General features: G+C 46.9%; 3 protein-coding genes across 11 annotated transcripts; 2 read left to right on the top strand and 1 right to left on the bottom strand.

The window, feature by feature from the left end:
* Positions 1-44,540: 44,540 nt before the first annotated feature.
* On the top strand, positions 44,541-103,710 carry rab14 (RAB14, member RAS oncogene family). 5 transcript variants are annotated; one of them, XM_072488565.1, is made up of 12 exons: positions 44,541-44,743; positions 47,492-47,560; positions 48,230-48,517; positions 51,277-51,382; positions 57,495-57,551; positions 66,246-66,304; positions 74,066-74,119; positions 82,525-82,702; positions 93,455-93,521; positions 94,567-94,654; positions 99,085-99,115; positions 101,375-103,710. In XM_072488565.1, exons 5-12 carry the CDS (start codon positions 57,538-57,540, stop codon positions 101,550-101,552), a joined length of 669 nt encoding a protein of 222 aa, XP_072344666.1. In that variant the 5' UTR covers positions 44,541-44,743; positions 47,492-47,560; positions 48,230-48,517; positions 51,277-51,382; positions 57,495-57,537; the 3' UTR covers positions 101,553-103,710. The 5 variants fall into 5 exon arrangements, with proteins under 5 accessions (XP_072344666.1, XP_072344665.1, XP_072344668.1 ...); XM_072488564.1 differs by lacking the exons at positions 48,230-48,517; positions 51,277-51,382; XM_072488567.1 differs by lacking the exons at positions 47,492-47,560; positions 48,230-48,517; positions 51,277-51,382.
* A 31,475-nt stretch (positions 103,711-135,185) lies between these two features.
* Positions 135,186-337,642, bottom strand: cntrl (centriolin). Of its 3 annotated transcripts, XM_072488559.1 has the most exons (45): positions 337,537-337,629; positions 337,187-337,231; positions 325,159-325,448; positions 319,294-319,427; positions 315,539-315,669; positions 315,105-315,246; positions 313,911-314,097; positions 312,165-312,358; positions 302,176-302,295; positions 300,202-300,430; positions 298,434-298,543; positions 286,021-286,215; positions 250,799-250,952; positions 250,187-250,407; positions 249,502-249,678; positions 246,924-247,058; positions 244,763-244,908; positions 244,113-244,320; positions 241,833-242,012; positions 237,251-237,430; positions 236,985-237,101; positions 233,769-233,913; positions 227,918-228,057; positions 218,985-219,180; positions 217,058-217,365; positions 214,320-214,525; positions 209,446-209,638; positions 207,215-207,345; positions 205,847-205,987; positions 204,710-204,836; positions 202,455-202,619; positions 198,438-198,597; positions 192,233-192,348; positions 184,665-184,882; positions 181,342-181,499; positions 173,542-173,615; positions 159,786-159,974; positions 158,495-158,720; positions 157,026-157,261; positions 156,697-156,837; positions 155,596-155,862; positions 154,177-154,239; positions 152,393-152,572; positions 148,981-149,095; positions 135,186-135,621 (listed from the first exon to the last, which is right to left on the bottom strand). In XM_072488559.1, the coding sequence occupies exons 3-45, from the start codon at positions 325,385-325,387 to the stop codon at positions 135,608-135,610; spliced, it is 7,098 nt and encodes a 2,365-aa protein (XP_072344660.1). In that variant the 5' UTR covers positions 325,388-325,448; positions 337,187-337,231; positions 337,537-337,629; the 3' UTR covers positions 135,186-135,607. The 3 variants fall into 3 exon arrangements, with proteins under 3 accessions (XP_072344660.1, XP_072344659.1, XP_072344661.1); XM_072488558.1 differs by lacking the exon at positions 337,187-337,231 and having other exon boundaries at positions 337,537-337,642; XM_072488560.1 differs by lacking the exon at positions 337,187-337,231 and having other exon boundaries at positions 157,026-157,231; positions 337,537-337,642.
* A 99-nt stretch (positions 337,643-337,741) lies between these two features.
* c5 (complement component 5) lies at positions 337,742-561,683 on the top strand. Of its 3 annotated transcripts, none has more exons than XM_072488561.1 (41): positions 337,742-339,397; positions 345,897-346,089; positions 348,617-348,779; positions 349,418-349,488; positions 349,778-349,869; positions 357,710-357,792; positions 360,324-360,414; positions 373,368-373,476; positions 375,502-375,628; positions 380,671-380,786; positions 392,594-392,788; positions 413,846-414,040; positions 415,916-416,125; positions 424,073-424,222; positions 428,379-428,508; positions 430,924-430,992; positions 438,502-438,699; positions 439,644-439,734; positions 462,524-462,606; positions 462,690-462,829; positions 466,576-466,806; positions 473,425-473,485; positions 473,583-473,672; positions 482,504-482,716; positions 486,664-486,742; positions 490,103-490,262; positions 493,595-493,687; positions 495,460-495,631; positions 498,427-498,626; positions 499,818-499,970; positions 500,112-500,174; positions 508,212-508,296; positions 509,262-509,313; positions 517,179-517,281; positions 517,369-517,443; positions 524,247-524,352; positions 537,715-537,801; positions 548,344-548,433; positions 549,400-549,483; positions 558,692-558,818; positions 561,371-561,683. In XM_072488561.1, exons 1-41 carry the CDS (start codon positions 339,312-339,314, stop codon positions 561,504-561,506), a joined length of 5,052 nt encoding a protein of 1,683 aa, XP_072344662.1. In that variant the 5' UTR covers positions 337,742-339,311; the 3' UTR covers positions 561,507-561,683. The 3 variants fall into 3 exon arrangements, with proteins under 3 accessions (XP_072344662.1, XP_072344664.1, XP_072344663.1); XM_072488562.1 differs by lacking the exon at positions 337,742-339,397 and adding an exon at positions 344,984-345,082; XM_072488563.1 differs by lacking the exon at positions 466,576-466,806.
* Positions 561,684-576,716: the final 15,033 nt, after the last annotated feature.

The following is a 576,716-nucleotide window of genomic DNA, read 5'->3' as shown; positions in this document are numbered from 1 at the left end:
TGTAGTGGGTAAAGTCTTGGAGGGGATTATAAGAGACAAGATTTATAATCATCTAGATAGGAATAATATGATCAGGGATAGTCAGCATGGCTTTGTGAAGGGTAGGTCATGCCTCACAAACCTTATCGAGTTCTTTGAGAAGGTGACTGAACAGGTAGACGAGGGTAGAGCAGTTGATGTGGTGTATATGGATTTCAGCAAAGCGTTTGATAAGGTTCCCCACGGTAGGCTATTGCAGAAAATACGGAGGCTGGGGATTGAGGGTGATTTAGAGATGTGGATCAGAAATTGGCTAGCTGAAAGAAGACAGAGGGTGGTGGTTGATGGGAAATGTTCAGAATGGAGTTCAGTCACAAGTGGAGTACCACAAGGATCTGTTCTGGGGCCGTTGCTGTTTGTCATTTTTATCAATGACCTAGAGGAAGGCGCAGAAGGGTGGGTGAGTAAATTTGCAGACGATACTAAAGTCGGTGGTGTTGTCGATAGTGTGGAAGGAAGTAGCAGGTTACAGAGGGATATAGATAAGCTGCAGTGCTGGGCTGAGAGGTGGCAAATGGAGTTTAATGTAGAGAAGTGTGAGGTGATTCACTTTGGAAGGAATAACAGGAATGTGGAATATTTGGCTAATGGAAAAGTTCTTGAAAGTGTGGATGAGCAGAGGGATCTAGGTGCCCATGTACATAGATCCCTGAAAGTTGCCACCCAGGTTGATAGGGTGGTGAAGAAGGCCTATGGAGTGTTGGCCTTTATTGGTAGAGGGATTGAGTTCCGGAGTCAGGAGGTCATGTTGCAGCTGTACAGAACTCTGGTACGGCCGCATTTGGAGTATTGCGTACAGTTCTGGTCACCGCATTATAGGAAGGACGTGGAGGCTTTGGAGTGGGTGCAGAGGAGATTTACCAGGATGTTGCCTGGTATGGAGGGAAAATCTTATGAGGAAAGGCTGATGGACTTGAGGTTGTTTTCGTTGGAGAGAAGAAGGTTAAGAGGAGACTTAATAGAGGCATACAAAATGATTAGGGGGTTGGATAGGGTGGACAGTGAGAGGCTTCTCCCGCGGATGGAAATGGCTGGCACGAGGGGACATAACTTTAAACTGAGGGGTAATAGATATAGGACAGAGGTCAGAGGTAGGTTCTTTATGCAAAGAGTAGTGAGGCCGTGGAATGCCCTACCTGCTACAGTAGTGAACTCGCCAACATTGAGGGCATTTAAAAGTTTATTGGATAAACATATGGATGATAATGGTATAGTGTAGGTTAGATGGCTTTTGTTTCGGTGCAACATCGTGGGCCGAAGGGCCTGTACTGCGCTGTATTGTTCTATGTTCTATGTTCTAAACACCAGTGGTCGAGGGATTACCAACAGGGGTGCCAATTTCAGACTGAGATGAGGAGGAATTTCTTCCCTCAGAGGGTTGTGAGTCTTTGGGACTCCTTGATGCAGAGAGCTGGGGGGGGGCAGAGTACTTGGGCTGGATTCTCCCTCCTGGGACGCCCGGAATGTGCTCCCCCCATGGGACAGAGAATGGGGCGTTGTGGAAATTCGGGATTGGTGCCGGTCGCCGGCCCGAGCATGGTGCTCTGGCTGCACGAACGAGGTCCATGATGCTCGGCACCGGGGTGGAGGGGATGTAAATAAATGCAAATGGGTCTTAAACTTGCATCTCTTTAGCAAGCCCGGCGCTCTGTGCTCCGGCCTCCTGTGATTCTCCGGTCCGGAATCACATTGTGAGTCAGCAATCGCGAGCCTGACGTGGTGTACCCCGTGGTGGACCAAGGGGGCAATGGTTGCCCCCTTGGCCTATTGTGAAAGCCACTACTCCAGGGTCACATTGCTAGAGACTCTCCGTGTCCATCTGAGGGCCAAACCCCTCCCAACAATGCACTGCTTGCCCACGCCTCCTCTACGAGACGCACCCCCCCCCTCACAGGGTCCCCTATGGGGGACAATCCCCAGGGACCCCTGTAATAGGGTGACCACCCCAGGGACCCCCTGTAATAGCGTGACCCTCCACAGGGAACCCCTGCCTAAAGGAAACCCCTCCACCGACACCTCCCCCAACCCCCAATGAAAATACCAAATTGGTGTCTTTTTAGAAATTTATTACAAGATGAAATAGTAAAATAAATGGCTGGGGAAAGAGAGAGAAATCAGGAGAGGCAGAGACAGGGAAATGGCTGTGCCCCGAGTCTCAACCTGACGCTGGTGGAGAGAGAGAATGTTTAAGGTAGTGGTTGGGATGCCAATCAAGCAAAATGCTTTGTCCTGGATGGAGCGTCTTGAGCATTATTGAAGCTGCATCGCAGTCCTGACTTGGTGGACAGACTTTGGGAATTCCCAGCCTCTGACCCCTTGTAGCCACAGTATTTATATAGCTGATCCAGTTCCTGGTCAATGGCTCTGCCCCTTTCAGGGACCCCCTTCAGGCCCTGCCTCCTGCCAGAGCCATCCTGGCACCCACCCTGGTAGTGCCAAACTGACTGCTTTCCATTTTTGGAAACCAGAAGTGATTCTCGCTGAGGTCCTAGTGCCCCTGAGGGTTGGAAAATCCCGGGAGCTGGGAGAATCCAGCTTAAAACTGGCAGAGCATATTTAAATGAATATTTGAAGCATATTTAAATGTGCATCTTGTATATGCTACACACTGCTTGCACTGTGCATCTTGTATATGGTACACACTGCTTGCACTGTGCATCTTGTATATGGTGCCCACTGCTTGCACAGTGCATCTTGTATATGGTGCACACTGCTTGCACTGTGTATCTTGTATATGGTGCACACTGCTTGCACTGTGCATCTTCTATATGGTGCACACTGCTTGCACTGTGCATCTTGTATATGGTGCCCACTGCTTGCACTGTGTATCTTGTATATGGTGCCCACTGCTTGCACAGTGCATCTTGTATATGGTGCACACTGCTTGCACTGTGTATCTTGTATATGGTACACACTGCTTGCACAGTGCATCTTGTATATGGTGCACACTGCCTGCACTGTGTATCTTGTATATGGTACACACTGCTTGCACAGTGCATCTTGTATATGGTGCACACTGCTTGCACTGTGTATCTTGTATATGGTACACACTGCTTGCACAGTGCATCTTGTATATGGTACACACTGCTTGCACTGTGCATCTTGTATATGGTGCACACTGCTTGTACTGTGCATCTTGTATATGGTGCCCACTACTTGCACTGTGCATCTTGTATATGGTGCACACTGCTTGTACTGTGCATCTTGTATATGGTGCACACTGCTTGTACTGTGCATCTTGTATATGGTGCCCACTGCTTGCACAGTGCATCTTGTATATGGTGCACACTGCTTGCACTGTGCATCTTGTATATGGTGCACACTGCTTGTACTGTGCATCTTGTATATGGTGCCCACTGCTTGCACTGTGCATCTTGTATATGGTGCACACTGCTTGTACCTGCATCTTGTATATGGTGCCCACTGCTTGCACTGTGCATCTTGTATATGGTGCACACTGCTTGCACAGTGCATCTTGTATATGGTACACACTGCTTGCCCTGTGCATCTTGTATATGGTGCACACTGCTTGTACCTGCATCTTGTATATGGTGCCCACTGCTTGCACTGTGCATCTTGTATATGGTGCACACTGCTTGCACAGTGCATCTTGTATATGGTACACACTGCTTGCACTGTGTATCTTGTATATGGTGCACACTGCTTGCACTGTGCATCTTGTAAATGGTGCACACTGCTTGCACTGTGTATCTTGTATATGGTGCACACTGCTTGCACTGTGTATCTTGTATATGGTGCACACTGCCTGCACTGTGCATCGGTGGTGGAGGGAGTGAATGTTTGGTCGAGCTTCTTAAGTGGAAGTAATTATCTGATTGTATTTCATGTACATTTCTGGTGTTGGAGATCAGTAACGATAGACATTGGCATTGTTACAAGCTAACTGATTGTAGTTACCCATTTTTAAAAATCCATAACATTACCCAAGGATTATTGATTTATATTCCCCGTTCCCCAATTTGTGCATTCCTCTCTTGCTGGCATTGACTAATGCTGGGCATAATTCCATTAGCATCCCTCAATTCTCTCATACACGTGGCCATTTTTCCTATGTGAGTCTAGGAGAGTTTACACAAGATATTCGCTCCACAGTTTCGGCAGTGGTGTATTTCTGAAGATTTATGTCTCTCATGATCCATTGCATGGACTATTTTTACGAGCACTGCTGACTCAGTCTGGCTCTCTGGGAAGTGCACAGTATATTCCCTGGCACTGATAGTGAAAGCACTAATGCATAGAGTCATAATTCTTGGACAGGGAAATCAGGAAAAAGAAATACAGTAAAGCAGCAAACAGAATTGCTGACACAGATACTGGAATATTCTTGGGGATAGATCACATCCACACTTCCCAACACAGCTTTTATAACACAAATTTACTCTCTCATTTGTTAATCATCAATCTGTCTGGAGAAAATTATATGTTGTTTTTCAGAATGAATCCAATGTTACAAAAGTGACTAGGTGGTTATTTGTGGTCGAAGGATGAATTGCAAAAACCCACGTTTTAAATAACATTCTTTCCTGGTGTGTGGGCCTTGCTGGCAGGGCCAACATTCATTACTGTCCCCAATCGTCCTTGAACTGAGTGGCTTGCTCGGCCATTCCAGAGCGCAGCTAAGAGTCAACCAGATTGCTGTGCGTCGGTATGGTAAGGATGGCAGAATTTCTTTCCCTAAAGTGCCAGTAGTGAACAAGATGGGTTTTTACAACAATCAATGATGGTTTCGTAGTCGTCATTACTGAGATTAGCTTTGAAATTCAGGTTTGAATCTGTGTCCCCAGAACATTACATCAGGATAACTAGCTGACTAGTCCAGTGACATTACCAATATGCCACCGTCTCCCCCTTTATATAGAAATAATATGTATATTAAAGTGCATTATCAATTCAACTGAAATTCAATTTCTTCAGAAGAAGCATCTAACTGAGGTTACATCAATTTGTAACACTTGTAACAATGTAATTGTCAGTGAAATTCATGAACTCTTTTCTGGATAAATAGATAAATTGTTATGGTTTGTCTGTTTCAGATCCCAGTCTGTATCAGCTTTATTTAGTCCAGGATTAATCAAGTTCTTGGAAGGAGGAAGGACATTTCCAATACTAATACTGCAAGTGGTCTCGCAGATCAAATGGTTGCTTTTAGCTAGTGTGTCAAATAATATTGCCAAATTGGGTGCTTTGAGTTTGGTGCTTTAGCACATGTGAGTAAGTTGCTGGATGCATTTGCCCCTTGATTCCATTCTTGCAGATATTTGGAGGTTCATTGCAACTCTGGTTTCACTTTGGTGTCATTATCATGGAGTAAAGAATGACATAGATTGTACAGCACAGAAACAGGCCATTCGGCCCAACTGGTCTATGCCAGTCTACATGAACTGTCTCCCACTCTACTTCATCGAGCCTGGCAGCGTAGCCTTCTATTCCTTTCTCCCTTATGTATTTATCTCATTTCCCTTTGAATGCATCTATAAGGCATCAATGAAGAAAACATTATCACTTTGTTGTGTAATGCAATCAAGCTAATGGGAAGTATTATTTTCAAAGCATGGTTATAGTTCAGGGACTCTTGTCCATTCATGTTGAGGTCAATAGAGCTTCATGACCAGAAAGCTTTCTTGTGTTTCTTATATTCTCGAGATGTGGGTGTTTCTAACAATGATACCATTCATTACCCATCCCGAGTTGCTCTTGAGGGGGTAATTCCGATCCTTCTCAAACTGCTCGGTCGGGATTTCCAGGATTTTGACTAAGTGACATTAAAGGATTAACAATATATTTCCACGTTGCCAGCTAAGAAATGGGGGGTGGGGGAGGCATTAGGATCCCAAAAGGAAATCTTGTGGAGACAGAGGGCACGACTGCCAAATAAATGCTCTGCGTCTGGAGGCGGCCATTGTCACGGTAAGAGAGGAAATAGTAGAGAAATTGATAACTGGATAGGGTGAAAATAGATGAAAAAGGATGAGGGATAAATCCAACAACTCCGACCCTTAAAGCTTAGAGCCTGTGATGGGGAAAGCGTTAGAAACGATGGGCAGGATCTTCCGCCAATGGCCACGCTGTTTTGCGTAGCTCGCCCGTTCTGCCACCGTGGAACCCACTGGGGAAGGTTGCCTTAGGCGGGACCAAAAGATCCCGCAGGTGAGAAGGTCCGGAAAATCCTACCAAATAATTTGGGATAAAATTCGTTAACAATTGGGAAAAAAGAGTCACTATGTGAAAGCCAGCACGACGGTAAATGGTGTTTGATTAACGTGATTAAGTTATTTGATGAAGAAATCTCGAGGTTGATGATGGCTGAGTTGATGTGTATATGCTCTATCACGCCAGTACAATATTTTTCCAATCCCACATCATCAAAATTTGCGATCTCTCTGGGGAAGGAGGTGGCGTATTGGTATTGTCACTGGACTAGTAATCCCGAGACAAGGGGTAATGCTCTGGAACCCCGGTTCGAATCCCACCGCGGCAGATGGTGAAATTTGAATCCAATAAAATCTTGGGCACTGCTGCCTCACAGCGCCAGGGACCCGGGTTCAATTTCGGCCTTAGGTGACTGTCTGTGTGGAGTCTGCATATTCTCCCCGTATCTGCGTGGGTTTCTTCCGGGTGCTCCGGTTTCCTCCCGCAGTCCAAAGATGTGAAGGTTGGGTGGATTGGCCACACTAATTTGCCCTTAGTATCCAAAGATGCCTAGGTTGGATTGCGGGAATAGGCCAGAGGAGTGATCCTAGGTAGAGTGCTCTTTTGGAGGGTCAGAGCTGACTCGATGGGCCGAATGGCCTCCTTCTTTACTGTAGGGATTCTATGATTCCCTGAGTGAGATTGCCAATTTACTATTAAGTTACAGGCAGTTTTATAATAAAAGTAATTGCCCACTCGAAGCTATTCAACAGGCTGAAAAACAAATGACAGGGTATTTTTGGAAGTAACAGAAAGAAGGAACATTCACCTCCTAATATTCCTGGTTGGATTCCGACCAAACTCCTTGAGGTGAAATCCCCACTGCACAAGCTGGTTTCCCCTGCACTAATCCCCACCCTGGCCCACACACACAACACAGGCGCCATTGAGACTTCTGGCTGTTTACATGGAACCAGGACGCTTTTATTGACTGTAAACCTTTCAAAAAGACACTCCTAAAAATGCCTGAGCCTTACGTAGACAAACTGTTTCCACAATATGTGTTTTAAAGGAAGAAGATGATAAGAACATTTAATATCTTTCCATGATTTACAAACTGATTTAACAAAAGATTAGAGTATTGAGAATATGTGTTCATTATTTCATCTCTTTTGGAAGGGAGACATGATTATGAATAGTGGTTCCCATAGTCCCCTTGCTTTTATTATTCAATAACCTTACTCAAAAAGAGGTCTAATGCATGTCTCTCTCAGTGTAATTCTTACCGTTGAAGAAAATAGAACAAATAGGTCTAAGTTCAACCTTTTCAATAGTCACAATAAACAGGAATTGTGAAACTGCTTCAATTATTTGCTCAGCAATCCCTTACTTAGGACAGTCTAACTAAAACCAATCTCATGAACGTAATGGCTCAGTGAATGGTTACAACTGACTCGGAAGATCCCATTTGTATTCAACTCTGGATTGGTCCAGACCTCCGGAGAGAGTACGAGATTATGGTTCTGGGCGGCAACATGTCTGAATCCATGAGGAAAGGCAGCACCACCCTCATCTACAAGGGAAAGGGAGGAGATCAGAAATTGGTTTCAGATGTCACTGCTTAAGGTGGACTGTAAAGTTCTGTCCAGGGTCATTGTCAATCGAGTTAAATCTGCTCTGGAGTTGGTGATTCACTCTGACAAGACCTGTGCTGCAGTCGGCAGGACAATCTCTGAGAGCCTTGTGCTATTCAGGGATATGATTGCCTATGTGTAAGACAGGGGGGTAGATACCTGCCTCATCGGCCTTGACCATGCGCAGGCTTTGGACAGAAGGTTGCACCCCTATTTGATGGATGTGCTCTCCATCAAATGGAGTTTTGGAAGTGAATCGACAATCAAATCCAATTATTCTGCACAAGCCTTAGTAGTGCAGTTTCAGTCAATGGTGGGAATCAGAAAGCTTTCTGATCAAATATGGAGTGAGGCAGGTCTGTCCTCTCTCCCCTGTCCTGTCCTGTGTTGCATCAAACCTTTTTATAAGTCCATCAGAAAGGCACAAGATGGGTGACAATGCCAAGTAGAAGAGGCACTCAGGACAAAGTGTCCCTGCAATGGACAATGTCACCATCTTCTGCTCAGATCCTCTGTCAGTGCAAAGACTGATGAATGTCTACGACCTGTTCAAACCCGCCTCGGGAGACAAAATAAATTGGGGCAAAAGCAAGATGGGGCTGTAAGCTCCGTGAGGTGGCAATTGTAGTCACACTGCCATTCTGCTCTGTGTTGCTGGCACTGAAATGCAGTCTCACCGTTCTTTCTGACTTTCCAACTCAGGCTGGCTGAGAGGGGTGAAATGCAGAGGGTTCCTAAGACCTATGTCAAGGGTGGCTATTTCAAAAGTAAGGGAGCTAGGGCCCCCTTTTTTACAGCAGTAAAGCAGGTAAATTTAAAGGTAAGGCACTTTGAGAAGCCAGGGAGAAAGGTACATGTGTAAGGTAAGGTAAGTAGTGATTGCCTGAGTTATCTTCTGCTTTGTCTGGAGGTTGCAAATAAACAGGGTCAGTATGGACAGGATGTACAAGACTCTCAACAACCAAGCGAAAAACTCACTCAACATCACCCTGATCATGATGGCCATCTTTATGTGCAGCTGCATCAAGCTGTGTGTAAACATTGTGTCATATGAGAATACCTTTAAGAAATGGGTGTATAAGAAATGTACCTTTAAGAAATGGGTGTTTATCAGTGATGTCAGAGTGTGGGTGGAGCTGGGTTGTCAGTTTTTTTAGTTTTGTTTTATGCTGTTTGCTGCAGGGTGTGTTTTAGTTTTGTTTCCAATGTTGGAGCTGAAGCCAGACAGAGCAGGTGTACTGTTGATCTCTCTGCCATGAAAAAAACTATCTCTTGATCATTTGGTGAATTCAGAATAATAAATGTTCTCAGTAGTGAATGTAAACCTAATGTGGTTCTGTTAAAAGGTGTTTCTTTTGTCTTCTGAATGTTGTTTGGAAAGTTATTAAGGATTACTTAGTGTTGTATTCTTTGGGGGTTGTATTTGAATTAATGGTTGCTAAGATGTTTACTGTATGTTTTAAAAAGGTTAACTTGAGTTCATAGAATAAACATTGTTATGCTTTAAAAAATACTTTTCCATTTCTGCTGTCCGCCACCTGTAGAGTGGGCCATGTGCTCCCCATACCACAATCTATTAAATGTTGTGGATCAGGTGAACTCCATGATGCACTTTGGGGTTCATCTGAACCCTGGCCCATAACAATCGCGTGTCATGACGTACTGAGGTTCTACCTGTCCCAAGTGTGAAGAATAGGTCTGACCATGTTTCTATAGAACTCTCCGAGCAGATGGACCGTGTGGTACCACCTGTGTTTCATGGAGAAGTTCATGCAGAAAAATACCACAGGTCCATCAGGCACGTAACATCATCAAAGCCCCTGTAGGAAGAGGAGATAATGGATCTAGTCAGATGGTTCCCTGATCAGACTGTCATTTGGTAAAATGCTTCATCACCAGGACTTTCAAACAAGCACCAAGGTGCAGCTAGGTTGGTGGTGAGAAAGACCCTCCTAGTCAGTTCCTTTCTGCACCCCAGAGTTTTAGCCCCTCTGCATATTCCACTCGAGGGGGCTGTGGTGGGGAAGAGACCATGTCCACCTCCTTCTGGAATGTGCATCTGCTCAGAAGATCTGGAAATGGATGCAATAGTTTTTGTCGAGGTCATCCCAAGCAGCTCCATGACACTGGACTGTTTGCTCTACGGGCTATTCCCGGGGATGCACCCTGAGATAAAAATCAACTGTGGCTGGAGAACCAGCAACCTGGTGACTGAAACGCACGGGTATTCCTGTGTGAAGAATTGTTCATGACAATTATCATAGAATCATAGAATTTACAATGCAGAAGGAGGCCATTTGGCCCATCGAGTCTGCACCGGCTCTTGGAAAGAGCACCCTACCCAAGGTCAACACCTCCACCCTATCCCCATAACCCAGTAACCCCACCCAACACTAAGGGAAATTTTGGACACTAAGGGCAATTTATCATGGCCAATCCACCTAACCTGCACATCTTTGGACTGTGGGAGGAAACCGGAGCACCCGGAGGAAACCCACGCACACACGGGGAGGATGTGCAGACTCCGCACAGACAGTGACCCAAGCCAGAATCGAACCTGGGACCCTGGAGCTGTGAAACAATTGTGCTATCCACAATGCTACCGTGCTGCCCTCCACAATGCTACCGTGCTGCCCTTATTCAATGATAGTACAGCATAGGGTTGAAAATTGGGATAAATCCCCTCAGGCTTTATTGTTTGACAATGAATCTTGTAACTATTGATTATAGTTATTATTTTAGTGAGTACTACAGTACTGGAAGAAATTGGTTTGGTTTGCCTTATGTAATGGTCTTAGAATCATAGAATAAAATCCCTACAGGGTAGAAGGAAACCATTCGGCCCATCGAGTCTTCACCAACCTTCCAAAAGAGCACTCTACCCAGGTCCACACCCCCATCCACCCTGCCCCATCCCCTTAACAACACCTAATCTGCATATCCCTGGACACATAGGGGCAATTGATCATGGCCAATCCACCTAACCTGCACATCTTTGGACTATGGGAGGAAACTGGAGCACCCGGAGTAAACCCATGCAGACACTGGGAGAAAGTGCAAACTCCACACAGTCACCCAAGGCCGGAATCGAACCCAGGTCCCTGGTGCTGTGAGGCAGCAGTGCTAACCACTGTGCCACCGTGCCACCCATAGTCATGTAGTCACTTTTAGAAATGTGATGAATTTTCCCAAATATTGGCAAAAGCCAACAGCAGGTGGAAAAAGTAGTGTTGGAACTGTCAAGACCAATGGCGACTCTCTCTGCTGTTTCCTCCCGAACCTCGGAAGAAAAAATGGCAGGTGGCACCTCTCACGATGGCACGCTGGTGGGAGCCATTTCGTCCCTCCAGCAACTTAATTTTTTTAAGATCGGGACACTATTTTTAAAGGTTAACCAGGAACCTGGGGTGGCGGCTTGGCTGGGGACTTTTATGACTTTCTTCGGTTGGAAAGGATTAACTAAGGTGTTCAGTGGAGGTCTTTGAGTAAGGTGAGGGATGTCCATGGCTGTGTTTGAGAAGTTCATCACGGGGGGCGGGGAGGGGGGCGGGGTGGGGGGGGGGGGGTGGGGGTGAAGTGGGGGAGGGAGAAGGGGGCTGAAAAAGGGGAAAATTTGTACAAACTGTGTAGTTGTGTATTGGGAAGTTTGATCCCCGAATTGTTTATGTTTTGTACCCTTTTATATACGTTTGGAATAAAATACATTAATTTAAAAAACCAAATAGATTGCGGAAGCACGTGGGTTTAATGCAAGATCAACAGAGGTTTATTGAATAGGTCTTAGTGGAATTCATTTTGATTCTTCCTTTGAATGACTTCTGTATCTTCCTTTGACCATTCTTCTCTGGAGAAGTTATTTTACTCCTGCTGTGTGGCCAGTTCTGCCACAATTTTTACATTGTTGGAGCAAGGACAGACAATCAACCTGTTAATGACATGTCTGTTGCTGGGTCGACTTCTTCTGGGAGGCAACCCGTTTATGGATCTGAGCTGAGAAGCTTCCTTAGCATTGCGCTCCATTGAAACAACAATATCTAATGCACTCTTCAGACTTTGATTCAGTTCTGTTAATAATCTTCTTTGAATGGCCTCATTTTTCAAACCACACATGAAACAATCTCTAATTGTGTTTTCTAATGAGTCACCAAATTCACAAAACTCTGCAAGTCATTTCAGGTTGCAATCAACTGTGTAATATTTTGCCCTTCTAAAACATTTCTCCGATGAAATTGAAATCTCTCCGCAATAATCAATGGCTTTGGTGAACAATGATCTTCTAATATTTAACCAATCCTTGATATTTCTCATCTCATTCATGCCACACAAGTGCCAGGCAGTGACCATCTCCTACAAGATAGGATCTAACCATTGCCCCTTGACATTCAATGGCATTACCATCGCTGAATCCCTCACTATCAACATCCTGGGGGGGTTACCATTGATCAGAATCTGGACTCGCCATATCAATTATAGGTATAGGGATTAAAAATAATAAAGTCAAAGAAATGCGAACAATGGAAAATCTAAACGAAAGTGATATACAAACAAGTACTGGCTGTGCCAGGGTGCTAGCATGGCATGCCATGGTACCAGGATGGCAGTGCCAAGGTGCCCATTACCCAGCAGAGGGCCACAACACTATGGTGAATGTTTCTCAGTCTGTATAGTATTATATCAGTATATTGGGTAAATAGACCCCCATATCTATTGTTTGTACTCATGCCAGTGCTTTTTACTATCCTTTTAATGTTCTTGGCTTCCCAAATCAATTCTTTCTCATCAAGATTCTTTCTCATCATTCTTTCCCATCAAGAATATAAGTACTGCTGTGCTCGAATATCCATCTGGAAATTGTCATGCGAATCATTGCAAAAATGACCAACCTTATATCATAGATTATCATAGATTATCACAGAATTTACAGTGCAGAAGGAGGCCACTCGGCCCATCGAGTCTGCACCGGCTCTTGGAAAGAGCACCCTACCCAAGGGCAACACCTCCACCCTATCCCCATAACCCAGTGACCCCACCCTAAGGGCAATTTTGGACACTAAGGGCAATTTTTCATGGCCAATCCACCTAACCTGCACATCTTTGGACTGGTTCATCTGGTATCATCTGGTTCATCCAAGACTGGAAACTTAAGTGTGCATTTCTCTAAACTTAATTTCTTAATGTTTTGCTTACTCACAGAACTTTCTCGATTGTAGCATGCTTCATCACAGTACTCAACAAATCATAAACAGTATCAGGTCTGGTCTGGGTGCACAACCAGTTCAATTGCCCAATCAAACTTCTCAATTGATCTGTTTCTTCCTTCGACACTGGAGCCTCCTTTTTGTGAGGATCTGACCCAATTTATTGGGACGCTACTGACGTTTTCTAGATAATATTGTCGATTCAATGTCACTCCTGACTTGTTCTGCTTAGAGTCTAAACCTTTGTGTTTAAAGGCCCCTGAAGCCTGGAATCCAACCTTAAATTCCTTCTTGATTTTATCACTCACCCATTGCTCAAATTCTACAGAATCACCCCACAGAAAATCATCACCAAGTATGATAAAGATTCTTGCTAGTTTCTCCTTGTGATACCAATAGAACCTCACAGAGTCTGCCTTTTACTGGAAACAACCTGTTTTCAACAGGACCGACCTCAGGCAAAAGTACCATGCTCTTTAAGCATCATTCAATCCATAAATGCATTTCATATAACATATTTAAATTAAAAATTGTTTTTGCAATTAAGGGACAATTCTTTGAAGAGTGGCCAATGCACCTATCCTGCTCATCTTTCCGTTGTAGGAGTGAGACCCATGCAGACATGTGCAAACTCCACAGACAGTGACCCGGGGTCAGGATCAAACCCAGGACCTCGGCGCCGTGAGGCAGTAGTGCCACTGTGCCACCCTCACTTCATATAAACTTGCTGCAAACTTTCACAATTTCCCTTCTCTGTCGCAGGCCTTTTCAGATGGTTTCAAATACCCTTCCCTTTGAAATATCTCAATCTAGTTTGCAGTTTATAATCTGGTTGATCAGCCAATATTTTATGTGACTTGTCATCCATCACTGCATGGTTTCTCTCTCACAGACCATCACTGGACGGGCTCTCAGCCGCAATGTGCATGTAATAGCCCGCATGGGACTCACGGGGTGGGAATGATTATCTTCCCCGTGGCCCTTATGGACTATGAACTCCCCCGCTTGGGGCGCCGGGGGTATCTCTATTGACCTTTGCATAAAAGGTCGGCCAGTAAGCAGAAAGGAACCCAGTAGGGATCTACCGGACTGTGTATATATTATCCTGCAAATGAAAACTGTGTTTATTTTATTCTACTCAGTGTGGACTCCCCGTATCCTTATTGAAATGCATAACTATGATACTCAAATTTTCGCAACTCTCAGAATTCCTAATTGGCAAATTCCCCACCATTGTCAGGAATTCCATTGGTGTTCCTAATCTTGGGCGAAATTCTCCCCCAACGGCGCGATGTCCGCCGACTGGCGCCCAAATAGGCGCCAATCAGACGGGCATCGCGCCGCCCCAAAGGTGCGGAATGCTCCGCATCTTTGGGGGCCGAGCCCCAACATGGAGGGGCTAGGCCGACGCCGGAGGGATTTCCACCCCGCCAGCTGGCGGAAATGGCGTTTGTTGCCCCGCCAGCTGGCGCGGAAATGCGGCGCATGCGCGGGAGCGTCAGCGGCCGCTGACAGTTTCCCGGCGCATGCGCGGGAGCGTCAGCGGCCGCTGACAGTGTCTCACGCATGCGCAGTGGGGAGAGTGGTGGAGGCCGTGGCGGAGGCGGAAGGGAAAGAGTGCCCCCACGGCGCAGGCCCGCCCGCGGATTGGTGGGCCACGATCGCGGGCCAGGCCACCGTGGGGGCACCCCCCGGGGTCAGATCGCCCCGCGCCCCCCCCAGGACCCCGGAGCCCGCACACGCCGCCTGGTCCCGCCGGTAAATACCAGGTTTAATTTACGCCGGCGGGACAAGCAATTTCTGGGCGGGACTTTGGCCCATCCGGTCCGGAGAATTGAGCAGGGGGTCCCTCCAACCGGCGCGGCCCGATTCCTGCCCCCGCCCAATCTCCGGTACCGGAGACTTCGGCGGGGGCGGGATTCACGGCGGCCAACGGCCATTCTCCGACCCGCCGGGGATCGGAGAATGACGCCCCTTGTTCCCATCCATTTCTCCGTGACTTTATCGACAATGGTCTTTTTGTCCTTACTATGTATCACAGTGGATCGGCTAAATCAGGTCGCCATATCTATAAATGGGTGACCTGCGCCCCATGCAGCCGATCAGGGTTGTGCGTGTGGCCTGCCAGATTTTCTTTGGTCTTTGCCGATATTCCTCCGGCTTCTGTCCACAAAGTTTTTTCCCTCCCAGTATGACAAAAGTGATATACACAACACAAGCAAGGGCACATAAGGTGAGGTGTGTGCTGACTGCACACAACATTGACTGTGAGAGCCATGCGCTCCCTCTGCATCCAATCAAGGCTTGAATATTTCTTCAATTTTTACCATTTCAAGTTGATGACACTTCGATTAATCTATGGAAGATTAAGCATTTTCTATAACACATTATGAAATATTCGGCGTGTGTTAAATGCCTTTAATCTTATTCCTGAGTGAACATGCCCGATTTCAGTCATGTGGCCCACTGATATGAAGGAGGGCTGCTCATACGGCCCACTCACGAGCCTAGGTTGCCTATCACTGCTATAAAGTGGAGCAGAAAAACACTCCTGTCTTTATCCCTTAAGTCCATTACCACTGCATCGTTAAATTCTCTGGCTAGTGACAAGCTCACAACAGGACGTGGTGGTGTCTTCCAATATTTTATACAAATTTCACACTGTGCTGTGACTTGCTCAATAAGGTGGCTGTATTCTGTATCAAGAATTCCAGCACCTTGCAGTAAAACTTTAGATTTTTGTGGCACTGGATGTGCAAACTGTCTGTGCAACTTCCAACTAATCTTTTTGTCCATGAAATTCTTATTCCCAGAAGTTAACAAGACTTCTTGAACGCTTTAGTGAGAAATTTCTGGTGTTTTTGCGCCCGTCTTTAAGGAAGGATGTGTTAGCCTTGGAAAGAGTCCAGAGGAGGTTCACAAGAATGATCCCTGGAATGAAGAGCTTGTCATATGAGGAGCGGTTGAGGACTCTGGGTCTGTACTCGTTGGAGTTTAGAAGAATGAGGGGGGATTTTATTGAAACTTACAGGATACTGAAATGCCGAGACATGGAGAGGATGTTTCCACGAGTAGGAAAAACTAGAACCCGAGGGCACAGCCTCAGACTGAAGGGACAATCCTTTAAATCTGAGATGAGGAAAGATTTATTCAGCCAGAGGGTGGTGAATCTGTGGAACTCTTTGCCACAGAAGGCTGTGGAGGCCAAATCACTGCGTGTCTTTAAGACAGAGATAGATAGCTTCTTGATTAATAAGGAGATCAGGAGTTATGGGGAGAAGGCAGAAGAATGGGGATGAGAAACATATCTTCCATGATTGAATGGTGGAGCAGACACGATGGGCCGAATGGCCTAATTCTGCTCCGGTGTCTTCTGGTCTTCTGGAATACTGTCGCTCTGTCGTTCTTCATGTCGAGCGTCATCTGTGCTTTTTCTAAAAATCAAAGACCTGCTTACCAATAGAGGTATGTTGCTAGAAACTATATCTGAGCTGATGAAAAGGTTAAACCCAGCTCTCCTGCAAGGGAGGACTACCTTTTGGAAGATGTTAGCATGTTGTCATCTGCAAACCAGAAGCACATAGAGCTTTCATACTCCTTGACCTTCTGCCGATCTGCCTTACCAAAGACTCCAGGCAGCAGTTAAGCCAGCCTACCCAACACACTGTGGAAGCACAGCCACTAGCTAGAACTGCACAGTTGAATAAATCTGCCATCAAAATACTCATTTGGAACGATATTTAAGATTTCCCTCTTCAAACTCAGTGAACCAAAACTTGTCCTTCGTGGCATTTCCCTCATCATTTTCAGCCTCAGAATTATCTGTTTATTTTTTTAAATTTAGAGTACCCAAGTACTTTTTCCAATTCAGGGGCAATTTAGCGCGGCCAATCCACCTACGCTGCACATCTTTGGGTTGTGGGGGTGAAGCCCACGCAGACACGGTGAGAATGTGCAAACTCCACACGGACAGTGACCCGGGGCCGGGATCGAACACGGGTCCTCAGCGCCGTGAGGCAGCTGTGCTAACCACTGGGCCGCCCCGCTGCCCAAGGAATTATCTGTTTCTTATGTTTCTTTCACAAACTTGATTATTTCACTGTGAGCAACGCATTGCATAATGATCCGTGGAATCACACTGATAACAGTGATTAACCATTCCCCATGAATTTCTTTGGTTTATGCATCTGCGGTCACATTCCCGACTGAGTGCGACTTCACACAGAGCATGGAAGATTGGCAAGAAGAGGGAAATCTTAAATACCTTTCTAAATATCTAACACTGTTTGTATTTGTTTTTTAACATTTAGCTGCAAGCACTGTCTAGCTTCCAAATCTCATCCGGCGGCCTATGTAGAGTTTCAGAAGCTATTCACTGGTCCTCCTGTACGTGAGCTCAACAAGTTCCTTTGGGGTGAATTCAGACATTCTCTGTGCGACCGCGACCAGCACAGAGTGCGACTTCAAACAGAGTGTGGAGGTTTGGTGAGGAGGGGAGGGAGGTACTCATTGGCTTTTTCTAACTTTCTCACCCTGTAGGAATTGGTTTCTGCTCCATCACAGGGGAAGAGGTGAGTTGTTGGTGAGAATCTGGTGAATATCTGGTGAGTGGTCATGGTCTACCTCCAAAGGTTTAAAATAAAACTGGATTTGTGATAAGATTAATATCTAAAAGAAGATAAATAATTGAATAAAATAATTAAGTGATTAAATACAGCACCGTGGGTGGCACGGTAGCACAGTGGTTAGCACTGTGGCTTCACAGCGCCAGGGTCCCAGGTTCGATTCCCTGCTGGGTCACTGTCTGTGCGGAGTCTGCACGTTCTCCCCGTGTCTGCGTGGGTTTCCTCCTGGTGCTCCGGTTTCTGCCCACAGTCCAAACACGTGCAGGTTAGGTGGATTGGCCATGATAAATTGCCCTTAGTGACCAAAAAAGGTGAGGAGGGGTTATTGGGTTATGGGGATAGGGCTTAAGTGGGTTGGTGCAGACTTGATGGGCCGAATGGCCCCCTTCTGCACTGTATGTTCCATGTTCTATAAGTATGGCGGAACAGGTGATGTGTCAAGGCTGCAGCATATGGGAGCTATTGGATACTATTGTTATCCAGGGCAAGCAGAGGGGTAGCACAGTGGCGCAGTTAGCACAGCTGCCTCCCGGCGCCTAGTCCCAGGTTCGATCCCGACTCTGGGTCACTGTCCGTGTGGAGTTTGCACATTCTCCCCATGTCTGTGTGGGTTTCGCCCCCCCCCACCCAAAGATGTGCAGGGTAGGTGGATTGGCCACGCTAAATTGGCCCTTAATTGGAAAAAAAATGAATTGGGCACTCTAAAATTTATATCTATAAAAAAATCCAGGGCAAGCATGTTTGCAGTAAGTGTCTGCGGCATGAGGAGTAATTGAGCTGGAGGCTGAACTGCGGACACTGCGACACATTGGGGAAGGAGAAAGTTACCTGGATGCATTGTTTCAGGAATCATACCCCTTAGGGTAGGATCTTCTGATTTGGAAAGTGATCAGGGACAGGAAGTGTGAGCTGAGGCAAGTAAGGGGACCCAGAAGGAAAGAGTGCAGCCTCTGCAATTGTCCAACATGATTGAGGTACTTTCAGCTTGTTTGGATGAGAGTGCGGGCTGCAGGATGGGTGAGCTGACAGGCCATGGTGTGGTGGTGCAGGATGGCATTCAAGTTGGGGGAAAGCACATAAGAATATAATGGTAGTAGGGGACAATATAGTGAGGAGGATTGACACTGTTCTCTGCAGCGAGGAGCGAAAGTCCAGATGCTGTGTTGCCTGCCCACCCCAGGGTTTGAGACATTACCTCAGGGCTGGAGAGGAACCTACAGTGGGAACGGGAGGGTCCTGTTGCCATGGTCCCATGTTAGTACCAACTTGCCTTTCTTAGCCCAGGCATAGAGTTTAAGAGCAGGGAGGTTATGCTGGAACTGTATAACATATTAGTTAGGCCACAACTAGAGTATTATGTGCAGTTCTGGAATCCACATTAGAGGAGGGATGGGTTAATATTTGAATGGGCGCAGAGGAGATTTACCAGGATGTTGCCCGGGCTGGAGAGTTTTAGCTATGAAGAGAGATTGGATAGACTGGGGTTGTTTTCCTTAGAGCAGAGGAGACTGAGGGGGGTATGATTGAGATGTTTAACATTATGAGTGATATAGATAGAGTAGTCAGGAACAAACATTTCCCCTTGCTGGAGAGATCAATGGCCAGGGGGCACAGAATTAAGGTAAGGGACAGGAGGTTTAGAGGGGATGTGAGAAAAATCTTTTTCACCCAGAGGGGGGTGGGAGTCTGGAATTCACTGTCTGAAAGGGTGAAGGAGGCAGAGACCCTCATAATATTTAATAAGTATTTAGATGTGCACTTACAATGCCAATGCACACAAGTGCTGGAAAATGGGATTAGAATAGTTCGGTAGTTTTTTTTGACCGCCGCAAACGTGATGGGCCGAAAAGCCTTTTCTGTGCTGTAGGCCTCTATGACATAGGCAGGATGAAGAAAGAGGTTCTGCATAGATAGTATATGGAACTAGGTACCAAATTAAGAAGTAGAACCTCAAAGGTAATAATTTCTGGAATATTACCTGAGCCACATGAAAATTGGCACAGGACAAATAAGATTAGAGGAATGAATGTGTGGAAGAAGTGGGTTCTAGTTCGTGGGGCATTGGCATCAGTACTGGGGAATGTGGGATCTGTATCGTTGGGATGGTCTATACCAGGGTTATGCTGGAGCTGATCTTCCAGTGAGCCTCATCACTAGGGAAGTAGGGAGGGCTCTAAGATAAATAGTGGGGGCAAGGGATCAAATTTGAGAAGATGTGGGATACCAAAGAGTAAAAACAAGCCAAGAGAGATAGATACTGATATGGGAGATAATAAACAGCCCGTGACAGGAAGGGACAGAGAGCCCAAATCCAAGAGTAAATCAGTAGATAAGCCTAGATGCGACAAAAATAATAGAAGGCCCAAACCGAAGGCTTTGTATCTGAATGTATGTAGCATTCAAAACAAAACAGATGAACTGACAGCGCAAATTAATAAGTACGATCTGATAGCTGTTACAGAGGCAGGATTGGGACCTCAGTATTGACATTTAGGAAGGACAGGATGGTAAAAACAGGTGGAGGGCTGGCTCTGTTAATTAATGATGGTATTAGCGCAAGCGAGAGCAATGACCTAATATCAGAAAACAATGATGTAGTAGCAGTTTGGATCGAGATGAGAATTAAAAATAAAGTATATTTATTAAAGGTTTACCACCCTGTCCAGGGAGCAAGCTCTTGGGGGCTTTCGTCCCTGGGAGACCCCCACAAGTACCGTTCCATCTGGTCCCCAAACTGCTACTACATTCTTGTTTTCTGATATTAGGTCAATGCTCTCTCATGCGCTAATACAGAATTTTTCAAATTCAGGGTCGCAACCCACGGGTGGGTCGCTGGCAGATGCCGGGAGGGTCGCGGAGCAATCGGTTGTGACGTTCCCGATCGCGAGAAGAAGTCCCCAACTGCCGCAACCTGCTTTTTAAAAAATGTAACTTTAGAGTATCCAATTTTTTTTTTTCCAATTAAGAGGAAATTTAGCGTGTCCAATCCACCTAACCTGCACATCTTTGGGTTGTGGGGTTGAAACCCACACAGACACGGGGAGAATGTGCAAACTCCACACGGACAGTGACCCAGGGCCGGGATTCGAACCTGGGTCCTCAGTGCCGCACAGTCCCCGTGCTAACCACTGTGCCACCGTGCTGCCCGACCTGCTTTCACGACTGCCAGTCTAGGGCAGACGCCAATTGGTTGCGATATGTGAGAGGACGGGCGACGCGAGGCTGAGCTGTGCGCTGGTCACCGCGTGCGGGGGAGGGGGGATGGGGGCAGGGACATGGGCTGACGTGCGTCCACATGGACAGTGTGCAAACAGTGGTAGCCCCAGCTTGGAACTCCGCTCTAGTGCTCGTACTTTGCGCACTGCTCAGCTCGTCCCTCGCCGCCGATCGGCAGTGTGCAACCTGCAGCTCCGTGGTCAATCTGTTCAACGGCCGGCACAACGTCTGCTTACACTCCCACAACATGGAGTACTGGTCGGGAAGTGGTCTGTGACTGGGGTGGATGCAGTGAGAGGAAGCGAGGCCAGGTTTTTCGGCGAGGAATACGGATCAAACAAGGCCAGTCAATACGGCTGACACATGCCAACACTGGAACAATCCTACACAGTCATCACTTTGTGTCGCCATTTGTGAGACAAACACTCACAAAATTTATTGTCTGCCAGCAGAATAGTGTCTAGTCTCTAGGGGGGACGTTAGGCAGGGCCGGACTGTAACAGTAGATGGGCAAAATGTGGGGTGTGGTCGGAGATAACAATCGTTGAGTACTCAGCCGCAACCCCTATCAAAAAGAAAAAAAAAATCAATGTGAAAATAAATCCTGATCATTCGGGTTCAAAAGGCGGCAGGGATCCACCCCATCTGTACCATAAAAGAGGACAAAGCATTGGCCATCCCAGATAGGACGAGAGATTTAGGTTTGGAACGATCCAATTTAGGGTCCAAAACACAGTTTAGTTCGCCTCCTAAAATCAGCTGGTGCGAGTCAAGGTTGTGGCGAGTGTTTAAGAGAGAATTGATAAAATGCGTGTTGTCCTAGTTAGGGTCATAAACATTGACCATGACATCACAGTCATCACTTTGTGTCGCCATTCTCTGGAAACCAGGAAGTAAGTGCTTTTGGTGAGAATGGAGAAGGAGATGACTTGGATGTTTGTATAGTGCAATGCAGTGGAACCAGTAAGAAATATTGTGACATTGTGTGTGTTTGACAAGTTACTTCATTTCCTCTAAAGTCGTAGTTTGTAAAGTAAAAACAAGGTTGTACTTTTTCCTATAATTGTTTAAATTTTTAAAGAAATGGGAAAATATTTAAAACAAAGTTTGTGTGTAAATGTAAAGATGCGCATGTTCAACTGAAATTGTTTTAATTTTCAGAAGTAAAAAGTCAAGAACTTGAAAAGATCTCGGAAATAAAGTTTCGAAGTAAAAGAAAGATTGCCGGCCGCTGAAGGCTGGCCTTTAAATAAGAACAATGGAGTCTTTCCGCCAGAGGCAGCAGCAGAGAGAAGGTGTGGTAGTACCAGGTATTGCGGTACCTGAGAGGCTGATGACCATTGGTTAGACCCAGGAGTCTACCATTGGCTGTATTACGTAGCTCCGCCCTGAAGGCGGGGTATAAGAGATGGTGCCATCCCAGCAGCCTTCACTTTCTGTATCGAAGCTGCTGGGGAAAAGGTTCTAGCAGATTAAAGCCTTCAGTTATGGAATCACTTCGTCTTGAGTGTAATTGATTGTGCATCAGAAGGTCACGCACCCGACACGTACACTGACGTGCCCTGTATGTCAATACTGTGGGGGCAATATCATAAAGGTTAGATCCCTCCATTTTGTAACTGCCAGCAAGCAAGCAACAAGATTGTGTGAAGAACTGAAGATGGGTCATTTTGTAATAAAGGAAGAGAGGGTGGGCAGCACGGTGGTGCAGTGGTTAGAACTGCAGCCTCACCGCGCCGAGGCCCCAGGTTCGATCCCAGCTCTGGGTCACTGTCCGTGTGGAGTTTGCACATTCTCCCCGTGTTTCCATGGGTTTTGCCCCCACAACCCAAAGATGTGCAGGCAAGGTGGAGTGGCCACCATAAATTGCCCCTTAATTGGAAAAGAATAATTGGGTACTCTAAGTTTTTTTTTAAATAAAAGAAGAGAGGGCCAGAGACACAAACAGGCCAAGGTCTCACAACTGAATCTGCTGGAGAGAGCTTCGTAGGAGAGTCCATGGCAGGACAAAGCAGTGCTGGTGTGAGCTGTATCCAGAGCTCCAGGGTCTCTGGTGAACAAAGAATTAAGAAGAAACTAAGATCGGGAATAAAGCAATCTAAAGATCATTTCTTGAGATATGGCTTTAATTCTGCCAATTCAAATCAGCATGCAAAGCCCATGTGTGTTATATGCAGGAAAGTACTGACAAATGAAGTTTAAAACCCTAAAATCTTCAAAGGCATTTGAAGACTAAGCATGGCGAGTTCAAGGACAAATACGTGGCAGCGATCGGACCGGGGGTGCCCTGCGCAAGTGTTGGGGGGGGGGGGGGGGGAGCGGGGGCGGGCTGCAGGGTGGGTCAAGAGCTGCGACAGAGGCTCCAGAGATCGGGACGCCAGCGTGTCCCGCTGAAGCCCCCTATCTAACCTGAATGAGGTTTAACAACATTGTGTTTTCCGGCTGCGAACATGGGGGAAACATAGGGCTAAACCCGCTCGCTATGGGACTTTATTCCCATTTAGTTAAATCACGCCTTGCAACTAAACCCTCTAGCAGCTGATGGTGCCTAAATCCTTAAAAAGGGAAATGAAAGGTTGCCATCTCAGGTAGAACTTCCCCACCGCCCCCTTGATAATCTATTTAATTTTTAAGTGCAGGAAAAACCTTGCCTCGGTAAAGTGCATCCTGTGTAACACCTTGAACTGCATCAAATTCAACCAGGCACAAGAGGACATGGAGTTGACCTGTAGAGAGCCTCCCTCCAAGTCTCATCAGTAAGCACAGGACCCAGCTCCCTCACCCATCTCGCCCTCACCCCATCCAATGGGGGGGATCCGACAAGAGAATATAGCCATATAGGTCTGAAATAGACCCCTCACCAGGTTGAGCCAAGGATATAACCTTGTTCAGCGAGGGGGAGCGAGGCCAAAGGAAAGCAAGGGAAAACCTTACTGGAAAAGTCATGAATCTGAACATAACGGAAGAGGCTAGAATTGGGCAACTGAAATTCGTCAGCCCCCTTCCCAAAACTGGCAAACGTCCCCTCGACAAATACGTTCCTAAAATGCTCAAGTCCCATTGCCTGCCAAGATTTAAATGAAGTGTCCAAACCAGAAGGTAACAAGAGGTAATTTTACAAATAGGGGCGAAAGAAAATAGGGAAAGGAGCTTAAAGTGTTGCTGGAATTGTTTCCAAATCCCAAGGGAGAAGATCACCATTGTGTTTGAGGAAAGTCTAGCCGGAGACAAGTGCAGCAATTATGAGATGAAGAGTGGAGGTAGTGCACGAGCGAGTCTCCATTCTGCCCAAATAGAATCCACAGCAAAACCTTTTGGGTGTTAGCAGCCCAATAATAAAACAATAAATTTGGGAGAGTCAAGACTCCCGCCCACCTATTCCTTTGGAGCAGAACACTGCGGATTCTGATATTCTTTTCTCTCCCCCCCCCCCCCCCCCCCCGCCCCCCACAAATAAGAGCAGAATTCAATTTGTTAACCTTAATAAAAAATAATTAAATGCGACAGAGAGGGGCTCTATTGCCAAGGCAAATAGAAGTGGGGAAAGCGGGCCGCCCTGTCTAGTGTGCCTATTTAAGGGGAAGTAATATGAGAGGAGAGTGTTCGTGCGAACACTGACCATAGGGCCATTATATAAGAAGCAAATCCAAGAGGCAAATTTATGGTCAATTCTCAAATAGATACTCCCATTCCATCCTACCAATGCTTTTTCAGCATCCAGAGATACTATAACCTCAGGCTCGTGTGCTGGGGAGGGGGAAAGAATAATGTTTAAAAGGTGATGTATATTGGCCGACAATTGTCGGCCCTTCACCAACCCTGTTTGATCCTCCAAAATTATACCTGGGAGGTAAGGGGCGAGATTCTCCCACCCCCCGCCGGGTCGGAGAATCGCCGGGGCTGGCGTGAATCCCGCCCCTGCCGGTTGCCGAATTCTCCGGCACCGGAGATTCGGCGGGGGCGGGAATCGCGCCGCGCCAGTTGGCGGGCCCCCCCCCGCTATTCTCCGGTCCGGATGGGCCGAAGTCCCGATGCTAGAATGCCTGTCCCGCCGGCGTGGATTAAACCACCCCTCTTACCGGCGGGACAAGGAAGCGCGGGCGGGCTCCGGGGTCCTGGGGGGGGGGGCGCGGGGCAATCTGGCCCCGGGGGGTGCCCCCACGGTGGCCTGACCCGCGATCGGGGCCCACCGCGGGGGCACTCTTGTGCCGTGGGGGCACTCTTGTCCTTCCGCCTTCGCCACGGTCTCCACCATGGCGGAGGCGGAAGAGACACCCTCCACAGCGCATGCGCGGGGATGCCGTGAGCGGCCGCTCACGCTCCCGCGCATACGCCGCCCGGCAATGTCATTTCTGCGCCAGCTGGCGGGGCACTTCCACCAGCTGGCGGGGTGGAAATCAGTCCAGCGCGGGCCTAGCCCCTCAAGGTTAGGACTCGGCCGGTCAAGGGGCGGAGGATTCCGCACCTTTGGGGCGGCGCGATGCCGGACTGATTTGCGCCGTTTTTGGCGCCGGTCGGCGGACATCGCGCCGATACCGGAGAATTTCGCCCAAGGCTTCAGCTGGACGGCCAGAACCTTAGCTAGGAGTTAAGTGAGATGGGTCGGGACTTCCGGGTGCGGCTATGCAGAGCTAGGTCGCATATTCGGCAGCTCCTGCTTGGAACGGACTTTTGGGCTCTTTTACAGGGCCCCCACGGCATTTGTTTGACATTTCCCGGTGTGGGAAGAAGGCTGCAATATTCCCCCGACAGTGTCCCCCAGGAAGGGTATGTCTCTTGGTTGCCAGACACATGCAGAAACAGTAAAAGATTTGGCTGCAACTGCAGGATAAACAGGGCCTCTTCCAGCATGCAGGCGGGGGAAGGGCAAGCTTAAAGCTGCAAACTGACCTGAGGGCCTGTATCAAAAGTGAATTCTAGCAGCAGAGGGAACAACTGTGAAAAGACCTCATCAAGGCCACTGAAGGGACTTCCGGTTGCGGTGATGCCTAGCTAGCCGCACGCTTCGGCGGCTCCAGCTCCGACGGACCTTCGGGCTCTTTTAAGAGCCCCAACGGGGAATTTTTCGACGACGCAACCCGGTGTGGGGCGTGTGAGAAGGGAGTCCCCCCCAAACGAAGGAGGAAAAAACCGGCGGCTGCAGCGTGAGGAATCGTCGACCAAAGGGTCAGAAAGGGAGAAGTTCAAGATGGCGGCGGAGAAAGCGCAGGCGACATGGGGGCCTGAGCATGAAATTGTGAGACGGTGCGTGGAGCTGCTGAAGAGGGAGGTGCTGACCCCGTTGCTACAGGCAATTGAGGGGCTCAAGGAGACATTAAAGACCCAGGAGACAGAGCTCCGTGTGGTGGAGCAGAAGGTGACAGATATTGAGGACGAGATCCTGGGCCTGGCGGTTAAGACACAGACGCACGAGGCACTTCATAAAAAGTGTACTGAAAGGATCGAAGCCCTAGAAAATGGAGCGCGAAGGAAGAACCTTCGGATACTGGGTCTCCCTGAGGGTGTGGAAGGAGTGGACTGTGGAGCGTACGCAAGTACGATGCTGAGCTCACTGATGGGTGCTGAGGCCCCTACGGGCCCCTTGGAGGTGGAGTGGGCAAATCGGATTCCGGCGAGAAGACCAAAAGCGGGAGAACCACCCAGGGCGATAATCGTGCGATTTTACCGCCTTAAGGATAGAGAAGAGGTCCTGAGATGGGCTAAAAAGGTGCGGAGTAGCAGATGGGAGAATGCAGTGGTACGGGTATACCAGGATTGGAGTGCGGAGGTGGCGAGAAGGAGGGCGAGCTTCAACCGAGCCAAAGAGGTGTTGCATAAAAGGAAGGTGAAGTTCGGGATGCTGCAGCCGGCAAGACTATGGGTCACGTATCAGGAGAGACACCATTATTTCGAGACGGCGGAGGAAGCATGGACCTTCATCAAAGAAGAGAAATTGGATCGGAACTGAGGGACTGATGCTGCAGGAAATGTTATTGTTAATGTTACGGTGGAAGTTAATTGAGAAGTAAACAGGGAAGGGGGGAGACATTGGGGAAATGTGGGCGCCGGTGAGGGGGGAAAGATGGGACATAGTTGGAGAATGGGGAAGGGGAGGGGGAGGTGGGTCAGGTAAAGGGATGTTCCCACACCAGAAAGAATAAGGCGGGAAGACAGGCGCAAGGCGGATGGGAGTTCCCCACATGGGGGGGGTCGAGGAGTGAGCGGGAGTAGCCGGGGTCAGTTGAAGTCAGCTGACTTACGGAAGTAATATGGGGGGAGCAATCATGCTAGAAAGAGATCTAGCGGGGAGGGGGGGAGGGAGGGGGAGGGGGGGGGACAACTGGGTTGCTGCTGCGGAAATCCAAAAGGAAATGGCTAAAGAGTGGGTGGGCGGGGATGGTGTGCGACGCTGGGGGAGCGATCGGGAGCGCGGAGGCGGGATATGGGACTGGCCTAGAGAAGGTAATGGCTAGTCGACACGGGAGGGGGGCAGGTAGCCCCCTAGTGAGGCTGATCACGTGGAACGTGAGAGGCCTGAACGGACCGATAAAAAGGGCCAGAGTGCTCGCGCATTTGAAAGGACTAAGGGCAGACGTGGTTATGCTCCAAGAGACGCACCTAAAGGTGGCGGACCAAGTTAGGCTAAGGAAAGGATGGGTGGGACAGGTGTTCCACTCAGGACTGGACGCAAAGAATAGAGGGGTGGCCATTTTGGTGGGGAAACAGGTCGCATTTGAAGCAAAGAACATCGTAGCAGATAGCGGAGGTAGATATGTAATGGTGAGTGGCAGGCTGGAGGGAATGGAGGTCGTGTTGGTTAACGTGTATGCCCCAAACTGGGACGATGCGGGATTTATGAGACGGATGCTGGGGCGTATACCGGACCTGGAGGTAGGAAACTTGATTTTAGGAGGGGACTTTAATACGGTGCTGGACCCGGGGCTAGATAGATCCAGCTCAAGGACCGGAAGAAGGCCGGCAGCGGCCAAGGTACTTAAGGGGTTTATGGACCAAATGGGGGGAGTGGATCCATGGCGATTTCTTAGACCTAGGGCTAGGGAGTTTTCCTTCTTCTCCCATGTCCATAAAGTGTACTCCCGGATAGATTTTTTTGTTTTGGGAAGGTCGTTGATCTCTAGGGTGGAAGAAGCTGAGTACTCAGCCATAGCGGTTTCGGATCATGCCCCACATTGGGTGGACCTGGAATTAGGAGAGGAAAGGGAGCAGAGAACACTCTGGCGATTAGATGTGGGACTGATGGCGGATGAGGGAGTGTGTGCAAGAGTGCGGGGGTGTATTGAGAGATATCTGGAGGTCAATGACGACGGCGAGGTCCCTGTGGGAGTGGTATGGGAAGCACTAAAAGCGGTGGTCAGAGGAGAGCTGATCTCCATTGGGGCCCACAAAAGGAAAACAGAGGCCAAGGAAAGGGAAAGATTACTGGGGGAGATTTTAAGGGTGGATAGGGAATTTGCAGAGACCCCGGAGGAGGAATTGTACAGGGAGAGGAGACGACTCCAGACAGAATTTGACCTTCTGACCACCAGAAAGGCGGAGGTACTGTGGAGGAAGGCACAGGGGAGGAGGTATGAATATGGGGAAAAGGCGAGTCGCCTGTTGGCTCATCAATTGCGAAAGAGGGCAGCAGCGAGGGAGATAGGAGGAATTAGAGACGAAAGGGGAGACACGGTGCGAAGGGCAGGAAAGATAAATGAGGTGTTCAAGACCTTCTATGAGGAACTGTATAGGTCTCAACCCCCAGAGGGAGAGGAGGGGATGCGGCAGTTCCTGGACCAATTGAGGTTCCCGAAAGTGGAGGAGCGGGGGGTGGTAGGCCTGGGGGCACCGATTGGGGTGGACGAGGTTATTAAGGGACTGGGAAGCATGCAAGCAGGGAAGGCCCCAGGACCAGACGGGTTCCCGGTGGAGTATTACAGAAAATATATGGACTTGTTGGCCCCGTTGATGGTGAGGACGTTCAATGAGGCCAGGAAAGGGGGGACTCTACCCCCGACGATGTCGGAGGCGACGATATCGTTAATTTTGAAGAGGGATAAAGATCCGTTGCAGTGCGGGTCCTATAGACCCATTTCATTGTTGAACGTGGACGCCAAATTGTTGGCAAAGGTACTGGCATCGAGGATAGAGGACTGTGTCCCGGGGGTGGTGCACGAAGACCAGACAGGGTTCGTAAAAGGGAGACAACTGAATGTTAACGTGCGACGACTATTAGGGGTGATAATGATGCCCCCAGTGGAGGGGGAGGCAGAGATAGTGGCGGCAATGGACGCAGAGAAGGCATTTGATAGGGTGGAGTGGGAGTATTTATGGGAAGTGTTAAGGAGGTTTGGGTTTGGGAACGGGTTTATTAGCTGGGTTAGACTTCTTTATGGGGCTCCAACGGCAAGCGTAGTTACAGGTCGACATAGATCGGAGTATTTCCGACTATATAGGGGAACAAGACAGGGATGCCCGCTGTCTCCATTGTTGTTCGCGTTGGCAATTGAACCTCTGGCCATGGCGTTGAGAGACTCCAGGAAATGGAGAGGGGTGATTAGAGGGGGAGAAGAACACCGAGTCTCGTTATATGCGGATGACCTATTGTTATACGTGTCGGACCCAGCGGGGGGAATGATAGAGGTTATGCGAATTTTGAGGGGGTTCGGGGATTTCTCGGGGTATAGGCTAAACATGGGGAAGAGTGAATTATTTGTGATACATCCAGGGGACCAGAGTAGAGAGATAGAAGGCTTGCCTCTAAGGAAAGTGGAAAGAAACTTCCGATACCTGGGGATTCAGATCGCTAGGAGCTGGGGAACCTTGCACAGACTTAATCTGACACGGTTGGTAGAACAAATGGAGGAGGACTTCAAGAGGTGGGACATGCAGCCTCTATCGCTGGCGGGCAGGGTGCAAGCAATTAAGATGATGGTCCTCCCGAGGTTCTTATTTGTATTTCAATGTCTCCCTATACTAATCACTAAGACCTTTTTTAATAAAATAGACAGGAGCATCACGAGCTTCGTGTGGGCAGGGAAAGTTCCGAGAGTAAGGAGGGGTTCCTTCAGCGTAGTAGGGACAGAGGAGGATTGGCACTACCGAACTTGGGCGATTACTATTGGGCCGCCAATGTGGCAATGATACGTAAATGGATGATGGAGGTTGAGGGAGCGGCGTGGGAAAGACTGGAGAGAAAGTCCTGTAAAGGGACGAGTTTAGAGGCGCTGGTGACGGCGCCGCTACCGATCTCACCTAAAAAGTTTACCACGAACCCGGTGGTGGCGGCAACATTGAATATCTGGGGACAGTGGAGGCGACAGAGAGGGGTGCGGGGAGCCCTGGTGGGGTCCCCAATCAGGAACAACCATAGGTTCGCCCCAGGAAGAATGGATGGAGGATTTCAGAGCTGGTTCCAGTTGGGAATTAGGAGGGTGGGAGATTTATTTATAGATGGGACTTTTGCGAGCTTGGGAGCATTGGAGGAAAAGTATAAGTTGCCCCGGGGAAATTTCTTGAGATATATGCAGGTGAGGGCATTTACTAGACAACAGGTGAGGGAATTTCCGTTGCTCCCGACACAGGGGATACAGGACAGGGTGCTTTCAGGGGTGTGGGTCGGAGAGGGCAAGGTGTCAGAGATTTACCGAGAGATGAGGGAAGAGGGGGAGGAGTCGGTGGGCGAACTAAAAGGAAAGTGGGAAGAAGAACTAGGGGAGGAGATAGAGGAGGGTATGTGGGCTGATGCCCTAAGCAGGGTAAATTCCTCTTCCTCATGCGCCAGGCTTAGCCTGATTCAATTTAAGGTGCTACATAGAGCACACATAACGGGAGCAAGATTGAGCAGGTTCTTTGGAGTGGAGGACAAATGTGGGAGGTGTGGCGGGAGCCCGGCAAACCACGCACATATGGTTTGGGCATGCCCGGCACTGGAAGGGTATTGGAAGGGAGTGACGGGAGTGATTTCGCGGGTGGTGAAGGCCCGGGTCAAACCAGGCTGGGGGTTAGCTCTATTTGGAGTTGCGGAAGAGCCGGGAGTGCAGGAGGCGAAAGAGGCCGACGTTGTGGCCTTTGCGTCCCTAGTAGCCCGGCGCAGGATCCTACTCGTGTGGAAGGAGGCGAAACCCCCCGGACTGGAGGCCTGGGTAAATGATATGGCGGGGTTCATTAAACTGGAGCAGATAAAGTTTGCCCTGAGAGGATCGGCTCAAGGGTTCACCAGGCGGTGGCAGCCATTTCTCGACTACCTAGGGGAACGTTAGAGGGAAGACAGATGACCAGCAGCAGCAACCCAGGGGGAGGGGGGGGGGTTTAGTTTAGGTCAAAGATAAAGGGGTTTTGTTACTTGTGTATTGTTTAAAATTTCTGTATTGTTATTGTTGCGTTTGCTTTGTAAGAGGGGAAAAATTGTTGTTTGGGAAAAAAATTTCAATAAAACATTTATTTAAAAAAAAAAGTGAGATGGGTCGGTGTTATAACCCGACCCAAGGCCACGGGGTCTGCACCATCAGATTCCTCGTGACCTCGTCTGAGTATGAGCTGCCCAAATGAGGGGCAGAGCTACACCCTTAACCTAGGGGACCTTGGGACATAAATACCCCGGCCCGAGTGTTGGCTGGGCGCGGGAGACCCTTCGGGAAGTAGAATGTATTGAGTAAGTGAATACATATTGTGTTTTTCTAATCTGTCATCGCTTCCTCGTGGCCGCTCACCTGGAACCTTATCGTCGATACAAACCACACTCGGCTGGCTCCCTTTCTCCCTCAAGAATCAAGGAAATGGAGGCTTGAGTGAGGATAGGAGGCAATGAACCCTTAGGCAATGAGCCACTGAATACATCCAATATTAAGGGTACAAGTTGTTCCGAGAACTTCTTGTAAAACTTGACTGGGAAGCCTCAGGGCCTCGGGCCTTGCCAGGTTTCATGAGCCCAATACATTTTAATCTCTCATTCGGGCGTAACAGGGAATCCAACTCACAGCTCCTGCCCACCTCAACAATTGGGATGTGCAGACCATCCAAAAAGCCAGCCTTGATTGATTTATCTGCAGGAGGCTCTGGCTAATGCAGGTTGCAATAATAGGATCTAAAAACTGCGGGACAAGGTGGCCCGCCCGCGCCCCCTTGTCCCGCCGGTAAGAGAGATGACCTGGAGAGGGGCGAAAACGAGGTTGCCTCTCTTATTGCTTATCAGAGGGATCTCACGTAAGGCTGCTTGCCATTTGAGCTGGTGAGCCAGAAGACAACTGGCCTATTCACCGTGTACATAAAACATACCCCAGGAGCGCTGTAACTGACGCACAGCCTTGCTAGTGGACACCAGCTCGAATTGGATCAGTAATTCTTTTCCTGTTGGCCAGTAGGATTAAGCGAGTATTGGTGGTCCACCTCTAGGATGGAATCCACTAGCCTCTGCTGCTCTAACTTGGTCACCTTCAGCATATACGCTCTATAAGAAATAATTTCCACCGTTAATGACAGCCTTAAGTGCCTTCCATAGCGTGGAGGGAGAGATTAAACTTGTACAGTTTAATATAATCCTCTATGGAGGTAGACAAAATTTATTGTCTGCCAGCAGAATAGTGTCTAGTCTCTAGGGGGGACGTTAGGCAGGGCCGGACTGTAACAGTAGATGGGCAAAATGTGGGGTGTGGTCGGAGATAACAATCGTTGAGTACTCAGCCGCAACCCCTAACAAAAAGAAAAAAAAAATCAATGTGGGAATATGCATGATGGACATGTGAAAATAAATCCTGATCATTCGGGTTCAAAAGGCGGCAGGGATCCACCCCATCTGTACCATAAAAGAGGACAAAGCATTGGCCATCCCAGATAGGACGAGAGATTTAGGTTTGGAACGATCCAATTTAGTGTCCAAAACACAGTTTAGTTCGCCTCCTAAAATCAGCTGGTGCGAGTCAAGGTTGTGGCGAGTGTTTAAGAGAGAATTGATAAAATGCGTGTTGTCCTAGTTAGGGTCATAAACATTGACCATGACTACCGGAATGCTTAACAGGGAGCCACAAACAATAATATAACGACCATCAGGGCCGGCTATAATCTGAGAGGAGGAGAACTGAATTCTCTTATTAATTAAAATTGCTGTCGCCCTGGCCCTGACATTAAAACTGAAGCAAAAAACCTGCCCAACCCAACCCTCATGTAACCTGGTCTGATCCTTGACACTCAATTGAGTTTCCTGCAAGAAAACAACATCAGAGTTTAGGCTCTTGATGGGCAAAAGACCTTGACCGTTTTACTGGGCCATTCAGACCCCGAATATTCCAGGTAACCAAATGAATTGGAGGTCTCCCACCACTCCTTAAACTGAAGTCAGCTATTCTCAGAGACAGATACCAAATAAGAGACACTGAAACGGTAAAGTAAAGCAATCCACCCAAGATGGCCACCCAGCCAAGTCAGATGACTCGACAAAGGAGAACCCACAGACGCCAGCAAACTAACACTGAAACTAATCCCCCCCCACTCCCCCTTTCCTCCCCACCTCAACAATGGCATATTGAAACAGTAAAAAACAATAATTTATCCAAAAACCTACAGTTAATGAAACACAACTAATTCCACGCTCTGAGTTAATTCTCACGGACTATTTTGAAGAGCTGCAGAAAGCACTCTATCCCCGCTCCCGTTAACTAACCTCTTTGTTAGCAGGGAGACTCCCAACTGGAAAATAAAACCTTATTTAGCTTACAACACCACATTAGTGATTAATTATCGCGCCCAACAACAATGTTGAAAAGAGAAAGACAACAAAAAAGTGATGTAACATTAAAAAAAAGACTGAATAGCAGAAAACCTTCATATTTAACCAAAGGTATTGTGAACACACCTAACCAAAGGTGTTGTGAACACACCTAATCCCCGACCATGAAAATACAGAAAATATGAAGTGCCCATTCATAGGACCATAACATAGATTAAACAATGCCCAAAGAGCTTTTGAACAAAGGAGTCCGCATCTTCCAGCAGGTAAAAAAAGCAGTCCTTTTCCCCCCCAGTCACTTAAATGCAAGCTGGGTAGACCATTACGAATCTGATTCCATTTTTATATAAGATGGCTTTCACTCCGTTGAAAGCAGCTCTTCATTTTGCTAGGTTCGCACTCAGCTCTTGGTACAGCCTAATGGAGTGGCCTTCCTATTTGTTCCCAATGTTCACTAGCCCAGCAAAGAACCTATTCCTTTTCCTTGAAGCTATGAAACCTTACAATCATTGCAGGGGGTGGATATCCAGACCGAGGCTTTAGTTGCAGAGAGCGATGGGCCCGGTCTAATTCTGGGAGTGTTGTAAATAAACCCCTCATCCACCATCTTATAAAACATGTTCGAAAAATATTCAGGAGAGGTGTGGCCCTCTAGTCTCTCGGGAAACCCCACAATGCCAATGTTCTGCCTCCTGGATCTATTCTCAAAGTCACTCAATTTGGCCTTTAGTAACTTATTACTTTCGTCCACCAAAGTAAGATCACCAGAGAGGTAATCCAATCACTGTGGCCTGTTAATGTCGCCAGGGTGCCTTAATTCCCGTACCAGCCTCCCCGAACAGGCACCGGAATGTGGCGACTAGGGGCTTTTCACAGTAACTTCATTTGAAGCCTACTTGTGACAATAAGCGATTTTCATTTCATTTTCATTTTCATTTCATTCATTAATTGTGACTCCATGGGTCTCGACGGTCTTATGTGTGCTTTCCAAGGCAAATATAACTCCATTATTCAAAAAGGGAGGGAAACAGAAAGCAGGAAACTATAGACCAGTTAGCCTAGTATGTTTTATCAGAAAATATCAAATATGTTATAGCAGGGAACTTGGAACAATTTAAGGTAATCAGGCAGAGTCAACATGGTTTTGTGAAAGGGAAATCACGTTTAACCAATTTATTACCGTGGGCAGCATGGTAGCATAGTGGTTAGCACAGTTACTTCACAGCTCCAGGGTCCCAGGTTCGATTCCCAGTTTGGGTCACTGTCTGTGTGGAGTCTGCACGTTCTCCCTGTGTCTGCGTGGGTTTCCTCCGGGTGCTCCGGTTTCCTCCAACAGTCCAAAGATGTGCAGGTTAGGTGGATTGGCCAGGATAAATTGTCCTTAGTGCCAAAACAAAAAAAAGGTTAGGTGGGGGTTACTGGGTTACGGGGATAGGGTGGAAGTCTGGACTTAAGTAGAGTGCTCTTTCCAAGGGCTGGTGCAGATTTGATGGGCACTGTAAATTCTATGAAATCTATAGGAGTTCTTTGAAGGAATCACATGTGCTGTGGATAAAGGGGAGCCAGTGGCTGTACTGAACTTAGATTTCCAGAAGGCATTTGATAAGGCACCACATTAAACGTTATTGCGTAAAGTAAAAGCTCATGGTGTAGGGGTAATATATTGGTGTGGATTGAAGATTGGCGAGCTAAGAGGAAACGGAGATTGTCATAAATGGGTGTTTTTCTGGTTGGCAGGATATGATGAGTGGTGTGCCACAGGGATCAGCACTGGGTCATCAACCTTTTACAATTTATATAAATGACTTGGGTGAAAGGATTTAAAGTATGGTTTCTAAGTTTGCTGATGAATAAATTGTGAAGAGGACGTAAGGAGACGACAAAGCGACATGGGTTAAGTGAGTGAGCAAAGACCTGGCAAATGGAGTATAATGTGGGAAAATGTGAAATTGTCCATTTTGGTAGGAAGAATAAAAATGCTTATTATCTCAATAGTGAGAGATTGCAGAGCTCTGAGATGCAGAGGGATCTGGGTGTCCAAGTGTATGCATCACAAAAGGCTAGTGTACAGGTACAGCAAGTAATTGGGAAAGCTAATGGAATGTTATCAATTATTGTGAAAGGAATTGATTGCAAAAGTAGGGAGGTTATGCTTCAGTTTTACACGGCATTCTGAGACCACATCTGGAGTATAGTGTACACTGTTGGTCTCCTTATTTCAGGAACGATGTAACTGGATTAGAAGCAATTCAGAGATGGTTGACTCAACTAATACCAGGAATGGCCGGGTTGCCTTATGAGGAAAGGTTAGGCTTGTACCCATTAGAGTTTCGAAGAGTAAAAGGCGACTTGATCAAACCTGTTAAGATCCTGAGATATTGACAGGGTGGATGTGGAGAGTATGTTTCCTCTTGTCGGGGAATCTAGAAATAGGGGTTGGGGGGTGGGGGGTTCACTGTTTAAAAATAAGGGGTCACTCATTTAACAGAGAGATGAGGAGAAATTCTTTCTCTCAGTCTTTGGAACTTAAAAGGCAGTGGAAGCAGAGTCTTTGAATATTTTTAAGGCAGAGCTGGCTAGATTCTTGATAAACAAGGGGGTGGAAGGTTATTGGCGGCAGACAGGAATGTTGGGTTGAAGTTACAATCAGAGTAGCCATGATCTTATCAAATGACAGGATAGGCTCGAGGGGCTGAGTGTCCAACACCTGCTCCGAATTCATATGCTCTTATATCCCGCGTTTTGTCTCGACTCTCAAATTGATTAAAAGCATGACCTTCTTCAGACCACTTATCAATAACCCCATCTGTACTGGAACCTGCGTTCAATGTTCTGTTGATCTCAAAACTTAGCCACCATCAAATCCTCCATCCGTTGCTTTATCACAGAGTTGTCTGTCTTCAATAGGAAAGTAGCTGGAAATTACTGTCTTCCTAGATTTTTTTTTAGGGCAGCAGTCATTTGATCTAAAAGAGTATCTGCACTTCAGAATTGAACCCCCATCAATAGTGAAAATCTATTGATATGAGAAATGCATGTACAGTCAAGTAACTTAAATGCCAATACATATTCTGGGATTTCAAGTTCTACTCTCTTTAGTCTCTTATACCATTTATCAAAGTCCATAACATATTTATCCACGGACTGATTATTTGTTTTCTTAAATCTATCAAAGATTGACCTTGCTTCATATCCTTCTAATAAGTCATTCTTTTTGTAGAATTTATCCAAAAACTGTAACAGAAGGTCCAATCCCTCTTTATTATGCAAATCATTCACATTCCATTCGGAAATACTCCTAATCTTCAGGTTTTCAGGAAACTCCAAAACTGAAGCCATACCATGCTTTTTTCGGGTAATACCCACATGTCTGCTGCAGTTTTCTGCTGCTGATATGGTTTGGCCACTGAGAAAATCAGTGAGCAGTGAAGGCCTGCTGCAGGATTCTCCATCGGCGGGATCCCCCGCTTTGCCAGCAACGCACCCACCCCGGGGTTTCCCGACGATGTGAACAAAGAACAATACAGCACAGGAACAGGCCCTTCGGCCCTCCAAGCCTGTACCGGTCATGATACCACCCTTGGCCAAAACCCTCAGCACATCCTCGTACAGTATCCCTCTATACCCATCCTATCCATGTGTATGTCGAGATGCCTTTTGAAATGGCAGCGGGCGGGGATTGAGAGATTTGGGGATCTCTTCATTCAGGTAGGTTTCCCGAGCCTGGAGACATTAGAGGAGGAGTTTAAGTTGCCGGGTGGGAACGGGTTTCGGTACCTACAAGTACGGGACTTTGTACGGAGGCAGGATCCAAGCTTTCCTCGCCTCCCCCTGAGGGGACTACAGGGTAAGGTGATGTCAAAAACAGGAGTTGGAGTGGGGAGGGTTTCGGAGATATACAAGGAGTTGATGGAGTTGGAAGGGGCCACTATCAGAGAGGTGAAGAGGAAGTGGGAAGAGGAGCTGGGAGGAGAGCTGGAAATTGAACTGTGGGAAAAAGCCTTGAAGAGAGTCAATTCAACCTCTATGTGTGCCAGACTTAGCTTGATCCAGTTCAAGATGGTCCACAGGGCCCACAAGTTCGCTTTGAGAGGATCAATCCAGGGCTTCGCCCGGAGATGGCACCCGTTCATCCTTCTGGTAGTGTGGCGACCAGAATTGTGCATAGTATGGGATGGCCACAATGGGAAACCTGACTGGCTGGTAGCCGGAAGGGAGGATTCCGCTGCCGGTGGGAACGCGCCGCCCCAGAAAACGGGACTGGTGGGACAGAGAATCCCGCCCCAGATATTTTGCATCATCCTTTTGCCACCTTGGAACTTAATTGTCATCAAAAGTAATTTCCTTCAGAGGCTAGACACAAAAGAAAACGTCCTTTTACAGAAACCAATCACCAAGACTTAATGTTCATCCTCTGTTACAATGTCAACTTCAATAACTGTATACGGTGAAACGGAGGCACAGTGACACAGTGGTTAGCACTGCTGCCTCACAGCAGCAGGGACCTATGTTCAATTCCAGCCTTGGGTGTCTGTCTGTGTGGAGTTTGCACGTTCTCCCCATGTCTGCATGGCTTTCCTGCCAGTGCTCTGGTTTCTTCCAACAGTCCAAAGATGTGCAGGTTAGTTGGGGAGAGGCGAGTGAGCCTAGGTGGTGCTCGTTCAGAGGGTCGGTGCAGACTCAGTGAGACAAATGGCCACCTTTTGCACTTTAGGGATTCTATGTGGTCGTTTGAAACTCTGCTTCTATTTTCCAGGGGACGGCACGGTGGCACAGTGGTTAGCACTGTTGCATCACAGAGCCAGGGACCCGGGTTCAATTCCGACCTTGGGTGACTGTGTGGAGTTTGCACTTTCTCCTCGTGTCTGTGTGGGTTTCCTCCGGGGCTCCAGCTTCCTCCCACAGTCCAAAGATGTGCAGGTTAGGTGGATTGGATATTCTAAATTGTCCCTGAGTGTCCAAAAAGGATAGGTAGGGTAACGGGGGAGTGGGCCTGGGTGGGGTGCTCTTTCAGATTTGTTGCAGTCTTGATGGGCCGAATGGCCTCCTTCTGCACTGTAGTGATTCTATGATTCAGTGTTTTTATTATTCAACAATATATTGTGTGCAAGGCACCAAATTGCCATCATTGAAAAGGTTAATCTTTCAGAAATTGCACAGCAGTAAAACGAAAATAGAAATCTTCAGTCCCTGCTCAGTAACAATTTAAGCCAGACTGAGGAGCAAATGAAACAAATAAATTAACATGTTCTGGCTATAACATGGTATAAGCATCTAATATTGATCATGCTTGGCGTGTGTAAAAACTTTGATATTTAGAATTGTCAAATTTTATGTCGCTTGCAGAAAACTTTTTTTTATAGCAAAAGTAGCACTGTGGATAATGGAAACCCAAAATAAAATAGAAAATGCTGGCCAGGCAGCATCGGTGGAGAGAGGAACTGTTAAATTGTCAGGTATGATGAAATGTAAATGACTTGAATCGTTAACTCTCTTTCCCTCCCAACAGATGCCATCGGACCGGCGGGGTACTTTTAGCACTTTCTGTTTTTATATAAATATTTTGATGCGATTTACAATTAGCTTTTGGAAATGTCTGACAATGCAGCACCAGGTTTGAGTTGCCAACCTTCCAGGGTCGCCCTGGAGATTCTAGGGAGTAACGATTAATGCCCAGGATGTTGCTGGGCCCACACCAGGAGAAAAATCATGAATAGTTACAAAAATCCTGGACATGGGAAAGAATACTAAAGGTAATAAAGAGTCTTTATAATAAAGATAATAATTGAGATTGCTTTGCAGTTGGAGTGGGATGGTAGTGCAGGGCAAGTGTGGGCATCTTGGGCGACGAATGGCAGGAGGGGGTGGGACTGTTGGCAGAAGAAGGTCAATTGATGATACATCCAGGTTTCTATCCGACCAGAGATGGCAACCCTACATCAGACTAAAATGACAGCAGTGGGTGGAATGGGTAGGGATGTGAAAAAAGTGAGTTGTTAAGAGTTTATGACACCAGAGAGTTCTGCAGCATTATAAAATTATGAATGAATGTGTAGCAGGAGGTTGAAGATGGATGAGAAAGCCTTGCTTAAATATTAGAGATTGATGACTGATACTTCGCTAGCTGGCACTTCTTTTTTTATTTTAAAATATTTCTTTAGTCTCCTCCTTTTTCGCATTTTCTCCCAAATTTACACCCACCAACAATAAACAACAATCAGTAATAAACAATAATCAGTAACAAATATGTCAATTACCATATCAATAACAATGGCCCCATCCTCCCACCAAACCCAAAACATTCGCCCACATTTTCACATAAACAACTGACAAAAAGGAATCAGGAATCCCCCATAGCCCCCATTAACACCAATCGCCCCCTTCCCCCCCAACCCTCCCAACCCCCCCAACTAATGTTCGAAGTTATCCAGTTCTTGAAAGTTCATAATGAATAATGTCCATGAATTGTAGAATCCCTCCATCCTTCCCTCAGTTCAAACTTAACCTTCTCAAGAGTCAAGAATTCCAACAGATCCCCCCGCCACGCCAGGGCACAGGGTGGAGAGGCTGCTCTCCAACCCATCAGGATCCGCCTTTGGGCGATCAACGAGGCGAAGGCTATGATATCTGCTCCGCACCCGTTTCCAACCCTGGCTGGTCCGACATCCCGAATATGGCCTCCCGTTTCACGTGCACCACTTTAGAAATTACCCTAAAAATCTCCTTCCAGTAATCCTCTAGCTTTGATCAGGACCAAAACATATGAACGTGATTAGCGGGGGCCCCCCCCGCAACATTCACGCACACCTTCTACTCCTTCAAAGAATCGGCTCATCCTCGCCCTCGTGAGGTGTGCTCTGTATACCACCTTCAGCTGTATCAGCCCCAACCTTGCGCACGAGGTGGAAGCATTCACTCTCTGGAGCACCTCACACCAGACCCCTCCTCCATGTCCTCTCCCAGCTCTTCCTCCCACTTTGCTTTGATCCCTTTCAGTGGTGCCTTCTCCGCTTCCAAAATAGCTCCGTAGACTACTGACACTACCCCCTTCTCCAGTCCCCCTGTCGTCAGCAGCTCCTCCAGCAATGTGGAGGCCGGCTCCTCCGGGAAGTTCTGTACCTCCTTTCTGGCAAAATCTCGAACCTGCATGTATCTAAACATTTCCCCCGCTCCAGCCCATACTTCGCTTCCAGATCCTTCAATCCTGCAAACTAACCCCTAAGAAACAAATCTTTCAGTGTCTTAATCCCCTTCTTCTCCCATTTCCGAAAATTTCCATCCCATCTCCCTGGCTCAAATCTGTGGTTCCCCCGAATCGGTATTTCCCTTGACCCTGCCTCCAACCCGAAGTGTTGGCGAAACTGCCACCAAATTCTCAATGAAGCTCAATGAACCAGGGGCTGGTTAGCTCACTGGGCTAAATCACTAGCTTTTAAAGCAGACCAAGGCAGGCTAGCAGCATGGTTCGATTCCCATACCAGGTGCCGGAATGTGGCAACTAGGGGCTTTTCACAGTAACTTCATTGAAGCCTACTCGTGACAATAAGCGATTTTCATTTCATTATTACCGGACTCCCTGAATACTTCCCTGGGGCTATCGGGAGCGGCGCTGTTGCTAGTGCTTTCAATCCCGACCCCCTGCACAAACTCTCCTCCATTCTGACCCACTGGGAATCAACCCCTCTGACCCAGATCCGCACCTTCTCCACATTCGCCGCCCAGTAGTAATACATCAGGTTCGGGAGACCCAAACCCCCTGCCTGTCTTCCTCTCTGTAGCAGCACCTTTCTAACTCTGGCCACCTTCCCTCCCCATATGAACGATGTAATCCTTCCCTCAATCTCTCTGAAAAAAGCATTTGGCAGGAAAATCGGCAGGTATTGAAAAATAAACAGAAATCGTGGCAACACGTTCATTTTAACCGCCTGTACCCGACCCACCAGTGACAGAGGGAGACTGTCCCACCTTGCCAGATCAGCTTTCACTCTCCCCACCAAACTAGAAATGTTGTACCTGCGGAGCCCCCCCCCCCCCCCCCCCACTCCTGGGCAACCTGCACCCCCAGGTACTTAAAGAGAGTCCCTGCCCTACGGAATGGCAGCCCCCTCACCCCTGCCTCCACTCCCGGCCGAGATACTACAAAATACTCACTCTTGTCTAGATTGAGCTTGTACCCCGAGAAAGACCCAAACACTCGCAGCAGCTCCAATATCCCCCCTATCGACACACTCGGTTCCGGCACGTATAACAGCACCATAAGGACACCCTATGCTCTATCCACCCCCCCCCCCCCCCCCCCCCCCGCACTATTCCTTTCCATACCCCCAAACTTCTTAATGCGATGGCAAATGGCTCAATCACGAGTGCAAACAGCAGGCGGGACATAAGACATCCCTGCCTAGTCCCACGGTGGAGAGAAAAGTATCTTGAGCTGTTGTTATTTGTGCGGACACTCGCCCTCGGCTCCTTATATAGTAGCTTTGCCCAATTCACAAATCTTGGTCCAATCCCAAACTGCTCCAGAACTGCCATCAAGTACCCCCATTCTAGCCGGCACTTCTATTGTATTGTTTAAAGTGTTCTTAAAACAGTTGATATCCAGGCCTTATTGAAAATGGGACAAATTGACACTGGTGTGTAGGATAAACTTGCCACAAACTGTGCCCCATGGCGGCACCTCATCCAACAAGCCACAATACATTTGGAAACTAACTGCATAAACGTTGCTGTGGATAAGGAATGAAAGCGAAAGGAGACAGAGCAGAACCCTGGCTTGAAACCCTCTTCCCCCTTCCTCAGGGCAGCTCTTGTCATCTCTGCCCAAAGACATGTGGCTCCAGGATTGGCCTGCTGTGTCACCTGAGGATACGCAAATCATGAAGTCTGGCAGATGTTCTGAGGGACTGACAATCACAATGATAATGTATCAAGAAAGAATGAGGCTCCTAGTTCAAAAGCGTAACCACTGATCAATGTCAAATTTACTTGGAATTGATTAATATTTATAGCACAGAAATAGGCCATTCGGCCCAATTGGTTTATGCATCCCTTATGACCACATGTCATCATCCAAATCTATTAACCTCATAAAAGATTACTGCACAAGATACAAGATAAGAGCTCATGGTGTTAAGGGAGATATATTTGCATGGATAGAGGATTGGCAAATGAACAGAGAGTTGGGATATATGGATCTGTTTCAAGTTGGCCAGCTGTAATGAGAGTGCCACAGGTATCAGTGCTGGGCTCTCAACTAATTACAATCTATGTTACTGACTTGGATTGTAAATCAAATGTATTATAGTCAAATTTGCAAATGGTACAAAGTTGGGGCGGCACGGTAGCACAGTGCTTAGCACGGTTGCTTCACAGCGGCAGGGTCCCAGGTTCGATTCCTGCTTGAGTCACTATCTGTGCGGAGTCTGCACGTTCTCCCCGTGTCTGCGTGGGTTTCCTCCGCGTGCTCCGGTTTCCTCCCACAAGTCCCTAAAGATGTGCTGTGTGGTGAATTAGGCATTCTGAATTCTCCCTCAGTGTAACCGAACAGGCGCTGGATTGTGGCGACTAGGGGCTTTTCACAGTAACTTCATTACAGTGTTAATGTACTTACTTGTGACAATAATAAAAATTATAGATGAGGAAGCAAGTTGTGAGGAGGATACAGTGTCTGCAAAGGGGTTTAAAAGTGAGTGGGCAAATAATTGGCAGATGGAGTAGAATGTAGGAATATGTGAGGTTGTTCACGTTGTTAGGAAAAAGCAAAATATTATTTAAATGGAGGGAGACTGCAGAATGTTGTAGCACAGACGGATCTGGGTGTTACTTTTCAGACGTGAATCACAAAATGTTAGCATGCAGTTACAGCAATGAGGAAGGAAAATGGAATGTTGGCCATTACTGTAAGAGGGACGGAGTATAAAAGTAGGGAAGTCTTGTGGCAACAGTGCAGGGCCTGGGAAGGCCGCACCAAGATTAATGTGTACAGTTTTGGTCTCCTTACTTAAGGAGGGATATACTTGCTTTGAAAGTTTGGAGATTGTTCGCTAGGCTCAACCTGTTTAGCCGCGTTACGAACGCACCTTCCTTGGCCACCAAGTCCTGGGGTGGGACTCGAACCCGGAGCTTCTGGCTGAGAGGCGGGGATGATACCCACTGCGCCACAAGACCTGGAAAGTGGAGGTAAAGCCACTTCAATCAGTTTTGCCACGATCATCCTATTGAAGGGTGGAGCACTCTTGAGGGGCTGGGCGGCCTGGTCCTGTTTCTTATGACCTTACAACCTTCTATTATCTTCTCCCACACGTTTAGTTCCCCCATCGATGCACGTGGATGCTAGCTAATCAATGGGACCTTCAGGTTAATGTTGATATAAATTTTGGAGTGCAAGTTGCAATCAAAGAGAAGGGGGGGGGGGGGGGCACAGTAGCACATTGGTTAGCGCCAGGGTCCCAGGTTCGATTCCTGGCTTGGGTTACTGTCTGTGAGCAGTTTGCACTTTCTCCCTGTCTGCCTGGGTTTCCTCCAGCTGCTTTGGTTTCCTCCCAGTCTAAAGATGTGCAGGTTAGGTGGATTGACTATGCTAAATTGCCCAAAAAGGGATAGGTGGGGTAACTGGGTTACGGTGGACTTAGTGGTCGTTCCACGGGCCGGTGCAGACTCGATGGGCCCAATGACCCCCTTCTGCACTGTAAATTCTATGATCTATGAAAGGAGGGGAGGGGGAATTGATAGATTTTTTTTCATTTAAAATGAGGAAAATGTTTTATAGTTTAAATGCAAAAAGTCCTAAATAAAGTGGGGGGGGGGGTGGTCATGAGATGTGAAGATTGCAATGAGCTGTATTGATGAAAATCTGCTCTCTCCCTCCCCAGTTGCCCTGCATAAGAACCTCCTCCTCCTCCTCCTCCCCCTCCCCCGGCCGGAAGAGCATTAATGACGGAGCCCAGAGGCGCTGACCCCTGACCCGCCCCTGTGACGAGCCGCAGGAAACCCCGTCGGAAGGAGGCGCCATCTTGGAAGTTGCGGGGAGGGAGACTTTTCAAGAAGTGATTTTTTTTTTGTTTTTTTTCCGCGCGTTGGGGGAGGGGGATAAAAAAAAAACAACACACAAAAGCCAAGAGAGAAGATCAGGTCGAAGAATTGCTGGTGGAGGTTGTGCGTGGTGTTGTTTTGCAGAAGACGGTAAGGTGATGGGAGTTGAGGGGAGGGGAAAGGGAGTGCGGGGACCGGCCCCGGGGACCGGGAGTGAAGTGAAGGGAGGCTGCGGCTTCGGCCGCTCCTCGGCCGCCTCTTGTTTTTGGGCGTGTGTCAGGGCGAGGTTGGCGGTTGCCGGCTCCCCTCCTCCTTCCGCAAGGCCCGGGTCTCGGCCCTGTGCCCTGCTCAGCAGTGTCACCGCAGTGAGAAGAGGGAGAAGGAGCCGCTCCCCTTTCCTGCCTCCCTCCCCCGGCCTATAATTCTGACTTCAAACTTCGCAGCCCGTTGCCCTGGTTTGAGCTGTTAATGATCGTTTTTTAAATGTAAATCTGGCCGCAAGTGAGAGGAGTGGCCTGGTTATCATCACCCTCTCCTATCTCCATTAAATAACGAGCCATTCGGTTGGGTTATTTGGCGAGTGTCTGGCCGCATTATCCAGCTGACATTTGTGGCGGACTGATGCTAGTTGGGTGGGGAAGGGAATTCTTGCCAAAGTGGGGTGGGGGTGGGGGGGTATGCACTGCATGAATAATGAGCTCTGGTGGCCCGCCCGGAGCAGCAATCTCCAAAACTTCAGTTGTATTTTTATTGGGCTGTCAATATTTGCGCGCACACACACACAAAGTGCCCGCAGAAATAATGCGTCTGTAGTCCATTGACACTAAAACGAGTTTGGTTGTTTAGCATATTTTACAGTGCGAGGGTATGTATGGCTGACTCGTCCCAACAGTTTCTCATGGCATTCTGTGGCGAGGATAATTCTGATATTCATCTGGCTAACAATTGATTCACTGAGGAACATAAATTACTCTTCACGCAGATGTGCATAGTAATGACATTTCTCCTTGTCTGCCCTACTGAATCACATGTTTCCTTTTGTGCATGGAGAGTTAAATTGTAGGTTGAATGTGCTATTTAATGTTCTGTACGCCTGTCAGAATACAAGTGTTAAATTAATGCATTAAGGAAATTGACTTTGTTAGATAGTGTGTGACATAACTTTCTGATGTAGTTTTTGCACGTAAGAAGAAGTGGTAAGCTTAAAATAGGTTACCTCTGAGCAATACTAGTTGAAAGAGTGAACTGGTTTTCGGGGAGGGATGAATAAATTGGTCAAAAGGTTGCTTTTGTTAAAGTGCTGATCCAGGGAGTCAATGGAGAATCATAAGAATTATTATGACAGCACTATGTTAGTGCTGGCCTGCAACAAGAGTCACTTGCCTGGTCCCACTCTACCCACCTGTTTTCCCCATAGCCTTGCAAATATTTTCTCGTGAGATAATAGTCCAATTCACTTTTGAAAGCCACAGGTGAATCTGCCTTCACCGCACTCTCAGGCAGTGCATTCCAGATCCTCACCACTCACTGCATTTAAAAAGGGGTGAAATGTTAGTGGCATTGGTTCTTTTGCCATTCTCAAACCCATTTTCTGTGGTTCTTGACCCTGGTGTCCTGTGGTTCTTGACCCTTTTTTCCATGGGGCCAATTTCTCCATATCCACTCTGCCCAGAACACCCCCTATGATTTTGCACATCTTTGTTAAATTTCCCCTTAACTTTTTCCAATCTTAAGTGTAGAAGAGCCAGATCTGAAGCTCCCTCAGATACTCTGCCCAACAGATACTTTCGCCCAGATGTCAGAAACTTGCTACTGCACCAACAGATACTTTAGCCCGAATGTCAGAAACTTGCTACCACACCAGTGTGACGTGTTTTTTTTCTGTTCTCCAGCCCAACAATCTTGTGACATCTGAGATTTCTAATCAGTATCAAATTGAGGGTAGTTTTGTGTTGCAGGCTTACACCTATTATGAACCAGGTTGTAATTGTTCAAGCTGATTTCTCATTGGATCCTTGCAGCCAATGGAGAGAAATAGGACCTGCGCCCCATGATTTAGGACTTGGAACTGGGGTCTGGTGTGACAGGATCTAAGCCACTACACAACCCTGAAAGAGATTCTACCACATTTATCTTACAATGTGCAATTATCAACCTATGATTTGTGAGCTTTGTAATGGATGCAGAACTGTGTCTCATGTTTAGTCTTAATCTCGGAAGTATGTTTCCTTCTGAGAAAATGCTGCCACTGTTGTGCAGCTTGAATTTAATTGCTTTATTTTCCAAGTAAAAAATGTTAATATCTTGGGAAACCATTGGTCTGTCTTTAGTTAATATGTATCGTTTGCAATTTACAAAGAGTTCTGGTATCCTGATTGCATACAGGTACAGATTGATGTGTTGGACAATGCTAATTTTAGTATTGGCACTTGGCCTTTTAATCTAATTTTACAGGAATTTGGAATAGACATGTCAATGGGTGTGGGACATGTCTAATCCCACTTTATTGCTTACAGTTGGGCTTGAAATTGGGTGGAGCTTGGAATCTGAAGTCAAGAGTAGTAATTCCGGAAGCTGAAGTCAAGAGTAGTAATTCCCGTTTTTCTCTCCTGACACTTTTGGGATACATAAATTCCTGCATTGGAGTACCAGAGTCCCAGCTGGGAACTTCTTCTGGAGTCCAGTTTAACTATCGGCCCATAAGTTAGTCGTCGTTTTACGATTACGCCTGTTCTTGTATGTTGCAGTAATTGTGATCGCCACGAACAGTGTTTCTATCCTATACATGAACTGCTCTGCCAAACAAGTAAAATTAATATTTTGAAGTGATTCAGGCACATTGGTTAGAGATCATTATTTCAGACTTCATTCCTGTTTCCTCTTGTCTGTATTCTCTAGGTGGCAAGCAATAATGTCTGCACCACAAACATTTCCATGACTGCATTGGTACTGTGAGATAACTAGCAGGTAGTTAATGCTTAGTGTTTATTTTTTGTGTGCTGTTCATTGCTTGTGTCTGTGGAAGTATCTGTGAATCCCACAAAATTAATGTCGGACTGAGCTCTGTTTAGGATAATGTGCTCTCGCAGTAGTTGATGTAGGTAAATGTTAAAGGTGTTGGGTGCCCTGGGATATTCCAAAGTGTTTCACATAGACGCAGTCATTACTCCCAAGAGAACTTTCTACCTTGTCAAGCTCTTTTGTAGTGCTGTGATTTTTTTTTTTTAACAGCAAACCAATTGGATCTAGTTTTAACATCTCATGAGGATTGTCAGTGTAAATAGAGAATTAAGTGTTACATGTGCAAAATGGAAAAGCATTAGCATGAAGCATGCCAGAACTGAGTATGCTTACATGCATAAGTTTTTTTTTTTGGGGACCTGACTCTTAACATTTAGAGGCTTATCGATTCGTCTGCATTTCTGGAAAAACAAATTGGAGGAATCCTGCTAGTATCTGGGTTTGTAACTCATCCCTTTTCATATACTACAATGTGATTGTTTTTGCCGGGCTGAATATGTCTCAATTGTTGACACCCAAGAATTTCAAAGCATTGCATGTGATGCGCTGGTTGAAGAATTGTAACACATGCTGAACCTGTGCAGCTTTAATGCAATTTTTTTTATTTGTTCATAGATGCAAAAAATTTAAAGAAAATGAGTGGCCTGTAGCAGACTCATAAATTTGTATTCCGTACCACTACTGTGTATGGGCACCTATCGAAGTGCAGGCTATCAGCAGCAAGGAAGTAGTTGCTGGAGGATTGGCGTCAGTAGCAACAACAGTGATTTAAGCATTATTAAAAAATGTTGTTAGTTCTAACCGCCGAGTATATTGTGTTTCATCATTCCAATGGGATTTACAACAACTGATCTTGTAAAATTGGGTGGTGATTTTAGGATGAACCATTGTTGCTTATGTAAGGTGAGTGAGAGATAAACATGAATTGAACCCATTGATTAGAATTTAAGGTTGTAGCCCCTCTTGAATTATTTGATCTTTAAATAGATGGTAACAAAGGGATCTAATTTTGCTCTGATAGGTTCAAGTAAAATGGAGAGCATCAGCAGGAATCAATTTTTGGATACAAATTTCTATTGTAACAGTTTGAAATTGACTTAGGAGAGCAGTATTTTGCATTTGTTAGCCTGCTGGTTACAAAATCCTCATTACCTTGCAAGTTTTTAAGTATGCAGTCAATCAAATATATTTTTCATGAGGTGTTATTTTTGCCATGATCTCGAGTTTTCCCTTGTCTTGTATTCAATTCAATTAAATATACGTAGGAAATACTAGTGCAGATTGGAGCAGATGCTTTGATTTAATTAAGTATTTAAGGATTAATCTGTCCACCATTGCAAATGTCGGCAGTGATACTGTAGCTCATATTTGGCAATTTCACTTCTGTACACTGTTACTGACTTCCTCTTTTTATTTTTGCAGTTGCCTTAAATTTCTTTTTGAGTAAGAATAGTTCATATGTTTATAATATGAATGCACCTTCACTAATCAACATGAGAGATGAGTCGTTGTGCATAAGGCAAATGGATATTATGCATTTAAATTATTGGTTAGCTAACTGTTTCAGGAGCACCAGCAAGCCATAAAAGTCCTTCGCCCGATTGCAAGTTATTGGTTGTAAACTTCCATCTGTATCCAGGGTAAATGTCTCATTCTCAAGTGTATACTTTGGGGGACCAGAGGCAAAGGGATACAAAAGTCTTGGATTTATATAGCACCTTGCATGACTTCAGGATATCCCAAGTGCTTTATAATCAGTGCAGTACATTGTAGTCATTGTTGTAATGTAGGAAAATTGGCAGCTAATTTCTTTTTAGAAAATATTTTATTTGAGGCATTTATAATTTTGATATGACGTCAGCAAACTCCTCAGCCTCGGGTATGCTCAATACATAGGGACATGGTTCACAGGACCCCTGCACAACGGCCATACCTATCCTCCACCCCCTCAAAGAACCTGCTCATCCAAGCCACAATCATGTGTGCCCTGTGGACCACCTTGATTGTATCAGGCTGAGCTTGGTGCATGACGGGGATGAATTGACTCGCCTCAGGGCCTCCTCCCATAATCCAGCCTCCAATTCCCCACCCAGCTCTTCTTACCACCTCTTCACCTCCCTTAGCGGGCCTCCCTCCCACTCCATCAGTTTCTTATAGATCTCGGAGACCTTCTCCTCCCCCACTCCTGTTCTCGACACCACCTTATCCTGTAGCCCCTGGTGCAGCAGGTGTGGGAAGGTCGAAACCAGCCTCCGCACAAAATCCCTCACTTTCAAATACCAAAACTCATTCCCACCTGGCAACTCAAACTCCTCGAATCTTGGAAAATCCTCATCAATAAACAGATTTCCAAATCTCTCGATCCCTGCCACCTCCGGAAACCCCCCATCCAGAATTGGCAGCTCGTTTATACACAGTAAACCTTCACAAGCGGCAGTATGATGTGACCAGATTTTTTATCCATAGAATCCCTCCAATGCTGAAGGAGGCCATTTGACCCTCCGTATCCCTGTGACCCCGCACATTGATCATGACCAACCCACCTAATCACATCTTAGGACTGTGGGAGGAAACCTGCGCACCTGGATGAATCCTACACGGACACTGGGAGATGTGTACAGTCCACACAGACAGCCACCTGAGGCCAGAATTGAACCTGGGCTTGGGTGCTGTGAGGCAGCAGTGCTAACTAACCACTGCCACTCAACAAAGGTTTCATGGTCATTAGACCTTTGAATTCCAGTTTCCCCATCTGCTGTGTTGGAATTTGAACCAATTATCCTGGGTTTCTGGATTCAGTCCAGTGACAAGACCACATACCACCAATTCCCCTTGTTTGTTTCTTGTCTTTTTGACATGTTGATTTGCAGCATATATGTTAGCCAGACCAGCAGCGATAGCTTCCCTGCTTTGTAGAATCATGCGGTGGGGTCATTTCTGCCCATGTGACAATGGACTGGGCTTCTGTTTACCATCTTGTCTGTAAGATGGCACCTTTAACAGTGTAGCACTCTACGGCATTGCAATGTCAGCCTTTATTTTAGTGCTCCAGTCCTGGAGTGGGCCGTGAATCTACAATCTTTTGACTCGAGACAAGTGTTACCATGGCTGATGGAAGAAGAGTAATGAGTATGTTGCATTTGGAGGTAGGCATATATTCGGACTCTTGACTGTTGAATAATTGGGTCACCTAGATGTTGAGATTTGAGTAGCAGACTTCCTGATTTTAGGTGTACTATGAAAGGCATTTTTTTCTGACTGTTGTGCTTAGAATTAAAGAAAGGACCAACGTATGCTAGTTTATTTTCGGAAATGTAAATTTAATCAAATTATGTATTATATTACTTTGGGACATTTAGATTTAAAGCTAAATTTATTTTTTTAAAGGAGATTTCTTACAAGTAATTTAATGAAATTAGTCCAGTTTAAATGCCAACTTGCTAATCTGTACTATGTGACGACTGCATGCATTTGTTGGAAGAAATGTGGTGCTTGGAACTCTGGAGAACAAGAACAATAGCACCCCATGAGATGATGTTTCATGCCAACACCAACTATATTTTTCAGTTGCATAATTAAGATTTTCCTGGGTTTTGGAGGAGAAAAATAATTGGGGATTCCTGTTTCTGATTTTTTTTCCTGTCACCATTGTTGGGGCACAGATGCCCCTGAACTGAACAAAAATTGCACTTAGCATATGGGCAAATAACCTTCTGTCATTGTGAAGTGGAACACCTTGGATGCAATACTTGAGGGCAACTGATGCTGGTAAGATGACTTTAGAAAATTACATGAAGTGAAGAAAAACAGAGGAAGAAAATTCCTCTAATTTTATCTGTAAGTTCTGTTTTTCTTAAACTTGTAACTCCATAACTCTCAGAATTGAATTTTGCACCAGGAGGAGCTTCCTAAATTTGAGGGAGTTTATTTACATTTGGCATGCCTGTTTAAAGAGTATTATTTTTTTAAAACAGTGTTGATAGTAAACATGTAGTTCTGTTCTTGCCTACAGTTAGTTACAGACCTACTGATTTACCTTATTCTGACAACAGCAGAGTTCTGCTTTGTAGGTCCAGGACTCGCACAAAATTTGTCATCACCAGGTTCAATTGTAACCAATGAAGCATGGCAAGATCAAATGCAATTTCTCCCTGTTTTGTTGGTTTGATTAAATATGCCCTGACTGCAAGACATAACTAATGTATTTAAATTTCTCCAGTTCATACTTGGGGATTCTCCCTCAAATTCACTTCTTGAGGTTCCCTGGGTAAAGATACTCCTGTATTCCAGATGTATTTGTTCTGGTGACTTGAACCTGGAGGTTAGTAATTATGGTGGCTATGATTTCGAAACCATAATCAGGTGGCGAAGTTGAGTTAATTAAGGAGAACCAGCTCTGATTTTAGAAAACACATCATACTTGATGACTAATCTCATTGAATTTTTTGAAATAGCAGGAGGTTGTTGAAAGGAATGCATTGGCATGCTGTCTATATGGACTTTTGAGAAATATTTTGCCAAATGCCAACAAAAGACTGGTTAACAAAGTAGTGGCTCATGAAATAGGAATGTCAGTGTCAGCTTGGATAAAAAATTAACTTAAGGACAGACAACAGCATGTCATGGTAAATAGTTGTTTTTCATAGTGGGCGATAGTAGATAGTGGTGTTCCATAAGGGTCAGTGCTAGGATCACTTGTTTTTTTAATGTAATTGTCTTTTCTATGGAAATGTTACTGTCTGCCACAATTTGCCATTGATGCCAAACTTGGAACAGTGGCAATCTGAGGATACCAATCAACAACAACAAGGTATAGGCTGGCAGAATGGAGAGACAAATGGCACATGGAATTTAAAGTGTGAAATGATACATTTTGGCAGAAGGGATTGAGAGCCAATATAGACTTAATGGTGCAGTTCTAAAGAACATGCAGGAAAAGACGGTCTTGGAGTCGATATGAATAGACCTTAGAAGGACATATTGAGAGAAAGAATATTGTGATCTTGGGCTTCATAAATAGAAGGGTTCAGTACAAAAATGGAAGTGACACTGAACTGTTTTTATAAAGCTCTGATTAGGCCCCAAACTAGTGTATGGTGTCCAGTTCTGGTCATCACTCTTTAGGAAAGCTGCGAAGGCCTTGAGGGTGCAGAGACGATTTACTAGAATGATTTCTGGGATGAGGGACTTCAGCGACAAGGTTTGGTTGGAGCAGGTGGGATTTTTCTCCTTGGAACAAATGAGATTGCTGGGAGAATTGATAGAGGTGTTCAAGATTATTAGAGGTTAGATGAGGATAAACTGTCTCCATTAGTAGATCGTACAAGACAGAGAACAATTGGATTTTGAACAAGATGCAGGGGGATGTGAGGAAGAACATAGTAATGACTTGCACGTGTATGGTGGAAGGAGAGACAACAAATGATTTTGAAAGTAAATTGGGCACTTGAAAGAATTAATCTTTCAGCACGATGGGGGTGGAGCAGTGGAAATAGATTGTTTCACAGAGCCAGCATAAACACGATGGGCTGAATGTAAATGGCGACCAAGGAGCATCATTAGATCAAAGCACAGAGAGCTGAACTCTGTATCTGATTGTTGTATACTTGACCTGTTAACACTGGGCATCTGGAAGGGGTAGAATTCTGTTCCCAACAGAAAAACATCCTGCCCCTTCAATCACAAAAATGCATAGAAAATAAGCCCTAGTGGTTTAATAGGTCAAAAAAAAATTAAATTGCAGAGTTGGATATAACATTTATTTAATGGGTAAATGCTCCTCTCTTAACTAGGAACTGGCCCTGCTCTGACATTGGCCCAGCAATTTCTAAGTTATTCAGGGTTATTAAGGGCTACTCTCTAGTTTACAACTTGTAATAAAGATACCGTGAATAGACCCATACGAAATGGAAATTTATAGCTCCGTTATACTAACCAAGAAATGAATAAGGGCAAGTATTTTTGATGTGACTTGAATTCTAGTAAAATGTTGTCGGAATGTAGAAGGCCGCACTTTTGGGTTTATTTTTAAAAAAATTTATTTTATTACAAACATGTGTAAAAACAGTAACATATCCAACAACACACTCCTCAACCTTGCAATCCAGTTTTGTACAATTTATTCCCTTTTTACCCCCTACCCTCCCGATACTCTGCAACGAACAGTTCCTCAAACATTGTCGACTACCTCCGGGCTCATGAACAGCCCCCCAGTGTCTCTTCCTGCCCTCTCAACTCAAATTTGATCTTTTCCAACCAGAGAAAGTCAAGCAAGTACCCCAACCAGGCTGCCACCCCCGGTGGTGTATCCAACCTCCAATTCAGCAAGATCCTTTACCGAGCAATTGGAGAAGCAAAGGCCACGTGTCCGTCCTCTTCCCCCTCCATCAGCTCTGGTATTTCCAATACCCCAAGGACCAGCACCATCAAGTCTGGCCTGACCTCCACCCCCACGATTTTGGACAATGTCCCAAGCATCGCTTCCTAGAATCTCCAGCTTTTCACAGCCTCAGAACATGTGTGCATGATTCGCTGGCCCTCGCCCATAGTTCTTGCACTCCAAAAGAATCTACTCTTCTTGCCCGAGTCGTATGTACCCTATGCACTACCATGAACTAAATCAAGCTCATCCTCGTGCAAGAAGAGGTTGATTTCACTTGCCCATCGTCTCACACCACAGACCCCAGTCTATTTCTCTCTTTCCCCCCCCCCCTCACACCACAGACCCCAGTCTATTTTTCTCTCTTTCCCCCCCCCCCCCCCCCCCCCCCCCAAATCCTCCCCACATGCGGATACCATCCTGACCGTCGACTACCTCCGGGCTCCTCCAATTCTCACTAAACATCCCCAACAAATATAGTGCCAACTCCGTTGCAAATATCATATAGAACTCAGCCAGAAAGCCATCCAGCCCCGGAGCCTTCCCTGACTTAATTCCCTTAATGCTATTAGTCACCTCCTTAAGCCCCAGCTCTTCTTCCAATGCCTGCCTCCTCGCTTCCTCCAACCTTGGAAACTTCGATCCGTCCCATATCCCCTTGTTCTCCACCTGGCCCCGCCGTGTATAACTTCTCAAAATCCTCTCCTACAAGAAGGTAAATAAACGAGGGGAAAAAAAGCCCCATCTCTGGCAATGTGCAACAATCATAACCTCCAACCTTTACAGATGCAGCTCCTCCATCTCTCTCCAACTCTCAGTTCTCCCCCAGTTTATGGTCCCTTATAACGTCAATAGGCTCTTTTTAAAAAATAGTACTCCCAGCCTTTGGTACAGCACCATGTTGGCCCTGATGAATCCTGCACGCCTCTTCGCCAGCTCCAATATCCTGATATATTTGGACACGGTTCCCCTCCCATTCATATTCACAGTCTCCCTTCTCCTGACTCATTATAGGATCTAAGAATAATCTCTCTTTTGTGTCACAAGTAGGCTTACATGAGGGCAGCACAGTGGCGCAGTGGTTAGCATTGCTGCCTCACGGTGCTGAGGTCCCAGGTTCGATCCCGGCTCTGGGTCACTGGCCGTGTGGAGTTTGCACGTTCGCCCTGTGTTTGCGTGGGTTTCGCTCCCACAACCCAAAGATGTGCAGCTTAGTGGATTGATCGTGCTAAATTGTCCTTTATTGGGAAAAAATGAATTGAGTACTCTAAAATTTAAAAAAAAAACCAAGTAGGCTTACATTAACTTTTTCTTCTCCAGATCATCGGCAACTCTCCTGCTCTCGCCTGTGGGCCCAGTCCACCTCTGGAGTCTTGTCCAGCACTCCCTGCTCCACCAGACTGGCCAACATCCTTGACACATTTCATGGAGCTCGTTCCTTTCACACCTTTTGACAGCCCCACAATCTGTAGGTTCTGCTGCCTGGACTTGTTTACTTGCTTCTCCACCTTCACCCTCAGCGACTTGCTTAAGTCCCCCTGGACCTCCGCCTTCAAGGACACGATCCGGTCGCTCTGGTCAGACACCACTGTCTCCACCTCTCATATCTTCCCCCTTGTGCCTCAAGGCACTTCTCTATTCAGTCCATCGACCTTTGCAGCGTGCTACTGCTCCTTAGGTGGCCTTCGACCAGTCCTCATGCATCTCCTTCCTATACTGTTGAAATTCATCTTTGATAAAGGCCTCAACTGTTCCACCTGGGTCTTTCCCATTGGCGTCAATCTTCCCACTCTGCCATTTTTGCATTTGTTGCTGCGCCACAGGTCCCTTCCCGTTTCTTAGCCAGGTCTTTGACTGTTTGCCGGGTCTGGTAGCCAGTAAATTTGCCAATCCTGGGAGAACCTCTCCCTCTACACCTTCTGCACCACTTTCCTGCTGGAGCTACCTCACTAACGTGTATAAAGTGCCCAAACCAACGCCTTCGAGCCACAGCTGCTTTGTGCGCGACCACCAGAAGTCTTAATGTAAAGTTCCTGACTCGTTCTGATTTAGCCAGCTATTTCCAAATCAAATTGCTTTAATCTGTAGTTCGAACCATCTTGATTGCCACCATTCATATGATGTTAAAACACTTTCCAGGGGGATGAGTTGCTGGCTGAAATGAGAATTAGAGTTGTATTGTCAAGTTCTGCTGAACTCCACAACATTCTTCCATTTATGAGCTTCACCTAAAACTAACTCCAATTTCTACAAGAATTATCACTAATTGTTTGAACTGGAATACATGTATTTTTGAAGGGATATTTAAATTCTGAAGGTAAAGCAATTAACATGCTTGAACATTTGATATTTTCTAGGAATTGTGTAATGTGGGAAAGTGCAAACGGTCTGCAAAACCTATGCATCTTTTAGCCTATCCTAGTTAAAGTAAAATTAGTCATCAAAATGAAACTAATCATAAATGTGCATAATTAAAAGTGAAGGGTGAATTTTGTGTAATTTGATTTGTTCACTGTTTAAACATTGATTCAAAAGCAAATACTTTCCTGTTTGGATTATTCCTCTCAGTTTATATATAAAATCAGTGTTGGACCATGCATCGAGCCTGTTATAAGCTGTACATTGTGTCACTTTTTTTTCATAAATCGACTGGAGTTGATCTTTCACCTAACCCTGTCCCCACCATCGGTCATTCTTGCTCCACTCCGCCACTCCTCTAATCCTAATCTCCTGCTCTTTTTCTATAATCATAATGCACAGCTAGCTATCTAAATTCCCATATGTGCTGATGGTAGGAGGCCATTGGTGGTTAACATTTGTGACTGATTTGTTGCAAATCAAAGACCAGGTTTTAGTAGTCCTGTTTTAGAGGATTATTAAACCAGAGTGGGAGTTTGTACTGTGACATAACTATGTTAATTGGATATTCTTTGTGGCTGTTTGAAATAGGGTTATTGACACAATACTGAGAAAGTTAGTCCAGGATGGATGGGTGAAAATGAAGGCACATGCATTGAATTTGAACCTCTATTGAAATGTTTCTGACCAAACAGATGGCTATAGTGCATATCAAGTGCTGGGAAAGTTTCTTACTCGTATAGGTTAGTTGATAAACGGGGACTAAAGGGCATTGCTTATTGGTATATTTTCCTGCCTGCCCTGCTGATAATATTGTAGTGTACTGCCTGCAGTTCAGTTTCGTATTGCGGCAGTTAGTTTTGATGCTTATTTCCAGATTCCATTCTATAGTGATTCATTGTATAGTGAGGTGAGCTGCACACAATGAATCACTTGGCACAGTACATTGCAATGAACTGTCAGTTTTGTGGTTGCATATAAAAACAGAGCATATTTTTATTTTTAAAAAGATTTTACAGTGATTCTAATGTCTGTTTTTATGTTTGATATTCACTTTTTTTGTGTAAAACTGTTACAATATAGTAGAAAAGAAATGACGTTCAACAATGTTTAATTTGGAATATCCATTTTTCCTACATAAAGGTCTTTCTAACTGAAGACATCAGTCCAGATCCGTGTGTGAAATATGTCCCAAGAACGGTATCTGTTTGATAAATAGATATGTTGTAATGTTTACATCATTGGATTTCAAAACCGTACTGTTTTTACTCTTCCTATTAATGTTGTCATTATGCTTACTTGTACTTCAATTGTTTTTAAAATATTTTTATTAAAATTGTAATTTTATACCAAAAATTACACCATATCCAAAGAACAAAAATAATAAACCAGTAAACCAACCCACACCACACACAGCTAACAGTGACCAATTCCTTAAAATAAATATAAACGGTTACCATCTCTGGTAGAACCCTTCAATTGACCCCCTCATGGTGTATTTGACTATCTCGAGGTGCAAAAGCTCCATTAATTCACCTAGCCACGCCGAAGCACTGGGTGGTGTCGCCAGCCTCCAACTCCTCCGGATTCGCCTCCAAGCAACCAGCAAGGTGAAAGGAAAGGACCTCTGTCCCGTCTGCAGGTCCGACACCTCAAATATATCCACTAATGGGCAGGGCTCCAACAGAATTGCCGATATGGTGCTGAAAAAGGAATCCACAGCTTGGAACAACAGCAGAGCATGTGCGTTTGATTCACAGGCCCACTTGTTCAGCACCCGCATCTATTCTCAACCCCCGCAAAGAAATAACTCATTCTGGCCTTAGTACGATGCATTACCTTGAACTGAATTAGGCTCGGACTCTCGTAGGATGATGTAACATTCACTCACTCTGCGGAGGGTCTCATGTCACACCAACCCCACCTCTTCCGATAAAGGCCCCAGCTCCTCCCATTTTGCCTTCACCCCTTCCCCAAGACTAGCTGCTCCCCCAGAATTTGTCGATATACACCAGATATACTACCCTCTTCCCACCCCACACCCTCTTCCAACCCCGCACAGGATAAAATCCTCTCCGTAAGGTTGATGGCACCACCGGGAATGTTGGGATCCTCCGTCGAACAAAATTTTGTATCTGGAGGTACCTAAAAGCATCCGAGCTCGAGAACCGGACTTTTTCCTTCAACTCCTCCAGGCCGGCAAACTGCCCCTCCAAGAATAAATCACTCATTCCCTCCAGCCCTTTCCATTCCCCAAATGTGACCTCTAAATTTACTGGCTGAAATAGGTGGTTCCTACCAATGTAGGAACCTACCAACCTTGACACTGACCCCAACTTTGAAGTGCTGATTGAGTTGCCTCTATTTTTAAAGTAGAGACAGCCACAGGATTCATCAAATATTTTGCTGGAGGAAATGGCAAAGACACTGTCACCGCCTCCAAACTAAACACTCTACACAACTCAGACTCCATCTGCACCCATATAGACTCCCTGGTCTCTGCACCACTGGTGACCCAGTAATAAAATATCAGATTTGGCCGTGGCAAGACCCCCCTCTGGATCCTCGGGGTCTTTCCTGCCCATGTGAAACCTGATATAAGCCGCTCAAATCCCCCAAAAATGACATGGGTAAAAATACCACAAGCCCCGGGGAGGCTAGATGGAGGGTTCTGGAGATGGCAGAGAGCAGGGATCGAGAGGATGGGAGATATGTTTTATAGAGGGAGCTTTCCCAGCCTGGGGGAGTTGGAGGAGAAATTTGAATTGACTGGAGGGAATGAGTTTAGGTACCTGCTACGCAGGCAGGTCTTAACCTTCCCACTCCTACCACCAAGGGGGATACAGGACAGAGTAGTTTCCGAAATGTGGGTGGGAGAAGGGAGGGTTTCTAACATATACAAGGAACTCATGGGATCAGAGGAAACGCAGACTGAGTAGCTGAAACACAAATGGGAAGAGGAGTTAGGAGGAGAGATGGAGGATGGTCTCTGGGCGGACGTGTTGAGTAGATTCAACGCGTCCACAACATATGCCAGGCTCAGCCTAATACAGTTTAAGGTCGTTCACCGGGCTCACATGACAGTGGCCCGGATGAGCAGGTCTTTGGGGTAGAAGATAGGTGTGCGGGAGGACCAGCGAACTATGTCCATATGTTTTGGGCATGCCCGAAGCTTGGGGGATTCTGGCAGGGGTTTGCGGATGTCATGTCCAAGGTGTTGAAAATAAGGGTGGCACCGAGTCCAGAGGTGGCGATTTTCGGAGTGTCGCAAGACCCGGGAATCCAGGAGGAGAAAGTGGCAGACGTTCTGGCCTTTGCCTCTCTGGTAGCCCGGAGACCGATATTATTAGCCTGGAGGGACTCATTAAAGTCCCCGAAGTCGGAGACCTGCCTAACTGACATGGTTGGTTTTCTCTGTCTGGAGAAAATCAAGTTCGCCCTGAGGGTCATGTTAGGGTTCGTCCGGAGGTGGCAGCCGTTCGTTGACTACTTTGGTGAAAATTAACCATCAGCAGAAAGGGGGGGGGGGGAGGGGTGCTGTGGAGTTAGTTTAGTGTAGAGTAGGGGGTTAGAAAAGGTGGGAGCTGTGAGGGAGGAAGACGGCTGACTTTTGCACTATTTTTATATTTGTATGTACACTGTTTCTTCTGTTGTTATTAAACCATAAATACCTCTAAAATGTTTATATAAAAAAAAATATACCGCAAGACACTAAGAACAAAAATCTTGGTAAGATGTTCATTTTGAACTCTACCTGCCAAGGACAATGGGCAGCTGTCCCACCTTTGCAGGTCAGCCTTGAACCTCCCCGTCAGGCTGGTAACATTCAATTTGCGTAGCTGCGCCCAAACCTACGGCAGTCGCCTCACATTGGACGATAGAGTTCAGCTCTTCCCCAAATCCTGACTGGTCGCCTCCAGGGGACAGGGTTCCAGCCTCGATGCCAGGTTTCTGGGCAAAAGCTTTGTGTCTACATTAAGCAATGAAATTGGGCAATATGACCCGCATTCTGAGGGACCCTTATACTTTTCCAGGGGCAGGGAGATGGATGCCTGCCCAAGTGTGTCTGGGAGAGAGCTTCGTGCCAGAGAATCGTTAAAAATTCCCATCCGTAACACAACCAGCTGATCTGCCAAAATATTTTGGATTTCCACCGGGAGCTCAACCAGTCTTGGTGACTTTCCAGCATATTTCCTTTTAAACAATTTTCCGATGAGTGGCCAATCCACGTACTCTGCACATCTTTGGGTTGTGGAGGTGAGACCCACTCAATCACAGGGAGAATGTGCAAACTCTACACTGACAGTGACCCGGGATTGAACCCGGGTCCTCTGCCTTGAGACACAGCAGTGCTAAGTCTGCATCTTTCTTAATGCAGTTTGAACCTTCTCTGATCCCAACGGTGCCTCCAGCTCATCCTGCAGTTCTTTCCTTTATTTTCCCCCATCCATGGGAAATTCCGTACCGTAACTCTGCACACTTCAATTGTTCTTAATAATTGCTGTACTCCCAATTGAACTGTCCGAGATCAGTACCCTGCTGTGCAGAGGTATTGCTGAATCAGGAGTTCCTATCATTTATAGATAATAGATGGTGGTGGGAACTAATTGGTGGCCTGGAGTAGGAACTTGATAACTTGATTAAGAGATGATGGCTGTGAGGGCACCTGGGATGGATGGGAAAAGTACTGTTGGGCAGTAGGGGTTGTGGGAAAATGTGACTGAATCTGCTGGCGGAATGTGGAAATGGAGAGATGCGTGACCATTTAGTTTTGTGGCTGATGTGTATCTCAACATAATTTATCTGATCTTGCTCCCCATTCTTTGATACCCTCATCTACTAAAAATATTGATCTTGGACTAAGATTTCCAGCCTTTTGATCAGAGAGTTCCAGAATTCCACTACCCTTTGTGAAAAATGCTTCCTGATTTCATTCCCAAAATGGCCTAGGACTGATTTGAAGATTGTCAATTTTAGTTTTTAAACAAAAAAAAGTTGGAGCTAGTTTTCTTGTTTCGAATTTGAATAAATAATTTCAATGTTTTGTCAATGCAAACAGTATTTTATATTTCAGTAACTGGGTCATCTTTTAGGCATGAATGTAAATTTCATGTGGCCATCCTTATACTAGTGACAACACTGGGGTAGTGGGACATTTTTAATCAAATTAAACATGACCTTTTAAAGATGGTAATATGCAGAATGTGTTTTCGTTTTTGGCTTGTCTTAAAATGTTTTTGTGGTTTATGCAGGGAATTGAGGGCAATCAAAACTGTTGCAAGCATTTCTTGTTTTACCGAATCAATTTATCTAATTTTAAGTTGAAAATAGAAGTGTTATTTTTTTTAGCACCTTCAGGTTGTGACTTGGTTGCAGTAAATTAATTTGAAGTTTGATGTGAAATAGCAGTTTCTCCGTCTTGGTTGAAGATAGCTCTCAGTAAACGATCATCTGGGTACAGCAAAGTGCAATTGAAGTTATCCAGCAAAACTCGGTATAATTTTTTTTGTTGGAAATGTTGCTCACTGTTCTGAAAATAGACACTAGATCAAATCTTTTTTCCGGATGAAGGCATTGCTGACAAGTGGCTGCCTCTTTGAACCACTGCAGTTAATCTGGTGAAGCTGCTTCAAAGTACTGTTAGGTAGGAAGTTCTAGCTTATTGAATCTGACACTGAAGGAACAATAATTTGTAAATCCAGAATGGTGTGTGACTTGGAGATGAACTTGCCACATGCACCTGCTGTTCTTGTTTTCCTTGGTAAAGATTACAGGTTTGTGAGTTGCAGTTGGGAGAAGTCTTGGCATGTTGCTATAATGTGTCTTGTAGGTGGACATATTATAAACATGGTGTGCCAGTGGCGGAAGAAGTGAGTATTGAAGGTGGTGAATGGGAATACAAATCAAAATGGCTGCTTGGCTCTAAATTATGTTTGAATCCTGCAGGCAAGAGGAGTGACCATCATGCTTCTGACTATTGTCGATAGTGGGAAAAGCATTGCGCAGTCAGGAAGAATGTTACCACAGTATTTGTGACCAGTTCAGTTCCTGGTCAGTAGTGACCCCCAGGATGTTGGTGGGGGTTTTGATAATGCCATTGAGTATTATGGTGGTGTGGTTAGACTATTTATTTATTTGGAAATGGTTATTGTCTGGCACTTGTATGGGCATGAGCGTGACAGAGCACTTGAACTCGTCCAAATTTCCTAAACACACTCGCTAACTGGGTATGCCAAAATCACATGGATTGCAGTGGTTCAAGAAAGTGATTCGTCCCCCATCTCCCTTGAGGGTAATTAGGGGTTAACAGTCTTTGTTGGTCTTACCAGTGGCGCTCATCCTGCAAATGAACAAAACCCAAGCCTATATGTTGTCCAGATTCTGCTAATCCGTCATCCTTACTTGATCTGGCCTATGTGACTCCAGACCCACAGTAATTTGGCCCACTCTTAAATGCCTTCTGAAAAGGCCTAGCAATATCAAACTGCTACAAAGTAAATTAAAAGGAATGAAGCCAGAAGGACCACCCTGCATCTACCTAGGCATCCGAAATGACAAAGGCACATGAGCCCCCTTGAACTTGCAAGTCTTCCTTTGTAACATCTGGGGAAGAGCTGTCTCACAGACTGGTCAGCGGCCTAGCATTGGCTGGAAGATATGATTCCGTGACTGTCCCAGACATCTCGATTCCTGAGTATGCCCTGTTTCACCAGCATGGCAGACCCACCAGAGGTGATGGCACAGTGGTAACCTTGGGGGACCAGGAACCCCTCCAAGTTAATGAATTCCTCTAAGTTGAACACCTCTTGGAATAAGCACTGAGTTGCAAGGGCATATAATGCAATCTGGGCGCAGGACTTCAATGTCCATCACCCAGGGTTGACTTGGCAAGCTCAATTGGGCACCCAGGAGATTTTGTGGGCCATGCAGTACAACTACAGCTTCAAGGCCCAGCAAATGTCTCACTCTACTATCGCCACCAAGCTGGGATCAAATCTGGTTTAATGACGAGTGCAAGAGTATGCCAGGAGCAGTACCGGGCATACCTAAAAAATGAGGTGTCAACCTGATGATGCTACAACAAAGGGCTATTTGCATACCAAACAATGTAAGCAATAGACGACAATGAGATCCCACAACCAACTGGTCCAATTTCAGCTCTGGAGTCCTGCTACATACAATTGTGAATGGTGGTGGGCAACCAACTGGAGGAGCAATAGATGGTTGGCCCACACGCATCCTCATCCTTAATGAGGGAGAGCCTAGTACAACAGTGCAAGGATCAGGCTGAAGCATTCGCAATAATCCAGAAGTGCCATGGCTGATTTATCTATTCCTCCTGAGGTCCCAGCATTTTGGATGCCAGTCTTCAGCCAATTCTGTTCACTCGTGATAAAGTCTTGTACTCCAGAACTTGCCATGCCCTTGGCCAAGTTGTTCTGGTACAGCTGCAACACTGGCATCTATCTGGCAATATGGAAAATTACCCATGTTATGTCCTGAGTGCACAATAGGACAAACACAACCTGGCTGATTACTGCCCCATCACCAGAGTGATGGTTTCCATTTTGGTTCCACCAGGGCCCGAGGCTCATTACCTCATCACAGCCATGGTCCAAACATGGACAAAAGAGCTGAACCCCAGAGGTGAGGTGAGAGTGACTTCCCATCATATCAAGTCAGCATTTGATAGAGTGTGGCATCAAAGCTCTGAGTCGCTAGGTATTGGGGGCAACTCTCCTCTGGTTGGAGTCATACCTAGCACAAAGGAAGATGGTTGTGGTTGTTGGTCAGTCATCTCCGTCCGAGGTCACCACTCATTCATGTTCTAGGCATCTTTTCCGCTTTCTCATCAGTGACGATCCTTTTATCAGAAGGTCTGTAGTGGGGTAGTTTGCTGATTTTGTGATACTGAAGTAGTTCATGTCCAGACCTTGCTGCATTTGTACAATATCCAGGCTTGGGCTGACAAGTTGCAAGTTACATTTGTGCCAGTAGTGTCAGGCAATGATCATAAACTAGAGAGAATGTAACCATTGGCTCATAGTGTTCACATTACCATGGTCCAATCACCTACTGTCAATATGTTAGGAGTTACCTTTGACCAGAAACTGATCTGGACCAGACATATAAATACTGTGGCTACTGAATAATAGGAATCCTGGGGTGAGTAACTCCCCACCTGACTCTTCAAAGCCTGTCCACCTCCGACAAAGCACAAGTCCAGAGTGTGATGGAATATTGCCCACTTGCCTGGATGAGTGCAGCTCCAACAACATTTTGAGAAGCTCAACAACCTCCAGGACAAAGCAGCCCACTTGACTAGCATGCTATTCACTGTCTTCAACCTTCCGCCACATGCACAGTGACAGCAACCACCTGCAAGAATGTAATAACTCACCACGTCACCTTCCAAACCCATGGCCTCTTCCACTTGGAAGGACAAGAACAGCCAATGCATGGGAATGCCATTACCCTCCAAGTGACATGCTATGAATTGGAACATTTATTGTTGGGTCAAAATCCTGGAACTGTGTACCTACACCACATCGACTAAGTTGGCTCACCACCATCACCTGGGAAATTGGGATGGGCAATAAATGCTGGCTTAACCAGTGATGCGCACATCCTGTGAAACTAAACAAAAAAAATAGTTATGAGCTGTTTTATTGAGGGACTGTGAATGGAACTGAGAACAGCAAGCAAACATCTCCATTTATGACCTTGGGCTGGAGCCAAGATTATTGGAGCAGTTGGAGATGGTGAGGCTGAGGGGACAGCATTGCAGGATTTCCTCCAGGTAGCCCTGGGATTGTGGCGATTGGCCTTTAACAACTACAACCATGTACCTTTATTGCTGGATATGACTACCAACTAGTGGAAAGATTTCCCCCCCTGATTTTTCCTTGTGTGCATAAATCTTAGATTGCTTAACTATGGGGTTGGCTATGGGATGGATGGCCCTCGCAATTTTGACATTGAGCTGCCAGATGTTGGTGAGGAAGACTTCACCGAGCTGATGTGCCTTTGTTTGTCTAAAATTAATGCCAAATGGTTGATTTTATTATTATTATTTTTTTTTTTTTGTAGAGGTTTTAACACAACTGAGTAACTTGCTAGACCAGTCCAGAGGACAATTAGTTGAGTCAACTACACTGCTATGGGTTTGGGGAGACATTATAAACCAGGATAAGAATGGTAGATTTATTTCAAGACATAGTGAAGCGGATGTATTACTATAGCGATCAATAGTTTCATGGTTACCGTTACACTTTTTATTAGAGCGGCACAGTGGTTCACATTGCTGCTTCACAGCGCCAGGGATCTGGGTTCAATTCCAGCCTTCTGAGTTTGTATGTTCTCCCAGTGTCTGTGTGGGTTTCCTCCAGGTGTCCACAGTTCAAAGATGTGCAGATTAGGTGGATTGACCATGTTAAATTGTCCCTTGTCCAAAGATGTGCAGGTAAATATGGGTTACGGGCATGGAGTGGGACCTGGGTGGAGTGCTCTTTCGGAGGGTAAATGCAGACTCGATGGGCTGAATGGCCTATTTATTTAAATTCCTATCTGCCCTCATGGTATTGAGTATTCAGGCATAGAACAAATGTGTACAGTTAATGCACATTTAAGGATCAGAATTTCATCCATTGCTGAGAAAAGGAGTAGAGATGGTACAAGTTTTTTTTGGGGGGGGAGGAGATTAACGTTGAGAGAAACTATTGTTGGTCTTGATTCCATCCTGAATTTGTGAAATTCCTTGTGTACAATGCACATTAACAGCAACAACTCTACAAGATTTTTTTTTATCTCTGCGTATTAACATAGTGCAACTGGCACGCTGGATTTTGGATGCATTTATTGATTCAGTTTCTCTCCCCCTTTTTTTTAATATAGAGCCAAGATGGCCACTGCACCGTACAACTATTCCTACATCTTCAAATATATTATTATTGGTGAGTACATTTATGTTTTGAGCTTTATAGTGTTCGTATAGTGCAAAATTAGTTTAAAGAAGTGTTCAAGTATTAAAAATAAATGTCACATGGAAGGTTTTATCTTGTTCTTCCCATGTAAGTGCCTTTTTTTTTCATTTGTTTCTATTCATGTGGCACTTTTTAATGTGGTTAAAATTGGATTGGCCTTGAAAGGAAAAGTTTGTGGATTCCAGCATTGTTTTAGGCTGGGCCTATGCAATGCTGAAGGATTACTGTACTGCTGAAGAGTACCATAAAAATCAGAACACATGTCCTAAAATAGTCCCAGGTGCTATTTGAAGAAGTGCAGAGAATTCTCAACCTGTCTCGTTCAGTCTTTCATTCAACCAATATCATCAAGAACAGATTCATTTGTTGTTTATTTCCCTTTTTTGTGGGTCCACGCCATGTGTAAATTGCCTGCATCAGTGAATAGATTTCAGAAATTAATTACACCTGTTAAATCTGTGTTTCACGTGCAATGGCTGGACATTTCTCTTTTCTACAAACTCCAGAACTCATATAACACGTTTCACTTTCAACAACATAAACCATGCCCAAATTAAAAATGGAAATCTGGCTTGTTCATTCACTCGTTATCAGCCACTTCTGGCCTGGTTATTTTTAAACCAGAAGTCCAAATGCAATCACCACCAGCTTTATTATCTGATTGGCATGGTTTGGTATTCTTCTGTCAACTATTTTTAGACTTAAATATTTAAAATACTTCCAGAAGATACAGCTGGCATTCCCTTGAAGCAACCATGATGTTGGAGACTCGATTTTATTTTGCAAAGCTTTCTTTTTAAACCGATGAAGGTTTTTTGACATTTCTGATTTCAAATCCAGGTTATTGCAAGTGTTGATATTTTTGTTTCTGTTTTTGTAGCTCAATATAAACTTGCCAATGAAATGAAAATCGCTTATTGTCACTAGTAGGCTTCAAATGAAGTTACTGTGAAAAGCCCCTAGTCGCCACATTCCGGCGCCTGTTTGGGGAGGCTGTTACGGGAATTGAACCATGCTGCTGGCCTGCCTTGGTCTGCTTTCAAAGCCAGCGATTTAGCCCTGTGCTAAACAGCCCCTATAATTTAATGTATGCAGCTGTTTATTTCAAATTGGATGGCCTTCAACCCAAGTGTCTAAAATGTGGTACATTAAAGCATACAGTATTAATTGTATGTTCACATAGTACTATAGAAGATTGCAATAATGTCTAGATCACAGTACAGAAATGGCATATTCCCAAGTAACATTTAGGTTGTCGACGTAGGTTTAAATTTTATAAAAGCTTTGGTGTTGTCTTCTGGCATTTTGTATTGTGTAGCCTTTTTAAAAATAAGTTTTTAGAGTACCCAATTAATTTGTTTCAAATGAAGGTGCAGTTTAGCGTGGCAAATCCACCTACCCTGCATATCTTTGGGGGTGAAACCCACGCAAACACAGGGAGAATGAACCTTGGCACTGTGAGGCAGCAATGCTAACCACTCCTCCACCATGCTGCCTTGTGTAACTTTTTTTTTGGTTTTCACCTTTAAAAATTAAAAAAAAAAAATCATCTCCATTTTCACATTTCCCCCCACATTTACATCCATCAACAAGAAACAATAATCAGCAAGATATGTCAGTCCCCATAATAACAACGATCCCATCTACCCCCCCCCCCCCCCCCCAACTTTCCACCCCGGCTAGACCACACGGACCCTGTTCTGCCAGGCTCCGATGGCCGCAGCCCCTCCCCCCACCTCACTCCCGTTCACTGGCCGGCATAAACCGGCCAGCGTGGAGGCCCCCGCCCAGGTCCCTTTCCCACTTGCCCGGCCCCAGGAAAGCCCAAAGATCCCTTTTAGCACAGAAACCCCGCATATCCACCTACACCCCAAAGAACTCTCATTTCGAGTGAAAGTCCCATCCCTTCCCTTGTCCAAATATATACCACCTTGGCTCCTTTAATCTCTACACCCCCGCGCAGTGATACAAAAAAGAAGAAAATACAGTCATGAGGTTACATCGGCACATGGCCATTCCTCAAATTGTCGGTTCTGCCACAGTCCTTCTGCTTTCGCAAACTCCTCCGCTGCTTCCGCCGTTCCAAAATAAAAGTCCCTGAGCTTGTAAGTCACCCTCAGCTTCGCTGGATATACAGTGCCGCACCGCACCTTGCTAATGTACAGTGCCCTCTTCACCCGGTTGAAGGCAGCCCGCCTCCTTGCCAGCTCCACCGTAAAGTTCTGGTATACACGTATACCAGCTCCAGCCCACTGCACCACCTGCTTCTGCTTGGCCCAGCGCGGGACATTCTCCTTCACCCTGTACCGACGGAAGCACAGAGTCACTGCCCTTGGTGGCTCACTCGCCTTTGGTACAGGCCTCCACGACCGATGAGCCCAATCCAGTTCATATCGGGAGGGATCCTCCCCCTCCCCCAATATTTTGCCAGCATCGCGACAAAATACTCAGTCGGCTTCGGTCCTTCAACTCCTTCGGGCAGCCCCACAATCCTCAAGTTCTGTCGCCTGGATCTATTTTCCAGGTCTTCCATTTTCCCTCGCAGATCCTTGTTAGTATCCATCACCTTCCGCATCTCTTTCCCCATCGAGGTAAATTGATCACCGTGCTGCAATAATGTCGTCTTCACTTCCTTCAGTGCCTCCCCTTGCTCTTGCACCTCCGCCACTGCGCTCGCCACCTCCGTCCTCACCGGGGAAACCGCCTCCTCCACCAGCACACTCAAAACCTCCCTCATCTCCTTCCTCACCGTCTCCATGTATTTTGCAATCTGCGCCAACTGCTTTTCAAATTCCGCAACCATCAGCTTGGTTATTTCTTCAGCCGTAAGCAGTGCGGCCTTCCCTGGTGCTCCAGCCTCCATTTTTCCTGGTGACCCCGCGGTGACCTTTCCACTCCCCGACGGACCTCCAGCTGTTTTTTTTTCGGCCGTTTTTTTGCTCACCCTCGACATTTGTCTTTGGGTTTTTTTCCCCTCCTGTGTCTTCACAGTGCCTCCTCCGTGCCTTCTCCCTGCTTCTGCCGCCTCCGTGGACCCTGGGACCGGGCTTAAAGCCCCGAAAATGCCGTTCCCGAGCGGGAGCTCTCCATTGTGCGGCCACCTCCCGCCCACCGTCACCTGAAGTCCTTGTGTAACCTTTATTAACCAAAAGTAATAACCCTAAGATAAGTTGCAATAATAGCTGGAATGCAAATTTCACAGTTAACATCTTGAGTACAAAGCATTTTTAACTAGTTTAGAATAAAGGTGGGCTTTATTTTCTGAAAATAAAGACCACTTTATAAAATAAGTCTGCAATTCTGAATCTTGGGCTCTGATTCGCACAAGATCGAAAAATAATTTGGGGCTTTTGAAAGGCAGTTGAACCAAAAGAGAATTTGCAGAGCTACAGAGTAAGGGAGAGGGAATGGGACTTGTAGAACACTCGGGTGTGCTGGCACAAACACAATGGGCTGAATGGCTGCCTTCTGTGCTGTAACCATTCCATGACTCCATGAAATTGTATTTGGTTGTTACAAGGATCCCATTGTCTATTTTCTTAATATTTTATTGCTGTGATTAGTGCTGATTGAAACACTTGCTGGAAACTATCTAAGGCTGCACTACTAAATAGGCAAAAGAAAGTTCCCCACAAATACACTGTGGTCAAGACGGAAATGTATGTGTGTGTGTGTGGATTTAAACATACAAACATATGAGTTCGGACCAGTAGGCTACTTGTCAGCTTGAGCCTGCTCTGCCATTCAATAAGATGATAGCTGATTTGACAAACCTCCACTCTGCTTTCCCACCTACCCCCGATGACCTTTCACCCCCATGCTTATCAGGAATCTATCCCCCACTGTCTTTAAAAATATTCAAAGACTGCTTTGAGGAGGAGAATTCCAGAAGCTCATGACCCTTAGAGAAAATTTCCCCTCCTGTCTTAAATAGGTGACCTTATTTAGAAAAAAAAAAAAAAAATTTATTGAAGCATTTGTAATTTCCACAGTTTAACACATTAACATTTCTTAAACGACCATGCGGGACGACGCCTTAAAAAAAAAACAGTAAACAAAGTCCCCGTATACCAAGTTCTCTGTCCTTATCTAACATTGCCATGCCTCCTGTTTTCCTCTTTTTAATCTTTCACCACCCCCCCCCCCCCTTTACTGCTGACGTTCAATTTTCCTTGAACAAATCAATGAATGGGTGCCGTCTCTGGGCGAAACCCCTGAGTTGATCCCCTCAAGGTGAACTTGATTTTATCCAGACTGCGAAACCCTGCCATGTCGCTGACCCACACTCCTGACTTCGGGGTCTCCGAGTCACTCCATCCCAGCAAAATCCGTCTCCGGGCCACCAAGGAGGAGAAGGTCAGGACATCGGCCTCCTCTTTTTTCCCCCACCCTTGGGCCCCCGGATCTTCCGATACCCAAATAGTGCCAGTTCTGGACTCTTGAGTTACCCTCCCTTCTAGGACTTCTGACATAACGTCTGCAAATCCCTGCTGGAATCTCCTCAATTTAGGACATGCCCAAAACAGATGTATATGGTTTGCCGGGCTACCCCCACACCGCCCACATGGAAGCTTGAGTGAGGATCGGAGGCAAGCCTGGGATAGTGAATCATTGAACATGTCCAATAATAAAGGTCCACGCTGCTCCAAGATCTTCACCCGGACCATGGAGACCATGGGCGTTGCCAAATTGCATCAAACCAAAATATTTTAAAATCTCATCGGAGCATAACCGAGTCTAACTCACTGCTTCTGTCCATCTCAATAACTGGGATGGGCAGACTGTAGGGGGCTCCGATCTATAATGATTGCGATAGAAGAATGAAAAAGCCACATTGACCTGAGAGGGGGCAGAAATGAGGTTACCACCGAATTGAGTATTTGAGTGATCTCCCGAGAGGCTGGGCCAGATGACAACTGACCTTCTCCACGTACTCCACTGCCCTGGAGAGTTGCAACCAACGTACTACCCTGTTGGTAGACAATAGCTTGAACTGGGTCTGTCATTTTTTCCTACTTGCCAGTAACTTCAGAATAGGATCAAGGAAAATCAGCACAAGTCAGCAAACTACCTTACCCCTCCTAAAATCATCGCCATTGAATGTGACCACACCCAAAAGCAAACAAAGACTTGTACTAAAACCTATATTGGAACATAAATCACGGTGGTTAGCCCTGTTGCTTCACAGCTCCAGGGACCCAGGTTCGATTCCCAGCTTGGGTCACTGCCTGTGCGGAGTCTGCACGTTCTCCCTGTGTCTGCATGGGTTTCCTCCGGGTGTTCCGGTTTCTTCCCACAAGTCCCGAAAGATGTGCTGTTGGGTAATTTGGATATTCTGAATGCTCCCTCTGTGTACCCGAAAAGGTGCTGGAGTGTGGCGACTAGGGGATTTTCACAGTAACTTCATTAGTGTTAATGCAAACCTACTTGTGACAATAAAGGTTATTATTATAAAAACAAAAACTGAGCTAATTTCCTTTAACAAACTACTATGATGAGGTGCAGTAAACCCTCCAAAACCACTCCTGTTAATAACTTCCTAGTTAGCATGGAGACTCCCAACTTGAGAAAGAGGAATGTAGATAAAATAAAATAACCAATTCCCCATTTAACTTGGGTACACCCCACTCGACTAAATGTTGTGCAGAACAACAACACTGAAAGAAACTATATATTATGAATCTCCAATCTAATCCGAGGCAATAAGAACGTAACCCGAAATAAGAAATACAAACCGTACACCAAACAACATGCAAATTATGTAGTGCACAGTTTCTTTTAATAGAGCCCGCATCTCCTGGAAGATCGAAAAGTTAGAACTTTTCCTTAAAGATGACTCTTAAACAGAGGTTGATAGACCACCTCCGATCCTCACGCCTCTTGTACAGGGCAACCTTCACTCCATTAAACGTGGTTCTTTGTTCACCGACTTTGCGCCACGTCCTGGTGGAGTGGCATTCCCATTTGAAATTTTGGTGTTCCCTTGCCCATCGCAAAACTCTCCTCTTTCCTAAAACTCTGGAATCCTCAACACACATGGTGGATCTTCAGAACAAGGGTTTAGTCGAAGTGAGACATGGGCTTGGTCTAATTCTGGCAGGGATGCCATTCCACCCTTGCCCACCATTTTGAGGAACATGGCCAAGAAATAATTCGCGAGGCATGACCCTCCTTCCTTGCCGGCAACCCCACAATCCAGATGTTCTGCCTCCTGGACCAGTTTTCCAGGTCATTCAGCACAGCATGGCTCTATTTGTTCCAGCCACTGGTCAGAGCAGCATCCAGCGCGGCAATCCAGTTACTCTGGCCCAATAAAGGCACTTCCATACACTTTTTTTATAAATGAATTCATTTTTTTTAATGAATTCATTTTCTCCAATTAAGGGGCAATTTAGCATGGCCAATCCACTTATCCTGCACATCTTTGGGTTATGGGGTCCAAACCCACGCAAACACAGGGTGAATTTGCAAATTCCACATGGACAGTGACCCAGCATTGGGATCGAACCGAGGCAGCAGTGCTAACCACTGTGCTATCATGCTGCCCCACCACCATACTCTTAATCACGGCTCCATGGGCTTCGATACTCTCACTAGTTTTCCCCAGAGCCACTCGAATGGGGGCCATGGCCTTGTCGGCTGATAGTTTAAGATCCTCTGAACACAATTTGTCGGTGCTTCTCAAACACTCCACCACGATACCAGTGAGAACCTGCCGTAAGTAGACAGAGAAAGAAACCGCCTCCACCATCCTTTCTCCCTTTGAGCCCTGATTGGCTTCAGACTCTGTCGTCAAATTTCTGCTCATACCCCGCATTGTTTTTTCTGCGCATCTCAGCAAAGCGCGAACTCTACCCTAGTAACTAGCATGGGTTTCCAAGGAATAAACAATCCTTGGCACCAAGAAAAAGGGCAAAAAGATCAGTTCTCTAGTGGGAGTCACCTCGTGCGTCTCTTCCCCTACATTACGCCACTGGAAGTCTCTAGATTTTCTAATTAATTGCTCGTGTCTTCCTACGTTCAGTTTCCTGTTAGCTAGCCAGTCTTCTTCAATCCATGCAAAATGTTGTCTTTTACACCATCAGCTTTTATTTTCTGCAATAACCTTTCAAGTGGCACCTTATCAAATACTTCCTGGAAATCAAAGTACAGGACATCCACTGGATCCCCTTTATCCATAGCACCTGTTACTACTTCAAAAAACACCAATAAAGGTGTTCTCCTCCCCCCCCCCCCCCCACAAAAAAACAACTATGTTGACTGTACCAGATTACATTGAATTTATTTAAGTGCCTTGCAGTGACAACTGGCCTATAGTTTCTTGTTTGTATCCCTGATAGTGAAGACCGATGTTCAGTTCATCTAACATCTCCTATCATCCATTTATTAATTTCCTGTCTACAGGACCAATTCTCATTTAACACTCTTGAGTAACAATTCAAACTCTAATGATCTGTTCACTCTATATTGTGTTTTAAATTAGTAAAGATAATTTCAACATTAAGTGCAACAGTAACTAGCATATTTGATATTTAAAACTTAAAATCAAGTTGAAACCTTGCAATGTCTGATGAAATCCCTGTCTAACTTTCTTTCCAAGGGACTCACTGGCAGATCACTTGGAAAAAGCAAGATGACATTCCCAGAAGGATAATAGGATGAGAGCCAAAAGATGAGGCAGCTATGATTGTAATTTTATTTAATGTTGACTTTAATTCTTGTTACCAACAGGAGACATGGGTGTAGGGAAGTCCTGCTTACTTCATCAATTCACAGAAAAGAAATGTAAGTAAATTTGCTGGAAACACTAGTCTAAATGTTCTTACTGTTGCTGTTGAGTTGCTAACTCCAGTCCTCAACTTTTATGTACTGAAATTTGGGTCATGTTTTTGTATCTTATTTAAAACTTATCACAGCACACTTAAAAATAATCCGAAGCTGTTATTTCCCAATATATGCTGGTGTTAGTATTTGTGTCTGCATGCAGTTAGGCAGAAATTGAATAATTTTCTCAATTGAAGACTCTACATGCACCAGTATACACTCCTATCTAGTGCAAAACTGGCTTCGGATTATTTTGGTAGTAATGTTGTTTTTCATTGTAAATGCTACTTTTTAATTGCACATATGTACTAAATTTCAGTTGCTGAGCTCTTCTGGCAACAGTCAGTCAAGGTAGCAGTTCTCATTCAGCAACAAGATCTTTTTCAATCCTTCACTGAACAAGATTTAAATCTGAGACTTGAGAGCTGATCTGCTGGCTTGCAGATCTTGTTCTGTAATTCCAGACATCCATCGCCCAGTTTAATAAAAATCTCATAGTTTTGAGGATGAAAATATGAGATGATAAATGCCATAAATCCCAAGAAATGTCTCTTTCTGAAACCTGACTTTGCCAGGATTTCACTTTGCTCAGTGTTAGCACTCTTGCCTCTAAAGTCACATGGTTCTGAGTTAAAACTCTTCTCTGGGGCATGAGAGCACAGATGTTTTGGTATATTATGGTGCTGACTTTTGAATGTGATATTAAAGCCAGACATATCTGTAACAGACATAGAATGTTTTATTGAAACAAAATGAATTTGTCCAACATTCCCCGAACAGGTTAGAAGTTGTTTATTCGCTTGTTATTTGCGAGACCGTTTCACTTTATCTGGATAACAAGTTTTGGATTTGACCTTGCAAGGTCCTGCCTGCCTTTCACTTAAATTCCAAAAATGTAATCTTGCAAATGACCATGCTGAATCTAATGATGACCACTACGGTATTGTTTTAACTTGATGCTATGTCTCAAAATCCTCATCAACAGACTATTATGTAGTTTTAAAGATTTTTTTCCTTGGATGCTCTTCTGCAGAGGACCCCACAATATAATATAATCCATTTGTTTATCCACTTGATTGTTATGGAATCTTCATTTGTGTTTTGATTCTTTAGCCTCCGAAATCCTGTGTTTTTCAGGATGTACTAATGGGGGAAAATGGAAGTGAATGTTGTTGTGTATGTCTTCTACATGAAGCTCTTGCATGTAATTTTTTCCTTCACATGCCTGAAATTAGTTTTTCATTTAACAGACATCTGAGCATCACTAGGTTATTATAGTGGGAGACTAATTATTACTATTTAAAAAAAAAATAAAAAAAAATTTTTTATTAAGGTTTTTTAACAACACAGTTTTTCCCCTTACAAACAGTAAGAACCCCGCCATGTCGTTAATCCAGGCCTCCAGGCTAGGGGGCTTTGCCTCCTTCCACAATAGCAAGACCCTTCGCTGGGCTACTAGGGACGCAAAGGCCAGAATTCCGGCCTCTTTCGTCTCATGCACTCCTGGCTCATCCACTACTCCAAATATTGCTAGTCTTCAGCTTGGCTTGATCCGGACTTTCACCACCTGGGATATTACTCCCGCCATACCTCTCCAGAACCCCTCCAATGCCGGGCATGACCAAAACATATGGACATGGTTCGCCGGGCTCCCTGAACATCTTTCACATCTATCCTCTACCCCAAAGAACCTACTCAGCCTCGCCCTCGTCAAATGCGCTCTGTGAACCACCTTAAATTGTATCAGACTGAGCCTGGCACACGAGGAGGAGGTATTAACCCTACCCAGGGCATCCGCCCATAGCCCTTCCTCCATCTCCTCCCCCAGCTCCTCCTCCCATTTACCTTTCAATTCTTCTACTACCGCTTCCCCCTCTTCTTTCATCTCTTGGTATATTTCCGACACCTTGCCCTCCCCGACCCATGCCCCCGAGATCACCCTATCCTGAACTTCTTGTGCCGGGAGCAAAGGAAATTCCCTCACCTGTCGCCTCACAAAAGCCCTCTCCTGCATATATCTAAATGCATTTCCCGGGGGTAACTCAAATTTCTCCTCCAGTGCCCCTAGGCTCGTCAATGAACAGGTCCCCCATTCTTCTTATCCCCGCCCGATGCCAGCCTTGGAACCCCCCGTCCATCTTCCCCGGGACAAACCGGTGGTTACCCCTGATCGGGGACCACACCGATGCTCCCATTGCACCCCTGTGTCTTCTCCACTGGCCTCAGATCCTTAGTGTTGCCGCCACCACCGGGCTTGTGGTGTATATTATCGGCGAGAGCGGCAGCGGTGCCGGTACCAATGCCTCCACCCCCCCAGGCTCGTTCCTTTACAGGACGCCATCTCCATCCTCTTCCATGTCGCCCCCTCACCCTCCATGACCCACTTGTGGATCATCGCCACGTTAGCTGCCCAGTAGTAACTCTCTAGGTTTGGCAAAGCCAACCCTCCTTGGTCCCTGTTGCGTTCCAAGAACCCTCTCCTAACCCTCGGCGTCTTATTTGCCCACACATACCCCATAATACTCCTACCTACTCTATTGAAAAAGCCCTTGGTGATCACGATGGGGAGGCACTGAAACACGAACAAAAACCTTGGAAGGACCACCATTTTGACCGACTGCACCCTACCCGCCATCAAGAGTGGGAGCATGTCCCATCTTTTAAAATCCTCCTCCATTTGCTCCACCACCCTCGTCAAATTCAGTTTTATGTAGGGCCCCCCAACTTCTGGCTATCTGGATCCCCAGATACCAAAAACTCCTCTCCGCCCTCCTCAGCGGCAGGTCCCCTATCCCTCTTTCTTGGTCCCCTGCCTGTAATACAAAAAGCTCATTCTTCTCTACATTAAGCTTGTAGCCCGAGAACTCTCCAAACTCCTTCAGAGTCTGCATGACCTCCACCATCCCCTCCATTGGGTCCGCCACGTATAGCAGCAGGTCATCCGCATAAAGCGATACCCGATGCTCCTCTCCCCCGCGGACTATCCCCCTCCATTTCTTAGACTCCCTAAGTGATATGGCCAAGGGTTCGATCGCCAATGCAAACAACAGGGGGGACAGGGGGCACCCCTGTCTCGTCCCTCGGTACAGCCGAAAGTACTCCGACCTCCGTAGGTTCATCACTACGCTCGCCACCGGAGCGCTGTAAAGGAGCTTGACCCATCTAATAAACCCTCCCCCGAACCCAAACCTGCGCAATACCTCCCAGAGGTACTCCCACTCTACTCGGTCAAAGGCTTTTTCCGCCTCCATAGCTGCCACTATCTCTGCCTCTCCCTCCTCCGATGTCATCGTTATCACGTTTAAGAGCCGCCGCACATTGGTATTTAACTGCCTGCCCGTTACGAATCCCGTTTGGTCCTCGTGAATCACCCCCGGGACACAGTCCTCAATCCTAGTGGCCAGTACCTTCGCCAATAGCTTAGCATCCACATTGAGGAGCGAAATCGGCCTGTACGATCCACATTGCAGTGGATCCTTGTCTCGCTTTAGAATCAAGGAGATTGTCGCCTCCGACATTGTCTGGGGCAGGGTTCCCTCCTCTCTTGCCTCGTTGAAGGTCCTCACTAGTAGCAGGGCCAGCAGGTCCACATATTTTCTATAGAATTCCACCGGGAACCCGTCCGGCCCCGGGGCCTTTCCCGCCTGCACGCTCCCCAAACCCTTACTCAACTCCTCCAACCCAATTGGTGCCCCCAAACCAACCGCCTCCTGCTCCTCCACCCTCGGGAACCCCAGCTGGTCCAGGAATCGCCTCATCTCCTCCTCCTCCTCCTCCCCCCCCCCCCCCCCCCCCCCCGGGGGCGGGGGGGGGGGGGGGGGGCGGGGGGGCGGCTGGGATCTGTACAGCTCTTCATAGAAGTCCTTGAATACCTTATTTATTTTCGTTGCACTTCGAACCGTGGCTCCCCTTCCATCTTTGATTCCCCCTATTTACCTTGCTGCCGCCCTCTTACGGAGCTGGTGCGCCAGCATCCGACTAGCCTTTTCCCCGTACTCATAAGTCGCCCCTTGCGCCTTCCTCCACTGTGCCTCCGCCTTGCCCGTGGTCAGCAGGTCAAATTCCGTCTGGAGCCGTCGCCTTTCCCCAAGTAATCTTTCCTCCGGGGCCTCTGCGTATCTCCTGTCCACTCGCAAGATCTCCCCCACTAACCTCTCCTTTTCCATTCCCTCTATCTTCTTCCTATGAGCCCTGATGGAGATCAGCTCTCCCTTGATCACCGCCTTCAACGCCTCCCATACCACCCCCACTCGCACCTCCCCGTTGTCGTTAGCCTCCAAGTACCTTTCAATACACCCCCTCACCTTCCCACACACCACCTCATCAGCCAGCAGTCCCACATCCAGCCGCCACAGCGGGCGTTGGTCCCTCTCCTCTCCCAGCTCCCGTTCCACCCAGTGCGGGGCATGGTCCGAAACGGCTATGGCCGAATACTCCGTCCCCTCCACTCTTGGGATGAGCGCCCTGCCCAGAACAAAGAAATCTATCTGGGAGTAAGCCTTAAGCACGTGGGAGAAAAAAGAGAATTCCCTGGCCTGCGGTCTTGCAAACCTCCATGGGTCCACTCCCCCCATCTGATCCATAAACCCCTAAGTACCTTGGCCGCCGCCGGCCTCCTTCCCATCCTTGATCTGGAGCGGTCCAGTGCTGGGTCCAGCACCGTATTGAAGTCCCCTCCCATTATCAGTCCTCCTACCACCAGGTCCGGAATGCGCCCCAACATGCGCTTCATAAATCCCGCATCATCCCAGTTCGGGGTGTATACATTTACCAACGCCACCCATGTCCCTTGCAACCTATCACTCACCATCACATATCTCCCTCCATTATCCGCTACGATAGTCTTGGCCTCAAATGACACATGCTTTCCCACCAGAATTGCCACTCCTCTATTTTTTGCGTCCAATCCCGAGTGAAATACCTGTCCTACCCATCCCTTTCTTAACCTGACCTGGTCCGCCACCTTCAGCTGTGTCTCTTGGAGCATTGCCACGTCTGCCTTCAGTCCCTTCAAGTGCGCGAACACTCGAGCCCGCTTCACCGGCCCATTCAGGCCCCTCACGTTCCACGTTATCAGCCGGATTGGAGGGACTCTCACCCCCCACCCCCGCGCCGACTAGCCATCTCCTTTTCTGGGCCAGTCCCTTGTGCGCGTCTCCCTCACTCTCCAGTCCCCCAGCCGGGGGACCCCCGTCCCAGCCACCTCTTCTGTGTCCCGTTCTCTTTCGGCCAGTGCAGCAGCAACCCCCCCCCTTCCTCCTCCCTCCCGTAAGTCAGCTGACACCTGCTGACCCCGGCTTCCCCCGCCATCTCTTTAACCCCCCCCCGTGTGGGAATCTCCCAATCAATATACATTCCTTTGTTCCCCTTCCCGCCTTTTTTGCCGCGCGCGGGAAAGACAACCCCGTGCTTCCAAAGCCTGACCCGCCCTCCATGGCGCAGCTCCTGTCGTGGCCTTGTCCCTCTCCCCCAGCCCATATAGCATTTCCTGCGCATGGTTGACCCCCTATGTACAACAACCATCATACTTCAACCCTCAAACACCCCCCTCCCACACAAACCCTCAGTTAGAGTCCAATTTTTCAGCTAGTATAAAGGTCCACGCCTCTTCGGGCGTTTCGAAGTAGTGGTGTTGGCCATTATGTGTAACCCACAGTCGTGCTGGCTGCAACATTCCAAATTTCACTCCTTTCCGATGCAGCACCGCTTTTGGCCCGGTTGAAACCTGCTCTCCGCTTAGCGACCTCCGCGCTCCAGTCCGGGTATATTCTGATCTCCGCTTTGTCCCACTTGCTGCTCCGTTCCTTCTTGGCCCATTTCAGGACCCTCTCTCTGTCCGTAAACCGGTGAAATCTCACCACCATCGCCCTTGGCGGCTCTTTTGCCTTGGGCTTCCTCTCTAGCACTCGGTGCGCCCCATCCAGCTCCAGCAATCCCGGGGGGGGGGGGGGCCTACGCATCCATCAGCGTCCCGATCATTGTGCCTGCATATGACGCGGCATCGGCCCCCTCCACTCCTTCTGGGAGACCCAGGATCCTCAAGTTGTTTCTCCTTGATCTGTTCTCCAGGTCTTCGAGTCTTCCCGCCCACGTCTTGTGCAGCGCCTCGTGCCGCTCCACTCTCTCCGCCAGGCCCACGAGCTCGTCGTCGTTCTCACTCACTGTTTCCTGGATCTTCACCTCTTGGGCTTTCTGGGTTGCTCCAAGTCTTTCAACCATTGCCAGTATAGGCGCCACCATCTCCTTGCGCAGCTCCTCGAAGCAGCACTTGATGAACTCTTTCATCTCCTCTCTGTCCGTGGGCGGCGCCATTTTGTTTTTTTCTTCTTTTTCTTCTTTCTTCTCCCGCTGCTCCAGGGCCGCTTTTTTCGCCGTTTCGCTGCGAGTCCGATCCATGCAGGTCTGTTGGGGACTTTCTCCTTCCTTCCCCACGGGGGGTTTTTTTTTTTTAAAGTGCCGTTGGGGCTCCGTTAGCGGCCCCAAAAGTCCGTTTTCGCGGGAGCTGCCGAATTGCGCGGCTTAGCTCCGCATCGCCGCAACCTGGAAGTCTGGGAGACTAATTATTGATGGCATATTGTCTCGTACTGAAAGAATGCTGTCACTTACTGGATGAGGTGCAGGCCTGATTTAAAAGTGGAGTATGCCCTTTGTTAATGTACTCTGGCAGAGGAGCAGCATTAACAGCTGACATGGCAATGATGGGTGCTGCCCAATGTGATGGCATGCAGACCAAGAAAGCCTTCTAAATGGGAGGAAAAATGTCGGAAAACATGAACCATGCCAGTAAAATAAGGAAAACTGAAATACTAAATCAGTGTTATTGTATTCATTTTGGATTTGATTTACTGTTGTATGTATCGAGGTACAGTGAAAGTATTGTTCTGTGTACAGTCAAGACAGATTGTTGTATACATGAAGGCTCTTCTTCCCCCCCCCCCCCCTTCCTCTCCCTGCCTCCACACACACCTGAGGCAGCACCTGAGGCAGCATGCATCATTTGACTGAATCATGATTTAGTGCATCAACTAGTTTGTTCATCTATCATGCTGTAATGCGCAACTGTGCTTTCAAATATCTGGCTCGCGTATTTAAAACTTAATTAGGCATTGATGTCAGAAATCACAAATTTTCTCAAGTTGCAGCTGACTAGTAGGACTGCACGCTGCAAAAGTGCGGGGAGGTGCCAAGGGGTGTGTTAACTAGTGTTGCTGCAGTGATTTGCTGTTACTTGATGAGGTTTAGTAGTGGGCCGTATTGCAACATAAGCTGGAGAAGCAGAAGAAAGAAATCTTTAATTTTGTTCATTAATTCATAAATGAACATGGGGAGGTGGTGGCGTAGTGGTATTGTCACTGGACTAGTAATCCAGAGACCCAGGGTAATGCTTTCGGGACATGGGTTCGAATCTCACCAGGGCATATGGTGGAATTTCAATTCAACAGAAATCTGGAATTAATGACAACCATGAAACCATCATTGTCAATTGTTGTGAAAACCCATCTGATTCACTAATGTCCTTTTTAGGAAGGAAATCTGTCACCCTTACCTGGTCTGACCTGCATGTGACTTCAGACCCACAGCAATGTGGTTGACTCTTCAATGCCCTCAGCGATGGGCAATAAATGCTGGCCCAGCCAGCGATGCCCACAACCCATGAACAAATAACTCTGAAAACAGGACTATGTACTAAATCCACTTTATTGTCCAAGCCATCACTTTTATTTGCTGGTATTACATGAGGTGGGGAGAAGACATTGCATAATATGTCGAAGAGCATTTCAAAAATAATTCCGATATAGTAGAATCTGTTAAACTGGAATCTGGATGCATCATATGTACTTTTTTTTTTTTGTTGTTGTTGTTTACTTTTGGCCTTTTGATCTGGGCCAGTCATATCTTTTGTGATGTTCCTCTGTTCCTGGCTGCTCTCTCTTGCTCTCCTCCCCAGAAAAAAAAACTATGCAGCCCTGGCATCTGCTCTGAGAATGCAAATTGAAAAGGGGGAAAAAATGAAACATTAAAGATTTAAGCCTAAATCTTGCTGTTTTCAGATGCCATTGTATTTTCAAATTTGGGAGGAAGGATTGCCGTATCTTTGAGACACCTAACACAAATTTCTTGGGTGTAGTTTGGCACAGGTACCTGAAGTTTAGGAAATGTACTTTACCAAAATATAAAATGTGCTTTTGTGCATCCGCATATACACCAAAACTAGGATGTACGAGATTCACACTCGCTGGCTGTGCAAAGATGGCTGAAGTAACTTTAGGTTTCAGAGTGGTAGTTAGTATAAAAATCTCCACTAATATAGAGATGCATTGCCTATAATTCCCTTCATTTAAATCTTTTTTTTTCTACTAACCTAGTTATGGCTGATTGTCCCCACACAATTGGGGTAGAGTTTGGAACCAGAATAATTGAAGTTAGTGGTCAGAAGATCAAGCTTCAGATCTGGGACACAGCTGGCCAAGAGCGGTTTCGGGCTGTTACACGAAGTTACTACAGAGGCGCTGCGGGAGCTCTCATGGTCTATGATATCACCAGGTAATTATACAAAACCATGCTTGATTTTGTTGAAATATTGGGCTCCAAATTCTAGTTGCCACATGAAATCAGTGTATTTGATGCTCTATGTAATAGTTTGAACAGATTGATTTTATTTTTAATTGTTGCGCTAATGCAGTTTTCCTGTTGATAGCTGACATTTTTCCTGAGGTGCATTTCAAAATTTACAGTGGGTTTTCAGCTTTGAATACTGAACTCCAATGCAAGCAAATAATCTAGTATTGTTAGAATTTGGACTTTTCTACTCACTTTGTCCCTCCCAATTGCTCTCCCCAATCCTCATTAGCCTAGAGGATAAATACATCTTGGGCAAAGGCTTTTGTTATGGGTGCTGTCTGCAGTGTTTATTGCAAGACATCAATCCTTTCAACATAGCATTTACCCGAGTTAAGAGCAAAGTAAAAGGAGTTCATGTATTCAAATATTGGTAGCTCTGTTCCTTAACAGTGTTGGTCTGCCCAGATTATACTTTGAAGGAGGTTTTGATCCAAAGAATGCATATACATTCTATGGAAATAATTTCCATTGATGCCAATAATTATTAAAACTTTCCCCAACCAGCCTAAACGGTAGCTTCCTCATTAATTAATTTCTTAATTTCTAGGAACAAGATCAAGATTCTTCATACTTCAAATCATCTGCATTGTTCAGTTTGAATATCTGCAATTTTTCTCTTATTTCTCCACTTAATAATTTGGATGCTGTTGAAAAAGGGCAGCACGGTAGCACAAGTGGATAGCACTGTGGCTTCACAGCACCAGGGTCCTAGGTTTGATTCCCCGCTGGGTCACTGTGCGGAGTCTGCACATTCTCCCCGTGTCTGCGTGGGTTCCCTCCGGGTGCTCCGGTTTCCTCACACAGTCCAAAAATATGCAGGTTAGGTGGATTGGCCATGATCAATTGCCCTTAGTGACCAAAAGGTTAGGAGGGGTTATTGGGTTACGGGGATAGGGTGGAAGTGAGGGCTTAAGTGGGTCGGTGTAGACTCGATGGGCCGAATGGCCTCCTTCTGCACAGTATGTTCTATGATCACTTGCCCACCTTTACATTTTTCTCTGAGTCTAGACAGTAAGTGTCAAGTCAACAATTGGCCCAATGGGACTTCCGGTGGCGGCTATGAGGGAGTAAGTCGCGCATTAGTTGGCTCTCGCTCCGGTCAGACTTTTGGACCTTTTCCCCATACATTTTCGAACTTTTGAGTGCTGGAGGGGAAAATAACAGCACTGTAGATCTGGATCCATACAGAATTGTATGGACTTAAGGAATAGAAGGGAGCGAAAACGGGCGAAGAAGGGGCTGATCAAAGGTGGTGTGGAAGTTCAAGTGGGAGGAAAGATGGCCGACGAACGGACCACGGAACGGACGGTCCAGACAGCACTGGACAACATGCTGAAGGTCATGAAGGAGAGCTTTGCAGTACTGAAGCGGGATAATTTTGAACCGCTTCAGAAAGCGGTCGAGCGACTGGACCAAAGGCTGGACGCCCAGGATAAGAAGGTCCAGGCATTGGAGAAGACAGTGGAGGAGCAAGCGGATTTCCAAACGGTAGCGGATGTGGAAATTAGAATGTTGAAGGAGCAACAATCAAGACTGGAGGATCTGGAAAATGGGTCTCGCCGGCAGAATCTGAGAATCATTGGCCTCCCGGAAGGGGCCGAGGGAGTGGATGCCACGGCATATGTGGCAGACATGCTGCATTTCTTCCCACGTCCGTTGGAGCTGGACAGGGCACACAGTGCAGGCGAGGCAGCCGCGAGGCGCGCCCCCCCCCCCTCCCCATCGGGGCTGATGGTGGTCAGGTTCCATAGGTTCTGGACTGATGCTGAACTGAGGACCCATGGACTCAAGTTGTAGTGTTTCAAGGGATGTTTGCATTTGTTTGTGGATTGCCTTACGTGTTAGCAATGTCTTTCGGCATGTTCTTTTACTTAAAGTTTGGGGTGTTCTTGTGTTTGTTTTGCCTGTTTTAAAGTTAAAGCCAAAGTCATGGTTATGGTTAAAGGTTAAGTTATTGGCTGCTGGGGGGCTGTACGGGGGAAGATGATCTGCTGACGAGGGAGGGAACTGAACCAGGTAACGGGGAAGAGGTCGGGGGTGGGAGCTGCCAAGAGGCAACATGAAATTCAACGTGGGCAAGTGCGAGGTCTTGCACTTTGGAAAAAAGAATAGAGGCATGGAGTATTTTCTAAACGGTGACAACATTCATAATGCTGAAGTGCAAAGGGACTTGAGGGTGAAGATGACGATCCTCCCGAGATTCCTGTATATTTTTCAGTGTCTCCCTATTTTCATTCCGCGGTCGTCCTTTAAAAGGATCAATAAAATCATCCTGGGATTTGTTTGGGCGGGGAAGTCCCCGCGGATAAAGAGGGGGATGCTGGAGCGGAATCTTAGCGAGGGGGGACTGGCGTTGCCCAACCTCAGCAACTACTGCTGGGCGGCTAACATAGCCATGATAAGGAAATAGATGGTGGGTACGGAGTCTGTTTGGGAGCGGGTGGAGGCTGCTTCGTGCAGGGGCACCAGCTTGGCAGCCCTGGTCATGGCAGCCCTGGTCATGGCTCCTCTGCTGCTCCCGCCGGCCAGGTACTCCACCAGCCCTATAGTGGTGGCGGCTCTGCGGATTTCAGGCCAATGGAGGAAGTATGCGGGGGATGTGGGAGCATCGGTCTGGTCCCCAATATGCGACAACCACCGATTTGTCCCAGTGAAGATGGATGGCGGGTTTCGAGCGTGGCAGAGGGCGGGGTGGGAAGGATGGGTGACTTGTTCCTGGAAGGGAGCTTTGCGAGCATGAGGGCGCTGGAGGAGAAGTTCGGGCTGGCAAGGGGAAATTACTTTCGGTATTTGCAGGTGCGGGATTTCGTACGTAGACAAGTCCCGTCCTTTCCACGCCTTCCACCAAGGGGGATCGAGGACAGGGTAGTTTCCAGGGGCGAGGTAGGAGAGGGGAGAGTCTCGGATATTTATAAGGAGCTTATGGGAGCGGAGGACACTGGGACCGAGGAACTGAAACTCCAGTGGGAGGAGGAGCTTGGTGGGTAGTTGGAGGGAGGAGTATGGGCAGACGCTCTGAGGAGGGTAAATGCAACCGCAACATGTGCCAGCTCTGCCTGATTCGGTTCAAGGTAGTTCACCGGTCCCACATGACGGTGGCCCGGATGAGTAAATTCTTTGGGCTGGAGGACAAGTGTGCTAGATGTGCGGGAGGACCAGCAAACCATGTCCACATATTCTGGGCGTGCCCAAATCTCGGGGTACTGGCAGGGATTTGTGGACGGCATGTCCCGGGTACTGAAAACAAGGGTGGCGAGGTGGCGATTTTTGGGGTGTCGGAGGACCCGGGAGTCCAGGAGGGGATAGAGGCCGTCGTTGTGGTCTTTGCTTCCCTGGTAGCCCGGCGACAAATATTGTTGGCCTGGAGGGACTCAAAGCTCCCAAAGACCAAAATATGGCTGTCGGACATGGCACGTTTTCTTGGCTTGGAAAAAAATCAAGTTCGCCTTACGAGGATCACTGTCTGGGCTCGCCCGAAGGTGGGAACCATTCATCGACTTCTTCGCGAGGAACTAATCGTCCGGGGGGGGGGGGGGGGGGGGGTGCGCAGCCATTCACCGACTTCTTCGCGAGGAACTAATTGTCAGTGGGGGGGGAGGTGGTGGTGGTAAAATAGTGTAGAGTATATTGTTACTGTTTACAGTGCCAAAAATACCTCCATAAAATTGTTTGTTTAAAAAAAATTGGCCCAATACTTTCGACACACGACCCTTAAGAGGTCGCTGTTGAGCACCAATCCTGGCCAGTTTTAATGTTCGAAAGTGTGCTAAGGTCCATATTGCCTCTGTCCATAATTTAGTCAGCTAGCTCAACACTGAACCTAGGATAGTTTTTAGATTTTTAGTGCAGCTGCGCTTGCAAGTTGTGCAACTGGGGCAAAAAGTATAGAAAAGCTAAAGATGTAATATAAACATTTTTTGTTTTATGCTGCATTTTAGTGGGCATTACTGCAGCAAGTTTTAATTTGTATAGTGTCTTTAATAAAATGGAACATCCCAAGGCACAGAGAGCTTAAAAATGTAGTGAGCCGTGCAAGGCGTCATTAAGTCAGATGAAGCTTGATCAAAGAGGCAAGTTTTAAGGATTGTCTTTTTTTTAATAAATATTTTATTGAAAATTTTTGGTCAACCAACACAGTACATTGTGCATCCTTTACACAATATTATAACAACACAAATAACAATGACCTATTTTATAAACAAACAAAAAAAATGAATAAATAATAAATAACAAAAATGAAAACTAACCCTAATTGGCAACTGCCTTATCACAAGTAACACTCTCCAAAAATATAATTTAACAGTCCAATATATAATTATCTGTAGCAACGACCTATACTGGTTCCTCCCCCCCCCCCCCCCCCCTCCCCCCCCGCGATCCTGGGCTGCTGCTGCTGCCTTCTTCCATTCCATCTATCTTTCTGCGAGGTATTCGACGAACGGTTGCCACCGCCTGGTGAACCCTTGAGCCGACCCCCTTAGAACGAACTTAATCCGCTCTAGCTTTATAAACCCCGCCATGTCATTTATCCAGGTCTCCACCCCCGGGGGCTTGGCTTCTTTCCACATTAACAATATCCTGCGCCGGGCTACTAGGGACGCAAAGGCCAAAACATCGGCCTCTCTCGCCTCCTGCACTCCCGGCTCTTGTGCAACCCCAAATATAGCCAACCCCCAGCTTGGTTCGACCCGGACCCCCACTACTTTTGAAAGCACCTTTGTCACCCCCATCCAAAACCCCTGTAGTGCCGGGCATGACCAAAACATATGGGTATGATTCGCTGGGCTTCTCGAGCACCTCGCACACCTCTCCTCCACCCCAAAAAATTTACTGAGCCGTGCTCCAGTCATATGCGCCCTGTGTAATACCTTAAACTGAATCAGGCTTAGCCTGGCACACGAGGACGACGAGTTTACCCTGCTTAGGGCATCTGCCCACAGCCCCTCCTCGATCTCCTCCCCCAGCTCTTCTTCCCATTTCCCTTTTAGTTCATCTACCATAGTCTCCCCTTCGTCCCTCATTTCCCTATATATATCTGACACCTTACCATCCCCCACCCATGTCTTTGAGATCACTCTGTCCTGCACCTCTTGTGTCGGGTGCTGCGGGAATTCCCTCACCTGTTGCCTTGCAAAAGCCCTCAGTTGCATATACCTGAATGCATTCCCTTGGGGCAACCCATATTTCTCGGTCAGCGCTCCCAGACTCGCGAACTTCCCATCCACAAACAGATCTTTCAGTTGCGTTATTCCTGCTCTTTGCCACATTCCATATCCCCCATCCATTCCCCCCGGGGCAAACCTATGGTTGTTTCTTATCGGGGACCCCCCCAAGGCTCCAGTCTTTCCCCTATGCCGTCTCCACTGTCCCCAAATCTTCAGTGTAGCCACCACCACCGGGCTTGTGGTGTAGTTCCTCGGTGAGAACGGCAATGGGGCTGTCACCATAGCCTGTAGGCTAGTCTCCCTACAGGACGCCCTCTCCAATCTCTTCCACGCCGCTCCCTCCTCCTCTCCCATCCACTTACTCACCATTGAAATATTAGCGGCCCAATAATAATCACTTAGGCTCGGTAGTGCCAGCCCCCCCCTATCCCTGCTACGCTGTAAGAATCCCTTCCTCACTCTCGGGGTCTTCCCGGCCCACACAAAACCCAGGATGCTCTTTTCAATCCTTTTAAAAAAAGCCTTCGTGATCACCACCGGGAGGCACTGAAACACAAAGAGGAATCTCGGGAGGACCGCCATCTTAACTGCCTGCACCCTCCCTGCCAGTGACAGGGATACCATATCCCATCTCTTGAAATCCTCCTCCATTTGTTCCACCAACCGCGTTAAATTTAACCTATGCAATGTGCCCCAATTCTTGGCTATCTGGATCCCCAGGTAACGAAAGTCCCTTGTTACCTTCCTCAACGGTAGGTCCTCTATTTCTCTACTCTGCTCCCCTGGATGCACCACAAACAACTCCCTTTTCCCCATGCTCAATTTATACCCTGAAAAATCCACAAACTCCCCAAGTATCTGCATTATTTCTGGCATCCCCTCCGCCGGGTCTGCCATGTATAGTAGCAAATCGTCCGCATACAAAGATACCCGGTGTTTTTCTCCTCCTCTAAGTACTCCCCTCCACTTCTTGGAACCCCTCAACGCTATCGCCAGGGGCTCAATCGCCAGTGCAAACAATAATGGGGACAGAGGGCATCCCTGCCTTGTCCCTCTATGGAGCCGAAAATATGCAGATCCCCGTCCATTCGTGACCACGCTCGCCATCGGGACCCTATACAACAGCTGCACCCATCTAACATACCCCTCTCCAAAACCAAATCTCCTCAACACCTCCCACAAATAATCCCACTCCATTCTATCAAATGCTTTCTCGGCATCCATCGCCACTACTATCTCCGTTTTCCCCCTCTGGTGGGGCCATCATCATTACCCCGAACAGCCTCCGTATATTCGTGTTCAGCTGTCTCCCCTTCACAAACCCAGTTTGGTCCTCGTGGACCACCCCCGGGACACATTCCTCTATTCTCATTGCCATTACCTTGGCCAGGATCTTGGCATCTACGTTTAGGAGGGAAATAGGTCTATAGGACCCGCATTGTAGCGGGTCCTTTTCCTTCTTTAAGAGAAGCGATATCGTTGCTTCAGACATAGTCGGGGGCAGTTGTCCCCTTTCCTTTGCCTCATTAAAGGTCCTCGTCAATACCGGGGCGAGCAAGTCCACATATTTTCTATAGAATTCGACTGGGAATCCATCCGGTCCCGGGGCCTTTCCCGCCTGCATGCTCCTAATTCCTTTCACTACTTCTTCTACCTCGATCTGTGCTCCCAGTCCCAACCTTTCCTGCTCTTCCACCTTGGGAAATTCCAGCCGATCCAAGAAGCCCATCATTCTCTCCCTCCCATCCGGGGGTTGAGCTTCATATAATTTTTTATAAAATGTCTTGAACACTCCATTCACTCTCTCCGCTCCCCGCTCCATCTCTCCTTCCTCATCCCTCACTCCCCCTATTTCCCTCGCTGCTCCCCTTTTCCTCAATTGGTGTGCCAGCAACCTGCTCGCCTTCTCCCCATATTCGTACTGTACACCCTGTGCCTTCCTCCATTGTGCCTCTGCAGTGCCCGTAGTCAGCAAGTCAAATTTCTACATGTAGCCTTTGCCTTTCCCTGTACAGTCCCTCCTCCGGTGCTTCCGCATATTGTCTGTCCACCCTCAAAAGTTCTTGCAGCAACCGCTCCCGTTCCTTACTCTCCTGCTTCCCTTTATGTGCCCTTATTGATATCAGCTCCCCTCTAACCACCGCCTTCAACGCCTCGCAGACCACTCCCACCTGGACCTCCCCATTATCATTGAGTTCCAAGTACTTTTCAATGCACCCCCTCACCCTTAGACACACACCCTCATCTGCCATTAGTCCCATGTCCATTCTCCAGGGTGGGCGCCCTCCTGTTTCCTCCCCTATCTCCAAGTCTACCCAGTGTGGAGCGTGATCCGAAATGGCTATAGCCGTATACTCCGTTCCCCTCCCCTTCGGGATCAACGCCCTTCCCAGCACAAAAAAGTCTATTCGCGAGTAGACTTTATGGACGTAGGAGAAAAACGAGAACTCCTTACTCCTAGGTCTGCTAAATCTCCACTGGTCTACACCTCCCATCTGCTCCATAAAATCTTTAAGTACCTTGGCTGCTGCCGGCCTCCTTCCAGTCCTGGAGTTCGACCTATCCAGCCCTGGTTCCAACACCGTATTAAAATCTCCCCCCATTATCAGCTTTCCCATCTCTAGGTCCGGAATGCGTCCTAGCACCCGCCTCATAAAATTGGCATCAACCCAGTTCGGGGCATATGCATTTACCAAAACCACCGTCTTCCCCTGTAGTTTGCCACTCACCATCACGTATCTGCCCCTGTTATCCGCCACTATAGTCTTTGCCTCGAACATTACCCGCTTCCCCACTAATATAGCCACCCCCTGTTTTTCGCATCTAGCCCCGAATGGAACACCTGCCCCACCCATCCTTTGCGTAGCCTAACCTGGTCTATCAGTTTCAGGTGCGTTTCCTGTAACATAACCACATCTGCCTTAAGTTTCTTAAGGTGTGCGAGTACCCGTGCCCTCTTTATCGACCCGTTCAGCCCTCTCACGTTCCATGTGATCAGCCGGGTTGGGGGGCTTCCTACCCCCCACTCTTGTCGATTAGCCATCCCCTTTTTCCAGCTCCTCACCCGGTTCCCACGCAGCTGTGTCTCCCCCAGGCGGTGCCCCCCCGCCCATCCCCTCCCATACCAGCTCCCCCCTCTCCCCAGCAGCAGCAACCCAGTAATTCCCCCGCTAGCGTAATTACTCCCCCCATGTTGCTCCCAGAAGTCAGCAAACTCTGGCCGACCTCGGCTTCCCCCCGTGACCTCGGCTCGCACCGTGCGACGCCCCCTCCTTCCTGCTTCTCTATTCCCGCCATGATTATCATAGCGCGGGAACCAAGCCCGCGCTTCTCCCTTGGCCCCGCCCCCAATGGCCAACGCCCCATCTCCTCCACCTCCCCTCCTCCCCCCATCACCACCTGTGGAAGAGAGAAAAGTTACCACATCGCAGGATTAGTACATAACTCCTCTTTCCCCCCTTTTTAACCCCCCTCTTCGCCCCACCACTTTGTTCAAACGTTCTTTTTAATAGCCCGCTCATTCCAGTTTTTCTTCCACAATAAAAGTCCACGCTTCATCCGCCGTCTCAAAGTAGTGGTGCCTCTCTCGATATGTGACCCACAGTCTTGCCGGTTGCAGCATTCCAAATTTTATCTTTTTATGAAGCACCGCCTTGGCCCGATTAAAGCTCGCCCTCCTTCTCGTCACCTCCGCACTCCAGTCTTGATAAACGCGGATCACCGCGTTCTCCCATTTACTGCTGAGTTTTCTTTGCCCATCTAAGGACCATTTCTCTATCCTTAAAACGGAGGAATCTCACCACTATGGCTCTGGGAATTTCTCCTGCTCTTGGTCCTCGCGCCATCACTCGGTATGCTCCCTCCACCTCCAACGGACCCGCCGGGGCCTCCGCTCCCATTAACGAGTGCAGCATCGTGCTCACATATGCCCCGACGTCCGCTCCCTCCGCACCTTCAGGAAGACCAAGAATCCTCAGGTTGTTCCTCCTTGCGTTGTTCTCCAGTGCCTCCAACCTTTCCACACATCGTTTCTGATGTGCCTCATGCGTCTCCGTCTTCACCACCAGGCCCTGTATGTCGTCCTCATTCTCGGCTGCCTTTGCCTTCACGACCCGAAGCTCCCGCTCCTGGGTCTTTTGTTCCTCCTCTAGCCCTTCGATCGCCTGTAGTATCGGGGCCAACAGCTCTTTCTTCATTTCCTTTTTGAGCTCTTCCACACAGCATTTCAAGAACTCTTGTTGTTCAGGGCCCCATGTTAAACTGCCACCTTCCGACGCCATCTTGGTTTTTGCTTGCCTTCCTTGCCGCTGTTCTAAAGGATCCACTGCAATCCGGCCACTTTCTCCTCCTTTTTTCATCCGTATCCAGGGGGGATTCCCTTCTGGTTTACCGCACAGTGTTTTTAGCCGTCAAAATTGCCGTTGGGGCTCCTATCAAGAGCCCAAAAGTCCGTTTCACCGGGAGCTGCCGAAACGTGCGACTCAGCTGGTCATCGCCGCACCCGGAAGTGTCTTAAGGATTGTCTTGATGGGCAGCAAGATGGAGAGGAGTAAGAGCTTTGCCCCAGGTAACTGAAGGTGCAATGACCAATGATTGGGTGACTAAAATCTGATGTTCAAGAGGCCAGAATTAGAGAAGAGCATATATCTCAAAAGGTTTTGGGTTGGAGAAAGTTGTGGGTGACTTTTTGGATGGATTTTAGCACAAGTTGCAAATTTTAAAGTTTGAGGCATTGCTTGACTTGGGAGCCAGAAGGTGAAGGTAAATCTGTGGGTTGAGACTTGGGGAGCAAAATTTTGGATGATCAAGTACTTGAGGATTGTATGTAGAAGAGCAGCCAAGAGTGCTTTAAATAATCCAGTCGAGAGGAAATGACCGCATGAATGAGGGTTTTATCAGATGAGCTAAGATGGGCGTGTTATGGAGGTGGAATGATCTTAGCAAGGAAATGAAGGCAGAAGCTCATCTTGGTCAAATGTAATACCAAGGTTGCAATCCGACTGGATTAATCGCGGACTGTTGCCAGGGAGAAAGAGATGGAATCAATAACTAAGTAACTGTGTTTGTAGCAGGACTGAAAAGCAATTACTTTAATCTTCTGAATATTTAATTGGAGGAAATTTCTCATCCAGCCCTGGACATTGGCTAAGTAGTCTGATAATTTAGCAAGTGGAGGAGTTGGGAGAGATGGTGGTGAGGTAGAGCTGGGAGTCATCAGCATACTGCAGAATGCCTCCAGTTTGGTGTGGCTTGCATAATGTGAGCAATAATCTTCTTCATGTCTCCACTGTGCGAAGGTGTGCATGCAAGAGGTAACCCTTACATGTGTGCACAAGATATCTTCATAAAGATATTGGGATATCCCACACTTGGGATTCTAATATTTAATTCTCCTTTTTAAATTTAATAAGAGATGACAGCCTGCATATATTAATTTTAAGTATGCTGTTGAACTATGAAATTGAATAATGCTTGTCTATTAGTTGTAATCTCCCTATCTTTTTCTTAGGAGAAGTACTTATAACCACCTTAGTAGCTGGCTTACAGATGCAAGAAACTTAACTAATCCAAATACTGTAAGTTAAATGGCAGGTAACAGGAGATGTGCATCTTATGGTTTTAAAGTATTCACTCTCTGTTTCTCTCTTTCACTTAGCAGATTTCATTCTTTATAACCTGAAGTCTGTACCATTCACTGTGTCTCCTACTGAATTGGCATTGCCCAAGTTGCATTGTGTTCTACTTTGCAATGCCCCTTGGGCCATTATCTGGTCTGTTGTCCCCACCAACTCTTGAAATGACTGTTGTCTTGTATTTAAATAGCTCAAAAACTGAATTTGAGTCATGCAAAAGAACTGATTGTTGCAAAGCTCCTTTTGTATTGCAGGAGTTGATTTCCAAATTTGTTTTTTTTCGATTCAAGTCTGAGTTACCACCAAACTATAAATGGATTTTGAAACTTAAGCTGAAAGTCGAGTCCTGGGAATCTGAATTAAAAGAAAACATAAGGCAGCTCCAGATTCTTGTGCTTTAGTAGTCTGGTTTTCTTTAGCAACTAACTTTTGGTGAGCTTAAAACCATTGACAATTGAAGCTGATGGGCCCAACCCACAAATAATGGGGTATGTTTTGAGCAGCCAGCCATTGGCATAGAAAGTGTGTTTGGATCAAATGTTCATATTGAATAAATTTGAGTTTTAAACCAGCCGAAGAGCTTGATACACATGCAACATCTTTTAGGATGAAAATGTGCAGAAGCTTTTCGAGCTAAATTTTAGGGTTGACCCCCATTCTGGTGACCGAACACCTGTGAGCTTGCCATCTTCCTATCCCAGATGTGTAAATTGTACAAAGTTCATTTTATCTGATATTAATTGTAAAATATTCATGAAATTTTGGTGTGTACGTGTGTAAATTTTTACAGTATAGTAGTGCTGCAGTATTGTTTTGTTATCAGTACATCTGTTTAAATCAACTTCTGTATTGAGGCACAGTTTTAACTAAGCAGGCATACAGTTTATAGTTTTAAAAAAAATTTGGTTGTGAAGCACTTGAACCTATGTGGGCATATTATGGGCAGAAATTGGCATCCTGGAATATTTACTTTTTTTTGTTCACACAGGTGATTATTCTTATAGGAAATAAAGCCGACCTCGAAGCTCAACGAGATGTAACGTACGAAGAAGCCAAGCAGTTTGCTGAAGAAAATGGTAGGTTTCCTGGCTGCAGAATATCTTGTTTGCACACTGAATTGGTCTGAAAAATAGCAGCAGGGGACTTCTGTAGAGAGGTACTAAAATTCAGGAGCATGATCTGAATATGTTTCTGGCCAAGGGGAATGAAATATGAATTATAATGAATTTCTTTTTTTTGTTCTAAAATTTAGAGTACCCAATTTCTTTTCCCAATGGGCAATTTAGCATGGCCAGTCCACCTAACCTGCACATCTTTTGGGTTGTGGGGGTGAAACCCACGCAGACATGGGTAGAATTAATTTCTTCTTAATTCCTTAATCTCCTGCAAGGAAGAGACTTGGGCACATTATCTGCTAATTTGAGTGGAGCTGTATTTTGGGGACTCTGACTAGTGTCTGCAGCCTGTCACAAGATTTAATACAATATTAAGTGACTTTATATTGATTATCATTACAGCGAGTTAATTCATAGCAATTTTCTTATCACTACTGGCCAACTTCAGTGGGGTATTTTGTATTGTGCCATTTAGTTGTTGCCTTTGAGCTGGTGTCTTCTCTGTCCAGGATTATGCTTTAATTCAGTGACATTGTATTGAATTCATGTTTTTTAAAAAACCTTATTCAGCCAGTTTCCACATTAAAAAAAGGCCTTGCCCCCATAAGTAAGCATAGTGGTATTCTAACTCTGGTTTAGGACAATGGTAGCTTGATATTAAAATGCACATGGAAGTTATCACTGGGTTGAAATGTTTCCAGAGCAATTATGCTCTTACTGTAGTTTAATGGTTAAACATTTTTCAAAGAAATACGCCTTCAAGGTTCGCGGAATAACTTTTGATGAAATAGTGAATGGGTTAAAAAACATTTAAATAAAATAATCTAGAGTCTTCCTGCTAAAACAAACTTCTCCATTGGACACTGCACAAGAAGTAACCAAATATGTTTAGGACATTATGTCTACTAAATAAATTGCATCATCATGATTTGTCAAGCATGAGATTTGACGGTATATACATGTTTGGTTTTGTGCTAGTGTGCTAGTCTCTATCTCTATCAATTCAGGATCTGGTTATAACTAAATGCAATCCATGTGGAAAGGATAGTGAATATGATGAGGTTTAGTCAAACTTTCCACTGTATCAAGCCATAGAATGTATAGTGGCAGCTTTATAACTGTATTTCATTGATTTTTCAAAAATGTATTTTTTTATTAAAATTTTTCCATTCTGGGAAAAAAAGCACATCCTCAAAAACTGATACAGTACAGCATGAATGCTGCTCCACAAATGAATATAGAAAAAGACAAGAGAACATTAACATAGTTGGTTCAGCTTAATCATTATGCCTGATGCCTTTTTTATATGAGAGTTTAATTTAAAAAAAAAAAGGACGTGTGAGTGTGGGGGGGGGGGGGGGGGGGGGGGGGGGGGGGCAGAGAATAGCAAAATGGTGCACACCCTCGCATACGACATGTTAAAGGCAGTGTTATGTAGCTTATGGAAAACTTTGTAGGAGCAAGTCAGACATTACGGAACCTATATATTTTAGATAGTGGTCCCATACTTTCAGAATGCATCCACTTTGGATTGGAGTATGCAGGTTAGGAGTTCCATTGTGAGACATTCCATGATTTTATGCTCAGAAGGAGACTCTCCGATAATCCAGGAGCAGAGAATGTTCTTCCATGCTGCAAATGTTAATATATTATACAGCCGTTTTTCATTAGCGTCAATTATCTTTCTATCTGGAAGCCCCAAGTTAAGAACTGAGGATCAAATTCTAAGACCGTATCGAATACCATCTCTAAGTACACCACACCAAACCCATTTGGATTTAATTTTGACACTGGACCAAACACAATGTGTGTAGACTCCCTTGACTACTTTGGTGTCAGCACGGGCATCGTGCAAGCATAGCTTGAAGATTCTCTTCGAGATTGGAGATGGCAATGTCATCTGCATGCTGACGTTCCATGAGCAATGTCTGCATCACTTTCTGCTTGGATTTCAACCTGGTTGAGGCTAGCTTTCCTTCCATCCATCCTGTAGACTGTAGACTATGTCCTGGGAAGCTTGCTCTTGATCAGTGAAGGATGATGGTGAAGAAGATGCAGAGAAGGGTGGGGGTGATGACTCATCCCTGCTTCACTCCAGTCCTCACCTCTGTTTCTGTCTTATTTCCATTGATGAGGCCAAGTCGCTGACATCTTGTCATGGAGGATATTGATGAATTTCTCTGGACAGCCAGCCTTTGACAGCCTTGGTCAGATCAAGGCCACGTAAAGTGGTTGATGTTGCTCCTGGCATTTCTCTTGGAGTTGCTGAGCAGTGCGATATCATGTCCACTGGTCAGAAGTCACACTGGCTTTCTGAAGGATTTCTTCAGATAATGGGAGAAGGCAGCTAGCAGGAATTCGGACAATGATCATTCTGGCACTGGAGAGTAGGGAGATTCCTCATTAGTTCCCAAAGTCCGCTTTGTCTCCTTTTCTTGAAGATAGTGGCAATGATGGCACCCCTGAGGTCAGCAGGAATTTATTCTCTTTCCACATTTTCAGCAACAGCTAATGGAGATGATGGGTGAACTCTCCAAGTTTTGATGAAATAGTGAATGGGTTAAAAAACTCGGTCCCAGGTCATGGCCTGCATGGGAAGGGGAAAATAATGGACAATTTTGCACAGGACTGGGTCACCTTGCTATGAACTAGGGAACCAACTCGAGGAAGGAGGGGGCTGGGGCAACAGAGCGCAGGACACAAGCAGAGCAGGCATAGGGGGGGGTCAGTTCGACCCTGGGAGGGGGGCTACCACACTAGCGGGAAAGCTAGCACCAGGAAGTATGCTTTTGACATACTAGCTTTGACATCATCTGGACTCAACGTTGGCTCTTTTATATCTCTAGTCAAGATATTGACAGGGTAGATAAACTATTTCCACTGGTTGGAGATTCTGAATGTTAGGCGACATAATCTAAAAATAAGGGTGAGACCCTGTTCAGGAGAGATGTTTGGAAGCACTTCACTCAGAAGAGTGGTAGACGTTTGGAACTCCCACGACACCGCATTTGAAGCTAGAACAGTTAAACCTGAGATTTTTGTTAAGCAAAGATATTGAGGGATATGGACCAATGACCGGTATATGGAGCTAGGTCACAGAGCAGCTATGACCTCGTTAAATGGCAGGACAGGCTTGAGGGACTGGATGGCCTATTCCTGTTCAATGCTATCCTCATTAAGTAATGTCCTTTTGCTTTTCAAAACCTGCCTTATCTGGTAGAGAGATACATTACATTCTTGCAGGCAGCCTTCAAGCTCTTGAGCTTTTACCGCAAATGAGAATTTAAAAACTGCACACCAACTTTCAGAATCCGTCTACCGTGGCATCTTTTCTACACTACTCGTGTTAATAAAATTAAATTTTAACAATCTAATACACTTGCATTGACGACCACACGAGTAGTCTTTTATCAATTGTTTTTAAAAACTTCTGAATCTCATTTTGGTCTTTTCTGCTCCAGTGGGAATTTAAAATTTTTTTTTTTTTTTTTTTTTTTTTTTTTTTTTTTTTTTTTTTTTTTTTTGAATACCCAATTCATTTTTTCCAGTTAAGGGACAATTTAGCGTGGCCAATCCACCTATCCTGCACATCTTTGGGTTGTGCGGACGAAACCCACGCAAACACGGGGAGAATGCGCAAACTGCACACGGACAGTGACCCAGAGCCGTGATCAAACCTGGGACCTCGGTGCCGCCAGTGGGAATATTATAATTCCAGTTACCCCCCCTCCACGGGTATTGGCTCTATTCATCATTGGTTCTCAATTGATTTTCTCTTGCGTTCATATTAAATTTGATCTGCCCATTCCAATACCAGTCTGTTCATGCCTTGCAGTGTTCGCCACGGTTTTTCAAACCCCTCCCCCTTCATGTTATCTAATTAAGATTCACTTCCCTGTGCTGATGGTCATATATAATATACGAATCAAAAGCGGTCTCTGTTGCAGCCCATTTCTAACCCTTCTCCAATCCAAGCATCAGCCAGTTCACTCTAACATCTATTCTTCCATGAGAGTGTCACTGCAAATCAACACTTATTGCCCTTGAACAGGTGGTGAGCTACCTTCTTGAAGCTCTGCAGTGTAGGTACACATACAGTGCTGTGAAAAGGGTATCTTGTTTTAGTTTGTCTTGTATTACTGTGGTGTGGCTAGTCTTCACTGGATTGCCAGTTGGCCCACTTATAAAAGAAGAGCTGTTAACAAGAGAGCAAGGCTACCACTTTGCAACCACACTACAAACCTATACGAGTAGTAATATGGGTGCTGTTTTACTGCTGCATTCTCTTCCACAAGAATTACAGCATAAATTGGAGACTTAATTTATAACCTTTAAGTCTTGCCTTTGTAGGTAGAATTTCCCTGCTAACATTTCACTTTGTTTTGCTACAGGTCTACTATTCCTTGAAGCAAGTGCAAAAACGTAAGTGTGCTTCTTCCATCACTGAAAGACAACTTGGTTTATGGACCTTTGAATAATTCCACTTAATTCAAGGCTTTGGTTAAAAGGGATTGTAATTTTTATTTTCCTGCTGCTGTTCCTGTCTTAGCCTATCACATGTCCAAGGTGTGTTTTTTTTTAACATAAAGCAAATTAATTTTATTGAGGGTACTTTAATTAAAAAAAAAAAATGTTTTTTAATTCTCCTCCATTTTCACATACATTTTCTCCCACATTTACATCCATCAACAATAAACAATAATCAGCAAGATATGTCAGTCCCCATAATAACAATGATCCCATCTACACACCAACCCCCAAACCTCAACCTGCATGTTTACATAAACAGATGACAAAAAGGAATCCGGGATTACCCGTAGTCACCCTTAATCTTACACAGCCCCCCCCCCCCCCCACGTCTCCAGCTCCTCCCGTCCATTGCCTCTTGTAAAACTCCTCCCCCCCCCCCCCCACCCTCGGTTCCTTCCCCCCCCAACTTTCCACCCCGGCTAGACCACTCAGACCCCGTTCTGTCAGGCTCCGATGGCCGCAGCCCCTCCCCCCACCTCACTCCCGTTCACTAGCCGGCATAAACCGGCCAGCGTGGAGGCCCCCGCCTGGGTCCCTTTCCCACTTGCCCGGCCCCAGGAAAGCCCAAAGATCCCCTTTTAACACACAAACCCCGCATATCCACCTACACGCCAAAGAACCCTCATTTCGAGTGAAAGTCCCGTCCCTTCCCTTGTCCAAATATATACCACCTTGGCTCCTTTAATCTCTACACCCGCGCGCAGTGATACAAAAAAGAAGAAAATACAGTCATGAGGTTACATCGGCACATGGCCATTCCTCAATTTGGCAGTTCTGCCACAGTCCTTCTGCTTTCGCAAACTCCTCCGCTGCTTCCGCCGTTCCAAAATAAAAGTCCCTGAGCTTGTAAGTCACCCTCAGCTTCGCTGGATATACAATGCCGCACCGCACCTTACTAATGTACAGTGCCCTCTTCACCCGGTTGAAGGCAGCCCGCCTCCTTGCCGGCTCCACTGTAAAGTCCTGGTATACACGTATACCAGCTCCAGCCCACTGCACCACCCGCTTCTGCTTGGCCGAGCTCAGGAACTTCTCCTGTACCTACGGAAGCACAGAGTCACTGCCCTTGGCGGCTCACTCGCCTTTGGTACAGGCCTCCACGACCGATGAGCCCGATCCAGTTCATATCGGGAGGGGTCCTCCCCCCTCCCCCAATAGTTTTGCCAGCATCGCGACAAAATACTCAGTCGGCTTCGGTCCTTCAACTCCTTCGGGCAGCCCCACAATCCTCAAGTTCTGTCGCCTGGATCTATTTTCCAGGTCTTCAATTTTTCCTCGCAGATCCTTGTTAGTATCCATCACCTTCCGCATCTCTTTCCCCATCGAGGCAAATTGATCACCGTGCTGCAATAACGTCTCCTTCACTTCCTTCAGCGCCTCCCCTTGCTCTCGCACCTCCGCCACTGCGCTCGCCACCTCCGTCCTCACCGGGGAAACCGCCTCCTCAACCAGCACACTCAAAACCTCCCTCATCTCCTTCCTCACCGTCTCCATGCATTTCGCAATCTGCGCCAACTGCTTTTCAAATTCCGCAGCCATCACCTTAGTTATTTCTTCAGCCGTAAGCAGTGTGGCCTTCCCTGGTGCTCCAGCCTCCATTTTTCCTGGTGACCCCGTGGTGACCTTTCCACTCCCCGACGGACCTCCAGCTGGTTTTTTTCCGGCCGTTTTTTTGCTCACCCTTGACATTTTTCTTTGGGTTTTTTTTTCCCTCCTGTGTCTTCACTGTGCCTCCTCCGTGCCTTCTTCCTGCTTCTGCCGCCTCCGTGGACCCTGGGACCGGGCTTAAAGCCCCGAAAATGCCGTTCCCGAACGGGAGCCCTCCATTGTGCGGCCGCCTCCGGAAGTCGGGGTACTTTTTTTTTTAAAAGAAAGAAAAGAGAAACTATTATTTTCCCTATCATTAATTATGTTCCATTCAAGAGAATCCCTGCTCATTTTATGGTTTTCCATGTTGGGAAGAATTTGTCAATGAAATATTTGGGCTGGTTTTGTAAAATCAAAGTAACTGACTATCCTCTGGAAGAGTGGTCACGTAAATGGGTCTGTCAAGGCAGTATTTTCAATCTCGGTTGTTATTCAGCTTGATATCATCAAACATTATACTGTAGCTGGCATCAGAATATAAATAATGCTTCCTTTTGTTCTTAGAGGTGAGAATGTGGAGGATGCATTCCTGGAGGCTGCCAAGAAAATTTACCAGAACATACAGGATGGCAGCCTGGATCTCAATGCTGCTGAATCTGGAGTACAGCACAAACCCTCTGCTCCTCAGGGTGGGCGACTAATCAGTGAACCCCAACCCCAGAGAGAAGGCTGCGGCTGCTAGTGATCTTTAGCCAGCCAACCTCTTGACCTTTCACATCTTTCTCTTGTGTCTTTGTCAAAGCAGTATTTCTAGCTGCCTCCTCGTCTGCTGATAATCTGACAGGATAAATTTTGCTGCTGTGACAACAGTTTAACATGATGATATATGGCTCTCCGCTAAACCACCGTAGATGTTTATCAGGTTACAAGGAAAATGAGTAGAGTAATAAAACCTCTCCTGCATGGAATTTAGAATTGAAATATTTTCTTACTTGTTCTTGTGGTAGTTCCTCATCATCATCCCTCGATCTGCGATCTGACTTCATTGCCCCTGTCAGCTAAACGTCATGCTGACATTGCCTAATTCCATTTTCTCCCTCGCAGGGGCTATAGACATAACCTTGCCATTCATTTAAAAAAAAAATGTACAGTAAAAACTCTCTCTTGTTCTGCCATACAACTGTTGTCTATGCTGTTCAAAGTTACTGATGGGTTCTTTGACTGTGAACCGACATCCAACTCAAACTGGATAGGGTGTCTGTAATGTGTAGAGTGTGCTTGTTGCTGTTCATGAGATCCCCACCCAGTTACATGTTTTCACGGGGTTCTAATTCCAGCTCTTTGTCTTAACCTTGCACAGGGGAATGGCTATTACTCCTCTTTCCCTCTTAAGACGCAAACAAAGGCTTTAGCGTGCTTTTTGTCATTTTATTCTTTACGTTTATTAACATACGTAAATATGTATAAAATTTGAAGGAACTGAACTAACATTTAAATACATCTGTGTGTATATGATTTTAATGAAGAAACAAATTGATCACTGGCACTATAAGTACCAGTTTGTACAGAACAATCTAAGAGACCATGTTGCCCCTTCAAGCACAGAATGGATATAATCACATTTTAAAAAGAAGCAAAACGAGCAGTACTTTAACACTATTTTGAGTTCCGTATTCTCTTGTTGTCTTGTTCCATCATTGCACTGTGGAAAATCTCTACCATTTAATAATCCTGTTGTTGTGCAATCGACCGTGTAATGTTCTGTAGCTGTCTTGCATTTTATGGCTGTATTTACTGCCTTACATCATTCAAAAAGAAACAACTGGGTGAATGAATGCAAACCTGTGCTTTTAACTCGACACATTTAGGTGCAATTGTCCTCGATGAACTGGATAGCCAAATTCCATTCAAAACGCAGACTTTAAGGGAGATTTGTTTATTTTTAAGAATTTTGTTCACTGTCTTAAACACTTGGGTAGGGTGATTCTGACCTAACTTTCAAGGGGTGAAAGTAGTTTTTCAAATGGTGATTCAGCACATTTGCCTTGGGCGGCATAATTGTGGATTAAATGCTCATTAATGATCTGCATCTTCAGTTGTGTATAAAATGGTACTGTTTAAGCATTATTTCTATCAAGAATAATGTTCAAAATCCCCGTAATATGGAAACGCGCAGTTGAAAATCCTCTCATCCTTGTAGAGAAATGGGATCCTTTATAGAAATGTGTGGGAAGGCCAAAACTGGAATCTGCAATACAGGTGTATTGAAAATTTGTAAATCTGTACACTGTCCCTTGCTCATAGTGTATAGCTATTAATTTTAAGAATGAGGCTTTCTGTTGAGTATATGGAAGTATTGTCAAAGGCAATATGGTTGGGAGTCTCTTGTCTTGGTTACAATGTTAAGCCTTTGCTTTAGGGAGGTGTTGCCCAGGGACCACAGCCTGTAGATACAACATGCAGGGATTTGACAAAGTGTTTCATTCTAAATTTGCTAAAGTTTGCTTTAGTAGTTTGGTGGTATGAGATCTGAACTACTCCTGAACAGCTTACAGTAGGTTTTGTTTATATCTGTGACAGAAAATTACTTTGAACTGCTGTACTTTTCATTTCATTTGATGGAACAAATGCTATTAATCTGAATATTTGTAAATAAAGTACCTGTATCTAGTTAATTTGTCCTTGTACTCTTTTTAAGAATGTAATTACATATCCTCCTGCCTCTTTGTTAATTGGCATTCCCTAATGTGGCAGATAAGGAGCTAGATGTGTGCAGTGCTCTGGCAATGCAATGTATACTTGAAAGTACTTTGAAAAGAAACAGTTCATGCCAGGTGGAGTTGTAGCCAAATGGCACTGAACTTGGGATTTGTGGAATAAATGATGGAAGTTGGCAAACCCTCCTGAGTTGCCTTTTACTTTTTCTTCGAAGAAACCCTAAAGTATCAGCTTGGGGACGAGTTTCAAACATTGTACATTACAAATTCAAGTTAAACTATGAGAGTCTGGAGCAAAGTGGAATGCAGACTTGACTCATCAATTTTTTTCTTGTATTAAATATAGCAGCTTGTGAAACACTGCAATTGTGGTGTTTTAATGTCTCATGTTCACATCTTCAAATATGGAATGGCGCCTCCTTAATATGAAGAAATCACGTATTTCTTCACCTGCATAGATCCCTGTCAGGGGCACACATCTTGATTTAATTTTTTTGTTAGCCAGCAATGTTGAGAGCTCATGGTTCAATTCTTCCATAAGTTTCTACCCTCAAACCAAATCTTTTCTGTGGAACTAGCTTTCCTTGCCCCAGTACTTGCTGCAAGCTGTTCCTTTTTGGGGGACAGGATCTGTTGCCCTCTTGTAAATTGTCATTGTCCAGCTTTTGACTTGTTTGTTCTCCAGCTGATGCTACTTCTCAAACTTCCATTGTTCCAAACAACAGGGGCTGGCTTAGCACAGTGGGCTAAAAAGCTGGCTTGCAATCAGAACAATGCCTGCAGCGTGGATTCAATTCCCGTACCAGCCTCCCTGAACAGGTGCTGGAATGTGGTGACTAGGAGCTTTTCACAGTAACTTCATTTGAAGCCTACTTGTGACAAGCTATTATTGTTATTATCTGTACTTGGTGTATTTTAATTTAAGCTCTGATTACATCACCACCATTGTTCAGATCCCTGGTCAAAGTCACCAATTCCTTGACCGATTTGTGGCACTCCATAATCACCAACGCAGTTCAATCTTTTTCGTACGTGACTATCCTTGCCTGGCTCCACTTCTTTACATCCCAATCCATAGTTAGTACATGGGTTTTTCCCTATTCTATATTTACACCATGTGTACGACCTAGAGATTCATCCTTGGCCCTGTCTTAGTTTAGATGTTACTCAGGTGACCTTTTATCCATGGGTGCGGATATATTTACGTTTGGCAAATGTCGGCCCTACTTTTTCCACAATGATCAGATTTCATGCCTGCTATGAAGATCCAAATGTGCTAAGACTTCAATGTTGATGTTAGCAACTCGAAAGGCAATTTTATGTTCAATATTCAGAAATGACTTGAGTGTTGGTATAGGCGTATACAAGACTTTGAAGGTTTAGACAAGGTAGACAAAAGCTGTTCCAATTATCTGATGACACAAGGACTGGGGTACTGATTAAGATCTTGGGCAAGAGATCCAGGGGAATGTAAAGAAAATCTTTACATGGATTATTAATGATCTGAAACTTGCTGTTTACGAGGCTGGTAGAAGTGGAAATTGTACACTTGAGGGGAAATAAATTTTCAGGTCTATGTGGAGAGAGTGGTGAGAATGAGACTTGTGGATTGTTCTACAGTGTTGGCATGATTTGGATGGGCTGAAATGACTACAGCTCCTGTGGGAAAAGCTGATTTTGCCTTTCCTTGAACCTTTTGGCTACAACATCGGTTACTGAGCTGAACTACAAATCCCATATCTCCCTCCCCCAAGAACACTTAATTTGTCCCCTTCAATTTTGCTAAGCCCTATTGTTTAAACATTCTCCAGGTTTGAATTGTCACCTTGCATTAATTCCAAAAGGCCTGAAATGCGACTGCGGCAAGATCGGCTCTCAATTTTGCCACTCGCCCTTGTTTGCAAACCCATCTATAGCCTTGACCTATCTCTACCAATTCAGCCAGTTTGTGCCCTTGAGTCTTCCAATGGACCTCTTTGTAAATTTTCCACTGTTACATTCTGCCATTGTTGGAACAACTTCCAACTATACTGGCCCTCTTCCAGAGCTCCTACATTTAACTCTTAACTTCAAAAAAACGTTACTGCTTCACTGCTACATCTTGCTTAATTTATCACTCTTCATTTCTTTACTGTTTGCTGCGTTGAAGCAGGTAAGCAGAAACTGGTGTGGGTGCATTTCCAGTGCTCTGACTGGAACTGGTTGATTAGCTACAGACAAGGAATCAAAAGGCAAGATCTTGCCGTTTTTGGTATGGTGCAATCTGGTTTGCTCGTGAGGAAATATCTTATTATTTAGGTGTCAAATGCTATACTTCATTATCTGATGGATCTTAAACTCTACTTTTAATTTGAAAGTTCTCTGCATTTGATAAGAAATGGAAACAAATTAGCAATATCAGGATCGTTTTCCCCAGTATTCTATTCTTTGTTTAGACCTAAAATCGAAACCATTGGAGGTCTGTGCACCTGTACTGAATTTTCTGTACCAGCTAGATCAAGAGATATGCTCTGCTTTTATTTTTTTATTCCTCGAAAATGCTCTCTCAATTTTGAGTGCAGTGCAAATCTCTGGTTACTTCAGCCCTCCAACTCTTGCCATCACTAACTATATGATCCTGCCTGTGCTCTATACATTAGTTTCTCTGACTATGCTTGCCCATTTATGAATAATTTCCTCTTGCAAATTTTGCAGATAGTACAGGCAACAGTAACCTGATTCTCTGGCAATAGGGAACATGTTCTACAGTGACTCACCTGTCCCCTACCCTTCCCTCCCACTTTTTTGATTTTTGGAAATGATAATTGTAGGGTGGGGACAGAACTGGGCTAATCTGAGGCGTGCCCTCTGGTTAAACAGCTCATCAATGTTCTCTCCACTTCCACATGATTGCAAGTTACAGGAATGATAGACTTGTCAAAATCAGTGGTGTTGAGTAAAGTTCTGATGTAAAATATTTAATGAATGAATACTATAAACTAATGATCCGACTTCAGAAGTTGGAATGTTAGGCTGCACACGAATGTTTCACACCTATATTTTTCCCTTAGCTAGTCATGTCTATAGTGATGATGAATATTGATCAGTCATATCTGGGCATAATCTCTTACTCATCAGAATTTCCATAACTGGTTATATTTACAATTACATTTCATGTCAAACATTCTACTTTGCACACTTTTTTAAACTGGCACTGTGATAAGGCAAATGTTACACCAGTATTACCTTAATTTGGAGCTAAATTAATAGACATTTCGGCATGGAAGGGCAAATTTGGAGAGGTTTTTTTTTTTTTTTGCAGTAGCAGACGGTTGATGAAGGCAATGATTCTGATGTGAGGCATTTGTTTCAGTGCCACGCAGCAGACCTAAGCAAAGCTATAGATCATGGAATAAAGGGGCAGTAGCAACATAGATTTGAAATTGCCTGAGTGACGGTATAGAGAGCTAGTGGCTAATGGATGTCTTTCAATCGGGTGGGGGCGGGGGAAGGGGAGGTTTATGGTGGAACTCCCCAGGGGTCAGTGTTGGGTCCCCTACTCTTCCTACCATAATGTGGAGATGCCGGCGTTGGACTGGGGTGAGCACAGTACGAAGTCTTACAACACCAGGTTAAAGTCCAACAGGTTTGTTTCGATGTCACTAGCTTTCGGAGCGCTGCTCCTTCCGCAGGTCTACTTCCTACCATAGACCTTTGTGTACAGGATCACAAAGATGATTGATGTGGGTAGAGTACAAAGTCTTACAACACCAGGTTAAAGTCCAACAGGTTTATTTCGATGTCACTAGCTTTCGGAGCGCTGCTCCTTCCTCAGGTGAATGAAGAGGTATGTTCCAGAAACACATATATAGACAAATTCAAAGATGCCAAACAATGCTTGGAATGCGACCATTAGCAGGTGATTAAATCTTTACAGATCCAGAGATGGGGTAACCCAGGTTAAAGAGGTGTGAATTACATCAAGCCAGGACAGTTGGTAGGATTTTGCAGGCCAGATGCTGGGGGATGAATGTAATGTGACATGAATCCCAGGTCCCGGTTGAGGCCGCACTCGTGTGCGGAACTTGGCTATAAGTTTCTGCTCGGCGATTCTGCGTTGTCGCGTGTCCTGAAGGCCGCCTTGGAGAACGCTTACCCGGAGATCAGAGGCTGAATGCCCTTGACTGCTGAAGTGTTCGACTGGAAGGGAACATTCCTGCCTGGTGATTGTTGGGCGATGTCCGTTCATTCGTTGTCGCAGCGTCTGCATGGTCTCGCCAATGTACCACGCTTCGGGACATCCTTTCCTGCAGTGTATGAGGTAGACAACGTTGGCCGAGTCACACGAGTACGTACCACGTACCTGGTGGGTGGTGTTCTCACGTGTAATAGTGGTATCCGTGTCAATGATCTGGCACGTCTTGCAGAGATTGCCATGGCAGGGTTGTGTGGTGTCGTGGTCACTGTTCTGAAGACTGGGTAGTTTGCTGCAAACAATGGTTCGTTTGAGGTTGCGCTGTTGTTTGAAGGCAAGTAGTGGGGGTGTGGGGATGACCTTGGCAAGATGTTCATCGTCATCAATGACGTGTTGAAGGCTGTGAAGATGACGTAGTTTCTCCGTTCCGGGGAAGTACTGGACGGCGAAGGGTATTCTGTCGGTTGTGTCCCATGTTTGTCTTCTGAGGAGGTTGGTGCGGTTTTTCGCTGTGGCGCGTTGGAACTGTTGATCGATGAGTCGAGTGCCATATCCCGTTCGTACGAGGGCATCTTTCAACGTCTGTAGATGTCTGTTACGCTCCTCCTCGTCTGAGCAGATCCTGTGTATATGGAGCGCTTGTCCATAGGGGTTGGCTTCTTTAATGTGTTAAGGGTGGAAGCTGGAGAAGTGGAGCATCATGAGGTTATCCATGGGTTTGCGGTAAAGCGAAGTGCTGAGGTGACCGTCCTTGATGGAGACGAGTGTGTCCAAGAATGCAACTGATTTTGGAGAGTAGTCCATGGTGAGTCTGATGGTTGGATGGAACTTATTAATGTCATCGTGTAGTCGTTTCAGTGATTCTTCGCCGTGGGTCCAAAAGAAAAAAATGTCATCGATGTATCTGGTGTATAACGTCGGTTGAAGGTCCTGTGCGGTGAGTAGGTCCTGTTCAAACTTGTGCATGAAGATGTTGGCGTATTGGGGTGCGAATTTGGTCCCATGGCTGTTCCGTGGGTGAAGAACTTGTTGTCGAAGGTGAAAACGTTGTGATCCAGAATGAAGCGGATGAGTTGCAGAATTGCGTCTGGAGATTGGCAGTTGTCGGTGTTGAGTACTGAGGCTGTTGCAGCAATGCCGTCGTCATGGGGGATGCTGGTGTAGAGTGCCGAGACGTCCATTGTGACGAGGAATGTTCCTGGTTCAACTGGTCCATGGGTGCTGAGTTTCTGTAGGAAGTCCGTCGTGTTGCGACAGAAGCTGGGCGTACCTTGTACGATAGGTTTCAAGATGCCCTCGATGTTGCCAGAGAGGTTCTCACACAAGGTCCCATTGCCTGAAACGATAGGGCGGCCTGGTGTGTTGGCCTTATGTATTTTTGGGAGGCAGTAGAGATCTCCAATGCGGGGAGTACGTGGGATGAGAGCACGTAGGGTGCTCTGAAGATCTGGATCCAAGGTCTTGATCAGTCTGTTAAGTTGGCGGATGTGTTCTTTGGTCGGATCTGCGGGTAACTGTCTGTAGTGTTCTTGGTTGTTCAGTTGTCGGTATACTTCTTTGTAGTAGTCCGTTCTGTTCAGTACGACAGTGGCCCCTCCTTTGTCTGCTGGTTTGATGACGATGCTGCGGTTGGTCTTGAGAGCGTGGATGGCATTGCGTTGTGCTTGGGTGACGTTCAGGGCTGTCTTGTGAATGCGACTGATGAATCTGGCATTGACACGACTCCTGACTGCTTGAGCATACATGTCGAGTCTAAGGCAGCGGCCTTCCGGAGGGGTCCAATTCGACTCTTTCCTCTTCGGTTGCCGCACCGCAGATCTCTCGGTCTGCTGTTCCGTTTCATTGATAGTCTGCTTGGGTTCGCTGTTGGCCTCTTGGGGTCTGTGGAAGAATTCCCGGAGCCTCATTCGCCTGATGAATTCCTCCGTGTCTGCCGCGAGACTGATGGAGTCCATTTTGGTGGTGGTGCAGAAATTGAGCCCTCTGCTGAGGACTTCGATTTCGTCTGGTTGAAGGGTGTAGTCTGACAAGTTGACAATAGATTTCCCTGTATTGTTTTCTACTGTGGCACCGGGGGTGGCTTGGTTGCTGCCGGTGGTGATGCCAAGTTTCTCAAGCTTTCTGTTCTTGGTGTGCATATAGGTGGCATAGTATTGTTGTCTCATCTGTTTGGCGGTGTTCCGCAGCTGGTCTGCTGCATCCTGAGCCCAAGTTGAGAATATGGCCTCTATCTTGGTTTCCAGGTTGCGTCGTCTGCTGTAGAGCTGGCGGACGAGGTGGTTGAGGAGCGTGAGAGAGGTGCGACGGCAGAATCTCTCAGCATAGTCTGTGTTGAAGGTCGACTTGAGTGGGTTTGTGATCTGTAGCCCTTTCGGGATCTTGTCTGCTTTCTTGCATTTTTGTAGAAACTTAATGTCAGTGTCTATATGCGCGATCTTCCTGGAGATCCTCTCCACTTTGAGCCGGCAGTTTGCGGTGTCGATGGTAGCCATGATGTGGAGATGCCGGCGTTGGACTGGGGTGAGCACAGTACGAAGTCTTACGAAGTTTCTGGAACACACCTCTTCATTCACCTGAGGAAGGAGCAGCGCTCCGAAAGCTAGTGACATCGAAACAAACCTGTTGGACTTTAACCTGGTGTTGTAAGACTTCGTACTGTGCTCACCCCAGTCCAACGCCGGCATCTCCACATGATGTGGGTAGGGCAGTGGATGTTGTCTATATGGACTTCAGTAAGGCCTTTGACAAGGTCCCTCATGGTAGACTGGTACAAAAGATGAAGTCACACGGGATCAGGGGTGAGCTGGCAAGGTGGATACAGAACTGGCTAGATCATAGAAGGCAGAGAGTAGCAATGGAAGGGTGCTTTTCTAATTGGAGGGCTGTGACTAGTGGTGTTCCACAGGGATCAGTGCTGGGACCTTTGCTGTTCGTAGTCTATATAAATGATTTGGAGGAAAATGTAACTGGTCTGATTAGTAAGTTTGCAGATGACACAAAGGTTGGTGGAATTGCGGATAGCGATGAGGACTGTCAAGATACAGCAGGATTTAGATTTGTTGGAGACTTGGGCGGAGAGATGGCAGATGGAGTTTAATCTGGACAAATGTGAGGTAATGCATTTTGGAAGGTCTAATGCAGGTAGGGAATATACAGTGAATGGTAGAACCCTCAAGAGTATTGAAAGTCAGAGAGATCTAGCTGCACAGGTCCACAGGTCACTGAAAGGGTCAACGCAGGTGGAGAAGGTAGTCCAGAAGGCATACGGCATGCTTGCCTTCATTGGCCGGGGCATTGAGTTTAAGAATTGGCAAGTCATGTTGCAGCTGTATAGAACCTTAGTTAGGCCACACTTGGAGTATAGTGTTCAATTCTGGTCGCCACACTACCAGAAGGATGTGGAGGCTTTAGAGAGGGTGCAGAAGAGATTTACCAGAATGTTGCCTGGTATGGAGGGCATTAGCTATGAGGAGTGGTTGAATAAACTCTGTTTGTTCTCACTGGAATGACGGAGGTTAAGGGACGACCTGATAGAGGTCTACAAAATTATGAGGGGCATAGACAGAGTGGATAGTCAGAGGCTTTTCCCCAGGGTAGAGGGGTCAATTACTAGGGGGCATAGGTTTAAGGTGCGAGGGGCAAGGTTTAGAGTCGATGTACGAGGCAAGTTTTTTACGCAGAGGGTAGTGGGTGCCTGGAACTCGCTGCTGGAGGAGGTGGTGGAAGCAGGGACCATAGGGACATTTAAGGGGCATCTTGACAAATACATGAATAGGATGGGAATAGAGGGATACGGACCCAGGAAGTGTAGAAGATTGTAGTTTAGTCGGGCAGCATGGTCGGCACGGGCTTGGAGGGCCGAAGGGCCTGTTCTTGTGCTGTACTTTTCTTTGTTCTTTGAAGTGATTCATTTTGGGTGGATGAACCCAGAGAGGTGCAGTTTTAAAATGGGTGCCAAAGCAGAGGGACTTGGGTGCATTAGTCATTGAAGGTGGTAGGACAGGGTGAGAGTGATTAATACAGCACCCTAGGCTTTATTAATAGGAACATTGAATTCAAGGAAGTTATGCTAAACATGTATAGAACACTGGTCCGCCTCAACTGCAGTAGTGAGTCCAGTTCTTGGTGCTGCACTTTAGGGATGTAAAGGCATTTGAGTACATAAAACATTCAGAAGAATGGTTCCATGGATGAGGAACTTGCGTTCTGTAGGTAGGTAGAAGTTGGGACTGTTTGATTTGGCATAGCCTCCTGCTGCAGTGCAGGGATTCTATTTGGCCCATCGAGTCTGCACCAACTCTGCCGAAAGAGCACCCCACAGCCCCACCTAACTTTTGGATGCCAAGGGACAATTTAGCATCGCCAATCTACCTAACCACAGCTTTGGACTGCAGGAGAAAACTGGAGCACCTGGGGGACACAGACATGGAGAGATCGTGCAAATTCCACACACACACACACAGGTGGGAATTGAACCCAGGTCCCTGGTGCTGTGAGGTATCACTGCAGAGAAATTAAGAGGCTTTGATAGGTATTCAAAATCCCATAGATGGGGAGTAAGTGTTCCCATTGGGAGGATTAAGAACAGCAGAGCACACATGTCAGACAATTGGCAAAAGAAGCAATGGTGACATGCGACAAAACATTTTTTCTCAGCATAAGTGAGTGATGGAGGCGTGTTCAACCCAGGCATACAAGAGGGAATTGGCATATCAGAAAATTATGCAGAACAATGGATGAAGGCCATAAGAGTGTCACTTGGTGAGTTGCTCTTTCTGAGAGTGAGCATTGACATGATGGGCTGAATGGTGGCCTGTGCTGAAACCATTCTGTGATAGGAATAATGGGGCTAGCACCTCCTTGGAAACAGTCTAGATTGGATGGAGGCACAAAGGGATCCAGGGATACAGATTCACAAATCCCTGAAAGATTCACAAATCCTTAAAAGTAGCAATGAAGGTTCATGGCGCCAAAACACTGGCATTAATTTCTAGAGACATGGAAATGCATTCAAGGGGAGGCTAGGTAAATTATGTGAGGGAGAAAGAAATAGGACACTTAAAAATTTATTCATGGGATGTGGATATTGCCAACTAGGCCAGCATTTATTGCCCTTGAGGAGATGGTTATGAGCTGCCTTGAACTGGTGCAGTCCATTTGGTCTAGGTACACCCACAGTGCTGTTAGGGAGGGTGTTCCAGGATTTTGATGAGCGACAGTGAAGGAACGGCGATATATTTCCAAGTCAGTATGCGGAACTTCCAGGTAGTGCTATTCCCACATACTTGTTTCCCTTGGCCTACTAGATGGTAGCGGCCGTGGATTTGGAAGGTGCTGTCGAAGAGTTTTTGGGAGTTCCTGCAGCGCATCTTGTAGATGGTATACAGTCCTGCTACTGTGCGTCGATGATGGAGGGAGTGAATATTTGTGGACAAGGTTCCAATCAAGCGAGCTGCTTACATGATTTATTTATTGTCACATGTACCAAAGTACAGTGAAAAGTATTGTTCTGCGTATAATCCAGACTGATCGTTCTATACATGAAAAAAAACATAGGACATAACGATAAATACGCAATGTAAATACATAGACACAGACATCGGGTGAAGCATACAGAGTGTAGACTACTCAGTAGAGAATATGTGTGAAGAGGGTCCGGTCCAGAAGAGGGTCATTCATGAGTCTGGTAACAGCGGGGAAGAAGCTGTTACCTCTTAGTGCATGTTTTCAGAATTTTGTATCTCCTGTCCAGTGAAATAGGTTGGAAGAGAGAATAACCCAGGTGGGAGGGTCTTTAATTATGCTCCCCGTTTTCCCGAGGGAGGAGTAGACAGATGGGAGGCGGATTCGTGTGATGGACTGTGCCGTGTTTAAGACTCTCTGTAGTTTCTTACGGTCTTGGGCTGAGCAGTTGCCAGACCAGGCTATGATGCAGCCCGATAGGATGCTTTCTGTGGTGCATCTGTAGAAATTGTTAAGAGTCAATGTGGACAGGCTGAATTTCCTTAGTGTCCTGTGCTTTCTTGGTCACAGCGTCGTCATGGGTGGACCAGGACAGATTGTTGGTGATGTGCACACCTAGGAATTTGAAGTTGTCAGCCATCTCCACCTCGGCACTGCTGATGATGTGTACAATGCTTCGCTTCCTGAAGTCAATGACCAGTTCCTTAATTTTGCTGAATTTGAGAGATTGTTGTCGTTACATCACCCCACTAGGTTCTCTACCTCCCTCCCGTACTCTGACTCATCGTCGTTAGAGATTTCATAGATTCATAGAATTTACAGTGCAGAAGGAGGCCATTCGGCCCATCGAGTCTGTACCGGCTCTTGGAAAGAGCATTCCTACCCAAGCCCACACCTCCACCCTATCCCCATAGCCCAGTAACCCCACCCAACACTAAGGGCAATTTTGGGCACTAAGGGCAATTTAGTATGGCCAATCCACCTAACCCGCACATCTTTGGACTGTGGGAGGAAACCGGAGAACCCGGAGGAAAACCACGCACACACGGGGAGGATGTGCAGACTCCGCACAGACAGTGACCCAAGCCGGGAATCGAACCTGGGACCCTGGAGCTGTGAAACAATTGTGCTAACCACTATGCTACCTTGCTGCCCGAGATCCGAGCCACTACGCTCATGTCATCAGCAAACTTGCAGATGGAGTTGGAGGCAAATTGAAAGTCTCTTAAGTATTGTTGGATCTGCACTCAAGTAGAGAGTATTCCATCATACCTGACTTGTGACTTATAGATTGTGGACAGACTTTGGGAAGTCAGGAGGTGAGTTATCCACTGCAGGATTTCAATCCTCTGACCTGCTCTTGTGACCATAGTATTTGCATGGCTAGTCCAGTTGAGTTTCTGGTCAATGGTAGCCCCAGATTCTTGATAGTGGGGGATTTATTGATGCTAATACCATTGAATGTCAAGGGGCGATGGTTCGATTCTCCCTTGTTGGGATGGTCATTGCTCAGCCCTTATGTGGCACGAATGTGACTTGTCAGCCCAAGCTTGGATATTGTCCAGGTCTCGTTGCATTTGGACATAGACCTCTTCAGTTTCTGAGGATTCATGAATGGTGCTGAACATTGTGCAATCATCTGTGAGTAACATGTATATAATATATATTAAGTTGCTCGTGTGATGGGGGCTCATGCAGCACAAACACCAGCATAGATCGACCTGTGGGGCTCGTGGCCAGGTTCTGTACTTGTAAATTTGATATACAAGGCCTGGTAAAGAATTGGTCTTTTGATTCCTCTTCAACTTTCAGATTCAGTGCGATCTGAGGTGAAAACAAAATCACACAGCTGTATCAACCTTCTCTGAAAGATCTGAATGGGTTGGGCCATTTAGTAATGAATTTATTTTCTGAATTGATCCATTTCCTTCCTGTTAGTCTATGTAGTTGTTGTATACCTGGCACTCCCCATGACAAGCAGTTGATAAATACAAGTCCAACACAAGCTACATTTGTTGATTCATTTCAGTTTCAGGAGCCCGACTCTGATCCGATAGGTAATCTTCCAAACCCCACCCCTAACTGCATATTAGAATGGCACTGGTTGCAAATTGAGTTTAGAAATATTTTATTGCAAAAGAGCCTCTGACAAAGTAAAAAGCACGTAATTCCCACGTAAATCAAGCAAACTTGCCTCTTGCTGCTGTAATTTTGATGTTGTTTCAGGTTTGTAGGGGCTGCTAATTTAAAATACTTTGGCCTAGATTTTACTCAAGCCTGTCATTCGCCAGACTCCCAACTTGGCCATTTGAGATCTCATTGTTTCTGAACAGCAAGTTGCTGAAAGTGCGATTTTATAATGTTGTGACGAGGTCACCTGGACCCTGAGCGACAAGTCAAGCAACTGTACCTCCTCAATCAACCAGATGAAAGATTTTGATGATGAAAAGCGGGTTGGCGGAGAAGGAAATGTAGATTATAGTCGTCGTAAATTCAATGTCATTGTGTAAGAAATACAGCACCAATAGAGAAAGAATGGTTGAATTGAGGGAAAAATAGAAACAGAAAAAATATTTTGTAACAAAAAATGACATTTGAAAAATCTTTAAAAATTAAATGAAGGCATGTGATACCACACTTTAAAAAAAAAATTCAGTGTCAGAGAATTTGATTGCCAATATCTAAAACTTAGCCTGTCATTAAAAGTTTACTTGTGCTTGTAATGACGGTAACTTCCTGTGTCAGATTTATTTTGCACCTCCAGCTTCTTCACAACATTCGATTCATTTCAACAGTGATGTAAACAGTGAAATGTTGCAAATTCACTAACACAGTGCAGCAGCCTGGATGGCAACTGTTGGCATCTAACTTCACATCTTCCTCCTGACGGAAGTTACTGTATCATTTATGCTTAACCAATGCCGAACGCCTTTAGCCTCCTGATATTTTGACATTAGTAGATTTCATGGTACACACTATCTGTAATATCATCTGGTCCAAAGACATGCTGGATTTGCCATGATAAATTGCTCTTAGTGACCAAAAAGGTTAGGAGGGGTTATTGGGTTACGGGGATAGGGTGGGAGTGAGGGCTTAAATGGATCGGTGCAGACTTGATGGGCCGAATGGCCTCCTTCTGCACTGTATGTTCTATGTTCTATGTTTGTATGGAAATTATAAGAGGTGGAACCTATTTAAATTTAGAATACAAGGGAAGTAATTATCACTCACCTGAATTCGAAACAAATTTTCGTTAACTTGTTTTTATTTGAATTGTGGTGTTGCATGGATTCCTACTTTTACCTAATCCTGGTCATATCTGCTCTGGTCCAGCAAGGCTGGAGTATCATTTTTAATTTTTCACTTCCTGTTTCAACCTTATGGTGCTTAATCCTTCTGAAGCTAGCTGCATCTGTCTGTCTACCTGTGGAACAGAGAGCCACACCTCATCATTCCATTTCATTGCTGAAACACAAATTACGTGCCTGACAGGAGGAAGTGTTTAACCACCCTCGATAATTTACCACACTAATTTGCTTCCTGACGATTCCCTTATTTCCCCTTTCTTTATTTTTTGCCATTATCATTTTGAACCACGGATGCTTAATGGGCGGGTATCTTTAAGTCAAGCAGCAGAGAGAATGAGGAATTAAAAAGTTGCAACATTGTACGTGGTGCTAGTTTTCGAGCAGCCAGCCTCAGAGTTTGTGACACCCGAGAGATGGGGTGGGACTCGGTTCGATTGGTTTGTTGTGGGCTAATAAATTGACCAAAAGTTTGTATTCTTTCCGGTAGCCGGTGATGATCGGATCCTGCCCGAGTGGGATGATTTCCAGAGATCCAAGGAAAGCAGAGTTGGAGACCTGGACACTCAGAGAAAAGGACCTGCTCTCTCTCTTTCATGTTAAGAGAAAGAAGTAGAAACCTTTTTCATGGAATTTGAAAAAATAGCAACCTAAATGGAGTGACCAAAGAAAAATGGACATTATCTATGCAAAGTAAATTGACAGGGCGGGCGCAGGAAGCTTATGCTTCCCTGTCAGAGGGAGTGTTTAAGAATTAAGGTGAAGTAAAAAAGGCTATTCTGGATGCCTATTTACTACAAAATCTAAAAATGTAAATACACATCCTTTATTTAATCTGTCATTCCCTTGGCAATTCATTTCAAATAATAACAAGGCACATATCGGACACATGCTTTCTAAGGAACCGAAAGGATTGCCAGGACACTGCAGTCAATTATATTTATGTGTTTTGATTTTTTTTTCACCTTGTTGGGTTTTAAAATAGGAAGAATAATGTAATATCCAGAATCTTCTCCACTTATTCTGAGGAACAAATGAACGCCAGTTATTGGAATTGTCATAGCCACGTAAAAGGTGTTTCCTCAAAGTGACCTGTGAGCTAAATGTTTGTGTGTCTGTGCATGTAGCCCCCTTTTATGTGTGTGAGTTATTCCATTGAAAAATAACTAGCAGCAAAGTTGTAGCCTTAAACAAGATAGCTATTAATGTCTGGAGTGAAGGGTTGAAGTTGAAGAGTTGTGTTCAGCAGCTGCGGTGGCTTCTGTAATCGATTCGTCTGTGTTTGCCTTTTCGGATGGACTCAGCGGGTCAAGCAGGCTTGGGGGGGGGGGGGGGGGCGGGGGAGAGAAGATTTCTTTGTCATTACTAGTTCTGCCATTACAGCATTTGAAGATTGCCTGGCTTCTTTTCAGCAATACAACAGTTAATTTTTGGATACCTTCCCCTTTGTTCTCCCTTGGCTAAGAAACCCCTCTAACGATGTATGTCAGAGTTCTTCCTGATGGTTCTGCACATAAGGCTTTCACAGCCTGCCTTTGTCACAAAGCAAAATGGCTGCTGTGTTAATTTAGAAGAAGAATTGTTTCACCAGAAAAAGAAGCCAATTGCATTGAGGTCCTTGGAAGTCCTTCATGTCTCCTGTTCCCTGGGAAGCCAAAGAAGATTTTTAGACAATTCAATGGACATCCCTGGGGAAATCCTTGAATTTTAAAGATGGCCAGCACTTTTAAAGATGGACAGACATCCTGGCACCTTTGTGTTTCTTCAACCCATGTCAAACTTTGATATCCCTTTTGTGTGCCAGCTGTCTCATGTCAGAACACGGAGCAGTGTTTGGAGTGACAGGAAGATCATCACACAGACTCGTGGTTGCCAAGGCTGTTGGTGGGCACCAGGTGGCGTCAGCGCTCCATTCCCACCTCGCACCAAACCCACCTCTGGACGCTGTTCGTTTATGCTCTTCAACGTGACTTTGCTGAGGGGAATTAAAAAATATATATTGAAGTACTAAACACAAAGAAATGATGTCGACATTGAAATTCACCCAGGGGTCTGAGATTATTAATCCATATTTGAAAAAGAGTACTTCAATCAAAAAGTTTGAGAAAGACTGGTACACAGTCTGGATAATTTGAGGTAAATACCATTCTTGATGTTGATCAATAGCTATGTCCAAAAGCTGTTTAGCTCTAACCTGATCAGTGAGAATCAGTTATAAACTCTAGTTTGGCACATCTGGTTTATCAAGCACCTTGGTACTAACAACACTGTAAGAGGTATTTTGATCTTGGTCCTAATACTGAAGAAGCGGGCAGTAATATAGCACAAGAGGAGGCCATTAGATGATTGTGCTTCTTTTGGTAGTTCTTTCCGATTAGTTACACTTTCTTGTTCTTTCCCAGTTGTATCTTTTTCAAGTATATATCCAATTTCCTTTCGGAAATTACTATTGAATCTGCTTTTACCACCATTCACGCAGAGCATTGCAAACACGGTAGCATAGTGGTTAGCACTGTTGCTTCACAGCTCCAGGGTCCCAGGTTCGATTCTCGGCTTGGGTCACTGTCTGTGCGGAGTCTGCACGTTCTCCCCGCGTCTGCGTTGGTTTCCTCCGGGTGCTCCGGTTTCCTCCCACAATTCTTGAAAGACGTGCTGTTAGGTGAATTGGACATTCTGAATTCTTCCTCTGTGCACCTGGACAGGCGCCGGAATGTGGTGACTAGGGGCTTTTCACAGTAACTTCATTGCAGTGTTAATGTAAGCCTACCTGTGACAATAAAAATTATTATTATTAACACAACTTATATACATAAAAGAATGTCTCCTCTCCTCTCTGGTTGTTTTCCCAATTATCATAAATCTGTACCCTGTATTGTAACCAATTCATTTATTTACTCAGTCACAACTTGCAATATTTAACATCTCTGTTAAATCTCCCCTTTGCTTGTCTAAAGAAAACAATTCAGCTCGTCTTTTCTCTCCACCTAACTCAAATCTCTCATTCCTGGTATACTCTAATAAGTCTTACCTGCCCTGTTTCAGTGGCCTTAAAGCGGGCAGCTGAGGCTGAACCAATGATTCAAAAAAGGCTCTGCACAAATTCTTTGATTTTGCACTGAATGCCTTTGTTCATAAAACAAAAGACCCCGTAAGGTTCTAAAAAAGTTTTATGGCCTTGCCCCGTGACTTTCGAAAGCTTGTATCTGTGAACTCATAGTTTATTCCCGCAGTTCAATTAATATTGTGCAATAGCCTCTTTTCACCTCTCCTAACAAAATTTATCACTTCACTATACATCGATGTGCGCAGGCCCGGGTCTGTGCCACGTGGGCGATAGAGGCAGCAGAAGCAGTGACTCTGTTAGAATCCGTTATCCTTCACTCCCCTCATTCCATAGTACAGCTATTAGAAGCAGGGAAAGTAAGGGCAGTTTCAGATAGTCGCCGAGCTAAATGGGAAAGCATTTTACTCCCGGCAGACAAAAGAATCCAGATAGTTAAAGATTCAACCCTTAACCCTGCGTCCATGATGGTTAAAGAAGGTACGGAGCATAATTGTGTGGAGGAGGTCGATGAGAGCGAGAGTGGTGGGAGGGGAAGATGTATGGGAATTATTTGTGGACGGGTCCCGGAAATATCATGAGGGGATGCCCCGTACCGCATGGGCAGTAGTGAATAAAATAGGCACGGTACTAAGGGGAAGCCAGATTCTGGGGCTTGGTCAGCTCAGGTAGCAGAATTAATTGCCCTCACAGAAGCCTTAAGATCAGCAGCAGGAAAGAGGGTGAACATATATACAGAACAGCCGGTATGCTTTCGGAGTGATTCATGACTATATGGTAGCTTGGGCGAGATTACATAACTTCATCAGGGGGGCACGTGCAACATGAACAGCACATACGAGTCCTGGTAGAAGCAGCCACAGCCCCAGCAGAAGCCGCGTAATCAAAGTAGCTGCACATAAAAAGATACAAGCTCCGCAACAGCAAGGCAATCATTATGCTGATAGGGCAGCAAAGGCCCTTACCAAGCAGATCCCCGAGAGACCAGGGGAAGTAGTGTCAGCCATTGCAGCACCTGAACCAGATCCAGTCGGCATGGGAAGGTTACAGACAACAGCGGGGGAGGAAGAGAAAGAGAGGGGGCAAAACACGATCCAGATTGCACCCAGGTGTATAAGGCAGACATTATTAAAGGTTTACCATGGAATAGCTCACATCGGTAGGGACAAAATGATCAAACAAATGTATAGGTGCTGGTGGTGGAAAGGGATGGGTAGAGAGATAGCAATACACTGCCAGCAGTGTATAGTCGGCACCCAATGCGAACCAGGGAAATCCCCAAAAATAAGAATGAGGTTTCAGTCCAGACTGCAGGGGCCTTGGGAGCAACTGCAGATAGATTTCACCGGACCACTCCCGCAGTCACACAATAAAAGATACTGGGAAGCTCAGTTGGCTAGCCAGCTGGTTCATGATGCAGAGCAAGACCAGCAGCGCGGGTTCAATCCCTGTATCGGCTGAGGCTATTCATGAAGGCCCCACCTTCTCAAAGGGCAGCACGGTAGCAATGTGGATAGCACAATTGCTTCACAGCTCCAGGGTCTCAGGTTCGATTCCGGCTTGGGTCACTGTCTGTGCGGAGTCTGCACATCCTCCCCGTGTGTGCGTGGGTTTCCTCCGGGTGCTCCGGTTTCCTCTCACAGTCCAAAGATGTGCAGGTTAGGTGGATTGGCCATGATAAATTGCCCTTAGTGTCCAAACTTGCCCTTAGTGTTGGGTGGGGTTACTGGGTTATGGGGATAGGGTGGAGGTGTTGGCCTTGGGTAGGGTGCTCTTTCCAAGAGCCGGTGCCGACTCGATGGGCCAAATGGCCTCCTTCTGCACTATTTATTATTGACTATCTTCTATTTTACCCTATCAAACCCTTATATAATCTTCAAGATTTCTATCAGATCACCCCTCAGCCTTCACTTTGCATGAGAAATAAACCCCAGTATGTTAATCTTCTGATAGTTATAATCCTTCAGTTCTGATTTAGACCACGTAATTTTGTTTTTCACCTTCCCCATTGCTTCAATAACCTTTTCATGATATGAAGACAAAATCGGCATGCAATACTCCCAAGTGTGGCCTAACCAAGGATTTATACAAGTTTAATGTAAGCTATCTACTTTTCAATTCTATCCCCCTTGAACCACTGCAGCACTATTTTATATTTAGAACATTGGAATAAATGGTGCGTGAACAGCAAATACAGCAGAGGGAATATTTGGGAACAGTGAAGACTTTGTGCACTGGGGACCTGTGAGGCTGAGCATTGCAGAAGGTTTAAAGGTAAAAATCCAGATTTTCACACAAGGACATGGGAAATAGATCATGTAGCCTGTCGAGCCTGCTCCGCCATGCAGTACGATCATGGCTGATCTTCAATTCCATTTTCCCATCCATTCCCCGTATTCCTGAATTCCCTGAGAGACCAAGAAACGTCTATCCCATGGGTGGCGTAGCGGTATTGTCACTGGACTGGTAATCCAATGCTCTAGCAATGTTATGGGAATCTGGGTTTGAATCCCACCATGGCAGACGGTGACATTTGAATTCAATAAAAATCTGGAATTGAAAGTCTGATGATGACCATGAAACCATTGTCGATTGCGTTAAAAACTCATCTGGTTCACTAATGTCCCTTTGGGGAGGAAATCAGCCATCCTTACCCAATCTAACCTAAATGTTACACCAGACCCACAGCAATGCGGTTGACACTTAAAATACCCTCTGTAATGGCCTAGCAAGCCACTCAGTTCAAAAGGGAAATTAGGGATGGGCAATAAATGCAGGCCCAGCGAGCAATGCCCACATCCCATGAATAACAACAAAAGAAATTATATCACACTAAAATGTCACATGATCTGTTCAGCTAGGATTAAATACAACCCTTCATAAATTATCTACTCTCCAGGGAATCTCCAGCAACCGTAACAACGCTCCATTAGCCCTCCATATGTAAACAAGTAAATGGTTAGAATCAATCATGACCTCACCTTTTGCGACTTTAAAAAAAATAAATTTAGAGTACCCAATTCATTTTTTCCAATTAAGAGGCATTTTAGCATGGCCAATCCCACCTACACTGCACATCTTTGAGTTGTGGGGGTGAAACCCATGCAAACACGAGGAAAATGTGCAAACCCCACATGGACAGTAACCCAGAGCCGGGATCGAAGCTGGGACCTCGGTGCCATGAGGCAGCAGTGCTAACCACTGCGCCACCGTGCTGCCTCCTTTTATGACTTTTAATTACAGCTTGAGCAGAGACACATTCTGGATACGTGAACCTAGGTTCTGTAATCATATTACTGCAACAAATATATATCTTTACTCAGGCTTTTAATAACATTACTGCCACAAATATAAAATGTAGTATATATTTCTACAATCATCACACCCTTCAGAATTTTGTAACTTTTAGAAAACAGACCAAATGTTTTGAAGAGAAAAGGACAGGCAGACATGAAAATAGAAACCCTCAAAAAAATGCTTTATTTTGTATGTGAATTGATAAGCGGCACTAGGTTCCTCTTCTTCTACTTACAGAGCAGTTCTAATCCATTTTATATTGCGCTCAGCTAAGGTACATTACGAGGGAGATGAAAAGCATTTTTATAACAGTGAACAGGTACTTAAGAAAACAGGTACAAGAATTTTTTTTTTAATAAATGTTTTTTATTGAGTTTTTGAACAAAGTATATTTACTGTTATGTACACAGAATGAAATATATATATATATATATATATATGGAAGAGCACACACAAAAAAACAAAAAAAATTAAAATAAAATAACTGGTAAGGTATTATGCACCAGATCAACCACAGCAACGCTGTACAATTGGCAATATTATTTTTAACACACAAGTAGGCATCTGTTTGTTGGGGGTGGGGGGGAAACTGGGGAGGTAGATATACATTTGGGTGCCGGAGAAACAATTACAGAGGGCAATACGCGAATGGATCGAGTGTTGATGTTGTCACTTGCTTCTCCTGGATGGATTTCATTGCCTTTGTTGTCTCGCGTTCAACTCCGCTTCAGCCGTTCGTCCCGTCTTTCGCCCGCATTTTCCTTGCCCTCTGTTCCTGAGTTTGTTATTGTTTCCCGTGCCCTCCTTCTGGCTATCATTCCTTTGCCTCCCCCCCACCTCCCTGGTTCCCCTCTATTGTTCCCTGTCTCCTCCCTCTTCCCCCCCTTCTGCCCCTTTCCCCCCCCTCCTCTTCTCCTGTGGTTCGCCTTTCTTTTCTCTTGGGATTAGCTGCCCCCCCCCGCCTATCCCTCCCTCTCACCTCTCACACCCCCCCCCCGCCTATCCCTCCCTCTCACGCCTTGGCTACTTTCCCCTGATTCTTGGCTACCTGGCTATTCTTCTGCTTGTTCATTGGCCACAAACAGGTCCCAAAACAATTGGGTGAATGGCTCCCACGTTCTGTGGAAGCTGTAGTCAGACCCTCGGATGGCGAATTTGATTTTCTCCATTTGGAGAAATTCTGAAAGGTTGGACAGCCAGTCTGCAGCTTTGGGTGGTGCTGCTGATCGCCAACCGAACAGGATTCTACGGTGGACGATCAGGGAGGCATAGGCAAGGGCATCTGCCCTCCTCCCAGTAATAGATCTGGCTAGTCTGATACCCCAAAGACCGCCACTTTCAGGCATGGCTCCACCCTCATCCCCACTTTGGACATTGCCTCGAAGAGAGGTACAAGAATTATGATTTGTTTCTATAATGCCGACTGCTGGGATTTGAGTGTTTGTAGAATCCTAAAGTTTGAATCTTGAAACTGTGGTCAAACTTTTGAATGGTGCTTTATAGACCATGAACAGAGGGAGGGGGATATTTTCCAGCCCTCCCCTTCCCCGGCCCATGTTTTTCCGGTGGTAGGTGCTTGTCATTAGCTGCCGGTGGGATGTCCCAGTCCCGCTGATGTCTTTCGTGCTTTGTGCACCTTGCCTGTCCCACTGCCGGGAAACCCACCGCGAAGGAGGGGGGGGGGGGGGGGTTGCCTTCTGCGGACCAGAAGTTCCCTCGGATGGGAAGGGATGGAAAGTCCCCCCCAATATATTTCAATGTAGAATTCTGGATGCTGTTTTTGATCAGTGTGCCATTTGATATTTTATTGCAGAGTGCATTCTAGATTTTTGAAACTTTATTGGAGGTAAATTTAAATATTTTGCTCAGTCATGGGGTTTCATTGAAAACATCAATCAAAATTCCAGTAGATGGCAGTCTTTCACAAGACTTCTAAGAGCCTTGCTACTGGCACTAAACTGTTGGAAATAATATTAGTAGATTTGCCACTTTTCGAATAGTGGAAAGAACTATTTTTAGCAAACCTGTGCCCAACACTGGTGCGTTTTCCTTGGGAAGATTTGAAACTCATTTTTCAAGCAATAGCACAAAGTGGTTCGTACTGTGGTTAACACTGCTGCCCCATACCAGGGACCCAGGTTTGATTCCAGCCTTGGCTGTCTGTGTGGAGTTTGCATGTTCTCCCTGTGTCCAGGTGGGTATTCCTCCTGGCGCTCCGTTTTCTTCCCACAGTGCAAAGATGTGAAAATTTTGGCCATGCTAAATTGACCCTTAGTGGCCAAGGTTGTGTAGGTTGGGTGGGGTTACAGGGTAACAGGGATAGGGCAGGGGAGAATTAGCCTACTTGGGCCTCTATTGAAAAGACAAGGGGCAAGATTGTCCGGTCCTCCAGTGTTTCCTGGCCGTGCACGTTCTATCTTCCCGCCACTTGTCAATGGGATTTCCCATTGAAACCACCCCATGCTGCCAGCTGGAAAAGTGAATTTTAACAACCGGCAAGTTGCATCCAAGATTTTGCGCCAGTTGCACATTCCTCTGCTGCACGGAAATGTGGCTTCAGCTGGCCTGCCCTCTCCACCTGCCTTTCTCCACAAACTATAGATGTCTTGGCATATCTATTTTATTTCTTTGAATTCTCCAATTATTACTCCTAGCATTTTATGGCAATCACTTATGTCTTAACCATCTTCGTTCCTTTGCGTTATGATCCTCTTGGGTAAGTCTTACCCCCACTGAGGCCTCCGACACAGTTTATACAGTCCTGCCACTCACTTTCCCCGGGCAATGCCAAACAGATCCACTAGAATGGATGCAAAATATAAGACATATTGAAAAATCAAGAAAGAAGTCACCAGATATGAAAAAGCAGATGAGAAAATAAAGCTTACTGGTCTTCAGTACACAAGTTCACAAAGGTCATCAACTTGAAACATGAAGCCAGTTTCTCTCTCCACAGATTCTGCCTGACCTATCACCGCGGCATTCCTGTTTTTAATTTCAGATTTCCAAGATCTGCAGTACTCTTGCTTGTTTCAGTACAAGTTTTGCATCTTGGGTATATTTCCTTTAAATTGTAGACTTGTGGAGCGCTGCTTCTATCACAGGTGGCCCTTATTTTTAACAGACAAACCGCACATACAACCCCCCCACACACATACACACAAACCACCACTCTCCCAACACATACACACACATCCGCACACACATATACAGCACACACACATACACAGCACACACACATACACAGCACACACACACACACACACATTTCAGTGCTCCAGAAGATGGCACTACAGCTCTTTCACAATGGATCTTAGCTCTGATTTTCTCAGTGGCTGTCAGATGAGGTTTTATTCCAAATTTATTGGAAGTTTGATTATTTATTGCTCGACATGGTATATTTTGTTTTTAAATTTAACTAGGTCTCTGCTGCCCAAAAGAACCCCTCAACCACTTCCTGCCTGCTTCTTCTTGGGCAGCCTGACCTAGCCAACACACTGCCTCGGGGCTCTGCTGCCTTGGTAATAATGGTTGCTCGCCCTACAGGCGGGTCATCTCCAGCTCATCGTATGGACTACCTGCCCTGTTGGAAATACTTAAAGTCATCCACTCATTGGCTGCCATCTCTGTCATGATGCATCTTCTTTGATGGTTTCTCAGCAATTAGCATCAATAAAAACAATCACTTTGCTGGCATGGTACATTTTGTAAGGGGCAATGAAAGGTGTCCACACCGAGTTGTAGAGAAAACAAAACTTATTTTATTTAACATGTTAACTATATACACAGCTCCAGCAGTTCCCCACTGGGTCTTCTTTACTCAGTGCCTGACTGGCCAACTCTTATACCAAGGCACATGAACTGTGTTAAAGGTCCCTGGACCCCTTTTCGGGGGAGCTCGTATTTTGCAATCTCCACGGGGTACTGGATCATTGCATCTTGGGCATACTTCCTTTAAATTTCAGACTTGTGGAATGCTGTTTCTATCACACGTGGCCCTTATTTTTAACACACACAAACCGCACATATGCATCACACACACACATACCACACACACACATACACAGCACGTACACATCTGCACACACACGCCACACATTATAGTGCTCCAGAAGATGGCACTATAGGTGTAGGTTATAACATTCCTCCCCTCGAAGAATCCTCAGAAGACCATGGCGAAGGAAGGGCACCAAACCCTTGACATTTGGCTGGGCGTCAGGTGGCGTATATCTCGAGGGCGAACGCCACCTCCAGTACAAATGTCACGGCAGCTGCAGATCCAAAGTCTGTGGGTCTGAGGGTTCCCCATCTGAGATTGCCTCCGTGACCATTTCTGAGTCTGAGTCAACGACCTCAGTCATCACGGCGTCCTGACCCCGCCATGGGGGTCTCACAGCAGCACACCGATGTGGTTCTGGAAGTGATTTCTGAAGATGAGGTTCCGCCTTGTCTTGATCAGTCAGCAGATGCGGTTGGAGAAGATGTTTCCGAGGATTGGGAGCTTTCCGAAAAAGCGGTCGCTTGGACTGAAAATGGCCGAGGTGCTTCTTCATTGTACAACCTTAGGCTCTGTTTGGTGGAATATAGCACCGGAGACCCGCTGGCGCCGTCGGCAAGGTTTTGAACAAACCCCAAGTCACCTGTTACAAAATGCCTGAAAGGTCTTCATGGAGAGGGGCAACACACTTGCTGCTCCTGGTTGCGTTGATCTTTCACGCCTATGTCTGGAAAGGTTATGCTATGGCGGGTACGAAATCTCTGGCCCATCAGTAATTCCATGCGGGCTACCTTAGCCATTGTGTGTTGAGTGGTCCTGTAGCTAAACCGAAAAAGAGCCAGTCAGGTGTCCATCGATCCGGATGCTTGTTTCTTAAGGCTGCGTTTCAAAGTTTGCACTGCTCGTTCCGCTGAATCATTCGGAGCTAGTTGGTATGGGGCGGTACGAATATGCCGCACCTCATTTGCCTTCAGAAACCCAGAGAGCTCCTCACTCGTGAAAGGGGCTTCGTTATCAGTGACAAACACATCAGGGGGGCCATGCGTGCAAAATGAGAAATACAACTTCTCGATTGTCGTCCGGGATGTGGTTCCTGCCATCGTGTGCACCTGAAGCCACTCCGAATGTGCATCAATTACCAATTGAAACATGGACCCCTGAAAAGGACCGGCAAATCGGCAGGCAACCACGCTCATGGCCAGCCTCAATGATTCAGGGGTGTGGCCGGCGGGAGCTTCTGATGCTCTTGGCAAACAGAGGCACATCAGCTGGGGCTTGTAGAAATCGTCTCATAAAAGTTTTCCTGGAGTAGGACCAGTGAGAACATAGTCCTGGCGTTACCTCGGAACTGTAAGCTGCATTGCGGCCTTTACTTTTGCTGTGAAATTAAACATAATTTGGATTTAGCTTCTTGGGTCGCCTGAGCTTTCATACTGGCGACGAGGGAAACAACGGCTGAGATTCTGGACGCCATGATCACACTGGAATTCCCCAGCACAAGAATGAGGTTTATGAAACTTTAAAAATGCCGCTTTTCAGGAGGCTAGAGGCTTTTACAGGTGTGGAAGATTGGGCCTAGTATACTGAATATTTATTTCAGACAAATGGTATTGTTGGAGATGACCGGCAAAAGGACTGCCTACCGGGCCCTAGCATTCAGAACAATCAAGAATCGATACGACTCTAAGCCGTCGGTAATCATGTAGAGATACTCTTGCTTTAATACGGCCGGGCAAACCCCTGGGGAATTGGTTATAGTTTTTGATGTGCCTTCGCAAGTTAGCCGAGCATGGCGACTTCGGCCCATACCTCCCTGAGATGTTGAGAGATCGGTTGGTGTGTGGTATAAACAATATTGGCGACCCAAAGGAGGCTGTTAGCGGAACTGGCCTTGGATCCAAAAAGGGCAATAGAGCTGTCACTCTCCTGTGAGAATGCGGAAATGGGGGTTTAAAAAGGAGGTTAATGAACTCCACGGTTCCATGGACTATGCTGTACATGGTGTTGGCCAGCCCCCATTTCAACAAATGATGCACCCCATGGACTTACCCAACCCAGTCACCTCCAAAGCAATGCTGTGTTCAGACCCTCTGACCAAATGCCACCACAGTCCAGCGGGATAGCTCCCCAGAGCATAGTAAGGAATACTCACATCTGTGCTGCACTTACGGTCACAGGAACCTTGGCTGCCTATAAGGCCCCCTCCCCCCCCCCCCCCCCCCCCCCCCCAGTAAAGGACAACGTCATTTTGGCATAAAACTTTTATGGGCACATTACCTGTCACAGCTGTACAATTCTGCACGGGGACTCAATAGGACGCTTACCACGTCGTCCTACTTGGGCCTCCTACTGGCGGATTGCAGGGGACACCCCCAGAGGAACTGCGTGTCTACGTGACAAAACAACAGGAGCTCAGCGTGGTGGATGGCATCATCCTGTGGGGAGCCCACATGGTGGCCCCATAGCCAGGCCAGTGAATCATCTTGCAGGATTTGCAGAGCTGACACCTAGAGGTTTCTAAAATGAAGATATTCGCCAGAACTTGTAGTTGCCAGGGTTCAACAGCGACAATAAGCGACTGGTGCAGCAATGTACGGCTTGGTTGGAGCACCAGAAGCTCCCTCCATTACCCTTGCTTAACCCGTGGGAGTGGGTGGGACGCCCCTGGGTGCATTTGCACGCCGATTTCACTGGGCCCTTCTTGGGGTCAATGTTCTTGCTCCTGATTGATGCCCACTCAAAGTGGATGGATGTGCACCAGATGTCTTCCACCAACTTAGCGAGCCACCATGAAGTTGCGCCAGTCCTTCAGCACCCACAGAATTCCAGAGGTGGTTATCACCGAAAACTGTACCCCCTTATCCAGTGAGGAATTTCAATTATTTGTGCGCACTAATAAGATGAAACACATCTGAACTTCCCCATATCACCCACCTTCAAACGGTCTGGTGGAACGGGCAGTCCAGACTTTTACATAGCGGACTACGCCACATTACAACTGGGGTAGCGCCGGCAGAGTTGCTAATGCGGAACCTGCCGAGGTTTGACATTCCCGAATCTTGGCGGGAAGTTGGAAAAGGAGGGCCTCAAGAGATACCACAATCAACAAATGTGAGAAAGAGGGTTTAACCCTGGGGACACAGTGCACGTTTGAAATTTCGGGATGGCACCCAGTGGATTCCAGGGACCATAGTGGAGGGAAAATGGGCTAATTCCTACATGGTCAGGACAGGAGAACGGACTGAGAGAAAACACATGGACCACCTCAAAGGCAGGGAGTCCGCCCCAGAGAGAACCATGCCGGATGAGTCGGTCCCTCGCAGCCCTACCATCTGCCATTCTTGAACCAAGGTGCACACCGCCCCACCAGGGACCCGTTCCCAGGCCAGCAGAATGCGGACAACTCAGCATGTGATATCGACACAGAATCCTAAGTACTCTCGGAGGACATCATGGTCAGAGACAGATCTCTGGCAGGGCCCCCTCACTATTTGGTGTGAAAAAGGTGCTCCCCAACATAATACATGCCCCCTCCCCCTGACCTGGTTCCACAGTTGCAAGCTCACAGCCACAGGCAAAACAGCGAAGGAGACCCCCGTTGCAACTGGGGAGCTTTTGGACCTTTGCGGGGGTGGGGTGGGTGGGGAGAGGGATGTAATAACCCTTATGAGACCCACTGGGACAGCCCAATTGATCTGCACGTGTGACTCGTGGAAAATGAGCTCTCCTGCTAGTGAGCAGAGGCCCATCAACTGGGGCTCATAGAAATCGCCTCATTTGCCCGGAGTAGGATTGGCGAGAACATAGTCCCGATTGGGACCTTGGAACTGTAAGCCGCATTGCGGCCCTTACTTTGGTTGTCAAATTTACCTTCTCAGACCTCCTGAGCTTTTATACTGGTGACGAGAAAAACTACGGCTGCGATTCTGGACGTACTGACTGCACCGGAATTCCCCAGCACAAGAACGAGACTTTAAAAATGCCCCTATTCAGAAGGTTAGAGGCCTTTGATGCAGGCGTGAAAGCCCAAGCCCATATAATGAAAAAACATGCTATTTCTTCCAGACAAATGGAATTATTGGAGATGACTGGCAAAAGGTAATACTCCTGACCGCCGACATGCCCCCACATTCAGCGTATTCAAGAATCTCACCTACCCAGTGACCCTGGACTAGAGACCTTTAGGGAATTCGTGGAACTTATTGCGAATCATTACGACCCCAAGGCATCGGTAATCCTACAGAGATCCACTATGAAGAGAAGTTGGATAAGCTCAAGTTTTTTTCTTCAGAGCGGAGAAGGCGAGGGAGAACCTGATTGAGGTGTAGAAGATTATGAGGGTTTTGGGTTAGGTGGATAGGAAGCAGCTGTTCCCCCTTAGTTGAAGGGTCGATAACAAATGGGCATAATTTTAAGGTGAGGGCAAGTGGTTTAGGGGGGGGGGGGGGATTTGAGGAAAAATGTTTTCACCCAGAGTGTGGCCGGAGTCTGGAATGCAGAGGGTAGTAGAGGCGGGAAACCTTTACAAAGTACGTGAATGAGCACTTAAAATGTCACACCATTCAAGACTGGGCCAAGTGCTGGAAAGTGGAATTAGTGTAGATTTAGTGTAGTTTAGTTGGTGCAGGTTCTTTTTTTTTTTTTTTTTTTTTTTTTTTTTTATAAATGTTTTATTGAAAATTTTTTCCCAAACAACAATTTTTCCCCTCTTACAAAGCAAACGCAACAATAACAATACAGAAATTTTAAACAATACACAAGTAACAAAACCCCTTTATCTTTGACCTAAACTAAACCCCCCCTCCCCCCCCCCCCCCTCCCCCTGGGTTGCTGCTGCTGGTCATCTGTCTTCCCTCTAACGTTCCCCTAGGTAGTCGAGAAATGGCTGCCACCCGCCTGGTGAACCCTTGAGCCGATCCTCTCAGGGCAAACTTTATCTGCTCCAGTTTAATGAACCCCGCCATATCATTTACCCAGGCCTCCAGTCCGGGGGGTTTCGCCTCCTTCCACATGAGTAGGATCCTGCGCCGGGCTACTAGGGACGCAAAGGCCACAACGTCGGCCTCTTTCGCCTCCTGCACTCCCGACTCTTCCGCAACTCCAAATAGAGCTAACCCCCAGCCTGGTTTGACCCGGGCCCTCACCACCCGCGAAATCACTCCCGTCACTCCCTTCCAATACCCTTCCAGTGCCGGGCATGCCCAAAACATATGTGCGTGGTTTGCCGGGCTCCCGCCACACCTCCCACATTTGTCCTCCACTCCAAAGAACCTGCTCAATCTTGCTCCCGTTATGTGTGCTCTATGTAGCACCTTAAATTGAATCAGGCTAAGCCTGGCGCATGAGGAAGAGGAATTTACCCTGCTTAGGGCATCAGCCCACATACCCTCCTCTATCTCCTCCCCTAGTTCTTCTTCCCACTTTCCTTTTAGTTCGCCCACCGACTCCTCCCCCTCTTCCCTCATCTCTCGGTAAATCTCTGACACCTTGCCCTCTCCGACCCCCACCCCTGAAAGCACCCTGTCCTGTATCCCCTGTGTCGGGAGCAATGGAAATTCCCTCACCTGTTGTCTAGTAAATGCCCTCACCTGCATATATCTCAAGAAATTTCCCCGGGGCAACTTATACTTTTCCTCCAATGCTCCCAAGCTCGCAAAAGTCCCATCTATAAATAAATCTCCCACCCTCCTAATTCCCAACTGGAACCAATGTTGGTGCAGGTTCGATGAGCCAAAGGGCCTCTTCTGTATTGTATGACTCTACTGACCCAGCACCCCCCTCCTTTTAGGTTCAAAATAATGCTGTACATCCAGACTTATTATGAAGTTAAGTAAATCTACGTACATTAAAACTGGTATATCTGTACTTACAGGAGTTGTATTCCAGTCATCACTTTCTTTTTAATATAAAAAAAAATCATAAAACATTGCTTCCTAAGCTAGAGCTTCTAACAAGCATATTCCCCTTGCTGCAGTTCCCGACTAAACAGCTAAAGTCAAGGTGACATTAGAGCTTACTTTTGCTTCACAATTAAACTTGAAGGCAAGCAAGCTAGTTTGACGTGTAATTTAACCAAGCCAATCATTCCAAGGCATTACAATTTATAGCTTCACAATTTAGAAGTGTAATAAGACCTTGTAAAGAATCAAAGAAAGGTAACAGCACAGGGGGCTGTCATTTGGCCTGTTGTGTCCATGTCGGCTCTTGGTAAGAGCTGTTCGGCCAATTAACTCCCTTGCTTTTTCCCCATAGACCAGCAAATCATTTTCTTCAGATAACTATGTAATTCTCTTTTGATAACAACAAATAAATCTGCCTGCCCCACACTCTGGGGCAGTGCATTCAACATCCTATCTTCTTTCTGCATACAAAAGATGCTTTTCCTGTCTCCTTTGGTTCTTTTTATCAAATTGTGCCCTATACTTTGCGACACTGTCACCAATAGGGACACTTTCTCCCCATCTACTCTGTCTAGGTCCCTCATTTTCTTTTATACCACTGTCAATTCTGCTCTTAACTGCTCTTCCCCAAGAAGGACAGACCCAGCTTTCCCAATCTATCCTCATAAATGAAGGTTTTCATCGCTGGAACCATTCTCCATGACCTTTTCTGCGCACTCCATCTTTTCCTACACTGTGGCACCCAGAATTAGACATTATAATCCAATTGAGGCCGAACCTGTGATTTGTAAAGACTCACAATAACTTCCTTCCTTTTGTACCCCTATGTCTCTATTTGAGTGTTCAGGATCTTGTACGCATCACTGAATCATTCTGAACCTGCAGAATTATATCCTTTGTTCAATATCACATTTCCTTCCCTCGCAAATGTATCACTTCACACTTCTCTGCATTAAATTTCATCTACCCCACATCTGGGGTACTACTCTTGTAGCCACGTATTTACATGGCTAGTCAAATTCAGTTTCAGGTTTTAGTAACTCGAGGAAGCCAGCGGTTTATTTAACTATATACAATATTCTGTTCAAGGAAGCAACTCGCACCCAGTACAGTCCTTGATGGGAGAACTAACCATACCAGGCCCTGCTTTGGGCCGGCTTTTATGCTCGTTTACAGCAAGCTCCAGCTGGGTGGCCTCTGCCCCTATCTGGGTAGCTCGTACTCTACGAGTCCTATGGGGAGATCAATAATGCTTTCCCCATGGTCCTCATGGGGTTATAATGGTGGTCAATGGAAACCCCCAGGATGTTGATAGTGGGGGATTCAGCGATGGTAATGCCATTGAATGTCAATGGGAAATGGCTAGATTTTCTCTTGTTGGGAGAAGGCCTGGTACTTTTATGGCACGAATGTTACTTGTCACTTCTCAGCCCAAGCCTGGATGTTATCCAGGTCCTGCTGCATTTGGGCTTGGACTTCTTCAGTATTTGAGGAGTCACGAATGCTGCTGAACGTTGTGTAATCATCAGCCGATGCCCCCACTTCTGACCTTCAGATGGAAGGAAAGTCATTGATGCAGCAGCTGAAGTTGGTGGGGCCTAGGACACTACCCTGAGGAATCCTAACCCTAACCCTGGAACTGAGACAACTGACCTCCAACCACCACAACCATCTTCTGTTGTGCCAGGTATGACTCCAGCAGAGAATTTTTCCCTAATTCCCATTGACTCCAGTTTTGCTAAGGCTCTGATGCCATACTCGGTCAATTGCTGCCTTGATGTCAAGGGCAGTCACTCTCATAGATGGGGCTGGTTTAGCACAGGGCTAAATCGCTGGCTTTGAAAGCAGACCAAGGCAGGCCAGCAGCACGGTTCAATTCCCGTACCAGCCTCCCCGAACAGGTGCCGGAATGTGGCGACTAGGGGCTTTTCACAGTAACTTCATTTGAAGCCTACTTGTGACAATAAGCGATTTTCATTTCATTTTTCATTTCATGTCCTCATAGAACAGCACATTCTCTCAATAAATTGAAAAAGCTCTCGTGCTCAGCACATCCATCACACTTCACAAGTTATATTTCAAAGTCCCAGAAATATTAAAAATATAAAGCCATTTTCTCCTGATAATCAGACATCTTCCCAAGGGCAGAAACCAGGGATTTGCAAATACCTGTTAATCTACAGAAATCCTCCATAAGCAATTACCTTCTGACCACAGGATATGAATATTTAGACTGTTTCTCCTTTGATAATAGCCAAGCGTGGCTGTAGAGGAACAGTGCAGCTCTAACTTAGCATTTAACTGACAGCTTACTCTTGTATATAGTGCCTTCAACATAGTGAAACATCCCAAGGCACTTTTCAAGTGTTACTGAAAATTGCAACCATGCTCCAGACCATCTGTGAATGATTGCAACAGGAAATGAGTTAGCTTTTAGAGGAAATAGGAAAGAAAAAGAATCAGCATTTCAGGTAAATTTTATTACTGCAAAACCATACAAAATTTACAAACATTATACCATATTTATATAAATACAATATACACATTAATGTGCAGTCAGAGCACAGAAGTGTTAATTACAAAAGAAAGATTGATTAGAAAAATAAAATTATCAGTTAAAAACACAGCTGAGGTAAATAATAGAAATCCCAGAACCTAAATTGAACTGTTAAACACGTGTAACATTCTAGCTTTATATGCAGTTACAATGGAGGAAACAGTACGTACAAGATTACGCACTCCCAGCAGCGCAGCTATTGGAAGGCTCATGGGGCGACTCATAATCTAACTTGACTGAGGTAGGTCAGGTTTCCTGGATGTACTTTTGATTATTATCTGCATCATTTGAATCCACTTCATTACATGTCAAGGAGCTCAGGAAAATTACCAACTTTCTTCTGTAAAAGAGAAAATGAAAAGTCATGCATTTATATCGTGCATCACCACAAGTCTAGGAACATCTCAAAGCACTTTCCACGGAATAAAATTACATAAGTGCAGTGACTATTAAATAGGCAAACACAGCAACCATTCAACAACCTGCAACTTCCCCACAATCGGCATCGAAAAGACCAGTTAATCTGTTACTTTTAAAAGTGAAGGTTCATTAATGTCATCTCTGTTGCATTTACAGGAATTCATGATGGTCATTCACTGAACTTGCGACCTATTCTAGATAAGAATCCTGTATGTTGACAGTGTTGCATTAAGCATGGCTAACCCATTAAGCACCTTTGTAGTATTTTTGTACCGTAATGTAACAAGATAATCGTATTTTAACTTTATTATCTGAATGCTGTGAACACCTGGACATCTGATGTATTTATAGCATTTATTTTTTGAAAGCACAGGAATTATTTTTGTATATGTTAAATGAAAGAAAATGATGTCAACCTTAAAAGTTGCAAAGTTCTTTGCGTGTTCATTAGTTCAGTGAGACCCGAGTTCGAATGTACCTTCGGATGCACTGTGCTTGAGGTCAGAGTCTTTTACCAGAAACCCTGCAATTGTTTACCATCATTCCTGCATGCCAAAGTTACCCTATCTTATTTTAACATTTAACAAATGCAGTAAAGAACCTATTTAACTACTATACATATAGGTACTGTTTCACAAGGCTCACAATAAAAAAATTCTACATAGAACATCTTCACATGAATTACCTATTCTAGGTAAGGATAAATTACTTTCTGAAATGCAGTGACTGAAGGCAAGAGTAAATTATAGAAGTATTATAAAAAATGCAAGCTGACGGTAAAAGTACAAAAGATTGGCCTACGTGGTGTTCCAATGCTATTGCCCTGCAAATGCGACACATTGCCAGTCATCCCGACTAGAAAGATGAAAGAAGCAAGCTTAAGGTCTGAAGTTATTAAAAACAAGATTAGGGCTCTCAGATAACATGGCAAAAAGGTGTGTTTATTCAGTTTGCCCTGTACTCTGAATCTGATCCACTTTCTTTGAGGTAGAGACTAGTTTCACAGTGTGATCAGGTTAGGATAGACTTGCATTTTAGTAGCATCCCTGGAGTCTCTCATTATGAAAGTACGGAGTAGCACTATTGGTTTTGAAGCACATAAGATAGGAAAGAAGAGAAGGAATGCACAGAAGTAAATAGTAGAAAATGTTTGGGATCCATGCTTGCCCTGCAATATAATAATAACAATAATAACCCTTTATTGTCACAAGTATGAAGTTACTGTGAAAAGCCCCTAGTCGCCACATTCCGGCGCCTGTTCGGATAAGCTGGTACGGGAATTGAACCCGCGCTGCTGGCCTTGTTCTGCATCACAAACCATCACTTTTTGATGTCAGGAAAACAAAGAAATTGTGACATTTTTCTTTTGATAATTCCATTGTCATTTTTCTGCAGTACTGGAAAGCAAGCTGTTGGGGTTTGGGAGTACGGTAATTGGAGTGAAAGATAGGGTGACTGTGAAGAATCTAAATTAACAATAAGAAATGGTTGATAGGGTAATGAACCTAGAGGGACTTCAAACAAATGTTTACATAATGCAATAACAGGAGTAGATTTGAATGGGCTGTTTCCATTTAAAAGAGAAGATATACAGGTTTTTAAAAAGTGCAAAGAAGTAAAGTACAGATAGGGTGAGTTCATTTCTCCTTTAAATCCAAAGAGCTAAAGTAAGGAAATGAATTTGATCAATTATGGGAAACAGCATGGCTGAAGAGCACTGGGTGACATAAAGGAGATATCAAAGGGAAAGAATGTGGGCAGCACGGTAGCATTGTGGTTAGCACAATTGCTTCACAACTCCAGGGTCCCAGGTTCGATTCCCAGCTTGGGGTCACGGTCTGTGCGGAGACTGCACGTTCTCCCCGTGTGCATGGGTTTCCTCCGGGTGCTCCGGTTTCCTCCCCCAGTCCAAAGATGTGCAGGTTAGGTGCATTGGCCATGCTAAAATTGTCCTTAGTGTCCAAAATTGCCCTTAGTGTTGGGTGGGGTTACTGGGTTATGGGGATAGGGTGGAGGTGTGGGCTTGGGTAGGGTGCTTTTTTCCAAGAGCTGGTGCAGGACTCGATGGGGCAAATGGCCTCCCTTCTGCACTGTAAATTCTATGATTAAGATCACCCAGCAGACAGCAGGCATAGTTGGTCAGAAAGATGTGTGAACGACTTCCGGGTGCGGCGATGACCAGCTGAGTCGCACGTTTCGGCAGCTCCCGGTGAAACGGACTTTTGGGCTCTTGATAGGAGCCCCAACGGCAATTTTGACGGCTAAAAACACTGTGCGGTAAACCAGAAGGGAATCCCCTCTGGATACGGATGAAAAAAGGAGGAGAAAGTGGCCGGATTGCAGTGGATCCTTTAGAACAGCGGCAAGGAAGGCAAGCAAAAACCAAGATGGCGTCGGAAGGTGGCAGTTTAACATGGGGCCCTGAACAACAAGAGTTCTTGAAATGCTGTGTGGAAGAGCTCAAAAAGGAAATGAATAAAGAGCTGTTGGCCCCGATACTACAGGCGATCGAAGGGCTAAAGGAGGAACAAAAGACCCAGGAGCGGGAGCTTCGGGTCGTGAAGGCAAAGGCAGCCGAGAATGAGGACGACATACAGGGCCTGGTGGTGAAGACGGAGATGCATGAGGCACATCAGAAACGATGTGTGGAAAGGTTGGAGGCACTGGAGAACAACGCAAGAAGGAGCAACTTGAGGATTCTTGGTCTTCCTGAAGGTGCGGAGGGAGCGGATGTCGGGGCATATGTGAGCACGATGCTGCACTCGTTAATGGGAGCGGAGGCCCCGGCGGGTCCGTTGGAGGTGGAGGGAGCATACCGAGTGATGGCGCGAGGACCGAGAGCAGGAGAAATTCCCAGAGCCATAGTGGTGAGATTCCTCCGTTTTAAGGATAGAGAAATGGTCCTTAGATGGGCAAAGAAAACTCGGAGCAGTAAATGGGAGAACGCGGTGATCCGCGTTTATCAAGACTGGAGTGTGGAGGTGGCGAGAAGGAGGACGAGCTTTAATCGGGCCAAGGCGGTGCTTCATAAAAAAGAAGATAAAATTTGGAATGCTGCAACCGGCAAGACTGTGGGTCACATATCGAGGGAGGCACCACTACTTTGAGACGGCGGATGAAGCGTGGACTTTTATTGTGGAAGAAAAACTGGAATGAGCGGGTTATTAAAAAGAACGTTTGAACAAAGTGGTGGGGGCGAATGTGGGGGGCGAAGAGGGGGGTTAAAAAAAGGGGGGAAAGAGGAGTTTTATGTACTAATCCTGCGATGTGGTAACTTTTCTCTCTTCCACAGGTGGTGATGGGGGGAGGAGGGGAGGTGGAGGAGATGGGGCGTTGGCCATTGGGGGCGGGGCCAAGGGAGAAGCGCGGGCTTGGTTCCCGCGCTATGATAATCAGGGGCGGGAATAGAGAAGCAGGAAGGAGGGGGCGTCGCACGGTGCGAGCCGAGGTCACGGGGGGAAGCCGAGGTCGGCCAGAGTTTGCTGACTTCTGGGAGCAACATGGGGGGGAGTAATTACTCTAGCGGGGGGGGGGTGGGAGGGGGGGAATTACTGGGGTTGCTGCTGCTGGGGAGAGGGGGAGCTGTATGGGTGGGAATGGGCGGGGGGGGCACTGCCTGGGGGAGATACAGCTGCGTGGGAACCGGGTGAGGAGCTGGAAAAAGGGGATGGCTAATCGACAAGGGGGGGGGGGTAGGAAGCCCCCCAACCCGGCTGATCACGTGGAACGTGAGAGGGCTGAACGGGCCGATAAAGAGGGCACGGGTACTCGCACACCTTAAGAAACTTAAGGCAGATGTGGTTATGTTACAGGAAACGCACCTGAAACTGATAGACCAGGTTAGGCTACGCAAAGGATGGGTGGGGCAGGTGTTCCATTCGGGGCTAGATGCGAAAAACAGGGGGGTGGCTATATTAGTGGGGAAGCGGGTAATGTTCGAGGCAAAGACTATAGTGGCGGATAACGGGGGCAGATACGTGATGGTGAGTGGCAAACTACAGGGGGAGACGGTGGTTTTGGTAAACGTATATGCCCCGAACTGGGATGATGCCAATTTTATGAGGTGGATGCTAGGACGAATTCCGGACCTAGAGATGGGAAAGCTGATAATGGGGGGAGATTTTAATACGGTGTTGGAACCAGGGCTGGATAGGTCGAAGTCCAGGACTGGAAGGAGGCCGGCAGCAGCCAAGGTACTTAAAGATTTTATGGAGCAGATGGGAGGTGTAGACCCGTGGAGATTTAGCAGACCTAGGAGTAAGGAGTTCTCGTTTTTCTCCCTATGTCCATAAAGTCTACTCGCGAATAGACTTTTTTGTGCTGGGAAGGGCGTTGATCCCGAAGGTGAGGGGAACGGAGTATACGGCTATAGCCATTTCGGATCACGCTCCACACTGGGTAGACTTGGAGATAGGGGAGGAAACAGGAGGGCACCCACCCTGGAGAATGGACATGGGACTAATGGCAGATGAGGGGGTGGTGTCTAAGGGTGAGGGGATGCATTGAAAAGTACTTGGAACTCAATGATAATGGGGAGGTCCAGGTGGGAGTGGTCTGGGAGGCGCTGAAGGCGGTGGTTAGAGGGGAACTGATATCAATAAGGGGACATAAAGGGAAGCAGGAGAGTAAGGAACGGGAGCGGTTGCTGCAAGAACTTTTGAGGGTGGACAGACAATATGCGGAAGCACCGGAGGAGGGGACTGTACAGGGAAAGGCAAAGGCTACATGCAGAATTTGACTTGCTGACTACGGGCACTGCAAAGGCACAATGGAGGAAGGCACAGGGTGTACAGTACGAATATGGGGAGAAGGCGAGCAGGTTGCTGGCACACCAATTGAGGAAAAGGGGAGCAGCAAGGGAAATAGGGGGAGTGAGGGATGAGGAAGGAGAGATGGAGCGGGGAGCGGAGAGAGTGAATGGAGTGTTCAAGACATTTTATAAAAAATTATATGAAGCTCAACCCCCGGATGGGAGGGAGAGAATGATGGGCTTTTTGGATCGGCTGGAATTTCCCAAGGTGGAAGAGCAGGAAAGGGTGGGACTGGGAGCACAGATCGAGGTAGAAGTGGTGAAAGGAATTAGGAGCATGCAGGCGGGAAAGGCCCTGGGACCGGATGGATTCCCAGTCGAATTCTATAGAAAATATGTGGACTTGCTCGCCCCGGTATTGACGAGGACCTTTAATGAGGCAAAGGAAAGGGGACAACTGCCCCCGACTATGTCTGAAGCAACGATATCGCTTCTCTTAAAGAAGGAAAATGGCCCGCTACAATGCGGGTCCTATAGACCTATTTCCCTCCTAAATGTAGATGCCAAGATCCTGGCCAAGGTAATGGCAATGAGAATAGAGGAATGTGTCCCGGGGGTGGTCCACGAGGACCAAACTGGGTTTGTGAAGGGGAGACAGCTGAACACGAATATACGGAGGCTGTTAGGGGTAATGATGATGCCCCCACCAGAGGGGGAAACGGAGATAGTAGTGGCGATGGATGCCGAGAAAGCATTTGATAGAGTGGAGTGGGATTATTTGTGGGAGGTGTTGAGGAGATTTGGTTTTGGAGAGGGGTATGTTAGATGGGTGCAGCTGTTGTATAGGGCCCCGATGGCGAGCGTGGTCACGAATGGACGGGGATCTGCATATTTTCGGCTCCATAGAGGGACAAAGCAGTTGATGCCCTCTGTCCCCATTATTGTTTGCACTGGCGATTGAGCCCCTGGCGATAGCGTTGAGGGGTTCCAAGAAGTGGAGGGGAGTACTTAGAGGAGAAGAACACCGGGTATCTTTGTATGCGGACGATTTGTTACTGTATGTGGCAGACCCGGCGGAGTGAATGCCAGAAATAATGCGGATACTTGGGGAGTTTGGGGATTTTTCAGGGTATAAATTGAACGTGGGGAAAAGTGAGTTGTTTGTGGTGCATCCAGGGGAGCAGAGTAGAGAAATAGAGGACCTACCGTTGAGGAAGGTAACAAGGGACTTTCGTTACCTGGGGATCCAGATAGCCAAGAATTGGGGCACATTGCATAGGTTAAATTTAACGCGGTTGGTGGAACAAATGGAGGAGGATTTCAAGAGATGGGATATGGTATCCCTGTCACTGGCAGGGAGGGTGCAGGCGGTTAAGATGGTGGTCCTCCCGAGATTCCTCTTTGTGTTTGAGTGCCTCCCGGTGGTGATCACGAAGGCTTTTTTAAAAAGGATTGAAAAGAGCATCATGGGTTTTGTGTGGGCCGGAAAGACCCCGAGAGTGAGGAAGGGATTCTTACAGCGTAGCAGGGATTAGGGGGGGCTGGCACTACCGAGCCTAAGTGAGTATTATTGGGCCGCTAATATTTCAATGGTGAGTAAGTGGATGGGAGAGGAGGAGGGAGCGGCGTGGAAGAGATTGGAGAGGGCGTCCTGTAGGGGGACTAGCCTACAGGCTATGGTGACAGCCCCATTGCCGTTCTCACCGAGGAACTACACCACAAGCCCGGTGGTGGTGGCTACACTGAAGATTTGGGGACAGTGGAGACGGCATAGGGGAAAGACTGGAGCCTTGGGGGGGTCCCCGATAAGAAACAACCATAGGTTTGCCCCGGGGGGAATGGATGGGGGATATGAAAGGGTTTACTAGGCGGTGGCAACCGTTCGTCGAATACCTCGCAGAAAGATAGATGGAATGGAAAAAAGAAGGCAGCAGCAGCAGCAGCCCAGGATGGGGGTGGGGGGGAGGGGGGGTGGGGGTGGGGAGGAGGAACCAGAAGGACTCTCAGGGTTGTTAATATATACTGTATAATATGTATAGGTCGTTGCTACAGATAATTATATATTGGACTGTTAAATTATATTTCTGGAGAGTGTTACTTGTGATAAGGCAGTTGCCAATTAGGGTTAGTTTTCATTTTTGTTATTTATTATTTATTCATTTTCTGTTTCTAAAATAGGTCATTGTTATTTGTGTTGTTATAATATTGTGTAAAGGATGCACAATGTGCTGTGTTGGTTGACCAAAAATTTTCAATAAAATATTTTATAAAAAAAAAAAGAAAGATGTGTGAACAAAGCCAGGCCTGAAAAACCAGCTGCTGTCCACCTCAGAGGATACCTCAAGAGAAACGAAGGGCATTGTGTGGTAAAAGTTCCTGGAATTCGATAGCTCGGGGGGTAGGTAAATTAAGATCTTTTGAGACAATTTTATAGTATTGTTACTGTTTGAAGCCATTTTTATGTTTAAGTGTAATTCAATTTTTTTCTTTAATTATTAATAAACATTTACTTTATTATAAAATCATTACAAGTAGTCGGGGCATCATATCTGGATCTCAGAACCTCTCCACATACTATACAAATTGCAACAAAAAAAACATTTGGCAACTATTTCAAGTTTCCTTTCTGGCATTTGGGGCAGCTCGGCATTTACCATCAGCCATGCCATAACATTGACCAAATTCTTTGTCACCTGTCTTGATACTTTCTTTTGTGGCTCAGTGTAAAATTTAAAAGAAACTTCTTGTTAAACACATTGGGTTATTTTTGTGCATTAAATGTAATATATAAACTTAGTAGTTGGGCTGAGTGAGTGGGTTATTTCAGTGTCGTAACTTCTACATTTATTTTTTTTTTAAAAATAATATTTTATTGAAAATTTTTGGTCAACCAACACAGTACATTGTGCATCCCTTACACAACATTGTAACAATACAGATAATAATGACCTTTTTAAATTTAAACAAAAACAACAACAAATAAATAAATATTAAATAACAAAAAATAAAAACTAGCCCTAATTGGCAACTGCCTTGTCTCAGGCCACACCCCCCCCATCCCTCCCCCCCCCCCCCCAAGTCCTGGGCCGCTGCTGCTGCCTTCTTTGTTCTCCCCTATCTATCTTTCCGCAAGATATTCGACGAACGGTTGCCACCGCCTAGTAAACCCTTGAGCCGACCCCCTTAGGACGAACTTAATCCGCTCTAACTTTATGAACCCCGCCATATCATTTATCCAGGTCTCCACCCCCGGGGGCTTGGCTTCTTTCCACATTAGCAATATTCTGCGCCGGGCTACTAGGGACGCAAAGGCCAAAACATCGGCCTCTTTCGCCTCCTGCACTCCCGGCTCTTGTGCAACCCCAAATATAGCCAACCCCCAGCTTGGTTCGACCCGGACTCCTACTACTTTCGAAAGCACCTTTGTCACCCCCATCCAAAACCCCTGTAGTGCCGGGCATGACCAAAACATATGGGTATGATTCGCTGGGCTTCTCGAGCACCTCGCACACCTATCCTCCACCCCAAAAAATTTACTGAGCCGTGTTCCAGTCATATGTGCCCTGTGTAATACCTTAAACTGAATCAGGCTTAGCCTGGCGCACGAGGACGACGAGTTTACCCTGTTTAGGGCATCTGCCCACATCCCCTCCTCAATCTCCTCCCCTAGCTCTTCTTCCCATTTCCCTTTTAGTTCGTCCATCATAGTCTCCCCTTCGTCTCTCATTTCCCTATATATATCCGACACCTTACCGTCCCCCACCCATTTCTTTGAGATGACTCTGTCCTGCACCTCTTGTGTCGGGAGCTGCGGGAATTCCCTCACCTGTTGCCTCGCAAAAGCCCTCAATTGCATGTACCTGAATGCATTCCCTTGGGGCAACCCATATTTCTCGGTCAGCGCTCCCAGACTCGCAAACTTCCCATCCACAAATAGATCTTTCAATTGCGTTATACCTGCTCTTTGCCACATTCCATATCCCCCATCCATTCCCCCCTGGGCAAACCTATGGTTGTTTCTTATCGGGGACCCCCTCAGTGCTCCGGTCTTTCCCCTATGTCGTCTCCACTGTCCCCAAATCTTCAGTGTAGCTACCACCACCGGACTCGTGGTATAATTCCTTGGTGAGAACGGCAATGGGGCTGTCACCATAGCCTGCAGGCTGGTCCCCCTACAGGACGCCCTCTCTAATCTCTTCCACGCCGCTCCTTCCTCCTCTCCCATCCACTTACTCACCATTGAAATATTAGCGGCCCAATAATACTCACTTAGGCTCGGTAGCGCCAGCCCCCCCCTATCCCTACTACGCTGTAAGAATCCCTTCCTCACTCTCGGAGTCTTCCCGGCCCAAACAAAACCCATGATACTCTTTTCTATCCTTTTGAAAAAAGCCTTCGTGATCACCACCGGGAGACACTGAAACACAAAAAGGAATCTCGGGAGGACCACCATCTTAACCGCCTGCACCCTCCCTGCCATTGACAATGCTACCATATCCCATCTCTTGAAATCTTCCTCCATCTGTTCCACCAACCGCGTCAAATTTAGCCTGTGCAATGTGCCCCAATTCTTAGCTATCTGGATCCCCAGGTAACGAAAGTCTCTTGTTACCTTCCTCAACGGTAGGTCTTCTATTTCTCTACTCTGCTCCCCTGGATGCACCACAAACAGCTCACTCTTCCCCATGTTCAATTTATACCCTGAAAAATCCCCAAACTCCCCAAGTATCCGCATTATTTCTGGCATCCCCTCCGCTGGATCTGCCACATATAGTAGCAGATCATCCGCATATAAAGATACCCGGTGATCTTCTCCTCCCCTAAGTATTCCCCTCCATCCCTTGGAACCTCTCAGCGCTATCGCCAGGGGCTCAATCGCCAGTGCAAACAGTAATGGGGACAGAGGACATCCCTGCCTTGTCCCTCTATGGAGCCGAAAATATGCCGATCCCCGTCCATTCGTGACCACACTCGCCACTGGGGCCCTATACAACAGCTGCACCCATCTAACATACCCCTCTCCGAACCCAAATCTCCTCAACACCTCCCACAGATAATCCCACTCCACTCTATCAAATGCTTTCTCGGCATCCATCGCCACTACTATCTCCGTTTCACCCTCTGGTGGGGCCATCATCATTACCCCTAACAACCTCCGTATGTTCGTGTTCAGCTGTCTCCCCTTCACAAACCCAGTTTGGTCCTCATGAACCACCCCCGGGACACATTCCTCTATTCTCATTGCCATTACCTTGGCCAAGACCTTGGCGTCTACATTGAGGAGGGAGATTGGTCTGTAGGACCCGCATTGTAGCGGATCCTTTTCCTTCTTTAAAAGAAGCGATATCGTTGCTTCTGACATAGTCGGGGGCAGTTGTCCCCTTTCCTTTGCCTCGTTGAAGGTCCTCGTCAGTAGCGGGGCGAGCAAGTCCAAATATTTTCTGTAAAATTCAACTGGGAATCCGTCCGGTCCCGGGGCCTTTCCCATCTGCATGTTCCTAATTCCTTTCACCACTTCTTCTACCGTGATCTGTGCTCCCAATCCCATCCTTTCCTGCTCTTCCACCTTGGGAATTTCCAGCCGATCCAAAAACTCCATCATTCTCTCCCTCCCATCCGGGGGTTGAGCTTCATACAATTTTTTATAAAATGTCTTAAACACTTCATTCACTCTCTCCGCTCCCCGTTCCGTCTCTCCATCTTCGTCTCTCACCCCCCCTATTTCCCTCGCTGCTCCCCTTTTCCTCAATTGGTGTGCCAGCAATCTGCTCGCCTTCTCTCCATATTCATACTGTACACCCTGCGCCTTCCTCCATTGTGCCTCTGCAGTGCCTGTGGTCAGCAAGTCAAATTCCACATGCAGCCTTTGCCTTTCCCTATACAGTCCCTCCTCCGGTGCTTCCGCATACTGTCTGTCCACCCTCAAAAGTTCTTGCAACAACCGCTCCCGTTTCTTACTCTCCTGCTTCCCTTTATGTGTCCTTATTGATATCAGCTCCCCCCTAACCACCGCCTTCAACGCCTCCCAGACCACTCCCACCTGAACCTCCCCATTGTCATTGAGTTCCAAGTACTTTTCAATGCATCCCCTCACCCTTAAGCACACCCCCTCATCCGCCATTAGTCCCATGTCCATTCTCCAGGGTGGACGCCCTCTTGTTTCCTCCCCTATCTCCAAGTCTACCCAGTGTGGGGCATGATCCGAAATGGCTATAGCCGTATATTCCGTTCCCCTCACCCTCGGGATCAATGCCCTACCCAACACAAAAAAGTCTATGCGTGAATAGACTTTATGGACATAGGAGAAAAACGAGAACTCCTTACTCCTAGGTCTACTGAATCTCCACGGGTCCACCCCTCCCATCTGCTCCATAAAATCCTTAAGCACCTTGGCTGCTGCCGGCCTCCTACCAGTCCTGGACTTCGACCTATCCAGCCTTGGTTCCAACACCGTGTTAAAGTCTCCCCCCATTATCAGCTTTCCGGTCTCTAGGTCTGGGATGCGTCCTAGCATTCGCCTCATAAAATTGGCATCGTCCCAATTCGGGGCATACACGTTTACCAACACCACCATCTCTCCCTGTAATTTGCCACTCACCATCACGTATCTGCCCCCGTTATCCGCCACTATAGTCTTTGCCTCGAACATTACCCGCTTCCCCACTAATATAGCCACCCCCCTGTTTTTCGCATCCAGCCCCGAATGGAACACCTGCCCTACCCATCCTTTGCGCAACCTAACCTGATCTATCAGTTTCAGGTGCGTTTCCTGTAACATGACCACATCTGCTTTAAGTTTCTTAAGGTGTGCGAGTACTCGTGCCCTCTTTATCGGCCCGTTAAGCCCCCTCACGTTCCACGTGATCAGCCGAGTTGGGGGGCTTCCCACCCCCCCCCCCCCTTGCCGGTTAGCCATCATCTTTTTCCAGCTTCTCGCCCAGTTCCCACGCGGCTGTATTTCTCCCAGACGGTGCCCCCCCGCCCATCCTTTCCCGACCCCACTCCCCCCTTTCCCCAGCAGCAGCAACCCAGTAATTCCCCCCTCCCCCCCCCCGCTGGACCCCCCGCTAGCGTAATTACTCCCCCCATGTTGCTCCCAGAAGCCAGCAAACTCTGGCTGACCTCGGCTTCCCCCCGTGATCACGGCTCGCCCCGTGCGGCGCCCCCTCCTTCCTGCTTCTCTATTCCCGCCATAATTATCATAGCGCGGGAACCAAGCTCGCGCCTCTCCCTCGGCCCCGCCTCCCATGGCCAACGCCCCATCTCCTCTCCCTCCCCACCTCCCCCCATCACCACCTGTGGGAGAAAGAAAAGTTACCATACCGCAGGATTAATCATACAATCCCTCTTCGCCCCCCCCCACTCGTCCCGCCACTTTGTCCAAACGTTCATTTTCGTAGTCCAATCATTCCAATTTTTCTTCTACAATAAAAGTCCACGCTTCATCCGCCGTCTCAAAGTAGTGGTGCCTCCCTTGATATGTGACCCACAGTCTTGCCGGTTGCAGCATTCCAAACTTTATCTTTTTTTTGTGAAGTACCGCTTTGGCCCGATTAAAGCTCGCCCTCCTTCTCGCCACCTCCGCACTCCAATCTTGATAGACGCGGATCACCGCGTTCTCCCATTTACTACAACGAGTTTTCTTCGCCCATCTAAGGACCATTTCTCTATCCTTAAAACGGAGAAATCTCACCACTATGGCTCTGGGAGCTTCTCCTGCTCTCGATCCTCGCACCATAACTCGGTATGCTCCCTCCACCTCCAACGGACCCGTCGGGGCCTCCACTCCCATTAACGAGTGCAGCATCGTGCTCACATATGCCCCGACCTCCGCCCCCTCCACACCTTCAGGAAGGCCAAGAATCCTCAAGTTGTTCCTCCTTGCGTTATTTTCCAGTGCCTCCAACCTCTCCACAGATCGTTTCTGGTGTGCCTCCTGTATCTCCGACTTCACCACCAGGCCCTGTATGTCGTTTTCATTTTCTGCTGCTTTCGCCTTCACGACCCGAAGCTCCTGCTCCTGGGTCTTTTGTTCCTCTTTCAGCCCTTCAATCGCCTGTAATATCGGGGCCAACAACTCTTTCTTCATTTCCTTTTTTATCTCCTCCACGCAGCGTTTCAAAAACTCTTGTTGTTCAGGGCCCCATATGAAACTGCCACCTTCCGACGCCATCTTGGTTTCTGCTTGCCTTCCTTGCCGTTGTTCCAAAGGATCCGCTGCAATCCGGCCACTTTCCTCTCCTTTTTCCATCCGTGTCCAGGGGGAACACCCTTCTGGTTTACCACACGGTGTTTTCAGCCGTTAAAATTGCCGTTGGGGCTCCTATCAAGAGCCCAAAAGTCCGTTTCACAGGGAGCTGCCGAAACGTGCGACTCAGCTGGTCATCGCCGCACCCGGAAGTCAACTTCTACATTTATTATCAATACAACAGACCTCATTGGAAGATATAGCCACAAAACAAGTTTTCAGTTAATGTCAGAATGGAAAACTGGATATTAAAAATAAATATTACTCGAGCCATTCTTTACCTGCATCTTTTTCAGAAACATGTCCTTCTGTAACAAGCAAATGGGCACTCTTTGGTCGAAGAGATCTTTCTGCTGATCTTCTGAGAGGTGGTTGGAATGTTCCATGGAGTGGAGACTGAAACAATAACCGAAACAATTTGTATTTATAAAGCACCTTTAATGGAGTAAAATATTCAAAGATTTTTCATAGGAGCGTCATCAAACAAAATTGAACACCGATCCACAAAAGGATATATTAGGCAAAGTGGCCAAAAGTTTGGTCAAATAAGTAGGTTTTAAGGAATCTTTTAAAGACAGAGAGCGAGGTAGAGATTGAGGAGATGGTTCCAGAGCCTAAGGCCCAGCCAGCTGACGACATGGCTGCCAACAGTGGAACAATTAAAATCAGGACTGCACAAGAGGAACTTAGAAATTGTAGATAGTCATAGGTCTGGAGAAGGTAACAGAGATTGGGACGATGTGAGGCAATTGAGAGATTTGGAAACAAGGACGAGAATTTTAAAATCTAAATGTTGATGGACCTCGAACTAGGTTCGGACAGTGAAACATGAGCAGCAGAATTTTGGATGAATTCAAGTTTGGAGAGGGTGGAAAATGGGAAGCTATCCAAGAGAGGATAAGAATAATCAAATTTAGAGATTACAAAGTCATGGATGAAGATTTGAGTAGCAGATTGAGAGACAAACAATGTTTTGGAGGTGGACATAGGTGGCCTTGGTGATGGTGCAGATATGTGATCTGAAGCGCATCTAAAAGAGGACACCAAGGTTGCAAATGATCTGGTTCAGACTCCAACAATTCCCAGGCAGAGGATGGAGTTGGTAGCTAAGGAATTGAATTTGTGACCGGGGCCAAAATCAATGGCCTGCAGTTAAAAGATACAGTTTATGTGGGGGGTGGATTTCTCCACACACCATGAAGTTTTAACCCCATTGGTTCCAATAGATTTTCTGTCCAGAAGTCATCCTGATTGACAGGCTGGGCTTTCAAGAATGGCGAAGAACAGGAACAGTGGTCAAGAGTAAGATTTTTTGGGAAGAGGGGTGTGCAGGGATGGTGGAGAAGAGAGTTGAGGACAAATTAAAGGGGAAGAGTACTATATCTGAGGAGTGGATACCGCTTACGATGGCATTTAACATTGGGGCAGGAGGTGAAATTGGGAACAAATGGTCAGTATTGTTATGGGAGTGTCCCTTTAAGAAATGTTTTTGTCTTATCACATGGCTTCAGTGATGTCATTGTGTGGGTGGAGCTGGGCTGCGGCTCTATGAGTTTTTACTTTTGTTTTGAGTTTTAGACTGGTTTGAACGGCACAGGTTGAAAGAAGTGTCTTTCTATCTTCATTTTAAAAGTTCCCAGACTGCTTGATAACTTAAAAGAGATAATTGCTTTCTGGAAGGAATTCAAACCTGCTGTTTGAAAAGGGGAACAAGAATATCACTAACAAGTCTTATAACAGTAAGAATGCCATGTGCTGCGCCACACCTTTGGAAAGGGGTTTCTGGTTTTACTTGGATTTTGTTATTGAATTGGAACAGTTAAGGGGGAATTCATTAAGGGTTATACAGTTACTGTAGCTGTGTGGGGTCTTTATGATTGTGGTTGATAAAAATTCTTACAATGTGTGTTTATACAAATGCTAATTAAATTTGTAGAATAAAGCTCGTTTTTTGATTAAAAGCACCGAAGAACTCTGTTGAATAACACCTGAAAGGCAGGCTCTTGTGCTCATCCTAGCCAAATTCAACAACAGTTGTAGGTCAGGTGAACTCCATAATATACTTTGGAGTTTTCTAAACCCTGGCCCAAAACAGTATGTAAACGTATAAGCCGATGAATATACAAACCAAAATACCGCTGTAGTAGAAATCATTTAAAATGCCTCTTTGGCAACAGGATCATTTGTTCGGTCACTAGTACTTTTAATAATGAAAAAAAAAAATTTAGAGTACCCAATTCAATTTTTTTTCCCAATTAAGGGGCAATTTAGCGTGGCCAATTGGCCTACACTGCACATCTTTGAGTTGTGGGGGCGAAACCCACGCAAACACGGGGAGAATGTGCAAACTCCACACGGACAGTGACCCAGAACCAGGATCGAATCTGGGACCTCAGCGCCATGCTGCCAAAGGTCACTAGTACTTTTGCATAAAGTGCATGAAAATTCAAAAATGGTGGTTTCAACCGAATATGGAATAGGCGAGGCTGGAGGAGTCCTGCAAGGGAACGACCCTCTGAGCCCTCGCCATGGTAGCGCTCCCATCCCTCCCCAGCAAAATACACATCCTGCCCATTGGTGGTAGCCACATTGAGGACATAGAACCAAATGAGATGACACAATTTCCCAACAGCCATGCTAGGTGCCATCTTTAAGAAGTGGAGACAGGACGGAGGGACGCTAGCGGTCAGGGACTTTTACATCGGGGACAGACTCGCAACCCAAGATGAATTAACGGACGAGCTGGAGCTACCGAAAGGACAGGAGCTCTGGCACCTACAAATCAAAACTTTTCTCTGCAAGGAGACGACAAGGTACCCTACGGCCTTGATACTGTGTTGGAGGAACTACTCGGTGCAGACAGTAGGGAGAAGGGGAACTGTCAGGACATTTACGGATGACTTCTAGAAAGGGCAAGAACACTATTAGACGGGGCAAGACAGAAATGGGAAGGCACACTTGGACGGAAGTAGGGGAGGGACTCTGGAGCGAAGCACTAGGTAGGGCCAACTCCACCTCCTCCTATGCAAGGCTAAGCTTCATGCAGTTTAAAGTGGTGCACAGAGCACACCTAACCAGAACAGGTTCTTCCCGGGGGTGGAGGACAAATGGTGCCAGGGAGGCCCAGCCAACCACGCTTACATGTTCTGCACCTGCCCAAGACTTGTCGGATTCTGGACAGCCTTCTTCAAGGCGATATCCAAAGTTGTGAGGGTGGCAGTCTTCAGGGTTTTGGAACAGCCAGAACTACAAATGGGGAAGAGAGCCGGAGCCCTGGCTTTTGCTTCCTTAATCGCACACCAGAGAATCCTGCTCGGCTGGCGATTAACAGCACCACCCACAGCTGCAGACTAGATGGCAGATCTGTCAGAATTTCTCCACCTGGAGAGGATCATGTACACCATCCGAGAGTCGGATGAGGACTTCCACTAAGCGTGGGGGCTATTCATCAGTCTGTCCAAGACCTGTTCAAAGCCATTGGTGATTAGGAAGAAAGGGGGGAAGGGGAACCGATGAGGGCAGACAGGAGCGCACAGATCAGAGAGGAACAAGGTGGGGGGGGGGGGGGGGGGGGGAGAAGAGGCAAGGAAGGTATCCAGGGGAGTATCAGGGAGAAACATGGAATTAAGAGTTTCGGTTACAGACAATTCTAGCTGGTTTGCCCATTTTAAATTGCTAGATTTTACAACCCACCTGGCTCCGCCCATGATTTAATGAAGACTGGTATTGATGAAACGAGTCTACACTAGTACAAGCAACAAGTTCATCCAGTGCATCCACCCGTCTTTTAAGGCTGGTCAGATTGCCCTCTGTCTGCTGCTTTCGTTTACAAAGCGTTTCGGCCTGCTTTGACATGCACTGACGAATCTGTGCCTAAACAAAAGAAAAATTGCAATCTTCAACTCATTGAAAAGTCATTGTTCGCAAGGTCAATTACATCATGTGAATTCCTCAGCTAAGTTACAATTTTATTATTCGCTATGCATTTAAAGTTTCTCCTTTATGCCACCGCCTCCCCTATGCTATGCTGCAATTTAAAGCAAAACATTGGCACATGGAGAGGTTTGGAGGCCTATTATTTGAGGAAATCATGATCCTCTCGCAACAAATATAACAGTTAATTTAGCAATTAAAAAAAAAATGGTAGAAATAAAATGTTGGCAAGATTTTGAAATTTGTTCAGATTTTTCTGACCATGCTTAGAGCTTTACCAGTAGATGTCCGGATTGGGTAATCTGCAGTTAGGAATCTTGACTCTAACATCTTTAACATTTTTAAAATTCATTCATGAGATGTGGATGTCGCTGGCTGGGCCAGCATTTATTGCCTAATTGCCCCTGACAAAGCGTCAACCACATTGTTGTGGGTCTGGAGTCACCAAATCAGGTAAGGACGACAGATTTCCTAAAGGACATTAGTGAACCAGATGGGTTTTTACGACAATTGAGTTTCAATTTCACCATCTGCTGTGGTGGGATTCGAACCGGGGTCTCTGGAATATCAGTCCAGTGACAAGACCACTGTGCCACCACCTCCTCTATGCTATGCTGCAATTTGAAAGCTAAAAAAATTCACAGTTCAGCTCCTAGTGTTTAGCTAGGAACAATCACCATTTCATTACAATGAGTGGGACTAGTATTTTCATAGAATCCCTACAGTACAGGGAGCCATTCGGCCTATCGAGTACGCACCGACCCTTTGAATGAGCACCCTACAAAGGCTCACTCCCTGCCCACCAGCCCTATCCTCCGTAACCTAACCTCCTCCTCCCTGGATACTTAGGGGCAATTAGCATGGCCAATCCACCAAATCTGCACAATTTTGGACTGTGTATGGCCCGGAGGGAACCCACGCAGACACAGGGAGAATGTGCAAACTCCATGCAGACTGTCACGCAAGGCTGGATTTGAACGCGGGCCCCTGGCACTGTGAAGCAGCAGTGCCAACCACTGTGTCACCGCGCGACCCAGAGACATCCCGATGTTCTGCTAGATTAGTTATTTGTACTTTCTCAAGTCATGGTGCCAGTGTTCCAACTTGTTTCACTTGTTGAGAGGAGAATGTGCTTCATAATTGCACAAATTATTTAAAATATGAAATAAAGCAGGAGCTGAACTGGTTATTAGAGTCACAGCTTCTTTGGCATTGGAATGCTAATGTAGAAATACTTTATAATGGTCAATGGAATAGGTATAAAACAGGAATAATTTGTGTTTTAAAAGTTACACAAGAAATTTAGGGATTTAGTAAATTTACAGTCATCCTTATGGATTGAATTATTCATCGTCACATATTCTATGTCTCATTACGACAGGTTCCTATGTTAAATATCAATTATTTCTGATAGCTCGTTTTTAAATAATGGTGAAATGGAAATAGCAATGAATACAACAACTAATCTGAGTCTTTGCATACAAATATAGGCAGGACTGTCACATTTGTATAAATGTAATTTCACATTAATCACTTTTTCCAACCTTGAGATGATCTTCCTGTTGTCGTAGATTTTCTCTCAGCACTTCTCCGCGCCATTGTTCATCCTGCGGCAAAGGAACAATACAATCCTTTTAACATACACTGCATGAATGATATTCCACTAGAGGATGCATGAAAAGCAATGTTCTTTGACATCACTCCCTCTGCAGCCTCCACATTTCCCACAGGAACTCTAGCTACTCTCCTTTTTCCCATTGGCAAAATGATTCCTATCTTTATATTCCTGCATACAAGCATACGCTCAATGCTTCTTATAATTAATAGACAATTTCCTGACGTGTGCTCCCTGGCTTATAGCAGGAATACAGATAGCGGGAGTACAGATAGGAGTCCAGAAGTAGAAAAATAGTGTAATATTAGTAAGTTTTATGACAGTTTTCAATAATTTCCACATATAATTTAAGAGTTTTCTCATGAAAGCCTCAAAAGTTCTAAATTTAAAAACATTCCATAAACCTACAATTCAATGTAGACATGGATTTAAAATGGAATTTTTAGCATCCATGCTCTATAAACAATCTTTTATTTTCTAACAGTCAAAGAAACCGGAATCTGTCACACATGCCCTTGTTCACAGCTGTCGGTTGCAAAATTTTAAATAAATGCCAGACTTGCCTGAAATGAAAGTTCTGACAGGTCAATTTCAAGCTTATTGCAAATAAAGTCTTTTGGAAAAAGCAAAGAAACTTTCAAAACCTCACTGGGTGATAGGGAGGCGATGGCATAGTGGTATTTTCACTGGACTAGTTAACCAGAGGCCCAGAGTAATGCTCTGGGCACCCAGGTTCAAATCTCACCGCTGCAGATGGTGAAATTTGAATTCAATAAAAATCTGGAATTAAATGTCTAATGATGACCATGAAACCATTGTCGATTGTCGTAAAAACCCATCTGGTTCACTAATGTCCTTTAGGGAAGGGGAAATCTGCTTTCCTTACCTGGTCTGGCCTACATGTGACTCGAGACGCACAGCAATGTGGTTGACTCTTAATTGCCCCTCTCAAGGGCAATAAATGCTGGCACAGCCTGCGATGTCCACGGGACATGAACGAATAACAAAACCCTTCTGCTCCTTTTGATGCATATATCATGTAGCGAGACATTCTACAAACCAATAATCTTCAGAACACACACTGTATCACACACACAACGGTAATGCTGGCAGATCTTCATTCAGAGTGGATTAAGTTACATGTGACAAGTTTACATAAACATTTTCCATTGTATGGATGTAGGGAGTTATAATGTGTGCACAGACAAGATTGATGACTTTTAATGACACCATTGGTAGTTATTTTATCATATAATCTTATAGCATGAGTTCATTCGACTTATGCGCATTCAAGAATATTAATCCATAACTTATGTGAACATTTAAATCTACTGCAAAGAATTATCACCTTAAAATTGAATCTAGTCAGGTTTAACCTCTCCTTGTATGTTCCTTCGTTGGCTGCCAAGGGGAAATTTTCCTTTAAGCTTTCCGTTTCACTCTGAAGAGTCATTTCCTCTTCCCAAGTTGTATCCACATCATTCTTCGCTTCCACATATGACTGATCTAGATCTTTCAAACTACTGCTAATTTCAGCTTTGACATCTGATCGAAGGGTTCTTAGGGCTTCCTTTATCTCCTTCTGCTGTTGTTCCATTTGTTCCTGACTTCTCACCTAAAGAAACATTAAAATATTAAGGAGAGAAGCGGTTGAAGTATGAACTGTCCAGAAATCTATCAGAATTTGTTTTCCAATTATAAATTATTAGTTATTTTCTTCAGCCTCTTTTTTTATTGCCCCTTATTTACATCCTGCTCGCCTTCCTTCATGATGAGTAAGATTACAAAGCCCCTTCTGCTCTTCTCAACATGTGCCATACTACCTGATACTCTCTTTAACTCCCCATTGGAAATATCTAACCTCCACTCGTAGTCCCCATTGAAATCAGGAATTTGCTGTGGGGAATCACTCTTGGTCTTGCTTACACACTTGACACTCCCTCGAATGCTTTCCTTAGGAAGCAGTGCAAAAGAGCAAATATAATACAGGAAATGAATCAAATTGAAAATGTTCTGGTAATAAATTCTTGCTAGTCATTTTTAGTGGTGTTAATGATTTTATATCCCAAATATTTTAACCACAGGCATTGCATTACTCTTCAGCTTCTGTGATTATAAGCATCACACTCAACATATCAGGTCAAATACAGTGTGCCAGTGATTTCTATTCCACTAATAAACTCCAGATTATATGTAAATAGAAATAGCACATGGTTAAAAGAATGTGCTGTAATGTCACTTCAGGGATTCAGATAACATTATGAAAAACTGTCCATACAATGTGAATAGTGTAAAACTGCTTCTCTATGACAAATTCAACTTCTGAATATTGAACACACCCACATGGGAGGAATAAATGGATAAAATCTGAAACAAACAATTCTTGCGTTGAACCAATTTATTTTGTTTCAGCTAACTGTGAAAAACACTGTTTTGTTTTGTTGGGTACCTGTTGCTTGAGTTCAAAATATTCCTGTCTCATCTCATTTAACTCAGTCATGACGCGTTTGGCACGTTCATGGTTATCTTGCGCAGCCTGGTCTATTGAAGATAATTCCTTCTGCAGTCTGCTGTTTTCACATTTTTGTTCCTGTGTTGATAATACAAAGTCAAAAATTACCTCAGAGGGGTTGTCGCTCTATACGGGCCATTCGGTAGCTGTAAATCTTTCCTTTATTAGCACATATTTAAATCTTACTCTTTCACATCTTTTTTGTGCTCAGTTAAACTGTCATGAAGGCTGAGAAAATGGCTGGGTGGACGGCAACAGTAACTTACATTGAGGATCTTCTCCAACTGAACCCTTTGAACTTTGGACTCTTCTTTCACAGCAGCAACTTGCTTCTCTGCCTTTTTCCTCTCTGAATGAATCAGCTCCTGAAGATGTGTTAGATTTTTTTTTGAGAACTCAACCTCTTTATGACAAAATGCAAGCTCGTTTATCATTTCTTGCTGCTTTTGCTCTCGGTTGGAGAGCTGACGTCCTACAACAGAACAAAATTCCTGATATAAATCTGGAAATAAAATCATCAAGTGTTTTATTAATTGGGAAAAGAAAGTTCAAAGGTAGCTTGTCGGCATGGTACAGTATGCGTTCTGTCCTGGTTTAGGAAGCAATTGCTCAAATTCTAGTCTTAACTTTGGGTGATCTTGAGCCTGCACTAGCCGTGTATGGGAACGGTGGCGTGGGCAAGAAATCCCGCAAGAATCGAGAAATGCGATTCTCACCGGAGAGATGTTTCCTGATTTTCCCTGCCCCTCATTGGTGATCTCAAGGTTCATGCCCACAGGGGGGGGGGGGGGGGGGGGGGGGGGGTCAACCTCATTTGAATAGATTTGTAGCAATTTAAACCTCATTAGCCACATGGTTCCTCCTCACTTAATATTGATACTCTGCCGAAGTGAGGTTCACAACAGGTCAAGGCGATCACTCCAGCTTCGCTAAGGGGGGGGGGGGGGGGAGAGAGAGAGGCTGCAGATGCATGTCAGGGGTGGGGGAGGTGGATGCCGACGAGGATTGTCAAGGTGGTGTATGTGGGGGGGGGGGGGGAAGGAGAGAGAGAGAGAGAGAGAGAGAGAGAGAGAGAGCGCGAGTTGCATACCTCCGCGATGAGGGCTGTTAGGCTCCAGCACTGATTGGGACGCCTTTTAAAGAGGCTGCCCCGATCTCTGTGGAGCTGGTTGCTGGCTCTATGATGGCCAGAGTTTTGATGTAAACCACACTCACTCATTTTATTCTCTCAAAGGGGTGCAATATCTGGAGAGAAAACTAGTCAGTCCGACTGGAGAGTTACACACCAGTTTTCAGTCTGAGTCAGGCACTCAAATTCTGGCAAGATTCCACAGAATACTGCTCGGCACTCCATTTATACGCTGGATTTTCCTGAATCATGATAAGCCCTGATTTTGCAGGGGCCAGACAGTTCCCATTAACTTGCCAGTGCTCACATACTAGTCCTGTCAATTGTGAGGTATTTCACAGGAAGGTCTCCTCCTAGCGTCCTCCAACATTCATGGCTGCCCCATTTCTATCACAGGACAAAGCACAATATCAGCTTTCTTCTTTTGCCATCTCAATTGGCAAGCCAATTTTAGTGCTCTAATGTCACCTTTTCCTGAGATTAGGAAAATCAAAATAGATTGGTAACTTCACCTGACATCTCTATATAGTTCTGCTACTCATTAGATAAACTTCCAAGCACACTGGGGTGCCTACGCCACTGTGACAATCAGCATTCAAGACTTACTCAGAGAAGCAATCTGGTCCTCCAGCATAATACATTGTTCCTCATCACGTTGCAGTTTTCTTGATCGTTCCTCCATCAAGTTCACTTTTACAACAGCCTGCTCAAATTTGTCTCTCTTATCCGATAGCTCAGCTTCCAAAGCTTTGAGGTGGGCCTTTACCTTAGATGCAGATTGTTCCAATTTCATCCCCTCACATTGAATATCCTTCTCAATACGCTGCAACAACTAAACAGATTAAATGAAAAAACCTCAGTAAAGTCATCCTGCAGTTACTAGAAAACTTTCTTTACTGACTTGGCGCAATGTGCTACCACTCCACCATAGTGCCTTAGGATAATGATTTATATTCAAAACCGCCTGTCAAAATTCTGATCTGAGACAATGGGAGGGTATTTAAAGGCTAGGTATCATTCTGAAGTGAGAGGGTGGGGAGGGTGAAGGAGAATATTGAGCAAAGTAGCCACACCATACGAGGAAGAGGTAATCATCTTTCAGCCTTCTTGACGAATACCATGGTGGAAATTGATGAAATTCATTAAGAGGACTTAAAAAAATTATGCAACACATAGAAACACACAAGAAAAATCAAAATCAATGATTCCATTACCCAGCAGGCCAAGGGCAGTGATTGTGTTTTCCATATTTTTGTCCGTCTCCATAGCACTTGCAAGATTCCCTCCAAGTCATACACCCAGTGACTAGGAAAGTCATTGCTGCTCGTCAAAATCCTGGAACTCTACACTCAACAGCACAGCACTGTGGGTGTACCAACACCACATGGACTACAGCGTTTCAAGAAGGTAATTAACTCCCATTTCCTCAAGGGCAAATAGGAATGGACAATAAATGCTGGCTAGCCAAGGATGCACAAATCCCACAAATGAATAATATTTTTAAAAACCGTTCCTATTTTTAAAAAAATCCATTAAAAATCTGTTGTTAATGTCAAGCCCTCTATTGCCACGAACCTGATTTTTATTATTTCTTCATTGAGATACAGTGTTATTTATTTATATTTCAGAGTATCCAATTAAGAGGCAATTTAGCGTGACCAATCCACCTACCCTGCACATCTTTTGGGTTGTGGGGTGTGTGAGACCCACGCAGACACGGGGAGAATGTGCAAACTCCACACGGACAGAGACCCAGGGCTGGGATCGAACCTGGGACTGTGGCGCCGTGAGGCAGCAGTGCTAACCACTGTGCCGTCCACGAGATACAGTGTTATTAATTGATTTGCACAGACTATGTTAAATATTTAGATATGTATTTATTTCTCAGTCCTCCTACCCGTTGCTGGTCTGTGAATTCATTTTGTTTTTCTTCAATTTGTTGCTGAAGCACGAATAACTCTTGTTCTTTTCTGTGTTCTTTCTCCAGACAGGCTTGGAATTTACATGCACTTTGATTTATATTTTCCTTGAGCGTCAGCTGTTCTGTTTTTAATGCATCACGCTTTTTAGTGATATTCTTAAAATCCTAGGAAATCAATGAAAGGTGAATGACTATCTGACATGAGCATTTATTCACCGATACACACAATACAAATTTTGTAAGTATTCAGTCACAGCTAATTGAACATTTAAAAATCTAAATGCTTTACAAGATTTATCTTTGTTAAATTAACAAGTTGCACCATCTGCTATATGCATTCTGTTTATCATCATACAACAGTCCTTTTTTAGTTATGAATCAATTAGAAAGATGAAATTAAGTGACGACATGATTATTAAATTGTACAATTCCTAAACTTTTTTACATGGTTAGAATATTCTTTATGATATTTTGGATCTGTTTACCAAGAAAGAACCAAGGAACTATAATACATAATTAAATGTCACAAGTTGTTTATGGCTTCTTCAATTAAACAGCACAGCACTGAGAGACAAAATATCATTCCATTTGTCTCAATCTCTATGCTTCACATGTACCTGTACAGTAAGTATATTGTCCAACACAACATAAAAACCAGGTGCGACACAGGTTGACACCAAATGCTGAAGTAGAAATAACATCTTTTTGTATAACAGGATTATAACTTGCTGGAGTGCGGAGGTGGCGAAGAGGAGGGCCGGGTGGCTGGCCGAGGAGGGGTCATGGCTAGTCGGCCGGGGAGGGGGGGCGGGTAGCCCCCTGATCCGGCTAATAACCTGGAATGTAAGGGGACTGAATGGGCCGGTTAAACAGGCCCGCGTGTTCGCGCACCTGAAGGGGCTCAAGGCGGATGTGGTTATGCTTCAGGAGACACACCTGAAGGTGGCAGACCAGGTAAGATTGAGGAAAGGGTGGGTAGGTCAGGTGTTTCACTCGGGGCTAGATGCCAAAAATTGAGGGGTGGCGATCTTGGTGGGAAAGAAGGTGCCATTTGAGGCTTAGAGCATTGTGGCAGATAATGGCGGTAGGTACATAATGGTAAGTTGCAGGGAGAGAGGGTGGTACTGGTCAATGTGTATGCCCCGAACTGGGACGATGCGGGTTTTATGCGGCGTATGTTGGGTCGGATCCCAGACTTGGAAGTGGGGGGCCTGATAATGGGGGGAGACTTTAACACGGTGTTGGATTCGGCACTGGATCGCTCCAGGTCTAGGACGGGTAGGAAGCCGGCGGCGGCTAGAGTGCTGAAGGGGTTTATGGACCAGATGGGAGGGGTGGACCCTTGGAGATTTGCAAGGCCGGGGACTAGGGAATTTTCATTCTTCTCACATGTCCATAAGGCTTATTCCCGAATCGACTTTTTTGTTTTGAGTAGGGCGCTGATAGCGAGAGTAGAGGACACTGAGTATTCGGCAATATGACCGGGACAAGGATGAGCGGGTTTTTTGGGGGTGAGGACAGGTGTGTTAGGTGCTCAGGGAGTCCAGCAAACCACACCCATATGTTCTGGGCATGCCCAGCGTTGGAGGAATTTTGGAAGGGGGTAGCGAGGACGGTGTCGAGCGTGGTAGGATCCAGGGTCAAACCGGGCTGGGGGCGCGCAATATTTGGGGTGGCAGAGGAGCCGGGAGTGCAGGAGGCGAAAGAGGCCAGAATTCTGGCCTTTGCGACCCTGGTAGCCCGGCGAAGGATTCTTCTTCAGTGGAAGGATGCGAGGCCCCGAAGCGTGGAATCCTGGATCAGCGATATGGTGGGGTTTATTAAGTTGGAGAGGGTGAAATTCGCCTTGAGAGGGTCGGTACAAGGGTTCTTCAGGCGGTGGCAACCGCTTTTAGACTTCCTGGCAGAACGATATGGCATGAGCGGTGCGCAGGGGCCTTCTGGGAGGTGAGTAGCGACTTTAAAACCACTTACCTTTACAGGAGCAGCCCTTTGGATTTCGGCGGCAGCGGTGCGCAGGGGCCTTCTGGGAGGTGAGTAGCGACTTTAAAACCACTTACCTTTACAGGAGCAGCCCTTTGGATTTCGGCGGCAGCGGTGCGCAGGGGCCTTCTGGGAGGTGAGTAGCGACTTTAAAACCACTTACCTTTACAGGAGCAGCCCTTTGGATTTCGGCGGCAGCGGTGCGCAGGGGCCTTCTGGGAGGTGAGTAGCGACTTTAAAACCACTTACCTTTACAGGAGCAGCCCTTTGGATTTCGGCGGCAGCGGTGCGCAGGGGCCTTCTGGGAGGTGAGTAGCGACTTTAAAACCACTTACCTGGTCCCGTGTCTGTTCTTCTTTTCTGTTTTATTTGTTTTTATATAAGGCGGGAACCGGAAGTTCGACCCGCGGACCTCTGGGAAGTCCCCCCCCCACAACCAATAAATTCTGGTGGAGAGGAAACCCGAGACACTACACGTGTAGTGTCTCCCACCCGCCCTCCTCCTCTAACCTAATAATAAGACCCATTGGTGTGAGGTAAGTGCCATATTATATTATTATTATATTATTAGCATTGTGCAGGTCAAGGTTCGGAGGTGGAGGAGCAGTCTCTGTCAGCGAGAGAACCTGAGAACATCTAAGACACTCAGAAGGTAAGTAAGTGATTTTTACTTATTTTTACTTTTATACCTTTTTTCAAATTGTGTGTGTCGGGGGGGAAACTGAAGTGACATCACAGAAAAGCTGTGGCCAGAGTGGCTAGTATTTGGTAACTAATTAAAAATAATAACTTAATTATAATTTAGAGGGATATCTAAGCCAGAGAACGGAGAGTACTATAGTTAGCTATCGCATTTCTATTAGAAATCTAGTGCTAGGAAACAGATAGTTGACAGTAACTTTGAAATTTAAAAAAAAATATTTTAAAAAAAGACAAATTTTAATTTTAATTAATTGACGCAATGTCAGTTAGAGGGGTGCTGTGCTCTGACTGTGAGATGTGGCAGGTCCGGGAGGCTTCCAGCGTCCCGGATGGCTTCATCTGCAGAAAGTGCACCCAACTGGAGCTCCTCATAGACCGCATGGTTCGGTTGGAGCAGCAATTGGATGCACTTAGGAGCATGCAGGTGGCGGAAAGCGTCATAGATCGCAGTTATGTAAATGTGGTCACACCCAAGGTGCAGGCAGAGAAATGGGTGACCACCAGAAAGGGCAGGCAGTCAGTGCAGGAATCCCCTGTGGTTGTCCCCCTCTCGAACAGATATACCCCTTTGGATACTGTCGGGGGGGATAGCCTATCAGGGGAAAACAGCAGCAGCCAGAGCAGTGGCACCACGGCTGGCTCTGATGTTCAGAAGGGAGGGTCAAAGCGCAGAAGAGTAATAGTAATAGGGGACTCTATAGTCAGGGGCACAGATAGGCACTTCTGTGGACGTGAAAGAGAGTCCAGGATGGTATGTTGCCTCCCTGGTGCCAGGGTCCAGGATGTCTCCGAGCGGGTAGAGGGAATCCTGAAGGGGGAGGGCAAACAGGCAGAGGTCGTTGTACATATTGGTACTAACGACATAGGCAGGAAGGGGCATGAGGTCCTGCAGCAGGAGTTCAGGGAGCTAGGCAGAAAGTTAAAAGACAGGACCTCGAGGGTTGCAATCTCGGGATTACTCCCTGTGCCACGTGCCAGTGAGGCTAGAAATAGGAAGATAGAGCAGCTAAACACGTGGCTAAACAGCTGGTGTAGGAGGGAGGGTTTCCATTATCTGGACCACTGGGAGCTCTTCCGGGGCAGGTGTGACCTGTATAAGAAGGACGGGTTGCATCTAAACCGGAGAGGCATAAATATCCTGGCCGCGAGGTTTGCTAGTGTCACACGGGAGGGTTTAAACTAGTATGGCAGGGGGGTGGGCACGGGAGCAATAGGTCAGAAGGTGAGAGCATTGAGGGAGAACTAGGGAATAGGGACAGTGTGGCTCTGAGGCAGAGCAGACAGGGAGAAGTTGCTGAACACAGCGGGTCTGGCGGCCTGAAGTGCATATGTTTTAATGCAAGGAGTATTACGGGTAAGGCAGATGAACTTAGAGCTTGGATTAGTACTTGGAACTATGATGTTGTTGCCATTACAGAGACCTGGTCGAGGGAAGGGCAGGATTGGCAGCTAAACGTTCCAGGATTTAGATGTTTCAGGTGGGATAGAGGGAGATGTAAAAGGGGAGGTGGAGTTGCGCTACTTGTTCGGGAGAATATCACAGCTGTACTGCGAGAGGACACCTCAGAGGGCAGTGAGGCTATATGGGTAGAGATCAGGAATAAGAAGGGTGCAGTCACAATGTTGGGGGTACACTACAGGCCTCCCAACAGCCAGCGGGAGATAGAGGAGCAGATAGGTAGACAGATTTTGGAAAATAGTAAAAACAACAGGGTTGTGGTGATGGGAGACTTCAACTTCCCCAATATTGACTGGGACTCACTTAGTGCCAGGGGCTTAGACGGGGCGCAGTTTGTAAGGAGCATCCAGGAGGGCTTCTTAAAACAATATGTAGACAGTCCAACTAGGGAAGGGGCGGTACTGGACCTGGTATTGGGGAATGAGCCCGGCCAGGTGGTAGATGTTTCAGTAGGGGAGCATTTCGGTAACAGTGACCACAATTCAGTAAGTTTTAAAGTACTGGTGGACAAGGATAAGAGTGGTCCGAGGATGAATGTGCTAAATTGGGGGAAGGCTAATTATAACAATATTAGGCGGGAACTGAAGATCATAGATTGGGGGCGGATGTTTGAGGGCAAATCAACATCTGACATGTGGGAGGCTTTCAAGTGGCAGTTGAAAGGAATACAGGACCGGCATGTTCCTGTGAGGAAGAAAGATAAATACGGCAATTTTCGGGAACCTTGGATGACAAGTGATATTGTAGGCCTCGTCAAAAAGAAAAAGGAGGCATTTGTCAGGGCTAAAAGGCTGGGAACAGACAAAGCCTGCGTGGAATATAAGGAAAGTAGGAAGGAACTTAAGCAAGGAGTCAGGAGGGCTAGAAGGGGTCACGAAAAGTCATTGGCAAATAGGGTTAAGGAAAATCCCAAGGCTTTTTACACGCACATAAAAAGCAAGAGGGTAGCCAGGGAAAGGGTTGGCCCACTGAAGGATAGGCAAGGGAATCTATGTGTGGAGCCAGAGGAAATGGGCGAGGTACTAAATGAATACTTTGCATCAGTATTCACCAAAGAGAAGGAATTGGTAGATGTTGAGTCTGGAGAAGGGGGTGTAGATAGCCTGGGTCACATTGTGATCCAAAAAGACGAGGTGTTGGGTGTCTTAAAAAATATTAAGGTAGATAAGTCCCCAGGGCCTGATGGGATCTACCCCAGAATACTGAAGGAGGCTGGAGAGGAAATTGCTGAGGCCTTGACAGAAATCTTTGGATCCTCATTGTCTTCAGGGGATGTCCCGGAGGACTGGAGAATAGCCAATGTTGTTCCTCTGTTTAAGAAGGGTAGCAAGGATAATCCAGGGAACTACAGGCCGGTGAGCCTTACTTCAGTGGTAGGGAAATTACTGGAGAGAATTCTTCGAGTCAGGATCTACTCCCATTTGGAAGCAAATGGACGTATTAGTGAGAGGCAGCACGGTTTTGTGAAGGGGAGGTCGTGTCTCACTAACTTGATAGAGTTTTTCGAGGAGGTCACTAAGATGATTGATGCAGGTAGGGCAGTAGATGTTGTCTATATGGACTTCAGTAAGGCCTTTGACAAGGTCCCTCATGGTAGACTAGTACAAAAGGTGAAGTCACACGGGATCAGGGTTGAGCTGGCAAGGTGGATACAGAACTGGCTAGGCCATAGAAGGCAGAGAGTAGCAATGGAGGGATGCTTTTCTAATTGGAGGGCTGTGACCAGTGGTGTTCCACAGGGATCAGTGCTGGGACCTTTGCTCTTTGTAGTATATATAAATGATTTGGAGGAAAATGTAACTGGTCTGATTAGTAAGTTTGCAGACGACACAAAGGTTGGTGGAATTGCGGATAGCGATGAGGACTGTCGGAGGATACAGCAGGATTTAGATTGTCTGGAGACTTGGGCGGAGAGATGGCAGATGGAGTTTAATCCGGACAAATGTGAGGTAATGCATTTTGGAAGGTCTAATGCAGGTAGGGAATATACAGTGAATGGTAGAACCCTCAAGAGTATTGAAAGTCAAAGAGATCTAGGAGTACAGGTCCACAGGTCATTGAAAGGGGCAACACAGGTGGAGAAGGTAGTCAAGAAGGCATACGGCATGCTTGCCTTCATTGGCCGGGGCATTGAGTATAAGAATTGGCAAGTCATGTTGCAGCTGTATAGAACCTTAGTTAGGCCACACTTGGAGTATAGTGTTCAATTCTGGTCGCCACACTACCAGAAGGATGTGGAGGCTTTAGAGAGGGTGCAGAAGAGATTTACCAGAATGTTGCCTGGTATGGAGGGCATTAGCTATGAGGAGCGGTTGAATAAACTCGGTTTGTTCTCACTGGAACGAAGGAGGTTGAGGGGAGACCTGATAGAGGTATACAAAATTATGAGGGGCATAGACAGAGTGGATAGTCAGAGGCTTTTCCCCAGGGTAGAGGGGTCAATTACTAGGGGGCATAGGTTTAAGGTGAGAGGGGCAAGGTTTAGAGTAGATGTACGAGGCAAGTTTTTTACGCAGAGGGTAGTGGGTGCCTGGAACTCGCTACCGGAGGAGGTAGTTGAAGCAGGGACGATAGAGACATTTAAGGGGCATCTTGACAAATATATGAATAGGATGGGAATAGAAGGATACGGACCCAGGAAGTGTAGAAGATTGTAGTTTAGTCGGGCAGCATGGTCGGCACGGGCTTGGAGGGCCGAAGGGCCTGTTCCTGTGCTGTACATTTCTTTGTTCTTTGATAGACATTGGTCAATGGCAGCAGCAGCTCGGGGAGGGGGGGGGGGTTTACTTTATTTTTGTTTTTGTTATTTACACTGGAGGGTCTGAGGGGGTGTATATACCTGTTGTGTTAAGTCGGGGTGTTAATGTTAATTTATTATTGATGTACAGGTTATTTACGGTTATGGGGGTTGCTTTTCTAGATTGTGTTTTGTACTTAACCCTGTTGGGTTCTTTTTTTTCATTTTGTTATTGATATTTTATGAAAACCTTTAATAAAAATTATTTTTTACAAAAAGGATTATATCTTGCCATTCATCAAGTGTACATCTTGAAATTGGACACCAATTACTTTGTGTCATGCAGTGAGGCTTTAAAAAAAATATTTTAATTGAGTTTCTAAGATTTTGTATCAAGAATTTACAAAGTAAAACCAAATTAGCACATGTATCAACAAAAGGAAAACTTCCAATAGACAACTGTACCAATCACACCCCCTTAAAGAATATACTTTACTTGCAAACTTTACTTGGTTGGAAATGGCCAGAACACTTATTTATTTTTTCATATTTTTATTCTCCTTTTTTCACGTTTACATTATCATAGAATTTACAGTGCAGAAGGAGGCCATTCGGCCCATCGAGTCTGTACCAGCTCTTGGAAAGAGCACCCCACCCAAGGTCAACACCTCCACCCTATCCCCATAACCCAGTAACCCCACCCAACACTAAGGGCAATTTTGGACACTAAGGGCAATTTATCATGGCCAATCCACCTAACCTGCACATCTTTGGGCTGTGGGAGGAAACCGGAGCACCCGGAGGAAACCCACGGACACACGGGGAGGATGTGCAGACTCCGCACAGACAGTGACCCAAGCCGGAGTCGAACCTGGGACCCTGGAGCTGTGAAGCAATTGTGCTATCCACAATGCTACCGTGCTGCCTATATTTAATGATGAAATCACAACTAATTAATAATAACAAATACAGTGGCAATCCCCTAGCCAACAATCCCCTCATCCCACCCACCCTCAAACAGCTCCCAACATTTTGAATACAAAACACCAATGAAAAAGAATCATTAATTTATACATTCCAAACCACCCCCCCAACCTCCCTAAATGTTTGATGTCATCCAATTCGTAAAAATGTATGATGAACAAAGCCCATGAGTTGTAGAACCCTTCCATCCTCCCCCTCAACTTGAACTTTACTTTCTCGAGTGTTGAGAACTCCTGCAGTTCCCCTCGTCACGCCGAGGCACAGGGCGGAGAAACCGACCACCCCAACAGAATCCGCCTTCGGGCAATCAGCGAGGCGAAGGCTGAGACATCTGCCTCCGTACTTGCTTCTAACTCCGACCGATCCGACACCCCGAATATGGCTTCTAGGGGACATGATTAGAGTCTCACATACACCATCCTTGAGATTACCCTAAAGATCTCCCTCCAATACCACTCCAGTTTTGGGCAGGACCAAAACATAAGAACGTGATTTGCGGGGCCGCCCCACAGCGTTCATAAACATCCTCCACCCCCTCAAAAAGTCGGCTCATCCTTACCCTTGTGAGGTTCGCCCTATATACCACCTTCAACGGTATCAGCCCCAACCTCGCACACAAAGTTGAGGCATTCACCCTCTGTCGCACCTCACACCACAACCTCTCCTCCATGCCCTCCCCCAAATCTTCCTCCCACTTTGCCTTCGTCCCATCCAGTGATATCTTATCTTCTCCCAGAATAACCCCATAAATCGCTGACACCACCCCTTTCTCCAATCCCCTCGCCGTCAATATCTTTTCCAACAGTGTGGGGGCCTTTGCAATCGGAAAGCTCTATGCCTCCTTCCTGGCAAAATTTCAGACCCGCATATACCTAAACATCTTCCCCTGCCCCAACCCATATTTCTCCTCCAGCTCCTCCAACTTCGTAAACTGGCCTCCCAGAAACACATCCTTTAATACCCTAACTCCCCATTTCTCCCATCTCCGAAAATTGCCATCCCATCTCCCTGGTTCAAATCTATGCTTCCCTCGAATTGGCATTTCCCTTGACCCCGCCCACAACCTAAAGTGCTGGCGCAACTGCCTCCAGATCCTGAGCGTCGCCACTACAAAACACGTATTTACAATAGTTTAAGTACATTGTGGTTCACGTCGGTCTCTTGTGGTTTTCTTCCCTTTTGCCTGTCCCCCATGATCCTCTTGGGTTCATTCGTCCACCCCGCCTTTATTTCTTTTCCTTGTTCCGTGACTTGCTCTGTGTCCCCTCCCCCACTTTATTGGTTGCTGGCCACAAAGTTGGTGAATGGCTTCCACGTCCTGTGAAAACCTTCTTCCGACCCATGTTTGATGAATTTTATCTTCTCCAGCCTGAGAAATTCCGCCAGGTCAGACAGCCAGTCAGCAACCTTGGGTGGTGATGCCGATCATCAGCCGAGCAGGAGTCTCCGGCGGGTGATCAGGGAGGCAAAGGCGGGCGCGTCAGCCCCCCCGCTCCCCATGTAGAGCTTCGGCTGCTCTGAGACACGGAAGAGCGGCACAAGTGGGCATGGTTCCACCCTCATTCCTACAGCCTTGGACATGGCCTCAAAGACGGATATCCAGTACTCGACAAGTCTGGGGAAAGACCAGAACAGGTGGGTGTCGTTGGCTGGACATATTGGCTGGCTCCCTGGCATAGTTCGCATTCTCTTCCACCTCATTCATGTTCTGGTTAGGTGTACACCTCCTTTAGCTACATTAGGCTCAGCCCTGGACATGTGGAAGTGAAGTCTTTCCTGTGCAGTACGTCGATTCAGAGTCCTCCTCCCCCTATCTCCCTGCCTAGTTCTTCCTCCTACTTTTTCTTTGCCTCGTCTAGGGGTGAGTGTACCTGTTCTAACAGTCGGCCACACATGTCTGCACAGTTCCCCTCCCCAGGTCGCCCGTGTTCAGGAGTCTTTCTAGTACGGAATGTCCCGGCATCTGGGCGCTTCATTGTCATTTCCTTGGAGAGGAATCTTTTGACCTGTATGAACTTCAGGTTGTTCCCTCTCGGGAGCTGGAACTTCTCCGTGAGTTCCCCCAGAATCACTACTCTACCGTCCGTGTACGGGACATGTGGAAGTGAAGTCTTTCCTGTGCAGTACGTCGATTCAGAGTCCTCCTCCCCCTATCTCCCTGCCTAGTTCTTCCTCCTACTTTTTCTTTGCCTCGTCTAGGGGTGAGTGTACCTGTTCTAACAGTCGGCCACACATGTCTGCACAGTTCCCCTCCCCAGGTCGCCCGTGTTCAGGAGTCTTTCTAGTACGGAATGTCCTGGCATCTGGGCGCTTCATTGTCATTTCCTTGGAGAGGAATCTTTTGACCTGTATGAACCTCAGGTTGTTCCCTCTCGGGAGCTGGAACTTCTCCGTGAGTTCCCCCAGAATCACTACTCTACCGTCCGTGTACATGTCTCTAACCGTCAGTGTCCCCTCGTTCTGTCTCCACCTTTTGAAGGAGATGTCCATGGTTGCGGGACTGAACCTGTGATAATTGCAAATGGGGGCCATGGTGGACATTTTGGTCAGTCCAAAGTGCTGTTTTATTTGTTTCCACGTACGGACCGTGGCTATTACCATCCAAACAAATGTCATGATTAGCTGTGTTGAAAAAGGCCTTGGGGATGTAGATCAGGAGTGATCTGAACAGGAAGAGGAACCTGGGCAGCACATTCATCTTGATCACCTGCACTCTCCCTGCAAGGGAGAGTGGGAGTGAGCTCCACCTCTGCAGGTCCTTTTTAACTTCCTCCACCAGACATGTCAGGTTCCACTTATGGATCCGTGTTAGTCATGGGCTATTTTGATCACCAGATGATGGAATTTGGTCTGTGCCAGCTTGAACAACAGTCACTCCAGCTCTGCTCCTCCCCCTTGCGGGTTCACAGGGAAAATTTCACTCTTACTCAGGTTAAGTTTGCAACCTGAGAAGACTCCAAATTACTTCAGGAGTTTCGTTATTCCTTCCATGTTGGCCAGGGGATTCGAGATGTAGAGGAGCAGGTCATCTGCATAGATTTGATACTTCTCTACCCTTTGGCCGCTATGAGGGCAATCGCCGGTGGCTCAGTTGCCAGAGCAAACAGGGGCGGGGTCAATGGGCTTCCCTGCCTCATGCCTCTGTGTAGTCAGATGTATCCTCAGCTGGTTGCATTTGTCCATATGCTCACCATGGGCGCTCCGTACAGTACTTTCACCCAGGTGAACCCTGGCTGAAATCCAAACCATTCCAGTGCCTCGATGGGATACTTCCAGTTGACCTTGTAGAAGGCTTTCGCTGCGTCCAGGGAGATGATCACTTTTGGTGTTCTTTCCCCGGATGGGGTCATGGTCACATTCAGCAGGTGCCTGATGGCTGTCTGCCCTTGACACAGCCAGTCTAATCTTCTGCAACTACCTCTTGACACGCAACTCTCCAGGGCCTTCGCCAGGATCTTAGCGTCAGTGTTAAGGAGTGGAATGGATCTGTAGGATTCACACTCCGTCAGGTCTTTGTCGTTTATAGGGATCAGTGATATTAAGGCCTGTGCCAGCGTTGGTGGCAGGGTACCCTTGCTTGTGAGTCTGCAAACATCTACTGCATGTGCGCGGCTAGTGCTGGCATGAATTATTTTATAGAAGTCTACCGAGAGCTGCACACCTTTGAGTTCTGTCCCGCACAATTGTCCTTTGTTTTTGAAAGTTTGTGTTCACTGCTGCTGCTGCCTTCCCAGCCTGTGCATGAATTTGTCTGTGCGTAATACTCTTTTCCCTGGAGGGTTACTGTTATTACCTGCCTGCTTACCATTGGCTGGGGACTAATGACAATCCCACAATCCTGTGGGAGTATGAGCTTCCCCAATGAGGGGGGGGGCGGAGAAATCATTAGCAGACTCCCTATAGAAATAAAGCTGGCCAGTTTGAAACCAGCAGGAAGGAGTGAGCAGCAAGTGAAGTTGCTGCTGCTGTTGTATATATATATATATATATATATATGTTACTGTCAATAAATGGTATTTCTTTGTATCCTTAAAACTCGTGCTGGATTCTTCGTGGCCCTCACAATAGTTACCCAGAGCTTGGCCGAGTACAGAATCCCAAACCGCACCTGGTTCGTGCGTAGGGCTGCCGTTTGCCAGTTTCTGTGCCAGAATCCTTTCTTTCGGGGAGTGGAGAGATTGATTTTGTCTTTTATTTGACGGGTAAAAAGTCTAGGATTCTGAAGACGGTCCTTCAGAGACTGGCAGTCGGGGGCTTGGTGTTGCCGAGCTTCATTATATTATTACTGGGCGGCAAATGGTGAAATGTGTTGGGGCGACTTGGGGATCCTGAGGCTGGCTGGGTGCGGATGGAGTCAGGGTCGTGTAGGGGGTCAGGGTTAAGAGTGTTAGTGATGGCCTTGCTGCCATATTCTCCAGGAAAATATTCAGCGAACCCGGTGGTGGTCTCCACATTGGCGATATCGAGACAATTTTGGCGGTTCTTCAAATTAGAGGCAGTATCGAAGCTGGCGCCAATGTGTGCGAACCATGTGTTTGAGCCGGCGAGGTTGGATGCCAGGTTTAGGGGATGGGAGGAGAAGGGGTGGAATGCATGAGGAATTTGTTTTTGTAGAGGCAATTTGCGAGCTTGAGGAATTGTCGGAGAAAACTGGGCTTTCGCAGGTGGATACATTTAGGTATCTACAGGTTTGCAATTTTGCGAAAAAGATCTTTCCGACATTCCCTGTGGTGCCACCGTCCTCGTTCTTGGAGAGGGTGTTGTCGCTGGCAGGGATAGAGGAGGGGGGTACCTTGGGGATTTATGCTGGGATTATGGCGGAGGATGCAGTGTCGGTGGAAGGGGTTAAGGCTAAGTAAAAGGAGCTGGGGTTGGAGTTAGAGGATGGGTGTGCTGTGAGGCTCTCTGGAGGGTGAATGCAACGTCGTCATGTGCGGGATTAGGGTTGTGTAATAACCTGCACATGGCACATCAAATTGAGGATGATTGTTTCCCTGTGCTCATTGGGAGTGCACTGGGATAATAGTCAGCCAGAGTGAGGCTGACTAGAAAGGAGAGGGGATTGGTAAGCTGCAGTCGGGCCTCATGTATATAATGTCATATTAATAAATGTCTCTACAACTTGCCTGGACTCCCCAAACCTTTAGGTTGATATAGTTGAAGGTAGCGCATAGGGCCCATTTGACTAAGTCTAGGATGAGCAGGATGTTTGTGGGAGTGGAGGATGAGTGTGAGCGTTGTGGGAGGGGTCTGGCTAATCATGTGCACATGGTCTGGTCGTGTCCTAAGCTTGTGGGGTTCTGTGTCTCCTCTTTTAGCACCATGTCAACGATTATACAAATTGAAATGAAGCCCTGTCCCTTAAGGGCCACATTTGGGGTGCCGGACCTGACTGAGCTGCAGACAGGGGTGCGGGCTGATGTTCCGGCCTTTGCCTCGCTGATCGCTCGAAGGTGGGTGCTGATGGGGTGGAGGTCAACTTCTCCATTCAGTGCCTCAGTGTGGTTGGGGGATCTGATAGAGTTTTTATATCTCGAGAAAGTTAAGTACACTGTGAGGGGGGCAATCTAGGGGTTCTAACGGAGTGGGCAGCTGTTCATTCTGTACTTGTTGGGGGCCTTTTTGTTCAGTAGTGGGGCGAGGGGGGGGGGGGGGGTTAAGTTGGTTTGTTGTTTTGCTATAATATATAAAATTGAAAAAGTTGAATTAAAATATTTAAAAAATTACACAAACTGCAGTCCAATATTTGATAATGTATCTTCTATCACCTGATACATTGGTTAAAATAATTTACACGTGTTTCTACTTGTTCTTAAACCTGACTGCAAGCTTGGTATGTTCAACTTAAAATGAAGTCATGGATTTACCTGGTCTGCTAACTGTAGCTGTTCTTTGATATCTCGGAGATTATCCATCACCATTTCCAGCTCTGCCTTTTTCTCTATTCAACAGAAATATTTTCTGATTAAGTAGTTAACTTTTCAGTTTAAAATATTTTTGTAATTTCTTTACTCATTGAAGATTATTCTAAAGAGAAATGACAAAAATCTAGTTCAGCAGGGCAGCACGGTGGCACAGTGGTTAGCATTGCTGCCTCACAGCGCCGAGGTCCCTGGTTCGATCCTGGATCTGGGTCACTGTCCGTGTGGAGTTTGCACATTCTCCCCATGTTTGCGTGGGTTTCGCCCCCACAACCCAAAGATGTGCAGGGTAGGTAGATTAGCCATGCTAAATTGCCCCTTAATTGGAAAAAATGAATTGGATACTCTAAAATTTAAAAAGAATCTAGTTCAGCAGTGTGTGACCCCATGTCAATCTGTTGCTGGAAGTGTAGCACAGTCACAGAGGTTTACAGCATGGAAACAGGCCCTTCGGCCCAACTTGTCCATGCCACCCAGTTTTTACCACTAAGCTAGTCCCAATTCCCTCATTTGGCACATAATCCCTCTATACCCATTTTACGCATATAACTGTCTAAATGTTTTTTAAAAGACAAAATTGTACCCGCCTCTTATTACTGCCTCTGGAGGGACTTCCGGGTGCGGCTATGCAGAGCTAGGTCGCATATTCGGTAGCTCACGCTTGGGACGGACATTTGGGCTCTTTACAGGGCCCCCATGGCATTTGTTTGGCATTTCCCAGTGTGGGAAGAAGACTGCAACATTCACCCGACAGTGTCCCCCAGGAATGGTATGTCTCTTGGTTACCAGACCCGGCAGAAACAGTAAAAGATTTGGCTTTAACTGCAGGATAAACAAAGCCTCTTCCAGCATGCAAGCGGGGGAAGGGCAAGCTTAGAGGCTGCAAGCTGACTTGAGGGCGTTTATTAAAGGTGAATTCTAGCAGCAGAGGGAACAACTGTGAAAAGATCTACCAAGGCCATTGAAGAAGCGGCGACGAGGCATCCGGTGGTGGCCATGGAGGAGTAGGTCGCGCATTCGGCAGCTCCCGTCTGGAACGGACTCTCAGACCTTTTGGGGCAGATTGGTGAAGCGAACACTGCCAAAAGGATTCCCTCTCGAGACTTCCGGTTGCGGCTATGGGGAGTTAAGTCGCACATTCGGTGGCTCCCGCAAAAACGGACTTTTGGGCTCTTTTCAGGGCCCCCAAGGGCACTTTTTCGACGTTTCCCGGTGTGGGAAGGAGTTAATAATAGCTCCCCGTCAGTATATGGCTTCAACTAGGAGCAGGGCGACAAAAAAGGTGGTGGTGGACCAGAAGAAGGGAGGAAGAAGGACAAAATGGCGACAGGCGGAGACCAGGCAGCGTGCAGGCAGTGGACGGAGGAGCAACAGGAGGGTATCAAGCGCTGCCTCAGAGAGATTAAAACGGACCTGCTAGAGCCAATGAAGGCTTCTATCGATAAGCTACTGGAGACACAGACGGCCCAGGGGGTGGCGATCCGAGAGGCTCGGCAAAAGATCTCTGACAATGAGGACGCGATCTTAGGCCTGGCGGTAAAGGTGGAGGCGCACGAGGCGCTCCACAAGAAATGGCAGGAGCGGTTCGAGGAGATGGAGAATCGGTCGAGGCGGAAGAATCTGCGGATTCTGGACCTCCCGGAGGGGCTGGAGGGGCCGGACATGGGGGCCTATGTGGTCACCATGTTGAACTCGCTGATGGGAGTGGGGTCCTTCCAGGGGCCCCTGGTGCTGGCGAGGAGGCCCAAGGCTAACGAGCCTCCGCGGGCGGTGCTGGTGCGGTTCCATCGGTTCGTCGATCGGGAGTATGTGCTCAGGTGGGCCAAGAAGGAGAGGAGCAGCAGGTGGGAGAACGCGGAGGTTCGGATATACCAGGACTGGAGTGCGGAGCTGGCGAAGAGGAGGGCCAGGTACAATCGAGTGAAGGCGGTGCTGCACAGGAAGGGGGTGAAGTTTGGCATGTTGCAGCCGGCGCGACTGTGGGTTACCTACAAGGACTGGCACCATTATTTTGAATCCCCAGAGGAGGCGTGGGCCTTTGTTCAGGCCGAGAAGCTGGACACAGACTGAGGGTCGGGATGGGCGATTGGGGACTGCGGCGGATATGCCTATTTTTGGTTGGGGGCGGGGGGGCCTTTGCATTGTTTTGGGATTCTTTTTCTCTCTGTTTTTCTCTTTCGGGTTGGGGAGGGTGGATGGGGCGGGTTGGGCACTGTTTTGGTTGGTGGCGGGGCCTGGTAGGTGGAGAGCGCGGGTTTTATTCCAGCGCCAAAGACTGGGGGAGTGGTGGGGGCGGGGAAGCGAGGATTGTTTCCCGCGCTTAGAACGGAGGGGGGAGGGGGAGAGCCTGTGGATGGGGAGCGGGAGAGGAGGGTGTGCCACACAATGGGAGGAGTCGAAGGGGACGCGGGAGTGGCCGGGGTCAGCTGGAGTCAGCTGACTTGATGAAGTGCAATGGGGGGAGTAAACCAGCTAGGATGGGTCCTAGCCCGGGGAGGGGGATGGGGGATCGGGTTGCTGCTGCTAAGGTCAAAGAGGAGCTGGAGCGAGTGGGGGAGGGGGTCGAGACCGGGGGGGGGGGGGGTGCCGCTGTGGGGAACGGGCCATGGCTAGTTGGCGTGGCAGGGGGGCGGGTAGCCCCCTGATCCGGCTGATAACCAGGAATGTAAGGGGACTGAAAGGGCCTGTTAAGCGGGCCCGCGTGTTCGCGCACCTGAAGGGGCTCAAGGCGGATGTGGTTATGCTCCAGGAGACACACCTGAAGGTGGCAGACCAGGTAAGACTGAGGAAAGGGTGGGTAGGTCAGGTGTTTCACTCGGGGCTAGATGCCAAAAATCAAGGGGTGACGATCTTGGTGGGAAAGAAGGTGTCATTCGAGGCATCGAGCATTGTGGCAGATAATGGCGGTAGGTACATAATGGTAAGTGGTAAGTTGCAGGGAGAGAGGGTGGTACTGGTCAATGTGTATGCTCCGAACTGGGACGATGCGGGTTTTATGCGGCGTATGTTGGGTCGGATCCCAGACTTGGAAGTGGGGGGCCTGATAATGGGGGGAGACTTTAACACGGTGTTGGATCTGGCACTGGATCGCTCCAGGTCTAGGACGGGTAGGAAGCCGGCGGCGGCTAGAGTGTTGAGGGGATTTATGGACCAAATGGGAGGGGTGGACCCTTGGAGATTTGCAAGGCCGGGGGCGAGGGAATTTTCATTCTTCGCACATGTCCATAAGGCTTATTCTCGAATCAACTTTATCATTTTGAGTAGGGCGCTGATAGCGAGAGTAGAGGATACCGAGTATTCGGCAATAGCCATTTCGGACCACGCCCTGCATTGGGTGGACTTGGAGATGGGGGAGGAGAGGGACCAGCACCCACTGTGGCGCTTGGATGTGGGGCTGTTGGCGGATGAGGAGGTGAGCGAGCGGGTCCGAGGAAGTATAGAGAGGTACTTGGAGACCAACGACAACGGGGAGGTCCGAGTGGGGATGGTATGGGAGGCACTGAAGGCGGTGGTGAGGGGAGAGCTGATCTCCATTCGGGCCCACTAGGAGCGGATGGAGCGGGGGAGAGGGAGAGGCTGGTGGGGGAGATGGTGAGGGTAGACAGGAGGTATGCGGAAGAGCCTGAGAAAGGATTGTTGAGGAAGAGGCGCAGCCTCCAGGCCGAATTCGACCTGGTGACCACCAGGAAGGCGGAGGTGCAGTGGAGGAAGGCCCAGGGGGCGGTCTACGAGTATGGGGAAAAGGCAAGCCGGATGCTGGCGCATCAGCTTCGGAAGCGGGACGCAGCTAGGGAGATCGGGGGAGTTAAGGACAGGGGAGGGAGCGTGGTGCGGAGTGGGGTTGGCATCAATGGGGTCTTCAGGGACTTCTACGAGGAATTGTACCGCTCCAAGCCCCCACGGGAGGAGGGAGGGATGGGCCGTTTCCTGGACCAATTGAGGTTTCCAAAGGTGGAAGAGGGACTGGTAGCGGGACTGGGGGCCCCGATTGGGCTGGAGGAGCTGATCAAAGGGATAGGAAGCATGCAGGCGGGGAAGGCACCGGGGCCGGACGGTTTCCCGGTCGAGTTCTATAAAAAATATATGGACCTGTTGGGCCAGCTGTTAGTTAGGACCTTTAATGAGGCAAGGGAGGGGGGGGCTATACCCCCGACGATGTCCCGGGCACTGATCTCCTTGATCCTGAAGCGGGACAAGGATCCCCTGCAATGTGGGTCTTACAGACTGATTTCCTTGCTAAATGTAGATGCCAAGGTGCTGGCGAAGGTCTTAGCCACGAGGATTGAGGATTGTGTGCCGCAGATCATCCATGAAGACCAGACGGGGTTTTTGAAGGGGAGACAGTTGAACGCGAATGTGCGGAGGCTTTTGAACGTTATCCTGATGCCGGCGAGGGAGGGGGAGGCGGAGATAGTGGTGACGATGGACGCTGAGAAAGCCTTCGATAGGGTAGAGTGGGAGTACCTGTGGGAGGTGCTGAAGAGGTTCGGGTTTGGGGAGGGGTTTGTCAAATGGGTTAGGCTGTTGTATGAGGTCCCGATGGCGAGTGTGGCCACAAATAGGAGGAGGTCCGAGTACTTTCGGTTGCACCGAGGGACGAGACAGGGGTGTCCCCTGTCACCCCTGCTCTTCAAACTGGCGATTGAACCCCTGGCTATGGCACTGAGAGTTGAGGAACTGGAGGAGGTTGGTGTGGGGTGGGGAGGAGCATAGGGTGTCGCTTTATGCGGACGACCTGCTGCTGTATGTGGCGGACCCGGTGGGAGGAATGCCAGAGGTAATGAGGATCCTTAGGGAATTCGGGGACTTTTCGGGGTACAAGCTCAATATGGGGAAGAGCGAGCTGTTCGTAGTTCAGCTAGGGGACCAGGAGAGGGGGATTGGCAAGCTCCCACTAAAAAGGGCGGAGAGGAGCTTCAGATATTTGGGGGTCCTGGTGGGCAGGAGCTGGGGGGGCCCTGCATAGGCTTAACTTTACAAGGCTGGTGGAGCAAATGGAGGAGGAGTTCAAGAGGTGGGACGCGTTGCCGCTGTCCTTGGCGGGTAGGGTGCAGTCAATCAAAATGACGGTGCTCCCAAGGTTTTTGTTTATGTTCCAGTGCCTCCCCGTGTTTATCCCGAAGGCTTTTTTCAGGCGGGTTAACAGGAGTATAATGGGGTTTGTGTGGGAGCGAGGGACTCCGAGGGTGAGAAGGGTGTTCCTGGAGCGGAGTAGAGATAGCGGGGGGGGCTGGCGCTGCCCAACCTCTGTGGGTACTACTGGGCCGCCAATGCAACGATGGTGCGCAAGTGGGTGATGGAGGGGAGGGGGCTGCATGGAAGAGGCTGGAGACGGCGTCCTGTGTAGGTACAAGTCTGGGGGCGCTGGCAACAGCGCCGCTCCCTCCAAGGAGGTATACCACGAGCCCGGTGGTGGTGGCGGCCCTCAAAATCTGGGGGCAGTGGAGGCGGCACAGGGGGGAAGTTGGGGCCTCGGCGTGGACCCCATTACGGGGGAACCACCGATGGTGGAGTTGAAAGGTAAGTGGGAGGAGGAGTTGGGAGAGGAGATCGAAGTGGGGACGTGGGCAGATGCCCTAGGGAGGGATTCTTCCTCTTCGTGCGCGAGGCTCAGCCTCATACAGTTTAAGGTGCTGCACAGGGCACGCATGACCGGGACAAGGATGAGCCGGTTCTTTGGGGATGAGGACAGGTGTGTTAGGTGCTCAGGGAGCCCAGCAAATCACACCCATATGTTCTGGGCATGCCCAGCGCTGGAGGAATTTTGGAAGGGCGTAGCGAGGACCGTGTCGAGGGTGATAGGATCCAGGGTCAGACCGGGCTGGGGGCGCGCAATATTTGGGGTGGCAGAGGAGCCGGGAGTGCAGGAGGTGAAAGAGGCTGGAAATCTGGCCTTTGCGTCCCTGGTAGCCTGGCGAAGGATTCTCCTTCAGTGGAAAGATGTGAGACCCCCAAGCGTGGAATCCTGGATCAGCGATATGGCAGGGTTCATTAAATTGGAGAGGGTGAAATTCGCCTTGAGAGGGTCGGTACAAGGGTTCTTTAGGCGGTGTCAACCGTTCTTAGACTTTCTGGCAGAACGATAGACATTGGTCAATAGCAGCAACAGCTCGGGGGGGAGGGTTTACTTTATTTTTGTTTATGTTATTTACACTGGAGGGTGTGAGGGGGTGTATACACCTGTTGCGTTAAGTCGGGGTGTTAATGTTAATTTATTATTTATGTACGGGGGGGGGGTGTTGGGGGATTGCTTTTTTAAGATTGTGTTTTGTACTTAACCCTGTTGGGTTCTTTTTTCTTTCTCATTTTGTTATTGATATTTTATGAAAACCTTTAATAAAAATTATTTAAAAAAAAGAAAAGATTACTGCCTCTGGCGGCTCATTCCAGACACTCATCACCCTGTGTGTGAAAAAATTGCCCCTCTGGACCTTTTTGTACCTCTTCCCTCTCACCTTAAACCTATGCCCTCTAGTTTTAGACTCCCCTACCTTTGGGAAAAGATGTTGACTATCTACCTTATCCAGGCCCTCATTATTTTATAGACCTTTATATGATCACCCCTAAGCCTCCTGGGCTCCAGGGAAAAAAACTCCCAGTCTATCCAGTCTCTCCTTATAACTCAAACCATCGACCCGGAGGCATCTTAGTAAATCTTTCCTGCACTCTTTTTAGTTTAATAATATCCTTTCTATATTAGGGTGCCCAGAGCTATACACAGTATTCCAACTTCAACAAGATGTTCCAACTCCTGTATTCAATGTTCTGACCAATGAAACCAAGCATGCGGAATGCCTTCTTCACCACCGCCCACAGGGCTGGTTTAGCACTGGGCTAAATAGCTGGCTTTTAAAGCAGACCAAGGCAGGCCAGCAGCACGGTTCAATTCCCGTACCAGCCTCCCCGAACAGGTGGCGGAATGTGGCGACTAGGGGCTTTTCACAGTAACTTCATTTGAAGCCTACTTGTGACAATAAGTGATTTTCATAAGCAATTTTCACATGTGACTCCACTTTCAAGGAGCTATGAGCCTGTATTCCTAGATCTCTTTGTTCTATAATTCTCCCAACACCCTACCATTAACTGGGTAGGTCCTGCCGCGATTCAATCTACCAAAATGCATCACCTCACATTTATCCAAATTAAACTCCGTCTGCCATTGATCGGCCCACCAGCCCGATTGACCAATATCCCGTTGCAATCCTAGATAACCTTCTTCACTGTCCACTATGCCACCAATCTTGGTTTCATCTGCAAACCTACTAACCATGCCTCCTAAATTCTCCAAATCATTAATATGCAACACTTCTGCTTGCCCAATGATCCCACCAGAAATCTTGCTGGGATAATCATTTTGATATTGCTGAGTAGGAGAAAGATGAATAAGCAATTGACTGTTTACATCAGAAGACATGGAAAATAGGTGAGGGTGGATAAAATAGGGGATTTTCAGACACAAACCTGCATACTACCATGGAGGTCCCAGGTGCCAAAACACTGCAATTTCAACTTTAATTTAGTATTAAATTCTTGTAAGCTTGGTGCAGCTATTTCCATCCCATCCTTTGCCAAATAGAATGTTTCTGACTTTACTGTTTTTTGCTAATTTGACCAACTGAAAGCAAGTCTCCAGAAGGCAGGTTAGATAAAGGCAGCAGCTATTAAGCATCCCAAAGCATAATAATCATGCTGACTGCCAGTCTGGAGTGCCAACATTTTGTACTTTGAGCTTGCTAACCGACATACCTTGCAGACAGATTTCCATGTCTCCTATCTTTGTATTTAGCTCTTCCTTCTGGATGTTCACTTGATTGATTTCCTGGTTCAGTTCACCTATCTCGGTTTGCAGTTTCTGCAGTTTAGATGCAGCATTTGTGTTATTGTCTTCACTTGCTTCAAAGGCTCTGGAACAGCAAAAGAGTAAATTATAAAACATATTTATATAGCTGCCTTGAACTCCCATTCAAAATTTAATGGTTTCAAAGCATATCAAAATGTGTGGGGAAATAGAAAAAAAAAAAGGATTTCCAGTGATATGTTTGTACTGGATTCAAATGAAAATTTGAAAAGAGGATAATGCACAATATGAAACTCAGACATCTCCAAACAGGCACTGCAGCAATAAATTATGAAGGAAGAATCAAAAACTTTCATTTTTATAACGCTTTTTATAACCTCAGGACACCCCAAAGCACTTTACAACCAATGAAGTTTGTTGCAATTATGAAGTGTGTAAAGTTATGGGGCGGGATTCACCGTCCCACCAGCTAGCCAATGGGATTTCCCATTGGGGGCAGCCCCACACCGTCGGGGAATCCCCGGGCATGGGTGCGCTGCCAGCGCAACAGAGAATCCCGCCAGCGGAGAATCCAGCCCATGATGTTTTGGTTCTGTCTCTTTAATTTATGGTAAAATTAAGGGATTCATGTGACCTTTTCTGAAGTATGGTTGGATGGTTTGATTGTTAGAAATTAGAGGGCAGCACGGTGGCTCAGTGGTTAGCACTGCTGCATTACAGCACTGAGGACCCAGGTTCGATTGTGGCCCCCGGATCAGTGTCCATGTAGAGTTTGCACATTCTCCCCGTGTCTGCATGGGTCTCACCCCACAACACAAAGATGTGCAGGGTAGGTGGATTGGCCAGGCTAAATTGCCCCTTAATTGGAAAAAAAAAATTAAAATTAAATGGGGTCAGATCGTTTACTGCGAAGAAAGATGTGATTGCAGTAGAAAGGATGCAGAGGAGGTTCACCAGAATGTTGCCTGGGCTGTAGAGTTTGAGCTATGAAGAGAGGTTGATTAGGCTGGGACTGTTTTCCTTCGAGCAGAGAAGGCTCAGGGTGGACCTGATCGAGGTGTACAAATTTAAGAGGGACATAGATTGTGTAGACAGCAAGGAACTTTTTCCCTTAGTAGAGGGGTCAAATACCAGTGGGTATAGATTTGGACAGGAGACTTAAGAGGGTGTGAGGAAAAGCTTTTTAACCCAGAGGGTGGTGGGAACCTGGAACTCGCTGCATGAGAGGTGGACCCCTCACAGCATTTAAGAAGGATTTAGATAAGACTTCAACTTCCATAGCATACAAGGCTACAGACCAAATGCTGGAAAATTGGATGAGAATAGAATTGATGGCCAGAGCAGATATGGGCTAAAGGGCCTCTTTTTGTGCTGTGAAACTCTACAATTCAAAGGTGCAAAGCGGAGGCAATGGCAGCAGGTTGTGTGCTAACATAGAACATACAGTGCAGAAGGAGGCCATTCGGCCCATCGAGTCTGCACCGACCCACTTAAGCCCTCACTTCCACACTATCCCCGTAACCCAATAACCCCTCCTAACCTTTTTGGTCACTAAGGGCAATTTAGCATGGCCAATCCACTTAACCTGCACGCATTTGGACTGTGGGAGGAAACCGGAGCACCCGGAGGAAACCCTATCAGTGGATGAACTATAAGTCCCAGCCAGAGAAGTGTGGAGAATGGTGGGTTGTAAAACAGTTGTACTTTAAGGTGCCCATTTATTTCCAAGATAGAAGTGTTGGGGTCTCAAGGATAGCTAATCAGCACTTCTCCCATGATACAAGGTTCATGTCATTCTCATTGCAGTGGCGATCCTCTTTAAAAAATGAAAGGTCTAAGTTATCCCTGAAAACACACAGACAAGGTTAATCTGCCAGGAACCAGGTGGCAGAGAGCAGCTAGATGCCAAAAGTCTCTAAGGTTCATAGCGTAGGAATGCTGATAGGAGATGGTCTCAGATTAGAAAGACAAAATTGACGAGGAGTTAGAACGTGGCAAGAAGATTCACCTATCTTTTGCTAGAGGAAGAACCTCTGAGGGGACAGTCCTGAGATTAAAAGTTATCAGGCTGAGAAACGAAAATAGAAGTAAACAGTGCTTACGAGTCACCTTGGTCGGGTTCTGGGAGGTGTGACGTATATCTATGAAATGTGCTTCAGTTATGCTAAAAGAAAAAGAGCAATGTTCTGTTTTGTAGGTTGTATAAATTGCTTACAAAGATAATGTTTAGTCAAGGTGCTTTTAGTCTTTTGTGAGTGAAATCTTTTTAAAATTCATTTTTATGGGATGTGGGCTTCGCTGGCTAGGCCAGCATTTGATGCCCATTCCCGATTGCTTTTGAGAAGGTGGTGGTTAGCTGCCTTCTTGAATAAATGACAAAATCATCTATTTCAGGCATTGGTTGAGGGATAATTGTTGGTCAGTACATCAGGAGAATCCCCCGACTATGCTGTGTGATCTTTGATGTCGCATCTGAAAGATAGCACCTCCAACAGTGCAGCACTTCCTCAGTGCTGCAAGGTTACACTAGCCTAGATTATGTGCTCAAATCTCTGGATTTGAATGCACGATCTGTTGACTCAGATGTGAGCCTTATGTCAAAAACATGAACTCATCTGTTCTCTCCACAGATGGTGACTCATTTGCAGGGAATTTCCACGCCTTTTTTTTGGATTCAGCATTGCGGCATCTGGATATTTTAAAATTTTATTTTCTGGGCTTACATTTGGTTAAACATGACAGAAAATCAAAGGTGAAGTGGCAGCAGTTTCTATCTAATGGTTTTGAGGTTAGCTAATAATACTGGTTATCTGTGCTACGTAATCTGTCATATTCATGGGGAGACGGTGGTATTGTCACTGGACTAGTAATCCGGAGTCCCAGGGTAATGCTGTGGGGTTGAATCCCACAATGGCAGATGATCAAATTTGAATTCAATAAAAATCTGGAATTAAAAGTCTAATGATAATCATGAAACCATTGTAGATTGTTGTAAAAACCCATCTGGTTCACTAATGTCATTTAGGGAAGGAAATCTGCCACCTTTACCTGGTCTGGCTCATGTGACTCCAGACCCGCAGCAAAGTGATAGACTATTAAATACCCTCTGAAATGGCTGAGCAAGCCACGCAATTCAAGGGAAGTTAGGGATGGGGAATAAATGCTGGCCCAGCCAGTGACACCTACAACCCAGAACTAATTTAAAAAAAATATTACTTATAGTTGTTTTATCTGGCATTGGACGAGGTTAATATCTTGTTCTGTTCCTTACTTTTTTGCCTGAGTAAGTTTGTTCTCCAATACAAGGCAATTCCCCTTCATGTGGCTTCTCTCTCTCTCCAGAGATTCAATACTGTGCTGAAGGGAATTTATCTTGGTGTTCAGCTGGTCTACATCTTGCCGGTCCTTCTCAATAAGCTGCTTCTGGTGGTCTATTTCTGCTCGTTGACACTGAGAGGCAAATTGCAGATTTTCTAGTTCACTTTTCTCCTGAAGCAAAAAGAAATTTAATGAACACAGCAAAAATGAATCATGCAGTTACTCTGACTACAACAAAAGATTTATGTTACAAAATGTCTCAGCAATAAGCACTCTTGAGCCCTAATTATAATTATTTCCAAATGAAAGTAGAAAGCATTTTTACAGAACAAAAGCACATATTTAATATTATTATACCTGTAGTAATGCCTATCGTCAGTGACCATTCGAGAAGATAATGTGAGTGCTTTATACACAGTGCTAATATTATCACTGTCCTGTGTGGAGTTTGCACATTCTCCCTGTGTCTGTGTGGGTTTTACCCCCATAACCCAAAAAAGATGTGCAGGGTAGGTGAATTGGCTATGCTAAATTGCCCATTAATTGGAAAAAAAGAATTGGGTGCTCTAAATTAAAAAAAAATAATTAAATATCATGGTACTATGAACTAGTGTAAGGAAAATAGTGCAGTTTTGGCCTTATGTGAGAAAAGAATATTCTTGCTGTAGGGGGAATGCAGCAACGGTTTACCAGACTGATTCCTGGGATGGCGGGACTGATATATGAGGTGAGATTGAATCAGCTAGGATTGTATTCGCTGAAGTTCAGAAGCATGGGGCACGATTCTCTGAAATGGAGACAGAGTGTTCGCGGCGTCGAGGTTCACGACGGCGCGAAACGGCCCCTATCCCGACCGATTCAGGGCCCGAAAATGGGCTAGGAGCGGCGCCGCGTCATTTACGCGCGCCAGGCCTTGGCGCCGCTTAAAGGTGGCGCCACATACATGACGTGGCCGGCGCCGCATAACTGGCGTCACCCGCGCATGCGTGGTTGCCGTCCTCCCTGCAAGAAGATGTTAGACGGATCTCGCGGGGTTGCGGAAAAAAGGAGGTCTGCCTTCAGAGAGGCCGGCCCGACGATCGGTGGGCACCGATCGTGGGCCAGACCGCATTTGACCCCCCCCCGCAGGCCGCCCCCCCCCCAGCGTTCCCGCGCTGTTCCCGCCGGCAGCGACCAGGTGTGGACGGCGCCGGGGGGAACCCGCCATTTTGGGCAGGCCGCTCGGCCCATCCGGCACTGAGAATCGCAGGGGTACTGGTGAATCGCCATTTTGGCTGTCTCGGGCGATTCACTGGACCGCGCCGCGCAAAACGCGATCGTGCCGATCTGGCTGCTTCCGTGAATCGCGGGAGGGCGTCGGACCGGCGTCACGGGAAAATTTGGCGACCCAGGCGATTCTCTGAAATGGCACGGGAGCAGAGAATCGCGCCCATGAAGTGGTTCTCATAGAAACCTATAAAATTCTAACAGGACTAGACAGGGTAGATGCAGGAAGGGTGGATGTGTTCAGAACCAGGGGTCACAGTCTAACAATACAAGGTAGACCATTTAGGACAGAGATGAGAAGTTTCTTCTCCCAGAGAGAGGCGAGCCTGTGGAATCCTGTTACCACAGGAAGTAGTTGAGGCCAAAACATTGTATGTTTTCAAGAAGCAGTTAGATATAACACTTAGGGCAAAGGGGATCAAAGGATTGGGGGGGGGGGGGGGAGAGAGAGAGAGAGAGAAGCAGAGTTAGGCTATTGAGTTGGATGATCAGCCATGATCACAATGAATGACAGAGCAGACTCGAAGGACCGAACAGCCTCCTCCTGCTTCCATTTTCTATGTTTCTATGAAAAAGGACCAAAGATTTTAAAAAGGACAAAGGAACATACCTTTACCCGGTTGATTGTATGTTTAGGTATTACTTTACGTATTTCTTTTTGACAGATTCATTTCTTTATGACAAATTCACCTGCTGTTACTAACTAGCCAAGAGGGGGCATAAAAAAGCCATTTTTCTTTGAGTAACACTTATTTTGTACATTTCAATAAAGATAAGTGCATAAAGCAAAAGCTGCTTCTGCTGAATGATTTAGACAGTAGCAGTTATTGACTAAAAACACTAGCATAAGAAGCACATCTTATTGATTAGGGACCAAAAAGGAGATTTTATTGTGGAGATAGAGGGCATTGTTGAGGTACGAAGTGAATAATTTACAAGAAATGAATGCTCCAACATCAGAGTAAAGGGGGAAGTAGGAGAGCAATTGAACAGGTTAAAAAAAGGATACGGTTGGTAGCACGCAAGTAGAAGGTCATCTTGCCTATTTGGGCTGCATTCTAAGTTTCTGGGAGAATAATTATGGAGGCTCTGGCCACAATCTCCCCACTTTCCTTCAAAATGGGGGTGGTGTATAGGGCACATAAAGGAAAGCAGGAGGGTAGGGAAAGGGAGCGGTTGTTGAAAGAACTTCTGAGGGTGGACAGACAATATGCGGAGGCACCGGAGGAGGGACTGTACAGGGAAAGGCAAAGGCTACATGTAGAATTTGACTTGTTGACTACGGGTAATGCAGAGGCACAATGGAGGAAGGCACAGGGTGTACAGTACGAATACGGGGAGAATGCGAGCAGGTTGCTGGCCCACTAACTGAGGAAAAGGGGAGCAGCGAGGGAGATATGGGGGGTGAGAGATGAGGAGGGAGAGACGGAGCGGGGAGCGGAGAGAGTGAATGGAGTGTTCAAGGCATTTTACGAAAGATTATATGAAGCTCAGCCCGCGGATGGGAAGGAGAGAATGATGTGCTTTCTGGATCAGCTGGAATTTCCTAAGGTGGAGGAGCAGGAGAGGGTGGGACTGGGAGCACAGATTGAGATGGAGGAAGTAGTGAAAGGGATTGGGAGCATGCAGGCGGGGAAGGCCCCGGGACCAGACGGATTCCCAGTTGAATTCTATAGGAAATATATGGACTTGCTGGCCCCGCTACTGATGAGAACCTTTAATGAGGCGAGGGAAAGGGGGCAGCTGCCCCCGACTATGTCAGAGGCAACGATATCGCTCCTCCTAAAGAAGGAAAAAGACCCGCTGCAATGCGGGTCCTACAGGCCCATTTCCCTCCTGAATGTGGACGCTAAGATTCTGGCCAAGGTAATGGCAATGAGGATAGAGGATTGTGTCCCGGGGGTGGTTCATGAGGACCAAACTGGGTTTGTGAAGGGGAGACAGCTGAATACAAATATACGGAGGCTGCTAGGGGTAATGATGATGCCCCCACCAGAGGGGGAAGCGGAGATAGTGGTGGCGATGGATGCCGAGAAAGCATTTGATACGAGTGGAGTGGGATTATTTGTGGGAGGTGCTGAGGAGATTTGGCTTTGGGGATGGGTATATCAGGTGGGTACAGTTGCTGTATAGGGCCCCGATGGCGAGCGTGGTCACGAATGGACGGGGGTCTGACTATTTTTGGCTCCATAGAGGGACGAGGCAGGGATGTCCTCTGTCCCCGTTATTGTTTGCACTGGCGATTGAACCCCTGGCAATAGCATTGAGGGGTTCCAGGAAGTGGAGGGGAGTACTCAGGTGGGGGGAGAAGAACACCGGGTATCTCTGTATGCGGATGATTTGTTGCTATATGTGGCGGACCCGGCGGAGGGGATGCCAGAGATAATGCGGATACTTGGGGAGTTTGGATAGTTTTCAGGGTATAAACTGAACATGGGGAAAAGTGAGTTGTTTGTGGTGAATCCAGGGGAGCAGAGCAGAGGGATAGAGGATTTACCGTTGAGGAAGGTAACAAGGGACTTCCGGTACTTGGGGATCCAGATAGCCAAGAATTGGGGTACATTACACAGGCTTAATTTAACGCGGTTGGTGGAACAGATGGAGGAGGACTTTAAGAGATGGGACATGGTGTCCCTGTCATTGGCAGGTAGGGTGCAGGCGGTTAAAATGGTGGTCCTCCCGAGATTCCTTTTTGTGTTTCAGTGCCTCCCGGTGGTGATCACGAAGGCTTTTTTCAAAAGAATCGAGAAGAGTATTAGGAGTTTTGTGTGGGCTGGGAAGACCCCGAGAGTGAGGAGGGGATTCTTGCAGCGTAGTAGGGACAGGGGGGGGCTGGCACTACTGAGCCTAAGTGAGTACTACTGGGCCGCCAATGTTTCAATGGTGTGTAAGTGGATGGGAGAAGGGGAGGGAGCGGCGTGGAAGAGATTGGAGAGGGCGTCCTGCAGGGAGACTAGCCTACAAGCAATGGTGACGGCACCGTTGCCGTTCTCACCAAAGAAATACACCACAAGCCCGGTGGTGGTGGCTACATTGAAAATTTGGGGGCAGTGGAGACGGCATAGGGGAAGGACGGGAGCTTCGCTGCAGTCCCTGATAAGAAACAATCATAGGTTCGTTCCGGGGAGAATGGATGGGGGATTTGGAGCATGGCAAAGAGCTGGGGTAGTACAACTGAGAGATCTGTTTGTAGATGGGACGTTTGCAAGTCTGGGAGCGCTGACGGAAAAATATGGGTTGCCCCAAGGGAATGCATTTTGGTACATGCAATTGAGGGCTTTTGCGAGGCAACAGGTGAGGGAATTCCCGCAGCTCCCGACGCCGGAGTTGCAGGATAGAGTGATCTCAGAGACATGGGTGGGGGATGGTAAGGTGTCGGACATATACAGGGAAATGAGGGACGAGGGGGAGATCATGGTAGATGAGCTGAAAGGGAAATGGGAAGAAGAACTGGGGGAGGAGATTGAGGAGGGGCTGTGGGCTGATGCCCTACGTAGGGTAAACTCATCGTCCTCGTGTGCCAGGCTAAGCCTGATACAATTTAAGGTGTTACACAGGAGTGTACAATTTAAGGTGTTACGCATATGACTGGAGCACGGCTTAGTAAATTTTTGGGGGTAGAGGATAGGTGTGCGAGATGCTCGAGAGGCCCAGCGAATCACACCCACATGTTCTGGTCATGCCCGGCACTACAGGGGTTCTGGGTGGGGGTGGCAAAGGTGCTTTCGAAGGTGGTGGGGGTCCGGGTCGAACCAAGCTGGGGGTTGGCTATATTTGGGGTTGCAGAAGAGCCGGGAGTGCAGGAGGCGAGAGAGGCTGACGTGTTGGCCTTTGCGTCCCTAGTAGCCCGGCGCAGGATATTGTTAATGTGGAAGGAAGCCAAACCCCCGGGTGTGGAGACCTGGATAAACAACATGGCAGGGTTTATAAAGTTAGAACGGATTAAGTTCGTGTTAAGGGGTTCGGCTCAGGGGTTCACCAGGCGGTGGCAACCGTTCGTCGATTACCTCACAGAAGGATAGAGGGAATGGAGAAGAAGTAGACAACAGCAGCAACCCAGGGGGGGGGGGGGGTGGAGGAACCAGAAGGACTCTCAGGGATGTTAGTGTATAAGTATAATATGTATAGGTTGTTGTTATAGGTAATTGTCTACTGGACTGCTGAATTGTATTTTTGGAGAGTATTTATTTGGGACAAGGCAGTTGCCATTTAGTTTTGTTTTTTAATTTTGATGTTGTTTATATATTATTTATCGGACGGACTCTCAGGGATGTTATTGTATATGTATAGGTATTTGTTATAGGTAATTGTATATTGGATTGTTGGATTGTATTTTTGGAGAGTATTTATTTTGGATAAGGCAGTTGCCATTCAGTTTTGTTTTTGTTTATATATTATTTATTTACTTGTTTAAAACTGGCCAGTTATTTATATTGCTTTATTGTTGTGTAAAAGAAACACTACGTACTGTTATGTTTGGCCAAAAATCTTGAATAAAATATATTTAAAAAAAAAAAATGGGGGTGGTGTCAGAGGTTTGGAGAACTGTAAATTTTACAGCCCTATTCAAAAAAAGAAAGGAAGAGGGATAAAACCTGGCAACTATAGCTAAATCTAATATTGGTGGGGAGTACATTTTCCAGTGACAATCACATGGAACAAAATTGAGTAGCACTTAGGAAAATATGGGTTAACAGATAAAGGCCAGAAGATTTGTTCGACGTAAATTGTTTTTGATTAACGAGTTGGAATTGGGGTCATAGGGACAGGAGGACATTTAGCTCACAGGACCTGTTCTCATTCAGTGAGATCATGGCCGATCGATAATTGAACTCTATATACATGCCTTTGCCTCATATTTATAATATCTATCAATCTCAGACTTCAAATTAGTAACTGATATAGCATCAATTGCTGTTCGCAGAAGAGGAGAATTCCAAGTTTCTATCAGCCTTTGTATGAACAGTGTTGCCTAATTTCACTTTTAAATGGTCTACATCTAATTTTTAGTCTATTTTCCAGTCCTAGATTTCTGAACCTACGAAACTTGTTTCACTTTCTTGACCACATTTGTTCTCCTTAATATCTTGAAAACATTAAGTCACTCCTTAATGTTCCAAACTCCAGAGAATATATGAATAGTTTGTTTAATGTCTCTTCATAATTTAACCTTTGGAGTCCAGGCATTTTGTTAAATCAATGCTCCTGGAGTGTGGTGTCCAGAACTGCTCACAGTACTCCAGGTCTGAACAGGGCTTTGTGTCGCTGATCATAGCTTCTACTCTTGATATTCTAATCCTCCAGATATAATGATCAGCATTCCACTTTCTTTCTTAATTATTTTCTGTACATGGTCATGATATTTTAATGATCTATGCCCTTGCACCCCAAGTCTCTTTGGATGCCCACTGTTTTCACCATTTAGTAAGTTACCTGTTCTATCCTTAATAGGCCCAAAGTGGAAGATCTCTCATTTGCCTCTATTGAAATCCATTTGCCACATTATTGCCCATTCACTCAATCAATCAATATTTCTTCATTTTTGATGAAGCAACAGAGCGGGTTGGTTGGTGTGCCCATCATGGTGATGTTGTGTATATGGTAGTTGATAAAGTATCAGATAATGGTCTTGTTAGCAAAAATGAAGGCCATGCAATTATTAAAAGAATAGTGGCTGTGTGGATATGAAATGGACTGAAAGCAATGAGTAGATGCGAATATTGTTTTTCAGGCTGTAGGAAAAGTGCAGAACATTCCCTAGAGGTTAGCGTTGTGAACATTGAATGCCCTGCCCATAATTGCCAAAATAACCTTCCATTCAGGGGATTGTATTGGTCCTTATATGTATATGTAGCAATATCATATGCGTATTCAAATGTAGTGTCAGGAATAATTAATTTACCATAGCCCCTTGAAGATTACATTACATTGTATTTTGTTACACCATGGGTGGCACAGTGGCAGTGCCAGGGACTGGGTTCAATTCCAGCCTTGGGTGACTAGTATGGAGTTTGTGTGGGTTTCCTTTGGGTGCTCCAGCTTCCTTCCACAGTCCAAAGATGTGCAGGTTAGGTGGATTGGCCATGCTAAAAGGTTTTTCCTTAGTGTCACAAAGATGTGCAGATTATGGGGTTACTGGGATAGGGTGGAAAGCGGGCCTAGGCAGAGTGTTCTTTCAGAAGGTTGGTGCAGATCCGATGGGCCGAATGACCTCCTTCTCACTGTAGGAATTCTACGATTCTATAAATTACAGACCTCCCGTAGCGCAGCTTCTGTCCTCTCCAGTTCCTTCATTTTCAGCTCATGGTGCTGTTTCAATTCCAAGAGTTCATCATTTTCTAATTGCACCATTTCTAGAACATGTTTCAGCTCTATGGAAAAAAGATTAGGAAACAAAATCTGCTTTTGATCGAGACAAAATTACAAAAAGAAAAAGGTACAACAAAGGAACATTCATTTATTTAGACTGGCTTAAAGTTGAAGTTAGGTTTTAATTATCTACCATCTCATAATACATGTATTATTGATTAACAAACAGTAAGACCTAAATGACAATGACATGCTGTACTAATTCTGCATTCCCACTTACAATTGGTCTCAATAAAAAGCATGGAAAACAAAGCTGCCTCTGTTACCTGACCGTGAAACCACTGAAAAAGTAAAACTATTCCTTTCTGTGAACATGGTGAAATAAAACAGCAATTGTCCAATACAAAGTTATCTTCACAGTTAATCTGGTTATGGAATGGAGGTGGGTGACAAATTAAGACCAGAAACATATCAAGGCTATGAGAGGTAACATAACACAACAATTGCTTCTTCTACACATTCTCAAAACTAATATCTTATTGATAACTGATAACTGTTGGTCAATTCTCATAGATGGCTCACTGGGAATGAGTATTGTAGATAAACATGTATTAAAAAGCAACTTCCCTTTCAGTACAATGTATAAGCTACAAATCATAGACAAAAATCTCCCCCATATATTGGCTAAGTTAGAAAAATTGCAAGAACTAAATAGTTATTAATTTTAAATTCAAACTGAAACAATGTGTTTGCCAAGTCATTTTGGCAAACAGAGAACTTACTGTTTTACTTAGGTTTACTTCTCGATATATTGGGCGTGATTCTCTGGCCTCGTTGCGCTCCCACTCGAGCGAAACGAGGTCGGTGAATAGCGGGAGAGGCTGAAAACAAGAACCACGCAGCAGGCGCCAAACAGTTTGCGATGCAACCGACCCACTCCCATAGGCAAAATCGGAATCTCGCTGTAGCGGCACAACCATGACAACCCCTGGATCGTGTGTACATTCCAGGGCTAACCCTTGTCCCTGCCCGCCTGTCCTCACCGACAGCCGAGGCCTCTGGCAATGTGGCTGAAGACTGTAGCTAATAGGCAATTGCTAATCCACTCAAGTGGATTCCCGTGGGTGGGCGGGCCATGTAACAAGTGGGAGTCATTGCCTAGCATCCCAATCAGGCAGTGATGCCTGGACACTGCCTGAACACTGCAGGAGGCAATACCACACACACAGCAGCCAACATCCGAACAGGGGATGGGACACAGCTCTGATGACATGTCCAAGGCCGGAGAGTGCCTTGGCCGGGGGGGGGGGGGGGGGGATGGGGACCAGTGCCAGGTCCAGGTGATGGTATGAGCGGGTGTCCGGGGTACAGAGTCTGGGAACCTGTGAGGGGAGCCCGCTGTGGCCTGGAGAGTGCATGGGCAGGGCATTTCCGAGTGTGGTGAGGAATCAATGAGGAAATGGAGGGTCCCGGGGTGGGAGCCACCACTGTTTGTCAGTCTAACCCCCTCTCCCAATGTCATACGATATTGAATGCTACGGCAGGGATTTTGGACTCTGCAGAACTTGCCTGGAGACGGCGGCAGCAGCAGCTATTGCAGATGCTCGATGCGGCAGACCATGTGCCGGACCCCACCCCACACCTTGAGGATCCAGCCGTCCACCAGCCCAGGGAGAGATCCAAGAGGAGGCCCGCGACGGCCCAGGGTGTACAGGCATCGCTGGTCATTTGAACAGATGACGGACAGCGGGTGCCACGGGAGGCTCTGCCTGAACAAGGAGACGTGCGACCCCTGTGCCGAGTCCTCACGGACTTGGCACCACATCGAGGAAGGAGGAAGACACCCGCTCCCAGTAGCCATCAAGGTCACCACAGGCCTGAACCATTACAACTTGCGATCAATCCAGGGACATGTGTGACATCTCACTGCCCACAGGTGCATCCTCCAGATCACGGATGCCATTTGCCCGGACGGAAAACTATATTAACTTTGAAATTGACCAAGCCCAGCAAGATGCCTGGGCAGCAGGTTTCTCCGCCATCGCCGGTATGCCCCAGGTCCATGGGCTAATAGATGGCATGCATGTTGCCTTGTATTGACCGGGCCATCTGGGAGTATCCTACGTTAACAGAAAGGGTTCCACTCCCTCAACATGCAGCTCGTGTAGATCATGCATGGGTGTGCACGCTTCCCAGGGAGCGTCCACAACAGCTACATCCTGGGGAAGTCGGTCATCCCTGGCTCATCGAGCACCACCCCAGGAGGGGCGGCTGGCTCTTGGAGGATCAGGGGTACCCTGCTGAGGACCTGGCTAATGATACCCGGACTGTGATTGAGCAATGCATCGGACTCCTCAAAATGCGGTTCCGATACCTCGACTGCTCTGGTGGTGCACTTCAGTACATCCCCGGAGGGTCGGCCGCTTTGTTTTGACTGCTGTGTCTTCCACAACCTCGCACAGCAGCGGGGCAACAAGATGGAGATTGGTGATGAGGAACATGTGGCCCCCTCCAGGGAGGAGGACGAGGATGATGAGGTGGCGCCGGGCTAGCAGAGGTGGAGGACGAGCCCAGGGAGGAACTGGAGGACCAGCCCGAGGCTGCAGGACAGGCGACAGCGGAGAGGGTCTGGCCAGCCTGGAGGGCCACGGAGACCCTCATATTTGTCCGCTTCACAAAGGACGTGGCCTGGTCTGTCATCGATACCGTACCCACCCCCATCTACCAACTTCCCATGATATGTGTTACATCACGCCAGGGTCCTCGGACTGTGTCGACACTGTCAGCGGATCACTGTCAAGGGCAGGGGGTGATGATAACCCGCAGAGAGCTGAGCACCAGTGCTCCTCTATTAATGCCATCGTCTGACCCCTGCCTGATCGTTGAGTGCTCGCTCACATCCACTACCTGCATGCGGTGTGCCCGGGTTGCCTGGTGAGGTGGGCAAAGAGTTCAGAGGGAAGGGTTCGCAGGTTGGCCCGCGCTGCAGACGAAAGTGACAGAGGTGTCATACTGGTTGTGCATGTATGCGTTTATTGTGTTTTACAATTCCCCACTACAAAGAACAAAGAACAAAGAAATGTACAGCACAGGAACAGGCCCTTCGGCCCTCCAAGCCCCTGCCGACCATGCTGCCCGACTAAACTACAATCTTCTACACTTCCTGGGTCCGTATCCTTCTATTCCCATCCTATTCATATATTTGTCAAGATGCCCCTTAAATGTCCCTATCGTCCCTGCTTCCACTACCTCCTCCGGTAGCGAGTTCCAGGCACCCACTACCCTCTGCGTAAAAAACTTGCCTCGTACATCTACTCTAAACCTTGCCCCTCTCACCTTAAACCTATGCCCCCTAGTAATTGACCCCTCTACCCTGGGGAAAAGCCTCTTGACTATCCACTCTGTCTATGCCCCTCATAATTTTGTATACCTCTATCAGGTCGCCCCTCAACCTCCTTCGTTCCAGTGAGAACAAACCAAGTTTATTCAATCGCTCCTCATAGCTTATGCCCTCCATACCAGGCAACATTCTGGTAAATCTCTTCTGCACTCTCCTGATATTGCCTCCCCCTCCGTGCTCTCAGTGACCCTGGATGTGTTTTGCCTTCCTAGCTCTACTGCTACATCTAGGTGTGTTCCCAGGATGCACGTCAGAGGTAGAGGGAGCCAGCTGCTCACGTCGCCCCATGGTCTTCGATCCCTCTGGGGCCAGAGGGATCCGGCGCACTTGGTGCAAAGCTGTGCCACCCTGTTCTGGGTGCTGAATGTGAGACGTGGCCTCATCAGAGGAGTGGAACACAGGGGAGATGCTAGCCACTATCGCCACTCCATGGGACGGGTCTGGGTTGGAACAGCCACCCCCCCCTTCCTGGTCGGTGCACAGAGGGCCCTGGGGTACACTTTGGGACGGAGGGTAGCTGGTTCGAGCCCGGGCTGCCACTGCTTCACCTGGCTCTGCCAGCTCTGAAGGCTCCCCATGGTCTGCACCATCATATCGACACCCTTGGTGATGCTCCTCAGTGACTGGGACATGCTCTGCAGAGCCTCGGCAATGCACACCTGCAACTGGGACAAGCTCCGCAGCGTCTAGGCCATTCCCATCTGAGAATGGGACATGTCCCGCAGAGCCTCATCAAGGTCAGCATGGGTGCATGTACCTGCGCTGGTGGTGGGCGGGGATCACAGCTGAGACGCCTCAATCGTTTCTTCCTTGGAGCTCCCCTCTGAGGTGGTCTCATGGGAGGCTGGAGAGGGTGCCACCCGGGATGGGCCAGGGCCGATGGCTGGAGGAAGGGTTGGGTGCTCACGTGACAGCGGATAGGTCTGGGGGTGGGGAGGCGTTGGTGTCTACTCACTCACGCTGCCCGGCGTAGGTCGTTGACTGTTGACCTATTTCCGGCATTGGAGGCCAGTCCACCTAGTCACACTCCCGGAGCTCACAGCTGTTGCCACCTCGTCACAGGCAGCACTGGCTGCCCTGTGGCTGACCTGCCGGCACCCTTTGGAGAATACATCTCTCCTGGCCACCACTGCATCTAGGAGCCTCCCCAGATCTGCATCCACAAATCTTGGGGCCGGTCTCCTGGGCGCCATTGTTGTGAACTGGCTGGGGTTGGCTGAGCAAGCACTGCTTAAGTACTTCTCGACTTTGTTAACGGGGGGCTGGCGAGCGCGATGCCTGCAAATAGGTTGGCGAGCCTTAATTTGCGGCAAGAAGCCCATGGGGCCTCGTCAAGTGGACCAATTAACGTTGAATAGCGTTGCCGGCCTTGCTGGGCCGAGTGCCGGGAAGCTCGCAGCAGTTCCCGCTCGCTTCCACACTTAGAAATCTTTCCGGAGAATCACGCCCATTGTTCATCATTTTTAAAAATCCTAGAAGAACCAAAGAACAAAGAACAAAGAAATGTACAGCACAGGAACAAGCCCTTCGGCCCTCCAAGCCCGTGCCGACCATGCTGCCCGACTAAACTACAATCTTCTACACTTCCTGGGTCCGTATCCCTCTATTCCCATCCTATTCATATATTTGTCAAGATGCCCCTTAAATGTCACTATCGTCCCTGCTTCCACCACCTCCTCCGGTAGCGAGTTCCAGGCACCCACTACCCTCTGCGGAAAAAACTTGCCTCGTACATCTACTCTAAACCTTGCCCCTCTCACCTTAAACCTATGCCCCCTAGTAATTGACCCCTCTACCCTGGGGAAAAGCCTCTGACTATCCACTCTGTCTATGCCCCTCATAATTTTGTAGACCTCTATCAGGTCGCCCCTCAACCTCCTTCGTTCCAGTGAGAACAAACCGAGTTTATTCAACCGCTCCTCATAGCTATTGCCCTCCATACCAGGCAACATCCTGGTAAATCTCTTCTGCACCCGCTCTAAAGCCTCCACATCCTTCTGGTAGTGTGGCGACCAGAATTGAACACTATACTCCAAGTGTGGCCTAACTAAGGTTCTATACAGCTGCAACATGACTTGCCAATTCTTATACTCAATGCCCCGGCCAATGAAGGCAAGCATGCCGTATGCCTTCTTGACTACCTTCTCCACCTGTGTTGCCCCTTTCAGTGACCTGTGGACCTGTACTCCTAGATCTCTTTGACTTTCAATACTTTTGAGGGTTCTACCATTCATTGTATATTCCCTACCTGCATTAGACCTTCCAAAATGAATTACCTCACATTTAGTGTCCGGATTAAACTCCATCTGCCATCTCTCCACCCAAGTCTCCAACAAATCTAAATCCTGCTGTATCCTCCGACAGTCCTCATCGCTATCCGCAATTCCACCAACCTTTGTGTCGTCTGCAAACTTACTAATCAGACCAGTTACATTTTCCTCCAAATCATTTATATATACTACGAACAGCAAAGGTCCCAGCACTGATCCCTGTGGAACACCACTGGTCACAGTCCTCCAATTAGAAAAGCATCCTTCCATTGCTACCCTCTGCCTTCTATGACCTAGCCAGTTCTGTATCCACCTTGCCACTCACCCCTGATCCCGTGTGACTTCACCTTTTGTACTAGTCTACCATGAGGGACCTTGTCAAGAAAACATTATGCAACACCGTTTTCAAGTTAGAAAATGTTCTGAAATATGATTTGCAATTTTTAGAAATATGGAGGTTTGCAATTTTCAGAAAACCAACCTGTCTTTTGCTTGATAATTTGCGCTCGCATGCTCTGAAGTCTTACTTCCTCATTCATCACTTCCTGTTTTGACAAGAAAAGTTGTGAATTCTTCTCACTGATCTGAGCATTTAGTTCTCCTTTTTGAGCACTCATCTCTTCAAGCAAAGTCTTCAGTTCCTGTAAAATAGAACTTCTTTAACTATTCTGTGAAAATATTCAAATGTTTTGACGCATATATAACTATAGAAACAAAAAATGCAGGAAATACACAGCAGATAAATGAGCCCATCTGGAAAGATTAGAAAAGTTCACATTTTGGACGTAACCTTTGACAAGGAACACTGACTTTTAGTTGGCATACATACTGTTACAGAGAAAGTAGGACCAGAGAGAGCAGATGTCCTAATATTTCGTTTGGAAAGGATTTTCTCCAGCCCATTATAAAACTTGCGAAGTTTTGAGGTCTTAGGATCTCATCTCCAAATGAATAAGCCTCATCTGGAAGAGCTCCATTCATTTTAATGGAAACTAGTACTTTAGTCTTGCCTAGAACCTGGGGTGAAATTCTCCGACCCCCCGCCGGGTCGGAGAATCGCCGGGGGCTGGCGTGAATCCCGCCCCCGCTGGTTGCTGAAGTCTCCGGCACCCGAGATTCGGCAGGGGCGGGAATCGCGCCGCGCCGGTTGACGGGCCCCCCCGCGCGATTCTCCGGCCCGGATGGGCCGAAGTCCCGCTGCTAAAATGCCTGTCCCGCCGGCGTAAATTAAACCACCTACCTTACCGGCAGGACAAGGCGGCGCGGGCGGGCTCCGGGGTCCTGGGGGGGGGGGGGGGGCGCAGGGCGATCTGGCCCCGGGGGGTGCCCCCACGGTGGCCTGGCCCGCGATCGGGGCCCACCGATCCGCGGGCGGGCCTGTGCCGTGGGGGCACTCTTTCCCTTCCGCCTCCGCCACGGTCTCCACCATGGCGGAGGCAGAAGAGACTCCCTACACTGCACATGCGTGGGAATGCTGTCAGCGGCCGCTGACGCTCCCGCGCATGCGCCGCCCGGAGATGTCATTTCCGTGCCAGCTGGCGGGGCACCAAAGGCCTTTTCCGCCAGCTGGCGGAGCGGAAATTCATCCGGCGCCTTAAGGTTGGGGCTCGGCCCCCAAAGATGTGGAGCATTCCGCACCTTTGGGGCGGCGCGATGCCCGTCTGATTTGCGCCGTTTTGGGCGCCAGTCGACGGACATCGCGCCGTTTCCGGAGAATTTCGCCCCTGATCTAGGGCAGTTGGTTAGAGGGAAGCACACTAGTTATTGGAAAGGTTCTGTGCACTCAGTAGTGTTATGCACTCTGTAGCGGGGGCTGATTTAGTTGAGTGGGCTAGACAGCTGGATTGTAATACAGAGCAAGGCCAGCAGCGTGGGTTCAATTCCTGTACCGGCTGAGGTTACTCATGAAGGCCCCGCCTTCTCAACTTTGCCCCTCGCCTGAGGTGTGGTGATCCTCCGATTAAACCACCACCAGTCAGCTCTCCCCCTCAAAAGGGGAAAGCAGCCTATGGTCACCTGGGACTATGCCGACTCTAGCGTTATGATCCCCTTAAGAGGTCATTACCATTTAAAAAGAGGCATGAATTCCCAGTGACCAATGCAAAGAATGGCACAAGATTACATGCTTATGACTTTATAATTGTGACAAAACAAATCAATTAAACATTATTTAATAGACAACTAATACATTGAGCTACGGAAAGGTATTCCCTATTAAGCTCGTTATACGACCAAATCCCCCCAACACATTCACACTGAATTCTCGATAAAAATATAAGCTTGTGTTTAAATCCCCAAGCTCCTCCCAGATTTAACAGGATCTCTTTGCCCCACCAGTGTGAATCCCTGTGTGTCCGTTTAAACAAAGTCCCCTTCACTGAATCTTCTGAGCATACTCAAATGGATTTTCTGTAGCAAGGCACCTACTAGTGACTCTTTGGTCTTTAACTCTCCTTGAGCATAATTTCTCTGAAGAGGAGATCAGTTCTCACTAGCACTCTGCTTGGAGGTTAATCAGAAAACAATCCTTTTTCTCTCTGCTTGGTATAGCAGAACCTGTTGTGGGTCTGCTTCCCCAATTTTTTCTGTCTGACTATGAGAGTCTGCATGCTGCAAGAACGGCTGCCTCCTCTTCTGTGTCCAGATGTTAGAACTTGCACCTTACTTTCAATATGTTTTGACTGGGCCTGTCTGCATAGCAATCAGGTCACATGCGCTTGCCTCTGGGCAGATTTTATGAGATCACATGGGTTTGTCTCCAAACTCTTCCATTTTCCCTTGATTAAGGGAGACAGTTCAAAGCATAACCATCTTACAAAAGTCATGTTCGTAACAGTAAATTGAGGGCTTTCCCAGGATGGATGGCTCAATATCAGCGCAGGCCAGTCTGACGTAAATGGAGAAATTCTGGAATACATGCAATATTGAACATGTAACAAAAGGGCAGTTGGGGAAGAAATTCTCCATGTAACCATGATTCAAACAAAAGTTGTTAACAGATTTAAAAGATAAAACAGTACCTCCCATTGAGGCTTTCTCAGAAGAAACAAATGAAGGCAAGCAGAGTGAGGTAAATTTCTCATGCATAAAATTTTACCTGAGATCCTACTTCAGGATGATTTATGTGTATTGTTACAATCAGGTGAGGGGGGCTGGAATGGCTCCCCTCTTTTCTCACTCCTTGTTTGACTCAACAACTGTTTTTTAAAAAAGGTACACTTGCCAATTCAGGGAGTGTTTAATTTTTTATGTGCTGTGGCTGTAAAAGATGCACACAGACAAGTTTTCTTGAGATTTTTGATCAAAAGAGGATAGTCTTTATGGTACTCGACCTGGCCTAAGATAAATAATAAAAATAGATTAGAGTGGGAGGAATAGATTTAAGCAATTTAAAGTCCTGTAATGTTAAGGGGTGTTGTAACCTGCCCGGACCCTACTGGGTAGGGACAATTGGTTATCCCTTGGATCTTGGGGAATATGAGTTGGAGAGAACCAGTAGTGAACTACTGGCGCAGTGTAAATATTGTTGTAAATAAAAGTTACTTTCTGTTTGACTCAACAAACTCATGTTGGACTCTTTGTGGTCCTTCCAAAAGGAGGCATACACACTTTGAGGTTTGATGACTTGATTGCCTTCAGCCTGACCTTGGAGGTCCTTATGGGTCGGCGTTGAGGCACTTTAAAGATGTAGGAATATTATTTATCCTTTATTCTAAAGACAGTAGCCGAGGGGTTGAATTATTTTTAAAATCTGTCTGCAGCACATACATTGCCAAAAAAGAGAGAAAAGACACACAAATCACATTCAGGATTGTGCTGCTTCTGTGCTTCAGTTTGCTTGTTATGCAGAAAACACAGTTGTTTAAACACCCAAAGGATAGCCGATTTGTCATATGGCCCTCTCTTTCCAACTACAGTGACCCAAATATGGTCATGGCCAGTGTATTCCTGTTGTCACTTGATTAGATCATGCTGGAGATTCATCTCTCAGCCGCCAGGGTCCCACTGTCCAAGCGATTATGTCTAATGGTTTATTGCTAATTAGTTGAGAACCCAGGTGACTGTCTGGATGCTTTGCTAATGGAATATTTGTACTGCTTCAAAGCAATCATTCCTGGTGAGGCTTTCAAGGCGGTTTAACTCCATTTTATGGCCTTAGAAGATAGAGTGATGCAATTATGCAGCCAACTTTGATTGTGATTTCAAGTCCTTGGAATGTCTTTCGTCTTTTTAACCATTTAATTAGGGGCTTCCTGCCAGTAAATTCAAAATAAAAGCAAATTACTGCGGATGCTGGAATCTGAAACCGAAAAGAAAATGCTGGAAGATCTCAGCAGGTCTGGCAGCATCTGTAGAGAGAGAAAAGAGCTAACGTTTCGAGTCCAATGACTCTTTGTCAAAGCTGAGTAAATTCAAAAATCTTATTTTGATATAAAACAAGGTTTTAAAACAATATTGAACATTTTCAGCAGAATATATTTTACATAAATGTACTGACCCGAACTTGGCGCTGCTTGTCAATCACCTCTGCCTCAACAGCACGTAGAACTTCCAATAGGCTTGCTTTTTTCTTTTCAATATCATTCTGAAAAAAGTGGAGCTCTTCTTTCCTTTTGCCTGAACACCTGTCCAACAGCATTAACTCTTTCTGCGATCCCTCAACCTGATGGGGAAAGAATAGAAGTCACAATTTCAATGCTGTACATGTGCTGAGCAATTAAAATTGGTCTTCGATTTAAGATTAAAATTAGTGGTATTGTAATGGATCTTTTGGCTGTACTAACAGTATTCATTTTGTGTTCTTTAATTCTTTGCCATGTCAACTTTTAAAGTTAAGTTTCTCTTCAGAATCTCCCTACACCATACAGAATGCCCTGGTTGAGAGGCCACCTGGTCACCAATATTCAAGTTTTTGATTATGTTGGTCTGTTATCAGACACAAAGTGCTAGATTTTCACAGAGTCAGGGAAAAATGGAAGACGGCCCAATTTTGTGGATCAGACAGCCATTTCCGGCTCTCCTAATTTTCCCCAGTGTGGGAGAAGAGCACAAGCGAGCCGGCTCTATTGCAGGGGTAGGCATCTCCGACCAAGCCCCTCCACATTTTCATGGATTTGGGTCAGCTTCCGAGTGACTCGTTGTTCACAGCCCCTCAGCGGTGTCGTGAATCATAGCCTTGGCAAATGATTCTTTGGAAAAATAACTTCAAAAAGGCTTGCCCGTGCACCTCATGTCTACTTATACCTTCCACCTACACCCAATGGCTCCTCATACCCTCTATGCCAAACCATGCACCTCCAACTACCCCAATCATCGCTCATACCCTCTGTTCCAATGCTAGCACTTCAATGCCCATTCACCCAGTACCAATGAACCCTATAACAATGACATGCGTGGAAAAGCTTAAAAAACAGACGATCATAACCTTTTTTAAAAAACTGCTTATACTACAACCCTATACAAGTGTCAATCAACCAAACCTTTAAAGTATCAATTGCAGAAGCTACCCCCGCACTTGACATCTCTTTATCTTGTATAAATAAATATTGAGCAATTGACAAAATGCATCTAAGAAAAGGAAACTGTCAATAAATTAATATTTTCCCTCGTATGTATCTGTTTCAACAGACTAATGTAAGTCTGGGTTCTCAACCACACCACTTTATGCAAGCTTGGCTGAAAGTCCAGACAGGTACGCACAAGGAAAAATACTGCTTGATTTACAGCTTTTTTCCATAGATGGCTCAATGTCTATACACAACATTAAGGGACGTCAATTGATTGTAGTTCCTGCTATTGCTACTTTAATGATCTGGAAAATGTTTTAACAGTCTGGGCTCTCAGAATATTATTTAACCAACAGTTTTCTTTTCTTAGATCTATTTTATCAGTGGCTCAATGTTTATTTACATAAGATAAAGTAATGCCAAGTTCTGGTAGCTTCTGCAATTGATACTTTAAAGGTTTGGTTGGTTGATACTTTTATAGGGTTGCAGTAACAGCAGATTTTAAAAGAAAGATATGAAGAGCTGCTTTTAAGCTTTTCCCACTGTCATTCTTACTTTAGAATTCATTGGTTCTTACAGAGTGCATATTGGATGAATGTGCTAGGAGTTGGCATGGAGAGTTTGAGGGGTCACTGGAAAGGGTGGAGGGGCATGGGTTGCCTTGGAGAGATCATTAGGATTGGGTGGGGCACGGATTGGCATACATGGGGATAAAAGCAAATTACTGCGGATCCTGGACTCTGAAACAAAAATAGAAGATACTGGACAATGTCAGCAGATCTGACAGCATCTGTGGAGAGAAAAGGGAGCTAACGTTTCGAGTCTGGATGACTCTTTGTCAAAGCGAGCCTTTTAACCAGGCCACCTCGGCACCAGGCAGACCCTGTCGCCAGCTCCTCATGTTTCCAGGGGAGGCAGACTGGACTCCGACATGCACCCATTCCTGATGCGAAAATGGAGCCTTTCAATACACTTTACCAGAGTGTGTAGAGTCAGGTAAGTTCCTGACTCCTGTTATTTGCTGCTAAAATGACAATCCAGCCCAAAGAAGAGATTGTTGGAGGTGATATTTAATATTTCAGAATATTCCAAACTGAATGCATCTTGCTCAATTCTTCAACAGCAGAAACTAAATTTGTTATTTCTAATGTAGTAACATCTATTACCTTGGTTAAACTCAACTTCAACAAGATGAACTATCCTTTCAACAGAATTAATTTAATTCAGTGACATTTTCTGAAATTACCTTAATATTTAGACTTTCCAATTCACTCTTTTTGTCATGTAACAATGTTGCTGTTTCGCTCAGTGTTTCCAGGTGCTGTTTTTCTTTGTTCTCTGCCAGTTGGATCTCTGTTTGCAGTTTTTCTAGGCTAAATATTGAAAGGAAAATTAATAAATTCTGGTGTATTATAGTTTATGGAAGATAAAATATATTACATCAGCCATACCAGCAACTTTAATGAAGCTTATTCCTCGTATAAGAACCCTACCCTCTTTGTAAGGTTCATTATTACTGTCCTATATGTTGTAAAAGAGGTTAAATTTCAAGTTCCATTTATGCAAAACTACAGAGCAATTGTTATAATTTGTATCTAATTAGCACAATGGTTAGCACTGTTGCTTCACAGCTCCAGAGTCCCAGGTTCGATTCCCGGCTTGGGCCACTGTCTGTGCGGAGTCTGCAAGTCCTCCCTGTGGCTGCGTGAGTTCCCTCCGGGTGTTCTGGTTTCCTCCCACAGTCCATAGATGCACAGGTTAGGTGGATTGGCCATGCTAAATTGCCCTTTGTGTCCAAAAAGATTAGGTGGGGTTACGGGAATGGGGTGGAGGTGCGTGCTCTTTCAAAGGACTGGTGCAGACTCGATGGGCCGAATGGCCTCCTTCTGCCCTGTAAATTCTATGATTCTATGGTCTTCCTTTTAAAGAAAAAATATATTGATCATTCTTTAACTATCAGGCGATGGGTAGTGCTGGAGGAGAAAATCTCACAAAATCTCTTCAGATTATCATTCTTTCCCTTGTTATTTGTATCTCACTCTACACACCATACAAGACAAACATTAACTTCTTTCAATAGTCCTGCACATTAAAAGCTAATCTTCCTCCCTCTCTTCAGAGAAACGATTAGAGCAGGGAACATTCCATGCTTAATCATCTCTACTGTGCAATAGTTAATGTTAGGGGGCAGGGTACCATTGGTGCCAGCTCACTGGAAAGTGAAGTTACAAACTAGCTCTGACTCAGACAATTCGGATACAGACTACAGGCCTAGACTACTAAAAAAAAAGTTGTTAGACATACTAGAATATTGACCGTGAGCAAAATTCATTCAAAACTGTAGGGCAAAAAGAATTGTATCGAACAGTTACTATCCACTTGCCTGTCAGTTAGGTTTCCCTTTTTCTGGGCAAGTGCCTGGTATTCTGAATCCCTTGTAGATAACTCTTTGCTCATTTCTTTTAGAATATTCCCCTGTTCTGCTTTACATTGCTCAAGATCTTTCAAGTCAGTCTTCATTCGTCTGCGAAAGATCACATTTTATTATTACTACAAACAGTTCTAAGTGCAACCTAATGAAGAATCAAATATTCCCCACATAGTGACAACTTCCAGTACTAGATTAGGCCAGGTATAGATTTGACTTAGAACGACATCTACTTGCATGCTTGATGTTTGAAAAATACAATCAAGACATTTCCATTTCTGACATATTCAATCCTAATGGGGCCACGACGGTAGAGGGCAGGATTACAATAGTGACAGGAATCTTCTGAGATGTCTATTCGAATCATCCGTAGCAGTGCTGGGGAATATTAGTTCTGCTCAAGTGCCTCAATTGTACGTTTATGAAAATGCTCAGCGAATCAAAGAATTCAAAGGAATCTAAAATGTCTCCAATGGTTTGATGCTCTGCTATTGTAGGCCAAATCTTTCTGGCCGCTCTCGCTGGCGGGGACCTCTGGTCCCACTGGTGGCGAACCCCCTCGGTGGGTTTCCCGGCAGCAGAGGGTGCATAGAACAGGAAACCCCGTTGACAAAGGCGGGACCAGAAGGTCCCCGCCACCTCCGCAAAACATGCCGCGGGGAACGGGGAAATTCCCGGCTATAGACTGTCTTTAATTTTTTCTATGGAAAAAATGCTTGTAGAAGACATGCATGCGATCATTCTGGGCATGTTAGATACACCAACACATTGCATTATTTAGCTAGATGGAACCAACAAAAGATTTTGAAGTCATTTAGATGACGATTTGGCATTCAGAGGCTTAATTTTTTTAAACTGAACCGTCCCAAATGTTTGGAATACCAGAACTATGAAATTGGCTCCTTCTGCATTTAAATTTTTAAAAAAATTTAGAATACCCAATTCATTTTTTCTAATTAAGGGGCAATTTAGCATGGCCAATCCATCTACCCTGCACATCTTTGGGTTGTGGGGGCGAACCCATGCAAACACAGGGAGAATGTACAAACTCCTCCCAGACAGTGACCCAGAGCCGGGATCGAACCTGGGACCTCTGCGCCGTGAGACAGCAATGCTAACCACTGTGCCACCGTGCTGCCCTGCTCCTTCTGCATTTAATCGCAAAGGTGAATGATTCAGCCATGCTGGAATAAGAGACTTAAGCTTAAAGCTCTCTACCGTTGGCAAACATTTTCTGCTCGATCATTCACTACTGCACCAGTACCATATGCAATCAGCTTAAATTATTAAAAACTGTGTTCAGCTTGGAACTTCATTCAGTACCTGAGTTGCTGATCAGCCTCAACTAATTTAACTGCAGTCTCCTGTGCTCTTTGTTCCAACTCTTCTGCATCTTTCTCAGTGTCTACCAAGCGTTTCCTGGCGTCATCATACCACTGGACAGTTTCTTTTGTCTGCCAGAATGATAAATCATATATAAAAAAATAATGAAATGAAAATCGGTTATTGTCACAAGTAGGCTGCAATGAAGTTACTGTGAAAAGCCCCTAGTCGCCACATTCCGGCACCTGTTCGGGGAGGCCGGTACGGGAATTGAACCCGCGCTGCTGGCCTTGTTTTGCATTACAAGCCAGCTGTTTAGCCCACTGTGCTAAACCAGCCCCTGTAATAATCTGATAATCTGTACAAAATAGTCTGTGCAACTTCGCAAAATAAACAGTAGATTTGCCGTTGTAACTTTAATAGTAATATTCTCAAAAAATTGATTCAGATACTTAAAAGGCAAAGAGACATTTTACTGAATTAAGGAAAATAAACTGTAAATACATAATCAATGACATGGAACTTAACAGCACAAAATGGGATATTCGGGCCAAAAGGTCACTGCTGGTGCCTATGTCTTTGGATCAGCCATGCAAATTTATTACCACTGGAATCTGTGTGTACAACATTTTAAATCACTATCTTATGGCATGTAAACAGGGTTTTATTGCTGGAGCTTTTTTGATGATAATAACAACAGTATTTTAAAAACTGTGAATGAATACATTAACTGTTATCAATTAAACATGATTTAACCCATGATTAACAAAGATTAAAATTTTTAAATGAGGAAATTAATCGCAATTAACTTTTTAATAAAAAGAACACTTGGCACCTTGGGCGGGATTCTTCCATCTGGGGACTAAGTCCCCACGCCGACGGAAAAACCGGCACCAACCACTCCGTCGTAAACAGCCCCCAAACGTGAGGAATTCTCCAAATTTTCAGGGGCTAGGTTGACGTCGGAGTGATTGGCGCCGCTGCAGCCGACGGCGAAGGGCTGGCGCGAGTTTGCGCATGTGCGGTACGGCCGGCGTGATCTTGCGCATGCGCGGATCAGCAGACGTATTTCTGCACATGCGCGACCGGCCGGTGTATTTCCGCACATGCGCGGGGAGTTCTCTTCTCCGCGCCGGCCCCCGGGCAATATGGCAGAGCCCTACAGGGCCCAGGCACGGAGGAAAGAAGGCCCCCACGGAACAGCCTGCCCGCAGGATCGGTAGGACCTGATCGCGGGCCAGGCCACCGTGGGGGGCCCCCCCGGGGTCAGATCCCCCAGGGCTGCCCCCCTCACACTTACCTGCCAGGTCCCGCCGTGCGTGGGGCGAGTAATTCACGCCGGCAGGACTGGCCAAAACTCGGCCCATCGGGGCCCGGAGAATTGCCGGGTGGGCCGCTGTCAACGGCCCCCGACCGGCGGGGCGGGAATCCCGCCGGTCCCCGAGAATAGGGCAGCTGGCGTCGGGGCGGGATTCGCGCCTCCCCCCCGGGGGTTCGCCGACCCGGCGGGGGTTCGGAGAATCCCGGCCCTTATTCTTTTTATTTAGCTTACGGCCATAGCAGTCAAAGTAAATCTTTTGGCTTTAAACAGTAAATAAGATATACTGGGTTACATTTTCTGATTAAGTGCGAAAGGGAACTCTGACTACTATTACTATTGTCAAATTTATCAATATGCAGGGAGTCCAATTTCCTTCCACCATCACGTACTCAAAATTATATCTGCTGTCTTTTCAAGAACAGAGCATTTTTCTCACCCCTTACCAACTGCAATACTGCATTACTCGCACCTAAAGTTCTACATGGTATTGGTCGTTCCAACACCCATGACATTGGTTAGGAATTATGGCATTTCTCACAATCCGAGTCAAAAATGTGTTAAATCAAGGTGAAGTATTTTAACTTTCAATTGAAATAAAACATTAGCTTTAATCTAACCAAGGAAAAAGTACTATACAAATTACATTTTTAAAATTGCAGTAGGTTTGTAAATATAAGAGAACTTGCAGCAAGGTATTCCCTTCCTAATCCACTGGAAATGCTGCAATTTGGTTAGGATACTGCTTCAAAGGTTTATTATTCAACAACCGAGAGATATCTTATCATGCTGTCTTTTGTTGTGATCTTGGAGGAAGCACATTTATTTCAGTCCCTTCTCAGTTAATTAAATATATATTGAACCTTTGTGTGAAGTGTTTTTAAGTACAAATGCTAACTTGAAGCACACTTGCCTTTTCCCTTGTACTTTTGAGGTCAACCTCAGCCTCCAACAATAGTCTGTTTGCTTCGCGCAGTTCTGCTCTCCGTTTTGAGAGAGTTATCTCCAAACATTCAATTTCATCAACAACATCAGCATGTCTCTTGAGGGATTTTTCGATATCAAGTTCACTCATGAGCAGATTTATATGTCCATCTAAAAAGCTTCTAAGAAAAAGGGACCGCAATGTTTTAATTACTTCTCAATTAAAAGTTATTAATGTGAATGTTATAAACCCCACGAGACCCACATGGACAATCTGATTAATCTCCCCGTGAGCCTCGAGGAGTTACGAGCTCCCCCACTGAGGGGCAGAGGCCCGTCAGCGGGCTAGTTAATTCAGTACCACAAAAGCCGGGCCATGTAGGAGCTGAGCCGCCAAATAGCCCCAACTGGGTCTGGTACTTGTGAATACTTTCCTTTTGGAAATAAACCATTTTTTGACTCTCCTTTCCGGACTCCTCCATAACTTCTAAATTGGCGATGAGGATAAAGCAGACCTATCATCGGTGCTGCTAACCATTTGGAGCACGACCACCTCTCTTCACAAAGAAATATGTTTGCACCATTTGAAAATGCTGCTCTTTGGCAGACTTGATGCATTTGATGTGTGTGTAGAGGACTAGACTCAGTAGACGGAACATATGTGCTTTTTTTTCAAGGCGAATAGTATTGTTGGGGGGGTGATCGCCAGATGGTGATTCTTCTGGCCATTTGTGGGGCCCACACTTTCAGCTTCATAAAGAGCCTAAGTTACCTCACGTCCCCAGATTCCAAGACATTTGAAGTTACTGGTGCTCATGGCAAAACCACTATGACCCCAAGCTAGTTATCGCACAAGAGGTACTGATTCAATACTGTCATGAGGACTCCAAGGGAGTCCATTACCGTGCTTTTGGCGCAATTGTGCAAATTGGCGGAGTTTTGTGACTATAGGTCATCCCACCCCAAGATGCGTTGGGACCGTCTTTAATGCAGAGTGAATAATATGGGGACCCAGCGGAATTTTCTGGTCGAGTCGTTGCTGGGTCTAAAAACGACTGTTGAGATTTCCTTCTCACAGGAGAGCGCAGAGAAAGGAGTTCAGGAACTCCAGGGGACGTCAGGGATGGAGGTAAACAGCGGAGGAGGTAAACAGCGGAGGAGGTAAACAGCGGAGGATGCCCCCCCCCCCCCCCCCCCCCATGCTGGCAAACAGCACTCGGAGAACCCTATAACCCCACCCTGGTCCGAACACTGTCGAGATCAGTCCAGTTGGCCAAGGTTTGCTATAGCCAGATGGGACATGGTGGATGATCCAAGGTGTACGGCGAAACCCCAGAAATAGAAACCACAGGTCAACCAGCCCAGAGCCAGGACCCTCCACTTAGAACAAGTGATGTCAAGCAATGTATGCAATTGCATTGCAGCACTACAGACCGCCCATATCAGGATTACTGTGCAGGTGAAAGGCCACCCATTAGAGATGGAATTGGACATAGGGGTCGCAGTTTCAGTAATAGGAAGGCCATTGAGAGACTCAGGACTGGAGTTTGGTTTGCGAGACACCGAGGCAAGGCTAGTGACCTAAATGGACACACACACACCCCTAGCCATAGCAGGCGCAACAATAATTCCATTTATTTATGGGTAGCAGTATGTTAGGCTGCCGTTAATAGTACTGCGGGGCCTCAGACCAAGTCTGCTAGGTCTTGACTGGCGATTATGCCTCTGGTTGAATTGGTAACAGAGCTTCTGGATGGGCACCGGAAGAATTTACAAAGTCTAGGAAAAGTACCTTGAAGCCTTCTAGGAAGGCTTGGGCAACATTAATGCGTTCATGGCCAAGATAAAATACTCGTGGGCCCGCCCAGTTCCCTATTGCTGCTGGGGAAAGCAGAGGATGGAGTCAACCGATTGGAAGGCCTCGGTATCATCCGACCGGTGCAGTCTGTTGGTCGGGCAGAGCCGATAGTCTCGTTACTGAAACCCACAAAAACGTACGCCTGTGCGGAGGTTATAAGTTGACCGTAAACAAGACCTTCCATCTGGATAGGTACCGAGACTGGAAAAGGGCAAATTTTAGGGGTCTAAACGTTGAAGCGGAGCAGGTTGCTTGGAAATGCATTTTGGTGGATAAAACAGTGGATGAAAAATGGGAGACTTTTAAAGGAGATGAATAGGATACCCATGAGAAATAAATATGGGGTATCCAAAGCTAGAGTACCTTGGATCAATAAGGATATTGATGATAAAACAAGGAAGAAAAAGTCATATGATGCATGCCGGAATAAAAATAGCAATAAAAATCAGGGAGAGTATCTCAAATGTAGGAAAGAGGCTGCAGCTGGAATAAAGAAGGAAGAGGAAGCATGAGGAAAGGATTGCAGGCTGTGCTAAAACAAATAGCAAATGTTCTTTTAAGCATATTAATGGTAAAAGATTTGTGAAGGATAGAGTGGGCCCCATAAGGGACAAGCAGGGCAAACTGCTCACTGATGCGGAGGGTATGACTGTGGTACTAAATGAGTACTTTGCTTCTGTCTTTACCAAATGAGAAGATGGTGACAATGGCCCAATTGAAAATGTGGGTGTTGAGCAACTGAGCAGCATGGTGATAAAGAAAAGGTGCTTAAAAGGCTGGCAGCACTCCAGGTAGAGAGGTCGCCAGGCCCAGTTGGGATGCATCCTAGATTGCTGAGAGAGGTAAGGCATATGGTGGAGCCGGTCTAAATTTTCCAGGTCTCTCTGAACACAGGATTAGTCCCAAGGGACTGGAGGATTGTAAATGTGATGCCGTTGTTTAAGAAAGGGGCAAAGGATAACCTAGGAAACTACAGACCTGCCAGTCTGAATTTCCTTTCCAGAGTTCTCCATGCATACTAAAGTGAATAAATATATATCTTCATTACTTTGCTAATGCTGAACGAAAACAATGGGAATTATGGAAAATTAAAATGCATGTTAACACCACAGTAACTTGCATTCTACAATAACATAATACCGCAACTATCCACAGCTGAATTCAAGAAGTTAACTTGACCAGTGTCTCATTTGGTGTTGGTCCAACAGACTCTGATACATGATATAACATTCACAGAGATGGCACAACACAGGATTTTCAGGAGCAGTGTGCTCAGCTCAGGAATAATATAACCGTCCTATTTAGAGCACTGTCTGACTGATTTTGAAATACATTTAGCACAGTAAAAACAAATATTTGATGTTTTGAGAATAACACATTTAAATCCATACAGATAATAAATGACAGAGATGGCTCATGCAGCACCTGAAGAGATCTGATTTCGCACCACTGATCTTATTTTCTTAAAACAGCAATAGAAATTACATTTTCCCTGGATGCAAGATCCAGGAAGGCCCGAACAAAATAGTGTAAATGTTTCACCTGGGTTTCTGTGGATACCTTGGAAAATTTACCGCAAGTGATCAGGAAAAATTCAACCCCATAATGTTTAGCATTTAAAATTAATTAAATTGTCGAGCCGAAATTAAAGGAATTTCCCCTATTGCATCTACTTTGAAGGCAAATTTACAGATTAGTACTTTTATAATTCTGAAGATTCTGAATGTGACCCTCCATATTGTACGTTTTGTCCTTTTGCGGGTTGATTCGCTCAGTTGGCTGGACAGCTGGTTCGTGATGCGGAGCGATGCCAACAGCATGGGTTCAATTCTCATACTGGCTGAGGTTATTCACGAAGGCCTTGCCTTCTCAACCCTGCCCCTCGCCTGAGGTGTGGTGATCCTCATATTAAATCACCACCAGTCAGCTCTCTCTCAAAGGGGGCAGCAGCCTATGGTCCTCTGGGACTGTGGCGCCATTTACATTTTATTTAGTATCTTTAATCACCCCTTCAACCTTATGATACAAAGCAATGTGGAAACGTAAGTGTGAGGAGAACACAAAAGAGATCTCAGAGATATAGACAGGTTAAATGAGTGGCCCATAAAGTGGTTGATGAAGCATAATGAGGGGAAGTATGAAGTTGCTCACTTTGGTAGTAAGAATAGAAAAGCAGAACATTTTTTAAAAGGTGTAAAACATTTAAATCTTTATGTTCAAAGAGACTTGGGTATCCTTATACAAGGAATCCAGGTACAAAATTAAGAACACAAATGACAAGTTGGCCTTTATTGCAAGGGGTTGGTGTACAAAAAAAGGAAGTCATGCTATAACGATTTGAGCTTAGGTGAGACCAGTGTTCAGTTTTGGTCTCCACATCTAAGTAAAGATATATTTCCTCCTAAGCAGTACCGCAGAAGTTCACTACAACTGGCTCCTGGGGTTGTGAATGATGAGATGTTGAATAAATTGACTTTATACTCTTTGGAGTTTTGAAGATAAGGGATGATCTCAATAAAATATACAAGATTGTGAAGGAGCTCCACAGGATAGCCACAGAGGCTGTTTCTCCTAGCTGGAGAATCTAGAACAAGGGGTTGAAGATTAGGGCATCATTTAGGACAGATACAAAGAGAAATTTCTTCACTCAGCATTGGAATCTTTGGAATTCTCTTCCTATTGTATTATGGAAGCTCCAATTGGAGTGTATTCAAAATTGAGAGATCTTTGACCTCTCAGGGAATCAAGGGATATAGGGAGCAGACATGAAAGAGAAATTGAGGCAGATCATCAGCTATGATCGTAGTGAATCGTAGAGCAAGTACCTGCGGCTACATGGTCTACACCTGTTCCCATTTCTTATAAACATGTTATTATTTCTGAGAATATTTGAAATTCTAAGAATCAATCCTGTTATTTCTAAAATGCTTGTCCGAAATGAAACAAATTTGAGGCAAATGCAGAGTGCTGGCAATAATACATAGTATTACTAATATTTTTCTTACTTTTGGCTGTGTTTATGGGATACCTTGTTCAATTCCTCAACTTCATGCTCCAACTCTTCTCTCCCATGCAATATTTCATGAATGCTGTGGCGAAGTTGTTCTATTTGCTCATGATATCGATCTGTGGATGGACTTGTTGTCTGATCTTCACATTTATGGGATCTCAAATGTGCGATAATATCTTCTAATCTACTGACTTCATTCTCCTGAAATACAATTCCAAATGCAAAATTTAGGAAAGTAATAAAAACAGAATTTTAAATGTGTTAAATATAGGCCACGATTCACAGCTGCTTCCCACCGTAATCGGGCCTCTTGGGAATTCCCCAATGGACGAACCAGACTTGCATAGTTAAGTGAACTTAACTGCTCGCTTAACTATGCCTACACCGGATTTAACCAGCCTCCAGGATCTATCGGCCTCGCCGAGGAGACCCCAGCCGAGAGCCATTTAGGACTGGTGTCCACAAACAGGGACCAGGCGGAACGCCACTTGGGGGTACCTCCCAGACAATTGGAGGACCCCGGGTCGTTGACCTATGGGTAGAGTGGCACCCTGACACTGCTGATGCCACCTGGACACCATGGTAGTGTCAACCTGGCAGCCTGGCAGTGCCACTTGGGCACCATGGCAGTGCTACCCGGGTGCCAGCTTGGCACTGCCAGGCTGCACAGGTGGCACTTCGCCCATGCTGGAGACCGGCCCGGGAATGGGTGGGGGGGGGACCCTCTAAGACCCCCTAACAGGTGAGTTGGCCGTTTTGAGGGAGGGTGGTGTTAAACTACGTCCCAAGTGTCATTTTGGACGGGTTTGGCGGGGTGATTCATGACGGTTTTTTTGCTGAGGTCCAGACCGGTATTCAGCCACTGAGCTTGGGGAGTTTCCCCACTGGTAAATCCCACACTTAGGGCCCGGTCCCCCGGCCAGGCTGCGCTAGAAAAGCAGCTTGCCACGCGCGCAGCGTGGCCGGTGAAAGTTGGGAGACCCCACTCCCGGGGTCTACCCGGCTCTCAACTCTTCATGAGATTCAACAGAATCTCGCGAGACTTTGCAAAGGGAGTCCCGCCACAATGGGACCTTTTAGCAAATCAGCATATTAGAGCGAGGCACCAAGCCTTACTCTAATATGCAGATTCCCACGATACTGAGGCTTTGGGATTCAATCATAGAATTTACAGTGCAGAAGGAGGCCATTCGGCCCATCGAGTCTGCACCGGCCCTTCGAAAGAGCACCCTACCTAAGCCCACACCTCCACCCTATTTCCATAACCCAGTAACCCACCTAACCTTTATGGGCACTAAGGTAAGTTGAGCATGACAATCCACCTAACCTGCATATCTTTGAACTGTGGGAGGAAACCGGAGCACCCGGAGGAAACCCACGCACACACGAGGAGAACGTGCAGACTCCGCAAACAGTGACCCAAGCCGGGAATCGAACCTGGAAACCCTGGAGCTGTGAAGCAACTGTGCTAACCAATGTGCTATCGTGCCGCCTCGGAGACCTCGGGCGAGCGCCGTTTGGTACTGGTCCCTACAAATGGGGATCATACGCAACGGCACTTGTGGGGGTCTCCAAGGCGATTGGAGCCCCCCAGCTGCATGTCCTTTGGGCAGGGTGGTGCCCTGGCACTGCAGGTGCCACCTGGGTACCCTGGCACTGCCAGCCTGGCACCTTGGCAATGACACCTAACCTGCACATCTCGAGTGCCGGGAAACAAGCGGCTGAACGTGTAAACCCCAACCGCCGACCGCTGAAGGGGCAATCTCTCCACATCACTAAAGGTTAGTGTGAGGACACTGCCTTGCCCTGTTCCCGACTACTGGGGGTGCTCCAATGTCCTTTGAGCTCCCCACTTGACCATCATGCCAGGTCTCTGTTTGTGGAGACCTGTACTAATCTGCGCCTGGGTGAGGCCTCACCGGTTTGGCCATTTCTCCTGGGAGCTGGGAGTATGTGCAGCCTGTTTGAGGCTGTATTTTTAAATTAGCTTAATGGCTCATTTAAATATGATTATCTGGATCATGCCCAGCGAGGGCATGATCAAGATCGCGCCGGACATAATGAGTCTGGCGATTCGCGATCGGCTCAATGCAATGCTGTGGGAAAACTGCACCCATAGATGAAGGAATGCTAACAATATTACTACAAAACCCGGCCTTCTATATATTATGTTTTCAGAGGTTTATTTACAAAGGTTTTTAAGCTTCTGATCAGAATAGCTGAAAACAGCTTTGGGAATGCTCCGTTGATGGGCAGCACGCTGACAGTGATTAGCACTGCTGCCTCACAGCGCTAGGAATTTGGGGTCAATTCCTTTTTTCTTTATAAATTTAGTACCCAATTATTTTTTTTCCAATTAAGGAGCAATTTAGTGTGGTCAATAAACTTACCCTGCACATCTTTGGGTTGTGGGGATGAAACCCACGCAGACACCTGGAGAATGCGCAAACTCCACACGGACAGTGACCCAGGGCTGGGATTCAACCCGGGTCCTCAGCACCGCAGTCCCAGTGCTAACCACTGCGCCACATGCCGCCCTGCTGGGGTCAATTTCAGCGTTGCCGGCAAGTTTAGTTCCTTACCACAAAGATGTGCAGTAAGGTGGGGTTGCGGGCGAGCAGGCCGAGGTAGGGTGCTCTTTCAGAGGGTTGGTGCAGACTTGATGGGCTGAATGGCCTCCTTCTGCACTGCAGGGATTCTATGAATTCACAGCACGGGTGTCAAAAGTCTTACCAGGTCATGGTGCTCCAGGACATTGCAGTGCAGAACACCAGCCGGAATAAGAGGGACAGTAAAGTTGGCAGGAGGAGGTCCATAAACAACTTGTGCTCCAGATGGTGGAGGTCCGTAGATAATTGTGCTTGAAGGATCAGATCCAACATTGGCTGCTGCTGTTGGAGGTGGGCCATATACCACGGTACCTTGTGGCACAGGTGTACCATCAGGGTACATGGTATAAATAACTGAGCTTGGTGGGGCTGCAAATGGTTGCTCTGGCATGCCACAATCATCACTCTCAGTCCCACTATCTTCACCATCTCCTGTAAATTACAAAAGACTTATTTTACAATCACCCAAAATGGCTGCAAACCATCTAATATATTGCTTGCTTTATCAGGCCTAAACCCACCACATAAAATAAAACTAATTATTTTCTATAAAAATGCAACAACAACCTTTAAAAATGTTTGGACACCAAAATACATTATTTGCACCATTGGTAAAAACTCAGGCAAAAACACTTTTTTTTTCAAAATTTAGAGTATTCAATTCTTTTTTTTCCGATTAAGGGGCAATTTAGTGTGGTCAATCCACCTACCTTGCACATCTTTGAGTTGTGGGGGTCAGACCCAGCAGACACGGAGAGAATGCGCAAACTCCACACGGACAGGGACCCGGGGCTGGGATCGAACTCGGGTCCTCGACGCTGTGAGGCAGCAGTGCTAACCACCGCGCCACCGGACAAGAACACTTAATAACAACAATGTTTTAGTTACTTTTCTAAAGATTCTTCCTGGGTTATGAATCTTTCTTTGATACCGGTCAAATATCATGGCCTTACCCAGCAGAAATAACATGCAGCGGGATTCTGTGTTTCTCAGACAAACGGCGGGATTCTCCGTCCCGCCGCACCAGAAAACTGGTGCGGAGCCCCCCGCCGGCAGTGGGATTCTTCGTCTCACTAGCCAGCCAATGGGGTTTCCCATTGTCCCTGAGAAACCCGCCAGTGGAGAATCCAGCCCCAAGTATTGACGCCGGGGCAGGATTTGTGGACTTCGACGACAGCAAACTGGCACCACACCTGGTCCAATTCAGCGACCATTAAAGGGCTAACAACGGTGCTATGTGGAACACAGTCGATTCCAATGAGAAATGGTGCCGGATTCATGATTAAGCAGGAAAAGTTATTTTCAGTTATTTCAAATTGAGTTATTTATTGGTGATGGATTGACATGGTTTAAATGCTTATTTTTTTTTAGTCTTAAGGGGCATTTAGTGTGGCCAGTCCAACTACCCTGCACAACTTTGGGTTGTGAGGATGAGACCCACACAGAAACAGGGAGATTATGCACACTCCATATGAACAGTGACCCACGTCGAGGATTGAACCCAGGTCCTCGGCGCCTTGAATCATCAATGCTCGCCACTGCGCCACCGTGCCGCCCGGTAAATGCTTATTTTTTGATAAACCCATTTTCAGCTGTCCTCATCAAACGAACTGAGTTACCACTCTTAAAAAATACCAAGGAAATTTTATAAAGCATTTAAAAAAAAAAAAAATATTTTTTAAAACACTGCCTGATTTTGCTGGTTCAAAGCAGATTTTGTATTTGGTGATACGTAAATAAGACTGAGCAGAAACTCAGGAGGGGAGATGGATTTTCAACACAGATACGGGACTGGATTCTCCTCCCCGCCGCGCTGCATTTCTGTTTCACCCCACCGGCGGGATGCTCCGTTACCCCAGCTGGTCAATGGCGTTCCCATTGTGGGGCAGCCCAACGTATTCGGGAAACCCCCAGGCTGCCGGCAAAACGGAGCATCCTGCCGCCGGAGAATCCAGCCCACGATATGTACTGGAACAGACAATTATGCCCAAAGCCAAAGGTCTAGGCCCTTAAATCAATAGAGCCATCCTTTTATCTCCCATGTTCTGTACCTGTTTGGGTACGAGTCTTGTGTGACGAACGTCTGATTGGTGAGTAAACCCAATAGCCTCGATGAACTGGTGGTGAACATTCCATTTTATCTCTTCTTTTAGGAATTGGTCCTTGACCAGGAGATGGTGGAACTTGATAATGTGAGCTGAATCCAGAGTCTTTTGTGTGATTATTTTGAGACAGCAGGCTTGATGGCTAAAATAAAAAGGTGGAAGAAAACCCATTATCATTTAAATATTGGTTACATTACAAGTCTACGACAGGATCTACAGAATCGAACTGTATGTACACAAACTGGCAGTCCCAGAAAATCAATGTTGATTAGTAAATAAGAGTTTCTTATAGTCAAGTTAGTACCAAATACCATCAAATGATTAGTCTGATTAAAAAAAAGTTGGGAAACTTAATATGGAACTATAGAGAACACATTAAATTTTGGTTAGTTGTACATCTGCATTTCAGATTTTGAGATCAATAACTTGGTCATTTGTAGTCAGTGATGAGGTGATATGATTATAACCACATATAAAACAAGATGTGGAGATGACGGCGTTGGACTGGGGTGAGCACAGTAAGCAGTCTTACAACACCAGGTTAAAAGCCAACAGGTTTGTTTCGAATCACTAGCTTTCGGAGCACTGCTCCTTCCTCGGGTGAATGAAGAGGTGGGTTCCAGAAACATTATATATATATATATATATATATATATATATATATTAACAGTCTATATATATATGTTTCTGGAACCCACCTCTTCATTCACCTGATAAAGGAGCAGTGCTCCGAAAGCTAGTGATTCAAAACAAAACTGTAGGACTTTAACCTGGTGATATAAAACAAGGACAGCCTAGATTTTAGAGTAAGGGATAAAGTGACTGCACCCACTGCTGAACTCAAAGATACCCACAAAGATCTATCGATTTCTCTGACATAGATACATCTTTCCTGATGTTAATCTCACTTTGACGCCAACGGTATGAATCTCCCACATCCAGCAGTGATGTCATCAAGCAGGCTAAGCATCCAGTTATGTAATAATAATAATCACTTATTGTCACAATAAGGTTTCAATGAAGTTACTGTGAAAAGCCCCTAGTCGCCACATTCCAGCGCCTGTTCGGGGAGGCCGATACGGGAATTGAACCCACGCTGCTGGCCTTGTTCTGCATTACAAGCCAGCTGTTTAGCCCACTGTGCTAAAGACGCCCCTAATAAAGGATACTCCCAAACAGAAAACCAGGAAATAAAAACTGATTATCCCAGTGGATCCCAACCTTTTTCATGCCATGGTACACCTTTATACTATGAAAACAATTGAGGCGCACTCTTATTTTCTTCATCAGAACTGCCCTCCAGCAAAAGCTTTTTATCTGAAAACACGTCAAGCCACCATCTAATACAATTTTCGTTATTTTACGCAGTTAACAATGAACGTTTTATCACCAGCTGCATATTAAATACAATATACTTTCAGTGAAAATGTAGACAATTTGAAGTATTTACCATTAAAAACAACTGTTCAGTTTTTTTAAAGCTGACATTTCTCAATGTAAAAGTTCATATTTGCCACGTAATCAAAAAGGTTAAGTTTCTTCTCACCCATTCAAAAAATTTAATTAAAAGCATATGAATCCGATCAAAACACAAATGAAGGAAACACTGTGGCCGGCATCTTACTTGCAGCATTAGTGTGATACCTGGGTCTGCCTCTGTGAGCAGAATCTCTTGACCTGGGGAAGAATTGGTGACAGGGAAACTTGCAGATTTTGCTCCACTGACAGATGTTCCCTCCTTTTGTTTTTTTCTACATTAGTCAGTGTTGAGAATGCCAACTCTCACAGGTAGGTTGTGGGAAATGGTAGGAAGCACGGCTATGGTGCAATCTAAAATAGATGGATACCCTTGTCCCCCAAGCAACCAAAAGGTGCCCAGAGGCATCTTGTAAACTTCAGTTCCAGTGTACGATCTATCCTGAGTTTTGCAAATTCCTCCTGTCCTTTTAACAACAAATTCTTTGACGATTTTTTAAAAAGTGAACTAAATGGATCATGTACTCAGTCAAAGAGGTTCTGAACGGGGGTGAGCGAACAGGGTGAAGTCCAAAAAGGAAGTTCCAAGTAAAGAAAGAAGATAGGGGTCAGAAAAGAGACAGGCTGCAATTAGAGAAAAGGCTATAGAGAGAACCTTAAATGGGCTCAGGAGAAGCTTTAGTGGTTAAAAAGATCTGAAAAGATGCGCTGAAGATTTTAAAAGGCAACCGAATGTTGGTAACTTTGTGCTGTGGGGAGTTGGGGCAAAGGTACACCTTTGAAGCAGTAGTGTTCTGCTTGGTATGCCTGAAGAGCTGAAATTGTGCTTGTAAGTTGATGTGTTTGGGCATTTATTGTTTAGTATGGCGTGTTAAATCATTAAGGGGCTAACCACCGGCACCACGTGGAACACAATCGATTCCAATGAGAAACGGTGCCGGATTTGTGATTAATCAGAAAATAGTTTATTGTTTGAAAAGTTATTTTCAGTCATTTCAAATTGAGTTATTTATTGGTGATGGATTGACATGGATTTCAATGCTTATTTTATTTTAGATTTAAGAGGCATTTAGTGTGGCCAATCCACCAACGCTGCACGTCTTTGGGTTGTTGAAGTGAGACCCACACAAAAACGGGAAGAATACGCACACTCCACATGGACAGTGACCTAGGACCAGGATTGAACCCAGGTCCTCGGCGCCGTGAGTCATCAGTGCTAGCCACTGCACCACTGTGCCACCCGCTAAATGCTTTTTTTTAAAACACACATTTTATTGAGGTATTTTTGGTATTGTAACAACAACAAAATAAACAATGTACATGAAACTATAAACATAGTGTAAAAGCCGTCTCCCTTCCTTACAGGTCCCACCTTTATTAAACCCCTACTCTAAGCTAAACTAACCCTTTCTGCTGACGACAAATTTTCCGCGAAGAAGTCGACGAACGGTTGCCACTTCCGGGCGAACCCTAACAGTGACCCTCTCAAGGCAAACTTGATTTTCTCCAAACAGAGAAAGCTAGCCATGTCCGATAGCTAGATAGCCAGGTCTCCGACTTCGGGGGCTTTGAGTCCCTCCAAGCTAATAGTATCCGTCTCCGGGCTACCAGGGAAGCAAGGGCGAGAACTTCTGCCTCTTTCTCCTCCTGGATTCCCGGGTCTTCTGACATCCCGAAAATCGGTTTTTAACACCGTGGACATGACATCTGCAAACCCCTGCCAAAATCCCCTAAGGTTCGGACATATCCAGAACATGTGGACATGGTTCGCTGGTCCTTGCGCACATTTTGCACACGTCTTCCACCCCAAAGAATCTGCTCATCCGGGCCACTATCATGTGAGCCCGATGAACGACCTTGAATTGTATCAGGCTGAGCCTGGCACATGTTGTGGATGCGTTGACTCTACGCAACGCGTCCGCCCATAGACCATCCTCGATCTCTCCTCCCAGCACCTCCTCCCACTTGCGCTTCAGCTCCTCGGTCTGCGTCTACTCTGACCCCACAAATTCCTTGTAAATGTCAGAGATGCTCCCTTCTCCTACCCACCCTCTGGAAACTACCCTATCCTGAATCCCCCTTAGCGGTAGGAGCAGAAAGGTTGACACCTGTTTATGTAGGAAGTCCCGCACCTGCAAATACCTGAATTTGTTTCCCCTCGCCAACTCAAACTTCTCCTCCAGCGCCCTCAGGCTCGGAAAGCTCCACTCTATAAACACGTCCCCCATCCGCTCAATCCCTGCTCTCCGCCATATCCGGAACCCCCCCATCCATACTTCCCAGGGCAAACCGGTGATTATTACTGATTGGGGACCAGACGATGCTCCCTTTGCTCCCACGTCTCCTCCATTGCCCCCAGACTCTCAGGGCCGCCACCTCTACGGGGCTGATGGAATACCGTGCCGCAGGAATGGCAGAGGCGCAGTTACCAACGCCCCCAGGCTGGTGCCCTTGTACAAAGCCGCCTCCATACGCTCCCATGCCGAGCCCTCCCCCACCACCCACTTCCTGATCATGGCTATATTCGCCGATCAGTAATAGTTACTAAAATTTGGCAGCGCCAGCCCGCCCTCTCCCCGACTCTGCTCAAGCATCACTTTCCTTACCCGCAGGGTCTTGCCCACCCAAACAAAGCCAGTGATCACTTTGCTGACCCGTTTAAAAAAGGACCTCGGAATAAAGATGGGGAGACACTGAAATACAAACAGGAATCACAGGAGGACCGTCATCTTCACCGTCAGCACCCTCCCAGCCAGTGACAACAGAAGCACGTCCCACCTCCGAAAATCATCCTTCATTTGGTCTCCGAGTCGGGTCAGATTTAATTTATGCAGCCGGTCCCATTTCCACGCCACTTGAATGCCTAGGTACCTAAAGCTTCCCTCTACTAATCTAAACGGCAGCTCCCCCAATCGCCTCTCCTGTCCCCTAGCCTCGACCGCAAACATTTCACTTTTCCCCATATTTAGTTTATACTCCGAAAACTGGCCAAATTTCCCTAGAATCCTCATGATTTCTTCCATCCCCTCTACTGGGTCCGATATATACAGAAGCAGGTCGTCTGCATAGAGCGAGACTCTTTGCTCCACCCCACCCCCCAACCAGCCCCTCGTGGCTCCCAGAGCAATTGCCAACGGCTCTATAGCTAGCGCGAACAGTGGGGAGAGGGGGCATCCCTGTCTCATCCCCCGGTGCAGTCTAAAATAGCCCGATGTTGTCCTATTCGTCTGTACGCTCGCCACAGGAGCCTGATACAGCAACCTGACCCAGTCAATAAAGCCCTGCCCAAATCCAAACTGTTCCAGTACCTCCCGCGGATAATCCCATTCTACCCGATCAAAAGCCTTTTCTGCATCCATTGCGATCACTACCTCCACCTCCCTAGCTTCCGGGGGAAACATGATCACGTTTAACAACCTTGTTACATTGGCCACCAACTGCCTACCCTTAACAAACCCCGTCTGAACCTCCCCATAACGTCCGGAACACAATCCTCAATCCTGGAGGACAAAATTTTGGCCAGCAATTTGGCATCCACATTCAACAGGGATATTGGGCAGCACGGCAGCATTGTGGATAGCACAATTGCTTCACAGCTCCAGGGTCCCAGGTTCGATTCCGGTTTGGGTCACTGTCTGTGCGGAGTCTGCACATCCTCCCCGTGTGTGCGTGGGTTTCCTCCCGGTCCTCCTGTTTCCTCCCACAGTCCAAAGATGTGCAGGTTAGGTGGATTGGCCATGATAAATTGCCCTTAGTGTCCAAAATTGCCCTTAGTGTTGGGTGGGGTTACTGGGTTGTGGGGATAGGGTGGAGGTGTTGACCTTGGGTAGGGTGTTCTTTCCAAGAGCCGGTGCAGACTCGATGGGCCGAATGGCCTCCTTCTGCACTGTAAATTCTATGATAATCTATGATAATCGGCCTGTAGGACCCACACAACTCCGGGTTCTTGTCCCACTTCAGAATCAGCGAAATCGTGGCCTGTGACATCGTCGGGGGCAGCACCCATCTTTCCCTTGCCTCATTGAACATCCTCATCAACACTGGCCCCAATATCCCAGAGAACCTTCTATTAAACTCCACTGGGTACCCGTCTGGCCCCGGGGCTTTACCCGACTGCAGAGCCTTCAGATCCTCCACTATCTCTTCCAACCAGATTGGGGCCCCAGCCCTTCTACCAGCTTCCCGTCCACCTTTAGGAAATTCAACCCCTCAAGAAGTGCCTCATCCCCTCTAGTCCCGTAGGGGGTTCCGACCTGAACAGCCTAATGCAGAAATCTCTAAACACCTTATTCACCCCTGCTGAATCTCCAACCAGGTCCCATCTCCATCATTTACTTTCCCTATCTCCCTGACTGCCTCCCCCTTTCGAAGCTGCTGTGCAAGCATTCTGCTGGCCTTCTCTCCATGCTCATAGATCGTCCCCCCTCGCTTTTCTCAGCTGCTCCACCGCCCTCCCTGTGGTTAACAAGCCAAACTATGCCTGTAGCCTCTGCCGTTCCCTTAAAAGCCCTGCCTCTGGGGTCTCCGCATACCTCCTATCGATCTGTAGTATCTCCTTTACCAGTCAGTCCGTCTCTGCCCTGTCCACCTTCTCCCTATGGGCCCGTATCGAGATCAGCTCCCCTCTGACCACCGCCTTCAGTGTTTCCCAGACCACCGCTGCTGAAATTTCGCCCGTGTCGTTGACCTGCAGGTAGTTCCGAATATATTTCCTCAGCCGCTCACACACCCCTTCGTCAGCCAAAAGTCCCACATCTAACCTTCATTGCTGGCGCTGGTTACTGTCTTTAGTAACCTGCGGGTCAACCCAGTGCGGAGCATGGTCTGAGATTGTGATCGCCGAGTACCCCGTGTCCACCACCCCTGCCAGTAAGGCCCTGATCAAAATAAAGAAATCAACCCGGGATTACACTTTATGCACGTGTGAGTAGAAGGAGAACTCACCCTGCCCGTTTTCGAGCTTGACCGGTCCAAGCCAGGGTCAATAGCTGTGTTGAAGTCTCTTCCCATGACCAACTTGTGCGAATCCAGGGCCGGTATCTTCCCCAGCATCCTCTTTATAAACTCCACATCATCCCAATTTGGCGCATCCACATTTACTAATACCACCTGCACCCCCTCCAGTTTCCCACTGACCATAATGTACCGACCTCCCACATCCGAGACTATTCTACCCACTTCAAGCACCACCCGCTTATTGATCAGGATCGCGACCCCTCTAGTCTTTGAATCTAGTCCCAAGTGAAAGACCTGACTGACCCAGCCTTTCCTCAATCTAATCTGGTCAGTTACTCTTAGGTGCGTCTCCTGCAACATTACCACGTCCGCCTTCAGTCCCCTAAGATGCGCGAACACACGTGCCCTCTTGATCGGCCCATTTAACTCTCGAACATTCCAGGTGATCAGCCTATTTAGGGGGGCTCATTGCCCCCCCCCCTCGCCGATCAGCCATCCCCTTTTGAGGACCCACCTCCAGCCCATGCTCCGCGCCTCCACCGGTCCGTCCCCAACCTCCTCTCTGTCCCTTAGCTCAAGTCCCTCCCTCGTCAGCAGAACATTTACACCCCCTCCCCCTCTTGTCACAGCACTCTGTAACCCAACCCCTATAATAAACCGAACATACGCACTCCCCCCCCCCCCACTGCGCTTCCGTGAGCTAGCCCGCTCAACTAGCGTGGTGGCCCCCATCCCTGGTGCCGGATAGTCTCCCACCTATTGTTCCCTCCCCACTCTCCCCCCCCTGCTCATACAAACATACTCCAACATCAATCTCCACACAATTTCCCGACAGAAAAACACCAAGATCTAAACAAGCATATCTCCATCCCCCAACAATGCAAATGAAAACCTTAACTCACTCAGCTCTACCGCAAAAGGCATTACAAGCAGCTTCCACAAAACGAAAAACGAGAAACATATAAAAAAAAACAGAAAAACAAACAAAAAAAAAAAACAAGAACTTTGCAGCAAAGTTCAAAAGTTCTCAGTCCACCACCAGTCCTTTCCTTTTCGCGAAGTCCAGCGCGTCCTCAGGCGACTCAAAATAAAAGTGCTGTTCCTCATGCGTGACCCAGAGACGGGCCGGATACAACAGTCCGAACTTCACCTTTTTCTTAAAAAGGATCGACCTAATCTGGTTGAAGCCTGCTCTTCTCCTGGCCACCTCCACACTCAGGTCTTGGTAAACCCGCAAGATACTGTTGTCCCATTTACAGCTCCATGTCTGCTTCGCCCACTGTAGAATGTGCTCCTTATCCAAGAACCTGTGGAATCTCACCACCATTGCTCTCGGGGGGGTCTCCCATTCGCGGCTTCCTTGCGAGCCCTGTCCAACTCCAAGGGTCAGGAGAATGTCCCCTCCCCCAGCAGCTTCTCAAACATACCCGCTATGTATGTCCCGGCGTCCGCTCCTTGGGACCCCTCCGGGAGCCCAACGATTCTCAAGTTCTGCCGGCGGGACCTATTCTTTAGGTCTTCCACCTTCTCCAGGAGCCTTTTCTACAGGTCTCTCAGCATTCCCACCTCCAACTCCACCGCAGTTTGATGTTCCTCCTGCTCAGCCAGCGCCTTCTCTACTTTCTGGATCGCCCGATCTTGGGCGTCCAATCTAAGCTCCAGCCGCTCAATCGACTTTTTTATCGGGTCCAAGCAGTCCCATTTCTGCTTAGCAAAGCCTTCCTGATCAACTTGCATCAGCTGCTCCGTTGACCGCTGGGTCGACAAACCAGAGGTCCGGTCCTCCGCCATGCTGTCTCCTGCTGCAGCTTCAGCCCAAGCCTTCTCTGTCTTTCTGTTTCTGCCTTTACGACACTTCTAGTCCTTCTCTCCATGCACCGATGTGGGAATTCAGTACACAATTGCCTCTGCCATCAGTTTTACAATTCAAGTCCGGTAGAAAATCGGGAGAAAAGGTCCAAAAGTCCGACCAGAGCGAGAGCCACCAAATGTGCGACTTACTCCTTCATAGCCACCACCTTAAGTCGTAAATGCTTATTTTTTGATAAACCCATTTTCAGTCCTTATCAAACTTAACCGAGTTACCAGTCTTAAAACATACTAAGGCATTCTTTATAAATCATTTAAAAAAAAGAAGTTTTTGTAAACACTGCTTGATTGCACTGGTTGATAGCAGATTTTGTATTTGGTAATACGTAAATTAGACAGAGGCGAAACTCAGGAGGGGAGAAGGAAACACTTTTCATTACAGATGTGATATGTACTGGATCAAACAATTATGTCCAAAGCCAAAGGTCTAGGCCCTTAAATCAATAGGGCCCATTCTGCTAATAGCAAATTTAATTAGAAATTAAATCCTTCCAACTCATTAATACAATACATACTAAAATCATGAAAAGTTCACCGTTGACGAGGAGAAAGCATAGATAGATTAGCAGATTTCTTACATTTGGTGATGGCACAAAGTACCAGTATCCTCTTCTTTTAAATGGATCAGTCATACTAGTAATGTAGTCACTATGATCACCAAGGGCATTTCTGAGAGCAGTGATTTCATGAATCAAATCTTCCATCTCACTTAAATTACCTGAAAGTTAAATAATAATACTAGTAAACAGCTTCCTTTTTTAAATGCAGGAGAGATGTACAAGTCAGTATTTACTGCCGATTCCTAATTATTAAATTAAAACGTTAAGAGTCAGGCATATTGTTGTGGATCTGGAGCCACACAGAGGCCAGACCAGATGTGCATGACAAATTTACTCCCCCAATGGTAATTAGTGAATCAGGTGAGTTATTATGATAATCCGCAGGTTTCATGATCACTATTACTGATTCTATCTCTTTAGTCTAGATTTATTTAATTAACCAAATTTAAATTCCTCAATTATTGAGTTGAGATTAAACTCATGTTATCAGATCATAAATACCGGGCTGGATTCTCCAAAAATGGGGCTATGTCCCCACGCTGATGTTAAAACCGGTGGTGTTTCACTCCCCAGTTTCCTGCAAAAAATAAAGAGCTATTTACTTACCTGCAGGGGGGTTAGCAGCGACCGGGGTGCTTTATGCAGCTTTGGCTGCAGATACGGGCCCCCGCATGGCGGCGGCCTCCAGCAGCCGTGCCGAGCGCCATGGCAGACTCGGACCGCGGACCATCACCAAGAAACAAGGCCCCCCCCCGATTGGCCCCGTGACCCTATATCGGATCGGTCCGATTGCTGCCCTGGCTGCCCATAAGGTGTCACCCCCCGTCCCCCACCAGGGCAGTCGCGGACTGAGTCCGCAGCCGCCGCACAAGAGTCCTGACCGGCCATACATGGTTAGAACCATGCCATCGGGAAATCGGACGGTCGGGATCGGAGTATCACTGGGAGGGCCTCTGGCAATGGCCCCCCAGCCGCGCGGCTTGATTGATGGCCGGGCGATTCTCCGGGACCCAGAGGATCGCCGGAGCGGCGCCGGTCGCTATCCGGTCGGGGACGTTGATTCTCCGCCAAATGTGATTTCGGCGCGGGGCTGCGGAGAATCCAGCCCATTGTCTCTAGATCATTAATCCCGTGGGGTAGGGACCTATGTCAGGATTCAGAGCAGGGGGAAATCAGGAACATGAGAAAAAGACAGCAAAGAGAATAAGAAAAGTGATAGGCAGAGAAATCTAGGGCCTGTATCAGATAATGACACTGTACAAAAATAGTAGGGGCAGGACAAGGAACGTTAAAAGGACTAGCCCATCTAGGGCTATTTTGGAAGAGGAGAAGTCACCACTGGACGGGATCAAAACAAAGTGTGAGGAAGAGTTGGGAGAGGATATGGAGGAGGGGTTCTGGTGTGAGGTGCTCCGGAGAGTGAATGCCTCCACCTCGTGTGCGAGGTTGGGGCTGATACAGCTGAAGGTGGTATACAGAGCACACCTCATGAGGGCGAGGATGAGCCGATTCTTTGAAGGAGTAGAAGATGTGTGTGAACGTTGCCGGGGGGGGGGGGGGGGGGCCTAATCACGTTCATATGTTTTGGTCCTGTCCAAAGCTAGAGGATTTCTGGAAGGAGGTAATTTCTAAAGTGGTGCACGTGAAACTGGACACGGGCCCCCGGGAGGCCATATTTGGGGTGTCGGACAAGCCAGGGTTGGAAACGGGTGCGGAGGCAGATGTTGTAGCCTTCGCCTCGTTGATCGCCCGAAGGCGGATCCTGATAGGTTGGAGAGCAACCTCTCCACATCTGTGATTATGGGTGATGATGGACTGGGAAACATTACTGAAAGGAAGAACAGTGGACAGGCAATGGCAGGCATTCACGAAAAAAATAGGTGAACTCCAAAAGTTGTTTATTTCTATTTGGAGCAAGAGTGGAAAGGGAACTGTGGCCAAACCATGGCTTACAAGGGAAATTAGAGCTAGTATTAGATTCAAAGAGGCACACAAATTAGCAAGAAAAAGCAATAGACCTGAAGATCGGGAACCAGTTAAAATTCAGCAAAAGGGACCAAGGGATTGATTAACAGGAAAATGCAAAATGAAAGTAAGCAAGTGGGGACCATAAAAACTGACTATGTAAAGAGAAAAAGATTGCTAAAAACTAATGTAGTCCCGTTACAGTCAGAAACAGGGAAATTCATAACGGGGAACAAAGAAATAGCTGAGGAACTAAATTCGTACTTTCCTTCTGTCTTCATAAAGGATGACATGGATAATGTACCAGAAGTTCTGAGAAACACAAGTTTCAGTGAGGAGCTGAAGGACATTAGTATTATTAAAGAAACGGTTTTAGGGAAATTAATAGGATTGAGGTGGATAAATCTCCAGAGCCTGATAATCTTCATCTCAGATTACCGAAGGAAGTGGCCCTAGAAATAGCAGATCCATTGATGGTCTTTTTCCAAAATTCTCTGAACTCTGGAATGGTTCCTAAAGATTGAAGGGTAGCTAATATAACCCCGCCATTCAAAAAGGGAGGTAGGGAGAAAACAAGGAATTGTAGACCAGTGAGCCCAACGTTGGCAGTAGGGAAGTTGCTCGAGTCCATTATCAAGCATTTGGAAAGTAGTGGTTTAAGTAGACAAAGTCAGCACGGATTTACGAAAGGGAAATAATGCTTAACAAATCTACTAAAATTCTTTGACGATGTAACTAGTAGAGTGGATCAGGGAGAACTGGTGGATGTGGTTTATTTAGACCTTCAGAAGGCTTTTGACAAGGTATCACATAGCAGATTACTATGTAAAGTTAAAACGCATGTGATTGCGAGTAGTGTCTTGAGATGGATAGAAAGCTGGTTAGCAGGTAGGAAGCAAAATGTTGCAATAAATGGGTCGTGTATAGTGGGGTACCGCAGGGATCTGTTCTAGGATCCCAACTCTTCACATTATCTATTAATGATTTGGATGAGGGAACTAAATATATTATCTCCAAATTTGCAGATGATACAAAGTTGGGTGGGAGGGTGAGCTGTGGGGAGGATGCAAAATTGCTTCAGCGGGATTTGGACACGCTGAGTGAGTGGGCATTTGCATGGCAGATACAGTATAATATGGATAAATGTGAAGTTATCCACTTCGGTAGCAAGTATAGGAAGGCAGATTATTATTTGAATGGGTGTAAATTGGGGGAGGTGGATACTCAGTGAGACCTTGGTGCCCTCGTGCATCAGTCACTGAAACTAAGCACACAGGTACATCAGGCAGTAAAGAAGGCAAATGGTATGTTGGCCTTCATAGAGAGAGGATTGGAGTATAAGAATAGGGATGTTTTACTGCAATTGTAGGCATTGGTGAGGCCACACCTGGAGTATTGTGTGCAGTTTTGGTGTCCTTATCTGAGGAAGGATGTTCATGCTTTGTAGGAAGCGCAGCAAAGGTTTACCAGGCTGATTCCTGGTATGTTGGAACTATCATATGGGAGGCTAAGTCGGTTAGGATTACATTCATTGGAATTTAGAAGAGCGAGAGGGGTTCTTATAGAAACTCATAAAATTCTAATAGGATTAGATAGGATAGATTCAGAAAGAATGTTCCCGATGATGGGGGAGCCCAGAACTAGTTTGAAAATAAGGGATAAACGTTTTAGTACTGAGGCAAGGAAAGATTTCTTCACCCAGAGAGTGATGGATCTCTGGAATTCACTACCATAGAAAGTAGTTGAGGGCAAAACTGTGTGTAATTTCCAGAAGGAGTTAGATATAGCTCTTGGGGCGATATTTATTGGGGGAAGGAGGGATTCATGGTATTGAAATTGATGATCAGACATGATCATAATGAATGGCAGAGGGGGCTTGAGGGGTCGAATGGCCTCCTCCTGTTTCCATTTTCTATGTATGTTTCTATATAACATCTATGCTACTATACTAGCTGAATTTTTAAAAAATTGTTCTTGGAATAAATGCAGCAAAGCCAGCATTTATTGCCCATTAGAAAGTGGTGGTAAGCAGCCTTTTCTAATTGCTGCAGTCCACAGTGCTGCTAGGGATGGAGTTCCAGGATTTTGACCCAGTGAATTAAAAACCTTTTGGCTGCAGGAGTTCTGTGATTTTGGATACTGGTGATTTTTGTATTTAAAAATGAACTGTATTGAATTCCCAACAGATAATAATTTGACACATTGTAGTGCAGTCAAATGATTCATCAATAACAATATTAAAAATAACATTGAATAAATTATGGAATTGCAATATATTTTGACAGAAGAAAGCACAATTCTTTCCAGTTTATCAACATGTAATAAGGTTCATTTCTCTACAAACTCCACAACGATCCATTATAGATCATACTATTTCTATGTCCTTAAGCCATGCCTGACTTATAGGGGTAGTGTTTAGTGGTTCAAGAAGATGTTATCAGACCACTGAGACAGCAGGAACTTGCAACATCAATGGATACAGTAAATTACCCATCTTTTTGCTGTGTAACTAGGCAACAGTCATTTTGTGATTCCGTGAACACTGTATATCTGAAGACTTTGGACTAGATGAGTTGCGTTATAGTTTCACTGGACATTGCTGCGTCTTTTGCATAAATTTTAATTGAAGTACATTAAATAAATACACAGCAATCTTAAATGCATCTTAATGATAGAATCAGACTTTGGCATACATTTTCAATTTGCTGCCCAGGGATAATTCTGACGTTGTGGTTAGCCCACTTAGTTGTGGAAATGTAAAGTGGGTAGCTCCTACAATCGATGCTGATCCACCAGTTGACAACTAGGAAATCAACCTCTCTAAAATTAAATTGATAAAGTTGTACAAAACTGACGCATGATGGCTAGAAATGGCAGTTAGCAACTTAACTCACTTGAAACCTGGGGCAAAATTCTCCGGAGACGGCGCGATGTCCGCCGACTGGCGCCAAAACGGCACCAATCAGACGGGCATCGCGCCGCCCCAAAGGTGCGGAATGCTCCGCATCTTTGGGGGCCGAGCCCCAACATTGAGGGGCTAGGCCGACGCCGGAGGAATTTCCACCCCGCCAGCTGGCGGAAAAGGCCTTTGGTGCCCCGCCAGCTGGCGTGGAAATGACATCTCCGGGCGGCGCATGTGCGGGAGCGTCAGCGGCCGCAGACAGTTTCCCACGCATGCGCAGTGGAGGGAGTTTCTTCCACCTCCGCCATGGTGGAGACTGTGGCGGAGGGGAAAGAGTGCCCCCACGGCACAGGCCCGCCCGCGGATCGGTGGGCCCCGATCGCGGGCCAGGCCACCGTGGGGGCACCCCCCCCCCCCCCCCCGGGGTCAGATCGCCCCGCGCCCCCCACCCCCCAAGGACCCCGGAGCCCGCCCACGCCGCCTTGTCCCGCCGGTAAGGTAGGTGATTTAATTTACGCCGGCGGGACAGGCAATTTATCGGCGGGACTTCGGCCCATCCAGGCCGCCAACCGGCGCAGCGCGATTCCCGCCCCCGCCGAATATCCGGTGCTGGAGACTTCGGCAACCGGCGGGGGCGGGATTCACGCCAGCCCCCGGCGATTCTCCGACCCGGCGGGGGGTCGGAGAATGTCGCCCCTGAACTGTAAAAATAATTACAGGAAGTCTCACAGGAAAAGGATTGTCGATGACCTTAGAGCAGTTGAAGTATGATTCTATATTTCTTTAACAGGTTCTAAGTTACCACTGGTCAGCAATGCAGTCCCTAAGGTATTTCCTGAGTAAAAGAAAAACTTAAGTGACAACTGAGAAATTCTTGGCTTTGTGCCCTTCGTAATATTTGTAACTGCGCATGCAAAGTTTTACCCTACTAGACACGTTCACCAAATCAATCGAGATAGAGACAGATATAGCTAGATGCAAAAATTAAAGATCAAAACAAACCTTCTCTGGTTTGATCCAGATGATCTTGTAGGTGTTTCAGTTCTGCCCGTTGTTGATTTAGAGCTCGGTTTAATCTATCAATTTCTAGTTGTTGGCCATTTATGGTATTTGCTCCACAATCATATGTTTGAATTCCACTCAGAATCTAAAAAGGCAGACAAAATCCATGAAACACTAATTAGTTATGAGTTAGATGCAATTAGCATCTACAAGTTCCTCTTCGAGTCACACACTATTCTAACTGGACTTGCATTCCTTTACTGAGTTAGAGTATTGTATTATAATCATGGCATACAAATATCCAATTACTAATCAATGCAATAAGCACACGAAGAACACAGATTTGGAAATAAAGGACATTGATTATGCAGCTGTAGAAGTAGTTTTTCTAAACAGAAGAGTTAAAATATTGCTTTATAACAATACAACAAATTTCATAAAATCTCTCCTTTATTTAAACAAAAAAGTCAATCCTTTATGGTTACAGGAACAGAAAACATGCAAGTGTTTTGTTCATCTCTAGTGCATATATTGAAATCCAGTTTGGAAAGATTAGATTAAGTTGGCTGTTTATGACATTATGCAGACTGAGTGCAGTTTCCAATGGTCAAGAATACAGAGTACAACTATAACCTGAATTTAATAGACTCTGCAAGGGCACACAAAATATAAATGTTGGTTACAATAATGGATAGTATGACCGTATGTATAAGAACGCACCCCGTTTGAGGTTACTGTATTCCCCAACAGTCTACAAGACACACTGCAGCAACTCTCTCTATCAAGAGAACCTTCCAAACCCAGACTTCTAACACCTAGAAGGACAAGGGCACAAGCGGATGCAATTATCATCATCTGCAAATTCCCCTTCGAGTCACACACTATTCTAATTGGACTTACATTCCTTTACTGTCATGGGGTCAAAATCCGGAAACTTCCTCTCCAACAGCACTGCGAGTGCATTTCAAGAAGGCAGCTCAGCACCACCTTCTCAAGGGCAATTAAAGATGGGCACTAAATTCTGGCCTGGCCAGAGATGCCCAAATCCCACAAACAGATTTGAAGAAAAGAAATCTTCAACAAATATGACATTGAAATTATAGCATTAAGATAGGCAATTCAGTCCAGCTGGTCTATGCCAATGTTGACAACATCATCTTTTATTTTTCCGTGTCTGTGTGGGTTTCACCTCCACAACCCAAAGATGTGCAGGTTAGGTGGATTGGCAACGCTAAATTGCCCTTAATTGGAAAAAAAAATAATAATTGGGTATTCTAAATTTAAGAAACCACCCCCCCCACAAAAGAAAAAAAATCACGTTATTAATTTCTCTTCCCTTTATTGCATCTATGCTACTCGCTTCAACCAGCCCGTATGATGGCAAGTTCCACCTTCTAATCCTCACTGGGTAAAAGTTTCTCCCCAGTTCTTTGTTGGATTTATTTGTCACTATAATATATTTATGATCCATAGTTTTGGATTCCCTTGCAAGTGGAAACATTGGGCGAAATTCTCTGCCACTGGTAGCACAGTTCCCAGTGAGGCAGAGAATCCCACGTTATTGAACAAAACGGGATTGGCGCCAACCTGTTTCCAATGTTTCGGCCCCGCTGGCGGTCATTAAGACCCATTTAAATCCACTTAGAGGACTGGGCACCATATTGTCTGGGCCCCCATTCTCAGGTCCTCTGGGCCCGGAACCAAGTGGGCGAGAATTATTACTGCAATTGACGAGCGTGGTCCTGACGTGGTGAACCTCGCAGTGGGCAAAAGTGATAACTCTTTAAAGGAGTTGCCCCCAAAGTCTATCTGAGGGCCATCCTCTTCCCCCCCCCGCCACCAAAATGCACACCTGCCCACCACCCCTACCAGTAGCCCCCTACCATACACCCCCCCCCCCCCGAGACCCCATAAATAAAGAGACCCCCCAAAGACCCCAGAAATAAAGGGACCCCCAGAAATCCCCTAGAGACCCCCCCCACCCACCCCGAGACCCCATAAATGATGGGGCCATCCCGGAGACCCCTAAATAAAGGGGCCCTCCAGAAATCCCCTAAAGAGACCATCCACCATCCAGAGACCCCCTAATAAAGAGGCCCCCTAAATCAAAAGAGTCCCCAGGAAAGAGACCCCTGTCAGGAAGGTTCCTCAGAAGAGAGACTCCTTCAGGAGGCCACGGCCCCCAAAAGAGACACCCCTGTCAGGAAGCTAGACAACAGTCAGAGAGTGGCGTCACTTCTTGGGTGCTTTCCTGACAGGAAAAGAGACCCCTGTCAGGAAGGTTCCTCAGAAGAGAGACTCCTTCAGGAGGCCACGGCCCCCAAAAGAGACACCCCTGTCAGGAAGCTAGACAACAGTCAGAGAGTGGCGTCACTTCTTGGGTGCTTTCCTGACAGGGGTCTCTCCATACTGGTGGGATTCCAGACAGGGGCCTCTTTTCTGATGGGCTTCCTGACAGGGGCCTCTTTTTTGGTGGGTCTGAGTGGGATCTCTTTATTTAGGGGGTCTCTGTGGACGGGAGGGACCAGAAATTAGGGGGGGGGGGGGGGGAGGCTGACTTACACAGCGGGGGGGGGGGGGGGTCTGAATTGCGATGTGGGGGAGGGGCAGTTTTCAGTCGCAGGATCTCACTATCAGACCGACAGCTCAATGGCGGCCCGATGGTGGGAATTCCTCGCAATGCATAAATTTGCATAGCGAAGGATTGGGAATTGCTTCCTCATTTGCGCCGTCTCCCAAATGGAAAATTTCACCCATTATCTCTACATCGACCCCAAAATTCCAAAGACCTCCATCTTGTGGACTGCAAACAAAACATGTACAATTTTTTTACTCTTTAATGGGGTGTGGGTGTTGCTGGCTGGGCCAGTATTTATTGCTCATCCCTAATTTCCCTGACTCGAGTCATTTGCTAGGCCATTTCAGAGGGTATTCTAAGAGTCAACCACAGTGCTGTGGGGATCTGGAGTCACATGTAGGCCAGAAATGTGTAAGGATGGCAGCCTTCCCTGAAGGACATTAATGAACCAGATGGGTGTTTTTACGATACTCTGCAACGGTTTCATGGTCATCATTAAACTTTTAATTCCAGATTTTTATCGAATTCAAATTTCACCATCTGCCATGTGTCCCCATGAGCATTATCCTGGGTCTCTGGATTACTAGTCCAATGACAATACCAAGACTTCTGATGTGTCTGCAGTATTTTGCCCTCACCTGGCTTTCTTTTTCCTTTAACAAGTTTTGTAGCATATCAATTTCAGCTTCTGCCTTGGCAAGGTCTCGAGCCGCCCGAGTCGCCTCAACCCGAAATTTTTCTGCTAATTCCATTTCCTAAAGAATAAATGGAAGTCCACAACAAGTAAAGTGAGAGGGAGAAAATAACTTACATTTTTGGCATATTCTGTTACATGGAATTTGATAAACTTGAAAACATGCATTCTGGATGCACAGAATATTCTGCCTTCAACAAAATAGATTACCTCCGTTCTTTCATAATTAAGTTTTTGAACAGTTCCCTGAAGAAATTTCATGTGGTCTTTAGCAGTGAGGAGTTCATTTGCAGCCATTTTCTCAGAAGCAGTAATTGTTGTCTTCAAGTCTTTCACATCTTTCTCGAGACCACGCAGCTTTAAATGTACTCTTCGATCCTCTATTTTACTCTGCAATTAGTATTCAAACGAAGTTAAATCAAAATTTCCCCAATGTCTCTCTCTTCATGCAGCTAATTGCTAATGATGGCTCTGATCCCCTCAACTTGTGTCCAACGTCCCCTCCAAATACATACACATACTAAAGAGAGAACTAAAAATGCATTAAAGTCTTCTTAGTAAACAAGCAGAAAAATAAAATGGGATTTTGGGTTGGTATTTTCCGTTTGGGAGACTAACTGTTTCTGCCGGGACTGAATAGCGTGCGATTTGCGTTCCCGTTGGGGGTGCTATTTGTTAAGTGATTCAGGACATGCAAATCAGCCAGTAACTCTGCCCACATGAATGAGAGCAATTCCCATTCCCGCTGATGCCTGATTCACTGGGGCCGGAATTAAGTGCTGGAGAGCCTGACAAACTGGAGCTTCTTACAAGTGATCCATTCACCACACATTCTCACTCCAGCCAAGAAGATCTGCCCTCCGCTTTCTGGGAAGTGAGCTAGACAGGATGCTGGACATAGAGGAAGGGAGAAGGGACACCCTCTTCCCCAGGGTGGGGAAGCCAGCTGTTGTCAATAGGGCCTGGGAGGCGGTGGCAGAGACGGGCAGTGCTGCCACCCTGATGAGGAGGACTGGAATGCAGTGTTCCTCAGGGGAGGTCGGGTGAGTCACCATTCCGGGCCCTACTCTTCACATCATCACTCAAATCTCCTGAAGGCCAACCACACCTAACCTGCCTTCCAACTCACCTCCATCAAACCCAACACCTGTATTGTCCTCTTTGGCCGGGAACACATATACCACCAGCTACAGACCTCCTGTAGAACTCGCCCCCGTGTCTCTAATACCTGCCTCAAAGACCACGTCGTCCCAATTCGGGGCATAAACATTCACCAGGACAACCGGCATCCCCTCCAATTTCCCACTGATCAACACATACCTACCCCCCCAACTCGAAGGCCACTTTCTTATTAACCAAAACCTTCACCCCCCTCGTCTTCATGTCCAACCCAGAGTGGAACACTTGCCCTAACCATCCCTTCCTCAGCCTTCTCTGATCCCCCAACTTCAGGTGCATCTCCTGCAAGAACACAACATCTGCTTTCAAACTCTTCAAAAACATGCGACCGCTTGACCGGCCCATTCAACTGTTGCACGTTCCATGTGGCCAGCTTAGTTGGGGGGGGCTCCTCGCGCACCCCCCCTGATCAGCCATAGCCCTTTTTAAGCCAGCCCCCAGCCCGCGACATGCACCCCTCCAGGACCTCCCCCAGATGTCCGTCACCATCTCTTCCTTCCCAACTGCAGCACACCAACCAAACCCATGCCAATAACCCTTCACTTCCCCTCCACACACCCAAACAAAGAACCAACCCATTCCGCCCTCCCCCAACCTTTCTCCTGGTAACCCTGCCCACTTCACACCTGTTAACTAGCCCACCCAGCTAGCATGGTGGCCCCTGCCCAAGGCCTCTGACTTCCCCTCACCCTCACAATCCACCCCCCCAAAATCACCAAAAAACAAAAGGCCCGCTCGCCATCACTGCTCCTCCATCGTAACCTGCCCCAATCCACCCATCCAATATGCCCATAATTTGCACAGAACTCCTCTCCAAAGTTCAATGTCCTCACACTCCTCCCAGTCCATGGTCTCTCAAAGTCCATCGCCTCCTCCAGCGAATTAAAATAAAATTCCTGCTTTTGATGCATCACCCTCAAGTGGGCAGGGTACAACACCCTGAACCTCACCCCCTTCTTGTAGAGGGCGGCCTTTATCTGATTATATCTGGCCCTCCGCTTGCCCAGCTCCGCACCCAGGTCTTAGTAAATCCGCAACTCACTCCCCTCCCAGGTGCATTGCTTGGTCTGCCTCGCCCACCTCAAAATCTTCTTTTTATCCAGGAACTATTGCAGTCTCACCACCATTGCTCTTGGCAGCTCGCCCACCTGCGGCCTCTTCAGTGCCCTGTGTGCCTGATCCACCTCGAGGGGCTGGTCGAAGGCACCCTCCCCCATCAGCTTCTTCAACATGCTCGCCACAAACTTGGTGGCCTACGCACCTTCGATGCCTTCGGGCACCCCCACGAACCTAAGATTCTGCATCCGAAGCGGTTCTCAAGGTCTCCAGCTTCTCGCTCAGCCTTTTCTAGCTGCTCATCACCATCCCCATCTCTGCCTCCAGCTGCTGGATCGCTAGGCTCTCAGCCTCCTGCCTCTCCTCCTCCCATTCGATCGCCGCCCCAAGTGGCTCCACCAGTTTGGCCAAATCCTCTAAGGCTTTGTTTCTCTGCTGCTGGAATCTATCATTCCACTGCTCAGTTGACCATTGGGAGGGCAGCGTTGCCTTCTTGCTTTCTGCCATCCTCACCTGTGTCGCACCACGAAAACTTTCCTGCTCCAACTGCTCTCTCCTTCTCGTGGCACTCCTTGTCCGATGAGCCATTCACCAGCTGCACCAGAGGAGTATTACATTCCCTGGGCACTCGTGCACCTTTTTGCCCCCAAACACCACACAATTCGGGTGGGGAAGGACAAAAAAAAACCACCTTGAGCAGGAGCCACCAAATGTGCAACTCAGACCATCACCGCCAGCAGATGTCCTGCTTCCACTTTGAAAGAAACTGGATGGGTATGTGTGATGACTGCCACAAATAGGTGCAACAGTTGGAATTAAAGCAAAATGTTCCTAACATGTGGAGAGAAGTTTGTCAAAATGCACCTACCTCCTCACTAATCATTTTTAATTAAATTGTTTTTTCTCCACACAGAGGCTGCCTGGCCTGAGTTTTCCAGACATTTTCTGTTTTTATTTAATATTTCCAGCATCCGCAGCATTTTGCATTTGCTTTTGGAGCTCTCTAGGAACATGATTTGTCAGCCTGCACCATCTGGGGGCCCATGTCAGACCACCATTTCTCGCAAAGTCCCAGAAAAACAGGTAATGTTAAAGAATTAGCCACCTGGTAATTTCTTCCTGGTCTTTGCACCCAGGAAGTTGAGTGTTCGCCAGGAGCAAAGACCAGTAAATCAGCAAACTGTGTGTGGGTAGCAACAGTTTGGGCTTTACTGGAATATCTCTACCTATTTACAGTTTTCCCCACCACTGCCACAGAAATAAATGCTGGTATGGCCCTCACCATCATTCTCTAGCATCTTCTCTTCAGTGCCTTTCCATTCTTCTTACCTTTCCATTCAAATTGTCATTCTGTATACTCCACTCAGTTTCTCTCCAAGCTAACATCTCATCTTTCCTCCTTTAGCTTCAGCACTGAACACCTAATCCTTTGCGATTTTAATTTCTTCCTCAATTTACCTTGCTTCCTTTCCTCTGATTTCACTAGCCTAAGCTTCTTCAATGTAGGTTCTCTAATAATATTCATGGCCTCCCCATGTAATCTGCCACCTCATGTGGCACTTTACACCCATGGTCTTGATCGGATTGACAATCTTTAGGACCAACTTCTTGCATTCCTTTTCACATCTATTTCCTCTACACCCTTCCAACTGTATTTCCTTCTACATTTGTCCTGGAAAGAACTCGGTCTGCATTAGCTCTAAACCCTGACCTAGTTTATTTCCTATCTTGTCTGATGTGCTCTTTGATCTCACTGTGTTCATTAGGTCGAATGCTCCTGCTCCCTTGACCTTATGCCTACTAAAACATTTTGAATCCTTCCTGTCTGCTATGTTAATTGAATAGTTCACTCTCTTCAAAGATGATGTCATCACCGCCACGCACATGCCGCTCTCCACCCCCCACACAAAACAACTATTTCAAACCTCTGACCTTGCAAACTACTGCCCAATCTCTTTTCAAAAGTCCATGACAATATTCTTGCTTTTCAAATTTGCCAATCTTTGATTCAAGTCCATGTTTGAATCTCTCCAATTAGGCTTTCAATCATGCTGTACCACTGAAACAACTCTAATCAAACTCACAAACAACATACTGTTGACTGTGATCTTGGTGAATTCTTCCTCCTCGACCACACTGCAGCCTTTAACACAGTTAACCACAGAATTCTCTTCCAGTTGTGTTCTGCATTTAGGTATTCCTCCAACTATCTCCTTCTTTGGCAGGATACCCATTTTTGTCCAATTATGCCTTTGTAAAGCATCTGGAATTGTTTCTCTATGTTAAATGCTCTATTGGTGTTCCAATTATTGTGATGTTAATTTCCAAAGTAGGACAAGTAGAGCAAGTTATGTAAAAAGAAATGAACACCGTTACACATTACAGTGGCAAATCATTGAGTGAGGATAACAGAAAAACACACTATTATCTCGAGCAAACTACTAAGTGATCTTTGGGTTGAAACATGTTAAGGCTAAGCTAATTAAATGGGATGCAGTCTAAGGAATAGATTTCTACCAATTTTTTATGATCATTATTTAAATAAAACTTGAATTACCTTGTTTTCTTTATCTTCAATTTCTGTTAAAAGTTTATCTCTATCTGCATCAGCCTCCTGCAGCTGTTCATCAGTGAGCGCCTGCAACTCTTGCATGTTTGTCAGTTGCTCCTGGAGCCGCAATATTTCGTTCTTCAATTCCTGCGCTTTAGCTTCATTGACTCCTTTCTCGGATTTTATCTGCCACAAAGATTACAATTAATTTCGAGAAAGTGCAATCACAAAAACCAGAACAGAGTGAAGCTTAGGTAAATGTGAGTAAATAACTTAAAAGAAAAGAGTGAGCACTTCAAAGTCATATTACATCCTCTTTTGAGAACGAATGTGGACGAAAATGGACAGTGAAATGCTTCTCGTCTTATTCAGCATTTTTCATTCAGCAAACCAAACTGAAAGCTCCTTTCTGCTCAATTTTAAAGAATTGGCTTTCAAGTTGAGGTCTCTGGAATTGTGTGGTCAAATTTCAGTCATTTTCCCATTGCATTCTTGTATCTTTAGAACACAGAAAAATACAGCACAGAACAGGCCCTTCGGCCCACGATGTTGTGCCGAACTTTTGTTTGAAATGTTTTTGGTTTCCTGGTATTTATACTATGCATTAAAAACCTTTCTCCAATGCCGGCACCGTGACACTGTCTTTCGGAAGTTAGGTACAATTATCACATTGTACTGTATTCGACCTTCAAGATGAGCTGTGGAAAAATGCTGTGTAAAAATATCAAGGTCTTTTCCAGTCTTGTCCATAGTAGGGAAAACTCAATCATGCATTTTCCTAAATTGCCTACTTCCTGCGTCTGAGGAAATCCACTCAGAGACACAATGTCGCTTTAGACCTTGCAATTGAACCTCTGACATGTTGTTGCCAGACAAAACAAAGAAAAACCACCAGGAACTCCTCATTCCATTCACTGACTTGACCAAAGCATTTTACTCAGTAAATTGCAAGACGTTGGATTGAGCTCCAAAGATTTGCATGTCCAAGAAATGTCATCAGAATCCTGCAATTGCTTCATGATGATATGACTATAACTGTCTTAAATGTGAAATCTGAAACAGGTGCCTTCAAAATCCGAATCGGGATCAAACAAGACTTCCTGAGAGCCTCCAAACTATTTACAATGGCTATTGACCTCATCAAAGGTCATCTCTCCTATGGTGTCAATATTAAATACAATTTAAATGGGAAACTATTAACCCCGGTCACCTCCCGCCAAAAACGAAACTGATAACCAGAATTACACAAGAATTAGTTTGCGGATGACTGCAGTGTTTCAAAGATCGAGAGTGGCTTGCAAAACTGCAGTTTTGTTGCCCACACTGCATCAAATTTGTAAGCTACTTTTGACCTCTTCAATTCTGTCTGCAAGAAATTCAGCCTGTTTTTGAATGTTGCCAAATCAAACCTCATTGAACCCTACCTCATTGGTCAGCCAAATATTCCACCTCCCAAATATGTTGAAGGAAACTCTATTGAGCACTTCCCATATCTTGGCAGCCAGCTCTCTAAAAAGGCCACCACTGATAAAGAAATCCAACAAACTGCTGAAGATCAGCCGCACCAACACAGTCTTTTACAAACTATGATAGCAAGCGTTTGGCAACAAAGACCGCTGCAAGTCAACAAAAGTCCTAGACAGAGCAATGTTGTCACCACAATCCTGTACTGCAGTGAGACCTGGACTGTGCTTCAGTGATACAAAAGTGTGCTGGAAAAGTTCCATCAGCAATGCTTCCACCGCATCCTCCAGATTTAGTGGGAGGACCATCAAACAAATGCTCCTGTCCTTCTTGAAACCAGCTCCACAAGTATTCAGCAAATCATCTAAAAAAATCAACTTTGATAGACTGGGCACTGTGCCTGGATGACTGAAAACTGACTTCTCAAACCAGGTCCTGTTTTCCCACCCTCAAATGGCCAAAACTCCAGGGAAGGACAATTAAAATGCTGCAAAGACTCTGAAGCTCTCTTTTAATAATCTTAGTTAAGGATTTATTATATTTCACAATTCTTTTTATGTTTAAGTCACTAACAAAAAAATTATTGGCCGGAATTCTCCAGCTGCTTATGTTGCAGCCCATTGATTCTCTGGTTCTGCTGGCAGCGCACCCCCTCCCATGGATTTCCTGGCAGGGTGGGGTGGCTGCAATGGGAATTCCCATTGACAGTGGCAGGAGCAGCAAATTCTGCCACCAGAGAATGGCACACCGCCTCCCGCCACTGAGAAAGCCGGAGGATCCCGCCCATTGTATTTAAAGTAATTTTTATAAGCCTACAATTACCAATGTCTCTGCCGCCTTTTTACAAATAGTCTTGTAACTCTCCCGAGTATTTTTCAGTTTGTCCTGTAATGCCATCATTTCCAGTTCCAACTTCCTTCGATGTTGCAATGCTTCCTCTTTTTCCTGTTGTGAACGACCTAAAATTTCATTCAAGTGCTTCTGTAATCCAGCAAGATTCCGTCCCAAAGTGTCTCCTTGGTTACAGGGCCTAGAAGTAAACATAATTGTTCCTCAGTTTTCATCATAACTGATCATTTAAACACAGTGGGCGGAATTCTCTGCTGCCCGGCGGTGGTATCGTAATCGGCGATGGGGCGGAGAATCCCTTCCGATGGCCAAATCGGGGGTATCGCCGGTTTGACACCGGTTTGCAAGTCTCCGCCCCTCCAAAATGGCATCATCGCAATGTGCGCCGCACGACGTTGAAATGGCGTTGGCGAGTCATCGGAAGGCCCTCCCCGATGCACTGCTCCCAATGGGCCGAGTTTCCGACTGCGCGGTTGACCTGTGGTCTGACGGTGGTTGCAGACTGTGTCCAGCGCCAGGAGCCATGCCGCCGGCCGGGGAGGGGGAGGGTGTATTTAAAATTTTAATATTAGCGAAGTTCAAAAAGCGCACATTGGATAATTATAACAGACTGAAAGTCTAACCTGATTTCCCGAACACCAGAATCCAGTCTGTTTCTGAGCTCAGAGACACGAGCGGCCACTTCCTCTGGACGAATCATGGTCTTCATTGCCTGATCCATATGTGCCTGCAGCTCCTGGAGCTGTTCCTTCAACATGGAGTTATCAGTCTGGAAAGACCACAATATACTTATTACATGTTCCATTATATTTAACACATATTTTGAAGTATCAGTTTTTGTGGCTAAACAAGGTTGCAATCATTTTGCAGATTACAGGTTCAAATCTGTATCTGTGGAATATGGAATATGCTGCTGGTCACATTGGAGCTAAAAAATAATGCTGATCATGTGCAAAAATCCCATTCCAAGTGGCTACATTTTAATGGTGCCTCTCAAGGCAATAGGAAAAGTTAATTTTCCCCTTTTGACTGTTTGAGTCTGCACCCAGCAACCCTAGGTTTGGGTTCAAAAGCAAAATAAATCTTTGGCCCAACAATATGCCACAACTTCAAAGTCAGATGTTTAATTATGAAGAATTTTAAGATGTGGACCTGCAATTAAGAGAGAATAATCTTAAAACTATGTCCAATTAATGTTAGGCCGGAACTTCCACACAGCAACATAAAGTGCTGGCCTCCTGCTGGAATTAGACCAGTGTAAAGCGCACTTACCCACGCTGGAAAACTGTGTCCAAACCTCTGCTGGCTGAAGCTGTTTGGAGCCTGCAGCGAAAAGAGTCGCTAAAGGTCACAGCACAATGGAACTCCAGTGAATGGAGGGAGGTCACACGCCTTTTTACTACACTGGCTGCCGGAAAGCAGGTAGGTTTAAAGGGCCCAGTGAATCTGGCAGACCAGGGAGACGGTAGGTGTCCAGGTAAATGCATATGAAATGAGGGGTGGGGGATCTACTTGCATGGCAGCCAAGGCCGCTCCCAGGTTAAAGGGGGGGGGTGTTGCGAGATAATAATTTAGTCGAGCCAGCAGATGGGGGAGTCCCATGCGGCTGGGAAGGGTTGGGTGTATCCTGGGGGTTGATTAGTTTGGGAGGGGGGGGTTCTGGTGTGTGGAAAGCGTAACGTGTGGGGCATGGTCTTAGTGTTTAAAGTAGTTGCCCTGAAATTAGAATTGGTTTTAATCCTTCTAACTCTTTCTAAGTAACTACTGGTGTAACACTTATAGAATCATCCAAAGTTACAAATTTAAATCGCTTTGTTGGATGGTTGCCCACACAGTGCAATTGTCCAGGGGAAGTTAGCACTTCTGGATAACAGCCACATAAAGCCTTACCTGCGAACTTCCATTCCAGGAGGGATTTCCCAGCACATTTGTGTCATTTGCAAATGTTATGCTGGGGGGCCACGAAGTTACGGGCTGTTATGTTCACATTTTAAAAATAACACGGAAGTCTCCCTGAACAGCTAGTGCAGTACCTGATAATTTCACGAGCAGTAACAACCTCTTGCTAGGTCTAGAATGAGACCCATTTTTATTATCACACAATAAAACGTAAATGCCAAACATTTCTGAACTATACTGTAAAAGTGGATAAATCCTGACTGTGGATGCTAAATACTTAAATTCATATTTATTTGGTGTTGCAAAGTTATTACCAAATTAGCACATGTAACATAATTTGCTGTTCCTTGATATCGATACGTGTAAAGAATTGGATCAAGTGTGTTGTGTAACAGGAAAGCTGGAACTAAATTATGACCAGTAATACATAAAATAATAAAAATGGAATTCTCCCTTTCAGTTCATGGCCTTAAGCAAACAACACAACATAGTTCACATCATTTAAAACAGCATTTTTCTCCAAGATAATTTGAGTGAATTTGCTCAAGGGATTCACATGACATTTTATCAACATAGTAAATATACATTGTGATAGATATCCTTTGTGCATTCTAAGCTTACAGCAGAAGGTTGAGACCAGGATTAATTTTCCAGACAATAATATCCAAAGTTTAAGCATATTTCTGACATAAATATAACAAACTTAATACATTTTCAAATAGCATGCAGTGTATTATACCATAAGTAGGAATCAGTGTTATATTCTAATTAGATTACCCCTTTGTGCTATGCTGTATGGCATCAAATTAATTAATATATAATTTTATTGGGAAAAAACTGTAGCAATTGTCTATTTTAAGTAACTATCAGTCAGAATTGACTTACCTGGAGACCTTTTAGTTGTGCAACTAACTTCTTGTTTTCATGCTCCTTTTCAGCCACTAGTTGAGCCCGTGTTATGGCATTTTCTAGCGCTTGTCTTTCTTTTTCCAGCTCAGCCTGCAGGGCAGATTGTTCCATCTGGAAAATAATTAGCAGACAGCTAATTTTAGACTTTCCTATGTAGAGGGTACAGACATATTCATTTTAAGAAAATTATAGACTCAGTCTCTCCATCTGCCTGGTAACCAAAGATGCATCCGAGCTCTTCAGAGCAGGGGGATCAAATGAAGAACAGTGCCATATGTTACACTTGTAAACTGATCCAATAGAGCATGTCACACAGATCCAATATCCATTGACTACCTGAACCGCAAGCTTCAAAGTGTATCAGTGTTTTAAAAGACGTTGCATCATGAGGGCTACATGGTTACAGAGTGATTGGCACTGCTGTCTCAAAGCACCAGGGACCAGAGTTCAATTCCGACCTTGGGTGACTCTGGAGTTTGTACGTTCTCTCCGTGTCTGTGTGGGCCTGGGTGGGGTGCTCCTTTAAAGGGTCGGTGCAGACTCGATGGGCCAAATGGCCTCCTTCTGCACTGTAGGGATTTGGCCAACACATACACAGTTTGCTTTCTATTCTTTCTATCCGGGACTGGACATGCGTACAAGAAAAAGCCTTAAGAGACAATGCAAAATTAGAGGTCAGGTGATCAGAGAAGAAGCACCATTACGGAGGAGGTGGTCCACTGAAAGGATACAGTAACAAGGAGAGGGAGGAGGCAGGAGAAAGGGCAAAACATAAAGGGCTGGATTCGCCGTCTCAGTGGCTAAGTGCTGACTCCAGCGGAGTATGTGTGGTCTTTTGAGATCAAAAAAATCTGTGTGAAACCCTCACCGATTCTGGGACCGGTGAGGGGCTAGCACCGGCGCCGAGTAAAACTCCCAGCTCCCTCACCGAAAACAGCCGGAGAATGGTCGGGTCCCTGGCCACACATACGGACGGCTGACGACATGCAGCGGCGCCACTGTACAACATGGCGCCGGCCGTGCGCAGACCCGACAAGCCATCCGCGACCCCACAGCCCACTCTCAGGCCACCCACCACCAGTCCCCCAGCCAGCTGCATGGATTCCAGCTGAGTGTGGTGACGCTGGACACAGTCCGCAACCGTCACACCGGGTTCCCGCACGGATGAGACTACACGTGCCCCGTTCGCCATCGGGAACTCGGCCGATCAGGGGGAACATTGCGGGAGGGCTGGCCGATGACGCGCCAATGCAGTTGGAACTGCGCGCAATGCGATGATGCCATTGCGGAGGGGGCGGAGCATGGCTGACCCTCGTCAAACCGGCGCCGGCCCTGATTTTAGCGTCGCAGGCGATTCACCGCCCGATCGCCGATTATTATACCGCCTTCGGGCAACGGAGTATCCTGCCCAATCACTTTAAAAAGAAGCAAGATCATATGGAAACAAGAAAAAAATAGTGGCCAGGATTCTCCGATTGAGTGTTGACGCCGGGACTGAACTGCATGAGGTCCGCGTTCCCATTAGGGGCATGGTTTCCAGAGCAATTCATGATATGCTAATGGACCAGCACTCTGCCCACTTGAATCTAGAGCAACTCTAATTTCACCGGCATCAGATTTACTGGGTACGGAAATGGCGCTGGAGAGCTTGACAAGCTGAAGCTGCTTATAAGCACTCCACACACTCTCATTCCAGCCAAGAAGATGGTCCCACAGAGAGCTGCCTCCCCCGGTTCACTGATACCAAGCTCGGCAGGATGCTAGATGCGGTGAAGGTAAGGCCAAACACCTTATTCCCCAGGGTGGACAGGCGGCTACCGCCCGCCAATGTCAAACAGTCTGAGCAGCGCAAGCAGAGTAGGTGAGTGATTTTAAAGTGATTGGGCCTCACCAGGCTGACAGGCTTGGCAGTGCTGAGTTAGATTGACCTCATTAGGTCAGCCCGGCTAAGTCACCATCTGTGCCCCTGGCATCACACCTGTCGCTCACTCCTCTCTCTGCCCCCGCGCCCCCCTAGAGGCCAATTAGACCCATCGGCCTGCATTCCACTTACATCCCCATGCTGCGAAACCCCAACACCTGTATTGTCCTCTTTGGCCAGGTACCTTGCACACACAGGCCACCAGCTACAGGCATGTATAACTCACATCCAAGCATCTAACCATGTCTTTTACGTGTCCCCTAGGAAAAACGACCCATAATCGCCAGAAGCGGGAGAAGACAGGAGGCGGACCACCAGACCCAAGGGTTCTCATCGCCGCCGAGCAGTGGGCGATGGAGCTAGCCAGGGAGATGGCTCTAATTAAATAAAATAAAGTTCTGGATAAAAGTTTAAAAATTATAATTAGCATATATCTAATGGAAAATTCAACAACCAATAAATATTGAGTATACAATGTTATTAATTTCCAATTCTTTTGTGCTGTATAAACATCGGTATAAATAAGTAAAGTATTTTCTGGCTGAATACTTCCTTCATATTTCTCAAGACATTTAAAAAGAAACAACAATTTTGGGAAATGAATAAGAGACAAGTACTCGGGTTGTAACTCACTTGACTAAGTTTCCGGAGTCGCTCCAGTTCTTCTCTAAGCTGGTTTGCTTCACTATCCCTTGCTTGCAATTGAGATTCTAATTCAGCTTCATACTCACTGAGGTCACCCTGAGCTTGACGCAGGGATTCATTCAATTCCTGTTGCTCTTGTAAAGAATGTTCCAGGTCACACATCTCCTAAAATGAGAAGTAAATGTGGACTCTACAGCTAAACTCAGTAAGGTTTAGGTTACCAATATTCTTCCAAGTAAATAAGTAAATCTATTACTTACTATTTAACTAGAGATGTATCTATATTACCTGCTTTGCACGGTACAGTGTAATATTTGCAAATGCATGTTTGCTTCTATAATGTGTTGTTTGTATAATTACAGCAGGGAAAACGGAAATGTTAATATAAACAAGCAACCTTATTTTGCTACAATATGTTTAATAGTTGATTATCAATTTCTACTCTATTATTTTCAGTTGCTGATTTGGTGGAACATTTCAGATTGTGAATACGTAGTTGATTAAGCCCTTTACCACGATCATCAAAATCAAAAGAATTTTATGTGAAGGTGGAGTTGAATTGTAAATCTATACATTTTGTGAACCTTTATTCTTAAATGTTTATTGTGATCACCTTTCTTGTGTAGGAAAACGGTATAGTTCCTCGGGGTTCTTAATGCACTCAAATACATACCTTTCTCAAGTGTACCGCATCCATGGCAACGATTCCTAGCTGATTCTTCTGTTGTTCCAGCTCAGCCAATCGTAGCAACAGTGCCTCCTTTTCCTTCTGCAGCTCGGTACATTCCTCCCGGGCTTGTTTTGCCTGTCCTTTCACGCTCTCCAAATATTCCTGCAGCCCAGCAATAATACCCTCCAGGTCCCGCTTCAGTGCCTCATTAGCTGCTATCTGGCCTGATAAAAATGCATCAGGACAAGTTATCCCCTAAAGTACTTGTTCACAACATTTGCTGTGCATACCATTAGGGAATTCTCATTAATTCAACAGGATCAAATATTACAAACAATATAACTCATTAAATTGCAACCCTTTCTTAAAGGCAATAATATACAGATATATTAAAGGAACAAGCTTCTCCTCCATCCCCAAATCTAGGTTTGGACCCTCACTTTGATCTGCTGTCTTTTAACTTAAAGGACAGAAAAAAACCTCAGCTCTTTATAAACTTGCTCCCTAGGAGTTTTCTTAAGATTTCAACAGAGTACAATCATTTGCACAATATATCGGTTGGTCACTTATAAAGGCGCCTTCCACAGAAAATAAAAAACTATTCTTAATAGCTACCTTCTGTCAGCTGCTCTTCCAGATTCTTAATATCCTCTGTTTCCTTAGCAATTCTAGAAAGCATTTCTTCCAGACGCTTCTCTAACTGCTTGTATTGCTTGGACATCATGTCAAGTTGTTGGGCTTTACTGACCATTTGAGCTTTCAAATGTACCTAAGAAAAAAACAATCCTTTTTAATTTGAGTTGCTGTAAATAAATGCCACAATTTAATTGAGGCATGACTGTGTTTTACATAATATTCAGCAATTTGAAAATATTATGGATTGTTAATTCTTTATCTGATAATTTATTTTAGTAATAGACAAAATCTATTTTAATAATTTAATATCTATGTTTTAATGTACCATTAATAGGACTAGAAAAATCATGCCTCCAACATGCTGTTTGATAGTAGACAGCAGGTCACCATGGGGAAGCACCAAGAAATGGGAGTATTGCTTCTGGACAGTGACATTGTCCAACAAATCAATAAAGAAGCATTTGGATTGGGGGAAAAATAACCATAGCTATCAAATAAAAAGACGAGGAATAGAATTCCAAACTGCCCTTGATTTTATGCTTTTTAAGTGCACAGTAGGATAGATTTTCTCTTCAGGCTCTTACTTTGCAACCTCAGCTTTATTTTTATTGCATGGCCAAATGCCCTGGATATACTAGACATTGTTTTAGGATTTCTCTGGGCGATGACTCAGATCTTCGACATTGGCAGTCATTAAAGGGCTGATTTAAAAAGATGGTGGATAAATTAAAAGGATATCACCACACAAAGATAAGCAGTTAGATATGCACAAAAATAAAAATGTTAGTTGCTTTATAAAGGCTTATGATATTTTTAATTAATATTTCAAATGTTCCAAAGACTGTATTGAGTAATTAAAATAATAATAATCTTTATTAGTACAAGTAGGCTTACATTAACACTGCAATTAAGGTTACTGTGAAAGTACACTAGTCGCCACTACGGCGCCTGTTCGGGTAAATTGAGGGAGAATTGAGAATGTCCAATTCACCTAACAAGCACGTCTTTGTGGGAGGAAACCGGAGCACATGGAGGAAACCCACGCAGACACAGGGAGAACAAGGGTCCCTGGAGCTGCGAAGCAACAGTGCTAACCACTGTGCTGCCATGCCGTCGGTCCCCCCATCCCCTCCCACCGTAAAGAAAGCAAAACCTTCACAAAAAGATAGCCAGCCCCCCCCACCCCCCCAAACAACTAACGGGAATCAGTTTCCTGAAAAAGGTCCCTACACGACCTCCTCATGGTCTTCTTGATCTTCTTAAGGTGCAGAATTCCATCAGGTATCTTAACCAAGCTGAGGCCGTAGGTGGCACCGGGGACCACCATCCAAGCAGAACTCGCCTCCGGACTATTGGCGAGGCGAAGGCTAGGACACCTGCCCTTGTCTCCACTTGCAGCACTGGAGAGTCCGAAACTCCAGAAATGGTCACCAAAGCGCACTGCTCCTCCAGCTGAACGCCCAAATTCCCTGACAAGGAGACCCAGAAACTAACAAGCTTGGGGCAAGAACAAAACACATGCGTGTGATTCGCCAACCCCCGAGAGCGCCGCTCATACCCGTCCTCCACTCCCGGGAAGAACCCACTCATCCGCGCTCTAGTCAGGTGCGCCCTGAGAATCTTGCAGGGGAAAGCTTGAGTGGTGCAGTAACCAGGGCCCTCAGATTCAACGCTATGCACAAAACCGCCTCCACCGGCCCCATAGAGTCCGGATCCCTGACCACCCACCCCCTACATTTTCCCTTTGGCTCCATACTTACCTGAACAATCACTAATATGGAGTACAGAATACGTATCCCATTATGAAGAATGTTATTGAAATATTCAAGGCAAGAACTTAACTCAAGTTGGATTCTCTCCCTCAGGTATAACATTTACCATTTATATAGATTAAAATATCTGCATTAGTGGCATTAAGTATCAGCTGCTTCCAGTGGACAGTTGGTGGATACACTAACCAACTTAATATGTATTACACAATTTAAACAATTTGGCTGTAGTTCTATGCTATGAACATTCACTTGTCCACACATGAAAAGTGGAAAAATCCCACCAATTGTATTTTTACCTCTACCACCAGATCTAACCTTCAGATATCACCACTCCCACGTACTGCCGTCAGAAAATGCCACTTCTGCCATTTCATATTTACTACAATTCAATAGTTTAGGACAGGTAAAAGAACGTGGATAATAAGTAATTAGGTTAGAATGACCCGAGTGAATCAATTAGTATTTACAAATGTATAAGAAGAATGAGAACATTAATCTACTGCTCATGTATGCAATTACCTAGATGCCAAACCAACCTTAAAACCATTTTTACTGTATAAAGTGGCAATTAACAGAACTTTCCTGTCAATGGCTGAAAAAAGTAAAGAGATAGATATCACGCGCAATTTTTTGGGGCCTATTCGATGTGCATGCAAATCCCATTATGGCCACTACATCTCATGAACAAAGAACAAAGAAAAGTACAGCATAGGAACAGGCCCTTTGGCCCTCCAAGCCCGTGCCGACCATGCTGCCCGACTAAACTACAATCTTCTACACCATGAGAGGGCCATAATGCTTTTGTGCCGGCGAGATCTCGATTTGAGATCTCTCCCACCCACTGTTTGTGATGCGGTCAGGTTCATGTCCAGGAAGGGCCATGGCCATGGAGGGAGGGGAAGGAGGAGGGGTGGGTACGAGGGAACATGGGCAGCGAGAGTACCCCCCAATACCTCTTGTCGTGCTGAGGCAGGTCGCCCCTAAGCTTGTGGGGAGGGTGTTCAATGTTCTCACTGATTGTGAGCCCTTTAAGGATGGTGCCACAATCTCAGTGTAGCCGGGCTTGCTGATTCTGAGGCTGTGGCCCGCCAGAGTGACAGCGTTAAACACGGCCATCGGTTTTTTTTTCCTGACAAACTGTCAGAAGATCGGAGGAGAAACATGCCGGTTTTCAGCCAGAACCTGACACGTTGTTATTTCTTTTGGAAAATTCTGCCCATTGCCTTTTAATGATCTATGGGTGTACATTTAAGTGTGTTTTAAATTAAATAGATCATAATAAAATTATGAAGGATGCTGTAGTGATAATTTGGGATGTGATTCATAAGTCTCTTGCTCAGACCCACTATTATTCCAAACTATTTCTAAAATGGAACAGCAATGAAAACAAACAGGATGCAAAATTATTTAAAGTCAGCCCACATTTCCTTTAGACTGTGTGCACTTAGTCATGTGCTTAGCCTTGTGCTGTGCAATAAAGTTCTAATACGTTTATCTGAACAGATTCCAAATTCACAGAATTAAGACACAATTGCACATTTACAGAGGCCTATCATTTTCTCTTTTCAGTGAGTAATGACTCTTACTTGATAAGAATTTTTGAATCAAAATCTGCATGACAGTGCCTAGTGGCTCACTTCAGAAGTCACCATCCAATTTGAATCTATCATTGATGATTATAAATTGACCCATTTTAATCACATTTTGGTTTAAAGTCTCGTGATTCGCTTTTTGCTTAAGGCAGTTACCCTCTAAAGGACCGTCCCTTTAATTTTACCCACTGTTCATTTGATTTTGTTTACTTGGTTATTTATGTTAATCAAAATAGTTGGACCTATGACACTGCTTTCATCCTTCATGACAGTTGGCACATTTCTAGCAAACGCTTTAAATAGTTTGTCTTTCTATAGGGCGAGGGGATAAAACTGCCGCATTGAGGTTGTAGCCATGCCTTCTCATTAACCTGACTGCTATTATCAATCCAGATCCAACCTGACTGTGGAATCAGTCTGACTCAACCTACCTCCTGTCAGCCCAGATGCAACCTGACTCCTGCTGATAACCCAGACATGTCAATCATTGTTGGCCCAAACAAAACTAGACACAACTCATCATCAGCCTGCACGCAATCTGATCTTTGCCATAAACACAGATTCAGAATGTCACCAGCCATCAACCCAGATCTGAGCCAATCCCACTGCCAACCTCAGATTCCTGCATAATCCCATTCTCAGCCAAGACCTAACCTAACCTCTTTTGTTTGCCTGGGCACAACAAAACCTCTGATGTCAGGTAAGATCTGACCTGATCTAACCACAGCCGCAATAAACCACGAGAATTAAACCTGTGAAGTTCCATCAATGCCAACCTAATTGTGGCATTTTGTTCCACGTTTAGTACCGTCCTTTCTATTATTATATATGATGACTTTCTTTCCAGCATAACTTCTATCCCTTTCGGAGGATTTCACAAATTCTTTGCAATGTGTGGCTGTTTTCTTCCTCCATATTTAATTTTTGTCTTTATTGAAGTCTTTGTTGGAAACTGCTGATTGCCTACAAGCAGATGTTGCTATACTCTTAAAAAACTAAGAGGATGTTAAATCAGTCAGGTTTCTTTTTAATAGTAGAGTTTTAGAATCCTATTTTAAAATATATGAACATACCTGAATATTCAAGCCTGTGCGGATTGCATTAGAAACTGAAATTATGTTTAGTTAAAAAGTGATTTTCATTACCTCGACTGTGAAAAGTACTCAATACAAGGATAGAATCATAGAATCATTACAGTACAGAATGATGATCCCTTTGGAAACAATTCTCATTAGCAAAAGCTGATATGGTTCAAAAGAGGTTTTCCTATCCTCATATAAACAACTTCCTAGATTTCATTGAGGCGTTGATTGATAATGATGAGTTTTAAGCATTACCAATTTAGATTTTAAGAAATCAACTGACACGGTCTCCATAAAAACTGATTCACAGGAATCGTGGAAACATATGCACTGAAGGAGGCCATTTAGCTCAATGTCCCAACTCTGGCTCTTGGAAAGACTGCTTCTTGTCCATAAATCTGCAAGTTTCTCATCCTCAAGTTCAACTCCAGGGCGGCACGGTGGCACAGTGGTTAGCACTGCAGCCTCACAGCGCCAGGGACCCGGGTTCAATTCCAGGCTTGGGCGACTGTGTGGAGTTTGCACATTCTCCCTGTGTCTGCGTGGGTTTACTCTGGGTGCTCCGTTTTCTTTCCGAAGTCCAAAGATGCGCAGGTTAGGTACGGCTACAGGGATAGGGTGGGGTGTGGGCCTAAGTAGGCTGCTCTTTCAGAGGGCCGGTGTAGACTTGATGGGCCAAATGGTCTCATTCTGCACTCAAGGAATTCTATGGATTAGCTTGTTCAAATAATTTTGGGTTTGTTCTTTGGTTCTGTATAACTTTTAAATCCACAATTTTCCAGCATTAGAGATGCACAAAAAATATTTTTGCACCTAAAAATGCAACTAATATACCAACATAATAATAATGCAACTTGTAACAATTAATACTTAAATAGTTGAAAGTATTAAACTACCAGAACTTATACTGTCTTGTGTTATCAATAACTATCAAATAGAACCCTATACTGACACCACTACATAGCCTGCATCGTCTGTTCCTTTTGTTATAAATAACCTAGAAGCACAGTAAAAACTACATAGATTACACACGATATGAACTCCACACTCAACATAATGCAGCATATACCCATGTAAAGGAACCAACTAAATACGTAACTGACAAACAGGAAGGTACCTGGAAACATATTTATTTTGTCTATTGCAAAACAATTCGTTAAATTCTGCTACTGATAAATTTTAAAAGTTTTAAATGGTGGACAAGAGTAAGTTCCTCTACCCTGCTTAAATGAGCTGTGAGCCAAATGCCTCAGCCAGCTTCCTTTTGCTCAATATTCCTTTCTCATTACTCACATTAGTTTTGCTGACTTCGAGCCCTTGTAGCTTGAAGAAACTGCTGAAAACTTTAGTCAAAGCTTTGTCGTTCACTTGTTTTACAACATTAATGCATGAGCATGACAGAGATCAGTCTGTTCGTTTTCCGGAGAATGCAGTTTTGCCACATGCTTCAAATCACAACACAGGAAGTGCTTTGTGCAGCCAATCCAAAGTAACTGATCTCACTGCTTCTCTAATCTCCCCAGAGGCAGCACTCCTCCAGCTCTCATTACAGCTAACTGCCAGCCACAAAAGCAGAAAGCCAACTAAGAATGTTACACACATGAAATTAGCTGAAAGACTTGTTAAATCACTCTTAACAAGATACAGTATAAATCATCAACATACTACCTAATAACTGAGCTATATAATCAATGAATACATGCAGAAGCTAATCCTAATGTTGCTCCTTCTTGGCATGATTCCAAAGAATTTTGTACTTTAGTCAGCTGTCCAAAGCTGAACAGGCCTCAAGCCTAAATTGTGAGCATTAATGTAACTATTGACATCAACTCAGTCACTCTTGTAGAATTAAAAAGGAAATGTATTCATTTACAAACAATTTTGCTATTGTAACATTTTTACACGCTAGATTGGCTAAACTTAAAAAGTAACACTGCAAAACAAACTGGATTTACAAAGAAAAGCTTGAGGTAGTTCACAGTTGTCAACATGATTTGGCTGCATCACAGTTCTGCATTCTAAGAATGTGAACACAGCAGCATTTTGATCAGAACAACAAAGAAAGTTGTGCAACTATCTCTTACATTCATCCTATATTTCTAGGGTTTAACTCCTTCATTAACCAGTTGCGATAACCCAGATCTCAGCATAGCACGAAGCAGCACAACACAAGCAGCATAATTACTATGCTAGTCACTGTGATAACCCTCACGAGGACCACGATGGATCACGCATTGATCTCCCCATGGAGCTCGTGGAGTACGAGTTCCCATGGTAGCGGGCGGAGGCCGGTCCAGCTGGGACTCATATCGAGCCTTTAAATATTGGTCCAGACCCGGACCTCCTCTTAGTCCTGGGCTGGGACACTAGTGTTGTATGCCGTGGGTGCGGCTTTACCTTTGAGTTAAAATAAATTTGGTTTAACATTTATCTTCGTGTCTCTGGGATTACTACACTAGTAATGAGAAGGAAAAAGCGGGACTCTGGGCAGCTCTATTAAAGAAAGCCCCCCACCTCTTGTCAGAGATGTATGAAGGGAGCCCAGAAATGCTGTTATTTGGGAAACTATGATGCAGGCATGGAGGATTGGCCCTAGTACACCAAACAAATGCGCTATTTATTTTGGGCGAATGGCATAGAAGGTGGCGACCAACAGAAGGTAATCCTTTGACACCTGACTTACCCGGGGGCCGCAGACTCAAAAACATTTTTTTTTTTTAAAACATTTTTATTCTCCTCCTTTTCACATTTTCTCCCAAATTTGCACCCACCAACAATAAACAATAAGCAGTAACGAACATAATGTCAATCCCCATATCAGCAACAACAATCCCATCCTCCCACCAAACCCTCAAACAACTGCCCGCATGTTAACATAAACAAATAACAAAAAGGAATCAGGAATCACCCATAGTTGCCATTAACACATACAGTGCCCCCCCAACCCTCCCACCCCTCTACCCCCCCCCCCCCCCCACCCCCACTAATGTTCGATGTGATCCAATTCTCGAAAGTGCATAATGAATAACGCCTATGAATTGTAGAACCCCTCCATCCTTCTCCTCAGTTCAAACTTAACCTTCTCAAGAGTCAAGAAATCCAGCAGGTCCCCCCGCCAAGCCAGGGCGCAGGGTGGAGAGGTCCATCTCCATTCCAACAGGATCCACCTTCGGGCAATCAACAAGGCGAAGGCTACAACATCTGCCTCCGCACCAGTTTCCAACCCTGGCTGGTCCGACACCCCGAATCTGCCTGGGTCCAGTTTCACTCAAAATCTTTTACTGAGCTGGTAGATTTAGTGGTGAACCAACTTCAACGCCAAATAACCATCAGTTATTTTCCACTGCTACAGGTCACAGCCGGAAGAATCCCTGGAGAATCTATAATGGAGTTCCTGACCAGGCTCAGGAAATTTACTGAGCACAGAGTATGGGCCAGCCCTGCCAGAGATGCTACTGGTCAGGTTGATAAGCAGGATAAACAACGTCATGACACAGAGAAAACTGCTTGCAGAACCAGTCCTGGACCTTAAAACAGCCATACAACTGCCGCTACCCTTGGAAAATGCTGGAAAAAGGCCCCAGGAACTACAAGCGTTCAATGGACTGCAGTGTGCTCAGTGTCGGACACCCCCTCATATTGGAAAACCGGGCTCACACCTGTTCACATAAAGACATGGACTGATGGCCGAGAAACTTCAGGGCGGTTAGAGAAGCTTCCCCAGAAGATTTTGGGGAGCAGTCACGAGAGTACTGTAGCTATGGCCAAAGGATTCGTCCCAAGGTAAGGCTACCAGAACTGTCAGTTCGCGTACCGCCCAGGCCAGAAACTGAAGCCACCTCAGACCCAGGGCTTGAAAATCCACCAGCCCGAACAGGATGAACTAATACAGTTGAACTGCATCACCACCTCAAAGTTGCCTCGTTCAAAATTAAACTCCGGGTCAACGATCACCCCTTGGAAATGGAAATAGACACTGGGGCTGCTGTCTCAACTATAGGGGATCAGTCAGGCGCTTGAGCCGGCATCTCTCCCCTGTGCCTGCGGGACACCAGGGCCTGGTTGGCCACGGACATGGGGGGAGGATCTATGAATCATAGAAACCACCGTGACCCTGATTGCCCTTGGCAACAGTCTGACTTGACCCAATAATCATGCAAGGACCAGGACCAAGTCTTCTGGGCAGAGACTGGCTGCAAAAAATCCAATTGCATTGGCAATCTTCAGGATGTAAACAGGGGGCCTATATGAAGTCATCGGGAAATATCCTGAGGTGTTTCAGGAGGGCCTTAGCAAGAACAAAGGAGCAAGGGCAAAATTGTACGTGGACTCAAGAGGCCCTATCAAACAATTTCAGGCCATGACCAGTCCCACATGCCTTGCTCACCAAGGTAGAGGCCAAACATGGGTGTCTGGATTGCCTTGGCATAATACAGCTGGTACAGTTTACGGAATGGGCTGCGCCATTGGTTCCAGCAAGTCGGTCCACCTTTGTGGAGATTATAAATGGACTGTCAACAGGGCCTCCCGCCTTCAACGGTATCCCATATCTTATATTGAAGATCTCAATGCAAAGCTGGCTGGAGGCCACACGTTTACCAAGCTGGAATGAGACATGCATACCTCCTGCTGGAGCTAAATACGGATTCCCAGAAGTTTGTCACCATCAACACCCATAAGGGGTTGCATGAATACACCCACCTGCCTTTTGGAGTCTCATCGTTCTATGCTATTTTTAAGCGCGTAATGGAAAATAACCTTCAAGGGTTGCCTTGGGTGGCATTGTACCTAGATGATATGTTAATCACAGGAGCCACCGACAAAGAACACCTGGCAAACTTGGAGGATGTCGTGCGATGATTCTCGGATGCAGGCGTCCGCCTCATGCAGGAGTGGGCTGTACGGTGGACATTGGTTAGCACTGTTGCTTCACAGCATCAGGGCCCCGCATTTGATTCCCGGCTGCATGTTCTCCCAGTGTCTGTGTGGGTTTCCTCCGGGTGCTCCGGTTTTCTCCCACAAGTCCCGAAAGACATGCTTGTTGAACGCAAAGGGACAGGTGGTCTGAGGTGCATTTGTTTTAATGCGAGAAGCGTAGCAGGTAAGGCAGGTGAACCTAGGGCTTGGATTAGTACCTGGGAATATGATGTTATTGGTATTACTACGACTTGGTTGAGGGAAGGGCAAGACGGGGACCTAAATATCCCAGGGTATAGATGCTTCAGGAGGGATAGAGAGGGAGGTAAAAGGGATGGAGGAGTTGCATTACTGGTTAGAGGTGATATCACAGCTGTGATTAAGTTGGGCACAATGGAGGATTCGAGCACTGAGGCACTATGGGTAGAGCTAAGAAATAGGAAGGGTGCAGTAACATTGTTGGGACTTTACTACAGGCCTCCCAAAAGCGAGCGTGAAGTAGAGGTACAAATATGTAGACAGATTATAGAAAAATGTAGGAGCAATAGGGTGCTCGTGATGGGAGATTTTAACTTCTCCAACATTGAATGGGACTCATGTAGTGTTGGAGCAGAATTTGTAAGGAACATCCAGGAGAGTTTTTTAGAGCAGTATGTAAATAGTCCAATTCGGGAAGGGGCCATACTGGACCAGGTATTGAGGAATGATCCCGGCCAGGTGGTTGAAGTTTCAGTCGGTGATTACTTTGGGAATAGCGATCACAATTCCGTAAGTTTTAGAATACTCATGGACAAAGACGAGAGTGGTCCTAAAGGAAGAGTGCTAAATTGGGGAAAGGCCAAGTATAACAAAATTCGGCAGAAACTAGGGAATGTGGATTGGGAGCAGCTGTTTAAGAGTAAATCCACATTTGAAATGTGGGAGTCTTTTAAGGAAAGGTTGATCAGAGTGCAGGACAGATATGTCCCTGTGAAAATGAGGGATAGAAATGGCAAGATTAGGGAACCATGGATGATGGGTGGAATTGTGAGACTAGCTAAGATGAAAAAGGAAGCATACATAAGATCTAGACGACTTAAAACTGATGAAGCTTTGGAGAAATATCGGGAAAGTAGGACAAATCTCAAACGCGCAATAATGGGGCGTTTAGCGCAGGGCTAAATCGCTGGCTTTGAAAGCAGACCAGGCAGGCCAGCAGCACGGTTCAATTCCCGTATCAGCCTCCCCGAACAGGCGCCGGTATGTGGCGCCTAGGGGCTTTTCACAGTAACTTCATTTGAAGCCTACTTGTGACAATAAGTGATTTTCATTTAATTTCATTTCATAGAGGGCTAAAAGGGGTCATGAAATATCTTTGGCTAACAGGGTTAAGGAAAATCCCAAAGCCTTTTATTTGTATATAAGGAGCAAGAGGGTAACTAGAGAAAGGATTGGCCCACTCAAAGACAAAAGGTGGAATTTATGCGTGGAGTCAGAGGAAATGGGTGAAATTCTTAATGAGTACTTTGCATCGGTATTCACCAAGAAGAGGGACATGACGGATGTTGAGGCTAGGGATGGATGTTTAAATACTCTAGGTCAAGTCGGCATAAGGAAGGGGGAAATTTTGGGAATTCTAAAAGGCATTAAGGTGGACAAGTCCCCAGGTCCGGATGAGATCTATCCCAGGTTACTGAGGGAAGTGAGGGACGAAATAGCTGGGGCCTTAACAGATATCTTTGCAGCATCCTTGAGCACGGGTGAGGTCCCGGAGGACTGGAGAATTGCTAATGTTGTCCCTTTGTTTAAGAAGGGCAGCAGGGATAATCCAGGGAATTATAGACCTGTGAGCTTGATGTCAGTGGTAGGCAAACTGTTGGAGAAGATACTGAGGGATAGGATCTATTCACATTTGGAAGAAAATAGACTTATCAGTGATAGGCAGCATGGTTTTGTGCAGGGAAGGTCATGTCTTACAAAACTAATAGAATTCTTTGAGGAAGTGACAACGTCAATTGATGAGCGAAGGGCTGTAGATGTCATATACATGGACTTCAGTAAGGCGTTTGATCAAGTTTCCCATGGCAGGTTGATGGAAAAAGTGAAGTCGTATAGAGTTCAGGGTGTACTAGCTAGATGGATAAAGAACTGGCTGGGCAACAGGAGACAGAGAGTAGTGGTGGAAGGGAGTGTCTCAAAATGGAGAAAGGTGACTAGTGGTGTTCCACAGGGATCCGTGCTCGGACCACTGTTGTTTGTGATATACATAAATGATCTGGATGAAGGTATAGGTGTTCTGATTAGCAAGTTTGCAGATGATACTAAGATTGGTGGAGTTGCAGATAGTGAGGAGGACTGTAAGAGAATACAGCAAAATATAGATAGATTGGAGAGTTGGGCAGAGAAATGGCAGATGGAGTTCAAGCCAGGCAAATGCGAGGTGATGCATTTTGGAAGATCTAATTCAAGAGCGGACTATACGGTCAATGGAAGAGTCCTGGGGAAAATTGATGTACAGAGAGATCTGGGAGTTCAGGTCCATTGTACCCTGAAGGTGGCAACGTAGGTCGATAGAGTGGTCAATGAGGCATACAGCATGCTTGCCTTCATCGGATGGGGTATTGAGTACAAGAGTTGGCAGGTCATGTTACAGTTGTATAGGACTTTGGTTAGGCCACATTTGGAATACTGCGTGCCGTTCTGGTCGCCACATTACCAGAAGGATGTGGATGCTTTAGAGAGTGTGCAGCGGAGGTTCATCAGGATGTTGCCTGGTATGGAGTGTGCTAGCTATGAAGAAAGGTTGAGTAGATTAGGATTGTTTTCGTTGGAAAGACGGAGGTTGAGGGGGGGACCTGATTGAGGTCTACAAAATTATGAAAGGTATGGATAGGGTGGATAGCAACAAGCTCTTTCCAAGAGTGGGGATATCAATTACAAGGGGTCACGATTTCAAGATGAGAGGGGGGGGGGGGGGTGGAGTTTAAGAGAGATGTGCGTGGAAGGTTTTTTTTACGCAGAGGGTGGTGGGTGCCTGGAACGCTTTGCCAGCAGAGGTGGTAGAGGCGGGCACGATAGCATCATTCAAGATGCATCTAGACAGATATATGAACGGGCGGGGAACAGAGGGAAGTAGATCCTTAGAAAATAGGCGACAGGTTTAGATAAAGGATCTGGATCGGCGCAGGCTGGAAGGGCCAAAGGGCCTGTTCCTGTGTTGTAATTTTCTTTGTTCTAGGTAAATTGGACATTCTGGATTTTCCCTCAGTGTACCCGAACAGGCGCCGTAGTGTAACGCCTAGGGGATTTTCCACAGTAACTTCATTACTGTGTTAATGTAAGCCTACTTGTGACACTAATAAAAATTATAAAAGTGTGTGTGTTTCAGCCGGGCGAGGTGACATACCTCAGTTACCACGTTGACAAAGGTGGCCTGCACCCTGTACAGAACAAAGTGAAGGCCATAAAAGGGCCACCAAGCCCACAGAATACGACGGAATTTAAGTCATTCTTAGGCCTCGTCAATTATTATGGGAAATTTATCCCAAAGGCCACCTTACTGGCAATGCACTACATGCATTGTTAAAGAAAAACCAGAAGTGGTCATGGCAGGCGCCACAGGACAAAGTATTCACGAAAGTGAAGCAACAGCTCCTGTCGTCCAACACCTTGGCGCACTATGACCCCACAAGGCCACTGGTAGTAACATGTGATGCCCTCTACTGTAGAGGGGCAGCCCTTTCCCATTGGCGGGACGATGGCACCGAATGACCAACTGCATATACATCGTGAACTCTGGCATAAGCAGGGAGGCGCTATGCACAAATGAAAAAAAGAACTGGCTATGATATTCGGAGTTTTAAAAATGGTCTCCGTTATGTCTACAGCCCCTCAATCAAGGACCATAAACCCCTGTTGAGCCTTTTTATGGAGGAAAAGGCAATCCCACTGTCATGAGAATGTCACTTTAAAAAATGTTTGGCTGCTCGTGTTACTGCAGTGATGTCAGAGTGTGGGTGCTGCTGAGCTCTGGCTCTGTTTTTTAGTTTCACTTTGAGAATAGCTTGGGTGTGTCTGTGTTTTTTTGCTTTCGTTTTTCAGTGTTGGAGCTGAAGCCAGACAAAGCAGCTGTACTGCTGTTCTCTCTGCCATGAAAAGACCATCTCTTGACATTTAGTGAATTCAGAATTATAAATGTTCTGAGTAGTGACTTTAACCTGATGTGCTTCCGTTAAAGGTTATGTTTTTTTACAAGTCTTCTGGATGTCAAAAGGACAGCGTAAGCACTACTTAGTGTTGTATTCTTTGGGGGTTGTATTTGAATTGATGGTTGCTAAGATGTTCACTGTATGTCTTAAACAGATTAACGAGAGTTCATAGAATAAACATTGTTTAGTTTAAAAAAATACTTTTCCATTTCTGCTGTACCGCACCTGTAGAGTGGGCCGTGTGCTCCTCATACCACAATCTATTAAAAGTTGTGGGTCAGGTGAACTCTATGATACACTTTGGTGTTCTCTAAACCCTGGCCCATAACGCCACCCATCACCTTGGCCCGGATTCAGCGCTGGGCACTCTTGTTGGCACCGTACGAATACTCCTTTGAACACCACCCGGAAACGCACAGAGCCAATGCTGATGTTGTGAACCGCCTACTGTTACCTACAAACCCGCGCCTATCCTGCACCACCAGCCCCCCCCCCCCCCCCCCCCCCCATCAAGAATGGATGAGGTCATCATGACTTTGTATTTTATGGACACCCTGCCTGTGTCTGCCATGCAGATCCAGACATGGACCCAGAAAGACCCCAAGTTGGCAAAGCTATGCTACATGATCCTACGCGGCAGAATCCAAGGACACCCTTGGGAGGATCTGAAGTCCTTCCTATCCAAACACCAAGAATTCAGTGTGGAAGATGGTATCATACTGTGGGGGGCCAAGTTTGTTGTTCCTTGCCCTGGCCAGCGCACAATCTTGAAGGAGCTCTACAGTGGAACCCTGGAGTCTCCAAGATGAAACTGCTCGCAAGAAGCATGTCTAGTGGCCTGGGCTTGATTCAGACATTGAAAGTTTGGTGAAACAGTGCCCGTCATGTCCATAGAATCAGAAGGTCCTGCCTTCGGCCTCACTATATCCGTGGGAATGGCCAGGAGGCCCTTGGGTATGGATGCACCCAGTGCCAATATAGAAAAATGTCAGCAATCAATTTACATTCATGGGATACCGGAGGTCCTCGTGTCTGACAATGGGACCCCTTTCACCAACAGAGAATTCCAGGGATTCACAAAGTTCAATGGACTGAAGCACATTGGGACGGCACCCTACCACTCATCTTCTAATGGCGGTCCAAACGTTAAAAGATGTTATGAAGAAACGGCTTGCTCAACGAAGCTGGTTCGGTTCCTTTTCAACTACTGGACCACGCCACATATGGTGGCAGACCTAGTCTACTGTTTCATAACTTAGATAGAAAAGTAGATTCAAAAAGGAGGTTCAGGAAATAAATTTTGACACCCAAAGACCAGATTGGACTTTCAGGCCGGGAGATGCCATCTATATCGTAATGCTGGAGTCAGGTCCCCCTGGATCCTGGGAGTGGTAGTTGAGAAGACTGACCCCATGTCAAGACCAGGGAGCGGAGAGTAAAAAAGCACAAGGACCATTTTCAGAGCAGGGAACCTTCGACTCCAGAGACTACACTGGGTGGGGTGAGGTTCTCAACATCCTTGGAACATACCATCAGGCAGGGAACTCAACCCATGGTACGCCCAAGAGTCATCCCCCAAGAGGATGAAGACTCATGCACCGACATGGAAACTGAGTGATGGACCCGCAGCCAGAAATTGACTTTGGTGGAGAACTCGCATTAGTGGCTCTTCAACGGCAGCGAGGAAGCGACGTTCCCCAGTCCGCTTTACGTCCCCAAATCCGGCTCCACTGACGAATAACCCAAGGTCATACACGAAGCGGCGAAAGAGGCCTCATGGTCACGGAAGCAGGGGGAGGACTTGGACTGGGAGGTGGGGTTGGGGCGGGGTGGATGTGATAACCCTCATGAGGACCACGCTGGATCACTCATTTCATCTCCCCGTGGTGCTCGTGGTATACAAGTTCCCATGGATGCAGTCGGAGACCCCTCCAGCTTGGACTCGTAATCGAGCTCTTTTAATACTGTCCCGGACCTGGGCCGGGAGTTCCTCTTAGTCCCTGGCTGGGACACTAGTGTTGTCTGCCACGGGTGCGGCTTTACTTTGAGTTAAAATAAATTTGGTTTAACCTTTATCTTCATGTTTCCTGGATTACAACAGTCACCAGACTTGCTCAATCATAATTGCTCTCCCCCATGAATTTACTATAACCAATATATATTTTTTCTTTGTTATCGGTATGTTAGCTCAAAAACCAGAAGCATCTGGAGTTTCTAATTTTGTTGCCAGAAAACTCAATTTAAAATAATTCAGATGTCATGACATTTTCCATTAACTATGGGCAGTGCAATTTTGTGGTATCGATTCTGTTAACTGGTGAAATACTGCTTATGTGTTTCTGTGGGATGTGACGATGCTGGGTACAGAAGTGCCACTAAATCTAATCTTAAATCATCATAATGAACGGTATGGATTTGCAAAGCAGAGGAGATAATGCAATGCTCCGGCAGCTGACACTGATGAACGCTTACCATCAAACTGGGGTGGGTTTAAACCAAGATCCCAGGGTGAAAGTATGGTAGTTGTCATGATATGCAAACATGCAACCAATGAATACTCAGAATAGGACACAACCAATGGGCAGTCAGGACACTCAGAGGTGGCATCACCACAAGGGGGCATGACATAAACACTATAAAAGGGATGAGGCACTCACACCCTGCCTGTTTCGACAGACAGACATCTAGAGAGTTAGACAGGGTTGATCAGCAGCATCACACCCCAGCACGTGGCTTAGAGCAAGCTGGTACAGTTAGACTGAGTTACTACAGTTAGATTAGCAGAGCATCGAACTCATTTGAGAACTGTGTTAATAGTCCAATAAACACGTGAATTCATTTCAGAGTCTGGAGAATCCTTTATTTAAGATTGCATTAAGTAGCAGCCAGTGTTATTCGAAACAGCATAACACAACAATAGTCACCTATAATACCATCCCATTTTGGTATGATCACTTGCAAACATTTCACAACTCTGTGCCAAACTAATTATTCACAATCTACAATCCCTTTTCAGAAATCAGTGACAAATTAATACTGGATAAATGTGTAATTATTTCTCAACAATTAATTGTTCAGAATGGATATCATCCCAAATCAACTTAGCTTTTGGCTCAAACACAAGTAAACAGGCCCTCCAAACATTTCACATATAAATTATGGAAAATTAAAGAATATCAAGTAGATTACATGTCACGCTGGAATGTTTGTTACTGCTGACAAACTGCTTCAAAATTAAAAGTTGACAACTACAACATGGCTGCCAGCATAGAATGAGTGAAAGGTTTCTTCTACTCTCATTAACATTTTAATGAAATCGAATAATGGAAGCGTGTGCACTGAAGGAGGCTAGTTGGCCCAATGTCTCTACTTTGGCTCTTGGAAAGAACAGTCATGCACTGTTCCACATAGGATCATAGAATGCTACGGTACAGAAGGGGGCCATTCGGCCCATCGAGTCTACACCGACCCTCTGAAAGAGCATCCTTCTTAGGCCCACTCCTCCGCAACTCTACCTAAGCTACACATCTTTGGACACTCAGGGGCAATTTTCTTATGGCCAATCCACCTAATCCACTTTGGACTGGGGGAGGAAACCAGTATACACGGAGGAAACCCACGCAGACACGGGGAGAAAGTGCGAACTCCATATACAGATGGTCTCCCAAAGCCAAAATTGAACCCAGGACCCTGGCTCTGTGAGAAAGCAGTGCTTGCTAACCACTGTGCCACAGTACTGCTCTTGCTTTTCGTCCATAACTTTGCAAATTCCTCACCTCAAGTATCTGTTCAACTACAGGGCGGCATGATGGCACACTGGTTAGTGCTGCTGCACCACAGTACCAGGCATCCAGGTTCGAGTCCGGCCTTGTGTGGCTCTTGAATTCTCCAGTGTCTGCCTGGGTTTCCTCCGGGTGCTCCAGTTTCCTCCCACAGTCGAAAGATGTGCAAGTTAGGTAGAATTGGCACGATTAGTGCACGGGGTTAGGGAGAAAGGGCAGGGGAATGGGCCTAGGTAGAGCGGTCTTACGGAGGATTGGTGCAGAATTGATGGGCCAAATGGCCTCCTTCTGCACTGTAGGGATTCTATGGATTTAATGAAAATTATTTATGGAATCAGCTTCCACCATATTTTCATGTAGAGCATTCCAAATCATGCTAACATTAATTTTACATCTGATGTGTTATGCAAATATTATGAAAGTGCAGTGAGGCACAGGCCTTCAGTTGTATTGCAGAAGATGGGGGAATAGACAAAGACACGAAAACTCATGGAAAAATGTGCTTTTGACTAGAACATAGAACATACAGTGCAGAAGGACGTCATTTGGCCCATCGAGTCAGCACCAACCCACTTAAGCCCTCATTTCCGCCCTATCCCCGTAACCCAATAACCCCTCCTAACCTTTCTGGACACTAAGGGCAATTTATTATGGCCAATCCACCTAATCGGCACATCTTTGGACTGTGGGAGGAAACAGGAGCATCTGGAGGAAACCCACGCAGACACGGGGAGAACGTGCAGACTTCGCACAGGCAGTGACCCAGCAGGGAATCGAACGTGGGACCCTGGCACTGTGGAGCCACAGTGCTAACCACTCTGATATCATGCTGCCCGACTAGATCTGGGACCTGCAGAATTCTGGTCCATTTATTTGTTGTATCTTGCAGCACTTTGTATTCTATAATGAACAGGTCATTTAAAAAAAATCTACAAAATATTCAAAGAAATACTCAATGGCAATAAGGGGAATTGAAAGCTGTTTAATTAATTAGAACGGAAATCTGGATAAATTTAGAATTGTATAGACGCATTCCAAATAATGGCCCATGCCAACTGATGATACATTACAATGAAGGTCTACAGCATGCTCCCTCAAAAATGTTGAATTCTTTTACACAGAAAATTGTTTCCTTAGGATAATTTTGAACACTTTATTACAGTGCAATTGGCAGATTATCGCCCCCTAAAGGTATCTCTGCAGTCACTCTATCCTTTCACCGAGCCACCCCAACTTCACTTTGTTCAAAAACGTTCTACTCCCTCTAAATGTCCCTCACTTCACATATACTCGCTTTTTGCTGTTATCACATACTCTGTTGTAAACCAAGTGCACAAATGTACTCTCCCTCCCCAATAAACTGAATTCACAAGAATCACACTTCCCCACCCCCTCTAGCTCCCCAGTTCAGAGACACATTTTTCTCTTCCAATCACATCAGTTCATATTAACATTCACTCGCCTTCCCTTATAGTTCATGTTATCTCTCTCTTTGCCCAGCTCACACTTGCATAGTTATTTCTTACCTTTCCAGAGCTGTACTTAGGCTCCCTACTCCTCTCATTTCTATTGTTCTCAGGTTCACCACTCTTCTTCCTCTCTCCCTCCAATGTCACTCTTTGGCTTTGCTCCACTCGCAAAAGTTTTGAGCTTTCCTCTTCACTGCTCAAGGCTCCTACCTCCTTTGGTTGCTACAGCTTTAATTTTGAATACCAGTGCATGCTGTGATGAGGTCTCCTGATCTCACAATAGTTCCCACATCAGTGCCTTAAAAACTACTTTTTGTGTAAAACATAGATGGCTGAAATGTGTGCAAGTCGTAATGTAAATAAATGTAAGAAAAAGGGGAGGAAAATTCTAACATGCCCTTTCCCCCTGTTCTAAACTCAAAAAGCAAATAGAATGCTTAATTATACTGTTAGTTTATTCGGTTAAGTTAATATATTAAAACTTCACAGGACCACCTTGAGAACTGTATTCTGTTTTGTTAATCAACACACAAGAAAAGAGTCAAGCATGTCAGAGATAATGAGATCAGCCACAAGGTTGGCCCCAGTGCCAAAGAATTGAGTTACAGAATCATAAGAAACAAAGAGGCTATTCGCCCCACTGAGTCTGTACTGGTTCTTTTGAAAAGCAATTCAGTTGGTCCCACTGCCCTGCTCTTTTCCCATATGCCTGCAATTTCTTTCCTTTCAAATATTTATCCAATTCCCTTTAAATGTTACTCTTGAATCTGTACCTACTGCCCTATCAGGCAATGCATTCCAAATCGTAACCACTAAATGCATGTCACCTCTGGTCTTTTACCTATCACCTTTAATCTGTGTCCTCTGGTTATCAGCCCTTCATCCATTGGGAACTTTATCATCTAAACTCTTCATTATTTGAAGCACTCCTCCTAGTCCTCTCTGCCTAAAGGAAAACAACCCCAAATTCTCCGGTGTCCAGTTTATGTAACCCCTCATCCCTGGAACCTTTCTAGTAAATCCCTTCTGTACTCTCTCCAAAAGTCTTCTCCTTAACCAATGAGATTAAAGGCTAGAGAAATAGAGGCGGATGAATTCAATGTCAAATCAGAGAGTTAAAGACGGAGAAAGAACTAATGGACTGAAAGGGAGAAAAGAAAGACAAGGAAAAAGTTTATTGAAATTTTTAAAAAATAGATATTCTTCGAATCTCCGCACTTCTAACTTTCAGGGTAAAGCAGGTTGATTGGAAGTCATTAACAATTATTACATCATTGGAGACTTCCGATGACGACATGTACGTGGAAGTCGCACGTTGGGTGGCTCCTGCAAGTGCTTTCGTTTTTGGCCCTTTTCAGCCAGATATGGGGGGAAATTTACACGATTGATCTTTAGAAAAGTCGCGGCAACTAAAGGATGTCGAATAACGGGAGAAAAGGTACAAGCGACAGCTTGGATTCGGTGGGAATGCTGTGGGAGGAAAGATGGCAGGAGCAAGCTCGCCGTGTGGGTCTGCACCCATTAGTGGACAAGCTGGCGGAAGTGATAGCTGTTGAAGTTGAGCGGCAGTTTGCCAAGCATTTCCAGAGGCACCAAAAGGAGATGATGGCCTCGCTCAAGGAGTTGGTGGATGACACACGTGCCCTGAAAAAGGAGGTCTTGGGAAAGTCATCGACGGCGGTGCGGAATCAAGGAGAGGTATTGAAGGGGTTGGAGGAGGCATTGTTGCAACATAGCGACCAGTTCACCTCAATGGGTGAGGAGCTACGGAGGGTGGAGGAGAGTAACAAAGGGCTGACAGCCAAAGTGGAGGACCTGGAGAACAGGTCACGAAGACAGAAAATGCCAGAAGCCGACAAGAGTATTTTGTGGAGATGTTCGTCAAGTTGTTGGGGGAGGAGGAGGAGGACACCTCCCTCCATGAGCCGGACAAGGCTCACCGGTCGTTCTGGCCGAAATCAAAGGTAAATGATCCAGGTTAAGGAGAAAGTGCTGAGATGGGTAAAGCTGAACTGAGAGGTGAGATGGGAAGGCAATGGTATTCATACACACCAGGATTTTACGGCTGAGCTGGCAAGAGGGTGAAGAGCAACATGCGGTTTGGGATGGTCTACCCGGCAAAGCTAAGAGTCACTCACAACTCCAGAGACTATTACTTTGAGACGGTGGAGGAGGCGGAGGCTGAAGGACTGGGACTGAAATGAATTTGGACTTTGTTTCAGGTTATGTTTGGGAGGGGATGGTTTTGGGTTTCGGGGTAATATGGTGAGATTAGTTTATTCTTGGGTTTGGGGGTCTGTTGTGTTGGGGCATTTGGAATGATGGGCTTAATGTTGGTTTTAATTTTGGTATTGGGTAGGTGGTGAAAGGGGGCTCTGGCAGGGGCCACCTCGCTATCAAACGCGAGTTGGCTAGTGAATTTGAGCGAGGTGGAGGGAGAGACCGCAGCCATTGGCACCTGTAGGAACAGGTTTCGATGGACCTGGGAGGTATGAATGGTGGGGGGATGGGGACGATTCAGGAGATGTGGTTGAGAGAGCAAGTGGCTGGGGGCGGGTTTCTGGGAAAGCCAGGGGGGTGGGGGAAAGAGAAGAGGTAGTTGGCTGACGTTGACTAGGGCCAGGAGTAGTGATTATGATTGACAAGAGGGGTGGGGTGGTGGTGAGAGACCTCTATATGGTAATGTGGAACGTGCGGGGGTTGGGGAGGCCAGTGCAGCGGGCAAGAGTTTCCTCACATTTGAAGAGCCTGAAAGCTGACATGGTGCTGCTGCAAGAGATCCATTTGAGGATGAAGGACCAGGCAAGGCTTCGGAAGGGATGGGTGAGTCAGGTGTTCCACTCGGGCTTTGATAGTAGGGCCCGGGGGAGATAGTGATGCTGGTAAGAGAATGAGGTTTCAGATGGAGAAAGTGGTGGCTGGCCAGGGGGGCAGGTATGTTATGGTAACGGGTGCTTTGGAGGGAAGATTGGTGGCATTGGCTAGCATGTACACCCTAAATTGGGATGACATAGGGTTTATGAAGAGGATGTTGGTTGCCATAATGAATTTGGATACGTGCCAGTTAATATTGGGGGGATGGGGAAACATTCGCTGACCCCCTTGGGCAGGGGGCAAATGTGATGGCTGCATTTATGAAGGAGATGGGGGGGGGGGGTTGCATGGAGGGTTCTGCTTCCACAGGACAAGGAGTATTCTTTCTTTTCACCTGTGCATAATGTGTACTCAAGGATCAACTTTTTTTTAATGGGGAAGGCATTGTTGTCGGGTTGAAGAAAGCGGAATACTTGCCGATTGTTATCTCGGACCATGCTCCGCATTTGGTGGATGTGGTCATGCAGAAGGGACCGGTACAGAAATCTGCGTGCAGGTTGGATGTGGGGCTGCGGGCGGACCCGGATTTTTGTGCAAAGGTGGGAAAGGTGATTGAAGGTTATGTGGGGTTTAATAGGAATAGGGAGGTTTTGCGGTCAGTGGTTTGGGAGGTGCTGAAGGCACGGTGGCAAGGGGAGAGATCATCTTGTTAAGGCTCAGGTGGACAGTGATTTGTTATGTTCTAGGTGTAACATAAGTGGCTTCCTTTTGGTGCACTTGACAAAGGAAGGTTCAGATGTGGAGATAACTTCAACACATTTATTAAACTATTTACACTTCTATTACTCGGGTTCGACTCTACTGATAATCCTACTATAGCTACCCAGACTGACTAACCAGTTGCTGCAATGCACGTGGTGGGTGTAATATTGAATCAACCCGGTGTCTCTACTCACTGACTGTCTCCACTGGAAAGAGGCAGATCATGTGTGTGGTGTCCTTTATATATGGGTTGGTGTAATGCCCTCTTGTGGTGGTCTCACCTCTGTGTGTATCGTGAATGTCCATTGGTCGTGCCCCATCTAACTGATCCATTGGTTGAGTGTGTGTGTGATGTCGTGTGTGCTCCCTCTAGTGTCTAGCTAGCCTACATGCATTTACATTGATGCACATCACCATAGACAGGGATGTGTTATGGGCCAGGGTTTAGAGAACCCCAAAGTGTATCATGGAATTCACCTGACCCACAAATTTTAATAGATTGTGGTATGGGGAGCACACGGCCCACTCTACAGGTGTGGTACAGCAGAAATGGAAAACTATTTTTTAAAGCAAAACAATGTTTATTCGATGAACTCAAGTTAACCTTTTTAAAACATACAGTGAACATCTTAGCAACCATTAATTCCAATACAACCCCCAAAGAATACAACACTAGGTAATCCTTTAAGCTTTCCTTTTAACATCCATACGACTTAAAACACCTTTTACCAGAAGCACATCAGGTTAAAATCACTACTGTTATTAGTTTTAAATCACCAGGATCGATTTATAGTCTTTAGATTACAGAGAGAGATTCATACACCTTCGAGCTGTGACTGCAGCTATCCAGCTCTGAAAACGAAACTAAAACACACCCTGCAGCAAACAGCCTAAAACGAAAGTAAAAAGCTAACAGACAGCCCAGCTCCACCCATTCTCTGACATCACTGCAGTAGTAAACACCCATTTCTGAAAGGTACTCTCACTACAGATATTTATATACACACACCCATTAATAAACACCCATTTCTTAAAGGTGCTCTCACATGATAGATGGCAAGAGAGGAGTGGCAGTGGCTGGCAGAGGAAATCTTGGAAGTAGATGGGAAGTATGCAGAGGATCCTACCTCGGAACATCTGGTGAGGAGAAAGGATCTACAGGCAAGGTTTGACCTTCTGTCCATAGGAAAGGCAGTTCGGCAGTTAAGGTGGACGAACGGGGTTGTATATGAGTATGGGGAGAAGGCCAGTCGCTTGTTGGCAGGCCAGCTCCGCTAGCAGGTGCTGCGTGAGAGATTGTTTGGGTCCAGGATGGGGCAGGGGAGTTGATGGTGGCGCTGGAGCAAGTGAACAAGGCATTTGAGGAGTTTTATAAAAAGTTGTACAGGTGGGAGCCCCCAGGGGGTGAGTCGGATATGAAGGATTTTTTTGGGAGCTGGAGTGTCCTAGAGTAGGAGAGGAGGAGAGGGCAGGGCTGGAAGAGACAGTGGGGATGGAAGAGGTTCGGGCAGCGATAGGAAAGATGCAGACGGCCAGATGGGTTCCTAGTGGAGTTTTATAAAAGTTTCTGGATATGTTGGCGCTGCTTTTGGTGGAGATGTTTGAGGATGCGGTGGCTAAGAGGGCACTGCCAGAGAGGATGATCCATTTTGTTGCTGTTAGAAGAAGGATAAGAACCAGGCGGAGTCTGGGCCGTATAAACCGATATCTCTGCTAAATGTAGATGCCAAGATTCTGGCCAAGATGTTGGCGCTTTGGTTGGAGGAGGACCTCCCAAAGGTGATTGGTGAGGATCAGACAGAGTACGTAAAGGGCGACCAGTTGTCTTTGAACGTGCGGCGTCTGTTAAATGTGATGCTCTCTCTGGCAGAAGGGAGGGTGTCGGAGGTGGTGACATTGGATTAGGAGAAGGCATTTGATTGTGTGGAGTGGAGTTATTTGTTTGTGGTGCTAAGAGAGATTTGGGATTGGGTCTAGGTTTGTGCGTAGGTTAAATTGTTAAATAGGGAACCAAAGGTGAACGTATGCATGGACGAGGTGAATTCGGGGCACTTTCAGTTACATAGGGGAAGGAGGCAAGGGTGCCCCATGTCCCCCTCCTGTTTACAATATAATAGAGCCCTTGGCCATAGCGCTGAGGTGCTCAGATAAGTGGAAGGGGTTAGTGAGGGGGGGGGGGGGGGGTTGGGTGGAGCATAGGGTGTCTCTGTATGCTGATGATTTGTTGTTGTAGTACATCTCCAGCCTGGGTTCTTCGGTGGAGGATATAATGGGACTGCTTAGACTGAGAAGGTGTGGGGTTGGGGCAGGAAGCCGGAGGCTTTGTGGGTGAAGATGGAGGTTGGCTCTTGTAAGGGCGCTGGCAACGGTGCTGTTCCTGTTCGCCCGAGTGAACTATTCGTGGAGTCCCGTGGTGGTGTCCCATGTTAAAGATATAGAGGCAATTTTGGCTGCACTTCAGGGGCAAAATTCTCCGTTATCGGCGCAAAGTCCGCCGATCGGCACAGAAAACGGCGCAAATCCGACCTGCATCACGCCGCCAAAAACGTCGCGAAATCTCCGGCCCGAAATGGGCTAGCAGCGACGTGACGGGATCCACGCTTGCTCACGTGGTTCACGCCGTGCAGCGTCATACACGCCGCACGGCGTGACGGCTCATAAGGACGCGCTGCTCCCCCCCACCCGACCGGAACACCCGACCGGATGGCCAGCCGCCGCTCAGCCCCGAGGTTCCAGTCACGGGATGTGGAGGCGCTCCTGGACGCAGTGCCGCAGAGGAGGGAGGCCCTGTATCCCGGGCACGGCCGCAGAGTTGCCCCACGCCACAGCCGGCGTCTGTGGAGGGAGGTGGCAGAGGCCGTCACCGCTGTGGCCCTGACACCACGGACAGGCACCCAGTGCCACAAGAAGGTGAACGACCTCGTCAGAGCAGCCAGGGTGAGCCTCTACCCCCCCCCCCCCTGCCTGATATCCATATCCCCCATATCCCCCCTCCCCCATATCCCCCCTCCCCCATATCCCCCCTCCTCCATATCCCCCCTCCCACATATCCCCCCTCCCACATATCCCCCCTCCCACATATCCCCCCTCCCCCATATCCCCAAGTGAATCCAGCCCTAACCTTAACCTCTGCAATACACGCGCAACCGATGGCGTGCATTCATATACCTGTCTAACACTGTTGCCTTTTACCCCTGCCACCACCCCCCACAGGAGAAGCGCACACACAATAGGGAGCATGTGAGGACTGGAGGAGGCCCCGCTGAAGAGAGGCCACTGACCGAACACGAGGAAAGGGCACTGGAACTGGCTGGCGGACCTGAGGACCGGGAGGTTGCTGATGCAGAGGTCGGGGGCGTACTAGCAAGTGAGCCACCGACAGCCCGTCCCCATATCCCCCCTCCCCCAAATCACCTGATCACTGCCTGCGTGTCTAACCATGCATGCTTCATTGTGTATCGCAGGAGCAAACGTCGAGGCACCCATCCCCGCAGATGCAGACCGCCTGCAGGATGCCCCTCGCACACCACGGGAGACGGAGAGACCCGGACCCTCCGGCATGCGACGCCCGCAGGATGCCCTTCGCACACCACGGGAGACGGAGAGACCCGGACCCTCCGGCATGCGACACCCGCAGGATGCCCCTCGCACACCACGGGAGACGGAGAGACCCGGACCCTCCGGCATGCGACGCCCGCAGGATGCCCCTCGCACACCACGGGAGACGGAGAGACCTGGAGCAACAGGGAGACGACGCCCCCGTCTCGTGCGGGTGCGACGACGCAGGCGTGTGCCACCCAGCGACGAGAGGGGCAGCCACAGGCCCCCGTCACAGCCGAGCCAGGACACCACTACCCAGGACACCACTACCCAGGACACCCCTACCCAGGACAGCACTACCCAGGAAAACGAAATACCGGACAGTGACACAGATTGGATGGGCGGAGACAAACTGCCACCCCAAAGTGCCATGGACTCAGAGTGGGACGAAGAGCACGACACAACGCCACTGCTGTCACCAACACCCTCCACCATCGCAGAAACACTCACCTTGGTTGGGCACTTTAGTGATGAGGCGTCTGGTACACTCACTGGTGCGCACAACACAGCCGTCCCGGTACAGCAGGCGGAGGTAGGAGCAGCAGAGGGGCCGGGCGGTCGGAGGGCAGCCCAGCCCAAGCGAACATCTGCCGCCCAGATGGATCCCGGGTTCCTGGAGTTACCACACCCACCCATAGATCCGATGCAACCACCGAACCGGAGACGAGCGAAGAGGGTGACGGCCGGCTTGCGGCGGCTGCAGTCGCAGGTGGAGGAGTCCACCCGCGTCCTGGAGCTGGGAGTGGTGCCGGTCATACGTGCCACCCAGGCCGATACCGCACGGGTGGCGTCCGCGGTGGAGGCAATGGGTGCGGCGGTGTCAGACATGGCGAACAGTTTGCGGGGCCTGGGGCTTTCCGTGCAGGCGGCGTCTGTTGCCCAGGACATGGCTGCCCTCTCACAGGAGGCCATGAGCCAGTGCCAGCGCCAGATGGCAGAGGCGCTCAACGCAATGGCCCAGTCTCTGCAGGCCATGGTCCAGTCTCAGCAGGCCATGGCCCAGTCTCAGCAGGCCATGGCCCAGTCTCAGCAGGCCATAGCCCAGTCTCAGCAGGCCATAGCCCAGTCTCAGCAGGCCATAGCCCAGTCTCTGCAGGCCATAGCCCAGTCTCTGCAGGCCATCGCTGAGGGCATCGGCGCCATTGGCCATGTGCGAGCCGGCGTCGCACAGTCACAGACAGGGTTTGCCAATCACCTGAACTCCATGGCTGCAAACCTGCAGACCCCTGTCGATACCAGCACAGGCCTCCAGGACTGGCAGCGCCAGATGTCGGGGGGGCGTCGGATGGCCAGTCCGTTCGCATCCCCCACCCATGTAGAGGCCTGGGGGCCATCGGGCACCCCGAGGGAGGAGGAGGTGCTGTGGTCCGTCCCGGGTCCCCCTGTAGGGGAGGTCCCGGAACACCGCGACACCTCGGACTTCCCCCCTTCCGTCCTAGGTGCATCGGGTGGGCAACGGGCAGGACAGGCTGGCAGCTTGCCATCCCAGTTGCCCGGGCCGCAGCCTGGCCCATCTAGGCCAGGACGCCCCAGGAAACGGCCGCCAAAGGGATCCCGTGTCAGAGGGCAGGAATCACAGGAGTCCACCTCCAGTTCTGCTGTACCGTCTGGGGAACCACGTAGATGTAGTCATAGGGTCCGTAAGGCCAAACAATTAGACACTGAGTAAGTTGGCACGGGTGCAGGGCACAGATGAGTTTTAGGGGCTAGGGCACGTGCATGAACTCCGTTCGTTATTAAAGTCAATGTTACACCTACAGAAGCTGCCTTTGTGCTCTGTCCAAAGCGTGCGGGGGTGTCATGTACGTTGAGCGCAAGTATGTGTGTGAGGGGTGGTCTTACCTCAGCCCCAGGTGAGTCTGCCCCCTTCCCCCTGGGCCGCCAACAACATCCCCCCGGGCAGAGGGCGGGACCGTGCACTGCAGTGTCACAGCCGCATGCAGGGATGGTCCGGGTGGATGGTGGTACTGTGGCCATGGGTCAGACATAGTCCAACGATGTGGAGCCAGGAGCTCATCGCAGGGCGGGTTGTCATAATCCTCCATGGCCTGCAATAGACATGCGTCCACCGGCAACTGTGTGAGCCCGGCCGTTGTGCCGCAGGTGGATCGGCAATGGGGGGGTGGTGTGCATGCGGGTGGGGTGGGTGGGGTTGGGGAGGGGGGTGAGGGTGCTGGGTGGGTGGATGGGTGGGGGGTGTGGGTGGTCGGCTGTTGCCATGGTGTGCGGTCTGTGGCCATACTACCCGATTCCCACGCCCATCTAGTCAGTGAAGCGGGCGGCTATCAGCCTGTCCCGTGCCCGCTGGCCCAGCCGGTAACGGTGGACAGCCACCCGCCCGCGTCTAGCCCGTCTGCCCTGACCATTGCCCCCATCCCCCTCATCTGGGGAGGACTGCGCTTCTTCCTGCTGCTCCTCCACTCGGCCCTCCTCTGCCTGCGGCACATCGCCCCTCTGCTGGGCTATGTTGTGCAGGACGCAGCACACCACAATGATGCGGCCGACCCTATCTGACCGATACTGGAGGGCGCCCCCAGAGGTGTCCAGGCACCTGAAATGCATCTTCAGCACGCTAAAGCACCTCTCTATCACTCCCCTTGTCACTACATGGGCATCATTGTAGCGGTTCTCCGCCTCATTGCGTGGCCTCCGTACATCGTCATCAGCCACGATCGCATTGGGTAGCCCCTGTCGCCCAGCAACCAGCCCCTCAGCCGGGGATGGCGTCCCTCGTACATGCCGGTGATGGATGACTGTGACAACACGTATGAGTCGTGTACACTGCCCGGGTAACAGGCGCAGACGTGCAGGATCATCATGCGGTGGTCGCAGACCACCTGTATGTTCATCGAATAGGTCCCCTTCCTATTGGTGAACACGGCCCTGTTATCTGCAGGTGGCCGCACGGCGACGTGCATCCCATCAATCGCGCCCTGGACCGTGGGGAACCCGGCCACGGCAGAGAAGCCCACGGCCCGGGCATCTTGGCTGGCCCGGTCCACAGGGAAGCGGATGGAGCGGTGCGCCATGGCATATAGGGCGTCTGACACTGCCCGGATGCACCGGTGCACCGATGTCTGCGATATGCCGGACAGGTCCCCACTCGGTGCCTGGAATGACCCCGTTGCATAAAAGTTCAGGGCCACCGTAATCTTGAAGGACACGGGGAGAGGGTGTCCCCCACCAGTGCCACGCGGTGACAGGTGTGCCAGCAGGTGGCAGATGTGTGCCATGGTTTCCCGCCTCATCCGGAGTCTCCTCCTGCATTCCCGGTCCGTGAGGTCCTGGTATGACTGCCGGGGCCGGTACACATGGGGCGCCCTCGGATGCCTCCGTTGTCGTGGGGCCGCGACGTCCTCCTCCCCCTCCTCGTCCTGTCGGTCAGGTGTCCCTCCAGCCAGGGCGGCTGACCTGACGCCTGCCCCTCTGCGGCAGCCTGCGCCGCCTCTCTGGCACGCTCCTCCTCCTCCTCATCCAGCGCAACATAGACATTAGCGGCTGCCGCCACGGCGGCCAACATCGCTGGCTGATTGGATCGGAAAACATGACGGGCTGGTGGGGGGGGGGGGGGGGGGACACGGGACGACGACGACATGTCATCATTGCCCATACCCCCTCCTCCCCCCAGCCAGGTGGCATGGACCGCATGGGTCCAACTGTTGGAGGCTGGCACCTGGCCAGGTGGACCAACTCACTTGCCCTCGCACCCCCCCTCCCCGGCACGGACCCCCCATCCTCCTCCCCGGCACGGACCCCCCCATCCACCTCCCCGGCACTGACCCCCCATCCTCCTCCCCAGCACGTACCCCCCCATCCCCTTCCCCGGCACGGACCCCCCATCCTCCTCCCCGGCACGGACCCCCCATCCTCCTCCCTCCTCCCCGGCCCTGACCCCCCCCTCCCGGCACTCCCCCGGAGCCCAGCCCACTCTAACCACCCCCCCCCCACCCCCCCGCCGCGCGCACACACACACAACCCTACACACACCTCTCCCCACACATTCAGACTGCGGCCACGCCATCGCCTGCCCAGCGGCCAACCCCCCAGGCCATCACCCACCTCCACGCTGGTCGGCGTAAACCTGGAGCACAGGTTTGATTTACGTCGACGTGACCCGTCATCACGTCGACGGGACTTCGGCCCATCCGGACGGGAGAATATCGGCAGGCCCAAAATCGGCTGCCTTGCGCCCACCCGTGCCATTCTCCGACGTCTGCGGCGCCATTAACGCCCCACCGACTTTTCTCCCTTCGGGGACTTCAGCGGGCGGCGGGGGCGGAATTCACGGCGGCCAACGGCCATTCTCCGACCCGCTGGGGGGTCGGAGAATGACGCCCCAGGTCAGGGACGGGGTCAAGGTGGATATCGATTCGAGGGAACCATGAGTTTGAGCCAGCTAGGTTGGGTGCTCGGGTTCGGGGATGGGAGAAGCGGAGTGTGATGGAAATAAAGAACTTATTTCTATAAGGGCAGTTTGCGAATTTGGAAGAGAAGTTTGGGATTCTGCGGGGGAAGGTATTCAGGTAAATGCGGGTGCGGGATTTTGCTAAGAAGATTTTCCCGACTTTTCCGGTGGCACCACTCTCCTCATTGTTGGAGAGGGTGCTGTCCGTGATGGGGCTAGATGGGGTCACCTCACTGATATACGGAAGGATTTTGGAGGAGGATATGGCCAAGTGGGAGGAGGAGCTGGGGATGGCACTGGAGGAAGTGCTTGTGATGTGAGGTGCTGCGGAGGGTGAATGCTTCAACCTCATACGCGTCTCTGGTGTTGATATAGCTAAAGCTGGTACATAGAGCGCATCTGCTGAAGTCAAGGCTAAGCAGACTGTTTGAGGGGGTGGAACGATACAATGGGGTCCGGCCAACCATGTACATATGTTCTGGTCCAGCCCGAAGTGGGACAAAGTTTGGAGGTCGATCTTCATCACCATGTCGGCGATCTTGCACGTAGATTTGGAGCCTAGTCCCCTGGGGGCCATATTTGTGGTGTCAGACTTGCCGAAGCTGCAGACGGGAACAGGGGCAGAGGTTTTAGTCTTTGCCTCGCTGTTGCTCGCAGGCATATCCTGTTGGGGTGGAGGTCAGCTTCTCCACCCTGGGCCCCGGTATTGCTGGGGGATCTGATGGAGTTTTTGTATTTGGTAAAGATCAAATTTGTTTTGAAGGGGGAGAGTGAAGGGTCCCACAAGAGATAGGGGGCTGATTCTCCACTTTGGGACTATGTCCCCATGCTGTAGTAAAACTGTGGCCTTTCACGACAGAAAAACTGCCATGAAAGGGCCAAATATTCATAGTCCTGGAGGGGGCTAGCAGGGACCCGGCATGAAACTAGCAGCTTTTGCTGCAGAAACGGGCCCCCGCACATCCGGGTCGGAGGCTGTGCAAGCGCACGGTGGCGGCCTCCAGTGGCCCACCATGCTCCATGGCGGACTCAAGAACGAGGAGCTGGACTTCTCAAAAAGTGTCCCAATCGGCCGCGTGCCCGACCTTGACCGCTCGGCCAAAAATATCCCGGGCCCGTATAAGGCCCCCCCCCTGCCCTCCGATCGGCTCACCCCTGACCGTGGCGGCTCTGGACGTCACGTTAGTATCCCGGCAGAGAATAGCGGGGCGGGCCTCCAGCAATGGCCGCAGGTAGGCGATTCGCGGCACGGCGTACGATTATGGCGCTTTTCAGGGCCCGGAGAATCGGGGAACCGGCGCCGGTCCCGATTCCGTGCACGGAAATGGATTCTCCACCCTGGCGCTGGCCGCGATTTCAGTGTCGGGGTGCGGAGAATCCAGCCCAGGGTGTTTATAATATATTTTAAAGAGTTGGTTACCGTCAGATGTTAAGGAAGGGGGTGGGAGCAAAGTAGGGCTTTTGGCTTGGGTTATTGGGGAGGTGGAGGGGGTGGGGTGGGGTCTTTGTTGTTTTTGCTTTGTTGTGTTGTACATTTGAAGTATTAAAATATTAAAAACCCGAATAAATTAAAAAAATACAATTATTATATTATTAAAAGTTACATACACTATTAATGGCCAGATATTACTTTCTGTGGTTAATTAATGCGCAAGTGTAGCAGCGTCATGGAAATCAAGGCGAGGTTAAGAGCAAGATGCTGTTTTCGTGAAGCCAACGGGCAGAGCATTACAAAACATCCAGCAACTGGTTGTGATTCACAGTTCACAGATTATCGCTTTCCGTTCCAAGGTTCTGACAGATTCGCATATTAATTACGGCGTGTGCTATCAGACACATTTCAGAAAAATCTGCCTCATTGTGTATGGTTCTGTACTGTGTTTACATGACAACACTCACAAATAGAAATGCTAAAAAAACACATTAAAATATCACTTTAGAGATTACAACTAACGCAGACAGAGCACTTCATATTTACCTAATGTATTTAAACAGATGTAGAACAATCAACCTTTGAACACAATCTGTCACTTAGTTTAGAAAAAGACTTCCAAGCTACCATTATTTATGCTCTGTGGAAAGGTTATGTCCATTTACAATGGTTTACTTCACAGAACAAATATACAATAAACTAAAATCTTTTTAAAAATGGGTTATCCATATTCTTCAGATACTAACTGGGTTACGGTCCCAGTTAATGTTATAACTGGATGGGAAGATCCCAGATTAGAACTCTGGCTGAAAAGACTAACTTTTATTTTTTTGTTAGAAAACATAGAACAGAGGACAGCTAATTAGTTTTAACAAGAAAAAAATATTAAACATGAAAAATTGGATTATGATAGAATACTCCTTTACTCCCCCCTTAGTTTAACAAATACACATAGATTTTAAGATTAATACAGATTACAAAGTAAATGTTACATTACTATGGTCTCAGAAACACAAAGTCCCTTTAAACACACAAGTTGGTTTTGGTCAAATACACTCTCCACTCTGAACTCAAGTGAATGCCTGTGATTGTCACATGAGAGATTCTAATCTCCAGTCCCAAAAAACACACTTTAAAATCTACATTCACAACAATACTTTCCATCATGGTGGCACAGTGGTTAGCGCTGCTGCCTCACAGCGCCAGGGACCGGGTTCAATTCTGGACTTGGGTGACTGTCTTGTGAAGTTTGTACTTTCTCCCCGTGACTGTGTGGGTTTTCCCCAGGTGTGCCGGTTTCCTCCCACAGTCCAAAGATGTGCAGGTTAGGTGGATTGGTCACGTTAAATTGCCCCTTAGTGTCCATGGATGTACAGTTTAGGTGGGGTTACGGGGATAGGACAGGGGAGTGGGCCTAGGTAGGGTGCTCTTTCAGAGGGTCGGTGCAGGCTTGATGGGCCGAATGGCCTGTTTCTGCACTATAGAGATTTTATGATTCAATGATCAGTGGTTTGCATTCCAAAATCCAGTCCAGGTTTTCTAATTTACTCTTCCAAATAAAGCTTCCACTCCACTTTTAACAAATGATCCCGCATCCAGGTTTTATAACTCCCCCTTCAGGATTTATTTGTCTTGACTGTAGTCCAAGTTGTTAACTGCTTTAACTCTCAATTCCCAAACGCTATTAAAATGGCATTAAACCTTTAATTTCCCCCTGAAATCTGTTTTCCCACTTTAACTCTGGACACTGTGTATGCTTCTCTCTTGAATTTTCCTGAACAATACCTTGGTCTGTTCTGTCTTATTCAGATACCTTTTCTATCTCAATTCCCTGGTCATCGTGATTGTATCTGGGATTTTGGGAAGTCTGCCTTTTTGCAGTTCCCTCATTCTGTCCAGCTTGCCTTTTCCTGGCAGAATTGAGAGATGTTCACTCCCCAGTGTCCTATCTTCAACTGCAAATAAATTCAGCTAAAAACGAAAACTCAAAAGCCTTCCTACCTTAAAAGGGCCTCCAGTTACTAAGCAACGTTCACATGCTCCTGTTAGGCTAAGTGACTTTTCACACCGTAACCCTCTCTAACTCCAAAGAATAACATACCAGAAATGTTGGGGAACACAGGGTTTTTGTGAGAGGGAGGAACTGAAGGAGATCAGTATTAGCAGAGAAATGGCATTGGGGAAATTGATGCAATTGAAGGCCGACAAAACCCTAGGGCTTGATAATCTACCCAAGTACTTAAGGAAATGGCCCTAGAAATAGTGGATGTACTAGTGTTCATCTTCCACGATTCGATAGACTCTGGAACAGTTCCTATAGATTGGAGGTTAGCTAATGTAACCCCACTATTTGAAAAGGGAGGTAGGAAGAATACATGGAATTATAGACCAATAAGGTTGACGTTGGTAGTGGGGAAAATTCTAAAATCCATTACCAAGATTTGATAGTAGAGCACTATCAAATGGCAGGATCAGACTGAGTCAGTAAGGATTTATGAAGGGGAAATCATGCTTGAAAAATCTACTGGAATTCTTCGAGGATATAACTAGTAGAGTTGATGAAAGGGAGCCAGTGGATGTGGTTTATTTGGAGTTCCAGAAGGCTTTCGACAAAGTCCAACAAAAGAGATTAGCATGTAAAATTAAAGCGCATGGGATTAGTGGTAGTGTATTGAGATGGATAGAAAACTGGCAGGCAGTGACTAGTGGGGTGACGCAGGGATCGGTGCTGGGCCTCAGTTATTCACAATATATATTAATGATTTAGATGTGGGAACAAAATATAACATCTCTAACTTTGCAGATGAAAAAATACTGAGTGGGAGGGTGAGCTATGAGGAGGATGCAGAGATCCTTCAATGTGATTTGGACAAGTTGAGTGAGTGGGCAAATAAATGGCAGATGCAGTATAATTTGGATAAATGTGAGCGTATTCACTTTGGTAGCAAAAACGGGAAGGCAGATTATTATCTGAATGGTCATAAATTAGAAGAGGGGAGCTTGCAATGCGACCTGGTGTCCTCGTACACCAGTCGTTGAAGATGAGCATAAGGTGCAGGAGGCGGTAAAGAAGGCAAATGGTCTGTTGGGCTTCATTGCGAGAGCATTCGAGTATTGGGGAGTGATGGTGGTAGTGGTGGTTGGGGGGGAGGGGGAAGCTAAGGTGGCCTGAACACATGAAAACAAATCATGAAATCATTACTTTTTTTAAATTGTCAGTTTTCACACCATGTAACAGCTTCAAAATATTCAATGAGATAAATAGATTTTGGTTCTACTGAATTGAATATGTAAATATTCTCCTCTCCTCCAAAAGGAAATGAAAACCCTGGTGACTTGATTCAAGGCAGGATATCAATTTGGCTTTTCTTTTTAATTTCTACTCACATGCCGGGGGTCTTTGGGATCAAGAGACTCCAGAACCTTTCTCAGGTCATCAATCTCATTTTGTTTCTTCTCCATTTCCTTCCACTGTCTTTCCATCTGCTCCCCCACTTTCTCGGCCTCCTGACGCAATTCATTAATTAGCTGGATCTTCTGTGCCAATTGCTGGTGGAGTTGATCCTTCTCAACTTTTGAAATCTACAGGTTGAGTGGAAAGGATGACATTACATTATACAGAATACATAACCAAGTTAATTTTCAGGTTGATTCCGTATGAAAGCTCCTAAAATCTTGTCAAAGTATTGTAGTTATCACATTTTCCTAAATAACCTTCAAGGATACCTTAATTTTGAATTCAGACCACAATTTTTAAGTTACTCCTTCTTTCCATTAAATTACCATGCATCATTTCTCAATTAAATATCAGCAGGCAGCTTGCTCCAAAGCCTCTGCCTGGACATGCACTAAAGGCAGCTAAGATCACTCAGAAACAACTTCCTCTCTTTTGTGCGGGGAACACTATGGGCACGATTGAATGGCTTTGTCACACCCGACTTGGTGACACGGCGAGGACGTTAAACCTCTGGGCGAGATCCATTAATTATGCAATAATTAAGATAATGAAGCAAAATTAAATCATGAAGACATAAAATAATGCTATGTAAAAAAAAAAAACTTTTATTTTCCAACCTTCTCTTTACCTCTGTCAAACAGAAGGTATGGGTGATGTTTGGCTGCCCATTAATTTTTGCTGTTAAAACTCAAGAGTTTACTGCCAGTTACATGTGTTTACTATGGTATTTCAGTTGTTTATAATCAATAATAAACTTTCCTGTTATGCATATGCCTATGACAGTATTCACAGGAGTGGCCATCTTCACATTGAGGATACTCTCCATCATGTTGTGACACGACCACTTTACTAAATGGAATAGATTTTGACCAGATCTAGGAACTCAAAACTGGGCATCCGTGAGGCGCTGTGTTCATAGAATGGGTCATCAGCATCAGTAGAATTGTATTCAACCACAAGCTGTAACATAATGGTCCAGCATTATCCCCCACTACCGTTACCACCAAGCCAGGGAATCAGCCCCACTTCAATGAAGAGTGTAGGAGGTCATGCCGTGAGCAGCACCAGACATACCTAAAAATGAGGTGTCAACCTAGTGAAGCTACATTCAAGATCATTTGCAAGTAAAATAGCGGAAGCAGCAAGCAATAGATAGGGCTAAGCGATATCCGGGTGCCCAGTTTCCTCCCACAGTCTAATGATGTGCAGGCTAGGTGGATTGGCCATGATAAATTGCCCTTTAGTGTCCAAAGGTTTCCTAAATTGCCCAAAGGTTAGGTGGGGTTACGGAGATACAGGGATAGAGCAAGGGCAGTGGGCCTAGGTAGAGTGCTCTTTCAGAGGGTCACTGTAGACTCAATGGTCCAAATTGCCTCCTGCACTGTAGGGATTTTATTATTAATCTCGGTCTCCTCGAAAGGTCCCCAGCATCACAGGTGCTAGTCTTTAGCCAATTCTATTCATTCCACGTGATATCAAGAAATGGCTGAAGGCACTGGATACTGCAAAGGCTATGGGCCCTAACAACATTCTAGCAAATGCACTGATGACATTCTCCCAAACTTGCTGCACCCCTAGCCAAGATGTTCCAGTTACAACACTGGCATCCGTCCGACAATGTGGAAAATTGCCCATGTGTTATCGGCCAGGGTTTAGAGAACCCCAAAGTGTATCATGGAGTTCACCTGACCCACAACTTTTAATAGATTGTGGTATGGGGAGCACACGGCCCACTCTACAGGAGTGATACAACAGAAATGGAAAAGTATTTTTTAAAGCAAAACAATGTTTATTCTATGAACTCAAGTTAACCTTTTTAAAACATACAGTGAACATCTTAGCAACCATTAATTCAAATACAATCCCCAAAGAATACAGCACTAAGTAATCCTTAAGTTGTCCTTTTAACATCCAGAAGACTTTAAAAAAAAAACCTTGAAACAGAAGCACATCAGGTTAAAGTCACTACTGAGAGCAGTTATTAGTTTTAAATCACCAAAGGATCGATTTACAGTTTTTAAGATTACAGAGAGAGACTCATACACCTTTTGGCTGTGACTGCAGCTATCCAGCGCTGAAAACAAAACTGAAACACACCCTGCAGCAAACAACCTAAAACAAAAGTAAAAAGCTTTAAAAAATATATATATTTTTTTTTATTAAGAATTTTTCAATAACAATATTTTCCACCTTACAAACAACCCCCCCCCCCGCCCCCCGTAACAAAGAAAAGAAAAGAACTCTCATGGCAAGACATGAACATGGCAAGTCAATAAAATACAGAACATTGTACAATGGATTCTTCCCGTGCATGTCAGTTTCCGGATCGTTCATGTGCTTTCTTACTCACATGCCCCCCACAGGGACCCCCCTCCCTCTCCCCCCCCCCCCACACGAACTATGTCCCCCCCCCCTCCCCCCACGGTTGCTGCTGCTGCTGTCCGACCTTCATCTAACACTCCTCGAAATGGTCTAGGAAAGGTTGCCACCGCCTGTAGAACCCCTGCGCAGACCCTCTCAAGGCAAACTTTATCCTTTCCAACTTGATAAACCCAGCCATATCATTTATCCAAGCCTCCGCGCTGGGGGGCTTCGCCTCCTTCCACATTAGCAAGATCCTTCGCCGGGCTACTAGGGACGCAAAGGCCAGAATGCCGGCCTCTTTCGTCTCCTGCACTCCCGGCTCGTCCACTACTCCAAATAGTGCTAGCCCCCAGCTTGGCTTGACCCGGACTTTCACCACCTTAGATACTGTTCCCGCCACTCCCCTCCAGAACCCCTCCAGTGCCGGACATGACCAAAACATATGGATATGGTTTGCCAGACTTCCTGAGCACCTCCCACATCTGTCCTCCACCCCAAAGAACCTACTCAGCCTCGCCCCCGTCATATGCGCTCTATGAACCACCTTAAATTGTATCAGGCTAAGCCTGGTACAAGAGGAAGAGGAATGAACCCTACTTAGGGCATCAGCCCATAGCCCCTCCTCAATCTCCTCCCCCAACTCCTCTTCCCATTTACCCTTCAGCTCCTCTACCAAAGCCACCCCCCCCACTCTTCTTTCATCTCCTGGTATATCGCCGACACCTTGCCCTCTCCGACCCATACGCCCAAAATCACCCTATCTTGAATCCCCTGTGCCGGGAGTAGCGGAAATTCCCTCACCTGCCGCCTCACAAACGCCCTCACTTGCATGTACCTGAAAGCGTTTCCCGGGGGTAGCCCAAACTTCTCCTCCAGCGCCCCTAAGCTCGCAAACGTCCCGTCAATGAACAGGTCCCCCATTCTTCTAATCCCTACCCGATGCCAGCTCTGAAATCCCCCGTCCATCCTACCTGGGACAAACCGATGGTTGTCTCTGATCGGGGACCACACCGAGGCTCCCGTCGCACCCGTCGTCTCCACTGCCCCCAGATCTTTAGCGTTGCCGCCACCACCGGGCTCGTGGTGTACCTTGTCGGCGAGAGCGGCAGCGGTGCCGTCACCAGCGCCCCCAGGCTCATTCCTTTACAGGACACCATCTCCAACCTCTTCCACGGCGCCCCCTCTCCCTCCATCACCCACTTACGGATCATTGCCACGTAGGCTGCCCAATAATAACCACCCAGATTTGGCAATGCCAACCCTCCTCTATCTCTGCTATGCTCCAAGAACCCCCTCCTTACCCGCGGGGTCTTGCTCGCCCACACAAATCCCGTAATGCTCCTGCTTACCCTCTTAAAAAAGGCCTTAGTGATCACAATTGGGAGGCATTGGAATACAAAAAGAAATCTCGGGAGGACCACCATTTTAACCGACTGTACCCTACCCGCCAGCGAGAGTGGCAACATGTCCCACCTTTTAAAATCCTCCTCCATCTGTTTCACCAACCGCGTCAAATTAAGTTTGTGCAGTGCCCCCCAACTCCTAGCTACCTGAAGCCCCAAATATCGAAAGCTCCTTTCCGTGCTCCTCAACGGTAGGTCCTCTATCCCTCTTCCCTGGTCCCCCGGATGGATCACAAAGAGCTCACTCTTTCCCACATTGAGCTTATAGCCCGAAAAGTCTCCAAACTCCCGTAGGATCTGCATTACCTCAACCATCCCCTCCACTGGATCCGTCACATTCAGCAACAGGTCGTCTGCATACAGCGACACTCGATGTTCGTCTCCCCCTCGAACCACCCCCTTCCATTTCCCCGACTCCCTTAACGCCATGGCCAAAGGTTCAATTGCTAATGCGAACAGCAGAGGGGACAGGGGGCACCCCTGCCTCGTCCCTCGATACAGCCGGAAATACTCCGACCTCCGCCGGTTCGTGACCACATTCACCACCGGGGCTTTATACAGGAGCTTAACCCAACTAATAAACCCTCCCCCGAACCCAAACCTCCTCGACACGATTCCTCGGGTGGCAGGATTGTCATATGAGGGGAGATTGGGTTGACCGAGCCTATATTCACTGGAATTTAGAAGAATGAGAGGGATCTCATTGAAACGTATAAAATTCTGACAGGCTGGACAGTCTGGATGGGGGGTCCAGAACAAAGGGTAACAGTCTCAGGATATGGGGTAGGCCATTTAGGACTGAGATGAGGAGAAATTTCTTCACTCAGAGAGTGGTTAATGGTGGAATTCTCTAACTGTGGAGGCCAAATCATAGAATATATTTAAGAAGGAAATAGATAAATTTCTAGACTCTAAAGGGAGAGGGCTGGCATATGGTGTTGATAGATCAGTCATGATCATGTTGAATGGGGGAGCAGGCTCGAAGGACCGAATGGCCTACTCCTGCTCCCATTTTTTTTCTATGTTTCTCGTTTTCGCACCACACAAGCAGCAGGCAATGATCACCTCCAACAAGGGAGGATCTAACCAACCCATTGACATTTAATGCCATTATACTGCACTGTTGCTTCACTGTGTTCGAGTCAAAATCCGGCAACTAGCTTCCTCACAACAGTGGTGAGATACACCAACATGGGCAGCAAGAGTTCAAGGAAGCAGCTCACCATCACCTTCTCAAAGGAAATTAGAGATGGACAAGAAGTGCTGGCCAGGAAATCCGTTAGCATACAGCGACACTCGATGTTCGTCTCCCCCTCGAACCACCCCCTTCCATTTCCCATTTTTAAAAAAAATGTGGAATTTGGTGGCTTAATTATTTTAAGAAAAGGTTACTGGTCTCTACAGAGATCATAACGCCATATATAACATATCAAAGGGTTGCTGGGGGTGGCACGGTGGCTAGCACTGCTGCCTCATTGTGCCGAGGATCCGGGTTCGATCACTGTCCGTGCGGAGTTTGCACAGGTTCTCCCCTTGTCTGCGTGTGTCTCACCCCCACGACCCAAAAAAAATGTGCAGGCTTGGTCAATTGGCCATGATAAATTTTCCCTTAAACTGGAAAAAATAATTATTGGGTACTCTAAATTTTTTTTTTAAATCAAAGGGTTGCTGACCTGTGGGTAGGCAATAAAATTATCGAAATAGTAAGGAAAACATTCAAACAAAATATGATTAAATCACAAATAAGTGATATTTCTATAAGTAAAGGAGGGGCAGCAAACATTATCCTCAGGGAGAAAATGGTACTTTCACACAGTACATGTTAATCAAATTTATTGTTGGCTAAAAATAAATGCTTACTAGGCGGTGGTCAGACTAGAATTTCCTGAATTTATGAGGGAGAGAGCCTGGGCCTGTTCTGTGCTGTACTGTTCTATGTTCTAAAACGTTTAGCTAGAAAGCACAACTGTTTCACCTAATAGAAAGAGGCAAATGTTGACATAAAAAGTGAGACTGAAAAAGAAAGCGGAACACAGGAAGGAAGGTTAATATTGATAAGTGCATATAGATCGGTACACACACAGATTATATACAGTTAGGATAGGTATATATGCTAACGGATTTCCTGAGATGTTAGTCAGATAGGCTTCAGTATCATGCCTGACTATAATTTTTTGTTTCAATCCTCACCTGGAGTTTTAATAGGTAAATTCAAATTACTGTAGCTATTACGCCTTTGCTGAGGGGCATCTGATAGGTTAAATTCGGGGGATCAGGAGATAGAGGTATAAGATATGCAAGCATAGAACTAGGTTAGATGTTAGGAAGTACTTATTTCCGTGGCCTCTGGAATAGCTAGCTGGCACATTGTTTGTTACATGGGATGAACCCCTACTAGATTTCTGCAGGGTGCAGCTGGCTGTATTTTAGACATGTTGAAATTTGCTGAGGATGGGAAAACCAGAAGAGAGTGTTAAAACAATTGAATCATGGCAAAAACACACTCAACAAAACATATTTTAGTGATGAAGGTGCTGAGGGTTCGTAATGTTATACAGGTGTAAAATAAGATTGAAATTAAAGCATAGTCAGGATGAAATCGAATGCCTTGGTTTTGCAGTCTGAGGAAATAGCCAGACAGGATGATAACATCGAGAAGACTCCAGCTATTAACTCTAAGTTGGAGAAAAAATATTGCTCAACTATATCAGTCACGCAATTTGAATAACACAAGGTACTTGTGTGGTTAAGAGATGTGGTTTATAAAAATCAACCTCATGCCTGTAGATGAGGAAGAGGATGATAGCAGTCGATTTCGGCGGGAGAACAGCTGGTGAGTCAGTTTCAGCGGGAGCAGTGCGGAAGTGGCTGCTGGGAGGTAAGTCTGTCCTTTAAAAGCACTTGTCTTTGCAGGGGCAGGCCAGTCGATTTCGGCGGGAGAACAGCTGGTGAGTCAGTTTCAGCGGGAGCAGTGCGGAAGTGGCTGCTGGGAGGTAAGTCTGTCCTTGTCCTGTCCACTTGTCTTTGCAGGCGCAGGCCAGTCGATTTCGGCGGGAGTGGAGCTGGCTGGTTAGTCAATTTCAGCAGGAGCTGAGAATTTTTTTTTTTTAAATTAGTGTTTTAGGCGGGAACAGGAAGTCGACCCGCGGACGTCTGGGAAGACCCTCACCAATAAATTCTGGTGGAGAGGAAACCCGAGACACTATGCGTGTAGTGTCTCCCACCCGCCCTCCTCCTCTAACCTAATAATAAAACCCATTGGTCTGAGGTAAGTACCATATTTTATTATATTATTATTATTTTTTTATTAAAAATTTAATTTAGTTGTTAGCCAGATCTTGGTAGAAAGTTAGAGGAATGGCAGGGAAGGGAGTGCAATGTTCCTCCTGCAGGATGTTTGAGGTGAGGGATGCAGTTAGTGTCCCTGGTGATTTTACCTGCAGGAAGTGCTGCCATCTCCAGCTCCTCCAAGACCGAGTTAGGGAACTGGAGCTGGAGTTGGAAGAACTTCGGATCATTCGGGAGGCAGAAGGGGTCATAGATAGCAGCTTCAGGGAATTAGTTACACCAAAGATTGGAGATAGGTGGGTAACTGTAAGAGGGACTGGGAAAAAGCAGTCAGTGCAGGGATCCCCTGCGGTCGTTCCCCTGAGAAACAAGTATACCACTTTGGATACTTGTGGGGGGGAACGACTTACCAGGGGTAAGCCATGGGGTACGGGCCTCTGGCACGGAGTCTGTCCCTGTTGCTCAGAAGGGAAGGGGGGAGAGGAGCAGAGCATTAGTAATTGGGGACTCTATAGTCAGGGGCACAGATAGGATTTTGTGGGAGCGTGAGAGACTCACGTTTGGTATGTTGCCTCCCAGGTGCAAGGGTACGTGATGTCTCGGATCGTGTTTTCCGGGTCCTTAGGGGGAGGGGGAGCAGCCCCAAGTCGTGGTCCACATTGGCACTAACGACATAGGTAGGAAAGGGGACAAGGATGTCAGGCAGGCTTTCAGGGAGCTAGGATGGAAGCTCAGAACTAGAACAAACAGAGTTGTTATCTCTGGGTTGTTGCCCGTGCCACGTGATAGTGAGACGAGGAATAGGGAGAGAGAGCATTTAAACACGTAGCTACAGGGATGGTGAAGGCGGGAGGGATTCAGATTTCTGGATAACTGGGGCTCTTTCTGGGGAAGGTGGGACCTCTACAGACAAGATGGTCTACATCTGAACCTGAGGGGCACAAATACCCTGGGGGGGAGATTTGTTAGTGCTCTTTGGGGGGGTTTAAACTAATGCAGCAGGGGCATGGGAACCTGGATTGTAGTTTTAGGGTAAGGGAGAATGAGAGTATAGAGGTCAGGAGCACAGATTTGACGTCGCAGGAGGGGGCCAGTGTTCAGGTAGGTGGTTTGAAGTGTGTCTACTTCAATGCCAGGAGTATACGAAACAAGGTAGGGGAACTGGCAGCATGGGTTGGTACCTGGGACTTCGATGTTGTGGCCATTTCGGAGACATGGATAGAGCAGGGACAGGAATGGATGTTGCAGGTTCGGGGGTTTAGGTGTTTTAGTAAGCTCAGAGAAGGAGGCAAAAGAGGGGGAGGTGTGGCGCTGCTAGTCAAGAGCAGTATTACGGTGGCGGAGAGGATGCTAAATGGGGACTCTTCTTCCGAGGTAGTATGGGCTGAAGTTAGAAACAGGAAAGGAGAGGTCACCCTGTTGGGAGTTTTTTATAGGCCTCCTAATAGTTCTAGGGATGTAGAGGAAAGGATGGCGAAGATGATTCTGGATAAGAGCGAAAGTAACAGGGTAGTTATTATGGGAGACTTTAACTTTCCAAATATTGACTGGAAAAGATATAGTTTGAGTACAATAGATGGGTCGTTTTTTGTACAGTGTGTGCAGGAGGGTTTCCTGAAACAATATGTTGACAGGCCAACAAGAGGCGAGGCCACGTTGGATTTGGTTTTGGGTAATGAACCAGGCCAGGTGTTGGATTTGGAGGTAGGAGAGCACTTTGGGGACAGTGACCACAATTCGGTGACGTTTACGTTAATGATGGAAAGGGATAAGTATACACCGCAGGGCAAGAGTTATAGCTGGGGGAAGGGCAATTATGATGCCATTAGACGTGACTTGGGGGGGATAAGGTGGAGAAGTAGGCTGCAAGTGTTGGGCACACTGGATAAGTGGGGCTTGTTCAAGGATCAGCTACTGCGTGTTCTTGATAAGTATGTACCGGTCAGGCAGGGAGGAAGGCGTCGAGCGAGGGAACCGTGGTTTACCAAGGAAGTGGAATCTCTTGTTAAGAGGAAGAAGGAGGCCTATGTGAAGATGAGGTGTGAAGTTTCAGTTGGGGCGATGGATAGTTACAAGGTAGCGAGGAAGGATCTAAAGAGAGAGCTAAGACGAGCAAGGAGGGGACATGAGAAGTATTTGGCAGGAAGGATCAAGGAAAACCCAAAAGCTTTCTATAGGTATGTCAGGAATAAGCGAATGACTAGGGAAAGAGTAGGACCAGTCAAGGACAGGGATGGGAAATTGTGTGTGGAGTCTGAAGAGATAGGCGAGATACTAAATGAATATTTTTCGTCAGTATTCACTCAGGAAAAAGATAATGTTGTGGAGGAGAATGCTGAGCCCCAGGCTAATAGAATAGATGGCATTGAGGTACGTAGGGAAGAGGTGTTGGCAATTCTGGACAGGCTTAAAATAGATAAGTCCCCGGGACCTGATGGGATTTATCCTAGGATTCTCTGGGAGGCCAGGGAAGAGATTGCTGGACCTTTGGCTTTGATTTTTATGTCATCATTGGCTACAGGAATAGTGCCAGAGGACTGGAGGACAGCAAATGTGGTCCCTTTGTTCAAAAAGGGGAGCAGAGACAACCCCGGCAACTATAGACCGGTGAGCCTCACGTCTGTAGTGGGTAAAGTCTTGGAGGGGATTATAAGAGACAAGATTTATAATCATCTCGATAGGAATAATATGATCAGGGATAGTCAGCATGGCTTTGTGAAGGGTAGGTCATGCCTCACAAACCTTATTGAGTTCTTTGAGAAGGTGACTGAACAGGTAGATGAGGGTAGAGCAGTTGATGTGGTGTATATGGATTTCAGCAAAGCGTTTGATAAGGTTCCCCACGGTAGGCTATTGCAGAAAATACGGAGGCTGGGGATTGAGGGTGATTTAGAGATGTGGATCAGAAATTGGCTAGCTGAAAGAAGACAGAGGGTGGTGGTTGATGGGAAATGTTCAGAATGGAGTACAGTCACAAGTGGAGTACCACAAGGATCTGTTCTGGGGCCGTTGCTGTTTGTCATTTTTATCAATGACCTAGAGGAAGGCGCAGAAGGGTGGGTGAGTAAATTTGCAGACGATACTAAAGTCGGTGGTGTTGTCGATAGTGTGGAAGGATGTAGCAGGTTACAGAGGGATATAGATAAGCTGCAGAGCTGGGCTGAGAGGTGGCAAATGGAGTTTAATGTAGAGAAGTGTGAGGTGATTCACTTTGGAAGGAATAACAGGAATGCGGAATATTTGGCTAATGGTAAAGTTCTTGAAAGTGTGGATGAGCAGAGAGATCTAGGTGTCCATGTACATAGATCCCTGAAAGTTGCCACCCAGGTTGATAGGGTTGTGAACAAGGCCGATGGAGTGTTGGCATTTATTGGTAGAGGGATTGAGTTCCGGAGTCGGGAGGTCATGTTGCAGCTGTACAGAACTCTGGTACGGCCGCATTTGGAGTATTGCGTACAGTTCTGGTCACCGCATTATAGGAAGGACGTGGAGGCTTTGGAGCGGGTGCAGAGGAGATTTACCAGGATGTTGCCTGGTATGGAGGGAAAATCTTATGAGGAAAGGCTGATGGACTTGAGGTTGTTTTCGTTGGAGAGAAGAAGGTTAAGAGGAGACTTAATAGAGGCATACAAAATGATCAGGGGGTTGGATAGGGTGGACAGTGAGAGCCTTCTCCCGCGGATGGAAATGGCTGGCACGAGGGGACATAACTTTAAACTGAGGGGTAACAGATATAGGACAGAGGTCAGAGGTAGGTTCTTTACGCAAAGAGTAGTGAGGCCGTGGAATGCCCTACCTGCTACAGTAGTGAACTCGCCAACATTGAGGGCATTTAAAAGTTTATTGGATAAACATATGAATGATAATGGCATAGTGTAGGTTAGATGGCTTTTGTTTCGGTGCAACATCGTGGGCCGAAGGGCCTGTACTGCGCTGTATTGTTCTATGTTCTATGATCCTGAAAATGGAGCTTTGGGAGAGTATAGAGATGACTGTTTTTTAATGTTATTTTGCAGAAATGTGGCCGTCACTGGCTAGACCAACATTTGCCATCACTAAGTGCCCTTAAGAAGATGCTCTAAGCCACCTTCTTCAATTGCTGCAGTCCATGTTGTGCAGGTATACCCACAATGCAGTTAGGAAGAGTGTTCCAGGATTTTGACCCAGTGCCAGTGAAGGAACAATGATATAGTTCCAGGTCAGGATGGTGTGTGGCGTTGAGGGGAACTTGCAGCAGATGGTGTTCCCATGCATATGTTGCCCTTCTTCTTCTGGGTGGAAGAGGTCACAGGTTTGAAAGGTGCTATTGTAAGAATCATGGAGAGTTGCTGCATCTTTCATATGATATACAGTGCTGCCATAGTGCATCGGGTGGTGAAGGCGGTGAATGTTTAAGGTGGTGGATGAGGTGCCAATTAAGCAGGCTGCTTTGTCCTGGATGGTGTCAAGCTTCTTGAGTGTTACTGGGCTGCACTTATACAGTCAAAGAGAACATTTAATCAACTGCAGACTTGTGCGTTAGATTGTGGCAAGGCTTTGGGGAGTCAGAAGATGAATTTCTTGCCGCTGAATTCCCAGTTCCTGTCTTGATCTTGTAGCCATGATACTTAATATGGCTGGCCCAGTTCAGTTTCTTGTCAATAGTAACTATAAAGATGTTGACACAGTGCGCAGTTCAGCGATGGTAATGCCATTAAATGTCAAGGATTAGTTCTCTTGTTGAAGATGGTCGTTGCCTGCCATTTGTCTGATGTGAATACTACTTGCCATTATCAGCCCAAGCTTGAATGTTGTGCAGGCCTTGCTACATATGGAAACGGACTGCTTTGGAATCTAAGCAGGCACGAATGGTTGGCGGTGAGGAACCATTGCTGCAGATGATGCTTTTAGATAAATAGGAACGGAACTGTGCTAAAACGTCAGACTGTCGATATGCAAAATGTATCTTACTGAACTTTACAGGCGTTATATATTTAAAATACAGTGTTTCATAAGCATTTATTCATAATATAGCCATGAAGGTACATTCAGAATGACAGCACTAGGATGCACACCAATACCAGGAATTTTTAAATTGATACTTAATGAAATTACCTCACCAGCAGATTTTTCTGACCCCATTGTCCAACCACCGAGGTGTGCATATCAGCTGTGTGTACTTTTTACTTGTTTTACCCACTCCACTCAAGGAATTTGTTCATGCAGAAAACACTCACTGATGAAATAATCTCCAACTGCAGGTTTGCAGATCCGAGATATTTAAATCTTAATTAACTAATAATACACACCCGCTTTTGTGCTGCCAACGCCTCTAGACTTTTCAGCTCTTCAACTGTTCTCAAAACTTGCTGCTGTGTCCTTTCCTTTTCACTCTGTAATTGCTGTAACGACTCTTCAGCTATGAAATATTACAAGAATAGGTGGTACGAATGTGAATGTTAAGAAGCATTATTACTAGTTTTCATAGAATCATAGAATCCCTACAGTGTAGAAGGAAGCCATTTGTCAATCCAGTCTGCACCAACCCACTGAAAGAGCACCCTAACCTAGGCTCACTTCCCTGCCCTATTGCCACAATCCCAACCAATCTGCTCATCCCCCGACACCAAGGGGCAATTTAGTATGGCCAATCCACCTAACCTGCTTATCTTTGAACTGTGGGAGGAAACCGGAGCACCCAGAGGAAACCCATGCAGACATGGGTAGAACATGCAAACGCCGCACAGTCACCCAGGGCCGAAACTGAACCCGGGTCCCTGGTGCTGTGAGGCAGCAGTGCTAACCACTTTTTTTTGTTGCTCTTTGCATTGTTTAACCTGCATCTCACAATCACAGTACATTAGGAAATTCTAATTTTGTGTTTTAGAAATCAGGCTTGCAATTTAAATTTCTTATGAAATAAATACAGTAGAATCCACTCTCTCGATCACAATAATGTGCAAGTTATACTCCTATTTTATAGTTACTGTTTCAAGGTTGTTTTTTGAGATATATAAATATGTGAAAATACAACTTTGTCTTCTTTATATTTCTTTATGTATTTATAATGAATCAATAATACCGACATATTGCATTGCACCAATTTCACTACTTCAGTATAACACTGCCAATGTCATGGGACTTGGCAATTTCATGTTTAAAAGCAAGTGGAGTTTGCTTTATACATTTCACCTATAAGAAAAGGAAGTATAGTTGTTGAATTTTTGAGCTTCAAAACTCATTTATATTCAGAAAATATACCCTTTTTAATACTAAAAATAAGGCCCTTGTGATTTCAGCTTTATGTAATCATTTTAAGGGAGTAAAAAAAATGGCTTCTTTCCCGCAAGGGTTTCACTGGTGCTACCTTACTTAAGTATCATTCTTAACATCAGATAAGATAATGAATGTTGATGAGGTATTCAATCAGGAAATGGAATCACACTGAACCGGATTGATATCTCACCCAACAATACCCCCACGTACCCTTTCCAGAAGGTGGGGGGGCTCATTGATTGGCAACCTGTAGTAGAAATCATTGCTGATTAATCCTCAGCCTTTTGGCTAAGATGAGCGTGAGGTCAGGTGTAATGCCTGGATCTGGTATGTCTCTCTTGTGGGGACCATGAATTGGATTCAATTTGAATTGTTTTTTGGAGCAGGCAAGGAGCTGGATTAGGGATTTACTCCCGTCCACACTCTTGAGCTCTGGCTTTGTAACTCTGATAAAGTAATAAAAACAGAGAAACTAATAAAACAAGAGAAACAAGAGAAACAAGGTACTCCAGGGTCAAATGTGAGTGCTCTCATCACGAACAGTTGCACCAGGGATCAAAATTGGGAGATTCCTGGATTCTCAGATTTTGTACAATGTGGCCTGTGTCCCATTTATCATATAGGAAATTCTTAGATGGATTTAGGTTATTAAAGTAATTCATTTAAATATTTTTGAGAGCTTCACTCATTAAATATTTCTTTTTATAAAACTTGTTTGTTTAATTTTACAACTTTGATATTTCACTACTAAAAAAGCAATTTAAGAGCATAATTCAGGAACATAAGTCTAGAACTCATTACCTTTCTGAATTTTCTTTTCTTTATCTTCCAGCTGTACATCCAGTGCTTGATGAAGTTTTGCACTCACTTCCTCATTTTTTACCTGATTATCTTCATCAAACTGACTTTTTCCAACTTTTCCATGCTGCACTGGATCAGCGATATGTTCCTCTTGAATGTAGAGGTTTCTCTTGAATCTGGCCTTCCCAATGTATGGGCTCTCATTAGGGATTTCTTCCAATTCAAAATTCTGTAAAATGGTTCAATTAAAAGTAAAATTTATGCTCCTCAAAAGAACTTATTTTTAAAATAAATTTAAAGTACCCAATTAATTTTATTTTTCCAATTAAGGGGCAATTTAGCGTGGCCAATACACCTACCTTGTGGGGGTGAGATCCACATAGACACGGGGAGAATGTGCAAACTCCACACAATGTGGAGATACCAGCATTGGACTGGGGTGGGCACAGTAAGAAATCTTACAACACCGGGTTAAAGTCCAACAGGTATGTTTCGAATCACTAGCTTTTGGAGCGCAGCTCACTGATGAAGGAGCTGTGCTCCAAAAACTAGTGATTTGAAACAAACCTGTTTTACTTTAACTTGGCGTTTAAGACTTCTTACTTTGCAAACTCCACACGGCCAGTGACCCGAGGCCGGGATCGAACCCGGGTCCTCAGCACCGTGAGGCAGCAGTGGTAACCACTGCGCCAACATGCTACCCTCCTCAAAAGAGCTTAATTAGCTGTCAAGCCCTTTGGGGTGCCCTGTGGTTGTGAAAGGTCCGATATAAACCTAAGTCTTTCTTTCCTTATAGTTCAAGTTATTTAATCTAAGATCCAGTGACCTTTTGCACAAAATAAAAACACTCAGCCATGTCCAAAGAAATTTATGAAAAGAACGGTAATGAAGTCTTTGTTAAAATCACTCTTGTGATTGTGAATAGAAAATAAGAATATTAAATATCATAACAAAGTGTTTATTAAGTACAAAACAAGGACTGAAACATGTGAAAATATGAACCTAGATCTGCAACAGAAAGATACAATGTGAAAAGAAGTATTAGTGATTGGCACTCACACTCCTTTTGTGTCTCTCAACAACATTCTGCACTGAACAGGTGAATAGATATACTTCCAGAACTTTGCCAAATCTCTCAAATTGGTTGCCAGGAGATATTCAAGAACCATTTGTAACTTGTCCAGGCACATTAATTTTCTCTTGAAATGAAATGAAATGAAAATTGCTTATGGTCATAAGTAGGCTTCAAATGAAGTTACTGTGAAAAGCCCATTCCGGCGCCTGTTCGGGGAGGCTGGTACGGGAATTGAACCGTGCTGTTGGCCTGCCTTGGTCTGCTTTAAAAGCCAGCGATTTAGCTCAGTGCTAAACCAGCCCCTTGCTCTCAGTTTGGAATGGGTTTCTGCTGTGCATTCATGCCAGGATATGGGGATTGGACAGGCAGGTGGATTTGAGGTAGAAGATCTGCCTTGGTCTCACTGAATGGCAGAGTAGGCTTGAGGGTCTGTATGGCCTACTCCTATCACTTAAGTTCTCATTCCCCATCATCTTAAGCTTCCTTCGAAGCAAAATCTAAAAACTTACATTTCAAACTATCACTATTTGATCATGCTTGAATTAATTGTTCCATGCTACTTTACGGTCTAATTGGATAAATCATTATTGTGTATTCCTAATGATTTATTTGAAAACAAACCCTCAAAAACTGTAACGTGTGTTACTATACTTTGAAATTCCATTTTGCGTTTGTAAGTTGGCCAAAAATCAATTTGCTAAAAATGATAGACTCAAATGAGCTAAAAAAGGAACCATGATGTAATTGTATGAATTGTTGGATAGCAGGCAGTTCAATGCAGAATAGATAAGACAAGTAATCATATGCTTTGCTTTCTTCCATCGGATTTGAAACGTCTGCCATCATAATTGGTCATTAGCAATAGATAAGCAGCCTAATAAAGTAAGGTCATACATTACCGCAGCTGGCAAGTGATGCAGTGGCTCAAACTTGGCATCAATCTTATAAAATGCTAGTTCCTGTTCCAGTTGATACTGCTTATGACAGGCCCGTGTCAACTCTGCTGTCTTCTGCTTCAGCTGTTACAGAGAAGGAATAAAAATATGAAAAACAAATATCAAAGCATAGTATTCATCACGTCTAACAGATGGAAATTCTTCTTTCTCCTCTAGATTTCTTAAAGCTGACTTGCTCTCAATTTTTCAAGGCAGAAAAAATGATCAGCCAATAACGCAAGAAACACAGAAAATGGGGTGAATTCTCCACTGGGGATACTCTCCGTTCCGTCGGCAGCACATCCCTGTCCGTGGGTTTCCAGGTGGCATGAGATGGCTACAATGGGAAACCCCATTGGCCAGTGGCGGGAACAGAGAATCCTGCTGCCAGCAACTGCACGCCACCGAGGAATATGCAGCTGGGGTGGCGGAGAATTCACCCCAATAAATCAAAGTGTGATGCTGTCTAATTGAAGAGATATCCATCTCCTTTATTTCTGTTTAGTGATGGAAATGATCTTTCACTAAATCAGCATTCTAAAACATGAGAACCAACCAACCAGATGTTTTCACGACAAGCAAAGTCTAACACTGCAAATCAAATGCATTTTTATATAAAATAAATCCTTTGGTATTACGAAGTAATGATTTAAAAATCTAAAATTATTTTCTGCCAATTTAATAGGTTATCCACAGATACAAGTAAAGCTGTTGTTTTCCATGTGGCAGTCACTATCCAAAAGGTCCTAATATTTTATGTATACAGATTGCCTATCTAAAATGACCAAATGTTGCTATTTAACAGTTCAACAGTTATAATTACAGATTTCTCTTTGTTATTCAAATCTTTCTCAATACATGTCAAATCAAAAGCACACACACACAAACAATTAAAATTACAATAATGAACACAGAGATCACACTTGGATATTTTTGAAAATATTTCTTCTGTAATTTTTAACAATCTAATAAAATAAAGAAACATAAATCTTAATTAATCTGTCAGTTCCATTTGCTATACAAACTCTAAACCTACTCGTGGATTCTCCGCCGATGGGATGCTCCATTTTGCCGGCAGCCCGGGGGTTTCTCGATGGCGTGGGACTGCCCCACAATGGGAAACCCCATTGACTGGCCGGTGTAACGGAGCATCCTGCCGGCGGGGTGAAACGGAAATGTGGCAGGGCGGAGAATCCAGCCCCATATATATCTGCCCTGCTTGAAGTTCCACTCACTCATCACCTATGACCTCATCAGTCACTACTCATTCCAAGGTCCCCAATTAAAATTCTTCCAGAATTTCACCCTGACCCCGGAAACCTGTGCAACCTGCTCCCCAGCATTTTGCGCTGGTTTAAAGCTGGAAGACTTCTCAATGTACCACCACTGGTGGCAGATCCTGCAGTCATTTCATCCCCATTTTATTGGTGCAATGCTTGGAAGCTTTTATTCAGCCATTGAATGTATTATTTTTTGTCTGATGCAAGATTCTTATTTCTGTAAGCCGACCAGTATTTTAACAGCATTTTTGATCTAGAGTTACTAATACAAAATCTTGCAGGTTTTCCAATAGCATTAACCAGAATGAATATTGTGTTATTTTCAATAAGAAGCTTCAGATATGATTTTGCACCCCAAGCACTGAAGTCCTTTGTGTGATCCCTGCTGCATGCAACGGGAGCGCTACATGTTATGATACCTGAAGGCAAGTGTGCAGCCAGTGGCAGGAAAAACTGCAGACAAGCAACAGGTTAAAAAAAAGTAAAATGAAACACTAAATAGAATACGGTTTTAGAATCACACAAATTGTTAACACAGTTTAAGAAAAATTCTCTGCTAAAAACAAGCTGCTTGATCAAATGGAGACAAAAACAAAACCTTGCAGCCTCCAGCATTTACAAACATGATATCTGTTGTGCTCACCACATGCAAGTAAAAGAGCAGTGCACAAAGCACAGCACACATTTTGTTTTTGCTTAAACAAAAATTCTACATATTTCAACATGCAGGCAGATCAGCTGATGATAAAAATAGATGAGCTGTTCATTCTATTTTTCCACTGGCTACCTTTACTGGGGAACAGAGATGCAGCACGCAACGGGGAGAGTGTTGTGAATAACCAATGATACCAGCTAAAGAGAGAAAGGCAAGCACAGGTTGTCAGCACAAATTATAAATATTTGTAAAGAGTGTAAAAGAATACACAGCACATTTCACTTCCAGAATTAAAGGCAAACTTGCACAATTGATGACAACAATTCGTTATCAGATTTAGAGAAGCACGCTCATCTGATGGACAGACTTTTGGTATCAAACTCAGAAGGGTTTCAAGCTCAGATACATCACTATAACAATATTGATCAAAAAATGTATCAAGAAATGAATTCGGAGATACTTTTGTTACACTCCTACCTATAGAATCAAATAAGGTGAGACAAAAGGGGCTGAATTTAGTGTAGCCCAGAGTGGGCATGATGGCGGGGGAAGGTTGGGGAAATGGAGTACCCATTTCTGATTCCTGGCGAATGGAAACAGTCCTAATTAATTTGGGGGCAGGAGGGACCTGCATTGGAATCCTACACATTGGCCATGGGATGCCAATTAGGCACATAAGGCACAAAGGAGTCACTTAAAGCTAATTATCCTTGATCCTACTGGAGTTTAGTGAAGGCAGAGGTCACAGAGAGTACAAATGCATATAGGGAGATGCTGCCAAAGTCATGCAATAAGAATAAATACTGTAACTATAGGCTCGTGGGTTTGGTGGTGGGAAAACGTTTAAGCAACAGTAATCCAGGACAAAACTGACCGTTTGTAGACAGGCACTTGGTGCGTAATCGAGGGACAGAATTGTGGGCGGGAGTGCTGAAAAGCTCCCCTCCTGCCTTTACCTCTGAAGCTTCCCTTCAGCTCTGAAGCTTCCCTTCCCCACCTCTCTGGAGAACATGCCCCTGTCCCCGATGACCTAATTCCATCTATTTGGCCAGTATCAAGCACTCATGTCAATAACCATTATTAACATTGTTAGAAGTTTGAATTACTCAGAGCTTACTTTTTGGTTAATATCTCCACCAGAGATTTTGAATGATATCGCCAGGAAATGTCTTGGAATTGCTCCCATCCACCCATGTTTTTTTTTTGAGGAATTGTGAAATGTTTTTATTGAAAAATTTTCAATAATTTTTACAAACCACTACAAAAAGAAAATAACAAAGTATAGTAATAATTAAGAAAACAACTTAACAAATTAGCAAAACAAGGTGGGGTATCTGCCCTTTACAAATAAAATCTATCCCCCCCCCCACCCCCCGGTTTGCTGCTGCTCCTGACCTCCACTTAACGTTCCGCGAGAAAGTCAAGGAACGGTTGCTACTGCCTGGAGAACCCCGGCAAGGGCCCTCGCAAGGCAAACTTTATCCTCGCCAACCTGAGAAATCCAGCCATGTCACTGACCCAAGCCTCTACACTTGGGGGTTTTGCGCTCCTCCACATTAACAAGAGCCGCCTCCGGGGTACCAAGGAGGCAAAGGCCAGAACTCCGGCCTCTTTTGACTCCTGCACTCCTGGATCGTCTGACACCCCAAATATCGCTATCCCCCAGCTTGGTTTTACCAGAGTGTCCAAGACCTTGGACATAGCCTTTGCAAAGCCTTTCCAAAAATCTGTAAGTGCTGGGCATGCCCAAAACATATGGACATGGTTTGCTGGGCTCCTTGAACACCTCACACACCTGTCCTCCACCCCAAAGAACTTACTCATTCTCTCCACTGTCATATGCGCCCGGTGCACCACCTTAAACTGAATCAGGCTAAGCCTGGCGCAAGATGAGGAGGAATTGACCGTGCCCAGGGCGTCAGCTCCTCACCCAGCTCCTCCTCCCACTTGCCCTTCAGCTCTTCCCTCAAGGTCTCCTCCGCCTCCTGCAGCTCCTGGTATATGTCCGATACATTGCCATCCCCTACCCACACGCCCGAGACCACCCTGTCCTGTATCCTCCGGGCAGGTAACAATGGAAATTCCCCCACCTGCTTTTTCACGAACGCCCGAACCTGCATGGACCTAAAGGTATTCCCTGGGGGCAACCCAAATTTCTCCTCCAGCGCCCTCAGACTAGCAAAAGTCCCATCAATAAACAAGTCCCCCATCCTTTTGATAACCGCCTTGTGCCATCTATTCTACCTGGAAAGAACCTGTGATTGTTCCGTATCGGGGTCCAGACTGAAGCCCTTTCCTCCCCCCTGTGCCGTCTCCACTGACCCCAGGTCCTAAATGTCACCGCCACCACCGGGCTCGTGGTGTACCGTGTCGGCGGGAGCGGCAGCGGAGCCGTTATCAATGCCCCCAGGCTAGTATCCCTGCAAGACGCCACCTCCAACCACTTCCATGCCAACCCCTTTCCTCTACTACCCATTTCCGAATCATGGATATATTCGCTGCCCAATAATAGCTGCAAAAGTTCACAGCGACAGCCCACCCCCACACAAATCCTGTAATAATCCGGTTTACCTGCTTGAAAAAGGACTTGGGGATGAAGATGGGAAGGCACTGGAAGACGAACAAGAACCTGGGGAGGACCGTCATCTTCACGGACTGCACCCTGCCCGCCAGGGAAAGCGGCAGCATGTCCCACCTCTTAAAGTCCTCCTCCATCTGATCCACCAGCCGCGCTAAATTGAGCTTGTGCAGGGCATCCCAACTCTTAGCCACCTGAATGCCCAAGTAGCGAAAGCTCCTCTCCACCATCTTAAGCGGTAGCTCTCCCAATCTCTTTTCCTGGCCCCTCGCATGTATCACAAAAAGCTCGCTTTTCCCAACATTCAGCTTATACCCTGAAAAGTCCCTGAAATCTCTAAGGATCTGCATGACCTCCCCCATCCCCTCCACCGGATCCGCAATGTACAGGAGCAGGTCATCAGCATACAGTGAAACCCGATGCTCCTCTCTCTCCCCCCCACCCCCCCGAACCAGCCCCCTCCAGTTTCTGGACTCCCTCAATGCCAAGGCCAGCTGCTCGATTGCCAGGGCAAATAGCAGGGGGGACAGGGACACCCCTGCCTCGTTCCTCAATGTAACCTAAAGTACCCCGACCGCAGCCGGTTTGTCGACACACTCGCTACCGGGGCTTGATACAACAATTTAACCCACCCTATAAATTCCTCTCCAAACCCAAATCTGCCTAACACTTCCCACAGGTACTCCCACTCCACGCGATCGAAGGCTTTCTCCGTGTGTATTGCCGCCACCACTTCTGCATCCCCCCCCTTCCGAGGGCATCATGATCACATTCAGGAGCCTCCGCACATTCGTGTTCACAAACCTCGTCTGATCCTCATTGTTCACTCCTGGGATACAGTCCTCAATCCTAGTGGCCAAGATCTTGGCCAATAGTTTGGCATCCACATTAAGGAGCGAAATCGGCCTATAGGAGCCACATTGCAACGGGTCCTTATCTCGCTTAAGGATAAGCGAGACCAGAGCCTGCGACATCGTCGGGGGAAGGGTTCCCTTTTCCTTAGCCTCGTTAGAAGTTCTCAACAATAGCGGACCCAGCAGCTCTGAGGATTTCCTGTACAATTCTACAGGATACCCATCCGGTCCCGGGGCCTTGCCTGACTGCATACCCTCCAATTTCTCCATCTCAATCAGGGCCCCCAATCCCTCAACCCGCCCCTCCTCCACCGTAGGAAGCCTCAGTTGGTCCAGGAATTGCTTCATTCCCCCCCCCCCCCGGGCTCTCCCGGGTTCTGGCTCATACAATTTCCTCGTTGATCCTTGCCGATGTCAGCACCGTGTTACCCCACCTATCCCTAATTCCCCCAATCTCCCTGGCCGCCTCTCTCTTCCGCAGTTGATGCGCCAGCATCCTGCTTGCCTTCTCCCCAGACTCATACACGTGGTAAGCAGGTCAAACTCCGCCTGCAGACTCCGGTGCTCCTTTAACAACCCCTCCTCGGGGGATTCCGCATACCTCCTGCATATCCCCCCTCTACATATCTCCCCCACCAACCTCTCCCTCTCCATCCTGTCCCTCTTCTCCCTGTGGGCCCTGACTGAAATTAGCTCCCCCCTGATAACTGCCTTCAGCGCCTCCCAGACCACACTCACTGAAACCTCCTCAGTATCATTGGTCTCCACATAGCTTTGGATACACCGCCGAATCCGCCCACAGACCTCCTCACCCACCAAGAAAGAAAACTCCTTCGCCCTTGGCCTGGCAAATCTCCACGGGTCCACTCCCCCATCTGGTCCATGAACCCCCTCAGGACCTTGGCCGCTGCCGGCCTCTTACCCGATCTCGACCTAGACCGGTCAAATGTCGGGTCCAGGACCGTATTGAAGTTCCCCCCCAATTACCTAACTGCTTGACTCCACATCCGGAATCCTACTCAACATCCGCTTCATGAACACTGCATCGTCCCAGTTCGGAGCATATGCATTCACTAGCACCACCCGGGCCCCCTGCAACTTGCCACTCACCATAATATATCTACCCCCTTTATCCGCCACAATACCCGCCGCCTCAAATGCCACCCGCTTGCTCACCAAAATTGTGACCCCCCTGGTCTTCGCATCCAGCCCCGAGTGGAAAACCTGCCCCACCCATCCCTTCCTCAGCCTGGTTTGATCCGCGACCTTCAGATGCGTTTCTTGTAGCATGGCTACGTCTGCCTTTAGCCCCTTTAAGTGCGAAAACACACAGGCCCCCTTGACCGGCCCATTCAGGCCTCTCATGTTCCACATGATCAGCCTGGTCGAGGGGTTAATCCCCCCCCCCCCCACTGCCAACTAGCCAGCTCCATTTTTAGGCCAGCCACGTGCCCGCGCCTCCCGCACACTCCAGCACCCGAGCCGGAGGCTCCCCGTCCCGACTCTCCCCTTTAAAATCGATTCTCCTTCAGTTAGCAAAGCCACATCCCAGCCCCCCCCCACCCCCCAATTGCACTCCCGCAAGTCAGCTGACTCACGCAGACCCCGGCCGCTCCCGCCTCCACCTCCAATCCAACGGTCGACTCCCCTTACGAGTCTCCAAACCCCCCCCCCCCACCTAAGTGAGGTAAAGAGATTTCCCCTCCCCCCCTACACCCCGTGTGTACAGAGAAAGAAAAAAAAAAACAAGGCACAATTCTCTCAAACCCCCTAGCTTCGGGTATTGCCCTCACCATTGAGCGGATAAACCGCTCTCCCTATCTGGGTCAACCCCACCACCTATGGCGCAGCGCTTCTCAACTGCGACCTCGCCCAAAGCCTCGAGGGCCCAGGGCAAAGGGGGCAACAAAAACACAAGAGAACACGGGGAAAATCCCGACATAACCCCCCCCTCCGCACCAGCAACCCCCACAACATACTACAGTCCATTAGCTCGAGTCCAGCTTCTCATTCTTGATAAAAGTCCACGCCTCGTCCGGCGTATCAAAATAGTGGTGCCGGTCCTGATATGCAACCAACAGCCTCGCCGGTTGTAACAGCCCGAACTTCACCCCTTTGCTGTGGAGGTCCGCCTTGGCCCGGTTGAATCCCGCACGCTTCTTGGCCAGCTCTGCACTCCAGTCCTGATAGATACGGATCTCGGTGTTCTCCCACCTGCTGCTCCGCTCCTTCTTCGCCCATCGGAGGACACACTCCTTATTGGTGAAGTGGTGGAATCTTACCACTATAGCTCTCGGGGGCTCGTTCGCCCTCGGCCTCCTCGCCAGGACTCTGTGCGCCCCATCCAGCTCCAGGGGCCGCGGGAAAGCCCCCGCGCCCATCAGCGTACCCAGCATCGTGGTCACATACGCCCCAGCATCCGATCCCTCCACGCCTTCAGGGAGACCCAGAATCCGCAGGTTCTGCCTCCTTCACCTATTCGCCAGGTCTTCCAGCTTCTCCTGCCATTTTTTGTGCAGCGCCTCGTGCGCCTCCACTCTAACCGCCAGGCTCAGAATCTCATCCTCATTATCAGAGGCCTTCTTTATCGCATCTTCTGGGTCTCTACCAACCTCTCAATCGACGCCTTCATAGGGGCCAACATCTCCGCCTTTAACTCTGCCAAGCAGCTTCTCAAAAACTCCTGCTGCTCCCGTGACCACTGGGCCCACGCTGCCTGATCCCCGCCAGCCCCCATCTTGTTTTTTCGCGCCCGTTCTCCTCTCTTCTCCAAAGCCGCTTTTTTTGATCGCCCCACTCCTGGTCCACTCCATACAGCTCTGGGGGACCCTCACTGTTTCCTTCCCACACCGGGAATTGCCGTCAAAGTGCCGCTGGAGCTCTGTAAAAGGGCCTAAAAGTCCGTTATCAGCGGGAGTTGCTGACCGTGCGACCTACCTAGGCATAGCCGCAACCGGAAGTGCCATCCACCCATGTTAATCAGAAGGGAAACAACACATAAAAACGGATTTCACCGTTTCAGCAAAGTCATGTCGGTAGCAGCTGAGGAATGTCCAGATGGTTGTGCAGCTGTGCTAGTAGTTTCACTCAGTCAGTACTTTCGGCAATGGCACCTCACTCTCCAAACCTCTTGCAATGCATGGTCACAGAGAGTACGGCTGAGGTAAATGCATATAAGGTGAGGCTGCCAAAGTCATGCTAAAAGAGGAGGGAGCTGAGACATTGGATCAGCTAAAAATTGATTAAGAGGAATATCTGAAAGGCTGGTTGCACTCAAATAAATAACCTGGACCAGATCAGATGCATCCAAGGATGTTGAGCGAAGTGACGATGACAATCGCTGAGGTGCTAGCCACATTCTTTCAACCTTCCTTAGATACAGGGGTGGTGCCAGAGGACTGAAGAATTACAAATGCTACACCTTTGCTCAGAAAAAGAGCACAAGAATAAATCCTGCAACGATAGGCTCGAGGGTTTGGTGGTGGGAATACGTTTAAGCAAGAATAATCCAGGACAAAACTGACCACCATTTGTACCTTGAAATTGCATGAATGTAAATTAAGGAAAGCTAATTTGTTAAGGGCAAATCATGTCTAATTAATTGATTGAATTCTTTGGTGAGGTGACAAAGAAGGTTGATGAAGATAATGCAGTTTATTTGTTGTACATGGACTTCCAAAAGGCGTTAGATGAGTGCCACATAACAAGCTTATCAGCAAAGCTAAAACCCATGGAATGAAAGAGATAATGGCAGACAGATAAAAAGTTAGCTGAGGGACAGGAAACAGAGTAGTGATGAATAGTTGTTTTTCAGACTAGAATGGGATTCCTCAGGGATTGTTACTCAGACCGTTGCTTCTCTTGATTCATATTAATGACCATAAGACATAGGAGCAGAAGTAGGCAATTCGGCCTATTGGGTCTGTTCCGCCACTTACATGAGATCATGACTGATCTGATATGATAATCCTCAACAGGATTCTGAGCTTTATAATTTGAGGCACAGAGTACAAAAGCAAGGAGGTTATGGTGAACCTTTAGAAAGCACTGTTTCAGCCTCAACTGGAGTTCTGTCCAATTCTAGGTACCACATTTTAGGAAGAACATGAAGACATTCGAGAGGCTGCAGAAAAGAATATGAGAATGGTTCAAATGAGAAGCTGGGGCTGTTCTCCTTAGATAAGACAAAGTTGAGGGGAGATTTGACAGAGGTGTTTAACATCTGGAAAGGTCTTTGGACAGAACAGATCAGGAGTGGCTCTCCCATTGGCGGAAGGGGCATGAATCAGAAGATGATGATTTAGAGTAATTAGCAAAAGAATCAGAGGCGACATGAGAAACCTTTTTACTTAGCAATTGTTATTATCGGGAACACACCGCTTTAGTCTGTGATGGGTGTCAATACTGTTTGTGGCTTGGAAAGGATAATATTTGAAGTGAAAAGATTTGCAGGAGTAAGAGGAAAAGGCAGAGGAAGGGCACTATAGTAAGTTGTTCTCGCAGAGATTCAGCAAAGGCACTGTAGGGTGAATGGCCTCTTTCTGTGCTTTAACCATTCTAATATCATTATCAATTCAAAATCATACCAGTTCATTCTTGGTCTCCACCTCTCTCTCCAGTTCTTTGCAGTTGTTCTTCTGTTGTTGTTTTTCCTGTTTAAGTGACTTGTTCAATTGTTCTTGCTTCCTAATATTCTCTGTTGCCTTTGATTGGTCCAGTTCCATCTGCTCAATCTCCTTCATTTTCCTTTCCAGTTCCTTCTCAAGTTTCTCTAGTTCTTCTGCATAGCCACAGCAAAAACAAAATGGTTTGCAAACTTGATTAAGTCCTTGGCCTTAACATTGACTTCAATTATCTCAGACAATCACTATAATGTTCATTGCTGATGTTGGGTGGGTGTATCAGCATTTTGGTAAGAAATTTTGGATGCTGCTTATAATTTGGGGTGGGGGGGGGGCAATCTTGGTGTTGTGTTAGATTGCATTTTCTTCTCCTCAGGTCCTGGTGCAATTTACCAACTCCTGCTATATTTATTTCCTACCCTACGTCACTGCCACATTATTAAATGCCTTTTAAAATTATGCCTATTATCTCATGTTAATATCATCTCATGTTAATATCACACTAGTATTTAATATTGTCTGCTCTTTGTCATTTTATGCATATTAAATCTTTCCCATGTGTTTATTCAATCTTTCCTTGTCCTTCGATTCCCTTTGTTGTGCCTTTTTGAATGGTAATCATCTTTAATTTCTTTTCTAATTCTAATGAAAGGTTACACATGAAATATTAACTTTTTAGTTCTCTCTACAGATGTTCTATGCAGTAATGACTCCAATGAATGGCCTTGGCGGGGGTTCCCGACCAAGGCCAGAAAAAACAAGAGTCCTGTTTGATAGCCCGCTGTACGTGCTCAAAACGGGGCTCTATGTTTTATATGTAATTAGAGCCCCAAGGCCCTGTTAATTGATTTGCTAAATATTTCCTGTTTTTGTTTCAGATTTTGATTTCTTTGCTTTTTTTAAGCAATTTTCAAAATGTCAGCCAGAATTCTCCCGCCGTTGGGATTCTCCTTTCCCGCTGGCAGTGCACCCTCACCCGCAGTGTGGGATGGCTTAATCCCAAGTGGTGGGAAGAGAGAATCCCACCGCCAGTGAACGGCTCACCGCTAAGAGACACATGGCTGGGGTGACTGGAAAATCCTGCCCGTAGTTTTTAAAAATTAATCAACTTAGTTCAATCTTCCACAGATAGCAAAAGTTGGGCTTTTGATATTAAAATGTATTGTCTCCTAATTTGAACCAGGAGTCTTATCAACAGTACCCCTTTAAAAATTACTTAATGTATCCTTTTTTTAAAAATTCACTGTAAGCACTGATGGGACATAATTTGCAGTATGGCTGGGATGCTACTGAAATTAACAGTGCAAGGAAGTTCAAACAACTGAAACAATTTTTAAAAAAGTAAGATTAGTACATAGATTGTTTATTTATATCAATAATAATTCAGCTCCCTGATAATTATAAGCTCTGTGACTGTTCCCAAACATGTTCTCACAAACAAATTGTCTTACTGTTTAAGCAATTTTCAAAAAATTAAAACAAAAGCATTAAAAGGGCTATTACATTAATTATAGGTTAAAAAGGAAATCCATACAAAGGCGAAATCTTTGAAATGAAAACTGAAAATATTGGAAATACACAAGTTGATCTTTGTTATATTTAGAGGACCTAAACTTCAAACTGTAAATGGCTAATATAATTTCACAATTGTTCAAACACAGTTGAAATATTCTTTGGCTATCATCATACAAGTTTCAAAATTTATTTTACCCAAATCAAATCGGTTGCGAGCCTCTTGCCTCTCCTGGATAGTTACTGGCTGTCCATCCAAGCAATTCAATGAACGTAAATGGTATATGACGTACAATCGATAATGTGGAAGGTGAGCAATAGGATTATCTGCCAGGGTTAGCGAAATTAACTCCTTCAAAGGTTTCAGTTTAGTTACATCCTGGAGCTAAGCCGTAAAACAGAAAATTATTAGATCATCCACAGGAAATATATCTAGTGTATTAATTATGACATCATAATATTAATCTTCTTGCCTAAACAGAAACATCACTTTACTGTCACAAAAAATCCCAAACATATTCTACTTAAAACAATTGCAAATGAACATTTAGGCTTTTAAACACATAATTCTTGAGTTCCCAAAGGCCAAAAAGATAATTTTTAGTTCACTTTACTTATTTCATAGAACATACAGTGCAGAAGGAGACCATTCGGCCCATCAAGTCTGAACCGACCCACTTAAGCCCTAACTTCCACCCTATCCCCATAACCCCTCCTAACCTTTTTGGTCACTAAGGGCAATTTATCATGTCCAATTCACCTAACCTCCTCGCCCCTTCTGATCAGCTATTGAAAGGAAATGCACGAAGAACAGGTTATCTACCAACAACATGTTTTCCAGCCGTGTTGTGACTAAACAAAAGTAATTTTCTTTACTAATGTGGTGGACAAAGGTGTCCTTTAACCCAGGTGCAGGGATGTTTTTTTTTTTATTCCAATGCTAACATTAAATGTGGAATTGGGCCAACAGTTATGTAGCACTAGAAGAAAAAAAAATTCAATACAGCTGATATTGCAGTAGATATTCAGAAATTCACAATATATCTGCTTTTGGAGGTTTCAGGTTTAATTTTGCCTTATTTCTGTTCTCTTATTATCTGATATTCAGATGTTTAAACTACACTGCAGTGTCCTCTAATTTCATTGTCATTAAAAATTATATTGACAATTTATTACAATTGGAGTTTGACTGCAGGTTTGTTTGATTCTGAAACCTTGAAAACTCCACATTATTAAAGGAGAAATAGGACATGAATACACCTTTTCTTAAACTCTATTCTATGAATTACAATTTTATACATACTCCTTGATCCAAATTTGTTTCTTTCAGACACAAATCGCAACAGTCAATCTTCTATGAATATTGCAACTTGACATTTGAAATCAACATACCAATGTAATATTGTTCTGTTTGAGGTTGAGGATGCGGAGGGATCGCAACTTCTTTCCAACCCAAACTGGAATTTGTTCAATGTAATTTCCAGCCAGCTTCAGATTCTGAAGGTTCACCATGTGCTCCAGACCTTCAATTTTACTAAATGCAGGAAAAAGTTTAGTTTCTTTTAACCGAGATATGAAATGTATCTGCTGACCAGGCATGTAAAGTCAGTGTGAAGGCTGGTAATAGAATAAAGCTATATTATTCTATATTCATCAGGACCAAAACAAGTGTAGTATTATCATGCAAGATCTACTGAAATTCATCTGATTTTTCTTTACTTTAATCCATACTTTAATCCATCCAGTTAATCACACATGTCTAATTTTGTTTCTTCATTCATTTTGTCTCACTGGTGAAAGCACAGCACATTTCTCTGGTTACTCACCAAATTCGGTTGAATGAAATACTAAGTTCACGTAGTTTAAACTGTTTGTCCAGTTTTTCTATTTTCTCAATCAAATTGTTATTCAGATTCAAGACCAGTAACTGCTCGCATTTTTCCAAGTTTTCTATAAACTAAATACAAATGTTATAAATTATTTAGAAAACAACACCAAGTTATATAGTTGTATGTTATTTTCCCGGAGGGAATTTATCCTCCAGAGAACACATGTTCACAAGACTTTTCCAAATTTTCTTTCCATAATTAGATTCTCTGTAGGGCAAAACTTTCTGCTGTGGAATAGGTATGTTAAGAGTTAAGTTTTAGATCAAAACTTATGTTGCTCTTTTTCTTGCAACCAGAGGGCACGTAATAATGGCTTAATGATAGTATACTCTGGTTTCTCCTCAGATCGTATAAATCTTTCGCCTTTTAATAATGGCTCAATGAAAACATTCCCATTCTTACTGGGAGACACATCAGTTCTGCTTGATGATCCCATGGCATAGAGCAGGAGCTAAACAGAATTAGATAATTGATAGATGTTTTTACACTCCAGATGCTGCACTTTACAAGACAGTACTGCGGAAATTAAATCCTGTATCTTTTGCAAACAATTATATTTTCAATTACAATATTTTACATCCATCAATATTTTTCATGAATTGATTATTTCGATTAGAGGGAACCTTCATCACACATAATCAGATGAAGGCACTGTAGTTTCATATATAAGATGTCAAAATTATTTTGCAGATCTATGAACATTTTATACAAATTTTAAATGTATTCCCTTATCAGATTATTCTTATTTATTCAGATTCATGGTGATAGGTTTGAATCCTGTTAGAAACAAATATTTAGCAGTATGATAATTTAAAAAAAATATATATATATTAAGAATTTTAACACAATTTTTTACCCTTACAAACAAAACAACCCCCCCACCCCCCCGTAACAAAAAGAAAGAAAGCACACATAGCAAGACATGAACATGGTAAATCGATATGATACAGAGCTTTGTACATTGAATTCCTCTCGTACATGTCAGTTTTCCAGATCCTTCATGTATTTTCTCGCTCAAATACCCCCCCAAACAAGCCCCCCTTCCCCCTCCCTCCACCCCCCCAGTCCACCGGGCACACATGACGAGTGGCCAGGATGAGCAGGTTTTTCGGGGTAGAGGGCAGGTTTGCGAGGTGTGCGGGAAGTCCGGCAAATCATGTCCACATGTTTTGGGCATGCCCGAAGCTTAGAGGGTTTTGGCAGGGGTTTGCTAAGGCTATGTCCATGGTACTTAAAACACAGGTGGTGCAGAGTCCAGAGGTGGCAATGTTAGGGTTCACCTGGAGGTGGCAGCCATTCGTCGACTTTCTCGGAGATAATTAAAATGTCAGCAGAAGCAGAAATCCAAGGGAGGTGGGGGGGGCTAGACTATTGCTTTATTGGTGGGGGTGTGACGAATGTGATGGGGATGGAAATGTTTATTGTACCATGTTTATGTTGTTGTTATTGTTATTATTATTATAAAAATTAAAAATACCCTAATATAAATATTTTTTTAAAAAGAAAGTAAATGCAGTCTCCCACACCAGGCATCGTCAAACTCGGGGGTGCGACCAGCGCGTGGGTCACGGGCAGGTGTTGGGAGGGTCGCGGAGCCATCCGTCGCGGCGCTCCCGATTGCGCAACAGCCACAGCAGCTGGCTTTTAATAATGCCGGCTGCGAGTGGCCTACAAAATAGCCAGGAATAGATTAAAACAATTTGGCCGCACTGCGCATGCCTGCCCGATCATCGGTGCGCATGCAGTGCGGCCACATTTTTTTTTTATATGGTCGAAGCCTTTTGTTTTTACAAGTTGGGGGGCCAAAGGGACCATTGGGGCCAAAGGGACCCAAAACCATTTCTTCCATTTTTGTCAGCAACAAACAAGGTAAGAGAAAATGGTGGGTCGCGCAGGTCAGCCAGCATGGGACGCGAAGGTGGTCAGCCGGCGTGGGTCGCCAAGGTCGGCCGTCGTGGGTCGCCAAGGAATAGATTAAAACAATTTGGCCGCACTGCGCATGCCTGCCCGATCATCGGTGCGCATGCAGTGCGGCCACATTTTTTTTTTATATGGTCGAAGCCTTTTGTTTTTACAAGTTGGGGGGCCAAAGGGACCATTGGGGCCAAAGGGACCCAAAACCATTTCTTCCATTTTTGTCAGCAACAAACAAGGTAAGAGAAAATGGTGGGTCGCGCAGGTCAGCCAGCATGGGACGCGAAGGTGGTCGGCCGGCGTGGGTCGCCAAGGTCGGCCGGCGTGGGTCGCCAAGGTCGGCCGTCGTGGGTCGCCAAGGAATAGATTAAAACAATTTGGCCGCACTGCGCATGCCTGCCCGATCATCGGTGCGCATGCAGTGCGGCCACATTTTTTTTTTATATGGTCGAAGCCTTTTGTTTTTACAAGTTGGGGGGCCAAAGGGACCATTGGGGACAAAGGGACCCAAAACCATTTCTTCCATTTTTGTCAGCAACAAACAAGGTAAGAGAAAATGGTGGGTCGCGCAGGTCAGCCAGCATGGGACGCCAAGGTCGGCCGGCGTGGGTCGCCAAGGTCGGCCGGCGTGGGTCGCCAAGGTCGGCCGGCGTGGGTCGCCAAGGTCGGCCGGCGTGGGTCGCCAAGGTCGGCCGGCGTGGGTCGCCAAGGTCGGCCGGCGTGGGTCGCCAAGGTCGGCCGGCGTGGGTCGCCAAGGTCGGCGGGCGTGGGTCGCCAAGGTCGGCGGGCGTGGGTCGCCAAGGTCGGCGGGCGTGGGTCGCCAAGGTCGGCGGGCGTGGGTCGCCAAGGTCGGCGGGCGTGGGTCGCCAAGGTCGGCGGGCGTGGGTCGCCAAGGTCGGCGGGCGTGGGTCGCCAAGGTCGGCGGGCGTGGGTCGCCAAGGTCGGCGGGCGTGGGTCGCCAAGGTCGGCCGGCGTGGGTCGCCAAGGTCGGCAGGCGTGGGTCGCCAAGGTCGGTGGCGTGGGTCGCCAAGGTCGGCCGGCGTGGGTCGCCAAGGTCGGCCGGCGTGAGTCGCCAAGGTCGGCCGGCGTGGGTCGCCAAGGTCGGTCGGCGTGGGTCGCCAAGGTCGGCCGGCGTGGGTCGCCAAGGTCGGCCGGCGTGGGTCGCCAAGGTCGGCCGGCGTGGGTCGCCAAGGTCGGCCGGCGTGGGTCGCCAAGGTCGGCCGGCGTGGGTCGCATAGGTCGGCCGGCGTGGGTCGCATAGGTCGGCCGTCGTGGGTCGCATAGGTCGGCCGTCGTGGGTCGCATAGGTCGGCCGGCGTGGGTCGCGAAGGTCGGCCAGCATGGGTCGCAAAGGTCGGCCGGGTTGGGTCCTGAATGTTGGCCGGTTGTTCCCGAAGGTTGGCCGGTTGGTAAAAATTGGTCCCCGGAAAAAAAAGGTTGAAAAACACTGTCCTACACATCACTGGTGCGGCAGCTGTTAAGACTTATCAAACTAAATGTTATCAATTTGATCCACAGCACATAACTGTCTGCCAATGGTCCGTTTATTTGATGGTAATTTTAAAAAGATTACCTAAGCATAAAGACATTGTGTTCTCTGCACTAAACTAGGGAAAACTGGGTCTTGTCCTAAGAAGCCATTATCTAACGTGTAGAAATTCCTGAATGACTGCTAAAATGTTGACAGTATCTGTTTCCAATGGGAACACAAACTATATACTTTCAATAAACAAATGTCAGAATTTGGATCATTGTTTGAGTGAACTCCTATGTACTACCTTAAACTTTTTCCCCGCTTCCTTGGACAGACAGAGGTTGAGACATTGCACGGAACTACACTGTTCTTGTTTTGACAGTTTTTTGATCAGATCCTCAGTGATGTATCGGACCCCTGGGCTTTTATTTACTGCATCTGAAAATGAGAAAAGGAATCCAAAGTTTACACTCAATTCTCAATCATAGCTAAGCATATATCATAATGTAATGGAGAAAGAATGTATGAGTAAGAGTGCAGATATTTTTAAAAGGACAAGTAAATGACAACATAAATATGTGATGAAATGGGTTTCAGTAGGCAGAGAGTACAGTAAATTCAAAAACTGTGTAATCAATCTTATTTCCACTGTTTGAGAAAGTAGGTAAATAACTTTTATCAATGCTGCCTTTAGATTAATCATTAGACGGTACATAGAGAATAAATCATAGCAACCTATCCTTCTGCAGCATACCCTCTAACAGCACAGATGGTACTGATAATTCACTCGTGGAAATGTTAAGTATAAACCCAGCTGTTGGAGCACTATATAACCATTTAAAGCACTGATGTATTGCACCACACATTTTGCTAACTTTACACCATTTGGAGAACTCATATCGCACCCTACATGTTAATTTTATTTATGCTGCATCTTTATGCAGTATAATGAAGTATAATTTTAAAAATCTGGAGGTCAGCATGACCCCACAGATTCATGGCTCATTATTAATTATGGGTTACAAAATATTTACATGGAATTAATAATGTAGCCCAAATTTTCTTGCAATGACAGGATCAGAGACTTACATTGTGCAATAAGTGTTTGCACTGAGTGCTGAATTTGGTGCATTTGAGTGCTGTAGTGAGAGTTGGGTGACTGAGGCAGTGCTGAATTTGGTGCATTTGAGTGCTATAGTGAGAGTTTGGTGACTGAGAGAGTGCTGAATTTGGTGCATTTGAGTGCTATAGTGAGAGTTTGGTGACTGAGGGAGTTAGGTGAGGAGGGAGTAAGGTGCTCCTTTCATTTTGTTTCCTACATTTCCGCAAAGAGCGAGAAGGGAGCCAGGAGTTTACAAAGAGAGCAGCTGATTGGGAGCAGAGTCGGAGGGCAGAGGTCTAGTTGGTCCACAGGGCAGCTATATTCTGTAAGGTAAGAGGGGATGGAGGCTAGGCCAGTTGCATGTTCTTCCTGTAGGATGTGGGTGGTGAGGGATACCACCAGTGTCCCCGCTGACTTTGCCTGCGGGAAGTGCACCCAACTCCAGCTCCTCAAAGACCGTGTTAGGGAACTGGAGCTGAAGCTGGATGAACTTCAGATCATCCGGGAGGCAGAGGGGGTGATAGAGAAGAGTTACAGGGAGGTAACCACACCCAAGGTACAGGACAAGAGTAGCTGGGTTACAGTCAGAGGAAAGAAAACAAACAGGCAGACAGTGCAGGGATCCCTCGTGGCCGTTCCCCTTCAAAACAAGTATACCATTTTGGATGCTGTTGGGGGGAAAGCCCTAGCGGCCAGGTCTCTGGCACTGAGTCTGGCTCTGGGGCTCAGAAGGGAAGGGGGGAGAATAGAAAACCTATAGTAGTAGGAGATTCAATGGTTAGGGGAATAGATAGGAGATTCTGTGGTCGTGAGCCAGACTCCCGGAAGGTATGTTGCCTCCCGGGTATCAGGGCCAGGGATGACTCGGATCGTGTCTTCAGGATCCTTAAGGGGGAGGGGGAGCAGCCAGAAGTCGTGGTGCACATTGGTACCAACGACGTAGGTAGGAAAAGGGGTGTGGAGGTAATAAACGAGTCTAGGGAGTTAGGCTGGAAGTTAAAAGCCAGGACAGACAGAGTTGTCATCTCTGGTTTGTTGCCGGTGCCACGTGATAGCGAGGCTAGGAATAAGGAGAGAGTGCAGCTGAACACGTGGCTGCAGGAATGGTGTAGGAGGGAGGGCTTCAGGTATTTGGATAATTGGAGCGCATTCTGGGGAAGGTGGGACCTGTACAAGCAGGACGGGTTGCATCTGAACCAGAGGGGCACCAATATCCTGGGAGGGAGGTTTTCTAGTACTCTTCGGGGAAGTTTAAACTAATTTGGCTGGGGAATGGGAACCGGATTTGTAGTCCAGCAACTAAGGTAGCCGATATTCAGGACGTCAAAGCGTGTAGTGAGACAGTGGGGAAGGGAACACTGACAAACGAGAGTACTTGCAGGCACGGAAATGGGTTGAAGTGTGTATACTTCAACGCAAGAAGCATCAGGAATATGGTGGGTGAACTTAAGGCATGGATCGGTACTTGGGACTACGATGTGGTGGCCATCACGGAAACTTGGATAGAAGAGGGGCAGAAATGGTTGTTGAAGGTCCCTGGTTATAGATGTTTCAATAAGATTAGGGAGGGTGGTAAAAGAGGTGGGGGTGGCATTGTTAATTAGAGATAGTATAACAGCTGCAGAAAGGCAGTTCGAGGAGTATCTGCCTACTGAGGTAGTATGGGTTGAAGTCAGAAGTAGGAAAGGGGCAGTCACCTTGTTAGGAGTTTTCTATAGGCCCCCAATAGTAGCAGAGATGTAGAGGAACAGATTGGGAAACAGATTTTGGAAAGGTGCAGAAGTCACAGGGTAGTAGTCATGGGTGACTTCAACTTCCCAAACATTGAGTGGAAACTCTTTAAATCAAATAGTTTGGATGGGGTGGTGTTTGTGCAGTGTGTCCAGGAAGCTTTTCTAACACATTATGTAGATTGTCCGACCAGAGGGGAGGCCATATTGGATTTGGTACTTGGTAATGAACCAGGGCAAGTGATAGATTTGTTAGTGGGGGAGCATTTTGGAGATAGTGACTATAATTCTGTGACTTTCACTTCAGTAATGGAGAGGGATAGGTGCGTGCAGCAGGGCAAGGTTTACAATTGGGGGAAGGGTAAATACGATGTTGTCAGACAAGAATTGAAGTGCATAAGTTGGGAACATAGGCTGTCAGGGAAGGACATAAGTGAAATGTGGAACTTGTTCAAGTAACAGGTACTACGTGTCCTTGATATGTATGTCCCTGTCAGGCAGGGAAGAGATAGTCGAGTGAGAGAACCATGGTTGACAAGAGAGGTTGAATGTCTTGTTAAGAGGAAAAAGGAGACTTGTGCAAGGCTGAGGAAACAAGGTTCAGACAGGACGCTGGAGGGATACAAGATAGCCAGGAGGGAACTGAAGAAAGGGATTAGGAGAGCTAAGAGAGGGCAGGAACAATCTTTGGCGGGTAGGATCAAGGAAAACCCCAAGGCCTTTTACACATACGTGAGAAATATGAGAATGACTAGAGCGAGGGTAGGTCTGATCAAGGACAGTAGCGGGAGATTGTGTATTGAGTCTGAAGAGATAGGAGAGATCTTGAACGAGTACTTGTCTTCTGTATTTACAAATGAGAGGGGCAATATTGTTGGAGAGGACAGTGTGAAACAGACTGGTAAGCTTGAGGAAATACTTGAGGATAGACAAGTCCCCCGGGCCTGACGGGATATATCCAAGGATTCTATGGGAAGCAAGAGATGAAATTGCAGAGCCGTTAGCAATGATCTTTTTGTCCTGTCAACAGGGGTGGTACCAGGGGATTGGAGAGTGGCGAATGTCGTGCCCCTGTTCAAAAAAGTGACCAGGGATAACCCTGGGAATTACAGGCCAGTTGGTCTTACTTCGGTGGTAGGCAAAGTCATGGAAAGGATAGGATTTCTGAGCATCTGGAAAGACACTGCTTGATTAGGGATAGTCAGCACTGATTTGTGAGGGATAGGTCTTGCCTTACAAGTCTTATTGAATTCTTTGAGGAGGTGACCAAGCGTGTGGATGAAGGTAAAGCAGTGGATGTAGTGTACATGGATTTTAGTAAGGCATTTGATAAGGTTCCCCATGGTAGGCTTCTGCAGAAAGTAAGGAGGCATGGGATAGTGGGAAATTTGGCCAGTTACCAGTGGCGTACCGCAGGGATAAGTTCTGGGTCCTCTGCTGTTTGTGATTTTCATCAATGACTTGGATGAGGAAGTTGAAGGGTGGGTCAGTAAATTTGCAGATGATACGAAGATTGGTGGAGTTGTGGATAGTGAGGAGGGCTGTTGACGGCTGCAAAGAGACATAGATAGGATGCAGAGCTGGGCTGAGAAGTGGCAGATGGAGTTTAACCCTGAAAAGTGTGAGGTTGTCCATTTTGGAAGGACAAATATGAATGCGGAATACAGGGTTAACGGTAGAGTTCTTGGCAATGTGGAGGAGCAGAGAGATCTTGGGGTCTATGTTCATACATCTTTGAAAGTTGCCACTCAAGTGGATAGAGCTGTGAAGAAGGCCTATGGTGGGCTAGCGTTCATTAACAGAGGGATTGAATTTAAGAGCCGTGAGGTGATGATGCAGCTGTACAAAACTTTGGTAAGGCCACATTTGGAGTACTGTGTACAGTTCTGGTCGGGTCATTTTAGGAAGGATGTGGAAGCTTTGGAAATGGTGCAAAGGAGATTTACCAGGATGTTGCCTGGAATGGAGAGTAGGTCTTACGAGGAAAGGTTGAGGGTGCTAGGCCTTTTCTCATTAGAACGGAGAAGGATGAGGGGCGACTTGATAGAGGTTTATAAGATGATCAGGGGAATAGATAGAGTAGACAGTCAGAGACTTTTTCCCCGGGTGGAACAAACCATTACAAGGGGACATAAATTTAAGGTGAATGGTGGAAGACATAGGGGGGATGTCAGAGATAGGTTCTTTACCGAGAGAGTAGTGGGGGCATGGGTTGCACTGCCTGTGGACGTAGTTGAGTCGGAAACATTAGGGACCTTCAAGCAGCTATTGGATAGGTAAATGGATTACGGTAGAATGATATAGTGTAGATTAATTTGTTCTTAAGGGGAGCATTGTGGATAGCACAATTGCTTCACAGCTCCAGGGTCCCAGATTCGATTCCGGCTTTGGTCACATCCTCCCTGTGTGTGCGTGGGTTTCCTCCGGGTGCTCCGGTTTCCTCCCACAGTCCAAAGATGTGCAGGTTAGGTGGATTGGCCATGATAAATTGCCCTTAGTGTCCAAAATTGCCCTTGGTGTTGGGTGGAGGTGTTGACCTTGGGTAGGGTACTCTTTCCAAGAGCCGGTGCAGGCTCGATGGGCAGAATGGCTTCCTTCTTCACTGTAAATTCTATGATAATCTATGATTAATCTAGGTCAAAGGTTCGGCACAACATCGTGGGCCGAAGGGCCTGTTCTGTGCTGTATTTTTCTATGTTCTATGTTAATAAGTCATCTAATGCACTGATCGCATCAGCAATACGTCTCACTATATTTTCCTGTGTTTATAAGAATCACATTACATAAAGAATGGCAGTGAATTGAAAATGATATGACATTTTTGTCAACAATGCCTTGAAAACTAAGTGGCAATTCTAAGTTTGAAAATCATCTTTTAATGCAAATGCACAATACAGCACTCATCCAAACTCTACTTCCATCAGGCTGGCATTTCTGGGTGGAATTAGTCAGTCCCCTTCAATTTGAACCATGTCATGAATTTGAGAATGAATATTCTACAGGGGTGCCGAGTCTATTTTTCACCTCAAACCAGTCCACGTCTAATAATGAGTAAAAAAGCTCCATCAGTTTTGAAACATGGCAGCAGTGTGAAAAATCACAACAATCCAATGGGCACAGAATCGCAATTGCCATTGTTAGCAACAAGGGGAAAAGGCAGAGGAAAATGTATGGAGTGCCCCGAATGATAGCTCATGTCATGTACTCCATAACTTTCTTCTGCACCATCCAACGGTCTCGATGACATGTCATAATAATGGTGCATTATTCCAGGAAAATCTGAGATAATACCCTGGACTTGGATAAAATTTATAATATGTATTATCTAAATTCTTACTCTTTCTGGTGACGTATGTAACGGCAGATTCACTTTCACTTCCATCACTGATGTCAAGTTGCGACGCACCAGCATTGCGAGAATGATACAGATCTGGAGTACGAGATCTGCTGGCTGGGGATGATGATCTAGTTCTTGGAGTTAAGATTGATGAGGCTGGGCTTTGCATACTGCTTTTTGATGCTTGCAGTCTGTTCATTACCAATTGTTGTGGAGTTCTCTTCCTCATGGTACTCGAACATTGGGTGCCATATAAAGATTTTACAATGTGATGAAAAACTGATTTAAATCTGTGTGGACAATAAAACAATAACTCAAGACACTTCAGCAAAAATCCTCAAAATGCACACATATCAACTCACCTTCAATGGTGTATACCATTGAAATTCAGGAGTAGCAAAGTTAAGCAAGACTTTTATGTTGCTACATATATTAAAACTTATGATACGTGAAAAGCATACAAAGGTAGATTTTCCTTTACCCTGCACACACAGAATAGCAATTTATGGGTTTATGTCATGTCAGGGCTATTCCTCCATTTTCTGGAGTACTTCCTAGAGTTTTTTCAAGATACATAGCTAGACTTGCTCTTCTCCATCCCCACAGACATAGGATAAGTAGTGGCAAAAGACATGAAGACAAGTGAAAAATAATCATTTAATTCTCAGATCATTTGCAGTACAGTGGCCTTCTGGTTTCCATACTTCATCATCAGCAGCGGCAAAGTGTCCAAGCCGTCGTAAACGGCGTTACATTATATGACGGAGCCTCCCCCCGCCCCACAGGCTGCCACCCGACCCTTCCACGCTGAGTTCCCGCTGGCTGAGAGGTGTGGATGGTGCCGGCAGGACTCAGCGTTTCCACGACGGCCCGCTCGGCCCATGAATCGGCGGGCCGGCCGCGTAGAGTGGCCTGCAACTGGCGTCGGGCCAACCACGTCAGCGCCAATGGCGCCGATTCTCCGCTCTGCAGAGAATCGCCGGCCCGGTGTCAGGGATTCTCCGGCCCGGCCCAGGGCTCGGAGAATCCCTCTCCTATCTTGGTGTTTCATAAGAAATAGGAACATAAGAACTAGGAGCAGGAGTAGGTCATCTGCACCCCCCCCCCCCCCGAGCCTGCTCCGCCATTCAATAAGATCATGGCTGATCTTTTTGTGGACTCAGCTCCACTTATCCGCCGGCTCACCGTGACCCTTAATTCCTTTACTGTTCAAAAATCTATCTGCCTTTGTCTTAAAAACATTCAACGAGGTAGTCTCAACGCACAGCTGCATGCCTCTGTGGCCTAAGGTGGCACTTATACATCTGCATTGTTGACACAGCAAAAAGGTGGACCTGTGGCTGGAGTCTGCATGGACCATATGCTTGTTCTTGCTCCATTGAACTGGTCTCCTCTTGATTTGATTCTTTTGCCCCTTTCCATATTCTCACCAACCACCTGCCATTTTCCTTCCTGCTTAGGAACTTAGCAAATTCAACACCATTTTGCCCTTTTGCACTTTTTAATTGCCTCACTCGAATGATCTCCAATTATTTTTCACCAGTTTATACTTCTTTACAACTTTACAAAGAAACATTTTTGAGCACTGAAGCCATTATTTCCCTCAAAACTCCATTCATTTTCAACAATCTGCACTTATCTACTGTGGCAGGCCAAATATATTAACGCATCATAATGTAAACATGTTTCTTCACTGTTAACACACGTATACAAAGAGTTTTGTAATATTTTGTTTGTGTATCTCAGGTGGCCTGACCTTAAGTGGCAAACTGCGACCTGCTCTGCATACCAATATGTCATGGCATTGACTCCAATGCCTTTATTAAAGCAAAGTGGAATGTAGCTTAATGATGTAAGATAAAATTATATGCAACACAGTCAACACATAATGGCATATCCTACAAACTCAGTCTTGCAGTACCTTATGGAATTCTCAGGGTATACAATAGAATGTAGGTATCGACAATCACTATTAGACAATTTAGAGATTGTTGCACTAACTAAAATTCTATGATGGGCCCTCAAGATCTCCAACCATTGTTAAGAATTGGGGAAAATGAAGATAAAAAATGAAACTGGGATAAGATAAAATAAAAAGAGGAATTGAGAAGGGCAGTTGCCTGAAGGGGGTTTTGATATGCAAATTAGCATGCCAGTAAGAAAAGCAAGTGTTTACCTTTGCGACTAGGGAAAAACAATGAGATATAAGAGAGGTAACTTCAAAGTGGAGAGATATGCTAAATGCCAAATCCACAGGGTGGGCAACATCAAAGGGAAAGAATTATATACCAATAGCACAATAACTGGAAAAAAGGCTCAATAGCAGCAGCTACCATCACAGCCACACTCCGCTTCAGAGAATAGTTTCCCCTGAAAACAAGTTATTGCTAAAAGGGCAGCCGGTTAAAACTCAAGTGGAGCCTTCGCTGAAACTGAAGACCGTCTTTTCCAAACGTGGACAAATAACCTGTGTGTGGTAATTATCTGCTCGATTTAGCTCATAGAGTTATATAATATTGGATGTTGTTTGAGAACAAGGGACATCTGAGAGTTCAGGAAACATAGGTGTTGGGAACAAAGAGGTGACTTCATGTAGTTAAGTGTATTATTGCATTGTATTACAGTCCTTCTTGTCATGTGTTTGTCTTTTAAGTTAATAAATATTCTTTATTAATTGAGCACATGAACAACTGGACTATTCCTCCATGGTTTGCATATCATTTCTCACTGCATACTAAATTGAAAATATACATCACTAAGTACCGGTGTTCCAAGTTATCCCTCTGGGTTGTGGGATATCTTTGCATTTAACATCAGTGGGGTTCTTCAAAAAAATGATACCAGAATCTTAATAGACATTATGGTCCATGATTCATCTCATGGATAGGACATGTAAAAAAATTGCGAGTGAGCATTCAGTTAAAAACATCATGTAAAAGAAATGTAGTGGTAAATAATGATTTCTATATATTTTAGTATCTATAGTATGTATACCAGTGAAAACACATTTAAAAATGTAGACACAGATTCAGTGCACGATTCAGTTCATTGGTTACGGGGGTTTTCAGGGAGCTTCCCGCCGGCTCCGCCAGCAAGTTCCCCATCGCCATCCAATGACACTTTCTTGGGACCAGGCGAGTATCTCATTGGTTTAGCCCACATTTAGAATTTTTTCAGCACTGGGGAGCTGAACTCAAGAGAGAGAGATCGGCTGCCACTTTGAAAGGCTGCCCGATCTCTGTGAGCTTGTGGGACCCCCACCCCACACCCATAGGAAATTTCACCGCAAACACGAGTCCCCCCTCTTCAGTTTCTTACCGCCCCCCACGCCCACACATCACCCCCACCCCCTTCCAAGACCCCACCCGTCACCCCCCAATCTCCCCGAGGCACCTACTTACCTGTGCTGCACCCCCTCCTTCCCCCACCCCATCACCCTTCAACCCTCCTTGCATGGGCATGTTCCCCATTGGGTCCTGACCCTTGGCAGTGCTACCATGGCACTTGGACACCCTTGCATTGCCACCTTGTCAGTGCTCCTGTCAGCTGGGCAGTGCCACTCAGGCACCTGGACAGAGACAACTTGGCAGTGCCAAGGTGCCAGCATGCCCACGTTCCAGGGGGGAGTGCCGGGGGCACCCTGCACTATCCCTGACCACCCTGGGGTCTCAAGACGGCCCGAGTGTCGTTCCACTTGGTCCATGTCCCGGTGAGCCAGCACTGATTGGCACCTAGCTGCAGCCTCGCTGGGGAGGCCGGAGAATCAAGGGAGGGCGGTGCATCCCAGAGAGGTAGGCCTTAAGTAAGTTTAAGACCTACTTCAGCACGCAGTGTTCGGTCCCACCACTTTTGAACGGATTTCAGATTCCGACGCCTCGTGGGACTTGGATGGAGGCGGTCGGTGAGACCCGCGGCAGGCCTCTCCTGGGGGTCAAGCGCAACGCGGCCGGAGAATCATGCCCTCACTTTTTCACTTTTTTCCCCCCTCAATGCCTAATACACAGGAAAATGTGCAGAGAAAACAGATTGAAGACACAAGGAAGAATAAAGGTGAGAGCTAAAGAAAAAGCTAATCAAATTAATTTCCACCCTTCCTTCGCCTTCAGATGATCCGGCTTGAATTCTTCCGTTCCTTCATTTCTGGGATAAGCGATCAAACAATATTCATTACAAGTCACAACTACCATGACGATGTCTTCCATTTTCCCAGTTTCTCTGTCAGATCTGTTCCAGCGATGACACCTTCAATAAGTTTCCCTTTCCCCTCAATTGAAGATTGCTTTCACTGTTGGTGACAAGGACTTTGAACCATATTCATCCGGTTTCCTGCACTTCTATTTGCACTTATCCTCCTTTCCCAATCCTTATCTTCTATCCCACCAACCTCCACATTCAAAGGATCATTCTGCATTTAAAATACAATGCCACTATCAGTCATCTTCCCCTTCCCTTCCTTTCTCTGCATTTGAAAGGGAGCATTCCTCAGAACCTGGCCTATCCCATAATCATCCCAACACCTCTCCCCCTTCGCATTGCATCTTTCTGTACATGCGGTACAAGCACAGTTAATGTAACAACTGTCACTCTTTCAACCTTCCAAGGCCATCAAAACATTCCTTCCACAGTAGATCACCAGGCCTAGGAAAGAGCGAAACTGCATTTGGTCATGAGGTATGCGGAATGGAGGCCCCTGCTGTCCACTTAATAGCCAAGATATGAGACCTCTGGCACGTGGAAAACACACTTCTCCCTCCGGAAGCAGACTCCGGCCCAAGCAAACCGCTCAAGTCTCCATGTGTTCCTGATTCGAGGTCCCAGTGATGAGAACGTCGTCCAGATAGACGGCCACCTAGCAAAATATTCCCCACAACCCTCTGAAATAGCACACAAGCCAAGGAGACTACGAATGGCAACGGCATATACTAGAACAATATCCCGATGGGTATTGATCGTCACATATTTTCGGGAACTTGACTCGAGCACCAGCTACAAGTACGCATGATTCATGTCCAGTTTAGTGAACGTTTTTCCTCGGGTCAAGGCAGGATACCCGGTTTACACTCATTTTATAGTCCTCACAGAGCTTTTCTGACCTGTCCGGCTTCAACATGGGGACTACAGGTGCAGTCCAATTGGCATAGAGGACGGGGTGAATAATACCCAGCTGCTCCAAACGGTCCAATTCCTGGTCTACCTTGGCGCGAATGGTGTACAGCACAGGGCGGGCACGGAAATATCAGGGCTGGGCGTTCTCTTCCACATTTACCGTGGTCATTGCTCCTGTAATGGTCCCGAGGCCTTCGGCGAAAACCGAATGAAATTTGGACAGCACTCCATCCGGTCCACAGAGGTACATCTGGCACAGGTGATGCCAATCCAAACATGCCTGACGCAGCCAATCGCGCCCCAATAGGCTGGGCCCATTTCCCCAGACTACCACGCGCGGTAGGCTGGCCTCTGTATGCCACAGGCATGTGGGCAGAGCCCTCAATGTCTAAGGGCTCCCCGGAATACGCGGCCAGTCAGGAAAAGCTCCAGCGGTTGAAGACCTGCCCGGATGGCAGTAAATGTGAGAAAACGGACGACCGAAACCGCCGCTCCATTGTCCAGTTCCATTTCGGTGGGTGTCCGTTTAGCAGGTGTCACTTGAATAGGTGCCGTTCTGTGGTCAGTCACACAGTGCAGTGACAGGGTTGGTTCCTCAGCTTCCAAGTCCTCCAGGAAATGCGTGCGGCCTCTTGGGGGGAAATAGCGACTGGTCCTTTGCCGGGGAACAGCGCCCTCACGTGATCGTTCAGAGCCTCGTTCCTGGCCTTGGTATCCCGCTCGATACTGGGGCTCACCATCCGGGAACGCTAAGTCGGGGAAGCTCCATGGTTGCTCCTGGGTGAGTCGTGGCGGGGGTTGCAGGATCTGCGGTGACTTCCGCCCAATAATCGGCTGGCGGTCTTGACAATACCCAATGTTCAGGACCGCCAGGCCCTGGAGTTCTTGGGAGCCCGCGGTCAACACTTTCCTAGATGATCACTATGTTGACGGCCCTGTCATGAGGTGTCTTAATTAGCAGCTTCCGCTGAAGTCCGCAAGCAAAATTATCCCAGTGATTCAGCCAGAGCAGCTCCGAACTCTCAGGGGGCAGCAAGTCCCCGTAAGCACACCAAGTATTCCCCATGTGGACTCCACCGATGTCTATGAAGCAGTGTGGAAGTGGTACCATTGGCCCATAATCGGGGGCTGTGGATTTAGGTGATGGCCCATCCGGTAAATAAGCATGGCAAACGGCAATCAGTCCGGCCTGTCCGGGAGGTCAGGTTCCATATCAGTGCATACGTTTGTCTGCCAGCTTTGATCAGTAACGTGACGGTCTGTCGCTCGGCATTGGTGATGGCATGTGTGTGAAAAAAAAGCTGAAGTCTTTCGACATACTGGGCCCAACCGTCCGAGTCGGCGTTAAAACGTTCGAGTTTACCTATGTGTACCATGGCTGCCGGCAGGAGAGCAGCCTCCTGAGGTAGTTGAATACGCCCTGGGTTCATAGCACTTGCCGCCTACGGTAGCTCAACTCGATCCTCGTCGCCCGTGTTGTAAACAGAGGCAAAGACTCCACAATAAGCCAGGCTGACAGCGTACAACTCTCTTTATTCCACACTGGTCACAACAATCATTCCTCTCCACTCCCTGCAGGCTCACTTTCTTCAAACTGCTTCCAGGGCGAGGTTTATATCCTGTGGGGAGCTCCCTCAATTGGGAGGAAGTTCCGCCCCCTGGTCATCTGGGTAGCCCATACTCAGAGGTGTAGGAAGGGAATCGGATGTTATACAAGTCCTGTCCCTGTAGGGGGTTGTAACACCAATACCTTTCCCTTACACTGGGTGAAATTCTCCAGCCATTGCGATTTACTGTTCCTGCCGGCAGCGCATCCCCACGGTAAAGGTTGGCTTCAATGAGAAATCACATTAATAGCAGTGGTAGTAGTGAGTCCCGTCACCAGGGAATGGTACGCAGCCGAGAAACATGGGGCTGGGGAATCCAGCGCGTTGCTTTAGGTTTGATATTTAATCACTTCTGTCATACACCCTATCAAAGACCTTGGGCCGGATTCCCCATTTCAGTGGCTAAATGCTGACGCCGGGACTGTTCTACGACCACGAAAGTGCGCCCCTTTTTACAGATGCAGAGCTCGAGACCCTGCTGGATGCCATAGGGGAGAGGCGGGCACCCTATTCCCCAGGTGGGAAAGAGGCTGCTGCACGTCGCCCTACATTGGGCCTGGGCACAGGTAGTAGAGGCCTTGAGTACCGTGGGCTCCACTTCCAGGACCAGCCAGCAGGGCCGGAAAAAGCTACACTGCCTCCTCAGGGCAGCCAGGGTGACTAACCAGCACTGTGCCCCTGTCCCCAACCCCTATCCCACATACCTGTACCCATACCCCTCCCCCACCCAGAGGGCGACCGAACCCCATCCCGCGGGCAGTTTGCTCGGACCCCACTCTGCTGCACCACATGCCTACACCCATACCGCCCGCCATGGCGGGCAGTCACCGAAGTGGATGTTGGCATCATGAAAATGAATGCCCGCTGAGTTGCGGTGTCCCTTTGGCACATGACACCATCCCCCCCCCCTTCCAACCGAGCACCTCAATACAATCCCTCCACCTCCCTACCTCACCCCACCCCCTCCAAACCTGCACATCATCCCCCCACCCCAGCACCCAACCACCTCCACCTCAGCACCCCACGTCCCAGCACGCCACGTCCCTTCCACCTCAGCAACCCACTTCCGCCCCCCAGGAGGACCCCTGCTCCACACTCTCGCACCCCTGCTCCACACTCTCGCACCCCACCTCCACACCACCCCACCTCCACCCTCACCCACAATCCAACCACGCATCATGTCTTGGTGTATCGCTTGGTGGTGAGGTGGGCCCATCTGGTGCCACCCGTCCCAACCTCAGGACAGCAACGCAAGCCCCCAAACTGGAGTGAGCTCTGCGACATTCCGATGCACCAGTCTGAGGATGACGCTGACTTTCCATCACAGCTGTCTTCAAGGGGGGTGAAGGTATTGGCCATGGGTCATGTCCAAGGCCTGGAGTACTGTGCGGGCAGTGGCTGAGGCACTTGACAGGGTGGCCCTGTCACAGGCAGCCATTTATCAGGGCCATCTGGGTATTGTAGCGGGGCTCCAGAGCTTCGTCCAGTAAACAATGGGTCATGGCTGCAGTCTTCGACAGCATTGCTCGGCCGCTGAGCCAGTCAAAGAGAGACATGACACTGTCCCTGTGCTCCATTGGCCGGGAGCGTTGAGACCCTGGTCGAGACAAGAGCCGGCCTCCAGGATTGGCAGTGCCAGGTGGCAGGGAGCCCCCGGTGCTCACTCCAGCCCCACCCCCATCATAAGGAGTAGACCGGGGGCCATTGGGCGCCTCAAGGGAAGAGGAGGTGGTGGGGCCCATTACCAGTGACTCCCACAGGGGAGGTTCTGGAACACCACAGCGCCTCAGACTCCCCCCACCCCCCTGTCACTGGTGCATCCGATGGGCAGCGGGCAGAACAGAGTGGCTTCAAGTCACCTGGGACGCCTGAGACACTGGCGGGCCTGTCTAGGCCCGGTCGCTACAGAGGGCAGCCGCCAAATGGGGACCAAGGTCACTGGGCGGGAATCGCAGCAGGCTGCCTTCACCCCTGATTTACTGCCTGGGAAACCACCTTGACGGAACGTTAGGGCCATAAGGCCAGGAATGTACCAGTTACATTGGCACAGGTGCAGCACACAGGATAGCATTACGGGCTAGGGTACAAACCTGTAGAAACATGTTCACTTTATCACAACAAATACCTGTTCATAAACGTTTCATCCTGCCTTGGTGCTCTGTCAGAAGGTTGAGGGATGGGTTGGGCTGGCAGCAGAGGTGTTGGGGAGAAGGGCGGCTATTGGAGGTGAGCACTCCCAGGTCTGCCGCCACACATGGCTCCAGTACCCGGCCCCACCCTGACCCCTCCCTCTCCACCCACTCCCGTCCCAAACACCCCATGCCCATCTCCGCCACCTCAAGGGTTTGGTGGGACGCATGTTGGAATAGCCAGCTTGCATGCAGGGATCACCCATGCAGACAACGAAAAATGCTAGCATGGGCAGGAGTCAAACATTGTCAAACGATGAGGAGTACCAAACCTCATTGCAGAGCAGGTCATCAGCATCTTCCATCCCATGGACCAGACCCACTGATACTACAGGGTGCAGGCCCTGGGTTGGCAGAAAGGCAGATAGGAATCACAGAGGGGGTGTGAGTACAGGGTGTGTTGGTGAAGGAAGGGTGAACATGGGAGTGGGTGCGACAGGATGTCCATGCCGCCGTCGACTAGGCGCCCTAGTCTTTGAACCTGTAAGCAATTAGAGCGTCCCTTGCGCAGCAGCCCTGGTGAACATGTCGTGCGACCTCCTGTGCCTGTCCAGGCTCCATGCCCTGCCCATTTAGATTTGTCACGTGTACCAAGGTACAGCGAAAAGTATTGTTCTGCGTACAGTCCAGGCAGATCGCTCCTGGCCCTCCTCCACATCCTCCTGGACAAAGCCTGACGTCCATCCTCCTCCTCCAGCACATCACCCCTCTGCAGTGCAATGTTGCGGTGGATGTAGCACGGCACCAAGATGTGGAAGACTCTCCTGGCGCTATACTGGAGGGCCCCTCCAGATTGCTCCAGCCACGATCGCAGCGGATAGCACCTGTCCCCCAACAATCAATCCCTCACCAGAGGATGCGCCTCGAAGGTGTCGGAAACCGCTGAGTGTGCTAGGATGAAGGCGTCGTGCATGCTATCCAGGTATCAGGTGCAAACGTGCATGATATACATCTCATGGTCATATACCACCTGCATGTTCATGGAGTGGAACCCCTTTCGGTTCGTGAAGCAAACGTGCATGATATACATCTCATGGTCATATACCACCTGCATGTTCATGGAGTGGAACCCCTTTCGGTTCATGAAGCAAACGTGCATGATATACATCTCATGGTCATATACCACCTGCATGTTCATGGAGTGGAACCCCTTTCGGTTCGTGAAGGCCACTCCCTCATGCGCCGGTGCTCGTAGGGGGATATGCGTCCCGTCGATCACCCCCTGGACCTGGGGTATCTCAGCGATGGTAGCAAACCCCACTGCCTGGGCAACCTGGTCCACATTGAAGCTGATATATTGCGCCGATCGGGCATATAGGGTCTCCATGATGGCACGGATGCATCTGTGCACCGAGGTCGGTGACATCCCTAGCAGGTCCCCACTCAGCACCTGAAAGGACCCTGTGGCGAAGAGGTTCAGTGTGACCATCACCTCGACGGCCACCGGGAGCCAGTGACCCCCCCCCCCATTATATCTCTGCGGTTCCAGGTGCGCCATGATCCGGCAGATATGCCATACGGTCCCCCTGCTCAGCCAGAGTCTTCCACGACATACCCGGTCCGATAGGTCCTCAAAGGACAGACACTCCCAGTACACAGGAGGCCAATGCGGTGTCTCCTTCCCACCTCCTCCTCGGCCTGTTGAGCGGCCGGCTCTCCATCCTCACCGGCTGGCTGCTGTTCTTCTGGGGCAAGCTTCACTGCTGCACGGCCCTCCCCTAGCAGCTCTTGCTTATATCACCTGAGTGCATCACCCAGGGCTGCGATGGCGAGGCAGATGCCAACCATTCCTGGTTGGATTCCAAAATCTATTGTCTGTAGGAGTGAAAGGCAGACACGTTAACATGATGCGTACCCCTGTGCCCAACCAGGCCCAATGGGCCACACGGTAGCCCTGGCCTGCACTGCAGCCCCTGCATGTCCCCCTCCCCTGCATGTCCCCCTCCACTCCACTCTCTCCCTCAGCAGCCATTGCACCTGTTGCCCAATTTTTAAAACCACAAGTGAACCTCGCCATCAGTAATTCCCCCTGGCGAAGCGGAGCATCGTGGGAGCCCTGGAGAACACTGGAATAGTCCAGTTAATGATATGCATTTAGTGTACATGCAGCTTAGAACGCATTCACACCAATGTCAAGGCACCAGAGCATGGTATTCCGTTGGCCGCCGGCACCAGCCGCGATTTTCGGCTGTCACACAATTCTCCGTCCGACCATGCTTCGCAATTCCAGCATCGCTGGACGGAGTATCCCACCCTTTACCAATTTCCTAACTTGCTTAAAACCGGTTACATCTCTGTTAATTTCGCAGTTCTGATGAAACATTAAGAGTTTCCTGTCACTCATGCCCCCATCGAACTAATCCAACATAATTTGTTCAGCAAATGTCTGCTTGTAATAATTTGCACAAATCGATTTCGAATTTCAAGTTACTGGGTCAGAATACAACACTTAAAATAGGAAGTAATGGCTGTACCGTATACAGCAGCAGACAAATAAGCTAGAACCGATAGTTAACACCGCATAGTTGCCAAAATTGATTCTGAATATGCAACCTCGTTTGATTACAAAGAACAAAGAATAAAGAAATGTACAGCACAGGAACAGGCCCTTCGGCCCTCCAAGCCCGTGCCGACCATACTGCCCGACTAAACTACAATCTTCTACACTTCCTGGGTCCGTATCCTTCTATTCCCATCCTATTCATATATTTGTCAAGATGCCCCTTAAATGTCTCTATCGTCCCTGCTTCAACTACCTCCTCCGGTAGTGAGTTCCAGGCACCCACTACCCTCTGCGTAAAAAACTTGCCTCGTACATCTACTCTAAACCTTGCCCCTCTCACCTTAAACCTATGCCCCCTAGGGCATAGATTCTTAAGAATAGATCAAGCTCGACGTATTTAAATGAGCTTTCTCAAATTCTTGATCATAATCGCATTCCTAATAGCTGCCCGCTCTTGACAGCAACATCACTGCCCAGCTTTGAAGTCGGTGTTGTACAAAATACAATGCGGGGGGTGGGGGGTAAATTACCGAATACAGAGCTCGTAACGTTTTAATTAGTTGCTATTAATTTAGTTGAAATTATCCAATCTTTTCCCATTGCCCAAGGAAGAAGTAACATACCTATCGGAATTCGGATATTTGTCACCAATTAAGGACGCTGCTCTCCTGTTTCCACAATCGGGGGGGGGGGGGGGGGGGGGAGAGAATGAGATCAATTTAGATTATTACTTTTGAAACAGACTCCGGAAAGTTTAATCTCGCAACCTGCGTGTGCAGGTTGAAGGCTTTTCAGAGTTTGTGTGTTGGCTTTCCGTTGACATGGTAACCGTTCTCCCTCCCCACTCCCCCGGACTTTAATAGATTAGATTCTGATGCGCAGATACATAAGAATTAAGATTAATTTAGAAAGAAAAACAGCCAATTCTGCTTTTGAGTCTCTCTCTCTCTCTCTTTCCCGACTGCAAATGTACCTCTGCTGGATTCGGTCGGGAGTCCATTCAGAGGCTAAGGTTGAGGTGAGGCACACAACAGGAAGTGCGGCCGTTGGGCGACGCCATGTTTGTTTGTGGAGGGCGGGAGGCGCGCGACTGACGCGCGCTTCTTCCTTCCGCCGTTTAAAGGAGCGAGCACCAACCGCCCTTGTACATCGAATTGGTCAGCGTCCAACCAAAGCAGACTCCGCAGAAGGGGAAGGGGGAGGCAACTCGACTTGAGATTATCTCCAGAACCTGTGAGGTGGAGAAAAAAAAACACATTTTTGCGCAGGATGCTTAAAGCAGGAGGAATTGAAGCAAGGAATTTCGCCAGCAAGAAAACATGTCATCATCCATCAAGCACAGAGTGGCAAAAACACAAGGGAGACTAAATTAGGGACCCAAGGATTAATTGATTAATCGTGGAAACGCACTCACCGGGGGTAGACGTGAAAAGGAACGAGAAGTTGAGGGGATCTTTTCCTGAGACCTTTCACATCCGTGAGTTGGACAGAGCAGGATCCCATTCTGGGCAAATTGCCCATTTTGAGATGTCACAACGACAGGACAAAGCAAGGACCTAGACATCCAAGTGGTGACATCTATGTTCCTTACAAATGCCAGCCAACCTCTCCCTATAAACAGAAATGGTTTGAATGGACAAAACCAGGCACAAAATCAAATGTGGCAAGGATGACGATTGGGAGGAATTTTGGTCTCCGAAGGGGGGAGGGGGGCAATAATTTGAAAAATGAAAAGATAGTACAAGGTAGACAATGCTGGAATTCTCTGGTTGTTGAGACTGGCCTTTTCTGCCAACATCGCACCCCCACCCGTGGGTTTCCTGGCAGCGTGGGGTGGCTTTAATGGGAAATCCCATTGACAAGCACCGGGAAGAGAGAATGCCACCACCAGTGAACGGCGCACCGCCGACAAACATACAGTTGGGGGACTGGAGAATCCTGCTCAATGTGTGCATTCATGATTCTCAACACAATCCTAGAGCATAACAGAGTATTATCTCGGAGGTTAAGGGAGCCCTTTGCAGTAGTCCTGAGGCTCTGTCCTCCTAGACAGTCCATCTGAATAAATATTAGTTAGTCTGTGGCTGCCAGGTCAATAGCATAATAATGATTAATGAAAATATAGACTTACTGGTTCATGACTGCACTGCATTTCTTGTCAATTACAAGGCTCCCACCCATTCAACTGACTTTATGAACAACCTTCTGAACCCTTGTCAGATAGATGGTGGTCAGTATAAAAGCGGCAGTCTAAAAATCAGAGGCTCCAATTTGGCAAGAAGTTTGGAAGTCAAGAATGTTGAATATTGTTATGCTCTGTGGACATCAACAATGCAAACCACTTTCAAGTGTGGAAGAATAAATGGAGATTAAACAGATGGTCAAACTAATTCAAGGAATTCAGAGATCATGTTCAGAAGGAATCTAGGTTAAATAGATGATGCTGGTTAATGCAAAACACCTGGGTCTCAATGAGCCTAAACCAGAGACACCAAAAGTATTGATTTTAATATTAAAAAATTATTGAATCAAAATTAACTATTCTGGGTTGATTTAGAACTAAATGTATATCCCACATGGGGATTACCACAGATCTATTGCCAAATTTATTTCATGAAGGATACCATCTGAAGATAAAAGCAAAATACTGTAGACGCTGGAGATCTGAGATAAAAACAAAGTGGTGGAAAAATTCAGCAGGTCTGGCAGCATGTGTGGAGGGAGAAACAAAGTTTGGGAACTGCAAAAATGTTTCTCCTATCTGACTTCATCACCAGAGATCTATGGAAATTTAAAATAGCTACAAATATGTCTTCAATCCAATTCAAACATATGTAAGAAATGGAAATGTACTTTTTGTAAAAAATGACCGGAAATAAACTACAACAGAGCCGTTGGCAATGATCTTTTCGTCCTCACTGTCAACAGGGGTGGTACCAGGGGATTGGAGAGTGGCGAATGTCGTGCCCCTGTTCAAAAAAGGGACTAGGGATAACCCTGGGAATTACAGGCCAGTTAGTCTTACTTCGGTGGTAGGCAAAGTAATGGAAAGGGTACTGAAGGATAGGATTTCTGAGCATCTGGAAAGACACTGCTTGATTAGGGATAGTCAGCACGGATTTGTGAGGGGTAGGTCTTGCCTTACAAATCTTATTGAATTCTTTGAGGAGGTGACCAAGCATGTGGATGAAGGTAAAGCAGTGGATGTAGTGTACATGGATTTTAGTAAGGCATTTGATAAAGTTCCCCATGGTAGGTTTCTGCAGAAAGTAAGGAGGCATGGGATAGTGGGAAATTTGGCCAGTTGGATAACGAACTGGCTAACCGATAGAAGTCAGAGAGTGGTGGTGGATGGCAAATATTCAGCCTGGATCCCAGTTACCAGTGGCGTACTGCAGGGATCAGTTCTGGGTCCTCTGCTGTTTGTGATTTTCATTAATGACTTGGATGAGGGAGTTGAAGGGTGGGTCAGTAAATTTGCAGATGATACGAAGATTGGTGGAGTTGTGGATAGTAAGGAGGGCTGTTGTCGGCTGCAAAGAGACATAGATAGGATGCAGAGCTGGGCTGAGAAGTGGCAGATGGAGTTTAACCCTGAAAAGTGTGAGGTTGTCCATTTTGGAAGGACAAATATGAATGCGGAATACAGGGTTAACGGTAGAGTTCTTGGCAATGTGGAGGAGCAGAGAGATCTTGGGGTCTATGTTCATACATCTTTGAAAGTTGCCACTCAAGTGGATAGAGCTGTGAAGAAGGCCTATGGTGTGCTCGCGTTCATTAACAGAGGGATTGAATTTAAGAGCCGTGAGGTGATGATGCAGCTGTACAAAACTTTGGTAAGGCCACATTTGGAGTACTGTGTACAGTTCTGGTCGCCTCATTTTAGGAAGGATGTGGAAGCTTTGGAAAAGGTGCAAAGAAGATTTACCAGGATGTTGCCTGGAATGGAGAGTAGGTCTTACGAGGAAAGGTTGAGGGTGCTAGGCCTTTTCTCATTAGAACGGAGAAGGTTGAGGGGCGACTTGATAGAGGTTTATAAGATGATCAGGGGAATAGATAGAGTAGACAGTCAGAGACTTTTTCCCCGGGTGGAACAAACCATTACAAGGGGACATAAATTTAAGGTGAAAGATGGAAGATATAGGAGGGATATCAGAGGTAGGTTCTTTACCCAGAGAGTAGTGGGGGCATGGAATGCACTGCCTGTGGAAGTAGTTGAGTCGGAAACATTAGGGACCTTCAAGCAGCTATTGGATAGGTACATGGATTACGGTTAAATGATATAGTGTAGATTTATTTGTTCTCAAGGGCAGCACGGTAGCATTGTGGATAGCACAATTGCTTCACAGCTCCAGGGTCCCAGGTTCGATTCCGGCTTGGGTCACTGACTGTGCGGAGTCTGCACGTCCTCCCCGTGTCTGCGTGGGTTTCCTCCGGGTGCTCCGGTTTCCTCCCACAATCCAAAGATGTGCAGGTTAGGTGAATTGGCCAATGATAAATTGCCCTTAATGTCCAAATTGCCCTTGGTGTTGGGTGAAGGTGTTGAGTTTGGGTAGGGTGCTCTTTCCAAGAGCCGGTGCAGACTCAAAGGGCCGAATGGCCTCCTTCTGCACTGTAAATTCAATGATAATCTATGATTAATCTAGGACAAAGGTTCGGCACAACATCGTGGGCCGAAGGGCCTGTTCTGTGCTGTATTTTCTATGTTTTCTATGAAACAAATTAGAACTCCCTAAACATAAACAGGATTTATCTAGAAGAACTGCTCAATGGTTGAAAATCTGAAAGAGTATGAACAATATTGTTACTGGAAAAAAAAACCTGCTGTAGTGAGCGGTACAATAAAAAAATTGTATAATACAGTATTTATAACATAACAAAACGTCCCAAAGCATTTCACAGGAACATTATCAAACAAAATTTACAACTGATTTAGAGGACCAATGAGGACAGGTGAACAAATGTTTGGTCAATGGGATGGGTTTTAAGGGACATTTTAAAGGAGGGGAGTGCCCCAATACTTGTGGGGGACTAGTGGACAGGCTTCTAGGGTACATTCTAGTTGCCGTTGCACGTCAGGCGGAAGTAGGAAAGCCCAGGCAATACAGCAGTTGGAGGACTGCTGGATGCCAGGACTCAGTTGGGTCCCAATCAGATGTTGAACCTCTGGACCAGGTTTACCCAGAGCTGATGCAGACGCTAGGGTGCAGCCGTGAAATTTAGAGGGGGATGTCAGTGACACTCGCAACAGGTCCTTAGCCAATTGGACGAATCCCAGAGGCTACAGACACAGGAGATGGCGCCGGCAATGCGTGTCACCGAGGCCAAAACCGCTAGGGTGGCGACTGCAGTAGAGAGCCTGGTACACCTGTCGGCAGCATAAAGTGGCTCAGTCTGAAGGCTATGACAGCATGTCCCAGTCGCTGGGGGAAGTGTCCCAGTCCCGGTTGGACCTTGATGAGGCACTGCGGAGCATATCCCAGTGCTGAGTGGACATTGTTGAGACCCTCCAGCGCACTTCTTGGTCACTGGGGGAGGTGTACCAGACTCAAGTGGTCAGAGCTGAGGCGCTGCGGAACATGACCCTGTCGCAGGTGGGCATTGACGGGGTGCTCCAGAGCATGTCCCAGTCACTGAGGAGTATCACAGAGGGCATTGACACCGTGCTGCAGACATTGGGCAGCCGCCAAGGCTGGCAGAGCCAGATGACGCGGAGAAGCCGGGGCTCCAGCTGCCCCTCCGGCCCAAGGGGAACCTCTGGGCACTGACCAGGAGGAGGGGGCGCTGCTGCCATTCCCGAGCCACCCTATGGAGTTACGATGGCAGCCACCAGCTCGCGTAAGACCCACCCCTCTGACAGTGGCACGTCTCAGAGTCAACACCCGGAACAGGGTGGCCCGGAGCCCTCTGGCCCCAACGCCCACAGAGGAGACCAGCCAAGGGCATCGAAGGCCACAGGATCCGGTAGACAGCAGTTGGGGACACATGTACACCATTAAAAATCGTTGCACTCGAGAAATATTGCGCTTCTGGTACTTTCCTCCGCAATGCAAACCGAGCACCATTCCTTGCCCGGGCATGGAGATCCTGATTGCCTCTTACCACCGCTCCCCCCAGGGCACACCACGTGCAAGCGATGGGTGTGAGTGAGCACTCAGTGGACAGGCAGGGGTCAGAAAATAGCATAGATTGAAGAGCACCAGTTCTCAGCGGGTTATCATCACTCCCCTGCCCTCGCGAGTGATCCGATGACACGGTCCTTTCGCCCTGGAGTGATGTTACACAGACCCTGGGAGGATGGAACAGGGTTGGGGGGGGGGGGGGGGTGCGGGGGGGAGTAAGTGGGGAGAGGAAGGTCCTTAGCATCCTGGCAATGGCGTAAATTCCTGCTGCCCAGGCATTCTGTTGGGCCTGGTCCATGTCAAAGTTTATATAGTTTGCTGCCCGGGCGAACAGGACATCCGTGACCTCACGGATGCAGTTAAGGGATGTAGTTTGTGAGATGCCACACAAGTCCCCGCTCGAGCCCTCAGGAGTAGAAGTTCAGGGCTGTGACCTTGATGGCCATCGGGAGTGGGTATCCTCCTCCACATGGTGACAAGTCCCCAAGGACAGGGTACAGATGCCTCACCGTCCCCTTGATCAGGCGGAGCCTCCTGCGGCTCATGCTGTCCATCATCTATTCGAAAGACCAGCGACGCCAGTACAACTTGGGCCATCGCCAGCCTCCCACTCTCGGTCCTTCCCTTGCTTGATGGGTGGCCAGGTCCTCAGGATGCAGGGTGGGGCCTCAGCCTCGAGCTTCTGTCAACACTGCTGCCACCGCCGCCTTCTCTGGTGTCTGGCCTGCGAGCAGCACCGCGAAGGCATCTTCCACGGGGTCCAAGATATCTTCTGTTCCATGTAATATCTGTAAGGATTTGGAGAGGGTGTGAGACTGGCCACCATCGGTGCCTTCCACCCCGGGACCTCCATTGCTCTCCTCACACCCCCTGCCATCTGACATGACCTGCCCACGTACCCCCTGCTGCAGCGGGGGTCCCTGCTCACCGGACACCCACCCTCTGGTCGCGGAAATGTCCCCGGTGCTGGGGCCCAGTCCCAGATGGGTGTTCAGATGTTGGCTGCTGCATCCATGGTGTTGCTTCCTGCAGTGTTCAGGCACAGTGTCCAGGTATCACAGCATGATTGGGATGCTAGGCAATAACTCCCACATGCTATATGGCACGCCTACCCATGGGAATCCACTTGGGAGCTATGAAGTATACACTTAACTACGAATGCCAATTCCCAATTCACCTTCAGCCGCATGACCAGAGGATCCTACAGTCATTGGGAGTCATGAGTGGTCGGTGTGGGTTAGCCCCAGGAGATGGCATGATCCAGGGGATAGCATGACGGACCCTGATTCTGGGACACCCATCTCCCCCTCCAAGGCCATGGGCGGGCACACTCCCTCCCGGTTCCGCTCCCCCCTCACCCCACCACCACCACCACAGATGGCAGGTCACCCCGACTGAGACCAGCACCCAGAGGCTCCCCCCCCCCCTCTCCGACCGCGACCAGCACCCAGGCCCCCCCCCCCCCCCGACCGAGACCAGCACCCAGGGGCTTCCCCACCCCCGAGCACCAGGGCAACAACCTCAGTGCCCCCCAACGCATTGCCTGGGAGCAAGATGGCTACTAACCTCCTAGGATCACCTCAGCAGTCTTCTATGAGATTCATGTCTTTAAAAATGTGTACTAATCAGCGGCTGGGTGACCACTTACTGGGGAGGCAGTTAAATCACAGGAAGCCGTTAGATAGGTGGTCGATCACATTAATTTTATGGAGATTGCTCTTAAGTGGTAATTATGCGTTTCTCTCCACATTACAGCAGTTTCTGATTTTGCCATCAGGAGGGGGCTGGTTAAATTACAAAGCAATTGGCACCCGGCACAGTTCTTTTTTTTTACCTCTCCCGTGACCTAACGGCCTCGTCGCGCTCACGCTTACGCACAATGCGGCCATTAAAATGCGCCACCTGTATTTTAAATAGTTGTGAAAAGAAAGTATCCTCAGTATAATTGTTACTTTATACCGATACTTAAGTCGCGGACAAAATTAACAGCTATTTAAAAATAATGCTATATCTGTAATGACCCTTTACAGCAGAAGTTTGGTTTTGTGGCCATTGACTTTTACTACACATTCCATATGGATATGTGTGACACCTTAATTGCTTTCTCAATTTTTGTAAAGTGAAAGGAAGAGAATTGTATGCTGTTTAATAATTTGCAAAAAGTATTTCTCAATCCCTAGTCTTAGCACAACCAGATTGATATATTATTAACCAAAAATAAATAGTGACACAATTCGCCAATGAACTCAGATAAATAGTACCAAGTAACTATAACCTTTGATTTGACATAATGTTTTCATTCACTTTGTCATGGTTTAGAGAGCATCTGAGTATGAAACTTCTTTTCATTATTAGTTTTGTGGCTCTGTTTCAAAGCAGTAAAGGGCATGAACGCACGTAAGCACTTTATTTTAAAGACCTTTCAGAAATTATTCTTATGTTGTGAATAATGTGCTTCTCCAAAATGGAGAATTTTAGATTAAACGTATATTTTGCTGCATTGCCTTCGCCATACAATTTTATAGGACTCTGAAGTTTAATAGCAAGTTCATTGCTGCCTCAATAGTATTGAATCAGTTTTTGGTCATAGATTTATTTGTTGTATAGATATTAACTTTTAACCTAAATTTCTAGAGTTCCTTTAGCAGTAAGGATGCTCTTTTCAAATCCAACCACTGCATACCATTTTATTTTTATTTGAAAACTACAAAACTACTTTTGCAATTGTATAAGTCTTGAAACAGAACAAAACAATAAGATTAGATGTTTTCTGAAATGTAAAAATCTTTTTCTTCAAATCTTTTTGAATAATGGAATAATGAATTAATTAAACATCTGGATGGACTGAATTATCTCTGTAGGTGTTCAGAAAGAGCTTTAAGCTTTATTAATCTAAGAACACCACAGTAGGATTCAGTATGCAAACATTCTTCAACAGATATACAATTATATTTTTAAATGTGAATCTGGAGCATATTTCAGCTGCTATGTAATTTTCAGAGACGTCCAATAAAATCCCAACCATAAAAAAAATTAACATGGACATATTTTCTAAGCAAATGTGTCGGGATAATGTGATACCATGTCCACTTATTGTACATTAAACTGTATGAGTGTATTTGACATGCATCATAGTTTCATCCATTTTATGGCATATTGTTTTGACTGATTAACTATATTTGATAAACTCAATTTAACTATCTTTTCACAGGTACCTTGTTACAGCACCTAAGATCTTTAGAGTGGGAGCAGCTGAGACTGTGGTGATTCAAACATATGGATATACAAATTCATTACGTATTTCAATTAATCTAAGAAGCTATCCAGATAGGGCAAAGATCTTTGCAGAAGGGCATGTTACAATAAATGAAGAAAATGGATATCAAGAATCTTTGAGTTTCACTGTAAGTCTGTTTTTTGAATTTGAATATTTGAAGAAAGCTATGACAAATTATTTTGCGATATTTCCTTTGAACCCTTGAAAGAAAGATGTGCTTGCACTTACATAGTGCTTCTCATGGCAATTGGACATCTCAAAGCATTTTACAGCCAATGAAACTTTGATTATTGTTAGGATCCTGGATGACAACCCAACAATTTACAATTGGTAAAACTATGAAGAAAGGATACTTCACCACAGGAATGATAACACTGACCAATAGGTACTGTTTGTGTTAAAACAAACTTTAATTTAAATACAAAATCAATCACATTAGCAACAAAGTAATAGCTCTACAGTTAACCATTAAAACACTCCTTAAGGCATTCTTCAGCCTTCTCCCACTAAGCTGTCCCATGACCTGTTTATCCAGGACTAAGCACCATGCCTCATAAATTATCTGCACCAAAGGGATCCTCCAAAATCAAAATAATGTTCCTTTGGCCATCTATCTGTAAATAAGTAAATGGTTAAAATCAAGGATTACTTCACTTTTCTGAAACCTTAATTACAGTTTTAGCAGGCATGCTGTCTGTATGTATCTTAAACCAAGGTTTTTAATAAATATAATATATAACAATTTTCTACACTGTTGTAATATAGGAATAACATCCAATGCGTGCACAGAAAATTCTCACAAACATCGATGGGATAATGACTAGGTAAACTGTTTTCTCTTGTGGTGTTTATTGAGTGACAAATATTGGCCAGGACACCAATTATTTTCTACCCCTGTTTTTCTGTAAAATAATGTTGTGGGATCTTTTATATCCACCTGGGAAGATGGAAGGGACCTTGGTGTATCACCTCATCAGAAGGCATGACCACCTCGGACACTAATTGCTGAACAAACCAAATTGAAGAGGGAAACTTGGCTTACAGACCATAACCTTTTTTTTGTATTCTGGAATCAAGAAGAAATCTCCCGATCTTAGCAGCATGCAATTCCAATACCATTTTTGAGGTTTTAAAAATTAAAAGATTTATTAACAAGAAAAAAAGAACACATAAGCACACAAGATTATAGTTACACATTTAAAATAGTCTGACAAAACATCCTTCAAAAGCAACCCTACTTGGTCAGACCCTCAAGTAATCATTTTCCAGGCAACATTCCTTTCTAGAAGTTTAACTATAAAAGTCCAGTAATATATCCAATGCAAAATTGCTGTCGCTGTAGTAAAGGTATACCACACAACATCTCACTCTCTTCCACGCTGTTGCGGAAATCCAAGAATACCCAGAGATTCTTTCTGAAACGTAAGGCTTTCCTGGTTTTTTGGTTGGCTGCTTGGACTTCACATCTTCTTCCAGCACAATGCTGTTTCCAGAATGTCTTCCCCACACAGCCAATATGACATATTTCCTCAAGCATCCTTTTTCCCTTTAATCTTCAATTCCATTGTTCTCAGCACCCCTTTGAAGTTAACATTCCAAAATATTTTTTTTTTAATCATATTTTTCCTAATGCCTCCTCTTTCGGGTCAAATTAAATTTAATAACCTTCCCTTGTTTACTCATAAAACTTTTGCAAGCTGTGTAAGCCTTACTCCCCTTTGAAACTGAATACCTGGAAAAAACCAAGTCCATGTCTATCTCCTAATGCAAATGTCTAAACTCTACATATTCACTTATAAATCCATTTGACCCTATCTTAATTAAACATACATGCATTTAACACATCTATGCAATTCCATCTCTCAATTCTCCAAGACAAGCTGTCTCATTTAACCTTTCCTCTGCTTAATCAAATCATTTCCACACACATAGACCTCTTTGCAGAATAACATCCATCCGTTAAAAATCCATCCTCACAAAAGATGGACTCCAAGCTCTCCACAAAGCCTTGCTTCAAGTTAATGCTAGACCCCTCCATGCTGCTTACTATTGAGTACAGATTTTCTGGTAGGCTTTTCAATATGTCCACCAGCCTTCTGTAGCCTGGTCTCACCTGACTCCTGTATGCAGAACTAGTGTGCAACTTCACCATCCAGCGAACTTAGACCTGTGCTTCCTTTCCTCCCTCTCTGATTCTGTACAATTGTGGTTGGTGTCTCACCATGTCAGATCCCTCCTCTATCATAGTCTCTAAAATACATGAAGCACCAGACTCTGAGTGTGTGGTTGCAATTTTTAAGATTGAGTGACAATGTGTTGCACTATCTTCTCCCTCTTTATTTATGTTATTTATGTACCTGAAATTAAAAAAGGCTAACAGTTGTATTGCGGTGAGGGGAAAGGAGAAAGTAAAAACGTGTGCTTATGTAATCTGCTGCTTGTGAATAAGTTTGGAACCAGGTTTCTTTATGATTTTTGTGAAATACTGAAGAATCCAATTATTAAATTTTGAAGTGCGTCATATCTTAAAAATGTTCATGACACTATATTTTGTATGGTCAAAATTTAAAGATTTGGATAATGGATGAAATAATAATAAGAAGAACTGATTGTATGTGTGCAAACATAAATCCACTTTTTTTTTTAAAAAACAGATCTTGCCAAAAGATTTACCTAGAAAAAAAAACGAAAAACAATATGTGTACTTAAAAGTACTCTCTTCAGATTTTGTTCAAGAGGAAGCAGTGCCAGTATCTTACCAGAATGGATTGCTCTTTGTCCAGACAGACAAACCTGTTTATACTCCTGATCAGTCAGGTACCAGACTTAATCTCCATTTTCCAACTGCAAAATTCTCCCCCCAGCCAGACAAATGTTATGTTCTCCAATGGAATTCATGCTTTGATTTGTCATGTTCAAATTCTGCAGTAGACTCCAGCCCACACTACCCGTGATAGTTTTTCATCTGCGTCCCCTGGAGTGGATCTTGTGCTTTTCACAGAGCCGGACTGGTTTGTATTCTGTTGATTTCAAATGGGTCCAAGTGGGCTCCATTGGATGGGTAGAAATGCGAGGGGAGCAGATTAAGTGTTTTACACCTCTAAAAGAAAGAGTGGTGAGCAGGCACCAGGTTTTCCAGCTTCATGAAGCAGGAGGGTGCTGAAGATCTGACCCTAGTGGTACAGGCACCTGACAGCCCCATGTAAGTGGGGTCATTTTGGAAGGGCACTACTGGGTGCAATGCTAGTGTAACTGCCCATCTATTGATTTTTGTAATCATGATTCTAGTTCACTTCATTTCAGGGAGCTCTGGATGAGCAGCAAAAAAGGAGAGTGAATAATCCTGGCAGTGGAACCAGAGACAATTTCATTGTGAAGAATAATTGTTAAACTTGAAAACCCTAAGCTTTCTTTTGTTTTCTTTCCAATATTGTTTTGCTCTTTTTCATCCGTAGTGAAATTCCGAATTTATTCTCTGAATGAAGAACTCAAACCAGCCAGAAGACCAGTTGCTATTACTTTTAAGGTGAGAAAAAATAACTATAGCATTGAGGTCCAGTTAAAAAGTTCTGGCTGTAAAGCCTGCATTTTATACCAAAATGTAACATAACTGTAGCAGAAATCTGACATAAATATAAGTATAAAGCTGCTAACTTGCAGAATAGGTGGCTTACTGATGGGCATCCCAGGATATATTGAGAATCTGCGCCCTTAATAAACACACTATTTTAAAGTAGCCTTTTGTAAAGAATTTTATATCTAAATATTGAAGAAGGAAATCAAATTAAAACAATTTTGTTTGTTCTGTAAATAAGGATCCAGAGGAAGTAAAAGTGGACTATGCTGAATATGAAGATGTCACTGGAATAATTCCAGTGCCTGACTTCAAGATTCCATCTAACCCCAAGTAAATTGTTATTGTTACTGCTGTTAATCAATTATCAAGTTTATTTTTCTGGGAACTCATATTCCTATTAATGAATTGTGCTTTGTCAATTTTAATTTAAGATTTTTTAACAGAAAACAGCTCGTTCTAAATAAATGTCTGCAGTCCTTTCATGTGAATCTGAAACAAAATTTGCAAAATTAAAGGAATGTATGGTTTACAAGGCCAGGTAACATTTTAAATGTCATGTTGGTGGTTGAGCATAAAATGTAGTAAAGGTGGCACAGTGACACAGTGGTTAGCACTGCTGCCTCACAATGTCAGGGACCTGGGTTCAATTCTGGTCTTGGGTAACTGTGTGGAGTTTGCACGTTCTCCAACGTGTCTGCGTGGGTTTCATCTGAGTGGTCCAGTTTCCTCCCTCAGTCCAAAGATGTGCAGGTTAGGTGGATTGACCATGATCAATGCGCAGGATTACACGGATATGGTGGGGGACTGGGCCTGGGTAGAGTGCTCTTTTGGAAGGTTGGTGCAGACTCGATGGGCAAATGACCTACTTCTGCACCGTAGGCATTCTATGATGCCATTCTATAACTGAAGTAAAATGCATTAATGGTGCAAAGTTGAATGAATATATGCTGTAAAAAGCAAGCAGTACAGTTATTCATAGCACTTGATGAACACTACAAACAAAAAATAATATGTTCAATTTTGCCACGGAGGGAGACAATGGCATGGAGGTAATGTCATTGAATGAGTAATCCAGAGCCCCAGGCTAAAGCTCTGAGGACATGAGTTTGAATCACACCATGTCAACTAGTGGAATTTAAATTCAATTAGGGTGGCATGGTAACACAGTGGTTAGCACTGTGGTTTCACAGCACCAGGATCCCAGGTTCGATTCCCGGCTTGGGTCACTGTCTGTGCGGAGTCTGCACGTTTTCCCTGTGTCTGGGTGGTTTCCTCCGAGTGCTCCGGTTTCCTCCCACAACTCCCGAAAGATGTGCTGTTAGGTAATTTGAACATTCTGAATTCTCCCTCAGTGTACCCGAACAGGCGCCGGAGTGTGGCAATTAGGGGATTTTCACAGTAATTTCATTGCAGTGTTAGTGTAAGCCTACTTGTGACAATAATAAAGATTATAGGATTAGATTATAAAATCATGTGGAATATAAAGCTAATTTCAGTGAAGGTGACCATGGCAATTATAATCAATTGGTGTAAAAACCCATCTGGTTAAATAATGTAATTTTAGGGAAGGAAATCTGATATCATTACCTTAACTGACTGAGTAAGGGCCCTGGATATTCACGGGTATTTGACATTTTGGAAGTAGAGGAAGCTAGGAAAAGGTGGTGAGGTAGCTCTGTTAATTCAGGATGACATTAGTACAAGAGTGAGAGATGACTTTAGTTCAAAAGGTCAAGGTGGAGAATTGGTTTGGGTAGAGATACGAAATATGTTAAGAACCCTGCTGATGTTAACCGGAAGGGTATCCAAAATCCCAGAAAGGAAACTTGAAACTCTGGTTCTGAATTATTTATTATGCAATTTGGTATAATGTGAGGGAAGAGATGAAAACCAGCGAGGAAAGGCCCAGTCTTGTAATGATTCAAATAAAAAAAAGCTATTAAACTGTAAACACACAAAAAAGGCAACAATACAGAACAAAAATTACAATTAACTACAATAACCCCGTTCCAAATCTATCTACTTTCCTAAATGTTGAGAATATACCTTCCCCAAAACAACATCCCATTGGTTTTAACACTACGAGACAAATCCAGCAAAAATTACCACACACAACCAGCATCTTACTTTTGGGGACTTTTTTCTTCTAGTTCAGAATAGAACCTCGGATTTAAAAAGCATTGTTTGTACCTATCCTCTGCATTTGTCCTTGGTCACCTGAAAGACATCATCAGCCACCTTTTCAACAGGTAACCCTTGTCTCCAATCAACCACCTATCTAGACGAGCTGGAGCTGCGAAGAGCCTGAGCACCTGCGATTGTTGAAGAACATATGCAACATTGGCTGTGCTCAGGTACTGTGTGCACACTTGCAGAATCTGGATCCTGTGGTCACACACAATCTGAACGTTCATCGAGTAAAAGCCCTTCCTGTTGACAAAGGCTGGCCAGCTGGCACCTTGATGATAACATGAGCCATAATCAGTGGCTCCTTGGATGCAGGGAAACTCTGCAATGTCAGCAAAACCTCTCGCCATCTCAGCCTGGTTGGCCTGGTCTGTCCTGAAATGGACGAATCTGCGCACACGCCCGAACAGTGCATCAGTGACTAACATTACACAGCTGTGTGCAGCGGACTGTGAGACTGGAAGGGCCTGGAAGCATTGAAATATAGTGCCAATTGACCTTCAGAGCCACAGGTATTGGGTTCCCCCCACCCCCACCACACAATTGGAGGCTATCTCCGGTCCATCATGTGGACGGTGCTCATCACTGCGTCCCTGCAGAGCTCCTGCAGCATTGTACCATGGTCATGCTGAGGTAATTTGACCGCTGCCTGTACACCCTGGCAGGTGGGTAGTGGCATGATCTCTGGGGGCAGTCTCCTTGCCATCTCTGATGAATCTGATCACCCTGTGCTTGGACCCATGTCCTTGTCAGTGATGTCCTCATCTCATTAAATGTTTGGGGTTTTGAGGTATAAAATCCTTTTGTTAACCATCTTAAATTCTGAATTCGTACTTTATAGCAATGGAATTCTCAGTTGTGCCTGGCCTAACAAGGTATATGAACGGTCAATATTTATAAATCAAATAGAATTTATTAAGCAAAATGTCATGAATGCTTAACAGAAGCAGTAAAGACAGCATTGCATTTTCTTATCCTTGAAGGTGATAGGATCTGCCAGGACAGGCAGTGTCTTTTCTTTTCCCCTGAAGTGACAAAAGTTGAACTGTGTCTCAGAAGAATTATACCGCAGAAGCAATGATCAACTGTGCCAACAAAGAGTCTGATTTTCCAACACAGCTCTAAATCTGACCGTCTCATTCCTTATCAGGAAGTAGTCTGAATTACCTGTTCTCATTGATTAAGTTTGAGGGTCATCTGGTGTCGCTTCACCTCTGTAATTACAATCATGTTGACTAATACTCATGTGTATCTCTTATTTCATTTCGACACCAGGAGCTATATTCCATTGTGAATAAAATGCTTCCTCGTAAATACAGCACCATTGTACAATCCATGTTACATCCTCTTTTCAATAACACAAACTATCATAAATAATTTATATGATATATCTTAAGCTATTCTCACAGATACCAAGGGAATTTAGAACATATTTTTGTAATAATTCTTAGTATATTAAATAGCACAGCGCATTAAATAGAAAATATAACCAAGACAGGTTTTCTGAGCAATCCACCCTGACATCAGTGAACACAATGGTCGGGATATTCTGGTCCTGCCTGTGGCAGGTTTTCCTGCAGCAGTTGCAGCGAGCCATTGGCCATCGCCAGGACCTCCAATCCCGACAAAGTTTTTGCATGGTACCCCCACCCCGCCTTCGGGAAACATGCTACAGGAGGTTTCAGGGATTGAGTTTAAGACTAGGGAGGTTATGCTGCAATTGTATAAGGTGTTAGTGAGGCCACACCTGGAGTATTGTGTTCAGTTTTGGTCTCCTTACCTGAGAAAGGACGTACTGGCGCTGGAGGGTGTGCAGAGGAGATTCACTAGGTTAATCCCAGAGTTGAGGGGTTGGATTACGAGGAGAGGTTGAGTAGACTGGGACTGTACTCATTGGAATTTAGAAGGATGCGGAGGAATTTGATAGAAACATATAAAATTATGAAGGGAATAGATAGGATAGATGTGGGCAGGTTGTTTCCACTGGCAGGTGAAAGCAGAACTAGGGTTTTGACGAATAAAGGGATTAAGGGTCATGTTCGGGCCAGAAAGTGGAGCTGAGTTCACAAAAGATCAGCCATAATCTCATTGAATGGTGGAGCAGGCTCGAGGGGCCAGATAGCCTACTCCTGCTCCTAGTTCTTATGTTCTTATGTTTTCTTTGGCAACACCAGAAGATCCCGCTGGTGTAAGGAACTGAAAAATTCCACTGTGGGAGCTAATCAATCTCATTAAAACTCTGCCTCTTTCACAAGGGACTCTGAACTTTTCACTTAAGATCATAAGAGCATAAGACAGAAGAGCTGAATTAGGCCACTCGGTCCATCAATTCTGCTCCGCCATTCAATCATGGCTGATATTTTTCTCATTCCCATTCTCCTGCCTTCTCCCCATAACCCCTGATTAATCAAGAACCTTTCTTTTTTTTCCCAGTTTAAAAATATATTTTTAGTCTCCTCCTTTTTCACATTTTTATCCAAATTTACACCCACCAACAAACAATCAACGGTAATAAATACAATGTCATCTCCTGGCCAACAATTCCTCCCTCCCACCAACCCCCAAACAACCCTCAACATTTTAAATACAAACATCAAAGAAAAGGTTTCAGGAATCCACTATTCACTCATACAAAGTCACCAACAACATACACAGTCCAAGAACCTTTCTACCTGTGTCTTAAAGACATTCAGTGATTTGGTCTCCACAGCCTTCTGCGGCAAAGAGTTCCACAGATTCGCCATCTTCTGGCTGAAGAAATTTCTCCTTATCTGAGTTTTAAAGGATCATCTCTTCAGTCTGAGGCTGTGCCCTCGGGTTCTAGTTTTTCCTACTAATGGAAACATCCTCTCCATGTCACTCTATCTAGGCCTCTCAGTATCCTATAAGTTTCAATAAGATATCCCCTCATCCTTCTAAGCACCAACGAGTGTAGACTCAGAGTCCTCAACCACTCCTCATATGACAAGTCCTTCATTCCAGGAATCATTCTTGTGAACCTCCTCTGGACCCTTTCCAAGGCCAGCACATCTTTCCTTAGACATGGGGCCCAGAACTGTTCACAATACTCCAAATGGGGTCTGGCCAGAGCCTTATACAGCCTCAGAAGTACATCCCTGGTTTTGTATTCTAGCCCTCTCGACATGAATGCTAACATTGCATTTGTCTTCCTAACTGTCAAATCAACCTGCACGTTAACCTTACGAGAATCTTAAACTAGGATTCCTTCCTGCTTCTGATTTCCTACTTTTTCCCATTTAGAAAATAGTCTATGCATCCAATCTTCCGACAAAGTGGCATAGCCTCACACTTTTTCACATTGTATTCCACCTGCCACTTCTTTACCCAAAGATCCTGCCTCAGAATTCCCTCAAAAGCCCACAACTTGCACTGCTTCAACAACTGCAGACCTATCTTTTCTCCTGACAGTCTATTTATCTGGATTTCCGAGTCTGCAATCCAGCCTCTACTTACTTACTGTCACTATTTCAGCTCTTTAATAACTGCCTAGTTTCACTGGGTTGACAGTCCTTGGATCTCACCAAACTCCAATCCCTCCAACTATACCATGCCATAAATTACTCCCAGGGCTTCTTCTGAGACCTAGCCCTTTCCAGTACAGATCCAGTGACATTCTGCCAACTTCTGAGCTCTGCAGAACTTCTCCACAGCCCAGACTGCATGGAGCTATCAAATGGCTCCAGGGACATCTCCTGAGCCCAAACTACACAGAGCTAGCTAATGTAATAAATCCACAGAGGCAGAAGTCCCTTCACCAGAATTCCTTTTATTAACAAAACCAACATCAGTACAACCATGTGCATTCAGCTTGCTGACTACACTGGGAGTGCAGAGGATCTGACACCCCCTGTTGTATACAAAAAAGAGGTTCCCTAATTGGGCCACTAATCAGGGAACTGGGATTCCAATTGGCCGACCTCAAACAGCTAACAGTAACACTTTTGCTGCCCAGAGTCTGCTAACAACAGCATATTTTGGATATGGTCTTTTCCCCTGCTGCAGGACACTCTTACGCCAGCAAACACTCACATTGAAACCTTAGAATCGTCTTATTCTTCACCCATCGCCATAATTTTGCAGCTTTCCAGTGCTCACTGAATGTTTTAAAACTAATTGAATCTCCAACTCCCAAAGTAAAACAACTCTCTGGCCTGCATTTCTTTGTAAGCTGCTTTTTATGATTTTTCCTGTGTAGTTGTAAACCCCATATGTCAACATGGCCCATCCTTTCAAGTGTAATAGTCTTCTCGCTGCTTTATTTGCATTTATTCCATTTTCTATAGTTACGACTTTCATCTTCCTCTCACCGAAAATTACCTCTAAAATGTTAATATGTACTGTGAACAAGGCATTATCAACATTATGTTGGAATTACCTCGCATTTCTGTACTTAATTTGCTCTTTGCAAAAGTATTTATTTGCTAAAGTTTCTACTTTTGTTCTTGTTTCCGTGCATTTGTAAAGCTCGTTGGGAATTACTTTTATTTAGATTTCAGAAATGTAAATGAGACACAAACCATTTCAAATCTAATTGTCTGGTTCATTGTTTGGTGAAGAAAATAACTTTTCGGAAAATTATCTTTGCAAGTCTAGCTTCATTAATATACAGGGGTCTAGATTCTCCGATTTGGAGACTATGTCCCAAGCCGGCGTGGGAACAGCGGGAAAACTGGCACAAAACGGCCACCGATTCCCCATTTTGCTAGGGGCTAGCAGGAAGGCAGTGTAGTGCACCCGGCTCTAGCAGCCGATATGGACTGGAGAATTGCCGGGTCCCTGGTCGCGTATGTGTCGGGGGTGGCCTGCAGGGCCGCGCAAAGCTTCATGGCGAACGCATCTCGCGGACCCAGCCCGCAAAATAGTCCCCCCCTTTGGCTGGCACGTGTGCCCCGGACCACCCCACCACGGTGCCCCCAGCCCAAAATAATGTCCCCCCTACCTGCGGATCGGCTCTCCGCCGACTGTGGCGGCGCTGGACTGAGTCCACAGCCGCTACGCTGAGTTCCCGATGCGGCCCATGCAGTCGGGAAATCAGCAGGTCGGGGGCGGAGCATGGGGGACGGGCCTCAGGCAATGGCGCGACATACTCCTAGAGCACGCTGCTTTGGAGGGGGCGGAGCATCGCAAAAGCGGGCGCCGCCCCTGATTCTGTCAGGAATTTGGACTCTCCAGCCCATCGCCGAACTCGATTTTGGAGTCGGCCACCGGAGAATCCAGCCCAGGATGTTTGTTTTGAAAAAATGTTAAAGCTAAGTTTTGAGAATCCATTCATTAAAGTTTTTGACTTAATAAGCTTTGGTGCTGAGCACACTTTGTTTTCCCAACCCCCTCCCCCACCTATATTTTATATTTTGGTACAATTATCTGAGGATTTTGGTCAAGGGTGGTATCATGACCGGCACAGGTTTGGAGGGCCAAAGGGCCTGCACTGTATTGTTTGTTCTTTGTTCTAAACTCTCCTAAGTAATTGAACAGGCTGGCAGATAACCTGAGCTGCTTAAAATTTTCATATGACCACCAGAATGTTTATTTGACAGGCAATATCATTTAGGCTTGGATTGAATAAAACATTTAGATCACAGTGACATAATTTTATTTTGAGCAAGAGAAATGTTAGTGCAACTGACCTATCTTCCAAATACACCAAGTTATTTAGGATTTTATGTGTGCATCTCCAAATGGGAATTTATCCAATTATTTATTTAAAACTCTGCCATGATGTTCTGTTCTGTAATGTATGCTGATAATATATTCTGTAATTTTTTTCTATCATACTAAAATAAAAGTTGTCTTTATTCCCTTTGTTATCATTTGATACTGACAACTTAAATTGTCGGCAGAAAAACTATTTTGGCATGTGTAACAAAAGAATGGATTTGCAAATGAGAAATATTTATATAAAGATCAGATGGATTAATAAAACTGTTATTACTGTTTTAATTTACAATGATTTTCTTTTCAGATATGGTTTGTGGAAAATAGAAGCTTTATACAAAAATGACTTCTCAACATCTACTTCAACACAGTTTGAGGTCAAAGAATATGGTAGATCAATACTTAATATTCCGACGCGAGCATGGGCAAATAAGTGTGAATTCTTTTTATTATTTTTGACATGTAAAAAGCTTCAGCTTTAAGTTGCTTTTGCACTAAAGGACTGCTTTAAAATGGAAACAAATTGTAGCAATCCACATGTAAATATCTCTCGTGTTCATGCACAATATCAAAACATGGCTTTGATAATTGCAGTTCAATTCTAGAGGTATGACAGGATCATAGAAAGGTTACTGCACAGCAGAGGGTTTTACTGGAACTCAGAATATTCTCTGCTTCTGACCAGGAATGTTTTACTGCAAAAGGCATTTTCTTTTACTGATCTTTTATTAGTTCACCCTAGTTTGATACAGAGAAGCATGAGGCAGAATTTTTTTTTTTAAAGAAGTAATTTGGATGCTGGAAATCTGAAACAAAAACAAAAAATGATGGAAATACTGCAACTGGCATTATGTGTAGAGAAAAAAACAGAATTAACATTTCAGGTTGTTTACCCATCATCAGGTTTCTGCCAGACAAGTTGAGTATTTCCAGCATTTTTTGTTTTAATTTTATTTAAATTAAATTTTCAGCAATAATTATACATTGAAGGAATGAACTCCACACTTGCAGAAGTTAATTTTTGGTGCCAAATAGGTTGTTTGGCAGTAATTGACACTTATCACACCATGAAAAACTCACCTAGAGTGTAATGGACACGCTCTAATTCTTTTCTCATATGTTTAGTGGAAATCTAGTAGATAAGTACTGCAACTTCACATCCTTCCTGTCTCTCAATGCCAACTCGCATGGCAGGATTCTCAAATAATGAAGTTTCTGGAGTAGCAGGACAACTTGGACAATATCTTGCTGCATTCCACACTTAACTGTATATGTGCAGCCACTGGATATTGATGTCTGATTTACTGTTTAATAATGGTGAGCGCTGAAAACTACAACATGATCTTGACTGCAAAATCCAGGGTTCTGAAAATAACTACTTTATGTTGAGTAGGGCAGTGAGTAAAGAGAAAATTAAAGAAACCAAATAAGCGTTTGTTGTGTTTAGATAATAGTTAAGCTTATTAGTCCAATGCTTTATAGTAACATACAATGTTTTGGTTCCTATTTTAAATCATATTCTACCAAGGGTGGAATGGTAGCACAGTTGCTTCACAGCACCAGGGTCCCCAGGTTTGATTCCCGGCTTGGGTCACTGTCTATGCGGAGTCTGCATGTTATCCCCGTGTCTGCATGGGTTTCCTCCGGGGACTCCGGTTCCCCCCCACAAGTCCCGAAAGACGTGTTGTTAGGTGATTTGGACATTCTGAATTCTCCCTCAATGTACCCGAACAGGTGCCGGAGTGTGGCGACTAGAGACTTTTCACAGTAACTTCATTGCAGTGTTAATATAAGCTTACTTGTGACAATATTAAAGATTATATTATTATATTTAAGAAGCTGAGACAAACTGTATATTTATCACCAGTTTTAACAGAATTAGAAAAGTTCTTAGTTCTAATTATTGTTAATTTACCAAATTGCAAATCATGGGCGAAATTCTCCCCAAACGGCGCAATGTCTGCCGACTGGCGCCCAAAACGGCGCCAATCAGACGGGCATCGCGCCGCCCCAAAGGAGCGGAATGCTCCGCATCTTTGGGGGCCGAGCCCCAACATTGAGGGGCTAGGCCGACACCGGAGGGATTTCCGCCCCGCCAGCTGGCAGAAACGGCCTTTGTTGCCCCGCCAGCTGGCGCGGAAATTACATCTTGGGGCGGCGCATGCGCGGGGGCGTCAGCGGCCGCTGACAGTTTCCTGCGCATGCGCAGTGGAGGGAGTCTCTTCCGCCTCTGCCATGGTGGAGACCGTGGCGGAGGCGGAAGGGAAAGAGTGCCCCCACGGCACAGGCCCGCCCGCGGATCGGTGGGCCCCGATCGCGGGCCAGGCCATCGTGGGGGCACCCCCCGGGGCCAGATCGCCCCGCGCCCCCCCCAGGACCCCCGAGCCCGCCCACGCCGTCTTGTCCCGCCGTTCAAAAGGTGGTTTAATCCACGCCGGCGGGACAGGCAATTTATCGGCGGGACATCGGCCCATCCGGGCCGGAGAATCCAGCGAGGGGGGCCCGCCAACCGGTGCGGCCCGATTCCCGCCCCCGCCGAATATCCGGTACCGGAGACTTCGGCAACCGGCGGGGGCGGGATTCACGGCAGCCCCTGGCGATTCTCCAACCCGGCGGGGGGTCGGAGAATGACGCCCCATGTTCACAACATTGAAATGGACTGCAGTGGTTCAAGAAGGCAGCTTACCACCACCTTCTCAAGGGCAATTAGGGTTGGGCAATAAAAATGGCAACACCCTCACCCTGTGAAAGAAGTGATGCTTAAAGCAGCAATCTAAATATCAGGTCCAATGACCGAAATGGCTGGAAATGTGAACAAACCTGTGGAAAGTAAATTCTTCCCAATTAGACACTTTGTAGCTGATGAGTTATGTCAGCCCATCAGAATATAATTTGATGGAAAACTATTGATACCTTTTCAGTGTTACCAACATTTCGAATCTCTATCGAGCCAGAAAAACACTACATTTCCTTTAAAGAATTTACAAGATTTACCATAACTGTAAAAGCAAGGTAATTATTGACTAATTACTTTATATTGAGTTGTATTTTGAACTTTGGGTATAAACGAATCAATTGTTTAAAATAGTTACAAAACTTCAACGTAAGTAAAAAGCCTAGTGATTGAGACTGGTTTACAGGAAATTCTTTGATTATAATACTATTAACACGTTGTCCTACATCTGTTTCAGATAATATATATATAGTGGCACTTGTTTATTCATTTTGTAAAAATGGTTTTGAATTAGATCTTGTGGCTGCACTATGAGAGTTCAAAGCTATCAACATTGGGACCAATTCATTTAGATTATCAGTTTGTGGGGCGGCACGGTGGCGCAGCGGTTAGCACTACTGCCTCACGCGCCAAGGACCCGGGTTCAACCCTGGCCCCGGGTCACTATCCGTGTGGTGTTTTCACATTCTCCCCGTGCCTGCGTGGGTCTCACCCCACAACCCAAAGATTGCAGGGTAGGTGGATTGGCCATGCTAAATTGCCCCTTAATTGGAAAAAAATAATTTATTGAAAAAAGATTATCAGTTTGTTTTAATGTGGTAACACAAAGGTAATTTTTAAAATCATGTTATAAACATTAAAAATGCCAAGATGTGATAAAAATAAATAAAGGAAGATGGCCCCATTACGATGCTGCACACTTATTTTTTGTAGAGTGATCAATAATGCATAGTGGTGCGTCCCAGTGAAGTAGGAATTCTGATTCCAGGAATGAGGTTGAATACATTACAACCACAATTGCAATACAGTTTTGTCAGGTGGAAAACAAAGGGTGGAATTGTCCCAAAATCTGACAGAGTGTCACTTTCAGACTGAAAGCCGCATGTACCTCTCCTGATGCACAGCTGTGTTTTCAGTCAGATTTCCTGGCACTCAATGTACAGAGAATCTGGGGGTGTAGTTTATGGTGTCACCCTGCTGGGACGGGGCCTGCTAAAGCAGGAAACGGCAGCTTCACAGAGATCAGGGCACCATTTATTTTTTGTAAAATATTTTATTAAGGCATTTGTGATTTTATAACAGTAAACCATATACAAACAACTATAAACATAGTGCAAAGACCCTCTACCTCCCTCACACCTCTTCCTTGAACAGTAATGAATCAGGCTAAGCCTGGAGCATGATGTGGACATGTTGACCCTGCTTAACGCATCCGCCCGGAGACCTGCCTCTATCTCTTCCCCTAACTCATCCTCCCATTTATGCTTTAGCTCCTCTGTCTGCATTTCTTCTGACTCCATGAGTTCTTTATAGATATCTGAGACCTTCCCTCTCCCACCCATACTCTAGAAATTACCCTTTCTTGTATCCCCGTGGCGGTAGGAGCGGGAAAGTTGGAACCTGCCTTCGCAAGAAATCCCAAATCTGCAGATACCTAAACCCATTCCCTCCCGTCAACTCAAACTTTCCTCTAACTCCCTCAAACCGGGGAAGCTCACATCTATAAACAAATCTCCCATCCTCACGATCCCTGCTCTCTGCCATCCCCGAAACCCTCCAACTGGTCTCCCTGGGGCAAACCAATGGTTGCTACAGATTGGAACTCAAACCGATGCTGCCTCCGCTCTCACATGTTTCTTCCACTGCCCCCAGACACTGAGGGCCGCCACTACCACCAGGCTTGTGGAGCACCGGGCCGGCGAGAACGACAGAGGTGCCGTGATCAATGCCCCTAAATTTGTGTACTTACAAGATGCTGCCTCTACTCGCTCCCACACCGACCCTTCCCTCACTACCCACTTCCTAATCATGGCTATATTTGCCGCCCAGTAATAGTTGCTAAAGTTTGGCAGCGCCAGCCCACCCTCCCCCAGCCACGCTCCAGCATCACCTCTTCACTCGCGGGGTTTTACCCGCCCAAACAAAACCGGAGATCACCTTACTTACCCGCTTCAAAAAGGCCTTTGAGATAAAGATGGGGAGGGACTGAAAAACAAACAGGAATCTCGGGAGGACCGTCATTTTCACTGTCTGTACCTTCCCTGCCAGTTATAACGGGAGCATATCCCATCTTCGGAAGTCCTCTTTCATTTGTTCCACTAACTGGGTCAAGTTTAGTTTATGTAACGGCCCCCATCTCGTGCCACCTGGATCCCTAAATAATGGATGCTACCTCCCATAACTCTGAACGGCAGCTCTCCCAGTCTCCTCTCTTGCCCCCTTGCCTGGATTGCAAACATCTCGCTTTTACCCATGTTCAATTTGTACCCCGAAAGACGGCCAAATTCCCCTAAAATCCTCATGATCTCTCCCATCCCCTCTAACGGGTCGGAATCATACAGGAGCAGGTCATCGGTGTATAGCGAGACCCTACGTTCCACCCCACCCTGGATCAGCCCCTTCCAGCCCCTGGAAGCTCTTAACGCCACAGCCAGTGGCTCAGTGGCCAGAGCGAACAGCAACGGAGAGAGGGGGCATCCCTGCCTTGTCCCCCGGTGCAGTCTAAAAAAGCCCAATGTCAGACGGTTCGTTCGAACATTCGCCTCTGGTGCCTGGTACAGCAGCCTGACCCAGTCGATGAAACCCCAACCAAATCCGAACCGCCCAACACCTCCCACAGATAGTTCCATTCCACCCAGTCAAAGGCCTTCTCTGTGTCCATTGCGACCGCTACCTCCACCTCCTTTCCCTCCGAGGGCATCATGATTATATTCAAGAGCCTTCTAACATTTGCCGTTAGCTGCCTACCCTTAACGAATGGTGTCTGGTCTTCCCCTATCACCTCCAGGACACAGTCTTCTATCCTTGAGGACAAGATTTTAGCTAACAGTTTGGCATCAACATTCAAAAGGGAGATCGGCCTGTAAGACCCGCATAGCTCAGGGTCCTGCTCCTGCTTCAGGATCAGTGAGATCGAGGCCTGTGACATTGTCGGGGGAAGAACACCACGCTCCCTTGCCTCGTTAAACATCCTCACCAAAAGTGGGCCCAGCATCTCAGAGTACTTTTTATAAAATTCCACTGGGTAACCATCTGGTCCCGGGGCCTTGCCCGACTGCATGACCTCCAGTCCATCTGCTATTGCTTCAATCCCTATTGGGGTTCCCAGCCCTTCTACTAACCTTTTGTCCACCTTCAGGAACTCCAGCCCTCCCAGAAATTGCCTCATTCCTCCCACTCCAGCTGGGGTTTCTGACTCGCATAGCCTCCTTAACCATTCCGTTGACCCCTGCTGGGTCCAAGATTGTGTTCCCTCCTCTGTCCTTCATTCTCTCTATCTCCCTAGCTGCTTCCCTATTCCTGAGCTGGTGCACCAGCATTCTCCTAGCCTTCTCTCCATACTCACATATCGCCTCCCTCACCTTCCTCAACTGCTCCACCGCCTTCCCCGTAGATAATAAGCCAAATTCCAGCTGTAGCCTCCTTCGTTCCTTCAGTAATCCTACCTCCGGGGCCTCCGCATACCTCCTGTCTACCTGAAGTATTTCCCCGACCAACCTATCCGTCTTTGCCCTCTCTTCCTTCTCCCTATGGGCCTGAATCTAAATCAGCTCCCCTCTGACCACTGCCTTCAGTACATCCCAAACCATTGCTGCTGAGACCTCTCCCGTATTGTTGATCTCCAGGTAGTTCTGGATGGATTCCCTCACCCGCCCGCACACCCCCTTGTCTGCTAATAGTCCTACATCCAATCTCCAGTGCGGGCGCTGACCACCCTCCTTGCTCACCTGTAGGTCCACCTAATGTGGGTCATGGTCCGACACAGCAATCGCCGAATACTCGGTGTCAATCACCCCCGCCAGTAAAGCCCTGTTCAAAATAAAAAAGTCGATCTGGGAGTATACTTTATGTACATGTGAGAAGAAGGAGAACTCCTTTGCTCTTGGCCGTCCAAACATCCATGGGTCTGCCCCACCCATCTGCTCCATGAATCCCTTTAGTTCCTTCGCCATTGCCGGCACTCTGCCTGTCCTTGAAATGGACCGGTCCAGCCTTGGGTCAATGACCGTATTAAAGTCCCCCCCCCCCCATGATCTGCTTGTGTGAATCCAGATCCGGGATCTTCCCTAACATCCGTCTTACAAACTCCACATCATCCCAGTTTGGTGTGTAGACATTCACAAGCACCACCGGCAACCCTTCCAGCTTCCCGCTAACCATGATATATCTACCCCCCACATCCGCAACATCCCCGCCTCAAATGACACTCGCTTATTAATCAGGATTACGACCCCTCTAGTCTTAGAATCCAGCCCCGAGTGAAATACCTGCCCAACCCATCCCTTCCTCAGTCTGGTCTGATCAATTACCCTCAGGTGTGTCTCCTGTAGCATTACCACGTCCACCTTCAATCCCCTCAAATGTGCGAACTTGCAAGCTCTCTTTTTTTTTTTAAATAATATTTTATTGAAAATTTTTGGTCAACCAACACAGTACATTGTGCATCCTTTACACAACATTGTAACAATACAGATAATAATGACCTTTTTAAATTTAAACAAAAACAACAACAAATAAATAAATATTAAATAACAAAAAATAAAAACTAGCCCTAATTGGCAACTGCCTTGTCTCAGGCCACCCCCCCCATCCCCCCCCCATCCCTCCCCCCCCCCCCCCAAAGTCCTGGGCCGCTGCTGCTGCCTTCTTTGTTCTCCCCTATCTATCTTTCCGCAAGATATTAGACGAACGGTTGCCACCACCTAGTAAACCCTTGAGCCGACCCCCTTAGGACGAACTTAATCCGCTCTAACTTTATGAACCCCGCCATATCATTTATCCAGGTCTCCACCCCCGGGGGCTTGGCTTCTTTCCACATTAGCAATATTCTGCGCCGGGCTACTAGGGACGCAAAGGCCAAAACATCGGCCTCTTTCGCCTCCTGCACTCCCGGCTCTTGTGCAACCCCAAATATAGCCAACCCCCAGCTTGGTTCGACCCGGACTCCTACTACTTTCGAAAGCACCTTTGTCACCCCCATCCAAAACCCCTGTAGTGCCGGGCATGACCAAAACATATGGGTATGATTCGCTGGGCTTCTCGAGCACCTCGCACACCTATCCTCCACCCCAAAAAATTTACTGAGCCGTGTTCCAGTCATATGTGCCCTGTGTAATACCTTAAACTGAATCAGGCTTAGCCTGGCGCACGAGGACGACGAGTTTACCCTGTTTAGGGCATCTGCCCACATCCCCTCCTCAATCTCCTCCCCTAGCTCTTCTTCCCATTTCCCTTTTAGTTCGTCCATCATAGTCTCCCCTTCGTCTCTCATTTCCCTATATATATCCGACACCTTACCGTCCCCCACCCATTTCTTTGAGATGACTCTGTCCTGCACCTTTTGTGTCGGGAGCTGCGGGAATTCCCTCACCTGTTGCCTCGCAAAAGCCCTCAATTGCATGTACCTGAATGCATTCCCTTGGGGCAACCCATATTTCTCGGTCAGCGCTCCCAGACTCGCAAACTTCCCATCCACAAATAGATCTTTCAATTGCGTTATACCTGCTCTTTGCCACATTCCATATCCCCCATCCATTCCCCCCGGGGCAAACCTATGGTTGTTTCGTATCAGGGACCCCCCCAGTGCTCCGGTCTTTCCCCTATGTCGTCTCCACTGTCCCCAAATCTTCAGTGTAGCTACCACCACCGGACTCGTGGTATAGTTCCTTGGTGAGAACGGCAATGGGGCTGTCACCATAGCCTGCAGGCTGGTCCCCCTACAGGACGCCCTCTCTAATCTCTTCCACGCCGCTCCTTCCTCCTCTCCCATCCACTTACTCACCATTGAAATATTAGCGGCCCAATAATACTCACTTAGGCTCGGTAGTGCCAGCGCCCCCCTATCCCTACTACGCTGTAAGAATCCCTTCCTCACTCTCGGAGTCTTCCCGGCCCAAACAAAACCCATGATACTCTTTTCTATCCTTTTGAAAAAAGCCTTCGTGATCACCACCGGGAGACACTGAAACACAAAGAGGAATCTCGGGAGGACCACCATCTTAACCGCCTGCACCCTCCCTGCCATTGACAATGCTACCATATCCCATCTCTTGAAATCTTCCTCCATCTGTTCCACCAGCCGCGTCAAATTTAGCCTGTGCAATGTGCCCCAATTCTTAGCTATCTGGATCCCCAGGTAACGAAAGTCTCTTGTTACCTTCCTCAACGGTAGGTCTTCTATTTCTCTACTCTGCTCCCCTGGATGCACCACAAACAGCTCACTCTTCCCCATGTTCAATTTATACCCTGAAAAATCCCCAAACTCCCCAAGTATCCGCATTATTTCTGGCATCCACTCCGCTGGATCCGCCACATATAGTAGCAGATCATCCGCATATAAAGATACCCGGTGTTCTTCTCCTCCCCTAAGTATTCCCCTCCATCCCTTGGAACCTCTCAGCGCTATCGCCAGGGGCTCAATCGCCAGTGCAAACAGTAATGGGGACAGAGGACATCCCTGCCTTGTCCCTCTATGGAGCCGAAAATATGCCGATCCCCGTCCATTCGTGACCACACTCGCCACTGGGGCCCTATACAACAGCTGCACCCATCTAACATACCCCTCTCCGAACCCAAATCTCCTCAACACCTCCCACAGATAATCCCACTCCACTCTATCAAATGCTTTCTCGGCATCCATCGCCACTACTATCTCCGTTTCACCCTCTGGTGGGGCCATCATCATTACCCCTAACAACCTCCGTATGTTCGTGTTCAGCTGTCTCCCCTTCACAAACCCAGTTTGGTCCTCATGAACCACCCCCGGGACACATTCCTCTATTCTCATTGCCATTACCTTGGCCAAGACCTTGGCATCTACATTGAGGAGGGAGATTGGTCTGTAGGACCCGCATTGTAGCGGATCCTTTTCCTTCTTTAAAAGAAGCGATATCGTTGCTTCTGACATAGTCGGGGGCAGTTGTCCCCTTTCCTTTGCCTCGTTAAAGGTCCTCGTCAGTAGCGGGGCGAGCAAGTCCAAATATTTTCTGTAAAATTCAACTGGGAATCCGTCCGGTCCCGGGGCCTTTCCCGTCTGCATGTTCCTAATTCCTTTCACCACTTCTTCTACCGTGATCTGTGCTCCCAATCCCATCCTTTCCTGCTCTTCCACCTTGGGAATTTCCAGCCGATCCAAAAACTCCATCATTCTCTCCCTCCCATCCGGGGGTTGAGCTTCATACAATTTTTTATAAAATGTCTTAAACACTTCATTCACTCTCTCCGCTCCCCGTTCCGTCTCTCCATCTTCGTCTCTCACCCCCCCTATTTCCCTCGCTGCTCCCCTTTTCCTCAATTGGTGTGCCAGCAATCTGCTCGCCTTCTCTCCATATTCATACTGTACACCCTGCGCCTTCCTCCATTGTGCCTCTGCAGTGCCTGTGGTCAGCAAGTCAAATTCCACATGCAGCCTTTGCCTTTCCCTATACAGTCCCTCCTCCGGTGCTTCCGCATACTGTCTGTCCACCCTCAAAAGTTCCTGCAACAACCGCTCCCGTTCCTTACTCTCCTGCTTCCCTTTATGTGTCCTTATTGATATCAGCTCCCCCCTAACCACCGCCTTCAACGCCTCCCAGACCACTCCCACCTGAACCTCCCCATTGTCATTGAGTTCCAAGTACTTTTCAATGCATCCCCTCACCCTTAAGCACACCCCCTCATCCGCCATTAGTCCCATGTCCATTCTCCAGGGTGGACGCCCTCTTGTTTCCTCCCCTATCTCCAAGTCTACCCAGTGTGGGGCATGATCCGAAATGGCTATAGCCGTATATTCCGTTCCCCTCACCCTCGGGATCAATGCCCTACCCAACACAAAAAAGTCTATGCGTGAATAGACTTTATGGACATAGGAGAAAAACGAGAACTCCTTACTCCTAGGTCTACTGAATCTCCACGGGTCCACCCCTCCCATCTGCTCCATAAAATCCGTCAGCACCTTGGCTGCTGCCGGCCTCCTACCAGTCCTGGACTTCGACCTATCCAGCCTTGGTTCCAACACCGTGTTAAAGTCTCCCCCCATTATCAGCTTTCCGGTCTCTAGGTCTGGGATGCGTCCTAGCATTCGCCTCATAAAATTGGCATCGTCCCAGTTCGGGGCATACACGTTTACCAACACCACCATCTCTCCCTGTAATTTGCCACTCACCATCACGTATCTGCCCCCGTTATCCGCCACTATAGTCTTTGCCTCGAACATTACCCGCTTCCCCACTAATATAGCCACCCCCCTGTTTTTCGCATCCAGCCCCGAATGGAACACCTGCCCTACCCATCCTTTGCGCAACCTAACCTGATCTATCAGTTTCAGGTGCGTTTCCTGTAACATGACCACATCTGCTTTAAGTTTCTTAAGGTGTGCGAGTACTCGTGCCCTCTTTATCGGCCCGTTAAGCCCCCTCACGTTCCACGTGATCAGCCGAGTTGGGGGGCTTCCCACCCCCCCCCACCCCCCCCTTGCCGGTTAGCCATCATCTTTTTCCAGCTTCTCGCCCAGTTCCCACACAGCTGTATTTCTCCCAGACGGTGCCCCCCCGCCCATCCTTTCCCGTACCCACTCCCCCCTTTCCCCAGCAGCAGCAACCCAGTAATTCCCCCCTCCCCCCCCCCCCCCCCGCTAGACCCCCCGCTAGCGTAATTACTCCCCCCATGTTGCTCCCAGAAGTCAGCAAACTCTGGCTGACCTCGGCTTCCCCCCGTGATCACGGCTCGCCCCGTGCGGCGCCCCCTCCTTCCTGCTTCTCTATTCCCGCCATAATTATCATAGCGCGGGAACCAAGCCCGCGCCTCTCCCTCGGCCCCGCCTCCCATGGCCAACGCCCCATCTCCTCTCCCTCCCCACCTCCCCCCATCACCACCTGTGGGAGAAAGAAAAGTTACCATACCGCAGGATTAATCATACAATCCCTCTTCGCCCCCCCCCCCCCCCCCACTCGTCCCACCACTTTGTCCAAACGTTCATTTTCGTAGTCCAATCATTCCAATTTTTCTTCTACAATAAAAGTCCACGCTTCATCCGCCGTCTCAAAGTAGTGGTGCCTCCCTTGATATGTGACCCACAGTCTTGCCGGTTGCAGCATTCCAAACTTTATCTTTTTTTTGTGAAGTACCGCTTTGGCCCGATTAAAGCTCGCCCTCCTTCTCGCCACCTCCGCACTCCAATCTTGATAGACGCGGATCACCGCGTTCTCCCATTTACTACACCGAGTTTTCTTCGCCCATCTAAGGACCATTTCTCTATCCTTAAAACGGAGAAATCTCACCACTATGGCTCTGGGAGCTTCTCCTGCTCTCGATCCTCGCACCATAACTCGGTATGCTCCCTCCACCTCCAACGGACCCGTCGGGGCCTCCACTCCCATTAACGAGTGCAGCATCGTGCTCACATATGCCCCGACGTCCGCCCCCTCCACACCTTCAGGAAGGCCATGAATCCTCAAGTTGTTCCTCCTTGCGTTATTTTCCAGTGCCTCCAACCTCTCCACAGATCGTTTCTGGTGTGCCTCCTGTATCTCCGACTTCACCACCAGGCCCTGTATATCGTTTTCATTCTCTGCTGCTTTCGCCTTCACGACCCGAAGCTCCTGCTCCTGGGTCTTTTGTTCCTCTTTCAGCCCTTCAATCGCCTGTAATATCGGGGCCAACAACTCTTTCTTCATTTCCTTTTTTATCTCCTCCACACAGCGTTTCAAAAACTCTTGTTGTTCAGGGCCCCATATGAAACTGCCACCTTCCGACGCCATCTTGGTTTCTGCTTGCCTTCCTTGCCGCTGCTCCAAAGGATCCGCTGCAATCCGGCTACTTTCCTCTCCTTTTTCCATCCGTGTCCAGGGGGAACACCCTTCTGTTTTACCGCACGGTGTTTTCAGCCGTTAAAATTGCCGTTTGGGCTCCTATCAAGAGCCCAAAAGTCCGTTTCACAGGGAGCTGCCGAAACGTGCGACTCAGCTGGTCATCGCCGCACCCGGAAGTCAACTTGCAAGCTCTCTTAACTGGCCTATTCAGTCCTCTGATGTTCCACATGATCAGCCTGGTCGGGCGGCTTCTCATCATGGCGCCAGACATCTTACCTCCTATTGTTCCCTCACCCTCCCGCCGCTCAGACATACCTATTCGAAAGGCAGATTTCCACCCAAACCCACCCAAAGAAAAAACATCAAAGATTCACCCACCCTTCCCCCACCAGTATAAAGTTAACTCACAAAACTTTGCAACAGCCCAAAAAACGTTACAAAAGGCATTTCTCATGTAGTGCAAGAGTAAGAACAATTTTAGAAGAGTCCCTACAGCAAAGATCAGTCACCTCAGTTTCTGTCTAGACCTTCGCTTTTCACAAAGTCCATTGCTTCATCCGCGACTCGAAGTAAAATTGTCGCTTTTCATAGATGACCCATAAATGAGCTGGATAAAGTAGACCAAACTTCACCTTCCGCTTGAAATGAGGTCCGCACCCAGATCTTGGTAGATGCGCAGAATATTATTCTCCCAATTACAGTTCTGTGTCTGCTTAACCCAATGCAAAATCTGTTCCTTATTCAGGAACCTGTGCATTCGTACCACCATCACCCTCGGTGGCTCGTTCGCCCACGGCGGCAAACTCGCAAGCGTTCTGTGCGCTCTGTCCACTTCCAGGGGTCTAGAAAACGACCCCTCGCCCATTAACGTCTCGAGCATATTCGCCACATAAGCCCTTGCATCCGTTCCCTCATATCCCTCAGGGAGGCCAATGATCCTCAAATTCTGTTGGCGGGACCTATTCTCTAGGTCCTCCACCTTGTCTTGCAGCCTTTTCTGGTGCTCTTTCATCAGCCCCACCTGCACCTCCAGCACAGTTAGGTGTTCCTCATGCTCAGCCAACTCCTCCACCTTCTGGACCACCCGATCTTGGGCTTCCAGTCTCTGCTCCACCCGAGTCATCGACTCCTTGATCGGTCCAGGCATTCCTTTTTTTGCTTGGCAAAGCCCTCCCGAATAAACTCCACCAGCTGGTCCGGTGTCCACTGGGCCGCTGTGCCAGTACTCTGCAGATCTGCCATGCTTTCCTTTGCTGCAGAATCTGCACATGTCTGCTCGATTCGGTTCTTCCTTCCCTTACGTCCACTTCTGTACCGTGTCTCCATATGCTGGGTGGGATTCCTCCTCACAGTCTCAGCCACCACCGACCCCTCAAACAAATTCCGAAAAAAATCGGGGGAAATAGGTCCAAAAAATCCGTCATGGGCAGGAGCCACCAAATGTGCGACCTACTCCCTCATAGCCGCCAGGGCTCCATTTTTAGTGAGTGCCTTGTCCTGAACTGAAATTAAATACTCTCATCCTCCTCACTGCATTGGGGCTCATCCCCTCCACCACACAGGCATTGGGGAACCCCCCTCCACCACCACCACACAGGCATCGGGGAACCCCTCCCCCCTCAACCACACAGGCATTGGCCATCCCCACCACACAGGCAAAGGAGCACCCACCTCACACTCACCCCTTCCCCACAGGCATCATCCCAACCCCTCACAGGTATCATAGAACATAGAACATAGAACATACAGTGCAGAAGGAGGCGATTCGGCCCATCGAGTCTGCACCGACCCACTCAAGCCCTCCGACCCCCCTCCCCCAAATGCATCACCATTCCCTCTCACAGGCATTGCCTCCATTCCCCACCTCACAGGCATTAGGGAACCCCTCCCAATGGGGCACCCCAGAGGGCTCGTCCCTGACATTGCCACCCTGGCAATGACACCACGTCTACTGGGTGGGAAGATATGTTGAGGGAGGAAGTAGTGGCGTCAAGCCCATCATGACAATATAATCTATGCTAAGATATACTAATCAGGCTCATGCCCTTGCAGGGCATGAACCTAATTGATTGTGTCATTGTGGGGAGAGAGAGTGGAGGGGAAGATCCCGAACTGAAATCTCGTCAACACAAATTCTGTTGTGGCCTCTTGTGAGATTTAGCGGCTATTACGGGATTATCATCCCTAGCTAGCGTGGCTACTAAAACGTAGCCCTAGTATTTCATGGGAAGGCTTTAGGTATTTTGCTTATTTGATTTAAAAAGTTGCAATCTGGCAGGTAATGGCACAGTCTTATTGTAGGGATCTTCAACTTTTCTGCATCTGTTTAAAAATTCCTTGATCACCACAACACAACAGAAGTTTATTTTTCTGTATAAAAATTAACCTACTTAAAACTACTGGATTGTTGTAAAAAAAATGTGGTTTATTAATGTACTTTAGGGGAAAGGTGTGTGTTCAAGAATCCAAACAGATTTGCTGAGAATATTGTTGGTGATTTGAGAAATATTACGGAGGGAAATACATCAGTTTAGAAGTTCTTAAAAAACCACTTCCTGTAGTTGGGGAGAGACAATTCTGAGATTCATAAATGGAACTTTCTATTTACAAATGAAATCTTCTTACAGGTCCCCAGTAGAGAATTCTTGTGTTATTGTGACATTGTAGGTATACCATTATTTTCTTGTACATGTAGGGTTTTATTTATTATTGTTGTACTTACATTACCATAAAAGTCAAATTAATTTTGTCAGTGTAACACTGTGTCTCTTTTACAATAAATGTATGTGAGTGCACAACACATAATTTTAATATGGGGCAGCATGGTAGCACAGTGGTTAGCACTGTTGCTTCACAGCTCCAGGGTCCCAGGCTCGATTCCCGCTTGGGTCACTGTCTGTGCGGCGTCTACACGTTCTCTCCGTGTCTGCGTGGGTTTCCTCCTGGTGCTCCGGTTTCCTCCCACTAGTCCCGAAAGATTTGCTTGTTAGGTGAATTGGAGATTCTGAATTCTCCCTCCGTGTACCCGAACAGGCGCCGGAATGTGGCGACGAGGGGCTTTTCACAGTAACTTCTTTGCAGTGTTAATGTAAGCCTACTTGTGACAATAATAAAGATTATAGATTATTATTATAGATCAAAATCTGGTTAATTACAATTTTTGTTTTTGAAAACGGCGCTTCTTCACTCCGCAATTAACCGAATAATTTTTCGTAATTTTGCAGCTACTTTTATAAAAAAAGCATCAGATCAGGATATGTCTTAGTTCGTTTTGCAATTTTGGAAAAAGATGGTTCGAAGCAACTACTGCCACGTGCAGCACAAACAGTAATGGTAAGAGAAAACATAAACTATAACATTTAGCCTACTCTTGTTACAATTTTTGATTTCTAATTTGAGCTTTGAGATACTCATGTAGCTTTTGTAAACTTGGATGTTATGGATAATCTTGAATGGTTTATCTATAATACCTATGAGGAACCTAGAACTGGCTGATGAAGAGCAGGGTTCCTCACGTTCAGCTTTGCAATTCTGAGTCACGATAAAGAAAGTCAAATTGAGAGAAGTGCAGGACAGAAATACATGCAAATTAGTGAAAAGATGAATGGTGTAATTTTCCATTCTGGAGACGAAATCCAGTGGCAGGTGAGAAGGTTGGCATGATTCCCACAGGGGGGCTTTAAGGATGTGAGAGTCCCTTGCAGAGTCTCACTTACAGCCATACTCTGGACAAACAGGAATGAGTAACCCAAGCAATGCATGAAAACAATCTTTATTATACAACTATTAAGTAATTATTAATTATTTAAAGAAAATGAAATAACGATAACTTTATAAAAAAAAACACTTTTAGACATTGGGTGGAATTCTCGTAGCCCGGCGCCAAAATTGGGATCAGCAATCGGGCGGAGAATGGTGTCCAACACCGGAATCGGGGCAGGCGCCGGTTTGACGCCGGTTTTCCATGCTCTGCCCCCTCCACATTGGCGTCATTGGGATGCGCGCAGTCGCAAAGCCATTGGCGCGTCATCAGCCAGTCCATCCACGATGCTCTGCCCCCGATATGCTGTGTTCGCTGGGGCGCAGGCCACGAGCCTGGGCACCGAGCAGGAGGAGAGGACGTTGGGTGCCAACCAGGACCATCCCATACGGTGGGGATGATGGCCACCAGCTCCCTCGAGTTCCTCCCCTCTGATGAGTCCACGTCTCGCACGGGACAGGCCGGCACGTCTGTGGGCTTGCCTGTCCTGCAGCCTCAGGCTGGTCCTCCGGTTCATCCCCAAGATCGTCCTCCAGCCCCTGCTGGTCCGGCGCCTCATCATCATCCTTGTCCTCCTCCTCGGAGGTGGGCACATGTTCCTCGTGCTGAATTCATTCTTCCCCAGATGAATGGCCTGGGTGTTGACGGTGGGGCTGGGGGGGGGGGGGGCGGACTCGGTGGGGAGCAGGGTGGCACTCCCCATGACCGGGATTACAGCCACTCCCATGGCTGGGATTACAGCCAAATAACTATATCGTTAAAGTGTGAGGGAAGGACAATCATTGAGCTAACATTCTCGCTGAGAGGAGATGGAGGATTCCCCGTCATCTGGCATCCGGAGTAAACATGGAGGTTGGCAGTTTATGCTGCAATGAAATGAAAGCAGGGAGGAACTAGAAGGGTGCATAATGTGATTTTTAATATATTAAATGCTTCTAACATTAGTATGATGTCTGCCACGCCCTGTTGCCTGAGATGACCTTGGTGGGAGTCCCATGGAGGGCTGGGGCCTTGAGGGACCTTCTTCCCCAGGAGCCCCTGGGCTCCTCCTTGGGATGGTGCAGCAGCTGGAGTGTGATCCAGAAGCCCCAACGTCCTCTGGCACTGGCACTCATGGATACGCACAAGTGCCTGCAGTTGATGTCCTGCACCATGCAGCTCACACCCTCATCCATGGAGTACATACCTTGAACCACAGAGTGGGCATCTCCCAACATGGAGTACACATCCTGCACCAGGGTCTCCACTGCGGACGCCACCCTCGCAGTGTTGGCTTGGTTGCCTCGGAGTGACGGCACCATCTCCACAGACATAATACGATGGGACGAGGCATTGTAGTACGTCAGTTTAGAACAATTAAACCTTTGAAATATTTGTTCTGGTATTAGATTATAAAATTAGCAATGAAATGAAATGAAATGAAAATCGCTTATTGTCACAAGTCGGCTTCAAATGAAGTTACTGTGAAAAGCCCCTAGTCGCCACATTCCGGTGCCTGTTCGGAGAGGCTGGTACGGGAATTGAACCGTGCTGCTGGCCTGCCTTGGTCTGCTTTAAAAGCCAGCTCTTTAGCCCTGTTATCTTTGCTTCCTTATCAGATGTCACATGGAGAAGCAACTATAGAGTTTAATGCGCAAGCTGCAACTGAAGCAATACAGCGAGCTAGTATTGAAGATCTTAATGGAGATTATTTGTACATTGGAGTAACAGTTCAAGATTCCTCAGGTACAAGATATTAACTCATAACTAAAGAAATGAAAATTACTTGTGCCTCTGTATGTACCATAGTGCTACTCTAATTAAAGCTATAATTTGTTTGGCTGGGAAGTAGTTAAAATTTGATGTTGAGGTTAACAATGCATTCAGTGGCTTCAGCAGATGCAATATGCATGGTTGTGATATGCCACCAGGATTGGATCTCCCAGGACAAAAATTCAGTATGTGGGTGATGGTCTGACTTGGATGGACAGTCACAAATTGAACTGTTCCTTATGTTGTGGAAAAAATGGCCACATCTTCTCTGGCCCATTCTCAAGTGGCTGAGGAATGCCCTTGTTTTCCATGGAATGTTGAAATTTGATACTTCACTTCTTGTGTCAGCTACCAGGTTGCAGTTAGTGCTGTTTGTAGTTAATCAAGAGGGACACCATTGCGAGATTGGGCAGTCATCAGTTTGTAGGGTGTGGAACGAGTACCAGCAAGAGCAACGGGATTTCAGACTGAAGGTCTGATTTTGAGGTCCTGCAATCATGGGATTGCTTTGTTAACTTTCAGCAGGTGGTCTTCTTTGTGGAAGGTGTTTTCCCTACAGATATCAGGAGGTTCGATGTGTGCTAACACAGGGAGCCCCATGACCTGCGTTGCTCTCACAGTCCCAGGAGGTGGATATCTTTCATGTTTGCTTGGAGCCTCCTGAGCCAGGTTGAGCAGCAATACTCTGCTGTAGGGTAGTCCAGGGCGAGTGAAAGAGTGTGTAGTGAGGGAGACAGCAATCTTTACCTGTTAAAGTCTGTTTTCCAACTTGAAAACTTATGAACTCATGCTGTCGAGAAGGAAACTGAACCGAACCCTGGCCGCCAGGCTCGTGGTCCAAGCAATAAAAACGCACTTGAAAATGAATTCTCTGAGGAACAATAAAGCCATCAAACAGGACTGGCAACATGAATAAACCAACTCAACGTTGAAGGCCTATCCTGAGCAAAACATGAGCTACTCACTCTGAAAGGAATGTGGACATAAATGCATGCAAGAAACCTGCCTCAACGACCACTCCAATCTTTGAGCCCACTTTCCCAGGTACCAACTCATTACAAGCAGAGATAACAAGACTTTTGACCTAGCCACTTACATCAAGGAAAGCCTCACGAAAGACACAGAAGACCTGAAATCAGATGATCCCCCTCCTCCATATCCATCAAAGTAGGTAAATTGACTATCATAAATGTCTACAAGCCACCAATTGAACTGTGGCCAAACATCGTAATACAGCCTAACAATTTACATGAGCGATTCCAACATCACGTGTGAGGGTACCTCAACAACAACACAAGGGAGAACAACAGTCTGGCTGGGCCTCCATGGATGACGTAAAACCTTTGTACCATGGAAAGCAGCTTGGCACGTTCTATTTTGCCAGGTGGAAATAGGACTACTCACCTGATCTTTGCTTCATGACCACAACAGCAACACTGATCTTCTTTCAGCAAGTATCTTCCATCTTCCTCCACTCCCAATATCACTCGACCCTCATTTGCCTCAACCTCAAACTATCACCCATAAACTCAAAGGCAAAACCACGTGGAATCTGCCGAGGGGCACTACTGGGATCCCTATACCAGTTACTTAGAAATCACCATTAATTGGATCCCATCGCCCCAAAAACTACAGTCACTTTACTCAACTTTCTCAAACAGGCAACAGCCAAATTTGTTTCCTGGGGCTTCAGAAAAATGTTCATATGCTGCTGCTGGACCCTGGAAAATGAATGACTCCTGGAAGAATGCAGGGAAAATGAAGACCCCGATGTAGTAACAGCACTCCTTGAGTACTTTGATGAAGAATATCTCATGAGATGGCAGGAAACAGCAGCGAAAATTCACTTCTCACACACAAGGTGAAATGCATGGAAACTCTTATGCTGGCTGGGAGTAGCTACGCAACAACCACACCAGCTATTCCAATAAAGGGTGATTGAACATGACAATAGTCTGGACTCTTTCACACTATGATAAGGGGCTGCTATCCTGACCTGGGGAGTGCACACATATGCAGGCTTACCAATGGAAGCTATCTTTTGCAATGAACAGAACTGTGTGAAAACCCAAATCACGTCATAGAATCATGGAGTCATTATGGCACAGGCCATAAAGCCTGAGCGCCTATCCAATTTCATTGAAATCATTGATTGTCTCTGCTTCTACCACCTTTTTAGGCAGCAAATTCCAGGTCATTACCATCCATTGCATAAAAGACTAGTTACCTATCCATATGTTAGTATCACACGGTGTAATTTTACACCCATGCTGTAAAAGTTACTTTCATAATTAAAACTAGATTTTGAGCATGATTCTACTTGTCAAAATTTATTTTGATAGAAAGATGCTGCAACTTTACAAATAAAATGTAATGCAGAAAATACTTTTTGAAGCTGATCAGAAAGAGAGCAGTTGTACTGTATTAAAACAGTGAAACTGCACTGTGCATGAAAAGTTCATGGGCGAGATTCTCCACTCCCGCGCCGGTTGGGAGAATCGCCTGGGCTGCCAAAATTTCCCAGGATGCCGGTCCGACGCCCTCCCAATCGCGATTCTCCCAAGCGGCGGGAACAGCCCCGTCGAGTTCCGCGGGCCGCAGGCTGGAGAATCGCCCGAGACACCCAAAATGGCGATTCTCCGGACCCCCGCTATTCTCAGGCCTGGATGGGCCGAGCGGCCAGGCCAAAACGGCGGGTCCCCCCCGGCGCCGTCCACACCTGGTCGCTGCCGTCGTGAACGGTGCGTGAACGCTGGGGGGGGGGGCGGCCTGCAGGGGGGGGAGGGGGGATCCTGCACCGGGGCGTACCTTAAATGTGGCATGGCCCGCGATCGGTGCCCACCGATCGTCGGGCCATCCTCTCTAACGGAGGACCTCCTTCCTTCCGCGGCCCCGCAAGATCCGTTCGCCATCTTCTTGCGGGGCGGACTCAGAGAGGACGGCAACCACGCATGTGCGGGTTGGCGCCGGCCAACCCGCGCATGCGCGGATGACGCCAGTTATGCGGCGCCGGCCACATCATCTATGCGGCGCCGCCTTTACGCGGGCGACAAGGCCTGGCGCATGTAGATGACGCGTCCCCAATCCTAGCCCATTGTCAGTGCCTGAATCGGTCGCGATCGGGGCCGTTTCGCGCCGTCGTGAACCTCGATGGCATTCACGACGACGCAGCCACTTCGGCGTGGGAGTGGAGAATCCCGCCCCATATTTTTCCATTCAACTCTGATAGTTCATTTAAGAATTAAATCCTGCACTCTTAGCTGTCTCCTTCAGCATGTCAAAGGCTGAGCTTACTCGCTCATGCACTAACAAGAGGTTGGGAACAGGGAAAGACAGAAAACCAAATGAGATTTGCATGGTTTTGCTGAAGATACTTCAAAATCCAAGAAATAGACTATTTCTAAAATTGTTTTCTTCACCACTAAAATCAACTTAAGCGAAACTAATTGAATAAATATTTTAAAAACATTTTTCTTGAAGGAAAATTATTCGAGTTCCATTTGGAGATATTAAAATATGTGACTACACAACATTGTCGGATCTCCAGGACTACATATCTTGTGAGGTTCAAGAACGTGTCTTCAGTTAAAGAATGATACAAGTTGAAAAAAAATCCTGAGCTAACATCAGGATGGAAGCACCATCACCAGAAGGACTGTATGGGGTTGGTGCCCAGATCAACTTAGCAGAGGTTCCTGCCCCCAGTGGCTATTTCTGGGGTTTTGGATGTGCTGGAACTATGGACAGGTGCGTGAGCAATGTCTTGGCCTTCACCTTGTTGGTGAAGAATCCAAGAATCCTATGACAACACTACAGAGAAGAAGCATGGAGGGCCTAGCCCTTCCAAACTTGCAATACTACTACTGGGCAGCCACAACCGAAAAGGTGATGGGATGGGTAAGGGAACCGAGCACGGAATGGGTGAAGATGGAGAAGTCCTCCTGCACGGGAACGACCCTCCGAGCCCTTGTCACAACAGCACTCCCATCCCCCTGTCGGCAAAGCACACATCCAGCCCAGTGGTGGTAACAACGCAAAAAACTTGGAACCAGATGAGATAACACTCTGGCTTAACCGAGGGGTCCGCCTTGGCCCCAATCTACGGTAACCACAGATTCCCACCAGCCATGCTGGACGCCACCTTTAAGAGGTGGATACAGGACGGGGGGACGGTAGCGATTAGGGATTTCTACACGGGGGACAGACTTGCGACATTGGAAGAGGTGACGGAGAAACTGGAACTACCGAACAGATAGGAGCTCCGACATTTACAAGTCAAAAACTATCTCCACAAGGAGACGACAAGATATCCTAGAGCCCCGAGAGACACAATATTGGAGGAATTCCCGGACGTAGACAGTATGGAGAAAGGGAACTGTGGGGACATATATGGACGACTTTTAGAAAGTTGCTAGAACACCATTAGTTGGAGCAAGACAGAAATAGGAAGATGAACTCGGGACGGGAGTAGGGTGGGGACTCTGGAGCGAAGCACTAAACAGGGCCAGCTCCACCTCCTCCAGAGCAAGTCTAAGCCTCATGCAGTTGAAAGTGGTGCAGTTGAAACTGAGGTGCAGGTTCTTCCCAGAAGTGGAGAACAAGTGTGAACGGTGCCAGGAAGGCCCGGCCAACCACGCCCACATGTTCTGGGCCAGCCCCAGACTTGTCGTCTTCTGGACAGCATTCTTCAAGGCGATGTCCAAGGTTGTGATGGTGAGGGTGGAGCTGTGCCCGAAAGTGGCAGTCTTTGGGATATCGGACCAGCCAGAACTTCATATGGGGAAGAGTGCCGATGCCCTTGCTTTTGCTTCCTTATTTGCACGCCGGAGAATCCTGCCCAGCTGGTGACCAGCAGCACCACCCACAGCTGCAGACTAGTTGGCAGACCTGTCGGAATTTCTCCATCTGGATGGATTTACTGTGCTGTGCAATGGAAATTAAAGTGCTAAGAAAATGTTTTAAATTGCACAAGTCAGAAATAATAACACTTTTCCTACTTTTGCTTTTAATGCCAGCTTACATCTCTGAAGATGCTGAATACACTGGAGTTAAATTTACAGAATCACCATATACAATTAATTTGGTAGCAACTCCACTCTTCATAAAACCCAACCTGCCATACTACATCATAGTAAGTAAAAGGAATATGATGAACTAGCTTTCTTTGATGGTAGATTTTGTTTTTGAATATTCTTACATATATAATATTTCTGTGGATATCAAAACTATCCAATCGAGAATAACCCTCTGGAGCAGTTCATGCGCTTCCAACCAGCGAAAAGACATATTTCACGCGAGGAGGGCCTTAATTGGCCACCCAGCATGAAATCACGTAGAAAGTGTGGTCTTGCCCAGGAGCAGATTCTGCACCTGCTTCCGGATCTGCCAACCTGGTGCACCCAACAGGCAGGAAATTCAGGCCCTTGTATTTGTTGATCCTGCCATTGTCCCTGGGGTAATCTATAAAACAATAATTTTCCATGGAACCTATAGATGCTTCTCACATTTACACTCTCAATCTTGGCATGTACCTGAAGTTCTGTTGTGCTTGAAGATTTTTATGCATATCTATTAACTTGACAGTGTTTACGCCAGCACACAATGTGCATTCAAGGATAGACTTTTTTTGTTATGGGAGGAGTAAGGAAGGCAGAATATTCTGCGAATATCATCTCAAACCATGCTGCACATTGGGTGGATGTGGTACTGGAAAAGCGGCCAGCACAGAGACCTGACTAGAGGCTGGACCTGGGGTGTTGGCGAGCTAAACCTTTGCACCAAAATGGGACGGGTGAATGAGGACTATGTAGTGTTTAATAGGAATAGAGAGATGATACCGTCAGTGGTTTGGGAAGCATTGAAAGAAGTAGTGAGGTTATCTCGTTTAAGGCTCAGGTGGACATGGAGGCAAGAGAGGAGCACAACGGTTGGTAGAGGAAATATTGAAGGCGGATGGAAGGTATGCGGAAGATCCGACTCCAGATCTTCAGGTGAGGAAGAAGGAGCTTCAGGCGAAATTTTATCTTCTGCCCACGGGAAAGGCGATTCGGCAATTAAGGAGGGCGAAGGGGGTTGTATATGAATATGGGAAAAAGGCCAGTTCTGCTGGCAGATGGCGGTGAGATTATCCAGGACAGGGGAGTTGGTGGTGGCACCGGAAAAGGTACATATGGTGTTTGAAAAGTTTTATAAGAATCTATATCAGTCGAGACTTCCGGTGACGGCGGGCGGGAGGCAGCCGCGCGTTGAAGGGCTCCCATTCAGGAACGGCATTGTCGGGGGTTAACACCCGGTCCTAGGGCCAGCGAAAGCAGTAAAAGTGGGGAGACAGCACAGAGGAGGGGAATGTCGAAGACCAGCAAAAATACGGCCGTGAAAAAAACAGCTGAAAGTCCGTCGGGGAGTGGAAAGGTCACCGCGGGGTCAGTAAGGAAAATGGAGGCTGGAGCACCAGGGGAGGCCGCATTGCTTACGGCTGAAGAAATGACTAAGGTGATGGCTGCGGAATTCGAAAGGCAGTTTACAAAATACATGGAGACAATGAGGAAGGAGATGAGAGCGGTTTTGAGTGTGCTGGTGGAGGAGGCGATTTCCCCGGTGACGAAGGTGGTGGCGAGTGTAGTGGCGGAGGTGCGAGAGCAAGGGGAGGCGCTGAAGGAAGTGGAGGAGACGTTATTGCAGCACGGTGATCAACTTGTCTCAATGGGGAAGGAGATGCGGAAGGCGATGGACATTAACAAGAATCTGCGAGGAAAAATGGAAGACCTGGAAAACAGATCCACGCGACAGAATTTGAGGATTATGGGGCTGCCCGAAGGAGTTGAAGGACCGAAGCTGACTGAGTATTTTGCCGCGATGCTGGCGAAACTATTGGGGGAGGGGGCGGATCCCTCCCGATATGAACTGGATCGGGTTCATCGGTCGTGGAGGTCTGTACCAAAGGCGAGTGAGCCGCCAAGGGCAGTGACTCTGTGCTTCCGTAGGTACAGTGTGAAGGAGAAGGTCCTGAGCTGGGCCAAGCAGAAGCGGGTGGTGCAGTGGGCTGGAGCTGGTATACGTGTATACCAGGACTTTACGGTGGAGCTGGCGAGGAGGCGAGTTGCCTTCAACCGGGTGAAGAGGGCACTGTACATTAGCAAGGTGCAGTGCGGCATTGTATATCCAGCGAAGCTAAGGGTGACTTACAAGCTCAGGGACTTTTATTTTGGAACGGCGGAAGCAGCGGAAGTGTTTGCGAAGGCAGAAGGACTGTGGCAGAACTGAGAAATTGAGAAATGGCCATGTGCCGATGTAACCTCATGACTGTATTTTCTTCTTTTTTGTTTCACTGCGTGCGGGTGTATGGGCTAAAGGAGCCAATGTTGTATATATTTGGACAAGGGAAGTGATGGGACTTTCACTCGAAATGAGGGCTCTTTGGAGAGTAGGTGGATATGTGGGGTTTGTGTGCTAAAAGGGGATTTCTGGACTTTCCTAGGGCCGGGCAAGGGGGAAAGGGACCCGGGCGGGGGCCTCCACGCTGGCCGGTTTAAGCCGGCCAGTGAACGGGAGTGAGGTGGGGGGAGGGGCTGCGGCCATCGGAGCCTGGCAGAACAGGGTCCGAGTGGTCTAGCCGGGGTGGAAAGTTGGGGGGAAGGAACCGAGGTTGGGGGGAGGAGTTTTACAAGAGGCAGTGGACAGGAGGAGTTGGAGACTGTGTGGGGGGGGGGGGGGGGGGGGGGGGGCGGGGTGTGCAACTCTTGGGTATCATGTACGGTACTCTTTCAGAGGTTGGATGGCATTGAGTGTAGGGGGGGGGGGGGGAGTGGACTCTATAGGTCAATAGTGACCATGGGCGGTCCCGGACTCCTTTTTCTTTTTCTCCTTTGTTTTTAGTTTCCACCGTGGGAGGGTTTGTTTTATTGGATGCATATATTGACAGGTGGGCCGTTGTTTGGGGTGGTGGGAGGATGGGATCGTTGGTATTGTTGGGGGGATTGATTTTGTATTTGTTACCATTTACTGTTTGTGGGTGGGGTGTAAATTTTGAAGGAAAATGTGAAAATGGAGAATAAAAACATTAAAAAAAAAGAATCTATATAAGTCAGAGACTCTGGAGGATGAGGGAGTTTCTGGGACGGTCAGAGTGCCCTGAGGTGGAGAGGAGGAGAGTGCAGGGTTGGAGGAACCTATGGGAGTGGAGGAAGTGCAGACAGCGATAGGGAAGATGCAGATGGGCAAGGCACCGGGACCGGATGGCTTCCTGGTGGAGTTTTATAAGAAGTTTCTGGATAAGTTGGCTGCGCTGTTGGTGGAGATGTTAGAGGACGCGGTATCGAAGGGGGTACTGCCAGAGACTATGGGACAGGCATCCAATTCTCTGCTGCTGAAAAAGGATACAGAGGCCAATATCATTATTGAATGTGGATGCCAAGGTTCTGCCAAAGGTGTTGGCATTTAAATCAGAGGGATGCCTCCCGAAGGTGATTGAGGAAGAGCAGACAGGGTTCGTGAAGGGCAGACAGTTGCCATCTAATGTGTGACGACTGTTGAATGTGGTGCTTTCTCTGTCAGAAGGAAAGGCGTTGGAGGTGGCGGCACCGCTGAATGCAGAGAAGGCATTTGATCATGTAGTTCTCCAAGTTTCCCGGTGGCGCCGCCCTCCTCGTTGCTGGAGGAGGTGCTGTCGGTGGTGGGGGTTAGAGACTGGGGTTGTCTCTGCGATTTATGGTCGGATTATGGAGGAGGATAAGGAGTCTATGGAAGGGATTAAGGCTAAGTGGGAGGAAGAGTTGGGGATGGGGCTGGAGGAAGGGTTATGGTGTGAAGTGCTGCAAAGGGTTAATGCCTCGACCTCGTGTGCGAGGCTGGGGTTGATTCAGCAAAAAGTGGTGTATAGGGTGCACTTAACGAAGGCGATGATCAGCCGACTGTTTGAAGGGGCGGAGGATAGTTGTGAGCGGTGTGGAAGAGGCCAAGACAACCATGTCCATATGTTCTGGTCCTCCTTGAAGTTGGAGAGATATTGAGGGTTGTTTTCGAGCACCATGTCCGAGGTTCTGCATCTGCATTGGGTACTGTTTGTGCAACAACGTTGAATAAAAATATTTTTTAACAAAAAGGACCGATGGCGAGTGAAACAAGATGAATTTCCTCTGCACAGGGGTGCCCCATGTCCCCCACTTCGGTTCACGTTGGCAGTAGAGCCCTTGGCCATTGTGCTGAAATGCTCGGATAAATGGAGGAGGATAGGGACGAGAGGGGGGTTGTAGCATAAGGTGTCCCTGTAAGCTGATGATCTGCTGTTGTATAAATCCAATCCAGGCTCATCAGTGGGGATATAATGGGACTGCTTAGGAGATGTGGGGCTTTTTCAGACTACAAGTTAAATTAGGGAAAAAGTAAGTGTGTTGTGGCATCTTCTCTGGGAGTTGGGGTGAGGGGGTTGCTATTTCGGGTGGCAGCAATCCACTCTTGGTATTTGGGAGTGCAGGTAGCTTGGGACTCGGCTCTGTAGGTTGAACATTCGCAGGTTTGGTGAGCAGGGTTTAGATTTGCTGAGGTGGGATAGCATTCCCCAATCATTGGCAGAATTTCAGAATCACAACTTCCGGTGGTGGTCACAAAGTGAGTGGTCGCACATTTGGCAGCTCCCGCTCATGGCGGTTTTGTTGGTCCTTTCCCCCGATTAACGGGCAGATGTTTTGACGAGAAAAGGTGCAGGAGTAGTGGAGGAAGATTATGCTCCACCGGTGGAGGTATTCGTGGACCAGAAGTGGTTTTAGATGAAAGGAGCTGTTGGAGCAAGAAACTTTTCTTGCGACACAGAGGAAGATGGCAGAGGGCAAGGCATCGGCCCTACCATCTCCATGGTCGATGGAGTAGCTGGTGGACTTCTTGAATGAGAGGTTCAGCCAGCAGAGAAAGCTGCTGGCTGAAGGCGGGGATCGATCGTGTGGAGACCTAAAGTCAGGCGACTCAGAAGGTGGAGGTGATGGTGGGGAAGCATGAGGAGCAACTCGCTTCGTTGGCAGCCGAAGCTGGGATGTTGAAGGATACCCAGAGGCGGCTCAAAGAGAAAGTGGAAGATCTGGAGAACCGCTCCCGAAGACAGAATGTGAGGATTGTGGGATTGCTAGAGGGCATTGAGGGAGCGAACGTTGGCTCTTATGTAGCCAAAATGCTGGAGACGTTGCTGGGGGAGGGGGCCTTCGACCAGCCCCCGGAGGTGGACCAGGTGCAGAGGGCGCTGATGAGGAAGCCGGAGGCAAACGAGCCGCCAGGAGAGATGGTGGTGAGGTTACACCGATTCCTTGACAAGAACATAAGAACATAAGAACTAGAAGCAGGAGTAGGCCATCTGGCCCCTCGAGCCTGCTCCACCATTCAATGAGATCATGGCTGATCTTTTGTGGACTCAGCTCCACTTTCCGGTCCGAACACCATAACCCTTAATCCTTTTATTCTTCAAAAAACTATCTATCTTTATCTTAAAAACATTTAATGAAGGAGCCTCAACTGCTTCACTGGGCAAGGAATTCCATACATTTACAACCCTTTGGGTGAAGAAGTTCCTCCTAAACTCAGTCCTAAATGTACTTCCCCTTATTTTGAGGCTATGCCCCCTAGTTCTGCTTTCACCCGCCAGTGGAAACAACCTGCCCGCATCTATCCTATCTATTCCCTTCATAATTTTATATGTTTCTATAAGATCCCCCCTCATCCTTCTAAATTCCAACGAGTACAGTCCCAGTCGACTCAACCTCTCCTCATAATCCAACCCCTTCAGCTCTGGGATTAACCTAGTGAATCTCCTCTGCACACCCTCCAGTGCCAGTATGTCCTTTCTCAAGTAAGGAGACCAAAACTGAACACAATACTCCAGGTGTGGCCTCACTAACATCTTATACAATTGCAGCATAACCTCCCTAGTCTTAAACTCCATCCCTCTAACAATGAAGGACAAAATTCCATTTGCTTTCTTAATCACCTGTTGCACCTGTAAACCAACTTTTTGCGACTCATGCACTAACACACCCAGGTCTCTCTGCACAGCAGCATGTTTTAATATTTTATCATTTAAATAATAATCCCTTTTGCTGTTATTCCTACCAAAATGGATAACCTCACATTTGTCAACATTGTATTCCATCTGCCAGACCCTAGCCAATTCACTTAGCCTATCCAAATCCCTCTGCAGACTTCCAGTATCCTCTGCACTTTTTGCTTTACCACTTATCTTAGTGTCGTCTGCAAACTTGGACACATTGCCCTTGGTCCCCAACTCCAAATCATCTATGTAAATTGTGAGCAGTTGTGGGTCCAACACTGATCCTTGAGGGACACCACTAGCTACTGATTGCCAACCAGAGAAACACCCATTAATCCCCACTCTTTGCTTTCTATTAATTAACCAATCCACTATCCATGCTACTACTTTCCCCTTAATGTCATGCATCTTTATCTTAAGCAGCAACTTTTTGTGTGGCACCTTGTCAAAGGCTTTCTGGAAATCCAGATATACCACATCCATTGACTCCCCGTTATCTACCGCACTGATAATGTCCTCAGAAAATTCCACTAAATTAGTTAGGCACGACCTGCCCTTTATGAACCCATGCTGCGTCTGCCCAATGGGACAATTTCCATCCAGATGCCTCGCTATTTCTTCCTTGATGATAGATTCCAGCAACTTCCCTACTACCGAAGTTAAGCTCAATGGCCTATAATTACCCGCTTTCTGCCTCCCTCCTTTTTTAAACAGTGGTGTCACGTTTGCTAATTTCCAATCCGCCGGGGCCACCCCAGAGTCTAGTGAATTTTGGTAAATTATCACTAGTGCATTTGCAATTTCCCTAGCCATCTCGTTTAGCACTCTGGGATGCATTCCATCAGGGCCAGGAGACTTGTCTACCTTTAGCCCCATTAGCTTGCCCATCACTACCTCCTTGGTGATAACAATCCTCTCAAGGTCCTCACCTGTCATAGCCTCATTTCCATCAGTCACTGGCATGTTATTTGTGTCTTCCACTGTGAAGACCGACCCAAAAAACCTGTTCAGTTCCTCAGCCATTTCCTCATCTCCCATTATTAAATCTCCCTTCTCATCCTCTAAAGGACCAATATTTACCTTAGCCACTCTTTTTTGCTGTATATATTTGTAGAAACTTTTACTATCTGTTTTTATATTCTGATCAAGTTTACTCTCATAATCTATCTTATTCTTCTTTATAGCTTTTTTAGTAGCTTTCTGTTGCCCCATAAAGATTTCCCAGTCCTCTAGTCTCCCACTAATCTTTGCTACTTTGTATGCTTTTTCCTTCAATTTGATACTCTCCCTTATTTCCTTAGATATCCACGGTCGATTTTCCCTCTTTCTACCATCCTTCCTTTTTGTTGGTATAAACCTTTGCTGAGCACTGTGAAAAATCGCTTGGAAGGTCCTCCACTGTTCCTCAACTGTTTCACCATAAAGTCTTTGCTCCCAGTCTACCTTAGCTAGTTCTTCTCTCATCCCATTGTAATCTCCTTTGTTTAAGCACAAAACACTAGTGCTTGATTTTACCTTCTCACCTTCCATCTGTATTTTAAATTCCACCATATTGTGATCGCTCCTTCCGAGAGGATCCCTAACTATGAGATCCTGAATCAATCCTGTCTCATTACACAGGACCAGATCTAGGAACGCTTGTTCCCTTGTAGGTTCCATTACATACTGTTCTAGGAAACTATCGCGGATACATTCTATAAACTCCTCCTCAAGGCTGCCTTGACCGACCTGGTTAAACCAATCGACATGTAGATTAAAATCCCCCATGATAACTGCTGTACCATTTCTACATGCATCAGTTATTTCTTTGTTTATTGCCTGCCCCACCATAATGTTACTATTTGGTGGCCTATAGATTACTCCTATCAGGATCTTGGGTCGGGCCAGGCAGACGAGGCAATGTACCTGGGAGGGTAATGAGCTCCGGATATATCAGGACCTGGGTGGGGAACTGGCCAAGAGGAGAGCGGGTTTCAACCAAATGAAGTCTGCCCTCTTTAAGAAGGGGGTGAAGTTTGGGATGCTGTACCTGGACCGCCTCTGGGTGACCGACAATGGTTGTGAATATTATTTTGGTACACCGGAGCAGGTGATGGAGTTTGTTAGAGACAATGGACTGGCAAGGGAAGGAGGACAGTGAACTTTGGAGGAGGTGTTTGGATAGATTAGCTCTCTCTGCTGCCCCCCCCCCCCCCCGCCTTGCCGGGGAGTTTGGTTTTTTTTTCCTCTGGGGGGTCTTTTCTTTTTTCTTATTCGGATGTTACTGTTCTAATTTTCTTGTCTCGCTGTGAAGAGGACAGGGGGGAGAGAGCCTCCTTTGTTTTTTATTTCTTCACTCAGAGTTATGTGTGAGCGGGGGGGGGGGGGGGAGGGGAGTCATTGGGGAGTAGGATGTTAGGCGCCATGGGCGCCTGTCAGGCTAGCTGGGCAGGCTAGATCAGGGGAGCACAGTGGGGGGTGAGCAGGCAATTAGCATGTTAGTGGGGGTTGGGATTGTTTTGTTTGGGGGGTACTGCTGACAGGGGTGGGGCTTTTGAAGTACGATACGAGGAGGGTTGATGACGGTGGACATCCAAGGGTGGGCCTGGAAGGGGGGCGACCAGGTATTTCATTCAGCACTAGATTTGAAGATGCGGGGGGAATAAGTGGGTAGTGTTTGAGGTGGGGAACATAGTAGCATACTCAGGGGGAAGGTTCGTAATGGTGAATGGGAAATTGGAGGGGATGCCGGTGGTCCTGGTGAATGTTTCCGCCCCAAATTGAGACAATATTGAATTCATGAGGCGGGTGCTGGGGAGGATCCCGAACCTGGACTCACAAAACCGTCTGATAATGGGGGGGGGGGGGGGGTGCGGAAGTTTTCTTATTTAAAAAAAAATTAATTTAGAGTACTCAATTCATTTTTTCCAATTAAGGGGCTAAATTGCCAATGCACCTAACCTACACATCTTTGGGTTGTGGGGGCAAAACCCAGGCAAACACAGGGAGAAGGTGGGTGGTGCGGGATTTTAACACGGTTATTGAGCCAAATTTGGATCGGTCGAGTCCGAGTTCGGGGAGGGTATCAGCGGTTGCGAGGGAATTGAAAGGGTTTATGGAGCGTATGGGAGGAGTGGACCCATGGAGGTCCGGTAGGCCGAGGGCAAAGGAATTTTCACTCTTGAGGAGGGGGAACAAGTGAGGGGTTCCAGAAGAGATGGGGTTGTTGGTGTTGCATTTTGGGGAGCTGGTTGCCGCTGACTGCTACGGGGGAGGGGTGAAGGTGGGGGGGAGGAGGCGGGAGTTTTGTTTTATTTTGGGTTGGTTTTACTTTGTAAGTGTTATGTGTTCCATGTGTTTAATTGTGAAAATTTGAAAACTTGAATAAAATATTTTTTAAAAGCTTGATAGTGATTCATTTTCAATGACTGTAATTCTACCAACAAGAACAACAATTGCCCTCTCTGGGAAAGTGAGCGAGAGATGAATATGAAATAAACAAAAACAAAATGCTGGACAATCGCAGCTGTTCTGACAGCATCTGTGGAGAGAGAACAGAGCTAACGTTTTGAGTCTGTATGACTCTTTATCAAAGCTAGAGAGAACTGGAAATAGTGTTAGAGTACTTCCTGTGTATTACCTTTGTTCCTATTCTATTATTTTACTTTTTTCGGTCCGTCGGCCCATATCTGAAGGTTGTGCCTTTAAGCAGAAGACTCAGTTAAAATAGCCTACTTGCCAGGAGACTGTTCCCAGGTTTAGTATTTTGGAATGGAGAAGCTAGACTGTTCGGTGACGAGTGGATCTTCAGAACCAGCTTTGGAAGGACTTGGTTCGATTGGTTAACTGAAAACCGGTGGGTTGGCCAAGGACAGTGTTCTGCCTGACAATGGTCAGTGGTTGGTTCCTGCATGATGCGTTCTGAGAGAACTTAGCAGAAGTGTTTTAGACCTTGGCAGTGAAAAGAACTCTCTCGCTCCTGTTTCCTGAAGTGAAAGACTGCTCTATTGCTCTGAGAGCAGTGAATGTCTGGCATATTCTTTGCTGTAAGCCTGAAATGATGCTGAGTCTGCAGAGAAGGTAGATAACCTTGCAAGAGAAAATCATCTCAAATCTAGAAGGAAGAAGTACCAAAATGAAAACCTGAACTCCAGAAAGACATTGGCTGGAAGTCATCCCAGTGCATCAAAGATCCTTATACTTTTATTTTTATTTATATTTTCTTTCCCTTTTCACCACCCTTCCCCCTTTTGTTGTTTGTCTGTATGTGTGTATAGAGAGGGGAGTAGTGGGCTGACTGGAGGGCCAGCAGTAGGCGGAGGCTAGGGAGAGATTCACAAAGGTATCGTGGGCAAAAAGACAAAGGGAATTAAATGGTGGTGGTCATGGCTAAGAAGGGTGCTGATAGTGGCACATTAAGAGATCAGAATGTGTTAATGGCAGAACAAAGGTAAGCAGTGTGTCAAAGAACAGATGGCACTAGTGGGTTGGAGATGGGTGAAGAGAACACGGAAAGGGAAAAACAAATTGATGGAAGAAAAGAAAAGAAATTGGTGGACATAAAAATTGAGTGAAGGTGGAGTAGAGACTTCAGCCTGAAATTATTGAACTCAGTGTTAAGTCTGGAAAGCTGTAATGTGCCCAACAGAAGATAAAGTGCTGTTCCTCCAGTTTGCATTGGCCTTCACTGGACATTGCAGCAGGCCAAGAATGAATACATGTGGACATGAGAGCAGGATGGTGAGTTGACATGGCAAGTGATAGGAAAGTCTGAGTTCTGCATGCGGATGGACCGAAGATGTTCTGCAGACACTCAGTCTGCGCTTAGTCTCTACAATTCTAATTCTAATTATTATTATGTAGAGTAGACTGCATTGGGAACAGCAAATGTAATAGACCAGATAGAAGGAGGTGCGCGTGAAGTGTTGTTTCACCTGGAACGAGTGTTGCCTTTGGATGGTGAGCAGGGAGGAGGTAAAGGGGCACCTTCTGCGATTGCATGGGAAGCTGCCATGGGTGAGATGTTGGGGCTGATGGAGGCGTGGAACAGGATATACCAGAGGGAACAGACTCTGCGGAATGCTGACAGAGTGAGGGGAAGATGTGTTTGGTGGTGGCATCATGCTGGAGTTGGCAGACCTGGCGGAGAATGATCCTTTGAATGTGGAGGCTGGTGGGGTGAAAAATGAGGACAAGGGGGACTGTACCCTTGTTCTGGGATAGAGGATAAGGGGTGAGTGCAGAGGTGCGGGAGATGGTTTGCACACGGGAATATAGCTCAGACGGAAAGAAACAGTATTAAGAGTAAATGGAATAAACTGGCAATTAGATGAAGCTAGATTCTGTACCATTATCTTCACAATAGCGTTCTCTAAAGTGTATCTGAAGGCATTGGAAAGAGTTACTATCATTTGGTTGATTTTTGTCTTCACGACCTAGGAATTATGCATCACCTGGATAGAAATCAGAAAGGAAAATCTGGTGGTGAGAATTGCAAATTCTGAGTCATCTAATTTCCTTTCCTGTCAATGTCCAGTTCCTACTTAACACCTACCAGAGAGTAGCATAGTTAAATTCAAGAAGCTACCATGTAAGTGGTCATTTTGTGGTGCACAATATTAATGGGGTAATACTTTATTCACATAAAACGTCATAATTATATGTAGCTTTCAATATAAATACCCTGGTCTTGTTTAGTATGTTTCACAAACATAGTTTGATCATTTTAAACACAGGCTGATCATTTTAAATATATTAATAATAATAATAACCTTTTACTGTCACAAGTATGAAGCTTCTGTGAAAAGCCCCTAGTCGCCACATTCAGTATTACATTCAGAAATTACACTCTCTCTGTTGTCATGTTACTTTAGGGAGTCAATATATCAATGATTAGGTAGTATTTTATCTCAACTTATCTTCTTTAACAGGCCCAAGTAAAAGATGTTTTGGGATATCCAATAGGAAATACCGCTGTTACCCTTTCTGCAGAAGCAGTTTTTGAAGGTGGCACAACGGAACAGATTGCAGAAGATTTGAGTAGAAGAAAGCAGACCAGAAAAGACGATGGAACAGTATTGTTCGTCATCAATATTCCAGCTGATATTCAACAGTTAAAATTTGAGGTTGGTGGAGAAAAACAGAATATCCCAGTCAGGATCAACATATTGTACAGTGTATGATGTGGCAATTAGATTAATAAAGGTGATTTGACATATTTTAAGCAATGCTGAAAACATGTAGGGCATGATCTAACGGAAACGTTTCTAAGTGCTGTAGCGAGTGGGAACAGGCGGGTGTTTCCAGATGGCCAACCGTGCAAGGACATCAGCGGCATCCAACGTTAATTAGGGCACTTAATGATTTCATGGACTTCACGTCGGAAAAGACTGTCCTGCCAGCTGATTGGCCTGGACCATGCTCGGCAGTTCCCTGCTAATGAGGGGGAGCAACACTTAAAGCGATCCTGCAGAGCAAACCCCAGACAGCACGCAGCCATGCCACTGAGCAGACCAGCCGACGATTCGGAGATGGTGGAGTCCAGAAGAAATACCCTACTCACCTGAGGGAGTCTGAGGCTCAGCCTCAGGGCAGTTAGTGCCGCCTGGGTGGTAGTGACAGCGGCTGTCAGCTCGGAGAGTGTCACCAGGAAGATCGCCACCCAGTGTTGCAAGAAATCCAACGATCTCCAGTGGGCCGCACAGGTGAGTTGGCATTGGCCCCCTGGCACCAGTCCCACATGCCACTCCTCCTCACCAGCCCTGCAGTTGGCACCGCAATCCCCCCAGCACAATACTGTGCCCTAGCACACCCTGGCACCCACCTACGCACCCCACCCATGTCCAGTGTACCCATGCCTCACCCCACATGAGGAAGCAGGCCCTGGAGGCTGAGGGGATGGCCAAGGTCACCGTCATCAAGATTGGCTTGTGCCACAGAGGTGAGTATCCATCGGCCTCCACCCAGATGACCCGTCACACGTGTTGTTTATGCCAGACAGAATGATCTTTTCCACCACTGTCCACATGTCCATACCCCCACAGGATCTCCATCAGATGGTGGCGGCCCATCCGAGGTGAGTGGGGCCCCCTGGGTGAGTGGGCCCCCTCCCCCCAAGGGAACACCTTGGAGGAGAGTTCCGAGGACACCACTATCGAGGCAACAGCTGTCATCCCCATCTTCCACCAGTGCAGAGACGCACACCTCAGTGGGTGAAAGTTGTGGGCAGGCTTCAGGGGCACAATCTGGTGAGCATCACACAGTTGCTGATGTATATCAGCAGGAACATCCATTAGGAGGACAGCAGTCGGTGGTCTGCTGGATCTCAGGACCCGGCTGGGTCCCAGTCAGATGTTGAGCCCCTGGACCAGGTTATCCCAGAGCTGATGCTGACGCTTCGGTGCGGCCGTGATATTCAGAGGGGATGTCAATGACACTCAAGCGGATTAATAGCCGATTGGAGGAGTGCAAGACCAGAATGGTCGGGGCATCGGAACCACATTTTATGCAGTCCTATACACCGCTCAATGACAGCCCTGGTGTCCACATGAGCGCCGTTGTATTGGGTTCTGCATTGGGTCATAGAATTCCTACAGCACTGAGCCCCATACTGGCATCAGGACCAGTACCCTTAGCCAGGACCAAGGTACCCTTAACCCCCTAGAGCCATCCACTCATCCTGGGGTGTCCTTCGAAGATGCCAGGGATCTCCGACTGTCCTAGGATGTAGCTATTGTGCCCACTCCCTTGGAAGCGTGCACGCACGTAAGGGAGTGGAAGCCCTTCCTGTTAACGGAGGGCGTTTCCGGACCGCTTGGTGCATGCAGGGTGACTATTACTCCCTGAACCTGGCATCCCGACGATAGCAGAGGATCCTGCTGTCCCGGCATCTTGGTGGGCTTGGTCCAGGTCAAAGTTATATAGTCAGCTGCCCGGGCAAATAGGGCATTCGTAACTTGCACTTGTGGGTTGTGGGTTGGGACATGCCGCGCAAGTCCCTACTTGAGCCCTGGAATGAACCCGAGGTTCAGGGCTGTAGTGGCCTTGATGACCACCAGGAGCGGGTATCTTCCTCCTCCACGTAATGCCAGATACGCAAGGACATGGCAAAAGTGCCTCAGGGTCCCCATGTTGAGGTGGAGCCTCCTGCAGGACATGCTGTCTGACATGTCTTCAAATGGCCAGCAACGCCTGCACACCTTGGGCTGTCGCTGGAGTCCCATTCTGGGTCCCTCCCTGATTTGGACACTAAGGGCAATTTATCATGGCCAATCCACCTAACCTGCACATCTTTGGACTGTGGGAGGAAACCGGAGCACCCGGAGGAAACCCACGCACACACAGGGAGGATGTGCAGACTCCACACAGACAGTGACCCAAGTCGGAATCGAACCTGGGACCCTGGAGCTGTGAAGCAATTGTGCTATCCACAATGCTACCGTGCTGCCCAAAATATCATCCGTACTTTGATATCTGTAAGAAATATTTATTGGAGAAGCTGTGAGACCGGCAATTGGTTATGGCTTCCACCCTGTTACCCTGTGGCCGCCCACACCCTTACATTCCCTGTCATCTCGCAGGCTGCCAGCCAACGACCAGCTTGTGCTGAGGATCCGTGCCCTGTACATGCACTCCCCCGGCTACAGGGGCCCTTGAGCACCAAGCCATGGACTCTGGGTCCCAGACCCCCACCGGAACTGGGACTGGCTCCGAGAACCTCCCCACCGATTCACACACACACACTTTCTGGTCACAGGGGTGTCCCCAGTGCTGCAGCCCAGCTCTAGCGTGTATGGTTGTTGGCTGCTGCACCTTAGGTTGTGCAACCTCCAGTGTTCAGGCAATGTGTCCAGGCCGCAAAGTCTGATTGGATGCCAGGCAATAACACCCACCTGCAACATGGCACATCTAGCCACCAAATCTACCAAAGCTGTCGTGATCTACCGGCCTCACGGGATCTACTAGACTCCATAGGGGGGCCTCAGCCAGGCACTGTTTAATCCGGTATAACAGGCGGAATGGCACCCAGGGGTTCTCCCAAGCCATCAGATGCCCCTGGGTTTTCAGGGATAGGGCAGGATGGCCCCCTGGCTCTCCGCCTGGAACTGGCAGTGCCAAGGTGCCTGAGTCACACCACAAAGCCGACAGGAGAACTCTCAGGGTGGCAGGGCAGCACTGACAAAGGTCAGGGCCTGAGGAGAGCCATGCCCATGAAAGGAGGGTGAATGGAGGTATGAAAGGTGGGGAGGGGGGGATGCAGGGGAGGTAAGTAAGGGCCTCTGGGAGGTTGGGGGTGGAAGTTGAAGGGTGAGGGTCCTGGAAGGGTAGGTGCTGTAAAGAGTGTGTGGGTGGGGGGTGCTGCTGAAGAAGGGGGCCCTTAGGGACCCCACAGCCGGGTGTCCTTACTTGGGAGTGTGGTAATCACCACTGTTGTACATATTAGAAGATGTGTGGTAAGACCCTGTACTACAGGTACGGGGTAGTCCCTGCCTGCTGGCTCCGCCCAGTAGGCGGAGTATAAATATGTGTGCTCCCTATACAGCAGCCATTACGCTAGCTGCTGTAGGAGGCCACACATCTTAGAGTAATAAAGCCTCAGTTGTATTCAACTCTCCTCTCTGTGCAATTGATCGTGCATCAATTTATTACTCTTAAGATTTTCAGAAGATGGACCTCCGCATCAAGCCGGATTGCCTGCAGCTGGATCCGCAATCAAGCGACGCCAAAAAGGACTTTCAACACTGGCTAGCTTGTTTCGAAGCTTACATCAGGTCTGCACCAGACCCAATCCCGGAAGCTCAGAAGATCCAGATACACGTACTCTTTACTTGCAGTCAACTCACTGGTGAGTCCGTAGAAGATTTCTGACGTGATTTAATTCCCCTGGTCAGAGACTGTGACTGTCAGGCCGTCACGGCCACGGAACATTCGGACCTCCTCATGCGGGACGCTTTCGTTACGGGGATAGGGTCAGACCTCATACGCCAGCGACTTTTAGAGGGGGCCACGCTCGACCTCGCAGCAACAAAACAACTGGCGCTATCGATGACGGTCGCCTCGCGCAATATTCAGGCCTACACCCCCAGACGCGCGGCCCACCTCTCCTACACATCGAGAACTCCGCAGACGGCCGCCCCACCGAGGGCCTCATCCAGCCAATACGTCTGTGCCACGCGCCAGCCAGCCAACCCCGGAGGCCCCCGATGTTACTTCTGCGGGCAACAGAAACACCCCCGCCAACGCTGCCCGGCCCGCACCGCCCTTTGCAAGGCCTGCGGCAAGAAGGGGCACTTCGCTGCGGTGTGCCAGGCCCGCTCAGTCGCCGCTATTGCCCCGACCCCCCCTCGCGTACGGACAATGGGTGGCCGCCATTTTCACCTCCCCGGACCACGCGCGGCCAGTGGGCGCCGCCATCTTCTCCCCCTCAGACCACGTGCGGCCAGTGGGCGCCGCCATCTTTTTCAACCCCCGCCACGTGTGGCTCATGGGTGCCGCCATCTTGTCCACCCCAAGATCATCAAGCGCCGCCATCTTGTCTTCCCCACAGCACATGGGCACAACCATTGTTCCAGGACCCGTGCCCACCGGACACCCCATCGTTCGACACCAGCGACGACCAGCCATGACTCGCCTCGGTCACGATCGACCAGTCTCGCCCGCACAATCTAGCCACCGCCTCGACACACGTGAAGATCGATGGGCACGAGACCTCTTACCTGCTGGACTCCGGGAGCACCGAAAGCTTCATCTATCCAGATATGGTAAGGCGCTGCTCCCTTGTGGTACACCCCGCCAATCAAAGAATCTCCCTGGCCTCCGGATCCCACTCCGTGGCGATCTGGGGGTACTGTATAGTCACACTCACGGTCCAGGGCGTAGAATTCAGCAGCTTCCTCCTCAACCTCCTCCCTAATCTCTGCGCTGCCCTGCTACTCGGCCTGGACTTCCAGTGTAACCTGTTGCTCTTTTTAACCTTAGTCTATTTGCTCTGTTTACGTCAGCTTTGCTCATGAGTCGGCAGGTATCTTTATGATACCGCCACGTGGTTCAAGTTCAGGTTATGATTAATAATACAGCACACCGCTTAGTAAGGATTAAAACAACCGTCATTTATTATATACAACAAGCAATATTAATACACTAATACTACTTTCTATATAACAAACCTATCACTACTGGCCAATACTTAACTTAGGAAGAGCCCACCAGGTCAGGGAAACAAATGGCTTGTCCAATCAGATCTGGCCCGCGGGATTCAAAAGGCTGCTACAGGTCGGTGGCTAGGTGTCTCTACCGGATAGCGATCGCTGGATTCAAACTTACTGTTGCCGGTTGCTGTTCTTGCGAAGGTCTCGAGCAGGCGAAGAGGAGAGAGAGAGATCTAAACTTGGACCCTCACTTTTATAGGGCCCAGGGGCTTCCCGCCTCCCGGGGCGGCCCTTGACCCTGAGTCCCAAGTGATTGGATTTGTCCCCAATCCCTGGGGTCGATGTGTCCAATGGTGAGGCAATTCCTCGATCGGGGGGTGGTCGTTCACCTGTCTTTGTTTCGGCCACTGCAGGCGCAGACAGGTCAGGCCCGGTATTCAATTGCTAATATGTTGCAATTGTCCCCGGGGCTAGCCGATTTAACTGCAGATGTCTGGATAGATGGGCTGCAAACAGTCCTGACTGTAACTGCAAATACCTGGGTTGATGGGCTGTTGATAGCCCTGAGTATCGATCTGGGCTAACTTCCCCAGAGCCAAATATGCAATACTGTCTGCAGCTGCCTGCTTGTGTCTCGTTAGCTGCTTTTCCCAGCAGTCTTTCGGGTTAGCCATTTCAAACTGGGTTTTGGCCAGATTAATCGGAACGCAGCCATTTTATGTGGCTACAAACCTCCTGAGCCTTACCTTGAAATTCGGCGGGCCCCTACCACCCCTTACTGTGTACGGCCTCGCGACCCTAAAGGTCGACCCACCTTCCCTATTCGCAAACCTAACCCCGGATTGCAAACCCGCCGCCACCTGGAGCAGACGGTACAGCACCCAGGACAGGACATTCATCAGGTGCGAGGTCCAGCGGCTGCTTCGGGAAGGCATCATCGAGGCCAGCAACAGCCCCTGGAGAGCCCAAGTGGTAGTGGTGAAAACTGAGGAGAAACACTGAATGGTTGTGGTCTACAGCCAGACCATCAATAGGTACACGCAGCTCGACGCGTACCCCCACCCATGCATATCTGATATGGTCAATCAGATTGCACAGTACCGGGTCTTCTCAACTCTAGACCTCAAATCCGCCTACCACCAGCTCCCCATCCGTAAGGCCCATACACTTCTGCCTTCGAGGCAGATGGCCGCCTCTACCATTTTCTCAGGGTTCCCTTTGGTGTCACCATTCGGTCTTCCAAAGGGAGATGGACCGAATGGTCGACCGGTACGGGTTGTGGGCCACCTTTCTGTACCTAGACAATGTCACCATCTGCGGCCACGATCAGCAGGACTACAATGCCAACCTTGCAAAATTTCTCCACACCGCCACTCTCCTAAACCTCACCTATAACAAGGAGAAGTGCGTATTCAGCACAAACCGCTCAGCCATCCTCGGCTATGTGGTCCAGAACAGAGTTCTGAGGCCCGATCCCGACCGCATGCGCCCCCTCATGGAGCTCCCCCTTCCCCACTGCCCCAAGGCCCTCAAACGCTCCCTGGGGTTCTTTTCATACTACGCCCAGTGGGTCCCAAACTATGTGGACAAGCCCGCCCACTCATCCAGTCCACCCTTTGCCCCCAGACGGCCGAGGCTCAACAGGCCTTCGCCCGTATCAGAGCCGATATCGCCAAGGCCGCAATGCACGCAGTAGACGAGCGCTGCCCTTTCAAGTGAAGAGCGACGCATCAGACGTCGCCCAAGCCACCACGCTCAATCAGGCAGGCAGGCCCATGGTATTCTTTTCCCGCACCCTTCATGCCTCTAAAATTTGGCACTCCTCCGTCGAAAAAGAGGCCCAAGCCATTGTTGAAGCTGTGCGGCATTGGAGGCATTACCTGGCTGGCAGGAGATTCACTATCCTCACTGACCAACGGTTGGTAGCCTTCATGTTTAATAACACGCAGCGGGGTAAGATAAAAAATGATAAAATATTGAGGTGGCGGATCAAGCTCTCCACCTACAAGATTTCGTATCGCCCCGGCAAGCTCAACGAGCCCCCAGATGCCCTATCCCGAGGTACATGTGCCAGCGCACAAGTAGACCGACTCCGGACCCTGCACGACGACCTTTGTCACCCAGGAGTCACACGGTTGTACCATTTCATAAAGGCCCGCAATCTGCCCTACTCCGTCGAGGGAGTCAGGGCAATCACCAGGGACTGCCAGGTAATCTGCCCTACTCCGTCGAGGGAGTCAGGGCAATCACCAGGGACTGCCAGGTCTGTGCGGAGTGCAAACTGCACTTCTACCAGCCGGACCACGCGTGCCTGGTGAAGGCCTCCCGCCCCTTTGAACGCCTCAACGTGGATTTCAAAGGGCCCCTTCCCTCCACCGACCGTAACACGTATTTCCTCAGTGTGTTCGATGAATACTCCAGATTCCCCTTCGCCATCCCATGCCCCGACATGACGACTGTCACCGTCATCAAAGCCCTCAACACAATCCTCGCTCTATTCGGCTTCCCCGCCTACATCCACTGTGACAGGGGATCCTCATTCATGAGTGATGAGCTGCATCAGTTCCTGCTCAGCAGGGGTATCGCCTCCAGCAGGATGACCAGCTATAACCCCCGGGGAAACGGGCAGGTGGAGAGGGAGAACAGGACGGTCTGGAGGGCCGTCCAACTGGCCCTATGGTCCAGAAATCTCCCGGCTTCCCCCTGGCAGGAGGTCCTCCCTGATGCACTGCACTCCATTCGGTCGCTATTATGCACCGCCATTAACGACACACCCCATGAACGTCTCTTTGCCTTCCCCAGGAAGTCCACATCCGGGATGTCGCTCCCGACTTGGCTCGCAGCTCCAGGACCCGTACTCCTCCGTAGGCACATCCGACTCCACAAGGCGGACCTGTTGGTTGAAAGGGTGCAACTACTCCACGCTAACCCCCAGTATGCCTACGTAGCATACCCCGACGGCCGCCAGGATACTGTCCCCCTCAGGGACCTGGCACCAGCAGGTTCCACACACACACACACCCCTCCGGCCCGGCTCCACCCCCCCCTCCCCCGGCGCACCCAGCAGCAACCCCCCCCAGGACCATCCGTCCTCCCCCTGCCCACGCCCGAGGATGAAGAGGATTTCGGCACGCTCCCAGAGTCACCGAGGACCAGACCAATACCGGAATCGCTGCCACCACTGCGTCGCTCCCAACACCACATCAAGGCCCCGGACCGGCTAAATCTATAATTGGTTCGGGACTATCAAACCACCTTGTACTGGACTTCAGAAAGAAATGTTTTTTTTTGCTTCTATATATTAACCTTGCTATGTATGTAGTTCTCCACCACCCCTGCCGGGCTCTATTTTAACAGGGGGTGAATGTGGCAATCACCACTGTTGTGCATATTAAAAGATGTGTGGTAAGACCCAGTACTACAGGTCCCTGCCTGCTGGCTCCGCCCAGTAGGCAGAGTATAAATATGTGTGCTCCTTATACAGCAGCCATTTCGCCAGCTGCTATAGGAGACCACACATCTTAGAGTAATAAAGCCTCAGTTGTATTCAACTCTCGTCTGTGTGCAATTGACCGTGCATCAGGGAGGGGGTGGGTTAATGCCTAACGTGTGTGCGGGTGACATTGCCTGTCGCTGTGGGGTGTGTGGGAATTCAAGCTCACTTAGAGATCAGGGCACCCTTTCAAAATGGTGACCCTTTCTTGGAGGAGCCAGTCTGGCCAGTGAGTTCAGCTCCCCAGTGATGAAAATAATTCTAAGTGCACGAAAGAACAGCCCCGCTGTGTCCGAAAGGCATGGTGAGTTGGAGTTTGGGAGGCAGGGGTTGCACCGAGGGTTCCAGAAATCTGACGCCAATTTTAAATGGCATCTGTTCCGGTGGCAGAGCTCCTCAGTGCAGAAAACGAGGTTATGTTCGGCCTCAGCTGCGCCTTCCCACTGACCACAGCCCCTAGCCCCTGCCTGTCTGCCCCACCGAACACCCATATCTCCCACTGACCACTGGCTGTCCGGCTGAAGCTATTGCTAATAGGAATTGGCAATCGTAGTTAAGTGAGCACTTCACAACTCCCAAGATGATTTCCATGGGTAGGGGTGCTATGCAGCAAGGGAGTTATTGCCTAACATCCCAATCAGACGTGATGCCTGGAAATTGGGTTGGTACCTGGGACTTCGATGTTGTGGCCATTTCGGAGACATGGATAGAGCAGGAACAGGAATGGTTGTTGCAGGTGCCGGGGTTTAGATATTTCAGTAAGCTCAGGGAAGGTGGTAAAAGAGGTGGAGGGGTGGCATTGTTAGTCAAGGACAGTTTTACGGTGGCAGAAAGGACGTTTGATGAGGATTCGTCTACTGAGGTAGCATGGGCTGAGGTTAGAAACAGGAAAGGAGAGGTCACCCTGTTAGGGGTTTTCTCTTGGCCTCCGAAAAGTTCCAGAGATGTAGAGGAAAGGATTGCAAAGATGATTCTGGATAGGAGCGAAAGCAACAGGGTAGTTGTTATGGGGGACTTTAACTTTCCAAATATTGACTGGAAACGCTATAGTTCGAGTACTTTAGATGGGTCCGTTTTTGTCCAATGTGTGCAGGAGGGTTTCCTGACACAGTATATAGATAGGCCAACGAGAGGCGAGGCCATATTGGATTTGGTACTGGGTAATGAACCAGGACAGGTGTTAGATTTGGAGGTAGGTGAGCATTTTGGTGATAGTGACCACAATTCGATTACGTTTACTTTAGTGATGGAAAGGGATAGGTATATACAGCAGGGCAAGAGTTATATCTGGGGGAAAGGAAATTATGATGCGATGAGGCAAGACTTAGGATGCATCGGATGGAGAGGAAAATTGCAGGGGGTGGGCACAATGGAAATGTGGAGCTTGTTCAAGGAACAGCTACTGCGTGTCCTTGATAAGTATGTACCAGTCAGGCAGGGAGGAAGTGGTCGAGCAAGGGAACCGTGGTTTACTAAAGCAGTCGAAACACTTGTCAAGAGGAAGAAGGAGGCTTATGTAAAGATGAGACATGAAGGTTCAGTTAGGGAGCTCGAGAGTTACAAGTTAGCTAGGAAGGACCTAAAGAGAGAGCTAAGAAGAGCCAGGAGGGGACATGAGAAGTCTTTGGCAGGTAGGATCAAGGATAACCCGAAAGCTTTCTATAGATATGTCAGGAATAAACGAATTACTAGGGTAAGAGTAGGGACAGTCAAGGACAGTAGTGGGAAGTTGTACTTGGAGTCCTAGGAGATAGGAGAGGTGCGAAATGAATATTTTTCATCAGTATTCACACAGGAAAAAGACAATGTTGTCGAGGAGAATACTGAGATTCAGGCTACTAGACTAGAAGGGCTTGAGGTTCATAAGGAGGAGGTGTTAGCAATTCTGGAAAGTGTGAAAATAGATAGGTCCCCTGGGCCGAATGGGATTTATCCTAGGATTCTCTGGGAAGCCAGGGAGGAGATTGCTGAGCCTTTGGATTTGATCTTTAAGTCATCTTTGTCTACAGGAATAGTGGCAGAAGACTGGAGGATAGCAAATGTTGTCCCCTTGTTCAAGAAGGGGAGTAGAGACAACCCCGGTAACTATAGACCAGTGAGCCTTACTTCTGTTGTGGGCAAAATCTTGGAAAGGTTTATAAGAGATAGGATGTATAATCAGCTGGAAAGGAATAATTTGATTCGAGATAGTCAACACGGTTTTGTGAAGAGTAGGTCGTGCCTCACAAACCTTATTGAGTTCTTTGAGAAGGTGACCAAACAGGTGGATGAGGGTAAGCAGTTGATGTGGTGTATGTGGATTTCAGTAAAGCGTTTGATAAGGTTCCCCACGGTAGGCTACTGCAGAAAATACGGAGGCATGGGATTCAGGGTGGTTTAGCAGTTTGGATCAGAAATTGGCTAGCTGGAAGGAGACAAAGGGTGGTGCTTGATGGGAAATGTTCAGACTGGAGTCCAGTTACTAGTGGTGTACCACAAGAATCTGTTTTGGGGCCACTGCTGTTTGTCATTTTTATAAATGACCTGGAGGAGGGCGTAGAAGGATGGGTGAGTAAATTTGCAGATGACACTAAAGTCGGTGGAGTTGTGGACAGTGCAGACTGATGTTGCAAGTTACAGAGGGACATAGATAAGCTGCAGCGCTGGGCTGAGAGGTAGTAAATGAAGTTTAATACAGAAAAGTGTGAGGTGATTCATTTTGGAAGGAATAACAGGAAGACAGAGTACTGGGCTAATGGTAAGATTCTTGGCAGTGTGGATGAGCAGAGAGATCTCGGTGTCCATGTACATAGATCCCTGAAAGTTGTCACCCAGGTTGAGAGGGTTGTTAAGAAGGCTTAAGGTGTGTTAGCTTTTATTGGTAGAGGGATTGAGTTTCGGAGCCATGAGGTCATGTTGCAGCTGTACAAAACTCTGGTGCGGCCGCATTTGGAGTATTGCATGCAATTCTGGTCGCCGTATTATAGGAAGGATGTGGAAGCATTGGAAAGGGTGCAGAGGAGATTTACCAGAATGTTGCCTGGTATGGAGGGAAGATCTTATGTGGAAAGGCTGAGGGACTTGAGGCTGTTTTCGTTAGAGAGAAGAAGGTTAAGAGGTGACTTAATTGAGGCATACAAGATGATCAGAGGATTGGATAGGGTGGACAGTGAGAGCCTTTTTCCTCGGATGGTGATGTCCAGCACGAGGGGACATAGCTTTAAATTGAGGGGAGATAGATATAAGACAGATGTCAGAGGTAGGTTCTTTACTCAGAGAGTAGTAAGGGCGTGGAATGCCCTGCCTGCAACGGTAGTGGACTTGCCAACACTAAGGGCATTCAAATGGTCATTGGATAGACATATGGACAATAAGGGAATAGTGTAGATGGGCTTTAGAGTGGTTTCACAGGTCGGTGCAACATCGAGGGCCGAAGGGCCTGTACTGCGTTGTAATGTTCTATGTTGTATGTTCTAATTGTGCCTGGACACTGCGGAAGGCAGTACCATGGACACAGCAGGCAACATCTGAACACCAGGGTCCGGGTCACTCTGTTACAGCGACCAGAAGGTGGGTGTGTGCACCAGGGATGGGACTAGTACATGATCCAGGTAATGTTACGTGCGGGTGTCTGGAGTACAGGATGTGAAGTTCGGTGACCAGGGGATGGGATACGTGAGCAGGGTTTGCCGGATGGCAGAAGATATGGGAGGTGGGTGGGGGACGGTCTGGGATGCAATGGGTGAATGAAGGGTTCCGGGGTCGAAGACACTGCTGGTTGTCAGTCTCATACCCTCTCCTAATCATTACAGGGCATGGATGATACTTTGGACCCAGTGGAAGCTGTCCTCATGGTGCTGCTGGCAGGCCAGGCAGCCAGACATCGGAGAAGGCGGTGGCAGCAGTGTCGTCAGAGGCTTGAGGTGGCAGCCCATGTGCAGGGCCCTGCCTGACATTCTGAGAACCCGGCCGCCCAACATGCCAAAGTGGGACCCAGGGGCCAGCGACGGCCCAAGGTGTACAGGCATCGCTGGTCTTTCAAACAGATGGCGTACAGTTTGTGCTGCAGGAGACTCCGCCTCAACAAGGGGATGGTACGGCACCTGTGCTATGGCCTTGTGGACTTGGCATCACGTGGAGGAGGAGGATGCCCACTCCCGGTGACCGTCAAGGTCACTGCAGCCCTGCACTTTTACGCCTCAGGATCATTCCAGGGCTCGAGCAGGGAGTTGTGTGGCATCTCACAAGCTACAGCTCACAAGTGCATCTGTGAGGTCATGGATGCCCTGGTCTGACAGCATCTATGGAGAGAGAAGGGAGCTAATGTTTCGAGTCTGAATATTGTTTTTGTATCAGTTTCCAGCATCCGAAGTAATTTGCTTACATGAACATGGACCAGGCCCAATGAGATGCCCGGGCAACAGGATTCTCCCCCATTGCCGGGATGCCCCAGGTTCAGAGGGTAATAGTTTGCACGCATGTCGCCTTGTGCTCACTGGACTGTCTGGGAATGCCCCACATCAACTGGAAGGGGTTCCACTCCCTGAACATCCAGCTCGTGTGCGACCATGAAGATCATGCAAGTGTGTGCATCTTCCCAAGAAGTGTGCAGACAGCTACATCCTGGGGCAGTCAGACATTCCAATGCCTCGACCACTCTGGTGGTGCACTGCAGTACACCCACGGATGATCGCCCGCTTTGTGGTGGTCTGCTATGCCCTCCACAATCTGGCACAGCATCGAGATGACAAGCTGGAGGTGGTGATGGAGGGACATCTGGTCACCTTAGAGGAGGAAGATGGCGCGGAGGCACCGGACCAGGAGGGACTGGGACCTGGGGAGGACCCGCAGTACCAGTTGGAGGCTAGAAGACCCGCATTGCGGATGAAATTGCCAAAGGCGTCATATTTCTCGAGTGCAACTTTTCTTAATGCTGTACATATGTGGCCCTGTCTGCCCCAGACCCCCGTTGGTGCTGCCCCACCTCCCCACCCAACACCTCCCCCTCATCACAACCTCCCCCCCCTTAACCCCAACCTCCTCCCCCTTGCCCTCTCACTGATCCTCGACCTACTTAGTCTTTCATGCCCTGTAGATGGGGCTAGGTGCGTCCCCAGGACCCACATCCGATGTGGAGGCAGCCTGCTGCCTACTGTGTCCGTGGCCTTCGATACCCCTGGCGGGTGTCTGCTGAGGGCCCTGGGGCAGGAGGGCTCCGGCACCCTTGCCCCACTGTGCTGACTCTGAGAGGCGCCATTGTCTGATGGCAACCATCACCACGCCGTATGGTGGCTCTGAATTGACACCCAGCACCTCCTCCTCACGGACTCTGCCCATATGGCCCAGGAGTTCACCTCGGGATGGAGTGGCAGCTGGAACGAGCCCTGGCTGCTGCTCTGTCATCTGGCTCTGCCAGCTCTGGCAGCTCCACAATGTCTGCAGCATGGTGTTGATGCCTTTGGTCACTGGGACATGATCTGGAGTGCCCTGGCAATGCCCACTTGAGACTGGGACATGCTACGCGGCGCCTTGGCTATGCCCACCTGAGATTGGGATATGCTCCGTAGCACCTCATTAAGGTCCACGTGGGACTGGGACACATCCCCCAGTGACTGGGACGTGCTGTTAAGACGCTCAGCCATGGCCGTCACCATCTGAGCCACGCTTTGGACACCTCCACTCATGCTGCAACATCATGCAACTGGGTCTCCACTGCGGCCTCCACCGTAGCAGTGCTGGCCTCTGTGCCGTGCATTGCTGACACTATCTCCTGCGTCCATTGCCTCTGGGACTCCTCCAATCGGTTACGGACCTGCAGGAGCATTGCCGACATCCTCCTCTGAATATCACGGCCGCACCTTAGCGTCTGCACCAACTCCGGTTAAACCTTGCCCAAAGCCTCAGCATCTAACTGGGACCCAGCTGTGTCCAGGGATCCTGAGTGCGGTGGGGGTGGGGGGGGGGGGGGGGGGGTGGGGGGGGGAGAGGAGATAGGGAGCATGGGGGGGGCGATAAGGAGTATGGGGAGGGGAGTTTGGGGGTTGGCGGCGTGAGCGGCTGTGCTGGGCATGGGCGGGCCGGGGCACAGAACGGGGCTGGGTGGGGGGCAGTACCAGGTGAATGTTCATGGGTTGGTCTGGCTAGCGGGCAGGGCCGGTGCCAGGAGATCGGTGCCAACCCAGCCAAGTGGCCCGGTGGAGATCACGTCCTTCCTACGACACTGGTGCCGGTCCTCCTGGTGACACTCTCCGAGCTGACGGTCACTGCCACTTCCGAGCAGGCGGCAGTAGCTGCCCTGTGGCTGACCCTCCGAGCCCGTCGGGGGAAACAGGGCACCCCGTCTGGTCTCAACCACATCAACAATCTGACCAGGTCGGCATCCCCAAATCGTGGGGCTGGTCTCCTCGGTGGCATGGCTGCGAGATGTGTGGGGTTGACTATGCAGAGGGGTTTAAGTGCTCCTCTCCATTGTTAGCAGAGATTGGCGACCGCGAGGGTTCCAGCAAATCAGCCGGTGGGATAATCATTTGTGGCATGAAGCCAGTGGGACGTTGTTAAATTGACAAATTAACGTTTTATGGTGGTGACAGCCTCGCTGGGCTGAGCATCGAGAATCTCGCAGCAGTTCCTGCTTGCTACCACACTAAGAAACATTTCCATTAAATCGCGCCCTAACTGTTGGCTAAATCGGTGAAATACATCCCAGGGCCCCAAAAAGTGACGAAAAGTGTGGTTAGATAGTAGCGGGGAACTCACTGGCAGAGCTTGCGGGAAACTCCCAACAAAACCTGCCAATGACACTTAGAAACTTCTCCGTTCGACCGCACCGATAAATTTTAACGGACGTTGCATCTCTGACATAGTTTTCCACCTGCTGTGGAATGAATGCTGGCTGATTTTAACTGGACCTTACAGGAGCAGCCCTTTGGATTTCGGCGGCAGCGGTGCGCAGGGGCCTTCTTGGAGGTGAGTAGTTAGTTTAAAAGCACTTACCTTTACAGGAGCAGCCCATTGGATTTCGGCGGGAACCGGAAGTTCGACCTCTGGCAAGTCCCCCCCCCCCCCCCCAATAAATTCTGGTGGAGAGGAAACCCGAGACACTACACGTGTAGTGTCTCCCACCCACCCTCCTCCTCTAACCTAATAATAAGACCCATTGGTGTAAGGTAAGTGCCATATTATATTATATATTATTAGCATTGTGCAGGCCAAGGATTGGAGGTGGAGGAGCAGTCTCTGTCAGCGAGAGAACCTGAGAACATCTCAGAAGGTAAGCAAGTGATTTTTACTTTTATACCTTTTTTCAAATTGTGTGTGTCGGGGGGGACAGAAAAGCTGTGACCTGAGTGGCTGGTTGGGATTCTAACCTAATTTTTTTTTTTGACTATTTGGGAACTAATTAAACATAATAACTTAATTATAATTTAGAGGATATCTAAGCCAGAGATCGGAGGATATTATAGTTAGCTATCGCATTTCTATTAGAAATCTAGTGCTAGGAAACAGATAGTTGACAGTAACTTTGTAATTTAAAAAAAAAAGTATTTATTAAAAAAAAAAAGACAAATTTTAATTTTAATTAATTGACGCAATGTCAGTTAGAGGGGTGCTGTGCTCTGACTGTGAGATGTGGCAGGTCCGGGAGGCTTCCAGCGTCCTGGATGGCTTCATCTGCAGAAAGTGCACCCAACTGCAGCTCCTCACAGACCGCATGGTTCGGTTGGAGCAGCAATTGGATGCACTTAGGAGCATGCAGGTGGCGGAAAGCGTCATAGATCGCAGTTATGTAAGTGTGGTCACACCCAAGGTGCAGGCAGAGAAATGGGTGACCACCAGAAAGGGCAGGCAGTCAGTGCAGGAATCCCCTGTGGTTGTCCCCCTCTCGAACAGATATACCCCTTTGGATGCTGTCGGGGGGGATAGCCTATCAGGGGAAAACAGCAGCAGCCAGAGCAGTGGCACCACGGCTGGCTCTGATGTTCAGAAGGGAGGGTCAAAGCGCAGAAGAGTAATAGTTATAGGGGACTCTATAGTCAGGGGAACAGATAGGCGCTTCTGTGGACGTGAAAGAGACTCCAGGATGGTATGTTGCCTCCCTGGTGCCAGGGTCCAGGATGTCTCCAAACGGGTAGAGGGAATCCTGAAGGGGGAGGGCAAACAGGTAGAGGTCGTTGTACATATTGGTACTAACGACATAGGCAGGAAGAGGCATGAGGTCCTGCAGCAGGAGTTCAGGGAGCTAGGCAGAAAGTTAAAAGACAGGACCTCGAGGGTTGTAATCTCGGGATTACTCCCTGTGCCACGTGCCAGTGAGGCTAGAAATAGGAAGATAGAGCAGACAAACACGTGGCTAAACAGCTGGTGTAGGAGGGAGGGTTTCGGTTATCTGGACCACTGGGAGCTCTTCCGGGGCAGGTGTGACCTGTATAAGATGGACGGGTTGCATCTAAACCGGAGAGGCATAAATATCCTGGCCGCGAGATTTGCTAGTGTCACACGGGAGGGTTTAAACTAGTATGGCAGGGGGGTGGGCACGGGAGCAATAGGTCAGAAGGTGAGAGCGTTGAGGGAGAACTAGGGAATATGGACAGTGTGGCTCTGAGGCAGAGCAGACGGGGAGAAGTTGCTGAACACAGCGGGTCTGGTGGCCTGAAGTGCATATGTTTTAATGCAAGGAGCATTACGGGTAAGGCAGATGAACTTAGAGCTTGGATTACTACTTGGAACTATGATGTTGTTGCCATTACAGAGACCTGGTTGAGGGAAGGGCAGGATTGGCAGCTAAACGTTCCAGGTTTTAGATGTTTCAGGCGGGATAGAGGGGGATGTAAAAGGGGAGGCGGAGTTGCGCTACTTGTTCAGGAGAGTATCACAGCTATACAGCGAGAGGACACCTCAGAGGGCAGTGAGGCTATATGGGTAGAGATCAGGAATAAGAAGGGTGCAGTCACAATGTTGGGGGTATACTACAGGCCTCCCAACAGCCAGCGGGAGATAGAGGAGCAGATAGGTAGACAGATTTTGGAAAAGAGTAAAAACAACAGGGTTGTGGTGATGGGAGACTTCAACTTCCCCAATATTGACTGGGACTCACTTAGTGCCAGGGGCTTAGACGGGGCAGAGTTTGTAAGGAGCATCCAGGAGGGCTTCTTAAAACAATATGTAAACAGTCCAACTAGGGAAGAGGCGGTACTGGACCTGGTATTGGGGAATGAGCCCGGCCAGGTGGTAGATGTTTCAGTAGGGGAGCATTTCGGTAACAGTGACCACAATTCAGTAAGTTTTAAAGTACTAGTGGACAAGGATAAGAGTGGTCCGAGGATGAATGTGCTAAATTGGGGGAAGGCTAATTATAACAATATTAGGCGGGAACTGAAGAGCATAGATTGGGGGCGGATGTTTGAGGGCAAATCAACATCTGACATGTGGGAGGCTTTCAAGTGTCAGTTGATAGGAATACAGGACAGGCATGTTCCTGTGAGGAAGAAAGACAAATACGGCAATTTTCGGGAACCTTGGATGACGAATGATATTGTAGGCCTCGTCAAAAAGAAAAAGGAGGCATTTGTCAGGGCTAAAAGGCTGGGAACAGACGAAGCCTGTGTGGCATATAAGGAAAGTAGGAAGGAACTTAAGCAGGGAGTCAGGAGGGCTAGAAGGGGTCATGAAAAGTCATTGGCAAATAGGGTTAAGGAAAATCCCAAGGCTTTTTACACTTACATAAAAAGCAAGAGGGTAGCCAGGGAAAGGGTTGGCCCACTGAAGGATAGGCAAGGGAATCTATGTGTGGAGCCAGAGGAAATGGGCGAGGTACTAAATGAATACTTTGCATCAGTATTCACCAAAGAGAAGGAATTGGTAGATGTTGAGTCTGGAGAAGGGGGTGTAGATAGCCTGGGTCACATTGTGATCCAAAAAGACGAGGTGTTGGGTGTCTTAAAAAATATTAAGGTAGATAAGTCCCCAGGGCCGGATGGGATCTACCCCAGAATACTGAAGGAGGCTGGAGAGGAAATTGCTGAGGCCTTGACAGAAATCTTTGGATCCTCGCTGTCTTCAGGGGATGTCCCGGAGGACTGGAGAATAGCCAATGTTGTTCCTCTGTTTAAGAAGGGTGGCAGGGATAATCCCGGGAACTACAGGCCGGTGAGCCTTACTTCAGTGGTAGGGAAATTACTGGAGAGAATTCTTCGAGACAGGATCTACTCCCATTTGGAAGCAAATGGACGTATTAGTGAGAGGCAGCACGGTTTTGTGAAGGGGAGGTCGTGTCTCACTAACTTGATAGAGTTTTTCGAGGAGGTCACTAAGATGATTGATGCAGGTAGGGCAGTAGATGTTGTCTATATGGACTTCAGTAAGGCCTTTGACAAGGTCCCTCATGGTAGACTAGTACAAAAGGTGGAGTCACACGGGATCAGGGGTGAACTGGCAAGGTGGATACAGAACTGGCTAGGCCATAGAAGGCAGAGGGTAGCAATGGAGGGATGCTTTTCTAATTGGAGGGCTGTGACCAGTGGTGTTCCACAGGGATCAGTGCTGGGACCTTTGCTCTTTGTAGTATATATAAATGATTTGGAGGAAAATGTAACTGGTCTGATTAGTAAGTTTGCAGACGACACAAAGGTTGGTGGAATTGCGGATAGCGATGAGGACTGTCTGAGGATACAGCAGGATTTAGATTGTCTGGAGACTTGGGCGGAGAGATGGCAGATGGAGTTTAACCTGGACAAATGTGAGGTAATGCATTTTGGAAGGGCTAATGCAGGTAGGGAATATACGGTGAATGGTAGAACCCTCAAGAGTATTGAAAGTCAAAGAGATCTAGGAGTACAGGTCCACAGATCACTGAAAGGGGCTACACAGGTGGAGAAGGTAGTCAAGAAGGCATACGGCATGCTTGCCTTCATTGGCCGGGGCATTGAGTATAAGAATTGGCAAGTCATGTTGCAGCTGTATAGAACCTTAGTTAGGCCACACTTGGAGTATAGTGTTCAATTCTGGTCGCCACACTACCAGAAGGATGTGGAGGCTTTAGAGAGGGTGCAGAAGAGATTTACCAGAATGTTGCCTGGTATGGAGGGCATAAGCTATGAGGAGCGATTGAATAAACTCGGTTTGTTCTCACTGGAACGAAGGAGGTTGAGGGGCGACCTGATAGAGGTATACAAAATTATGAGGGGCATAGACAGAGTGGATAGTCAGAGGCTTTTCCCCAGGGTAGAGGGGTCAATTACTAGGGGGCATAGGTTTAAGGTGAGAGGGGCAAAGTTTAGAGTAGATGTACGAGGCAAGTTTTTTACGCAGAGGGTAGTGGGTGCCTGGAACTCACTACCGGAGGAGGTAGTGGAGGCAGGGACGATAGGGACATTTAAGGGGCATCTTGACAAATATATGAATAGGATGGGAATAGAAGGATACGGACCCAGGAAGTGTAGAAGATTGTAGTTTAGTCGGGCAGTATGGTCGGCGCGGGCTTGGAGGGCCGAAGGGCCTGTTCCTGTGCTGTACATTTCTTTGTTCTTTGTTTGTTTGTTGACCTCATTTGAATCCATCCAGCCAACATCCCAGCTGACCCAGTCAGGGATCAGCCACAGAAAATTGCAAGCCTGAATCATAAAATAGAATCATAGAATGCCTACAGTGCAGACGGAGGCCATTTGGTCCATCGAGTCTGCACTGACCCTTTGAAAGGGCATCCTACCTAGTAAACCCACCTAACCTTTTGGATACTATGGGGCAATTTAGCGTGGCCAATCCATCTAACCTGCACATCCTTAGACTGTGGGAGGAAACTGGAGCACGCAGAAGAAACTCACGCAGACACGGGGAGAAAGTGCAAACTCCACACTGTCACCCGAGTCCGGAACTGAAACCGGATTTCTGGCGCTATGACGCGGCAGTGCTAACCACTATGCCACCTGAGTCGAGTCCATCTGTTAACTCAACATAGGAGGTAGGATGTGGGTTCCAGAGGTAACTTACAGCCCTCTTATGTTCAAGGAAGGGGAAATGTGGGGGAAGGGAGGCCCAGTTTTTACCTGTGGGCCTGGAGGAGCACTCCTCCTCATCCAGCCTCTACAAAGGAAAAAAAAGAACTTGCCTTTGTTGTCCTCTTCTTTTGCTATTCCTTTTCTGCCCTGACTCCGCTGCTCAGGCCAGAATTAAAATTGTTTCCCACTAACATCATTGGAATGGAAATGTATACTTATAGATTGACCCAAGCAGCTTTTGACAAGCGTCCCTCCCGCTGACTCAGAAGAGCAGGTTAAAATTGAATACAGAGGTGTCCTGCAGGTAAGAAACTTACAAATTTTAAGTGTGTCCGCCTTGTATCCATCAGGTGGTTAGGGTTATGCCTGTTGTATACTCCTAGGTTTCGACTGAGTTTTTTCAACGCACAAAGTCAGTTCCACTTTACAGAACCTGCTTAAAACGAGAATTCCATGTAAATTAAGTTGTGTTATCGGTACTAAGTTTGTAGTTAACTGTAACTTGGTAAAGTTTCTCCTCAGTCAGTTTTTCTTGTAATTGAAATGAACTTCATTGCAACTTTTCTTTAGATTAAAACTGCGCTTGACAGTCAATATCCCATCTCCAAATCATACACAGCAGAAGCTTATCAGTCAGTTTCTAAAAGCTACCTCTACATTACCTGGACAGGAGGTCACCACAAATACCATGTGGGGGAGTATTTTAATGTGCATCTTGTCGCAAGTAGTCCCTACTTGAACAAAATAAAGCACTTCCACTATCAGGTAAAAATGATTTATTACAGTTTTACGTTAATATCTAATAGAAATTCCTTGAAAGCTCTTATTTAGTACGTAATGGAAAATTTGACACCTGTTTATAGATGTAAAATGTATTCTTTATACATTTCCTGTCACTCACACTTCATGTTAGTCTTACTTCAGATACAACATACTGCAAATTTCAGTGTCACATTTGAAAAAATGTATTAATAAACCAAAACAATTATTTGAAATCTATACTAACATTGCCCAAGACACAAAAAAACAGAGCCATGATATCTGCAAGTCCCTAATTAACCTTGTCACTAACAAAGCGTGAGCTCTCATCTCTAGTCTCAATAACAATTCACCTTTAGAGTTAAATGCTTTTGACCCAGCGCCAAAATTGATAAATGTTTCACAATATTCAATTCTGCCACCAAGCAACTGTTAAACTCTGTGGCCTGAACATGTGTTTAGTCAATAAAAAATAGAATTTAGTTCCTTAAAGGAACATAGCTCACTAACAACAGAATAAGGCACAATGCATTATACAGTGTGTTGTGGTGGACCAACTAACCACTGGGGATTCAGGGACACGTTACAATCATTTATTCATGTTTCAAGCATGGAGGGAACCTTTGAACCAGAACTCTACTCTAATACAGCTCTCACCTCTAATATAACGCTCTCCACCAAGTCACAGATTCAAACTACTAATACAGTTAGTCAGTACACAAAACATTGTTTAATTTCACTCTTGTATTATTAAACCTTTCACCCCAAAGCTTGGCTGTTATCTCCTAGCTACAGACTGTTCTTCGAACAAATAAAAAACATTGTTGGCGGGTTCCGCTGATCTTAGGTCCTTGAGGTAAAGCATGTGCTCTTTATTCTAATGTAGGGGTGTTAACACTATCCCCCCTTTTACTAAATCTATTCATTCACCCTTACATGATGTAAAACCCTTGTCTTATGAAGTAATACAAAATAAAACTTACTATCAACAATAACAAAGGATTTCCCCTAAAAATATATTTAAAATAGTATATCAGCATGTATAGATGCCACATTCCAGATATCATGTTCAAAATCCGCACTTTGTGACAAATATGTGACTACTTAAAATGCTGAACGATTCTAAATTGTAACCTAAAACTAACAAATGGATTCCAATCTACAAGGTTACTTAACCAAACAATATTCAAACTTTTAAGAGTGACCAAAGACTGTTTAATTAGAGAATTTGTACATTTTGGATTGAGAGACCGCACACCTCAGCAGAGAACATATTGGGTGGGATTTACCGAGCAACCTGCCCGTGTTTCGCTTCGGCGGGAGGCAGCCGGCTCTTGGCCGGCAGTGGGATCTTCTGGTCCCGCCATTGTCAACGGGATTTCCTGTTGAATGCATCGCTCGCTGTCGAGAAACCCGCGGCGGGGGTGCACTTTCAGTGGGACCAGAAGATCCGCCAAGGCGAACGGCCAGAAAATCTCACCCAATGTACTACAGCAGCATTTATCCAACAGCACAGAAAGCTTACTGGTATTAAAAAAAACTACTATATAAAAATGGTATACATGGTTTGCATTTCGTCTGTCACACTTGGATATGGCAGGAATCTTTTCAACTGTTAAAAATAGTGACACTGTGGCAATATGGCAGATTCCTGATACGGTCGTCCACACTTGAATGAATACAGAAGTTCAGAGCAGAGGAAGAAGTGACAGAATAAAACATCCTAAGAAGAATTGTATTGTAGTCCAAGATTTATTTCATATTTTAATTGAATTAAAGATAATTATGATTATATAGAAGGCTTTCACATGTAGTATCAGTTATTTTAGATATTTTAAAACAAATTCTGTGCTATAAATATTAATTTTTGTCATAACCTAGGTTGTATCAAAAGGAAAAATAATTTTATTTGAGACCAAAAACCGTCCAGTTGGCAACCGGATTTTCAGTCTGAACATTCCCATTACGACAGAAATGATTCCTTCTGCTCGCCTGATTGCATATTATGTGGTAATTGGAGAAAACAGAGCTGAGCTGGTTGTTGATTCTCTGTGGTTCGAAGTGGAAGGGAAGTGTGTAAACAATCAACAGGTGGGTCCTAACAGAGTATTCAGTCATGGTAGATTAACCTTCATTTAAACTGTGTTTTTTATAGCACCCAGTTTAGGGCAGTGCACAAGATTCCAGTGGATGTCATGATGGCCCAACAGTCTCCATTCAATACTACGCTCCTCCTCATGACTTAACTTGTTCTCACTTTGAACAACTTTTGTTTTACTCCTACTCATTTCCTCACTCAGGACCTTTTTTTCAATTTTATTGATGGCTCGCACTCTGGTCATAAGATGTTTGGTCAGATTTCTACTAGTTCCGTCTAGCAACATGTGGTAGTCACCACTGATTGTATCTAGGCCCAGTGTTCCTGCACCCACCACGTGCGACCCATGGGCACCGTCATTTTCATCCCCGCAGACCACTTGCGGCCCATGGTCGCCGCCATATTTAATGCCGCCCGCCATGTGTGCCTCGTGGACGCCACCATCTTTGGCACCATTTTGGACGGCGCCTCAGGACCCCTGCTCGTCGGGCACTTCATCTGGCCATTCAATGCCTGCCACTGCCGCCGACCAGCCCGCGGCCTACCAACACCAGCCGCAGCTCGCCTCCATCACGCTCGACCAGTCCCGGCCGCACAACCTCACAACCACGACGACGACGGTGAAAGTCGATGGGCACAAGACATCCTGCCTTTTTGACTCCGGGAGCATGGAAAGCTTCATCCACCCCTCTACGGAAGTCCACCTCCGGGGTTTCGCTCCTAACGTGGCTGGCAGCTCCTGGACCCGTCCTACTCTGCAAACACGTGCGGATCCACAAGGTGGAAGGGTACAACTACTGCATGTGAACCCGCAGTACGCCTACGTGGCGTACCCTGACGGCCACCAGGACACAGTCTCCCTCAGGGACCTGGCACCAGCTGGATCCCCACCCACGGCCCACCACCACCCGACACCCCACCCTCCGATTGCCCCAGCGCCACCCACCCTCCCCCCAGCGCACCTCACTACGGCTACCGCCCCAGGACAATCCGTCCTCCCATTGGTTCCACCCGGGAATGAAGATGAGGACAACGCTCCCGGAGTCACAGGCGACCAAGTCGGCGCCTGCATCACCACCGGGACCAAGGCGCTCACAACGGAGGATCAAGGCACGCGACCGGCTGAATTTGTAGATTTTCACCAGACTGTAAACTTTAAATTTTAACAAACCTGTACATTTTTTCCACCACCCTCACTGGACTCTTTTTTTTTTAAACAGGGGGTGAATGTGGTAGTCACCACTGATTGTATAATAGTTGTTATTAGAGGTAATACGGTAAGGCTCCTGTACTTCCAGTAGGAGGAGTATAAATGTGTGTGCACACCCGGCTGCTCCCATTCTGGTAACAGCTGCAGGAGGCCACCTCAGAGGGCAGTGAGGCTATATGGGTAGAGATCAGGAATAAGAAGGGTGCAGTCACAATGTTGGGGGTTTACTACAGGCCTCCCAACAGCCAGCGGGAGATAGAGGAGCAGATAGGTAGACAGATTTTGGAAAAGAGTAAAAACAACAGGGTTGTGGTGATGGGAGACTTCAACTTCCCCAATATTGACTGGGACTCACTTAGTGCCAGGGGCTTAGACGGGGCGGAGTTTGTAAGGAGCATCCAGGAGGGCTTCTTAAAACAATATGTAGACAGTCCAACTAGGGAAGGGGCGGTACTGGACCTGGTATTGGGGAATGAGCCCGGCCAGGTGGTAGATGTTTCAGTAGGGGAGCATTTCGGTAACAGTGACCACAATTCAGTAAGTTTTAAAGTACTGGTGGACAAGGATAAGAGTGGTCCTAGGATGAATGTGCTAAATTGGGGGAAGGCTAATTATAACAATATTAGGCGGGAACTGAAGAACATAGATTGGGGGCGGATGTTTGAGGGCAAATCAACATCTGACATGTGGGAGGCTTTCAAGTGGCAGTTGAAAGGAATTCAGGACCGGCATGTTCCTGTGAGGAAGAAGGATAAATACGGCAATTTTCGGGAACCTTGGATGACGAGAGATATTGTAGGCCTCGTCAAAAAGAAAAAGGAGGCATTTGTCAGGGCTAAAAGGCTGGGAACAGACGAAGCCTGCGTGGAATATAAGGAAAGTAGGAAGGAACTTAAGCATGGAGTCAGGAGGGCTAGAAGGGGTCACGAAAAGTCATTGGCAAATAGGGTTAAGGAAAATCCCAAGGCTTTTTACACGTACATAAAAAGCAAGAGGGTAGCCAGGGAAAGGGTTGGCCCACTGAAGGATAGGCAAGGGAATCTATGTGTGGAGCCAGAGGAAATGGGCGAGGTACTAAATGAATACTTTGCATCAGCATTCACCAAAGAGAAGAAATTGGTAGATGTTGAGTCTGGAGAAGGGTGTGTAGATAGCCTGGGTCACATTGAGATCCAAAAAGACGAGGTGTTGGGTGTCTTAAAAAATATTAAGGTAGATAAGTCCCCAGGGCCTGATGGGATCTACCCCAGAATACTGAAGGAGGCTGGAGAGGAAATTGCTGAGGCCTTGACAGAAATCTTTGGATCCTCGCTGTCTTCAGGTGATGTCCCGGAGGACTGGAGAATAGCCAATGTTGTTCCTCTGTTTAAGAAGGGTAGCAAGGATAATCCCGGGAACTACAGGCCGGTGAGCCTTACTTCAGTGGTAGGGAAATTACTGGAGAGAATTCTTCGAGACAGGATCTACTCCCATTTGGAAGCAAATGGACGTATTAGTGAGAGGCAGCACGGTTTTGTGAAGGGAAGGTCGTGTCTCACTAACTTGATAGAGTTTTTCGAGGAGGTCACTAAGATGATTGATGCAGGTAGGGCAGTGGATGTTGTCTATATGGACTTCAGTAAGGCCTTTGACAAGGTCCCTCATGGTAGACTAGTACAAAAGGTGAAGTCACACGGGATCAGGGGTGAGCTGGCAAGGTGGATACAGAACTGGCTAGGCCATAGAAGGCAGAGAGTAGCAATGGAAGGATGCTTTTCTAATTGGAGGGCTGTGACCAGTGGTGTTCCACAGGGATCAGTGCTGGGACCTTTGCTCTTTGTAGTATATATAAATGATTTGGAGGAAAATGTAACTGGTCTGATTAGTAAGTTTGCAGACGACACAAAGGTTGGTGGAATTGCGGATAGCGATGAGGACTGTCGGAGGATACAGCAGGATTTAGATTGTTTGGCGACTTGGGCGGAGAGATGGCAGATGGAGTTTAATCCGGACAAATGTGAGGTAATGCATTTTGGAAGGTCTAATGCAGGTAGGGAATATACAGTGAATGGTAGAACCCTCAAGAGTATTGAAAGTCAAAGAGATCTAGGAGTACAGGTCCACAGGTCATTGAAAGGGGCAACACATGTGGAGAAGGAAGTCAAGAAGGCATACGGCATGCTTGCCTTCATTGGCCGGGGCATTGAGTATAAGAATTGGCAAGTCATGTTGCAGCTGTATAGAACCTTAGTTAGGCCACACTTGGAGTATAGTGTTCAATTCTGGTCGCCACACTACCAGAAGGATGTGGAGGCTTTAGAGAGGGTGCAGAAGAGATTTACCAGAATGTTGCCTGGTATGGAGGGCATTAGCTATGAGGAGCGGTTGAATAAACTCGGTTTGTTCTCACTGGAACGAAGGAGGTTGAGGGGCGACCTGATAGAGGTCTACAAAATTATGAGGGGCATAGACAGAGTGGATAGTCAGAGGCTTTTCCCCAGGGTAGAGGGGTCAATTACTAGGGGGCATAGGTTTAAGGTGAGAGGGGCAAGGTTTAGAGTAGATGTACGAGGCAAGTTTTTTACGCAGAGGGTAGTGGGTGCCTGGAACTCGCTACCGGAGGAGGTGGTGGAAGCAGGGACGATAGTGACATTTAAGGGGCATCTTGACAAATACATGAATAGGATGGGAATAGAGGGATACGGACCCAGGAAGTGTAGAAGACTGTAGTTTAGTCGGGCAGCATGGTCGGCACGGGCTTGGAGGGCCGAAGGGCCTGTTCCTGTGCTGTACATTTCTTTGTTGTTCTTTGAGGCCATACATCTCTACTTAATAAAGCCTTGATTACTCTCTACTCTCGTCTCATCGTAATTGATAATGCATCGCAACAAGAACTTAGGAAAGGTTTACAAATATAGGACAGGATTTAGCAGTCGAGTTAACTGTGACACAAATCCCGTAGTGGCGGCTAAATATCGCGAGAGGCCAAAAATGGGAGTTATGCTAGTGAGATTTTGGAACGCGATCTTCCTGGGCCCTCCCCGATGATGTGATCAGATTCACGCCCAAGAAAGGCGCGAACCTGATTTGCATAAATTTGTATCTATGATAATAATCTTAGTGTGGTCAACTTCGCATCTTCAGTCCTCATTGAATCTTCCCACCCACCAGGCGTGACATCCCGCTGGCATGAATTACTACTACTTTTAAAAACGGAGACCAGGCGCCATAACCTCGCAAGAGGGAGGAAGGAGGTAAGCCCTGTTGTCTCCACCTAGCACCAGGAAGTCCAAGGGGACAGAGCCCACTGGTCAACTCCAGAGATGGGGGTGTCTGGTATGGGGGTCATGGCTTGCGTGGGTGGCCCTGAGGTCTGCTGTCTGTGTTGAAAAGCTGTTAAAGGGTTATGTTAGTTTGCCGCCCATGATGTTTAAAAGTTTGTAGAGGGCTGTGTTGGTTTTCTGCCTGTGTGTTTAAAGGTTCTTAGAGTGTGGCTGCACTGCGGGTCATATGGGCTGGGGGGGGGGGGGGGGGGGGGTGGGGGGGGGGGGGGGGGGGTTTGTTGTGATGAGAGCCAAGGAGGCAGGTCGAAATAGCTGAGTGGATGAGGAGGCAGGTCGAAATGGCTGAGTGGATGAGGAGGCAGGTCGAAATGGCTGAGTGGATGAGACCCCAAAGAGAAGGCAATACAGTGCCAGCCTTCGGGGGTGGGGGGAGGACACAAACTCTGGTGTGGCTGTCCAGGTATCTTAAGTGTAGAAGCATGACAACAATGAGACCTCAGAATGATGCAGTCGGAGTAAGAAGAGTGACTATTTCTTTGCCTATCCCTGAAGCAGAAAACAATTGTGCCCTCTAGCTCTTCAAACTAATTGGCCATCAAGAGTTAACCCTCAACAAGGCCAGCTGCCCACTGTCTCAAAGTCAACAAATTTGGTTGAACTCAAAATAGTTCAAAGTCAAGGAGTAACTGGTTGAACTCAAAACAGCTCAAAGTCAAAGAGTGGGATGATGGGGAAGCGGGAGTATTTAACTTCAATTTGAAATCAGGGCACCCTTTAAAAATGGCACCCTGATCTCTGTGGAGCCAGGCTTGCCGATGTCTTTAGGCTCCGCCCCTCAGGAATGACACCGCTCCCCAGCTTCTTTTTGGCAAAGCATCTGAAGATTCAGTGAGAAATCCTGCCTGTTTCCCTGGGGAGAAACACACCAGTTTTCAGTCAGAATCTGACACTTAGACCCATCTTGCTCAGTGCAGGCCCACTCCTCCTCCCCTGCGAGCTCCATGGCCCTCCCCTTGTAAGAATTCAGAATTCTCAGCTTGGGCATCCCACCATCTGTTTTCTCTCACTTGCGGCGGTTGTAGGCGGGCTTCTCCTGATGTAGTATCCCACTCGGAGCACACAGGACAGGGTTGATGAGAGTCTCCATGTGGGTCAAGGTGTATGCACTCCTCCGTTAACATGGTGGAGACTTTTGTATGCAAGGTCAGCTTGATTAGAACAGGCTTCAAGAGAGAAAGGACAGGTGAAGCCTGACCGGGTCCTGTGTGTATATACGTTTCTGTTGTGAATAAAACAGTACTTTATTTTTACTCGGCTGACCCCGTTGCCATGACTAAAGATGATACCTGGAATGTATGGGCACTGTGCCTAAGCAGGAAGGGTTCTGATGAAGAGTGTCAGGGGGATTTGATGATGCCGACTCCCAGGAGGCATTCGTCATCTTGCTGGAGGGCCTCCTGTCAACCGAACCGTATATTGTAGCCCGCCTCTCCTCCATAGCATCCAGCAAATGGGTGAGGGGCCCATCCATAAATCTAGGAGCTGGTTTCCGAGCTGCCATTCTCCTGGCTTGAATGAGAGTAAGTGCTGTGGAGCCGTTTCAATGCAGCGCCCCTTCATTGAAGTGCTTAGGTGACCTCTGGGGCGGATGAATCAGACACTTTGCACCTCAGGCATGGCATTTTTCATGTGGGGAAAATTCTTTTCAAAGTGCCTGGAAAAATCATGCCACTGGAGACAATGGGAATTGCACTGATTTTCTCCTCAAAGTTAAACCGTGTCATTTTTTTGTTAAATTCTGCCCTAAGGGAGGATCTTGACTGGCATCTTTGTATCCTCATTAGCTACAGGTGAGATCCCAGAGGACTGGAGAATAGCTCATGTGGTATCACTGTTTAAGAACGGTAGCAGGGATAATCCTGGAAACTATAGGTCGGTGAGCCTCACGTCGGTAATAGGTAAATTATTGGACAGAATTCTCAGGGACAGGATTTAAACCCATTTGGAAACAAATGGACTCATAAGCGATAGAAAGCATGGTTTTGTGAAGGGGAGGTCGTGCCTCATTAACTTGATCGAGCTCTTTGAGAAGGTGACAAAGATGATTGATGAGGGGAGAGCGGTGGATGTTGTTTACAAGGACTTCAGAAAAGCCTTTGGCAAGGTGCCTCCTGGCAGACTGGTACAAAAGGTGAAGTCACACGGGATCAGAGGTGAGGTGGTAAGATGGATACAGAACTGGCTCAGTCACAGAAGAGTAGCAGTAGAAGGGTGTTTTTCTGAATGGAAGGTTGTGACTAATGGTGTTCCACAGGGATCTGTGCTTGGGCCTCTGTTGTTTGTAGTGTACATAAACAATTTGGAGGAAAATGTAGCCAGTCTGATTAGTAAGTTTGCAGATGACACCAAGGTTGGTGGAGTGACAAATAGTGTTGAGGATTGTCAGAAGATACAACAGGACACAGATAGGTTGGAGACTTGGGCAGAGAAATTGCAAATGGAGCTTAATCTGGACTAATGTGAGGTAATGCATTTTGGTAGGTCTGACATAGAGGGGAAATGTACCCTAAATGGCAAAACATTTCGGAATATAGAAAGTCAAAGAGATCTGGGCGTGCATGTCCACAGATCTTTGAAGGTGGCAACACAAGTGGACAAGATAGTTAAGAAAGTATACGGAATGCTTGCCTTCATTGGACGGGGAATTGAGATAAAAATTGGCAAGTCATGTTACAGTTATATAGAACCTTGGTAAGGCTTGGAATATTGCGCACAATTATGGCCGCCACACTACCAGAAGGATGTGGTGGCTTTGGAGAGGGTGAAGAGGTTTACCAGGATGTTGCCTTGTCTGGAGGGTGTTGGCTTTGTGGAGAGGCTGAATAGACTCAGACAATTTTCATTAGAAAGGCAGATGTTGAGGGGTGACCTGATAGAGGTCTACAAGATTATAAGGGACATGGATAGAGTGGATGGACAGGCACTCTTTCCCAGGGTGGAGGGGTCAGTCACCAGGGGGCATAGGTTTAAGGACCATGTGACAAAGTTTAGAGGAGATGTGCGAGGCAGGTTTTTTACACAGAGGGTGGTGAGTGCCTGGAACGCGTTGCCAGGGGAAGTTGTGGAAGCAGATACATTAACAACATTCAGAAGGCATCTTGACAAACACATGGATAGGATGGGTATAGAGGGATATGACATAAGGAAGTGCTGAGGGTTTTTGGTAAATGTTGGTATCATGACCGGTACAGGCTTGGCGGGCAGATGTGTCTGTTCCTGTGCTGTATTGTTCTTTGTACCTCTGGAATTGAGAAGTCTAACTATGTTTCATAATATACTGCATTTATACCTTGAAGAATATTAATATAATAATAGGTATTCTCTTAAAGAAAATAATTTCAGTATATTAATTGAACTGATATCGTCTCCAGATGAATGGTTAAATACACTCTGTTTTATGTTCACAGATTGTATTGAGTACAAATTCGAATGTATACAAGCCAGGAAGCCAAATGGCTTTAAGTATTACTGCTAAACCAAATTCACTTGTTGCATTATCTTCCATCGACACCGCTGTGTATTCAATAAGAACAGGAAGCAAGATGTCAATTGAAAAAGTTAAGTGCATTTTCACATCACAGTAAATACCATTTTGTAACAAATTATTTATATATGAACTCTAATTTGTCTTGTAGGAATTGCTGTGATACTGGTCAAAATAAATTTATGACATGATGTCATGTAGAATGCATAGAGATTTATTGGGCAAGAAATAATTAATTAATGCAACTAACAAAGTTCATTGTTATATACTTCTGATTAAAAAATAAGAACCAAATGCAGACTTAGTTACTCCATTGTGAAGCTCCTCCGTTCAAGTTCCAAACATGAAGAGTGAATGGCTGGAAAGCTGCATTCAAATGCAAAGTGAAAGGATTAAGAAAGAAATAAGGGCAAAAACTAAACCAGCTTCCTGTTGCTTGTCGGTTTAATTCTCCACTTTGCTCCAATTCTCTATCCCAGCAAAATCCATCTCAGGGCCACCAGGGAGGCAAAGGCCAAAACGTCAACCACTCTCTCTCCTCCTCTCGGGCTCCCAGATCTTCCGACACTCCAAATATTTCCACCTCTGGACTCTGAGTCACCCTCCTTTCCAGGACCTCTGACATGACATCTGAAAATCACTGCCGAAATCCCCTCAGTCTCGGACATGCCCAAAACATATGTACATGGTTCGCAGGACTTCCCTCACAGCACCCACACCTGTCCTCCACCTCCTCAAAAAACCTGCTCATCCGGGTCACAGTCATGAGAGCCCTGTGGACCACCTTAAACTGGATTAGGCTAAGCCTGGCACACGACGAGAATACATTGACTCTTCTCAGGGCCTTCTCCCACAACCCGACTTCCAACTCCCTTCCATATCCAATGAACTTAACCTGCACATCGTTGGACTGTGGGAGAAAAATGGAGCACCCAGGGGAAACTCATGTAGACATGGAGAGAATGTGCAAACTCCACACAGACAATCATCCGAAGTCAGAATCGAATCCGGGTCTCTAGTGCTGTGCCAGTGGTGGAAATTCAGCAACTAACTGGAGAAGGAGGCTCAACAAATATCTTCATCCTAACTGATGGGGGAACCAAGCACAGCAGTGCAAAAGACAAGATTGAAGCATTTTCAGCCACCTTCAGGCAGAAGTGCAGGTTGGATGATCTATCTCGGCCTCCTCTTGAGGTCCCCAGCATCACAGATGTCAGTCTTCAGCAAATTTGGTTACCTTCACATCATATCAAAAAAAGCAGAAGGTACTAGATATTGTAGAGGGTATGGCCCTGACAACATTCCGGCAATAGTACTGAAGACTTGTGCTCCAGAGCTGGACCACCCCGAGCTAAGCTGTTCCATACAGCTATAACACCAACATCTTCCCAGCAATGTAGAAAATGCCACGGTAAGTCCAGTCCACAAAAGCAGGACAAATCTAACCTGGCCAATTAGCAAATCGGTCTATTCTCAATCATCAGCAAAGTGATGGGAAGTATCATCGACGGGGTTATTAAGCAGCCCTCACTCAGTAATAATCTGCTCACTGATGTTCAGTTTGGGTTCATCGGGGCCTAGCAGCTCCTTATCTTTACAGCCTTGGTTTAAACTGTTGTAGGGTGTTGGCTGCAGTCTGGTAGGTGAAGAAGTGTTCAGAGTCATACAAAGCACACACGGCTCGGTCCAACACTAGACTGACCCGAGGGGTGGGTAATGTGCACACTTTCTTCACTGTGTGGGCAGTGATTTTCTCAGCCCCTATATTTGCCAGACCCTTATGCTACATGAACAACGACAAAATAGCTGAACTTAAAGAGGTGAGGTGAGAGTTACTGTGCTCATCATCAATGCAGCATTTGATTGAGTGTGGAGCCGTAGCAAAGCTAAAGTCAATGGGAATCAGGGGGGGAAACTCTCCACTGGTTGGAGTCATACCTAGCACAAAGGAAGATGGTTGTGGTTGTTGGAGGTCAATCATCTCAGTCATGGGACTTCATTGCAGGGGTTCCTCAGTTTGTGTTCTAGGCCCAACCATCTTCAACTATTTCATCAATGACCTTCCCTCCAACATAGGTAAGAAATAGAGATGTTCACAGATGATTCCACAATGTTCAGCACCATTTTTGACTCCTCAGATACTGAAACAGCACATGTCCATATGCAGCAAGACTGGGTCAATATTCAAGTTGGGGCTGATAAATGGCAAGTAACATTTGTGCTACACAAATGCTGAGCAATGGCCATCTCCAACAAGAGAGAAATAAACCATCACCCCATGACATTCAATGGCATTATTGTTGCTGAATCTTCCACTATCAACTTCTTGAGGGTTACCATTGACCAAAACTGAACAGAACTAACCATATAAATACTGTGGCTACAAAGAGGGTCAGAGGCTGGTAATTCCATGGTGAGTAACCTCCTGATTCCCCAAGCCTGTCCAGCATCTACAAGACACAAGTCAAGAGTCTGATGGAATACTCTCCATTTGCCTGGATGAGTCTCTTGAGTGGGACCTAATCCACCATTCACGCCCTCCACCACCGATGCACAATAGCAGCAGTGTGCACTGCCTACAAGATGCAATGCAGCAAACTCACCAAGGCTCCTGAGACACTATCTTCCAAACCCACAACCTCTACCACCTAGAAAGACAAGGGCAGAATGGGAACATCACCATCTGCAAGTTCCCCTCCAAGTCATACCCCATCCTGACTTGGAATTATATCAATGTTCCTTCATTGTCGCTGGATAAAAATCTTTGAACTCCCCTCCGAATAGCATGCTGGGTGTTCCGACATCACATGGATTGCAGTGGTTCAAGAAAACTGCACATCACCAGTTTCTCAAAGGACGCACAATAAGTGCTAACCTAATCAGCAATGCACACATCCCACATACCGTGAACAAATTTTTTAAAAGCTCTGACATGAAGTCAGCATGTGCATAGGCAGGGTGGATTCAACAGTCTACTCCTATCCTGAGGTTTTTAAGATTCTGTGATTCTATATCTGCTACTTTAAAATAAGGAATTCCTGACAGGGGTCTCTCTTCTGGCGGGGGCTTCCTGACAAGGGTCTCTTTTCTGTGGGGCCTGTGGGGGTGTCCTTTTATTTAGAGGGTCTCTTTATTTAGGGTTCTCTGAGGGTGTCCCTTTATTCAGGGGGTCTCTGTGGGGGCGGGGGGCGGGTCAGATCACCCCTGTACTGGGTGGGGAAGAACCCAGAAAATCCAGGAGGGGTGGGTGCTGAATTGCCATGCGTGGAGAGGGGGGTGATGGCTCTAGCTGCGGGACCTCTCTATCGGGACGCTTGCTCAAACTGGTGGCCCATAGTAGGATTCCCTCGAGAATCCCTCACCATCCTCGGCATTCATCAATTTGCATGGCTAAGGATTGCAAATCGCTTCCTCACTCGTACAAATCAGGTGCAATTCAGCTCCAGTGGGAGAGCATAGTCTTCCAAATAGAGAATTTTGCCCATAATCACAAATATACAAACATCAAACCAAAAAAGTGAAGTTAGGAACAGTGACCTAAAGCTTGGGGTTTAAGAATGACTTCAAAGGAGAGACATAGGAAATGCACTGGAGGTCGGGATGGCATTTCATTGGGCAGGGGGTACCGAGTGGGGACTTCACCCCTCTTTCCCACCTCTCCTGATTAAATCCAGGATGGGCTGATTTGTGCATCCCCCTAGATGCTAATTGAAGCCCTTAAGTGGGCAATTAATGACCCCTGCATTTTCTTTCTACCTACCTGCACCCCCTAGCCAGCAGCTCCCTCCCTGCAACTCCCAAACCTCTCTCTTGATCTGAGGCCTCTGATGGGTGCAGTACCAACCCCAGCCACCACTCCCAGAGGTGATGACAAAACAATGGAAAATTACTGGCCTCTGGGGGTACGGATTTCCTGGGGAAGGCCCACCGTTGGCCAATTAAGTGCATAATGAACACTTAATCCTGTGGGCCTTCACCAACGGACCAGTTCTCCAGTCACAAACATTAAATTCCAGCCACAGAGCTTTCTTTAAGTATTCAGGATCTGGAGCCTATTCTGGAAGCAGAGTGTTGGATAAAATGAAATTTAGGGAAGGAAGAGTGTGGGAGGTCCACCAGCAGATCATTGGAATGATTAACATCTAGATAACAGGCTATTTTTTTGTTTTTGTATGCAATACAGGAAAATTAATGTTCACTTAATATAGCTATTGGCATTCTTCATGCAGGTACTTTTCGATGCTGAAAAGCATGATCTTGGATGTGGTGCTGGAGCAGGAAGAAATAATGCTGATGTGTTCAAGAGAGCTGGATTGATGTTTTTGACCAATGCCAATGTTAAAGCTTTGCCAGTTACTGGTAACCATGCAATTGAATGAATGAGTTATAATTTGAAATTAGATGTACCAGTGTTCAAGGGGAAGGATATTTCCTTATGATTCAAAATGTTCTATGCCTTGGAACAGATGGAAGTAGGAGTAGCTAGTGTTCAGGAATGGAAACTCTGGCCAGTTTTCCCAACTTCAGCCCAGGAAGACAGAGGTCGGCTGCAACCTAATTGAGATTGTCTGGCTCAGCACAGCCTAATCCATTTCCTGAGCATAAGAAGGAAAGGGCTTGTTTTGAAAATGAAAAAAAAAATGAAAATCGCTTATTGTCACAAGTAGGCTTCAAATGAAGTTACTGTGAAAAGCCCCTAGTCGCCACATTCCGGCGCCTGTTCGGGGAGGCAGGTATGGGAATTGAACTGTGCTGCTGGACTGCCTTGGTCTGCTTTCAAAGCCAGCGATTTAGCCCTGTGCTAAACCCACCCCTTGTATAGCACATTTCACAACTTCACACATTCAACAGTGCAACACCACCAGAGAAGCACTTTTAAAGTGTTGTAATGCAGAGAAACACAGCAGCAATTGGCACAAAGGAAGGTTGTACAATCATTATTGGCTTCTCTATCTGTGTTGATTAAGGAACAGGAGGATATTGGCCAGGAGAACCTCTCTGTTCTTAATATAGAGCCAAAGAACCTATTGCGCCTTTCTATGAAAGCAGACAGTATCACCTGAAAGACAACACCTCCAACAGTTCAGCATTAAACTGAAGTGTCAGCATAAATTGTATGCTCAGACCCCTGGAATGGAATTGAAAATATTGCTACCTCTGAGCCAAGTCTGAAAACATGGTCAGAATTCCCAACCCATCACAAAAAGGTCAGAGTGGAATTTACCCCTATTCTGGAAAGCTGATCTTTTACCATTTAACACTCAGAGTTAATTGACTGGAGACAGGCCTACCTTCCCCATCTGGGGGATAACGTCCTGGCTCCCAGAGCTGCCAGCCATCTGAATGGCCCCAGAAGCGCCACTAGGAGTGGTTGCTACTGCTGGCACTTCAACTAATCCTCAGAAACACCAGTCCTCAGAAACAATGTGCCAAGAGCCGAATGAACGGTCATTTTTTGGGAATCTCGCCAGGTCAGGAGGCCCTGGGGGGGAAGGGGCGAGAAATAGGGAAGAGGTGCAAAGGCCAGGTGAGAGGGGGCAACCGGAGGATGCAAACCTTGCAGGGGATCCTGATTGGAAATGGGTCCATGAAGGAGGCACCCCACCCCATTTTCTGTCCAGTGCCCAAGCAGATGAATCTACTTAGCATCCCCCCCCATTGCTGATCTCCTACCGCCAGCTGACAAACTGCAGTTGGGGTGGAAAGTGCCTCTTAAATTATCATTATTTGGTCATTCAAGGGCCTCATTTGGGGTGAGAGTAAGTAGGCCACCTTGGGCCTTGCTGCTGACCATAAAATCATGGCAAGATATTGGGAGCAGGAACATTTTCTGGGCCCCTATCTGCAAATCCAACTGTAGGTGACTATAACATTATTGTCACTGAGTTTCAGTTAAAATGACAACAATCTAAGTTAAGAAAGTTAATGTTAGAGGTGAAAATATTCACACGAAGGCCTGAGTATAAGTTTAAAAAAGCAGTTTATTATATCAGAATTCTGGGAGAAAGGCCTGATGCTCTGAAGCCTTCTAGACAGCACTCACTTGAGCTAAGGTTCACGAGGGTTAATATACAGATTTTGAAAGCAAAATCAGCTTGCAATCTCATTTACATACAGCCAATCACCTTTATTTGTGTCACAATTCATTACATGCAACTAATTAATCCTCCATTATCTCAGTCCATGCCATAAATGGTTATTAGTTTGTCATCTACAGCTTTTTCCGGTTGTTTCTAATTCTTCAGCTTGTAGCTAGCTGGGCAAAGCAGGGTTATCTTAAGGCATTCAGACCTTGGGCAAAGTTTGTGAATAGTCCATTGTCTCTGGGTCAGCACCTGGCGATGAGTCATTTGTTTTGCACACAGGGCTGTCTTCAGTAGCAGACACAGAAAGCACATCGAGCTGCAAAGTTAGCTACAATTTGCAACATGTTTAAGAATTAGTTGTATAATGCAAATAGCAGGATTTCCCTCCAACATGTCCCACAATCATATAAGGTGAGAGACAGAATTGAACATAATGTGAGATACAGAATTGAACATAATGTGAGAGAAAGAATTGAATATAATGTGAGAGACAGAATTGAATATAATGTGAGAGACAGAATTGAATATAATATGAGAGACAGAATTTTCTCATCAACTGTTAATTATTTCTAATATCACCCATTATTTAGTGCATGAGCTCTGACATATCGCAATTGACTCAGATAGGGTAATAAAGTATGTACTACATAAATGTTTTACAACTGAAGCTCCGATTTTACATCAACAGATACAAAATGTGATGGAATTTTGCGACCGAAGCGAGATTTGAAACTGATGGCTGAAATACGGAATAAAAGTAAGGCTATTTTAAAATCATTGATCAAAAAAAACAGTTTTGTCGTTCAGTTGTTATTATGTTTCTCCCGTACCGGCCTCCCCGAACAGGTGCCGGAATGTGGCGACCAGGGGCTTTTAACAGTAACTTCATTGCATCATGTGAGAGTACCTTTGAGAAATGAGTGTTTTAGAAATGTACCTTTAAGAAATGAGTGTTTTAGAAATGTACCTTTAAGAAATGAGTGTTTTAGAAATGTACCTTTAAGAAATGGGTGTTTATCAGTGATGTCAGAGTTTGGGTGGAGCTGGGCTATCTGTCAGCTTTTTACTTTCGTTTTAGGCTGTTTGCTGCAGGATGTGTTTTAGTTTCGTTTTCAGTGTTGGAGCTGAAGCCAGACAAAGCAGGTGTACTGCTGTTCTCTCTGCCATGAAAAGACGATCTCTTGATCATTTGGTGAATTCAGAATTTTAAGTGTTCTCAGTAGTGAATGTCAACCTAATGTGCTTCTGTTAAAAGGTGTTTCTTTTGTCTTCTGGATTTGTTTGGGAAGTTATTAAGAATTACTTAGTGTTGTATTCTTTGGGGGTTGTATTTGAATTAATAGTTGCTCAGATATTCACTGTATGTTTTAAAAAGGTTAACTTGAGTTCATAGAATAGACATTGTTTTGCTTTAAAAAATACTTTTCCATTTTTGCTGCACCACACCTGTAGAGTGGGCCGTGTGCTCCCCATACCACAATCTATTATTAAAAGTTGTGGGTCAGGTGAACTCCATGATACACTTTGGGGTTCTCTAAACCCTGGCCCATAACAAATTGGGGGCTCGTCCAAGATAAAAGTCTATCTATTGGATTGGCTTAGTGAACTTAAAGACGGTGAGGGGTGAGCATATTGTGGTTGCTTTTTAGGTGTGGTATTCTAGTTTAAGTGGGGAGAGTGTTGTGGACAATGGCTCTTTCAGAGGCTCTGAAGTTTTTGGGGGTGGAGACGGTCACACACAGTACCTGATGGACAGAGACTAAAAGCAGGCTGTTAGATTTGGCAAAAACATTGCAGTTAACATTACCTGACAAAATGTGAAAAGATGAGGTAATTATGGCGGTTGCTAAGCATTTAAAGTTGCCTGAGATACAGTTTGATTCATTGGAAATGGCAAAAATTCAGTGACAAATTAAACAAATGGAACATGAGAAAGAATTAAAGCAGCTTGAATACGAAAGAGAGGAAAGAGGAAGAGAGAGCGTGGAAAAAGAAAGAGAAAAAGATAGAGAGGAAAGAAACAGATAGAGAGGAAAAAGAAAGAGAGAGAGAAGAAAAAGAAAAAGAGAGAGAAGAAAGGAGAAAAGAAAGAATAGCCCTAGCAGAACAAAAAGAAAGAGAAAGGGAGATACAGATCAGGGAAAAAGATAAAGAGAGAGAGTTTGAACTTCAGAAAATGGCCATGAAACATAAGTCAGTTAAAATTGGCAGACATAAAGGGAAACGTACAGTTGGAGGATAGTGATGAGGATTGTGAGAAAGAGCGTCATGGTCGGAGGCTTGGTGGGGATCGATTTAAATATGTCCAAGCATTGCCAAGGTTTGATGAGAAGGAGGAGGAAGCCTTTTTCATTTCATTTGAGAAGGTAGCTAAACAAATGAAATGGCCACAGGACATGTGGGTATTACTGATTCAAACAAAGCTGATAGGTAGGGTTAGTGAAATGTTTGCATCACTACCGGAGGAGGTGAAAAAAATCCATCTTAGGTGCATACGAACTAGTGCCTGAAGCCTACAGACAAAGGTTTAGAAATTTAAGGAAAGAATTTGGTCAAACATACATGGAGTTTGAAAGGCTCAAACAGAGTAATTTTGATAGGTGGATAAGGGCTTTGAAAATAGACCAAACGTATGAAGCTCTCAGAGAAATGATGCTTTTGGAGGAGTTTAAAAATTCAATTCCTGATGTAGTGAGAACTCATGTGGAAGAGCAGAGGGTTAAAACTGCGAGATTAGCAGCGGAAATGGCAGATGATTATGAATTAGTTCATAAATCAAAGCTTGGTTTCTGACATCAGTTTCAGCCTGTGAGGGATAGAAACTGGTGACATGAGAAATACTCAAGAGGTAAAGGTAAAGGTGATCTGATGGGAGATAATAAGGAGAGTGTACCTCAGATTAAAAAAGAAATCCAGGAGGGTGGAAAAGAAATGTAAATTTTCAAATGTTTTCACTTAATAAACTAGGACATGCAAAGTCACAGTGTTGGTGGTTGAAGAAAAGCACTGGGAAGGCTGATGTGGTAAAACAGGATAAGACAGTGGGATTTGTTAAAGTGGTAAAGGAAAGCCCAAGTGAAGCGAAGGAGGTGCAAAAGATTGTACAGCCTGATCAAGAGGTGATTGATAAGAAGGTGCCAGATGTCTTTAAGGAATTTACTTGTGTGGGTAAAGTGTATCAGGAGGGGCAGGTAAAGAAGTCACAATTTTAAGAGATACAGGAGCTAGTCAATCTTTAATGCCACGAGATGAGGAGTTATGTCGTTTGGGAAGAATGTTGCCAGAAAAGGTGGTAATATGTGGAATTCAGGGTTAGAGAAGTAGTGTTCCATTATATAAGGTAAGGTTGGAAAGTCCAGAGAAGAGTGGTGAAGTGGTAGTAGGAGTAATAGAGAAACTATCTTGTCCAGGAATATAGTTTATCTTGGGTAATGATACAGCTGGATCGCAGGTGGGAGTAATGCCGACTGTGGTTGATAAGCCAGTGGAAAATCAGACAACTGAAGTGTTGAAGGACGAATATCCTTAGATTTACCCGGATCGTGTAGTAACACGGTCGCAAAGTCACAGGTTACGACAAGAGGAGAAATCAAAGAGTGAAGATTACTTTGAAGTACAATTATCAGAAATGATTTTTGATCAGATGGTTGAAAAAGAGCAAGGACAGGTGGAGTATGAAGCGGATATTTTTAGTTCAGGAAAATTGGCGGAGTTACAACAGAAAGATATAGAAATAAAACGGATGTTTCAGAAAGCATACATGGAAGAGGAATCTAGGTGTATACCAGAGTGTTATTACCGTAAAAGTAATGTCTTGATGAGGAAATGGAGTCCTTTACATATGCAGGCGGATGAAAGTGTGCAGTATTGCCGGTAGGGTATAGAAAGGAGGTGTTGCGAGTTGCACATGAGGTACCAGTGGGATGTCATTTGGAAATAAGGAAAACTCAAGCTAAAATCCAGAGACATTTTTATTGGCCTGGACTACATAAAGTTGTAGTTAAATTTTGTCAATCATATCACACATGTCAAGTGATAGGGAAACCTCAAGTCGTGATAAAACCAGCGCCCTTAATACCCATTCCAGCATTTGAGGAACCTTTTACAAGGGTCCTAATTGATTGTGTCGGACCACTTCCTAAAACGAAAAGTGGGAATCAATATCTTTTGACGATAATGGATGTGTCTACTAGGTTTCCAGAGGCCATTCCAGTACGTAATATTACAGCTAAAAAGATTGTGGAGGAGTTACTTAAATTCTTTACTAGATATGGACTACCCACAGAAATACAATCGGATCAAGGATCAAATTTTACCTCCAGGTTATTCAAAGAAGTTATGGATAGCTTAGGAATAAAACAATTTATATTAACTGCGTACCATCGAGAATCGCAGGGAGCGTTAGAAAGGTGGCATCAGACATTAAAGACAATGTTGAGGGCTTATTGTCAAGATTATCCAGAGGACTGGGATAAAGGAATTCCATTCTACTGTTTGCAATTAGGGATGCACCTAATGAGTCAACCAAATTTAGTCCTTTTGAACTAATTTTTGGTCATGAGGTAAGAGGACCATTTAAATTGATTGAGGAAAAATTGGTGAGTGAAATCGGAAATTACATTATTGGATTACGTGTCAAATTTTAGGGAACGATTAAATAAAGCAGGTGAATTGGCTAGACAACATTTAAAGGTTGCACAAAATGTAGCGGACAAGAAATCCAAAGTTCGTAGTTTTGCCATTGGAGATAAAGTTTTAGTGTTGTTACCAGTGGTAGGTGAACCTTTAAAAGCAATGTTTTGTGGAGCTTATCAGATTGAAAGGCAATTAAGCGAGGTGAATTATGTGGTACAAACACCAGATAGAAGGAAAACTCACCGAGTGTGTCATGTGAATATGCTTAAAAGGTACTTTGAAAGGGAAGGAGAGAAAAAGGAGGAGGTTTTAATGATTTCTAACTTCAAGAGACGAACCAAATCCAGATGACTGTGAATTTGACATACCTCAAATTAAATTGGAAAATGAGGATGTTCTTAAAAATTGGGATAAATTGTGGAGTTACCTTCTAGAGGAAAAACAAACTGACCTGAAAGAGTTATTGATATCACATGGGCAAGTTTGTGGAGATAAGTTGGGAAGTACTAAAATGGCTATACATGATGTAGATGTGGGACATGCTGATCCAATCAAACAACATCCATACAGACTTAATCCTTTAAAATTGGCACAGGTTAACAAAGCGATTGAGAGTATGCTTGAAAATGGCATAATTGAAGTGGGTTGCAGCCAATGGAGCTCACCCATAGTGATGGTACCAGAACCAGATGGGTGTGGACTATTGAAAGGTGAATGCAGTTACAAGAACGGACTCTTATCCTATCCCACGTTTGGAGGATTGCATTGAGAAAGTGGGACAATCAGCTTTTATTTCTAAACTGGTTTACTTAAAGGTTACGGGCAGGAACCTTTATCCGAAAGGGCGAAGGAGATTTCAGCTTTTGTGACTCCAGATGGTGTGTCCCAATTCAAAGTTATGCCATTTGGCATGAAAAACACCCCAACCACATTTCAACGGTTAACTAACAAGGTTGTTTCAGGATTACCCAATTGTGTGGTATACATCGATGATCTGGTAATTTTCAGCCAGACATGGAAAGAACATTTAAAATATGTGATGGAGTTACTCGATCGACTTCAGGAGGCGCGTTTGGTGATAAACCTAGCCAAAAGAGAATTTGGAAAAGCCCAAGTCACTTTCCTTGGCCATACAATCGTACAGGGTCGGACAGGGCCGAATGGTCACACGGGATGTGAAACCAACAGTTATTGAGGAGTTTCCGATACCCTCAAGATGAAGGGAAATAATGCGATTTCTTGGCACGAGTGGATTTGATCGAACATTTGTGCGAACGTTTTGTAGCTTGGTTGCTCCACTGATAGACTTGCTGGAGAAATGTCAAATATTTCAGTGGACAGCGGACTTTCAACAGGTGTTTGACTGCCTGAAAACTGTGATAACCAATGCTCCTGTGTTGGAGAATTACAAGGAACTCTGTGATCAGATTGAACAAAGTATCTGAGTTTAAAGAGAAATGCCGAGGCGTAGAGAAATGGATGGATCGTGCAAAGACCTTCTTGTTCAAAGAGATGTCAATCGAGAAGGATTCCCGTTGGAGGAAGAACAAAAAAAAATGGACTATATTATTATACCTGTTTGCGTGTGTTGTTTTTTGAAACAAAAAGGTATATTTACTGTGTGCATTTCTTAAAGGATAGTGAAAAGGTGACAAAAAAAAAACACCTTGAAGTTGATGGTTTATTTTTTTTTCTTGGGAGGAGGTGTCATGTGAGAGTACCTTTAAGAAATGAGTGTTTAAGAAATGTACCTTTAAGAAATAGGTGTTTATCAGTGATGTCAGAGCGTGGGTGGAGCTGGCCTTGTCTGGCAGCTTTTTACTTTCGTTTTAGGCTGTTTGCTGCAGGTTGTGTTTTAGTTTTGTTTTCCGTGTTGGAGCTGAAGCCAGACAAAGCAGGTGTACTGCTGTTCTCTCTGCCATGAAAAGACTATCTCTTGATCAATTGGTGAATTCAGAATTATAAGTGTTCTCAGTAGTGAATGTAAACCTAATGTGCTTCTGTTAAAAGGTGTTTCTTTTGTCTTCCGGATGTTGTTTGGGAAGTTATTAAGGATTACTTAGTGTTGTATTCTGTAGGGTTGTATTTGAATTAATGGTTGCTAAGATGTTCACCGTATGTTTTAAAAAGGTTAACTTGAGTTCATAGAATAAATATTGTTTTGCTTTAAAAAATACTTTTCCGTTTCTGCTATACCACACCTGTAGAGTGGGCCGTGTGCTCCCCATACCACAATCTATTAAAAGTTGTGGGTCAGGTGAACTCCATGATACACTTTGGGGTTCTCTAAACCCTGGCCCATACAATTGAAGCCTATTTGTGACAATAAGCAATTATCATTATTATTGTTGGTAACTATTGTATTGTATTTAATTGTACTGTAGTTTTACTATCCTTTTTTCTTCTGAACGCGCTGTCTCACATTGGGGTACAATTAAATGTGCATTGGCATCCCACCTCTACCACACCTAAGTACTTGAGCCTAGATGGTAAAAGTGGAATTCTCCTCATAATCCCATGGAGATTGAGGGGAAAATTCAGATGGTGTGACTACCACCCCTCACAGCCCCATCAGAATTCCCCTTTTTCTGCACCATCGCTTCTCACAGCTTTCCTGACTGCTGTCTGCACCTGGGTCTAATACGGCCGAGGTAAACTTCCACCATCCTATTTGCCTTGATTCCCAAGCCTGTCGGGACCAATAGAAAGTAACTGCCATGATGTCCACCCTATTGGAGGGAGATGACATGTAATGGCCTTGTTCCCTCTCCCCAGTTTCAACCAATCACTTATCTGCTTTTTTTAGGTTTTGAAATTTAACTGGTCTGATTGACACACTTGGCATTCCATAGTCATGTGACTATGCCATGAGAATGCATTTGGAGGCAGACATCTTAAGACCTGTTGGAAAAAGGCTCCCACTGAGACAAGACACTGATGAAGACTGCCGTCATATACATGAAACACCCCTGAAGGCCTTAATTTTGACTGAGGCATTCCGCAGTCCAATTGTATTGCTGCTATTGCAGCCCGACAGTTGAGATGGGATTGGATTCTCCAGTCCCCCAGTCTTGTGTTTCCCGGCGGCACACCATTCGCTAGTGGCAGGATTCTCTACTCTCGCCGCTTGTCAATGAGATTTTCCGTTGAAGCCACCCCACACCGGGGGCACGCTATTGGCGGGAACAGAGAATCTCAAATAGCTGAAGAATTCCGGCCATGATCTCACTTTACAAGGATGAGGGATTGAATATGTGATTCTTTTGGTCTCTGTATTTCAGTACCTTTATAACATGATGCATTTACCTGGAGCCATCATGTAATTTAACCTGGTACTATAGAGTACAAAGAGAATTTGAAAACATTTAGGTAATAGTGATCAGTGCAAATTAAAATTGAAGACTATTAGAAGAGAATTGAAGGTTATACTCCCCTGGGAGATTTTAATTGCTCTTCCACTTTCCATCAAGTGGTCAGAGACAAAACCACCACATTAGTTTCAGATATTTAGACCAATTGAACAGATCAAGAATTTATTGTCTATAAATAGATATTTCTAATTACATTCTTTTGTAAATGGCTGTCCAGAGGAACAATTTGTTTCAATCCTGCTTCTTTTCTTTGTTGCCAGTTGCCAGAATTACAAACCCAATTGAACGGATGTGTTGTATGGATGGAATGAAAATCTATCCTCTCCAACATTCGTGCACTGAACGAGCGAGTAGAATCAAGTTACCTGATCCATGCAGGAATCTATTTTTACAATGCTGCAATTATGCACAAAAGTTACGACTGAAGTCTGAAAGTGACCTGACATTGGGGCGAATGGGTAAGTCTTGAAGCACAAAAGATTAATTTTCCTGCATACCAACTTAAACTGGCAAACGAACCACAGATCCTAGAGGTTCAATTTTATGCCCCACCCTTGCAGAGGGACCAAAAACAAATCAGGTGCCATGGCAGCAATATCATGCCCGCTGCCTACCCGCCTCCGCTGGTTTTTGATATGCAGGCTGAGGGAGCTCCCTCCTGATCAGGCACTCTGTGCTCAGTGTGAAGGACTCGGACTCTCCCCCCCCCCCTGTCCCCCCCAACATGTTTCACTCCTAGTTCCCTTATCTCTGCCATTTATATTAAAGGAAGCAGCTGAATAATATTGGGTGTGCTTCCCCACATGAATGGATAAGGAAAACAACCTACATTTATTGCACACTAAAAATGTATCTCCATGCGCTTTTCAAAGTGAGAAGGGCTGCATTTTCTGAGATGTTGAAAAGTCCAACTGCTTTAACCGAAAGTGAGAGCTGATCCCGGGTGGTGGGACCCCAGAGCAACAGCTTGCCAGTGCCAACCAATTAGCAGGTTGCTGCCAGGGCTGCCATCCAATTGTGGGCGGTGGCTTGCCTCCCAGAACTGCCAGCCCAATCAGAGGATGGCATCTCCATAGTGAGGAGCCCTTGAAGACCAGGTAAGTTTCTTTCAGGTAGGCAGGCCCAAGCGATTGGAGATGGGAAGTGAGTGGATTGGTCTTTTCCGCAATTCTGTTTATTTACTTGCTCAATGTCCCTTCCAAAAATCTCAGCTTTGAAATTTCAATTGGTGCAACATTCACAATTGGGGGATCAAGCTCCAGATTTCCAACAGCCTTTGTGCTAAAATATGCTTCCTGTTTCACTCCTAAATGGCTTGGCTCTAATTTTTAAGATTATACAAGCAATACAAGTTATTGCTCTTTTTCATGTTCTCATTTCTTTTCATTTACCCCCAAACTAGAATTGAACAATGAATTTGAAATGGAGCCACCCCACATCCGGAGTTACTTTCCAGAAAGTTGGCTATGGGAGGTCCACGAAATTCAAGAGAGGTATTTTCTGCAGTACATTTTTTGAGAGATGCAATTCATAATTGGATTCTACAATGTACATTCTGTTACAATAATTTATTTCATAGCACGGGCACAAACCAAACTGATATTCACAACAGCTATGGAAAAGCCCATTCCTGAGAATTAGACCACTGCACTTCTGAGTGACAAAGTTAATCATAGTGGGTGCAGCACAAAACGCCAGCCATGTTTTTAAAATAATAGGACGTAAAAATTATATGGCATTTTGCCCATTTTCTGGCATTAATCAGGCATTTAGACCTCCAAAATAGCTTCCAGGAAGCCAGATTATGAACCAAAAGTGCATCATGTTGATATCGACAATGGTCCAGTCTTGTAACAGGTACAAATCTTTTGCTGGAAGGGACCTAATGCCTGTTTGAGGTCCCCAAGACAAATTGGTTGCCCTGAGGCCGGCAGAATCTGCTGCATTAAGGAAGCAGGGGCTGGATTCTCCGCCCCGCCGCACCACATTTCTGTCTCACTCCTCCAGTGGGATGCTCCATTACGCCGGCTGGTCAAGAGTTTCCCATTGTGGGGCAGCCCCACGCCGTTGGGAAACCCCCGGGTTGCCGGCATAATGGAGCATCCCGCCGGCGGAGAATCCAGCCCCAGATCCAAATGTAACCTAACCGATTATGATGTCTTCATACCTTTCAGCTCTATGGGTGGAATTTTCCCATTTCTGCACAGTGTGCTGGCCGAGGTGAGAAAACCAGTGTGTAACCGTCCAGCTGCATAACTGTGTTTTCTCTCTGGATTTTATTGCACTCTGTCTGACACTGCGGCGGGGCATGGCCTGATAGAGCCGACAAGGCCGGCTCCACAGAGATCCGGGCGCCATCTTTGAGGGTAATCCAATATGTGTTAAAAATAAACTCCCCTCCCACACTCCCATGGACATGGGGTCCCACACACAAGCATCAGGGTAACCCTCCCAGACCACAAAGTCATGTGCTCACTGCACTCGCATGCTTTGTGCTCCTCCTTCCCCCCACCACCATCACAAAGGCACTGGGGTGAACCCCACCACCCAGGCATCAGAGTGACTCCACAAGCAGGCATCAGGGCAATCTCACTCCACAGAGTATCATTCCCCCACAACACATAAGGGGAATCCCCCCTCCACAAATGTGGCTCCCCAGAGGGCCCTCCCTCCCTTGCCATTCTGGCATTGCCATGTTGGCACTGCTGGGTGCAATGTCAAACTGTGCCTCGACAGTGCCAACCTGTGCCAGGGAAGTGCCCTGGCATGTCTGTCTCTCCCCACCGAGGCTATACTTACCTTGTGACGCCAACGGGTTCCCCTCGACTGATTCCTGTTTTTAAAAGACTTGTTCTAACATCGATCTGTTGTAACATTCAGTTTGGGGCAGCATGGTAGCATTGTGGATAGCACAATTGCTTCACAGCTCCAGGGTCCCAGGTTCGATTCGGGCTTGGGTCACTGTCTGTGCGGAGTCTGCACATCCTCCCCGTGTGTGCATGGGTTTCCTCCGGGTGCTCCGGTTTCCTCCCACAGTCCAAAGATGTGCAGGTTAGGTGGATTGGCCATGATAAATTGCCCTTAGTGTTGGGTGGAGGTGTTGACCTTGGATAGGGTGCTCTTTCCAAGAGCCAGTGCAGACTCGATGGGCTGAATGGCCTCCTTCTGCACCGTAAATTCTATGATAATCCATAATTCTATGAAAGTGGGGGAGGAGCTTTTCTTTTTTTTTAATAAATATTTTATTGAAAATTTTTGGTCAACCAACTCAGTACATTGTGCATCCTTTACACAATATTATAACAACACAAATAACAATGACCTATTTTATAAACAAAAAAATGAATAAATAATAAATAATAAAAATGAAAACTAACCCTAATTGGCAACTGCCTTATCACAAGTAACACTCTCCAAAAATATAATTTAACAGTCCAATATATAATTATCTGTCGCAACGACCTATACATATTATACAGTATATATTAACAACCCTGAGAGTCCTTCTGGTTCCTCCCCCCCCACCCCCACCCCCCCACCCCCTCCCCCCCGTGCTCCAGTCATATGCGCCCTGTGTAATACCTTAAACTGAATCAGGCTTAGCCTGGCACACGAGGACGACGACTTTACCCTGTTTAGGGCATCTGCCCACAGCCCCTCCTCGATCTCCTCCCCCAGCTCTTCTTCCCATTTCCCTTTTAGTTCATCTACCATAGTCTCCCCTTCGTCCCTCATTTCCCTATATATATCTGACACCTTACCATCCCCCACCCATGTCTTTGAGATCACTCTGTCCTGCACCTCTTGTGTCGGGAGCTGCGGGAATTCCCTCACCTGTTGCCTCGCAAAAGCCCTCAGTTGCATATACCTGAATGCATTCCCTTGGGGCAACCCATATTTCTCGGTCAGCGCTCCCAGACTCGCGAACTTCCCATCCACAAACAGATCTTTCAGTTGTGTTATTCCTGCTCTTTGCCACATTCCATATCCCCCATCCATTCCCCCCGGGGCAAACCTATGGTTGTTTCTTATCGGGGACCCCCCCAAGGCTCCAGTCTTTCCCCTATGCCGTCTCCACTGTCCCCAAATCTTCAGTGCAGCCACCACCACCGGGCTTGTGGTGTAGTTCCTCGGTGAGAACGGCAATGGGGCTGTCACCATAGCCTGTAGGCTAGTCCCCCTACAGGACGCCCTCTCTAATCTCTTCCACGCCGCTCCCTCCTCCTCTCCCATCCACTTACTCACCATTGAAATATTAGCGGCCCAATAATACTCACTTAGGCTCGGTAGTGCCAGCCCCCCCCTATCCCTGCTACGCTGTAAGAATCCCTTCCTCACTCTCGGGGTCTTCCCGGCCCACACAAAACCCATGATGCTCTTTTCAATCCTTTTAAAAAAAGCCTTCGTGATCACCAGCGGGAGGCACTGAAACACAAAGAGGAATCTCGGGAGGACCACCATCTTAACCGCCTGCACCCTCCCTGCCAGTGACAGGGATACCATATCCCATCTCTTGAAATCCTCCTCCATTTGTTCCACCAACCGTGTTAAATTTAACCTATGCAATGTGCCCCAATTCTTGGCTATCTGGATCCCCAGGTAACAAAAGTCCCTTGTTACCTTCCTCAACGGTAGGTCCTCTATTTCTCTACTCTGCTCCCCTGGATGCACCACAAACAACTCACTTTTCCCCATGTTCAATTTATACCCTGAAAAATCGTCAAACTCCCAAAGTATCCACATTATTTCTGGCATCCCCTCCGCCGGGTCTGCCACGTATAGTAGCAAATCGTCCGCATACAAAGATACCCGGTGTTCTTCTCCTCCTCTAAGTACTCCCCTCCACTTCTTGGAACCCCTCAACGCTATCGCCAGGGGCTCAATCGCCAGTGCAAACAATAATGGGGACAGAGGGCATCCCTGCCTTGTCCCTCTATGGAGCCGAAAATATGCAGATCCCCGTCCATTCGTGACCACGCTCGCCATCGGGGCCCTATACAACAGCTGCACCCATCTAACATACCCCTCTCCAAAACCAAATCTCCTCAACACCTCCCACAAATAATCCCACTCCACTCTATCAAATGCTTTCTCGGCATCCATCGCCACTACTATCTCCGTTTCCCCCTCTGGTGGGGCCATCATCATTACCCCTAACAGCCTCCGTATATTCGTGTTCAGCTGTCTCCCCTTCACAAACCCAGTTTGGTCCTCGTGGACCACCCCCGGGACACATTCCTCTATTCTCATTGCCATTACCTTGGCCAGGATCTTGGCATCTACATTTAGGAGGGAAATAGGTCTATAGGACCCGCATTGTAGCGGGTTCGTTTTCCTTCTTTAAGAGAAGCGATATCGTTGCTTCAGACATAGTCGGGGGCAGTTGTCCCCTTTCCTTTGCCTCATTAAAGGTCCTCGTCAATACCAGGGCGAGCAAGTCCACATATTTTCTATAGAATTCGACTGGGAATCCATCCGGTCCCGGGGCCTTTCCCGCCTGCATGCTCCTAATTCCTTTCACCACTTCTTCTACCTCGATCTGTGCTCCCAGTCCCACCCTTTCCTGCTCTTCCACCTTGGGAAATTCCAGCCGATCCAAGAAGCCCATCATTCTCTCCCTCCCATCCGGGGGTTGAGCTTCATATAATTTTTTATAAAATGTCTTGAACACTCCATTCACTCTCTCCGCTCCCCGCTCCATCTCTCCTTCCTCATCCCTCACTCCCCCTATTTCCCTCGCTGCTCCCCTTTTCCTCAATTGGTGTGCCAGCAACTTGCTCGCCTTCTCCCCATATTCGTACTGTACACCCTGTGCCTTCCTCCATTGTGCCTCTGCAGTGCCCGTAGTCAGCAAGTCAAATTCTACATGTAGGCTTTGCCTTTCCCTGTACAGTCCCTCCTCCGGTGCTTCCGCATATTGTCTGTCCACCCTCAAAAGTTCTTGCAGCAACCGCTCCCGTTCCTTACTCTCCTGCTTCCCTTTATGTGCCCTTATTGATATCAGCTCCCCTCTAACCACCGCCTTCAACGCCTCCCAGACCACTCCCACCTGGACCTCCCCATTATCATTGAGTTCCAAGTACTTTTCAATGCACCCCCTCACCCTTAGACACACCCCCTCATCTGCCATTAGTCCCATGTCCATTCTCCAGGGTGGGCGCCCTCCTGTTTCCTCCCCTATCTCCAAGTCTACCCAGTGTGGAGCGTGATCCGAAATGGCTATAGCCGTATACTCCGTTCCCCTCACCTTCGGGATCAACGCCCTTCCCAGCACAAAAAAGTCTATTCGCGAGTAGACTTTATGGACATAGGAGAAAAACGAGAACTCCTTACTCCTAGGTCTGCTAAATCTCCACGGGTCTACACCTCCCATCTGCTCCATAAAATCTTTAAGTACCTTGGCTGCTGCCGGCCTCCTTCCAGTCCTGGACTTCGACCTATCCAGCCCTGGTTCCAACACCATATTAAAATCTCCCCCCATTATCAGCTTTCCCATCTCTAGGTCCGGAATGCGTCCTAGCATCCGCCTCATAAAATTGGCATCATCCCAGTTCGGGGCATATACGTTTACCAAAACCACCGTCTCCCCCTGTAGTTTGCCACTCACCATCACGTATCTGCCCCCGCTATCCGCCACTATAGTCTTTGCCTCGAACATTACCCGCTTCCCCACTAATATAGCCACACCCCTGTTTTTCGCATCTAGCCCCGAATGGAACACCTGCCCCACCCATCCTTTGCGTAGCCTAACCTGGTCTATCAGTTTCAGGTGTGTTTCCTGTAACATAACCACATCTGCCTTAAGTTTCTTAAGGTGTGCGAGTACCCGTGCCCTCTTTATCGGCCCGTTCAGCCCTCTCACGTTCCACGTGATCAGCCGGGTTGGGGGGCTTCCTACCCCCCCCCCTTGTCGATTAGCCATCCCCTTTTTCCAGCTCCTCACCTGGTTCCCACGCAGCTGTATCTCCCCCAGGCGGTGCCCCCCCGCCCATCCCCTCCCATACCAGCTCCCCCCTCTCCCCAGCAGCAGAAACCCAGTAATTCCCCTCTCCCACCCCCCCCCCCCGCTAGATCCCCCGCTAGCGTAATTACTCCCCCCATGTTGCTCCCAGAAGTCAGCAAACTCTGGCCGACCTCGGCTTCCCCCCGTGACCTCGGCTCGCACCGTGCGACGTCCCCTCCTTCCTGCTTCTCTATTCCCGCCATGATTATCATAGCGCGGGAACCAAGCCCACACTTCTCCCTTGGCCCCGCCCCCAATGGCCAACGCCCCATCTCCTCCACCTCCCCTCCTCCCCCCATCACCACCTGTGGAAGAGAGAACAGTTACCACATCACAGGATTAGTACATAAAACTCCTCTTTCCCCCCTTTTTAACCCCCCTCTTCGCCCCCCACATTCGCCCCACCACTTTGTTCAAACGTTCTTTTTAATAACCCGCTCATTCCAGTTTTTCTTCCACAATAAAAGTCCACGCTTCATCCGCCGTCTCAAAGTAGTGGTGCCTCCCTCGATATGTGACCCACAGTCTTGACGGTTGCAGCATTCCAAATTTTATCTTCTTTTTATGAAGCACCGCCTTGGCCCGATTAAAGCTCGCCCTCCTTCTCGCCACCTCCGCACTCCAGTCTTGATAAACGCGGATCACCGCGTTCTCCCATTTACTGCTCCGAGTTTTCTTTGCCCATCTAAGGACCATTTCTCTATCCTTAAAACGGAGGAATCTCACCACTATGGCTCTGGGAATTTCTCCTGCTCTTGGTCCTCGCGCCATCACTCGGTATGCTCCCTCCACCTCCAACGGACCCGCCGGGGCCTCCGCTCCCATTAACGAGTGCAGCATCGTGTTCACATATGCCCTGACGTCCGCTCCCTCCGCACCTTCAGGAAGACCAAGAATCCTCAGGTTGTTCCTCCTTGCGTTGTTCTCCAGTGCCTCCAACCTTTCCACACATCGTTTCTGATGTGCCTCATGCGTCTCCGTCTTCACCACCAGGCCCTGTATGTCGTCCTCATTCTCGGCTGCCTTTGCCTTCACGACCCGAAGCTCCCACTCCTGGGTCTTTTGTTCCTCCTTTAGCCCTTCGATCGCCTGTAGTATCGGGGCCAACAGCTCTTTCTTCATTTCCTTTTTGAGCTCTTCCACACAGCATTTCAAGAACTCTTGTTGTTCAGGGCCCCATGTTAAACTGCCACCTTCCGACGCCATCTTGGTTTTTGCTTGCCTTCCTTGCCGCTGTTCTAAAGGATCCACTGCAGTCCGGCCACTTTCTCCTCCTTTTTTCATCCGTATCCAGGGGGGATTCCCTTCTGGTTTACCGCACAGTTTTTTTAGCCGTCAAAATTGCCGTTGGGGCTCCTATCAAGAGCCCAAAAGTCCGTTTCACCGGGAGCTGCCGAAACGTGCGACTCAGCTGGTCATCGCCGCACCCGGAAGTCCTTGGGGGAGGAGCTTTTCACAGTAACTTCATTGCAGTGTTAATGTAAGCCTAATTGTGACAATAAAGATTTTTTTAAAAGGAGGAGGTGATGGTGTAGTGGTACTGTCACTAAACTAGTAATCCGGAGACCCAGGATAATGCTCTGGTACTCCAAATTCATTTCCATCAGGGCAGATGGTGAAATTTGAATTCAATAAAAACCTGGAATTGAAAGTGTAATGATGACCATAAAATCATTATAGATTGTTGTAAAAAAAAAACATCTTGTTCACTAACGTCCTTTAGGGAAGGAAATCTGCCACCCTTACCTGGTCTGGCCTACATGTGACCCCAGACCCACAAAAACATGGCTGACTCTTAAATGCCCTCTGAAATGGTCTATTTCAAGGGCAAGTAGGGGTGGGTAATAAATGCTGGCCCAGCCAGGGACGGCCACACCCACTGAACATGTCAGAGAAAATGTCACCGCCAAAGGGCTGGAAAATCAAGAAAGTAGATCTTGTTGGTGAGAATCTCATTTCCCAACTCGTGAGATTTTGGGCCCACACTACCATTTACGCTTATGGTGAACACAAACTCAAAATTCTGCCTTGTGTCTTTGCCTTTGTCCCATCTGGTTTAACTACATCTTCCACACATGACCTAGTTTCCTTCTGCATAGCGAGATATTATCTGGCCATTGATGTATTCTGAATATCTTGATTAATCCAAGAATACTGTTTCTTTAGTTTTCATCAGCATTTTCTTGATAATGGTTGTGACCTTTTTGATACAAAACTCATCTTTGGATCCTCAGTTATTCACACTCAAGGCCCAGTGAAAATTCCTATACTTCATTGGCCTGCGGTGAACTCTTTGCATAATCTAGTACTTCATTGCTCTCAGCATACTTCACAAAGTCCCTGTAATCTTTTCTCGAAGGATATACAAAGGATACTCAATGAACAAACAGTTTTCTCTTCTTGCTTCCAATCTTTTACACCTCATTCCGGTTTGTGTACGTATCACACAAAACATATGCAACATTACCTCTTTTAAATTAGATTCTTCATTGCATTTTTGTCCCAAAAATAAATTCCCCCTTTAGGTAGAGAAATCTAGGGCTGGATTCTCCGCTGCCTGAGGCCAGCAAAGAGAATCATGATCGGACAGAGAATATTGGATGAAACAAAAATTGGAATTTGCACCGATTCCGACAAGATGCTTCAGCCCCTGTTGGTGTGAGCCTCTGGCTGCTGTTGAGTAAAGAGTCAAGAGATCTGCTCCTTTTCTTTGAACACACTCTAGCACAGTCCATATTGGACATTCTAGCACAGTCCAGTAACTTAAATGCCAACACAGACTGTGGAAATTCCAGGCGGTGTTTGTGCAGCCTTCTGTATAGTCTGCTAAATTCCATTATATAGTCCTCAATAGAGATATCCTCTGTTTTCCAGAATCTATCAAATTCTAACTAGGCTTCATATGCACTTAACAAGTCATCCTTTTGATAAATCTTATCCATAAAATGTAATAGAGTCTCCAGACCGTCTTCTGAGTCTAACTGTTCCAAGTCCAGTTCAGAAAACATTTTGCTTCGGATTTTACTGTCAGAAGGTAGAGAAAGAGCCAATGCCATACCTTGTTTCCTCTTTCCAAGGCAGTTACCTTAGTGATGCACTATCAATTACCACAAAGAAGAGAGTAGTGGAATAATCGAGGCTTTATTGAGCAAAGATGTTGTGCCTCCTGTAGCTGGAACCAGAATGGCTGCAGCACCGGCGAGCACACACATTTATACCCCGCCTACTGGGCGGAGCCAGCAGGCAGGGATTTACCCATGTACCTTTACTATACGTGTCTTACAGCAATACATATAATACTGCTAATGGTGACTACCACACTTAGTCCACATAACAACTGCACTTCTCCATTGGTCGTACGATCTCCTTTCAGAAAATAATGCCGGATAGTCATATCCGGCCATCTTTATCCTCGGTTCAGCCATAATTTTTTTTTCCTTCTCACTCACTCCTTGGTTGATGCAGAATTTTTTTTTCTTCTGGAAAGGTTGTATCTTTCAACCCTTTACATTTGTGCAGGAACCATCCTCTGCTAGCACTGGCTGTTATTGAGTAAAGAGTCAAGAGATCTGCTCCTTTTCCCAAACACCTTTATTTTTCCTTGAACACACTCAGCACCAAACTCTATCAGCACATCACCTGCCCCCAAGGCCAGCTGTAGCCTCTTTACATATCAGTGCCAATTATTGGATCAATGAGACATCTAATTGGAATGTTTCTTAACCCATTCCTTAACAGTTGGTGGGGACTGTGAGGTTTGCGCCCGGTGGCGCCATGCAAATCCATAATTTGCATGGATTTGACTGTGATTAGCGGGTTTGACGACACATTCTCCACCCTTCTACGATGCGCCACACCTCTCACGTGGGAGTCACGTGGGCATGAATTGGTGCAAGTATTTACAAGTGAGGCCTGGGTGTTGAGGGGCAGCGAGAGGTAAGAAAACTCTCAAAACTCATCTGGCTTGCTGGGGGGATTGTCTGGACTGCAGGGAGTAGCAGGGACAACCTTGGTACCAACCAGTTGCCAACCTGCTGACGGTATAACACACGGCGCACCAGAAAAGGTGACCCACAGTAGACTCCACTGGGGGAAAACAGGACAGGGGCCACAGAGCAAAAGTGTTTGAGGTTGACTATGTGCATTAGTGTGTCCTAACTCCTAACTATTGTCTATGTGCTCCAACCGTGCCAACTTAAGTGTCATCTATCTTCTTTATCTTACATGGCCCACCGTTCCTTCCAGGTGTTACCCCAGACATCAAATCAGAAGTGGATTCAGCCTGCTACGTATCTCACCCTCTGATCAGTGATGGCCGTGGTGGTCATCATCTGGACCTGGATTGGCCCGGCCAACCTCAAAGGTGACGACATGTTACCCTGTTATGCCCGCTGCCCATGAGATGCGCCAATGTCAAGTGGCAGGGATTTGGAAGTGCTGAGGTGTTCCAGCACTTCCCCTGTGGGAGGCACCGACATGGGTCACATCACTTCCTCCTCCCTCAGGGAGCTCTCTGGCCCTCGGGCTACTCCATGGGAAGGAGGGGAGGCCGGAATGAGCTCCGGAAGCTCCACCGTCACCTGGTGCTAACTGTCCCGGAGGTCAGCTTCATCTGATGCCCTCAGCCATGGCACACTGAGACTGGGTCATGTCCCTCAGCAAGTGAGACATGTGCCTCACTACCTCTGTTATGTCCCTCAAGCCTCGGTCATATTCCTCCATGCCTGTGACATGGGCAGCACGGTAGCATTGTGGATAGCACAATTGCTTCACAGCTCCAGGGTCCCAGGTTCGATTCCGGCTTGGGTCACTGTCTGTGCGGAGTCTGCACATCCTCCCCGTGAGTGCGTGGGTTTCCTCCGGGTGCTCCGGTTTCCTCCCACAGTCCAAAGATGTGCAGGTTAGGTGGATTGGCCATGATAAATTGCCCTTAGTGTCCAAAATTGCCCTTAGTGTTGGGTGGGGTTACTGGGTTATGGGGATAGGGTGGAGGTGTTGACCTTGGGTAGGGTGCTCTTTCCAAGAGCCGGTGCAGACTCGATGGGCCGAATGGCCTCCTTCTGCACTGTAAATTCTATGATTAATCTAGGACAAAGGTTCGGCACAACATCGTGGGCCGAAGGGCCTGTTCTGTGCTGCATTTTTCTATGTTCTATGTTCTATGTCCCTCTGTGACTGGCCAAAGTCAGTCAGTGCCCAGCCAGTGCTCAAGATGCACTCAGCCATGACCCTTTGTGACTGGGCCAAACTCTGGAATGCCGCTGCAATGTCTATCTGCACCCGGAACCTGTCTACCTGTGACTAGGGTTCCCGGTCCTGGACTTCTACCATCGACCACACATTGTGCTCCAAGCCTTGGACGTCATCCAATGCCTCTGACTTCTTGCCGTAGGCCTTCCATTGAAGATGCCACCCTTTCAGTGTTGGCCTGGGTACCAAGCATTGTTGCAACATCTCCTGCAACTAAAGGTGACTGGATTCCTCCAGCTGTACTTGTAGGTGCTAGGAAGTTGCTGACACCTCCCCTTGTAGATTCTGGCTCTGCTTCTCCATCAGCATCAGTGATGGAATCGTACTTGCCAGAAATGCAACACCTGTCTGGACAACTGTTTCCTGGGATCGGCAGCCCTTCATTCGTCCGCTCCCTCGGGAGTCCCTGCATGCACCTGATGTGCTTCAGCATGTGTGTAGTGCACACGAGAAGGTGACCCAGGACTCTCATCACTAAAATGTCTCACCGAGTCTCTGATGGTGGAGGATGCAGGTGACAGCAATGTCGAGATGTCATTGTGTTACCTGGAGTAGTGCTCAGGGCTGTGCTGGGGTGTGCCTGGGGGTATAGCAACCCAGACGGCCCGGCCTCGCCTGATGCTGATCCTGTAAAACAAAAGACATGGGGTGAGATCTTGGGGAAGGACTGGTCTGTAGGAGAAGGGTGAATCACTTTCTATAGGGACATCAGCATTTCATTGGGCTGTCACTTGTTTGATGAAAGCTGACCTCCATCTCAGCCATTGCCCTCTCCTTGGCCTCTTCTGTGAGTTTCATGGTCCTTTTCTCGCCTGGGGTCTGGACCAGAAGGTCATCAACTTCCCCTTACCGTCTTTTGGTGATCATGGCTATTACAGGCTGCATTCTCCTTGGGGACACAAAATGGACATAGTGAGACCCTGGAGGCGAGCTCTATGGGGTTTTGTAGTTGTTGGCCTGTGTGTACAAGGCTCCTGGCCAAGGAGGCACAAAACATGTATTGGGGTTTGCTGGAGGGTGGGTTGTAAAGGAGATGCAGGTTGGTGGGGTGTTATTGGCCTCTAGGAGATTGGGGGCAGATTTGAGGAGTGAGGAACGGGAATGATGCCAGGGGCACAGAGGTGGTGACTCACCTGAGCTGCCCAAAAGAGGTCATCCATCTCCTTGTGACATTGCAATCCGATCCTCCTGGTGACACTGGCAACACTGACCGCCTCTGCCACCTCTTCCCAGGCTCTGTTCAAGAGGATGGGCTTGAGTCTCCGCCCTATCTTGGAGAAGTGGGTGTCCCTCCTCTCCTCAATGGCATCGAGCAATCGGTCAACTCCAGACTCCTGAAATCGGGGGACAGATCTTCTCTGAGTCATCTTCTTAGCTGGTGGTGAGTAGAGTGCTTATAAGCAGCTCCAGCTTGTCATGCTCTTTAATGTGAATTCTGCCCTCAGTGTAACAGATGCCAGTGGGGTTGGGAATTGCTTGCAATTCATGTAGCAGAGGGTTAGCCCTTTTGCATCTCCTGAATTTTGTTCAAACAGCGCCCCTAGCGGGCATGCAATTTGCACGTGATTGAGTTCCGACAGGGACACGAGAATCCTGCCCTTTTTCCACCAACAGTGCTTTTACTTTTTTAAGTTTTTACTTATCCTCTACTTATCTCGCCTACTTTTCTCAAGAAAATATCTGGTGCTCTGCCAGTTTGATAGATGCTCTCCCTTTTCTTTATTTGCTACTTTTTCCATTCAAGACTTCTTTTTGTGAGACATTTTTCTCAATACTTCAACATAAACTTTTGTCTGATGCCTTTTTAATTTTCTGCTTCCTTTCCAAATTACTATGAATCTGCTCCTTTCTAATGCGACTCACTGAGAGTTGTCGAGAGAGGAATATGACAAAGATAAGAGATTTTTGCCTATTATACATAGAAAAATACATTGAAAATAGAAGGAGGAGGAGGCTGTTGTGTTATGTACTCTGGGATAACACAGGCTGCAATTCGATGCAGCTTTGACCAAAAGATACTCCAGACTTTGAAGTAAGTTCAATGTGATTTATTGAACCATTAGCACAGTTCTCTATGAGTTCGACTCTCCTGCTAATCTTGCTATAGTAACTCAGTCCAACTCCCAGTCTGCTCTAAGCCACATGGTGGATGTGATGCTTCTGATCTGCCCCTATCCTTCTCTCTAAGTGTCGCCTGTGGAAAGAGAGAGAACATGTGTGCCCTGTACTTTTATATGGGTTATGTAATGCCCCTTTGTGGTAGTGTCACCTCTGGGTGTCTTGACTGCCCATTGGTCGTGTCCTATTCTATGTGTTCATTAGCTGTATGTCTGCATGTCATGATGTCCCTGGTGCCCCCTCTAGTGTTTACTTAATTGTAGTGTATTTACATTAACCCCTTGTGTATTTACAGTGATGCATATCACCACAGAGGCCATTCGGCCCTTTGTGCCTGCTCCACCATTCATTATGAACATGGCTGACCATCAAGTTCAATACCCTGATACTGCCTTCCCCCATATCCCAAGGAACGATATCTAATCTATGATGTTATGGCATTAAGTGTATTTCTATCACAATACATTTAGGGCATAATATTAAGTTCATTCAGAAAATGTCTGAGGATTTTTTGGTGTATACCGCCGAATAAATACGAGGGCTGAAACTGAGTTTATTCTGACTTCATTTTCAGTCTGTAATGGAAGGAAATAATTTAATGAGCAACAAATGAGATTCCATTCACTCCTGTAGTGCAAAGGTAGGAAACTGAGTATCTGCAGGATTTAAGGAAGGGGGAAACTAAAAGAATTCAAGGAAGGGCAAAACCATTCCATGAAAATACAAACACCCTGTGTGTCTTTTTTTCCCATAAATCTGTTCAAATAGCAGCTCTTCTTGAGTTTAAAACAGAAACTTAATTTGATTGGGATCTTTTACCACTTCAGTAGTCCATCTCAGGCCATGGAGTGATAAGTAGACCAGAGAGAATCCACAGATTGTCAGCATATTCAAAACCTTTTGCCAAATCTAATTCAAAGAACAAAGAAATGTACAGCACAGGAACAGGCCCTTCGGCCCTCCAAGCCCGTGCCGACCATGCTGCCCGACTACACTACAATCTTCTACACTTCCTGGGTCCGTATCCCTCTATTCCCATCCTATTCATGTATTTGTTCAAATAGCAGCTCTTCTTGAGTTTAAAACAGAAACTTAATTTGATTGGGATCTTTTACCACTTCAGTAGTCCATCTCAGGCCATGGAGTGATAAGTAGACCAGAAAGAATCCATGTTACAGTTTACTACAACATGTATCTGCAACCGTGTCCTTTGACAATTACACTGTTAAGTTAATTGCATTTTCCTTTTTAAAAAATAATTTTTATTAAAGGTTTTCATAAAATATCAATAACAAAATGAGAAAGAAAAAATAACCCAACAGGGTTAAGTACAAAACACAATCTAACAAAAGCAACCCCCCAAACCCCTCCCCCCCTGTACATAAATAATAAATTAACATTAACATCCCGACTTAACACAACAGGTCTATACACCCCCTCAGACCCTCCAGTGTAAATAACATAAACAAAAATAAAGTAAACTCCCCCCCACCCGAGCTGCTGCTGCCATTGATCAATCTCTATCGTTCTGCCAGAAAGTCTAAGAACGGTTGCCACCGCCTAAAGAACCCTTGTACCGACCCTTCTCAAGGCGAATTTCACCCTCTCCAATTTAATGAATCCTGCCATATCGCTGATCCAGGATTCCACGCTTGGGGGCCGCGCATCCTTCCACTGAAGGAGAATCCTTCGCCGGGCTACCAGGGACGCAAAGGCCAGAATTCCGGCCTCTTTCACCGCCTGCACTCCTGGCTCGTCTGCCACCCCAAATATTGCGAGCCCCCAGCCCGGTCTGACCCTGGATCCTACCACCCTCGACACCGTCCTCGCTTCGCTCTTCCAAAATTCCTCCAGCGCTGGGCATGCCCAGAACATATGGGTGTGATTTGCTGGGCTCCCTGAGCACCTAACACACCTGTGCTCACCCCCCAAGAACCGGCTCATCCTTGTCCCGGTCATGTGTGCCCTGTGCAGCACCTTAAACTGTATGAGGCTGAGCCTCGCGCACGAAGAGGAAGAGTTCACCCTCCCTAGGGCATCTGCCCACGTCCCCTCTTCGATCTCCTCTCCCAACTCCTCCTCCCACTTACCTTTCAACTCCACCACCGAGGCCTCCTCCTCCTCCTGCATCACCTGGTAAGTTTCCGAGATCTTCCCCACTCACCCCCCCCCCCCCCCCCCCGCCCCCCCCCCCCCCCCCCTGAGAGCACCCAGTAGTACCCACAGAGGTTGGGCAGCGCCAACCACCCCCTCTCTACTCCGCTCCAGGAACACCCTTCTCACCCTCGGAGTCCCTCGCGCCCACACAAACCCCATTATACACCTGTTAACCCACCTGAAAAAAGCCTTCGGGATAAACACGGGGAGGCACTGGAACAGGAACAAAAACCTTGGGAGCACCGTCATTTTGATTGACTGCACCCTACCCGCCAAGGACAGCGGCAACGCGTCCCACCTCTTGAACTCCTCCATTTGCTCCACCAGCCTTGTAAAGTTAAGCCTATGCAGGGCCCCCCAGCTCCTGGCCACCTGGACCCCCAAATATCTGAAGCTCCTCTCTGCCCTTTTTAGTGGGAGCTCGCCAATCCCCCTCTCCTGGTCCCCTAGCTGAACTACGAACAGCTCGCTCTTCCCCATATTGAGCTTGTACCCCGAAAAGTCCCCGAATTCCCTAAGGATCCTCATTACCTCTGGCATTCCTCCCACCGGGTCCGCCACATACAGCAGCAGGTCGGCCGCATAAAGCGACACCCTATGCTCCTCCCCACCCCGCACCAACCCCCTCCAGTTCCTCGACTCTCTCAGTGCCATAGCCAGGGGTTCAATCGCCAGTGCGAAGAGCAGGGGGGACAGGGGACACCCCTGTCTCGTCCCTCGGTGCAACCGAAAGTACTCGGACCTCCTCCTATTTGTGGCCACACTCGCCATCGGGACCTCATACAACAGCCTAACCCACCTGACAAACCCCTCCCCAAACCCAAACCTCTTCAGCATCTCCCACAGGTACCCCCACTCTACCCTATCGAAAGCTTTCTCAGCGTCCATCGCCACCACTATCTCCGCCTCCCCCTCCCTCGCCGGCATCATGATAACGTTCAAAAGCCTCCGCACATTCATGTTCAACTGTCTCCCCTTCACAAACCCCATCTGGTCTTCATGGATGATCTGTGGCACACAGTCCTCAATCCTCGTGGCTAAGACCTTCGCCAGCACCTTGGCATCTACATTTAGCAAGGAAATCGGTCTGTAAGACCCACATTGCAGGGGATCCTTGTCCCGCTTCAGGATCAAGGAGATCAGTGCCCGGGACATCGTCGGGGGTAAAGCCCCCCCCTCCCCTGCCTCATTAAAGGTCCTAAGTAACAGCGGGCCCAACAGGTCCATATATTTTTTATAGAACTCGACCAGGAAACCGTCCGGCCCCGGTGCCTTCCCCGCCTGCATGCTTCCTATCCCTTTGATCAGCTCCTCCAGCCCAATCGGGGCCCCCAGTCCCACCACCAGGCCCTCTTCCACCTTTGGAAACCTCAATTGGTCCAGGAAACGGCCCATCCCTCCCTGCTCCCGTGGGGGCTCTGATCGGTACAATTCCTCGTAGAAGTCCCTGAAGACCCCATTGATGCCAACCCCGCTTCGCACCACGCTCCCTCCCCTGTCCTTAACTCCTCCGATCTCCCTAGCTGCGTCCCGCTTCCGAAGCTGATGCGCCAGCATCCGGCTTACCTTTTCCCCATACTCGTAGACCGCCCCCTGGGCCTTCCTCCACTGCACCTCCGCCTTCATGGTGGTCACCAGGTCGAATTCGGCCTGGAGGCTGCGCCTCTTCCTCAACAATCCTTCCTCAGGCTCTTCCGCATACCTCCTGTCTACCCTCACCATCTCCCCCACCAGCCTCTCCCTCTCCCCCCGCTCCCTCCGCTCCTTGTGGGCCCTGATGGAGATCAGCTCTCCCCTCACCACCTCCTTCAGTGCCTCCCATACCATCCCCACTCGGACCTCCCCGTTGTCGTTGGTCTCCAAGTACCTCTCTATACTTTCTCGGACCCACTCGCTCACCTCCTCGTCCGCCAACAGCCCCACCTCCAAGCGCCACAGCGGGCGCTGGTCCCTCTCTTCCCCCATCTCCAAGTCCACCCAATGCGGGGCGTGGTCCGAAATGGCTATTGCCGAATACTCGGTATCCTCTACTCTCGCTATCAGCGCCCTACTCAAAATGATAAAGTCGATTCGAGAATAAACTTTATGGACATGTGAGAAGAATGAAAATTCTCTAGCCCCCGGCCTTGCAAATCTCCAAGGGTCCACCCCTCCCATTTGGTCCATAAATCCCCATAACACTCTGGTCGCCACCGGCTTCCTACCGTCCTAGACCTGGAGCGATCCAGTGCCGGATCCAACACCGTGTTAAAGTCTCCCCCATTTCTCAGGCCCCCCACTTCCAAGTCTGGGATCCGACCCAACATACGCCGCATAAAACCCGCATCGTCCCAGTTCGGGGCATACACATTGACCAGTACCACCCTCTCTCCCTGCAACTTACCACTTACCATTATGTACCTACCGCCATTATCTGCCACAATGCTCGACGCCTCAAATGACACCTTCTTTCCCACCAAGATCGCCACCCCTCGATTTTTGGCATCCAGCCCCGAATGAAACACCTGACCTACCCACCCTTTCCTCAGTCTTACCTTGTCTGCCACCTTCAGGTGTGTCTCCTGGAGCATAACCACATCCGCCTTGAGCCCCTTCAGGTGCGCGAACACGCGGGCCCGCTTAACCGGCCCATTCAGTCCCCTTACATTCCAGGTTATCAGCCGGATCAGGGGGCTACCCGCCGCCCTCCCCTGCCGACTAGCCATGACCCCTCCTCGGCCAGCCATGCGCACGCACCCCACACCCGGCCCGTTCCCCACAGCGGCATACCCCCGTCTTGACCCACCCCACTCGCTCCAGCTCCTCCTTGACCTTAGCAGCAGCAACTCGATTCACCCCCACCCACCCCCCACTCCGCCCCGGCTAGGACCCATCCTAGCTGGTTTACTCCCCCCATTGCACTTCCGCAATTCAGCTGACTCCTGCTGACCCCGGCCACTCCCGCCTCCCCTTCAACTCCTCCCATTGTGTGGCAACCCCCCTCTCCCGCTCCCCATCCACAGGCTCTCCCCCTCCCCCCTCCGTTCTCAGCGCGGGAAACAATCCTCGCTTCCCCGCCACGGAGCGGGAAAAAATCCCGCGCTCTCCACCTACCAGGCCCCGCCACCAACCAAAACAGTGCCAAACCCGCCCCCATCCACCCTCCCCAACCCAAAATAGAAAAACACAGAGAAAAAGAAACCCAAAACAATGCAAAGGCCCCCCCCCGAACCAAAATAGGCATAACATATCCACCGCAGTCCCCAATTGCAGTCATCCCGACCCTCAGTCTGTGTCCAGATTTTCGGCATGAACAAAGGCCCACGCCTCCTCCGGAGACTCAAAGTAATGGTGCCGGTCCTTGTAGGTAACCCACAGTCGCGCCGACTGCAACATGCCAAACTTCACCTCCTTCCTGTGCAGCACCGCCTTCACTCGATTGTACCCGGCGCTCCTCTTCTCCACCTCCGCACTCCAGTCCTGATATATCCGAACCTCCGCATTCTCCCACCTGCTGCTCCTCTCCTTCTTGGCACACCTGAGCACACACTCCCGATCGACGAACCGATGGAACCGCACCAGCACCGCCCGCGGAGGCTCGTTAGCCTTGGGCCTCCTCGCCAACACTCTATGGGCCCCTTCCAGCTCCAGGGACCCCTGGAAGGACCCCGCTCCCATCAGCAAGTTCAACATGGTGATCACATAGGCCCCCACGTCCGGCCCCTCCAGCCCCTCCGGGAGGCCCAGAATCCGCAGATTCTTCCGCCTCGACTGATTCTCCATCTCCTCGAACCGCTCCTGCCATTTCTTGTGGAGCGCCTCGTGCGCCTCCACCTTTACCTCCAGGCCTAAGATCTCGTCCTCATTGTCAGAGATCTTTTGTCGAGCCTCTCGGATCACCACCCCCTGGGCCGTCTGTGTCTCCAGCAGCTTATCAGTAGAAGCCTTCATCGGCTCTAGCAGGTACGTTTTAATCTCTGTGAGGCAGCGCTGGATACCCTCCTGTTGCTCCTCCCCCCATTGCCTCCACGCTGCCTGGTCTCTGCCCGCCGCCATTTTGTCCTTCTTCCCACCCTTCTTCTGGTCCACCACCACCTTTTTTCTCGCCCCGCTCCTAGTTAAAGCCATATACTGACGGGGAGCAAATATTTTTTTTAAAATATATATTGTATTCAAAATTTTTGGCCAACCATGACAGTACATTGTGTATCCTTTACACAGTAATATAACAATATAAATAACAATGGCCAGTTTTAAACAATAAATAAATAATATATAAACAACATCAAAATTAAAAAACAAAACTAAATGGCAACTGCCTTGTCCCAAATAAATACTCTCCAAAAATACAATTCAGCAAGTCCAATATACAATTACTTATAACAACAACCTATACATATTATACATATACGCTAACATCCCTGAGAGTCCTTCTGGTTCCTCCCCCCCCCCCCCCCCCCGCCCCGGGTTGCCGCTGCTGTCTTCTTCTTTTCCATTCCCTCTATCTTTCTGTGAGTATTCGACGAACGGTTGCCACCGCCTGGTGAACCCTTGAGCCGATCCCCTTAGGACGAACTTAATCCGTTCCAACTTTATAAACCCTGCCATGTCATTTATCCAGGTCTCCACACCCGGGGGCTTGGCTTCCTTCCACATCAGCATTATCCTGCGCCGGGCTACTAGGGACGCAAAGGCCAAAACATCAGCCTCTTTCGCCTCCTGCACTCCCGGCTCCTCTGCAGCCCCGAATATAGCCAACTCCCAGCTTGGTTCGACCTGGACCCCCACCACCTTCGAAAGCACCTTTGTCACCCCCACCCAAAACCCCTGTAGTGCCGGACATGACCAGAACATGTGGGTGTGATTCGCTGGGCTTCTCGAGCATCTCGCACACCTATCCTCTACTCCAAAAAATTTACTGAGCCGTGCTCCAGTCATATGCGCCCTGTGTAACACCTTAAATTGTATCAGGTTTAGCCTGGCACACGAGGACGATGCGTTTACCCTACTTAGGGCATCAGCCCACAGCCCCCCGGGGAGCAATTATTAACTCCTTCCCACACCGGGAAACGTCAAATAAGTGCCCTTGGGGGCCCTGAAAAGAGCCCAAAAGTCAGTTTTTGCGGGAGCCGCCGAATGTGCGACTTAGCTCTGCATAGCCGCAACCGGAAGTCTCGAGAGGCAATCCTTTTGGCAGTGTTCGATTCACCAATCTGCCCCAAAAAGTCTGTGGAAACTCCTGAAAATGGTCTGAGAGTCCGTTCCAGATGGGAGCTGCCGAATGCGCGACCTATTCCTCCATGGCCGCCACCGGAAGCCTCGTCCCTGCTTCTTCAGTGGCCTTGGTAGATCTTTTCACAGTTGTTCCCTCTGCTGCTAGAATTCACCTTTAATAAAGGCCCTCAAGTCAGCTTGCAGCTTTAAGCTTGCCCTTCCCCCGCCTGCATGGTGGAAGAGGCTCTGTTTATCCTGCAGCTACAGCCAAATCTTTTACTGTTTCTGCCGGGTCTGGTAACCGAGAGACATACCATTCCTGGGGGACACTATCGGGGGAATGTTGCAGTCTTCTTCCCACACCGGGAAATGTCAAACAAATGCCGTGGGGGCCCTGTAAATAGCCCAAAAGTCCGTTCCAAGCGGGAGCTACCGAACATACGACCTAGCTCTGCATCGCCGCACCCGGAAGTCCATCAATTGCATTGTTAAATACAGGTGATGAGCATTGACTCACCTATAAATAGACTCCCCTTCAAGGGGCTGCTATTTTGATTTGTCCCTGAATTTATTTAATCTAATTTAATTGGTTATACACAAAATAGTATAAATGGGTACCTGGTGTAGAGAGGGGAAGAACTAGTGCCCCAGGAGACTAGGATCACTTATCATGAACCTGGCTAAACAATGGGTGAGGAGGGGTGAGGAGGGGGAGGTCCACCCCCCCTCCCTCCCCCACCCCATCTCACCCCACCACCTGCCCATTGACCATGGCTATATTCACAGTCATGTGTCCCTGGAGAGGGAACATACAGTGTATGCTGGCACCATTGAGGCCTTCCATGCCCGGTAGGCTCTGCAGCGGTTGGGGTGTTTTATTAACCCCTTTAATCACATTTTGGTTTGACTTTTTAAGCTTCAGTTGTGATTTTTTTTGTTTGGTGCAGTATCCCTTTAAGAGGCTGCTCTTTTCATTTGTCCGACCTGTGAAACCACTCTAAAGCCCGTCTACACCCTTATCGTCCATATGTCTATCCAGTGACCATTTGAATACCCTTAGTGTTGGTGAGTCCACTACTGTTGCAGGCAGAGCATTCCACACCCGTACTACTCTCTGAGTAAAGAACCTACCTCTGACATCTGTCCTATATCTATCTCCCCTCAATTTAAAGCTATGTCCCCTCGTGCTAGACATCACCGTCTGAGGAAAAAGGCTCTCACTGTCCACCCTATCCAATCCTCTGATCATCTTGTATGCCTCAATTAAGTCACCTCTTAACCTTCTTCTCTCTAACATGGCAGAAAGTATTATGGCCAAATACAGTAACCCATGGTTTTCTGTTCAATCCTGAGAAACACATTTACTTTGATATTGAACAGTGAAATAATAACTTGCATTTGTAGAGCACTTTGATGTGGCACAACATCCCAAGATGCTGAGTAAGAGCAATATTGATATGAAAATTTTTGATGCCGAGCAACAGAAGGACAGATGACTAAAAATATGGTCAAACATAAGTTGAGCTGGACTGTACATTATCTAAGGTATAAGCCAAAAAGCATTTAAGGCGTTTTCTTGAAGTGTTTGGCCTCATTCTGCTGAGGTGTAAGTTACTGAATTAGTATTTTCCCATGGCTGGTTCACATTAGTTGTAACTCTTGTGGAGTAGCAGTGCACATAAACGTTCAACTAGGGAGCCCAGTATAGAAATGTAGCAGTTTGGAGGAAAACTGTTTGGAACTATCTGTAACATGATGGCAAAGTATAAATGCATATAAAGTAGTGACTGGGTTCAAACACACTGTAAAATGCAGACGGTTGGTGCATACGTATATACTTGTGGTCTTTACTCTTTCACCATAAATGTCCATAGTAAATATCAAGAGGTTTGATTAAATGAAAACAAAGCAAATATTTGAACATTGAAACTCATAACATATACAAGAACAATTCAATGAGAATGCTAAATTTTGTCTTTATTCCACAGATAATTTGCCATTTGGTTTGATATAGTGGGCGGGATGCTCCGCCCCGCGGCGCCACATTTCTGCCTCACCATGTCCCATTGTGGGGCAGCCCCACGCCGTCGGGAAACCCCCGGGTGCCAGCAAAATGGAGCATCCCGCCGGCAGAGAATCCCGCCCACGTATTGTTCATTTAAGTTTCTTGGACTGGATTCACCAACCCGCCCCGCCACATTTCTGCCTCGACCCGCCGGCGGGATTCTCCGTTACTCTGGCCGGTCAGTGGGGTTTCCCATTGTGGGGCAGCCCCACGCCTTTGGGAAACTCCCAGGCGCCGGCAAAACGGAGAATCCCGCCGGCAGAGAATCCCGCCCCTTGTATCTACAAATAAAAGTTTCAGCTCTGTTAATGGGAAACGGATTTTTAAAAAGTTAACAGAAGTCCAGACTTCAGATGAATATGTAATAAATAAGATTTTTTAAATCACAGGAGTTGTCTTTGTGTGGTTTTCAACTATTAATAATACAGTAAATTTGTTATTTAAATTTTATATGTGGCACAGATTTACATAAATTTTGTGTCCTCATTATGTCCAGCTCAGGTACTCAACCACTGTTAAAAACGTTGCCTGATTCACTAACTACTTGGGAAGTCCAAGGAGTTGGAATTTCTAATTCTGGTAAGTAAACAGCCGGAGAGCTTTAGAACTTGCCAATATTAAGCATGCGATTCAATCCTTCTTAATTCTCATATTTTATGCAGGTATATGTGTTGCTGACTCAATAAAGGTGATAGTTTATCAAGATTTGATTCTAAAAGCAAAACTACCTTATTCTGTCGTGCGAGGTGAACAAGTGCAACTAAGAGCTTCTGTGTATAATTATTGGAAGGACAAAACAAGGGTATATATTTTTAAAACATTATTAGAAATATGCATGAAAATGATATGTTGGCAGCTGTCCGGAACCACTTTGAGCAAGGCTTATTCATTGCTGCATTTTGATTATATTAATTTCAGAACATGGTCATAAACCTCTGAGTCAGTCAAATAAGACCATAATAAGACCATAAGACATAGGAGCGGAAGTAAGGCCATTCGGCCCATCGAGTCCACTCCACCATTCAATCATGGCTGATTTCAACTCGCTCTCTCTCCATAGCCCTTAATTCCTCGAGAAATCAAGAATTTATCAACTTCTGTCTTAAAGACACTCAACGTCCCGGCCTCCACCGCCCTCTGTGGCAATGAATTCCACAGACCCACCACTCTCTGGCTGAAGAAATTTCTCCTCATCTCTGTTCTAAAGTGACTCCCTTTTATTCTAAGGCTGTGCCCCCGGGTCCTAGTCTCCCCTGCTAATGGAAACAACTTCCCTACATCCACCCTATCTAAGCCATTCATTATCTTGTAAGTTTCTATTAGATCTCCCCTCAACCTCCTAAACTCCAATGAATATAATCCCAGGATCCTCAGACGTTCATCGTATGTTAGGCCTACCATTCCTGGGATCATCCGTGTGAATCTCCGCTGGACCTGCTCCAGTGCCAGTATGTCCTTCCTGAGGTGTGGGGCCAAAAATTGCTCACAGTATTCTAAATGGGGCGTAACTAATGCTTTATAAAGCTTCAGAAGTACATCCCTGCTTTTATATTCCAAGCCTCTTGAGATGAATGACAACATTGCATTTGCTTTCTTAATTACGGACTCAACCTGCAAGTTTACCTTTAGAGAATCCTGGACTAGGACTCCCAAGTCCCTTTGCACTTCAGCATTATGAATTTTGTCACCGTTTAGAAAATAGTCCATGCCTCTATTCTTTTTTCCAAAGTGCAAGACCTCGCACTTGCCCACGTTGAATTTCATCTGCCATTTCTTGGACCACTCTCCTAAACTGTCTAAATCTTTCTGCAGCCTCCCCACCTCCTCCATACTACCTGCCCCTCCACCTATCTTTGTATCATCGGCAAACTTAGCCAGAATGCCCCCAGTCCCGTCATCTAGATCGTTAATATATAAAGAGAACAGCTGTGGCCCCAACACTGAACCCTGCGAGACACCACTCGTAACTGGTTGCCATTCCGAAAAAGAACCTTTTATCCCAACTCTCTGCCTTCTGCCTGACAGCCAATCGTCAATCCATGTTAGTACCTTGCCTCGAATACCATGGGCCCTTATTTTACTCAGCAGCCTCCCGTGAGGCACCTTATCAAAGGCCTTTTGGAAGTCAAGATAGATAACATCCATTGACTCACCTTGGTCTAACCTATTTGTTATCTCTTCAAAGAACTCTAACAGGTTTGTCAGGCACGACCTCCCCTTACTAAATCCATGCTGACTTGTCCTAATCTGACCCTGCACTTCCAAGAATTTAGAAATCTCATCCTTAACAATGGATTCTAGAATCTTGCCAACAACCGAGGTTAGGTTAATTGGCCTATAATTTTCCATCTTTTTCCTTGTTCCCTTCTTGAACAGGGGGGTTACAACAGCGATTTTCCAATCCTCTGGGACTTTCCCTGACTCCAGTGACTTTTGAAAGATCATAACTAACGCCTCCACTATTTCTTCAGCTATCTCCTTTAGAACTCTATGATGTAGTCCATCTGGGCCCGGAGATTTATCAAGTTTTAGACCTCTTAGTTTCTCTAGCACTTTCTCCTTTGTGATGGTTACCATATTCAACTCTGCCCCGACTCTCCGGAATTGGTGGGATATTACTCATGTCTTCTACTGTGAAGACTGACGCAAAGTACTTATTTAGTTCCTCAGCTATTTCCTTGTCTCCCATCACAAAATTACCAGCGTCATTTTGGAGCGGCCCAATGTCAACTTTTGCCTCCCGTTTGTTTTTAATGTATTTAAAGAAACTTTTACTATCATTCCTAATGTTAACTGGCTAGCCTACCTTCATATTTGATCCTCTCTTTCCTTATTTCTCTCTTTGTTATCCTCTGTTTGTTTTTGTAGCCTTCCCAATCTTCTGACTTCCCACTACTCTTTGCCACATTATAGGCTTTCTCTTTTGCTTTGATGCATTCCCTAACTTCCTTTGTCAGCCATGGCTGCCTAATCCCCCCTCTGATAACCTTTCTTTTCTTTGGGATGAACCTCTGTACTGTGTCCTCAATTACTCCCAGAAACTCCTGCCATTGCTGTTCTACTGTCTTCCCCACTTGGCTCTGCTCCCAGTCGATTTTCGTCAGTTCCTCCCTCATGCCCCTGTAGTTACCTTTATTTAACTGTAACACCTTTACAGCTGATTCTACCTTCTTTCTTTCAAATTGGAGATTGAATTCTACCATATTATGATCACTGCCTCCTAAGTGCTCCCTTACTTTAAGATCTTTAATCAAGTCTGGCTCATTACATAACACAGTCCAGAATGGCCTGTTCCCTCGTGGGCTCCATCACAAGCTGTTCCAAAAAGCCCTCCTGTAAACATTCAATGAATTCCCTTTCCTTGGGTCCACTGGCAGCATTATTTACCCAGTCCACCTGCAGATTGAAGTCCCCCATGATCACTGTGATCTTGCCTTTCTGACATGCACTTTCTATTTTGTGGTGCATTTTGTGCCCCCGGTCCTGGCCACTGTTAGGAGGCCTGTACATAACTCCCATTATGGTTTTTTTGCCTTTGTGGTTCCTCAACTCTACCCACACAGACTCCACATCATCTGACCCTATGTCATTTAGTGCTATTGATTTAATTTCATTCCTAATTAACAAGGCAACCCCGCCCCCTCTGCCCACCTCCCTGTCTTTTCGATAGGTTGTGAATCCCTGGATGTTTAAATGTCAGTCCTGAACCCCCTGCAACCATGTCTCTGTGATGCCTACCACATCATACTTGCCAGTCACAATCTGGGCCATAAGCTCATCTACCTTGTTCCGTACACTGCGCGCATTTAAATATAGCACCTTTAATTCTCTATTGACCGTCCCTTTTTGTTTTCTTAGTGTGGTGGACCTTGGTTTACTGAGCCTTTCCATACACTGTGTCATATTTTGTGGGATGGGGACTATCGTAACCTCTCCTGAGTTTTGTCTTTTCGTGCTTTTTTGTATTCTTAAGCAGCTACGCTTCCCACTGATTACTTCACCTCTTGGTTCCCTGACTTTCCCTTCCCCCCAAGATCTTATTGATCTTATTGAATGATGGCGCAAGCTCAAGGGGGCAAATGGCCTACTCCTGTTCCTATGTCTTATGTCCTATTTGTCTTCTGGGTATCCCGAAGTGCTTCTCAAATACTTAATTAGTTTTTAATTAAATCATTATTATTATATAACTAATCATAGAAGACAATTTGTAATCATCAAGTTCTGAATCAACAAACAAGATAAACAATTAATTCATTTTGCTGATGTTGGTTGAGGAAATAATGTTGGCCAAGGGATATGCTTTCAGTAGTACAAAGAGTTCTCTCATATCCACCTTAACAGGTAGGTAGAGGCTCAGTTTAATGTGTCATCTCCACCCCTGACAGCTCCAATTTTACACTGAAGTGTCAGTCCAGACACTTTGTAATTAATCCTATAATGAAAGTTGAACCCAAAGCCTTCTGCCCCCTAACTGAGCTAAACTACCTATACTGAAGTACATAAAATGTAAAAGAAAGCTTAATTACTTGTACATTATTTTGTTCAAAGGTTTGTGTACAAATCAGTACAGAAGAGGGAACATGTTTATTCAAAGGCTCTCAAACAAGCGTTGAAGGAAAACAGCGTACTACTTGCCAAATAAAAACCTTGGAAGGTTTCTCAGCACTTCCATTTACATTCACTGTACTTCCTCTGAAAATAGGTGTCCACAGCATAAATTTCACACTGAACATTCAAAATTCAGCATCAGAAATAATTGTCCACAAATTGAATGTAGTGGTATGTTGCAATTTTTCACTTCATTATCTTCCCTACCTTTATAAGCAAAGTTGTAAATTTAAAAAAGAATCAACTGGAACAGATTAAAATCATAATACAAAATTAAAATATGAATACTGCTTAATGATATGGATGTCACAAATATAATCCCCTTTTTCTTGCAAAAAGGCATTCTCGAAGGCCTTGAAATGTTTGATTCTGAAGGTTATATATAAATGCAAGTTACTGAAACTAATAGTGTTAATTTTGACCTTGTAAATTTAAAATTGTACTTTTGATGGTTATTGAATTTTTCCAGAGGTCATTGAACCATACAGATCAGGAAGCTCCCAGCTCCATCGGAGCTGGTTTAGTTTACCTCTGCAAACTGGACAACAATGGTACAATCCAATTTGCCTATAGCTTTGGTTGGGGTTTCTGATCACATATCCCTACTGCTACCGCTGCAACAGGTCCACAGCAGACCCCATTTCCATGGCCCTGCACTCTACCCTGGAACACCTAGATAACAAAGACATCTATATCAGACTCCTATTTATCGACTATAGCTCAGCCTTCAACACCATCATTCCTAGGAAACACATCTCCAAACTCCGTGGCCTGGGCCTTGACTCCTCCCTCTGCGACAGGATCTTGAACTTTCTAACCCACAGGCCACAATCAGTAAGGATGGGCAATAACACCTCCTCCACAATCAACCTCAACACCGGTGCCCCACAAGGCTGTGTCCTCAGCCCCCTACTATACTCCTTGTTCACCTCTGACTGTGTGGCCAAATTCCCCTCCAACTCGATTTTCAAATTTGTTGAATACACCACAGTAGTGGGTCGGATTTCAACCATTGACGAGACAGAGTACAGGAATGAGATAGAGAATCTGGTGAACTGGTGCGACAACAATAATTTCTCCCTCAATGTCAACAAAACGAAGGATGTTGTCATCGACTTCAGGAAGCGTAGTGGAGAACATGCCCCTGTCTACATCAATGGGAACGAAGTAGAAAGGGTCGAGAGCTTCAGGTTTTTAGGTGTCCAGATCACCAATAACCTGTCCTGGTCCCCCCCCATGCTGACACTATAGTTAAGAAAGCCCACCAACGACTCTACTTTCTCAGAAGACTAAGGAAATTTGGCATGTCGCCTGCGACTCTCACCAACTTCTACAGATGCACATTAGAAAGCATTCTTTCTGGTTGTATCACAGCTTGGTATGGTTCCTGCTCTGCCCAAGACCGCAGGAAATTACAAAAGGTTGTGAATGTAGGCCACTCCATCACGCAAACCTCCCATCCATTGACTCTGTCTACAATTCCCGCTGCCTCAGAAAGGCAGCCAGCATAATTAAGGACCCCACGCACCCCGGACATACTCTCTTCCACCTTCTCCTGTCAGGAAAAAGATACCAAAGTTTGAGGTCACGTACCAACCGACTCAAGAACAGCTTCTTCCCTACTGCCTGCCATCAGACATTTGAATGGACCTACCTCGTATTTCATTTTTTTAAAATAAATTTAGTGTACTCAATTAATTTTTTCCAATTAAGGGGCAAATTACCATGGCCAATCCACCTACCTTGCACATCTTAGGGTTGTGGGGGCGAAATCCACGCAGACACGGGGAGAATGTGCAAACTCCACACGGAGAGTGACCTCGTGAGGCAGCAGGGCTAACCTCTGTGCCACCGTGCTGCCCTAACCTCATATTAAGTTGTTCTTTTCTCTACACCTTGCTATAACTGTAACATTATATTCTGCAGTCTCTCCTTCCTTCCCCATGTACGGTATGCAATGTTTGTACAGCATGCAAGAAACAATACTTTTCACTGTATACTAATACTAATGACAATAATAAATCAAATCAAAATCAAAATCACGATGTAGTAACCAAGATTGTGATTAAAGAAAAGATGAGGAAACGGCTGAGAGCCCTTTTCCAAAGGATCATTTTTTTAAAGAATGCCTTTTTTGCAAGAATAAAGGGATTATATATAAATATATAAAAGTTATTCTTATTTGGAAGATGAGGCAGAAATCTAGCCAAAGTGGAAGAAGGAGTTCCAGAGTGAAGAGGCAAAATGCTAAATTCCACTGATGGTTAAATCATGGGAGGGATAAATTGTGCAGTGGAGAGATGTTAGCAGAGTGCAGGTCATGGACAGGAACCTTAGATGGATTCAGGCTGCAGTTGTAAGGAGAAGCAAAGATATGGAGATGTTTCAAAAATGTATGACTGGATTTAGTGGCCGAAGAGGGCATGGGGATGACGGTGGGCAGGAGAATCAGGTGGGAGTACCTGCATTGGATTCCAACATCAGGAAAACTGTCCTCAATCAAGTTGGGGGTGGGAAGGGCCCGATGCAGAATCTTGCCTGCCAGCTGTAGAAGGCAATTAGGCTGTAAGCTTAATGAGCCACTTAAAGCTAATTATCCCAGAGCCCACCAGAATTTAGTGGTGCCTCTCCCAAACTCACACAGCTGTCCCATGTTTCCCAAAGGCCTCCCAGCAAATCCTGTTGGGTTTGCCAGCTGTCTCAGAGGGTGGTCCCTTGTTCACAGGTATTAGAAATTGGGGGCGGTAGAGGTAGGTTACTGAAAGCCAGGCCCCTGCCCTTTCCTTTGACTCAACTCGCCAGTGACCATCTCCCCACACCCCATCTCATCACCTCACTCACTTGCGTTCAATGATCCTTTGTCGATCATGAGGCTGGTATCAGCTGCCGCTCTCGGTGGCATTCCCTGCAATGGACATCTGCTGGCCCCTCATTGGCTGCCAACTTCTGGGAGAGGGATTTCCAACGTCTGGGGGCCCTAATCACATGGGAAGTCCAATGCAGGCCAGCTTTGGGGCTGGTTTAGCTCACTGGGCTAAATCGCTGGCTTTTAAAGCAGACCAAGGCAGGCCAGCAGCACGGTTCAATTCCCGTACCAGCCTCCCCGAACAGGCGCCGGAATGTGGCGACTAGGGGCTTTTTACAGTAACTTCATTGAAGCCTACTTGTGACAATAAGCGATTTTCATTTCATTTCATTTCATTAAGTGCCTAACAGTTACTTCATTGCATTGAGCCTCTGCCTTAAAAGTGACGTGGGGTTCCTGCTGGTTCTCCAACCAATGGGGAGGATCCAGGACACTAGAACAAAATCTGACCCACCCCCTTGAATTCAGTTTGCTAAGAGATAAATGGCAACTGAGGTTGGCAAGGATTGGGTAATAAGTAGCATAAGCTGCTTCCTTGATGTGCACTCTGACAAAGGAAGGTTCAGACTTGGAGATAGCTTCAACACGTTTATTGAACTATTAACAATTCTCCTACTTGGATTTGATGCTACTGTTAATCCTGCTATAGCTACTCAGACTGACTAACCAGTCTGCTACAATCCATGTGGTGGGAGTGATGTTCAATCAACACTGTGTCTGTACTCACTGAGAGTCTCCACTGGAAAGAGACTGAGCATGTGTGATGTGTCCTTTTATATGGGTTGGTGTAATGCCCTCCTGTGGTAGTGTCACCTCTGTGTGTATCGTGACTGCCCATTGGTCATGTCCTATCTTACTGACCTATTGGTTGACTGTCTGTGTGTCATGACTCTGGTGTTCCCTCTAGTGTCTAGCTAGGTGTAGTGTATGTACATTAACTCTTTGTGTACTTATAGTGATGTATATCACCACAAGCAGGATTTCAAGCAAGATAGAATCTAGGTGACTGAATTTTGAATGAATTGGAGATTACGTAAGATGGAGCTTGGGCAGCTAGCGAAGTGGATGTTGGAAAGGTCTGGAGGTTGCAAAAGCATGGTGAGAGTTTCATGAGCAGTGGGGCTAAGGAAGAGGGAGAGATAAAGACAGACAGTGTTTTTGGAGACAGAGTTGGTGAAAGGCACTTGAATCATAGTCCCTTGGATGAGGTATAGTTGGCAAGGAGGCCAATTGTGGTGCCCCACTAAACCAATAAACGAGGTGCAGACTGGAAATTGAACTAAGGATCTTCAGTTCAGCGCCACACAGAACATTACATTTCACCATATAACTTATAGGTGTTATGTTTCTGTTTTTTAAAACATTTTATAATGACCACAGCTACTTGTGATTTGCAAAGAAGATAAATTTGCAACTAATTTTCAAGAGGTTAATTAGACAGCGGCTGCAAACTGTTAAAACATATGTGCATATGTACATATGAACATATGTGCATATGTACATACGAACATGATTAGCAGCAGAGAAGTGTTAATCCTCTATTTTTAAATTTTGCGCAATCCCCTTCTTTGCTTTCAATACTTCAGTGCAGTTAGTAACCTGACATAAGAGATTATATCTATTCATGGGTGTGTTGCCTCCGTGAATTCCCTTACTTGCCTTGCTGGGGGCACCCAGACAATTTGAAAAGTCAGATGACCATTTATAATGGTGAAATTCACATTGAGGGGCCACAAACTATGCCTAGAAATACACATAACATCTGATTAGTAAGTTTGCAGATGACACAAAGGTTGGTGGCTGATTAGCAAATTTGCAGATGACACAAAGGTTGGTGGAATTGCAGATAGCGATGAGGGCTGCCAGAGGATACAGCAGGATTGAGATCGTTTGGAGACTTGGGCGGAGAGATGGCAGATGGAGTTTAATCCGGACAAATGTGAGGGAATGCATTTTGGAAGGTCTAATGCAGGTAGGGAATATACAGTGAATGGTAGAACCCTCAAGAGTATTGAAAGTCAGAGAGATCTAGGTGTAATGGTCTACAGGTCACTGAAAGGGTCAACACAGGTGGAGAAGGTAGTCCAGAAGGCATACGGCATGCTTGCCTTCATTGGCCGTGGCATTGAGTAAAAGAATTGGCAAGTCATGTTGCAGCTGTATAGAACCTTAGTTAGGCAGCACTTGTTCAATTCTGGTCGCCACACTACCAGAAGGATGTGGAGGCTTTAGAGAGGGTGCAGAAGAGATTTACAAGGATGTTGCCTGGTATGGAGGACATTAGCTATGAGGAGCGGTTGAATAAACTCGGTTTGTTCTCACTGGAACGACGGAGGTTGAGGGGTGACCTGATAGAGGTCTACAAAATTATGAGGGGCATAGACAGAGTGGATAGTCAGAGGCTCTTCCCCAGGGTAGAGTCGTCAATTACTAGGGGGCATAAATTTAAGGGTCGAGGGGCAAGGTTTAGAGGAGATGTACGAGCCAGGTTTTTTACACAGAGAGTAGTGGGTGCCTGGAACTCGCTGCCGGAGGAGGTGATGGAAGCAGGGACGATAGTGACATTTAAGGGGCATCTTGACAAATACATGAATAGGATGGGAATAGAGGGATACGGACCCAGGAAGTGTAGAAGATTTTAGTTTAGTTGGGCAGCATGGTCGGCACGGGCTTGGAGGGTCGAAGGGTCTGTTCCTGTGCTGTACTTTTCTTTGTTCTTTGTTCTATGCTGTGGAATTCATATGACGTGAAACAGCATTATAAAATTATGATATTACAAGAAAATCCTCAGCATTTCATTTCTATCTATTTTTACAGATACAGTAAACATATTATATCTGTCTGCACTTCTTGTCAACATATCCCCTTATAGATTTCTATGTTGAATTTTATAATGAAATACCTACGTAAACTTGTAATGCTGTATTGGCACTCTCCCTCCAGTGGAGGCACTACAGGGCCACCACTGGCTCTAAGTTGTAAGCAGATAATACATTTATAAATATTGACCTAAGGCTGTATAATGGTGAAATAAAATTGACAATTTATGACATCATATGAGGACAGAATTAAATCTGCATGTACTATTCAAGTTATCTGCTTGCTTCAAATGTAGGCTCTCCTGTTTTATAGATCTTACATTGCAGAAGGAGGCCATTTGGCCCATTGATTCTGCACTGGCCCTTGGAACGAGCAACCGACTCCACCCTAACCCAGTAACCCCACCTAACCTTTTTTTTGGACACTAAAAAGGGCAATTTCGCTTGGCCAATCCACCTAACCTGCACATCTTTGGATTGTGTGAGGAAACTGGAGCACCCGGAGGAAACACACGCAGAGACGGGGAGAACATGCAGACTCCGCACAGTCACCCAAGCCTGGAATCAAACCTGGGACCCTGGAGCTGTGAAGAAACAGTGCTAACCACTATGCTACCATTCTGCCCGTGTCATATTCCGATTCCTCTGTCACAGGAAATTAAGTAAATGTAGTCTAAATTGTTTCCCAATTAATCAATTGTTGATCGTTGTTAATCTATACTCATTAGTTCTTCAGCCTGAACTCCATCATGCATCAATACTTTGCACAACAGCTGTTAGCATCCATCATCACAGCGACAGCTGACCAAAAAATGTTTTTTAAGATTCAATAAAATAATCTTCGTTACAAAAATAGTTGCTGAAACCTCATCTCAGAGTTAAAATTATGTAAATCCCTTGAGATTCACTCATGGTTTATAATATAATCTAAATCTTTCAGTGAGACACTGCCTCATAATCATTCTGTTATCTATTGTTCCTATAGAAATTCAAGCCATTTTGTCCACATTAAAATATTTAAGTGTATATTTTGGTTCTATAAATACAGTGCTTTTTGCATTTTCACTGTTATTTTTCATTGATAACTTCTGTTTTGGTCCACAGCCAGAAGGTATTAAGAAAGAGAAAAATTTTGGGTACGTATTGGATCCAGCCAACATCTTGGGTATGTTATGCATTAAGTTTCCCACAATATATTCAATTGAAGGCTTTGTTTAGATAGCTGTACTAACCCAAGTGATTTTTTGAAAATTTTTCTTTAGGCATAATGGTGAGAAGGATTGAAATTCGACTGAAAAATCCATTAAATATTCTCCCAAACGTAGAACCGAAGAATATGTTAACTGTGCAAGGTAGTATTCCTACTGTTTGATTAGTCATGGAATTGAAATATTAAAGAGCTTTACTATTAAAAATTACTGTGAGCTCTTCTGATAAATCAGTGAGTTTTGGTAGGTCCCAGGTGTGATCGCTTTTCTGCGTTAAATCATCATTGAAGTTAGCTAGGGGTGATATCGGTGCCACAGTTGACCTCAGACGTCTGGGGTAGGAAGAAGATTGGGCAGGTTTCACACTCCTGATTTCTTTTACAATAATCCACAAGCAGATGTCAGATAAGGTCAAGATGTGCAAGCTCCTTCATTGAATTGAAAGAAAATTATTGACCTTGTTACGTGTTTGGTTTGGATTGTTAGGATGTACTCAAATTGGAAAGAAGTGATCATTGGTTTCCCACAGGATTTGTGCTGGAGTCTCAACTATTCACATTTTATTAATGAGTTCAATAGCACAATAGTGCAGCAGTTATTCAAGTTTACCGATGAAACAAAGATTGATGGTATAGTAACTAGTATATAATTGTAGCAAAGATTACAAAGATACATTGATGGATTCAGTGACTGGTCAAGATTGTGGCAGATAGATTTTAACACAGGTCAGTTATGGGATCATTCATTTTGGACCAAGAGAAGATAGCCCAAGTATTATTTAAAAAGTGCCAGGGTCAGTAGAGGTCCAAAGGGATTTTGTGATCCCGAGGGGCTAATGGAATGTTAGCCTTTATAAATAGAGGGTTAAAATAAAAAAATGGAGGAAGCTATGATACAGCTATACAAAGCCTTGGTTAAACCACATCAGGTGTATTATTTATAGTTCCGGGAACCACATCTTAGAAATGATGTACTGACCTTGGAAGGAGAGCAGCACAGATTCACCATGATTTTCCAAGGCTCCAGAGGTTAGATTATGAGGAGAAATTACATTAAATTGGTATATATTTCCATGAATATAGAAAGCTAACGGGTAATTTGATTCAGGATTTTGAAAAGGATTGATAGGGTGGATAGAGAAACCTTTTCTTCTGATCAGGGAGTTTAGGGCAAGGAGACATAACCTTAAAATCTTAGGGAATTTAACATTAACCTATATTAAGATAAGATAATTCAGTTAAGTTAAATTTATCTCACAATAGATTAAGGATAGAAGAAACAGTAACAGCAATTGACCATTCAGCCCATCGAACCTTGTCTGCCATTTAGAAAGATTGTGGCTGATCTTCAACTTCAACTCTACTTTCACAGCCCGGAATTCCTCTAGAGTCCAAAGATTGGTCTATCTCAATCTTGAATTTACTCAACAACTGACCATTCACAGCTCTGGGGGTTGGAATTTAAAAGATTCAGAACCCCTCCCCATCAAGCCCTCTTAGAATCTGGTATGTTGGAATGAGAACGCTTCTCATTGTTATAAGCACATCGATCAGGGCACAGCGATCAAAACTGCACTCAACATTCTAGATGCAGTCCCACCAAAGCCCCTGCAAAACTTGCTGAACCTCTCCGTTCCTTGACTTGAAAACTCCCAACAACAAACAACACTTCTTTATAATAATAATCTTTATTGCCACAAGTAGGCTTACATTAACACTGCAATGAAGTTACTGTGAGAAGCCCCTAGTCGCCACATTCCGGCGCCAGTTCAGGTACACGGAGGGAGAATTCAGAATGTCCAAATTACCTAACAGTACGTCTTTTGGCACTTGTGGGAGGAAACTGGAGCACCCAAAGGAAACCCACGCAGACACAGGGAAACGTGCAGACTCCGCACAGTGACCGAAGCGGGGAATCGAACCTGGGACCGTGACGCTGTGAAGCAGCAGTGCTAACCACTGTGCTACCGTGACGCCCACTGAGGAAACAGATTAGATTCAGTTGAATTGTCTGCCTGGTGCTACTTTTTGTACACACCGTATTGATTGAGTTCATTTGGGTAGATGTTTTGTTTGTACGATAGTGTCAAACAGGTGAATACTAATTTGAAGCCCATTTTAAACCATACACAAAGTCAAAAGCTATCTCATTAGGACATTTATCTTTCATTGCTTTTTGAGCCCTGTAGAGGGTTAACATGAATAATAGCTACTGAGCATATGTGTAAGGAACTATGTTGCTGTGATCTCACTCACTGAGAGAAGATGAATGAGAAGCATCTCAGAGAGCAGCTCCAGCTATGCCTTGATCTTCCATGACCTTATAAATAGTCAGTGATGTAATTAAAGGTATTTTGAACACAAGACCATTGCCACCAGCAAGACAGCAAGATCTCTTCCAGAGTAAAAAGCCAATAAATCTAGAGACAAACCCACAATGACAAAAGCCCAATGGAGAAGGGTGGGAATAACAGCCCAGTAACAATTTAATTAAATAAGAAATGGAGGAATAGAGGACAGCTAATTAAACATGAAAAAATTGGATTATAATAACAATACTCCTTTGCTGTCCCCTTAATTTAACAATTATCCACAAGTTTTAGGATTGACACAGATTACAAAGTACATCTTAAGCTACAATGGTCTCATTACACACAAAGTCCCTTTTAAGCAAACAAGATGACTGTGGTCAAATACACACTCCCATCTGAGCCCCATGTATATTGTGGGTTCTCTGTTATGGGGGCCTCTCTGATATGGGGGGGGGGTTCTCTTTTATGGGGATTCTGATATGGGAGGGTCTCTGATATGGGGTGGTCTCTGATATTGGGAGTCTGGTGAGGGTCTCCAATGGGGGGTTATGATGTGTCAACAAAGAACAACGAACAAAGAAAAGTACTGCACAGGAACAGGCCCTTTGGTTCTCCAAGCCCGTGCCGACCATGCTGCCGAACTAAACTACAATCTTCTACACTTCCTGGGTCCGTATCCCTCTATTCCCATCCTATTCATGTATTTGTCAAGATGCCCCTTAAATGTCACGATCGTCCCTGCTTCCACCACCTCCTCCGGTAGCGAGTTCCAGGCACCCATTACCCTCTGTGTAAAAAACTTGCCTCGTACATCTCCTCTAAACCTTGCCCCTCGCACCTTAAACCTATGCCCACTAGTAATTGACCCCTCTACCCTGGGGAAAAGCCTCTGACTATCCACCTGTCTATGCCCCTCATAATTTTGTAGACCTCTATCAGGTCACCCCTCAACCTCCTTCGTTCCAGTGAGAACAAACCGGGTTTATTCAACCGCTCCTCATAACTAATGCCCTCCATACCAGGCAACATCCTGGTAAATCTCTTCTGCACCCTCTCTAAAGCCTCCACATTCTTCTGGTAGTGTGGCGACCAGAATTGAACACTATACTCCAAGTGTGGCCTAACTAAGGTTCTATACAGCTGCAACATGACCTGCCAATTCTTATAATCAATACCCTGGCCAATGAAGGCAAGCACACTGTGTGCCTTCTTGACTACCTTCCCCACCTGTGTTGCCCCTTTCAGTGACCTGTGGACCTGTACACCTAGATCTCTCTGACTTTCAATACTCTTGAGGGTTCTACCATTCACTGTATATTCCCTACCTGCATTAGACCTTCCAAAATGCATTACCTCACATTTGTCCGGATTAAACTCCATCTGCCATCTCTCCGCCCAAGTCTTCAAACAATCTAAATCCTGCTGTATCCTCTGACAGTCCTCATCGCTATCCGCAATTCCACCAACCTTTGTGTCGTCTGCAAACGTACTATTCAGACCAGTTACATTTTCCTCCAAATCATTTATATATACGACAAACAGCAAAGGTCCCAGCACTGATCCCTGCGAAACACCACTAGCCACAGCCCTCCAATTACAAAAGCATCATTCCATTGCTACTCTCTGCCTTCTATGACCTAGCCAGTTCTGTATCCACCTTGCCAGCTCACCCCTGATCCCGTGTGACTTCACCTTTTGTACTAGTCTACCATGAGGGACCTTGTCAAAGGCCTTACTGAAGTCCATATAGACAACATCCACTGCCCTACCTGCATCAATCATCTTTGTGACCTCCTCGAAAAACTCTATCAAGTTAGTGAGACACGACCTCCCCTTCACAAAACCATGCTACCTCTCACTAATACGTCCATTTGCTTCCAAATGGGAGTAGATCATGTCTCGAAGAATTCCCTCCAGTAATTTCCCTACAACTGACGTAAGGCTCACCGGCCTGTAGTTCCCTGGATTATCCTTGCTACCCTTCTTAAACAGAGGAACAACATTGGCTATTCTCCAGTCCTCCGGGACATCACCTGAAGACAGTGAGGATCCAAAGATTTCTGTCAAGGCCTCAGCAATTTCCTCTCCAGCCTCCTTCAGTATTCTGGGGTAGATCCCATCAGGCCCTGGGGACGTATCTACCTTAATATTTTTCAAGACACCCAACACCTCGTCTTTTTGGATCTCAATGTGACCCAGGCTATCTACACACCCTTCTCCAGACTCAACATCTACCAATTCCTTCTCTTTGGTGAATACTGATGCACAGTATTCATTTAGTACCTCGCCCATTTCCTCTGGCTCCACACATAGATTCCCTTGCCTATCCTTCAGTGGGCCAACCCTTTCCCTGGCTACCCTCTTGCTTTTTATGTACGTGTAAAAAGCCTTGGGATTTTCCTTAACCCTATTTGCCAATTACTTTTCATGACCCCTTCTAGCCCTACTGACTCCTTGCTTAAGTTCCTTCCTACTTTCCTTATATTCCACACAGGTTTTGTCTGTTCCCAGCCTTTTAGCCTTGACAAATGCCTCCTTTTTCTTTTTGACGAGGCCTACAATCTCTTGTTATCCAAGGTTCCCGAAAATTGCCGTATTTATCCTTCTTCCTCACAGGAACATGCCGGTCCTGAATTCCTTTCAACTGACACTTGAAAGCTTCCCACATGTCAGATGTTGATTTACCCTCAAACATCCGCCTCCAATCTAGGTTATTCAGTTCCCGCCTAATATTGTTATAATTAGCTTTCCCCCAATTTAGCACATTCACCCTAGGACCACTCTTATCCTTGTCCACCAGCACTTTAAAACTTACTGAATTGTGGTCACTGTTCCCGAAATGCTCCCCTACTGAAACTTCTACCACCTGGCCGGGCTCATTCCCCAATACCAGGTCCAGTACAGCCCCTTCCCTAGTTGGACTGTCTACATATTGTTTTAAGAAGCCCTCCTGGATGCTCCTTACAAACTCTGCCCCGTCTAAGCCCCTGGCATTAAGTGAATCCCAGTCAATATTGGGGAAGTTGAAGTCTCCCATCACCACAACCCTGTTGTTTTTACTCTTTTCCAAAATCTGTCTACCTATCTGCTCCTCTATCTCCCGTTGGCTGTTGGGAGGCCTGTAGTAAACCCCCAACATTGTGACTGTACCCTTCTTATTCCTGATCTCTACCCATATAGCCTCACTGCCCTCTGAGGTGTCCTCCCGTAGTACAGCGGTGATATTCTCCCTAACCAGTAGCGCAACTCTGCCTCCCCTTTTACATCCCCCTCTATCCCGCCTGAAACATCTAAATCCTGGAACATTTAGCTGCCAATCCTGCCCTTCCCTCAACCAGGTCTCTGTAATGGCAACAACATCATAGTTCCAAGTACTAATCCAAGCTCTAAGTTCATCTTCCTTACCCGTAATACTTCTTGCATTAAAACATATGCACTTCAGGCCACCAGACCCGCTGTGTTCAGCAACTTCACCCTGTCTGCTCTGCCTCAGAGCCATACTGTCCCTATTCCCTGGTTCTCCCTCAATGCTCTCACCTTCTGACCTATTGCTCCCTTGCCCACCCCCCTGCCATACTAGTTTAAACCCTCCCGTGTGACACTAGCAAACCTCGCGGCCAGAATATTTATGCCTCTCCAGTTTAGATGCAACATGTACTTATATAGGTCACACCTGCCCCGAAAGAGCTTCCAGTGGTCCAGATAATGGAAACCCTCCCTCCTACACCAGCTGTTTAGCCACGTGTTTAGCTGCTCTATCTTCCTGTTTCTAGCCACACTGGCACGTGGCACAGGAGGTAATCCTGAGATTACAACCCTAGAGGTCCTGTCTTTTAACTTTCTGCCTAGCTCCCTGAACTCCTGCTGCAGGACCTCATGCCCCTTCCTGCCTATGTCGTCAGTACCAATATGTACAACGACCTCTGCCTGTTTGCCCACCCCTTCAGGATGCCCTCTACCCGTTCGGAGACATCCTGGACCCTAGCATCAGGGAGGCAACATACCATCCTGGAGTCTCTTTCACATCCACAGATGCGCCTATCTGTGCCCCTGACTATAGAGTCCCCTATGTCTATTGCTCTTCTGCGCTTTGACCCTCCCGTCTGAACATCAGAGCCAGCCGTGGTGTCACTGCTCTGGCTGCTGCTGTTTTCCCCTGATAGGCTATCCCCCCCGACAGTATCCAAAGGGGTATACCTGTTCGAGAGGGGGACAACCACAGGGGATTCCTGCACTGACTGCCTGCCCTTTCTGGTGGTCACCCATTTCTCTGCCTGCACCTTGGGTGTGACCACATTTAAATAACTGCTATCTATGACGCTTTCCGCCACCTGCATGCTCCTAAGTGCATCCATCTGCTGCTCCAACCGAACCATGCGGTCTGTGAGGAGCTCCAGTTGGGTGCATTTTCTGCAGATGAAGCCATCCAGGGCGCTGGAAGCCTCCCGGACCTGCCACATCTCACAGTGAGAGCACTGCACCCCTCTAACTTACATTGCGTCAATTAATTAGTAAATTAAAGTTAAAAGTTTAAAAAACAGTTACTGTTAACTATATGTTCCCTAGCACTAGATTTCTACTATAAATGTGAAAGCTAAATACAGTACTCTCCGATCTCTGGCTTAGATACCCCTCTAAATTATAATTAAGTAATTATGTTTAATTAGTTTACCAATGCTTAATTTTTTTAATTTAGTGTAGATTCCCAACCAGCCAATCAGGTCACAGCTTTTCTTTGATGTCACTTCAGTTCCCCCCCCCCCCCCACCCCCCCCCACACAATTTGAAAAGGTAATAAAAGTAAAAATGAGTAAAAATCACTTACTTACCTTCTGAGGGTCTCAAATGCTCTCAGGTTCTCGCCCTGCTGATTAAAAGTTACAGGCCAGAAGAAAGAGAGAGAACAAAACAGTAGGGAAAAAGCACCTTCTCCCACTCTGCACCGAATTACCTCATGCGCCAAATTACCAAGTTTCAAATTCCCACTCTGGATGTGTCTCACTCACTCAGGCTGTGTCTCTTTGACCTGCACAACGCTTACTGAGTGTCATGTGAGAGTACCTTTAAGAACTGGATGTTTAAGCAATGTACCTTTAAGAAAACAGTGATGTCATAGAGTGGGTGGAGCTCAGCTCAGTTCAGCCATTTTGAAGTTTCAGTTTTGAAAAGTGCCTGGCTGGTTGTGCTGAGAGCAGTTTAAAAGTGCCTGGTTGTTTTGCTGTGAGCTGCTTAAAAGGAGAAAGCCAGTTTGAGACAGCAGCTTGAGAAGTTCTGGTTTGCCGTGATCTGCTCGAAGGGAGAAAGCCAGTTTGAAAAAGCAGCTTGGGTGTGTCTGTGTGTTTCCAGAGAGCTGCAGGAAGAAAGCAAGGTGCTGGAGCTGAAGTCAACCAAGCATATATCTCTCTGCCATGAAACAGAAAATATATATTAACTGTGACTGGTGTGTTACTGTTTTGAAGGTTTGAAGCCTTTTGGATGTTTGAAGGAACATTTTGAGGGATTATTTAGTGGTGTATTATTTTCAGGATTATCTTTGAAGTAAGGGGTGTTAAGGGATCCAATGTTTATTTAAAAGGTTAAGTTGAATTCATAGAATAAACATTGTTTTGTGTTGAAAACCACGTGTCCATAATTGTAATATCACACCTGGGGAACAAGCCGTGTGCTGGAAAAGCAACAATCCATTAAAGGGGGAGGTTGGTTGAACTCCATGATACATTTTTGGGTTCTGAAAACGCCTCGCCCATAACAGATGGTGGGACTGGTGTAGGGGGGTTTACAAATGGGGATCTTTTTTAAAGATGCTCAAGATCTGGGGAGAAAACTGGTCTGCAACTGGTGAGCCACACACCAGTTTTCAGTCTCAATCTGACACTTTGAAAAAATATGGCAAGATTCCACACATTTTGGGTGGGATTCACCGGCACCGGATTGACGGCAGTTTTCTTTCCTACGCCCCCTCTGAAATGACATCATCGCGTCGCGCGCCACATGCTGTCGGAACAGCGTTGGCGCATCACCTGGAGGCCCTCCCCAATGCTCCGCCCCCGATGGGCCGAGTTCCCAACCGCACAGGAGACTTGTGGTCTCCGCGGTCGGGGACCCGGCGTGGCGGCTGCTGACGGTCCACTGCCGCCACAGTCGGCCCGGGAGCCATGTTGCTGGCCGGGGGGGGGGGGGGGGGGGCGGGTTCCGCGAGGGCTGGGGAGACTGGTGGGAGGTGGCCAGGGGGTGGCCAGGGCCTATTTGGCAGGTTGGGTACGCGCACGACGGGCGCCCTGTTTTACGGCGCTACCGCTACAGGTCATCGTCGTGTGCATGCGCGGCAATGGTCCGGCCATTCTTAAGGCGTTTATATTGTGGGAGCCAGGAGATTTACACGGCGCGGCTGCTAGCCCCTCACCCGTGACAGGATCGGTGAGGGTTGGACGCCAATTTTGCCATCGTAAAACGCCACAGTTCCCACGCTGGCGTTGGCACTTAGCTTCCAGAATGGTGAATCCAGCCCATTGTTTTGTGTGCAGCCCTTCATCATAGCTCATAATGGGTTAAACTTTAATCAATTTACCTTTCTGTTTAATATGCTGACTAACCTGCTGCTTAATTATTTTTTACTAGTTTAGTTGTCAGTTATGCTGAAGGATTTTGTCTTGGGTTCTGGCAGGTGATTTAATTGGTGAAGCGATGTCCATAGCTTTAAACCCTGAAGGAGTTCACAAGCTAACTAACCTACCTAGTGGCTCTGCTGAATCAGTGGTAATGAATGTTGCACCAATTTACTACATCTATAAGTATCTGGAGAAAACCAATAGTTGGAATGTGATGGGACCAAACAGCTTCAAGATTCAGCTGAACATGAAGAAACAAATGAAAGATGGTATGTAATATCTTCATCTATAGCTGACATTTACAACTAAGGAATATCATTTTAAAGTTTTTTTCCAATGGCCACGTCGGGAAAATTTACATCATGCCATTATTGCAAAACAGCTGACTGTATTGGGGGGTTGGTTGAACTTATGTAAACTGAGTGGGTGATGAGTACAATTCCCCAGGACTCCATTTTAGGTTCTTTATTGTCCATTATTTCTTCCTACTCTAGAGGAGGACGTTAATTGTATTACTAATTTATGGATGATACAAAAATGTGTACAAAAGGTGGCAATAAGAAGATTAATAGTCTGTAAAGTAAATTAAGTGAATGGGCTCATAAAAGGCAAATGTTATTTACTGTAGAAAAGTACTGTGTTGTGGATATAGGATCGCAGAAAAAAACAATGATAATTTTCATGTGTATAGTGCCGAGAGAAACATACAAAGCAATTTAACATCAAACCTATTCGATACACGTAGCAGAGCAGGAGATGGACCTGGGCGAGTCATCTGTTCACTAAACTGTTTACTAAACATTCATAAGAAATGCAAGGTAGGTAAAGGGAGATAATATTTTGTTCTTGGGTGTGTTCCGAGGTTAGTACAGTGCCAAGTTAAGTATTACACTTTGGTTATTGATTGATCCTGATTTGGAGTAGTGTCCAATTTTAATCCCCATGTTTAGTGATGCTGAGGTTCTTGTGATGTTGGTAAAAGGGTATTGATGCTCACCTATCTTCAATTAATCACAGCAATCTTGTAGATCCACAAGATCTTTTTTGGGTTGGGAGAAGTGGGATAGGTTGGGGCGATGGGGGAATATGTTAAACAAGATAAAGCTACTATATCACTTACAGTGATTGTTTAGGTTTATACATAAGGGGTGGAATTTAATGGCCGTGATGGGAGGTGGTGGGTGTGAGGGGATGGGGTCTGTCACCTGAAAAACCAGTGCCAACAGTGCTGCAGCCATTTTTAGAATTCCTGATGTGATTATGTCTCGATCAGGCACTTACCTTCCCCTCATGTATCAAATATGTTTGGTGTTAAACTGCTTTGGATGTTTCTCTGGGCACTATATACATAAAAATGATCATTGTTTTTTTTCTGCTTGCCTATATAATAATAATCTTTATTGTCACAAGTAGGCTTACATTAACACTGTATTGAAGTTCCTGTGAAACGCCCCTAGTTGCCAACATTTAGGCAGCTGTTCGGGTACACAGAGGGAGAATACAGAATATCCAGTTCACCTAATAGCACGTCTTTCGGGACTTGTGGGAGGAAACCGAAGCACCCGGAGGAAACCCACGCAGACACGGGGAGAACCTGCAGACTCCGCACAGTGACCCAAGCCAGGAATTGAACCTGGAACCCTGGAGCTGTGAAGCAACAGTGCTATCCACTGTGCTACCGTGCCGCCCACAGTACCTTTCTACAGTAACTAACATTTGCTCGTTATTGGGCTTCCTGGCTCCTCTGAGGTGCATCCCCCCCCCCCCCCAGAAACCCTGGTGTGGGGCAAATACCCCACCTATGGGAGCTGCTGGTAGCCTGACAGTGCCACCAGGATCCATTGCCACTCCTGTTACTGCAGGAGACCCGGGCAGAAGATCAGCAATGGAGCCTCAAGGATAAGGTAAATGGGGCGGGTTCACCGGGATAACACCAGGACGTCTCAGTGAAGGGGGGGTGGTCAAGGATTGTTAGTGACTGGGAGGCAGGTGTCCTTACACATTGGCGGGCCATACCTCCAGCAGGTCCCTATGTTGGGCACAGGCTGCCTCGGTAAAAAGGGCCTGATTTACCATCAGCCCTGATTCAATGAAGAGTGCAGGAGATCATGCTAGGAGCAGCACCAAGCATACCTAAAAATGAAATGTCAACTATGTGAAGCTACAACACAGGACTACTCGCATGCCAAACAATGGAAGCAGCATGTGATAGACAGAATTAAGCAATCACAACCAACAGATCAGATCAAAACTCTGCAATCTTGCCACATCAAGTCGTGAATAGTGGTCAATTAAACAATTAACCACTCTTTGATGATGGGCAAGCCCAGCACATCACTGCAAAAGATACAGGTGAAACTTTTGCAAAAGTCTTCAGGCATAAGTGCCAAGTCGATGATGCATCTCAGCCTCCTCCTGAGGCCCCCAGCGACACAGATGCCAATTCAGCCAATTCAGTTCACCCCACCTGATATCAAGAAATGGCTAAAGGCACAAGCTACACAAAGTCTATGGACTCTGACAACATTCCAGAGTAGTGCTGAAGACTTGTGTTCCAGAACAAACTGCACCTCTATCCAAGATGTTTCAGGACAGCTATAACACTGGCATCTACCCGGTAATGTGGAAAATTGTCCAGGTATATCCTGTCCACAAAAACCTAACCTGGCCAATTACCCCATTAGTCTGCTCTCGATCATTGGCAAAGTGATGGGAGGTGTCAATGACAGTGCTATCAAGCTGCACTTACATAGCAATAATCTGCTCATTGATGCTCGGTTTGGATTCAGCCAGGGCCACTTAGCTCCTGACCTCATTGCAGCCTTGGTCCACACATGGAGAGAAGAGCTGAACTCAAGATGTGAGGTATGAGACAGAGGTGACTGCCCTTGACATCACGGCAGCCTATGATATGTGTTGGCATCAAGGAGCCTTGGCAAAATTGAAAATACCTAGCACAAAGTAAGTAGGCTGTGGTTGTTGGAGGTCAGTCATCTCAGTCCAAGGGCATCACTGCAGGATGCCCTCAGGGTAATGTCCGAGGCTCAACCATCTTCAACTGCTTCATAAGTGACATTCCCTCCATAAAAAGGTCAGAAGTGGGGATGTTCGCAGAAGATTGCGCATGTTCAACACCATTTGCCACTCATTGAATACTAAAGCAGTCCATGCCCATACGCAACAGGATCTGGACAACATTCAAGCTTGGGCTGATAAATGGCATTCACATCATGCAAGAGCCAGGCAATGACCATCTCCAACAAAAGAGAATCTAACCATATCCTCTTGACATTCAATGGTTGCACCACTGTTAAATCCCCCATCATAACATGCTGGGACCTACCATTGAGCAGAAACTTAACTGGACCAGCCATATAAATACTGTGTCAACAAGAGCAGGTCAGAGGGTGAGGAATTTGTAGTGAGTAACTCGTCTCCTGACTCTGCAAACCTGTCCACATGGCATAAGTCAGGCATGTGACGGAATACCCTCTGCTTACCTGGATGAGTGCAACTCAAACAACACTCAAGAAGCTCAGCACTGTCCAGAACAAAGCAGTCTGCTTGATTGGCACTCTATCCATACACTCCCTCTACCACTGATGGCCAGTAGCAGAAGTGTGTACCATATACAAAATGCACTTCAGCAACTCAATCAAGGCTCCTTCGACAACACCTTCCAGACCCGTGATCTCTACCGCCTGGAAGAACAAGGGCAGATGAGACATGGGAACACCACTAACTTCAAGTTCTCCTTGAAGCCACACACCATCCTAACTCGGAAATATATCATCATCCCTTCACTGTTGCTGAGACAAAATCCTGGAACTCCCTTTCTAACAGCACTTTGGGTGTACTGATATCACATAGACTGCAGGAGTTCAAGAAGAATGCTCACCACCACATTTTGGAATGCAGCTAGGGTAAGCAACAGGCTTACTTAAGGGACCACTTAAGGGTTTCAATTGGTCTCTGGGTGGGAAGGTTGTCCTCAGGTCTTCTTCCCTTGGACTAAATCAGACGGAGGCAGGAAGACAGTGGATCCCCACATAGCACCTTGCCACCTGACCACACAGCTGCTTTTGATTCCACCTCTGGTGAGGGTGCATTAAATTCATGCAAAGATGCGAACACTGCAGATATGAGTAATAGAGCACTTTTATTTGTTGTATGGCTATTTTTAATTAATTTTTGTATTTAAACTTCTTTTGTATAGGCATTACAAGTATTATGTCTTTCCGTACCAAAAATCACAATTCATATAGCGTGTGGAAGGATCAAGAAGGCAGCACCTGGTAAGCTCCCCAAAAGGGAGAATTGGTATTTGCTCATACCAGTTGTCAGAATGGTATTTAATTACAGCTTAAAATTGAAAAAAAATTGACACAGTTTAAAGTGCTGATCAAGAATATTTCTTTCACTTTCTTTTTTTAAATATAAATTTAGAGTACCCAATTCTTTTCTTTCCAATTAAGGGGTTATTTTGCGTGGTCAATCCACCTACCCTGCACATAATAATAATCTTTATTGTCACAAGTAGGCTTACATTAACACTGCAATAAAATTACTGTGAAAATCCCTGAGTCGCCACATTCTGGCGCCTGTTCGGGTACACAGAGGGAGAATTCAGAATGCCCAAATTACCTAACAGCACGTCTTTCGGGACTTGTGGAAGGAAACTGGAGCACTCGGAGGAAACCCATGCAGACACGGGGAGAAAGTGCAGGTTCCACACGGACAATGACCTGGGGCCGGGATCAAACCCGGGTCCTCGGTGCCATGTGTCAGCAGTGCTAACCACTGCACCACCGTGCCTCCCACATTTCTTTCACCTTCAATTGTGCAGTTTACGTCCATTTATTCTACAGTGTCTAGTCATCTAAATATTGAGAATCATGTAATTTACAGACGGTAATGGAGTTAGAAGCTTTCACGTGTCGAGTGAGACATAAGGCAAACAAAGCATGCGCTTATGTCTGTTACCGTGGCTAGGTTTTCCTGGAACAGGTCACCATTTCACCAGAGACCATAGCTCGATGGGTGCCGCTCCACGTCCAATATGGCTGACCAGGATATTCTCCTGCAGTAAGCCTGGCTAAGGCACATTGGAAAGATTTATAGGCTGATAATCAATCCTTTTTGGCCATGTCATGAACTCTCCTTCCATGGCATCAACCTCTGGAGTGGGATTTGGACCCAGAGCTTCTAACTAAGAAGTGGGTTTAATGCTGAAAAACATTTCAGCAACTTATGGTCCAAGTATTGGCTAGGGTGACTAACTGAATGGTCTATTTGGATGACTTGATAGTTTATATTGACACATGAAAGGAGCATGTAGAAAAAGTTAGGTAGTGGGAAAGGAAGGATATGTGTTTTGTGTTGCATACCTTGGTATGAACATCCGTGCAATTGTGTTTCATCCCCAAAGGGGGGGACGTATGTAAGAGTCCTTCCTGTTTATTTCCTTTGTTCCCATTTTCTTTTCATTAATTATGTTTGGTCCTTGGACCCATATTCAGAAAGTGCCTTTAAGCAGCGGACTCAAGCTGAAGCAGCCTGCTTGTCGGGACATTGTGTTACTAGGTTTTGTATATTGCAAAGGAGAAACAGACCTTCGGCACCGAATGAATCTTAGGATCCGGTTTCGGAGGAAGTCAGTTTGAGTGGCTGGCTGACAATGTGGGTTGGCCAGGGACAGTGTTCTGCCTAGAAACAGTCAGTGATTGACAGTCAGTCATTTCTTTCTGAGAGAGCTTGAAAGAAGTGTTTAGACCTTGGAAGTGAAAGGGTCAGTCTCTCCCTCTACAAACTTGAAATGATCTTGAATCTACAAAGAAAGTAGACAACCTTGCCAGAGAAAACCATCTCATGCCTAGAAGGGGGAAGTACCGAAATTAAAGCTGAACCTCAGAAAGACACTAACTAGAAGTCATCCCAGTGCATTCTGATCCTTTATAATTTTATTTTAATTAATATTTTTTTTTTCATAGAATTTACAGAGCAGAAGGAGGCCATTCAGCCCATCGAGTCTGCACCGGCTCTTGGAAAGAGCACCCTACCCAAGGTCAACACCGCCACCCTATCCCCATAACCCAGTAACCCCACCCAACACTAAGGGCAATTTTGGACACTAAGGGCAATTTAGCATGGCCAATCCACCTAACCCGCACATCTTTGGACTGTGGGAGGAAACCGGAGCACCCGGAGGAAACCCACGCACACACGGGGAGAATGTGCAGACTCCGCGCAGACAGTGACCCAAGCCAGAATCGAACCTGGGACCCTGGAGCTGTGAAGCAATTGTGCTATCCACAAGGCTACCGTGCTGCCCTTTACCTCTTTTCTTTACCTCTCAACCACCCCTTTCCCTCTGTTTGTCTGTGTATATGTAGAGAGTGAGGGTAGTTAGAAAGGGGAGGGGGTTAGGTGAGAGGGCTAGGAAGGGGTATTAGATAGTCTTCTTTTTGCCTATTTAATTATTATACTGTCCATAATAAAAGGTTACTTGTGTTAAAGTTACAAACATGATGACTGCATTTTTTTGGGCTCAACCAGGGTCCTCAGGTATTTTAAAATAACACTTAATTTCACTTGTGTTGTGACTCCGGGTCAAGTGGCACTGGAATTGACTATGCACTAGCCCAGTGGTTCTATTAATAACCCCACAGCAAACTCAAGATAGGATGAAATCCAAACGTTAGTTTATTTGCAAACACTCAAAATGCAGAAAGAAGGGTTCACAACATCACTTCCACAATCAGCCAGTAAAGAGAGGGATAAAGGAAATAACATTTTACAGTACAGAGACCACAGAGAACATAAATATTGGTTCATTTGAGTTCCAGAGACCAGAATCAATGACAGTTGTGATATTCCTATACAGAGATTGGTGGGCTAAAATCCGAGGTTGGCGGGCGCAAATATCACAAGAGTCGGGAAACGTCGGGGAGATCAGGTTTCCCGATTTTCCCGCCCCTCATTGATGATGTAACGAGCTTCCCACCTACAAAGGGCAAGAACCTCACTGTAATACATTTTGGACATTTACCTATAATTAGCGAGCCCCTCGCCACACAATCCCCTCTCACTGAATATTCATACTGCCATGTAAGCAAGGTTTACAACAGCTATTTAAAAATGTGACTCAGTCGCGGGGATCCCCCTCCCCCCCAGGCGTGCAAAGGTAGAAAATCTGTCTCGGAGACAAAGAGAACTTTTTCAATCAGAAAGCTATTGGGATCTAAAATGTTGTACCTGAAAAGATGATCGAAGCTCATTTTGTAAATAATTTAAAAGGAATGTGGACAGGTACTTGAGGATGAGGAACTTACATGGTTATGGAGAAAAATCAGGGTGTGTGGGATTGCACTACAGCTTTTTAAAATAGCTGATACTGACCGGTTGGACCAAATGGCTTTGGTCTATATTGTAAATTTCTATGATTCTAAGAATATCTCAGACTTACATAAGGGATTGACCTGGTGACCTGTATCCTACTTTTAAATGGGAAACTTTCATATCCACAAGACTGCAATGCAGCTAATGTGTAAATTAATCCCAGACCACTGTAATAAGAAAAGAATCCCATTGGCCCTGATGTTATGATACTGTATCTTTCATCAAAATAATAACAGTGCATGATAATTTATTTCCAGGTTAACAGCCTTTGTCTTAAGGGTCTTTGCACAAGTCAGTGAGTATCTGACAATCGATGAAGCATCAATTTGTAGTACAATCACTTGGCTCGTCTATCAATGTCAAAATTCTGATGGATCATTTAGAGAGCATTCCAATTATGTACCACTCCGATTTCAGGTTAGTGTTGAACCTCAAGGCTATTTTCACAATTTATAGGTGTAATCTCATTATAATCCACAACGATATTAAGATCACTAACACCAAATTTCTTTTAATTTTAAATACTCTAAAGTCAACAATAATGATATTGAAGCATTTGAGTTCAAATCAATGTTGCTGTCATTAAAAGTCACATGGCAGCACAGAATTTGAATATTGCTTAAATGGGTGACATGTTGCTGAAGCTCTCCTCTTGCTCTCATCAGGACAAACTCAAGAATGCCAAATTTCAAACCATCACTATTACTGGAGAAAAAGCTGCTGATTGGTTAGCAAGTCCACTCTAATTGACCAAGGCATTGACATATAAAAAGTGACGGGGAACTATAGGCTCCCCATATCACAAAATCACATCTAACAATAGATGTTTTCTTTGGGTTTTGCAAATGTGGGCAGGTTGAGTACAGTCTGTGCTCTGTCTGTTACAAAAACTGAGGGAACATTCTTCCATTTGTCCTGATGAGTGCAAGTTAAAAAGCTTCAGCAACAAGTCTCTTTTCAGCAATACTCAAAAATATTCTGCTGCAGAATGGCCCCATGGGCACAACAATGCTCGATATACTGAACTATACTGATCGGAAGGATGCAGATTTGATTCTGTAAAAGATCATTATTCCCGCTGTCCATTTGTAAATTACCATAACCCTTTCAAAATTGGCTAGATGCAGGACAGAGGCAGGGAATTCCCACCCTGCTAAAGATTCACCACCCTTGTAAAAATGATGAAGGGCAGCACGGCGGCACAGTGGTTAGCACTGCTGCCTCATGGCGCCGAAGTCCCAGGTTCGATCACGGCTCTGGGTCACAGTCCATGTGGAGCTTGCAGATTCTCCCTGTGCTTGCGTGGGTTTTGCCCCCACAACCCAAAGATGTGCAGGGTAGGCGGATTAGCCTTAAGAAGGTAGATGAGGGCAGTGCAGTAGACGTTGTCTACATGGACTTTAGCAAAGCCTTTGACAAGGTACCGCATGGTAGGTTGTTGCAGAAGGTTAAAGCTCACGGGATCCAGGGTGAGGTTGCCAATTGGATTCAAAATTGGCTGGACGACAGAAGGCAGAGGGTGGTTGTAGAGGGTTGTTTTTCAAACTGGAGGCCTGTGACCAGTGGTGTGCCTCAGGGATCGGTGCTGGGTCCACTGTTATTTGTGATTTATATTAATGATTTGGATGAGAATTTAGGAGGCATGGTTAGTAAGTTTGCAGATGACACCAAGATTGGTGGCACAGTGGATAGTGAAGAAGGTTATCTAGGATTGCAACGGGATCTTGATCAATTAGGCCAGTGGGCCGACGAATGGCAGATGGAGTTTAATTTAGATAAATGTGAGGTGATGCATTTTGGCAGATCGAATCAGGCCAGGACCTACTCAGTTAATGGTATGGCGTTGGGGAGAGTTATAGAACAAAGAGATCTAGGAGTACAGGTTCATAGCTCCTTGAAGGTGGAGTCGCAGGTGGACAGGGTGGTGAAGAAGGCATTCGGCATGCTTGGTTTCATTGGTCAGAACATTGAATATAGGAGTTGGGACGTCTTGTTGAAGTTGTACAAGACATTGGTACGGCCACACTTGGAATACTGTGTGCAGTTCTGGTCACCCTATTATAGAAAGGATATTATTAAACTAGAAAGAGTGCAGAAAAGATTTACTAGGATGTTGCCGGGACTTGATGGTTTGAGTTATAAGGAGAGGCTGGATAGACTGGGACTTTTTTCCCTGGAGCGTAGGAGGCTTAGGGGTGATCTTAAAGAGGTCTATAAAATAATGAGGGGCATAGATAAGGTAGATAGTCAACATCTTTTCCCAAAGGTAGGGGAGTATAAAACTAGAGGGCATAGGTTTAAGGTGAGAGGGGAGAGATTCAGAAGGGCCCAGAGGGGCAATTTCTTCACTCAGAGGGTAGTGAGTGTCTGGAATGGGCTGCCAGAGGTAGTAGTAGAGGCGGGTACAATTGTGTCTTTCAAAAAGCATTTAGATAGTTACATGGGTAAGATGGGTATAGAGGGTTATGGGCCAAGTGCGGGCAACTGGGACTAGCTTAATGGTAAAAACTGGGCGGCATGGACTGGTTGGGCCGAAGGGCCTGTTTCCATGCTGTAAACTTCTATGATTCTATGATTAGCCACGCTAAATTACCCCTTAATTGGAAAAAATGAATTGGGCTCTCTAAATTTAAAAAAAAAGTAAAAATGATGAAATTTGGCCCCACTTTATCCCACTGCAATAGACAGTAGTTGAGTTTAACTCTAGGAATGTTATACCCAAGCTTAATGAATGCATGGTTTGCAGGTTGTGTGATTTTTAAAAAAGGGAATTGATTGTAGACTCAGAAATATATATTTTTTATAGATTATCATAGAATTTACAGTGCAGAAGGAGGCCATTCGGCCCATCGAGTCTGCACAGGCTCTTGGAAAGAGCACCCTACCCAAGGTCAACACCTCCACCCTATCCCCATAACCCAGTAACCCCACCCAACACTAAGGGCAATTTTGGACACTAAGGGCAATTTATCATGGCCAATCCACCTAACCTGCACATCTTTGGACTGTGGGAGGAAACCGGAGCACCCGGCGGAAACCCACGCACACACGGGGAGACGGTGCAGACTCCACACAGACAGTGACCCAAGCCGGAATCGAACCTGGGACCCTGGAGCTGTGAAGCAATTGTGCTAACCACAATTCTACCGTGCTGTCCGCAATTTCATCATTTATACTTTGCTGTAATTTAGAAACATGTCAAATGAAAACAGAATAAGACTTGACTCTAATGCCATCCATTGTCAAAACACTGTTTAAATTATTTGAATTTACGTATAAATATTAACAACTTAGGAGAGAGTGGAGGGCTGACGGTGTGCATGAAAATCCTGCAAGAGATTGAGGAGCTATTTGAGAAGGAGGAGGAAATGGAAGAGAACATTACCTTAAAATAATTGATTTTAAAAATTTACTGGAAGACAATCATTAATATCCATAAGGATTAGAATTCTATTCATTACTTTGACTACCTGAAAAATTGAAACTGCACATAAATTTGGAATAAAATTCCAAATATCGAGAACTACTTCTTAAAGGCAAGTGGGGATGAACAAGAAATGCTGGCCTTCACAGCGGCACTCACAACCCATGAACAAATAAAAAATACTGAAGCATAGGAGGAAATGAGCTTATCAGTTTTACGAGTAACATTTGGAGGATCATTCCAAGCAAGATCAAAATTTAAGGTGTAAACTTGTGTAAATATTGACATTTTATTCTATATTAGCTTTTCCCTAAATTTATTACAGGTTAAAAAGGATGAAATTAAAGAAAGAACATTGTATTTGACAGCATTTACCAGTATTGCCATTCAAAAGGCTTTTAACTCGTGCCCAATTAAGGTGAGTAAAAAATAAATGAAAACTAGAACAGTACAATCTGTTATTTGTTTCTGTTGATTTGCACGATAATTGATTCCAAGCTATATCGTAATCTTGCATCATTTAGGAAATAATATACATATCAAAGTAACACTGACCGTATTTCACCAAACATTGGTACTGACCTGGATTTCGTAGTCAGTGTGAAACAATGGCACTCACAGCCGACTTAGAAAAAGTCTATTCGCAAACATCTAATGACCTCTGTGGCATTGATTTAATCTTTTTCAACATTAATTTGAATCTGGCAACATTAATTTGAATTTGTCAAACAAGCTAAGCAGCCAAACATGATTGAAGAATTTGGAGAACCCCAGAAATTAAAATGCAATGATTATCCTTCACTTTTTAATATATTTTACACACAACATGCACATCAGAAGCTGCAATACCACAAACAACATTTTTAGGAAAATCCTTTTTTTTTAATGTGGATTTTTCTCAGCATGGAACAATTTGGCATTAAAATATATAAATAGTTTTCCAGGACCAGAGAGATTGCTCAGCGCTATTTTTGACTTAGTATTCCATTACAAATCCAGTTGCACTTTGCTAATGAGAATTAACCTTTTCAAGGTTATTTACCAGTAATAATACAGCAAAAAGGTTCCTTAATTCAATGTTTTAAAAAAAATTCCATCTGTGGGGATTTCAATGGCATTACCATCACTGAATCCCTATCCAGAAACTGAAGTAGACTAGCCATATAAATACTGCGGCTACAAGAGTAGGTCAGAGGCTGGGAATCCTGCAGTGAGTCATTCACCTCCTGACTCCCCAAAGCTTGTCCACCATCAACATGGCACAAGTGAGGGGCGTGATGGAATGCTCTCAACTTGCCTGGATGAGTAAAGTTCCATTGTAACTCAAGAAGCTTGACACCATCCAGGACTCTTGTTTGGCACCTCGTCCACAAATATTCACATCCTCCACCACAGGCACACAATGGCAGCAATGTGAACCATCTGCAGGAACTCACCAAGGCTCCTGAGACAGCATTTACAAAACCTATGACTGCTACCATCTAAAAGGGCAGCAGACACATGGGAACACCACCACCTCGAAGTTCACCTCCAAGCTATACAGCATCCTAACTTAGAAATATATCGCCGTTCCTTCAGTGTCACTGGGTCAAAATCCTGGAATTCCCTCCCTAACAGCACTGTGGGTGTACCTACACCACATGGACTGCAGCGGTTCAAGAAAATAGCTCACCATCACCCAAGGGCAATTACGGATGGGCAATAAATGTTGGCCTAGCCACTCAAAATGTTGGCTTAGCCACTCAAAATGTTGGCCTAGCCACTGATGCCCACATCCCATGAATGAATTTAAACAAAAGAGTAACCTGAGGGGTAGCAGAGAATTACTGATAGCAACTTCCGGAATTCCACATTTAACTGCACATTTCTGGACCACAGAAGTTGCTATTATTTGTCGTGGAGTGATGTTCCACCATCATTATTGCTGAAAATCCTCCCCAATGTTTCAGTTTGATGATGTTTTATCTCCACAACAGCATTTTCTGTTTTTATTATGGCTATGTTTAATGTTTGGGCTCAGCCACCAAGTAAAGCAGTAGACTGGAAGATGTCAGGAGAGTAAATGCTTCTTTGGAGACTGAGCTGTGTGAGTCAAAATACTAGAAAGATAAAAATGATGGACCAATTGACCAGTTTCCTTCCTTGGCTTTTTCTTATGTTCTTAAAAATCTTTAATCTGATTTATTTCAGGGAATTAGCAGAGCTATACTTAAAGCTGATGAATATTTGTCAAACAATTTGGAGAATGTGAAGAGTACACTTGTATTAGCAGTAACTGCTTACGCACTGTCATTGAAAAACCAGAACTCTCGCTTTTCTTCTCTGGCTTTGGACAAACTGAAGGGCGAAGCTTTTGTAATAGGTAATGAAAACCACGATAGTACTGTAAATCACAAAATTCAACAAGAACTCTTCCTGCTGTATCGAGTATTTAAAGTATGACTTGGGTTACAAAATCAAAAATAGAGTACGGGTTAAGGGCAATTACTCAGACTGGCAAGGGATGTGGTGTTTCGCAGACGTTGGTGCTTGGTTCACTGTTGGTCATAATTTAGATTAACTATATTAATTCTGGAATTTGAAATAAATTTCTAAATTTGCAGATGCCACATATTGAGTGGTTGTCTTAATACAAGGGAAACTTGTGACAAAATACAGAATAGCATTAATAAAGCTGCAGAATGTGTGTTTAATTATAGAATCCCTACAGTGCAGAATCCCGACAATGCAAAAGGAGGCCATTTGGCCCATCGAGTCTGCACCGGTCCTCTGAAAGAGTACTCCACCCAAACTCATTCCTCCACCCTATCCCAATAATCCCTTAACCTGACCTACACATCTTTATTCGTTACTAAGGGACAAGAAACAAGGAATGAAAACAGACGGACCACCCGGCATCGAACCAGGCACCAGAAATGACAACGGAAACCCAGCCCTATCGACTTTGCAAAGTCCTCCTTACTAACATCTGGGGGCTTTTGCCAGATTTGGGAGAACTGTCTCACAAACTTGTTAAGCAACAGCCTGATATACTCATACTCATAGAATCATACCTTAGAGATAATGAGCTGGATTCTTTGACCGTGCCCACTGCAAGGTCGCCACTGATGGGACGGGAGCCATGTAAAGGTCCGTTGACCTCGGGCAGGAATTTGCAGTTGGTGGGAGAGTGGATTGGATTTGTATTTTGTTTATTGTCACGTGTACCAAGGTACAGTGAAAAGTATTTTTCTGCTAGCCGCTCAACAGATCATTAAGTACATGAAAAGAAAATAGAATAAAAGGAAATACATAATAGGGCAACACAAGTTACTCAATGTAACAAAATAAACACCGGCATCGGGTGAAGCATACAGGGCTATAGTGTTAATGAGGTCAGTCCACAAGAGGGTCGGTTAGGAGTCTGGTAACAGTGGGGAAGAAGCTGTTTTTGAGTCTGTGCATGTTCTCAGACTTTTGTATCTCCTGCCCGATGGAAGAAGTTGGAAGAGTGAGTAAGCCAGGGAGGAGGGGTCTTTGATAATGCTGCCCACTTTCCCCAGGCAGCGGGAGGTGTAGATGGAGTCAATAGATGGAAGGCAGGTTTGTGTGATGACTGGGCTGTGTTCACGACTCCCTCAGGTTTCTTGCGGTCTTGGGCCGAGCAGTTGCCATACCAGGCTGTGATGCAGCCTGATAGGATGCTTTCTATAGTGCATCTGTAAAAGTTGGTAAGAGTTAATGTGGACATGCCGAATTTTCTTAGTTTCCTGAGGAAGTATAGGCGCTGTTGAGCTTTCTTGGTGGTAGTGTCGACGTGGGTGGACCAGGACAGATTTTTGGAGATGTGTACCCCAAGCAATTTGAAGCTGCAAACCATCTCCACCTCGGCCCCACTGACAGGGGTGTGTACAGTACTTTGCTTCCTGAAGTCAATGACCAGCTCTTTAGTTTTGCTGGCATTGAGGGAGAGATTGTTGTCGCTGCACCACTCCACTAGGTTCTCTATCTCCCTTCTGTATTCTGGCTCGTCGTTATTCGTGATCCGGCCCACTATGGTTGTATTGTCAACAAACTTGCAGTTGGAGTTGGAACCAAGCTTTGCCACGCAGGTGTGTGTGTACAGGGAGTATAGTAGGGGGCTAAGTATGCAACTTTGCGGGGCCACGGTATTGAGGAGAAGGGTGTAATGACTTAGGTCAGACCTTTTGAGATTGGCCAATCAGAATATGAGTTCACTGATTAGTGGCCCAATCAGGGAACCCCTTTCTCTGTATATAACAGGGAGTGTCAGGTCCTTTGCACTCCCAGTGTAGACAGCAAGCTGAATGCACCTGGTTGTTCGGTTGTTGGTTTTGTAAATAAAAGGAATCCTGGTGAAGGGCCTTCTGTCTCCGTGAATTTATTTCAGAGGTGTTGTTGTTTATTCTTACTGTTTGTGGTCTGTGGGTCAGAAAGTCGAGGATCCAGTTGCAGAGTGAGGAGCCAATCAACACCATAATCCGGACCCAGTGTGGCTGAAGAATCCCGCCCAATGTCCCAGACACCACTATCATCATTCCTGGGTATGTCCTGACACACCGGCAGGACAGACACAGCAGAGGTGGCAGCACAGTGGTATACAGTAGGTAGGGCATTGCCTCATGGGAGCTCTGGACCCCATGAAGTCTCATGACTTCAGGTTAAGCATGGGCAAGGGAATCTGCTACTGATGCACCACGCCACCGGCCACCATCAGCTGATGAATCACACCGCTTAGAGGAAGCACTGAGGGTGGCAAGGCACAGAATATACTCTGGACTCAATGTCCATCACCAAGACTGGCTCAGCAGTACCACCATAGACTGAGCTGGCCATATCCTAAAGGACATAGCTGCTAGATTGGGATTGCAGAAGGTGGTGAGGGAACCAACAAGAAGGAAAAACATACTTGGCCTCATCCTCACCAATCTGCCTGCTGCAGATGCATCTGTCCATGACGGTATTGGTAGAAGTGACCACCGCACAGTCCTTGTGGCGACAAAGTCCTGACTTCACATTGAGGATACCCTCCATCGTGTTATGTGGCACTACCATCGTGCTAAATGGGATAAACTGGGAAATTCTTAATGTAAAAGAATAACTTCCTTAGATTATTTTGAGATATGCAAATTATGCTTTGTGTTTGCAATTCAACAGGGAATCCCCCTTCACATCGATTCTGGAAAGACATTTCCGAAAGATCAGCTTCTTCAACTGAAGTAACGGCACGCATAATAGAAACAACATCATATGCACTTCTGACTGTGTTACTCTCCACTGATAAAAGATATGGAAACCCCATAGTTAAATGGCTCACTGAACAACAGCGCTACGGTGGAGGCTTTATTTCAACACAAGTAAATGCATCTATCTCATTATTGCAACATCTCTGGCATAAGCTATGGCCTAATGTTTAAAGTTACTTGATAAATTAAAGGAGAATTATTGCCATTCGAATCCGCACTTTAAAAAAAAATCCAACAGTTAACACTAATTATGCTTAAATGAACAGCCTTTTGGCTTTGTTAACTGTAAACCTGTTGACTTTAAATAGATCATCCATAGCATTGCTCACAGCAAGTCAGATGCAAGGCATCATTGGCAGTTCTTCGATTTGAGAATGTGTCTATTCAGGGTCACGTGTTTCTGCCATGGGTCTTCATGTGACTGAACAAGACAATTCTAGACCCACAGATCTTTTGGCACATAAGGTTGGATATCCCATGCCTTGGTGAGATTGGAAGTGCAGGGTTTTCTCCTTTTCTTCCTGCTTGTACCATTACTCTGCCGCATCATTAAGATGTTGTGACTCAAAGCATGATGCAACTTTCTATGTCCAGGGATCTGTAAGTTAGGTTAAGGGGTTATTGGGATAGGATGGGGAAGTGGGCTTGGGTGGATTGCTCTTTCAGAGGGTCAGTACAGACTTGATGGGCCGAATGCTTCGTCAGCACTGTAGGGATTCTATGATGGACAAGCTTTTGCCATTCTAAGTGATTGGCACCAAGCTCCTCCCAGTCATTAATGTTAGTGCTGCTTTGTTTAAAAGAGCTTAAGAGTGTCTTTGAAGTGTTTTCTATGACCTTCCCTGGAATGTTGTCCATTTGAGAGTTGGGAAAACAGGACCTGGCTGGAAGAGTTTCGGCCATCCAGATTTTGCAGGAGTTTTCCTGAATGCTTGTGGAGCTGGCTTTAAGAAGGAGACAGCATTTATTGAACTGTCCTTCCACTGAATCTGGAGGATACAGCAAAAGTGTTGCTGATAGAAGCAAAGTGTACGCTAGAAATTTGTGTGAGATGTGATGAGTGACAATTAAGTAAGTGGTAGGATGAATTGTTTAATTTCTGGGAAATTTGAATTAATCAGGTTGCCTGGGCACCTTTATAGTAAAGCTGATGCAATCATTTTTTATTTGTTTCTTATATTACATTTTTTCTCTTTAATATATATCACTTTTTTGTATCTTTTTCAGCTATGACTAAGGGACTTGTTCGTTTTCATGATGTATCCATATGAATTGTAATTTTAAAAACATTTTTAATGGCAGGACACTGCAACAGCCCTTGAAGGCCTCACAGAGTATGTCATTAATATGAAGCGGACCAGGCTTGATATGTCAATATCAATAGACTACAGAAGATTTGGCAACATTCAACAGTTTGAATTGAATGAACAAAACTCATTTTCAAGACCAGTGGAGGCAAGTTATTCTTGGTTTAGATTGCATTTATCGAAGTTGACAAATTTGGAAAACTAAGGTGCAAGGTGCTTATGATAGTGTTTCATTTTCACTGTAGTGATATTGTTAGTATTTTCCACCTTTTTGTCCTATATTTTACAGATTGAGAAAAATGACAATGTAATTGTAAGGACATCTGGCAGGACTGGCACAGCTACTGTTAATGTAAGTAACAAGTTGTTGTTGTTACATAATTCCATCATTCAAAAAATAAAGTCAAAAGATGAGTTCTCCCAGTGAGCCAGAGAAGACAGAGCCAGGAGTGAGACACAGCTAAGAGTGAGTTTGGGAATTTGAATCTAGGTGGGAATTGAATTAAATCAGTAAGGCAGCTCCTTTTAAATTTCAGGAGTTTAAATTAATTTAAATCAAGCTAGTATTGTGCAGTGTAGGTTAACAAGGGCTGTCCCACCCACTCACATAACTGGTTGGCAATTAAGTGTCAGTCACTTAAATCTACCTTGATCTAAAAACAGGTGGGGGAGGGGAGTCAATTCAGGACAGTTTAAAAAGAGCAACTTGTAAACTCACTCCCAGTGAGTTCTCCCAGTGAGCCAGAGAAGACAGAGAGGACAGAGCCAGGAGTGAGACACAGCTAAGAGTGAGTTTGGGAATTTGAATCGAGGTGGGAATTCGAAGCTGGGTGGGGAGGAAGTGCTTTTTATCCCTGGTAAGTAGTGTTTCTGTTTTTCTGTTTCTTTTCATTGGTATATTCATTTATTTTTTCTTTGTTATTTTTTTTGTTGAAATTGTAGTTGTTGAAGTTAACCGAAGGTTTAAAACATGGCAGGAGATCTCAGACCCGTGTCATGCTCCTCGTGTGCGATGTGGGAGCTCAGGGACACGTCCACTGTCCCTGGCCCCTTCACATGCAAGAAGTGTGTCCAGTTGCAGCTCCTGTTAGACCGCTTGACGGCTCTGGAGTTGCGGATGGACTCACTTTGGAGCATCCACGATGCTGAGGATGTCGTGGATAGCACGTTTAGCGAGTTGGTCACACCGCAGGTGAAAGGTACTGAGGGAGATAGAAAATGGGTGACCAAAAGACAGAGCAAGAGTAGGAAGGCAGTGCAGGTGTCCTCTGCGGTCATCTCCCTGCAAAACAGATATACCGCTTTGGATACTGTTGAGGGAGATGGCTCACCAGGGGAAGGCAGCAGCAGCCAGGTTCATGGCACCGTGGCTGGCTCTGCTGCGCAGCTGGGCAGGAAGAGGAATGGCAGGGCTATAGTGATCGGGGAATCAATTGTAAGGGGAATAGACAGGCGGTTCTGCGGACGCAATCGAGACTCCAGGATGGTATGTTGCCTCCCTGGTGCAAGGGTCAAGGATGTCTCGGAGCGGCTGCAGGACATTCTGGGGGGGGGGGGGGGGGGAGGGTGAACAGCCAGCTGTCGTGGTGCACATAGGCACCAACGATATAGGTAAAAAAATGGGACGAGGTCCTACAAGCTGAATTTAGGGAGCTAGGAGTTAAACTAAAAAGTAGGACCTCAAAGGGAGTAATCTCGGGATTGCTACCAGTGCCACGAGCTAGTCAGAGTAGGAATGTCAGGATAGAGAGGATGAGTGCGTGGCTCGAGAGATGGTGCAAGAGGGAGTGATTCAATTTTTTCCGGGACATTGGAACCGGTTCTGGGGGAGGTGGGACCAGTACAAACCGGATGGTTTGCACCTGGGCAGGACTGGAACCGATGTCCTAGGGGGGGGGGGGTTGCTAGAGCTGTTGGGGAGAGTTTAAACTAATGTGGCAGGGGGATGGGAACCGATGCAGGAGGTTGGAAGGTAGTAAAACAGGGACAGAAATAAAAGGCAGTAAGGGGGAAAGTGTAAGGCAGAGAAGCCATAGTCAAAAATCAAAAAGGGCGACAGTACCAAGGTACAGTGACTGAGGGGAGCTCAGTGAATAGGACCAGGAATACTAAAAGAAATAAAACGGGAAGTGAAAACATTAATGGTAAGCGACGCGGCAGGTTGTTACATGAAGATATGGGTTCAACGACAAGGAAAATTAGGAGAAAGGTTAAGAGGAAATATAACTTAGGAGAGGTTAGTGATCGAGGTGTTAAGATTCAGAACAGAGGTAAAAAAACCAACATAAGTGTACTTTACCTGAATGCTCGTAGTATTCGGAATAAGGTAAATGAGTTGATGGTGCAAATCATCGTGAATGACTATGATTTAGTGGCCATTACTGAAACATGGTTAAAGGATGGTCACGACTGGGAGTTAAATATCCGAGGGTATCAAACTTTTCGGAAGGACAGAGTGGATGATAAGGGAGGTGGTGTAGCTCTGTTATTTAAGGATGACATCCGGGCAACAGTAAGGGATGACATCGGTGCTATGGAGGATAAGGTTGAATCCATTTGGGTGGAAATCAGGAATAGTAAGGTGAAAAAGTCACTGATAGGAGTAATCTATAGGCCACCAAATAGTAACATTATGGTGGGGCAGGCAATAAACAAAGAAATAACAGATGCATGTAGAAATGGTACAGCAGTTATCATGGGGGATTTTAATCTACATGTTGATTGGTTTAACCAGGTCGGTCAAGGCAGCCTTGAGGAGGAGTTTATAGAATGTATCCGCGATATCCTAGATCTGGTCCTGTGTAATGAGACATAATTGATTCAGGATCTCATAGTTAGGGATCCTCTCGGAAGGAGCGATCACAATATGGTGGAATTTAAAATACAGATGGAAGGTGAGAAGGTAAAATCAAGCCCTCGTGTTTTGTGCTTAAACAAAAGAGATTACAATGGGATGAGAGAAGAACTAGCTAAGGTAGACTGGGAGCAAAGACTTTATAGTGAAACAGTTGAGGAACAGTGGAGAACCTTCCAAGTGATTTTTCACAGTGCTCAGCAAAGGTTTATACCAACAAAACGGAAGGACGGTAAAAAGAGGGAAAATCGACCGTGGATATCTAAGGAAATAAGGGAGAGTATCAAATTGAAGGAAAAAACATACAAAGTAGCAAAGATCAGTGGGAGACTAGAGGACTGGGAAATCCTTAGGGGGCAACAGAAAGCTACTAAAAAAGCTATAAAGAAGAGTAAGATAGATTATGAGAGTAAACTTGCTCAGAATATAAAAACAGATAGTAAAAGTTTCTACAAATACATAAAACAAAAAAGAGTGGCTAAGGTAAATATTGGTCCTTTAGAGGATGAGAAGGGAGTCCAAAGATGTGCAGGTTAGGTGGATTGGCCATGATAAAATTGCCCTTCGTGTCCAAAATTGCCCTTTGTGTCCAAAATTGCCCTTGGTGTTAAGTGGGGTGACTGGGTTATGGGGATAGGGTGGAGGTGTGGACTTTGGGTGCTCTTTCCAAGAGCCGGTGCAGACTCGATGGGCTGAATGGCCTCCTTCTGCACTGTAAATTCTATGAAATTCTATGAAATAATGGGAGATGAGGAAATGTCTGAGGAACTGAACAGGTTTTTTGGGTCTGTCTTCACAATGGAACACACAAATAACATGCCAGTGTCTGATGGAAATGAGCCTATGACAGGTGAGGACCTTGAGAGGATTGTTATCACCAAGGAGGTAGTGATGGGCAAGCTAATGGGGCTAAAGGTAGACAAGTCTCCTGGACCTGATGGAATGCATCCCAGAGTGCTAAAAGAGATGGCTAGGGAAATTGCAAATGCACTAGTGATAATTTACCAAAATTCACTAGACTCTGGGGTGGTCCCAGCAGATTGGTAATTAGCAAACGTGACACCACTGTTTAAAAAAGGAGGTAGGCAGAAAGTGGGTAATTATAGGCCAGTGAGCTTAACTTCGGTAGTCGGGAAGATGCTGGAATCTATCATCAAGGAAGAAATATCGAGGCATCTGGATGGAAATTGTCCCATTGGGCAGATGCAGCATGGGTTCATAAAGCGCAGGCCTTGCCTAACTAATTTAGTGGAATTTTTTGAGGACATTAACAGTGCGGTAGATAACGGGGAGCCAGTGGATGTGGTATATCTGGATTTCCAGAAAGCCTTTGACAAGGTGCCACACAAAAGGTTGTTGCATAAGATAAAGATGCATGGCATTAAGGGGAAAGTAGTAGCATGGATAGAGGATTGGTTAATTAATAGAAAGCAAAGAGTGGGGATTAATGGGTGTTTCTCTGGTTGGCAATCAGTAGCTAGTGGTGTCCCTCAGGGATCAGTGTTAGGCCCACAACTGTTCACAATTTACATAGATGATTTGGAGTTGGGGACCAAGGGCAATGTGTCCAAGTTTGCAGACGACACTAAGATAAGTGGTGAAGCAAAAAGTGCAGAGGATACTGGAAGTCTGCAGAGGGATTTGGATAGGCTAAGTGAATGGGTTAGGGTCTGGCAGATGGAATACAATGTTGACAAATGTGAGGTTATCCATTTTGGTAGGAATAACAGCAAAAGGGATTATTATTTAAATGATAAAATATTAAAACATGCTGCTGTGCAGAGAGACCTGGGTGTGCTAGTGCATGAGTCGCAAAAAGTTGGTTTTCAGGTGCAACAGGTGATTAAGAAGGCAAATGGAATTTTGTCGTTCATTGTTAGAGGGATGGATTTTAAGACTAGGGAGGTTCTGCTGCAATTGTATAAGGTGTTAGTGAGGCCACACCTGGAGTATTGTGTTCAGTTTTGGTCTTCTTACTTGAGAAAGGACGTACTGGCACTGGAGGGTGTGCAGAGGAGATTCACTAGGTTAATCCCAGAGCTGAAGGGGTTGGATTACGAGGAGAGGTTGAGTAGACTGGGACTGTACTCGTTGGAATTTAGAAGGATGAGGGGGGATCTTATAGAAACATATAAGGTTATGAAGGGAATAGATAGGATAGATGCGGGCAGGTTGTTTCCACTGGCGGGTGAAAGCAGATCTAGGGGGCATAGCCTCAAAATAAGGGGAAGTTGATTTAGGACTGAGTTTAGGAGGAACGTCTTCACCCAAAGGGTTGTGAATCTATGGAATTCATGCCCAGCGAAGCAGTAGAGGCTCCTTCATTAAATGTTTTTCAGATAAAGATAGATAGTTTTTTGAAGAATAAAGGGATAAAGGGTTATAGTGTTCGGGCTGGAAAGTGGAGCTGAGTCCACAAAAGATCAGCCATGATCTCATTGAATGGCGGAGCAGGCTCGAGGGGCCAGATGGCCCACTCCTGCTCCTAGTTCTTATGTTCTTATGTAAGCAATGGACTGCAGAACTATTCAATTGGCTTAACTGCAAGTTTGCTTTCCAAAATAGTGTGTGAGTTTGCAAATGATTTTTACATTCCTAGTTGAAGGTGGACATAGGGATGGGATTGTCCCTGTTGTTAGTCTGATAATCTGTTTGCTTTTCTATATACAATATGGCCCAGATATTTGTGGAATCATGGAGACTCTGCAGACCTTTAAAAATGACGGACAGGACCCGGATTCAAAAAGCTCACCCATATTTCTGACAGATCCCAGTTATGCCAATAGAGGAAAGGAGGCAGTGCATGACTCACCCGTGATGGAAACCCAAACTCAGCAAGGCCATTTGAACTGAATGCTGAGTTCAAACCAACCTCATTTTAACGATTGCAAGGGCCATAGCATTGAAGAGTGTATGAAGTCTGTATAAATATCATGATGCTCAACCCATAAAAAAATTGAAAAAGACAAGCAGCCTGTGACAGAAAATTTAAAAATCTCTGTTCTAGAAATTTTCATAGCTGTTTGTTGACATTTGCCTAAAGGCTCTTTTTTGAATGCTTTGTTGCTGTCCACAAGCTATAATGATCTCCTCAGCGCTGGTTCTACGTTCAGAGTTTGGTTGACAGCCCAAAGAGGGTATTAAAGGATCAACTGTCTATGATGTGGGGTTGTGAGCAAACATAGATACATAGAAGATAGGAGCAGGAAGAGGCCTTTTGGCCCTTCATTTGTTTTTATAGAGGATTAAGCACTTAAAACGCTTGTAATGTCCTTTCATGAATGGGAGTATTTTTTAATATAGTAAAGGCTGTAATAAATATTTAGAACTTTATTTTATTTTATCTCAACATTGCTCCTGAGGTCTGCCCATGGTGGATACTGGGTGAGTTTCCAAACTTCTCTCCCAAAACCATGCTTTAAAATCTTGCCTCATAATTATGCTTTCCCTCAATGGTTTGCATTCTGAAATCCAGACCAAGTTTTCCAAAAGACACTTTTAAATAAAGCTTCTGCTCCACTTTTAACAGAGAATCCAGTCCAGGAGTTTATTCCAACCCTTTTAGGATTTCTTTGTCTTGGCTGCTTTTACACAAACTCCAAGATCCAGCCACTGATTTCCATAGTTATTGCAACTCACGTTCCACAGGCTGTAGTAAAATCTCAAAAACCTGAAAATCACTTTCTGGCATCTCAGCCTTATTCTCAGCTCTCTCTGTCTTTACTTAATAGTTCCATGTTCTAGTACCATTAACCTCAGACCTCTTGGAAACTTCTCTTTATTTCTCTAGTTTCCTTAACATCAAACCTCATATGATCTGGATTTTAAGATCTATGGTCCACAAATCTATTACAGTTGTTTTCTTTCTGTTGCAAGATTTCTCCCTTTAAATTTCCTTTCTTGGAGGCAGTTACTTGGGTAACACAAACAGGTATTTGCAGAATAGTACTAACATTCTGTTCACGGCCGGCCTTCTATCCACACATTGAAAATTAAACAGTCATTGAAGTGTGATCATCACTCATAGTCTACCAGTACTGGAGCTATGAATGAAATCACAGCTAAGACTGACCTTTCCTTGCCCAATGTCCCATGTGCACACTTCCTAGCAGTAGGCAGCTTCTGGATAATTTTCTTCTGACTAATTGTTTGTGTCAGTGTTGTAGTCAATATTTTCCTGCTTCTGTATTGGAATGATTCAACAACGCTCGTTGAGACAAAATAACAAGGCTTTATTTACGAAGAGACTGCATGCAGTAATGGCTGAAACTTGAGGTCAGAGAGCAGTTAGTGAAACTGCTGATTCCTTCTCAAGTCCACGCTTTTACAGAAAATCAGTTCAGTATTTATACATTATCATTATCAAGATTGCGTGACTACAGCTTAGTCAGGAATTCGATCGGAAGTAGAAACGGAAGCAATGCCTGCTGACCTTATTGGGCTCTTTGTCGCATCCCTCATACCATTATCTTGTCCTTGGAGGGAACATTGAGAGGTCGGAGGAGACTTATTTCTTCCTGATCTTATCTTGTCTTATTCCTACGGCCCTGGGTTATGACGAGTTAGTCTTATCAGGAGTTGCCGAGGTCCGGGATTTTGGAATGGCTTGACCTTCTCTGATCTTATTCATTCTTCAAGTTATGCAGAGTCGGCCTTATTAGTCTTACAGGGGTCTGAAATGGTTAGGGCAGCATTTCTTACATTGTATCAAATATTTTGACTAGTCTTCCCATTGACCAGTTTTCCCATCATGCCATTACTTTATTCGTACCATATCACATCAGGAGTGTGAACACTAAACCAACTGTAACACTTGCACCTTTACCCTGATTAAGATTCACTGGGTGCATGCAAACAAAACTTAAAATAGTCACTTCCTTGATATCTAATTGTCGTGGAAATCATAACAAAGACAAATTCCTCGAGGTTCGATTTCAGGAAATTTATTTACACAAATATATTTGCAGAGAGAGAGTGTTCCAGCTACAAAAGCCAGTGCACTGCACTCTGAGATTCGATTGAAGACAGCATATTTTATAGTCTGAAATAACAGCTTGAAGTAAACAGGCATGTTTATATTAAATAGACCTTGGAAAGTACGTAAGATGAAATACGTAGTACGTATGTTCTTGCCCTTGGCTCAAAACAACTCGAGTACACATTTTGTTATCTTTCGGAGGACAATGTGTTTCATAATAAGGCCGAAACCAGAATATTTTAGCAGTATTTCATTTATGTTACCTGACCGACTTATTTTAGCCCCAGCATGCTTCGAAGTTGGTTTATGTTAATTTCCCTTCCACACTAATTGACTACAAAACTGAAGCACAGGCAGAACGGAATAAAATTCTTAATGGGGATAATATAAACTGTAGCTATGTGGAATATTCAACCGATACACGGTGGTTAATGTACAAAATTGCTGGATTTTCCAAATAATTAAATGCTTCAAATTTATCTTAAATCAGTAGTTAGGAAGCGACATGTTTTATTTGATTGATTTTTTTATTTGATTGTATCCTGTTTTATACATAGATGAAGAGTGTGTATTACGTCATCGGTACATCCAGTGAAACGTGTGATTTCTCTCTCACAATAAATGTCACCAAAACAATATCAGGTCAGTAGTTATATTACGACCTGATGAGTGTTGTGAATATTAATATGTTTTGTTAATGTTTTGTTTCGTGTTGCTTTTTTGTGTGAGATATTTCAGTAAAAGAGTAATTATTACTAGTGTAGATAAAAGGGCTGGCATGATCCCAATTCCAGAATGTGTAGGTACGAGGCTTCCTGATATTGAGTTCTGGGGCTCATTTACATCAGATCGGCAAGTAGCTGACTGCTGGAAAATTCCAGACAACTCACTGGTTCATTCCATTTTAAATTTAGGGCCACTGAGTAATGGCAGTGACCCACAGGTAGTTCTTGGAAGAGAGTACAAGGGATTGGGAGGGAATAGTGTGACTAGGAAAGATAAGCAATTGAGAAGGTGGGGGAAGGGTGATCAAGAGGCAGCACGGTAGCATAGTGGTTAGCACAGTTGCTTCAAGCTCCAGGGTCCCAGATTCGATTCCCGGCTTGGGTCACTGTCTGTGCGGAGTCTGCACGTCCTCCCCATGTGTGCATGGGTTTCCTCCGGGGGCTCCGGTTTCCTCCCACAGTCCAAAGATGTGCGGGTTAGTTGGATTGGCCATGCTAAATTACCCTCAGTGTCCAAAAAATGTTAAATGGGGGTTACTAAGTTATGGGGATAGGGTAGATACGTGGGCTTCAGTAGGGTGCTCTTTGTAAGGGCCGGTGCAGACTCGATGGGCCCGATGGCCTCCTTCTGCACTGTAAATTCTATGAAGAGAAGAGGGCGAACTTTTCTTGAAGGACAATCAGCTTCTGTTAAATGCTTCCTTGTTATTTAAAGCATGTGAATTCCCACGGTAGCTATTCAATGTTCAGTTTTATTGTCTGCAAAAAATTGTTTTCTGCTGCTACTATAGCATATCACCAATATTTTTGTTAAAATTCATATTGCTTATGTGCCAAAAAAATCATTTTCACTCAGCTTCTACCAATGCTCCTTAAATGCAGATACATATCCTCCAGGAGTTGAAAAGGTTTACCGCCTAGAAGCTTGTGCAAAGTAAGTCTTGTGGTGGGGGTACTGTATAAGAAGCAGTAATGACTGATTAGTTACATAGTAAACAGAAAATGATGGAAAGGCACAGCAGGTCAGTCAGCATTTTATTACAAGAATAACTTAGTTACTCGTGTAATGATAGATGCACATGGGTTAACTTGTCTGTTGATTGCTTTTACAGCATTTTATTTTTTAAAAATATTTTTATTCTCCTCCTTTTTCACATTTTCTCCCGCATTTACACCCATCAACAATAAACAATAATCAGCAAGATGTCAATCCCCATAACAATAACAACAATCCCATCCTCCCACCAACCCCCAAACATCAGCCTGCATGTTTACATAAACAAATGACAAAAAGGGATCAGGGATTACCCATAGTCACCCTTAATATACACAGCCCCCCTCCCCCCCCAACCCTCCCACCCATTCCCCCTCCCCAACTAATGTTCGATGTTATCCAGTTCTTCAAAGTGCATAATAAATAGTGCCCATGACTTGTAGAACCCCTCTGAGCTTCCCCTCAGTTCGAACTTAACCTTCTCAAGGGTCAAGTATTCCAACAGGTCCCCCCGCCACGCCAGGGCACTGGGTGGAGAGGCTGCTCTCAATCCCAGCAGGATCCGCCTTCGGGCGATCAACGAGGCGAAGGCTATGATATCTGCTCCGCACCCGTTTCCAACCCTGGCTGGTCCGACATCCCGAATATGGCCTCCCGGGGACCCGGGTCCAATTTCACACGCACCACCTTGGAAACTACCCTAAACACCTCCTTCCAGTACTCCCCTAGCTTTGGACAGGACCAAAACATATGAATGTGATTAGCCCCCCCCCCCCCCCCCCCGCCCCCGCAACGCTCACACACATCCTCTACTCCTTCAAAAAATCGGCTCATCCTCGCCCTCGTGAGGTGTGCTCTATATACCACCTTCAGCTGTATCAGCCCCAACCTTGCACATGAGGTGGAGGCATTCACTCTCCGGAGCACCTCACACCAGACCCCCTCCTCTATAACCTCTCCCAGCTCTTCCTCCCACTTTGCTTTGATCCCTTCCAGTGGTGCCTTATCCTCTTCCAAAATAGCTCTGTACACCACTGACACTGACCCCTTCTCCAGTCCCCTTGTCGTCAGCACCTCCTCCAGCAATGTGGAGGCCGGTTCCTCTGAGAAGCTCTGTATCTCCTTCCATGCAAAATCCCGAACCTGCATGTACCTAAACACTTCTCCCTGCTCCAGCCTATACTTCGCTTCCAGCTCCCTCAATCCTGCAAACCGACCCCGAAGAAACAAATCTTTCAGCATGTTCAACTTTTTGCATTTTATTTGCAGACCTGTTATTGCAAAACCTGTTGTAGACGGAGGCAAAGACTCCATGAGAGGCCAGGTTGACAGGGTACTACTCACTTTATTCCACACTAGTCACAATAATCACTCCTCTCCACTCCCCGCAGGGTCTCCTTCCCCGAACTGCTTCCAGGCCGGGTTTTATATTCTGTGGGGAGCTCCTCCATTTGGGTGGAAGCCCCGCCCCTTAGTCACCTGAGTAGCCCATACTTCTGAGGTGTAGAAGGGGAGGCGGACGCTATACAAGCTCTGTGTCTGTATGGTGTCACAAAACCTCCCCCCCCACCCAGTTCAGAGAAATATCCATGTCCTCAGGTGGAGGGTCCCTTGGCCGCTTAGGTTATGGGTGGAATTCCAGGGGTGGTACAGCCAGCCTGGGAGGTGTGTAGTGTATCGGGGACCGTCGCTTCCATGATGAACGTTGTAGCTGGCATGGCCCAGCCAGTAAGTTTGCTGGTACAATCAGTGCCGGCATGTCGTCGGCTGGCGGTCCAATGTCCATATCGGAATCCATCTCACAATCTACGCCATCGCTTGCCTGGTCCACGGGCACCACAGGTCCCTGTGGCGGGCAACAGGAGGCAGAACTGGCGGGTGGGGAGAGGGGCCCTAGTTCCCCTCTGGTCTCAGGGCTCCTCCTTGGTCGCACAGAGGATGGAGTCCGGGTCCTGTGTGGGGCCTCTGGGCCACATGCTGATGGTTCCTGGTTGCATCATTGTAAGTGGTCCAGGTGGTGGTGTGTCTCTGTGCCCTGTACCTGGATTGCGTAGGAGACTTGTCCCATTGCATGGAGGACTGTCCAAGAGACCCATTTGGCTGCAGTCCCAAAGTTCCTCACATAAACCGCGTCACCTGTCGTGAAAGTGCACACTCGTAGGCGGTGGTGAGAGTCCGTCTCTGAGCGGTCCAGCCGCTGACACACCCCGACATCGGGGAGGACAAGGCTGAGACTCGTCCGGAGTCAGCACCCCATGAGCAACTCTGCCGGTGCAATGTCAGTTGTGGCGTGAGGCGTCGTATGATCGTATGATAACTGAAAAGAAACCATGCCAACCGCGTTTCTCATTACTCTGAGGTCATCTTTCTCTTGAATGTTTGTACTGCTCTTTCAGCTCGCCCATTAGAAGCTGGATGGTACGGGGCTGTCTGCACGTGCCCGATTCCATTTGCGGCCATGAACAAAGCCAACTCCTGGTTTGTGAATGCCGCCCCATTGTCGGTCACCAGGACCTCGGGCAGTCCATGCGTGCTAAAAATAGGCCTCAGTCTGTCCGTAGTTGCTCGTGTGATCGCGTGGGGACCCGGTATACTTCAAGCCACTCTGAGTGGTCATCCCACCTGAAATGGGCCGGCAAAGTCGATGTCAACACGGGACCAAGGCTTCCCAGGCCACTCCCAGGGGTGCATCAGGGCCACCGGTTGGACCTTCTGGTATTCCTGGCATGGGGTGCAATTGCGGGCCACCTGCCCGATCTCGACATCCAGTTCGGGCCACCAAACATAGATGCACGCCAACATTTTCATCTTGGCAACCCGGGGTGCCCATTATGGAGGTCTTTCAGCTGGGGCATGGGCCCCCGTTCGGGTACGACCACCCACATCCCCACAGGAGGCCGCCGTCTCCAACGCTCATTTTGGGTGGCTTGGAATTGTAGGCCCTCAGCCCATCTGGTATGGCCCTATTTCGGACCCTGTATTGGACCATATGCCAGACCCTCAACAACCCAGGGTCGGTCTGGGACCATTCTCGGATATGAGCTGCCATTACTTTACAGGACGCAAATGCTATAGGTCGCTCTGAGCCTTTGGGCATGCGGTGTGCCAGGACCGCCCCGATGCCATATGGCGAGGTGTCACGCATGAGGAGCAGGGGCTTGACCGGGTCGAAGTGGATCAGCAATTTCTCTGGCGAGAGATGCTGCTTCACTTCGTGAAACACCTTCTGGTGCGGGGAGCCCCATTCCCACGTCTGTCCCTTCTTCAGTAGTTGGTGGAGTGGACTGAGCAGCGCGGCCATCCTGGATATGAACTTCCCGTTGTAGTTCACCAGGCCGAAGAAAGAGCGGCGCTTCATTTGGTCATGAGGGATGAAGGCCGGGCTAATCACCCATACCTTTTCCTCCTTTGGATGGAGACCTCTGCTGTCCACCCAGTAGCTGAGATATGTGACCTCCAGCACGTGGAAAGCACACTTCTCCCTCCGGAGGCGGATCCCGGCCCGAGAAAACCGCTTGAGGATCTCGATTAGGTTATCCACGTGTTTCTGATGCAAGATCCCGGTGATGAGAACATCGTCCAGGTAGACGGCCACCCTTGGCAACGTTTTTAAGATGTTCTCCATAACCCTCTAGAATATCGCACAAGTCGAGGAGACTCCGAACGGCAACCGTGTATACTTGTACAATCCCCAATGGGTATTGATCATCACGAGTTTCCGGGAACTTGGCTCAAGCACTAGCTGCAAGTCCACACGGCTCATGTCCAGTTTAGTGAATGCTTTTCCTCCACTGAGCCGGGGGTAAAGATCCTTGATCCGAGGGACAGCGTAACGGTCAAGGTGGGATACCCGGTTTACGGTCATTTTGTAGTCCCCACAGAGCTGCACCAACTTTTCCGGGGACTACAGGCGCAACCCAATCAGCATAGTGAACAGGGCGAATAATCCCCAGCTGCTCCAATGGTCCAATTCCCAGTCTACCTTAGTGTGAAATGCGTACGGCACAGGGCGGGCGCGGAAATATCGGGGCTGGGCATTTTCCTCCATATTGATCGTAGCCATGGCTCCTGTAATGGTCCTGAGGCCTTTGGCGAAAACCGGGCAGCACTCTATCCGGTCTATGGGGGTACATCTGCCGCACGTGTTGCCAATCCAAATGTAGATGACACAGCCAATCGCACCCTAATAGGCTTGGCACGTTACTGCGGACTACCACCAAGGACCTTGGTAATTTGAGGGCTGGCTCCTTGGAGATAAGGGACACCACTAGAAGACTTCGCAGATGATGCCAGTTTGCCATCTGCAGAGCCCTGCTGAGGAGAGCTACAGTGCCACACAGTCCTCCACCAGGCCCATGATTGAGCAGATGAGTTACAGATGTTTGGATCGCTCAGACGGGGCTCTCTAATATTCACCACTGAGAATGTCCTAGATCATTGTCTGCTGCGCCCTTGCACAACAAAGACAGGATGCCATGACTGAGGGAGACATGGAGGACCGAGATGTCTCCTCCGCCGATTCGGGCCGTGTACGGGTTGCAGCTGACAAAGGTCAGGATGTTGCCAGGACACATGCAGAGGCTATAGCAGGGGTATGACGTGTAGAAAGGCTTGTGTCAATCTGATAACTACCAGATTCCAGGCAGGGTAATCTGTCAAAACATTTCCTTAACCTTTTGGTTTTCAGTCCTCAGTTGGCTGAAAGGCCCCAGCTCTTTTCTGGTGACAGACATGATATTTTTCTCTCATCCACCTTTATTTATGATTTGGAGATGCCGGCGTTGGACTGGGGTGAGCACAGTACAAAGTCTTACAACACCAGGTTAAAGTCCAACAGGTTTGTTTCGATGTCACTAGCTTTCGGAGCGCTGCTCCTTCCTCAGGTGAATGAAGAGGTATGTTCCAGAAACATATATATAGACAAATTCAAAGATGCCAAACAATGCTTGGAATGCGACCATTAGCAGGTGATTAAATCTTTACAGATCCTTTATTTATGATAGCTGAATTAAATTGCACCATCTGCCCTGCTGGTGGTTCGATCGCTTGCATACACCAAACTGCACTAAATGCATGCATTAATACTACACAGCACTCTGTTCAACATGAGCTTGGGCACCTGTAAGTAGAATTGTGATTTTACCCATGCCCTCGCAAAGTCCATTTGCAATGCAACTTGGAAGCAAGGCCAAATCTAACCTTGGTAGGGATGCATTCATGTCATCCTCACATCTACTCTGCAAGGGGGACAAAACTGGCATAGAGCTCTTTCAGGCAAAACCAGATAGATGGGTCCACATAGAGAAGCAGCATGAGAACACCATTTGGCCCCTTGAGATTGTTCTTCCATGCAGATTGATCAAGGAGGATTGTGCTCTTCCGATTTCCACCCTCTCATTCTAAACCCATGTCCCTTGACATCTTTATCATGCCAAGAGGTTTCAAGGTTACTTTATGGTGAGACTGCCTTACTTGTACTATGGGTTACTGAATTGCAAGTTCTCTGGGCATTCCAACCACAGAGACGCCTATAAGTCTCAGTCCTAGAAGGCCTTCGCATTAGTGCAACATTATGATCTGTCACTGTCGACACCCCAGCTGAGATATACATCTTTCCTGCATAAACCCTGCAAAGGCCTGTTTGAGTTGCTGATGTTCACATGGATAGCCTCATAGTCCTCGATATGATCTAGCACACAAACCTTTCTAATCTCTCTCACTTCATGCACTAACTCCCTGCTCCTTTAATGATGTTCAAATCACTTTGATTGCAACCCTTTATGTGAAGTCCACTGACACTCTATAAGGAGACAAGCAAGCCAAATAAATCTCTGTAGTGTGGAGATGCCAGCGTTGGACTAGGGTGGGCACAGTAAGAAGTCTTACAACATCAGGTTAAAGTCCAACAGGTTTGTTTTGAATCACTAGTTTTCGCAGCGCAGCTCCTTCATCAGGTGGGTGAGGTCTGACAAAGGCTTCAGTCAACTGTGCACACACCGCTTAAATCCTCCACTCAAATCCCTCGTGTAGGCAAGGCAAACTTGTCCATTGCCTCCTTCCCCTTCATGTTAGCGCATAAAGCCAAATCACCAAGAAAGACCATTAATGTACCCCCCACAGCTTTATCCAGTCATGTAAGGGCTTCTCTGGTTTTCTACTGGTTTTTAAAATAAATTTAGAGTACCCAATTCATTTTTTTCCAGTTAAGGGGCAATTTAGTGTGGCCAATCCACCTACGCTGCACATCTTTGGCTTGTGGAGGCGAAACCCACGCAAACACGGGGAGAATGTGCAAACTCCACAAGGACAGTGACCCAGAGCCGGGATCGAACCTGGGATCTCAGCGCCATGAGGCAGCAGTGCTAACCACTGCACCACCGTGCTGCCCTTGGTTTTCTACTGTTAAGAAGACAGTAGCCTGAATTTTCTAGCGGTTCATGCCAGCAGACCTGCCAACAGAAAATCTCGTTGTAGGTTTCCCAGCGGTGAGGCATGCATAGAATGGGAAAACCCATTGACAGCGCTAGGATCTTCTGATCTCAGCGCCTGTGAAGCATGCCATGGGGGAAGGTGGAAAATCCTGGTCAGTGTATACCTTCACTCCCTCAGCCCTGAATATCCATCTACATTGTCTCTAACCACACACATGACAGATTTAACTCCGCTTAAGTAGCATCCACACACATCTCACATCAGGGCAACAGCTGCAGAAGATGCAGTGACCTCACTGAACACATTTTCAGAGGCAGGGCATGGTGAGCTGCAAATAATGGCTTGGATGATGGCTGGCTGGGCCGCACACTCACAAATGATGGCCAGTGCTTAATCGTGGGATTATTGAGTAATCGCTATGTTCATAATGTGAGAGAAGTGAATCGGTTGGAGTTCATCATCGGATTTTGATGGGGGCCCAAATCCTACTCCTTAAATGCCCGAAACCGCTGAAGCAACTAGCAGCAAGATGAAATCTAAGAAACCTTCAAACAGTGGAAGTGAACATAGACTTACAAGTGCCAAAGATATATACAATGGTTGTACATCTGTGCCACTTATGTGCCTTCAATACCTATAAATCTTTTGTGCTCTGTTTCTTTCCACAGGTGCTGCCTGACTTGCTGAGTATTTCCATAATTTTGTGCTTTTAGTTCCGATTCTCATGTACAGTATTTTGCTTCTGTGTTAATTGTCTACTTTCTGCTGTGGGCTGCTAGCTCTTCGGCCCTGCGTCCTGAGAAGGTGGTCTTGGGATGGAGGTTGGTATTGGCAAAAAAGCCCACTTCTCAGCAGTGGAAAATTAGATCCTCATTCATTTCAGTTCTCACCCCCATATTGGGGCACAAATTCAGACCTTTATCTCATCTGATGCTGGTGGGAATGAGTTTGTCAGCTTGCTGCATTTCTGAATCTCCCCGTGGGACACTGAACCTCAGCAAAGACCTATGAAAGTAGGAGACAGCTGCAAAAAATTCATTTGTCAGTCACATTTTCATAGTATATTTTAGAAAGTATTTGAAAATTTAGTCTAATATTACTAAAATATCAAAAGTACTTTTTGTAAACTGACAGTAGGAACGATCAGGGGCTGGTTTAGTACAGTGGGCTAAGACGGCTGGCTTGTAACGCAGAACAAGACCAGCAGCGCAGGTTCAATTCCCGTTCCAGCCTCCCCGATTGGCACCAGAATGTGGCGACTAAGGGCTTTCCACAGGAACTTCATTGAAGCCAACTTGTGACAATAAGCGATTATTATTATTAATATTGTTTATTGAATCCCAGATTGGCTTATTAAATGATTTTTTTTAAAGATATAAACCTAGGTCCGAAGACTCTGTATTGAAATCAGAACATTCAGTAATGGAGATAACATTGGGCACAGGCTTGATACCGGAAGAGGAAGATTTAAAAATAGTTAAGTACTTACGCATATGTAGTTTCAATTTTAAAGCTTAAAATGTAATGGTTCTGATATTAAACTCTGCTTCCAACTTATTTCAGCTATCAAATGCAGTTGATAAATTGGTTGCTCACTGCAGAATAACAGAAAAAGGTGTCATTCTTCAAATGGACCAAGTAAGAAATTTGAGAATTCCATTATTGTCTTCTTTCTTTTCTGTTTAAACTTTGTTCCGATTGAGGTAAGGCACTGCCACAATAAGCAACATGTGTGATTGTTATTAGTGCTATACAATCAGGTAAAGTGTAAAAAGAAAGCAAAGAAAAATGTGAATGTTGAGTTCTGAAATTGCTGAAAATACACATTCAGTTGTCAACTGAAAAATAATGATAGGTTACTAATCCAGGTAAGGGGGGCAGCACGGTGCAGTGGTTAGGACTGCTGCCTCAAGGACCCGAGTTTGATCCCGGCCATAGGTCACTGGCCACTGGAGTTTGCACATTCTCCCGTGTCTGTGTGGGCCTCACCCCCACAACACAAAAAGATGTGCAGGGTAGGTGAATTGGCCACGCTAAATTGACCCTTAATTGAAAAAAACAAATTGGGTACTCTAAATTTAAAGAAAAAGTCCAGATAAGAACACAAGGAATAGAAGTAGGAGTGGGTCAAACGGCCACTCAAAAGATCATGGCTGAACTTCTATTTAACTCTACTCTCCCGTCATATCCCCATCCATTCCATTAATGCCCAAATCTCAGTTTCGGATATAAACATCACTGAGCAATCAAAGACCTGTGGGTAGAGAACTCCAGAGATTTACAACTCTCTAAGTGAAAAGTATTCTGATTATCTCACCCCTAAATGAACAAACGCTCCCAGCCAAAATGTTACCCATTTCTAGCATTTTTGTATTTATCGCATGTGAGATATCGGCCCAGTGCAAAGAGGTTTCCCTCGACTTTGTGTGGCCAAAGTATCTTAACCTGAGCCTTGGAAAGGGAGAAATTTTAATTTTATTTTAAGTTCAGTCCACCTTTGTCAAGTAAAGTTATAAAAAATAATTTCTCTCCTATAAATCCTTACTTTCTATTTCCATTAGTGATGAATAAAATCAACTGGAGTGTAAAGCAGACAGCTGATTCTCTATTGCAGGGTTTTTCAAATTGCCGGTCGCGACCTGCAGGTGGATCGCAGGCGGGTGTCAGAAGGGTTGTGGAGCTCCCGGCCAGTAACAGCTCTGTAATTCATAGGGAGAAGCCGCTCTCCTGTAAAAACAAGAATTTAACATGCCATGAAGCTCAGTGGTAACTGCCCAGAAGGGTGAAAGTGTACCACGGCCGCCGACACTCCCGCACACATGCCCTTGCATCAAGGCACCCGACAAGCCCCAACCGTTTCTCTTAGAAGTCTTACAACACCGGTTAAAATCCAACAGGTTTATTTGGAATCAGGATGATGAACCCCTTAGCTGTTAGCATTTTTACTTCCACAAAGGAATCTTTGATTGAAAGCCAGCTAGAAAGATCTTTTATTTCCCCGTCCTGCTGAATTCTGGGACTGAATATAGTTTTCAACGGACAGTCGTGGACCCACTGTTTGCTCAATCACCAGTCGCCGGTTTGCCTGATGGTGAGCAAATTATTCCGTTACTGGCAGATCTTTTTTAACAAACCTCACATGCAACACGTTGGAATCAAACAACATTTCCACAGCATGTTTCCTTTTGTTTTGAATGAGCTTTGTTCTATACAATCGGAAAGTCTTCTGACAAGCAATTCCAACAATGCCAGCGGCGCAGGTTCAATTCCCCGAACAGGTGCCGGAATGTGGCGACTAGGGACTTTTCACAGTAACTTCATTGAAGCCTATTTGTGACAATAAGTTATGATTCATAATTAAATATACACTTTAAAATGAAGCAATCAGTCGATCGGGGGCGCTGGTCGTCCTCTGTGATCGTCAAAGCTTCGGTGGTGACTCCGGTGGAGGCTCGGGCGTCTGTGACTCCGGGAGCGTGGCCTCGGTCTCTGTGCAGCTTTGACATCCCTAGACAGCGCTGGTGGGGACAACGGTTGACCTGGGAAGGGAGCGTCTGCGGGGTGCGTCGGTGGGTGGGGGGGCCTAGACGGGGCCGGCAGAAGGAGCGATCCTCCTGTAAGGTGCACTGATGGGAGGGAGGGTGGGACTGGTGGTTGGGGTGTGCGTGGGGCTCCGTCGGGCGCCAGATCTCGTAGGGAGACCGTATCTTGTCGGCTGTCGTGGTACGCCACGTAGGCATACTGGGGGTTAGCGTGGAGAAGGTGGACCCTCTCGACTAACGGGTCCGACTTGTGCACCCTCACGTGTTTTCGGAGCAGGATGGGTCCGGGAGCTGCCAGCCAGGTCTGGAGTGAGGTCCCAGAGGAGGACTTCCTGGGGAAGGCAAGGAGACGTTTGTGAGGTGTTTGGCTGGTTGTGGTACAAAGCAGTGACCGGATGGAGTGGAGGGCATCCGGGAGGACTTCCTGCCAGTGGGAGACTGGGAGATTCCTGGACCATAGGGCCAGTAGGACGGTTTTCCAGACCGTTCCGTTCTCCCTCTCTACCTGTCCGTTACCCCGGGGGTTGTAACTGGTCATCCTGCTCGAGGCAATGCCCTTGCTAAGCAGGAACTAACGCAGTTCGTCGCTCATAAAGGAGGACCCCCCTATCACTATGTATGTAAGCGGGGAACCCGAACAGTGCAAAGATGCTATGGAGGGCCTTGATGATAGTGGTTGCGGTCATGTCGGGGCAGGGGATGGCGAATGGGAACCGGGAGTACTCGTCAATCACGTTCAGGAAGTACGTGTTGCGGTCGTTGAAGGGGACGGGGCCTTTGATGTCCATACTGAGGCGTTCAAAGGGACGGGAAGCCTTTATCAGGTGTGCTTTCTCTGGCCGGTAGAAGTGCGGTTTGCACTCCGCGCAGATTTGGCAGTCCCTGGTGGCTGTCCTGACCTCCTCAATGGAGTAGGGCAGGTTGCGGGTCTTGATAAAGTGGAAAAAGCGAGTGACCCCGGGTGGCAGAGGTCATCATGGAGGGTTCGGAGGCGGTCCACTTGTGCGTTGGCACATGTGCCGCGGGACTGGGCATCAGGAGGCTTGTTTAGCTTCCCGGGACGATACAGGATCTCGTAGTTGTAGGTGGAGAGTTCGATCCTCCACCGCAAGATCTTATCGTTCTTTATCTTGCCCCGCTTTGCATTATCGAACGTGGAAGCAACCAACCGTTGGTCAGTGAGGAGAGTGAATCTCCTGCCGGCCAGGTAATGCCTCCAATGTCGCACATCTTCTACTATGGCCTGGGCCTCCTTTTCGACTGAGGAGTGGCGGATTTTGGAAGCATGGAGGGTACGTGAGAAGAAGGCCACGGGTCTGCCCGCTTGGTTGAGGGTGGCCGCCAGAGCTACGTCAGAGGCGTCACTCTCGACCTGGAAGGGGATGGACTCGTCGATGGCGTGCATCGTGGCCTTTGCAATGTCTGCTTTGATGCGGCTGAAGGCCTGGCGGGCCTCTATCGACAGGGGAAAAGCTGTGGATTGGATCGGGGACGGGCCTTGTCCGCATAGTTGGGGACCCACTGGGCATAGTAAGAGAAAAACCCTAGGCAGCGCTTCAGGGCCTTGGAGCAGTAAGGGAGGGGGAACTCCATAAGGGGGCGCATGCATTCAGGGTCGGGTCCTATAACTCCATTTTGCACTACGTAGCCGAGGATGGATAGGCGGTTGGTGCTAAACACGCATTTATCCTTGTTGTATGTAAGGTTAAGGATCTTTGCGGTCTGGAGGAATTTTTGGAGGTTGGTGTCGTGGTCCTGCTGGTCGTGGCCGCAGATGGTGACATTATCGAGATACGGGAATGCTGCCTGTAAACCGTACCGGTCAACCATTCGGTCCATCTCGCGCTGGAAGACCAAGTTCGGTGACACCGAAGGGAACCCTTAAGAAGTGATAGAGCCGCCCATCTGCCTCGAAGGCAATGTATTTGCAGTCACTAGTGCGGATGGGGAGCTGGTGGTAGGCGGACATAAGATCCACCATGGAGAAGAGCTTGTAATGCGTGATCCTGTTTACCAGGTCGGATATAGAACATAGAACATTACAGCGCAGTACAGCCTTCGGCCCTCGATGTTGCGCCGACCTGTGAAACCACTCTAAAGCCCATCTACACTATTCCCTTATGCGGGGGAGAGGGTTCGCGTCCAGCTGCGAAAATCTGTTGATGGTCTGACTGTAGTCAATGACCATCCTATGCTTCTCCCCGGTCTTTACCACCACTACTTGAGCTCTCCAGGGACTGTTGCTCGCTTCAATGACTCCTTCCCTCAGTAGCCTTTGGACCTCTGACCTTATAAAGATCCGATCCTGGGCACTGTACCGTCTGCTCCTGATGGCGACGGGTTTGCAATCCGGGGTGAGGTTCGCAAACAGGGAAGGCGGGTCGACCTTGAGGGCCGCGAGGCCGCAGACAGTGAGGGGGGTATAAGGCTGCCGAATTTGAAAGTTAGACTTTGGAGATTACACTGGATGTCTAAACCTAGGAGTGTGGCTGCGCAGAGGTGGGGAAGGACGTAGAGCCGGTAATTTTTAAACTCCCTTCCCTGGACTGTGAGGTTTGCTACACAAAACCCCTTTATCGCTGCTGAGTGGGAACCGGAGGCCAGGGAGAATTTTTGATTAACGGGGTGGACGAGGAGAGAACAGCGCCTTACCGTGTCGGGGTGTATGAAGCTCTCCGTGCTCCCAGAGTCGATTAACCAGGACGTCTCGTGATAAGTACAGTTGTCGTAGCAGTTGAGAGTGTTCGAGGCCGGGACTGATCCAGGGTCACCGAGGCTAATCTCAGCAGTTGAGTGTTCTCTTCGGGCGGTGTGTGGTCAGCTGAGCTGGAGTCCTGGGAGTCCATCCAAGATGGCGGCTCCCATTGGTCGCACATGGCTGGGGATGCACAAAATGGCGGCGTCCATCCATCGAGCGTGGCGTCCACGGGACAAGATGGCGGCACCCGGGGGCCACATGTGGCCCTGGAGTAGGAAGATAGCGGCGCCCGCTGGCCACCCGGGGATCGTGGAGGTGTTTGTGGTGGTGGTCCGCATTCGCTGCCGGAGACTTGCAGGTGGATGCGCGGGCCGGGCAGCGCTGCCAGGAGGGGTGTTTGGCCTGCCCGTAAAAGTAGCAGCGGGGTCCCCCGGGGTTGCCAGGCCGCCTTGCAGCACAAGCTTGTGGGGGGTTGGGGGATGTTTCGGGGTCGACTGCAGATGGGTTCCACGCTGCCCAGGGGGCTGCCGCGCGGTCGGGAACATAAGCGCGGGCGTTTCTGGAGGCCACATCTAGGGAGCCTGCAAGGGCCCGTGACTCCTTGAGACCTAGAGTGTCTTTTTCCAGCAATCGCTGGCGGGTTTGGGAGGACAGCATACCTGCCACGACACATCCCGGATCAGGTGTTCTGTGTATTCGCTCGCCGAAAATTGCGGGCAGCTGCAGTTTTTCCCCAACACCAGGAGTGCACGGTAGAATTCTTCCAACGATTCCCCAGGGATTTGTTGCCTCGTTGCTAGCAGATGTCGGGCGTAGACCTGATTTACCAGGCGAATATAATGTCTTTTTAGCAGCTCTATTGCTGCATCAAAGTCTTCTGCTTCCTCAATGAGAGTGTAAATTTCCGGGCTCACCCTCGAGTGCAGGACTTGCATTTTCTGTTCTCCCGTGGGTGTGTTTTCGGCCGTTCCAAGATATCCTTTAAAACACGCCAGCCAGTGCTTGAAGATTGCCGCTGAGTTTGCCGCGTGGGGGCTGAGTTGCAGACACTCCGAATCCATCCTTTTAAATCTAGCTTATTAAATTGATGCGCGATCAATGACCACTAAAGTGAGGTTGTAGTCCAACTGAAGGCTTTAATAAGCTAGATGTTTCCCCCAGCAGCTCAGGTACAGAATGAAGTCTGCTGGGGCGGCACGGGCTCTTATACCCCACCTTGCAGGGCGGAGCTACCATACAGCTTGACCAATAGGAAGCATACAATATCTACCAATGGTGTTCCAGCATTACAAGGTACCGTAATACCTCTACACAGACTACCACGAGCGATTATTATTATGGGGAATATACACTAGTCATGCTGTGAAGGGACGGTGCAAACTCAATTCACAAGTTCTCCGCATGTTGATGATGGGAAATGATGCAGCTGGTGGTTTGGATCGGACAGGAGGCGAATGGAGCTGATGTCGAGCTGCTTTGTGCAATCCGAACATTGAAAAATAGACTGGTATGGGGAATATCGGTTTAGCTCACTGGTGTCCTGAATCTTGGATTATGAAACGGTGGGGGGGGGGGGGGGGGGGGGCCTGCTGGCAGGTCTGAGGGTTGATGAGACCAGATGAGGTTCTTGCTGTGGGGTCAGGGGTGTTGGGCGAGGCGGCCAAATCCTCAATGGAGAAAATACCCAGCAAGAAGCTGCAGATGCTCCTTTGCTTCCTGGGAGTCTTCTTCGGTTAGTTTTACTCCTGGATTTTACATGGAAACGATCTAAATACTCAGAGCCCAAAACAGAGAGCTCTATTCTGAGTAACTGAGTAACTATTCCTCTTGTGTGACCTGGACAGTGATCTTCTACAGATAGGAGGACAACGCGGGCATGTCTTATCCTTTCCTCACTCAATGTTTACATAAATTTAATGCATGAGGGGCTACTGCAAAGTGATTAAGAACAGGAAAACAGATGATTTTCTTTCCCCCCATGCCTGGGGCAAACACTGCTTTGATTCGGGATAGGCTGGGTAAGCGAAGATGGTATCAGTCCCGCACGGCCAGTTGGCAAAAGTGGGTCCCGGGAAAGAAAGTTTGAAAAACACCGCTCTATTGGATGTTTTGTGCTATCACCAAAGACGAAAATCACCCCCCATTAATTCCTCAAAAGGTTACATGTTTTAAACTTGCACATTGCCTGCTTTTTATTTCAGATTCCATCAGACAACTTTTTCTGTGTTGGCTTCCGTGTTTATGAAATGATGAAAGTCGGAATGATAACTTCAGTTCCTTTCACAGTCTATAGCTATCATTCACCAGGTAAACCTCAGCTATTCTGTTCGGCCTAACCAAATTGAGATCATTAAATTAGTGATATCCAGTAAGTGGTCATAAAATGGGAGCAACTGCAAAGAAAAAAGTGCAGATATCCACATTTACAGATCTTCTTCCTTTAATGCACCATGCCCAAGATCCCGGTAGTGATTTAATAATAATCTTTATTAGTGTCACAAGTAGGCTTACATTAACACTGCAATGAAGTTACTGTGAAAATCCCCGAGTCGCCACATTCCGGCGCCTGTTCGGGTACACAGAGGGAGAATTCAGATTGTCTAATTCACCTAACAAGCATGTCTTTCGGGACTTCTGGCAGGAAACTGGAGCACCCAGAGGAAACCCATGCAGGATCTGTTGTAAGACGAATTCTCCCGGCTCCTGCAATTCTCACACTCACCAGCGCAACCTGAAGCCGGCGCGAATCACTGCTGATCTCCACATGCGGAGATCAGATGTGATGGCCACGTCGGGGTGCTCAGAGGCTAATGGAAGCCCCGGGTGGTCGGGGACATGGCTGCCAGGTTGGCGATGACAAGGGGCTGGGCCTGAAGAGGGAATTTAGCGACCCCACAATGGGTTGTCGTTCACTTGGTGGGGCCGGGGTCGAAACCAGCGATGGTGGGAGGGTTTATTGTTGGCGAGATATGGAGGTGGTGGTGGGCCGGAGCTTTAGTCTGAGATCAGGGTGTTAGACGTTTAGCTGCTGTTGTATAAAGAGTCAAAAGTTCTGCTCCTTTTCACCAACACCTTTATTTCACTTCAACAGACTCTGCACAAAACTCTAACATCACATCACCTGACACAAAGACCACCTGAAGCCCCTTTACATATCAGTGTCAATTATTGGATACTTAACATAAATGTTGGAATGTCTCTTAACCCATCACTTAACAGTCTCCCCTTCCTTGGAGAAAAAAAATAATTAGGTGAAAACAAAATTTCAAGAAACTCAAAAATACACACGCAATTTCCCCCTTTTTTTTCTTTTTTTTTTGGAAGAAGGAAAAAACAAACAGTCACAGAAACAGGCACCCTTCATTAACAGTATCCAAAGGTTTCTGTGAACTAGCCCCTCTTTTTGTAAAACAGTCTGACAATTGATAGCTACTGTTGACCCATTTAATTTTTGCTATTTCCCCTCTGTCCAACATCTACTTCAAACTTGTGATGTCTATCCTTAACCTTTTTTCATTGACACTTTTTGTAGAGTGCACATTTTCCCACAGGGATTTATTGTCAATGTGACAGTCAATAGATATATTACCCAAATCCCCTAATCCCAAAATTTCTGTCAATATCTGAGATATATAAAAGGCCATATTCACCGCCTCTACAAGGCTTAACGTCTCAGCAGCCAAAGTGCTTTTGACCACTCTCCTTATTTTCTTTGTTTCCCACACAAGAGGGCCACATTTACCTTGTTCCCCAAAAGGAGAATTATAAAACCTCCTGCGCTTGAAACCCCATCACATAAATTTGCATAGGATGCATCACTATAAACTATGAGTTTCAAGTGCCTAAGGTCACCTAAAACCGGGAACCTCAAAACACACTCCTGCATTTTTTGATTGGCCAACGCTTTATTTGCTCTTATTATGTCTTCCACTTTGGGATCATTCATTTTTGTACTCAACACTAAGACATCAAAACTCACATCTGGTCTAGGCTTCTACCTAACCAATTCAGTTTCCCAATTAAACTTCGCAGTTGCTCATTTTCCATCTTTGAAACCATTGCGTCCTTTTGTGAAACCCGGCCACAACTAATTACTATTGGACTGATGCTTTCCAAATAGGCTTGCTGTCGTAAAGTTGCCCCTAACTTAGTCTATCCGATTTCCAGTCCAATATATTTAAATGCATCGGAAGCCTGACTTCCAATCCTGAATTCTTTCCTCAAACCAGAGATTACAATAGCTTCGAAATCACTAGTCCCACCCCACAAAAAATCATCGTAATGCACCATAAAGATGCCAGAAAGATTTCCTTTATAGTGTCAGTAAAACATTGCCAGATCTGCTTTCAACTGGCAACAGCCTAACTTTAACAAAACTGACCTTACCGAAAAATACCAGACTCTAGACGCATCATTCAATCCATATACACATTTGTTCAACTTCCAGAGTACCCCTTCTGTGTTAGCTGCCTCTTTAGGAGGTCGGAGAAAAATGTCTCTCTGGAGCTGATGCCCCTGCAAGAAGGCAGCTTTTATATCTATAGATTTGCATTCCCATGCCTTTGTGGCTAATAGAGCCAAGAAGATCTTTAAAATAATCTTTCCTGCCATAGGTGAATCTACCCTTAAATCCTGATCTTCTAAGTTTTCTTCAAATCCCCTTGCCACAAGCCTGGCATTTGCCTCATAAGTTGCATCTGGAAGAATCTTTTCCGTGAAAATCCATCTGTGGGATAGAGCTCTTTGTCCCCTATCTGGTACTTCCGTGTATACCCCAAATTCATTCCAACTATGCAGTTCTTGCTGTTTGGCATCTTTGATAACTTTTTCATCTAATTTATTGGAAGCCACCAAAATCTCACGTGCATGTGGGCTTCTACTCCTATTAGTATTCATAGTCTTACTCATGTTCAGAAGGGAAATGTTCAGAATGGAGTACAGTCACAAGTGGAGTACCACAAGGATCTGTTCTGGGGCCGTTGCTGTTTGTCATTTTTATCAATGACCTAGAAGAAGGCGCAGAAGGGTGGGTGAGTAAATTTGCAGACGATACTAAAGTCGGTGGTGTTGTCGATAGTGTGGAAGGATGTAGCAGGTTACAGAGGGATATAGATAAGCTGCAGAGCTGGGCTGAGAGGTGGCAAATGGAGTTTAATGTAGAGAAGTGTGAGGTGATTCACTTTGGAAGGAATAACAGGAATGCGGAATATTTGGCTAATGGTAAAGTTCTTGAAAGTGTGGATGAGCAGAGGCATCTAGGTGTCCATGTACATAGATCCCTGAAAGTTGCCACCCAGGTTGATAGGGTTGTGAAGAAGGCCTATGGAGTGTTGGCCTTTATTGGTAGAGGGATTGAGTTCCGGAGTCGGGAGGTCATGTTGCAGCTGTACAGAACTCTGGTACGGCCACATTTGGTGTATTGCGTACAGTTCTGGTCACCGCATTATAGGAAGGACGTGGAGGCTTTGGAGCGGGTGCAGAGGAGATTTACCAGGATGTTGCCTGGTATGGAGGGAAAATCTTATGAGGAAAGGCTGATGGACTTGAGGTTGTTTTCGTTGGAGAGAAGAAGGTTAAGAGGAGACTTAATAGAGGCATACAAAATGATCAGGGGGTTGGATAGGGTGGACAGTGAGAGCCTTCTCCCGCGGATAGATATGGCTGGCACGAGGGGACATAACTTTAAACTGAGGGGTAATAGATATAGGACAGAGGTCAGAGGTAGGTTCTTTACGCAAAGAGTAGTGAGGCCGTGGAATGCTCTACTTGCTACAGTAGTGAACTCGCCAACATTGAGGGCATTTAAAAGTTTATTGGATAAACATATGGATGATAATGGCATAGTGTAGGTTAGATGGCTTTTGTTTCGGTGCAACATCGTGGGCCGAAGGGCCTGTACTGCGCTGTATTGTTCCATGTTCTATGTTCTATGTTCTACTCATGTTCCGAGACCTTGATAAACTACGTCCCCTCTCCCGCCTGGTTTCTTGTTCTGTACTGCTACAGCTTGATCTTTCCCTTCTGCTGTGGGATGTCCTTTCAATAGTTCTCGACCTTTTCCTGCAGACCTGTTCATTATCCGATGTACTATCTGAACTGGCACTGCGTTTCTGTGCCCTCCATTTTTGAACTTCGTGTTCCCAATCCATTGTCTTGACTTCCTCCCCTGAATGCTGTACATTCAACCAATGTTTATACTTTCCAGTGGCCTTCCTTGCTCTAGTAATAACAGTTGCATCCTTCCATTGACTTGACCCTTCAGACAAGTATGTCACTTTTGTACTAACTTATGGCAGTTGTCCTTTGGACAAATTGCCTGTTCTAATTCATCAAAAGTGTGTTACTCTACAGAAACCCTGTCCATATCAGTTAACTGGTCCTCATAGTTCTGTAACACGTGCGTACCAGATGACCCTGGTTCCTTGTCATGTCCGTCTGCTCTGTCTAAGTTTGAAAATTTGTAATCTGTACCCATTATCGTTGATGAATGTACCCTAACAGTTTGATTGCCATGTTGAAAAATAATTGTTTTGCCATCTATGCCTATGATCTTCCCTGGGCCTTTCCATTCATTAAAATTGTCTCTCTTATAGTATACTATGTCTCCTTGCTGAAAAACAGTATTTGATGGCCGTACATTCTGCCTTAAAGCTCTGTGAATTCTTTCAGAGACTTCTGCTTCCAAAAAGGGTTTTCTATTGCTAAGTTATGCATTTAAATGCTCAGCAAAGGCAGACTAATTGTAGTCCCTTCCCAAGCTGGGGTCTGGTCATCCAAAATGGATGGAATTTTAGGATTTTTACCAAACACTAATTGATAGGGACTATAGCCCCCAACCATCTGCAATGAATTCTTTGCATGTACCGCCCATGCTAAAGCTGAATTTAGCCCACAATTCGGTCTATCTGTCAAGATTTTCCAGAGTATCTCATCGATTACAGCATGGTTTCTTTCACAGACACCATTACTAAATGGGCTTTCCGCAGCCATTTCATAACTGTGATATTCACGTTTTCACACATATCCCTAAACTCATCATGAGCAAATTCTCCCCCATTAGCCGTAAGGAATTTTGCTGGTGGGCCCATTCCTGTCCCTATCCATGTTTCCACGATTTAATCCAGAATTACTCTCTTTTCTTTACTTCGTACAATCGTTGATTGACTAAATTTGGTTGCTAAATCTACAAAATGCAAAATAAATATATTGTTGGCTTTATCCCAGATCTTAAGGTCCATGGCCACAATGCCGTTAAAATCCCTGGCCGCCAAAGGTAGGGTTACTATCGGTCGTGCTGGTGTCCTTCTGTACTTCCTACAAACTTCACAATGATCACTAACCTGCTCTATCAGTTTAGTATAGTCGTCATCCCTTACCCCTGCATCCTTTAATAAATTTTTCAGCCTCCGAGGAGACGGATGCGCAAATTGCCTATGCAGTTTTAATACAACAAGCTTTTTATCAGCTAAAGTCCCATTTTCTTTTTTTTAAATATATTTTATTCAAAATTTTCAAAATTTTGTGGCCAAACATAACAGTACATAGTTTTTCTTTTGAACAACAACAAAGCAATATAAATAACCGTGGCCAATTTTAAACAAATAAATAAATAATATATAAACAAAAACAAAAACAAAACCAAGTGGCAACTGCCTTGTCAAAAATAGTTACTCTCCAAAGATACAATCCAACAATCCAATATACATTACCTATAACAAGTGTCTATACATATACAATGACATCCCTGAGAGTCCATCCGGTTCCTCCGCCCCCCCCCCCCCTCCCCCCTGGGTTGCTGCTGTTGTCTTCTTCTTTTCCATTCCCTCTATCTTTCTGTGAGGTAGTCGACAAACGGTTGCCACCGCCTGGTGAACCCTTGAGCCGAACCTCTTAATACGAACTTGATCCGTTCTAACTTTATAAACCCTGCCATGTCGTTTATCCAGGTCTCCACACCCGGGGGTTTGGCTTCCTTCCACATTAACAATATCCTGCGCCGGGCTACTAGGGACGCAAAGGCCAAAACATCAGCCTCTCTCGCCTCCTGCACTCCCGGCTCTTCTGCAACCCCGAATATAGCCAACCCCCAGCTTGGTTCGACCTGGACCCCCACCACCTTCGAAAGCACCTTTGCCACCCCCACCCAGAACCCCAGTAGTGCCGGGCATGACCAGAACATGTGGGTGTGATTCGCTGGGCTTCTCGAGCATCTCCCACACTTATCCTCTACCCCAAAAAATCTACTGAGCCGTGCTCCAGTCAAATGCGCCCTGTGTAGAACCTTGCATTGTATCAGGCTTAGCCTGGCACACGAGGACGATGAATTTACCCTACGTAGGGCGTCAGCCCACAGCCCCTCCTCAATCTCCTCCCCCAGCTCTTCCCATTTCCCTTTCAGCTCATCTACCATGATCTCCCCCTCGTCCCTCATTTCCCTATATATGTCCGACACCTTACCATCCCCCACCCATGTCTCTGAGATCACTCTATCCTGCACCCCCTGCGTCGGGAGTTGCGGAAATTCCCTCACCTGTTGCCTCGCGAAAGCCCTCAGTTGCATATACCGAAATGCATTCCCTTGGGGCAACCCATATTTTCACGTCAGCGCACCCAGACTCGCAAACGTCCCATCCACGAACAGATCTCTCAATTGTACTCCCCCAGCTCTTTGCCATGCTCCAAATCCCCCATCCATTCTCCCCGGAACAAACCTATGGTTATTTCTTATCGGGGACCGCACAGAGGCTCCCGTCTTTCCCCTATGCCGTCTCCACTGCCCCCAAATTTTCAATGTTGCCACCACCACCGGGCTTGTGGTGTATTTCTTCGGTGAGAACGGCAACGGTGCCGTCACCATTGCTTGTACGCTAGTCCCCCTGCAGGACGCCCTCTCCAATCTCTTCCACGCCGCTCCCTCCCCTTCTCCCATCCACTTACACACCATTGAAACATTGGCGGCCCAGTAATAGTCGTTTAGGCTCGGTTGTGCCAACCCCCCCTGTCCCTGCTACGCTGCAAAAATCCCCTCCTCACTCTCGGGGTCTTCCCGGCCCACACAAAACTCATAATACTCTTCTCGATTCTCTTGAAAAAAGCCTTCGTGACCACCACCGGGAGGCACTGAAACACAAAAAGGAATCTCGGGAGGACCACCATTTTAACCGCCTGCACCCTACCTGCCAGTGACAGGGACACCATGTCCCATCTCTTAAAGTCCTCCTCCATCTGTTCCACCAACCGCGTTAAATTAAGCCTGTGTAATGTACCCCAATTCTTGGCTATCTGGATCCCCAAGTACCGGAAGTCCCTTGTTACCTTCCTCAACGGTAAATCCTCTATTTCCCTGCTCTGCTCCCGTGGATGCACCACGAACAACTCACTTTTCCCCATGTTCAATTTATACCCTGAATAAATCCCCAAACTCCCCAAGTATCCACATTATCTCTGGGATCCCCTCCGCCGGGTCCGCCACATACAACAACAAATCATCCGCATACAGAGATACCCGGTGTTCTTCTCCTCCCCTGAGTACTTGCCTCCACTTCCTGGAACCCCTTAATGCTATGGCCAGGGGCTCAATCGCCAGTGCAAACAATAACGGGGAAAGAGGACATCCCTGCCTCGTCCCTCTATGGAGCCGAAAATAATCAGACCCCCGTCCATTCGTGACCACGCTCGCCATCGGGGCCCTATACAGCAACTGTACCCATCTGATATACCCATCTCCAAAGCCAAATCTCCTCAGCACCTCCCACAAATAATCCCACTCCACTCTATTAAATGCTTTCTCGGCATCCATCGCCACCACTATCTCCGCTTCCCCCTCTGGTGGGGGCATCATCATTACCCCTAGCAGCCTCCGCATATTTGTGTTCAACTGTCTCCCCTTCACAAACCCAGTTTGGTCCTCATGAACCACCCCCGGGACACAATCCTCTATCCTCGTTGCCATTACCTTGGCCAGAATCTTAGCATCCACATTCAGGAGGGAAATGGGCCTATAGGACCCGCATTGCAGCGGGTCTTTTTCCTTCTTTAGGAGGTGCGATATCGATGCCTCTGACATAGTCGGGGGCAGCTGCCCCCTTTCCCTAGCCTCATTAAAGGTTCTCATCAGTAGCGGGGCCAGCAAGTCCATATATTTCCTATAAAATTCCACTGGGAATCCGTCTGGTCCCGGGGCCTTCCCCGCCTGCATACTTCCAATCCCTTTCACTACTTCCTCCGTTTCAATCTGTGCTCCCAGTCCCGCCCTCTCCTGCTCCTCCACCTTAGGAAATTCCAGCTGATCCAGAAAGCACATCATTCTCTCCTTCCCTTCCGGGGGCTGAGCTTCATATAATCTTTCATAAAATGCCTTGAACACTCCATTCACTCTCTCCGCTCCCCGCTCCATCTCTCCCTCCTCATCTCTCACCCCCCCTATCTCCCTCGCTGCTCCCCTTTTCCTCAGTTGGTGGGCCAGCAACCTGCTCGACTTCTCCCCATATTCGTACTGTACACCCTGTGCCTTCCTCCATTGTGCCTCTGCATTACCCGTAGTCAACAAGTCAAATTCTACATGTAGCCTTTGCCTTTCCCTGTACAGTCCCTCCACCGGTGCCTCCGCATATTGTCTGTCCACCCTCAAAAGTTCTTTCAACAACCGCTCCCTTTCCCTACCCTCCTGCTTTCCTTTATGTGCCCTGATAGATATCAGCTCCCCTCTAACCACAGCCTTCAACGCCTCCCAGACCACTCCCACCTGAACCTCCCCATTGTCATTGAGTTCCAAGTACCTTTCAATACACCCCCTCGCCCTTAAACACCCCCCTTATCTGCCAATAATCCCATGTCCATTCTCCAGGGTGGGTGCTGTTCTTTTTCCTCCCCTATCTCCAGGTCCACCCAATGTGGAGCGTGGTCCAAAATAGCTATAGCCGTGTACTCCGTCCCCGTCACCTTTGGGATCAGTGCCCTTCCCAAAACAAAAAAGTCTATCCGTGAATAGACTTTGTGGACATAGGAGTAAAACGAAAACTCCTTACTCCTAGGTCTACTAAATATCCAGGGGTCTACTCCTCCCATCTGCTCCATAAAGTCCTTGAGCACCCTAGCTGCAGTCGGCCTCCTTCCGGTCCTGGACCTCGATCTGTCCAGCCCTGGGTCCAGCACCGTATTAAAATCTCCACCCATTACCAACTTTCCCGCCTCTAGGTCCGGGATGCGTCCCAACATACACCTCATAAAATTGGCATCATCCCAGTTCGGGGCACATACGTTCACTAAAACCACCGCCTCCCCTTGCAATCTGTCACTCACCATCACGTATCTGCCCCCACTATCCGCCACTATGGTCTTTGCCTCAAACATTACCCGCTTCCCCACTAATATAGCCACCCCCCTGTTTTTTACGTCTAGCCCCGAATGAAACACCTGCCCCACCCACCCTTTGCGAAGTCTGACCTGGTCTATCAATTTCAGATGTGTCTCCTGCAGCATAGCCACATCTGCCTTAAGTTTTTTTAGGTGTGCGAGTACCCGTGCCCTCTTAATCGGCCCATTCAGCCCTCTCACATTCCACGTGATCAGCCGGGTTGGGGGGCTCTTTACCCCCCCCCCCCCTGTTGACTAGCCATCTCCTTTTTCAATCCAGCTCCCCACCCGGTTCCCACGTAGCCGTATCTCCCCCCAACGGCGCCCTCCCGCCCCGACCACCCCACCCCATACCAGCTCCCCCTTCTCCCCAGCAGCAGCAACCCAGTTAACCCCCCCCCCGCTAGATCCCTTACTAGCGTAATTGCACCCCCCATGTTGCTCCCAGAAGTCAGCAAACTCTGGCCGACCTCGGCTTCCCCCCGTGACCTCGGCCCCCACTGTGCGAGGCCCCCTCCTTCCTGCTTCCCTGTTCCCGCCATGAATACCATAGCGCGGGAACAAAGCCCGCACTTCCCATTTGACCCCGCCCTCAATGTCCGGCGCCCCCAGCTCCTCATCCTCCCTCCCCCCCCCCTCCCCCACGACATGGGGAAGAGAGAAAAGTTACAGGGTCGCAGGATTAACAACTTAGGAAATCATCTCTTCCCCCATTTCCCCCCCCCTTCACCCAACGTAGTCGCCCCACCACTTTGTCCCAAACGTTCTTTTTCTAGCCCGCTTATTCCAGATTCTCCTCGACAATATATGTCCACGCCTCTTCTGCCGTTTCAAAGTAGTGGTGTTTCCCTTGATGTGTGACCCACAGTCTTGCCGGCTGCAGCATTCCAAATTTAACCTTCCTTTTGTGCAGCACCGCCTTGGCCCGATTAAAGCTTGCCCTCCTTCTCGCCACCTCCGCACTCCAATCTTGATATACGCGGATCACCGCGTTCTCCCACCTACTGCTCCGGGTTTTCTTTGCCCATCTGAGGACCATCTCTCTGTCCTTATATCGGAGAAATCTCACCACTATGGCTCGAGGAATTTCTCCAGCCCTCGGTCTTCGCGCCATAACTCGATAAGCTCCCTCCACCTCCAACGGGCCCATCGGGGCCTCCGATCCCATTAACGAGTGAAGCATCGTGCTCACATATGCCCCGACGTCCGCCCCTTCTGCACCTTCGGGAAGACCAAGAATCCTTAAATTCTTCCTCCTCGCATTATTCTCCAGCACCTCCAGCCTTTCCACACACCTTTTGTGTTGTGCCTCATGCATCTCTGTCTTCACCACCAGGCCCTGTATTTCGTCCTCATTCTCAGCAGCCTTTGCCTTCACGACCCGAAGCTCCTGCTCCTGGGTCTTTTGCTCCTCTTTTAGCCCTTCAATCGCCTGTAATATCGGGGCCAACAGCTCCTTCTTCATCTCCTTTTTAACTTCTTCCACGCAGCGCTGCAGGAACTCTTGTTGGTCAGGGCCCCATATTAAACTGCCACCTTCCGACGCCATCTTGCTTTGTGCTTGCCTTCCTGGCCGCTGCTCTAGAGGATCCACCGCAATCCGGCCACTTTCCTCTCCTTTTTCCATCCGTGTCCAGGGGGAATTCCCTTCTGGTTTACCGCACAGTGTTTTGAGCCGTTAAAATTGCCGTTGGGGCTCCTATTAAGAGCCCAAAAGTCCGTTCCACCGGGAGCTGCCGAAACGTGCGACTTAGCTGGTCATCGCCGCACCCGGAAGTCCCTAAAGTCCCATTTTCAACTGCCATTAACACATCCTTAACTACTCTACTTGAAATATTATTTGTCAGTAATGGAATTCAATAGTGTCCCAACTGTGTAAATTGTAAGTCCACCGTCTTTCCAAAAACTGTTGCCTTATCCTGTTCCATATACAGTTTGATGTGTGCTTTCTTCATCGACAGTCTAGTCAGAAGCAAAGGTATCTCACTTGATACAACATCCGTGCTAATGAAGTGATTCACTCCGGCAATATTGCAAGGGATCACCACTCTTTCCAGCGACTTCAGAGTATTATCATCCCCAAACCTGAAACTTCTGGAACTTTCAAATTCCTTAACCTTGTTACGATTTTCAGCATTCAAGGAGTCATTTAAACCAATCAATTCCACACACAGTAGATGTGCAGCCACTGTCCAATACAGCACAATTGAAGGATTCTGCAACCAACATTACCGACGTAATACTGCTTGTTAATAGGACAATGCCTTCTTTCTGGTCACTCTTTTTCCTCTTCTGACTCTTCCATGTCATGTGTTGCTTCAAACACTTTATTATATCGTGTTGGACAGTTGAAAGCATAATGCTTTCACATCAAAAACATCGATTTATCATGCCCCGTGCATTTCTGGGGTTCATCTTCCTGTTGTAGGTTTTAACTGGGTTTCTGTCTTCATAATTTCCAGGTGTCGATCTCCTTCTATAGTCTTGGGACCTTTTCGTAGCTGTACGATTTCGCCATCCTGTTAGTCGTGTATCTTCCATATTCTGCTTTATTGCAGGCTGACTTATTTGAGTCATCAGAGCCATCGGAATCGAATGTTTCCCCAGAAACTTTTTTAAAGCTTCTGTCATCTGATCGAATAAGGTATCCTTATCTGCAAACTGAACTCCTGTCAAAACCAGGAGCCTATCCATGTTGATCACTCTAGCACAGTCAAGTAATTTAAAGGCCAACACAGACTGTGGAAATTCCAGGTTGAGTTTCTGCAGCTTTTTATATAGTCTGCCAAATTCCATTATATAGTCTTCAATGGAGAAATCCTCTATTTTCTGGAACCTATCAAAATCCGACCATGCTTCATACGCACTTAACAAGTCATCCTTCGTATAAATCTTATCCATATATGTAATAGAGTCTGCAGACCTTCTTCTGAGTCTAACTCTTCCAATTTCAGCTCAGAAAGCACTTTGTTTTGGATTTTACTGCCATATGGTAGAGAAAGAGCCAATGCCATACCTTGTTTTCTCTTTCCCAAGGCAGTTACCTTAGTCCACATAACTACTGCACTCCTCCATTGGTCGTACGATCCCCTTTCAGAAAATAAGGGGGGAATAGTCATATCCGGCCATCTTTATCCTCGGTTCAGCTATATATCTTTGTTTTTTTTTTCTTCTCACTCACTCGTTGGTTTGGTCTGGAAAAGTTGCATCTTTCAACCCTTCACATTTGTACAGCAACCATCCTCGGCTATCATTTGTTAGACGTTTAGCTGCTGTTGTATAAAGAGTCAAAAGTTCTGCTCCTTTTCACCAACACCTTTATTTCACTTCAACAGACTCTGCACAAAATTCTAACATCACATCACCTGACACAAAGGCCACCTGAAGCCTCTTTACATATCAGTGTCAATTATTGGATACTTAACATAAATGAGACAACTAATTGGAATGTCTCTTAACCTATTACTTAACACAGGGCTCCCTTTAAAATTCACGCCCTCAGTTCCCCCACACCTCATTCACAGCGCAGTTCACCCCAACCGCAAAAAAAAATTCTAAGTGTGGTTGGATTGTGATCTGGATCCGGTGGGAATCACACTTAGTTTCCCATCGGAGACCACACTTCTAAATTTTGGGGGAGAATTGTACCCAAGAAAATCTGACCACTGTATTAACATTCCTGTTTGCACATTCCCTACTAATATGCTTTTAGCTACAGTAACTGAACTTTACATTCTTTGGGTGGATATAATGGTTTTTTTAAATACGGTGCCAATGGAAATTTCAGACAAACACCACAAGAATCACTCTGATATAGAGCATTTTGATGCTTATTCTATTTAATGTTTCTGAATTGAACTTGTGGTACATAGAGAATCATGACTTAATCAAGATATGTCATTTACTTTTTAGACTATCTGAGGTTTTGGATGACGTTTACAGTATCTGTTGTAGTGACTTGATGAAAGAGTGGTGACCCAGAATGCTGTCATGCTATTTTACAATTTCAATGGGGATTTTAAATGAATCCAGCGATCAGTGAAATTAACTGGGTCATGAAACCCTTAATTGCATATTCCAATTACCTGCAACATCTTTTAACTATTTTTACTGTTTATTGATGCTGTTAAATGTAATAATATTTGGTGATCAAGGAGCTTGATGAGGGAATGATAGATACCTAAAAGAGTTCCTAATATGAAATTAATTCATTAGTCATGACATAATAGATTCACATATTCAGTCAGGATAACATTAATCAGAATGATACTAAAACATATTAAATCTGAAATCTCATTTGTTTTATTTCTGTAGATAGAAGATGCACTATCCTTTACAATCCAACTGGAGATGAAAAGCTTTTGAAGCTCTGCAGTGGAGATGAATGTAAATGTATGAAAGGTAAAAAAAAATTGTCTCATTTGGTTGACTATATTTACAACTATTATCTCGGAAACTATATGTAAAAATAGGCCTATTTTTTTAGGATGGCAGGGTCTTGCTTCCTGCCATCCGAAGAGTTGGCGGGGTACACATTCCCAACAATTCCAAGTGCGCGCAGCCATTTCACACTAAATGATCGTTAAGTGCAGACCCTGCCCCCTGGTAATGTTGATCCCCGCCCCCAGTGGTATTGAGCCCCCACCAGTGACATTGTGCCCCATCCACAATGATGCTGAGCCTCGCCCCAATGATGTCAAGCCCCGCCCCAATGATGTCAAGCCCTGCCCACAATGATGTTGAGCCCCACCCCAAATGACCTCAATGCCCTCCTGACCCCGCCCACCTTCAGCTCACACAATGTAAGGCACAGACACCCAAAATTACTGCTTGACAGGCTGCTGCGGTGCTCGTTAACATGCAACATCAATAAGCCTGTACTAATTAACAGGAAGAGAGCATGCTGGGTGATCTCAGAGACACCTTAATTGTGGCCATCTTCAAGAAAGAAGACAGGTTCTACTGCGAAAATTATAGAGTGATTTCCCTATTCACCGCCCCGGGAAAAGTCATCGCAAGAATACTCCTCAACTGCCTCCTCCCAGTGGCTGAAGAGCTCCTCCCTGAGTCTCAGTACGGCTTCCGCCCATCAAGAGGCCCAATGGAAAGTGGGAAACTGTTTAACTCCAACGCCTTCAGGTCAGAACCAAGACCACCCCAGCTCTGATGATGCCTGTGTGCGCGCACACTGATGCCAAGCTCCATACCATCGTTGACGCATTTACTGAAGCATATGAGAGAATGTGCCTCAGATTAAACATCCAGAAAACAAAGGTCCTCCACTAGCCCGCTCCTGTCACACAAAACTGCACCCCCCCCCCCTTCCCCTGAGACCCAAATCCAGCACTAAGCTCATGGTCTGCAGCTGTGGTCCCCCATCCTCCTGTATGCATCAGAAACATGGACAAAGTACAGTAGACACCACAAATCCTTGGAGAGATATTACCAACATTGCCTCCACAAAATCTTGCAAATCCTCTGGCAGGCTGGGTGTACCATGAGCGTCCTCTCCCAGGCCAATATCCCCAGCATCGAGGCATCGGTCACACTCAACCAGCTGCAACGGGCTAGCCACATTGCCCGCATGCCCGACTCAAGATTCCTGAAACAAGTGTTCCACTCTTGGAGGGCAGAGAAAACACTACCAGGACACTCTGAAAGCCTCCCTAAATATATGCAACATCCCCATCGACATGTGGGAATCGTTTGCCTTGGAACGCACAAACTGGAGATGAAGCTTCCACAAAGGTGCCAATCACCTTGAGCGATGCAGGGTGGAGAACGCAGAGGCCAAGCATAAACAGTGGAAAGAGAGCGCAGAATCCAGAGTGTCCCACCCAACACATCAGCCACCACATACCAAACCTCTGGCAGAGTCTGTCGATCCAGGATTGGACTATTCAGCTGGAGTGGAAGCATGTCATCCTTGACCCTGAGGGTTAGCCCAAGAATAAGAAGACGACTAATTGATAAATTGAAAGCCTACCTGTTGTCAGCATGCCACTGTAGATGAAATCTGTGTCCTGAGGCGAGCAAACTGCCTGATGAGCAATGCGACGGAGAAATCAGGCGATGACGTGACTGCAGCACAGGCCAATGCAGGACAGAATGAGCCAGAAAAAGTCCAGTGAAGGAGCAAGTACGCTAATGAAGTGGAATTTCCAATTCCAGTTTAATATCAGTGGCTTTGCTGGCAAGTGTCTGGTGGGGTTACATTCTTTATTTATCAGAAGAGTAAGAAGAAATTTTCCGGAGGCCAATAAAGATCGATGGGAGATGGCGGTTACTTACCGATTACAACTGTCTGCATGTGACCACGAGCCCGTATATCAGACCAGCATGTGTACTCACTTGAAGTACAGAATTTAAACTGGAGAATATCGGTAGCTTGCAGTCCATGGCAAGCTATAGGGCTTTTCTTCTGCAATTTGTCTTTACAATATCATCAATCACATCATCTTCGGTAAATTCTTGTAAGGATGCATTTTCAATTGTCAGTAGTTGAACTTGTCCAATGTTCCTGACTCATCGTACGTTGTAGATAATTTTTCACTATTTTCAATAAAGAAAATGAACGTTCACCTGAAACATTTTTGACAGGTATTATTAAAAAGATCTTCAGAAATGTTTCCACATTTGGAAGAGTTGCCTACAAACCATCATGTACAAGTCTGTACAAATCAGCTGGTGATCTCAAAGCACAGAGCTCATCGTTATCGATGAAATGTTTCACTTCATCTTCAAAACCTTTGTGTCTATGCCTCCTGATAGAATTCAGCGGCTCTTAGCATTCTCATCCAAACTTTTGTTGAAAAGCACACAAAGTAATTTGACAGCTCAATTAGCTTCAACTCTGCAATTCCACCACTGTTGTGTCACAAATAACATCAACAGTCTCAACGATCAGCTTCTCTTCTCTTTCCTTTTTCAAGTGATTTCATTGTCTTTAATTTCATCAAAAAATAACTTCCTGTATCTTGTACGCCTCTCATCATCAGAGGAATCTGTATTCTTTGTTAATGTTAGTACTCTGGTTCCACTAGGTACAGTCATTTTAACTTACATGTCAAAACTTCTAACTGAGGCTGACAATTGTAAACATTCAATAAAGTTGTATCAACATTCTGCAGTGATTTGCTGACAACAATAATTATGGTTCCACAAAACAGCAAAAACAGCGATTTTGTACTTTTCAAACTACTCTGCTAAGAAGCTTCCTTCCGATTTCAAACGTAGTTTCTCTGAATGTTATAAGCATTCCTATATATTGACAAAGTTCAGTCTCTTTGTTGTATTATTGTCTGCGGCAAATGCAGAGAAAGTTCAGGTTGGAGCAGGGAGTGGGGGCTATATGGGTGAGGTTGGAGGTGGGCTCATATAGGGGGTCAGGGTTGCAGGCGGTGGCAACAGTGCTTCTCCCGCTGACCCTATGGAAGTATACGATGAGTCTGATGTTGGTGGCCACATTGAAGATCATGAGGCAGTTCAGACAGCATTTTAGGTTGGGAGCTGGGCTGGGGAGGATGCTGATCAGGGGGAATCATAGGTTCACGCCACGGCGGTTGGATGCAACGTTTCGGGGATGGGAAGAGAAGAGGATTAAGGAAATGAAGGGTTTGTTTCTGAGAGGGTGATTTGTGAATTTCGAGGAGTTGGGTGAGAGGTTTGCGCTGGTGCGGGGTGAAAGATTTAGGTATATGCAGGTGCGGGACTTTGCGAGGAAGGTCTTCCTGACCTTCCCGATAACGCCTGCCTCCTTGTTGTTGGAAGTGGTGCTGTTGGCATGGGGTTTGGAGACGGGGGTTGGCTTGACATTTTACGGGAGGATCTTGGAGGAGGATGGGGTGTCTATGGACAGGGTTACGGTGAAGCGGGGGGAAGAGTTGGAGGTGGTGCTGCAGGGGGGTTTGTGGTGTGAGGTGTTACGGAGGGTAAATGCCTCGACTTTGTGTGCGAGGCTGGGGATGATACAGCTGAAGGTAGTGTACAGAGCGAACCTCACAATACCCAAAATCATTGTCTCCAGACACTCGGAAGTGTGAGATTGTGGCTGGACACAACAGAGAAAGCACTCTACAACTCCCCCACCACTAGTCATATATCTTAAAATTAATGTTAATTTGTCCACATGATTCACATCTAGTGTGGAATCTATTATGGAATAGTATTGAATATCGTTGACTTCATTAGTGAATTGGTTTCTGAGCCGCTCTGCCATTATAGTGATGAAGTCATCGTAGGTTCTGTGCGTTAAAAGGTTGGTCTTCCCTGAGCCACGATATTGATCACTTTTCAAATGCTCTTTGAGAAGCTCGTCAAATTCACGGAGATATTCAAGGTGGGCTAAAAAATTATCTCTTTGACTTGACACTGACTCATCATGTCCTCTTAGCAATAGTCCCAGGAAAAACAGCAGTTTGACTGTGGAAACAACACGTCTCCGCACTTTCCTCTAATAAGTGCACTCTCTTTCAGACTGAGCCAATAGCACAGAATTAATTCTTCCAGATAATTTATGGGCTGGATTCTTCCGTCCCGCCTGCCGCAAGATCATTGCAGGCGGGATGCGGACCATGTAACGGTCCATTGACCTTGGGTGGGAATTTCCGGTTGCAGAGCAGGTGCAGCGGGAGAATCCCACCCTCCATCTTTGAACAAATGCACACATAGCCCGTACCAGCCTCCCCGAACAGGAGCCGGAATGTGGCGACTAGGGGCTTTTCACAGTAACTTCATTTGAAGCCTACTTGTGACAATAAGCGATTTTCATTTCATTTCATTTCATAGCCTTAATATGACTTTTGGAAATTTCATAATCAACAATACCTGTTCCAACATTTCTCCAGTTACATATGTTACCCGTCCAGTTACCCGTCGACATATGATTGTTTTTGACTCTCAGATTCATAAGGTGTGATTCACCAACCTTGTTGCTCTCTCGCTTGAGTGAAACAAGGCCAGTGAACAGCGGGAGAGGCCAAAAACGAGAACCACACCAGGCGCCAAAGAGTTTGTGATGCAATCTGCCTGCTCCTGTAGGCGAAGTCAGGGTCAGGCAACAATTTGCAAACCTAATAGTAGACATATCCAAAAAAATCAACTAATTTCTTCTTTCCATCATTACATTTCTCTTCACCCTCATAAAATAAGACTCATGAAGACTTCTGAACTGCTTTTGGCCTCGAACTTCAAAGTTTTTTCTCAAATATTCCATGTTACCTATGTTCTCTGGCCTATTTACTTCAAAATATTCAATCATACCCAATGGAACTGATTTTGGCCATAAGGCAGTGTTTTCAGGGTAAGTTTCTTCCCTCACTCCAGCAGCAGAACAATGAGCTTGAGCAGTATCTTGTAGTTCCATTCCTATTTCAGAGTCCACATCTTGTTCAAGTTTTTCAGGAGATGTGGGCCGGGATTCTCCAAAATTCCAGCCAAGTGTTGACGCCGGCGTAAACACCGGAGTGTTTCACGCCGGCATCAAGGGCTTCTTGGTCCAGCGATTCAGGGGGCCAGCACGGCGCTGGAGTGCTCCGCGCTGCCCCGGCACCGATATGTGGCCCTGCACAACCGGCACGGGTCCGTGCATGCGCGTGGTGGCCGTTTCCGCGGCACGCAACATGGCGTAGCGACACAGCGGGCCCGCGCGGAAGGAGGTAGGACCCCCCCAGATCGCGCGGGCCAGCCGATCGGTAGCCCCAATCACAGGCCTGGCCTTCATGCAGGCTCCCCCGGAGTCTGATCCCCCCACCTCCCCTCCAGGACGGCCATCGCTGCCGCGGGTCCAAGCTCCCGCCAGGTGGTACCAGGTTGGAACCACGCCGGTGGAACTCGGCGGGAACTCGGCCGGTCGACCACGGAGAATCGCCGCAGGGGCCATTGGGAACGGCTGTCGACGGCGCGGGTGCGCAACTGGCAGCGATTCTCACTGGATCATCGCGTCCCGGCTTCGGAGTGGCGTGGCGGGAATTTCCAGCATCACTGGCGATTCTCCGACCTGGCGCGGGCTTGGAGAATCCGGCCGTGTTGTCTCCGGAAATCAACAGGTCGAAGTCATCAGACAAGTCACCAAAATGTTTTGTGGATGTTGTTAAGCAGTTTGAGCAATACTTCAAACTTTTAAAAGTAAAGTGCCAAGCTGTCTCTTTGCCTTCTTCGTCCTCTTGCCTCACGTTCAACTTCCTGCATTTTTGACTGTCAGATTCATAGGGTGCGATCCACCAACCTCGTTGCTCTCTCGCTCGAGTGAAACAAGGCCGGTGAATAGTGGGAGAGGCCAAAAAGGAGAACCACACCAGGCGCCAAAGAGTTTGTGATGCAATCGGCCTGCTCCTGTAGGCGAAATCGGGATCTCACCGTAGCATGCCGAGAAACCATTTATCACCAATTAAGGCCTATTTCCATACAATTAATGGGAGCCACCCCATATCCAATGGCCTCTCGTGATTCATCGGCCTCCCCAGCAAGAGGTCACTCTGATGCTGATTAGCACAGTGGGCTAAACAGCTGGCTTGTAATGCAGAACAATGCCAGCAGAACGTGTTCAATTTCCGTACCAGGTTCCCCAAACAGGCGCTGGAATGTGGTGACTAGGGGCTTTTCACAGTAACTTCAATGAAGCCTACTTGTGACAATAAGCGATTATTATTAATATTATTCTTTTCACAAACCTCGTGGAAGGGCTGCTGCAGGGGCCCGAGGCGCTGAGTAGCCATCTTTGCTCACATGCAAAGAGCCTGGGGGCACTGGGCTTGTCACCCCAGTGCGTGACAGAGGGTGGAGGACCCTCCACAGGGGTGAGCTACCATGGGAGGGTGGGAAAGAGGTGCTGGGATTGCAACCAGGGGGCAACTGCACGCAACAGCACCATACCAACTCCTGGACCCTGTGTACCCGTTCCGGGGGCATCCTTTGTCCCTGCCAGTCTGCTCCACTGACCACCCATAACCCCCATCGACAGCCGAGGCCTCTGGCCATGCGGCTAAAATCTATTGCTAATAGGGAATTGGCAATCGTAGTTAATTGAGCACTTCACAAAACCCAAGTGCATTCCTGTGGGTAGGCAGGCCATGTAGCATGTTGGAGTCATTGCCTAGCATCCCAATCACATCTTGATGCATGGACACTGTGCCTGAACAGTGCGGGAGGCAACGCCACACATGCAGCAGCCAACACCCGAACGCCCAGGGGATTGGACCCAGTTCCATGTCCACGGCTGGAGGGTGCGTGAGTGCCATGGGGAGGGGACCAGCGTCTGGTCCAGTTGACGTTATGAACAAGTGTCCGGGGAGGAGGGGATGCCTGGAGAGAGCGAGGCAGACATACTGTCGCGACCCTCAACCATGGCTCTCGCCCACTGTGCAACACCTTGGACACCTCCACTAATGGTACCATCATCGTGCACCAGACTCTTCCCTGCGGTCGGCACCCTAGCGGTGTTGGCCTCGGTGCTACGCATTGCCGGCGACTTGTCCTGCTCCCATAGCCTCTGAGACTCTTCCAATCAGCTATAGATCTGCTGGAGTGTCGCTGACAACTCCCTTTGAATGTCCTGACCGCTTCCTATCATCTCCATCATCAGCTCCGGGATGACCTCTTTCACAGGCTCAGCATCAGGCTAGGACCCAGCTGGGTCCTGCAACCCAGCAGACCTCCGACTGCTGTCTCGCCTGGAGGTTCCTGCCTCCAGCAGCTGTGTAGTGTTCACCAGATTGAGCCCCAGAAGCCTGACCATTAACATTTCCCACTGAGGTGTGTGTATCTGTGCTGGTGGAGGGTGCAGTTGACAGCTGTGGCGCCTTGATCGTGTCTTCCTCAGAGCTACCCTCAGAGGTGGTCTCCTGGGAAGCTGGAGAGGGGCCACCCGGGATGGGCCAGAGCCGTCAGCTGGAGGACCTGCGGGAGAATGGACATGTGGTCAGTGGGAGGGATTGGTCAGTCAGTAAGGCAATAACAACTCACGTTTGACAGGCCTTCGGGTGGAGCCCGGTAGTTTCTCACCTCTGAGGCATTCGCCAGACTCCGCGTTGATGACCGCTCTGTCCTCGGCCACCTCAGTCACCTCCAGGGCCTGTTCCTTGAAGGAGGCACCCCACCACCAGTCTGGGCCCTCTCCCAATGATTGTGAGAGAGCTTTTCCTCAGGAGACACAGAGAGGGCATCATTAGTCACACATGTGGTTCATAGTGGTGGGAGGGGGTGTGTGAAGGAAGAGTTGGGAGGGTTGAAGGGAGAGGGGAGGGTGGAAGGAGGGTTGGAGAGTTGGGGGGGGCAGAAGGGTACGGGGGGGGGTGGGTCGTTGATGTCTACTCACTCTTGCTGCCCATTGTAGGTCATTGGCCTTCTTTCTGCACTGGAGGCCAGTCTTCCTGGTCACACTCCCGGTGCTCACAGCTGCCGCCACCTCATTCCAGGCAGCATTGGCTGCCCTGTGACTGACCCTCCAGGACCCTCGGGGGAACAGGACATCCCTCCTGGCCTTCACTGTGTCTAGGAGCCGGCCAGATCTGTATCCTCGAATCTTAGGGCCGGTCACCTGGGCACCATTGTTGCAAGCTGGCTGGGGTTGGCTGTGCAAGAGCTGTTTAAGTGTTGCTCGACCTTGTTAGCATGAGGCTGGCGATCATGGTGCCGGCGAATCGGCTGGCGAGCCTTCAGTTGTGATGAGAAGCCGTGGGGCCTTGATATGTGGACCAATTAACGTTGAATAGCGTTGCTGTCTCGCTGGGCCAAGCGTGGGAAGCTCGCAGCAGTTCCCGCTCGCTACCACACTTAGAAATCTGTCCGGAGAATCCCAGCCACAGTGTCTCTTCCTATTGACTGGGGATGGTCTGTCTTAATTTCGACGATTCACAAACAAGTTTTCAGAATTTTCTCCTTAAGCAAAAACAGCCGATTGTCTAAGCAGCTCAAAAACAGCGATGAATTAAACAAAGTTTATGAGTTGGTGTTCGTAAATTGTGAGAAGAATTGGTGTGAGGATGAGCCTGAGTACACGGCCAAATTCCTGCCAGAGTAACTGGCTGCTGGCAATAATCTGGGAAAGTTGTGATGCCGATAGATGGTCAAGGCAAGTGGGAGTTATAAAAGACACCGCAATCGATAAGAGAGAGAAATTGCTGACACCAAAATAGGCAGTAAATCCAACATGCACAAACAACAAGAAGAAAGAACGTGTTGATTGCTGCCCAGCTCCCTCACTCTCAGCACTGCCTGGCTGGCCACTGGCTCTGGCCGAGTTCCGCAGGCACACTGGCTGCTGCTCCACGATTTCCAAGACACAACGGTAGTGCTTGGCTGGCCTTCGCACCTCCCAACTGTTGCTTTGCTCACCTCTTGACCCTTGCTTGGGTGGCCGGGCATCGAGCCTCCAACCCTTGACGACCGTATACGGTCTTGACTGGCTGCTGCTGCTGGCTACATGGCCTGGTGGCCTCTTCCTTTTGGTTGGTTACCCATCCACTTTCCTCAGCCTGGAGGTCCCCTTGATGGATGTTGGCCAGCACCATCTTCCCACCTTGCTGAAGCCGTAGCAGGCTCACACCCCAACATTTGGTCAGCGACCTCACTTTTGCCTCAGGCTGCCCTTGAGACTGCGTGCCAGAAACCTGGCTGCTGCTTTGCACCTTTACTCAATGAAAGTTCAGAAACTTCACACCAATTCAGGAGATCCATGTCCGAACTGATCTAAGTCTACACCTTCTCCTGACGTCTGCCAAACTGCTTTCTTGCTCTTAAGGGAAGTTCACCAATCAGAGCCAAATGTTGTTCTGTATTGCCTGCTGATAGGCCCCTATCAGCAAATTTCGAGCTACCAAGGCTTTGATTGGTGTTCCCACCACAACCACCTCTCCATATGCACCCCCCCCCTCCCCCATTGGCCGGGGTCCTGCGCTGATGCAACATGTATTTCATTGAAAGTCCGCCACTGATTAAGCGGCTGCAGATGGGACATCTTCCCCCTTAGTCAGGAGGAAGTCCCGCCTTAGAGAGCTGCCAGCCAGTCCGATTGGCCTGTAGCTCTTCAGTCCCTTCAGCGAAAAGAGCATGAGGATGCCTGAAAGTAAGTCCAGCCTCTGCAGGCCAAGGTAAGTTCAAGGGGTCCCAGGGTGGGAAGGAAAGGGAAGGCCTGAGTGCAAAGGGGGCGGCGGGGTCTCAGGGGAGAGGCCGGGGATGGGATGAGGATCATAAGGGGTGGATGCCCAACTTCAGAAGGGGCCTTCTGTTGAAAGTCCCACCATTTTCTCCCTTCCAGCCTGAGATCTAAGTCCGTTCATTTTTGGGCTTTCCGCCTGCAAGGGCAATCCTACCGCCAACCTAAAAATTGAAGCTGGGTGAAAGAGCCCTGAAGTGACCAATAATTGACCACTTAAGGGCCTCAATTTAGGCAAGGGCGGATTTCCTGTCTGAGGGATTGCCTGCCGCAGTGTAAAATTGTTGCATGGTCGGGGCAGGTATGAACCCAGAGGGAATTCCGTTCCTTCAATTTCTCACTTCCTCACCACCTGAAGGTCTACTGGCAAGGAAGCACAACATTCTAGCCATGGAGTCCATAGAACAAACCACGGCACCTTAATGTGAAGAAAATTAAGAATTAGTTCCATTTCCTATTTACATAAATTAGATTTCTGCTTAATTATTTTTCATTTACTTCTACAAGCCACTAATAGGATCCTGTTTTACATTTAATAGTTGTTGTATGTTGTGATGTATGAAAAGACTGCAATGCGAATGAAGATTTTAAATCATTTATACAACTTAGCATGTTTTATTCCAAATTAAATTGAATATTTAACTTAAAATTCTTGTTTGAAGCATATTCTGGATAAAGTTAAATTATTTGTACTTAGTATTGTAAAAAGGATCGCGCTAATATTTCTTGTGTAATATTTCTTTAATTTGTTTACAATAAGATTTTTTTTTAAATTTTCCTCCGTGGTTCAGCTGAGTGCAGTGAAATGCGGCCACCGTTAGATATATCTCTCAATATCCAGGAAAAACACAAAGCTGCATGCAATAAAGGGGCAGTTTATGGTAAGTATTTTGAAATGTTCAGTGTCTGCTTATTTCTATGATGAAAAATATCTATTATTTAGCACCTACGTTACAAAGCTACTATTCAAAAAGAGAACATTTAATAATAATAATCTTTATTAGTGTCACAAGTAAGCTTTCATTAACACTGCAATGAAATTACTGTGAATATCCCCTGGTTGCCATTTTTACGCTTTCCAAGCCATTTGGCAGAAACAAAAATTGTTTGGGTTCACTGATTTTCTCGATTTTACTTTATTACTTTGTCTGTACAGCACTGCAGAATTTTGTCGTTTCTGCTTTTTGTATCATGACTGTCACAACTTTAAAAACTCTCATTGGATGTGGCCCTGTTAAGATGCAATGCACTACTCTCCTCATATATTCTTGTTGCCCCAAAATACCCCTCTCTCACTCCCAAAAGTCCCTACTTTCCCAGCATCACAATATAATTTCCCATGCACTTTTCCTTGGCAGTATGGTTTTTTACACCAATATCCTCTTGTGACTGGATTTAAGCCGTTTCAACTTATGTTACTTAGGTTCTTAGTTTGATCCAGGTTTGTAATCATGAGAATGTGCAATGACCATTATCAAATTGCACATCTCTGCAGCTAAAATTTTTTTTCTTCAGCTTAATTAAGATTTTATATCCAATAAAACTCTGAGTCTGCAATGATTTCTCCGGAGATGATCAGGTGTCAATTGGCACTGCCTGTATGCTTCTACAGGTAATGTGGCAGTGTTTGACTATAATTTTGGATCAACTGATCAAAGAACTGAAGCTGTTCCTTAAGCCCTCAACATGACAATATCCATTCAACAGCAATGTGGATGATACACCTTCAACCCTCTTGATTTAACTGGATTCAAATTTAAGTGACACAAATGCAAGAACGTAGTTCCCCATGTGTCTCAAGAATATATTAATATTAAAACGTATTGAAACTGATTCTGTTTTTGCAGCCTACAAAGTGCAAATTTTGTCTTCTGAGAAGCAGGTTAATTTCATCAAGTACAACGCCACAATTCTGAAGATATTTATGAAAGGTTCGTACTTATTTTGAATAGCATTTGTTCTGTATGTTCGCACGACCTTCACTCACCAACAAAAAACATTTGGATTCTTTGCTGGTTATCTGTCAGGAAGATACCTGGTATATGCTGATTTCAATAGGCCAATGATATGAATGCCAGAGTTGTGCATAGTGTTTCCAGGCTCGGATTAGGTAAAATCGAGCTCCTGAATGGCGTCAAGTGACATAACCCTATATGCAATCATACCCTGAATGAGGCAAAAGTGGAAATGAATGCATGATATGTCACATTTTCCCCACTAACCAGTGCTGCCCCTGGCTGAAGGTACTGGATGCAGCAAAGGCTTTGTGCCCTGACAATACCCCAGAAGTGGTATTGAAGACTTGTGCTCCAGAACTAGTCACATCCAGTGCCAAACTGTTCCAGTACAGCTACAACACTGACATCTACTCAACAATGTAGAAAATTGTCCAGGTATGTCCTGTCCACACAAAGCGGGACAAACCTAATCTGGCCCATTACCGTCCCATCACTCTACTCTTGTTCATCAGCAAAGTGATGAAAGATATCAACAGTGTGGCCAAGGGGCACTGACACAGTAATTACCTATTCACCCAGTGCTTAGTTTGAGTTCTTCCAGGGTCACTCCTGACTTCGTGTCTTCTGTTGGCCTTGGTCCAAAACATGGACAAAAGAGTTGAACCCGGGTTGAGGTTAGAGTTACTGTTCTTGACATTGAGGCAGCATTTGATCAAATGTGGCATCAAGAAGCCCTAGCAAAACTGAGGTCAATGGCTATCAAGGAAAAACACACTCACTAATTGGCATCATATCTAGCATAAAGGAAGATAGTTCTGGTTGTTGAAGGCCAATCATCTGAGCCCCAGGCTATGGCTGCTGGAGTTCTTCAGGGTAGTCTGAGGCCCAATCACCTTCGTCTCCTGCTGACTTTCCCTCCACATAAGGCCAGTGTAGATGTTTACTGCTGATTGCACAATGTTCAGTAACATTCATGACTCCTCAGATACTGAAGCAGTCTGTGTCCATGTGCAGCAGGTCCTGAACAACATTCAGGCTTGGGCTGATAATTGGCAACTAATATTTGTGCCACACAAGTGCCTGACAATGATCATCTCCAAGAAAGAATCTAATCATCTCCCCTTGACACTCAATGGTACTATCATTGCTGAATCCTCCACCACAACAGCTTGGGGGTTACCATTGACTAGAAATTAAACTGGACTAGTCATATAAATACTGTGGCTACAGGAACAGAGCAGAGGCAGGGAACTCTGCTGCGAGTAACTCTCTTCTTGACTCCTCATTTACAAGGCACAAATCAGGACTGTGATGGAATATTGTTCACTGCCTAGAGCTCCAACAATATTCAAGAACAGAACTTGCTTGGTAGACTTTTGTGAGGGCCATGAAGAATCCAGCACGAGTTTTAAGAATACAAAGAAATAACATTTATTTACAATAACGTAGATATACAGCAGCAGCAGCAACTTCGCTTGCTGCTCACTCCTTCCTGGCTGATTCCAAACTGGCCAGCTTTATTTATACAGGGAGCCTGCTAATGATTTATACACCCCCCCCCCCTCCCTCATTGGGGAAGCTCATACACCCACAGGATTGTGGGATTGTCATTAGTCCCCAGCCAATGGTAAGCAGGCAGGTTATAACATCCCTTCCCCCCCAAAGTCCATGGAATCCACCGAAGACCCTGGCGAAGGAGGGCGTCGGACTCGTTTTGCCGCAGGCCGGACACCATTTGCACATGACGCTGGATTGGGCGGCATGTAACGAGACGGAGATCGGCGTTTCCGTGATGAACGGCGTAACGGTTGTACATCCACGGCCTGTAGGCCCGAGGATTCCCCCTCTGATGCGTCCTGTGTCTCCATCACGGAGTCACAGTCTGCTGCCTCCGTCATCATGGCGTCTCTATCTCCACGCGGTTCTGTAACGACCTGCGCAGGCTTCGAGTGAGGCACCAGAGGAAGATTGTGAGGGCTACTTTCCATTGTGTCTGGTCTCTGTGGCTGTAGAAATGAGCTCCGGGGGCAGGGAATCTTTGGAAGGGATAGTCTTCTGGACCGAACGTGGTCTACATGTTTGCGCTGGAGACGACCCTGGGCTTGCACCTGGTAAGATATAGGGCCCGTTTGGCGAAAGATTACGCCAGGGACCCACTGGGCACCACCAGCAAAATTCCAAACGAACACTGGGTCACCGGGCGCAAACTGCCGAATCGGCCGATGCCAAGAAAATCCCTGTCCCTGCCGTTCTTGTGTGTGGCATACTTTTGCGCCAATGTCCGGGAAAACCATGCTAAGGCGGGTGCAAAGTCTTCGGCCCATTAGGAGTTCTGCGGGAGCTACCCCAGTCACCGCATGGGGGGTGGTCCTATACGAAAACAAAAAGCGAGCCAGTCTCGTGCCCATTGACCCGGAAGACTGCTTCTTTAGGCCTTGTTTGAATGTCTGCACTGCGTGCTCCGCCAACCCATTTGAAACCGGGTGGTAAGGGGCAGTGCGGATATGGCGTATGCCGTTCATCTTCATGAACCTTGCAAACTCCTCACTTGTGAATGGAGTGCCGTTATCCATGACCAGCACCTCGGGGTGGCCATGCGTACTGAAAGACAAACGCATCTTCTCAATTGTTGCGCAGGACGTTGTGCCTACCATCTTATGCACCTCTAGCCATTTAGACTGGGCATCGATTAATAGAAGGAACATGGATCCTTGAAAAGGGCTGGTGAAATCCACATGCAAGCGTGCCCAAGGTCGCCCTGGCCATTCCCAGTGATGTAGGGGCGCGGCCGGCGGAAGCTTCTGATGCTCCTGGCAAATGGAGCAGTTTTGGGCCACCTTCTCAATGTCGGTGTCGAGGCCTGGCCACCAGACATAACTCCGGGCCAACATTTTCATTTTGGTCACGCCTGGATGCCCATTGTGCAAGTCTCTTAGTATCAGCTCCTGTCCTTTTTCCAGGACAATCACACGCGTCCCCCACAAGAGGATGCCGTCTTCCACGCTGAATTCTGACAGCTTGGAGGAAAATGCCCGCATCTCGCCTGGGAGCTGTCTATGCTGCCCACCATACAGGACTATGTGCCGAACCTTTGACAGGACTGGCTCCATCTGGGTCCACTCACGGCTCTGTGATTCCGTGACAGGCAAGGTGTCCATAAAATTTAGGGTTGCAACCACCTCACCGGTTGTGGGGGTCGACATGGGGCAGTCGATAAATGCAATCGGCTCAGTGCGTCGGCATTCGCTATCTGCGTTCCTGGTTTGTGCTCCAGAGAATACTCAAATGCAGCGAGCAACAAAGCCCAGCGCTGGATCCGTGCGGAAGCAATGGGCGGTATTGGCTTATTCTCTCTGAAAATTCCCAGCAGAGGCTTATGATCAGTCACGATAGTGAAGTGGCGGCCATACACGTACTGGTGGAAACGTTTCATCGCAAAGACCACTGCCAGGCCCTCCTTCTCGATCTGCGCGTACTTTGTTTCCGCTGTAGTCAATGTGCGGGAGGCGAAAGCTATCGGCCGCTCGGCCCCGTTCTCCATCTTGTGGGACAGGACGGCCCCAATACCATACGGGGATGCATCACATGTGACGAGCAAAGGCTTTCCAGGATCATAGTGGGTTAGTAACCCAGACGACGACAATTGTTGTTTTACCCGCCGGAAAGCGGTTTCTTGCTTCTGACCCCAATGACCCAGGTGTGATTTTTCTTTAGCAGAAGGTGCAATGGGGCCAGCGTAGTTGCCAGATTGGGGAGGAACTTCCCGTAATAGTTTACGAGGCCGAGAAAAGAACAAAGATGCGAAATGTCACTCGGGGCGGGGGCCTGTTGAATCGCACGCACCTTCTCTGCGACGGGGTGCAAACCTTCATGGTCCACCCGATAACCCAGGTAGACTACTTCCTTCCCCTGAAAGACGCATTTTGTGCGACATAAATGGACTCCAGCCTCCGAAAAGCGTCTAAGGACAGCCTCCAGATTTTCCAAATGTTCCTGCTCCGACGTCCCAGTGATCAAAACGTCATCTAAGTAGACAGCGACACGCGGTAAACCTCTCAAAATGCCCTCCATAACGCGTTGAAAAATAGCGCAGGCAGAGGATACTCCAAAGGGCAACCGTGTATATTCATACAGGCCCCGGTGTGTATTAATCGTTACATATGGTCGGGAGGCAGGGTCCAGCTCCAACTGTAGGTTGGCATGACTCATATCTAATTTTGTGAACGAGAGTCCGCCTGCAGGCTTCGCGTAGAGATCCTCTATGCGAGGCATTGGATATCGGTCGAGTCAGGAAGCCGTATTCACTGTAGGTTTATAGTCACTGCACAAGCAAACTGGCATCTGGCTTCATTGCAGGTACAATTGGTGCTGCCCAGTCAGCGAAAAAGACAGGCCTGATAATACCTAAAGTCTCCAAACGAGTGAGCTCCACTTCTACCTTCTCGAGCAAGACGTAAGGCACCGGGCGCACCTGGAAAGCATGGCTCCTGGTTCAACTTGGATACGGGCTACGGCCCCTTTTATTTTCCCCAAACCGGGCTGGAATACATCTGGGTATCGTCTTAGCACCTCAGTCAACCCGCCAGAAACTGTTTGGAGGATGTGCTGCCACCGTAACCGCAAATGGCGCAACCAGTCCTGATCCAACAGGCTGGGCCCATGGCTGCACACCACGATAAGTGGTCGCCCTCCTGGCGTCCATAAACAACAGGGGTCATTGTAGTTCCTGCAATGTCCAATGGTTCCCCCGTGTAGGTGGCCAACCTGGCCTGTGTGTCGGTTAATGTAAGGGTCTGTATACCCAGCTTGATGCGGTCGAATATCCTCTGGGCGATCATGGAGACCGCTGCGCCAGTGTCCAACTCCATCTCAAGCGGGTGACCATTGACCCGTACTGTCACCTTAATGGGGGCCACTCGGGGAGCTGCCACACAATGCAGCTGCAGGCAGTCGTCCTCCGTCTCCACGTCCTCAGGAGTAGTCGCCGCAGGTTCATCCACATAGAAGGTATGGCCCCTGGGCTGGTCCCAGTTTCGGTCGGAACGACGGCGCCTCTGGCGCCCCCAGGACTGGCGTCCGTGACGGGGCCGACGGCTACAAGTGTGACATGGACATGACTCCTCATCCATTGGTTCTGGAGAAGGCTCCACTGGTGTCGATCCGGACGTCGCCTCACCCAAGGTACCGCAGGAGTGCGGGGGGACGTTTTCGGACAGAAGGGGTTGCGCCCCAAGGCATGCACCTCCATTCCCTGTAGCTCCTGCACTCCTCGTTCTGCGCTCTCTTGGGACAATACTATTTGAATGGCCTGTTGAAAAGTCAATGTTGGCTCAGCTAAAAACTTTCTCTGGGTGGCCGCATTGTTAATACCGCAAACCAAACGGTCGCGTAACATTTCTGACAAGGTCTCACCATAGTCACAGTACTCTGCAATCCTGCGTAGCCTGGATAGAAAGTCAGCAAGGGATTCTCCTGGGGTCCTCTCAGTGGTATAAAATCGGTAACGTTGGACTATCGTGGACGGGGTTGGGTTAAAATGTTGCCCCACTAAGTTCACAAGTTCATCAAACGTTTTGGTGTCCGGCGCAGCTGGGTACGTAAGGCTCCTAATCACCCCAAACGTATGCGGGCCGCAGGCGGTGAGCAATATGACCACCTGGCGCTCATTTTCGGTGATGTTGTTTGCCCGGAAATAGTAACACATCCGTTGTGCGTATTGGTTCCAGCTTTCCAGCGCAGCATCAAAAACATCCAAATGTCCGTACAGAGGCATGGTGTAATAGAAAACAACTTCCAACCTGTATCCAACAAAAATCCAGGAAGGTGGCTTCAGCAGTGTAGACAGATATTCACTTTAACCCTCGTCGCCAGTTTTGTGAGGGCCACAAAGAATCCAACACGAGTTTTAAGAATACAAAGAAATAACATTTATTTACAATAACATATATATACAACAGCAGCAGCAACTTCGCTTGCTGCTCACTCCTTCCTGGCTGGTTCCAAACTGGCCAGCTTTATTTATACAGGCAGTGTGGTAATGATCCCCCCCCCCCCTCATTGGGGAAGCTCATTCTCCCACAGGATTGTGGGATTGTCATTAGTCCCCAGCCAATGGTAAGCAGGCAGGTTATAACATAGACCCATCTTTTCATCCTGTTCTTAGTCACTAAACCTATTTCCTCCTATCTTGACTCTTGGTGAAATCTTCCTTTTTTTCTTCGAAGTGCTGGCTCAAATGAGAAAAATGGCATGCAACTCATCAGTTGCAAAGCAGATTTTTCTTGTCATGTTGTCCTGCACTTAGAAGAAAATAATCTTAGAGGTTTGTCCCTAACCGTCAAGCTGGCAAGGCGGGTCCGAAAAAGCTAGCAACATTGGGTTTCAAAAGGGCACCACGATCTGCAGTTTAAAGAAAGAGGAACACAGCCCCCCCACACAGGGAGATGCCCCACCCACACACACGGGCAACTCCCCCCTCCCCCATGTACACAGGGAACATCCCACCCACACAGATAAAGGAAGCCTTCCCATGGAGCTCTGCAGCAGGGGGCTCCCTTGATGCTGCCCCTTGGCATCGCACCCTAGCACCCTAGGATTGACCTTTAACTGCTTCACGTTTAAAAAAATCTGTTGTAAACATGTCTGCGAGGTGTGAATATTCAGTGAGGAGAAACATATTGCGCGAAGCCCTATAATTATAATCAAATTTATTGAAATGATGTTACGTCACGGGCGAGGTGCGTGGAGAATCAGGAAACAAGTTCTCGGTTCCTAACTCTCAGGAGATTTTGGGCCCGCATCGCCACTACCCTGACAGATAACATGGGCTCAAAATCACCCCAAATGTTTTGAGTTCATTCTGACTTTTTCTTCCAAATCAGTCAGCGCATTTGAGGAACATAGGGATTGGCATTTCTCCATGTGAAAGGATCCAGCTTCCATTCCGTTCCCCATTTCCCAGGTTGATGCATTTTCAAGTTCTAACATACTGCATCACAACAGCTCCATCCTGAAAATCATTACAGCTCAATTCAATTCAGCATGGGTATGTTCAGCTCTAAGTGATGGCTGGCAGGCAAGGAAATGAGTGACACAATCATCCAACCAGTGATATGGTGAATTTAAATGATGACCAATCAAGCTTCACACTTTACATGATTCTTTATATTTTTCTTTGATATGCTAAAATAGAAATAGATTTTTAAAAACAATTTGGTGTTAACAATGATAAATTCAATAAATAAAATTAAGTATAAATTGGACAGCTTATTAAGATTAGATTTTAGGAAAATGAATGTTTACCAATGTGATGAATGTAGGAATTTCAGATGTATTGTATTATAGGTATTTGGTGCACTAAGGGTTAAAAGCCTGGGCTAGAGTGTGTGTGACTGCTGCAAGCATGGTTTAAAAGAAAGTATAATTTGGGAGCCAGGGGTGTAATTAAACAGTTGTAAAAGGCTTGAGCTAATGTAATTTTGTTTGGCTATATGGGATTCCCTGTGGATTTAATTTGATTTCAGCTGGGTAAGTTGATGTCATTGCTGGGTGGAGCTAAGATATCTGGAATTTTGCAGAAAGCACACAGTTGTGAACTTAATGAAGCTGTGACTAGAAGTGAAGCAGTTGGCTCTCACTGCAATTCAGTTAAAAAGAGATCAACAGTCTTTAGAGCACTGAAGACTTGATTGAGAAGAAGGGGAGCTGAAACCGGCTGAAACAGCTTCTGAAGACATACAGCCAGAGTTTCTGCATGGTTCTGACAGGAGTCAGATCTTTTGTTTCAAGCAGTGTCAAAAGATATTGGCCTGGATTTTCAAACGGTTCTAGATTCGCCGGGTCTGTGTTTGACACTTGGGAGGCTGACAAGCTGCAGCCGCATATATACATTACAATCCCCACACACACTCATCCTAACCAACAAGATGTCACTGGTTGTGTTGGAGCACACCCATACAGCTGATGGGTCGGCTAGGTCCAAAGGGCACCTGGGGTGGCTGTCAGCAGTGTGTACAGCTGCATGGTTGCCTTTCCGGCTGTTGAAATGGTGTTCCTTGCCCATCCACTCCAAACCCATAGCCCACCTCCTGGCCACACCCTCGCTACTCCCTGTAGCCCTGGCAGAAGCCCCCCGTCCAGAGGCACAACTGTCAGCAAACTATGGCGATGTTGGACACTTTCTATACCCGCTCTCTCTCCCTCAACAACCACAACGCTGGTTTCACAATTTTTAAAAGCACAAGTGAACCGCGCCGTTGGGAACCCGGCACATCGGGGGCAAAGATTCGCGGAGGCCCCGGAGAATACCGGGTCAGGCCCGCTAATGATATTGGAACTGTGTTTACTGTATATGCTTTCTGAACTGCATTAACACCGCTGTTGAGGTGAAGGAGAATTGTGATTTGGTGTCAAATCACCACCCGATGCGATTTTGGCATCAAAACCTATTCTCCTCCCAATCATGTTTCCCGATTTCTGCATCAGCTAATGGAAAATCCAACCCATTATTTCTTAAAGAACATCTCTTGAAGCAAATATTCCTGTGTGCCAATGGTTTAATAGTGAATTGAGAACCGAGATGTATTTTTTTCTTGTTGGTTGAGTGGAAATAAAGATAGCAGTTAAGGATATTGTATTCACTGTATTGAAGAATCTTGTTTAAGGGGTAATTATAAGTTATTTCCTCATGTGTTGTTTAAGAAATTTTAATACTGTGTTAGTAATAAAGTTTGTTTTAATATACCCAATACGGGTTTCTCCGCCGGCGTGATTCACCGTTATGCCGGTGCCCGGGGGTCTCCCGACAGCGTGGGGCTGCCCCACAATGGGAAACCCCATTGACAGGCTGGCATAACGGAGAATACCACCGGCCGGTCGGGGCAGAAATGTGGCACAGCGGGGCGGAGAATCCCTCTTCCTATCTCTATTTCTTCATGCAATCACTCCTGGAGCCTGGAGTGAGGTATCCTTTTCCTCACAGTCTTACAAAATTAAAACAAAATATTGATGTTTCTGTCCAGTATCCAAGCCACTGTTGGGGTCTGGTCTGGGATCGTAAAAGCAAGCATTATTACATTAGCACTTTAATAGTATAAAGCTTATTTAAGTTTTCTTCAATTTGTCTAAGTATTAAGTTTCAAGTATTATAATACCTGACTAAAACAGTGTCTTTTTATTGCAGTTGATGATATTGAAAAAACCTCAATTATAAGTTTGATTAAGAAGGACACTTGTTCTGATGTTAGTTTAATCAAAAACCAAAGGTACTTGATAATGGGAAAAAATAGCCTGCGTTTAAGTTCATCAAGGTGAGTAAGCTTTAATTCAGGTCACTTGACCACTATTTCCTAATGCATCCCATTTCTTTTCTACTTTTCAATATCGGTAGCTCCTTCCACTATGAATACAATTTTTTCTAATGATAGCATGACTGACTTCTCTCCCTTTAGATTTATCAATTTTAAACCAATTTTACTGAAATTTTACGAGTAGCAAGTGGGCCCTATTTCACATGGCGAGAACGCCTGGTGAACCCCAGTGGCCTCCTGTGAGCTTTGAGCAGGAAGTCTTTCGGATAGGGCACTTACCAACCCACAGAGGGCCATCTCCATGGAAACAATCCTCCCTAGCCTGATCAACCACCACCCCGTCCTGTCACAGGGCTCTGGTAGGCACTGACAATCCCCGACCCCACTTACCTTGCTCAGGATAACGCTCATGCTACTACCTTCAGCTGGATGTAGTCCTAGCAATGGCCACCAGTCCCTTTGTTCCCCCTGTGGTTCTGCTTCTCTCTCCTTCTGCTACCCCCATTCCCTACTGTTTTTCTCCCCCACCCTCCATCTACCCCCCTAGCTATCTCGCCGTTGGTAGTGTACACCTCCCACGTCGCTCAGAGCTCTCTCCCCAGTGGGAGATGTGCCACAGCCCCTCCCCCCTCACTCGTACCTCATGGCGCTAGCTTTCCCACTAGTGTGGTGGCCTCCCTCCTGGGGTCAGCCCTACTGCCTCTTGTGCCAGCTGATTTAATTTCCCCTCTGCCTTCTCCTCACCCTCTCCTGCTGCCCTGGCCCTCTCCTTTCTGTGCTCTGGTTCCCAGGTTCAGAACGAGGCGGTCCAGTCCTTTAACATTTTCCACATCTCCGGTGTCTGCCTCATCATTGCCTCCACTGTTGTTTCCCCAGCCCATTCTGTTGGATAAACTTGTCCACAACTGCAGGGGTCGTAAAATAATGCTCCCTGCCCTGGTACGTGACCCAAAGTCTGGCTGTGTACAGCATCCCGAACTTCACTTTGCTCCTGTACAGGGTCAACTTGGCATTATTGAATTCTGCCCAGCGCTTTTCCAGGCCTTCCCCAATGTCCTGGTTTTTCCTAACCTTGTGTCCCTCCCATTTTTAAGCCTTTGTTTGTTTGGTCCAGTGCAGGACTTTCTCCCGGTCTTGGTACCGGTACAGTTTGTCGATGATCACCCTCGGCTGCTCCTCAGCCTTAGATTTTGGCCAGAGCAACTTATGGGTCCTGTCGATATCCTTGGGTTGGGGAAACTGTCCCTTCCCACCAGGTTTCCCAGCATCTGAACCACCTAGTCTTGCAGACGTTCCCTGCAGGCCCACTAGCCTGAGGTTTTAGCGCCTCGACCGGTTCTCCTGGTCCATAATCTTTTCGTTCAGGTTCCCTGGGCCGCCACCAACCTCTTTGGTTCTGCCTCTAGGGCGACGATCCGGTCACTCTGGTCCATCGAGGATTTTTCCAAGTCCTTAATCATGTTTCTCTGAGCCTCCAGTCTCCTTTCCACTTTGTCGAGGGCCACCTGCATGATGGTCAGTGCTTCTGTGACAGCCACCTTAACCGCAGCCTTAATCTCAGCCTTAATTTTATCCTTCAGCTCCTTCATGAGGAACTTCTTCCATCCATCCTCTGGCAGGGGGATGGGGGGGTCTCAGGTTGCTGGTCTCCCTTCCTCAAGTGTGGCTTGGGACCCTCCACCTCGTGGGTCTGATGATTCACTCGCACATTTCTCCTGTCCTTTGCCGCAGCTTTTGGGCTCTTTACAGCCTCTGCAGCAATTGCTTTCCAGCATTTCTTCTTGCCCATGTGTTGTAGAGGGTGAGGGAATGTTTTTGTCTGATTTTTGTAGGTACTTGCGATTAAAAGTGCCTATTTTCTAGTTTATTGGAAGAGAGCCACCTTATGTGCACCCGATCAGCACAACCCGGTCACTGGAAGTCCAGTCTTCTGAACCTATGTAATTTGACCGAAAGTATCGCATTCTTTCAGCTTACTGACCCCGATCCTCTATGCCTGCATCGTATGGCTCCAGCCTCCCGAACAGCAGCATCTTTGAATCTTCTTTGGTTTTGTTTTCTAACTAGATTATTCGGTTACAGCAAGGTTGTCCAGAATCACTTTTTTCCCTATTCCCCATCACAAGTTTAATAATCCAGGAGACCCAAGAAAGAAGGTTCACTTAAATTTATTATAAACTTGAAGGTTAAGGCTGCGACCGTGGCATACGATAGGGTCCTAGTTGGGGACTAACTAGTGTGTCGGTCCCGGTTTGGGACGGTATTTAAAGAAACAAATAAGGAGCCCCAGCTCGGCAGACCTCTGCACACTAATGGAAAAGCTTGTATTCTATGAATCCCACAGAGAGATCGATCAGTGTATCCTGTGTGCCTTGTGAGGATTATCACACATGTCTTTTTTCTCTGCTTCACCTTCCTCTCTATCTCAGTCGTCCTTCAGGAGGCCCTGGCTTTGGCTTTGTGCTGTCTTCATAGTTGGATGGTGCCAGAATGAATGGTTTACATTGCAGAGAATATTTTTTTAAAAACATTTGTTTGTATTTTTAAATTAGGTATGAATACCCTTTGGACTCATCCAACTGGATAGAAAGGTGGCCTTTACAGGAAGACTGTTCTGAAGATACATGTGGAACCTTCCTCCAGCAAATGGAGGACTTTTCAATGGATCTTTTAATAAGTGGATGTTAATGGATATGAAAATGAGCTAGAGACATGTTTGAATCTAAAATATTACTTCTTATGTTGCTTTAGTCACCGTACCTCACTACTTTTGTGCTGAAATAGGTAACCATTTCTCAGAACATTTTCTTGACAGTAATGTTCCATGTATTTTGTTTGTTCCAGTAAAAATATGTTCTCTCACAACTCGAGAATGGGATGAAGTTATTTGCAAACAATTGCATCTTTCAGGCCACTACTTAGCCAGTAGAGATTTTATAGAGGGAGGAATCTTTATTCACTGTCATCAAATGTTAAGCATTTATATCTTTATTAGCCATTTCTAGAACTTGGCAGTGGAATGTGCACTGTTAAAATTAATGCAAACTCTTGGGTATGAAGAAAGTGGTTCTTAGATGTTGATTGAGTACAATGCAGCAAAATGGCTAATTCCATTGTATTCTTTCCACTGAAACATGAATGATCAAAATCTGTCTCAATATTATTTTCTGATTAAAACAACTACACATTTTCTCCAGTACTGTCTTTTGTACTGTCTTTGTAATCTGCCAATGAATGAGGTGAAACTGGGTCAGATGTTTTGCATTTCTGCTTCTGCCCGAGTATTAGATGAGAGGAAACAAATTGCACCACTCCTTCCTAGGTCCAGGAGTACCTAAATTGCCTATCTTGGGTGGCAGGGGAAAGTTGGAGCCCCCTGGAACAGGTGGACTAGTCATCAGCAGCAAGGATGGTGAAATGAAGACTCTTCTCAGCCCTTTTGTGCCTGGAGCTGTAAATCAGGCCTCCAAGACCAGGACCGGTGGCTGCACATCTACATCCCGTTAACAAAGGACATTCTGTATTTTGGCTAGGACTTCCGCAACCTTCTGGTTTCCTTCAAATTGTCCATCACCTCCATAGCCAGCTTCTTCAAACTTTACCTGAAAATGCAAGGTTGAAAAAGACACCGTGCCCAGTTTTGAATGTAGTTAAGTGAAAATTGACTGCTGAAACAACTGATAGACTAAGCTGTAGCCTAAATAACTGGCAGGAGCCCCTGGGAGCAGCAATTTATATAAATAAGGAATAAGATTGTGCTTATTGCCAACTATAGACTTTAATATTAATACTGGAGGAGTATTAAAGTAACTGGAGGTTACTTTTAATATCATTTGAACCATTTTAATGTTATTATTTCCTTTAATGTGCATTTGTAAATATAGTTTTATTGTTGGTAGTTCAGAATTTCAACCATGTCAGATAAAAGCAACTTGGGTAGGGATGGCTGAAGTCAGGATTCAGGGATTACACCTTTTTAACCACTAAGTTAAATTTACTGAGGTGTTTGCCTTTGTGGTGGTATGCATTAGGGGTATTACAGTACCCTGTGATGCCGAGAGGCTATTGGTGGATAGACGCCGGGTCCCGATTGGATCAGCCGCCTACTGGCTCCACCCAGTAAGGCGGAGTATAAGAGCCTGGGTTCTCCCAGCAGCCGCATTCTGTAACTGTGCTGCTGGGGAACAAGTCTGCGTAATAAAGCCATCGATTGACTCCTTATCAGCTCGTCTCATGAGTGATTGATTGTGCTACAATTTATTACGCAGACTTTAAAGAACATGGAGCTCCGAATCACTCCGGAATGTCTGCGAATCAGCCCCCATGCGCCAAACTCAGCGGCCACTTTTAAACACTGGTTAGCATGTTTTGAAGGATACCTCCAAACGGCCACCTGTGTACCTACAGAAGACCAGAAAATGCTGGTCCTGCATTCCAGGTTGAGCCCGGAAATCTACACTCTCATAGAGGACGCGGACGATTACCAGGCGGCGCTCGCCATGCTGAGAGGACTCTATGTTCGGCCCGTCAACCAGGTTTACGCACGCCACCAGCTCGCGACGAGATGGAAAATCCCCGGGGACTTGCTGGACGAATTCTACAATGCGCTGCTAATACTGGGGAGAAATTGCAACTGCCTACCGGTCCCGGCTAATGAACATACGGAGCTACTGATTCGGGATGCTTTTGTGGCAGGTATGCTTTTGTCCCAAATTTGTCAGTGATTGCTGGAAAGAGACTCACTAGGCCTCAAGGAGGCACGGGTCCTCGTGGCCTCGTTCGATGTGGCATCGCAGAACGCCCGTGCCTACGCCCCCGTCCGCGCGGCAGCCCCTTGGGCACCATGGACCCCCGCCGCGACCGAACCCCCGGCTCCCCCGCAGGCCTGTGCTGCCAGAGCGCCAGATCACCCGGGTGGGCCCCGCTGCTACTTTTGTGGGCAAGCGAAACACCCCCGACTGCGCTGCCCGGCCCGCTCAGCCCTCTGTAAAGGGTGCGACAAGGAGGGGCACTTTGTAGCTGTGTGCCAGGCCCGGGGGGTCGCCGCAATCTCCGGGGGAGAACCAGGACCCCAACCTCAACCCCCCCAACGATCCATGTGTGGCCACCGGGCACCGCCATCTTGGGTCCCAGACTCCATGCGGGAGGGATGGGCGCCGCCATTTTGTGCTCCTCCGGCCACGTGTGATCAATGGGCGGCGCCATCTTGTTCACCCCCGACCGTGTGCGACCCGAGGATGCCGCCATCTTGGCTGACGCCTAAGGACCCCGGGATGGACGGCCCCACGGGGCCTGAGGAAAACGCCCCGATGCAGCAACAGTGGCTGGCTTCGGTGACCTTGGACCTTGGGCCCCGAACGCTCCAAAAGGCAACAATGACGGTATTCATAAACGGGTACGAGACGCCCTGCCTGATCTACTCTGGGAGCACGGAGAGTTTTAGACATCCCGATACGGTAAGACGCTGTTCCCTTCTGATCCACCCAAGTAATCAAAAGATTTTCCTGGCAGCAGGATCCCATTCTGTAGAGATCAAAGGGTTCTGCATCACGAACCTGAGGTGCAGGGTTGGGAGTTCAAGAACTATCGGCTTTACGTCCTTCCCCACCTCTGCGCTGCCACACTCCTGGGGTTGGATTTCCAGTGCAACCTCCAGAGTTTAACGTTTCAATTTGGCGGCCCTATACCCCCACTCACTATCTGTGGCCTCGCGGCCCTCAAGGTCAACCCACCTTCCCTGTTTGCGAACCTCACCCAGGATTGCAAACCCGTCGGCACTAGGAGCAGACAGTACAGCACCCAGGACCGAACCTTTATCCAGTCAGAAGTCCAACGGCTGCTGAGGGAAGGCATAATCCAGGCCAGCAATAGTCCCTGGAAAGCTCAGGTGGTAGTTGTAAAGACCGGGGAGAAGCAGAGGATTGTCATAGACTATAGTCAGACCATCAATAGGTGCACGCAGCTGGATACGTACCCTCTCCCCCGCATATCCAACATGGTCAATCGGATTGCACAGTACAGGGTCTTTTCCACGGTGGACCTTAAGTCCGCCTATCACCAGCTCCCCATCCACCCGAGCAACCTCAAATACACTGCTTTTGAAGCAGATGGGCGGCTCTATCACCTTTTTAAGGGTTCCATTCGGCGTCACTAATGGGGTCTCGGTCTTCCAACGGGAGATGGATCGAATGGTTGACCGGTACGGTTTGCGGGCCACGTTTCCGTATCTCGATAACGTCACCATCTGCGGCCACGACCAGCAGGATCACAACGCCAACCTCGGAAAATTCCTCCAGACCGCAAACGCCCTGAATCTCACGTACAACAGGGAGAAATGTGTGTTTAGCACCGACCATCTAGCCATCCTCGGCTACGTAGTGCGAAACGGAGTTATAGGCCCAGACCCGGAACGCATGCGCCCCCTTATGGAGTTCCCCCTCCCTCACTGCTCCAAGGCCCTGAAACGCTGCCTGGGCTTTTTCTCTTATTACGCCCAGTGGTACCCAACTACGGACAAGGCACGTCCGCTAATTCAGTCCACTGTCTTTCCCCTGTCGACAGAGGCCCGCCAGGCCTTCAGCTGCATCAAAGCAGATATCGCAAAGGCCACGATGCACGCCATCAACGGGTCCCTCCCCTTCCAAGTCGAGAGCGACGCGTCCGACGTAGCTCTGGCGGCCACCCTCTACCAAGCGGGCAGACCCGTGGCCTTTTTCTCACGCACCCTCCACGCCTCAGAAATCCGCCACTCCTCAGTGGAAAAGGAGGCCCAGGCCATAGTGGAAGCTGTGCGACATTGGAGGCATTACCTGGCCGGCAGGAGATTCACTCTCCTCACTGACCAACGGTCGGTTGCCTTCATGTTCGATAATGCACAGCAGGGCAAGATCAAGAACGACAAGATCTTGCGGTGGAGGATCGAACTCTCCACCTATAACTATGAGATCTTGTATCGTCCCGGGAAGCTAAACGAGCCTCCTGATGCCCTATCCCGCGGCACATGTGCCAACGCACAAGTGGACCGTCTCCGAACCCTCCACGAGGACCTCTGCCACCCGGGGGTCACTCGGTTCTATCACTTCGTGAAGACCCGCAACCTGCCCTACTCCATCGAGGAGGTCAGAACAGCCACCAGGAACTGCCAAATTTGCGCAGAGTGCAAGCCACACTTCTACAGGCCCGATAAAGCGCACCTGATAAAGGCTTCCCGTCCCTTTGAACGCCTCAGTCTAGACTTCAAAGGCCCCCTCCCCTCTACCGACCACAAGACGTACTTCCTGAACGTGGTTGACGAGTACTCACGTTTCCCATTCGCCATCCCCTGCCTCGACATGACCGCGGCCATGGTCATTAAACCATCTTTACATTGTTCGGTTTCCCCGCCTACATGCATAGCGATAGGGGGTCCTCCTTCATGAGCGACGAACTGCGTCAATTCCAGCTCAGCAAGGGCATTGCCTCGAGCAGGATGACAAGTTACAACCCCCGGGGTAACGGACAGGTAGAGTGGGAGAACGGAACGGTCTGGAAGACCGTCCTGCTGGCCCTACGGTCCAGAAATCTCCCAGTCCCCCGCTGGCAGGAAGTCCTCCCAGACGCCCTTCACTCCATCCGGTCACTGCTGTGTACCACAACAAATTAAACACCTCACAAACGCCTCCTTGTCTTCCCTAGGAGGTCCTCCTCCGGAATGTCACTCCCGACCTGGCTGGCAGCCCCGTGACCCATCCTGCTCCGAAAACATGTACGGGTACACAAATCGGACCCGTTGGTCGAGAGGGTTCACCTCCTCCACGCGAACCCTCAGTACACCTACGTGGCTTACCCCGTGGCTGACAGGACACGGTCTCTCTGCGGGACCTGGCGCCCGCCGGATCTACACACACCCCCCAACACCAATCACTCCCACCGGCACGCCCCACAGCCGCCCCCTTCCTGGGTGGATCGGTCCTTCCCCCGGCCCCGCCTAGGGGTAGTGAAGCAGGAAGAGACATCGCTACGCTCCCAGAGACGACGGTGGGCCCGAGCCAGCGCCTGCATCACCACCTGGGCTGAGACGATCAGGGAGGACGACCAGGGCACCCATTCGACTCATCGAATCATTATTACAAAGCAAGAAATGCCTCTGTAAATAATTCAGTTGCCCAGTAAAAGCGGCAATGTAAATAGTGCTAGTAGTTTGATATCGGAGCATAACCGCTGTGTTAGTGGCATCCCAGGTACTGATTCTGTAAACCCCTACCACCATACGGCCCACTACCGCCGCCGGGTTCTTTTTTAACAAGGGGTGAATGTGGTGGTATGCATTAGGGGTATTACGGTACCCTGTGATGCCAGGAGGCTATTGGTGGATAGACGCCGGGTCCTGATTGGATCAGCCACTACTGGCTCCACCCAGTAAGGCGGAGTATAAGAGCCCGGATTCTCCCAGCAGCTGCATTCTGTAACTGGGCTGCTGGGGAACAAGTCTGCGTAATAAAGCCATCGATTGACTCCTTAGCTCGTCTCGTGAGTGATTGATTGTGCTACAGCCTTGAACCAAGTAGTTCCATCAAAGCCAGACCAACACTTCTGATACCAATCAACAGACTCTGCAAAACAAGTGAGGTGCATACTGATTACACACAACATTGGCACGCAACATTACAGGTTAGGTAGATTGGCCATGCTAAATTTCCTTTCAGTGTCCAAAGATTAGGTGGGGTTACAGGGATGGGGCGGGGGAGTGGGCCTGAGTGGGATGCTCTTTCAGAGGGTAGGTGCAGACTTGATGGGTCAAATAGCCTCCTTCTGCACTGTAGGGATTCTACGATGACTGTGAGAGCCGTGCACTCTCTCTGCATCTGAAGTATTTTGGTTTTACCAATTGAAGTTGATGATAGTTCTATTAATATATAAATGATTAAGGTGGGGCAGCACGGTGGCGCAGTTGTTAGCACTGCTGCCTCACGGCACCGAGGTCCCAGGTTTGATCCCGGCTCTGGGTCATTGACTGTGTGGAGTTTGCATGTTCTCCCCGTGTTTGCGTGGGTTTCGCCCCCACAACCGAAAGATGTGCAGGTTAGGTGGATTGGCCACACTAAATTGCCTCTTAATTGGAACAAATGAATTGGGTACTCTAAATTTATTTTTTTTAAATAAATGATTAAGCATTTTCTACAAATCGTTAGAAGGTGAAAGTTGCAATAGTCCCCAAGGACCATAGGCTGCTCTCTTTTTGAGAGAGAGCTGACTGGTGGTGATTTAACCTGAGAATCATCACACCTCATGCGAGGGGCAGGGTTGAGAAGGATAACTCAGCTGGTATAGGAATTGAAACCGCATTGTTGGTGTTGCTCCACATCATGAATCAGCCATCCAGACAAGTGAGGTAATCGACCCCCGTTACAAAGTATGTATTAAATTAATTTAACCGTATGCAGGGGGTCATGGTTAGTAAACAAGCTTGTTTTCAATCTTGCGGCCCAATGAGATGAATGAGGATCACTCACTAGCATAACTGTTATCTAGTGTTAATCCAGTGACCTACCTGAGTCAGACCAGAGTTAGTCATGGTAAGAAGAAAACCTTCCCATTATAGATATAGTAAGGAGTCTCACAACACCAGGTTAAAGTCCAATAGGTTTATTTGAAATCACAAGCTTTTGGAGCGCTGCTCTTTCATCGGGTGATCTCCACATCGGCACGGTAGCACAGTGATTAGCACTGTTGCTTCACGGCACCAGGCCCCAGGTTCAATTCCCGGCTTGGGTCACTGTCTGTGCGCAGTCTGCATGTTTTCCCCGTGCCTGCGTGGGTTTCCTCCGAGAACTCCGGTTTCCTCCCACAAATCCCGAAAGACGTGCTGTTAGGTAATTTGGACATTCTGAGTTCTCCCTCTGTGTACCCGAACAGATGTTGGAATGTGGTGACTCGGGGCTTTTCACAGTAACTTCACTGCAGTGTTAATGTTAGCCTATTTGTGACAATAAAGATTATTATATTATTATTATCATGATAAATATAGGCCACAAGCCCAGACCACAAAACAGTGCTTCAAGGAAGGGAAAGGTCAGTGTGGTACATTGCTTTAGTCAGGTCATTAGATTTTTTGTGATTTGTCTCTAGTTTATGAGGTAGTGTTAACCCTCAGTTTCAGTGTCATTTCCCTCCACAAGGCATTAAATGCATCATCTGCAGCATGCAGTGAGGACAGTGCAATTTGGCGGTTGCGGCTATGCTGAGCTAAGTCGCACGTTCGGCAGCTCCCGCCAGAAACGGACTTTGGGCTCTTTTGAGGGGCCCCAGCAGCATTTGTTTGACGGTTCCCAGTGTGGGAAGGTGACAGTACGATTTCCCCGGCACTGTATGGATTGGACCAGGAGTGGAGTGGTGAAAAAAGTAATTCTAGTGCAGCGAAAAGTGCGAGGGAGGAAAGCCAAGATGGTGGCGGGTGGAGACCAGGCAGCGTGGGCACAGTAGGCGGAAGAGCATCAGGAGTTTCTCAAACGCTGCTTCACGGAATTGAAAGCTTAGCTGCTGGAGCTTCAATCGACAAGCTGGTCGAGACCAAGATGGCCCAAGGGGCGGCGATCCGGGAGGTGCGGCAGAAGGCTTGGAGAATGAGGACGAGATATTGGGCCTGGCGGTGGAGGCGCACGAGGCACTGCATAAGAAATGGCAGGAGAAGTTCGAGGACATGGAGAATCGGTCGAGGAGGAAGAACCTGCAGATTCTGGGTCTCCCGGAGGGAGTGGAGGGGTCGGATGCTGGAGCATATGTGGTCACGATGCTGAACACGTTGATGGGCGCGGGTGCCTTCCCGAGGCCCCTGGAGCTGGATGGGGCCCAACGAGTCCTGGCAAGGAGGCCCAAGTCTAACTAGCCGCCGGGGGCGGTATTGGTGCGGTTCCACCGCTTGGTGGACATGGAGTGTGTCCTAAGATGGGCAAAAAAGGAGCGGAGCAGCAGGTGGGAGAATACAGAGGTCCGTATATACCAGGACTGGAGCGCGGAGATGGCCAGGAAGAGGGCTGGGTACAATCGCTAAGGCGGTTCTGCATCGGAAGGGGGTGAAATTCGGGATGCTGCAGCCGGCACGACTGTGGATCACGTTTAAGGACTGGCACCATTATTTAGAGACGCCGGAGGAGGCGTGGACCTTTATTCAGGCCGAAAAGTTGGACACGGACTGAGGGTCGGTTTTGAGGGGAGGTCGCGGGGGGCTACTGTGGTTAATGTGCTTTGGGGGATGTTCTGTTCTGTTCTGTATTGTTTCCTTGGGTGCTGGGTGGGGTAGGGTGAATTGGTTCGAAGTGGGGGTTTTGTGAGAGTGTGGGCGTCGGTGGTTGGAAGGACGGGGCCCCGTTGGGGGGAGGGGAGATGGAAGGCCCGAGGTGGGGAAGCTGGGATTAGGCCGCAAAAGGGAGATGCGCCAGAGGGGGCGGGCTTTTTCCCGCCTAGGGAAGGAAGGGGGCAGGGCCAGGGGGGAAGGGCGGTGTTGGAGAGGAGCGCCCGCTGATGGACAGGAGGGGGGGGGGGGGAGACTACCACACTGGGGGGTCGATGGAGTGGCGGGAGTGGCCGGGGTCAGCTGACTTACGGGAGTGCTATGGGGGAAGCAACGCAGCTAGGGGGGGACCTAGCTTGGTGGGGGGGGGAACTGGGTTGCTGCTGCATTGGCCAAAGGTGAGCTGGAGCTCGGAGAGAGAGTCGGGGCGGGGGTCTACCGCTGGGGGGAATGGAGACTGCGGGTGGCGCGGGCACGTGGCTGGTCTAGAAAAGGGGATGGCGAATCAGTAGGGGGGGGGGGGGGGCGGCGGAATGCCCCCTGATCCGGCTGATAACTTGGAATGTGAGAGGCCTGAACGGGCCGGCCAAGAGGGCCCATGTGTTCGCGCACCTGAAGGCACTGAAGGCAGATGTGGTTATGCTTCAGGAGACGCATTTGAGGGTGGCAGATCAGGTTAGACTGAGAAAGGGGTGGGTAGGGCAGGTTTTCCACTCGGGGCTGGACGCAAAGAATCGAGGGGTGGCAATTTTGGTGGGGAAGCGGGTGTCGTTTGAGGCGCTGAACATCGTGGCAGACAATGGAGGTAGGTATGTGATGGTGAGTGGTAAGCTTCAGGGTGTGCGGGTGGTCTTGGTGAACGTGTATGCCCCGAATTGGGACGATTTATGCGGCGCATGTTGGGCCGGATTCCGGACCTGGAGGCAGAGAGCTTGATAATGGGGGGGGGGGGGGGGGGGGGGGGGGGGGGGGGGGGGGGGGGGGGGGACTTCAACACGGTACTGGATCCAGCATTGGACCCCTCCAGGTCCAGGACGGGTAAGAGGCCGGCGGCGGCCAAGGTGCTGAGGGGGTTTATGGACCAGATGGGAGGAGTGGATCCATGGAGGTTTGTCAGGCCGGGGGCCTGGGAATTTTCTTTTTTTTCCCACGTCCATAAAGCCTACTCCCGGATAGACTTCTTCGTTATGAGCAGGGCACTAATTCCGAGGGTGGAGGGCACGGAGTATTCGGCCATAGCCATCTCAGACCATGCTCCGCACTGAGTGGAGCTCGAGCTAGGGGAGGAGAGGGACCAGTGCCCGCTGTGCCGCCTGGATGTGGGCTTGCTGGCGGATGAGGAGGTGAGCGGGCGGATCCGGGGGTGTATTGAAAGCTATCTAGAGGCTAACAATGGGGAGGTGCAGGTGGGGGTGGTCTGGGAGGCGCTGAAGGCGGTGATTAGGGGAGAGCTAATCTCCACTAGGGCCCACAAGGAGAAGAAGGAGAGGAGAGAGAGTGAGAGATTGGTGGGGGAGATTTTAAGGGTGGATAGGCGGTATGCAGAGGTCCCCGAGGAGGGACTACTCAAGGAGCGACAAAGCCTCCATGCCGAGTTCGACCTGTTGACCACCAAGGAGGCAGAGGAGCAGTGGAGGAAAGCGCAAGGGGCGGTGTATGAGTACGGGGAGAAGGCTAGCCAGATGTGCACACCAGCTTCGTAAGCGGGAGGCAGCGAGGGAGATTGGGGAGTTAGGGATAAAGGGGGGAGTACGGTGGGAATAAATGGGGTATTTAGAGACTTTTACGAGGGGCTGTATAGGTCTGAGCCCCCCACGGAGGAGGGGGGATGCGTCGATTTTTGGATCGACTGAGGTCCCCGAGGGTGGAGGAGGAGCAGGTGGCTGGGCTTGGGGCACCGGTAGGGCTGGATGAGCTGACTAAGGGGCTGGGGAGTATGCAGGCGGGTAAGGCATCAGGGCCAGATGGGTTCCCGGTGGAATTTTACCGGATGTACATGGACCTGCTGGGCCCTCTATTAGTGAGGACTTTCAATCAGGCGAGGGAGGGGGGGCCCTACCCCCGACGATGTCCAGGGCGCTGATCTCGCTGATCTTGAAGCGGAACAAGGACCCATTACAGTGTGGGTCGTATTGGCCAATCTCTCTCCTCAACGTGGACGCGAAGCTGTTAGCTAAGGTGTTGGCTACCAGAATTGAGAACTGTGTCCTGGGGGTGATTCACGAGGACCAGGCGGGTTTTGTTAAGGGAAGGCAGCTGAATACCAATGTGCGGAGGGTCCTTAACGTAATAATGATGTCTATAGTGGAGGGGGAAGCGGAGATAGTGGCGGCGATGGACGCGGAGAAAGCCTTCGATAGGGTGGAGTGGGGGTACCTCTGGGAAGTGTTGAGGAGGTTTGGGTTCGGGGAGGGGTTCATTAATTGGGTTAGGCTACTTTACGAAGCCCCGGTGGCGAGTGTGGCCACGAATCGGAGGAGGTCGGAATACTTTCGGCTGTACCGGGGGACAAGGCAGGGGTGCCCCCTATCCCCCTTGCTATTTGCATTGGCAATTGAGCCTTTGGCTGTGGCTCTAAGGGAATCCAGGAGCTGGAGGGGGCTGGTCCGGGGGGGGGGGGGGGGGGGGGGGGGGGGGGGGGGGGGGGGGGACCTGGTTTTGTTGTATGCTGATGACCTGTTACTGTATGTGGCGGACCGAGTGGTGAGGATGCCGGAGGTGATGCGGATCCTCAGGGAGTTTGGGGACTTTTCCGGGTAGAAGCTCAACGTGGGGAAGAGTGAGCTCTTCGTGGTACACCCAGGGGACCAGGGAAGGGGGAAAGACGAGCTTCCACTGAAGAGGGCGGAAAGGAGTTTTCGGTATCTGGGGATCCAGGTGGCCAGGAGCTGGGGGGCCCTACACAAGCTCAACTTGACGAGGCTGGTGGAGCAGATGGAGGAGGATTTTAAAAGGTGGGATATGCTGTCACACTCCTTGGTGGGTAGGGTACAGTCGGTGAAGATGGCGGTGCTCCCAAGGTTCCTTTTTATATACCAGTGCCTCCCCATCCTGATCCCTAAGGCCTTTTTTAAGCGGGTCAGTAGGAGCATCATGGGATTTCTGTGGGCGAAAAAGACCCCGAGGATGAGAAGGGTGTTTCTGGTGCGGAGTAGGGACAGAGGAGGGTTAGCGTTACCTAATCTGTGTGGGTATTACTGGGCTGCCAATGTGGCGATGATACGCAAGTGGGAAATGGAGGGGGAGGGGGCGGTGTGGAAGAGGCTGGAGATGGCGTCCTATGTGGGCACGAGTCTGGGAGCGCTGGTGACAGCACCGCTGCTGCTCCCGCCGACTAGGTACACCACGGGTCCGGTTGTGGCAGCGACTTTGAAAATCTGGGGGCAGTGGAGGCGCCAGAGGGGTGAGGTAGAGACTTTGGTTTGGTCCCCAATCCGGGAGAACCATCAGTTCGTCCCGGGGAGAATGGATGGAGGGTTCCTGGGCTGGCACAGGGCAGGAATTAGAAGGATGGGGGACCTGTTTTTAGATGGGATGTTTGCGAGCCTTGGGGCGCTGGAAGAAAAATTCGGACTTCCCCCTGGAAATGCCTTCAGGCACATGCAGGTAAGGGCGCTTGTAAGGGAGTTCCCGCTGCTCCCTGCACTCAGGATCCAGGATAGGGTGATCTCGGGGGTGTGGTTTGGAGAGGGCAGGGTCTCGGCGATCTACCAGGAGATGCAGGAGGAGGAGGAGACCTCGATGGAGGAACTAAAGGGTAAATGGGAGGAGGAGCTTGGGGGGAGATAGACGAGGGTACGTGGGCGGATGCCCTGGGTAGGGTTAATTCTTCCTCCTCTTGCGCCAGGCTTAGCCTGATGCCATTTAAGCTTCTTCACAGAGCACATATGACAGGGGCGAGGCTGAGCAGGTTCTTTGGGGTGGAAGACAGGTGTGGGAGGTGCTCGGGGAGCCCAGCAAATCATACCCATATGTTCTGGGCGTGCCCGGCGCTGGATGGGTTCTGGAGGGTATTGCGAGGATAGTGTCTAAGGTGGTGAACACCCGGGTTAAGCCGAGCTGGGGGTTAGCACTATTTGGGGTATCGGACGAGCCGGGAGTGCAGGAGGCGAAAAAGGCCGGTATTCTGGCCTTTGCGTCCCTGGTAGCCCAGCGGAGGATTCTGCTACAGTGGAAAGATGCGAGGCCCCTGAGCGTGGAAGCCTGGATCAGCGACATGGCAGGGTTCATTAAATTAGAGAGGGTAAAATTTGGCTTGAGAGGGTCTGTGCAAGGGTTCTTCAGGCGGTGGCAACCCGTTCCTAGACTTTCTAGCGGGGCGTTAGGAAGTGGTCAGCAGCAGCAGCAACCCGGGGCGGGGGGGGGGTTTGTTTTCTACTATGTTTATTATTGCTTAATTGGGGGTTTGTATATTGGGGGAATTTGTGATGTAGTTGTAAGATGTTTATTTATGTGTTCTTTGTTTTTCTTTTTTCTGTAAGGGGCAGGTTTGTTGAAAATATGTAAAAATTTGAATACAAATATTTCTTTTAAAAAAAAGACAGTGCAATTTGAGTTTTGGAAATCAGTGACTAAAAATGAGCTTTTTTTGCCTTCTTGCAATTCCTTTCACTGTCAACTCCTGCAATAAGAAGTTTTACAACACTAGTTTAAAGTCCAACAGGTTGCATAGCTCTGATTCCAAATAAACCTGTTGGACTTTAACCTGGTGTTGTGAGACATCTTACTGTGCCCACCCTGGTCCATCAGACAGTGAAACCAGTGTTGCAAATACTTACCGCTTGCACCGTAGCTTGCTGCTTAAACTTTCAACTCGACCCGCTCTTTCCATGGCTGTCCTGTAATCCCTAATTGCAGCAGTACCTGCAATTCATGCAGGACATTGTCCACTGGATGTATAAAGGAACTGGACGTTCTGATCGAGTCGGCTCTGTTGTGTATTCTGCTTCGGATAACACAGGCTGCTAATTGATGCAGTCTTAACTAAAGGATGCTCCAAACTCTGAAATGTGTTCAACGTGTTTATTGAACTATTAACACAGTTCTCAAATGAGTTCAACTCTCTGCTAATCTAACTGTAGTAACTCAGTCTAACTGTACCAGCTTGCTCTAAGCGACGTGCTGGGGTGGGATGCTGCTGATCAACCCTGTCTAACTCTCTAGATATCTGTCTGTGGAAAGAGGCAGGGTGTGAATGCCTCATTCCTTTTATAGTGTTTATTTCATGCCCCCTTGTGGTGGTGCCACCTCTGAGTGTCCTGACTGCCCATTGGATGTGTGCTATTCTGAGTGTTCATTGGTTGCATGTTTGCATATCATGACATCTCCCTTTTTTTTGTAGATGTATATACATGTCTGTCTAATGCGACTGACTGAGGAATACAGAACAGAATAAAGCAAATGCTCATAAGTCCAGTCTCTGAGGCTTGCGTCAGATCCTCGCCAACTGCCGGAGAGGTGGTGAAGGGGATGACGGTGTCTTGACAGGCGAGTGGGAGGCACGACTGGTGGCCTCATGGTTCTACATGTGGAAATGGAGGGGAAAGTGGTTGTGGGCAAGTAAATTTTCGCAATGCCCTTCGATTCCTTCGCACAATGGAGCCATCAGCCATACGTATGACATAGGATCTGGGCGCGGCCTGTCGAACAACGACAGCCGGAGCAGACCACCCACCATCCGGTATCTTGATACTGACCGTGTCTGCTGGGGATAGCACCTCCAGATCAGTGGCATGTGCATCATAACCCTGCTTCTGGCTGTCGCGAAGCTGCTGCATCTTTGGCAACACTGGGAGGTGATCAAGGCTGGGCAGGTGTATGGCTGGAAGTGTCGTCTGCAGGTCCCTGTTCATCAGCAGTTGAGCTGGCGACATACCAGTGAACAAGGGAGTTGCCCAGTACACAAGTCGTGCAAGGTGTATGTCGGAAGCGGAGTCCGAGGCCTTGCGGATGAGCTGCTTAACGATGTGCACCCCTTTTTCGACTTTGCCATTGGACTGCGGATAGTGCGGACTGGAGGTGACAGGCCTGAAATTGTAGCTCTTGGCAAACGTGGACCATTCTCGGCTGTGGACGGTGTTCGGGATGCCATGCCGTGAGAATGTCTCTTTACACGCTTTGATGACGGTCCGTGAGGTGAGGTCTGGCAGCTTCAGCACCTCAGGATAGTTTGAAAAGTAATTAATGATTAAGATATAGTCGCGACCATTCGCCTGGAATAGGTCAATGCCAACCTTGGACCACGGAGAGGTCTCTAGGTCATGTGGTTGGAGAGTCTCCTTGCTCTGCGCTGGTTGGAACCTCTGACAGGTTTCGCAGTTCAGGACCATGTCTGTGATGTCCTAGTTGATGCCGGGCCAGTAGACAGCTTGCCGGGCCCTGTGTCTGCACTTTTCTACGCCCAGGTGTCCCTCAGGAATCTGCCGCAGCACCTTGCTCTGGAGATGTAGCGGGATGACTATCCTGTCCAGCTTGAGCAGGATGCCATCGATCAGCGCCAGGTCGTTCTTGACGTTGTAGAATTGAGGGCATTGCCCTTTCTGCCAGCCATTGCTGAGGCTGTGGATGACTCGCAGCAACAGGGGGTCTTTGGCCGTCTCTTCTCGGATAAGAACGATCTTCTTATCTGT

The sequence above is a fragment of the Scyliorhinus torazame genome, chromosome 22 (genome assembly GCF_047496885.1).
Source record: "Scyliorhinus torazame isolate Kashiwa2021f chromosome 22, sScyTor2.1, whole genome shotgun sequence".
Lineage (NCBI taxonomy): Eukaryota > Metazoa > Chordata > Chondrichthyes > Carcharhiniformes > Scyliorhinidae > Scyliorhinus > Scyliorhinus torazame.
This window is presented reverse-complemented; position numbering and strand designations above follow the sequence as displayed.

Excerpts from the sequence above, each read along its gene's own strand:
- rab14 (XM_072488567.1), top strand. Across the intron at positions 66,305-74,065 it reads CTTCAAATATATTATTATTG|GAGACATGGGTGTAGGGAAG; the intron begins GTGAGTACATTT and ends TGTTACCAACAG. Across the intron at positions 93,522-94,566 it reads ACTTAACTAATCCAAATACT|GTGATTATTCTTATAGGAAA; the intron begins GTAAGTTAAATG and ends TTGTTCACACAG.
- cntrl (XM_072488558.1), bottom strand. The coding sequence starts at position 325,387 with ATGAGGAAGAGAACTCCACAACAATTGGTAATGAACAGACTGCAAGCA. Across the intron at positions 312,359-313,910 it reads TCGCAACCGATTTGATTTGG|AAGAACTAGAGAAACTTGAG; the intron begins GTAAAATAAATT and ends GTGGCTATGCAG. Across the intron at positions 233,914-236,984 it reads TAAAGGAAAAAGAAAGCCAG|ATTCTGAGTGGAATTCAAAC; the intron begins GTGAGGGCAAAA and ends CTGCCTTTTTAG.
- c5 (XM_072488561.1), top strand. The coding sequence starts at position 339,312 with ATGTTTCTCCTATCTGACTTCATCACCAGAGATCTATGGAAATTTAAA. Across the intron at positions 428,509-430,923 it reads TAAAGCTTTGCCAGTTACTG|ATACAAAATGTGATGGAATT; the intron begins GTAACCATGCAA and ends TTACATCAACAG. Across the intron at positions 466,807-473,424 it reads TCCACAAATTGAATGTAGTG|CCAGAAGGTATTAAGAAAGA; the intron begins GTATGTTGCAAT and ends TTTGGTCCACAG.